Consider the following 519,582-nt stretch of genomic DNA (forward strand, 5'->3'; position numbering starts at 1 on the left):
TTGGCGGGAAAAATTTACAAGGTATTTAAAGGTTTTTTACAAGGTATTTACAAGTGTTTTGTAAGGTTTTACAATGTATTTTAAAAGGTTTACAAGGTACTTTTAATGTTTTATAAGGTATTTATAACTTGTAAAACCTTATAAAAAACTTGTAAAACCTTATAACTTGTAAAAACCTTATAAAAAAGCTTGTAAAATCTTATTATATCTTATAAATACCTTGTAAATACGTTGTAAAACCTTTTAAAATACATTGTAAAACCTTATAAATACCTTGTAAAAAACCTTTAAAACACCTTGTAAATTTTTGGCGGGAAAAATTTTCCCGCCAAAAATTTAACGCCAAAAAAATTGCGGAATTACTTTTCCCGCAAAAAAAATTTTTTGGCGGGAAAATTTTTTGGCGGGAAAAAATTTTACGGGAAAATTTTACAAGGTATTTTAAAGGTTTTACAAATTTTTACAAGTGTTTTGGTGGGAAAAATTGGGGGATCACTTTTCCCGCCAAAAAATATTTTGTATTTTGTGGACCTAATTTTGTTATATTTCCTTATATATTTATAATATCTTTTATTAAAAGAAGGGTAATTTAGTCATTTTGTACATAAAAGGGGTATTTTTAAAAATGGACATCCAAAAGGGGCATTTTTGAAAAGGGGTATTGAAAAAGGGGCATTTTTGTGAGTCTCCCATTTTAATTTATGTATATCGTTTGTATATTTGAATTTTATAATCGATGTTATTCATTGTCAAAATAAATTATTTTCTCTTCGAAATATTAAGTATTTAATGTTAAAACTATAAAAATTTATAAAATCCAAAACATTAATTTTATTTAGATCACATTGCTTTAACTCGTATTTTTTTAAAAGAAGTTTTCACAACTGAAATAAAATTTTCTGTAAATTAATAAATATTATTTTTTAATAAGTATTTAAATTAATATCACTAAAAGTTATTAAAATATCATGGTTCCAACATTATTAATTTGGGAAAAATGTCATTAAAATCCCCAACTTATTCAAAACGTTGATTTAAATCCTCAACTCACGACGAAACGAAATAAATATCAAACTTATGTTGACTTTCCAAATAAATATTAAACTTATGTTGACTTTCCAAATAAACACCAAACTTTCATTGACTTGGCCATATTAGGCATGACGTTAAGTGAGTTAACAAACAATGTTAACACCTGTTAGTGTTGATCAAAATACTAACAAGTATTCCTTCTAAACACAAAACGACGTTGTTTTGTCATAACTGTTCAATAAAATCCCGAGTTTCAAATCATACTCTATTTAGTGTTAGGGATTTTGCTCGATTTGGGGATCTAAGATTGACTTTAGGGATTTAATTCAATCGTTACGACAAAACGACGTCGTTTTGTTGTTATATGAAACAATGTCGTTATCAATTAACACATATGTTAACAGAAAATTACCTCCGTTAACGAGATCTATTAACCCACTTAACGTCGTACCTAATATGGCTAGGTCAACGGAAATTTGATATTTATTTGGAAAGTCAACATAAGTTTGATATTTATTTGGAAAGTCAACATAAGTTTGATATTTATTTCGTTTTGTTATGAGTTGAGGATTTATTAACCCACTTAACGTCGTACCTAATATGGTCAGGTCAACGGAAGTTTGATATTTATTTGGAAAGTCAATGAAAGTTTGGTGTTTATTTGGAAAGTCAACATAAGTTTAATATTTATTTGGAAAGTCAACATAAGTTTGATATTTATTTCGTTTTGTCATGAGTTGAAGATTTAAATCAACGTTTTGAATAAGTTGGGGATTTTAACGACATTTTTCCCTTATTAATTTATAGAGATTTTACTATATAAATGTTTATTTATCATTTATGTACACGGTCAGACAAGACCGGGGTGACCCGGAGATTCGGATCCGTATTGACACCGTGAACCCAACCAAACCACCTCGGCTAAAGCCTAAAACCCTTTAACAAACAAAAGAAACCCTAAACCCTTTTTGACTTGTCTCTGGCTCTCTGCTTCTTTCGTCACCGCCGCGTTCTCAATCTCAAATTCCTCTGTGCTTTCGATTCTTACCGGTAAATTTTTCTTATTTTACTTCTCTTATGCTCGTATTTAGAGGAATTGAGCAAAATATATTTTTAAACCCTAGTTGTTTAATTGTCAAATTTGTAGATTGAGAATCTGAATTTATCGACCTAGTTATTGAATCTTTGTTTCCTCGAGTTGATACCTAGAAACCCTTTTGCAGTCGCAGTCGCAGTAAAATGGGTAAGTTGGGGAAGAAAGCTAGGAAATTTGCCAAGAAAAATCTCCAGTCTGTCGAGAAACGAAACAGAAAGCTGAAGCCTTTTTTCAAGAAGAAATTTGCAAAGAGTAAGTTATTCTTCGTTTTCACTTCTCTTATGTAGTCAGCTTTATAATCATAGATAGATGCTGCTCAATTTCTTTTTTTTTTTAGTGTTGGAATCTGATGTTATTGGATATATAATGGTTTTGCAATAGTTGAAAGCTTTGATTTTAGTTGTACTCTGTATCGCTGATTGTTTAGAACCAATGTTAACTTTCTGTGGTTTAGGAAATGAGCGTCACCATGTGGGAGATGAAGAGAAGAAGAAGGTAGAGCAACAACCTAAGAAGAGGTAAGAGTTTTGTGTTGCTGTACAGTCCTGCCACTCAAACATCTGCGTGGTTATCTGTTTGAGTTTCTTGCATATGCTACTTTTCTGTAATTTCTTTATTTAAGTAAAGTTTGCTCCTTTTCATTTTTTTCATTGAAAACATACCTTTGTGTTTCATTAGTTTTTTAAAAGCTTGATAGCTCGAATATTAGTTATGCACCGTGTGTAATGATTTCTCGCCTATATGTTTTCAGATGTCAAGAAGAAGAATTTCAGGATATACCAATAGATGCAGTATTCGGCAAGGATGATGATGAAGTTCTCCGCGATTGTGATTCAGATAGTGATGGATATCTGGATGAGGTATTAAACTTAGTGTTTGGTGAAATTTATTTGTGATGGTAGCAAGTATTCACAGTTTCTCTTTATGTTCAGGACTCTGCAGTTGGAAATGGAACAGAAAGTAATTGCTTTACCCTGCTTTGTTTGGCTTCATGATATTGCCTTTATAATTCCTTCCTTCATGGTGTAACTGAATAGATATAATTTCCAGGTGAAATCGGTGATACTGAGATGTCGATGCAGAGCAAGGAGAGTCTGGCAGAACTTAAGAAACAGAAGAAAAAGCTGGCTAAATTGAATGAAAAGGTAACAGATATTTGTATTCTTAAAATGTTGATAATGGTGGTATTTATCATACTTTGTCAGATTTTGTTCGCATGCTCTTCTTGTTTATACAGCAAAGTAACATTGAAACTATCGATTATGCCATGCAGTTGGTAGATGAAGCTGACTCAGATATAATGAAGCACAAAGTACTTTCAGGATCTGTTTTAAGCACTTGCTGTGACCTAGTTGATGAGAAACAGTCTGTTCAAGTATTAATTAGTTTGTTAAATTGGTATCGAGCTGCATGTCATTATGGGCACGAACCATCAGGAATTCCGAGGCCTGATATATACTATGACATAGAAGACAGTGAGACATTTGCTAAGGTCATGATTTTTATGCTCCAAAAAGCTGATCACACTTTCAGGAGTATCCTGGGATTATCAGACTCCAGTACTAAGGAGAAGATTTTGAAGTTGAAGAACAACCCAAAATGGGATAGTTTAAAACCACTGGTCAAATCTTTTGTTCGAAGTACTTTGCATCTTGTTAAGCAGGCAGCAGATTTGGAGATAATAGTTTTTGCTCTTACCCAACTTAGAGTTTCTATCGTGTTTCTTGCCGCATTTCCAGATCTTCTGAAAAAATTGATCAAGGTACGCTCTATATATACAGTGTGTTTATCACACAGGAAAATTTGCATATATTGGACTAGACGCATTAGAATCTAAGTTTGTCTAATCTTTTCGGCGGCGTTAGAATATCATTAGTATCTAGATAGATGCATTGACAATTCTTGGTTTACGTCCTAATAGTAGGCTTGTGTAAACAATTTAGGTACTTTTCTCTAATTGGCATTTTTTCGCAATGTTAGATATGATGTACCTTTGTTTTCTCGAAAGTCATGTTTACTTGTGTAAATTGGTGCAGATATCTGTTCATCTGTGGGTAACCGGTGAAGAGACTCTATCGCAGCAGGCTTTTCTAATCTTGAAAGACATCAGTATGGTTTTTAACTCAGAATGCTTTGATACCTGCTTAATCAGCATGTTCAAAGCCTTTCTACATGACTGTGATATTCCAAAGGCAAATTCAGAACAACGTTTGCCGTTCCTCAGAGATTCCCTTGTTGAGCTATGCTCTCAAGATGTGCAGAAGTCTTATACCAAGGCCTCTGTTTCTATTACACAACTTGCCAAGTTATTGAAAATGGCTCTCACTACAAAGAATAAGGTACTTGTTAGTATTTGCATACTTTTTGTTCTACTTAAAGCTTTCTTATTTCTCTTCTTAGCCTCTTTCAACTTTTGTAAGCAGGAAGCCGTCGAGAAGATACATAGCGGGCAGTACACAAATTGTGTTGATCTCTGGGTAAATTTTATTGCTGCCAACGTTCAGGATTGTGATATCCAGCCTCTGCTTTATACTATAGTTCAGGTTATAAATGGAGTTGCTCAACTAATTATTGGACCACGTTACCTGCTCCTAAGGGTTAAATGTATCCAATGGCTCAATCATCTCTCTCGTACAAGCGGTATATTCATTCCCATTGCATCATTGGTGTTGGATATGCTGGAATATAAAACCACAAATGATGGTGAAAAGCAAGAACAGAAGCTTGAAGCTGTCTCAACTGTAAAGGTTCGAAATTTAGCACCATAAACACTCTTGAGTAGGAAGTTCTTACATAGTAGGTTTTCAATATATATCATCCCTGGGTAAGCTGATAGATTCTTTGTTTTGCAGCTACCTAAGAATTGGTTAAAGTCCCAAAATTTCCAAGAACAGTGTATCTTTTCTGTGATTGAACTGCTTGCTGTCCACTTTGCTCAGTGGAGCTTCCACATATCATTTCCAGATCTTGCAACTATTCCCGTCATGAGGCTGAAGAAATTTCACGAGAGAAGCACTATGGAAGGGTTGAAGCGGGTGGTGAAACGCTTTATCGAGCAGGTAACTCTTAGTCCTTAAGATTAAAGCAACCAAACCAACCCATCTCCTTTCTGTGGAATATTAAGAATCTTGGCTTGAATAATTCTTGTTTTGATTTTGAGAATGGATATTGATTTGTAGGTAGAGTCGAACATTGAGTTTGTTCAAAGGAAGAGAGATGACGTGACTTTTTCTCCAAACGATCAACAATCCGCAGACACGTTTATGCAGCTTGAAAAGCAAAATACGAATGCTCCTTATACACAATACTATCATAGCATCATAGACAAAGCTCTTGGAACAAAGAAGAAGAAGAAGAAGAGAGGCAAGTGTGGGAACTAATATATATGTTGTTTTGCAATACTAATTCATTTTCTCAGACATTTGATGAAATTTTGTTTTTGTTTTTGCAGCAGTAACTGCACCATAAGCAGAGATTCCCTTGGAACTTGCCTAATTTTGTTCACCATTTTTGTTGTTTATTTATTTAAGTTTGGCTTTCATGAATTATTTTCGAAAAGATCGAATACATTTATGCAAAAATTTAGTGTAATCGAAAAAAGGAGAGAAAAAAAAAAAGAAAACATTTTGCAGTGTTTTAGTAAAAGTAGTAGACGCGTTATTCTATCTGTCGGATCATTTCATTGCATATATGAGGAAAGAATGATGGAAAAACTAAGCTTTTCTTCTTCCTTTCCAAAAAGTTAGTGGTTTTATAAATTTTATGAATACATGTCGATTTAGGAAGTAGATACCATATCAATTTTTATATGGATTAATTTGCAAATTTTATCTTCTTTTCCACTACAACTGGTTGTCTTATTTTTTTTTATCTCGTGTAATTGAGTTCTTCTATTATATCAACTATTTGATATTTTGTGATATAGCTAACGAGAGTTGCATATTTCTATTTTTAGTTAGACTGATGTGAAAGATTTCTAAATTTCAAATGTACATGATATTGGATTAATCCAAGGCAAGGGTCTTTTGTGGCGAGACGTTGTTGTCACATCGATTCTAATCCTATTATTGAAGAACTAATGAATTAGCATTTTGTTATGCTTTTTGCAGATACTTTTAATTTACACTGTATAGAGAATAATAACGCAGAGTCTGACGAGATTCTTCTGCAAATTTAAAGCACGATAGGTTTCCTATCTCACGACGAGATAAGATTGATTTCTTATATTTTAACTTTGTGTGCAAGACTGCCATTCTTCTTCCAATTGGCTCCTATTTTTTTAGATTTTCTTTTTAAAATTAAAATCACCAAACTGTATATATAAACAAAATACTATAACAAGTCAATAATTTGTGGTTAATATAATAGTAACTCAACTTTACCGTGTCTCTCAATGTAATTTTTTTTTTTTGCATATACAAATCTTGCCAATGAGATTAAGAAATCGGCCATAATGTAACAAAAATGTTGGCTTAACGAAGAGTTTTGATGTAGTGTGACTAATCGATAATCAATATACTATGTGTATTCATGTGAATTTTTAACTAATAACAATGTCTATGGAACAATGGGTTTCACAAAACAATAACGATGGTACAGTTTAATCAACCCATAGGTCCTCAAAACAGTTTAGTTAGAGGATCTTATTGTCAAAACAAAATCCATAACACATTCAAGAAGAAAAGATAATAAAGAACTCTAGCAAAGGTGGAGATGGAACTATGGTTCACGATGATTTGAGCAAGCATCGATGAATGAAAAATAACTATGAAAAAATTCATAAGAAAAACATTCTTCTGCTATTAGAAAAAGATGGTGGTATGGTAATTGCAATATATACAAATAAAAGAAAAAACTATAGTGTGGACGTAATAATATGTCATCTTGTGATGTAATTAATTGATTTTGGCAAGAAATTTAAAGCAGTTGGGGAGGAGGGGAAAAGAGGTATACGAGGAGACAGAGGAAGAGGCTGAGTGTGCCAAAAGGGTTTTCCAAATGAAGAAAGCTAATAAGAATAGACTTACATATATTCAGAGCAATAATTAACTCTATAGTTATAACTCTCACTTTCTCTTTTTTTTTTTTCTTGCAAATTGTCAGCGAAATTTAAGGGCTACACACACCTACAAAGTACACTCTTACATTCATTAATTTCGACAACCAATTTCTTTCGGATAGTTTGAATTAAAGCATTTAATGTGTCATGAGACTCATGATTCACTTCGTATTTGTAGTAGAGACGAGCTTAGATAGTTAGATCAATCTCACTGGCGAAAAAACAAAAAAAAGTTAGATCAATCTCATAAACCCTCTACTACTATACAAACCTATCATCGATACTAAGGGGATCATACATTTGTCGGCCACAATATATTACCAAAATTCTACATATAAATGGGCAAAGCCATTGCCGAAAAGTTGTTTTGTTAGGTTATGTGTGTTATCCTAATTAAGCTTTTTATTTTAGTTATCATCACATAATATAGGCTCTCATCATCACTTTACATTTATAAATATCAAAAACAAACTACTAGGGATATGTGGGATTAACACGTATATTACAACTAAGACGCTTTTTCAGTAAGTAGTGAAAATGGTACATTCGATCATGGTTTTTGATTAAGGAAAAACACCAGAAATCAATTATACATAACGTTTATCATTAATACGAAATTATACGTTTAACAGTACTTAAATAAAAAGCTTTGAAAGATTTCGAGATGTAGTAGTTGTGTAACTATACCCTATGGTATATACAATTATAGAAAACAATAAGTAAATATTGGTGGTGTACTTACAATGACATGAAGAGATGGATGTGACAATAAAATATTAAAAAGAAATAAAAAAGGTCCCGTACGAGGAGGAGGAGTAAGCTCTTTGGCTCCACTTCTCAATTGTATCCGTACCATATGGCATATGCAGCCACGTCAATGTCCCATCTCCTCTATCTTCGTGTTTCTTCTTTCTTTTTTTTACTCTTTCTATTCCTCAACTTGGTACGTTGCAATGTATTATACACAAGCATTGGTATTTTTTAAAATCTCTACAATAATATAAAGTTTTCATTTGTGGGCAACACTAGGGTTTTGTGCCAATACCAATTCCTCGTTTCTCACCCATATTTCTCTGACAGTAAAAGATTTGTAGTATACTAAGCAATAATCTGGATTCTGGAGTTATGCAATTGTTAAAGCTATATTCCCATATTTTTGTGTGTAGCTGAACTATTAGCCCAGGAATCTTTATGTATGTATATTTAATGAAAATTAATTAGCCTATAGGGCTCAACCAACTAAATATCTGACTTGTTATGGTTTACTCTTATTTTGTCATCATTAGAGAAATTCAACCTGCAGGAGAATCCCTTAAATACCAAAACACCAAAGCATAATGCCACTACATGTGGGAAGTTTTTTGAGCTACCGCTCCATTTAGCGATAAGTTGGTAAACAAAGGAAAGTGTCCAAACCATTTTTTAAAAACTAATTGCTTAATGTATTTTCGTATGACCATAATTTGCAAAGATATTCAACATTTTTATACATGAAAATTAAATAAATATTGATCAAATGTTGAATATCTATGTAAATTTTGATCAATATTTTTTGTAAAAATTGCAATGTTTCAAGTCAGGTACTAACTTAATAAAAAAATATATGTCTCGAAATTCTTGAGTGATTAGATAAATTACTAAAATCTATTTCCTACGGGCGATTCCCTTCAAACCGGTTTTCTACGGGCGATTCCCTACAAACCGGTTTCGTAGGAAATTTCCTACGAATTTCCTACCAAAATCTATTTCCTACGGGCGATTCCCTTCAAATATTTTTCGTAGGAAATTGGTAGGAAACCTCTATTTCCTACCAATTTCCTACGATTTTGGCCGTAGGAAAACGTTGCATCTCTTGTAGAGTCTTTTTAAATAAGTACTAACTTTTTTGCAATACAATTTCTCCTATTCAGCAAGTTCCGATAAATTGCGTAGGCAGGATCACAAGTGAGGCGCCGATATAATAGGTCCTTGCAAGCTTTTAGCACAACAGTAAGCCTGATTACAAGAGATTTCATACGATCCAACGAAATCGATTAGTTTTTAAAAGAAGTCAAATAACATAATTTTTTGAGAAAATTTGTAAAGTAGACACTTTTTCCACTAATAATTTGTAAAGTAAGTACTTTTTTTGAAAATTAGAAAAGTAGATACTTTTCTCTTTCCTCTCTAATACACTTTTCTCTCTAATAGAGATATTAGTAAATGACATATTTATCCTTTTTTGTTTTATGTACTTACATAATGACATAATTGACTTAGTCAAAAGCTTTTATTTTTTTCTTTCTTCTCTTTCACTTAAATAATTTCACTTTGTTTTGATAAAAATTATTCATAAAAAAAAAATTACCACAATAACATATTAATCTTTAATTTTTTTTTTTATGAATCTAAAAAGTCCAATTTTGCTATATTTTTCGAATACATAACAATTTTTATATTTAATCTCAACCCGACGGTGTACGTGATAATATAAAGATAGTGTACAAACGGTAGTATGTAAAAATTAATTTATGATACTCACATGATGTAAGAGTTGATATACTGGATATGACATTGTACAAACTACAATCTATAATAGTGTACAACTATATAATACGATGTATGGTGTACATGATATTAATGGTGTACATGAAACGATGAGATAATAGATCTCACCATACACCACTTTCTGCACCGTCTACAACATTGTACACTTTCACATATTTTGTACACCACGTCTAGAATGAGAGAACCATTTTTGTTAAGTGTTAATTTAAAAAATGATAGTGTACGAGATTAGTGTACAAACAGGTGTACAAACATTAGTGTACAAACAGGTGTACAAACATTAGTGTAAATTACGTATGAATGTACAAACATTACTTCAATTGAATAGTGTACAAACGGGTGTACAAACATTAGTGTACATTACGTATGAATGTACAAACATTACTTCAATTTAATAGTGTACAAACGGGTGTACAAACATTAGTGTAAATTACGGTGTACAAACATTAGTGTACAAACAGGTGTACAAACAGTAGTATACAAAATGTTATTTATAATGTTTGTGATAGAAAAATATACAAATTAAAGAAAATAAAAAAATAATTTTATCCATTATTCCTAAAAAATAGTATTTGATCTATTATTCCTAAAAATTTGGACCTACATCAAAAGTTCTTTCTCACAACACAAAGGGTAGAATTATATTTGACACTTGTTTTGTCATTTACTCTATTACACATATCTTCTATCTCACATAAGCAAAAAAAGTGTCTATTCCTCCTATTTCTAAAAAAAACTACATACTTCTCAAATAACTTTTAGAAAAGTGTCTACTTTACTAAAAAATCCTAATTTTTTATGTGTTAGAGTGATTCTAACAAAAATGTTTTTTATTTTGGTGAAGCCAAATAAACTTTTCTGAGAAGAGACATTAGATGAATAAATTAAAATAGTCGAGGAACTCGTTGAAGTAATTGTAAAACATATTAAGAAATTTTTATGATATGACATAAATTAAAGTTGATGACTATTGCATATTTTGTCGTCTAATGGATAGCCAAGAGATTCGTCTTTTTCTTTCTTCATCAAAATCTCGAATAATATATAATTCTCTTTGCACAAAAAAAAAAAAATATATATATATATATATATATATATATATATAATTCTCTTAATTAGTGTTGGTTTTTTGGATATTGGCTTAAGATAATTTGCAGGTAAAAAGCGCCACTCGATGAGACCAAATACTCCGTAGCAAAGATGATCACTTTTTAGAAAAACGAAAAAGGACCAATAAAACATAAAAATGTGAAAACCCCCAAAAAGTTTTCAAAGTCTCAATAATTTAATATGAAGAAAAAGATAAGAGAGAGACAGAGAAGCAGAAACGGTAAGAGGAGGGACCAAAAGAAAGGAAACGTCTGAAGAAAACCCTAAACCCTAAATGGTGACGAGTGTGTGTGTGAGAGAGAAGAAGGAGCTGTCAAATGTGTCAATTCCATCGATCCACAAAACTTAATGCTTGTGGGCTACGCAACGCATCTCTCTGCTCTCTTTGTTTTAAGTTTAACACTCTTGCTTGCTCCATTAATTTACTCTCTTCAATTCGTTTACTTTTTTTTATCCTTCAGATTTGCCTTTTTAATTAATTATGGCCACAGTGAGGGTTAATGAGCTTTGGTATATTTGGTGTCTTCGATTACGATGTGTAACTGTTTCCCTAATATCTCTCTCTCTCTCTATAGCATGTCAAGAAAATCTCAACCGTTGATCTCTTTCTCTTTCTTCTATTTAAACACTTTACCCTTTCCTACTTTCTTCACCACCCTAAATCTCTTCCTCTTCTTCAGATCTCTTTACTCATTAAAATCTTCTAGGGTTAGCTCGATGATGAGATTCAGAATTTGAAGTTAGTGGCAGTCATTGTTTGCTATTGCAACATCTTCAAGATTCAGAAATCAGATTCTTTTATGGGTTTTCTTTTGAGCCTATATTATTTGGTTTGAGAATCTTGATGATGCTGCAGCGGCAATTAAATGGCTTATTTATCTAGGGTTTTTTTCCAAGTGGTTTTAATCAGAAATCCAGATCCTCGTATGTTGATTCCTCGGATATGAACGCTTATGGTTAAATCTTATTGCACAGGTATTCATATGATGATTATCTAAGCATACATATGTTATCAATAGAGTGTGTGTATGAACAAAGTTTTTGGAGAAAATGATGATGAATGATATATTAAACGAATATGTATATATACAGGTAAATATCTAGATGAAGTGAGCCCTTACTTATAGATCTTTTTTTGTTTTAACTTTTTGCTGCACGATGTATAGATCCAGAAAATTTCCAAAAAGGTTTTAGGGTTTTCTTTCTAACGACAAAGTATATAAGACCTGTCTCTAAAGACTCAAAGCCGATTCATAAACTGCATAAATTTGATTATATAATAATGAATTAAAGGGTTTGGGGGAAGTTGACATATGTATGAGGGAGGCATGTATATGTCTGTTGTTTTATGTTCGGTTACATCTGGTTATGTCCCTTGTCTTTGTCCACTGGTTAATCAAAGGACTCATCTTCATGTGAAACCCAACCCTCTTCCTTGTTTTTCGTGTCCATGTTTCTTTATGTATGTGATAGATCTCTACTTATGCTTCTCTAATGTACTAGATGATGATGTGATGTATGTGACAGGTTTGTATAATTCTTATAAGAGTTCTCGACTTTTGATATATTACATATTTTTCGAACTTGCATGACTCCCAGAACGGATTTAGAAAATCTGAATCTCATTTTTTTTTTTCTTTGGTTAAGGGTCTTAAATCTGAATCTCATTTCTGTGCCAATTCTAACTATCATCTAGGTAGTCTGTATATGAAATCGAAATTTTATATATGAAAATCTCTTGAGCAAATAAGATACAACAAAGTGATTAATTTTTGTACGTTGCTTGTTGTGCAGTTGGTCTGATCTGCTACAAAGATTCGCTCATGTTTTCATATATTCATCATTTAATATTTAACATCTAGTAAATTTTAATAACATGGATATTATTGAGCTTAAAAGGCAACCATTTTATTGATGGAAAAGTCCACATTTAGATCTTGTACATGTGAAAACAAACTGTGTGTGGATAATCTTGATTTTCAAAGATTATATTATACAGATCAAAATTCTAATTGAATCGAACTTGCTAGCTTCCTAAATGTGTGATCTCACTGACGTGTGACTTCTGATATGTGACTTGGAGAAAAAATTACAACACCAAAAGGCTTTGTTTTGTTTTGTCGAGCATATTGTTCATGAGTTATAGACTCCAAATATGAAGCAAGTGATGAATATTTGAGTCATGGATTCTTTTTTCAATATTCCAAACAAATGAGTTTAGTAGTGATCTGCAAATATCATCAATGGAATGATTGGGCTAAGATGTACAAAACAAAAACTTGAAATGAAAATTAATTGAGCCGACCCAAATTATAGTTGGTTTTGAAAACGTACGTCTTTATATCCGATGGTTGAATAATATATATGCTCTAACGTCAAATTTGGGGCTTGATTACTAGACTATGCAATTTTTGCAAGATTATTATCAATAAGAGCTTTGGGAAGGTTATGCTGTTATTAAGTTTGGGTGGTCCGTGATTTCGTATATTGTAATTTAATTTGTGCGTTTTGAGTTGTAAACGTCGACCTTAGTGATCTCGTAAGATGTAAATTAAAGACTTCGTTGTGAATGATGGTGTATCATTATTTAAGGATTTAATCTGATGAATTGTTGTTTTGTTTATGTTTATCCCATTTAACATAACACTGGAATATTAAGTCCTTTTGTAAATTTGGGCTTTAGTTTTGGGCCTTAACTATCCCATTTAACGTAACATGTCATAACTGTCTTTCTTTACCCTGGGGCCTCCTAAGACACTTTTGCTAATCAAATATAGTTTTTGAGCTAACTACTTCATTTACAAAAATCTAGTGACCCAGGCCCCAGGGGATAGGTAAATTGATGATTCGTACGAAAATAAGTACTCGTATGAAAATCAGTAATAGTAGTATATAATAAGAGATTCCGATTAGTGGTTTAGTGTTATTGGTGATTGTCATCCTAATCACAATGATTAAAACAAGATTTGGTGTTTGACTAATATGGATTTTGTATAGATATGTCTCTGCTTTTTATATTCAATGCGACTGTAAAGCGATAATGACTTGTGTAAATTACAAGAATAACGCTACACTCGGATTAATTTTGTAATCGTATACAAGTCTTAGTTTGTAATCGTATTAATAACATATTCTAGTTATTTTTAAAAGTTCAATTATGAAATTTTATTGTAGTTTGTTGATTGAAAGACTGGTTATTTTGTAGCTCTGTTTTTTCTGGACCTCTATTTTTTTCTTGTCCTTTTGTTGTAGAGTGAATATAACTGTTGGTGGTGGTGGTGGAATAATGAATTGTACTGAGAAAGCAATAAACAGTTACAGTTGCAGAGAAAAATGTCAGTGAGAGTTTAGATTTGCTTTGATGCATTTAAAATCTCTCTTTTTGTACCCGTTTTCTTTTTTCTTTGGGTTTTTAACTTTTCACATTTGTTTTTTTGCATGGTTATTTACTACGTGAGTTTTTTTGTTAAAATTTTTACTACGTGCGTTAGTGAGATTTTTAGCAATGCCTCTAAAGAATCCCATATGTTAAAAAAATAAGCCTATATTTTTGGGGAAATAAAGTTAGCGATAAATATAATATTTAAATGAATACTCATAACTTTATACATGGTTATTTTATACATACAATTATTAGTGTTAATTTTTTTTGGACCGTTTTTATCTTTTTTGTGTTCAAAAGGATATTTATTTGTAAACCATTATAAATGCGGAAGTACCCCATACACTCTCTTCCTTAACTCTTCTTTAACTTTGCTGAATTTCACAGATTCAAGAAAATATCTCAAATCCATCAGTCTCCAACAAGAATCAAACAAAACCATCACTTTCATTTCCCAAGGGAGATCATAAGTCTAAGAATCCTCAGGCAAATGTCTCGACCGAGAAGCTCGCCGCAGTTTCAGTACCTACCGAAAAAGGAAAGGTTCGGAGACGACGGAGGCGCGTCGAGGAACACGCTCTCGTCGAGACAGAAACAGGGGAAGTACGGTTTCACGAGGAAATGTGGGAGATTGGTGAAGGAACAAAGAGCTCGCTTCTACATCATGAGGAGATGCGTCGTTATGCTTATTTGCTGGACTGATCATAATAATAACAACTCCGAGGACTCCTAAATCAACATCAAAACCCTACCTCGCTCTTCTTCTTCTTGCCTCTGTTTTAAACTATAAGAGTAGATTAGATACAAATGTACATATAGGCAGGATTCTACTTTCTGGTTGGAATTTAGATTTCAATGTTTGTGTTTGCTTTTCGTAATTTATTTCAGTGTATGCACTTGAACAATAGAGGATATAAAGCAATTAGTATAAAACGGTGAATTAGATTCGTTTTTCTTGCTCACTCATAACTATTTTATACCAATTTAATTTCTTGAACTTGATTACGTGATATGAAAACATATCGCAGTTATTATCATATTAGATCCTATTATTGTCTAAAGCCGATATGTTCAAATAACGTGTTACAGAAAAGATTATTCAAAAACTCAAAAGGGTTAAATCAAAAGTGGTCATTAGGATTTTTGAATATCATTGAAGTCAATGGATAATTATGGTAACTTCAAAATGTTCTAATAAAAAAATGTTGTTACTATAGTGGATTGAACATGCGAATTATAAAAGATTATCTAGTTAAAGTAATAAAATTGACAGAGTCTTCTTTTTGCCAAAACAAAGTTTATTAAACAGGATATAAAGCTTACATAAATATGAAAATAGTTATTTATGCAATGGACTCTGCCTCTGGTAACTAAACTCAATATCTTACGTAGTCCACGATTACATGAAATAGCTGCCACTTAAATACTATAAGAAGAAATATAACTAACGATCGAGAACAAATATTTAGATTTATAAAGCCACTACGTATTATTTGGTCCCGCAACTTCCATTGTAATCAATCATCATTAGTCATTACGACCACATTAATTATATAGTTCATGATAGCTAGAATATATAATTCTTGTGTTAGGCCTAGCCGCCTAGGTGATTAAATAAGCAGAGCTGAGTCTAGAAGAATAAATTACCGGATTGGCATTATCTTCAACAATAATTACGAGATCAGGACAGTTCACCGGTACTTGCGTATTTGAGCATTTCTCATATGACGAAAATACAATTTTGCCTTTCTTCTTTTACAGTTTTAATCTGATTTTTGATTAAAACAAAAATGTTGTCGAGCTTTGTTTTAGAATTCCGGTGAACGAGATGGTCATTGCAACGATGAAATCCGGTGATAATGATGAGATCCGGTCAAGATGAAGAGAAGAAGAAGACGACGCTGTAAATGAGATGGTTGTGGTGATGATGAGACCCGGTGACAACGGCGGCTTGCACCGTGGTGAGAAGCAAGTAGAAGAAGGTGATGGTAAGATTAAGAACGACTAAATCTTGAATCTCGACTTATAACGGCGGCGATGGTGAGCTCAGCCTTGATGATGGTGGCTTGAACAATGTTAAAAGCTTTCTCCAAGATTTTTCAATCACAAACATGTAATTTTCAATTTGATTTAAATTAGAAGATGAATTGAAAGTTTTTATTCAATTCAATTGGAAGTTTTGATTCAATTAATGTTTATAATTACAGCCCTTGGGTTTACTAAATTGTTATTAGGGTTTAGATTTCTTTATTTAAAAACAATCAATCAAGATGGTGTTGGTGGCGGAGACGAGATGGTGTTGGTGGCCAGAGACGAGATGGTGTTGTGGCAAAGACGTTTTGTAAGTCGCCGAAGGAGATGGTGTTAATGGAGGTGAAAGTGACGGCGGCAAAATATTTGGCAGAGCCGGAGCGAGCACAACGGTGAGAACCAATGGTCGTAATCGGAGAAGCTAGGTTGTTGTGGTCGGAAGCGAGAACACGACGGTGAGATTGGTTTCAGCAAGGTAAAGAAGACAGGGGTATAACAGTCTTTTTTCCGTCTTCACAAATACCTAAATTTGCAAGCCCATGCAATAAATGTCTTATCTCAAATTTTAGGTCCATAAAAATGCCCATTTCCGTAATAAACCCGAGTCTAGAAAGATGGTTTCTTTAAGAAAGCAAGTCACTACTGCTAGAGTGCTAGACTGCTAGTCATCGAGCTACTGCCGAAGAAGTGATGATATTTTATAGAAAATATATTTCTAGATAGTTCTCATCAACTTATTTACTCACATAGAGGTCTTTTATTGTTTTCCATTTTTACAAGTGCAAGGCTACTATCACCTTCAGTGATATTTTCCAGTAGCACAATAATCTTGGGATTCACATTTGGGAAGTTAGTTGAAAAAATTAATTGGTAATTTAAACTATGTGGATGTTTCTTTAAAAAATAAGTATCTAGTTCGAGACCATGTAGAACTAGATACTTTTCTCTTAAAAAAGTCTGGAACCGGTATTCTCAAAAATAATGTCTAAAGAGATTAGGGTATTGTTTAGGTACTATTTTCTTGGAATTTTTTTGAAAATATAAGTGAATGCTTTTTTTTCTTTTTTGTTTTTGTGATTAAGATTTGGATGATACCTTCTTTATGTTACAATCGAAAAGAAACAAATTATGTAGGTGTATCTGTATGTGTTGGATTCCTTTTTGTTGTTTCCTTTGTACTATATTATTCGTGTTTTTCTAGTCGTCGAGTTTTTCCGATGTAGCTATTGTTTTACTTTTGATACTTTGTGGTGACATTCGATTAGTAGGTTTTAAATTTTATAAGTTTTTAACGTTTGACCTTCAATGATCACAAGCAAATTTTTTTTTACTAAGAATCTTTTAATTATTCTGGCAATGATTGTGCACATAAATTTCGGGGTGTTCACAATATATATATGACCACTATCTCGACATAACTGCTCACATTAGTTTTTGTATAATGTACTATACATCCTAAAATTTTGTTAGTCATGTACATATTATACCGCATACAAGTTTAGAATAGCAAGTTTTCATATAAGAAGGATTTAAATAGGACAATGATATCAATACTAAATTCATGGATTCCTTTGCTTAAACATAAGGATTCAAATGGCTCCAATTTAATTGTCCTATTAAAAACTTCAATATATGGAGGATGTTTTGATCATTGCAAATTTGCAACTGTGAAGAACACTTTTTCCTAAATTGTGTATACAAAAGAGTAATGGCGGCATTGAACAATTATAAAAAAGATTATATAATAAGTATGTTTCAAATCCACTATGTATAAAGAGACAAATCAAAATAGTTTGGCTACTAATTGAAAATTATACTTTATGAGCCCTCCCCACAAATCCAAAAGGGATCTTTAGTTAAATGATTATAAAAATATTGATTGTTCATTAGCATGCTTGATTTTGATTTGTTTATCACCTCTCTTAGACAACACGCGGACGATATTTCCGTTTGACTTTCACTGTTAAAAATTAACACTTTGCGGAATCTTTTGTACTTTAGTTCACTCCTAATTATTGGAGATTGCAAATTTACAATTATAGTTTTCTTCATTTTCTAAAAAAAAGTGACAATTGACGTGAGATTTTAGCCTTAAGACAAAAAAAAAAGAGAACTCCTTAAAGAGACTACCAATTAAGTGTCCATCATCTAATGCTAAGAGCCAATATTAAGAGACTACCAATATTAGGACAACGAGAAGCGATGATAGCTACGCGCTGCACTTAATGACAAAATAATGGGCCTAATGGGCCTACGTCTCTCGTTTCTCTTTGGTTAACAACGGATAAGCCACTTGAAAAACTAATAGGCCTAATGGGCCAACGAATATGAAATTTTGCACCGGTCCCTAGAGAACAACACGTGACGTCGAAAGCATCGGATTAGAGAAGAAGAAAAGCCGATTCTAGGAAAATTCTCGACTCATTTGGGCAGTCTATGGCCACCGATCTCTACGGCGATCTCCTTCCGGTTATCACTTCGTCACTACACATTCGCTTCTCCCGTTTTCGTATCCGATCAGAGACTGTTCATCTTTTCTCGAATCGGGTGAGTTCGAGAATCTAAAGCTAACTCTTCTTTAACATCTCTAGAAATTGTTCTACTTCGCCTGTTTGATTTTGAATTCATCCATTTGTCTGTGTCTATATGATTAATAGATTGTGGAAGCTGTTAATTTTGTTGTTGTTGAGCTGAGAGAATGATAAATTCACCCAGAAATGATTCTACACTTAGTTGATGTAATTGTGTATGGTTTGTGTGTGTGTTTATGAGTACTGGAACTTATCTGTTCATATTTCAGTAATGTTATTATTATGTGAAAGGTGAATTAGGTTGCTTTGAATCTTTGAAGCTATGGGGGATGCGATCGATTTGAGTGGAGATGGTGGCGTCTTGAAAGAGATTGTAAGGAGAGCCAAACCTGATGCTATTTCACCCTCTGATGATCTTCCTGTTGTCGATGGTATGTTCTTTAGGGCCAATATATATGAATTATTCATCTACTGATGTGTTGAACTGTTGATGAAGGACCATAACCATGTTTGATTTTGTCTTAGTTCATTATGAGGGTATATTGGCTGAAGACGCAAAGGTCTTCGACACTACTCGCGAAGACAATCTGCTTTTCTCTTTTGAGTTAGGAACAGGCAGTGTTATCCGGTCTTGGGATATTGCACTTAAAACCATGAAGGTTTCTACAATTCGAGTCTTTCTTCTATTCTTATAATATGAACTTTACAGTTATTATATACAACTGATTGGCATATCTTTTTTTCAGGTTGGAGAAGTTGCAAAAATCACATGTAAGCCAGAATATGCTTACGGAAGAGCAGGGTCTCCCCCCGACATCCCACCGGAGTATGTTATATTACACACTTCCTGCCTCAGGTTCAAGGCGTGCGACTGTGAGAGTGTTTTTTTTATATGGAATTGACATGTTTGGTAATTGCAGTGCAACTTTGATCTTTGAAGTGGAACTGGTTGCTTGTAGACCGAGGAAAGGTGCTAGTGTTGGAAGTGTTTCTGAAGAGAGAGCCAGGCTAGAGTAAGCATTATAATTACCATTTGGACCTAACTTTTGACTTGTTATGCTTTGGTAAATATGAAAACGTTTTTACTTTATGGTTGCAGAGATCTGAAGAAGCAGAGAGAGATAGCTGCCGCTGCTAAAGAGGATGATAAGAAAAAGAGAGAAGAAGCAAAAGCTGCTGCAGCTGCTAGGATTCAAGCTAAGCTAGACGCTAAGAAGGGTCAAGGCAAAGGAAAAGGCAAAGGCAAAGCTAAATAAGTCAAAACCAAAATGATGTAACCCTTTGATACTACTATCTCATGATGAATCTAAATCAAACTTTTGGAAAGGCAGAGTCATCCATCAGTTATATCATATTGACCGTTACATGATTTGTTTGGGATTTTAATTCGCACACACATTAATAACACAACAAGTGTTGGAAACCAAACTTTTCAAACCATGTCGGAAGCATCATCATCGATCTCATCTTGTTCTTGCCATCCTGAATGAGCTCTGAATTTACAGACAGGACATGTTCCTTGCTGTCTCAACCATGGATCGATACATCCTGCATGAAACTGAGCAAACGGATGTGTATGAGTCGTGGGACAATAAAATGCATAAGACTATGATTTTAGTTTAAGATGGAAACCTGATGCAAGCAAGGTAAGGTGCGAACGATTTCGCCTACAGTAACTTGTTCTAGGCAAACACTACAAGTAAGCTCATCTTCTGTTCCTTTTTTACTTTCAGTGACAGAATCTTGCTTCTTCTGCTTCGAACAAGAGGAAAACAACATGAAACTGAGTATTGACCAGTTCAAATGTGATTTTTGTATATCTGCTATTTTGGGGAAAATGGGAATATGTCATACCTCAGCTGAGGATGAGGTTGATGCTTGCTTTGCCAAAGAGCAACCACTGTCAACAAAACCGAACACAAGCCAAAAACCGTTAATACAGATTCATTCACAATAATTAGACAAATCTGTTACGGAAACAAAAAACCCTTGAGCTATGAAAGCTGAGAAAAGTTTATCTCAGTAACAAATTGAAATGTTCATTAAAGATTTCCACTCCAAATTAGGGCCTAACGATTAATTAAAGAAGTCATGGGATCAACGGAACCCATGAATTTAGAAGATTCTATTGAAAAACATATCTTTAGTAACTCATTGGACAGTCAATACCTTATTAAGTTGTAAATTCTACCACTGTCCCTTCCCCTGTTAAGGAACATAAGGTCTATCTCTACAAGTTGCTATGTCACAGCATCCTAACTTAGTTTTCTTTATTCCTCAAAGTTTCCACTTTTGAAAACATTTTAAACTATTAAAGGAGAGACAGGATACGTTAGATACTCACTTTTCAGGATCCAACGTCTTGTACTTGTGTACTGGAAGTGCATTTATCTCTTCCTCGCTCATAGAAGTTGTGGAAACATTATCAGAATCAAGTGCTCTTAGAGTTTCATAATCTGCAGCAGAACAACTTTTGCCTCAGACTTCAACTATAGAGAGCAAACTATTAAAGTAGAATAGTAAAAAAGGGACAATCGGATGATAATGGCATATCCAATCTTAAAAATGTACTACGAAATCGAATTCTATCCAGAATTAACTGACCTAAGTCATCAAACTCCCGATCAAGAAGAGCCAGCTGGAGCCTAAGTCCCTGAAGACGCCCTCTCGTAGCAAGAGCAATGGATGGAGGCACATGCAACCTCAGCTCAGTGTGGCTGAAGAGGCCACTTGCTGCTGCAGCATGAGCCTGAGCCTGAGCTTGAAGTTGTTGGCAAGTCGCATACATCCTAAGTGTCGTTGCCATCAAAAAAACCCCAAGCACAAGCCACAGCTACAAATTTGTGGAATGTCAAACTCATAGCCTAAAAATAAATAACTCAAAAGGAAAAAAAAATATATCACATGTATTTGCCATACCAGGAAATTAGGAGGCATCTGATGCGAATTGAGAATCATAAACAGCAAAAGAACTGAAATGCACAAACCAAACAAGTATTTACATCATAACTGAAGATAACATAGAAGGTTAAAGTTGAAATACCTGTAACCAGAAAAGCAAGGGAATTAGAATTAACTGGTCGAGCTCCATGAACACGCTGTAGTGATACCAAAAGACACTTCCAATAAGTAAAACATTCTAACAAAAATCATTGTATATGTTTCCTATATTGAAAAACTGTCAAGAAGAAGCATACCATAGCTCGCCTTTCGGGTATAAAACCCGAGAATCCGCTTTCTAAATCTCCTCTACTTCCCCGGAAAACAAAACTCATCTTTTCCAAATTCACAAAAGAGCCTGCAAAAGAAAATTTGCTCAAACAATTATTATACTATCAATCATGCAAAAGCAAACATAGAGAGTACCAAATTGTCACTGAATCTAAATTTGGTTCAATCAAATCAATTCAACAACCCAAAACTAAATTAGAGCTCGAGAAACCATGTCGATCACAGAAATTAAAGGAAAGGCATTTAACCCTATCAATAACACGAATCTTTTCACATAAGCGAAAATGAGGTACATCGAGAAAGTTTCATTCATCGAGCAAATAATTTAACGGAACTAGAGATCGGAAGAGAAATTCACCTGGAGGTGGAGAAATCTACGGAGAAGAGTCGGATTTACTCACGTATCATAGGCGTGGTGACGACGGAGTCACGAAAATCGCAGTCGGACCGAGTCGACTCGGACCGAGTTATCGCTACCCTGAGGATATAGTTTTTGTCTTCATTCAGACACCATTAATTTCGACATATGGTTAAGTGATGCGGACGCACTATTTTGGAAACGTCGTCGTTTGGGTGTTACCAGTTCTTTCTCTTTTGGCTCCTACTCTTATGTCATCTCATCATAAATTTTTGTATGTTAAAAACAAATGTATATAAATACCAAAACATAAAGTTTGATTCATACATGATTAAAAAATATGGCATTAGGAGAAATTTGATCTAGTTAAATATAACAAGAGTTGTAACCCAATGATTAATGAATACAAATTTTTTAAGAATTTAAAAACCAATGAAACAACCTATTTGTTGTGTGATCCAAGAAGTTTACTCGCTTGATCACATTTAACGTCATTAGCAAATCCAACTTTTGTATGTGCAAGATCATACTCCATCCACACGTTTTGTTGATGATGATTCCCAATTACAAACATTTCCATACCCGCAGGCCGCAAGTGAGAACCGGTTTGGTTTGTTCGGTAAACTCGGTTTTTAGGACGTTGTAAACCCGAGCTAGCAGGAATGTAAACTGTGTACCGGAATCCAATATCGTCTGACCGGCTCCTCCGGCACGGTCCCGAATAAGATCGGATTTAGGGATGGGTAGCAATTTTGAACCGACCCTAATTCTTTCAAAGTTGACCGTGTACGCGAACCGGTCAGTGTAAGGTAACCGATCCCTGAAAGTAATCAATGGCGTGTATTTGAGAGCTGGAAGCGAAGGTAAACTCACGTCACCAAGAACCAAAACACCGGTAGAGTCAGAACCGGAGATACAATAAGAGAATTTTGATAAACCCATCTGGTTAACAAACGACAACCGACCCAGGCTCATTCCCATTAAACCGGTGATTTTATCGTCTTCCTCTGGTATCGCGCTTTTTATCAAGTCCATGCACCCGAAGGACGTAGCAGGTCTCGTCGACGAGCCGATCGTAAATTAAAAGATTCATTATGTTTCCTTCTGAACAATCTTTTTTAGTTACTGTACAAATTAAAATCTAACAATCTTTTTTTTTTTTTTTTTTGGACAAAATTCTAACAATCTTTATGTAGCTCAAATTTAAGAGTTTGGCTATCTGAAACTCGATTACCATGAAATATAAACTAAAAGTCTTTGTAGCTTTAATTAAAGAGTTTGACATTATCTGAAATTTTAAGATTACAAAGTGTTGAATTCAACAGAAGTCCCCAAATTAGTTTTAGTTATTCCTATTATGAACAGAACCCATTTTTATTTTATGTAGCTTTTAGTTTTAGTATTATACAAAATTCTATGTGGAAAGCTACATACAAAATTCTATGTGGACTGAATCTCTTGCTCCCGTGGACAAGTTTAATTGGAGCTCCATGATTTGGAAGGTGCGTACCTCGCCAAAACTGAAAATGTTTATGTGGAAAGCAGCTCACGCAATGCACTTCCGGTTGGATCTGCGTTGTCAAACAGAGGATTGGAGGCGAATGTGGCTTGTAACCGCTGCGGAGAAATAGAGGACTCTCTGCACCTTTTCTTTAGGTGTCCTTTTGCAAGGAAAGTCTGGGAGTTGGCACCGGTGAGCAGGTTTTTTTTTTTTTTTTTTTTGAATAACTGCGGGTCTCCCAAAGGCTTCCTAAGCCCAAGGACTAATCCCACGAGTCTGGCAATTCCCCTATGTAAACCTGCCAGTGGCTGTGCCTCGAACCCTGGTGGCGGAAGTCACAACAGTGACCCCTTTTAAACATTATCTCTTTTAAAGATCTGCTTGTGGAGTCTAGACCCTCCCTCCTGTGGGAGTTGGCCTGTCCCCTTTGTACCCTTGGATCCTATGGTTCTTGTGGAAGGCGCGCAATCTTCTTATCTTCGAGGATAGGTTTTGCACAGAGGAAGACACAATCCATAAAGCTATTAAGGAAGCTGGAAGTTGGCAGGAGGCAAAGCTGCACGCTCCACCAAAAAAGAAAATCCAGAAGTTGGTGGATAGCGCAGCTGTACATCAGGATGCCTTGCTTTGCTTCTCAGATGCGGCTTGGAAGTCGGAGACCAACATGTGTGGTTTGGGGTGGATTATTAAGGATCCACTTAAGGTTTCTCTGTTTCAGGGATCATCATCACGATCCTATGTGTTCTCTGTTCCAGTAGCGGAGACACTAGCTTTGAAGGCGGCGATCAGCGGACTTTGTTTGATTGTTTACAGGGCTTTTTTTTTACCATCCTTTGATGTAATAGGTGATCATCTATTACATAAGAATCCACACCATAATTTATTGATTTCATCGCCAACTAAATTTTCAAGGATATACGTACGATATTTTTTGTCATGAAATCATGAAAGTTATCTCTTTTAAGAAGGCTGTTTTTTTCTCCAAATTATCATTCTCCTTATATAATTTAATTTAATATTTTAAATATAATGAAATAAAACCATATATAAAGAAGTTCAATGGAACGCATGCATATATAGGTTTCCAAAATCCAAACCGTCTCACAACTGCCGCCTCTCTCTGATCTTCCGGTGATTCCTTTAAATCGATCAGCGATTGATCTCAACAGAGAGATAAGTTTGTTTTAGAGAGATTTTGATATCTAGGGTTTCCTTTGGATTTCTTCGTCTTTCCTAGGGCATAATTACCGGTGCAGATATGGATTCCATGATGAAAGATGTTGATCCGTCCGTATTGTTAGCCAATGACTTTATACAGTCTCACTTCACGAATTTAAATACTTCCGAAGCATTAGCCAATTGCTTTCTCCAATCTTACTTCCTGAATCTAGGAGTCTATCCCGAGGTAGTTTACATGATGTGGTATGCCGACGACAGTGCTATGACTAGACCCGGTCCTGACGGTACAATGATGTCTTTTACATCGCCTGAGGTATTATTATTAATCAGATCAAATTTTTCTCAGTTTCTGTTTTTATAGTTTGATGTTTGTTGTTGAAATCGACAACTCTGGTTTGGAGTAATTATATTAACTGTATGTGAGATTAATACCGAAATAGTCGAATCATTTAATAGCCGAGTTTTTGTAGAACAATCGTATTTTTAATAACAAGTCTTTTAGTTATATTTTTAACAAGTCCAAACATTTTCTTGATGGTGCAGGCAATTCAGGAGCAAATCGTATCATGCGACTATGAAGGTGCTTCGTTTGATGTGATGAGTTTTGCTGCTCAGAGTTGCAATACTAGTTCTGAAGATGGAGCATTTATCATGGTTACTGGTTTCGTGACTTGTAAAGACAAACAATTGAGGAGGAGATTTGTTCAATCTTTGTATTTAGCACGTCGTCAAGATAGGTCTTATGCCATTGTCAATGATATCCTCCGCTATATCGATTCAATACCAGCGTTACCTTCTGTTCCTGAATCCGGTAAATAGTTGTATAAACTGTGTTTGATTCAATTTTAAAATGTTTTTTTTTTTTTTGGCTTAATGATATTACAAAACTTACTAACTTAGTTTTGGTGTGACTATTATATAAGCAGATTTTGCAGCTGGATTTGTCAAGGTTTACTACGAGTTGCCTATGCGTGAGGAAGTTGGTTTGATGTATGTCACTGAAAGTGTTATGAGCAGACCGACTTCGACTTCTGGTAGAACAATGGTCGAGATGCCAGGCCTTGACGTAAGTTGCAAAACCCCCTTCCAATGGACTAATTCTAGAGAATTTCCAATCATCTTTAATGGAATATAAGGTTACTTTTTTGGTGCAGGCAATCAACAAGAGGGTCTCCAATGAGCATAAGAGGGCTTCTAATTTTATATTGAATAGTGTGGATTATCAGATCTGCAGATCTTTTAAAGATAGAATGTTTATCATGGTTTGCGGTTTCGTGACTCTGGACGACAAAACAGAGAGGAAGTTTTTGCAATTTTTCTATGTGGCGCGTTGTCAAAATGGGTCTTATGTTATCTACAATGACATCCTCCGTTATGTTGATGTTACTCCTCAAGACACGCTTGAAAGCTTGAGCCAGTCCGCTGCAAAAACTAGTACTGATGTCGAGCTTCCCTACTTCATGGTTAAGAAGGGGAAGTTACTCTCTTATTTTAACAACATAGACCCGCAAAATTACTCCCACTAATGGTTTATGCAAGTGTTGTTGTTTCGCCAACTTTTTGTTTTCTTTTTTTTAAATGCATCTACTTTTTGTTCTTTTATGTCTTTTTTATATACAAAACCTTCTTCGTTTATGTTCTTTTTATTTGAGCTTTACCAATTTCTTTTTTTTCTCATAGAAGAATCCTTGTTCTCTGTTCCGAGATATTTGTTCTATAACTAAAAATGAATTATCTCTATTTTGGTTGTAATCTTGAACTTGATTTGAATTAGCTGCGATCTCATTAAATCAGACATTGAGAGAGATGCATGTAGAACATTTTGTTTATCACAGATTCAATCCAATGACTTCAGAGTCAAAACACTTTATTTTGTTAAATCACTGTGCTAATGACCTTTTGGTGGGTTTAATGTTGCTTAAGATGATATGGGTTCTTCAAACTCTCCTGGATGCAAAAGAAAGTTATCAGAGTTTCTACGTTCAAAATCAGGTTATGATAAACTATATATAGGATTAGAGAAAAACGAGCAACACAAAACTTTAAGCAACAGCTCAAAGTAGTTAACTGAAAAAAGCAGCATATGATGATAATATAAACTATTTTAACATTCAGATTACTTTGCTTGAAAAATTTACTAAAACGTGGTTAAAAGAACCCATTATCTTGGATCAGTTCTTGTTTTACCGGAGAAAGAGAATACCGACGAAGTAGTAGTTTCATTTGGTCCGCTGTAAAACCTAGCTGAATCCACAAAATCCTCGAACTCGCCTGCATTACCGCTGCGCTCATCAAAACACATACCATTTGCATCTAAAAAATCCGGTGCAGGAACAACTTCAGGCGAGGGAAACTGCTTTTCGAGATACATAACCACTTGTCTCATTGTAGGTCGAACCTCTGGCGAATTGTTTGAGCAGAGAAGCCCTAATTTTATCACCATAACCACTTCCTCTTCATCAAACTCACCGTTCAATCTCCTGTCCACAACATCTCTAATGTCTCCACTTTGCCACCTTGACCAAACCCAATCAACCATTACAAGCTCCTCTGGTAATGCAGTTGTTTCGATTGGTCTTCTTCCGCAAGCTACTTCCAATAAAACCGCTCCAAACGCATAAACATCGGTGCTTGTTGTCAATTTTCCGGATTTTGTGAGTTCTGGTGCTAGGTACCCAAATGTGCCAACCACTCTTGTAGCCCCCGGGTCCGATCCATGTTCATATAACTTAGCAAGACCGAAATCTCCCACCCGCCCGTTCATTTCGCTGTCCAACAGAACATTTGCAGCTTTAATATCGCGGTGAATAACCGTTTGTTCCCATCCTTCGTGTAGGTAGAGTAAACCGGACGCAACCCCTTTTAAGATTTTGAATCTTTGCTTCCAAGTCAATATAACTTTAGGGTTTTCGTCGAACAAGTACATGTCTAAGCTTCCATTAGGCATGAAATCATAGACGAGAAGCAAATCATCTCGCTGTCGACACCAACCAAGCAACTGAACAAGATTCCTATGCCGGAGATGGCCAATGGTGGAGACCTCAGACATGAATTCTCGTACACCTTGTCTTGACTCGTGAGATATTCTCTTGACGGCTACAAATTCGTCTGAACCTGCGAGCTTTCCTTTGTATACTTTACCAAACCCGCCAGACCCGAGAAGCTCCTTGTCCCCAAAACCATTCGTAGCTTTCTTGAGCTCTCTGTAAGAAAATCTATGCGGGCCAAAATCAAGCTCCCATTCTTCAACTCTGTCTTCATCTTTCGCCTTTTTTACTACGAACAACAATGCAGCGACAAGAACCGCGAAGATCAAAAGGGAACACAAGATTGATACTCCGAGAATCAAACCCTGTCTCTTCTTCTTCTTCTTCTTGATTGAACTAGGGTTCCGAGGGAGAGATGGCAAAGACAGAGAAAATGCTTCTCCACTCATGTTAAAGTTCCAACCTAAGATGTAATGTGAACTAGCTAGCAAACCGGTCGAAGCAGAGAATCCAACATACATTTCATCTCCCAAAACAGAGGACAGATCAACATCGTAAGAGAGAAGAGACAACTTTGGTTTCTCTGAGAATGGAGAAAGCTTAACATCTAACCTTTTCTTGTTTGCATCATAATCAATCCAAGCTTGAATCACTCTACCACCGTCAAGGAGAAGCTCTTTTTTGGTTGAATTAGCGAGGAAATAGCCAGCGGGAGTCGAAGTACTCGATTCCATACTGTTTATATCGATTCCTACATGGTTATCATTGATGTCCTCAAACTCCAAATCCCTGACAGTGTCGAATTCCACAGCGAAGAAGTGACTCGAGAAGTTAACTCTGCTTGAATTCAAAAGGCCTAAGTACTGGCTAGGAAGAGAACCTCTGAGATCTGGAGTTGGAGTGATGGCGAAGGCAAGTCCATGGCCTCCAAGAGTAACAAACTCTGGAACCATGGCGATTGCAAAGGACGTGGAGAAAGACAGAGCTCGGTTTACACCGATTGGCTTGAACCGGATTGGTAAGGAGTAGAAAGCATGACCGATCACGCGCTGTGTGTCTGTTGTGAGCCTGATGGCTCCAGTGGCAGCAATCTCTGCAACTCCGGTTATGATAAGATTTGGTGAGGCTTTTTTGAAGCCAACGAAGGAGAAGTCATGAGTTAGAGATGAAACTAAGTGTGTCAAGAAGATGAGTAGTAAGCAGATGAAAACAAAGGTCTGGGCCATCAAGAATTGTTTTCTTGGGAGAGAAGTAAAGAGAGTAATGGTTAATGAGGTGTTAGGGTTATAGTTCTAACATATGATCTATTTGGAGGATAGGTAAAGAAGATGGTGAAGATTATAAAAGCATGTGATGCTGAGAATGATGTTGGTTCTAGAGGAACATGTGATTATTTCTAGACAGGTGAAACTTTATGATATTTAATATTTAAACAGAAAATTCAAATCTAACATTAAAATACGATAATACGAGGTTAGTACCATTTCATTTTGGTTCCGATTTTGTTAATAGATGAGAAAAGTATGTATAAGTAGTAATCAAACGATCTACTAAATTTCTTCTAATTGTTTGAAAAATTATATGTAGGCCTGAAACAATATATGACGAGGATGGTACATGTTCTAATCCGTTTGTTGAAATTTATAAATAGTTAAATACAATTCTCCATAAGTCTTTATAGTAGATTTTTTTTTTGACAAAACTTTTTACAGTAAGTTTCTTCAAGAGAATCCTAAAAAAATTAAAAGGTCACAAATACGTGTTAGTTGACTCAGCAACCGTAAAATTGACTAATACTGGTTAATTACGACTCCGAAAAAAACCACTAAATCTAAAGTTTGGGTATGAAATTCAAATTTTTTTTCGGTTTAGATTGGAATTAACCCTATGTGTTTGTTAAGATATGAAAACACACTTTACAAATTATATGGACGGGTACGAGAATACCCTTTCCCCATCTGGACTCTGGACACAATTTTAGTAACGTGGTTCGGCACCAAGGACGATATCTTGGAGTAAGTATACTACACTAAAACCAAGAACTTTATATACTTTCACCATTCGATAAATATTCATCAATTAGATATGCTAGAGTATCGTCACGACTCAAGTTTTTATATAGATATAGTGTGGATTGTGTAAATGATCCACTTGAAATTGAAAATTATTGGATTGGAACAAATTTTCATTCAGAAACGATAAGTAAGAAGAATATTCTTGGATAGGAAGAAAAAGTCAATTAATCATCCAACAAAGACACTGAAAAGAACAAAAAATGGGAAAAGTCTTATGTTTTTTGGATTGAGTAACGGCCAACCAAGATAAAAGTCCTTCAGGAAAAAGGGTTGTTGAAAAAAATGGTTAAAAAGTTACTAAAAAACTGAAGAAAATGGAACACGATTTACGTTGATTGTGGTGATCACTAAAATGAATGATGAAATAACGAATAATATATAGTAGGAATATGCTAAGTAAAATTTTTGAAAAATCACGAAATTCGAAAAGCTAACTTTTATATTGTAGTATTCATTAAAGTTTTTTTTTCACACACACATAAACAATTAAAGTCTAAACCGGGGCAACAATTATTTCACAAATACCACCTTCAATATGTCACAAAAGTTGCGGTGAAAAGAAAAAGAAAATGATCCAAGGAGTTGAGATTACAAATTTGTACTTAGCTGTTGACATATAAAATTGCTACGGAGTTTAGTTATGATGGGACCATATATTCCGTACTCATGTTTTTTTGATATACCAAAAAAGGAATATTTTTAAGACCAAAGACAATGCCAAAGATCCATACATTTTGGGAAAAACACAGTTTTGATAAATTATGCTTTTGGGGACCAATGAAATCAACTTTGTTGAAATTCCTCAGCTAACAAACAACGCTCACTAGAACAGTAAACAACGAAACACATGTCAATGAGAAAGTTTCTCTACAAGTCTCTTTAAGCACATAAAAACCACATCAACATTAATCCCCCGCAAAGCTAGAATCCGGTAATCCGGTTTTGTATGCTCTAATCTTATGTCAAAAGCAGTTAAGTTTCAAATGCAGCATACATAAACTTTCTAATAGCTACATATAAGTTTCTCCACACAAGTCTCTTTAAGCACATCACTGATAAAACCTCAACAACATTAATCGCCCGCAAGGCTAGAATCCGGTTTTGTTTGACTTAATCTAGTGTCAAAAGCACTAAAGATTCAAAATGCAGCATATATAAACTTCTAATAGCAACATATAAGTATGATATCTACCTGCAAGCAAACCCCTCCCTTGATAACTCAAAAATGCATTACAAGCTCAAGAAGAACAAAGTAATAGAGCCAAATACATAAGCTAATCTAATCTAATCCGCCTCAGCAAGTAAAGAGTATGAAGAGCAAAGATCTAAAAAATGCATCAAGCAATTAAAATGGATTGACTAACAAACAGCAAAATTTGGAAAAGAATCAAGCTTACCAACACTAAGAAAGGAACCATTGCTTCCATTCCAAAAGCTACAAACCATTGCTTTATCAAAGACGATTCTACAATCATTTCACCTTCATACAAAGCTATCCGTGATCAAAATAGTCAAGTCAGAAAAACCAGTAATAGCCGTCACAAAACAAACAAACAAACACTAGCTAATTGTCATCTGAATTACCCGTAAAAAGAAACTTGATAGCTTAATAAACAAAAGCCTAACCATCCTAATGGGAAATATAATCATTCCAGCAAAAAGAACGCACCAACCACCGCCTATCTAACTATCAATATGAAGGAGGAGCACGAGGCGGAGGAGCACCCCAATACACGTCGTGTTGAGCCATTTGATGACCATTTGGGATAAAATTAGGAGGCATATTATACATCGGTGGCTGCATCGATCCTTCGTTTCCATTATTTCCACTCTCGTTATCATCATTCTCCTCTTTCTGCTTCTTCCCATCTTCTAGTTGAAGCGGCTGCTCTTGTTGTTGTTCTTCCTCAATCGGCAACCTCTCATAAGTGGCATTGCAAAACGTAGCAGCTATCACGATAACCGGTCCAGAGGCGATAAGCGGGCCAGCAACCCCACCTCCCACAACTTGACCTTGAGCTCCAGCTAAGTAAATGGTTAACCCAGCAGCTGCAGCCGGAGAACCAGAAGTGGGAAGAAAAGCACCACACATAGACAAGATCTCAAACTGACCACGTAAGCTCACAACTCCACCAGATGCAGCAGGCTGACGCAGAGTAACATTAGTAACCAAACCGCTACCGCTAAGCACAGAAACGCCACGGCCGCGTCTACGAGCAAAGGCGTTTAAGCTTTCCGCCACGTCAGCACCCGTAGCAATCTCAAGAACATGGCTCTGCAGAGAATTAGGGCTTTCTTTGGTAACAACAACTGGACTCTTTGGTTTGTTCTTGGAACCAGGAGGTCTACCTCTGGGACGACGACCCGTAGACCCGGATCCGGATCCGGGTTCAACAGCTGGTTGCTCGTCTCGGCTATTCTGTTCTTCTTGACTCTGAGTCTGAGTATTAGGGCTTCCACAGTTGTTGGTGGTGAAGTCATGGTCCAATCTTGGATCCGAACGAGTCATAGTCGGTGGGTTATTACTGTTTCTGTGGTGCAAAGAAGGAGCTGATGACGTCACTGGACTCTCAACTCCACCGATCGCAACATTCCCTACCCACCAAGGATTCGCCATTGATTTTTCCTTTTTCTTTCTTCTTCTCTAATGGAAATAAAAATCTTTTTTTTTTTAGTTGTTGTTGTTGATGGCTCTCCGACAAGAAACTATTACAAGACAGGAAGAGAATCCGAAAACCTTATCTTAAACTTTAGATTAACCAAATCCAAACCAACATGTTGCATGAAGCAGACACTCAAGACATGGGGGTATCATTTGTTTGCTATCATCATACCTGAGAGAGAAGAAAGAAAAAGGACAAAGAAAAAGAATCAGATCTACAAGAACAACAAGAAAACGCACAAAAGAAATTTCCTTTAAGCAATATTCTCAAAAAGCTAAAAATTAAATAAGGAAAAAATCACCAAAAAAAGACACAAAAATCTTCCCTTCGAATAAAAAAAACTTACCTTTATCATAAAAGGAAGTTCTTTGTCTGTTTTTATTTTGCTTGCTAAAAAAGAAGTAGAAGACAGAGAGAGAAAGATTAGACCCAACAGGTTTTTTTTTTTTTTCCTGGGCAGGATTTTGTACTTTGAAAGTCGTGAAGTCTTGTTATTATTACCGTCTCTTTCTATATTGTACTTTGGAAAATATTGAGAGCATGCGTACGTTAAAAGGACTGAAGGAAGAGAGGCGTACGATAAGGGATTGGTATTGAATTGTGATTTGATCTTTCGTGATTAAGGTCTCTGAAGCGGTCCTCTCTTCTCTCTCTCTCTCGACCACAGCCGTCCTTGTGGACCATTGAACTTTTAGGTGTTCGTGCAAAACTTTTTGAGCGAGCTTCTCTAGACGCCTGTCTCTTCTTCCTTCTCTCTCACTACCCCTGGATTGCTCACTTTTGTGGACCCGTTTGTAAATTACTATAATACCCCCAATACCTCAATTGTCAATTTCTTGGTTCTGATATGGTAGCAAGTTGTCTTTGTTTTTTTTGGTTTAATAGTGGTGAAACAATCAACTTCAAAAACTTTGACTTTTAATACTATTAATTAGGCTATAAACATTTGTCAACTCACACTAAATTAGTTGTTTTCTAGTTTCATCAGTTATAATTTTAGAACTAGATCAATACATTTGATAAAAAAAAATCAGCTGATCAATATAAACAAACAAAAAAAAGAATGGGAAAATTCTTTGAAAATTCATGTAGTACCCCCATATGTTTTGGATAATATGCAAGAAAGGGTGTGACATTATGAATGCTACGGGATAAACCCATTACCAGAAAGAAAAGAAAAAAAAAGAAATGCTAAATAATTTAGAGACATTGAATTCGATGACGACAATTTGATGACAAAAAACTCACATACCCCATCTTGAAATTTTATTTCCCGCTTCAAAAATTGGAATTTTTAATTCGTTGTATATTTTGTTTGATTATGCAACGTTAAAACAAGAAGATAGTTCTTAGTTATTAAAATAATATTAAAGCTTATAATATCTAAGAACAGTTCTTCAATTGATGCTACAACAGTTCTTCAGGGAGAACATTTACCCATGTTCTTGAGTATATGTTCCTCAATTTTATTATTTTTAAAATCTAAGAACAGCCCAACAAGTTGGCCCGATAAATATGCTCTAAGTCTATAATCAAATACTAATAATAATATTTAATTAGGTCTGATGTCAAAAAGAAAATAATACTACTAAAAATAATGAATTTGGTCTCACTTCTTTAATGAAGTGAATAAAAAGGAGGACACCACCGGCCCCAATGGCCACTAGAACGGAACGTTACATTATACCATATATTTATGTCTTTTTGTCGCCTTTTAAATTCATCTTATTATTAATATACCTACCTCTATATCTCTATCATTTATGTATCTTCTTTCTCACCAATCTAATTTAAAATGACATTGCAAGAAATCCAAACATAAATGTTTGATTGTTGAATCGAAACAAAAAATTCATAGCACATTTCAAAGGTAGTATTATAGCAAATGTTATTCCATAAGAATATGGACAACTACTATCTTTGTTATATACTTGGGTACAAGTAAAGAAATGTGTTTTTTCTCATAGAGTATTCTTATGGAATAACATTTTCTATAATATTACCTTTGAAATGTGCTATGAATTTGTATCTTATGGTTTCCCTTCTCTCGCATATAGTATAGTATCTTAAGAACACATCTACTCATAATCTCTATTAAATTGACACATGCACTCATACTCTCATAATCTTTATAAATTGGCTTCTTCTTCCCCTCGTAACATATTATAGACAAACACACAATTATTCACAACAACAACAAAAAAAAAAAAACCAATGGCGAAGACAAACTTGCTTCTAGCTGCAACCTTACTTTTGTGCTTCATCGTTATTACTTCCTTTGCTCGGCCAGACCCGAATATTTGCTCACATGTATTAACTCAATTAGATCGATTTACACATCTATCTTTTTTATATAACAACATTGAACACACACGTAAGTCTTCAAAACAATATCCGATCCCAAAGACTAATGATAAACACTGAAACTTAAACATAACAAAGATATTCATATGCATGTGCATGCCGCAGATTAGTTAGTATAGAATTATACTAATTTATTTTATTTATGAGTTTTGTTGTATAAAGGGATTGGAAGTGAAGCGAAAATGTGACACAGAGGAGTGTATGCTAAAAGGGTCGATGTTTGCTCATGTGGATTACAGTAATCCCGGCGACAAACCACCAAAGAATTGGGGAAGACCACCCCATGCGCCCCAAATCTTAAATAATTGAATTTTTCAATTCGCTTCTGATGATCTTATATATTTTGTTAGTTGTTACTTGTTATAAACCGACTTCATCAATAAAGATCACCATTAAATTTTTTTTTTTGGGACCAAAAACTATATACATAACAAGTTAACAACAATATACGTACATCATGATTTCTTAAGGTACCTTTAGGTACCTATTTCGTAAATAAAGATTTTTAACTTTTCTTTACTCATTGGTGGACTTCTTGTTGCCAACACAAGAAAAAAATCATTGGTGGGTTTGGTTACATACAGTATGTGCTGCTTCTTGGGCCCTGAAGTCTGCCTCAAACCCAAAAAACTTGGTCTACTTATTAATAAAAATTTTGGGGGAAATTTTTTGAACAGATGAGGGAGAAAAAAGCTTGAACTGGTTACACTGAAGACAACTAAACCTATAACCAATCGTCCTAATGAATCTTCCAGAAAATTAGTCTCAAAAAGTTGGATATATATATTATTGTAGACTTGTAGTCCCAAATCCTAAAAGACCTAGTTTAGACTCTCAAGACCAGCCTTGTGGTTCTTTTGCCACGCTCAACTCTCAAGTAGTACTCTGTTTTGGTTTGTTCAAGAGCGATTTTCTAAGTCCAATTAAAATAATGAATTCTAAGTACTTGTTCCAAATATGAGGCGAGTGAGAATGAAGATATACGATCTTGAAATTGTTTTCACAAGGCGAAAAACTACCATTTAACTTCTCTGACCCTTGTTATTAATTGCTTCCAAACATTACTATACGAAACTCTTGATTTACATGTTTCTTTATTACATCATTTTGTAAGCATAACATAGACCAATCTGTTTACTGCAACACCTAAGCTTAGTAGCCGTAAAACCCTTATGCATGAGCTGATTTTGTATCTTTCGTCGGTTTGGAGTTGATGGACTTGTCTTGATAAAGCTTTGGATTACGAGTTGAAATCCAGAGAAAAGCTCCAATAGCAAAGTCTCGCTTGTGAGCCAAGTCACCATAAGTAGACAAACCGTAATCTGCTAAAACCCTGTCGAGCTTCCACTCTGGCATGTCTTGGTAATCTTTTTTAGAGTATCTTGGGTAATGAAGAGGCATTCGAAACACACTCGCTTCACCGTTCTTGCCATTTTGGACATCCATATATACTGTACGATAAAATTATATAAAGATTCCTCTGTTTTTTGTTCTGTTTGGCTTCTGATGTGGAAATATGCATGTGTTTATGTTCTTGAGGGTTCTTTATATATGCTTTTCATATAAAGATGTTGCAAGTGATAGTTTAATTACACGCTTAATTAACGTGTGAGTTTTTGTCACACGGATTGGTTTGTTTACCTTCTTCATTGCCTTTGTTAAACGCATGAACATATAGATGGATACATTGTTGTGACTTGTGGTCATAACTTTGGATAACACCACTAATCAATCACTCGCAGTCTCGTACATACGGATGGAGTTTAAAATTTAAACAAAACTTAAAAAATTTCCTACGTTCTAAATTAAATAGTATCTTTCACTCATCTCCATTAATTATATATTAAGAATACAGAATTTATTATAAACTTCTATAGTTTTAAGTATATCATGAGACATGAGGTATTTATTCTTCTTCTTCGGCATGAATATCATGAGATAAAGCAAAATTAATTTTGAGAAAATTTCATCATACTAAATAGTGTACTTTGATAAAAAAAAAATAGTGTTTCCAATTATGTTTAAGATTTTTTTTGTTAATATTTTATGATAATTTAATATCTTTTATAGTGAGAAAACGCAAATATACGAGATTTTGAAATAAAACCAAAAACCTAATTAGTTTAAAGTAAAATTTTCTGGATTGGCATAAAAGTGTGTACACTACTACGCTATGTAGTGTTAATTTATACTTTTTATCTACAAATAACATTGTTATAATAAAATCACCCATATATGATATAACCAAAACTAATTGCATATGTTGTTCTTCACAAAAAGAAACCACTATAGAAAAAAAATAAAAGACGAAGCAATGGCTGGGATCAGGTTCTTGTAAGGTCCCACATGGTGACTCATTCCATTCGTCGTCTCAAAGCATGCGACGTGTCATCACAGTCATTAAACGAACCCCACTGGCTAATTTAGCCGACATATGAAGGACCAAGACCACACTTCTGCTTCCAGAAAGTTCGTCACAAACTCTTGGCTTAGATTTCGTCAAAAACTTAGTGGTTCACATTTCGCCACCTGTATGTTCAGTCCCCACGTGATTTATCCTACGTGGCTACTCTCGTTTTCTAAATAAATGATACGTTGTTTTGGAACCGACCCCCAACCTTATTGCTACTTTCGTAAATCGCCCCTGTTATTTGATCCACTCGTAATCTCTCCTTTATCCTTCCTTATCAATCATTCGTCAATAGAACTAAAAGGTCGTGTCTTAAAACACTTTCTAAAGGGGAAGCCTATTTCTGGAAATATATATGTAGATAACGTATTAACAAAAATGGATTTCATCAAGTGAAAAGCTTTGGTCCACATACTCCACTGAGATATTTACTTGGCTTACAACATATCTCACAAGATATATTCCAAAGAGATATTTTACTTGGCTCACATATTTTTCCCAAGATATTTCATATGTTTTGTTTTTGTTTTTGATGAATATAAGATATTTCAAATGCAAAAAGAAAGAAAATATCCTATACTATTATTTGGGGAGTACACTTTATAAGATACACTTAACTAACCTTCCATTTTGTAAAAATTTACCTAAAAATGCAATTAGAGATAAAATTTCAAAGAGTAAATTAATTCATCTTATTAAGGATAAACAAGTCAATTTATACAATTTAATTAATTTAATTTAATTATAAAAACGAAAAACACATTATTATTATTATTTTTAAATGACCAATCAAAATGAATATATATGATTTGATATCTAACTTACCTTATTAATTTGTTATTAATCATTATATTTCACCTCTCATCTTTATATGATTCTATTATTGTGAAACAAATAAATCATCATATCATCCATATAATAATAAGAAATAGATTTTTTTTCCGCATATGCCATAATTTGAATTTTTAAAAAAGAATATAAATTATTCAATTTATGTAAAAAAAAGTTTAACGAGTCAAAAATTTAGACTTGGATAATATATTTCATTTAAACAAAAATAAATTCAAAACAAATTCCGCCTAAATAACGGGTCAGAATTTGAGTTATTATATTCAATTTCATATATTTTTTAAAAATATATAATTTTATATACTGCGATACAATTTTAAATATTTTAATTTAGAATATTTAAAAATAGTTTTACTTGATATTTAAAAACAAATATCATCAATACTTAATAAATAAAAAATTAAAAATTATACATACACTAATTTGGTTTTCTTAAAACATATATATTTAAAAAATATTTATAATAGACGGTGGGTTAAATATAATGTATTATATGATGAAATGAGTTATGATCCTTATAACTATTTGAATATTTATATTTAAGTTCATACAATTATTTTAAAAACATTCTTAATTTTATATTCTACAATAAAACATAATAAAAAATATTTTAATTTGGAAAATTTTAAAAATAGTTTAATATAATATTTTACAGAATATCATAAATATTTAATAAATCAAAAGATAAAAGTTATAAATACTCTAATTTCCTTTTTCAAAGCATAAATATTTAAAATATTTATAACAAGTAGAAGGTTAAATGTAATGTATTATATGATAAAAAGAGTTATGATCTTTATAACCGAAACTATATTAAGATTATATGATGAGATGAGTTAAATAAGGTTTGACACCTCTAAATATTTAAAGTTTTGATTCTATAAGTATATATGAAAATAATGAATGATTGATTGTGCACACAATTTTTTTATTGGGATTCTAAAATAAAAATATAGGTATGCACGTGTTGAATTTAATCTTATTATATACCAAAATATGTTTATTATATACACAATTTTTTTTCACTTACTACTAGCATATATCAAATACATACGTTTTATTTTTAACCAAAAAACGTAAAAAACCGTAAAAATCGAACTGTAACTAAACCGAATTACATACGGTTTCTATATGGTTTCACTTTCTACAAAACGAAAAAAACGATACTAAACCGAAAAACCGTACCCCACCCCTAATATTTTCTCATCAAAAAAAATAAAATAAAAAAATCCTTATATGTCATTGTATTATGTAAAGAATTATTAAAATTATACTATAAAACAAACAATAATCCAACTTTATATAAATATTTAAAAATTAAAATTTCATCCGTGCTGTTCCAGCACGGGTTATGATCTAGTTTCAAATGCTTCTCCACCTAAACGGCTAAACCCAACAACTTGTGAGAATTCAAATTATGATCAAGATAGAAAAAATTTAGAGAAATTATTAAAAATGACCATTTTTCAATACCCCTTTTCAAAAATGCCCTCTTTGAGAGTCCATTTTTAAGTTTGCCCTCTTTTAATTTTTATTGACCATTTTACCCTAATTTGAAACAAAATTAGGTCCACAAAATATAAAATATTTTTTTGGCGGGAAAAGTGATCCCGCAAATTTTTGGCGGGAAACGTGATCCCGCAATTTTCCCGCCAAAATTTTTTTTTTTTCGGGAAAAGTGATTCCGCAATTTTTTTGGCGGGAAAAATTTACAAGGTATTTTAAAGGTTTTACAGATTATTTACAAGTGTTTTGTAAGGTTTTACAATGTATTTTAAAAGGTTTTACAAGGTACTTATAAGGTTTTATAATGTATTTATAACTTGTAAAACCATATAAAAAACTTGTAAAACTTTATAACTTTTAAAATTTTATAAAATAGCTTGTAAAATCTTATAATATCTTATAAATACCTTATAAATACGTTGTAAAACCTTTTAAAATACATTGTAAAACCTTATAAATACCCTGTAAAAAACCTTTAATATACCTTGTAAATTTTTCCCGCCAAAAATTTAATGCCAAAAAAATTACGGAATCACTTTTCTCGCAAAAAATTTTTTTGGCGGGAAAATTTTTTACGGGAAAATTTTACAAGGTATTTTAAAGGTTTTACAAGTTTTTACGAAGTCAAATTTGTAATTTTGATGTGTGCACATTTTCATGTTTTTCTTATATATTTGTGATATCTTTTATTAAAAGAAGGGTAATTTAGTTATTTTGTAAATAAAAAGGGGTATATTTAAAAATGGACAGCCAAAGGGGGTATTTTTGAAAAGGGGTATTGAAAAAGGGGCATTTTTGTGAGTTTCCCTAAAATTTATTTTTCGAATTAATTGTTATTCATCACTACAAAAAAAAAAATATTACAATAATTAGAGGTTATAAAAAAATAAATGATACTAATTTAAATTACCTAAATATAGATAATACACATAATAGTCACATAAACATGGTTTTATATCAGTTACAATAGTTGACACTATTATTGAATTGTTTGACACATATATCTATATTAATTTGCATCACTTTCAAAAAATTGATACTATAACATAAGTTTAAACCTATTAAATAATTTGCATCATATGTTTGTTGATTAGAAATGAGGAAAATGAAAGCTATTATGTCCAGAAGGATTCTACAATCGAAACCACCACCATCGAAACCACCACCTACTAAACCCTAAACCACCATTCCTCGAAAGAAATAGAAAGTATTTTTGAATTTTTATAATAAGTAATTGAAAACAAATAATCAATGAGAAAATGCATGGAATTTTATATTTCTCAAATCAACTTAATTACATAAGTAATTAAATTTGTATGTTTTAGTCAATTTGTCCTCCAGAGTTGACCTCATGCAGCAATGAGCGAAATCATAAAATAGACAATTTTAAGAGGTTGAGTTTGGAGAACAATCCAACTAAAAGTCTAAAACACAAAATTTTACTAAACACAATTAATGTTAAACTTGTAAAAATAAGTCTGAAGGATTATGAAATACTCGAATATTCCAAAAGGAATATTGATATAAAGTAATTTAATTTTAGTGATTTGTTTTAGGAACATGTTTAATTATGAAACCAGTTTTCTTTAAAACAAAAAAAAAGTCTCATTTACTAAAGTGATTTGCATCACCAGAAACCAATTATACATTTGAGAAGAAATATTCACAAGTGACTAGTGAAGAAGCTCAACTTCTTTCCGGCAAAGCTATTGCAAAAATTCCAAGAAGTAGCTGCTTTGATTTTATTCAAGAAGTATATGTCCAAGAAGTAGCTGCTTTGATTTAGGAAATTTTCACCAAAAGCAAAAAAGATTTTAGGAAATTATTGATTTTACCATGGAGGGGCCTTTATGATAAAAATCTAAATGTGGGGATAAAATCGAAGATTGTAAAACTACAAAGTTTTTTTTTTTTTTCTTTTCTTTTTTCTCACACAAAAAAAAAGCCCATCAACCTCGCAGTCCTTGCTAATTGCTATACATAAATACACGTCAACTTCTCTGGGAAACTGATATTTTCCTCATTCCTTGTTTCTTTCTGATTTCTTCATTCGTCAGCTTTTTTAAAACTGAATATGAATGGCGAGGCAAACTTGGAGACTGGTGGAACTAGCGCCGCCGCACCACAAGAGGAGGAGGAAGTAGTTGGTCAGAGATTGGTGTACATGTGGGGTTACTTACCCGGAGCTTCGCAGCAACGGTCTCCTCTGATGTCACCGGTCGAAGTGAAGATACCTCCGGCAGTTGAAAGTTCCTGGAAAGATGTCTCCGGTGGTGGATGCGGTTTCGCAATGGCTACTGCAGGTTTAGACTGATTTCAATTGAAAGTTCATATTCTCGAATCAATTTCACAAATGTATCTGATTTCTGAATGGTTTAATTTGAAATCACGAGCAATTTTGAAGTTGAATGAGATGGTTTTTTGTTAAACAGAGTCGGGGAAGCTAATTACATGGGGTTCGACAGATGATCTAGGTCAAAGCTATGTCACATCCGGCAAGCACGGTGTTAGATTTCCTAACTTTGATTTGATTTTCTTCTAAAATTGAGTTATACTTTATGCGTTTTAGTTGCAATTTTCTTGCTTTGTAGGAGACTCCAGAGCCATTTCCTCTTCCTCCAGAGGTTTGTGTACAGAAAGCTGAGGCTGGATGGGCTCATTGTGTTGCAGTAACAGGTACATTTTCATGTTCTGAACTACTCTTACAGAGACATTTGTGTTCAAGTTCATAACTTATTTGTTTCATTGGATACAGAGAATCAAGAAGTTTATACATGGGGATGGAGGGAATGTATACCCACAGGGAGAGTCTTTGGACAAGCAGATGGAGATTCGTGTGAAAGAAACATTTCCTTCTCGACAGAGCAAGGTGAAATCTTCTTTACCTGTTTCTTTTCATTGTGACAGCTCTAAATTTTATGTTTTGTTACATCGAGGATGAATATGAAGGATGGTGCCTATTTTGCAGTGAGTCCCACTTGTCAAGGGAGAAAATCTAGCGGTGGAACGTCTTATCAAGTTGAAGCTAGAGGTGAACCAACAAAGAAAAGGCGGATTTCACCGTCAAAGCAAGCTGCTGAAAATGCATCACAGTCTGACAACATTGACCTCTCGGCATTGCCTTGCCTTGTATCGTTGGCGCCTGGAGTTAGGATTGTCAGTGTTGCTGCTGGTGGACGTCATACTCTAGCATTATCAGGTGAGATTTTCAGCTTTTCACACACCATGTCACTAATGAGGTACATTGGTTATCACTTATGAACAAAATCAGTGGCGGTATCCAATTAAGCTTAAGAGCTTCTGGTGTGCTATAATAATAACCTGATGCATCCTAACTTTTTCTGAAGTCCAGATATTGGACAGGTGTGGGGTTGGGGTTATGGAGGAGAAGGACAGCTTGGATTAGGCTCCCGTGTGCGCCTAGTCTCCTCTCCTCATCCTATTCCATGCATTGAGCCTTCTTCTTATGGAAAAGCCACCAGTTCTGGTGTAAACATGAGTTCAGAAGTCCAATGCGCCCGAGTTCTTGGAAGTTATGTAAAAAAAATTGCATGTGGAGGGCGACACAGTGCTGTGATTACAGGTACTGTTCTCACCATATTGCTTTTGTGGCTAGTCATCTATTTTATGAGTGTTTAAATCCGCATCACTGAAAGCAACGCATTTCAACCTTAGATCAATCTTTATACTCTGTAATCAGGTTTTTGAAATATGCTCATTTTTGCACTATTCCTCTGTTAAGGTTCACTTGTTAGGCTTCTTGGAGTCTTTTATATAACTATGAACAGACCCCAAGAATTTTCGACCCTTTAACCTGGAAAAGATTGACAATTTGACATATGTTATCTGAGGATATATCAGAAGAACAATACTTGCCTTGCATATAATAAGAAAGAGTTTTTTTGTGGACAGATACTGGAGCGCTCCTCACGTTTGGTTGGGGGCTTTATGGACAGGTGAGCACGACTGATCCCTGGATTTCTTTATTACAGCATATGCCTGAAACTTGATTGAGTTAAGATTCTTCCTTTCAGCTGAACTCACATGTTGAGGAAAGCTAATCATCATTGTGTTGAACTAAGCTTGTCAAAAAGATATTTTATATATACCAAAACATACATTCAATATAGGATTCAGGTTTGATAAAACATGTAATTAGGGAAAAATGCCAGTCTGCATTTACGATAAGACTGGAGAAGATAATCGAAACTTTCTCCTGTTATAAGTCTGCAACTAATATTTTCACTTTTTGTTGGGTATGTGGAAGTAATTGATTCTTTTTTTTTTTGTTCCTCTCTAAAGTGTGGCCAAGGAAGTACAGATGATGAACTAAGTCCTACATGTGTGTCGTCTTTGTTGGGAATCCGAATAGAAGAAGTGGCTGCAGGTCTATGGCACACGATCTGTGCTTCAGCTGATGGGGATGTGTATTCGTTTGGTGGAAACCAATTTGGACAGTTAGGTACTGGTTGTGATCAAGCTGAGGTAAAATCATGAACTATATTGTTTGTGAATGCTAATTTGATTGTTTGTGAAGGCCCTGCCATTGAACTTGAAACCCAACTTAATCTTTCAGACTCTTCCAAAACTATTGGAGGCTCCAAACTTGGAAAATGTCAATGTAAAAATCATCTCCTGTGGTGCTCGTCACACCGCTGTAATCGCAGATGAAGGGAAAGTATTCTGCTGGGGATGGAACAAATACGGGCAGGTAAAAAGCAGGCCATATCGAGCTTTTCTGAATCTGTTTTGTTCCATTTATATGTGCAATTTTACTAACGACATAGTTGTGTGTCTGAAACAGTTGGGTTTAGGAGATGTGATAGACAGGAATGCTCCATCAGAAGTCAGAATCAAAGATTGCGTCCCCAAAAACATTGCATGCGGTTGGTGGCATACTCTACTTCTAGGCCAGTCCTCTCTCTGAACAAACATACATGACCACACGGATTTTTGTCAGGGTTATTAGCGCAAAAAAAAAATATAAACGTAGAGATTTTGTAGTGTACATACACCAGCCATATTTTTTTATGCAATGTAAGTCTTGAGTTATCCAGCTTCTGTTTTTGTTCTGATTAGCTTTTTAGCTTAACAAAGGAGCCGAATTGAAACATTAGTTTAGTAGTTTTAAGTGAAGTTCTTTTTATTCTATCAATAAATAAAGTTATCTTCCGTTAATTCATTTGCATTCATCAGAAAAATGAATGTTTAGCTTTTATTCATGCATATATCCAACTATATATATACATGTACAAAAATAGTAGAAAATCAACATCCCTTCAAAGGAAAATGGTATTCCACGGAGAACACTAGTATGGCCAACGCCGGAATGACACGTACAAATCTAAAATGGTATTTCTTCATAAGTTAACCCAACATTTCCGGCTACAAAATAAAACAAACCATTCACGAAATGAAATTCCTTGGAGAAAAACAAGGCCCCATGTATACTCTTCTTCTTCTTCTTCTTCTAAGTCCTCTAGATGCTCATCTTCAACTTCTTCATCAACTTCTTCTTCTTCTTCTTCAACTTCTTCTTCACTTTATTAGCCTCAACTAAAGTCTGTAAAATCAACATCATGCTTTATGTGTCACATTTGGAGTCTAGTCAAACATACTTCATTAAGAAAATTGAGATATTAAAACTTGCCTGTGGAGGAGTAGGTATTATTGTGCTTGATTTTCTGTTTTTCTGGCAAGGAAAAAATTCTTGGTTAAGCTTTTTTTTCTACCAACTCTCTTCATTAATTACTTAATGAAATTCAAATTCATATCTATAAAAAAAAAGAAAAAAACATGCATTTGGTGGCTCCATCACCCTGTCCATGGTAGTAGCAGTATTGGCGTGAGAATCAAGGTAAGCCTGCTGACGAGCTTCAGCCTCAACTACAAAAAGCTCTTGCTTGACAAAAATAAAACACGTTGTTGATGACTCAAATATATATAGTTGGACAATGAGAAATGTATTTGATACTACAAGCAAGCAATTAAGGATGCTCTTACTCTCTCTACATGTTTTTCACCCTTGAGATGAATGTTGAAACTTTCAAGGCTTGGGGAAGGAGAATAGCAAAATTTGCAATAAAACGAGGCATATTCACTAGATTCACCAGATTGACTGCACTTCTCCAGAGTAAACTGTTTTCTTCTTATCTCCCCACGTTCATTATCGGAAGACTGAGAATCCCTTGCACCTGTTAATTAGGAAGAGACGGTAAACCAGTTGAGAAACAAGTATAGCTTAATTAATCTGCAACTAGAGGTCAGACAGACAGACAGACACCTTCAATTAGCTTAAGCCATTTATAATCCACAACAACGTTGGGTCCCCGGCCCCTTCTATTGCTTGGGAACTAAACCTAAGCAGGGGAAACGCGTCTCCGGGAGAAGTTATGAGCATTATTGTAACCGGAGCTGGATGACGCATTTTCCATACCAACAAATCGGAATATATGTGTGTGGTAGCTGTTTCAGTAAAGGAAAGCAACACAAGCCGATTGAATCTAAAACCTTATTATAATATGTAGTATAAAAAAAAAGATAAGAAGAAGAAGATTAACCACAATAGGAGTGGTTAAGAATGATTCCAGTGGATGAGAGTGCTCGCAGTATGTTCTCTTCGGTTTTTCGTAGGTCGCCACAGGCAGAGATGGTGACAGGACCACAGTAACCTAACTTCCCCAACCGCCGTTCTATACACTCACGGATCCGACCAGCATCATACCCACTAGGAACCGGGAAGTGGTCCATGTCCCACCACACCGACGTTTTAGCCTCCGCATCCTCCTTGCTTTGCGTCTTCTTCTGCAGACGCATAATCTTTTTTTTTAACTTTCAACCTAAAAATTCAAATCAGGCTCAAAATCTCAATAACCTTCGATACGTAGCAGTCAAAGCATTTAGGGTTTCTTTCAACTTTTAACTATATACACGAAACTGATGGGCCTATTTATTTATGAGATTTTCATTTTTTTGCCTTAATACAATTTGTGTTTCTATATTTTAAATTTATTGTAACATTTATTACAATAATTAAATAATCTTGTAAAGATGAATATGAGATAATTAATATTTTCACTAATAGTAGAATATATTTTACTTTTAAATTTTGGTATAATGAAATTATAAAGTTTTGTAACATCTGTTTTCTAAAAATTTAAGAGTCACACAGGTAATTAATCAGTAGATCCCTTAATCCTCCCAAAATCGTCTCTTCAGCTCAGGGCTTAGTTTTTCGACGATCCTGTGAGATCTCGAATAGGTAAATATGACTTTTTCTTCTTTTCACGGTAACGAGCACGAATCTACTACGTTTCCTTGACTTGTGGTTCATCTGATTTTATTTCTGGAGTGGTTTTGTGCGATTTGTCTGCATTGATTTGATTTGGCTTAGAGCGTACGTAATTTGGGACTCCGTTTCTAGGGTTGTGGATTAGGGTTATACGTTTAAAGCTTTGTCGGTGATGATTATTATTTTCCTGAATATTTATTTTTCATTTTCTTTAGTTGTGAGCTTTATCTTAATCTGGACTTGACTATGAAGAACAACATGTTTTTTCTTAATTGTAATTCTTAACTTTTAACTTTTGGATATCCCTTAAGAATGTTCTCACAATTGATGCATATATATTGTTGTGATTTTCTCTGCTTTTTATCTTCAATATGTTCTCTACAGGAAAAAGAAGTTTGTGGTGCATCAAGATGAAAGCTCTTATTCTAGTTGGAGGTTTTGGCACTCGCTTGAGACCATTGACTCTCAGTTTCCCAAAGCCGCTTGTTGATTTCGCTAATAAACCTATATATGATCCTACATCAGGTACTATATATATATGTTCTTTGATCTTGTAATATTGTGGTTCTTCTTGCTAGTGTCATGGTCTTATTTTTGTATTTTCTTTATGAGCTATGCTCTTTAAGTGATGGATAATGTTGTTGCAGATAGAGGCACTTAAGGCAATTGGAGTCGATGAAGTTGTTTTGGCCATTAACTATGAGCCAGAGGTAAAAAGACTTCAAGTCTTTGAAACTTCCTTTTGCAAAGCTATATCTGTTTTTTTTTTTTATAGAGGATCTTAATAATTCAAAGTTGAAAAATCATTCAGCAACTGCTAGTGATGTCGAAATTCTCAAAGGACGTTGAGACAAATCTCGGGATAAAGATCACCTGCTCACAAGAGACAGAGCCTTTAGGTACAGCTGGTCCTTTGGCTTTAGCGAGGGACAAACTGGTTGATGGCTCTGTCTAAATTACTTTTCATTGAATTTAAATCATTAATCACTTATTAAATAGGGACACACATAAATATATATATATATATATATAATTTATTGTTTTTTTAGTTTGTGTGAAATGTGTCAAAATGACACTCTTTGTAAAACGGAAGGAGTATTAGGAATCGTTTTGATTAAAATAATGGATGAGCCATCTATATTTGAAGTTGTAATTATGGAAGAAAGTAGAGGGAAAGTGGAAAGACTTGTTGAAAAAGCAGATACTATTCGTAGCCGGGTAACAACAATAAGATTAATGCTGGGATTTATCTACTAAATCTTTTAGCTAGTTTTTGATCGAACTAAGTTAAGACCGACTTCAATAGCGAAAGAGATTCCGAAATTCTGGATGAACATTGGGCAACCACGCGACATCACAAGGCTAAGACTCTACTTAGTATCATTGGGTCAAGTACTCAACGCAATGGGCTCGAGTCAAGAACGTGTTGATACTTGGGAAAGATGTTCACTAGTGAGATGAGATTTATTGTAATGGAAGAGTTGTACTGCCGAACAAAGAGATCACATCAAACATTATATGAAACCAGATTGTGATGACCATTTGTTGCATTTGTCCGTATTCATTTTGCTATGTATATCAAAACGATTTCGAGCTAAGTAATAAAGTATAAATTTCATTGTATTCTAGGAGTCTTTAACCAATGATTCAAATCAGTACTTGCTTGCCTCTAAATGTGATGATTTTCATATTTAGATTAGGAAAAAAGATATTCAGCTACACCAAGTATAACGGAATACATGGCTACACATGCCAAGTTTAGAAATTTACAACCAACTACACGAACTAGATGTATTGCATGCCTACATACACCAACTATATGACGACATGTGGTCAACATCACGAACATCTTATTCTGGTATACTAATCATCGAAATCCGGCGTTGACTATCGTTGACCAACAAAAATATTAAAAAATAGATTTTTATTTTAATATTAAAAACAAAAACAAAAAATTATTCTATTGAATCTTTTATGGTATTGTATAATTAAAGAGAAAAACACATTCTATATTCAACTTAAATAAATTTTGTATATATAGTTAATAAATTGATTATTATAATTAGTATGTATATTTAATAATATATTAAAGTTAGACTAAAGAGTATGTAAATTTTTCTATATATTTTTATCTATGTATTATGATTTTGATTTTAGCAAAAAAAACTTAATATTTTTTTACTATGCAATAAATAAATAAAATTTTTTTGAATATTTTTGTTGGTCAATGCCGGTCAACAATGGTCAACGCCGGATTTTGTTGATTGGTGTGACGGAATAAATGTTTGTGATGTTATTGACCACATGTCATCATATAGTTGGTATACGTAGATATGCAATATATTTAGTTCGTGTAGTTGGTTGTATATTTTTAAATTTGACATGTATTCCATTATACTTCGTGAGTATTTTTCTTCCTTAGATCATTACTATTATACAATGATGGATCTACATGCGGTCTCCGGAATGCGGTTGTTAATTAGGAATTATAAAACCATCGGTTTACTTCATCAAACGAAACCAAAGCCAATAACCGAATATAAATTTTATTTTTTTTTGTACTCGAAATTTCTCGAGAAAAAAACGAATAATTTTCCGGTGAAGATTTTTACGCCGGCTTCTCCTGACAACGGTGGACGACAAAAGGTGTTAGAGATATCGTGAGAAAGTGAAGGAATTTGATTTTGTTTCCTCTCCTCTCCAATCTAAACAAGGTCTGATTCGTTTCACTGAATCTAGTGTCGCTCAATTTCGTGAGATCAGATATTCGATTGGATTCAAAATCGTGAATTAGATCTGTTACTAGTCTCTGTGATTTGATCTGAATGTTTGATTCTCTAGTTTTCAGATTCACGGATGATGGGAATAAGCAAAACAGAGATCAATTTGCGGAGATTGCTTGCTGCTGCACCTAACCAGCAAAATCAGTCGAAGCTTATGCATGTACGTTCTTTAGATCTTCATTATGTGTAAAACTATTAGTTTCGTGCTTATGTTGATATATGTTGATGTATGAAACAAATAATCTGCAGTATGTTGCTACATTGAGGGAACAATTAGAACAACTCTCGGAAGAGAAGACCCCTCAAGGCCTTCCCAGGTTTACTTACTCACTCTCTTATTGATTCACCATTTCCATTAAAAAGATTCCTGCTTTTGGTGTCTCTTTCTAGCATCAAGGGTTAGAGATTTGAATTGGATTGCTTCGTATTATACTTGTTCCAAAAGTGAAATGACTTAAGCTATTAGATGCTCTTTCAAAATACCCTTGCAACCATTATGAGAGAATGTGCTTACTTTCTCCGTTGTCCAGAGTTACAAAGGCTAAGTATAATGAGTACTATGAGAAGATTGAAGCTGTTGCTTCGAAGATCGCTTCTCAAGAGGTAAGTCGACCTGAACTAGAAAGGGACTCTTTTTTTTCAATTGGACATTAGCAGTAACGTGTTAGGAATACATTTAGGCTCTTGCTAATTTTTACTGGATGCATTTGGTGGTCTGAGGAATTGTTTCTCCTTGGGTTAGTTTCAGGAACGCACAGTTTGGTTTCTTCCTGCGGCGTAGAACCGTTGTTTAGCTGCAAGAATGTCAAGTTTTACTTCTGTAACTAATACGAAATTATTGATTTTTCGGCAAAATTTTACAGCCTGACACAGAGATATCTGATGAACCCTTTGCAAAAGATTCGACTAGTGGAAGCTCACCAAAAATAGAAGATGAGCCTCGAAGCCCCACTTCTCCACAGCTGAGAAGAAGAATCGTGTAAGTGGAATACTAGATTCACATCCTTCTCAGTTTGTAAATTCTTTTCTTTATTACTTACTTATCAGCTTCCTTGATTGAGGTAGCCCTGCAAGTTCCAAGGAGCAAAGCTTTGATGCTGCTGATGCTGATTCATCAAAACCAATAAAACTAGACACCGCAGCTCAAGCGCACATTGACAAGCACAGGTAGTTTCCATTAATCACCTAGAAAAACTAGGAGCTCATTTGATCTATCTATGCACTTTCATTGATAAAACAAAAGCTACTGTGATGAGTAATGCTTTATTCATATGAATTTAAGTTGAATTTGCCACTTCATGGCGCATGGTTGATTCATATTGATGACAGAAAGCTTCAAGAGGATCTAACCGATGAAATGGTGGTACTTGCAAGACAACTCAAGGAGAGAAGTCAAGCGATAAGCCAATCCGTGCAAAATACTGAAAAGGTGAGATGCTAAGCATTATGAGATGCTAAGCCAATCCTCACAAAACCCATTATTCTTACTATTATCAACAACTATGGGACAAGAGAAGAATCTATATTTGGCTTCATATATTCTTTTAACTGATGGCTTCATTGGTCCTAACATTATTCTTTCTTCTTTTGTTGTGGATTCATTAACAAAAGATACTTGACTCTACCGAGGAGGCCATTGAGCAAAGCTTAGCGAGCACAGGACATGCGACAACAAGAGCGACGAAGATATATTCACAAAGCTCGAAGACAAGTTGCTTCCAGTGGCTATTGATCTTTGCCATGATCTGTGTGTTCATAATGGTTGTCTTGTTGATCCGGGTCACATAGATTCTGGTTCAGATTGTTAAACCAAATTAGTGAAATCCAAAAAACATATCAGTCTCTTTATCATACAGTTTTTGAAAGTTATGGTGACTTATGTAAATTCTGAGTTTTTGATATGTGAAAGCTACTTTTAAAAGATATGCCAGAAATTAGTACAATTTTGTATGAGAGAATTGAGAAATGAAAAATTATAAATTGACCGGTTTGGTTTGAATACCGATACGGTTTGGTTAGTATAGTTTATCTTCTTCGTTCACTTAAAACCCTAAGGAAAGGCCAAAACCCAGAGACTGAGAGAATCCATTTTCTTGAAACCGCCATGGGTTTCGCTTTGTGCATTCGCAGATCAGCTTCTACTTTAGCTTCCGTGTGTGGTCGTGTGGCTCGATCTCAGGCCGTCTCCGTCACCGTTAATCGCTCGTCTCTTGTTCCCAAGACATCTCTGCTTCGTCCTTTCGTCTCCCGCGGCTTTCCTTATTCGACGGCCACTGAGCCGTTAAAGTCCGATCAGAAGCTTCTACAAGTGATTGACTCTGAGATCAACGATTCTTTTGATGCCGATGATCACGATGCGGTAATACCTTGTCTTCATCACTTGATTCCTGGAAAAAAAAAAACGAATCTGTGGGATTTCTGATAGAGAATTGTAGTAGCAGTATGTAAAATTGGACTGACTCTGTAGAAGCCATAAGCTTCAATGGAACTCATAGTTGAATCTAACTGGAGACTTAGCACTGCATTTGGGCTAATTAATGCATTTCTTTCAGAAATTGTTGAGTAAAGTCCATACATTTTCGAAATTTGATCATTCTCAAGCATTGGTTAAGGCAAATAAAAGCATTGGTTGGTTTCTGGGGTATATTTTGGTCTATGCTCACATAAATTGCATGAACCTGTTTTGACTTCCTGGTTATAAGCATATGAAAAGCCTACATGACTCTGGTTTTATTTTTCAGGATGAAGAGACCATAGACTCTAGTGACTTTCCTTTCAAAATCGAAGATAATCCTGGACACAGGACTGTGAAATTGACTAGAGAATACAATGGGGAACAGATTAAAGTAGAAGTAAGCATGCCTGGTCTTGCCATGGATGAAAATGAAGATGATGTGGATGACGATGAAGATGGTGATGGTCGTCTTGAGAAAGCGAATGAATCAAGCATTCCACTTGTTGTCACTGTGACTAAGAAGAGTGGACTCAGCCTAGAGTTTAGCTGCACTGCTTTCCCTGATGAGATTGTCATTGATGGATTGTCTGTGAACCGTCCAGAGGATTCTTCTCAAGAACAGTTGACTTATGATGGGCCAGATTTTCAGTAAGCAACATATATCCCATCTGTTTTAATATGATAACCCAAGAAAAAAAAAAAACTCAAATGTTGTTTCTTTCTTTTGCTTTGCAGGGAGTTGGATGAGAATATGCGCAAGTCGTTCCACAAGTTTCTAGAGACGAGAGGAATCAAAGCAAGCGCAACGGATTTCTTGTATGAGTATATGATGAAGAAAGATAGCAGAGAGTATTTACTATGGTTGAAGAAGCTCAAAACCTTTGTCCAAGAATGAAGAAGACACACTTAAGTAGAGTAAGAGCTAGATTGTTTTATGGTTGCAGATTTCATTTGTAATGACTTTTGAGTTCACAATGGGGTTTTGAATGTGAAATTCGAATTTGAATCTGTGTTATCTAAAAATTAGAAAAAATATAACTTATTCTGCATGGAGAAATGATACAAATAGTTGTGGTAAATCAAAGGTTGTGGACTTATAAGGAGTTTTTTTGACATGAAGAGAAGCTGCTAAACATTTCACTATTATCAAAGACCACTTGAGTAAAGGGGTCTTCTTATGATGGTACAAACCTCAAGGAACACTAAATCCTACGTAAAAGGGGGAAAAACTTCAATCACAATTGTAAAACATAATATGACATTAGCAGAGAAAGAGAGAACTAAATTCCATTCTCAACAGCCTCTGTCCTTTGTAAGACAGGAAGATCCTTATGGGTGTAAACGATTCCATTGTCTCCATCCACAACTTGTCCTTTTCCTCTCATTATCCTGTCATTCATCACACAACCATTTAAACTACACAGCTTTTGACAAATCAATGAACTATGGAAGAGGAAGAAAAAAAACTCAATTTGTAGTACCATCTCGTTGTCAATAATCCTTCAACTCCGACTGGACCACGGGCATGAATCCTGCTTGTGCTTATTCCCACCTATACATAAGACAAATCACAATGGCCATTCATTCATTGACACTTCTCTGTTTATTTGGTTTATATATGTGGGTTGATATTATTGGTCTCTCTCTCTCTCTCTTTTCCCTACCTCAGCACCAAGTCCGAATCGAAAACCGTCAGAGAATCTTGTGCTTGCATTGTGGAAAACAGCAGCACTGTTGAGAGCACGCAAATGTTAAACATTCAAACATTCTATGGACTGGAAAATCAAAAACAGAAAATGCTTTAGTACATGAGTTATTACCTGTCCACTTGGCGGAGGAATATCTCTGCCACTTCACTATCTTCTGTCACTATGCAATCAGTGTGTGCACTGCTCTCATAAGATAAGACAAAGGAGTGACCACACTTTCAGCACATGCAAAGAATACAGAGCGGTAGGCCCTTTGAAAACTTTGTCATGTTCTTATTAGTTGAAATCAGCAATAATTTTACCTTCCATGTTGGTGAATATGATCTATAGCACCATATACGTCTTCTACAATTTCAACGGTGCAGGCCTTGGAACTGTACTCGTGGTGAAATGATTTTGTTTCTGGAATATTCAGTTTTGCACTTGCTCTTGGCCCACCATACAAAGTGACGCCTGCAATTTGACACGTACACTTCAGACAAGTCTCTTTGAAAATGGTCAACAAACTAAATACTATCTTAATTTCAGTGCTTATGGTTTGAAATACTCTAGTTTAATATTAAGTATTAACTATAAAACAACAGTTGTAATGAAATCCAGATTGAAAGATAGATCTAATAAAAACACATTATTTTCTCACGCTACCTTTGGTTTGCAGAACATAAATAAGATCACTGAGAAAACCATTCTGCTCCAAATCTTTATGTACAAGAAGGGTTTCCTATTAGGACCAAATAAAAAGAGAAGATGAAGTGAGACAAAAACAGTACTAAGTGGGAACCAAAAACGAAATCACTTCGCATAAGTGAACAGTAGTGAAAGAGACAAGAATCCCTAACCATCGCATTACAAGCTGCTGGATAGTCCAACTTTGCGTCGGAAACGATGCGCTTTGCCATGTCCAGTTTACAAGACTTATCAACATATACATGACAGATTCCATCTGAAAACACCCAAAAAATAAGATTGTTCTCTCTGTAGGCCAATCCAGCTTAAGAATTTAATGAAACTGAACTTATAAACATACCAGCATGGCCTAGCACTGGGATTTTCGTCGAGTTTTTTATCTGAGAAACAAGCTTGTTGCTGCCTCTTGGGATTACAAGATCAATAACGTCATCAAGCTGTAGCAAAAATGCAAATGGTGGGTTCCAGTTTAAGTAAGGAAAGCTAATCACTTCTGGTGACTTTCCATTCATATATATCTCTTACCTTGAGCAAATCAGGAATCTCCTCTCTCGAAGTCACAAGTCCTATTAGTTTACCTCCAACAGTCTTCGGAATTGCATCAGTGATCACCTTTAATTTTCCCATGTATTTCAAAGATTAGCCATACAAATTTTTGGGAAGCAAGCAAATGACTATGAATAATGAGGTCGATGTACCTTGTGTAAGATAGCATTTGATCGACGAGCCTCCTTTCCACCCTTCAGGAGAAGACCATTTCCACTCCGGATTGCAAGCGAAGCTATCTGTTTTATTTATTGATAAGGCATGGTGTTCAGCGATCAGAATTCACATCTAAGACTATAAAGGACAATGACTCTTGAGTCATGACATACTTGAACAAGTGCATCAGGCCGGGATTCAAAAACAATCAGAAGAACACCTATTGGTGATGAGGTCTTCTCTAAAATAAGATCATCTGCAACCTGTTACATTAGAAATTGTCAAGGATAATATGAATTAGACAAAAAAATGTCACGTTAAGAGGAGGAAGTTTTACATCATGTGAGGATATCTCCCCTGTATTTAAAATCTAGTTTGGAAATTGATGGTACATGAAATGTATTGTCCTCAGATTTACCTGAGTTTTCTTTAATACACGGCCTATTGGATCTTCCATTTCAGCTAGCTGGCGTACGGAAGCCGCAAGGCTTGAGATCTATCAAGCACAAAACAGTGCAAAAAGAGAAATAAATACACCATATGAAGACAAAAGAATTGGTACAATAGATTTAATCACACCGTGAATACTGTGTTACCTTCCCAGGCTTCATAACTAAGCGAGCTACCAAAGACTCTTCATATCCAGCTTCTTGTGCTGCAGCGACATCCAAATCATTCTCAGCTTTAATTGTTTTCTCATTTGCTTCAAGGGCATTGGCAATGTCGAGTAGAATTTGTTTCCTATCTTCTGAAGATAAGGCCTGAAAGCAAATTGCAAACAGGTTGAGTACACTGGTAAGAAATTATTTCTGAATAAACAATCTGAGTACACTTGCATCGAAGCCCTAACATTACCTGAAGCTTTCTCGAGCTTTCCCTTGCAGCAACTGCCATGTCACGAGAAGTGGTATCTACGACCGGCGCCCACAAATGAGCATCTTGATGGAACAGGGTACCAACACGCAGTCCTCTAAGGACTTTACTTATATTCTCAGCTGCATACCCACTTCATAAAAATAGCAAGAAAAATATCACTCGTCCATCCAACATTATATGTTTTTAGCTTATTGTTCAGTACCTTCTATATTCTGATATTCAAGGGAAGACAAGATACTAATATTCAGGAGAGAGAGAAAATATGTGGTAGAGGAAAGAACTTCAAGAGTGCTACAATCTTGAACTTACAGTATCTCTTATATTCAGTTCCCATATATTGTAGCAGAGGAATTTATTTTTTTCTCTATTTCAAAGTGGAAGACTAACAAACTTTGCAAGCCTAGAGCGATGCAGTATAATTACAGTTTATGAGTACGGAGGGGCCTTTTACCTGGTTATGATAACAGGAACGCCACCATAAGCTGCATTAACAGCAGCTTTAACTTTTGCAGTCATACCCCCTCGTCCTAATTTGGACTTTTCGCCAAAAGTAATCTCGTCCTGGTGTTTTTCTTTAATGAATGTGTGGATTAACTTTGAGGTAGAATCACTTGGAGGGCCAGTGTAAAGACCCTCAACATCACTTAGAAGAATCAAAAGATCAGCTTTCAGCTCTAGCGACAGAAGAGCAGCTAAGCTGTCATTATCCCAAAATATACCAGTAGAATCCTGTATAGGTTGAAGTACGGTGAAGCTGTAGGTTAGACTAAAAGATTCAGAGGAACAAGCAAATTACTCGATTCAAGTTTCATCATATACAGTGAATAAGTATCGCTTATATATTCCGCACATCTCCAAAGGTAGTAAAACTCCATGTCAAAGAGCAAAATAAAGGCAATCAACAAACCTTATAGGGGGCTCTGCGAGTGCTTATAGCATCATTTTCATTGAAAACAGGAATAACCCTCATCCTCAGCATCGCTTTGACTGTTTCACTAAGTTGCTTCCTGAAATCTTTATCTCTAAAACTGCTATCAGTCACAAGCATTTGAGCAACCGTCACATCCAACTACCACACAAAAAGAATGAAGAAAACAACACATCAATACTTGAAATGCTTGCCAATAATCAAGAAACAGCCAAAAAATAAAAAAGTAGCATCACCTGGTCAAACATAGTCTCATAGTAAGCCATGAGGCTACTCTGTCCAACACCAGCACAAGCCTTCCCGTCAAGTTCCATTTGTGGCTTCTGTAAGTCTGCAAAACTGAAATCCCGAGAGAAGAAAGAATCAGCACAGGACAAAAAACCATATACAACAGTTATTCCCACACAATCTAAGCCTCTGGAACACTATAAACAAATATTTAAAACTGTTTCCATCACATAACCTGCTGTTGACTAGTTGTCTATATCGAAGCCTCTGTCGACCGAGACCAACGGCACCAGATGACACCAAAATGACCTCAAATCCATCCGAGTTTAATTCCGCAAGCTGCCATTACATTTATTTAGAATCAAAAGAGACAAAAAACCATTTTTTCCGATTCTGTTTCAAAGCAGAGCTTATCAAAGAACGTATATTGAGTGTTCATTGATATCAAAATACCTGTTCACAGATTGCTCCTAAACGTCCAAGAGCCAATCTTCCACCTTTCCCAGTAACAACTGCAGTCCCAACCTATAAACAATCGAATTCAGATAATCAATTAACAAGAGAAATCGAAGATTTAGAATTGAAAGAAACAAGATTGTCATTGTTTTTTCTCAACATTTCCACAGATTTCTCCGCCGCCAAAAAAAAAAAAAAAAAGTTCAAAACTAATGAAGCAAATCATTAAACAAGTACGGATTAATACAAATACCAATTGACATCAACCAACAACACAGACTTCATCAATCAAACCCAGAAATGGATTAAAAAAAAAAGTCAAACCCAGAAATGTTTTTGAAGACAATCAGAGAGAATTTCAAACCTTGACGACGATACGCTTAACGTCTTTGGCGAACGCGCGTGAACGATCGATCTCCGTCATAGTTTGTGTATCAAAAGACGAGAGAACGAGTCAACTTAGTGGGACTCAGCAGAAGGAAGAAGAGGACGTGAGAAATATGGAAATTGGATAATCCGGTGAGGAGAGATTCCACTGTGAGAAGAAGCGAACGGGTTTTTAAGAGCGTGGTGGACAACTAACTATGTCAAAATACTCAAAATAATCCTTATGCTTTCTCAAAATCAAGTAATAATACCCAAGTTTTTAAAAATAACATTTAAGTCCAAATTATAGTGTTTTATGTTAAAGAACCCAATTATCAATAGTTTTTTTTGTGGATTAAGAATTGTAAGCATTTTGTCTCGTCTGATTACTTTGTTGTCGGTTGTTCTTAGCAAATGATTGCTAACTACCATGAAATCATTGTATTACTTATTACTAAATTACAAAGATTATAATGTATTTGGTATTGCTACGTGCGTATGTAGGAATGTATCACAAATCTGTTGTGGCTATTTATTTGAGAAATTTTTGTCTCTAAATTGTTTGTTATATGCCCTAATTTTTAAATATAAGTTAGCATCAAAACTTATCGCAGTAGCACAAATTTCAACGACTAAAATTTGTGGCAAAATTATTTTCATATTCTTTGTAAAACTCTTTGCAGTTTACTCAGTAGATTTGCTACGATTAGCAGTTTTAACAACTTATATGGCCGAATGTAAAATTGTTTTAATTTAAGATTCGTTTTGTAATTTTTTTTTTCTGAATCTTTTGTAAAATACTTAGGTTTACTTTACATTATTCATGTTTTTTAACTAAAAATTTTCAACCACATGGCGCCACGTGATGACGTGTGGTGGTGCAGGCTAAAAGAATCAGGGTGTGGCGCAGTGGATCAGCAGCTCTCGAGTAGAGGGGTATTTTAGGTAATTTAAAAATTGGCGGCTGAGAGAGCTTCATGAACGTGAACAACACAAAGGTTTTGGACAACAAAGCAAATTTACTTGGCAATATCTCCCTGAAAACTATTAAAATTCATAATTCATACGCGGCGCCACAACATTTCTTTATCATCATCATCTTTTAATTTGTTATCGTTAAGTCCAAATTTCAAATGATTTTGACACAATATGTGACATTTTCTCTGTTTAGTAATAATAACAATCATTATACATTTGCAAGGAAGTAAATACTCACTCTGTTTCATAAAGAGTGTCATTCTAGCATTTTTCACACAAATTAAGAACAGTAAACAAATATCACTTTTACTCTTTATTAATACACTAAATAATACATTTTCTCTAATTAATAAGTTAAAATAGTGAGGATAAAAAAGAGAATTAATCTTTAAAACTGTATTGAAAACACAAAACGAAACTCTTTGTAAAACGAGATTAAAACCTCAAAACGACACTCTTTGTGAAACGGAGGGAATATTTATTTTATAGTATCTAGAATTTCAGTGTATTTTTTCCCGTTGAAAGTAATTAGTATTCACATAATTTTAGAGACGAGCACCAGTGGTTTTTCTTTTGTTTTCATCAATTTATTCTTAATTTTAATTTTCTATAGTCATTGGTAGATCCCACGGTGATGACTAAAGGCCAGTTGCCTCCCAAAGTTTTTATTTATAAATCTTTGTTAAGGTCCATCTAAATGCCTCGAGTGTCGAGTCTAATTAGTCCTTCACACAACTTTCAGTTATTTATTTATTTCTCTTTAAAATATTACGTAATGCTTACTTCTTTTGTTTCCTAGTAGTAATCAATATGTGCGGTTAATTAAGAAGTATTCATTTATAGATACAAGAATCTTTAATCATGTAATCCATATGTTTTTTGATTTTAGCACTAGATATCTGTCTTCGTCCAAGTGTCCGACTAATTCGAAGATGAATAAATTATTTGTTGAATTTCTGCAAGTTCACTAGTATCATGCATGTGTAAATAATACGCATATGGATCACTTGGAACTTTTTCCAATCATTCTACCACAAATAATTCACTTAAATGTTCAAATGGTTCACACATAATATCTATACACAATGCAAACTACACGAATTAGTCTTACATCCAATACTATTTTTTGGCACCACACACAGAGTGAAATCATGTATCCCACATTTATACTTAAATTTTTCTCTATCAAGTAGAATGTCTAAGAAACTTCGGCAGTTCTTGCGAACTTATGACATATTGACAGTCTCTAATACAGTTGTTATATCTGCTAATATTGAGTTTACTTGTAGTAGACTAGTACTGTAACACATGTATATCTTAGAAGAAAAAAAAATCTTAGACACGCGTGTTTTACTTCAATTTTCTTTGCTCCTGTTTTTTATAAGTAACATGTTGTGGATGATAGTAATTCACAAAATATTTATCTAGAAGTTTTTTTCCTATAATAATTTCCAGTTTGAAAGAGAAAAATCCTAAAATATGAAAAGTTATGCAACACGCGTCCTCCTCTATAATTCTGGCTCAAAAGATGTGGCTTGTGAGTTGTGAAGCTAAGAGCCAAACAGTATAAGTTTATATAACAATTGTCCAAACTCATGTCAATTATCAATATACGTACGTTTTTCAAGCTCGTAACTCTTGTCCAATCTCCATCATTTTTAACAGGATCCGTTTAGATTTCATACGCTTCGAATAAACAATTTCACACGACAGTAAATGATTATATCGGTAATCTTAATCGCATTTTTAATGAATTTTACATTATTATCAAAACCACCCTTACCTTTTACACGACTTAAATTTTGGTGATTAGTTACGTACGTCTATATGTGTTTGATAACACATTCAACAAAACAAAAAAAAAAAAGAAAAAAAAAGAAAGAAAAGTATATAGGACGAAAGACTCGAAACTCATCACATGCATTTTTTCCTGTTGGTATATATGTCATTGGATCACATTCCTTAACCACAAATAGAATTCGAAGAACGTAGTGTCGTATCATATAGGGTTCATGATCCAAAGTTTTGGTATATGACAAACTGACGATAATAATCAAATTATTATATACGAATATTCGCTATGAGGATTTAAATTAGGGTTCAAGTAAAAATTATTTCGCTCTGATTTTGATCGTGGTTAGTTGTTGTATATTGTGAACACTTAAAAAATAATAAAAATTAAGGGTTAAGAAGTTGTAGCATGTGAAATAATTAGTTTAAAACAACAAGTGCAAATTAATATTTGCAATGTGTTGTGTTAAGTGTTATCATGTGGTAAGTTTTAGTTATCTATAGTATCCAATTGTGAAAATCTATAATAGTGTAGTGTTTTTTTCTCACTAATTTAATTTTACTTTATGTGTATTTGTTATGGTTTTTATTATTTTACGAGTCTAGCGTAGACACAGATTCAAATAGTTAATCGAAATCATTAACGGATCTAAATTTGTTTTGGATGTCTGATCAATATATGCCAGACATTCTCTTTTCTATTTTAACACAAGGAATTTTTTTATTATTTCAAAGCTAGTAAGATAAGATACTTTGTGAACCCAATGCACACAAAATATGAAATATCTCATCCTTTTTTCTTTTCTTTTTTCAGCAAAAGAAAGAAAGAAAGGAAAAAAAGAATAATATCTTTTGTGTATGTTGACTTAGGAATGTGCACTACGTTATCATAAGAGTTCAGCCAATATGCAACACGAGCCCTCTGGATTTGGTAGGATAGTGTTTCAACTGACTTAGGAATGTGCACTACTAATTTCCGCAATAAGAGAATTAACTAGATAGAGTTTCTGGAATCAATAATGGCCTCCAAAATTTTCTTTAAAAAAGATAATAATAACTAAAGACAAATTTTGATTGGTGCTATTTGATTTAAATCGTCAAAAGAATGTATTTTTAAAGTAAATCCTTTAAAAAAAGAAAAAGAAGTCACCACGTACGTACGCCTCACGATGAGCATCCAAAAATGGAAAAGTCTGGTGCCGTCACGTTCAGAGACTATAATACAAGCAAACAAGAAGTTAGACTCATTTCTTTTTCCTATTCTGCAGTTTTCTTCACCAACTGGAAAACCTCGTAGCCGTTTAGATATTTTCCTTGCATCTTTTCCACGAGAGTTTTGAAAAACTTGACAACAACGGTAACAAAATATTACCTTGAACTCAATAATGTTCTAATGCGTAAATTATTTTGAAGTGTGAATCACTGAATATTTTCAACGCATTTCACTATTTAAACCATTGGTTTCACTTGATATATGAAGAATTACTAGAACTGCATGCTAATTGGTATATATGCACAAATTTATATGTTTTATTATAAAATTGTTTTTAATAGATATCATATGACTGGCTGGAACGATTCTATAAGAAAAACGTTTGATTGTTCTAAAAGGTAGGTTAAAATTAAAACTCTTGGCATAATAAGTCTTCTCTTTTGTTTTATTTTAATTTACGTGGTGACAAGACGACGCATATAGAAGAAGAAAATCCAAAGAATCATTATCACTGTGCTACTAATTAAAAATGAAAATTCATCGATTAAAAGTTAATAGAGACATGTCGACAAGAAATAAAAGTTAATGTAGACATATTGAGCTATAGATCCACAGGAAAAAGAAAAGAAAACCAGTTAATGCATTAAAGTTAATTTAGTCTTCGGGAAAAATGTTTTGAGTGACAATCAAAACGAGATTTAACTTAAGACAAATAAACTACTAAGAAGAAAACAGAACCCTTTATTAATAAAAAAAAAGATTGACTAACCATTCGTGCTACATTAGAAAAAGTATTCGACGATAATTGAATGGAGACATTGCACATATATATTTGATATTTACATGTTCTCGAGAAGTGTTTGTGCAGTTCTAAAAATTCGAATAGAGATGCAGATGTTTTTAAAAAGATGTGGGCTTGTATACTTTTATATTCCAATCTGCATTTCTTAATTATTGAATTGCAATAACGGGCTTAGCTTCCCTCTTTCCTTTGCAATAATGGGCTTAGTCTAATTTGTAGTTTTTCTTTTTAACTTGTAGATTTTTCAAGTAAGAGACATAAAAAATATATAACCACTAATTTTGTTAAATTATGCTTAGCAAAATGCTCCCAAATAAAAGTAGGATTATAAACACTAAATTTTACCAGCCAAAACCTACTTTTTTTTTGTAACAATCCACAATATACACCATTAATATCATAATCTCAAACCCAACTATGATGACTTTTGATTGCCACTAAAAACATCTCTACAATTCCTCATTTACATGCTCCAATTCCTCATTACCAACTATAATCCTACTCCATCATTACATCCTCACCAAAAACTGTATATAATCAAAATAGTCTCTTTTTTTAAGTGGTCTGACTTTCAACATTACTTTTCATCCAAGGCTTTCAAAGAAGATAATTTGTCTTTAATTTAAAATCTAATTTAATGTTCTGAATAATTGGAGCCTCCTTTAAATTAGGGCCCAAACGGTGGCTTCTTTAGATAAACCAGGGCCGGCGCAACCCTTTTCTTCTTCATAAGAACCTTGATTTCCATTTGTCTTCTCTCTTCTTATTCGCCGCTTCTTCTCGCTCTATTTCATCCATCTCAAGTAAGCTTCTCCTATTTCCTTGTTATTCCAAACAAACATCATCTTCAAAGTAAATTGATTTTGTAACCCTAATTGTTCCCGTTCCCGTGTTGTAATATACTCGAAAAATCGAAACTTTCTGTTTTAGAGACACCCTAATTGTTACGGAATCGTTGCTTTTGGGTTGATCTCTGTGACGTATATAAACCCTAATTTATTTTTCATGTTTCGTTATTTACGCAGGTGTACGTTAGCCTCCTCTCTCTAATGGCGACTCGTAAGTTTTCTGCAGAGCATACTTATGAAATTGTTTCTGGGTATTTGGCTTTAATGGGATTTGTGGGTAATACGCAGGTCTTCAGTTTGAGAACAACTGTGAAGTTGGTGTCTTTTCCAAACTCACTAATGCCTATTGCTTAGTCGCTATAGGAGGCTCTGAGAACTTTTACAGGTATCCTTTTTGTTCTCTTGGAAACTTTGTTAAGTTTTTAAGTTTTTTTTGCTTCTTCTATATCACTTTTTGATGTTTTGGTTTGATGCTTTGTGTAGTGCTTTTGAGTCGGAGTTGGCCGATGTTATCCCTATTGTTAAGACCTCTATCGGAGGAACACGAATTATTGGGCGTCTTTGTGCTGGTTCGCTTTCTCAATTAGCTGTTATATTTTCTTGCTTTAAATATTCTTGATTTTTTCCACTTTAGAGTTTAGTGTAATGACCTCTGGTTTTGTGTTTCTCGGTGTAGGAAACAAGAATGGGCTTCTTGTACCTCATACAACTACTGACCAAGGTAATTTTATACTTCTTTCACCAGATCGTTTCTCAAAACAATTAAGAATTGATCGTTGAATGTCTGATAACAGCATGACCAAGTTGTTGTATATAGAGATAGTAGAGTTTTTTGTGAATATCTTTTGTGCAACTTGTCTGAAGTATCTGCACTGCCCATCCCTGTTTCATTTGAGTTTATGGGTGGGCTTCTTAATAACTGAATACGCTTTTTGTGTCCTTCATTGCTGATGAATTTGAATTTTATGAGTCTCCTGTTCTTTTTTTTTTTTCTATCAGAAATCAATATTATAGTTTCAGGTGTGTAATTGGTTGCATCTTCTGAGTCCTGCTTATTTTTTTTTCCTTTGACAGAGCTTCAACACTTGAGGAACAGTCTACCTGATCAAGTTGTGGTCCAGCGAATTGATGAACGTCTGTCTGCTCTTGGAAATTGCATTGCCTGCAATGACCATGTCGCTCTTGCCCACACTGATCTTGATAAGGTAAAGATTAATGTCCCTTATAATTTTTCTAATGAAACCTTTTTAAAAACGTATCCTTTTTTCATGACTGGCAAGAAATAGTTAAAGGATAAGTAGGCGTTTATACAAAAGTTTGCAGGCATAATGTAATTAAGCACTTTGTAATTACCATGAATCTTATGTCAACAGATACTTGTTGCAAAAAGATACATATGCTTCCTTATTGTTACTGCATGTGTTTTGGATGATATTACTTTTTATTATATGTCTTGTGATGATGATGATGATGATGATGATGATAACAGAGTTGTACATATGGCGTTTGGGTTGATGTCTCTGGTTCTTGTGTTGGTTTTTTGCATTGACAGGAAACTGAGGAAATAATAACGGATGTTCTTGGCGTTGAAGTTTTCCGTCAGACAATTGCAGGCAACATTCTTGTGGGCAGTTACTGTGCCTTATCCAACAGAGGTGGAATGGTAAGAGAATACAAAACATAACGTCCTTTAAAAAACTGAAGAAATTTTAGCATTGGTCTCTCACTAGAATTTGAATTTTGAATGTCTTGTCTCAAATAGGTCCATCCTCGCACCTCAGTGGAAGACTTGGATGAACTCTCAACACTTCTTCAGGTCCCTCTTGTTGCAGGAACTGTAAACCGTGGGAGTGAAGTTATAGCTGCGGGTATGACCGTTAATGATTGGACCTCTTTCTGTGGTTCAGACACAACCGCGACCGAGCTCTCTGTTATAGACAGCATCTTCAAGCTAAGGGAAGCCCAACCCAGCTCTATCGTCGATGAGATGAGGAAGTCATTGATCGATACCTATGTTTAAATTTTGTTTGTTTGGATGACACACACAACAACATCCCCAATGTCAGAGATTTTCATACTCTACTGTGTGCAAGAATTAGCTGTTTTCTTATATTTTTGTGTGGTTTTAACAGTTTAAAAGTAATCTGTTGATGTCTCTTTGAATCTTTTTGAGTAAGTGATAAGAAAACTCTCGTTAAAACTAGATATATCTTCTAGTTTGGGGTCCACATTGGGTTCATATATTAGTGGAGAAGAAACCATTGGTGAATGGATAACGGTTTTGTTCGGTACATATCCGAATTCTGCATTTCTATGTGTAAGAAGATAAAGTTAACACCTTTTTCGCTTAGATAGTTTGAAGATTAAACTGAAAGTTAGGACCTTTCATTTCCAATCCCTAAACCCATTTCTCTACGATAAGAGAAACTGACATCAAAATCCAAAGTCGGGAAATTTTGGATTTGTTCTTCTTCTATGGCAACTGGTGAATTCTCTGTTTCTTTAGAATCTGATTTTTCCTTCTTCTCGTAAAGTTTATTTGGATGTACGCTATGTCTCACTTTGTATGTTCATTGAAGAAGACGAAGGTGATTTGTCAGCTCGTTACCAGAACACGTTGGATGCATTGTCATCTTTGATCACAAAACGCGGCCGTTTTGCCAGTAACAACCAATCTCACCGATTCCGTTTGCTGTTTCATTATCTCAAGGTTTCAAATCACTTAAGCTTTTTTTTTTGTGTCATGCCAAAAGTTACGAGGTTTTTGAAAGATTCATGAATCTCTTAAGGTTCTTGAGCTTGAAGATGCAGTCTCACAAATGAAAATTATTCATGTGGCTGGAACTAAAGGAAAGGTATAGACTTTAGAGATTCATCATGTCTCTAGTTCCTTGAGATTATACATTGAAGATTTCAACTTCTTATGATCTTTTTGAAGGGATCAACATGTACATTTTCGGAATCTATTCTTCGTTGTTACGGTCTTCGAACTGGTCTCTTCACATCTCCTCACTTAATCGATGTCCGAGAGAGATTCCGTCTTAACGGGTGAGCTTCTGAAAACATACACTCATATCACAACGATTTTATGGAAGAAAATGTTCAAAAACATAGTTGCTTGCTTCAGCATTGAGATAAGCCAGGAGAAATTTGTGGACTACTTTTGGTGTTGCTTTCATAAGCTCAAGGTGAGGAGTAAAAACAGAACATTCATATAGAGACCTTTTCGGCTTTTCTGTCTCTCTCATTTTGCTATATGGTTCCACATTAAAGCGCAGGAGAAAACCAGCAATGAAGTTCCAATGCCTACTTACTTCTGCTTCCTTGCATTGTTAGCTTTCAAGATTTTCGCAGCAGAACAGGTTTTGAAACCTCTTTTCTACTCAGTAAAATTAAACTCATGTGATTTAGAAATATATGTCATTGATGGTATGTGCAGGTTGATGTTGTTATACTAGAAGTTGGCTTAGGTGGGAGGTTTGATGCGACTAATGTGGTAGGAAAAATCGACTATTTTTATGTCAGATTAAGATTTGGTTTACCAGGTTTTGTCACTAACAAAGCATATGTTAATATAGATTCAGAAACCTGTCGTCTGTGGTATTTCTTCTCTAGGGTATGACCATATGGAGATTCTTGGTTAGTCTCTTTTGCGCCGTTTTTCCAAAAAATGGATCCAGTGTGTTTTTTAATCACTCGGGTTTACATATCTAGGATACACACTTGCTGAAATTGCTGCAGAGAAAGCCGGTATCTTCAAGGTGCAAACTAAAAAGCTTCTAAGTTATTCGAGTTTCAGTTTCCTTCTTAATTGTTCTCTCTGTTGCAGAGTGGAGTTCCGGCTTTTACAGTGCCTCAACCTGATGAAGCGATGCATGTACTTAATGAGAAAGCTTCAAAATTGGAGGTAAGGTTACACAAAACAACCAAAGCATTAGATTGATGGCTTAGATGATATTAAGTACTCGTTGTGAAGGTGAATCTGCAGGTGGTGGAACCATTGGACTCAAGCCAGAGACTCGGGCTTCAAGGCGAACATCAATATCTAAATGCTGGTCTTGCTGTTGCGTTGTGTTCTACATTTCTTAAAGAGATTGGTATTGATGACAAGAATGGTCTGAATCAAACAGTAAGTTGAATCAAAAATATTCTTGAGCTGTGAGTTTCTGATAACAAGTAACTGTGTTTTTAACTTGAAAATAGAACGGTTTACCTGCAAAATTCATCTCTGGATTGTCGAATGCTTATTTGATGGGACGAGCTATGGTAGTGCCTGATTTAGAACTCCCTGAAGAGATTGTGTATTACCTTGATGGAGCTCATAGTCCCGAGAGCATGGAAGCTTGCGCTATATGGTTTTCAAAACAGATCAAACAAAACCAAGAAAGAAACCAGAAAAGATCAGAGCAGGTAAAGATTTTTAAAATTTTGTCTTAAAATATTCTCAAAAACTTCTGAAAAAGTTTTGCTAATGTTGGTATATAATATGATGCAGATACTCTTGTTCAATTGTATGTCAGTTCGTGACCCGAGTTTGCTTCTTCCCCGATTAAGAAGCAAATGCATAGAGCAAGGTTTGTTTAACTGTTTATGTTATGATATAAAACTGAGCTTATAAGGATTTTACAAGAAACCTCATTTGAGATTTGTTTTCAAATTCAGGAGTTGATTTCAAGAGAGCCATTTTTGTACCAAACGTATCAGTGTACAACCAAGTGGGTTCTTCGTCAGAGGTTGCCACACGTGTCGAGTCGATGTCGTGGCAGTTCGGTCTTCAGAGGCTTTGGGAGAGTTTAGCTCGAGGTAAAGCAAAATCTAATTCAAGAAGTGATTCAAAAGGCAACGGAGAAGACAAGAGTTTTGTTTTCTCGTCACTTCCTTTGGCCGTTGACTGGCTCCGGGACAATGCTCGCCAAAGTAAACAAGTTCGTTTTCAGGTAAATACAGTGTAACTTTTTACGTATAACGTTGGTTTCAGGTGACAACAAAGTGGTCTAATTGGGAATTTGTTATATTTTGGGTGTTAGGTATTGGTAACTGGTTCATTACATTTGGTGGGTGATCTCTTGAGATTAATCAAGAAATGAATATGTTTCTGCCGTGTATTCTTGGCCAATCTCTGCCTGTAATGATCTGAACATGATTTAACAAAAGAAAAGAAAAGATATTTCGACATGATTTAACAAAAAACAAAACACGTGCTGAATAAAACTAGTAAGGGTCCAACAAAATCTTACAAAGTTGCAACGTTTTCAAATGTGTACCACCGACGACGCCGATTTTAAAGAGTGGTTGTAACTTGTAAGTTGTAACAATGGAAAAGGAATCTTACTAAAAAAAGAAACAACGAGAAAGAAATAAAAACAAGAGGTGAATCACGTGGCGGTAAAACGTTCGTTGCATCAAAAACGCTGTCGTTTTTAAGTGTTTAGTGTTGTTGCCTGTGGCGTTGGAACCAAGCGTACAAAAAGTCTTGAAGCAGGGAAAGAAAAAAATATACGAGAGAGAGGCACACAAAAAGAGAGACAAAACCAAAACTTTGAAGCAAAGCAAAGCAATTCAATCAAAAACGAATACGAAGATCGTTGAAAGTTTCGTTTTTTTCCCGAAATCTGAGCTTGGGTATTGTTCGGATAAGCTTCTCGGAGGTGAGATTGAGAAATTTTTGATAGGGGAGGAGATCGAAAGATTTGGATTTTTGGGCGGCAAAATGGTGATGCAGACGGAAGCTAGGGTTGGTGTGAGCTCAGGGCATGGCGTAGCTTCGTCTTCTCATCGTTTAACGCAGGACCAGAGATCACATATCGAATCGGCGTCTCAGCTCTTAGCTGGAGGACTCGCCGGTGCTTTTAGCAAGACCTGTACTGCTCCTCTCTCTCGTCTCACCATTCTCTTCCAGGTTTGTCATTTCATCGAGCGAGAATGAGAAAAATTCAAGATTTTTGTTTCATTAAAGTTAGACCAATTCAAAATTTTCAATTTCACTGTGTAATGGTATAATCAAAACATTTGGAGATCTGTAGAAATGAAAAGCTGAATTGAGCTCTGTGTCAAGATAGAGAGTATTATCCCAAATCTTCTTAGCTTCAGTTTTTTTTCTAACTTTGAATGTTTACAAAGGGAAATTTTGTGTTAAAGCTGAGTTTTTTTTGGACAGCTTCTTGATTATATACACTATGTTGTATTTAGGTGCAAGGTATGCACACAAATGCTGAAGCTTTAAGAAAGCCAAGCATATTACACGAGGCGTCACGGATATTGAATGAAGAAGGATTGAAGGCTTTTTGGAAAGGGAATCTAGTTACTATTGCTCACCGGCTTCCATATTCTTCTGTCAATTTCTACGCATATGAACACTACAAGAAGGTCTGAGAATCTATAACTAGCAGACTTTTTTTTTTTTTTTTTTTAATTCATAGTGTGGCATTACTCATCACTGAGCCTATTTCTGATTTTGAACTTTTTTACTCGCTTATTTACAGTTCATGTATATGGTTACTGGGATGGAAAATCACAAGGCGAGTATAAGCTCAAACCTTTTTGTACATTTTGTAGCCGGTGGTTTGGCTGGAATCACAGCTGCTTCTGCCACTTATCCGCTTGATCTTGTTAGAACTCGTCTTGCTGCTCAGGTTGGAGTTTTTGAACATAAGTATTTGATATCAACATTGTTACAAAACCTTGTTTACTTATTTTACTTGTTGAGATTTCATAATTGTTGCATTAGCTGGCTATTGACTTTATTCTTTGCATCAATGGCAGACAAAAGTAATCTACTACACGGGTATCTGGCATACTCTGCGAACTATTACTAGAGATGAAGGTATCTTGGGCCTCTACAAGGGACTAGGAACAACGCTTGTGGTATTTTCCACAGAAAGATGCATATATCATAAATGTTTGTATCCTTCCACCTTCCTTTCTATCCTGACTAAGGTTTTGTTTTTTGATACAGGGTGTTGGGCCTAGTATTGCCATTAGCTTTTCTGTGTATGAATCATTGAGATCTTATTGGAGGTCAACTAGGTAATAAGTCGGCTCGATATTGCAGTTTTGCAGTTCAACCATGTCACCTACCATTTGTAATTGCTCCTAAAATGATTTGTTTGTTTTCATTTTCTCAAGGCCCCATGATTCCCCTGTCATGGTCAGTCTAGCTTGTGGAAGTCTTTCAGGAATAGCATCTTCAACAGGTAAGTTATCTTAGCTATTCTTTGACCTTTTTCTCTCTTGTTTGCCATGAGACTCATTGTTTGACTGTAATTTGTCATTCTGTGCCTTGCTCATAAACACTGATTGACTTAGTATGAGCATCATTCAGTTTTGTATTCCTGATAAGCATCACATCAATAGTCTCAAACTCAAAATTCTCTGTACTATGTTTTCAATTCACAATAGCTGAACATGGTGCATTCTAAGTTCCACTATTGCGCAGAATGAAAACTCTGTTGCTCCTTCTAATGTGCATGCTTCTGTCTCTAGCAAACTGATATGATTACTATGATCTTCTCTAGCTGATTTTTCTCTTCAAGCATTTAAAAAATGGTGGTCATTCATTTAGTGTCTCATTTGCTTAATCAACCACAAAGATTGTTTACCTATATCTTTCTATTTGTGAATAGTATCTCTTTTGGCCTTATATGAGTTTCATGTCATGTCTTATTGTTCATGGCTGGTCTCATGCTACATTCATAGGCAGGAGAACCACTTCATACATTGATGCATTGGTCAAATTTCATCTAATGTGACAAAAACAAAACTGCAGCTACGTTTCCATTGGATCTGGTGAGAAGAAGGAAGCAGCTAGAAGGAATAGGCGGGCGAGCGGTAGTGTACAAGACAGGTTTGTTAGGCACATTAAAGCGTATAGTTCAGACGGAAGGAGCAAGAGGTTTGTACAGAGGAATTCTTCCAGAGTACTACAAAGTGGTACCTGGTGTTGGGATTTGCTTCATGACCTATGAGACACTCAAGCTTTACTTCAAAGATCTTTCCTCAAAGCTATAACGGTTTAAAATGTTGATAGATTTTTAGGTTTATTATTTTTGGTGAGAGGAAAAAAAAACTGTAAACCATACAGCGGAAAATGATAAATGTATACGAAATGTAGAATTATATGTAGTTGTTGGATGTAGCTTATACGAGATTAACATTTGTTACAATCCTTTAAAAATGGCTTATAGGAAATGTAGAATTATATGTATTGTTGGTTAATATATCAATTGATTTATCTACAAAAGTAACATTGTACAGTCCTAGTTAATGGCCCATATAAATGGTGGTGAAATTTTTGTAAATGATATAAAAGAGAATAGTAATGGGCTTGAGTATCCCACAAAGCCTTTTTAAGTTTTAACAAGGAGTTTCAGAATCCCACATCGGAAAGCTTAGATAGTTTGTAGTTGAAACTGTTATATAAATAGACTTCACCTCTGAGATGAAACAAATCACGCAGCCATGTGGTGAGCACAAAGCGAACTATTCTTTCGCCTTTTACTAAAGAATACCGTATGCTTTCCACGCCAAGTAGCATACGCCTATTTTTAGAGGGTTCTTTCTCAACAGTGAGACCCAACATTTACTCTAGTCTGAATATTTCTGTGTGCCAACTAAGAAGCTCAGTAAATTAAGTATATATTGGGTTGTCATAAATCATAATATGCAAAATTATTTTAAGATCTGCTTAAGTGGATTAAATTTATCAATGAAAACTTAGAGACTTATTTATTTAATTAGTACAGCTTTTTTTTTTCAGTAAGCGTATCATGGATCGAATAATCAAAATAAAATAAGTAAAAAAAAAAATAGGAGGGAAAATTAGAAATTGGCTTTTTCTTTTTTCTTTCTTAATTTTCTCATTTATGAATACACACACTTGGTGAATAATCAAAACCTAGCATTCGGCAAAAGAGAGGGAAAGAAGAGAAATGGAGAAAGGAAATGGATCTAAACCTTCCTTAAGCTCTTTGATGTCTTCTCTCTACGATTCGCTTAACGAGTTGACTCTGAGTAGTAAGTCGAATCGATCACTAAGCGTTGTTGTTTCTCCAATTTCATCCCACTCGCTGAATTTTTTGCTCTCTTTGCAGTTGATGGAGATGTCAGTATCACAGGGCTTTTAGCGATCGTTGCGTCATTTCAGTCGCTAGAGCTTCAGTTACAAGCTATGAAAGACTTATTGCGTCAAAGGAAAGAAGCTATATATTCCCAAGGGCAAGATCTCTTCGTTTTTCTATTTCGCTACTCTGTTTGATAATAAGATGACCATATCTGAGATTGAGACTCTACAAAGACCAATTTCGGTACGATTTATGCCTAAATTGTTAATTCGAATTAGGGTTTTATAGTCTGGGATTTTGGGTTTGGTTTTGCTAGAGACAGATTTCATGTTATGTTGCATTTGATTGTAGCTTCTTACTGAGGTTTACACGAACATGGCAATGAGGTTGCATCCAGAGTTGTTTTCAGAAGATACAAATCCAAGGTAAAAGTATACAATGCTCTTTTCAGATCCCATGTGATATGTTTTTGTTAAATACACTATCTATGTAGGCTAAGATTAGTGTGTTTTTGTTTAATTCTTGTTTTCCAGTTTGATCCAAGAAGATGCCAACAACGGAATTAGTCCTGAGGTGTGGCATTGTTATTGTTTTTCATGTATATTGATTTTGGTTTTTGATATGTTGTTTTCAATGTTCTTAGCTAGTTTTTGTGTGATTTCAGGCGGTGGTTGTTGTCCCAAGCCCAGCCGAGGAAATGCAACAGAATAACCAAATTCAAAATGAACCGGTAAAGTCATATATTCCACAGGCTTGAGTATTACCGAACACGCATGATTTGCTTACAAAGATCATTGATATGCAGGAACCGTTGAGGCGTGAAAGCAAGACAGACAGTTTGGTAACAGAAGATGGATAGTAAGGAGCTGGGTTTAGGCTTTTTTTCTTTCTAATTTGTATATCTAATTTCAGAGACTGTAGTTGCAATTATAAGCAGTGTCCAACTTCTTGGCCCTCTTCTCGTGTCAGAGCGTAATAGTCTGAAAGAGGTAACTATAATATAGCAATACTAATTTCTATATCACATGGAAAATGGATCATGCAAATCTAAAGTCAATCAAGAACAAGTGATTCTATATGGTATACTGGTCCAAGTTTCCAACAATCGGAGCAGAGAGAATATATGTTTGGCCATATCTTCTTAATTTTTTTTATCTGTGGCTATGCTTCCCTCTCCGATATTTTGAGAACTACCCTTATGTATTAACGATCTATCAAATGATATCCTTTTCTTGTTGTGTCGCGTTGATTCCACAACTTGCAAATGTATTTTTGTTTCGTTTTGTTTTTTCATATGAATCACAACTTTCAAGTTGCGAAGACAACATATAGAGTCAACCCTTTGTTATTGATGAATATTATTACATCACTATAAAGAATCTATCTTGACCTTATCGATCTGCTGGTCCTCTAGATACTTATATTCCCCAATCACATGTAAAGCTTATAACAACAGTTACATTGTAGTGATGTAATATTCATTAATAACGGTATATCGATCTGCTAATTCTTTTCAGACTTTCATCTAAAACGTTTTTTTTTATATATTAAAACGTCATTTTTATTGTTTGCTTTTCTTTTGTGATTTGTTATTCATAAGCTAAAAAGGAAACGTTTTTATAAGTTTCTTTTACTTTTCATCAAAGACCCTGATTTATTTATTCAAATCTTTCTGCCAATCACTTAAAATGTTTTTCAACTAATACTATAGGTTCTATAAAAGTTTGTCCCAATTCATATAAAATAAAATTATACAGTAAAAAGCTATTAATTTGAATTATAATTCTTAATTAACTCCAAATCTAAACTAATCTAAAAGGTTGCTTACAAGTCCTACAAACTATAATATGAAATTTTTATCAAAAGAAAACTATAATATAATAGAACGTTTTTTTTTGTTAAGATAAATGAATATATACTGATTCCTTTGGAAACAGTACACAATTACAGAACTATAATGTTCTAGAACGACGAAAGTTATTTACAAATACTTTGGAAAACATTTTGCATATTATTTGCCTCATAAATCTTCATTGACTTTGGTGTGGGCACGAAATTAGGTCACTCACGGGAATGGTTTCGAGGATTCTACTTCATTTGATACGGTCACCACTTTTGGTAGCGTACGTACCGCGTAACGATTTCGAAAAGTTTTCTCCTTTTTCATATATAGGAAAATATATATATAAAACTAGTTTGGCTTTACAAAAGACAGAAACCATATAGGCATATATCCTTATTTTTGAATCGATATGGGTATTATTTGAAGCCTGAAACTCCTTGCGAGTCTTTGATGAATTGATCTTATTTTAAAATTTAAGAATTGGTCTTTGGTTGAAAGTTGAAACCAAAACTGAATAAAGTTGATGTCACACATTTGGAGCCTAGTCGACTGAGAGAAAAGGCTATATATATATATTAATTAATTTTTAGTAAATTTGGTGATGAGAAAGAGAATATACACTACATAAAAGACCGATCACATGTAGTCAAAGTTTTCAACTATAAATACGCAGGGATGACAGTTATAAACTACATATAACATATCTTCACGTGTCTTCTCTTTTGTTTCATCACATGTTCTCTCCTTTCTTCACCTCTCTCTGCAAATTTAATCCTTTCTCTTTTCGGCACTCCTAGGCCCTTTTCTTTAATTCATCTTTCAAAACCAAAAAGTTTAATATATACATTTTCACCAACACAATTTTGGGATGGACAAGAACAAGAAGAAGAAGATTGTTTCCGCTTCATCTTTCGATCATATTTTTGGGCCAAGAGTCTCTTCTTCGTCTTCTTCATCGGCCACTGGATTGTTCAAATCCATCTTCCCACCACCCTCTGCGGTACGTCATCTCATCAATATTATTAGGGATAGGTGCATCATTGTAAACATATATGCATGTTACGCAAAAAAAAAATTATATGTTACATATACATGGAGCTCTAACTTAATATATAAGTAACAATTAAGTTGAACTACTCTCTAACTTTCTCTTGTTATGAACTAAAAGGATCAGTTGGGGAGGCAAGTGGACTTTGCAAGTCAAGGTGGACATGTGAAGTATCAATCTCCAAGTAATTAAACTTTCTTGAGTTATTTTTCGTTGAAAGATACGGTAGAAATAGGCTATACTCTTTTTAGCATAAAAAACTTAGTGTGTCTATTGAATGGTAATTTTACTAATACAAACTATCAATTCAAACGTAGTCTTTTCTGTCATATTGAAACTTATATACGTTTATGGGCTTAATTACGTAGATGAGAGAGGAGAAAGAAGCAACAAAAAGGAGAAAAAGAGTTACTATAATGAGGAAACAGAACCACCATGCCACTTGAGCTCATCACTTTACTATGGAGGCCAAGAGAAATATTCCTCCACAACGACTATCACCCATGATACTACTGTAAGTCATAGTCGCATCTATCATATACATAACACCTACATGACAAAACTTATATTCTCTACTTTCAAGATTTTGCTTTTCATCTTTATTTTTAACTTATGCAGTACAAAAAAGATGGAGAGGAAGGCGATTCCAAAAGCGCATCAAGAGGAAACTGGTGGGAAGGTAACGTTTTCATATCCAAAATTATTATGATTTATAATTTTTTTTTCTTTTTTAAATATCCAAAATTATTTATTATTATACCTTTGCACTGTTTATTACTTTTACTCTATGATTCTATTTGGTGCAGGGTCGCTTTATTACTAGTAATCTTGATTTAGGAGCACCTGTTAAGGTACTTATAAAAATAAATGAAAAAATGTTTCATAAAAACTACGTAATATCCAATGCTTTTCGTAATTTCTTTACATAATGGAAAAAACCTAAATTACATTCTTTGTGAACATTTTGCAGGAAAGTAAAGAGACAACATGCATGGTCTTATCTTTATATGAAATTTGAAGGGTCGCTAGCTATATAATAAAAAGAAAATAAACTATATAAAGGTCCTTAATTAATGACAAAATTAAAAAGGTTTAGTATATATTGTCTAAAAGAAGAGGGGCTTGTTCTTCACATGTTGATTCATTTTGTTTACGACAAATGCAACAACACTAAGAGAAGTCTCTTCCTGATGAAATTAATGTTTGGCTCCTTTTTCGTCAATTAATGTTTGTCTAATAGTGTTTGTAAGGAAAAAAATGATGTGTATAATAGAGTCTATGTACTTGGCTTACTTTAATGAATAATGGATATAAGAATATTTGCTATTAGTAAAAGTATATTTCGATCATCATCTTCCCGAAGAAACCGAGTTCATCGGTGAGGTCGTATAGGAGTTTACGAAGATGGTTACGGGCGGCTAGAGGTGTTTCCCGGTAATTTAAGAAAGGAGAAGATGAGTATAGTTAGGGTCTTAGGGAAGAAACAGTGAGGAGAATAAATAAGAAAAGACTGGATTTTTCAAAAATTGAGGTTTCTTTTTCGTTTTATTCTACTTTGTTGCGTTGATTTCATTGATAGACATCTGCCTAAGGTGGCTTTCTTAGAAGAAGAATGAAGCTCTACACAATTTACAAGTTAAGAAATGTCTCGAATTTTGGATTTGGGTGGGCTTTTTCATAATTTTGGCCCAAATCATATTTCGCTGAGAGAGAGAGACATCAGACATTTGATTTGACCATCGTTTCCGACTTTCTTCAGACCCAAAAAAACGTTTTTATGTAAAAGTAAAACCATTACTTCATTTGAAAATTTCCAATTTCAAGATTCTACTTTTTTCATCTATTGTTTAACATTTCCTCAAAAATATTTGGTAAATTCGAAATAGTAAAAAACTATTGCCGAAACCATAAAAAAGGAAACTAAACCATCAAACAGAAAAAGTAAAATGGAAATTCGAAAATCGCTCCTTCTATATATACGTGACTCTGCTCATCATAATTTCCATCAAGCAAACTCTCAATTTCCCTCTGTCTTTCAAAGTTCAATCTCTTAATTTTTCTCTGCGATCTTTCGAAAGTTTCCACAATGGAGATGTTACTTGGTGGACAAGCAACCAATGGAGCTCTTAAGTCAAAGACGAAGATAGTTTGTACTCTTGGACCGGCTTCAAGATCGGTGGTGATGATTGAGAAGCTTCTCAAGGCTGGTATGAACGTAGCCAGGTTCAATTTCTCCCATGGTTCTCACTCTTACCATCAAGAAACTCTCGATAATCTCAGAACCGCCATGGCCAACACTGGAATTCTCTGCGCCGTCATGCTCGACACAAAGGTACAAAACATCGTTTTTATTATATTTAATGTTGAATCAACGAGGGACTTGAATCTAATTCGGTTTAATTTTGTTGTTTACAGGGTCCTGAGATACGAACCGGGTTTCTCAAAGAAGGCAAACCGATACAGCTAAACCAAGGTCAAGAGATCACCATCTCAATTGATTACACAATAGAAGGAGATTCAAACACTATCTCCATGAGCTACAAGAAACTTGCAGAGGACCTCAAACCTGGCGATGTGATTCTTTGTTCAGACGGCACAATCTCACTAACTGTCTTGTCCTGTGACAAGTATCTCGGTCTTGTTCGTTGCCGTTGCGAGAACTCTGCAATTCTTGGAGAAAGAAAGAACGTTAATCTTCCTGGAATTGTAGTTGATCTCCCAACACTTACCGAGAAAGATAAAGAAGATATTATGCAATGGGGAGTTCCGAACAAAATCGACATAATCGCTCTTTCTTTTGTTCGTAAAGGATCTGACCTAATCGAAGTTAGGAAGTTACTTGGAGAGCACTCAAAGAACATCATGCTTATGTCAAAGGTGGAGAATCAAGAAGGGGTGATGAATTTTGATAAGATTCTGGAGAATTCTGATGCTTTCATGGTGGCTAGAGGAGATCTTGGGATGGAGATTCCAATCGAAAAGATGTTTCTTGCTCAGAAAACAATGATCAAGATGGCTAATGCTCTTGGGAAACCAGTTGTAACAGCTACACAGATGCTTGAATCCATGACAGTATCTCCTCGTCCGACTAGAGCTGAAGCTACCGACGTTGCAAACGCGGTTCTTGATGGCACAGATTGCGTTATGCTTAGTGGAGAAACCGCTGCTGGAGCTCACCCTGAGACAGCCGTGCTAACAATGTCAAGGATCTGTAAAGAAGCAGAGAATTTCATCGATTACGACATTCTCCACAAGAAAACCCTAGGAATCGTCTCGGTACCGTTATCCCCAATCGAGAGCTTAGCTGCTTCAGCTGTTTCTACCGCGCGGAGTGTTTTTGCGACAGCGATCGTCGTCCTCACTAAAGGCGGATACACCGCAGAGCTTGTGGCTAAATACCGTCCCAGCGTTCCAATTTTGTCAGTGATTGTGCCGGAGATTGCTCAAGGGAATGATATTGAATTGTCGTGCTCAGACTCGGTGGCTCATGTAGCGAGACGTGGTTTGATTTACCGTGGGATTATTCCGGTGGTGGCGACGGGATCTTCGGCTAGGGATTTAAACAAAGATGCAACGGAGGAGATGATTAGATTCGCTATCGGATTTGCAAAGACGAAGGGAATTTGTAAGACTGGAGATTCCATTGTGGCTTTGCACAAGATTGATGGTTCCTCTGTTGTGAAGATAGTGACCGTCGAGTAATCCAGTTTTAATAAAGTCATGAAATTTTAATTTCGGTTTAAACATTGTTTTTGGTCGCATGATAATAACGTTTAAACAGAATTTGTTTTACTTATTAAAATTATTTGTTCTTTAAAAGGTATATCACAAGTTGTGGGATACTAAAGCTTTGGTAATAGTTTTGTTGCATCTCTTATAAATTACTAAACTTGTTCCTCAAAATTTGTGGTTTTGTCAAGGAAGGTGTGGAGATAACGATTGAAGAACAAATAAGGTTTCGGGATCAAAGCTTTAAGATTTCACTAAGTTTGTGAGAGAAAGTGGTGGCGAGTCTTACTGATCGAGTCGAATCCTTCACTTAACGTTCCTGGCGTTTAGCTTAAAAGAAGCTCCTCCTTTGACTCTTGTTTAATCTAATAACATATGAGATTGTGTATCGATCAATCAACAAATACATTATATAACCAATAAAAAAAAACGAATTGTGCTTGGTTCTTAACCCTTGAGACAGGACAACAACAACATAAAGAACGTGTTGTGTGATACAGACAAAAGAAAATGTAAATCCAAATTCTTTAACATAACATTCAACCCCGGAGATAATTGGCCAATGCTTTCTTTGCACCAAACCCACAACGTTCTCTAATGTTTCTCCCAGAGAGAAACGGTGCTCTTTCTCCTCCTCTTCCTCCGTTGATGGGGCTTATCAACGGCATTGGTGAATAACTTGGAGTCGATGCAGAAAAAGATGGAGTTCTGTACGGAGTTGACGTGCCTGAGAATGACACAGAGAACAACGATGGAGCAGAAAGTTTCTTTCTTAGAGAGCCTGAGCCACCATCAGCTGCTTCTTTAGACAACAATCTCAACTTGTCTGAACAAGAATCATCATCACCATCATCTTTGCTGATGTCATCCATGAACAACACTTCCTCTATGCGTACACCAATGCTATACGCTAAACTCTCTAATACCCTTGAGTAGCTCTCAAGTATAGACTTTCCTACATCCTGCAAAAAGCTTTAAGCTTTAGATTTGATTTTGTTATGTTTAAGTGTGCGATGTGAAAAGTCAATGAATCAAACCTTGTTGTATTGGATCTTGCTTGTATCTAAAGCTGTTTGTCTAAGTCCCGGGAAACGTTGCTTGAGACGGATCAACAAGCTTTCTGCTCTTTCCGCAAATATTTCCCTTTTGTCACCATCGGTTTGATGCATCATCATCTCCTTCACTATCATCCCCCATCTTGTACTTGTGGACCGATACAGAGAAATCAGATGCCTCGAGTGAGCTCTTCGCCTCCAAACGTACATTGATGCTTCTACTCGGTTCGCCATTTCTACAAGGGCAAGCTCAGATGAAAGATCTATTGATTCCAGCAAGTGATCTGCTGAGAAGTTATCTGATGTGATGTTTCTATATAGAAAATCGCCAAGGCATGATCTCCCGTTCTGCGAATAAAAACAGTTCAGCTAGAAGAAACTGTGATCAAACAAGTTGATAATTTGGCTCTGAGATAAAAAAAAATTTACCTTTGGAAGAGCTTCAAGGTATGATTGTGGAACCTCCATTTCAGCTAAAGCAATGCTGTTGATTGACATACAAGCTTTCAAGATTTGGTTAGTAAATTCGCGAGTATGATCCAGTTTCTTCCTAGATTGCTCAGTAAGTCCATCGGATGGCACACGCGGTAGCGGAAGCCACCATTTGTCTCCGTCTTCACGGAAAGAGTTAGACCTTGCAGATTCCGCAGCTACGATTCCTTGATCAACGTACCAGAACTCTGTTTCTCCAAAACTGTCCAATATTTCCTAAATATGTCAAAAACAGAACTCTATTAAGATCTCACACTAGCCATATGAAAACCCCTCATGAGAACAACAAGGAGGAAGATCAGGTTCTTACAATAAGCATATGGTCTAGCTTCCTAAGAGCAGGAAGACAAGTAAAGAGATCTGATCTTGGTCTGCAATTCATCACCTTAAATCCACCAAATCATCAATGAAACAGAACACAATTACTCCAATCAAATCCAACATCCATGACTAAATGCTTAAGCTTGAAAATGAAATTACCTCAATCTTGTTTCCATTGGGGAAATTCTGAAAGGAAGGTACCAATTCAACAATGTGATCACTAACAGAAAGAAGAACTTCGATTTCTCTTCTCCACATTGATTTTTTCTCACTAGGGATTGGCTCTAACCTCCATTGTTGTCCCAATATTGCAGCTTTCATCATATTGAAATCAAAACTTAGACTCATAATATCACATAAACATCACAAAATAAAGTATGAAACATTTTAATAAAACTACCATAGAGATTGGTAATGGCGTTTGAAATAGCCAAAGCAGGACAAACTCCTTCACCAGAACCAGACATATCTTCACCAAGCAACAACTTCGCCATTCTCTCTTTCAACAACTCAATCTCTACAAAAAATCAAACTTTAAGTCGTTTTCGAAAGAGATTGATTATTAGCTAATTTCACGATTTTCACAAACCTGGAGTCTCTGTTCCAACTCTCTTAAACCCGAAATCATCGATCTTTGTCGGAGTTTTCTTCTTCATTTTACCAGAACTCTTCCTCCATGAACCTTGCCCTAACGGCCATCCAAGGATCTGCGATTTCGTCGGAGGAGATGACGGAGATGAAACAGATCTCTCAGCCACTGAAGACCTCCCGGAGCTCGATCCAGCACCGCAACTTGAGCTGCTAAGACTTGAATCAGTCGTTGACTCAGTCACTGAGTCAATCAAACCAATGATACGTTTACTCTCACCAAATCTTCTCGACCCTTCAAACCCAATACAGCTATTATTCTCCATTTTCGCTAACAAAAACAAAAAAAAAGATTGATTTTTTTTAGATACCCAGAAACAAGGAAGCAGAGATCATAGAGAAGAAGAAGAATAGTAGTTATTGTGGTCCATGAATTCGAGAAAAATTCTGATTGTTTTAATTGTTTGTGTTGTTGTTTTTTGTTCTGTCTTAAAAATTTTGAATTTTGCAAAAAAGGGACACATGCAAATCTTAACGTCTCTCTTCGATTTTTATAATTTTATTATAATAAAAAAATAGTGAGTCATCAAAGTAGCCGTTATAATCTGCCACGTCAGATTTCGGACAAAATGTCTTCCGTGATCTTCCCGCAGTGTCAAGTCCAAAAAACTTGAAACCAAAAGTTAGATTTCTCCATTTCGTTCGTTTGGTGAGATATTAATTATTATTTTTAGAAATGTTTCCGTTGAACTTCTTCTCATAGATAAATTTTTACTGAATAAAGTTTGTTATCGTGATAGTGATTTACATATTTCAAGAGGGAAATTCGGTGGTTTTTGAGAATAAATATTATTATTTGACCGTATGTTAACTAATTTACAAACTACATTGTACTTAAGAGATGCGTCTACAGATGCATGTATTCCATTTTATATAAATTATTGTCACGTTCGTTTGGCAAATTTCAGCCACATTGATTATCACAATTAAGATATTGTGTTCAATTTATAGTTGCGAACAGTTTGAGTACAGTGATAAAATCGGGTTTATTTTGTAGTTGTTAGTGATAACGATTCACCAATATAAAATTTATAATGTTAATCTCTTACAAATTAAATTTGTTAGCCGTTTTTGCTTAAAATGTCCGTTGAACAACCAATTATAAAAACAAACAAGGTTTAGTTGATAACAATTACAAAATAAAGAATATATCGCATATTACTAGCTAGTCATTTTATTAATCGTTGTGAATGTCGCCAAAATAAAGAACAACATATATCGCATGTAACAACAAAACAAACCGATTGGTCTTTGTTTTCTGGATCATCCAAATACGAATCTTTCCAAATGGCAAAGGTTAGAGATCCATTAGATTATTAAATTTTGTATAGCGAGGTAGTTTTATTAGCCGTATATTTTGTACACACAAAACAAAAATATATCATAGTTTTACGTAATTTATTAAAATTCATGGCTATTTATAAAGTAGTACTTTTTCAACCATATAAATTGTTATATTATTGCAAGAAATTGGAATATAAATATCTTTTTTAGATAAGTAAGTATATATGTTTAGTCAAACTTCCTTCGTTCAGATATTTATATTGGTCAGCAAACAAAACTTCTAAACCTACAAAATAAGGCTTAAAAAATCTTCTAATAATTTTACAAAGTCAAAGTCACGGTTAAAAGATTGATTTACTTCCAAAACTGTAAATTAATATATAAGATAGACTCCGAATTGTTTTTCTTACCAAATATATGAATTGTATTATTGCAGGATATTTGAATATGAAATTATGACTTGTTATATATATATGTTTAGTCATACTTCTTTAACAATGACAATTTTGGTCAAACTTCCTTCATCTAGTGTATTCATTCATATACTTTGAAGAAAAAAAATATATATATTTTCATAATTTATAATATATACTCCTAGGTATGTTCTCGCCAATATATATAATTCATAATTTATGGAGTCAACGTTACCCAAATTAGTCACCTTCCCTCTCCGATAATAAATAGCAAGCTTATAAGTTCTATCTAGCCACTCCAGCCTAATTTACATAAGCATGGCTTCCATTACCAATTCTCATTTTATATTGTTGTTTCTAATCTCTTCTACCTTTATTGTTTTTACGTTAGCACTAGATTTTTCAGATGTTGCAGCAGAAGCACCAGACGGCTTCTTACCTCTAGCCAAAAAGCATGTTGTAATTCGCAATACCGTAGAGAATGGAGAAGAGTTGAATATACATTGCAAATCTAGTGAGGATGATTTGGGGCATATCCATCTTAAACATGGACATACTTGGGATTTCAGATTTCATGTTAACATGTCAAAATCTACAAAATTTCGTTGTCATTTTTGGTGGTATGCAGGCGGTACCGATTATTTTAATTACTGGTTTGATATATTTAAAGTATCCAGAGACGATAAACCATCGGGAAGGTATCCAGTTTGCAAAGAATGCATTTGGGAGTTAAACCAATACGGCTCTGAAGACATTATTTGTCGTATAAATCGTGATGGATCAGATCCTTGGTGTTTCACAATGGACGATAAACCTTAAGAAGAAGAAAAACACATCATTGTATAACATATCCTATTTAATAAATGTTGTCACTAAAATTGATTGAATAAAACAATATCATTGATACTATTCGAGCTCTCTTTAATTGAAGTGTTTATATCCACAAAAGCAAATTAAGTTGTGTTTATTTTGATGAATCCTTTGCAAACTGTATAATTAAGTCGTGTTTATTTTGATGAATCCTTTACCTATATCAATCACGCCGTGTTTCTTCTTTCTTGCTCTCTCATATATCTTTCTGTAGTTCTGTAGTTGTTAGTGATAACGATTCACCAATAAATTTATAATGTTAATCTCTAGCAAATTAAAATGTGTTAACCGTTTTTGTTTAAAATTGTCGTTGAACCACCAATTATAAAACCAATAAAGATTTAGTTGATAACAATTACAAAATAAACAACAACATATATCGCATATTACTAGATAGTCATTTTATTAACCGTTGTCAATGTCGCCAGAAACTAAAAAGCGAATAAAACTATCAAATTTATATTTTTAGATCATTTAAAATTAGTGCAATCTACACTGTCATATAGAAGTGAGATATAAGTCATGTACCAACAAAACAAACCGATTGGTCTTTGTTTTCTGGATCCTCCGTGCGAATCTTTCCAAATGGCAAAGGTTAGAGATCCATTAGATTATTTAATGTTGTATGGCGAGGTAGTCTCATTAGGCATATATTTTGCTAACACACAAAAAAAATCATAGTTATGTACGTAATTTCTAAAATTCATGGCTGTAAATGGTTGTATTATTGCAAGAAATTGGAATATAAATATCTTTTTAGATAAGTATATATGCTTAGTCAAATTAAACTTCCTTCGTTTATAGCAAACAAATTTTCTAAAACTACAAAATAAGGCTTAAAAAGACTTAATAATTTTTCAAAGTCAAAGTCACGGTCAAAAGATTAATTTACTTCCAAAACTGTAAATTAATATATAAGGTATACTCCGAATCGTATTTCTTACCAAATACATGCATTCAACGTTACATGAATCTTTTTTCAGTCACCTCCCTCCCAAATATATTTACTTACACTTTGTTACAACTATAAATAGGGAACTTATTAGTTCTATCTAACCCACTTAATTTACACAACCATGTCTTTCATTAATAAGCCTCATGTTATATTGTTGTTCATTATCTCTTCTACTTTTATTCTTTTTGTACCTGCGTTAGATTTGTCAAATGTTCCAGCGGAATCACCAACTTCGGACGAGGACGGCTTCTTACCTCTAGCTGGAAAACATGTTGTAATCTGCAACAAAGTTAAAAACAGAGAAACTTTGAATGTACATTGCAGATCTAGTGAAGATGATTTGGGATTAATCCATATTCCTTGGAATCATACTTGGGGTTTTAGATTTCATGTTAACATTTGGAAATCTACAAAATTTCATTGTCATTTTACATGGCTCGGAGGAGGATCTCATTATTTTACTATATTTAAAGTATCGAGAGACGATAGTATAATTGGATATAATGTTTGTAAAGAATGTATTTGGGAGGTGGGAAGAAACGATGAAAACCCTATTTGTCGTGTTTCTCGCGATAAATCAATACTTCCCCACTGTTTCCAATGGGAAGAGGGTCCTTAAGAAAAAAAAACAACTTATTGTTATCACTGCATCTTATCTAATAAATGTTACTATCAAAATTGATTGAATAAAATATTATCATTTATAATGTTTGAATGTTTAGAAGTTTTCTTTACTTGAAGCTTTTATATATCCACATAAGCAAACTAAGGTTTTTTATATAATTTATATTCCTTTTCTCTTTTGTTTATAAAACACAGACATCTTTTTGCAACTAAGCACCTAACTCCAATATTTTCAATTTATTGGAGATGATTCACAGCTACCATAAGACAAACACTATATAAGAACTTGAAGAGCCAATGAAGGAATAAATCCAAATTCTCAAAAATATGATAGGAAACAACCAAATCTGAAGCCTATACAAAAACAAACTAACAGTAACAACTACTTGATCATGACTCTACTTACCTAAAGAGCTTCAAGTGAAGAAAAAATTATATAGAGTTTAGATATCAAATAGGTTATGTTATTCTCTTTCTGTATAGTTCAGAATTGTATGCTATGTAGACTTGCTTCTCCAGATGTTTTGGACTACCACATTTTACAACTTCATATCACATCAGGCGTTCCCATATCAAACGAATTACATCTACATTGGCCACTTCTTCAGATCAACTCACATTGACAACATAAAAATCATGTAAACACAATTTATGACAAAATGCAAGCAAGAACAATAAAGCAGAGCATGAGCTAAATTGGATTCAATCTATGTATGAATAAGTTACTCAAGTCATCAAGATTGCATGCACTTCATTTCTGGTCTGTCATGCCATAGTCATAGATTAAACACAAACAAAATACCAGACTATATATATTCAATGTAGAGGTATTTATTTAAATATATTGTCAATTGGTGACTAAACTTATTTCGAATATTAAAAAAAAAACTTATTTCAAATATACTTACATGTTAGACTCTAGATTAGCTAAACAACCTTGAAATTTTATTACATATTTAGGTCAATAACAACGCAGAAATATTCTAATTGAAGAGTATTCATATGTTTCAACGCTTTGACTAAAGTAGTTTTTACATTTTATATAATCATGATATTTTATTAATTAGCACACTGAGAGATAAATGATTGAACTTACTTGCGTGCCATTTCATTCAATGAATAAAGATAGTAGTATACTCAAATGTTTTAAACTAATAACATGTTATTATTAAAAAAACCTCATGCGTAATTTTCACCCAAACATGTTAATTTTTATTTTTTTTTGGCAAAAGCCAAACATGTTAAATTAATATACGTATTTTATAGTAAATAAAAAAAACTCAGATAAAATTTATTTCATGGCTTTTTAAGTAAAATACTCTTTTAATTTTATAAGTCATTGACTCATTGTATTATTGCAGGATATTTGAATATAAAATTTGTGACTTGTTATATGTATGTTTAGTCAAACTTCTTTAACAATGACAATTTTGGTCAAACTTCCTTCATTTAGATGTATTCATTCATATATTAAAAATACTACTATATCTTGATTGGTTGTAAAAGAATAGATATTATCATAATTTATAATATATACTCCTAGTTATATTCTTACGAATATATATAATTCATAATTAAAATAGTAACATAGACTAAATTCAATGTAGTCAACGTTACCCAAATTAGTCACCTTCTTTCTCCTGTAATAAATAGCGAGCTTTAAGTTCTACCTAGCCACTCGAGCCAATTTACATAACCATGGCTTCCATTACTAATTCTCATTTTATATTGTTGTTTCTTATCTTTTCTACTTTTATTGTTTTTACGTTAGCATTAGATTTATCAGATGTTGCAGCAGAAGCACCGGATGGCTTGTTACCTCTATCCAAAAAACACGTTGTAATTCGCAACACTGTAACAAACGGAGAAGTTTTGAATATACATTGCAAATCCAGTGAGGATGATTTGGGGCATATTCGTCTTAAACATGGGCATACTTGGGGTTTCAGATTTCGTGTTAACTTTTCATTATCTACGTATTTTCGTTGTCATTTTTGGTGGAATTCAGTTCCAGGCGGTCCTAACTATTATAGTTATTGGTTTGATATATTTACTGTATACAGAGACGATAACCCATTAGGAAAGTATCCAGTTTGCGAAGAATGCATTTGGGAGATGTACGAATTACGTCAAAACTATATTTGTCGTATAAATCGTGATAAATCAGGGTGGTGTTTCCGCATGGACATTGAACCTTAAGATGAAGAAAAACACATTATTGTTCAATATATCTTATCTAATAAATACAATCATTTAAATTGATTGAATAAAATAATATCATTGAGACTATTCAAGCTCTCTTTACTTGAAGTGTTTATATCCACAAAAGCAAATTATGCCGTTTTTTTTTGTGCAAATAGCAAATTATGTCGTTTTTTTAATGATTCCATTGCAAACTAAGTTTCTAAATCTATGTACCAACTTTTTGGAATGTCGTTGTCCCAAGTTATCGGATCTGATTTACAGCTACCATATGACAAACAATGTCTAAGAAACGTGATGAGCGAATGAATGCATCCAAATTCTCAAAAAAAAAGGACTAGGAAACAACCACATCTAATGTCCTGCACTAAAAAACGATAGTTATTTATAAAAAAAAAGCTATATCTTATCTAATAAATGTAACCATCATATCTAACTCGCTATATGCAATCTGCTGTCAAAATAAAATAAAATAATAGTATATGCAATCTAAGCTTCTAATTGGTCTCCTTACCCCAAAATTTGACATAAGTCTACAATCTAAGCTTCTAATTGGTGTTAGCCTCAAGTCGCTAGTACCAGAAGTTTCCTTCTGATCAATTCAGTTGAACAACCATCAAACGAGAACTTAGACTTTTGTAATTAAGCACTTAACGATTTTGACAACGCGAATACTGGAAGTTCAAATATAAATTAATTAGTACGTAAGTAGTTCAGAATTGTATGCTTTGTAGACTTAATGCCGGATTTGTATAGAACATACTTCGAGTTCAACATTGGACCATCCTTGAAAAGTCTCAGCTTTGTACCCTGATGAGATCTTTCAGACTTCCACCAACGCATCTCACTATCTCATTCGTGAATTAGGATTTTAAGGCTCCTTTAAGCAAAACATAGTTTAAATGCTTGATTAGCTTGTTGCCAAATGTATATACTAAAAGAAAATATAGTTTTGTAATAAATAAAAGTTTCATTAATTGTTGAGCTGCAGAATAGTGAAATCTTATTTATCTTTCTTTTTTTTTTGAACCGTAGAAAAATTGAATATCTAAAAGCATACAAATTGTGATAAGCTAGCATCCAACCCTAGCAGATGTTATTTCTTAACGTTATTTTTTCTAAATGTATTGTTGCTAGTTTTTCTATAAGACTTAAAACATCATGTTTTTCACACACTTATAATCCTAACTAATCAAAAACTTCAAGAAAGTTTAATTCATTGAACCAATAAGTATTACAATAAAAAAAAAAACAATTCTATAATTAGACGAAGAGGAACCAAATTAGTAAACGAATAATAGCTTAAGTAAATCGAATTCCAGTAGCTAGCCATACAACTTTTCGATAATAACGTGAATAATAGATAATAATTTGACAACATTTGTGTTATAGAAAGTGAAAGGAGACTTTTGTATCGGTCCATTATTTTTCCATTCATCTTCGCATTTGATCATATAGTGTGAACCATCCACTGCAGAAAACAGAGCTATGGATTCGAGCCCTTCTTCTTGTGCTTCTTCATAAGCTTTTTGGAACAAAGCACACGCTAGTTTGTAGTACTTTCCGCAAAAATAGAGTCGTCGAGTCCCAATCGGACCACTAAACTTTTGACGAACTTTGTTGATTTGTTTGGTTGCGTTGGTCAATTGGATTTGGCATTGAGAAATCTGATAATAAATTCCAATAAGAAATCAATAATATTTTTTTTTTTATGGAGCGAAGGAATAAAACAGATTCCCTCATATCTCAATTTCTATATTTATGACTTGTTCCCTTCATAACTGGTATTTTAGTTTTAGTGTTTTTGTTCTATACAGTTAGAACTTTTTATATATATATTTATCAAATCTAAACAGAGAATGGTTATTGTGAATAGTTTTCCAACTCTGTTTTCTACCCATACACTTTGCGTATATGAACAGTACTACACAATAATTAAAGGAATTACAAACTTACTGCAATTACAAGCACATCATGGAGGTCGCGTGCGGCTAAGATACGTATGTCCGTTCCAATGTATTTCAAGCAGAAGTTCACGTCATCCGTATCCTTGCAAAATGCGTACATGTCTTTGATAGGCATCGCATCTACGACTGTAAACGCAAAGAACACGAATACTAACAACGACAAAGAAAAAGTTAAGTGTTTGATGAGCATTGTGGCCATACTTAGAAGATACGATTGTGTTTGGTATTTTTTTTTTGTATGTTTCAACCATTTTATTTATAATGATATTGAAAGCTAAAAACGTTACTTCATCAATTTGGGAAAGTTATGGCTTTAAATGGAATAATATCAAACTAGTAATAAACTAATAATTAAGAAGAGTAAAAATCTTAATGGCAGTAAATATTTGGAATAATGGACTACCACAACTTGGAAATGCATTTGAATTTCATAAAAGACTTGGCCGACAACATGGTGAGGTTGCCCTATAATTCAGCTAGTTGTGTTTTTGTGTATAAAAGACGAGATCATAGAATTTGAATTCTTCTACTCTATTTCATCAGATCTTAGCATAAAGGGCTTTTTTTGTCGAAGCCCAAATCGCATAGGAAACCCAGGGAGAATTCGCTCTCTCCCAAAAAGAAAATTTCGATATTTAAAGTTCTTAATGTTAAAGCATTAAGAAGATATCTTTGATCAAAAATATCAATCGTTAAATCTGATTTGGATGATAAGAAATAGGATTAACTAAACCCTAGATTTAGTGGGAAATCCACTATAGTGTGAGCACTATTACCTACGATTTTCTGTTCTCATTTGCGTTTTTTTTTTTCTGGTCAACCATTGGGTTTCTTTTTCTAATTGTCGGGCAGGAATTACGGATTTTAATAAAACTAAGGACTAAATAAATAATTAAAAAAAAGACAGAAATAATATTATAAAATGTCTTTTGAGCAGTCCTCAATGTAACCTTAATAAAAAGAGAACCCTCTCTGCAACATTTATTAAATACTCAAAACCTATCTCTCTCTCTCTCTGTCTTTACTCATTGTCGTTATGGTCGCGCCGCCTATATCCGCCGCGTCCTTAGAGCTCCCTCCTCCGTTCCCCGCCGTCTTCGAACAACCAATGGATAAACTCAGCTTCCCGAATGAGTTCCCTTACGAGTTTGCCTCAACGTTTTCAACTTCTCCAGAAGACTCAACGGAGACGGAAGATGAAACAAGCGACGACGAAGATGACTTTTTAGCCGGGTTAACTCGCAGACTCGCTCTCTCGACTCAGCGCCTCTCTTCTCCTTCCTTCGTCACCGACAAGTCTCAGGTTTGTTAAAAGCTTCTCTCTTTTTTTGAATGTTATCTCTTAATGTAAACTAAACACACAGTTTCTTGCTCTGTTTCTTCAGATGAAACCTAAAGTCACTGAGTCAACTCAGAGTGGACTCGGAAGTCCTAATGGACCGTTTTCTCAAGCTCCTTCACCGCCGGCATCTCCGTTTCGCGAAGAAGACTCTTTGAAAGTGTTATCTGCTGCAGCTGGAGAAGTCGCCAAGATCAAAAAGGCTAACTTTGATGCTAAACCCATCAGCCGCCCAAACCCTAACCCTAGTTCCTTAATCCCTTTTCCTCAAAACGCAGCGTTTTATAACTACTACTGGCTATGGCAGCCGCATTATCATCAATCTCAGATAGGAAGAGTCCCAAATGCTTGGCTTGTGTCTCCTTCTCCCGTTAGAGGCGTATACACCGCTCCAACCGCCGTCAAATCGCCGTCGACTGGTACCGGCGTTTTCCTTCCCCGGAAATACTCAATCCCTTCTGATTCCCGGAAGAATTCAGGTATTTTTACTCAATTTTCCTTTGATTCAACATCTTGGGTTTCTGAAATTTGTTAACTTTCGCTCAATTTTGTTACTTAAGAATCTAAATTGAAAAAAAAAATGGATTTTTTTCAGGAGGTGGATGTGTTAAGGTTGTTAACCAACAAAAACCTAAAATTGAAGAGTTATCGGGTCGGTGTAAACCAAATTCGAAAGCTGGTCTCTCTACAGGACGCATCAAAACGGATTACGGTACTAATTCAAACATCCTCTGTTTTTCATTTCAGTTCTAGAAAAGAATTAACATTTGATTGAATCTATTCGTTTGTTTTGTAGTAGCTGGTGGTGGTTGTTTGAAGCAAGAAAGACCTCTTCCACAAGAATGGATGTACTGAGAGTTTGAATTAGGTTCTGTAGGATTCAGGACTTGGAAGAAAAAAATTACAGAAATGGTCGTAGTTAGTGGGTTGACTTTATAGTGTTGATTGTGATGGTTACTGGTTATAGCAAAGAATAATTTTGTGGGGTTAAGTTGGACTGGGATTTATTTATATTTACTTAGGAGGATAGCAAAATCAGTTTCTAATAAGCATATTTTTGGCCTTGGGAGAGTTTTTCAGATAACTCTTCTTTGGCATAAGGTTAGTGCAAACAACGTAGAGATGTGTTGAGAGTACTTTAGGGTGTTTTCTGCAATTTTGGAATCTATGGGGTTGCAATAAAAAAAAAAATTTGGTTTGTTTGGTTAAAAGAATCAAAGTTGTAGTGAATTATAGTTGTAATAGAAGAGATTGTATCTGAAGTTGTTTCCTTAATTTTCTTATCAATATTTAAGTTTTGTGGCATTTGTGTTTTTTTTCTTACGTTTAAAAACCTTAACATCTGATACATCTTTTTTTTTTTTAAAGAGTTGTGTTTCAGAAGGTTTTGCTTTGCGAAATGTCATGAAAAGGATTTGTTTAAAAGAAACATTGTAGTCTAATTTCCAAATAAAATTTGTCATTGGTATGTGGAAGTGGCAACAAAAATAGAGAGGAGAAAAGTAAAAACAAAGGAAAAGGAACAAATGTTTACTGCTTAGAGCATGATTATTGGTTGGACTCACACTAGGAGTCCAAATCATATATATATAATTGTAAATAATACAAAATTTAAAATTTAGACACTCTAAGTCCAAATCAACCAATTGAAGACACATATAAGTGTCTAAATGACTTCTAAAAGTCTAACTTTAGACATGAGTCCAATGTTTTTTTTTGTTTTTGATTTAAATTTTAGACAATTTTTGCTTTAGATCTCATACTTAGACTTCCTGATAATCATGCTCTTAGGCGTGAAGCAATGGGCAAAGGAAACACATTTTGAAATAGAAAACAGATCTTAACATGTAAATCACCTTGGCTTATAACTTCTATGAAGTTAAGATCTTGAGTCTATCTGTCTATGGTATACCTTGGATATAAGCACAAACCCATTAGTTTCTTCACTGTTTGAAGTTTGGCATGATTAGGAATGTTATCTATGTATGTAGGTCATGTTTAGGTCATTGAACTTTGGTTTCAAGTTTCTTGCTTTTTTTTGGATTTTCCCGCTGGAAAAAGAAGTCTAAGATAATAAAAAACAAAAGGGAGAAATACTCTTGAAACATTGATGATCTTAGAAATTTTGTACGACAATATATTTTCAACTAGTTTTTCCAGTTTAAATGTCATTTCTATTTGAATAAATGCGAAAGATAGTTCGAAACTTCGATTAGTCATGATTATGATATGGACCTATAATTGAGGGTAACATTTGGAGCTTCTTCGTTCTCAAGGTTATATATGATAAGGATCTTGTCCACAATACTTTTTCTCCACAATACTTTTTCTAAACCATAACGTATCTAAGACGATGACGGTGTGCGTAAAGCAGAAGCCACAATCAATCTCGCTATATGTATATGATGATTGCTAATTTTTATCGTTTTTACGCAATCAAATGATTTTCTTTGCTCATTTTGAGTATTTATTTTGTTTATGGGTCCCCGTTAACAACCAAAAGTGTCATTTCATGAACATTATATATGGTATTTAAAAATTATGTTCTTCTGAAGGATTATCAACTTCCACTAATGCAACAACAACATATATGGTTGAGGATCAAAAGAAAACAATTTGGTTGGGGTGCGTAACAAACAAAACACAAAACTTATGGAGCGTGACTGACCCGTATACATTAAATAAAGTCATGAACGAGATCATATTACAATTTTTTTGTTGCAGATAGATTACTTAAAAAAAATACAGAATTTGACTTATTCAGTTTTTTTGTTTTATCAACCAAACTTATTCATATCTATGATCCAAAGACATAATAGACGTGTTAGATTGTCCCACATCGAAAATGGAGTGTATCTAGCATAGTATATGATAGACATAGACCTTTCCACTGTTACTTAACATTTCTTTTAGGAGAATTGAAGATAACATTTCTATAAAACTACTAAAAGAAATGTGTAGAGACTACATACGTATAGCTATAAAAAAAAAATGTGTAGAGACTAGAGAGTCCTCCATTTCTCTAAATTTCCTATTAATATTCGATCATTTTCTAACAATTTGTGAACTTGACGAAATTGGGGAGGTGAGCGAATTGATCTTGGCCCGCCGAATTGGGCCGACCAGTCTATTAACGTTCTCTTTCTGAACAGGTCCAACTCATCCAAAGAGGCTAGTTCTTGACGAAAAGAATCTATATGAGTTAAGGTAAAAACTTGGATCCATTTTGGAAGACTACAGAGACCCAATCCACCTAAAAATTTTGGTTTACAAACTAAGCCCGAGTTTTCTTCTCTCACAAAACTTATATTTCGGGTAATTTTTAGGAAAAGATACAAAACCACAACACACATTTATGATGCTTAGATGGCATATTAGATTAGTGGGAGATAACTTTTTTTTTTTAATTGTCACTAACATGCCTTATACATTTTTCATCATGATAATAACTCGGCAAATTTACGAAAGTAAGAACACAAAAATATTTAGGAAGAATTATAATAGATTATCATGAAAATAATGTTACAAGATACATCAATATTTATAGAGATAAATATTAAATCTAATTTTTTAAATTAAGATAAAGATAAATGTAAATATACAGTACTTAAACAAGATATGATATTTTTTGGATATTTCTCGATCTTCATGATTTCCATATTCTTAGGCAATCATCTCGACAGTCGATTTCGGTCAATCTCCGGTTCTCCCAATAACTACCCACTCTTTGGCTTTCGATAGCATATTATTACTTTGTGTAGTTGCATTGTTATCTCTTTTTATTCTTTTTTTTACGTTTTTGATTTAGTTACATGTGTAGTATATATACATACTCGGCCCCCTTTGTCCGATGATTTTAGAAAAACGTGACATTTTTCTGTCTTACCTAACTATGGTGAAAATATGTTTTCTATAATAAAGGACAGTCACTTGCAATAATCTAATCGGTAGGACCGGGAATTCCATTATCACTTGCAGGACCGGCTCATGGGTAAAGCCCATGAAGCAAGGGCTTTAGACGTCAAATAATTATAAGTAGTTTTAGGGGCATCAATTTTTAAAATGTTATTGTGGTCTAGTGGTTAGATTGAAGTTTTTTGTTGTACAGGTCATGGTTTCGAATCCCATACATGTTAAAACTTGTATTTTTTTTTTTATAACAGCTTTTGCTAATGGGCCAAATTTTTTTTTTGCTTTAGGTACTCAAATAGTTTGGGCCGGCCCTGATCACTTGCATTAATCTAATCAGAAAGGATCGTTAGAAAAATTTATTTAACATTTGTTTAGTATATTAGTCTCCAAGTGTGAGTTTAAAACTATAAGACGAGACAGAAAATGTGTTGCATGCAGGTGAACACTCTTGGCCTAGAGGCTCTCATAAGTCACTGTATCAGCGAGCAACCGATTTTATTCTCTTCTCACATGTTACTAGGACAGCTGTCAATTTGTAATAGGATCATGAGTGTCATAAATATAAGCTATGCTCATGTAAGTATTTAACCGCAAACCCTTAAATGACAAATTAATTCATCTTTTTATCTAAAAATAAAAAACAAATTAATTCAGCTTCTCCAAAATTCCTTCCCAAAAAAAAAACAAAGTCAAGAAGAAAAATGGAAGAGAGAAGAGGGAGGAGAATAATCATGTTCCCTCTACCATTTGCGGGACACTTCAACCCGATGATCGAGCTCGCTGGAATATTCCACCACCGTGGCTTCTCCGTCACTATCCTCCACACTTCCTACAACTTCCCCGATCCTTCTCGCCACCCTCACTTCACTTTTCGATCCATCCCTCACAACAAAGAAGGAGAAGAAGACCCTCTATCTCAGTCAGAAACTTCGAGTATGGACCTCATAGTTCTCATGCTTCGGCTGAAACAATGCTACGCCGAGACGTTTCGTCAGTCTCTGGCAGAGGAAGTAGGTGGAGAAGAGACGGTGTGTTGTTTGGTCTCCGACGCTATATGGGGAAAGATCACGGAGGTTGTAGCGGAAGAGATTGGAGTTCGTAGGGTGGTGTTGAGGACAGGTGGTGCGTCGTCGTTTTGTGCTTTTGCCGCTTACCCTCTGCTTAGGGATAAGGGATACCTCCCTATACAAGGTAAAACACTACACTTCTCTTTTTTCTTTTTGGTTTTAATGTTAAAGATTTTTCCTATATAAAGAGTTACTGCAAAATTGTACTTAAAATTTACATTTACCTTTTTGATTTTTTCACCTTTATTTTGTATTTATCGATAAATCATAAAGTCATTTTAGGTAGGCAATTTTTTTCCACCACTTGCACTTATTTAATTATAAACTAATTAAGTCACTATCAAAAAAAATTATAAACTAATTAAGTTGGTGTAATTGATGATGGGATAGATATAACTGCAGTGTTCAAGAAAGCGTTAGGCGCTAAGTTATATAAACTAATTAAGTTGGTTTAAGGCGGTTTAGACGTTTATAACATAAAACATTATAAATATGATATTATATATAAAAGTTATATAAAATATATATAAAACTAAAAATTACGAAATTATAAACAAAAACTAAATAAGACATTTATTTATATCTATATTAAACAATATATAAATATTTATAACTATATATATATAAAAAACTCTAATTGAAATTGAAAAAATACATTAAACAAATTCTATATAATTTTAGGCGGTTAAGGCGGTTATTTAGGCGTCGCATGAGAGCCTAGCGCCTAGTCGGGGCCTAGGCGACCGCCTAGACCGCTTTTTAGAACACTAATAATTGGATTAAAGAAATCTAAAGTTTTCTTCCACGAAGGATTAGTTTTGGTATCGGTTTAGGATTCCTGGTAAAAAAATCTTATTAAAGATTTACTAAACATTATTTTTTCTCCAGATTCTAGATTAGATGAGCTAGTGACAGAGCTTCTACCTTTGAAAGTTAAGGATCTTCCGGTAATAGAAACGAAAGAGCCGGAGGAACTTTACCGGGTAGTTAACGATATGGTGGAAGGAGCCAAGTCTTCTTCAGGAGTCATATGGAACACATTTGAAGATCTTGAAAGACTCTCACTCATGGATTGTAGCAACAAGTTACAAGTTCCGTTTTTCCCAATCGGACCGTTTCACAAACATAGCGACGATCATCCACTGAAGACAAAGAACAAGGACGACGATAAAACAACCTGTTGGCTTGACAAGCAAGATCCACAGTCTGTAGTCTATGCGAGTTTTGGAAGCCTTGCAGCTATAGAAGAGAAGGAGTTTCTCGAGATTGCTTGGGGTCTAAGAAACAGTAAATTACCATTCTTGTGGGTGGTTAGGCCAGGGATGGTCCGAGGGACCGAGTGGCTTGAGTCATTGCCTTGTGGGTTTTTGGAAGACATTGGTCATAAGGGAAAAATTGTGAAATGGGTGAATCAACTAGAGGTATTGGCGCATCCTGCCGTTGGAGCGTTTTGGACGCACTGCGGATGGAACTCAACACTAGAGAGCATATGTGAAGGTGTTCCAATGATATGTACGCCGTGTTTCTCGGACCAGCATGTGAACGCGAGGTACATCGTTGATGTATGGCGAGTCGGTATGGTGTTAGAGAGAAGTAAGATGGAAATGAAGGAGATTGAGAATGCACTAAGAAGTGTAATGATGGAGAAGGGAGATGAATTGAGAGAGAGGAGTCTGAAGTTAAAAGAGAGTGCTGATTTTTGCTTAACTAAAGATGGATCTTCGTCCAAGAATTTAGAAAAACTTGTGAGTCATGTCCTGTCTTTTGATTCTTATGCTTTTGCAAGTTAGAAAAATCATGAATGAGTAATGTATTCTAAGCACTCTTCAAAACTTTGGATGTTTTAATTTGTTTCTTAAAATAATAATGTTCATGAGTTATTTTATACTTTGATTTTTTTTAATTAATATTAAAACTCAAATTTTATTGATTTTTATTTTTACGTAATTACCTTTTTCATATTATTTCGAATATTTTTCGATTTTCAAATTCTTATATTTAAATTTAGTTAATTTTTCTGCTTACAGTTTAAGTGTTTCTTGGTGTCTAAATGGGTCAATAGCAACATGATCAATGGATCGTAATTTGATGGTCTAAAGATTTTAACTCGTAATGAATTGATGGATCCAATAAAATTTTACCATAATAGGTTGATAATATTATATATGATGATGAATCTAAAGAAAAACAAATAACAATTTTTCACAAAAAAACTTTGTTTACATCAACTGCATTATTGTTTTTAATCTAGTTTGACATCTAAGAAGAAAAATCAGAGCAATAAAAAAACAGAGCAGCTAAGCAAAAAGTAAAACAGAGTAATAAAAGGCTTGCTAAAGGCGTGATCCAAACTTTGATCCAATCCAAACTTGAGAAAAGTTCGATTTCAGACCATCCGATCAATGTTTTTGATAACAGCCGAGGGAGGGCTAGCGAAACAAGTAACATTTATTTACTTTTCTCTAATCTCTTAAAGTAATTGGTGGAACAAATGAGTACAACCATTGCTGATGCTACGAAGCGGCGACTACATGAGCACAGCTTATATTTATGACGCCCATGATCCTATGACAAATCGACAGCTGTCCTATTTTTAGCTAGGATTTTAGACTCTGCTCGCGGACAGACAATGACTTGAGAGAGCCTTTGTTTGGCCGAAAGTGTTCAACAACAAATCCAATATATCCTCTTGATTGTGAAGACAAAAAAAAAGATAAGAAGAAGAAAATGGAAGAGAGAAAAGGGAGGAGAATAATCATGTTCCCTCTACCATTTACGGGACACTTCAACCCGATGATGGAGCTTGCTGGAATATTCCACCACCGTGGCTTCTCCGTCACGATCCTCCACACTTCTTTCAACTTCCCTGATCCTTCTCGCCATCCACACTTCACTTTTCGAACCATCACTCACGAAAACGAAGGAGAAGAAGACCCTCTGTCTCAATCAGAGACGTCTTCGGGTAAGGACCTTGTCGTCCTCATTAGTCTGCTGAAACAATGCTATACCGAGCCGTTTCGCCAGTCTCTTGCAGCGGAAGTAGCCGGAGGAGGGACGGTGTGTTGTTTGATCTCTGACGCTCTATGGGGGAGGAACACCGAGGTTGTAGCGGAAGAGGTTGGAGTTCGTAGAATGGTGTTGAGGACAGGTGGTGCCGTATCGTTTTGTGCTTATGCAGCTTTCCCTCTCCTTAGAGATAAGGGTTACCTCCCTATACAAGGTAATCTTTTTCTATAATGTGTAAGATTTTTTTCCTTAAATACACTGATCTTTCAAAATATTTCATCTTTTTTTTTTTTTTTTTTTGATATTTATCGTTGGCTTCTTTTCTTTTTCGACTGTATACAATTATCGGATGTAAATCCAAATTAGTACGTGGCGACTATAACAAAAAGTTGGTTAGAAATTGATTGTAAACAATACAAAAATGACTTAGATAATATAAACAAGATTTAAGTATGGACCATTTTTTTTGTTTTTTTATAAGGTATATCTATATGGACCATATTATTTGCTATTTACTGAACGGTAAATTATCAAGTCAATTTAAGTTGGCCTTTGTTTTATTACACCACTTGTCACTCTGTAAGAGATGATTGGGATACATATTGGAATATATAATCCAAAATTTTTGCCTCTCGAATGATTAGTTTCCGTTTTTGTTTAGGATTCCTGGTTTACAAGAAAGTTTCTTAACATTTTTTAGCAATATTAAAGATTTGCCACACTATTTTTTCACTCCAGATTCTAGATTAGATGAGCTAGTGACAGAGCTTCCACCTTTAAAAGTGAAGGATCTTCCGGTAATAGAAACAAAAGAGCCGGAGGAACTTTACCGGGTAGTTAACGACATGGTGGAAGGAGCCAAGTCTTCTTCAGGAGTCATATGGAACAGTTTTGAAGATCTTGAAAGACTCTCACTCATGGATTCTCGCAGCAAGTTACAAGTTCCTTTCTTCCCTATCGGACCGTTTCACAAACATTGCAACGATCTTCCACCGAAGACAAAGAACAAGGACGATGATGAAATATTAACCGATTGGCTTGACAAGGAAGATCCACAGTCTGTGGTCTATGTGAGTTTTGGAAGCCTTGCAGCTATAGAAGAAAAGGAGTTTCTCGAGATTGCTTGGGGTCTAAAAAACAGCGAACGACCATTCTTGTGGGTGGTTAGGCCGGGGATGGTGCGAGGGACCGGGTGGCTTGAGTCATTGCCTTGTGGGTTTTTGGAAAACATTGGTCATAAGGGAAAATTTGTGAAATGGGTGAATCAACTAGAGGTATTGGCTCATCCTGCCGTTGGAGCGTTTTGGACGCACTGCGGATGGAACTCAACAATAGAGAGCATATGTGAAGGCGTTCCAATGATTTGTACGCCGTGTTTCTCGGACCAGCATGTAAACGCTAGGTACATTGTTGATGTATGGCGAGTTGGGATGGTGTTAGAGAGAAGCAAGATAGAAAGGAAGGAGATTGAGAATGCGCTAAGAATTGTAATGATGGAGAAAGGAGATGGATTGAGAGAGAGGAGTTTGAAGTTGAAAGAGAGAGCTGATTTTTGCTTAAGTAAAGATGGTTCTTCTTCCAAGTATCTAGATGAACTTGTCAGTCATGTCCTGTCTTTTGATTCCTAGGCTTTTGCAAGTTAAAAAAATCACAAGGAACAAAATGTATCTAGGCACTCTTCAAACCTTTGGATAACCAAGTGTCGCTAAATCAACTGGTAAAGACCCTAGGCGAAGCTTAGAGGTCGCTGGTTCGAGTGACGCTTGAGACGAAACTAATATTACATGATGTGGTTTCGGGCCTGGGAGATTACGGGCTTTGGCCCAGAACCTTTTAGTATTCAAAAAAAATAATAATAAATTTTTTTGGATATGATGTTTTGATTTTAAAAATAATAATGTTCCTTGTTTAATAAATTCAAAATTTTAATTAAAATTTTTCTTTATCGTTTTATGTTTTCATATTATTTAATGTTGATACTTTTATAATTATCAAATTTTGTTAATTTTATGTCTACATCTATCAGTTGTAGGTATCTAAATGACTAAATGGTCAATATCAAACTCGATCAAGCAATCATAATAGGTTCATAATCTTATTTTTTTATGTTGAATCTAAAAAAAACAATAACATATTTTTGTTTTGAACTTTTTAAAATAATTGGTGGGTCGAATACTCGAATGTATGTGTAATCAGTCAATCTATTACAACTATGCTCATACTACCAGGCGACGACTAGTTGCGTATTGAGAGTTTTAAAAACCACTGAAAACACCAATAATACAACAAATCAAATATATCCTCACAATCTCCAATAACAAAAAGAAAAGGAAAAAAATTAAAAATTAAAAAAGAAACAATGGATGAGAGAAAAGTGAGGAAAATAATCATGTTCCCTTTACCGTTTCCGGGACACTTCAACCCAATGATCCAACTCGCCAGAATATTCCATCACCGTGGCTTCCCCGTCACGATCCTTCACACTTCTTTCAACTCCCCAAATCCTTCTCACTATCCACTCTTCGCTTTTCGAACCATCCCTCACAACAACGAAGGAGGAGAAGATCCTCTGACTCAACCAGAGGCTTCTAGTATGGATCTTGTCGCCTTTATTCGACTGCTGAGACAAACCTATGCGGAGACGTTTCGTCAGTCTCTGGCGGCGGAAGTAGGCGGAGGAGAGACGATGTGTTGTTTGGTCTCCGACGCTGTTTGGGCGAGGAACACGGAGGTTGCAGCCGAAAAGGTCGGAGTACGTAGAGTAGTGTTGATTACAAGTGGTGTGGCGTCGTTTTGTGCTTTTGCTGCTTTCCCTCTCCTTAGAGATAAGCATTACCTCCCTATACAAGGTAGATTAGATACAAAAAATCTTATCTTTTAATTTCAACTTTATTTTTTTATATGATTTATTCTCTTTCGTGGTCAATAAATCATATAAAATCATATTCTCTTTCATCTAATGAGGTGTGTCACGGTTCCTATAGAATACTAATGCCATTTCAAATTTAAAAATAAACATTACGCCGTTAATACTTCTTGTTATAGAAACAAAAAAAAATGTTTTCGTTTACATATCGTTTTAGTTCAACAAAAATTGATATATTTTATTACTTAATTATCTTTGTGCATGTTAACCTATAGAGATTTATGTATTTCTTAGATAAATAGTCAATAGTTGTAAACTTGTAATAAATGATGCAGAAACATTTATTGGATCATAGAATCTAAAATTTTATTTTCTTGACATTTTTTAGCATTATTAAATAGTACATTTTTTTCTCACATATATATCTTTATTTACCAGATTCTAGATTAGATGAGCTAGTGACAGAGTTTCCACCTTTGAAAGTTAAGGATCTTCCGGTAATGGAAACGAATGAGCCGGAGGAACTATACCGGGTAGTTAACGATATGGTTAAAGGAGCCGAGTCTTCTTCAGGACTCATATGGAACACATTCGAAGATCTTGAAAGACTCTCACTCATGGATTTTAGGAGCAAGTTTCAAGTTCCCATATTCCCGATTGGCCCGTTTCACAAACATAGCGAAAATCTTCTACCGATGATAAAGAACAAAGAAGACCATGTAACAACCGATTGGCTCAATAAGCAAGATCCCAAGTCTGTGGTCTATGTAAGTTTTGGGAGCCTTGCAAATATAGAGGAGAAGGAGTTTCTCGAGATTGCTTGGGGTCTAAGAAACAGTGAACGACCGTTTTTGTGGGTAGTTAGGCCCGGGTTAGTCCGAGGGACTGAGTGGCTGGAAGCATTGCCTAGTGGATTTGTGGAAAACATTGGCCAGAAGGGAAAATTTGTAAAATGGGTGAATCAATTAGAGGTATTGGCGCATTCTGCGGTTGGGGCGTTTTGGACGCATTGTGGATGGAACTCGACACTAGAAAGCATATGTGAAGGTGTTCCCATGATATGTACACCGTGTTTCACGGACCAGTTTGTGAATGCGAGGTACATTGTTGACGTATGGCGAATCGGGATTGAGTTAGAGAGAACTACGATGGATAGGAAGGAGATTGAGAAGGTGTTACGAAGTGTAGTGATAAAGGAAGGAGATTTAATTAGAGAGATGTGTTTGAAATTGAAAGAGAGAGCTACTGTTTGCTTAAGTATAGATGGGTCTTCTTCCATATATCTAGACACACTTGTGAATCATGTCCTGTCTTTTGATCCTTATGATGTTGCAAGTTAGAAAAGCTACTAGTTGCGATGTTTCTAAACACTCTTCAAATCTTTGGATGTCCTGTTTTATTATTTTAGTAAAGAGTAATGTTGTTGGTTGTTACTTGTTTAGCTAGGTAATCTATATTTTTTTGATAACCCAGTATCCAGACCACACAGTGATCTGACTAGCCCACTGGGCCTAAGCCCACGTCACAGGGATTTTTAAGCCTCCACTTAAGGGCCCCATGATAAACTGGTGGTCTGGGGCGCCTGAGCAAGTCCGCATGTAAATTCCCAGGTGGCCACAGGAGTGAGAGAGCGAAACTGCGTCTGGGGAGGATCGATCCCTGGCCTAGACCAACAGGGCGATCCTTCCAACCAAACGAGAACCACTCGCCCACCACCATGTGGTTAGGTAATCTATATGACTGTTCATACTTATGAGTTATGAAAGAAGATATGGATAATGGGCCATATACATTATCTAGGTATCTGGTAGGCCTGGGCATTCGGTTAACCATTCGGTTTCGGTTCGGTTATTTTCGGTTTCGGTTAGTTTGGATATGGTAATATAATAACCATTCGGATATTTTAAGAATTTCGGTTCGGTTCGGTTACCTTTCGGTTTGGTTCGGTTTGGATATTTAAATAGATAACCGTAACTAACCAAATTTTTATCACGTTCGGTTTGGTTCGGGTTTTTACCCAAATTTACCGAAATTTACCGAATATAACCGAAACTAACCAAAATTAACCAAAAAATACAAAAGAATTAAAATATTAAAAAAATAAAATAAAATTTGATTCAATTTTGTAGAAGAGTATTTAACTTTGACAAATATAACAAACAATATTTGAATATTTTGATTATTTAAAGTATTTGATTGTTTTGATTCTGAAAATAATTAATATTTTGAGTTTATAATTATAGTTTTGGATATTATTTTTGGGTATCTTATAGGTTTTTGGATATTTCGGTTAACCGTTTGGTTATCGGTTTGGTTCGGTTCGGTTTCGGTTAGTTTGGATAGGGGATTTTACAAATCATTCGGTTATTTTAAAAACTTCGGTTCGGATATGGTTTGGTTTTTTTCGGTTCGGTTCGGTCGGTTATTTAGTTAGCGGTTTTTTTGCCCAGGCCTAGTATCTGGTATGGGAAACATAGTCAAGATAAACCGAAAACCAAAGTCAATGAAACTGAATCCTGGTCTAGATCAAATAAAAATGAAATTAATTAGGGGTTAGGAAAGAGTATTTTGACGATAAAATTTTGAACATACCTGGAGGTAATTTGGAAATAAGGAAATGTTACGAGATTATTAGTAAGTAGAAAGTTGGAGTTTTCTATTCCATATTGGAAGCTTAAGTTAAGATAAAAATAAGTCGATGTAGGTATATAGTTTTCAGTAATAATTTGAATTGTTATTGTTTCCTTGTATAATTTTCTTTAATAGCTAATTGAACAAATTGGATATTTCAGATTTATATGAAGGCGGATTCGGCGCCGGACAAAACACGTGAGAGAAAAAGACAAAAACCACGTGCGAATTGCGAAAGAAAGCAAACTTTGTTATGGGCGATAATGGTCTATGGGAACACGTCAGTTCTTGCGCTCGTGTCAGCTCCATTAACCATCCGCAATCAGCGAAACAATGGTCAGAACTTTTGATTTCGATTTTCGTTTTTATTCTTCTAATCAAGATCTTTAATTTCTCTTATCTGAACTTCAAAATTTCAATGTTCAACTTTAATAGTGATTCACATTGATCTCGATCGAATGTCACTGTGCTTATATACTTTCATGAAAATGGTAGTACCAAATTACCTCACTTTTATTTGGTGGTTAAACATGTTAATGATAAAAACATATGAAAATTTGTAATGTTCATTAAAAATATATTATAATGAAGTCACATATATATGGTTTTAGACATTGAACTATCGTAACAACCTTAGCTGTAGAATCTTTATAATATCAGGTATAGATTTTGTTTCGGATTTTCCATATTTGTTTTAGTTATTCTTATATCATGAACTGATTTTATTCTACTCATGAGTTATACAGACAAATTGCACATCGGCTAAAGAGATTCTCAACAGCGTGCATGTCATGATTATTCAACAATCATAGTCATACAATTTTCAATAATGCGGAACATATTATTATACGATACATTGCCCTTGTGGAAAAATCACAAATATTGTTAAGATCGTATTATATAGTTTGAACTCACTTGATGAATGATGAAGGCAACTAATGGACACACATGCATTTATGTATATAGAAAAAAGATTTGATTTCTTAATGTAACCGTAACGGCAAGCAAATCAAAATTTAAGGGAAATATATTAATAGTCGGTCTGATGATACGCCGTCAGCCACGTTCGGCCGACAATTCATTTCCCAAACAAAATGTCGTCTCTTCATAATCCATTTCTCGTCGTTTTTCTACAAATACTTTTTCTTTTGGTTAGTACTTTTTCCTTCTCTTACGGAATACAATTTGCAAGTTTATAAGATACTTCGTTTCACGTTATCGTTATCTCATTAAGGGTAACTTCAAGCAAGACTTAAACAACATAAAGAAAAAATTTCTAACTTCCTTACTTTTTTTCTCTTCATTTTAAAATGTAGATATTTGTATTTAGTTTTTTTCTAAATGTTAAAATATTATGTTTAAAAATATAACCATATTACTAAAAAAATCATAAATGTAAACATCAAATATAAATGAGTGTTTCGTTCTTGAATGAAATACTAACACCAAACTAAATTTGTAAACAGTAGTATTGCTAGTAGTGAAGTTATCCATCTTGAAAATCGTAGTTTTGTTATTTTATAGTACAATTTTTGCTTATGTCGATTGCAAGACTAATTAATTTAAATTAAACCGATATTCATTGAACCTTATGCAGCATTGAATGAGAAAAAGTGATAAACATTGTACTTAATTAGAAGTAAAAAAAATGATGAAACGGAAAAAGGAGACGCATGATCTTGTCAAATAAACCCTTATTCAGAAAGAAAAGATTATTGAAAGTAAAGTTTACTAGTTAGTTTCCTTTTTAACAAAGAAACTAGATAAATCAGAAATGACAATTAAAGAAGTGCATTGTAGTTTTAGTTATAAAAATTATTGTATTATTATCCGGAATCCAAAATCTGTTAGTATATTATGAAACATGTTAAAAAAAAGTTTTATATTCCAATCATCGATTTTTCGTATCGGAATTCGTTTTACCCGTAAAATAATTAAATACGACAATTTCTTTTCTAACGTAACTTAAATAACAAACATATACATCTTTGTAAAAGAGTTGATGAAGATTTACAAAATTTAGATTGCTCGAAAACTAAGAAGATGTGTGTTTGGTAAATTTGAGAGGATGAAGATGATATCCGGGAATATATTTATAGAGAAATATTTTTGTAGGGTTCCGTTTAATTTTTGAAATTTGGATTGCCTTCAAAATTTGAAAAATTAATTTATTGTTGATTTTATGATAGATTTAGTTTTGAGAATTAATTTTATAAATGTAGTTTGGATTTATGAACCTAGGAAAATTTGTACTTACAAAAGTTATAAAACTATATTCTAATATATTAATTTACATGAATTATACGCTTACATGTTTGAGTTGTTAAATATATATATATATATATATATATGTTAGTCTGGATTTAAAAATATAGACCTTAGATCAATTTAATATATATACATATACACAAATTCTTTATGTATAGATAGAGATATGATGTTTGTATTACTGATGTTTAATGTTAATTAACGAAATAATTAGAATATCATGGCACATTTGTAACTAATCTAGTAATATATAGACCATTAGTTTGCTCGATTTATGAAATAAAAAATGTCTGTTTGATTTTAAGTTTAAGCTTGGACGTAGCATGTCTTAAATTTTAATATTAGATAATACAGATTTGTTATTTGTTATGCATATATAGAAAAAATGTAACATTTGTTATGTATTTGCTAATATAGAAATAATAAAGTTTGTCTCGTATACATTGTGTGTTTTTTTAATTTTTAATTAGAAATTCGTTTTTGATTAGTGGGATATATGGATATATGAGACTAATGGCAAATTCTGTAAATAGTCTAATAAATCTTGGGTAATTATCTAAATAGAAGCCAAATCATTGTAAGAGCGACATATTAACTTGGCAATCTTGTTAATAACACATGATGATAAGTTTTTTTTTTTAAAATGTTTCTTTATTAATATATAGAGGATATATTATGAGCCGGTTTAAGCTAAGCAACTCAAAATGGATAAAGATTTCAAATTTGACTCTTTGTGATTAATAAAATTATAAAAGAGAAAACAACCATTGATATTTTATTTTCTAGATTGGTCTATTTTTTTACCTTTCAATCTGCGTTCAGAGCGGCGCCGCATATTGAACACGAAATAGAACAGATTAATTATTCATTGAACTGCACCAAAAGACAAAGTTCTCTTTTACCAATTAAAAGCCTAATAGTACTTTTTACGTTTATTTTATTGAAGAAGTATATACTTTTTGACAATTATTGAAATATATAGTTTTTTAAACAAGATTGTTAAGCAGAAAGGACAAAGCTCAAAGGTATTTCTTCATTCACGACAAAAGAAAATGTATTTCTCTTACTTTTAGTGGAATTTTTACATTATTTCTACACCCAAAACAAATATTTTTAATACATAGTAGTATATTCAATTGTTATTAGATAGAGCAAAGGGAGACATGAAGCGTGCGAACACGACAATACACAAATAGTATCAAATCGTCTTCGGTCGGTTGGTCATCTCTCTTTATTTCTCTAATACTATAATTTCATATATATAAATCGCCAACCCATGAGCTTATGTTATTCAATATCTCATCATAATATATATTGAAACCCTTTCATCTTCTAAAATTATTGTAACCAAAGAAAGAAAAAGTTTCGATTACACATCTTTTTTTTGGCAATCACTTTTCTCTTCTAAGATTTTGCTAAAAGAGTTAAAAATGAGAACACTTTGTCCTAATTTCGATAGAGAAGACGGTCTAGAGACCGTGTTGGAAGTTCCGATGCCGGAGGAGTTGTTTTGTTCCGACAACAACAAGAGCGGCACTTGGCGTAGCGTCAAATCTAGTTTGCTCCGGTCACCGCCGGATAACAGTAGTAGCCTCGCCACACTTTTTGGTGGACGTGACGCTCAGATTCAGATGCTTCTTGGAATCGTTGGAGCTCCGTCGATCCCTCTTCCTGTTGCTTCCGATCACGACGAGATTGATCATCCCATCTCCAATCTCATCAAAAACCAATCTATTGTAAGTTATCTAGACAGATTTTAAAAATATCAATTCGACTAGATTGTTTGTTTGCGTTTGATTTAGGGTTTCATTGTTTAAAACAATTGCATCACAGATTTACTTGAGCGATAAGTTTCTGATTTTATTTTTGTTCTGTTTTTGGGTATCAATAGGAATCAGCCATGGCGAAGTACATAGTAAAGCAATACACCGCAGCAGCAGGAGGAGAGATGGCTTTGGCTGGGGTGGAGAGCATGTACGCGATCGGAAAGGTGAAGATGGGAGTGACTGAGTTTTGTGCAGCGAAAACCCTAAATGGGAAGAGGAAGAATAAGATGGTGAGGATAAGAAACGTCAATAACAACAACGGAAACGGAGGAGAGATGGGAGGCTTTGTGTTATGGAAGAAAGGATTGAGTCAATGGAGTTTGGAGCTTGTGGTTTCGGGTTGTAAAGTTAGTGCTGGTTGTGATGGTAACGTGGCTTGGAGACAAAGCCCTTGGCTCGCACATTCTCATGCTTCTAATGAACCTTCTGGACCTCTCAGAAGGTTTCTCCAAGGGCTTGATCCTAAAACCACCGCAAATTTGTTCGCTGGATCGGTTTGCGTGGGTGAAAAGGCGGTTAATGACGAAGAATGCTTTGTGCTTAAGCTCGAAACGCAGCCATCGGGACTTAAATCTAGAAGCAAGAGCGGTATGGAAACGGTGAAGCATACCGTGTGGGGATGTTTTAGTCAAAGAACAGGACTTTTGGTTCAATTAGAGGATACTTATCTAGTACGGATCAAGACCTGTCTGGAAGAAGAAGATATGGTCTTGTGGGAAACGACGTCTGAGACATTGATCCAAGATTATAAGAGCGTTGATGGGATACAGATTGCTCACAGAGGAAAAACACGTGTCTCATTGTTGAGGCTTGATGAGAGCTTAGAGAGCCATTCAAAGACTACAATGGAAGAGAGTTGGGAGATTGAAGAAGTGGGTTTTAATGTGAAGGGTTTGTCTTCGGATTTCTTCTTGCCTCCAGGTGACTTGCATACCAAGGAAGAAGAAGAAAGTGGATTTAGTTTCGGAGATTATAGTAGTCCTATGCTGCTTCCATTGAAGGTTAGTACAGCTTCATGGAAACTCAAGTCCTCTAAAGTCACAGCTATTGAAGATTTTGGTGAATTTGAGGGATGAGAAATGAAGACGTTTCAAGATATTTTTATTGTAAATTGATCTTCATTTTTTTTTTTTTTGTATATATATATATGGAAAATTATGGAGAAAAGTGCTTGTAAATAACATTATGACGAATAGAAAAGCAAGCCTTTTTCCTTATTCTCTCTCGTTTATGTAATCTTACATTTTTCCTGGTATCTAGCTTCCTCTTGTACTTGTCACTTATAGTGTGCTCTGTTTAAAAACAGAGTAACAAAAACAAAACTGCAAAAGAATCAGAGTAAACAACAATGTTTTTAACGGCAAATCAAAGCCTTTTAGCCCAAGTCAAGATACTTCATGGGCCTAAGCCCAACTGCTTACATTTTAAACCAAACCGAATTTAACCAGATTGCTATTAGAGTACCTAAACCAAGAACCAGAACTTCACAAGCTAAGAAAATAATAGAAGAACCAAAAAACTGTTACAAAAAAACATTATACAAGAAGCCTCTAATTTCATTTGAAAACCAGTTTGAAACAACAATCAGTGCTGATGTTTATGATTTAGGATTTTTATATAATAAGAGACACGATACAGACTCTGTTTTCTATCTTTCTTCCACCAAATCCGAATCAAAATGTCAGAAACAACATCCATAAGTACCAGTCTGGTACTTGTTGACATGAAGATCATCATCTATATGCGTCAAAGCGCAAAGAATCAAGAAAAAAGGGGGAAGATGAATCTCAAACCTACTTTTGAGTTTCAGCTTCTTGCACAGAAGAAATCTTGTCTAGGCATCATTCCGGTAAACTTGATTCGAGGATCATTATAATTGAAATTATCGATCTTCAAACTCTGTTCTGCTTCTCTGATAACGGCATTGTCAAGGCCACTCTTTATCCATGCAATGTTGTTCAAATCGGTTGCTATAGATATCAGTTCTTGGTTGAAAACTGCAGAAGGCTCTTCATAATCCACAAACTCTGGTCCCAACACCGAGTTACTTGAGAACTTAATTTCAGCTGGATGAGTAGAGCAGCCGTGACCACATTTTGACGGAATCTGAGGTTCATCGCAAAGAGATTGTAGAAATTTACCAGCCAATGAATCGGGCTTAGCCGCTTGAATTAACGGTCCCTCGCATGGAACTATATTGTGGTCTCTGTATCCATTTCTCTGGCTGGTTGGGTTATAGACACTGAATGCGCCAACACGAGCCACTGGGCGAAACACGTTATTGTCTATTGGAACGTTACTCTCTAGTGGTGGAGCTTGTTCTTGAGGTTCATTAGCTGCCTCTTCCATTACAACATCACTCACTTGTGGAGGCTTTGGCGGTGAATTGATATCTCCTTGAGGCAACTGTTGTTTTGAGGATGGATTAGATGCTTCATCGACATTTTCGTTCTTGACGTAAGCGGTAGTAACTGAATTAGCCATCCATTGACCATTATTCCATAGATCTGCGTATTTACGTCTAAGCGTTGAGTTCCAATGGTTCTTGATGGCATTATCTGTTCTTCCAGTTAACATTTTCGCAATCACTGCCCATTTGTTTCCGTGAACCGCGTGAGCAGAAATTATCATACGATCTTCCTCATCTGCAAGCAGATCAAACAGAACGAAATGAAAAAAAAAAAGAATCAATCTTAAAAGCCAAACCCAAAAGAATCCTAAAAAGGATCACAACAAAAGAGTTCATTATAAGTAAATCTCTTCTCCAACTTTTCTATAGGCTTCAATTAAGTAAGAAAACTATCTATATCTGTGACATAACACACTGTGATTACAAAACAACCTTTTCTTTCTCTTACTCTATGGTTAAAGTAAATCAACAGAATTAAAGAAGGGAAATTTCAAGATTTTGAGATAAAAGTAAAGCTAACATTTTCACAGAATTGCATCAGAACAACAATACCTCAATGACAATAAAACAATCAAACTCAAACATAGTTCTCGTTAACTTCACAATCTTCCACCATAGTAGAATCAGAATTACACATTTGGAACACAAAGATAACAACAACAAGGAAAATTCAGTAATTCGATTTCAATACGAAAACAAACCACTCATGGATTTGTAATGAAGATCAAGAAATCACTCCGAACATTTGCAAGAAGAACACTAAAAATCAAATAAAACCAAACCTCAAAAACCCAAAACCCAAGAATCTGAATTTAGATGTAACAAAATCAGAGGGTTTAAAGTATTTACCAGAGAAAGGTTTACGCTTGAGACAAGGGTCAAGCTGATTACACCAACGCAATCGACAAGATTTGCCAGAACGACCAGGGATTCCACGAGCGATCAAACTCCAATTCCTCGCTCCTAATTTCCTCACAAGCTTCGTTAAAACCGCGTCTTCCTCCGTAGACCAAGGTCCTTTAACTTTACTCTTAATCCCTCCGCCACCACCACCGCCGCTTGAATCTCCAGCAGCTAACTCAGCAAGCTCCGCCTCAATCGAAGCACTGATTCCTTCATCGGAATCTGCAGATGTTAAAGGTAACGGCTCCGATCGATGAGTTTCTCCTTCCATTAACACAAAAAAGTTCGATTTTTTTTTTTTGGGCAAAATTAATTAAAAAAATGAAATTTGGTTTGTACCAGCTTTCCTAACTGCAAAAGCTTAGTGGGAGGTTTAATAAGAGAGGAAGGCTTCATGTTCTTTTCGGGTTCGGTTTTTTGTTAAATTACTATTTTACCCCTCTTTCTTGGTTCGTTTTTTCTTCATCTGTTATTAAATTACAATATTACCCTTCTCTTTCATTGAATTTTCCCCCAATTTTTTCTATAACGCCTAGTCTGTTATGAGTCATAATAGCTCGCCTTTTCTCCACTTTCCACTATATTTTTTATAATTTATAATTAGGAGAAAAAAAATCCTCCATTTCCACGAAATTACTTGAATATAACTTGGTTTTTTCGATAAATAATTTGGTAGGTCTGGTTTTTGTAAGTGATAAGTTTGAACAGAAAACTGATAAAGTGAGAGAAGATTGTATGTTATATGCAAAATTTAAGGATATTAGCGTGTGGTTTTAAAGATGATCTGACATCTAAATTAGTAAGCAAAAAAAAAAACACGTTTTTAGTGGTTTAAGTGTTGAATCAAGTTGAAAGTGATTGATATGAATTTCAATATATTTTAAATAAACATATCAATTACCAGATTAGATGATCATGCTTTAGAAAGCCCGCTCAAATGCTGCTGTTAGTATAATGTCTATAATCTGAGAGCTTGAAAAATATTATGAGAGGCTAAAGACTACTTCAAAGACAAGTGTTGTTGGAACTCGAAGACATTCATGAAACTCTTTCTGATATTTTCATTGCTTCTACGTCTTTCTCTAGCTTCTTATGTCGGTTTATTGCGAGAGCAGCAAATGTTGTAGCTGACTCCCTTGCTAGACAATCTCTATCCTTGTATGGTCTTAACATTTGAGTAACAGAGATTTTGGTGCACAAAAGAAAAAAAGACAAGTGTTCTAAGGACAGAGAGAAGTATACGTCCCACAAGGGCATTTGGGCTTTACTAATGTGATATTAATTGAACCAAGGCCCAACGAGGTCTTTTGGGCTTTACTGATGTGATATTAATTTAAATTTGTATGGGTTTGATAGCAATATTAATAATAAGAAGTTTGACTTAGATTCCCAAAATATTTTTCATTATCCATATTTTTGTAATTTTAGTTTATGGGATTGTTCATTATTGGGAACGAAAATAACATATACGGTATGTAACAAATAAATTGATTTGAAATAACTTTCACAGCTGAAATAACTTGTTAATTAAATAGAAAATTATACTTCCTCTCTTTCATAATAAGTGTCTTTTAAAGTTTTTGCACACATATTAAGAAAACAATTAAATTTTATGTTTTACCCATTATTTATATTCCCTCCGTTTCATAAAGAGTGTCGTTTTAAGGTTTTATTGTTGTTTCACAAAGAGTGTCGTTTTAGGTTTTCAATGCAAAATTTAATGATTTTTTATGTTTTATGACTATTAGTATTCTGCATATTGTTTTACTATTGGGCATATTATGTTATGTTTAGGTATATATTTAATGATGATTTGTTTTGAAAAAACAAAAAATTTAATGTTTTCTTAATCTGTGTGCAAAACTCTAAAATGACACTCTTTGTGAAACAGAGGGAGTATAGTTTATTATTTTTTCATTGGTCAATACATTAAATTAGTAAAGACAAAACTGGAAATTTTACCAAACATCTGCATTGAAAACACAAAACGATAGTTATTTTAAAACAAAATTCAAATGCTAAAACGACACTTAATATGAAACGTTGGGAGTATAAAGCTGACACTCATTAAGTAGGAAGAGGATTTATAGTAATCCGATAAATTAACATGCAAAAAATTGAAGAGATTTCTAGTTCTTAATTTCTACGCCGATAAAAAAAAAATATGATAAGAGATTTTAAATATAGTTAGTTGAGATTGAAAGAAACATAGCCATGGAGACCAAATTACCCTCCGATAAACATGTAAAGAAAATATCAAAAGTGAGACATAATCTACTCTTTTCTAGGCTTTAAATGTAGAGCCACTAGCAACCTCGTCTGTGCATTTTTACTGCACAGATCAAAACTCCATAATAAGAAAATAGGAACTCCCATGAACCCCAATAACAATATGCATACCATGAGCGGATTAAAGTATTACATGAGTGAACAAACGCTTCCGAGTGCGAAGGCGAGTGTAAAAAAATATCGGAAAGTTAAGGAAGTTGATGACCTGATGACAGGGGTGCTAGATCCTACTCCAAGTTTCAGTACCACGGACCCGCAGAGCAATGATGAATGATCATGCCTAGAGAACAAGAAGAACCACAACTAGGCCATCAAAACGACTCTCCGTGTCTGTCTTATTGGGTCTATAGAAAAGAGGAAATGTTAAGTTGCTTAATAGAAAAATATAAAGAAAAATAAAAGAAGAGAGATTTACTTCTGATAAACATGTAAAATAAATATCAAACATGTATAGAAAAGTACTTATTTTCCCTCCGATAAACATAAAGAAAATATTAAAAGAGAGACATTTGTTGTAAATGGTTACATAGTTTTTGAGGAATTCTCGAGCAATTCTCAAGAAATTCTTGAGGAATACTTGAGGAATTTGTGAGGACTTGTCGATGTTTCAAAGTTTTATTTTTGTTTTTAAATTGTTTAATAAATTAATCAATTTTATTATTATTAAAACTAAATAATTATTATAACTATAATATCTAATTTAATAGTAGAAGCCTTCCACTACAAGTTGTTAATAAGAAAAAATATAAACTAGCAAAATAAAATAGTTTTTATTTTAAATGTGCAATTACTAGTTTATTTTATTAGCTTATGCTTTTATACGATATTTATATTTGATAAAAAGGATTAAATGTATTACATTCTTAATATTTTACAAATTGGAGATTTTTCCAAATTAAATTATTATCTTATTTTTAATAAAATTATTAAATTATATAAAATTTCAAGTTTAATATTTGTTTATTTATTTGGTCTTGTTGAGAAAATAAATTATGTAATTTATATTTTCATATGTTTTCTTTAATTAATTTATTTATTTTTAAAAGGTCAGCCAGTCTGTTATGACTTATGAGTGGGCTTCCATTCACCAACAAAGACTAAAATTTAATAGCTTGCCTTTTTCTCCTCTTATTTTTTTACAATTTATAATTAGAAGAAAAAATACCCCATTTCCACTAGCTTGCCTTTTTCTCCTCTTATTTTTCTAGTGATAAGTGTGAACATAAAACTGATAAAGTTAGAGAAGATTATAGGGAAATTGTTAAAAATACCCATTTTGGTGTGTCCCTTTTCAAAAATGGAACTTTTAGATGTCCATTTTCAAAAATGCCCCTTTTTAAATCTAAAATTTTAATAAAGTTTTATTAGGTTTATAAGGTACTTATGGATTGTAACTACTACTTGAAGACTCGATCCAAGTATTTATAAGGTTTTATAAGGTGTTTTTAAAGGTTTTACAAGTTATTTTAAAGGATTTTTAAGGTTTTTCAAAGGTTTTACAAGATATTTTAAAGGTTTTTAAAAGTATTTAAAATGCATTTATAAGGTATTTATAAAGTATTTATAAGATTTTAGATACATAGAAATGTAGTTTGTGTATGTTTTAATAATATTACATACATATTTGGGTAAATCTTATATTTTTAAGAGCATTTTTTATAAGGTTTTTAAAAAGGGGTATTTTTGAAAAGTGACATTGAAAAAGTGGCATTTTTGCAAAAGCCCCAAGATTATATATGCTAAATTTAAAGATATTAGCGTGTGGTTTTAAGTGTTGAATCAAGTTGATGAGAGCGATTAATATCAAATTCAATATAGTTTAAATTAATGAATTACCAGATTAGATGATCATGCTTTAGAAAAGCGTGCTCAAATGCTGCTATTAAACTAAAAACTGATCGAGCTTGAAAAATTTTATGAGAGGATAAAAGACTACTTCAAAGACAAGTGTTCTAACTTCTAACTTCTAAGGACGGAGAGAATACTGATTAAGGCCACCATTATGCTTAATCGAAATAAGGCCCAACGAGGCCTTATGGGCTTTACTGATGCAATATTAATTTAAATTTGTCTAGTTTGGTAGCAATATTAAATGATAGGAAGTTTTGACTTTGACCCCCGAAAAATTAGAGAGTGATAGGAAGTTGGGCTAAACCTAGAACTAACTAATCAAATGTGATTATTTGGACTCTTATCGCCTAAGAATTGATTATCAATTTATCATCACCCAATCTTTCTGTTTCCATCAATCTCTCATGCCTCTAGTTTCTATCGGCTTGGTTTTTCTTTTTTGAGTTTCTCAATTTTGGCTAAATTATCTATCTTTCCCACATCGAATTATGCATATTGTGACGAGGTCTTGAATTGCATGTATAGTATACATCTTTTGTCTAACAATTTCATACATACTATCGAAGAAAATAAAAATGTAATATGTTTTTGGTATAAGTCTTCATGTTAGTGTTCTTGGTCCTTTTTTAAGACACTTGATCCATCAAAACCATCATTAGTAGTCAAACTCTTACTTGCGCTCTACCTCATTGTATTCATCAAACTCTCTAGCTATGTAAGCTTCACCATCAAATTTTAAATACTACTTAATCATAATCAGCCTTCCAAACCACACACACTTAATACCTTTGATATAAGTCAGACGTACCTCGTGGTATATCACGAGGAAAATGAACACGACGTGTGATGGAGACGTCTAGTAGAGGCGGTCTCAGTGACGACAAAATTGACAACGACGGTGAAGCCATTTATGCTTTATGTTTCCGGGACCTTTTTCAATAATACTTCTTAAAAATAAAACGATTAAATAAATATAGTTTGGATATAATCTTTTGCTTAACAATATTTATTGTTTTTCATTATCCATACTTTTGTAATTATAGTTTATGGGATTGTTCATTTTTGTGAACGAAAGTTACGTAACATACAAGTCATTTGTTGAAATTAGACCTAAGAGAAAACGACACGAGCATCGAGTCATACATAATCTTGCCCTAAAATTAGGACAATGGAATTGGGAAAGACAACGACATTGTCTTCTATTTATTGGACACTAAGTTAATGTTGCCACGTGCCATTAATACCTTCTTATCAACTCTTGACACTTGCGTTTAGGTTCGAATCATTTTGAAAAAGAAGAGTAAATGCTTATTCTAAATATATATCAAGCGAAATTCCACAACCAAAAGAGACTGATTATCTAAACTAAGCCTCAATGTGAAGTAATATATACTATATATAGAATATTGTAGCAAAATTGTGGACTCGTCCACATGGATTCTCGTGTAAATTATAATCTTATAACTTGATTTATTCATATTGTTGAGGCGGAATTAAACTATTTAAGTTGATATCTTTGTTCGAAAGTAAGTAACGAAATGGTCCCCGTCGAATTCATAGCTAGCTTTTGAACAATACATTTAATATCGTCATTCCGTTTCTGACAAAAGTTTTTCCCCCACTCCTTTTCTAACTAACACACATTTAGGTACATATTTAGCTGCATATAAACGTAAATTTATACATATAATATACAACATATAAACAGTTAAAAAAAAAAAAAAAAAAAAAAAAAAAAAAACATATAAACAGTTCTATACGGTGTGGTCAGTATTTCTCAGCTTCCCCTGTCTAATTACTGTTATTCGATTAGTTGACTTGAATATAACCTCTCTTTTTAATTCGATATCTAAAAAAGTTGTCTTGCCAAATAATAAAGAGATAAACCTGATTGAAGAGGAAATTGTGCAGTGACGCAATGCCTTGTAATTGAACACGACTTGAGAATTGAAAGCGGGAAGGATAGATGCAAAGCAAGTAGGTCCATAAGAGTTTGGTGCCTTCTTATTCAACTTGTCCTTATTTCGTTTCTCCACTCAAAACTCTTCAACATGGATGTGCTCATAGCAAAAGTATATACATACATCCAGTTTTTTTAGTATATACATTCGATGTATGTATATATGATATATTCAAATATAAAAAAAAAAACAAGTTAATTAATATATAGCAAAATCGAACTATTTTAAAAATGACATAATTAACTCAACAAGTAACTTAACTTGAGTCAATATTTCATCAAAAATTATCTGTTTTTTTATTTTATTTTTATTGGGTATGTTTAGCAGAAGTTAACAAAATCCGAAGTTTAACAGAACTTGTTAGCGTACGAACAATTCAAGTGTATTAAAAACAATATACCTATGCATGCATATAAGAATTTTCTTTTTGTTAATGGTGTATGTATATATTAAAGTTGAAATATATATAGAAATATTGAGTTGTGATGGTTTGTGAGTACAAAATAAGGAGATGGAAAGAACGACAAAAAGATGTGCGGAACTGGGGTTGGTGTCCAACAAAGAAGAGACATCTAATATTATGTTATCTACGTTGGGATCTTTTCTAAGTGACCCACTTTTGTTTTGCTGTCTTATATGTATATCTCACTTTCATGATTTCATCTATCTACGACTACAAACCATGCATCCCATTTTACCCTACCATATGCTCTACATCCATACGTGCGTCTCCAAATACATACACTTTATCATATTCATATATACATTATTCATATTACATTTTCAATATGTATGTGTATATGTGTTATAACTTATAACATATGTGAGAAAGATGATAGCAACGCAAAGAACACAACACATATTGACTTGTTTACTGATAATATATTGGCTAATTACACGGACAAATGAATCGATTTTATTACTAGCTAGAGACAAAAGGATGGGCAAAATCATGTGAGCCTAGACCCAAAGAGAAAACCTAAGCCAAAATTATGGTCCATCTCCATAAAAAGAATAACTTTAGCAGACTCTCGAGCTAAGCAATCGAATTCAGTGTGTGTTTAAGTATAAGTGTATATATAAAAAAAAAAAAAAAGTGTATAACAAACAACGTAATGCAAATATGACTAAATTTTGATATATGTAAGTGCTTGTAAGAAATACATTTGTTTAAATGAAAACAAAATAATACTTCCCAATTATACATTTTTCTTTCGAAATTTATGAGAATAATAGGATCAGTTTACCTCATATTAATTTATCGTACTTATGCAATTATATCACCGAAATACGATTAATGATGTAATAATATGCTTATGCAAACAAATTCCAAAATTATAAGAAATTTATGGATATCTCATGATTGCTTTGTTCACGCTATGACCAACTGCTTTACAAGTTTTTTTCCCTAACCCGTATGGATTGGCAATTGGCATAATGATAATTAGGGCTAATTAATGATGATGATGACACAAGGAATTACTACCTTTAATTTATCTGTAAACAAATTTGACTGATTAAAAAAAGAATAAATTTTACCTGCCAAAGTTAAAAGGTACTTAGTAGTCACAAAAGCACAAACACAAATCATGTGACTGAGAAGACTACCACAATCTTAGTTACAATTTACAAATCCTCATTCCATTCCAACTTTCACGTCTCTTCTCAATAATAAACTTTTCATTCATACTATATATAAACATACGTAGATAAATATGATGTTACTCGAGCCATGTTCGAACATATGGAAAAGCCAAAGATTATTCTTGTCTGGTATGAAATTGAATACCTCCCTTTTGTAGAATAGACTCTCCATGTGCACTGATTTATTGTAGATTCTTTGTTTTCTCACCTATATATATTATTTGATTTTATAAAAAAAGATTTGAAAATTTAATCTCATAGAGGGAAACACAGTAGGCCACATGCTCATGCTCTTTTTCTCTCCTTTTTCTTCTCCTGGCCAAGCCAAGCAGTGATGACATGTTTAAAGATTGCTCACGTTTTGTAATTTTTTTAAATATATACATAAATATTATTTGATAGTTACAGTAAACCACTCTGTGGATTGATTCATTTGGAAACACATAACATCATGGATTTATTACATACGTCAATAATACAGAGTACTTCTAGCTAGAGTTTTGGTTACTGATTCGCCTAATTGTTATTTTTAGAAAATAAAGAATACAATGTGTTGCTTTGCATGTGATTTTTTTTTTTTGTAAGGAAAACAATGGAAAACATGTGATGTCTATATATGAGCTAATTTAATTATTGAGATGTATAATGAGCATCTTTGATAGTATTACGAAAACAATGATACAACTAATATATATATATATATATATATATATATATATATATATATATATACAATATGGATATGTAAGACGATAGAGAAGCATTGGATCCATTTATATAATAATTCTTTATTAGGTGTCAATCATATGACCATATCTTTGACTTGAATCTGATCCTATGATTGCATTTGTGGCTATGTAGTATTAGAAGAAAATGATTTATCCTTGAAATTATTACTCGATTTTTCTCAGAAATAAAGAAAAATATAATGAAACATTTGTTGCATAATTAATCTCAAAAACCTAAACAAAACTTTGGAAAAGTTTGGTGCTCAAAAGCGAAGGGGAACATGGGATATATGGACCACAAAAAAAATATTAAACTTTCGAATAAAATAAGTTAAGAACAAATAAAAAAGATAATAAAACGACAAAAAGATAATTAATAGTGCCACCCAACTTGTGGGGGATATCTAAGATGGGATAGTTTGTCTGGGTTGTTTGAGAAAGGTTATTAAAAAATTAATGAAGTAATTCGATTTTCTTTTAAAGTTCTAAAAAAGAGACTAGACTCGGATATTAGGACCATAAATGAAACTTGTATTAAAACACAAACGGGTTAATAATTAGTTAATTGTCATCATACTGTTTTGAAGCAAATAAAAATTGAATTAATTTTTCTATAGCTCTGATCTTGAAAACAATTGATATTAGAGATAAATGATATAAACTGTTATCCAATAACATATAATAGTCACATGGAAAGAAAATAAAACCAATGCATAATGTTTTGATCTCGTGGTTAGTGTGCACCTAGGAAGCACGGAATCTTCGTCGGAGGTCCGCTTCCCGCTTCGGAATCTTAGTCAGAATCGGAAGCTCTTGGAAGCTTTCGGAATCTCGCTTCCATCGCGTTTCCAAAAATTCCACTTTGGAAGCTCGTTGGAAGCTTACGATTCCGGTTTGGAAGCTTGCGCTTCCATTTTATAAATTCAATTTTACAAATAAAACATGAAATTATTATTTTTATACAAACAAACTCAAACTAAAAATTTTGCATACTAATCTTTGTATTTTATTTTTAACAAAATCATGTTTAGAAAATAGCAATGACATGAATCTAATATGTGAGAGATATTATAAATGATTAATTAATTTAGATTAATTTCGAGAGACTTGAGTTTGATAATATTTTTACCTATAATATACATAATTTGAAACGATTTTGTTTGATGTTATTTAAAAAAAGAATGAATATAGTGTTATAATTTTTTTCTTGAATTATTTGATTTTGTTTGTTGTAAAAATTGGTTTAATTTTTAAATTTAGTTTTTAAAATTTATTTATTAGATTTGTGGGGTTAATATAACTTGTAATATGATATAATGTTTAATATTTAGTTATATATATATATATTCTTTATATATACTATACGCTTCCATCGCGTACCGCTTCCGTAAAATTTTCTAAAAAATCGCTTCAGCGCTTCTAAACGATTTCGCTTCCGCGTACCCGCTCCCGTTTCCATGCAACATAGGTGTGCACAATACATAGATTAATTCTTCCATAGTTAAATTTCTCTTATAGAAGTGACAAAACAAATTATCATAACCTAGATATATATATACATGTGTGTTAAGCTATATTTGCATTATTCAAAATTTGTTTGATGTATGTGCACGAGTTGTTAAAGCTTATGTGACCCACATAATTAATTTCACCGCCAATGAAAGCACTGGATATATGTATCAAATGGTATCAACGAAAAACTTTAACGTCTTGTTATTTGAAAAGACAGAAAATCCATCCTACATTTTGGTGATTATTTTAGTTGAAACAATGGGATAATGGCTGATAATATATCTTTAGTTTTAGTTTTACACTGCGTTTGGCACAGTCATGCGCTTAATACTAAACAGATCTGTGTTAAATTGTATAAGCTCAAGTTTGGTGGGTACGTATAGTAGGTAGTAGGTGGACTTATTAGTAAGTTTTGGAATGATAAACTCACATAATTTAAGCCCATATATGATGTTTTAAATTACTATGTATAGGTTCTTCTAAAGGTCGGTCAAAGGAAATGATCATATAATGTTGAAAGATAACAGTAATAACGGTAAAAATCATGTGTTAAGGCCACAAGAATTCGTCTAAAGTGTAGACGTCTTTTTTACTCCAAGTCAAATATAAAGTAAAATTTTCAATGAGGACATAATAACATAAAATAAAATAAAAAGTTCAAAGATGAGAAGGTGGGAAAAAAAGAAGATAAAAGGGTGTTTTATTTTTTTTTATTTAACAAGGAGAGGATCATGGCCATCTTTTATATCAATGTCCTTCGAGAAAAACACCATTGCTCCCACCTTGAAAGAGAGAGAGTTCTTCACAGCAACTAGAGAAAGCATCCAAAGGGATCGCATTGATCCTAATTAAGCTGATTTATTCCCCAATATTTTATTTTCCTCATTCGAAAGTTGGAGAAAAAAAAAAAAAATTCTAAACATTTGCTTTCTTTTCCGGATCATGCGATCTCTTTGGATTCATTCTTTGGTAGCTTCCACTCCGGTCAAAGGGTTTCATGACCGGAGACTTCACCGGCGGGAGATTCTTCGATGGGTCGATCCAGTATTCCAGTCATATATATACAACAAGCAAAGTAAGAAATTTTTTTTTCTACAAGCAAGTTTCAAAGATTAAGGATACATTTCAAGTAGACAAGAACCTTGTTTTTGTACCCCTTTTTTTTGTCCTCACATCTTATTATCTGTACTTTTTGGGCATTGGTTTGCTTCTTTTCTATGGTTTTACATTGATTTGATTATAGAAATTATATTTAAAATTTAAGCATTTTTTTTTACTATCCTATAAGCAATCCATACCATGAAAACAAAATATACAACTTGGACATACTATGTCATCGTAATCATTTTTTTCTCTCTATAAACAAATTACTGAAAAGTATATGTATCAACTCTATAATTCAAAATTACATTTCATCAAACTTAGTCCAAAATCACTAATCATGAAGTGCTTGGATCCCGTAAATGAGATCCGGTTCAATTCGACTTTATCACTTGTCTTGATATTAATTAAGAAGAATATTAGCGTTAACTATAACCATGAAAATTGGGTGAAACTAAATGAGATTGGGTTAAAACAAACTTTTGCTGACCAGAGATTTGTTTCCTAAAAGAAGAAAAAAATCGAATATTTACTATGTTGTTTTTAGATTCTAAGAAATGAGTAAATGACTATACGTTGTGTGAATTGTTAGCGTAATTTATAAGGCTACGCCTACACTTGTTGTATTTTAAATGAAAATATGTGACCATTGATATCAAATCTCTTCTAGAGTTATTCGATGCTTTGTGAAAGTGTAAAGAGACTTCCAATACAATGATTTGTCCTCCTTTTATTGGAAAATTGCTAACTTTTAACTGTAAAGTAATTAAAATAGATAATGATATTCACTGGTCAAGCTTTCTTTTCTCCACTGATCCCTATTAAAAGGTTTTGAGCCACTTAATTTTTTTTCTACCGTGGGTCAACCTTTTATTAGATGTAAGTTCAATGTCAAATGCATGTAAGATTTTTTTTTTTGCCAAATGAAAAAAATGTTTAATGCTTTATTGTTGAATGTCTTTGTTCGAACACACAAAAATTTCTCTTTCACATTTTCCTTTGCTCTCGTTTATTCGTATTTCATTGGACCTATCCTCTGCTTGGGGAAGAAAAGTTGGACTATATGCAATAATATCTTAACAACATGACCAATCAGTGAGACTACATACATTCCTTGCAATAAAAAAAAACTATGCAAGGCGCCACAATACAGTCTCTTTTTAGTGAATGTTTAATTAGGCATGAATATATGCAATAATGTTCCAATTGTTTGAATCTTTAACCTGATGAATGTTTCTTTGGAGAAAACAAAGATAACTTCTCAACATTATTAAACCAACAATAAAAACAAAAACAAAAACAAAGATAACATCTTCACACCATATAAATATGCGCTAGTTCTAGGGATGTTCTGGTGGATAAAAAAACCCATCCCTGGTTTACACAAAAAAAAAAAAAAAAAACCCATCCCAACCCGAACCCGAAATAAACCTGCCCACCAAAAACCCGAATTTCAAAAATCCAATAGGTTTCGGGTTATGATGGGTAAACCCAAAAAAAAACACCGAGCGAGTCTGGGTAACCTGTGGGTACCCATTTTATTTGACATGGGTTTCGCGTACCCAACAGACTAAAACCCAGAATTAACATCTCTAGCTAGTTATGTTCGAATGCATGTTTATTGTTTGGTATTTGACTTATATATCAACATCTCTTATATATTCTCTCTATTTTTATGGCATCTTTCTCGAAATCTTATAATAAACCTCTCTTTCTGCTCAAAGCATACCAATCTCTTGAATTAATTATTTGTTTCCACCGGATGAGCAAGATCAAAAATATTTTGTGCAATATCATATGTTTTCAAAATATGCATTTATCGTAAATATAAGAAAATATGTAAATCAATCCTCCTAAAATAGAAATATAAATCTTAAAACAGTCCTTAAATATATATTTAATTATAATTATAGATATCAAATTCATAACCATGCCAAGTAGATCAGAGTGGCGCAGCGGAAGCGTGATGGGCCCATAACCCACATTCCCAAGATCGATATTAAAATTTACCGTCTTTTTTAGTTAGTTCTACATTTAGAGAAAAACATACAATTCTTTTCATGTCATGAAGATTATTTTTTTAGAGTATATAAAAAGTATAGTTTTAAATGTTGAGGTATAATTTATTTTGTAATTTAAATAACCAAAGTTTGAATTATTTTGAACCAAAAAGATACTTATGTTTAAAATTATTTTTTCCCGACAAAAACATAATTCAAGAGTAATGTTTACATATAATTTTATACTCTAGAAAACTGCTCCAGTAATGTAGCTGAAGCTACGATAAAGAGTCGTTGATCTAACAAGTGGATACCGACACAAAGGGATCGTTGATTCCTCAACAGAATACCGAACCTCTTGTCTTCTTGACTTCGTTGAGACCCTCGACGAGAATACCGAAAGAAACAAGGAACAAACAAGAAGAACTCTCTTTTCTTATTAACTCAAAACCAAGTCTTAACGATACATGAATAATAATACTTATACTACTCTTAACTGAAAACCCTAATTGTTTAAGCTTGGAGACAAAGCAATCTCTTAGCCGACATAAACGTAAAGTAAACAACAAGAATCAAAAGCCCAACAATAATGAAAGTAGAAACATAAACTTAAAAGCCCAATATTAAAAGAAGCATAGATGTTGTTACATCATCCTAGGGCTGAGCTTTTAAACCGAACCGAATGTACCGAACCGAAACCGAAGCAAAAAAAACCAAATCGAACCGAACCGAAAATTTGAAAATAACCGAATGGATACTAAATTCGATAACCGAAATAACCGTAACCGAATCGGTACCGAACCAAAATATTTCGGGTAACCGAAATACCCGAAATACAATTATATTTTCGAAATAATTAGTTATTTATTGACCAAATAATCAAAAATACTTGAAAAATCTATAAAAATTAAAAATACTCAAAAATAACCGAAAAATATCCAAAAATATTCGAAAATACTCAAAAATAACCGAAATATCCGAAAAATATCCTAAGCAAAATAACCGAATGGATACTAAATTTTAAAACCGAAAGAACCGGAACCAAACCGAAACCGAACCGAAATTTCAAAATATCCGAATGGATACTAAATTTTAAAACCGAAAGAACCGAAAACCGAATGGACCCAACCGATAACCGAACGGATAACCGAAAGCCCAGACCTACATCATCCAGTGTTGAAAACAATAAAAAGGTCGACTTTGGAATATTTTTTTGTTCGAAACTCCAAATCCATCTGAATTGAAAGAATATCTTTTTTTTTTTGGGCAAATGTTTTTTTTTTTTTTGGGCAAAAGAATTGAAAGAATATCTATTCTACCCTTGACCATCTTTTATGAGTAAATTTTAATAAGAATTTCTATCCATGAAAACCCGTATATTTTGGGATCTGTCTTTCTCCTATCATGTACCTATAGCAAAAACTATGATACATACATAAGAGTGACAATCGTTGTACAGAAAAAAGAAAAAAAATCCAAAGAAAATAACAGAGATATTTAATTAAGTAAATGACATGAACTTTTTTTTTATCAACGCAATGCTTTCATTCATTAAAAGTTTACAAGATATGAAGCTAACGATGCCTTAGCCAGAGAATCAGCTTCGACATTGGCAGCCCGAAGGATAAAACTACAATTAAATCCCTTAGGAAATACAAAGGAAAATATCCGAAAATACAAATGACATCAACTTATTTAGATAAATGATCAAATAGAATCTTAACGTAGTCATTAATAAAAAGTCAAATACACATGTGAACGCGATGGAGATATCTATTTGATCAAGTGATGAAGTGAACGAGCCTAACAACGGTAACACAGCTTTCATAATGATATTGAGATAACAATAAAGTATCTATTTTATAAAAAGTTGAGTATGAAAAGTCTAGAATGAATTTATAAATCATAATCAGCCGTTACGCAATCTACGTGGCTTGACTTTGTAGAAAAAATATCAACACTCATGCAAAACTTTATTACATTTTCTCCCAACATTATGATGGAATTTTGTTTTCGTCGACGTCGACAGTCGACTTAATTCCTTCGGACCTTCCTCATGTGAAAATTTAGATTGTTTTTTTTTTTGTTAGCCTGATTTAGTTGCACTTTCATTTGCGTTTACGGACTGAATGAATTGTTTGAGATAAGCTTTGGTATAAGCGATGAGGAGAAGTGATTTGAGTCGATTTATATAGATACGAATCTATTTGTTAATTAGTACTAGTAAAAAAGAGAGAAATTTTGATTTTCAAGAAATAATGCCACAAGAAGTCAAAGGAAGATAATGTCATTATGAGTTAGTCAAATAAAAAATCTTGTAAAGCCAGCAGTTATGTTCATACCTGCTTTCCGTTGACTTTAAAGTTTTCATTTATAATAAATTTTATAATAACTACACTAGTCTTTTAAATTAATCCATTAACTAATCGCATTTGTTCAAAAAATATACCACTACTAGTCTTAATAAACTGTAACTAGACTAAGAAATTATTTTTGTTTGACCAAAAAAGATTAAGAAATTTTGGTTTTCTTCATAATAATCAATTGTAGTAAGATTTTAGGGATTGGAATAATTGATTTTCTTTCCAAAAATAAACAATCATGAGATCCTTTCATAACTATTTGAGACTCAAGATTCTTTTCTAGTAGTGGAGGAAAAATAAAAAATAAAAGTGTTTCCTCCATATTTAAATACACTTAAAACTTGCGTTACCCATTATATATATAGGATCTCGTGCAAATAATTCATACACACACACAGAGACGTATCCATCTTTCTGACCCATCAATTAAATTTGACCCAAAAGATCAAACAGAATTCATTTTCATCAATTCCATTTCACACTTTTCCTGTGGAATAAATCTGTCTGTTACGATTCTTGATTCTTTCTAACAAAGCAAAAGTTGTCTTTTTGAAGTGTGAGCAACTAATTCTCGAAACTGAGGAAGAGAAACTAAAGGGTTTTTGGAGTCAGAGACAGAAGAAGAATTTAACAGATTCTTGTCGGAAGCATGGATACGAGTGAAGCTAGGAACCGTAAAGTTGTTGCAGTGGAAAAGTTCGAACTCGAAGTCCCTGAGACTGCTCATCAGATTAGCAGCGGTTCGTTTCTTATCCTCTATCTTTGGAATTTTTGTTTTTATTGTCCTTTTTTTTTGTTTGTTGCTGCTCTTTTTGGGTGAATCTACTTGTCGTTTATTGCGTAATCTCAAGCTTTTTTCTTGAAGAAAACTCTTTTACAATTGGGGAATTATGCTCCTTTTTTCATTAAACTTTTCTTGAGAAAGAATACATAGACAAAGAATAGAAAGGGTCGTTTAGCTTTTTGTCTTCTTTGTTAGATTCAATGATACTTTGTTTCTTGATTTTACCATATACTAAGCTACTGATGCATGTATATGAAACATCAAGGAACTGAAATGATGATTTTGGTGGTGCCCTCTTGTGAAACATATCGTATTTGATGATTTTGGCGCTGTCCTATAGTTAAAAATGTTGTCTTTAATGATTTGATGGATACCCTCTAGTGAAAAATGATGCTATGGTGATTCAAGAACGTGAACATTCAATACGGAATTTAAGTTCCTTGATCAGTTTTCCTCTTCCTCAAAGTTTTTAGCTAGCAAACGGGGAAGTTTGCTATGAAGACTCTGTTCTCTTTTGTTCATATAGTCTATTCAGTGTTGCGTGTGTGTAAGCTTAACTGTTGAACAAATTGTACAGATTCATGGTTTCAGATAGCATTTGTTCTAACAACCGGTATAAACAGTGCCTATGTGTTGGGATATTCCGGGACAGTCATGGTTCCTTTGGGTTGGATAGGTGGTGTGGTTGGTCTCATTCTTGCTACCGCGATCTCCCTTTACGCAAACACTCTTATCGCCAAGCTTCATGAGTTTGGTGGCAAAAGACACATTCGTTATAGAGATCTCGCAGGCTTCATCTATGGTAAATTCTCCCTCAATTCTCGCAGTATCTAAAAACATTTCAAGTTTACACTTTACGAGAATTGTCTTTGCTTGATTGATCAGGTAAAAAGATGTATCGTGTTACATGGGGATTGCAATATGTCAATCTTTTCATGATTAATTGTGGCTTCATCATACTTGCTGGTTCCGCCTTAAAGGTATAATAAAAGAAACCACCAGAGTTGTTGCGAAAATCCGAAAGTTAGCTCATATGGCTCTGCTTTTGCATTGTTTGCAGGCTGTTTATGTACTTTTTAGAGATGACAGTCTCATGAAACTGCCTCACTTTATCGCCATCGCGGGTGTTGTATGTGCAATTTTTGCAATCGGTATTCCTCATTTATCAGCTCTTGGAATCTGGCTAGGAGTTTCAACAATCCTCAGCATAATCTACATTGTTGTTGCAATAGTTCTATCAGCTAAAGATGGTAACTTTCCTGTTACATCAAACCTCAAAATGATTTCATATAGCCACAAAAAATAACTAAGATACATTGATTAATCTGTTGTTTCACCATTTTGTGTTTTTTTTTTGTTAAATAGGAGTAAATAAACCTGAAAGAGATTACAACATACAAGGATCATCAATAAACAAACTCTTTACCATAACAGGAGCAGCTGCAAATCTAGTTTTTGCATTCAACACGGGAATGCTCCCGGAAATACAGGTCAGTGTCATCGATCTATTCATGCTCGATCGAATCTTTCTCTGTTTTGTGACTGACACTACTCTTTGTGCAAATGATTAGGCAACAGTGAAGCAACCTGTGGTTAGAAACATGATGAAGGCTCTGTATTTTCAGTTCACTGTCGGTGTTTTACCGATGTATGCGGTTACATTCATCGGTTATTGGGCTTACGGGTCCTCGACATCGACTTATCTGTTAAACAGTGTCAGTGGACCTCTTTGGGTCAAAGCCCTCGCTAACATTTCAGCTTTTCTTCAATCTGTTATCTCTTTACATGTAAGTTTTCTCTTCCTCAACCGCTATTTAGACCTCGATGATGAGTCTTTGTGTCTTAATCCTAAGCTTAACCGTTTTATTTCTTGTGTTCTTTTTCGAAGATTTTTGCAAGTCCGACTTATGAGTATATGGACACAAAGTATGGAGTCAAAGGAAGTCCATTGGCATTGAAGAATCTGTTGTTTAGAACAGTAGCACGAGGAAGCTACATCGCGGTGAGCACACTTCTCTCTGCGCTTTTGCCGTTTCTCGGAGATTTCATGAGCCTCACAGGAGCGATAAGCACGTTCCCTCTCACATTCATATTGGCGAATCACATGTATCTTGTTGCTATGAACGATAAGCTTAGTCTTGTGCAAAAGCTATGGCATTGGCTTAATGTTTGCGTCTTTGGATTAATGTCTCTTGCTGCTGCTATTGCTGCTGTTAGACTCATCTCTGTTGATTCCAAGAACTTCCATGTTTTTGCTGATGTTTGATTTAAAACGTATTCGACATTGTTAACGTTGTAATCTTTTATACCAAAAAGAAACAAAATTGTAACCCTTTTGTAACTTGTATTAGTAGATCCGTTAATGGTTACGTCGCTTGCCAATAAACTTTTTGTTTTTGTTTTAATGTATTAAAGTTACAAACCATATGTATATATCATCTTCAAAAAAATAAAACAAGATTTTATATATCATCTTCTGTATAATAAGCTTTTACATGATACAATGCAATTTAAGAAATGAAGATAAAACGAAGATTCGTAACACAACGTGGTGACTTTGAAGCAAACCCAAGTGAGTAAATAAATTTCTCTGATAAATTGTTATGCAGTAAAAAAACAATAACGGTAACTTTTCCTTACCGTTATGATCAGTTTCCTTTTTTCTTCAGCAACCTAAATTTCCTTTTTTCGTTTGTTTGAGTGATTTCCTTATTTTTCTTTTCATAACCTTCGCTTATAAATATTGATCTCTTCTTTGAGAAATCATAAACAAAAAAATAATGACACACCGATGAATGCCTTTCCCTTTGTTAGACTCGGTTTCACTCGGTCTCGAATGTGTGTTTCCAATTAGACTCACCTCCTCATCAACTCGGTCTGACTCGGTGAGAAACTCCAAACGACGAGAATGATTAAGCAATTTGAAGACGCACCGCTATCGAGAATCAGCGAGAACATTGATGAAGACGGAGAGAAGCTTTCTCTAACCGGTCACGTGCGGGGGAGGTTCCTGAAAGTCAAGGCCATGTGAGGATATCTCTCTAAGACGGCTTCGAGGAATACAGAGCACCTTGGCCACAGCAATTATATTACAAGGTATGAATTATTTTATTTGGTAAAAAAATTGCTTCTCACTTTGATTTTTTATTTATTTAAACTAAATTTCAAGATTTAAAAAAATATATATTTTAGGTAAACGGTTTTGATTTTTAACAAAATTTTAATTATATAAAATTTGTTTTTAAAACATTTAAGAGTTAATTTTTTTGTTTTAAAATTAAAACTAAGTGTTAAATTTAAATACGTCGAAAACAAGTTGGACTTAGCATCCCGTCCTTTTGGTCCGTAAGTCTTGAGGTGTCATAAGTTCTACATGTTTTCATGTAATGAATATTTGACACTAAGTTATATTTTTAAACCTATATGTTTTCAAAAATAATGTTTTAAGTAAAAAAAATTGATTTTTAACTAAAAGTTTTTAATTTTACAAAATATTTTTGTTTAAAAAACAAAACTAAGTGTTATATTTAAATACGTCGAAAACAAGTTGGACTTAGCATCCCGTCCTTTTGGTCCGTAAGTCTTGAAGGTGTCATAAGTTCAACATCTTTCACGTAATACAAATTTAACACTTAGTTTTGTTTTAAAAGGTTTTGAAGAATAATGTTTTAAGTAAAAAAAAAATTAATTTTTAACTAAAACTTATTAATCTACAAATTTTTTTTGTTTTAAAAACAAAACCAATTGTTAAATTTAAATACGTCGAAAATAAGTTGGACTTAGCATCCCGTCTTTTTGGTCTGTAAGTCTTGAGGTGTCATAAGTTCTACATGTTTTCACGTAATGAAGATTTGACACCAAATTATGTTTTTAAACCTAAGTGTTTTCAAAAATAATGCTTTAAGTAAAAAAAAATTGATTTTTAACTAAAAGTTTTGAATTTTACAAAAGATTTTTGTGTTAATAACAAAACTAAGTGTTAAATATAAATAAGTCGAAAACAAGTTGGACTTAGCATCCCGTCCTTTTGGTACGTAAGTCTTGAGGTGTCATAAGTTCTACATGTTTTCACGTAATGAAGATTTGACACTAAGTTATGTTTTTAAACCTAAATGTTTTAAGTAAAAAATGATTTTTAACTAAAAGTTTTTAATTTTACAAAATGTTTTTGTTTTAAAAACAAAACTAAGTGTTACATTTAAATACGTCGAAAACAAGTGGACTTAGCATTCCATTCTTTAGATTTGTAAGGCTTGAGATGTCATAAGTTCAACGTGTTTTCACTTAATGAAGATTTAACACTTGAGTTTTAAGATTTTTCACAAATAATGTTTTAAGTTAATTGTTTTAATTTTTAACTAAAAGTTTTTTTCTTATATATAATTTATTTCTTAAAAACATAAGTGGTAAATTTAAATACGTCAAAAATAAACCGGACTTAGCATCCCATTCTTTTGGTCCTTAAGGTTTGAGGTGTCATAAGTTCTACATGTTTTCACGTAATGCAGATTTAACACTTAAGTTTTAAGATTTTTTACAAATAATATTTTAAGTTAATTGTTTTGATTTTTAACGAATTTTTTTTATATACATAATGTTTTATTTCTAAAAACCTTATTTTTAAATTTAGATACGTCGAAAGCAAACTAGACTTCGTATCATGTCCTTTTAGTCTGTAAATTTGGTGTTATAACTTCAACATATTTTCACGTATTGTAAATTTAATATTTTTTGCTTTCGAATATTAAATTTATCCTACTACAAAGTTACCGGTTTGACCCTTATTTTTTGCTTTCGAATATTAAATTTATCATACTACAAAGTTACCGGTTTGACCTCTAACCTTGCTATTACTTGTTAAATTGTTTTCTTCTTCTTACTTTTGGTTTTCGGATTTATTACTAAGTTTAATATGTAAACTGGTTTGATTTTAACTAAGGTTTTAGTTAATAAAATATTTTCATTTATTTGTGTTGTCTCTGTTTTTTTTTGTGATTAATTAAACGTTAATCAGTCTTTTTTAAGAAAAGCCATATTTGGGCCAAGCCGTATTAAAATATGGGCCAACTTGTTTGAGATAGCCACTTATAGGCCCAATAGAGTTTTATGCTGCGCTTACTTATATAGTCTTGACCTAATAACGGAAGCTAGGGTCTTTTTCTGTGTGGATTCGCTCGCCGGCATAAAAGAGAGGAAGAGGAAGAAGACAGTTTGCAAGGATTAAAAATGAAGGGTCGTCAAGGAGAGAGAGTTAGGTAATTAGGGTTTCGAATGTGAAACAAATTTCTCTCTTTTTCTCAGCTGAATCTCCGATTCGAATTTGTTCGTTAGTGGTTCACTTTAATCTGATGAAATCTTTATTATGCTGTTTTGCAGATTGTATGTTCGAGGAACAGTCCTCGGCTACAAGAGGTACTTTCAAATTTTCGTCTTTCTCTTTGTTTTCTTAGATTCAAACTTCAATGTTGCGTTTATGGTCGGATATTGTAGTGTTTAGTTGCAGTATTCTTAAAGTTATTTGGATTTGAATATTAATCTATCGTTTTTGGGATATCAACAAAGATCTCGATGAAAGTATGAAATTTTGCCACAACTGATAGATTTGAATGATAATGCTCTCATATTCAAGTCAATTTGTAATGTTATTCCATTTGTTTCTGATTTATGGTTGTGCAAAACGATGCATTTGTGCTATTGTTTCCTTGAGATTAGCTTTGAAGCAGTTGTTTGATGGTTTGATTGCTTATATAAAAGTGAAAGAAATTTTGATTACTAACGATTATGTAATGTTTCAGGTCCAAGTCCAACCAATATCCCAACACTTCTCTCATCCAGATTGAAGGTGTGAACACTCAAGAGGAGGTTAACTGGTACAAGGGTAAGCGTCTGGCTTACATCTACAAAGCAAAGACAAAGAAGAACGGTTCTCACTACCGTTGCATTTGGGGCAAAGTCACTAGGCCTCATGGTAACAGCGGTGTTGTCCGTTCTAAGTTCACTTCAAACCTACCACCTAAGTCAATGGTACTTTATCATTATCTTGGTACATATCATAGTTGATTGGATTTTTTCCTCCAGACTAATCATTTTGATCTGCTGTGTTACTCTCAGGGAGCTAGAGTCAGAGTCTTCATGTACCCAAGCAACATATGAGGTAACAACATACTCATTTCAATTTATTTTTGATCCAATAGACCCATTTTATTGCTTTCATTTCTATTAGGATCCTCACTAGAATTAAAAACTATACCCTCTACACTGATTCATTAACTTGGGATTTAAGATTAGTCGTTTCATTATAGTTAAGAGCAATGAGAATCATCCTGTAAATATTTAATAGATAGTCCAAAGTTTATGAATCTGTATAGTGAACATGGATCCTGATTTCGATTTACTAATGCAGGATGGCTAGTTTCAAGAACTATCGGAAGGAACCACCATTATCATTTCTCAGGAGCTGTAGTTTATCTATTCACTTTTGTTCTAGACTCTCTGTTGGTTTTGATTTTATCCTTAGACGAAGTAAAACAATTTTTTCTTGAGATAATATACTATCGAGGATTAATGGAATTTCAGAAATGCTATGATCCGAATCATTTCCTTGAAAGATTTTTCGTACTATGTTCCATTTACTTTTTCTCCAATTTGAGTGTTAAAGCTAGAGAAATGAAACGTAACGTTCAAAATTAGGTTGATGAATGAAATCAGTTCTTCTTCATGCTAGTAATTAACAAGTAGCAAATGTAGACTTTTTCTAAATTTTAAGTTTTCAACTGTTGAGCTATCATGTGACTCTTCTTAATTATAGGGAAAAAATCATTAGAAATTCTTTAAATAATTGTTGCCAAGAAAAAGAAAAAAATCATTAAATAATGTTTATTTAGATTATATTATTTTGGTTTATTCCATATACAATGAATACCATTTATTTGGTACCACCCGCCAAAAAAAAAAAAGAAACCCAGATATTTGGTGCCGACATAAGAAAAAAAAAAAAAGCCAAAGTACACAGTTACATCCCACACTCACTGTGTCCTTAGACACAATCTTCGAGATTCGATTCCTTTCGTGAATCAATCACCATCATCATCTTCTTCTTCTCTTTCCGTGTATTTTGGAGTTTCGTTCGAGGACAGATCTTGATTTGACTCAGCTCTAAAACTGATTACAAGTTTCTAAAACTGATTCTGGCTTGTAATTGGAATTGCAAGCGAAGAAGAAGAAACAAATGGCTTCGCGTTTAGGTGTTTCTATAGGCGTCGCTTTAGGTTCCTCTCATTGGGACGACGGACGACGAGTACGACGACGTGACTTCTCCGCTTCTGTTAATTTCACGGCACCGGCGAACGGAAGAAACCGGAGAGGTAGTAGAAGCGGTGTGAGGATTCTTAGGGTTTCAAATGAAGGACGCGAATCGTATCTCGATATGTGGAAAAACGCTGTTGATCGCGAGAAGAAAGAGAAAGCCTTTGAGAAAATTGCAGAGAATGTTGTAGCCGTTGATGGTGAGAAGGAGAAAGGAGGAGATATGGAGAAGAAGAGTGATGAGTTTCAAAAGATCCTTGAGGTTTCGGTTGAGGAAAGGGATCGGATTCAGCGAATGCAGGTCGTTGATCGCGCCGCCGCTGCTATCTCTGCTGCTAGAGCGATTCTCGCCTCTAACAATTCCGGCGACGGGAAAGAAGGATTTCCAAATGAAGAGAACACTGTCACAAGTGAAGTCACTGAGACACCGAAAAATGCTAAACTTGGTACAAATCTTGCTGATTAGCTTTTACTTGTTAGCACAATCCAAAGTTATGATAGTATTAGTCACCTTATTTGGCTCTGTTGTTGGAATCTTGTTAGGAATGTGGAGCAGAACAGTGTATGTGCCACGGTCAGAAACTTCTGGGACTGAGACACCAGGACCAGATTTTTGGTCATGGACACCTCCTCAAGGTAGTGAAATAAGTTCAAATATGAATGTGGATTTGCAGGCTGTGGAAAAGCCTGCTGAGTTTCCAACCTTGCCAAATCCTGTATTGGAGAAAGACAAATCAGCAGATTCTCTTTCGATACCCTATGAGAGTATGCTTTCTTCGGAAAGACATAGCTTTACTATCCCGCCTTTCGAGTCTTTGATCGAGGTTCGAAAAGAGGCAGAGACAAAGCCTAGCTCAGAGACTTCATCGACAGAACATGATCTTGATCTCATATCTTCAGCAAACGCGGAAGAAGCAGCTCGTGTTCTTGATAGTTTGGATGAATCTTCAACCCATGGAGTTAGTGAAGATGGATTGAAGTGGTGGAAGCAAACGGGTGTAGAGAAAAGACCTGATGGTGTGGTTTGCAGGTGGACTATGATACGTGGGGTTACTGCTGATGGTGTTGTTGAGTGGCAAGACAAGTACTGGGAGGCTTCTGATGATTTTGGGTTCAAGGAACTTGGTTCCGAGAAATCAGGACGTGATGCGACTGGAAACGTGTGGCGTGAGTTCTGGAGAGAGTCGATGAGCCAGGTCATTGTAAAAGTAGTGACTGTAGATAAATCTAGACACTGAGCCACTTTATCTGCAGCTGGACGCACTAAGACTATTTTGAGACTTAAGTTTTGAATTGTCTATTACAGGAGAATGGTGTTGTGCATATGGAGAAAACTGCAGACAAATGGGGAAAGAGTGGTCAAGGTGATGAATGGCAAGAGAAGTGGTGGGAGCATTACGATGCTACCGGAAAATCAGAAAAATGGGCTCATAAGTGGTGCAGCATTGACCGCAACACACCCCTTGATGCTGGCCACGCTCATGTCTGGCATGAGAGGTATACTCAAAATCCTCTTTTCACATAACAAAACACCATTAACATAGTCGAATCTTTATCCTTTAACTTTCACACCTTAGGATATCAATCAACCTCTTTAACACAAGTTAGAATGTTTGTCCTTTAATTTTTACACCTTATATTTTGTTGAACATCAAATCGATTCAGTACCAAAACATTGGCTTTTCACACTCTTAAAGGTGCTGTATTAACATTTACAAGCCTAGTCTGCGAGCATTGGTTATCAAAACAGAACTGACACTACACAAGCTGTGACTAAATAACAGAAATGTAGAGTGTTTTTAAATCTGGCTTGATTGGTTTTCACTAGGTGGGGAGAGAAGTATGACGGACAAGGCGGAAGCACAAAGTACACAGACAAGTGGGCGGAACGGTGGGTAGGAGACGGTTGGGACAAATGGGGAGACAAATGGGACGAGAATTTTAACCCGAGTGCTCAAGGAGTGAAACAAGGTGAGACTTGGTGGGAAGGGAAGCACGGCGACAGATGGAACCGAACTTGGGGAGAAGGTCACAACGGATCAGGATGGGTTCACAAATACGGAAAAAGCAGCAGCGGAGAACACTGGGACACACATGTACCACAAGAAACTTGGTATGAGAGGTTCCCTCACTTTGGCTTCTTCCACTGTTTTGACAACTCTGTTCAGCTCCGAGCCGTTAAGAAGCCTTCTGATATGTCCTAGTTAAATCAAAGACTAAGCCATAAATAAGTAAATAAGCTGGGACAACAAGAATTGGCCCACAATTTTAGAGTAGTTTGATCAAGTGCAATGTATTATTATTATCACTTCTAATTTGTTTCATGCTTTGGTGTTTGTTAATGAGTATGGCCTAAGTTTATTTGGTATTTTAGTCCATATAACAAATCTGATTATAAAACTGGAACACATTCCATTCCAAGAGAATAAAGTTTTTTGCTGTTACATTTTTTACAAAATTATAATAAAAAACAAATCAGAGAGAGGACAAGCCAAAGTGGAACCCCACTGTCTTCTCTCCAGCAAAAGGAGAAGATAAAAAAAGGACTTTTTACACAAATCTCCGATATTCTTATTCCTCTGCTGCTGTATCATCATCATCTTCTTCTTCTTCTTCTTCTTCCTCATCATCGTCACATTAGGATCCTCCATTTTCGTTAATTGAAGATAGATAAACGTAACAGCTCTTCTCTCTTGAAACAAGTTGACTTTTGCATACTCACATCTCTTACTTTTTCTCTGGTTAAATTTTATTCGTGTATTTTGCAGTTTCGTTTGAGGATCAGATCTTGAGAGGAGTCAGCTCAAGGAGAGGTATTAGATCCGTCCTTTTTGATAAACTTTCTCGAGGTTTAAGATCTCATTCTATGGAGATCGGCTTCGTCTGGATACAATCTTGTTTCAATTAACAATGGATCGATTTTGTTATTAGAATCGTTGGAAAAAGGAAGGATTTTTTTTTCAGTGGGGTTTCTTCTTATACCAATTGTTTTTATGGGTTTTTGAAATTTAGGGTGAGAAAAGTGAAGGCAAGGCTTCGAGGATGTCTTTTACAGGAACTCAACAGAAATGCAAGGCTTGTGAGAAGACTGTTTATGCTGTTGAGCTTCTCTCAGCTGATGGTGTTGGCTATCACAAGTCTTGCTTCAAATGCACTCACTGCAAAAGCAGGCTTCAGGTCTGATTCTCATCTTTGTATTCATGTTAATGCTGCTGCTTTGGTTGGAGGAATGAGTTTACGAATTACCCATCTATGATGAATTGAATGCCCATTGTACCCATAAGCAGTTCTTGATAAAGTAAATGTCTTTTTTCAGCTGAGCAGTTACTCATCAATGGAAGGTGTGTTGTACTGTAAGCCTCATTTTGAGCAGCTCTTCAAGGAGAGTGGTAGTTTCAACAAGAACTTTCAGTCACGTATGTAGTTTGGTTTCTGCTTCGATTCCATTTCTTTCGCTTGCCCTTCTTTTGGTTATCGATTTAGTCAGTCTTGAACTTTGTTGTTTCCTCACAGCTGCAAAACCGGCTGACAAATCAACTCCTGAGCTGGTAAATGTTACTTTCTGGTTTGGACAGAAGCTCTTTGGATACATTTCCCAGATTGAACCTTTCTCTTATATTTTTCATTCTTGGTTGTTCTCAGACAAGGACGCCTAGCCGAGTTGCCAGCAGGTTCTCTGGTACACAAGAGAAATGCGCCACTTGCAGTAAAACTGTGTATCCTATTGAAAAGGTTAGAAGTCGTTTAATCTTTGATAGCTCTTCACTCATGCATTTTCCATTAATTGAAGCTTTGGAATCACCTTTCTACCCTCTAAGGTCTATGTTGGAATATTACTCTAAAACACAGTATCATCATTGGCAAGAATTCTCCTGTATTTTCCTTTTCATGTTGAGGATAAATACATAATCCCCTCAGGTAAACGAGAACTTGCAAGGAACAAAATGTTTTGCACAAATGCATAGACCCTGGAAATTTTGGTTCTTGTTGCTTTAATTTGCCCGTTAATCCTGTAAAGGAGACTTGTGGCTTGTGCTTGGTTCTTGAGTAAACCATAACCTTCTTTTCTTGGTGAAAGACTTGAATATGAATATATTGACATCATGACTTAATATGAAAACTCTTTACGGGATCTTTAAAAGCTATTTGGTCATATATATCCTTCTTTTTCGATTCTGAAATATGCAGGTAACAGTGGAGAGCCAGACATATCACAAGTCTTGCTTCAAGTGCTCACACGGAGGCTGCCCAATTTCGCCTTCCAACTACGCAGCTCTTGAAGGAATCCTGTACTGCAAGCACCATTTCGCTCAGCTCTTCAAGGAAAAGGGAAGTTACAACCACTTAATCAAATCGGCTTCCATCAAACGCTCTGCAGCCGCTGCAGTCGCTGCCGGTGTACCAGCAGCCTCGGGTCCTGAATCTTAAAATTCAATATTCTCCTCTCTAGTCTAAATTTGAAGTTAATGCCAAACTGATTCAGTTTGCTTTCTGTGTGTGAGCGTGTGTGTAATCTATCCTTTCATGTTCTTATTTCCATTGATATCTCCTAAAAGACTTTGTTTGTGTTCGTTATTTGGTATCTATAAAAAATCTGAAACGTTTCCTTATAAATCTTCAATTTCGGTTTTTTTTTTTTTCCTTTATAAAAGAGTCCAACATAGTAGAAAGCCTCTGAGTAAGCTAGAGGGTTTTGACTATACTGTTCAACACCGTAAGACTTTTGGTCAAACATCTGCCACGTGTAGTCACATCAACGTCTAGGTTACGAGTGATGTCTACAGTATCAAATATACACTGTAGCACAGAGGATCACTAACTCCTCTAACAGAATCCTCCCGCCCATTCTCACACTTCGTCTTCAACCTTTAGTCTCTCTTGATCAGAATTCTCAGTTTCCGATTTCACTTTCTCTCTCTAACTTCGAAGAAAGAAAAGAGAATGAAGAAAATGCACTCTCTCTCCTCTTACCTCCTCCTCCTTATCTCGTTAACCGCCATAGCTACACCTACGACAACCTCCGCCACGACGATCGGAGTCACCTACTCGACTCCAGCTTCAATATCCGGCACCGTACAACTATCACCGGACAGAATCGCCGAAAAAGTCGTTTCTATGAAGATTCCGGCAGTGAGACTCCTCGATTCAAATCCGGCGATGATTCGTGCCTTCGCTTACACAAACGTATCTCTCTTCCTCTCCGTACCAAATCCTCTAGTTCCTCTCCTCGCTTCAAATCGTTCGCTCGCGATGCGTTGGGTCTATCGCCATGTGCTTCCGTTCCATCCTCGCACCAAGATCTCAATCATCTCCGTCGGAAACGACGTGATTTCATACTCGCCGGACGTATCTCCGTTTCTCCTCCGCGCGATGCAGAATGTTCATTTATCTCTCGTAGATCTGAGAATCTTCAAGATCTCTGTATCGACGACGTTCTCTTTCTTCAACATCGTACCCACGGCGTTTCCACCTTCGTCGGCGCAGTTTCAACAACCTAACGGAGAAGTGATTATCAGACCGATTTTGCAATTCCTTGAAAGAACGAATTCGTCTTTCTTGATCAATCTCTATCCCTACAATATGTATCGGTCTAGCTTCTCGATTCCGATTGGATTTGCTCTTTTTGAAGAGTTCCCGTTTAATTTCAGAGACGATCTCACCACCGGAGTTAGATACCGTAATCTGTTTGATATGATGGTTGATGCTGTGATTAGCTCTATGGCTGTTATGGGTCACGAGAATCTTCCGGTGATTGTGGCGGAGACTGGTTGGCCTAGCTCTGGAATTGATGCTAGTGAAGTAGATGCGACGTTGTTGTATAGTGAGATGTTCTTGAAAGCTTTGTTAACTCATCTGAGAAGTGGATGTGGAACACCGTTGAGGAAAGAAGGTGTTTCAGAGGTTTATATCTTTGAGCTTGTTGAGAAAGATGCTAAGCAAGGGATTAGGAATTGGGGACTTCTGCATCATAACATGACTAGTAAGTACAGCTTTGAGTTCTCAGATGGAGGCAAAGCCGGAAGATACAAAGAGCTTTTAATTGGATTCTTTGTGCAAGTGGTGATGCTTTATCTGTTGATGTAGAAGTGAGAGAGGTACTTTCTCTGTTTCCTCTGCTTCTTCTTTTTGGTTCTTTGGAATTAGATCATTTGTTGGGTTGATGATTGGCTTAGGTAATGATAGGTTACGGCTATGTTTGAAGAAACTTTGAGACTATCATTTGGTATGTGGATTAGAGTGACACATTCAACTTAAACTTCATGAACAACTATGAGTGTTTTGATACAAGAAAAACTCTTATCTGTGATGATTAGCTCAGGGAATGTAATTTTGGGTCTCACACATAGAAACTATAGAAGCTGAAGCAATAGTGTACTGTGTGTGTACTTGTCTAATCATGAAATTGATTTATGACATGTAATGTTCAATCTTTTTGTAACAGTAATCAGGTGTATACAAGAGTCAATATACATTGAAGATGGAGAAGTAGCAGCACACCAAATTAAAGAATCATTTGACATGGTAACACATGACCCAGTGACCAAGATCATTCTCATCCTCACCATGTCTTGTGATCTTAGCTTGCGTTTCTGCTGTATTGATTTTTGAACAAACTCCAAAAAAACCTGTCTTGTGTCAGTTTTTAGGTAGATCATAAAGATGGACCAATAAATAGTGCATTCATTATATTTTTTCCAGCATAGCTCTTTTGCCTCATGTGGTATCTTTGTGAATATTCCTTTATGACCTCTTCAAATGAATCTCGTTTTCTGATGCTCAAAAATCAGAAATTTACAATGGGTTTGTGCACAAAACTCTCCTATTAGTTATACTTATACCAAATTAGATATATGTCCACGTCAATGGTCAGAGAATCAATATCCTTAGTTGCTCTGTAGGTACTACCAGTTCCATAAGATGATCTGCGACGAACCTTACAAAATCCGGTATGTAATGTGAACTTCCTTAACATAGTTAAAATAGAAACCGAATTCCAAAAATCAACTAATACGTTACCGCTAGCCAACACAACACTAGTACTATTCATTGCGAGAGCTGTTCAAATTTTCAAGACCTAGATTGAATAGTCAAGGCACGAAACGTTAGCGTCTTATACCAAACAACATTAATATTTATTAAAAAATTTGGGTAAACAAAAGATTCAACCTTTGACATACACAAACAAATTTGATTTTTTAAAGAAAAAATCAATTTCGTATGAAACTCAATGAAGTCCTATGTGAATAGGAATCAGTATTTGGAGAATGTGAGAAGAAAATTTCAAAATCCACATCTGATCTGTGAAGATTGACGTATATTTGATTTGTAGTTTCTAATTTCCCATTTATATAAAACGATTAGATTTGCAAGGATAATTTTGACTTCAACATCTTGCTTCGGTCCGGACCATTATCCATTTCTTTTTCACAGAAGTAAACTAGATAATTCTTGAAAGTTATCATAATACAATAATATAATACAAGTAAAAGATTGAGACGTTGGCGGGGTGAAATTCGTATAAATAGAGGTGTCTATAGGTGAATAACACAAACACATCTTGTTCTACTTTTTGAAGATAAACGAAAAAATGGTTATACACAAATCAATTAAACTAATCGCTCAAATGTTACTATTACTACTAGCGATCCATGCACATATCCAAGCCGTTGGTTCAACCACTGAAACCTCTGCTCACTCACCAATCTGAAGCATGAAACGTCTTCTGAGATCTATTTTCCAGTTTGGCGACGGGAGCTTCTCGGTGGCGGAGGAGGAGGCCGTGGTGGCGGAGGAGGAGGCCGTGGTGGCGGTGGAGGTCATGGTGGAGGAGGTGGTGAGGATTTTAGTAACGGAGGTAGAAGCGGTGGTCTACAAAGTTCCTTGTTCATGGTTTTTATAGGTTATTGGCTTTTAGTTTTATATAACTAAATATATTGTATATAGATTTTGATTTTTGATTATGTTTTCAGTGTTAATGTTTGATTTGCTGTAATATTGTTTTCACTTTTTCTTTCATATCCTTTTATATTGTGTAATAGGGTTTATTCCGTATCTTGCACGGACATTTGTGGATTGTGTTGTTATACTTGATAAATGTAAATGTAAACCGCTATATATGAAATTTGTGATTGATTTTGGTAGAGCAAACTTTACAAATATATATAGGTAAAAATGTTATATAATACAAGTTAAGTTAAAATTTTCATTATTTATGAATGTCATTTTTGCAACACTTTCAGATCTCTCTAAAAATGGTCATGTTTACATTGTAAAGTGAGTGTGATGTGGTGACTGGTGTAAAGACGATGCAATGAACTAAAATTATGTATGGTATACAAAATAGTTTTTGGGCTAGTAGAGATTTTAGATCTTTCGAAAAGTTGTGAATCTAAGAACCCAAGTTCAAATCCATTCGGTCAATTCGTCCATGTAAGCCGCATTCCAACGAGAAGATGTTGTCGTTTATGGTTAAGTCGTTGCCGTATGAGAGCTATTAGGCTATTATTAGCCATAAATAAACTAATGAAAATCAAATAACTAAAAACTGAAAAAAAAAAATGATTTTGTAAGTTTACCAAAAACTAAAATGGCAAAAATATGTAAAAGAATCTTATAATATTTCAGTCATTCTTTAGATATTAATGAGAATTTTATGACATTCCTAAAATATATATTTAATAATCTTTATAAATTTAAAATTATTATTTAAATCTACAAATCAGAGTGGCGCAGCGGAAGCGTGGTGGGCCCATAACCCACAGGTCACAGGATCGAAACCTGTCTCTGATATACAAATTTTTTTTCTAGCTATTTCCTTGGTGATGTGAACTGAAATTGGAGATAATATAATCCCATAATGATAAAAGGAGGACCATAACCACACAAAAAATGAATGAACGCAAATCAAAGCCTTCCCTCTCTCAGGACATCTCTATGCCTCAGTCTCTCTCTCTCTCTCTCTCTCGCCCAATTGCCCATCACCAGACCCTTAATCATATCTTCTTCAGCTACTGCCACGTGTCACTCTGACCGTGAACAGCCTTTATCTCCTCCAAGTCCACTTGTGTTCTTGATTTTTTTTGTCTTCACCATTCTCTCTACTCAGAGCTCTTCTTCTTTCTTGGATCAAAAAACCTCGAGCTTTTAACAATGGAGACCAGCATCGCGTGCTACTCACGTGGGATCCTTCCCCCAAGTGTCTCTTCTCAACGATCCTCTACATTGGTCTCTCCTCCTTCCTTCTCCACATCCTCCAGCTTCAAGGTTCGTTATCCTCTGCAATTATATGCATATATAACTTTGACTTCAGAGTAGGGTTTGATACAGTACTAGTGTTACTAATTGTGACATTTTGATATAAGCAGCGTCTGAAATCGAGCTCAATCTTCGGAGATTCACTACGATTAGCACCAAAATCGCAATTTAAAGCCACAAAGACTAAGAGCAATGGTGTTTCAACTGTTACCAAATGTGAAATTGGCCAAAGCTTGGTTGAGTAACAAAAAGACTCAAACTTTATTCAAATTCCGTGTTTGAAGATTCCATCTTTGAGTTAAAGTTTCTTACTTTTGAATGTATAGGAAGAGTTTTTGGCACAAGCAACTCCTGACAAGGGATTGAGAACTTTGCTCATGTGTATGGGAGAAGCATTGAGGACAATAGCTTTCAAAGTTAGAACAGCTTCTTGTGGTGGAACAGCTTGTGTTAATTCCTTTGGCGATGAACAACTCGCTGTCGATATGCTTGCTGATAAGCTCCTCTTTGAGGTTTTTGTCACATTTTGAATTAACTTATTTCACAAGTCTTATATCAGATATAGATCATTAGGTTTTGATTTGTGTATGGTTTTATATAGGCTTTGCAATACTCGCATGTGTGCAAGTATGCTTGCTCTGAAGAAGTACCTGAGCTTCAAGACATGGGAGGTCCAGTGGAAGGTTGGTTTACATCAAATTTAACTGACATTTCCGCTTCCTAAATGGCGCGAAAATAGTTATCGAAAGAATATGAAATTGTTTTGGACAGGTGGGTTTAGTGTTGCGTTTGATCCATTGGATGGATCAAGCATTGTGGATACAAATTTCACTGTGGGAACCATATTCGGGGTTTGGCCTGGAGACAAGTTAACCGGAGTCACGGGAGGAGATCAAGTGGCTGCAGCCATGGGAATCTACGGTCCACGAACCACTTATGTTTTGGCTGTTAAGGGATTTCCAGGAACTCATGAGTTCTTGCTTCTTGATGAAGGTTTTGGTCTAATCCTTTTTTATCAAAATTTCTTCTTTGGTAGCTTTAAACTAAGCTCAGAATGTTTTTTCAGGGAAATGGCAGCATGTTAAGGAGACAACAGAGATCGCCGAAGGGAAAATGTTCTCACCAGGAAACTTAAGAGCCACATTCGACAACTCCGAATACAGCAAGGTTCTTGCTTTCTATCGATATAACTTTAATCTTGCTCGAATCTAATCCTCACTCTGAATGCTTTTCTTCTTCATTACTTTCATTGTGTAACCAGCTGATTGATTACTACGTGAAAGAGAAGTACACATTGCGATACACCGGAGGAATGGTTCCTGACGTTAACCAGGTTCGTTCCTCTTTGACAGTAAATAAAGAATTTTTCTACTTGTGAATGGAAACTTGACTTTAGCAGTTACTTGCTTTTGGCACAGATTATTGTGAAGGAGAAAGGAATCTTCACAAATGTGACCTCTCCTACGGCTAAGGCAAAGTTGAGGCTGTTGTTCGAAGTTGCTCCTCTTGGCCTGCTCATAGAGAATGCTGGTGGATTCAGCAGTGATGGATACAAGTCCGTGCTCGACAAGACCATCGTCAATCTCGACGATAGAACTCAAGTTGCTTATGGCTCAAAGAACGAAATCATCCGCTTCGAAGAAACCCTTTACGGAACATCAAGACTCAAGAATGTTCCCATTGGAGTTACTGCTTAGAACCCATTTATAAAAATATTTGAAAGGCATGTCTATTTTTCCATTAACCGGATAATCTTCTTTTCCCTTGGTTTATATAAGAGAAGCAACAAAACTATTACCAAACTTTTAGTATCCCACAACTATGAAACCAAAACTTGTGATATAACTTTTTTTTTTAAAGATTAGTTTGTTTTGGTTTTATTCAAAATTTTAATGAAATTCTAAAACATCGAAATTTTGTTTAAAACTTTATATCATGCCGTCAAAAACAATGTTTTAAACCAAAAAACTTAACAGAAATTAAAGTTTCCGTTACTCGACGGTCACTATCTTCACAACAGAGGAACCATCAATCTTGTGCAAAGCCACAATGGAATCTCCAGTCTTACAAATTCCCTTCATCTTCGCGAATCCGATAGCGAATCTAATCATCTCCTCCGTTGCTTCTTTGTTTGAATCTCTAGCTGAAGATCCCGTCGCCACCACCGGAATAATCCCACGGTAAATCAAACTACGTCTCGCCACATGAGCCACCGAGTCTGAGCACGACAACTCAATATCATTCCCTTGAGCAATCTCCGGCACAATCACTGACAAAATTGGAACGCTGGGACGGTATTTAGCCACAAGCTCTGCGGTGTATCCGCCCTTAGTGAGGACGACGATCGCTGTCGCAAAAACACTCCGTGCGGTAGAAACAGCTGAAGCAGCTAAGCTCTCGATCGGGGATAACGGTAATGAAACCATTCCTCGGGTATTCTTGTGGAGAACGTCGTAATCGATGAAATTCTCTGCTTCTTTACAGATCCTTGACATTGTTAGCACGGCTGTCTCAGGGTGAGCTCCAGCAGCGGTTTCTCCGCTAAGCATAACACAATCAGTCCCGTCAAGAACTGCGTTTGCAACGTCAGTTGCTTCAGCTCTAGTCGGACGAGGAGATACTGTCATGGATTCAAGCATCTGTGTAGCTGTGACAACTGGTTTCCCAAGAGCATTAGCCATCTTGATCATTGTTTTCTGAGCAAGAAACATCTTTTCGATTGGAATCTCCATCCCAAGATCTCCTCTAGCCACCATGAAAGCATCAGAATTCTCCAGAATCTTATCAAAATTCATCACCCCTTCTTGATTCTCCACCTTTGACATAAGCATGATGTTCTTTGAGTGCTCTCCAAGTAACTTCCTAACTTCGATTAGGTCAGATCCTTTACGAACAAAAGAAAGAGCGATTATGTCGATTTTGTTCGGAACTCCCCATTGCATAATATCTTCTTTATCTTTCTCGGTAAGTGTTGGGAGATCAACTACAATTCCAGGAAGATTAACGTTCTTTCTTTCTCCAAGAATTGCAGAGTTCTCGCAACGGCAACGAACAAGACCGAGATACTTGTCACAGGACAAGACAGTTAGTGAGATTGTGCCGTCTGAACAAAGAATCACATCGCCAGGTTTGAGGTCCTCTGCAAGTTTCTTGTAGCTCATGGAGATAGTGTTTGAATCTCCTTCTATTGTGTAATCAATTGAGATGGTGATCTCTTGACCTTGGTTTAGCTGTATCGGTTTGCCTTCTTTGAGAAACCCGGTTCGTATCTCAGGACCCTGTAAACAACAAAATTAAACCGAATTAGATTCAAGTCCCTCGTTGATTCAACATTAAATATAATAAAAACGATGTTTTGTACCTTTGTGTCGAGCATGACGGCGCAGAGAATTCCAGTGTTGGCCATGGCGGTTCTGAGATTATCGAGAGTTTCTTGATGGTAAGAGTGAGAACCATGGGAGAAATTGAACCTGGCTACGTTCATACCAGCCTTGAGAAGCTTCTCAATCATCACCACCGATCTTGAAGCCGGTCCAAGAGTACAAACAATCTTCGTCTTTGAACGAAGAGCTCCATTGGTTGCTTGTCCACCAAGTAACATCTCCATTGTGGAAACTTTCGAAAGATCGCAGAGAAAAATTAAGAGATTGAGCTTTGAAAGGCAGAGGAAATTAAGAGTGTGCTTGATGGAAATTATGATGAGCAGAGTCGTGTATATATAGAAGGAGCGATTAGCAATTTTCCATTTTTTACAGTGTCGAATTTTCCTTTTACATGTTCGAATTTCCATTTTACTTTTTCGGTTCGATGGTTTGGTTTCCTTTTTCTCTATGGTTTTGGCAATAATATTTTTCTATTTTGAATTTAACATAAATTTTTGAGGAAAATGGTAAATGGTAAATGAAAAAAAAGTATAATGTTGAAAATAGAAACTTTCAAATTAAGTATGTTTTCTTCAAGGCTTTTTAGTGATTGTTTGGGCCAAATCTATCACAAGTCAGCGAAATAATATTTGGGCCCAAATTGTGAAAAAGCCCACCAAAGTCCAAAATTCGAGACCGTTCTTAACTTGTAAATTACGAACTCCTTTTTCCCAGATCGAGCATCATTCTGCTTAAATAAGAGAAAACGAAAACCTTTAATAAGCAGAGCTCTATCGATGAAATCAACGCAACAAAAACTAGAATACAAAAAATGAAGAAACCTCATTTCTTGAAGAATCCAGTTTTTTTCTTATTTCTTCTCATCACTGCTTCTTCCTTAACTATACTCATCTTCTCCTTTCTTAAACTACCGGAAACAACTCCCGCCACCGGTAACCATCTTCGCAAATTTGGAGACGACTTATCCGACGAACTCGGTTTCTTCGGGAAGATGATGATCGAAATGCTACCTGAAGATCTGGTTTTCACAGCCTTCGTACCGTCGGAAAAATCATTCAGCCGAGATCTAGGGCTGAAATTAAACAAGAGCCGTCCGATTAAATCCCCTGAAGACGATGACGGAGATAACACATACGCCGTCGTATCGAGGATCATGAGTTTCGCGGTGGTTCCTTACAAAGTAGAAGAAGTTGACATAGGGAAAGAAGAAACGGCGTCGTATGAGTCGTTGAGTGGTTTCACACTTAAGATTTGGAAAAAAAGAAATGGTGGTGGATTGGTCGTTAATGGCGTTAAGACTGAGAAGATGGGTTTAAAGAGAGGGAAAATCATTGCCCATATAATGAACGGTGTTGTAATGGATTCTGATTTTGCACAATCTCTTGCTTCTTCTACTCCTCAAGACGAAGATGATCCATAGAGAAGAAGAAGAAGAAGATTATTGTTTTGAGTTTTTGACTAAACAGAAAATTATTCACTTAAATCACAATTAAATTAAAATTCTCACCATTTTTTTTGCCTTAATAGTTGTTTTTCTTTTTACTTTTAATCGTTCCACTAATGAAAATACTCAAGCGGGACCCACATTTTAGCCTAAGACAGTTTACCACGTCAACATTGAGATCGTGGTTATGAAGCTAACCCGAACGGTTTAGATGAGTACACGTGGCTTTATGATTTCTTCTTACTGTGCACCGTGCCGCACCAGAAGAGTATCCGTCTGCGATAATTCGCCTATAGAGAAAGAAGGCGATGACTAAAGAAGACTGAGTCGACTCGCTCTTGACACGGTTGACTTCTGAGTCGTCATTCTCTTCTTCATCTTCATCAGCGAATCTATTTTTGGAAACTTGAATTCGTGATTTTAGATGGGAGGAGGAGAAGTTAGTAAAGAGATGGGAGCTTGCTCATTAGCGTATCGTCGTGGAGATCAGAAATTACGAAAGTTCGTGACGGCGAGGAGTACTAAGTTTCTTCTATTTTGCTGCATCGTTTTCGTTTTGATTACAATCGTTTGCCGATCTTCTCGTCCTTGGGTTAACAGTTCAATCGCCGTCGCAGATCGGAACTCCGGATCAAGGTGTCGTTTTTCTGAATCCTTACCTGCAGATTTTACTATATCGGTCTAACTTTTGATTTGGATCTCTAAATGGTAACTGTTGGTGAAGACTAGATTCTTTATTAGGAAAGGAAATTTATGGAAAGTAATTTTTATAAACTGAGATTCGTTTAACCTTTTTTTTCGGATTCGTTTAACTATATTGGGTTTGGAAAGCATCTAATGAAAAATTTGTCTCCATTCATTTCTATAAACTTCATAATTAAACTGGAAATTCTTTGGCTTTAGCGATTTGGTATGGTTTGTGTTGTTTCTCTGCTCTATCTATAACCAGACTAAGTGTTCTTAAGCTCCTTTCACTTAATGAATCTATGAATGCATAAGCTACAGTAATTCTGTAATTTATAGACACTTTTGTATGTCGAAAAGCAAATGAATTCATAATCTTGCTATGTTAAGCTGGTGACATGGTACTTACTATTTTTGCATAAGCGGAGATGCGTATGTAGGTATGTGCAAAGGTTAAGATTTATCGAGTAAATGTAATTTCTAATTAGGTACAGTAGTTGGTCTTCTGCTTTTGGTTTGACCGCGTAATTTTGTTCTTTATTGTCTAATTTGATGGACTTTTTTTAATCACATCTGCAGGAAAGGTTATACACTTCTGATGAACACATGGAAGAGATATGATCTCTTAAAGAAGTCTGTTTCCCACTATGCATCATGTTCTAGGCTTGACTCTATTCACATTGTATGGAGTGAACCTAACCCTCCATCAGATTCTCTTACAAAGTATCTTCAAAACGTTCTGAAGAAAAAATCGCGAGATGGGCATGAGGTTGAGCTGAGATTTGATATAAACCAAGAAGACAGTTTGAACAACAGATTTAAAGAGATTAAGGACTTGAAAACAGACGCTGTCTTCTCAATAGATGATGATATCATATTTCCTTGTCACACGGTAGATTTTGCATTCAACGTTTGGGAGAGTGCTCCGGATACAATGGTGGGGTTTGTACCCCGTGTGCATTGGCCTGAAAAATCGGTAAGTCACTTTTTTATTGTTGAGTATCTTCAAGAAGCTTCTTTATCAAATAACAGTACCAAAATAGTAAAAATGCATTCTCTTTAAGTTGTTTGCTATTAGGGACTCTTTCACTGATCTGAAAATCATTACCATTATTTAAGGAAATTAATCATCCAGATGGTCTAACAGCTAGTATTGATATTGAAAGAACTCTGTACATGGTGTTTACATTGGTTATTCATCTTCTTTTGTTGTCTCAGAAACTTAGCGTAATATGTGATTATGTGGAATCAGAAAGTTGACTTCAATTTTCTGCAGAATGATAAAGCCAATTACTACACCTACAGCGGATGGTGGTCTGTTTGGTGGAGTGGTACATATAGCATGGTACTCTCAAAGGCAGCCTTCTTCCACAAAAAATACCTCAGCCTTTACACAAATAGCATGCCGGCATCAATCAGGGAATTCACAACCAAGAACAGGTTCCTTATCTCTTTGTTTTTGGTATTCTTGAATGTAATTAAAATGTACCATACCTAAGTGTGAGATTCATCTAATAACAGGAACTGTGAAGATATTGCGATGTCATTCCTCGTCGCAAATGCTACAAACGCTCCTGCTATATGGGTTAAAGGTAATTCTAAATCGCAGGCAACTTCGAGAATCATGTATTGCCATATGATTTTGATAACCTTTGATGATGAAGACCCTATCCTCCTCTTTTTGGCCTGCTTTTGTAGGTAAAATATATGAAATCGGTTCAACTGGAATTAGTAGCATAGGAGGGCACACAGAAAAAAGAACACACTGCCTAAATCGGTTTGTGGCAGAATTTGGGAAAATGCCACTTGTATACTCTTCCATGAAAGCCGTGGATAGCCGCAATTTATGGTTCTGGTGATTACTGCTTTCACATGGTGGTACATTTCCGCTTTTCTTTTCCACTGGTTACTACTACTCTTCACGTTCTAGCTATTGACGGGTTTGATGCCAAGTAAGAGTTGAACCAGAGAACTGATCTTACTTTTACGGTAAGCGAGAAGATAGAGAGGGAAAGTTTATAATTGGTGGCTTATGGGGTTTCTCCTAGAAGCTTACAAAGAGATATAGTAGTAGCCTAGTGCATGATGTACCCTCATTGTACCATTTGTAATATTGTTGTAACTTGTAACATCTGTTGCTGTGAAAATATTGTTTTGTGCTAAAAAAGAATGAGTTATATATTCATACACTGATCGTTACATGCTTCCAAAAATTTTAAGTAGTGTTTTTTTTTTTTTTTTTTAATTGATAAGTAGTGTAAGATCTGTTGATAGTGTTTGTTAAGTCGCTGTGTCAATCAATATCGTCCATTGCATCACAATTGGCTCCAGAACTCTCCCAGAAATGTCTTTGCGGCGTCTAGGCTCGGGTAATACGGTGGCTCCATAAACACATGAGTCAGAGAATCATAGGACTCGTGACTCGCCACGGTTCTATTCGCATTCGCCTCCGCATTCCCAATCATCGCTGCAACCAACTTCTGGTACCCAAAGAAGAATCTCTTCGCTGCCGACTCCACTGCCTGCATTCCCTGAAGCAAATGTATCTTCTCGTACTCTGTCTTCCTTGAGTAAAGCTTCATCGCTGCCTCTTGCAATCTCGGACCTCCGGTGGGATCCACCTCCACCTCAAGAACAGCTGGCACTTTCTGTCTCAGCTCTTTGGACATCTTGGCCATCTCCACTAGCCCCTTGGACCTGAAACAAAACGCGTCGTTTGGAGAAGTTGATTTGATTTGTAACTGTTTCTTCACCTTCAAGAAATCTTCAGGATCCATCAGAATGTGTAAATCTTCTATCTCCGTTAAAAGCTTCCAGATTCTCTCCAGCAAGTAAACGTCGGAAGAAGCTTTTTCGAATTTTCCCTCTTCGATTCTTGATTCGATTCGATACAAAAGATTCACAGAAACATAAATCCACGATTCAAGAATCTGATGAATAGTGTAGAGCATTTGATTCTCTTGGTTCTCGATGTGATCAGAGTAAGGATTGTTCTTAAGGCTGTGTAGCTCCTCCGGGCGACAAACGGCGTCGTATGGGAGATATGGTTTTCCGGCGAGGTTTGGTTCTCCTAAACCGAGCGTATACTTACACCAACGCATCTCATTCTCGATCGTAGACAAAATCTTCTGCCCAACACTCTCGGATGTACGACACGTGGCGATCTCCGAAAGCAAGCTCAACGAGCTCCAGCCATTGCTGACCGGAGCCGCCGATACGTTATCGTCGTCGTAGCCTTCATCTTCGCAGATAGCCGCCACGATTTTGATCTGGCTCGTGGAGAGAGAATCCAACCGTCGGATCCATTCGCGGCGGTTGATGTACGGACGTCTGTCAGAAGCAACGGTGAGGATTAATCGGAAAGTGATCTCAAGAGCTTGAAGAGATGGTTTGAGAACCGGCTCGGAGATCCAATGAGGGAAATCGAGAGAGGACCAGAGGTTTCTAAGTTCCGGCAAACGGAGGTAAAGCTCGTAGGCAGAGCAAGCGGCGGAAGAAGAGGAGGAGATCGGAGAGGAGACGGAGGAGAGCTTACACGGCTCCGGAATAGTGACGTGGAGCTTTGGAGATACCATATTCCTCTGTAAATCCAAATCAGCCATTTTTTTTTTGAAACAATGTTTTTTGTTTTTGAATATATTTAAGAATGAGAAGATACCTAAATGTTTGTATATATATAGATAAGAGAGATGCGAAGGAAACGGATAGGAAATAGAAGAAAGACGTCATTATGTGGAAAAATAAACACATTAACAAAAGATCATAGTTTTTGAAAGTCAACGTACAACAACGGCTGTTTCCTGTCTTTTTTTTCTTTTCTTTTTTTGTCGGTTGTATTTTATCTTTCTATTATTTTGGAGTAATGAATTGAAAACTCTTTGTGTATACACGAATACAATCAGTTATACGATACGTTTTCCTTAATGGTTGGGAATATTCAAAATCTTTCTTGATATAGTCATATAGAAATGTTCTTTTCTCCTTGTTCGAAGTCGAACTATAAAGAATTAAAGATAATGAATATTGTATCATATCATATATATAAACAATATTTCTTAAAAATACCTCTTTTGAACTCTGATTAATTGTTGACAAAAAAAAAAAAAAAATTCTGATTAATTGCGGATGACAAAAAAAAAGAAGGATACTACATTTTTTTTACTTACATTAGATAAGAATTTTTGAAAAATAAATTATAGTGAAATAAGATTTTATAGTTTTATCATTTATTTTAGTAAATGATTTTATAATAACCATTGCATATATTTCTAGAAAAACTCGGATCTCCTGTTTTAAATTTAGTTATTCTAGCCTGCTCATATTGCATTGTAATATTTGGTTTATTTCATATATTTATGAACTAGATTTTTGTTTTAGATACGGATTGGAACAGATAATGAATTTAATTGGATACTATGGATATTTCGTCAAGCCTTAAATATAGGAATATAATTAAGAAATAAAATAAGATGGCACATGACATGAGGTTTGGTCGGAATCCGTTTCGATGGCGTTTAGGACTTTGTGGAACGGGTCATACCGTCATAGCCTAGCCTTTGACTTTGGTCTTCCTTTTTTCGTATCTTAATCCCGTTTGTGTAAACTTCAACATTCCGAATGTTACGTTCCAATTATAAAATGTTTAGTTTTGTCGGTGTCATATTATTTATTACTCACAAGGAAAATAGTAGTACTATTGATTTGGTTTTATTTAAAACATTAATTTTAATCCTTATCTCCTTCAATCTTTGAAAGTTATTTGTTCTTATCGTATCTACTTAAAGAGACAGATCTTTGAAAAGTATATGCAGCTATACCAAATTTGTTTACCTAGTTAATAGAGAAATTTTCAAATCCTATCCAACTAAACTTTATCAAATTCTTTTAATTTTTTTTTATGTTTCTAACATATTTGGTTTTAGTAACCTAAAAACTGGTCTATCCCAACTAATAATATCTATGTTTTTGTATTGTATATTTTTCCCAGCTAGATCTTATTGTCACGAGTCACGAACCATATATACTTGCATTGACTCTCGAACCATTTTCTTTAATTTGATCGTAGTTTATAGTAGACATTATAGTGGAGTCGACAGCTTAGAAGTTAGATCTCAACTATGATTACTTCAATAAGAGGAGTAGTTTTTAAAATATGGTGAAATTGGTTGGAGTTTCAGAAAAGTAGAGGCAAAACAAAAATTATTCAGTTCGTTGTCTCTCTAATCATATTTGAAGGCACTAAAAATATTACAGTAAAACAATTACTGACAATATGAATTAATTAAAACAATTATTAAAAATACAGATTAAATTTTTTGTGTGGAGTATTTAATGTTCCTTAATCCTTGACTTTGAATTGAACGTCCAATGAAGAGAGAAAAAAAAAGGAAATCATTGCTTAGCTGTTGTGATTTGTGAACACTGAACATAAGTCATCGACAAAAGTTGTGGTAATAGAAACGAATGGGAACGTATTCATTGAACAATCCAATATCGAAATTGGAGATCATCATATGGAACAATCAGCCACACCTGTCGTCGAGACAATATACTAATTACCAAATATTAGTTGTATAGAGTCGACAGTTCAACAATTCCATTCTAATTCTATGCACGTGCACATTCACACACATAAGTTGATGTCACAAATTCGTCTCATGACGTATACTCTTCACATTATCATGTTTTGTGTGTGGATTTTGGTTACCTAAAAATGTCACAAAACATTATGCATAGTATATGGAACATATGTTCTAATTTCACGGGATCTACAAGAAGATAAATTCACGGGAACCTTTATATTTTGAAGGCTTGGTTTCACAGGAATTAAAAGAAGATAAACCTATATGTTGTAATTTCACGGGAATATATTTTTTTTAATGAATATGAATAAAATAGTCTTGATTAGGTGTATTTTTGTATCATCATGTGCATTGTGTGAGTTCAGCTAAAGAAGAATGAGATGGATGTGTTTGTAGCTACTCATAAGGACATATCTTATCTTCCTTTCACGTTTACGATGACTCTCCTTCCAACTTTAATTTCTGTCTCGTTGCTTGAATACTTGTGTCTCTCTCCAAACATTTATCTCCAAAAGTATAACGGTCCGGTGAATGTGATTACCCAAATTCTCATAGCATTTCACACTATTTATATACATAAGAGACACTCAATATTTTCAAAACATTTGAGTTCATACACTATGTTAGCATATGACTAGACCTAGAAGTCACATTTAACTAAAATTATTATGCTCTTTTACATTTAAAAAAATGACATATATTATTTTTTACTATATTCTAGTGTGGAAAATAGTTGTATACTCTTCATCCGAATTTGGATATTTGAGATCAAACGCGTAGGTCTCAGTTTTCTCGCGTGAAACAAATAATCATCAGAAATTACGTGGACAAAATGATGACTTTTTAACTAGGACCGACCAATCAGGGGATATCGCGCGTTAAAAAGCAACACATGGAGCTGTCCTAAGTATTAAGAGCCACGTGGTGGAACCAAACCAAGTCGACGGCTGGAACCAGATAAAGACGTAGTTAGTACAGCTCACTGGCTTTCTCTCCGCGTCCATGACATTGGCTCGTGCTTGGGCCACTCACCAACATTAGTACATTACCTTTTCGCAAATTAATAAATACCAAACAACAACCTTTTTCTATTTATTTCATTGGCCGACACACCAAACATTTTTTTGAATATGACTTGAAAACGATTTTGTATTTCGATTTATGTAGTTGATAAGCCAGATGTCATACATATGTACATTGATAAGTGATAACGCATAGACAAACAAATAAATAATCAGATAATTCTAGTGTATAAAGTTTGTTTCTTAATTAAATACTCCATTGTCGGGAAAAAAATAGTTAATTAGATAAGACTTAATGACTTATCCATCATATGATTCATGGATACAATTGCTTTCCTCCTACATAGGTTGCCAAAACTGAAGCAGAAACGTCTTTTGAGAACTCATCCCAAGAATTTGTTGACAGTATGACAAAATCTGCGAGTTTTCCTGGAGATAAAGACCCCAAGTGATGATCCAGAAACGCTCCTCGTGCCGCTGATATCGTCTGCCTGCGATTTCCAAACAAAGAAAATGATGAATGCTTGAGAAGATGTTGGAAAAAGACTTAGAGAAGAGGCTTATTACGCAATCAGCGCATCGGTAAAAGAGATGCGTTCAGATGGAATCCAAGCGTGATCCCACTTGGGAGGTATTCTTTTAACCGCGGTTCTGATACTATGCAACGGGTTAATGTCTGCAACCTGGATGCAAAAAGGACGAAGTAAAGCTTGAATTCGTATCTTGTGAATATATGTACAAACATTCTATATGTGTAGTGATTATGGAAAACGTACAGGCCAGTCTGAACCAAGTGCCAAGAGTGCATTGCCGTTTAAGAGAGATTGGAATAGATAAGACTCCTTTTCGGCTCTCTCAGAACCGATCTTCCTAGCAACAGAATCAGCATCATCAAGCAAATGATCTGGCTGTTCACGAGCATTAGATATGTTAGATCAAGAAAGTGAGTTTTAAGCCCAGATGCTCAATGCTGGGAAGTAAGTAACTAACCTGAACTGAAGCTACAATATGAAGTTGACCGAACCGGTTGGCTGATCCTGGTGCCAAATGTTGGGCATGCTCTATCTGTAACCAGGAGTTCATAGATATTAAGTACAGACAGAAGAAGCAGACGAGCTAGCAAATAGCTCAGAGGAGTAGGTTTATAATATAATATAGCAAGCTTCACCCTAAATCTTCTATCCCGGTATCCATTGGCTACAGCAACGGATTCGTACATGTCAAGGATAATGTCATTTGCTTTGTCGCCTATAGCATGGATAGCAACCTTGATCACAGCAGAACAAGATAATAAGCAAAACTAAAGAGGACGATGAGCAAGCAATGGACAGAAGTAAACAGGGAAACACCTGAAGCCCTGATTTGTCTGCTGCCATTGTGAAGTTGGAAAGTTTCTCAGGATCCATCACTTCTAACCCATAATTATTAGGTGTATCAATATATTCCTGCAGAAAGATGTAAACCGTGGGATTTTACAATGCTGCTTAAGGATAAAATAATGTATAATGAATTGCTATATGTATATTTCATCAATATGAAAGTATTTTTAGAATGTATAGCAGATGAATTGGAAATAAAATAGTACTCTTCACCTCGTAAAAAAGTGCACTGCTGGAACCTAGAGAGCCATCAATAAATGCTTTCACGCCACCGAGATACAACCATTCACTCAGTACAGATCCCTTCTGAAGCTTAAGATCCTGAAAGTATGAAGTCGAGGAAGATGAGCACATATAGAATTTCATGTGAAAAAGCAGAACAAGCATAATTGTGCAAGCAACGGTGAAAAGAGAAGGGGTGAATGCTGATAATAGCCATCATAGCACACGATGATATAAAGCATCAAACATCGAAAGAGAATTTGAAAATCAGGAAAGGACAAGATTTCACTGATGATATATGAGAAATGAGAAATATTTGTAAATTGCAAAACATGAAGTTGAAGAATGCTGTAATATACACTTAAGCTTCTCGTGCTAAAGAAACACAAAACTGCTCATACGAATACTCGTTCTCTTTATCAGAAAAAAAGAGTTGCTTCTGAAGAAATCATACCGATAAACGTGACCATGTTGTGATGGGAAAAAACAAGCAAGTCCGTATCATCATCTTCTTCGAGGAATCAGCATATAGATAGACATCTGTACCATAAAAAGGAGAAATCAACTCAAAAAAATTTGGACAAAAACAAATTCTATTCTATTGTCATCAAATTCTCTCTATTTTAGCAGCATGCAAGTGTGAATATGACAACTCATCCCACTCAGGGTCAATAGAAAAGAACATTTCACCTTGAAAGTCTTTCCAGGAGAGCTCATCTGTGGTGCCAGGAAAATATCTTCCAAGATCAATAACAGTTGTCACGCCTCTAGTCAAAGCATATTTGCTAGCTCTAAATAGTGCTTCCCTACGTTCATCCACTGAGATTTCTTTAACCCAGGGAGTGACAAGCTCCATAGCAGCATCGATCAAAAGACCTGTCGGCTCTGCATTGATACAATCATAAAAGCAAGTACCAGCTGATTTTAGTATACACACACAACACAGAAAGTTTCTCTGCAATCCCAAGAATTGGAAGCATAAATAGGCCAAGTGCTAAATTACTTTGAAACAAGCATTACCGCCACTAGGCATCCTCATTATCGTTCCACCAACTGGATCTTCCGTTAAACTTGTAACACCAGCAATCCTAAGCGCAAGGGAATTTGCCAATGCCATATGACCATCCATCCTAATCAACCAAACCTACATGAAGAGAAATAAATAAACCGTTAATGCTGATTGTTGACTATTGACAAACACAAAATGCAGATTTCTTACAGGATTATGAGGAGAGATTTCATCAATCCATGATGCAGAGGGCAATTCTCCTCCCCAGAAATCATTGTTCCAGCCACCTCCCAAAATCCATGACCCTTCTTTTGCAACTGAAAAAATGTATTAATCATACATAAAAGCAGCATAGTAGATTATATACTCTCCCACTACTAAAAACCCCACCAACTTAAACAAAAAATGTTCATTGTACACTGTATATCAGAACTAAAAACAAACACCAATAAAGAAAATGTAACCACAATATAATAATGAAATATTAATTACTCTGCACTGCGTCCTTCACCATTTTACAAAACTCATCTTTTTGACTCACTCCACGAAGTCCAACTTGGGCCATCTATGCTCAAGCGAAAAAAACATTACAAGAAAAAAAAGGAAAGGAGATAAGGTAAACGAGAGTAAAGTATACTGTTTCATGTCTAAATCTGATCAAACAAGGGCATGTAAATCATCTACTCTCAGGTTCACTTGACAATATACATATCATTAGAAAAAGGAAAAACACAGAAATAAGTTTGCATTATCACCTGTAATCCCCCAGATATCAAATGAACATGTGAATCAATAAGTCCAGGCACTACAATCTTCCCCTCCAGATTCACCTCCATAGTTCCATCTCCTATAAAACCCTGTTTTCATCGAAATCATAAATTACATGAGAAGAAAAAAGTATCAAACTTTCAGCTTCATTCATGCCAGTGAAGTAGTGTCAAACACATTGAACATTGAAAGAGTGAATAAAAGAAGTGAAGGACCTTGAGAGTGGCAAAGCTTCCAACTTTAAGAATCCTGCCATTACGAATCGCCATGGAATCGGCAAATGGCAAAGAGCTATCACTGGTGAAGATTGTTCCATTCCTCACTAACAAATCCGCCACGATACCAACCGGTGGTGTGAGAGACTTGAGAGTTGACCAATCTGCGAGCATCAATCGTATCGACGGCTTTCAGTATCAAGTCAAAAGACTCAAAAACAGTCAGAGAAATCTGATTTGAGAAAAAGGGTGACAACAATGGAAGGCGTAGTTACATAAGTCGTTGAGCAAAGGAAGATACGCGACGGAGATAAGGAGAAAGACGGCGGCGGAAACGACGATGAAGAGGTTCATAGTCGCCGGAGAAATTCTTAAAATAGAACACACCAACAACTGTCAACTACTACACTAGGACGAAGTGGATGTTCGTTCCACTTGACACCTAAACCGATCCTAACCGGAAACTAAATACAATACCAAACTTACCAGTCGATTTAAAATTATGATTATGTAAACGAGGAATCGAGGACAAATCCGTAACTTTCTGACTGAATGCTCTCAAATAACCCCAGTCGATTTAAAATTCGATTACAGTTTGTAAAATATGATAAAAATTCAGACTAGGGCAGATGTTGGGTCTCACGGTTAGGTGAGATCCCTCCAAAAATAGGCGTATGCCACTTAGCGTGGAGAGCACACGGTATTCTTTAGTAAAAGGCGAAAGAATAGTTCGCTTTGTGCTCACCACATGGCTTCGTGATTTTTGTCATCACAGAGGTGAAGTCTATTTATATAAAAGTTTCAACTACAAAGTCTCTTAGCTTTCCGATGTGGGACACGTGAAATTCCTTGCTAAAAGGCTTTGTGGGATACTCAAGCCCATTACCATTCTCTTTTATTTCATTTCAAAACATTTGACCAACAGAGTCAGGTTTTGTTGATACGGGCCTATTTTAACTAAAGGACTGTACAATGTTATACCGTAACTAAAATTACTGGATACTAGATCCGGACCCGCACGTACGTGCGGGTTATTATTTTGAATCGATAGGATTTACATAAAGTTGTAATTTAAATGTATTGTTTTGTTTTATGTAATTAATAGTGAAAATATCAATCTTTAGAATAAACAATATTACACACATTTATTTTCAGTTTGATTAATTATACATTCTGCAGAAAAGTGTATTTACTAAAAAATGCAACATTTGTCATAATAAAAATGTGTTATATAATAAAATAAATAGTTTAATTATACACTTAGCATAATATGTTTAATACTAAAGTCAAAACTTAATTCAATGGGCGATTACCTGAAACAGAAATATTTTGTTATGGGTCACAGAAAACCATGTTGGGCCGAAGGAGATTTATATACCTATTAAAGATGGGCCTACTACATATTTGACCCATTACGTGAGATTTGTTTGTATTACAATCTTCAACATCGGAATCGATGTCTGATAAAACAAAAAAAAAATTACAGATGTTATTAAAAAAAATCTTGTCGGTATCGACGATTCTTTTGCAAAATTCTCACAGATTCCATATAATTCGTCTTTGTTTATACTTTGTGGAGATGTAATTGTTCAATCGGAAAAGAGGTTTGTCTTTATTTTGTTTTAAGTGTTGTAAATTTGTCAATTTGTTCTGAGGATTTTTTTTTTGTGTTTCTTCACTGTCCTTGCTTATCTATTTGGCTCTAAATCGTTGTTGAGTAATGTTCTCTATACCTTGCATAGATTCGTGTTTGAGGATAATCGATACGGCGAGATGTCCCTCTGCACGCTTAATTGCATGTTCGTTAAAGACCGACAAGCTTCCGCTCGGTGCTGCCGTCAGTCTCTCCGGTGGCCCCGTTGTCAAGCGGTCTCTACAGAAGAGGCAGGTTCCACTCATTAGAAAACCAATGTGGAGTTTTAGGGTTTGCTTATTTCTCTAACCCGGATGTTCTTGTTTGGAAATTCCAGATTGGTGATAAGCTTTCAAACTATTGAAGAAATAGAAGCAGAGAAGTCTGCTATTGAGACTGATGTTGTACGTTATTTTAAAAGCTTTTGGTAGAGACCGCTTGAATCTTTATTATATCTAGATTACATAGCAACTGATACATCTCATTTCGTTTTCCTTGAAACGTTAGCTAAAGAATCATCCTATCTCTATACAAATCATGATTACAGATATTAATTTTATTCAATTTGGAATCTATATTTTGCGATGTTCACTATATTTTGAAACCTGGAAATAGATCTAATTAGTTTTGTTTATATAATAATTGCAGATTGTTACAGACATTCTTATGTGTTTTCAAGAGAAGAGAAACCAAAGAGATAAGTTTTTGAATGATTATTATTAAACATCACAACTTTCCTATATAGAAGATAACAACATAGTTATTATTATCTCTATACTATTAAAAGAGAAGTACAAATGAAAATGGGTCGGGTTAAAATCAGAAAATTGACCCGAAATTCTGAAATCGGATCTTTGAAATTTTTTTGGAATATAAATTCGAATTAATAATGAAAAATCAAAATAAAATCAAATATTTATGGAAATCAAATAAAATCTGATTGTACTTATGGTAACTAATAATAAAAGCATATTCCAAACAATATTATATATTAATTACGTATAATAAATTTGTTCATATATTTTTGGGACTAATTCCATAACAATCAACGTTTTAGTCATTAATTTCGCTCATGTTAGCCAATTATCATTAATTGAAAGATATTTTACTTGCTTCTAAAGATTTCTAGAAAATTTATCACAAATAACCCATCTGTTTTATAAATTAAATTGATATTTTTATTTTAGTCGTGTAAATTAAATAGATATTTTTATTTTGGTCGTGTAAATTAGATAGAGATGAAATCCATGTAACTAATTTTAATTTAATTAGATTAAATCGAAATTATGATACCTATAGCTTACTTAAGAAGTTTAATTTTCAGTTTATAAAGATTTCTTGAATATGATTTTAGAATTATTCAACAAGATGATAAGTATTTATTAAATTTTGTGAATCATGAAAAATAATAATCAATTTTTAATCATTATACTTCATCTAACAAATAAGATACATATTCTATTATTACTATGTCCAAACTTCATTTTGTTGTATGACTAAATAATATTTCCATTAGAACTGTCAAAGCGAGTTGATTCGTCCCGTTAAGTCCATTTTGCGATAGACAAAAAATATTTTGACTTGTAGGTAGTCGGTCCGCACGACCCGCAGGTAGCATATATGAAATACAAACCCGTCCCGCGAATGTATGCGGATTTGCGGGATTGTCCATGGATTTTGTTTAAATAATTTTAAAGTAACCAAAATTTAAAATACTACTAAAATAAATAAATAAATCAAAATACTATTAAAAGTTTGTTTAAATTACTACATGTTGAATAAATTATAATTTTATCAATAAATACTAATATGCGGGCAGATCCGCCAACCCGCGGATGAAAACCGATTAAACCTATGACCCACTGCGAATTAATCCATGTGGCCCGCTTATTTGCGGGTTTAATATATTTTCCCAAATCTGCCCCATAGTGAGATGATGTGGGCTCGACCCGCGGTTTTTGATCTATTTTGACTGCTCTAATTCCCATGAATCGTCTAATTCTAGAATTTTAAAACACAAAATTCTATTTTGTAAATCATAATTAATACAATGGGTATATTTATAAATAATATACATTTTCTCTACAATTCGTTATTATGAATATTTATAAGTATACTATACGATTCGTTCTACTAAAAACACATACACAATATTAAACGCAACGTATGTAAACCAATATTCTCCCGCGGTGGACCGCGGGTCCGATCCTAGTTGTAATTAGTAAAGAATCTTAAGATATAATGAAGCACATAATCTATACTTACAGCCTGATCTGCAAGGATCATTTCTGTTGTTTCACCAGTGAATTGCATGTATTGTGTCCATGAATTTTCACTTGGATCTTCCAATTCGTCTTGAAAGGTCTCACATCAGCAAGGGTGGTGATACCGTGATTTTGAGCCATGGTTACGAAATAGTAAAAAGTGAAGAATGCTTTTATGAAAGGTTAGCGTGTTTCTGAACTTTTACATTAGGCGTCTATTTATATGAGTTGAGAGAGGTAAGAAGATTTTAGGGTTTAGAGAATTAAATCAACAAACGTATAAGGTAGATGCTCGAATTTTAGGGTATATTCTCGATTTAAACATATATCAATATCTAGTTTTTGATAGAGTTTGGTAATTGAATTTTTTTGTTAAGATAAATAATTTATTTAGATATAAATTGGGAAATCGTGATTATGATAAATTGGGCTAAAAAGATTGTCGAGGATTTGTTTGTTATGGAAATCTGTTGAAATTTATGTAGTTATGGATATTGAATGATTTTGTTTGTTATGGAAATCTTTTTGAATGATAACTAACCATTTTGTTTATGTGTCATTAATATCCAGAGTATCTCAAACAATATTGGAATTAATTATGAGGTTGTGATAGTCGGCGAAGCCCATTTGTCAAATATGAAGCCCATCTAAAATGTCATCCAACCCATTAATATTGAGAGGGACTGTTATTCGGATCATCCAACTCACCAAATATAGATCCGCGTGTTGTTTTGTTTGTAATATTAGAAGATCCGATTGAAGATCCAAGATCCGCATGTTTCTTAAAATGAGAAATTTTTTTTTTACCCTTCCACGTGAATTTTTTTTGTTTCTTTATATTCAAATTTTCAATGGCATTCTTTGTAAATATTCTACCAAAATAGGGTTACTTATGTTTTAATGATTCCCAATTAATAGTATAGATATATAACCAACAATTTAGGGATATCTCTCCATCTGTAGAGAGAAAGAACCATAATGTAAGCCAAAACCTGACAGATCATAATAAGATATCTATTCAAAGTGAGTATGCCATGATCCATTTTCCATGTGATATAGTATCAATATTGCTATATTATAGTTACCAGTTTACCACTTACACACTATTACTCTTTGACACGAGAAGAGGGCCAAGAAGCTGAGACACTGCTTATAATTGTAACTAAAGTATGTGAAATTAGATACTAATTAGAAAAACAACCCTAAACCCAGCTCCTTAGATTCTCTCCTTCCCTTTAATGCACGAACCTATCCATCTTCTGTTACCAAACCAATTGCTGTCTGTCTTGCTTTCACGCCTCAACGGTTCCAGCATATCAATGTTGTTCACTAAATCTGTGTAAGAAAATCATGTGTGTGTGTGTTTGGTAAAACTCAAAGCATGTGGACCATAAGACTTTACACTGAGGAGAAATCAACCATTTTTGATAGGAGGAGTTACTTGTACAAGTATCAAAAAGAGCAAAACCGCAGAGGCAAAGTAATATCACTCAGAAACCATGATTAACAATCTGATCATAACATATATACAATCTCAAACAACACTATGGATACAAAGATTCAGAGAAGGCTCTTTACCGGTTCATTTTGAAGTTGGTTGTTCTGTAGTATCTCCTCGGTTGGGCTTGGGGAGAGAACCACCGCCTGAAATCACACAAAACATGCTAAGGCATTACACAAAAAAAGTTCAGAAACCAAAATCAATATACATCAAAAGTTCAAAACAATAGCAATACCACCTCATGACTAATTCCGTTGTTGGCATCTTCTTGGATCAAACTAGAAAACAAGAAGAAACAAAAAACACACTAATCATAGTGGACTTAACAAAAAAACAGATGATATGATCTGAAAAGAGCTTTTGTATATATATTGAACCATGTATTTGTATCATCTGAAAACAACTCTGGATGCAACGTCCTTGCCATGTTAGTGTAACCCTCGGTAAGAAGCTACAATCAAATGCAACATAATATGAAATCAGTTTCTAGCAAAACCATCCAAATCCCAGACTTATAAACCCTAATTCGAATAACAAATTTAACATAAATCTTACCGAAATTGGTCCTTGAATAGAGTCAACATCATGTTTGTACAACTTAATTTCCAACAGAGTAGGGAGATAGAAAAACCAAGAGATCTTGCCCTTGGGAATATATAGCTTCTTTCCTTTGACGCAATAAGTCTTTCATAGCTTGTAACTGAAGCTCTAGCGACTGAAATGACGCAACGATCGCTAAAAGCCCTGTGATACTGACATCTCCATCAACTGCGAAAAAAGATTCAGCGGGTGAGGTTGAGAAATGGAGAAACAACAACACAAATGTTCAATAATTCGACTTACTTCTCAGAATCGATGTGAGTTGAGGCAACTCGTGGAGCGAATCGTATATAGAAGACATCAAACAGCTCAAGAAAGGTTTAGATCCATTTCCTTTCTTCTTCTTCATTTCTCCTACTACACTCTCTTTTGCAGAATGCTAGGGGTTTTGCTTGTTCTCCAAGTGTGTGTGTATATGAGGAAATTTAAAATAAATTAAACAAAGCAAAGAAAATACCTCCTTTTCTTCTTTTTTCACTTATTTTATTTAGATTTTTTACCTTCTCTTTCAAGGTAAAACGGAAAAATACTAAATCATTAGATAAATTTCCATATGGTCAACATTGATTTTTTCATAGAACTTCTTACTAATGTCAATTTTTTTAGAAAATAGAAAGAATATTTTTTCCAGACATTTAAATAACAAGAATCCAACAAATAAGAAAGAAAAACAAATTATATGAATAGGTATAGCAAAGAATCTAAACAGATGCATTTCTTTTAGCAAAGAATCTAAACAGATGCATTTCTTTTGATTGATTGTGAATCAGAATTATTTAAAATTATATAGATTATGATACTTAACCGATCACATGACACATCACAATTTGAATAACAATAGTTATGAGATACATAGTACAAGTAACATTTAGTGTGATTGTTTTTTTTTTTTTGTCAACAACATTTAGTTTGATTATATTTACAAGTAATGGATTTTTCTTGTATTTCTAAGTTACATAAGATTCTTAAAAGAAAATTACACTAATGGCATTGAAAATATAGTATTCATCAAATTGATGATAAAGAGAAAATTATAGAAATGAACAAAATCAATTTTTTGATTAAGTTATAATTTGTCAAAACACACTAAATTTTGAAAAAGGTTTAAATACAATGCTGGTCAAATGATTTTATAAATTATAACAGCGCAAATTACAAAATAATATTTTATAACACCATTTTCTCCGACCATCTCACTCCTGTCCTCGCTTACCATTTGTCTTGTCAAAGAATATGATCAAGAGTCTCCGAGCCTTCCTTTTCGAATCTGATAGCAACACATAAAAAAATATTCAGACTAGAGTAAATGTTGGGTCTCACTGTTGAGTAAGAACCCTCCAAAAATAGGCGTATACCACTTGGCTTTGAGAGCACACGGTATTCTTTAGTAAAAGGCGAAAGAATAGTTCGCTTTGTGCTCACCACATGGCTGCTTGATTTTTAACCAAGGAAGAGTGAGTCTATTTATACTAAAACTTTCACTACCAAATTCTCTTCGCTTTCCGATATGGGATACGTCAAGATCCCTTGTTATTTTGTTAAAAGGCTTTGTAGGATACTCAAGCCCATAAACATTTTTTTAATATCATTTACAAATAATATCACCAACCAAGTCAGGTTTTATTGATACGGGAGACAAACCTCGTCTCGTATGGTCAACAACATTGATTTAATGATTTTCATAGAACTTCCTCCTAATGTCCTTTATCAAAAAAACTTCTTACTACATTAATGTTAATTTTGTAGAAAATTGAAAGAATCTTTTTTTTCCAGGCATATAAATAGCAAGAATCCAAACAAAGAAGAAAGAAAAAAATATATATATATATATAGCAAGAATCTAAACAGATGCATTTCTTATAATTGATTGTGAAAGAGAATGAATTGTTTAAAAGTATATAGATAATGATCCTTAACTTATCAACCATAGTTATGAGATACATAGTACATATTGAAAGAGTTTTTTTTAAGTAACATTTAGTTTGATTATATTTACAACTAATACCATGGAAAATTCTTTGTATTTCTATTGTTTTCTTAGCTTTTTAAGGGTCTTAAAAGTTGAATACAGTACTAATGCCATTGAAAATATAGTATTCATCCATCAAACTGATGAAAAAGAGAAAATTATAGAAATGGACAAAAATCAATTTTTTGATTTCTTACTTTTCATAAAAAAAATGTCAAAACACTCAATTTTGGAGAAAATACAATGCTGGTCAAAATCATTTATAAGCCCAAATGACAAAATAAGAAAATCGGGGATAGAATTAAGAATTGTAGTTTTGGAAAATACAAAAGTCTCTCCCATATCTTCCCGCTCAACGACGACTGAATCAAAACTCTCCGGCAAAACTAATCGAAAAGTCTCCATTCTCGTCACCATGCAAGCCCTCGGTCTGATACAATCCCCCGGAATCCGTATCCGTCTCTCTCCGTCCAACCACCGCCTCTCGTCACCGTCACCGGTCACCGGGATTTCAAAAAGAAACTCCTCCTCCCGTTCCTTATCCATCAAATGCGGTTCTATCTTGTCATGCCCCTCTCTATGTAAATCAACACAACTCTTTAAACTTACTTTCGATTTTCTTCTCGTTAAGTTTAGAGAGATCATTGAAACAGGATACATTTTTTTACGAACTGGTTTCTTGATTTTCTTGCAGCAAGTGAAGCGATGAAGAAGGAGAATCTTGTTCCTCTTCGTCACACCATTTTCTCCGACCATCTCACTCCTGTTCTCGCTTACCGTTGTCTTGTCAAAGAAGATGATCAAGAGGCTCCAAGCTTTCTTTTCGAATCTGTTGAGCCAGGACATCACTCTTCCACTGTTGTAAGAACTCTCTCAATCTTGTTGTTTGCTTTCTCAATCTCTCTCAAATCAAACTGATGTGTAATCTAATCCCTTAGGGAAGATATAGTGTCGTTGGAGCGCATCCGAAAATGGAAATTGTGGCTAAGGAGAACAAAGTGACAGTCATGGATCATGTTAAAGGCACTAAGACTACAGAGGAAGTTGAGGATCCAATGATGATTCCTAGAAGAATCTCAGAGACTTGGAAACCTCAATTGATCGATGATCTTCCTGATGTTTTTTGTGGTGAGTGGATTTGCTCACTAGTTTGGTTTGGTTTGGTTACTTTGACTTTGAGATCAGAATTACAATTAGGTCAAAATCACATGATCTTTTTAATTATATCAACAGGTGGATGGGTTGGTTACTTTTCTTATGATACTGTCCGCTATGCTGAAAAACGAAAGCTACCTTTCTCCAAGGCTCCGGTTGATGACCGGAATTTGCCAGACATGCATCTTGGTCTTTATGATGATGTGATTGTGTTTGATCATGTCGAAAAGGTGTTAAAATCTCTTGAACTTTTCATAGAAGAATTGGCTACTCTATATATATAACCTAATGCGAATTTTGCTTTATTTCTATAGAAAATCCATATAATTCATTGGGTGAGGTTATCAGGAAACTCATCATTTGATGATGTTTATGGTAATGGTATGAAACACTTGGAAGAGCTTGTTTCGAGGATCAAATGCATTAATCCGTGAGTTAACTGTTCCTTTTTCTACATTGTGTCTGTTTATGTTTCGATCAGTTTTGTGTCTCTAACTTGAGTTATCTTTTTGTTTCAGCCCCAAGCTACCTTATGGATCAGTGGACTTACACACAAATCAATTTGGCACTCCTTTGGAGAAATCTAGCATGACAAGTGATGCGTATAAGAATGCTGTACTTCAGGCCAAAGAACACATACTGGCTGGAGATATCTTTCAGATTGTTTTAAGTCAAAGATTTGAGCGCCACACTTTTGCCCATCCGTTTGAAGTTTATCGAGCTTTGAGAATTGTGAACCCAAGTCCGTCTATGTGTTACTTGCAAGTCAGTGCTTCTCATATATCACTTGTTTTATCTCCTTAACGGTCTACTTTGCTTTCCTCTGTTTTGCTGATAACAATATTCTTTATCCGACCAGGCAAGAGGTTGTATTCTAGTAGCTTCAAGTCCTGAAATTCTCACTAGAGTGAAGAAAGTAAACATCTTACATAATCTCTTTTCCTGAACTTTTTGTAATGTAATAGGGACTAAAACAGGGTTAATAAGAACACTTTCTTGATTTTGTAAAACAGAACAAGATCGTGAATAGACCACTAGCAGGAACTGCAAGGCGAGGCAAGAGTTTCGAAGAAGATCAAATGTTGGAGGAGACACTTTTAAAAGACGAAAAACAGTGTGCTGAACACATTATGCTCGTTGACTTGGGTCGCAATGATGTTGGAAAGGTTAGTCTGTTTCTCAGTATCAAATCTGGTTTATTCTTGGTTTAAGCAATGAATTGTGTAATTCTATGCCAATAGTTTTCTCTTACAAAGAATAAATCAAATTTGAACATAGTATCGTTACAAACGGCTAATATCCTCATTGGCTCTCTCTGGAGCCTTATGAAAGCAGGTGTCCAAGAACGGCTCAGTGAAAGTAGAAAGGCTCATGAATATAGAGCGTTATTCTCATGTCATGCATATTAGCTCAACGGTAATACAAAATTTTCTTGAAACATTACAAATCAAGACTCTTTTCTCATATCAAAGTACTTCCACAATATTGTGTTTTCACTTTTCACTCGAAATGTAAACGCAAACGCTCATAAACTTTGAATCGTGTAAACAGGTGACTGGAGAGTTGCAAGAGAATCTGACTTGCTGGGACACTCTCCGTGCGGCTTTACCAGTTGGAACTGTTAGCGGAGCTCCAAAGGCACATTAAATCACTAGCTAGTTGTTACATAAGTTATCATTACCTCTTTAAGTGCCTGATCGTTAAGAGTCTCTCTTGTGACAGGTGAAGGCTATGGAGTTAATCGATGAGCTAGAGGTGACTAGAAGAGGTCCCTACAGTGGTGGATTCGGTAGTGTCTCATTCACTGGAGACATGGACATAGCTTTGGCTCTTAGGACCATTGTGTTCCCAACACAAGCTCGTTACGACACAATGTACTCATACAAAGACAAAGACACGCCTCGCCGTGAGTGGATAGCTTATCTGCAAGCAGGTGCAGGCATTGTAGCCGATAGTGACCCAGAGGATGAGCACCGTGAGTGTCAGAACAAAGCTGCGGGACTCGCACGTGCCATTGACTTGGCTGAGTCTGCATTCGTTGATAAAATTGATACAACCATCTAGGTTTCTTGCTTCACAAGCGACGTCCTCTGAAATAAATTAGTTGATATATCATTTTTACTTTTTATGTTGAATCATGAATTAGGGGATTTACCAAGTTATTAAACCAGTAGTAATTAATTTAAGAAATATAAATTTAAGTTGATCAAAATCTCATGTAATAGAAACTTATTTCAATGTTCAAAAATTGATTTTCATGTCCATCATGTTTGTAGTTATGGTTATGTTATAAATGGGTTGGAGATATGTGAAAGTGAAAGATTCATAAGCTTTTGGTTCAGGTCAATATAAATTGACGATGATTGTACACGAGTCGTGAAATATATCAATTAACCGTTAAAATATTAAAGATGTTTTCTAGATGAATATTGCCTCAAAGGTTTGAGTCATCATCTCGTGTGTATGAATACATATACATAACAAAAAGGCTAATATCTTTGTGATAAATACTGATACATGTCGCAAACCTATATGATGAAATGAAATACGTGATAAGCCGTAAGAAACACCAAAAATGGTTCCAAATATTGAAAGCTATTTTGTAACATTTTCATATTAAACACCCAAGAAGGTCGAGATGAATAATAAAGTATTAAAAATTGTTAATCACGAAAAAGTTTGTTCTAATAGCTTGCCAAGTGGCCAGATAGACTCTACATGCTAATTGTTACTAAATAGTACTAATCCAAGTGGACCAATAAAATACTAACACAATATAATTTATAGAGAAAATGTGTGACAAAGAAAAACAAAATTATCCAATAAAAGAAAAAGATTTGCTGACGTAAGCTTTTGAAATGGACGAAAGTTCCTTCCTACAACGTAAACGACGCTCATTGAGACACGAAGCTGACGTGGACGGATCATTCTGCCGACGTGGCCTCTGGTGGCTCACACTTGGCCTTACCTTTTTGTTTCACGTGTCTCTCTGACTTTTCTTTGCCCCCTGAGATATTACAGTTTTTTTAGTTGTTATTTTTGTGCATTTCGTTTTCCTTATCAAACACAAATCTATGTCGACAAAATAGTACTCCCTCTGTTTTTTAAAAGTTGTCGTTTTAACTGTATTTGGACAAATTAAGAAAAGGTATACAATGACTATATTAATCTCATAAAAATGACAAGTAATTATTTACAAATAATTTGTGTTCAATAAAATGAGGGTAATTTGGGTCGTTATTGGCATAAATTACATTATTACCTTAAAACGACAACTAATTTAAAACAAAAAAAAAACTCTAAAACGACAACTATTCGAAAACGGAGGGAGTATCAAATATCTAATAAAGATATTTCCCTAATTCACCGGTCGTTGAGCTTTAAGCACCGGAAGGGTGTGTACAAAATTGTGAAACTTAATATCCCTCGAGCCTTGATTTATCACTGTTATGTTTTTCATTTTCAGCTGATTGATATTTGATACTATCATTTTAGTAAGACTAATGATCCACAAAGGCCAAGAACATACATGCTTCTCGTGAGTTCCACAGGTAAGAAGTTTCTTTCAATACTTACTAGTCATCAGTCAACCCCGCAGCCCTAAAGTTATGGTTCATTATTTGTACTCGTTTAAAATGGGATGCTAATTAAATTCTCTAAATGGTCATACAATATTCTTAAATAATCAATCTTACCTGGTATAATTTTGTGTTTTCAGTTATTATTGCACTTATATAATGCTTATATAGTACAAAAAGCATATGTTTCATGAATGACAAGCGCTAGTTATTATTGTCAATGACATGTATTATTTGGATTTAAATCCGGATGATTACATAGTAACAAAACAAGTATAAACATGCACTAGATTATATTTCTGATTAGTTAATCTAATTTTCAAAATTAATAAATTCAAATCCAGAGAGTATGTTTTTTTTTTGGGTTTTTTTTTTTCTCACTTTCGTCGTCAGAGATATAACATCAGCATCTGCTTAACATGTTCTGTGACAAAATCCAAAAAAATTATGTGACTATTGATTACACATATCAAACAAAATTCTATAGAATAACAATTCATCGATATATAATAAATTTGAATAATTATTATAAAAAAAGAAGAAGCTAAAAGTTAGCAGTATGCGATCAGTGCTCACATGGCTAAAATCGGTCGGTTCCTCTATATCCGCATTTGTACTGTTACCAAGCATATCTCATTTTTATAGAAAAGATGTCTGGAAATAACACTATTTTACTACAGTTAGTTTTTTTTTTCCCAAACTAAATACCAATGTTCTTTGAACATAGTTCTCAATTTGATTAATACATATACAGTGTTTGAACGTAATTTAGAGAGAGTAATGTGCTTCACTTTGACAAAAATAAAATAAAATAAGAGACTAATGTGCTTCACACAATTTAGGTAATACCGTTATTCTAGGAAGACTAGAGCTGAACATGGATTGTTGATTAGGTATTAAGCTCTCACATGTGAGATAAAATTTTAATTGCTGTCATCATTTACAAATTTGATTAAGGAGTCTATGTACGAAAGCAATTAGCAAATATTTAGGGTCTAATGGTTGCAACGGCCAAAACTCTTGTAACCTTTTTTTTTTCTTTGTGTAGACAAAAATATAGCTTTCGCTTTTCAATCACCATTCATATTTTTTTTTGTTCACAGTATAGTAGTACAGGATACAAATAAAAAAAAAGTCAAGATATATACGTATAATTAAAATAAAATAAAATAAAAAAATAAAAAAAGTCTATTACGGACCTTGAAAACCGATAAACCAAATGTTGATGAATTTTCCGGTAAACCAAGAGAAGATCAGAAAAAATCATATAACTAACAAAAGGAAAATATACAGCTGGTATACCTTATAAAGAAAATTAAATATGATGCAGAATGTATAAAAACTTTTCAAACTCTCGTCGATTATTATTTTTCAGAAAAAAAGAAAAAAAAATCTCGTCCATTATTTCCTAGAATGCAACAAATCAAACTGATCATATATTATGTTCTAGAATAATTATTCCTTTGAAAAGACGCCCAAAACACCATCATCTCAAATGTTTAAATTCAACAGAAAAAAAAATGTCATTATCAATGATAGATATTTATTTATTAAAAATTTACACATCAGCTTTATCGTCAGCATCGTCAAATTTTTGTTTTCTACGACCCTTTTAAAACCCTCAAAATAAGTCTCCGCAAAAAAACTTCTCTCTCCAGAAACCAAATCACACTTACATCACAAATCCTCTGTACATAACCAAAAAAAAAAAACCCTAGAAAAGAAGAAAAATCAAGATGGGTCTGATCAGCAAAGAAGAGATTAGCAAAACAAGAAGATATTCATCTTCTCTTTGGAGAGGAATCAAAACGATCTTTGTTCTCTTCACTATGTTTCTCTCTTTTATCATCTTCTCTGCTCCGATCTTCCTCGCCGTCGCCGACGCCATCCTCCCCTCCGCAATCCTCTCCTCCTCCTCCTCCTCCCTCAACCGCCTTTCTCCTCATAGTTTTCCGGCCACGATTTATTCTTACCTCAGCAACTACGATTTCAGATACTCCCTCATCGATATACCTCTCATCTCCATCATTAGATCTGCCATTATACTATGTAAGTAAACCAGTTAACTAACGCACTAAATTATTTAAGGAAACTTAACTTTGTTCTGTTATTCTAAATATGGAAACTCTTTAAGTACTCTGTTCTTGTTTTTTTTTTTTACGTCAAGTGCTCTGTTCTTGTTAAAGTTCTTTTTTTTTTTGGTGAAAATTATGATTTTTAACAAGAAAATTCCATGTGCCTTAAATTTCTGCTAGATTTTCGGGGATTGATTTCAATTTCCAAAAGAATTTTAAAAAAAGAAAGCCAGAGAGTACTGTTTTCGGTCTCATATTAAATTTTTATTAGAATTCTGATATCGATTTTTATTTTTCTGACTATAGGCGTTTACGGACTTTGTGACGGACCAAAGTTATCAAGGGGACCATATCTGACAATAACGATGATATGCTCGATATCTTCATTAATATACGTATCGTTTAAGGCAGCGATTGTGTTCGGAGAGCCAGTGATCGGAGGATATTTCCGAACAGAGGAAATGGCTCTCTTTGTATGTTCTTGGATCTTAGCCATCGGTCACATCGTTGTGGCGTACCGTACAAGTTGTAGAGAGAGAAGAAAGCTCCTAGTCTTCAAAATCGACATCGAATCCGTAGGTTCACTTTGAATTTTCTTATTTTATTAACTTTTAGCCGTTACATGAGCATTATTAGCATTAAAAAATAAAAATATAGGCCGTATCAAAATTGCTTATTTTCAAATCTAGGATTAGTTATATATTTTTATATCTAAAGATATGTTTTTCTACCACTAATACAGATCAGACTCGGTCAGAAATAGCATGTGACTTTAGATATTATATATAGTCAACGTCTTTTTACACTTTTTTTTTTTGGTACCAATGGTTCTTATAGTTTGTATGCAAGTAGGTTGGAAAATGACTAGTCAATTGAGAAGGTTTGATTTTTCACTCACAAAAAAAAGAAGAGGAAATTGTATTTCGATTAACACTATCTTATGTATAGAAAACACTTTGATTCAAACCTAATTAGATAGTGACGAATAAATAGTATTAATTACTTATATAATAAGAATAAGAATAACAAATCACATTTTCTTCCCCAAATGAAAAAGTGAAACGGATGTTTCCGAGTGGGAACCGTGTGGGATGAATAATGATGGACGATTGCTTTATATAATCTTCTTATTTTATTTTTCTTTAAATTAAGTTTTTATAAGATACTATTAAAGTAGACATGACAACGTCACTAACACCTAAGACATGGCTCATGATTTTAATCGAAGTGTGCATGACTAATATATATTCCAATTTGCAGGTTTCAGCTTGTAAAAATGTGTTTCCCCGATACCAAAAAATCCTGCAACAAGAGAGACTCAAATAGCTATGTTCGAAGTCTGTACATATATATACTTACAGTACAAACTACATGTATATAAATATACGTATCAATGCAAGGTAACAAAATCCACCTCATCATTTTTTACTTTTATTATTTCCATATGATACGTACCAACCAACTTGCATATTTTAATAACTTGATTATTAAATACTAAAGTTGCTTTATTTACTATCATTTTCGAAGAGTGTGAGTCATATATAGTGGAGGTAACCAACTTGAGAATATTTGTAATGATAATGTTGTTTATTGTGTGTTTTGGTTACAGAAAGGTCCAAAGGATATAATCTGTAAAGGAGGAAGGAACAGATAACGAATGGGGCTTAATATATAACCTATGCTTTTCCATGTGAGACTACACAAGACAACTCCAATGAATTGGCAGTTGTTACTATATTATAGATTTTAAATTTAGGTATAGACACACAAAAAAGAAGAACATTATATTAGTTCTTCTTATAAATGATCCACCGTTACACTTTTGTCCTTTTTGTTTGTTTGTATAAAACCATATTTTCATCAATGAGATAAGAAGCCGAAGGCATCTTTCTTCCACTTCTGTCTTTCTTCTTTTATACTTTAGAAAAAGAAAACAAAAATATGAACCGAGTGGAATTTTTAACGATTAAAATACTTCATTTACTTTTGTGAGGAATTCAAAATCTTGCTTCTAAAAATGTGTGTTTTTTTCTCCATGAGTTGAGAAATGCACAGACAATTATTTATCATAATCTTTTTATCCAAGCACACAACTAATTAAAGAAAACTAAAAGTGTATATAATACTCCCTCTGTTTCACAAAGAGTGTCATTTTAGAGTTTTGCACACAGATTAAGAAAACATTAAATTTTTTATTTTTTCTAAACAAAAACATCATTAACTATATACCTAAACATAATCTGCCCAATAGTAAAACAATCTGCAGAATACTAATAGTCATAAAACATAAAAAATCATTAAATTTTGCATTGAAAACCTAAAACGACACTCTTTGTGAAACAAAAATAAAACCTTTAAACGACACTCTTTATGAAACGGAGGGAGTATTATAATGTGACATACTACGTTGGACGACGAACTCATTTGTCATAAATTTGATCTCTAATCGGAATATACTTACAAGTTACAAATCCACAACTTCTAGGAATACCAAAATAAATGGTAACCCTTTTGCTGAATGGAATTAGTCTAGACTCTAGAATTCACACATTGATGATAAATGAAAATCAACAACTCTTACCGGAACAAATAGTTATGAGGATTTGGTCCAGGCCTCTGTAATCTATATAGTCCATTAGAAATATAGGGTCAAGGGCCATTAAACTGAACCAAACGAATTTACATCGAGACAATCAATTTCTATCAAAACACATGTTTTGTGCTGACAATGACAAAAGACAACTTTAAATAGACTAACCTACCCTATCCCGAGGAGTAACTAGTGAGGACCAAAACTGTAAAAGGTTAGGAGACCAATCAAAACATGCGGCTGACGAGAAGCCCGTAGGGTTTATCCGCAAAAAAAATTGTAGATCCTCTGATTCTAACTTCGGTTTTTTTCCACGTTTCTGAATGTCAGGTTCGTATATGTATCGTCAATTGTGGCAAGGTTGGTTCGTATTAACATGTTTAACTACACGTTTGTAAATTCAGAATCTAGAAAAAATTATGGACATTAAGCTAAAATAAACGTAAAAGTTAAGAGGAGCCTGTGGTTACATATGCATAATGCATGGAGAGAGAGTCAGAGAGTTAAAATTCTTCGTCGTGATTGTTGATATAACAAAGGGGAAAAAACATGTTTCAAAAATCTATCAAATTAGTTTATCGCTTTGTTATCTTACTTTTATATTTCCAAGTTTTTTCTGGCTCACTATGTGAAACTATAGAACATTTGTTCAGAGTAAACCATGAAATTGTAACTCTCTGTTTTTTTGGGGTTAAGGATAAGTGAAAAGGCTATTCAGGAAGGAATGTTTGCACAAAAAAGATCACACACTGTTGGGTGTAAGGGCTTTGTCATTTTAGAGATAAAGAATGTAAATACTCTGTTTCTTCTTCTTCTTGTATTCGAGACGTTTTTAGTCTTGTTTTCGAGCTTGATTTCTACGTATATCGTAACGTTCTATAGCGGATTGCTGGAATTTTTTTGACCAAGACGTAGGGTTTGAATATTTGATCGCATTTATCGATCTGAACTCTAAATTTTTTTGATGATTTTCATGTTCTTGTTTCTTTTTGTTTTTGTTTTTGTTTTTTTTTTTTTTGAGCAAAGTTTCTTTTTGTTTGTGAGTGTGATTGTTTCAACCATTTAGACGATCGAGATAGATATCTTTTTTCTCTTTAAATTTAAATTTCTATTATATAATTTTGTTTTCTCCTCATTTAAAAGTGTTTTTTTTGTAAGATTTATTAAAAGTGTTCTTGATAAAGTCAGTCATAAATAAATATTTATCTTTTCGTATATATTTACTTTTTAGAAATATAACTATTTGTGAAAAAGGAAAGAATATCTTTTGGAAATTTGGTTGGATTCAAACTAGAATTTCCGTTTTTCAATCATATGTATTTATTTATCCACGTTTCTTGCAAATTACTCAACTTCCAAAGATCCAATAAGACCGAATCAAGTTCACAGTTTTTATACGCTACCGAAAAAATCTCAAAAAGTCCAACTATTTTCCCCTCAATTTCCTCCTTCTCTCGTTATAAACCATAGACTCGATTTTGTTTTGATTATTCGATTCACGTAAGGCTAAGGAGATTTTTTTGATTCAAAGATGGGTAGGGTTTTTATGGTTGATCTGGAAGGGAACATCTACATCTGCAAACTCTGTAAGACCCATCTCTCCACAGACCAAGACATCATCTCCAAGGTTTGATCCTCTCAATCTCCATGATCTGGTCTCTTTTGTCACAAATCTGATTATAGACTTTCAGTGATTCCTTTTAGGATTTACCATGTGATTTTTCAATGTCAATTCTAGTTTTTGAAATATACAGAGTATAAATATTGGTCTTGAGACTGAGATCATCATGTGTAAAGCCAGAGTTTGTAAATTTTGATATTCTCTTTCTGATCCAATCATTACATAGTGATTAATATAGTAGTGACTTTTAAACTTGTGCAGTCTTTTCAATGCAAGCATGGAGGGGCTTATCTCTTCAATAACGTGTAAGTCTTTCTGATTTCATGACCACTTATAATTGTATAAATCTGAGCCATTAGAAAATAAATAGTTATTCCTGACTTATTTTTGATGATCCTTTTAGTGTAAACGTATCGGTTGGAGTGAAAGAAGACAGAATGATGATAACTGGACTACACACCGTAGTTGACATTTTCTGTGTTGGTTGTGGATCAAACGTTGGCTGGAAATACGTAAGACAACAAAACTAGTAGTTTGGTTTGGTTGCAAAAATGTTTGATTGAGTTTGTACCATGGAGTTAAACTTTGTTTCTGTGTTTATGGTTTTTAGGAGTTTGCACATGATAAGAGCCAGAAGTACAAGGAAGGAAAATCTGTTCTTGAATTGTGAGAATCTTTTCTTGATTTTCTTTAAGCAATCACATTTCCAAGTTCCAACATAAATACAAATTTTCACAGCTTTTGGTTTAAGAATGTATATATTTGAGGTTTGATCTCAAATGTTGTTTCTTTTTTTTTTTTTTTTTTTTTTTTGCAACAGATACAAGATTTCGGGTCCTCATGATAGCAACGACTTGGTTAGTGATGGAGATGATGCTTGAGGCTTTTTCCTTGTCTAGTTGTCTCTCAGATTTCTTTAAAATTGTACATTCTTGGACCTAGATTTTAATTCGTTTCGTACGCGTAGTGGAAGACCGGTTTAATATGGGTTTTATTTTGATTTTTTTCTTTAATGAATAAATACGTGATCATTAATGAATCTTGTTGCAAAAGCAAGAGCAAATGGCCCTTTGATTATCTTTTCCGACGAGATTAGATAGTCTTGCCTCTATCAGGGGAAAGGAAATGATGGGGGTGTCAGTTTCAGACAGAGTTATGATCCAACTTCTTGTGGAGCTCGATGGTTAGTAACAACAACCTTTCAGATTGATATATCTAGATGGCTAGATGCGTTGACAAATTGTAGGAAAAAAGCAAATTCAGGCTGCATAACCTGACAACAAGAGTATTCTTCCATTGGAAAAAGATTTTTGCTAATTAGAGTTTTCAATAAAGAGCTAAGTTTGATTACTCCTTTCATTGATGCTAATTGCAATTAATTTTCTAAACATCTACGCACTTTGTATGTTTTTTGATTCTTGGTGTGCTGATTACTAGCATTCTTGTGACTTTTGTTTCAACCATTGCTGTTATATATAGACTTTGAAGATTGATTCGTATTGCACAAATGTTGTTTATTGGTTTCCTTAATTACCAGACATAATGTTTACCAAAAAAAAAATTACCAGACATAATAATATAAAAATGGTAGGAGGAACAAAGGGTATACTTCGGCCCAATGTATATAAAGACCAATGACTGATAGGTCCATTAGTTTTTTAATGAAACGGATTATTTGCAAAGAAACAAAGTCAATCACGAACAAAACAAACAGAGATTATCAAACTACTTTGATCCTACATTTGGGCGAAGCAATATTTCGTCAGCTTCTCCATCACTTTGATCAGTTTTTACTTCAATTGAATGTTCGAATATCCTCACCTTCTTCACTGGGGATGCCAATAGACAAGAGGGATGATCAACCTCCATGTCTCTGCACGGGCACAAGTGTCCACATCTATCCGTAGCTTCATGGAAGAGTCGCTCATGCATAAAGGATGGAGTTTCATATGTATATGTTTTGCACTTTCAGAAAAAAATTTAAAGTAAAGAGATGTTTTGTAAAGGCTTTGGGGTTGTACGACAAGAGTATGAAGATCTGGAGAGTTGTTGAGCAGGTTTGGCATCCTCACCCTATATCCGCATGACACTCAATATCAAATATCGAGCTCCCTCAGGTTTTCAAATTCTGGTATTTGCATACAGTGGAATGTAGGCAGGAGTCCCATGTAAACCATTCAATATCTTGCATTACCAACTCCTCAAGCCTTTGGATAACCTGAGAGAAGGTTGACAAATCCGGCATTGGCAACATCTTTTTGTCGTTTTAAAATTTTTAAAAATTTTTATAGGTGTCAATTAACCTATGGTAATACACTATCTCTATTACTGCTTAAAAATTACATAAATTTAGGGGTATCAAAAAGTAATATTTATCAATTTTTTCTCTAAATCTAATTAAAACCATACTAAAATCAATTAGATTTTTAGTTTTAGGTGAGTCAAATGACACCTCTTAGATGTTTTTATCGCTCATGCATACAAATTATATTTATGACGGGAAAAAAAAATCAATGTTTAAAATCTGTACAATTCTCATTTCAAAATTGCTTGGAGGTAGTTATTAAACCTCATATCTCAACTCATGAATCCTGATTTCAAGATCTTTTACAACATGTACCAATGCATACAATATCCACACATTGACATAAGTCAATAGAGACGACGATAGCAAATTTGTAGAATCTTGTAACGAAATGGCTTCAAAGCTTGAATCCATAGAGAAATGGTGGGTTTGTTGTTCGAAAATATTTGGTATATAAACGTTTGATGTTCCATTAATGATGAAAATCATTGGTAACCAAATATCTTCTTAGTGAACATTTCATTAAGGTAAATCAGACAGTTGAGATTTTTGAATACTTTGACGGATTTCGAACATATGGATGGATCGAACGGCTGGGGATGTATAAACACTTTTACTAAATGACATGGACAAAAAAGGAATACAAATAACGTAAATCTAATACGGTATAATACCCCACAAGCATAGAATTTTTGGAAATTGCATTCGATATTAAACAACCCTTCGAAATTAATAATTATAAACAAATTTTTTGTCTATTCAAAAATATTTAAAACGAATCAAACCAAAAAATAATTTGAATCAATACTCACGATCTCCAAATCTCGACAGGTTCTTTACGATTTAATATTTTTTACCAACTACTAAGTAATTCATATCTTATTTTATTTTTTATTAAAATAAAAAAATTAAGGAAAAAAAGATACAACCCTTAGAAACAAGCAAGGTCATCGAACCCATTCTGAGAATATGTGTATTGGTGAGTTCACTCACCAGAGTCTTATTCTTAAAACAAAAAGTGATAAAATAATAAATTATGTTATTTTATTATAAAAGTCTCTCATAATAGTTAAGAGACTCTCATCGCACATGCTCATTAACTAGTTTGATCTCAAGCTATTTAGCGGAAACCACTACCCAAAACCCCATTTAGAATTGAAATTAAAGCAGCCTGATTCTTATGCATGGGGTACAATGTGAATGTTCTAAATATAAACCACGTACCACTTCATTGACATGAGATTCTCGTAATAATTAATCCTCGATTTGCATAATTTATGGGGCATTAGAGCGCCTCTGAAAGAAGTATCTTATAGAGTATCTAACAATAAAAAGTAATTAAATTTTTTATTATTTCTAGAAAAAGGGTGATAGTTCATTCTCAAAGTAGAGATTCTGAGAACCTCTACAAAGTACAAACCCTCAAATGTGTCACTTAATAAGTAGTTCAACTTTTTTAAAATAAATTAAATAAACCACTGTTTAAAATAGTGATTAGATAGTTTGTATGTTATTATATTATATATTTTTTATACATCATTAAAAAACTACTATTTATCTATTCAACTCCATTATATATAAGTTTAAATTCCCATATAATTATTATTATTTAATTAAGTTTTAATTAAATATTATCAAATTAGTAATGTTTTAGACTTTTAGTTAATAAAACAATATTAAATATTAGAAAAAGCTGAGTTCTGGAATTAGAATTATTTCAAATTATTAATGAGAGATTCTCTAATTTAAAATTAGTATTTTCTTAATGAAACTACACTTAAAATATTAATATTATATTATTTAGAAATTTAATGAATATCTGCTCTTATTTATCCCAATTAATAAAGTTAAATAATATAAATATATTGTTTCCTCCCTGCCAATCCCTGATATTTCGTCGACGACGATGGGTCCCGACAACTTTACTGATAAAGATATTGTTTTCAGAAAACTCAGAGCAAAATCTGAGAACAAGGTTCGACTTCTCTATCGATTTTTGTCAGTGTTTCTTGATCGTCATGGACTAGTTTCGTTTCGTCGATTGGAATCATACTTTTTAATGTCGATTTTCGTTATTTACGTATCTTTGAGTTTAATTTAGGTCTGCTTCGATTGTAGTGCGAAGAACCCGACATGGGCATCAGTTACGTACGGGATATTTCTCTGCATGGATTGTTCAGCTACGCATCAGAGTCTCGGTGTTCATATCAGCTTCGTCAGGTATAACATTTTAATTTCTATACATGACCACAAAACTTAACAATACGAATTATGTTCTAAGATCAGCATTTTGTTTCAGAATTTTCTTGAAATTAGATTGGTTCAAATTTGTGTAATTCTCTGTTTTGTTTCTAGATCAACGAATTTAGACTCATGGAGCTCTGAGCAGCTCAGGGCAATGATGTTTGGTGGCAACAACCGCGCTCAGTTGTTTTTCAAGGAACACGGATGGACCGATTGTGGCAAAACCGAGGCTAAGTACACTTCAAGGGCTGCTGATTTGTATAAGCAGATTCTTGCTAAAGAAGTTGCTCAAGACACTAATTCTGCTCCATCGTCCTCATCTCTCGTTGTTACTTCTCAGCTACCTGAAGCATCTAATGCTTCTGATGTCAAGGAAGAGTTACCTTCTAATGAAACTTCTTCTGTCAAACATGAAGCTACCGGTGTGACTTCTTGGTCCAAAACTTCTAATGCTGTTATTCACAGTACGTTTAAGAAACATATTGGTGCGAAAAAAAAGGGCAAAGTTGGTGGTCTTGGTGCTCGGAAATTGACTACCAAGGTAAGTCTCGGGTGCTTTTTTTTGGATCATTATCTTGTTCAGATTGAAAGATCCGATTTTCCTTTTTTTGGGGTGGTAAAATGCAGCCAAATGAAAGTCTCTATGAGCAGACACCGGAAGAATCTGCACCATCTTTAACTAATAACAGCGGAACCAAATCATCATTTGCTTCTCGGTTTGAGGACATTGACGACGACTCACATTCTGGAGGAGAAAGTGGTGGTGGTACACTAGTGCTTAGCCACGTTGCTGAACCACCAAAGTCATCATCAAGCTCCAGCTCCACTTCTTCCAACAAATATGCTGATCGTGAATCTGATGAGGAGGTCTCGGTAAGTTTTATCATGTCAAACACTTGTTGCAATGTCTCTATGATGTCGGGTTTGATATGATATGTTGTTGACAGGAGAAGAAAGGTTTATGGTCGTCGGTAGTGAACATAGCGGTACAAATGAAGAAGGCGCTCACTACAAGACGTCCTCCAATAGATATTTATTTTATCCGTAGCGAAGTGACAGAGGTAATGGAGAAATTGCATGCCTCCGATGCTGAAACCATCCCTCGTGCCACCCGTATAGAAATGGTCAACCAATTGAATTGCTACGTAAGTTTTACCACATGTGAATCTTGAGCCTTTTTTTTTTTTTTTACTTCAACATAATTGTTCCCAAAAACATAAGTTTCGGTTGGTTGTTTCTAACAGGTCATAATGTCATATTGGCGTCTTTGCGATGATTATGAATACGGACCCATAATTGAGAGTTGCCGAAAGGATGTGCTGCTCTTATTGAATGAGATATATCCGCCGATAATAGATACGCCGGAAAATTAGTTCCATCAACAAGTCGGTCTAATTAACAAAGGACTAGAAATTGGTATGCTTTTTATTTGGTCCTATGTGTATGTAAGTTTGTGTGGGTACTAAACACACTGTGTAGTGTGTATTAATAACATGGGCCGAACCTTAGAGCCAACTAGCCCAACATGCGTGTTTATACTTTGACTCCTTATTAAGGACCACAACTTATGAGTTTGGCTGATATAAGAAACGTTATTTCAAAGTATTTGAATGATTTTTTATTTTTTTTGTTATGGATCTCGGTCTCTTGTTCATTCGGATGAAGAAAAAACGATATTACAAAGAAACTTCTCCACTAGCAAAAACAATAACATTTCCTTTGGGCACTCCACTGTCTTGTCCCTGCGCTTCGATCTTGCGCACTACTTCCATGCCAGACAATACCTTCCCAAACACAACGTGATGTCCGTCCAACCTTTCCCCAAACAGAAAGATTTCATAATTACATTGTCGAAAAACAGAATCGAAACTAAGACTGAAGATAAGCAAATAAACCATGACGAATGCTTACCAACTCGTGGTGACTGTTGTGATGAAGAACTGTGAACCATTGGAATCTGGTCCCGAGTTTGCCATTGATAAAAATCCTGAAATTCATTCGAAGAATCAACCCATAAGTCTTTCGTTGAGTATGTATTGAGTTTATTGGCCATAAAAGGTAGCTTTAGCACCTACCTGGCCCAGTGTGTTTGAGTTTAAAGTTCTCATCTGCAAATTTATCACCATATATCGACTCTCCACCTCGCCCGTCACCTCGTGTAAAATCTCCACCCTGAATCATGAAGCCAGGAATGATCCTATGGAAGCTGCTTCCTTTGAAATAAAGAGGTTTCCCCATGTTTCCAACTCCTTTCTCTCCTGCACCGGGAGGATAAACATCAAACCAAAAGAGTCTCTTGGCTCAAAACTCAGAAGAAGGAATGAGTGAAAAACTAAAGGCCAGAAGTTTTAAAGGGGAAACAAAGGTTACTTGGCTACCCGTGCAAAGTGCTCGAAAGTTCTCTGCGAAAGAAACCGAGGATTCAGTAAGGAAGAAACAAACTCAGGGACAAGTAGACACGAGAATGTGAAGGTTAGGTCGATCAAAATTTAAAAATTTACCTGCAGTTTTAGGAACTATCTTCCCAAAAAGGCCGATGAGAATGCGTCCTGTACATGACAAAATGCACATTGTTACTATAAACTCTATTAGCATGAGCTGCAGAAGATTTACGAGACTTCAAGCCAACAGTAGTTACATCACCATGGAAAAAGGAAAGAGCACTACTAATCTTTTCATTGACACAACACATCCACTTATGTGATTAAGTAACCAAAACCAATTCCAGAATTTGAAACATCTCCACTCGACTATTTACACCACTAACAACAAATTTCAAACTCCAAAGTAAAATAGAAAAAAAGGAGGAAACTTTATACCTGCTGGTGAACCATTGATTTGAATGTCAAAGTAAACTTTGTGTGTTACTCCTTCTAAATCCTCTCCCACCTCAAAATTTCCAAAAAAAAACCAAATTAGAAAAAATCTGATCACACCATTATAAACCAGACAATGCAATGAGTTCTCTGCTCACCTGATTGAGCTTAGCATCAAGAATCTTCTCATTGACACTAGGATCCGCAACATCAGTCAATTTAATCTAAGAAGCCAAAAGTGAACATTGAAGCCACAAACGTAAGTCATGTAGCAGACCCAGATCGAGAAACTAGCAAACAAAGTATCAAAATTAACCTGAATGAGAGCAAGTGTGACGAAGAGGACGATAATCCATAAGAGAGTCAGAGAGACCAATCTAGTCGCCGTAATCGCCATTACTCCGTAATCCTTTGAATTTCTCCGAATCAAATTATGCTTCTTATGGATTATGTTCGACCAAAAGAGTTCTTCGTCGAAATGAGTCAATGAATCTGCAGAAACTATCAAAGACAGAGTAGCAGAACTATTTACAAATGTACCCTCATATTATCAAAATCTTTCAATATAAACCTTATATAATATATTTTCCAAGTTAGACCCATAATTAGACTACTTAATAAATTTCCAATGAATCATTATATTTTAGTGTAATCACATCACTGCTTCAAAAGAACTTAATAATCTTTATAAAAAAAAAAAAACAGAGAAGAACATAGAACCAGAGACATTATAGCAAGAGGAAGAGATTTTAGTTATTGAGAGCAAGATCCAAGTAGTGAGCAACACCAGCATCTGTGAAAACTTTCTTGGCAGCAGATTTGGTCAAGCACTCTTGTACATGAAACCTATGAAAACTCGGTTTCTCAACACTTCCTTGCCAAACCAACCAACACTTGTTTCCACCATTCTCTTCTTCTTCTTCATCTTCTTCCTCGTCTTCCTTCTTCTTTGCCTTTTCCCAGTTTATACGCTTCAGCATCAGCTTCTCGTATCTCTTTATTGCTTTGCTCTTACCCTCAACCACAACAACACTCATATTATCCATCATCACACAAAACCCTGTTAATTTGTTCTGTTTTGCATTCCTCTCCACTTTGAATCTTGTTTTGGGATGCGATAGCTTCTTGTCGATCTTGTACACCGACACAATCGTCTCAACTGTCGTTGGATCATCAAAGACCTTCCTTTCTTTCTTCTCACGTTTCTCTTTAGGAGTTCGCTTCCTCGCTACGTTCCTTTCCATATGAGCTTGTTCACGCTCAGCAGCTGCTGTGCGGATCTCTTTTTCAAGCTTGGTTGGGTTTTGGGTTGCTTCAGACGCAAGAACCTTCATTAGGTTGCCCATTTTCACCTTTGATCTTTGTGGTTCAAGAAACCCTTGTCTAATCATCTCCTATTTCTTCTTTTCTTTTGCGGCACGCCTCAGGGTTTGCAGTTTTTTCTGTTCCTTCTTTGTCATTTTAAGAGGTTGGGGAGGTGGAGACGCTGCCTCTGAAGGTGGCTCTATGGAAGATGGATGCTCAATGTGACAATTTACTATTTTCATATTCAGATGGTTCTCAGTAATGGTGTCATTGATGAGGATATTTTCATCCAACAACAACTTGTTATCGGTGAGGATCTCTGCATCCCACCACTCAAAAAAAACTGGGATTGGCTCTTCTATTGTGACACGGTCAGACAACTCTATCAAATCTGGAACTGGATTTGTATCATCATCCTTAGCCTTTTTCAGATGCGCTCGCTTCACCTTGAAATTCTTACGTTTAGGTCTCAGAATCTTGTTTTTATCTATACCGATCCTTGGATCAAAATAAGGGTATTCTTGTGGATCTAGTACTTCAAGTTCATGAGGTTTAAGAATATTCTGAGAAGCATCTCTCTTGTGTTTGTTGTTGTTAACCATCAATGTACTAAGATTGATCGGTTTAGTGATACTAATCATATTCCCATGTTCATCTATTTCTCTTCCAAGTGCATCCACTCGCAGAACAAAACCCTTGGTCTGTTTATGAGCCAACTCCGATGGAATAGAACAACTATATGGCCTATTCTCAAACCTAGCCACATCTTCAAACCTAGATTTCATGTTAGCTGCCCTAGCCGCCCCATTCTCTTCCTCTCTATCTTTCCTCTTACTTCCTTCGTGAGACCTCTCATGATGATGCTTAGTCCTATCTCTCTCATCACGATCGTCCCGGATGCTCCTGGAGTACATCTCCTTCTTCTTATCCATGACGAGACAAATTTAGGGAAAATATGAAACGAACTTGAACAAAAAACAAACACAAAGGTGTTTTATTTATTTCTACACATCAAATTAATGATTGATTGATCCTAAATCCACCAAGAATAGGAAACTTTATGCCGTTTTCCTTTTTCTTAAACGACACACCACGTTTTTTAGTCGAAACTTATCGACAGAAAAAAGATATTCCCCAAATTTGAGACTTTATGTAAACGTATGCCTTCAAACTATTCAATATTTTCAATTTGAGCCTTATAGATATATAGTTGCAAGTTAGACCCAAAAATCGACGAGAATTAGGCCCATCTTTTTATAATCGAATACCAAGGGGCAAGGGCCAACGACGTGAACAAGACTACTTACAGTGATTTTTCACGAATTATTATTTTCTATACAAGATTCAGTATATATTATTATTTTTATTTTTATGACATTTCTTCAAAATATAAGCTATATCATTTTTTTTTAATATCTTTTTCACCTTAAATTATAGGCTTCGAATAAATCCTACTTATATCTACTTAACATAAAGAAAGAAAAGAATCTAATTATTAATTGAAAAGTCTTAAAAAGAAGTAAAAAACAGTTAATGACAGAAAATCTGCCGACAAAGAATTAAAGAAAAAATCCACGTGGACTAATGTATCATAACACGTAATGCCAATTCATTTCTCTACATCCCAAGTTTTATGGAAAGTCACTATTCCAATCAAACCGCCAACGAGAAAATAAAATAAAAATTCAGATTTAGAGATCACATTTCTTCTTCTTCTTCTTCAATCATCAAATCACACATTGTTCGTAATTTTCAAATGTCGAAGCAAACATACAAAGTCTGTTTCTGTTTCCGTCGGAGGTATCGACACACTGTGTCCGTTGCTCCGCCTGAGATCAAGACACTTTTCGACAAATATTCCGACAAAGGTCTCATGACAACCGATCTCCTCCTCAGATTCCTAATCGATGTTCAGAAACAAGACAAAGCCACGAAAGAAGAAGCTCAAGAAATCGTCAATGCTTCATCTTCTCTTCTTCATCGTAATGGTCTCCATCTTGATGCTTTCTTCAAATACCTTTTCGCTGTTACCAACTCTCCTCTTTCTTCTCAGGAGGTGATTCTTCCCAAATCAAAATTCGATTTTTAGATTGAGATTGAAGAGAGATTGATTCTTGAATATATTTTTGGCAGGTGCATCAAGATATGGATGCTCCATTATCACATTATTTCATATTTACAGGACATAATTCGTATTTAACTGGTAATCAACTGAGTAGTGATTGCAGTGAATTGCCTATCATTGAAGCATTGAAAAAAGGTGTTAGAGTTATTGAGTTAGATATTTGGCCAAACTCTGATGAAGATGGTATCGATGTTCTTCATGGAAGGTATTTATTAGTAATGTCTCTGTTTTCTTAAAGTTTCGATTTTTTTTGTGTTCTTATCAGAGTTTATGATTAATACAGGACTCTTACATCACCTGTGGAGCTGATCAAATGTCTAAGAGCTATTAGAGAACATGCTTTTGATGTATCTGATTATCCAGTTGTTGTTACTCTTGAAGATCATCTTACTCCAAAACTCCAAGCTAAAGTTGCTGAGGTGTGTAGAATTTCTGTGAGAACATTTCTTGCTTTAGTAATTGATCATTTTAGTGATGATATAGATGTTGTGTTCTAGATGGTTACAGATATATTTGGAGAAATGTTGTTTACTCCTCCTTCAGGGGAATGTTTGAAGGAGTTTCCATCGCCCGCGTTTTTGAAAAATCGTATTATGATCTCAACTAAACCTCCTAAAGAGTATAAGGCAGCAACAGATGATGATTTGGTGAAAAAATGTAGGAATTTGGGTGATGAAGAAGTTTGGGGAAGAGAAGTTCCAAGCTTTATTCGAAGGGACAGAAGTGTTGACAAGGTTTGTGTAAAAACACATCATCTTCATTTAGTCTCATTGGTTTTCATGTGTTTTGAGTTGTTTTTTTCTTTTCTTCCTTGTAGAATGATTCAAATGGAGATGATGACGATGACGATGATGATGATGATGATGATGATGATGATGGTGATGATAAAATTAAGAAGAATGCACCACCGGAATATAAGCATTTGATTGCAATCGAAGCCGGGAAACCGAAAGGCGGAATAACTGAATGTTTGAAGGTGGATCCTGATAAAGTAAGACGGCTTAGCTTAAGTGAAGAACAACTTGAAAAGGCCTCAGAAAAGTATGCCAAACAGATTGTGAGGTATTCCCTTAAGATCCTCTTTGTATTCATCAAAAATAAGATCAGTGCAATAGAGATTCAAACTATGTTTTCACAAGAATATATATTCAGTTTCCAAGTGTCATAAGAAACTCTTATGATCATGGGGTAAATGATGCAGGTTTACTCAGAGGAACTTGCTTCGGGTTTACCCGAAAGGAACTAGAATTACTTCATCAAACTATAACCCTCTGATTGCTTGGAGCCATGGAGCTCAAATGGTGGCTTTCAATATGCAGGTTTCCTTTCAATTTCCACAGCTACATATAGTTGCAACATAAATTGAATTCAATGGAGGGACTTGGAAGATATGAACTTTTCCTTGTGCAGGGACTTGGAAGATCATTGTGGGTAATGCAAGGAATGTTTAGAGGCAATGGAGGATGTGGCTACATCAAGAAACCTGATCTTTTGCTAAAATCCGATGCTGTATTTGACCCAGAAGCTACATTACCTGTAAAAACAACACTAAGGGTCAGTTATCTATTCTCTGTTTTTGTCATTTGAATCCTGCTAAAACTCATGAACTTTCAATGTTTTGATTACTTTATACATCTTTTAGGTAACTATATACATGGGAGAAGGATGGTACTACGATTTCCCGCACACACACTTTGATCGATATTCTCCACCTGATTTCTATACAAGGGTATTAAAATGTTGCAACCTTGGAGGTTTTAGTAGTTTTGAGGCAGAAATTGATGCAACGTTTCAAACTTTTCTCAGGTCGGGATCGCTGGAGTTCCCGCGGATACAATAATGAAGAAGACGAAAACATTAGAGGATAATTGGATACCAGCTTGGGACGAGGTTTTTGAGTTCCCATTAACAGTTCCAGAGCTTGCTCTTCTACGTATTGAGGTACATGAGTATGACATGTCGGAGAAAGATGATTTTGGAGGCCAAACTTGCTTGCCGGTTTGGGAGCTGAGGCAAGGAATACGTGCCGTCCCTCTGCGTAACCAGGATGGTGTGAAGTGTAGATCCGTGAAGCTTCTTTTGCGGTTGGAGTTTGTGTGACAGTTAAGTATTACAAGAAATGCTCCTTTTTTTTTTGGTTGAAGCACTTTTAAACCGGTTCCAGTACATACAAGTAAACCGAGTTTGTGATTTCGGTTCATGGGTTTGGTTTATTGTGAGAATGTGCTTTATTGGTTAAATGGTTTTGTAATGTTGAGTGTGTGGAGAAAACAACTTATAACAATTTTATATATGCTATTATGTTATGTCAACAAGAATTATTCTCAAATCTCAAGCAACGTATTAAAAAGTACATGTACATATATAGACGTCAATGATCTACAGTATATAATAAACTCAATGAATCAAACATCAAATAAATAGTTAAAAATTTGATGTTCTAGGCTAGGCTAAGAGCTTTGACCATTGTTCTTTCTTTTTATTTTGGTTTTAGGTTTGTATTTATTTTCTAAGACTAATGGATTGTTTATATAGTAAGCTTTTATATTCTAGTTTGATTAATAGATTTAACTAAACTTCTAGATTTAAATTTGCTACTTACTCCTCTTGCTTCTAGCCTTGTTGATTTCTTTGACCTATATTTGTTTCTTTCTATTTCTTCGTTAGAAATTAGAAGAGATACTGTAAAAAAGAAAAAAGACTTGGAACAGATCTTACATATTTCATACATAAGTAGCTAAACTAAATCATTGTTAATTTGGAATTACTATTTTGGTTACGATTAGACTTTTAATAGTTTTTGGTTGAAATACTTTTAATTTACCGGTCACAAAATTATCCTAAATCACGATTTATAATCATGAATCACTATTTGACTTTTGAAATTTTTTGGTTCAAACACTTTTAATTTACCAATCACTAAAACCAATTAGATGTTAGGTTTAGTTGAGTCAAATGACACCTTTTTGATCCACCCATACATACAAATCATGGAAAGAAAAAATTCAATGTGTAAAATATGTACCATTTCAAAAATGCTTGGAGGTAGTTGATAAAATTCATTTCTCAACTCATGAATCCCTATTTCAAGATCTTCTACAACATTTTCTAATGCATACAACATCCACACATTGGCATAAGTCGAAAGAGACAAGACGGTAGCAAATTTGTAGAATCTTATCATGAAATGACTTTAGAGCTTGAATCTAGATATAAATGGTGAGTTTTATTGTTCAAATCTATTTGGTTAATTAATTTCTCCTCTTTCACTTTAAAACTCCAACACTCTTTTCTCTTTTACTTGTTAATATTATGCGCATTCTGATTTCCGTTTGCTTATTATATCAGATACTAGTTGTGCAAAGGTTAATATGATATTCAAAGATGTTTACATGTGAGGAATAAAACATCGTTCTGATCCAACAAATTTGATGGTAGCTTCCAAAGACATCTCATAAGACGTTGACTTCGTCCAGCTCTAGTCAACTTGAGCAGGAAAGAGAATATATATTCTCTTATCCCACCCTTAAACCCCATCAGGAAGGTTACTTTGTACTGCTAGTTGTGCCTGGCTTTGGACCAACCTATCAATTGGAGAAAGTCCTATAGACAACCAAAGCGGAAGCTTAGTTGATACTCCTTCTCCGGCTAAGCAGAAGTTTTGCTCTTTCTTTTTGTATTTGCCCAAACGATATTATAATATTTCATTTTGAATTAATTAATTAGCATACGCATAAGGCTAAGCTAATTATTTACATAAGTCACTGATATTTTCATATGGACATACCTTCTATATATACATGCCATTAAATTCAGTTTGCCTAGAAATAACACCTTTAGTTAATTGTTTTAATTTTTTAATAGGTTTAGTTGAGTCAAATGACACCTTTTTTATCCCCCCATACATACAAATCATATTTATGACAAAAAAATGAGAAAGAAAAAAATCAATATACAAAATAAGTACAATTTTTATTTCAAAAATGCTTGGAGGTAGTTGATAAAATTCATTTCTCAACTCATGAATCCCTATTTCAAGATCTTCTACAACATTTTCTAATGAATACAACATCCACATATTGGCATAATCCAAAAGAAAGAAGACTATAACAAATTTGTAGATTCTTGTCATAAAATGACTTTAGAGCTTGAATCTAGATATAAATGGTGAGTTTGTTGTTTGAATCTATTTGGTAAAGTGAACTGTAAATGTTCCATTAATGATGAATTCATTGGTAATCTTCTTAGTGATGTGATTGTCACTACTATTAGACTCTAATGAATGATTTTTCGATATTTTTAGATATTTTTGTATATTTTGTAAATGATGTTTTGAATGAATATATAAATTGACAAAAAAAAAACGTCATTTATTTGTTGGCCGTCCTCACCGCACCGCCATGGTTGTCCCACCACCGTGTTGCCGCCAAAAATAAAAGTATTCATGTATATCTTCTTCTTTTCACTTCATATTCATATTATCTTCTACATAATTTAATGCTCGATCATGGAAGAAATTTTTAGTAATTTATATGTATTATTTAATCGTTCCATACTCTAATGGCCTATCCTATATCATACATAATTCAGTTTTGAACTTATAAGCACATCCCAAATTAAATGAATGGATGTTGAAATTAGCTGTCACGACAAAAATATCATTACCAATCCAACAAAATAGTCATACTGGTTTTATTTCATTATTGTGACCAATATATTCATTTAAGTGCTATGCTGATATTCCGTTACTACTAGTATTAATCTAATTACATCAGCATAGTCACTAAACTTTCCGTCGTTCATTGCATCTGGATCTTCTACAATCTGTGAATGCGTTTTAATTTGAACTCTATGATGAGCCTAAGATTAAGAATCAAATGTTTCTCTAATATATACCACAAATGATAACATTAAAAACGGCATTTTCTAATCAAACATTATATGAATATTTTATTTTATTGTTTAGGGTGAAAACAACTGTTGTGGTTAGTGATATAAAGGTTCACAAGTTTCAAAATTCTTATGGGATTTCATTTCTTGGTGTTCATATGGGATTTCAGGAAGTACGGAATTGCTGGAAGGCTTTTCGAACCTGGTTGTTACTTTTTTGTGAAAATGTAATTTAGTATATGCTACATTACTTTTTTAAAAAAAAATGTTGGTACTAAGATATATAAATCTGGAAAAATACATCCATATATGCATTTCGCCATATTTTCAGTTTAAATTAATCAAAGTAAAACTATAACATGAATTAAAATATAAAGAGAAGGAAATAACGATTTGGAAAATTCAAAAGTGAAAAGACAGAAAGTATTGACCGGTAATACAGGATTTGGAATCTTCAAAGTCAATAGACTCGTATTTGTTTGTTGGCAATGATGACATGTCAACATATGAGGATGCACAAGTGTAAAAAATGGACCCCACCTTTTATAGACAAGTATAGGAAATTACATCATCTTTTCTTTTTCTCATGACGAAGATACACATGCTCTCAACTTTAAAGCTTTGGCTTGGAAATTTCCATTTTCCAAGATATCATCAAACAAAATTAATCCACATGGACGACGGCAGTTTGACTAGATTGTACGTACATCTATACTTCATTCGAACCACAAAAAAAGTAGAGAATATAATACATAAATCCACGCCGAAGGTATTATTATCCATAAATAAATTAAAGAATACGTTTTGACCAAAAGAACGACACCATAAATTCTCATCTTCCTTCATACAAAACAATAAACCAAAAATTCCAACTTTAATCATTCGCTCTCCGCTGTCCAAATTATACATTTCCCAACCAAAGGTTTAACCTTTAAGGTTAGACCACCCATATTGAATATTTGAATTCTCCTACGCAGCTACGCTAATACTATTTACAAACGAAACAAAAAAAACCATCCAAAAGAAAGCCGAAATTTTTAAGAGAAAAAATGAAATCCTCAAAAAAAAAATTCCTATGTAAAAATAAAAAGAGAAGAGACTCAATTTTTTTGAATATAATCTCTCAATCAGAGACAATAGAACAAATGCCACTAGAGATACTCCCATGACTATCCCCACACAAATCCAATGCTCTCTCCAAATTCCCTACTATATCCGTCATCGTCGGCCTATTTCTCCCTTCCGCATTCACACAATGCATCGCCGTATAAGCCACCAGCTCCACCGCATCTCCTTCCCCTAGCTCCGGCGATCCCACTCTCGGATCCAAAATTGTACCCAACTCATCAGCGGATATCGCCGGCACCGAGTAATCCACCAAATGCACCGGAACACTCCCTTCCTCCTCCTCCACATCACCATTGTTCTTAAATATAGCTCTTTTTCCTGTCAGCAATTCTAACAACACCACTCCGAGCCCATAGACATCGCTCTTATCAGTTAAAACATTGAGACTGTAATACTCTGGATCGATATATCCAACCGTTCCCGCAGCTTTCATTGGACGTTGATAAGGATTATGATCTTTCCCTAACTCTGGACCCATTAACGATAACCCGAAATCTGAAACTCTAGCGACCCAATTCGAGTCTAGTAAGATGTTAGATGACTTAATATCTCTATGAATAATCGGTGGCACCGCATAATTGTGTAGATACTCGATTCCTCTAGCTGCATCTAACGCGATTTTGATCCGCATTTTCCAAGAATTGATCAAACTGCTGTGTTTTTCGACATTGTTCTTGTCGTGTAGATGATCGTAGAGCGCACCATTCTTCATGTAATCGTAAACAAGAAGTTTCTCTTCTCTTTCTTCGCAGTAACCAACTAGTCTCACCAAATGCTTATGATGAAGCCTCGATAGAAACGCGATTTCCGAATCAAACGCGGTTTCTTTCTCTTGAAACTTCTTCATCTTAGCGTTTACTTCCCCACGTTTGATCGCTACTTCTCTCCCGTCGTTGAGTTTGCCTCTGTAAACAACACCAAAGCTCCCCGAGCCGATTTTGTTCTCTAGAGAAAAGTTTCCGGTAGCCGAAGCGAGCTCGGAGAACGAAAACTCTTCCGCTTTATCGGCGTGTTTCATCGACGATGTTCCACTCCTCTGTCTCCTCATTGATAGCATTCTCGATCCTTGACGTCTTATGGTTAACGACCGGCTATTCGAGCTGTTAGACCGGCTATTAGAGCCGCCGCGAGTTATCGTTGGTTGAACAGAGTTATGAACTTTCTTCTTTCCCAAGCAAACTCCAGTCCATAAACAGTAAACCCCACTACAAATCCCTGCAAACGCTCCAACTGATCCAACGATCGCAAACGCTAATAATCCTCTGGTTAAAGCTTTCGACGGAGGAGATGAAGCTGACGGTGATGGCGGTGGTGGAAGTGGTAATTGACTCGGAGGACTCGCCGGAAATTGAATCAGGCATGATTTACAGATCGAACCAGAACCAGAACAGAGCTTATCAGATTGTGGATAAATACCACAAGAGCAAACAGATGATGATTCAACGCAAGGACCTGGTAAAACTTCTGGAAAAGGGAGGAAGATTCTGGAGAAATTTGAAGGATTCCAACACATGATAGAGAGATTACTTGAAATTAACCCGCAAATTAGACCCGGACCCGAAGAAATCGATTCGAATGAGATCGAATCCGTGACATTGTTGAATCTCTCTGCTCCTCCGCCCCAACAAACCACCGAACTGTTCGAGATTCGCATCGCGCAAGTGAAATTTGATCCGAGAGATAGAGATGAGTAATGGTTAGGTTGATCTGAAGGAACATTGAGCTGCCCAGAATCGTTGTTTCCGATGCAAACCAAATTCCCAGTAGTGTTTAATCCACAAGCATGTGATTCACCTGCAGATATGGTAACCATCGTCGTGTTTCCGAATCCGGTTTGGATCTGATTCGATTTAACCGGATCGGTTCCCCAGCAAAGGATTTGGTTATTTCGAATCGAAACGCCGCAGGAGAAACCAACGCCGGATGAAATTGACTGGAATCTCTCGTTCGGAGGGTTTGATTGATCGGAACCTCTCCAGCATTTTAAAGAATTCGTGCCGTTAACGGTGGCGCAGATTTGTTTATCGCCGACGGAGAGATTCTCGAGTAAAACGGTGTCGCTTTGGTAGATTCGTTTACGGTTAGGAGAGTAGCTTCCGATGTTATCCCAGCAGAGAAGGCTGTAACCACCGGAGCGTATACCGCAGAGGAAATTATTTCCGGCGGCGATTGAGGAGAATGAGACGCCGGGGTTTAGAGTAACGTTGGTACTACGGCGGGTGTCGTAACAGAGGATACGCTGTGTGGATTGGCCGGAGATTAATGCGCAGACGGTGTCGGAGCCGTAGACGACGGCGTGAGTTGAGCCTGAACCTAAGGAGGTGACGGGAGACAAAAGGAAGAAGAATATAACGGCGACGGTGACGGTGACGGAAAACGTCACGGTTGAGTTGGTAGACCTCTTCATCTACAGAGGTTGAATTTGACTGGCGTCTTCGTCGTCGATTCTAAGTCGGATTGGTTCATTTTCAGAACTCAACAAGACTCTGTTAGAACGAGAGAGAAGAAGACGAAGAAGAAAGAAGAAGAAAGAAGAAGAAGAAGAAGACGTTTGTGAGATTTATTAGAGACAAAACAGTAATTACAAATTAGTGAGAATTGCTTAAAGAAATGCGTTTTAAGTTATGTTAGAATCACGTTTTTTGTCTTTCTTTTTAATTTTTTATTAATTACAACATTAATGTATATATTAGATATTGCAAAACATAGTAACTACTAGATTTTTAAAAGGAAATTCAGTATCATAACTCTATGTATATATAACAAGAGTGTTTATTGGTAATTAATTAAGATATATTTTTACTAAACAAATTATCTTTACTACTACCTTTTAAAGATTCTCAAAGAAAATTTGAATTGAATTATTTGGGCCGTTTCAATATTTAAATACACAACTACTACGTTGTATATGTGCTGATTTATATTAGTCATGCAACAACCGCTCATATGATAAGAAAGTAGTGTGAATAATATAAAGAAAATTAAATTGTCATATGTAAACAGTAAAGTGTGTATATTTTTCTTATAATTCAAACTATAAGGTCTATGTTTCCAAAATGGTTTTTTTTTTTAATGTTCTGTGAAGTTAAAAAACTGTGAATTTCTGTTTGTTGAACTTTCCAATTTCTGTGTTTGACTAAACTATGCATATCTAGAGTACTAGAATTCAATATTTTTCTAAATCTTTTTTCACCTAGACCTTCCTCATTCAACAACTACCCTTAATTTGGATACAATGCAAAGTAGAATAAGCAATCTCTACCCATCTATGGGTCAATTTGGAATCAATTATATATATTTTTTGTTTTGTCAAAAAGATTAATGAAATCTTATAAAAGTTAGATAGATCATTAATGAAAAATTCTATAACCATAAAACCAAAAGTACCTTTTCACACAAGAAAACAATATGTTGTCCATAAAAACTTGCGCTACAGATATTTTGAAAGATAAAACTTTTATAGTTTGATCCAAGAAAAACTATTATAGATCTTAATTTAATATATAAAAAGTTGATTTTATTAGTAAAATTTGTTGTAGAATTAAACACAAATACAAAATCCAAAAAAAAAAAAGTTAAGGCGCCGGACGAAATAAAAGTTTCCATAATCAAACATCGGAGAAAAACTTAAATTTTCTGCAAACTAAATCCTATAAAAGGGAAGCGATAGACACTAATTTTATAAAGTATAAATTTCAAAACAAAATCAAAGAAGACAACACCTTAAACTAAGAACAAAAACAACCATGCTTAAACCTAAGAAATACATAAGTACCAAGAAGCACAACAACCTAACTTTATAAAATATTTACCACGATGAAAACCAATATCTGGAAAGTAAAAACAGAAGAATCTTTTGGAGAAATTGAGGAAAGAATGATTCGTGGATTCTAACGCGCATGTACTTTCTTAGGGCTTTGTAATAAAGTAAATTGATTGACGAAAAGTACGATACAAAAACTGAGAGAGGAAATGCTAAACTGAAAACGACAGTAAATTGTAAAGCAAAACATATTCAATGGCTGCCTATATTTGACCAAAGAATAACCTCTACGGAATTCTTTCATCAATAGCGTGATTTCGTTGATTTGTAGTATTATACCAACAATTAGCTATGGTTTCGGAAAAAAAAAAAAAAAAGCTATGGTTCGGTTCTATATTGTAATTAACTGGTTCAAAATAATTAGTAACATTCTCTCAGTATTATTCAAAAATCAATTATGGATTTTGCCACATTTTTAGTGGCATTTACAGATTTTGCCTCTTAGAGTAAAATATTTTAAATTTGCCACTTTCTTATATCTTAAAATACAATTTAATATATTATATCTGGGTTTATTTGGTTCTATTTTTTTAGGATATAATATTTGTTATTAAGTATGTATTTTATAATGAAAAAAGAAACAAATTAATTAAAATTTTCTCAAATGTTTATTTTTTTAGTGACAAAAAGTAGTAAATCTAAAATATTTTAGAAAAGTGGCAAATCCAAAAAAATTGAGTACAAAGTGGCAAAATAGACAATAATCCCATTATTCAAATTATATGAAAGAATTTGAGGTCAAAGTTGAGACCAGACTTAGAGACTGAGACCTTCTCCATCTTATGCACATATTAGATAGTTTTGAGTTTTGACTTGTATCCCCTCACCTCTATATATATATATATATATATATACATGAATATCATATGTCTCTTTTCTTTTGATGATTATATATATATATATATATAATTTGTATAATTAAATTCAATTTCCGACATCTATATTGTGTCTACATACATGTACTTAATTATCATATATAAAGATAAATTATCTGTTGAAAACCATGGGTAAATTATCTACGACTACACACATATTTGCATGAACTTCACGTCCTCAAGTATCTTGGTTTGTTGTTGTTGTTGTTGTGTTTGTTTAATGTAAAACTGATGTTTTATGTGATTTAACAGCAACATGATACTATTAAACAAAAGTTTTGTTCAAAAAACAAAACAAAAAAACAAAAGTTAAAAGAAATGGTGTTACAACAATCATTTGGTAAAGTTTTTTATTTATCCATTTGCGAAAATTCAAGTGGATTGTTTGCTCGGTCAACTATTATAAAATCAGTGTTCTAATGATGTAAATCTAACAATCGGGGGACTAATTGGACTAAGTCTAAACATATGTAATGCGTCAATAAGTTTTTTTTTGGGGTCGAAAATAAAGTTTCTTAAAAACAAACAAAAAAAGTATATTTTTTGTTTTATTCTCAGACTGCATATCAATGGAAAGAAGACTTCATGGTCCAACTTTTAGACCACTACTATAACAGTAAAAAAACGTTTAGTATTTTCTAATTATATCAATCGAAAATCTCGAACCAAAAACTAATCAATCTTTAAATTTCTGGTAATCAACCTAAATTGATATGATAGTAGGACAATGGATTTTGTTCCCCAAAAAAAAAAAAAGTGGGACAATGTATATATCATGTTCTCCAACTCTATAGTGAAATTTCCAACTACTAAACCACCATAATTTTGTTATTTATTAGTACCTTTTACTCAATGTTTGATTTATATGATCTATGGTAAATTTGTAATTAAGTCTTTCATATATAATTTTCTAATAGAATACTTTTTTTTGCCAAAAACCGGAAGTTATGAATCAATTAATCAAAATGTTCTATTTGTTTATTTTTTGGGGGTCATCAAACAAAATGTTTTATTTATTTTTACTTTGAAAAACTGGAAAACCAATAATAATTTTATTTTTTTTTTGTATATTTAAGATGCCTTCAACCACCCATAATGATTCATAGAGGCTGCACTTTTCATAAACTTTTCTTGTTTAAATATAATTAGAGTGCTGGTATTTGTTGCAATAGTTCAATTCTTAAAAAAGTAACATATGCGACAAATAATGTCAAACCGTACAACGATATATTAGTTAGAGAACTAAATTGTCAAACCGTTTATATTGTTTTTCATGACAATAATCACGTAACACAAACACGTCCCTCTTACTAGAGCAAATTTATCTAATTAATTTCGTTCTGTTCAACCATCAAAATTCAAACAGTGATCGTTCTGCATTATTATTTTTCTAATAACTAAAATGCATGCAAGACTAGTTCTAAAATATTGAATATGCGTACGAAATCAATTCGACACTAAACTAAAACTCACATCAGTGAGTCAGTGCCGGCCCGGAGGACAGGCCACCCAAGCCACCGCTTGGGGCACCACTTTTTTTTTTTTTTAAGGTTTTTTTTTTTTTTTGGAATAAGGGCCCAATTTTAGAAAAAAAAAAAAAGAATTAAGCCCATAAAATGAAAATATTTGGTAGAAATTAAAGCCTTTTCGAAAAAAATAAATAAAATAGGGCCCAAACAATTAAATTTAAATGTAATAATATTCAAAATATCATTATTTTTGTATAATTTACTAAAAATAGGTCAAAAAAAAATTTTTAGCCCTAAAACTTATAAATATATTGGGCCTCATTTTATTTTTCGTGTAGGGCTTCACAAATGCTCGGACCGGCAATGACAGTGACCTACTAATAAACTCAAATAAATATATATCAATGAAAGTAATGTATGTATCCCTATTCTCTCAATGCAATTTAAGAATTTCCATCACGCGTCGTATTTCTTGATATTGGTTTCCAGCTGAAATTGAAAGAATATAGTATAAAACAAATAAAGTAATTAATGAGACCAACAAAAAAAAAAAGTAAACTTCATGGGAGTAGATAGACTTAATTTAGATGTGCAAAAAGAGAAGCCTTAGAAGTCATGAGCACAGCTCACAACAATCCACTTATTAACAACAAACATGAGAAGGGCCGACCATAAAATTAAAGATTAGTTGCAAAAAAATACATTTAATTATAAGAAATAGGAACATGACAGGTCTTGTAATGTAACTCACGAACTCTTTTGACCTGTAAAACTTTAAAAACTGATAAAAGGGTGGTATCGTTTAGGGAAGGAGATTGTAATAATGTCTGCTAGCTAAGATTACGAACATTGCCAATCTTTCCCAAACACTTTTTGCTGGATCCTGACATAAACTTTTAACACAATTCAGAATTTCAATCTAAGGCAGATACTTTCTTGCTGCTGGATCCTGTTAAGAAACTCAAAAAGCATGAAGTTTTTTCAGCATTTATCTGTCATATTCTATAGTATGTACCACTTGTCTTAGATTCCGGATGTAATATCATTGACATTTCATGTTCTAAAAGTCAGGAATGTAAATTTGTCTCATATCATGACATGCATATATATATAGTAAACTTCCGCTAATTTTTGTACCAGTTACCAGACCCAGTTTCTACTTCGGATTAATCCATGTCGGTATATCCAAATCGAAACAACCAGAAAAGGAAAAGAATGCTTGATCATTAACAAAATTACAGAGAAAGCTACAGAATCACTTGAAATCAAGAATGTGTAAAAGAGTTTTATCTTTTAAAAGGAATCTACCATAGATTATAAACAATACGGATGGTAGTTTATGTGCCTTCCTTCTCCTGTGGCTTCCATTGCTGAAACTACTGATGTACCAATAAAGTCCTTTGGCCTTTTCTTTTGTGTGGACCAGAGACTTCAGATATTTTGGTTTTAGCCATTACTTTCCGCTTAACCGGTTAAGGCTTCCAGCACGAAGGTGGTATGCCTTGCTTCTCAAACCATTCAGGCATGCGGAACCGATCATAAAGTGTTGGTCGTACGTCGTCTTCCTCGGACAGTTGCTTCAGAAGCGGTAGAATAACGTCCAAGAGCTTCAAGTTTGATAATCCGATTAGATTCCAAGAGTTAATAATAATCTAAAGGGTTAAAAAATGTATGAGAAAGAGTAAATAACTAATAGAGACCTGAGTATCATTTGGCTGCCCCGCGGAAAATGCAATACATGGAATTCCATTTGATGGTTGCAATAAAAAGCTGAAAGGATTGTTGTCAACAATTACTGTCCTACACATATTCTTTGATGTGCTTAACAGATCCTTGACGTGATCTCGGTATTGCCTGTTTGGTAATTGCACACAATGTATAAAAATCTCATTAACCTTACCAAAAACTAGTTTCTTACAAGATAAAACAGAGCAGCCCCATTATGGATAACTTACGTGCTGACTGTTGAAGGTCGATAAAGTCGGTTGCTGAGCACTTTCCTGGTATCTATCCTATCCACAAGCGGTCTCGCATATCCTGCAGGCATAAAGCATGAATTTTCAACAGTAAGGATTATGTAATTGACCATTAATTTGAGAAACAGAACATAATAACACTGAGAAGTAAATCAAGAGACCTTCAAGACCAGCTGTAAACAGAACAAGATCTGCAAACTCGCTGAGTTGCTCTAAAAACTCGTGCAATCCAGGACGCTCAAACACCGTGACATAATTGATCTTAGGTTTCCCATCACATTCCTTAATAAACAAGAGTGAATTGTGTCATAATACGGAAGATCAACAAAAAGTGAATTAACTTGAGAAGAAATTGTTATGAAAGAAACCTTGTCTGTTGATAAGCACTCCAGCTCAAACCACTTTAATCCGGCTTCAATAGCTTGATTGCGTAAAGCAGCAGGTAAACTCGACGTCTCATATGCACAAACTAACGTCTCATCCAAATCTAAAACTACCTGCAAACACATCTTCAATTTTCAGACTACTCTTATAACTACCAATAGCTACTAGAATTTTCTAATTGACTCCAGACAAAAAAGACAATAAATCTGCAGGATGCTGCTGACACTTAGTAAGGTCAGTGAGATTCAACTTAGTTTGCTAACCTAACTAAGCAATCAAAGGCTCCTTAATCCAATAAAAGTAGGCTTTCAACGTGAGTGGTGCTATAAGAATACAGCCAAAAAAATGTTTCACAAGTCAAATATACGTAAAGATATCAATGAGCTAGAAGACGAGTAACAGAATCAGGAAGATACACGATACTCAAAATGATATAAATCAAAGAATACTCTGTTACTTTCAGTGACACCTACCATCGCTTATCATGCATGACTATATGAAAGTCACAATGAGAAAAAGCAATAAAGTCATCAACAAAAGTAGCTCCATCAACATATGCTACGTTATGCATCAATTTGTGAGCTTACCTACAGACTTGAGTATCACATGAAAACTCGAATTCAAGTCTACTTTGAACACTTCTTTTGGTTCAAAATTATATGCTTGAGCAGTAGAATTCTACCACAGGATTGTAATCTCTGTGCAGACTCGTTTATGCAGACGCTAAAAGCAAACAAATTTCAATCTATTAATGAACAATGAAGTAAACAAGATTGATATGTATCACTCTCACATAGTGAGCTCATCCAAATTTCGAGTCTTGTTCCTCCCTAATTAGACTTCACAGAGATTCTAAATTCCATAGAGCAAAATATCTTCGACCCACCAACAAAAAAAAGTCAAAATAAAACAAATTCCAAAGGACTTGACTAATTCAAGACATACTTTGAGTCTGTGAAAGCGGCTGCGTTCGCAATCGCTGGAATCCGAAGTCGTCGTGGATGCGATATCGACGGTGGTGGGAGATTCAGAAGCCCTATCAAGCAACTCAATAGCAGGCAAAGGTTTGAAACCATCAGCGGAGGCTTTAGCAGAAGAAGAGAGAAGAGGATGATAACCAACGGCACGAAGGATCTGAAGGAAGATCTGATAGAAAAAAGCGAGCCAGTTCACCAAAGTCTTCCATACTTGAAACGAACGAGGAGAGTAAACAACATCGGCCTGAGTCAACTCGGCCATGAGAGAGTCGGAGAAGCAGAAGGAAACCAGGAGAATCTGAAAAAGAGAGAGACTTGAAGAAGAAAATAAAGCAATCAAAAGGATTTTTGGGTTCCTTCTTCTTCAAAATGAATAATTTTTAATTAGAGAGAGAGAGAGAGAGAGAGAGAGAGAGAGGTGTGTGAAGAAAGAAGCTATGGCGATGGTTCGATCAAGTCTCTCTTTTTGAGAATGACATTTGATCCCCACGCGCTCCACTTGTTGCGTTTTGGCTTTTTATTTTCTTTGTTATTTGATTTTATGTTATTATAATAAGATTTAAGGAAAGATATTATTATTTTTGGGTAAAGAAAAAGGAGATTAATGATGTTCAAAGGCTGCCAACTAGATGATGCCAAAAAGAATTAGGAAAATGTGGGGTAAATACGATTTGTTTGTATGATTTATTTATTTATTATTTTTTTTAACATCTTTGGATCGACAAAGCCCGATCTATAGTCAATTCCTACTACGCGGGATAACGCGACTTAGTGGAGTCAAACTCCGGTGGAGAAAGCAGAGTCAAATAGACTTAACCACTTGACTAAAGACATATCTCCGTTTGTATGATTTATTTATGAGGTTAAAAATTAAGAAAATGAGTTAATTACGGCATATGGATTTTTTTTATGGCATTTGGGCCACAAGTCATATATCTTATTGTTTTTTAGATTTGCCACTTATGGACTACTTAAAATTATATTTTTATCCTAGCAAAACCAAAGAAGACAAAAAAATCTGCATTTTTCCTTCTTTTTTTTTATTACATCCCACCTCCACCACGGTTAAAAAAATCTGCATTTCTCTTTTTCATAAAAAGCCATTGATTACAGTGATAATACATACAAGTTTCTCAATTTTTAATTTCAGATCTTGCAATCCATAAAAAGGTTCCGATTCTCGTTTCTCATTCTTGATCTTCAACAGAAATTATCTAATTTACACTGAATTTTGTCTTCCCGAATCAGAATTCTCTGATTAAATTACTTTCTGTATTATGAGACAGCATATTTACGCTTTAACTCTACTAATTTATCCATGTTCTATCTGTTGGCCCTGCTTTTTCCTTTCCATTTGGGTTTAGTATGTTGTTGGATCTAGGGTTTAGTTTTAATAAATTTGGATTCATACGTAAAAAAAAAATTGGGTTCATACGATCAATCAAACAATTTAGTGTAGGGCAAAAACGTCATTTTACATTGCTGAATAATGGCAAATCTAAAAACCCATCAACTAAATGGCAAAAATAAAAAATGGTTGCCCAAAAGGGAATAATCCCGAAAGAAAAGTCATGTAATTATTTGAGGGACGAAATAGGCCAAATCTGGCGGACAACGTTTAAATCATAGCAGAAGTGACCTAATTATTCAATTCAAAAAAAAAGGAGTGACCTAATTATATCAAAGTCGTTGACATCTTTGTTAGCCAACCATTTTTTTTAAGTTTTTTTTTTTTTTTTTTTTTGGTGTGTACCCTCCTCCTTAAGTTTTTTTGGTGTGTACCCTCCTCCTTAAGTTTCATTGTAAATGTTTCTGATATCGACAACGAAACATATCAAACGGAATCAATAATAATTTAGTTTTTTTAATCAGAAAATCATGACTAATAAAGTAAATATTGAATAATACTCTAAGCTTGGTTCATCATTTTATTATATGACCATTTTATTAGCTGCTCAAAGTTTCAAATGTCACTCAAACCCACTTATATATTTTTATTTGGAAAAAAATATAAAATATATTCGTTATACAGGAATGGGACGTGAAACACACGCGTCAAAAACATGAGTGTGGGAGTTAAAAAATGGAAAATAGAGCCAATAGGAAAATACAGATTCTTTACTCATTCGTTTATTTGCATTTTTCCTTTTCGTTTCTTTCTTTATGGATACATCTTCCTTAACCGGACTTTATCACGGTCTGGTTTGATTTAGACTCGGTTCAACTCCCAATTTGATTATATTAATCAGCCTATCTCTAAATCATTTTGCATTAATCTTCTCGACGATTTCAATTAGTGAAAGCTTAGACCCATTCAAACCATCCACGTAGCACATTCTGTTTATATAAAAAAATCGTGTTTGCATAATTAATTGATATGAACCACTCGTTGATAGGAGAAGTCGAGACACACGTCCACACACACACGAGCACATGCTAGCAACTTTAAATGGCCAGGTCGCTCTCTCTCATCCCAAATCGACAATCATCAAGTCATATAGAAGACGACATGTTTGTCTTATCTCTAAGGTTATTTCATATTATACCAATTAACGATTTCGGATAAATGTAACATAATAATTCATGCCACAACTCACCTTTAGATTTGTCTCACATTAATTTTCAAGTGTTAGATATATTTGCGTAGTCGGCTACAAGCCTACAACATTTCACAATCATGGATAGAGGCAAATATATTTCAACAAACTAATGTATCTACCTCTCAATACAATTAACGATTTCGTCATGTGTCACTTTTTGATATTGGTTTCCCGGGAGAATTTAAGTAATAATGTAATAAACTCTCAAATAAATATCAAAATTTGGTAGGGATGCAAATTAGTCTCATTTCATGATAGAGATTTTTCGTTTATCTTCCTACTAGAGCCCAGTTTCTACGTCGATTTAATCCGTAACCTACCCCAAAAGAATAAAAAAAAATGCTTCACCATTAAAAATTTACAGAATCACTTAAAAAAATTTACAGAATCACCATTAATCTTTAGAAATGGGTTCCATGGCTTCGTTATGATTTGTACAACACTTTCTGGCCTCATAAATATTAATGGGCTTTTCGGCTCTACAAGGCTCATGAATCTTTATTTGCTTGATGGGTCAAAATTTCCATTAAACATAAAGCTCGATATGGTATCAGAGGAAGAAACGATTCCCTTGCTGAAACCGAATGTGTGGCACAAATCAAGGTGATTCAAACAAGAAGACTAATTTACCCATATACAATAGTATGGCTTAGACCATCTTTATTGGGAGGTGCTTAACTTGGTTCTTAACTCAATTAAAGTTGCAATTGATGATTTTGCTAAAGAAAGACTCTTAGATAAGCACCAAAAATTGGGTTAAGAACCAAAAATTGGGCTAAGAACCAAAACTAAGCTTCTCCCAATAATGTTGCTCTTATGGCCCAATACTTCGCCATAATCTTAGCTTTGGTAAAAGTTTTATTCGAATTGTACTTAATTTGTCTTCTTAATTAGCTATTCGTCTATGGCTTTTTGTTTATATGCGTAAAAAATTTGTTCTGTTCAATTGATATAAGTTTATATGGCTAAAACCAACAGAATTTGTTGTAGGTTGAATTTTTTTTTATAAAGGATTTAAGTAGAGTAGGGATTCTATATATTAACTATTGGTACGTAGCATTGATAAAAGGTTAGGGCATCCACAGTGGGACATTTTTGAGTGTATATATTTAAGTCAATTTAATAATATAATAACAGTGGGGTAGAAATGTCTGTGTAGAAAATCAAAGGAGAGAGAGAAGAAAAAAAAATGTGGGAGAAGAAAAAGAGGATTTCGGCGACTCACAGCACGCCACGTCATCTTACACTCGACGAGAGGGAAGTTGTTACTTCACACCCGGATGTTGTCTTTCTCCTTACTATTTAATTACTTTTGTTTTTTTAATCCTCACACCCCAGTAGAAAATATGCCGCTGCGTATGGTCTTATAATGGGTTGGCTGCATATGCATGAGGTCAATTCTTTTGTCTATTCATTGATCGCGACTTACGCGTTTTGCGTGTCTATAACTATAGATATGCGAAGAGATTTTCTTTTTAGGATCTACATGAAAATATGCGAAGAGATCAACACTAAAATATACTAGTAGATATTCATATATTACTAATAGATGTTTATGATTTTTTCTATGGTATCAGATCCTAATAAACTCAAAGTGGTTTTGATCTGAAATGAATGGATCAAATTAGTATCATCTCAGAGAAGTATAAGAACAATCCAAATCAGATGTGGAGATCATTCAACATTCAACACTGAGTAAAGAAAATTTGTTTAAACCACATATTTAATTATAAAAATTCGTAGAGATCCTTTATCAGGAAAAAAAAATCTTAGAGTTAGAAAGATACTTCAATATTATTAATTCACTTAACGGAACCGATTGAAAAGAATGAGTAATCAACTAACTTGGAAACATAACTCATTTCCCAAAAACTCTTGAATACAGAAAGTTTATGGCTACAAGAGATGCACCAGCCAAAAACCGAGAATTCTTCACATTTGAAAAGAAAAGACCGCAACCAACAATATATGGCATAAACATAAAACATCAGTAATATTTTGAAAACAAATATTATTAATCAAACACACACAATAGTTGAACATGTAAACATTAAGAAAAAAACAAATAAAACCCATATACCTTAAAGAAAACATAATGTAAACATCCTCACATAACAAGACAATAAATAGTACAGTACTTAACAGATAAAAAGAAGCATTGTTCATTATTTATAAAACAAGAAAACATAATGCACTTATCAAATAAAATGTACGCACTATCGAGGGGATTTAAGTTCGTCGATATGACATTTGCTACGTGGGCCTTGCGTACGAATGAATTGACGGTAACGATCGTATGTGGTGGAGGAGTAGAGAGCAGGTGAATCTACGGTCACTATCTCCTTCAATGGCTCGATTGGAACATTGCCCTTTGGATTGTAGAAGAATGCCAAAGATAGCCTCTCATTTGCAGGGCTCACGATCACTCTGTGTTCTACGCTTTTGTATATTGAATTGCTCAGCATCTAACCAAAAACAAAATGTTCAACGTTAGTTAAATATTCTCTATCAATCCAAAAAATGTGAGATATTGAAAATAGAACATTCTGAATATATATATATATATATATATATATATATAAAATTTTTAGTTCTTCTTATCAACAATTAATATTCAATTTATCAAGTTTAAAGAACCATTAAGTTACACGGATTATCTATTAATAAAAATTCTGATAGTCCTTATATTAAATTGTTTAATTTAACAAAGCAAAGAAAGTAGTCATAAAATATCAAAACCAAGAATGAAGAAAATTAGTCTTGCTTGACGAAGTCTGCAGTTTTGATTTTAGCACGTTTGAAACATGTAAATAATTGTGAGAGCGTCTTAGTCGTTGAAATTGTTTTTTTCTGTTCCTTTGTTGGACCTTTTCTTGTTTCCTTGTTTTTTTTTTTTTTCCTTTAATAGAGGCACATGTCGAATTAAAGAACGGAAATGAATATCGCGACGTGGCTGCACCAATACATTATTGGTTTCCCATCAACTTTATGTTTTCTTTCCAATTACCCATTAACTTTATTAAAACAAAATTGGACAAGAAACAAAAGAAGAAGAAGATGCATGCACGTGGTTTATCAAAATTAACAACTTCAATAAATAAATAAAAAAGAAGATGATGAAAATTAAGTCCCCTCCACGTGATATTTACTTTCTAATTTTCCTTACCATTGATATATATTTTTAGTCTAGTAATGAAAAACCTAGCCAAGAGTTATCATCACGGGGGTTCGAATCTTCACGATTATTGTAATTATGGTTAGCTAATGAAAGAAGAAGTTAACAAACAACAACAAAAGTGTCCGAGTTTTTAGTCTGAATTTTGGTTTAAAGTTTCGAAGTTATATATAAAAAAGTAATTAATACGGAAAAATAACCAAATAAAAGAGTCACCTGAATTTGGTCACCAATGTTAACGATGAAAGCATGAGGAGCTGGTTCGACTGTGATCCAAGCGTCGTCGGATCCACGTACCTGAAGACCGGCGACTTGTTCGTCCGGCAAGAGAATGGTTAATCCACCGGGATCGGAGTGCGGAGAGATGCCAAGAGTCAGCTCCGGCTGAGGGCATTTTGGATAATAATTAACCCTTAAACAACCTCCTGATTCCTCTTTACCACCAAACGCATTTTGAAGTCTGTCTTCTTGTAATCCCAAGTTTTTCGATAGTATCTTCATTAACTTCTCGCATAGTTTCACCATTTCCTTGCAATAATCCTCCAATATTTCTCTAATAGTTCAATAACGTGAAATTTCATCAAAATTTTCGATTAATTTGAAAACTTTTAAAAATATATATGCTCGATTGACAACTATTATATGTGTTTTGCTTTATGAATTAATAATCCACTAATAAACTCGGACTAGTACGTCGGTTTTGTTTTCTAAGACGATTATCTAATATAACAGTGGATTATCTTTTTATTTTTTTAACCTAGATTTGATGAATAGCTTGTAGTAAGAGTTCCATCACCATAAGTAAGCTTATAATAAAGTTTAATGTAACAAAAGGAGAAGCTTAATAAACGTGAATTAATGCCTTTAAATTTATATATCATAACTAATTAAGGAAGAAGAAATTTTGGAATAAAACATACCGGCAATGAAGAGGCAAGGAAGGCCACTTGGTGTAATCCTTCAAAGACGAAGGTTGGTAATGAAGATAATAGTAGTCGCTCCAATCAAGAATAGCACCCTTCTCTACGCCTAGTCGGCTTCCATATCCCTCGTAAGTTTTCGGCGAATTAGCATGCATATTTTTGAGCTCCATGGGAAGATGAAAGAATTCTCTCCATGTTGCTTTAGCTTGGTCCATGAGTTGAGGACTCATCCCATGGTTCACAACTTGGAAAAATCCCCATTCTCTACAAGCCTTTGAGATCTCATCAAGCGTTTTGGCTTGTAGAGTTAGGTCGTCTGTGTATAGGCGACCTAAGTCAATGATGGGGATGGTGGTGGTGTGAGGGTTGTGTTTGTTGTGAGTGGTTATGTTTGGACGCTGAGATAGAGGCTTGACGTAGCGATTTGGTATGGCTCCGAGGTTGCTTTCAGATAAGGATTGGACACGGACTATAGGCTCAGGCCAGTCTTGGAAGATATTCATGGCTTTGGTTACTTTAAAAGGCTCGAGGAGATAAAGGAGGAGGCTGAGGATGAGTCTAGGAGTACTAAGCAAGTCATATATATAGAGAGAAGAGAAGGCTACAGTGGCATGCATAACTAAAGGTTTTTTATTTATTTATTGACTTACAAAATAATATGCGAAATTAGCTTTAAAAAATAAATAAAAATAATATGCGAAATTAACCTATTGTACTTTGTACATAGTGGTACAAGCAGCACAAGAGTTGAAAAATCATCTTACTTGGCGAAGCCAGAGATCAAAACTCATCCACTGCCAAAAAAAAAAAAAAATTGTTTGTTTTTACATAACTAGACAATTATCTGCTAAATACTATAATTTCCAAGAAAATATATAATCATTTACTAATTAACTAAATTAGTATATATGTGTTAATATATATAAAACCTAAACGTAAAGTTATTTACTAAGAATAATATATTTTCTTATTGTTTTGAATAATAATGTATATGAACGAGAAACGGAGAGATCTAATGGATAATTAAGAACCTATCAATTTATAACCACAGAACGAAGAAAAAAAAGCATCTAGATGAGGCCGACGTTAAATCTCGAGGCCAATTGTCGAGGGACATTTATTGAAGTTCTCACGTTTTGTATTAGACTATTTATATATATACAATGCCAAAAAAAAACAACTTGTAGTATTTAAATACAGATATTGGTGCAGTATATATAAGATTCAAATTTCCCACTACATAAAAGATTGCAGATGTTGTTGTTGTTTGTTTTTTAAGTTAAAAAAAAAAAACTGTTAGATGTGAATCTGGTTTTGTTTTGTTAATGTGGCGTAATTAAACAAAACAAAATAAATAAATAAATACAATCTTGTAGTTGGTGAAGGTAAAAACAGAACAGTTGATAGTTGGCTTCTAAAAATTAGTTGTGACTTGTGAGTGATTTTAGCTGTTGACTAGTTTGAATTAGAAAAAGACGGCAAGATACAAACAATTATAAAATATCAAATATAATTAAAATTGTATGAAAAATTGTAAAACATTATATATTTATAAATATTAATGAGTAACTAATTGTTGTTATTAGAATATGGGTTTCCAACTCAAAACCAATTGGCAATGAGTGGAGTGGCCCATATCCCTTATATATTACTTAGGATCTCTTCCAACTTCCGATGTGAGACATTATGTCCTAATACGCCCTCTCGAGATAATAGCTCTTTGGCCATTAATCTCGGAATGTTCGGGCTTAGATCGACGGCATCAATTTTAGGCCTTGTCGATGATTGGACCATCTTTGGGTCGGATCAGGTTAGACATGTGTGGATCGGGCTCTGATACCATAATAGAATATGGGCTTCCAACTCAAAACCAATTGGCAATGAGTGGAGAGGCCCATATATCTTCTATACTAGTCAAGATCCCTTGTCCTTTCTAATGTGGGATAATATTATCCCTAATACGCCCCTTCGAGATGATAGCTCTAGCCATTGATCTCGGTATGCTCGGACATGGATCGGCGGGCCAACTATTAGGCCGGGCCGATGGTGGATTGGATTTGGACATGTACGGATCGGGCTCTGATACCATATTAGAATATGGACTTCTAACTCAAAACCAATTGGCAATGAGTGGAGTGGCCCATATCCCTTATATATTACTTAGGATCCTTTCCAACTTCCGATGTGGGACATTATATCCTAATAGTTGTGAGCTACGTTTGTAGAGTTTTAGCAGAATTGGTTGAAAGACATAAAAATTGAGTCATCCATTTTATTGTATGATCCACGTAAAGGGAAATTTTCAAATTGGTTACGGGCCTTAACTCCTACAGCCATACGGAGAGCATTTATACACAATAAAACAAAGTAGATATATCATATACCACATTTTAGATGTGATGTTATATAATCGAAAATTGGATATGGTCCAAAAAAGAAACAATTGAACAATGTGGCTAAGGGTAATATGGAAACTGCAAAGCGTATGCATTTCGGCGCCGTAACCAAATTCAGCACGACGTGATCTCCTTTATATGCATTAAATGATTAAACTTGAACATTTACTTGTAAATTGTAATATGTCCCAAAACATTTAATTTGCCAATCTTAACATGTTTACCAAAAAAATAAAAAATAATTGCCCCCACATGCCATACCTTCATTTATATGCACTACAATAGCCATCGCAATGTCGGCATGTGCCAAGGTGAAAATTAAAGTCCTAACCAGAAAACATGACAAAAATATTCGATTCTAACTACTAACTAACTAATTTTAGAAATATAAATATTAAAATTTCATACTATATTCATATCCAACTTTTTTTTTTTCGTCAAAATATATTCATATCCAACTATGTGGTTGTTATCGCCCGTCGAGTGTTTTGTCATCTTAATCGAATGGGAGATAGATTTTATGATTTTGGTCGTTGCAATGTAATACTGATCATATCACAATAGGGGGTTAGTGTTTTGGTATATAGTTACTAGCCTTGTTTGAAAAATCGCTAGGCGCTAGTCGGGCGCTCGGCATGGGCCTAGCGATTAATCGGAAAATCGGATTAAAATCGGGGATTAATCAGGGATTAGTTTTAGGGTTATTTTAATATGCTTAAAATATATTAATCCAATATTGTTTTCAAAATTACAGTAAAAACAATTTTTTATGATTTTTATTAAAATTTGAACACAAGTTATGTAAAACATCACAAACTCCCAATTCAAATGATTGAATAACAAAAATAAAATGTTTTTTTTTTATACTTGCAATCTAAAAAATAATCGGGGTATGTAAGATTAGGCGGAAAATAATCGGATTAGGCGGGAAGTAATCGGATTAGGCGAAGAATAATCGGGTTACTGATTTTTTAGGGGATTAGTCATTAATCGAGGCGGAGAGGGTGGGCCTAGCGATTAAGCGGGGAGTAATCGGGGTTAGGCGGGGATTTTTAGAACATGGGTTACTAGTACTACTGCTCCAATCTCCAGTCTTGTAACTTGTTTTTTTGGATAAACTTGAGACTGGAAAAATGACAATAAAAATTGAAGCCCATGGCTTTTCTGTTAAAGCCCAAAACGAACAGTGGTTCTTGTCGGAAAAGTCGACGACAGACAGCAAAACAAATGAAAGCACCAGAAAGACAAAGAAGATAGAGCAGCAGTCATCAACAGCCAATATAAATAAGCCACGCCACACTGACTGCACAGAAGTTGGTTTTGATTGGCCATTGTGTTACAATAATGCGTTTGCAGTCATGTGATATTATCGATCGACTTAAAACTTATCTGGATTTTGAACTAACGCATTATTATGATTTTACGGTTTAATAGTTTCAGATAATTTATGAATATCTGAAATTTACGAATGTTATTAAACGACGTAAAGAGATAAATAATTATAAACCAAGCATAGGTTTTTTTTTTTTTTAATGCTAAACAACCATACCATAGATTAGTTCAGAGGCGGAGCTAGTCAATGAGGAGGGGTCAACTGACCCCCATAACATTTCTGAAATTTTTTATGTAGGCTTATTTTTATATTACATAATAGCAAATTTGGTTTGTTTATAGTCATTTGACCCCCATGTTTCAAGTTCCACTACCCATTTTGGCCCCCATTTTCTATTTTTCTATAACAAATGTTTTATGTGTGTTTCTTTAACCTTTAAAGTTTTAAATAATAATATTTATCTTTTTACATATTATTTTTTGTTTTTTTTTTCATTCCTATTTGATAGACAAAATACATATATTTAATACCATTTGCATAAATAAAATAAAAATATATCTAAAATGATGAATAATTTGAAACTACACTCATATGAGTCATATCTCATACAAGGAGGATTAAATATTTGTTAAAACTATGCATTTATTTTAATCAGAATATAACTAAAAGAGTAAAAGTTATGGACTTATGGTGTTTGTAACAATATTGATATTATTTTTAATTATATCTAATTTATTAAAAAAAAGCCAAAAAGGATCTAAAAGCCTAAAAATTATTTTACCAATCTTATTTTTAAATTAAATAATTTATGATATAATTATGTTAATAATATGACCCCCGTAATATATTATTCTGGCTCCGCCACTGGATTAGTTTGTGAATTTTGAATATTGTTAATGTCCAAATAAATACCAAGTGGTTGTGGTCTAGTGGATTCTATTTGAGGAAGAGTCGCCATATATAACTATGTCAGAGATCGGTTTCCCTCGATCACGAAAATTATTAAATCACTCCATTTGGTCAATCGAAATGGTGTCATTTTTTTTTTCTTTTCTTCTTGCGTTTTTCAAAATCAAGAAAAATACTGATTAATTTATATTTTGGTTTGAATTATCTTTATTTTAATATTTTTTTAGTTTGAAATCTCTTGTTTAGCAAAATCTCTTATTCATGTTCCGGGTTTGTTTCTCAGTTAATACTTTCACTTTGAGAAGGATTTTTGTTCTTTTAAGTTATAACCATCCTCTTTTGTTAAATTATATTGAAACAATTATATTATTTTCATTTACTATAAGATGTTGAAGAAGTCCATCTTCAGCTTCAATATTATTGGTAATTGATCTATATTACTTTTTTGTATTTTCATTTGTGTTTGAATATATATGTAATGTGTAATTTTTTCAAACTAGTCATCAAATTTAAAGATCCTAACTAGACCTAAAAATTGACGCTTAAATTTGACTATTAAAACAATCGAAGCTTTGCCATCTTACCAGCTCGAGACTCGACCTGCTTTGGATCAGTATTAGTTTAACTGCATTAAGAAAAAAAATCTTCTAGAGTGTATTATTATAATCCGAAATAGATTATCGCACATGTCTAAATTTTTTTCCGGATAAATATGAAACGAATCAAAATATGAAAAAGAAAAAGATTAGCTTTGGAATTGAACCATTTGTATACGCAACTTTAAGACATGAAGTGAAGTGTATTGGGGAACGGGAAAAATGTCATTAAAATCCCCAATTTATTCAAAACGTTGATTTAAATCCTCAACTCATGACGAAACGAAATAAATATCAAACTTATGTTGACTTTCCAAATAAATATTAAACTTATGTTGACTTTCCAAACAAACACCAAACTTTCATTGACTTTCCAAATAAATATCAAACTTCCGTTGACCTGGCCATATTAGGTACGACGTTAAGTGGGTTAATAAATCCTCAACTCATGACAAAACGAAATAAATATCAAACTTATGTTGACTTTCCAAATAAATATCAAACTTATGTTGACTTTCCAAATAAATATCAAACTTCCGTTGACCTGGCCATATTAGGTACGACGTTAAGTGGGTTAATAGATCTCGTTAACGGAGGTAATTTTCTGTTAAAATATATGTTAATTGATAACGATATTGTTTCATATAACAACAAAACGACGTCGTTTTGTCGTAACAATTGAATTAAATCCCTAAAGACAATCTTAGATCCCCAAATCGAGCAAAATCCCTAACCCTAAATAGAGTATGATTTGAAACTCAGGATTTTATTGAACAGTTACGACAAAACAACGTCGTTTTATGTTTAGAAGGAATACTTGTTAGTGTTTTGATCAACAAACGAACTCTGTTTTAACAGAGTATGAAGAACAAAACCAAAATGAAAAATAGAGTATGAAGAAACTTGATCTTTATTGATAAGATAAAATGTATTACACACAATGATGTTATTGAGTTTGACTCGATCTACTTATACAACACGAAACAACGTGTACGTACATGTGTTAATCGAAAAGACACAACTTTACGAACAGACACAATTATACGTACGTACATTCGTGACTCTTACGTAAATAACTAATTTATATGAATACGAATTTAGGTTATATGACTTAGATGAGATTTGATTATAGTTCAACAATACTGTCATTTTTAATTAGCGGGTCTGTTAACAGAGAATTAATCCCGTTAACATTGTCTGTTAACTCACTTAACGTCATGCCTAATATGGCCAAGTCAATGAAAGTTTGGTGTTTATTTGGAAAGTCAACATAAGTTTAATATTTATTTGGAAAGTCAACATAAGTTTGATATTTATTTCGTTTCGTCGTGAGTTGAGGATTTAAATCAACGTTTTGAATAAGTTGGGGATTTTAACGACATTTTTCCCATTGGGGAACTAATTTGACACGTGCCGTTAAATCTCGAGGGGCAATTATTCAACAATTTTGATAACATCGATTATCAAAGCGCAAAGACATTAAGCATATCGTCATCTCAATATATTAATAGTGGGCGTCTTTTTTGGTAATTCATATATTAGTGGTTTCTGAGTCGTTTTCTATAACTAGGTCAAGATTCAATATCCAAACTATACAATATAAGACAATTTTGTTATAATTTCCTAAGTCATTGCGTCATGTCGGCCAACTTCGTTTTATTGCGTTCATTTCCCTTCTTCTTTCTTGACATTTTTTTTTTCGTCTGAATAATTCATTGATAAGATCAGTGCCGTGCTAAGACTAATTGTAGCTTAAAGGCAAATAAAAATATGGCCTTTATTATTAAAAAAATCAAAATAACGAAAATATATATTGTTTCAAAGCATATACAGTAGTGATAAGATGAAAAAAAAAAAATTTCTAAACCACTATTTTCTATCCTTTTTTCCTAAAAAATCATTCAGTAAACTCAACTAATTTTGTTTTTAATCTTTTTATTTTTAAGTGGTTGATTGATAATTATTTGAAGAAGAAATACTCAAAATCAATTTCCTTTTATTTTTCTTTCAAATTATCATTTTCTTTTAAATATGCAGATGATTCCAAAACAGATTTTCTTTATTGTTAGTTATCTTTATTAAAATTATCTTCCATTAGTGCTATATTTATAAACTAAAGTCTAAAGCATGTACAGAAATTTCCTAATACATAACGTATACATATTAATATTATTCTAATGTCATGGGCTTCTCAAACAAATACCCACTATACAACTTAAATACATAAGCCTAAAAAAAAATGCGGCCTACAAAATTCAAATTTTTTTTGTGGCATTGGGCAAATACCCTTTCCTCTTCCCATTAAGCACGGCACTGGATAAGATACTTGGAGTTACTACATAGCAGTAAGGAAATAAATCCTTCCAAAAACAAAGTCGGAGGATATATAGAAACCCAGAAACAAAGGCCAAAAAAGACATCTTTCTTGACATCCGTTTTTCTCTTTTTAAATCAAGAGTTCACATACGACAGAAAAAAAAAAGAAGAAGAGCAAGAGCTCGCATAATACAACAACCAAACTAATTTTATAAAGAAAATATAAATAATCCTAAACGTTACTAATTATATGTATTACCGCCTTGAATCATTAAGTAAACCCTTCACAAAACAAAAAAAAAAACAAAAGAGGGTGAAGTATTCTTTTTGCTTAATCAAGCGAATAATTATCTAGTTTATAGCAGGGTATATAGTCTTCTTGTTTTTTCTTTAAGACTTAACCACTATAAATCTGATTGCATAATTTAAAAAATAGTAGATTATTGTTGCCACAACTTAATTTGTTGTCTAAAGCAAAAAAAAAGAAGAAAGAAGATTTTTGGTCCTTATCAGGCAGAGAGTTCAAAAAAATTTCACAAAAAGTTAGAAGGTTTGAATTCAAACTCGTCATATATACTGTAAAAGAAAGTATATGAATTTAACCACTTTACTAAAGAAGTTTCTTTACTATGATGTTCCAAAATGTTTTCATAGAGTTTTGATGATTAAATTCTTTGCTTTATAGGTTTTAGTCCACGGTCTGACCTGCTTACAGCTATGTGTTTATATATAACTGGTTATACCAATCATATTTTAAGGTTTCCATTAGTGTCATAACGTAATGGTGGCGTATGAGGTTTTTGGACCATAGAAAAGATGAAGTTCATAGGAAAAAAGAAAGAAAAGAGGATGAAGGTAAAATTAGAGAAGACGACGGTACACAACTGATTACAGAACAAACGGTACAATTCTTATCAGCCAACAAAAATCAGAGCCTAGTATGTATGCCGATCACGTAGGATCAGTCCAAATATTTATAGATGTTTTTTGGGATTATTTTTCTGCCAACAAGTACATGTATAAACCTCGTACTCAAGTGGACGCCTATAAAAAACTAAGGCTTCAATCACTAGGCGGTAGTCTAGGCTCGAACATCTGTGGATGAATTATATACTGGGCTTTTCTTTACTAAATAAAAAAGTAATTATAAGACGTTTTGGATTTTCTATTTTAGTAGTATAGGTTTGTTTGTGCTTTTATTACTGGGTTAAGAATTCATACGTGTTATGTGCATTTCGCTTTAAAAAGACTTAGCTCTCCTTAGGTGATCGACAAATTGCGGCCAATATTGGGTCCATGGGCCGAAGTAGCAGCTAGAAACTAGTTTCCATTTTCTCTAAAATTAAGTTCAGGTTACTCAAAAATCTAGGACAAACTTATATCATAATGCTTGCTTTATCATAGTTCCAAATCCAATAGAGAATAGAAGCCCATGTGTTACTATAAAACTAGGGTTTTAAATGGTTACGACTTACGATGTACGGTTCTCACTTCTCAGGCGTGACCGCGTGAGACCAGGCAACGGAGAATGAAATTATTAGTTAAACTACTTTTGCACATGATTCCAAGATACCAAAATCTCAAATTATATCGGATCAAACAAGTTTTTTCTAGTGAAATATTCATACTGCATTTGCTAAGCAAGATGTCATTAGATGAAATTTAAAGTAATGGATTTTTTTTGTTTTTTTCTTTGAATGAATGTTAAATTATATTCATCAAAAAAGCCGTTTGGTACCTCAAGTGCAACAATTCAAAAAGAAAATAATGAATTTCAACATCCTTTTACATTTTATCTTAACCTCCTTTCGAAGTTCGAACTGTTGATTAGTTAGACCAAAACGATCTAATCTATCCATTATACTGACGATGTGCTTCATCCATTTAATTAGTCTTTTGTATTACCCAGGTGGAAATATGAAATAACCTAAAAAGTTCGATTAGTGCATAAGGGATACACGAACTTCTTCGGAAGGTCCAACAATTAAAACTAGCCTTTGTTGATCATATAAATATACTTCCTACCCTATGGTTATCCTTTAAAGATCCTTAGTCCCGTAATCCATTTTTCATAAAAGTTATTCATACATAAGCGTTTATTTTCTGGATAATATAGAACTATTATAATGGAAAATATGACTTCTTGATTTTCCGTCATAATACTAGTATTTTATTTGGTCTTTCTAAGGACATCTCCATCATAATAATTAATTGTATGCATTTTTTTGGCAGTCCAAATTTTGACTTAAACGAAAAAAAACTCTGTGGAAAATTCATATAGAGGAAAACCCCAATAATTGGAAGATTTGCATTAGATGAAATATAATAATGATTTTGACCCCAAAATGCAGTCTCTATTGTTCCAAGTTTTGACTCTTCAACCAACTTATACATATGGACAATATGACCCCAAACTGAAAGTTGCCGAAAGTCCATAGATTCCCACACAAAGTAATAATGATCGCATTAAGCCATTAACAAATGAAAGAATAAAACAATAACATTCATGTTTTGTGTGATCAGTTATTAAAAAGAAATAGAGATTTGGGTTGTGTTTAATTTAATAATGGCAGCCAAAGTGAAGACATCTTTTTTTATTTTTGTCTCCCACCCAAAGCCAAAGGGGACGAAGATTAGAGAACGCGTCACTGACTCTCTCTTCACAAGCCTCTCCCACATCATATCTCTCCTCCTTGTAAAATTTTTTGTTCCATACCAGAAGTTAGCTAGTTGATTTTTTTTTTTTTTTCCTGATTCTGTTTATTATTTGTAATGTAAAAATCGTATTTTGCTTCTTCTTTTTACTCTCTTTAGTCTTTTCCTTCCACTTTCACAGAAGTTGATGTTTTACTGTTTCATGATTTTTAAATTTTCTCACTTCAATAAAACATCAAAAAATGATAATTGTTTTTTTTTTTTTTTTTGAATCTCTTCATGGTATGTGATTGATAATCTCTCTGCCTCCATTAATTTGGGTTTGGCTCGAATTTTAATGGAAATAGACAGCTTAATTAAAATCATGATAACAAAAAAAGAAACATCAGCTGAAGCAAGTGGTAGAGTTGACTGGTAAAAGTCTCTTTCACGTGCTCTTGAAAAGCGCGTGCTAGTTGTGTCTGTGTGGTAGTGGATCACGCACACGCGTTGTTGAAGTGTTACCGGCGTAACCAGTCTGAATTTTGACTTACGAGATTAAAGTGGTGACTCCATCTTTTACACTCCCCCAACTCCGAAATTTACCATTTCCACCCACAACTGTATCAAAATCGAATTATTAGAATCCAAACCAACACAATTCAAAACGAATAATAATAAATTTGATTTCTTAAATGAAAGGAGAAATTAATAGATAATCAATTATTTTCCATGTCAGCAGTATACGAGTAGAAGAAGAGTCAGCAGAAGAGCGACAATATGGCTCACCTTTGAAAGTTTTGGTTTCAACTTTTTTGACTTTTGACCTAAACCATATCTATATCATCTCGAGGAACAAAGAAAGTATTCCAAAAAATATAATAAAAAAGATAAAGAAGATCGAGAAAGAAAAAAGGAAAGAAAGAAGGCAGCTTCCTCTCTCCTTCATTGCAAAGAAGCACCTTTTAAAGAATCCTCTCCTCACAACTCCATTCTTCTTTAAAAAAACCCCAAACACATTTCCCACTTGTTTCTTCCATCAAAATAGCTTCCAACTTTCTTCTCAATTTCATTTCAGGTTTGTGCCTTCTCTTCTTGAATCTTCTTCTATTGAATTTCCTACTTCGTTTCGTTTATGGGTTTAGCTAGGTTCCCAAGTCTTGCTATTTCTAGAAAACCTCTTTAGTTTCTTGATTTATCTTTGACTTGTTTCTTGAAATTAAAAATAAAAAATTTGGTTGGAATTTTTCAACGGAGAAGAGTAGAAACGGTCGTTGGCTTGTCTTAGTAGAAAGTACTTTACTTTACCTTATTTATATCCGCTAAAATTGCGGCATCAAATTCTGCATAAGATTACAAAGAAATAGAGCTTAAAATCGAGATTTATTCTCTATCAGTTTCTCATCATCAATTACTTTTTTTGAATCCACAGGATAATATTATGTGCAGTGGACCAAAGAGCAATCTCTGCTCTTCAAGAACCTTAACAGAAATCGAATCAAGGCAAAAGGAAGAAGAAACAATGCTTCTCCTTGAATTCGCCGCTTGTGATGATCTTGACTCGTTCAAGAGAGATGTTGAAGAGAAGGGGCTTGATTTGGATGAGCCAGGGTTATGGTATTGCAGACGGGTCGGGTCTAAGAAGATGGGTTTTGAAGAAAGAACACCTCTAATGGTTGCAGCTATGTATGGAAGCATAAAGGTTTTGACTTTCATCATTTCCACTGGTAAATCTGATGTGAACAGAGCTTGTGGTGAAGAGAGAGTCACTGCGCTTCACTGTACTGTTGCTGGTTGTTCTGTGAATATGATTGAAGTCATCACTGTCTTGCTTGATGCTTCTGCTTTGGTTAACTCTGTTGATGCTAATGGGAATCAACCTTTGGATGTGTTTGTTCGGGTTTCGAGATTCGTAGCTAGTCCGAGGAGGAAGGCGGTTGAGTTTTTGCTGAGAGGAGGCGGTGTTAGCGGATTGGTCGATGAGGCGGTTGAAGAAGAGATCAAGATCGTGTCTAAGTATCCGGCTGATGCGTCTTTACCGGATATTAATGAAGGGGTTTATGGAAGTGATGAGTTTAGGATGTATAGCTTTAAGGTTAAGCCATGTTCTAGGGCTTATTCTCACGATTGGACCGAATGCGCTTTTGTTCATCCGGGAGAGAACGCGAGGAGGAGAGATCCGAGGAAGTATCCTTACACGTGTGTCCCCTGTCCCGAGTTCCGAAAAGGGTCATGCCCGAAAGGAGATTCTTGCGAGTATGCTCACGGGGTTTTCGAGTCGTGGCTTCACCCGGCGCAGTATAAAACCCGGCTTTGTAAAGATGAAACGGGTTGTGCAAGGAAAGTTTGTTTCTTTGCTCATAAACGTGAAGAGATGAGACCTGTTAATGCATCAACTGGCTCTGCCGTGGCTCAGTCTCCGTTTAACAGCTTGGAGATGATGCCAGGTTTGTCTCCTCTTGCGTATTCTTCAGGAGTTTCGACTCCTCCGGTTTCTCCAATGGCTAATGGTGTTCCTTCCTCTCCAAGAAACGGCGGATCATGGCAGAACAGAGTCAATACCCTTACTCCACCGGCTTTGCAGCTCAATGGTGGAAGCAGATTGAAGTCGACACTGAGCGCTAGAGATATCGATATGGAGATGGAGATGGAACTCAGACTCCGCGGTTTTGGCAACAACGTCGAAGAGACTTTCGGATCTTATGTTTCCTCTCCAGGTAGAAATTCTCAAATGGGTCAAAACATGAACCAACATTATCCATCTTCCCCGGTAAGGCAACCGCCATCTCACCACGGGTTCGAATCTTCAGCAGCTGCAGCGGTTGCAGTGATGAAAGCGAGATCATCCGCCTTTGCGAAACGTAGCTTGAGTTTCAAACCGTCTACTCAAGCAGCACCGCAGTCGAATTTCTCGGATTGGGGATCTCCAAACGGGAAACTCGAATGGGGAATGAAAGGAGAAGAGCTGAATAAGATGAGAAGAAGCGTTTCCTTTGGAATCCATGGAAACAACAACAATAACGCAGCTAGAGATTACAGGGACGAGCCAGATGTGTCATGGGTTAACTCTTTGGTTAAAGACAGTGTGGTGTCTGAGAGAAACTTTGGAATGAACGAGAGGGTTCGGATAATGTCGTGGGCTGAGCAAATGTACAGAGAGAATGAGCAGACTGTGGCATAAACACACAAAAATATGGTTTTATAGATTGCTTTTGTGCCATCTCCGCAAATTTAATTCTTTAATTTTTGTCACTTTCTTTAGTTATTAGCCCTGTTCTAAAAATCCCCGCCTAGCCCCGATTACTCCCCGCTTAATCGCTAGGCCCACCCTATCCGCCTCGATTAATGACTAATCCCCTAAAAAATCAGTAACCCGATTATTCTCCGCCTAATCCGATTATTTTCCGCCTAATCTTATATACCCCGATTATTTTTTAGATTGCAAGTATAAAAAAACTTTTTATTTTTGTTATTCAATCATTTGAATGGAGAGTTTGTGATGTTTTACAATAACTTGTGTTCAAATTTTAATAAAAATCATAAATTTGTAATAAAAATCATAAATTTTTACAATATTGGATTAATATATTTTAAAAATATTAAAATAACCCTAAAACTAATCCCCGATTAATCCCCGATTTTAATCCGATTTTCCGATTAATCGCTAGGCCCATGCCGAGCGCCCGACTAGCGCCTAGCGATTTTTCAAACAAGGGTTATTAGTAACAACTTGTTACTGTTAGTATATGGTTTGTAGTATATATAGAAACGTAACTAGAGTGAGCTCTTTAGTTTTTATATTCGTTTTTTTCTTCATGATCTCTTGTAATTTTCAAGCTATGAAATGGTCAAGCAATAATAATACTTTACTTATCTTACCATCATCCCATTACATACAATGAGTGAGTGAAGATGGATTCTTTCGACAACAAAATTTTCAACCAACTTATGGTGATCTAGTGGTTGAGGAGGATTACCGAGTGTGTCGAGGTCAAATTTTCGATGGCCACAATACCGGATTTTTCACACACTCGGAATTACTTCGAGCTTTGCGGCTTCAAATTCCCCGGCTATAAACAAAATCTATATCATGAAAACCTCCAACGGAAAAATGGTAAAGAACGATATTTGAAGCTGTTGGCGCTCAAACCACTTAAGCAGTACATGTTCTACAAGCTACATGGGTACGCCGTACGCCTAGAAATATTGTCGTTAGAGCGTGGAAAATAGTGTGATTATTGGTAGCATGTGGTATCATTTTTGTTTGAATCTAATATTAAATTATATTCAAAGAAGAATAAACGTTTATACAATTGAATGCAAACTTTTTATAAAAAAATTACAAAGAAGATTCTTTCATTGGTGTTATCTCCATGCAAACTAATCTTGTAATCTCCTTGCATAGCATCTGGTATCATTGATGTAACTTGACCAGAGAAGTTAATCTAGCGGACAATCAAATGTAGACCATAACAAATTAATGGATGCATAAAATGGTGAGTTTAATGAAAGTCAAAATGTTTATAATTTTGATTAGATAAAAATGTAGATTAAAGTATTTTCTCTTCAAACGTTTTTTCTAATAAGAAAATACCAGAAGTTTTTGGACGCACGTGTGCATCAGACACATCATTACGCACGTTGGTGAACTTCAAGCAAAAGTGCAAAACCATTATAAAATAAGATGTGTGTATCTAACTCACACCACACAAACAAAGTACAAAAGGTTTAGGCTGGGTTCCTTTGGCTTTGGTTCAAAGCAAAAGGATTCAAATATTGAACTAACAACTAAAACCAAATGGAGTCATAATAAAGTATACAAAACAGAATCTGCCAAGAAAATAAATATACTATAACTTTACATATATGTAGAAGATGATGTAAATAAAATGGATTGGTAATGGTTGGTGCCTCCGTATATATGTGTGTGTATGAGATTCCTTAGCCTTTACTTCTCTAAAACAGAAAGCTTCATATGTATATCATTTTTGAGTTTTCGTCCTGTCTTTTAAATTTTCATTTATTGATATTGATTTTGGAATATGCATTTATTAGTATCTCTTAACGAACACGGATGCTTCACCCTCAACATGCGATGGAAACATGATTGTTACAGAAAACGAAAGATTAGTTTCTTATCCCAAAACGTAAGATTAATTTGGTGCTAATCTACTTTTAGATTTGGTGATTAGGAGGAGTAAACTTGTGTTTAATATAAAACTGATCTTTGCTTTAATATGCATGTTTGGTGAATTACACGGAAACATAATCAGATCAACTGGCACATGAGACATCAATTATTCAATTTCATGTTGGATCCTTCATCCTTATTGTTCATAGAACATTAATTATGTTTAGGAAAGAAAACACATTTTTATTTTTTAACCTCAAACCATGAACCGAAAATGTAAAACAATCAGAAACTTTGGTGCTATACAAGTAAATAAATTGGAAAAAAACACATGCTTCTAAAAGTGTTTAAGCAAAGGTAATTGTTAATTAGTATGCTACTTCTACAATTGTTGTTTCTATGGTCCCTTTCTTTAGGTGAGGATTGAGACAATCTTTTAGAATCTTTGAATCCACTCTTCGCTCCAAACTCTACTTTGCTATAACAACAACTTCAAAATAGATTAGTTAAGCGAATGAGGTTACATTTTAAATTAAAGAAAAAGAAAACGATACAGAGCAACTTTGTTTTCTTTTGTTTTTAAAGAATTTCTTCATATGAAAAGCCTTTAAAAACCAGTTCAAGATAAACCCATCTCACCAAACTACTAATCACAAAACTAATTAACGTCAAACAATAACAATTTCACAAAATTTTTATTTTTATTTCCTTTATTCGTTGCTCTTATATTTCCATCGATCTTTCTCCTGACTCTCACAAACATACTGACATTTCACGAAGAGAATTATTTTTTCTTTTTTCTTTTCGTTTTTCAGTTTCAATTCTTCTCTTTATATTAAAAAAAAAAACAGATGCAACCTTGGAGAAGAAAATTTCCATTGTTCGAAACAGGAGTGACAATGAAACAGAGGAAGAACAGTAATCTCTCAATCTTCGTCGTCATCTTCTCTGTTTTCCTCTTTGGGATCTTCATGTACAATGAAGACGTCAAATCCATCGCAGAGTTTCCTTTTTCCACCTCAAAACTTAACGACGTCCACGACGAGACGACACCGATTACAGAGACTACAACACTACCGGTTCAAGAACCTATCAAGAACTCAGACCCAATTCAGGAATCTGTTAAAATCCCAGACTTAGATCAAGATTCAGTTAAAGACGCAGCAGAACCAGTTAAGGAGGAGGTATCGAAAACAGAGGAAGTGAAAAAGATTGAGCTTTTCGCTGCGACGGAGGATGAAGAAGACGTTGAATTGCCGCCGGAGGAGTGTGATTTGTTCACCGGAGAATGGGTTTTCGATAACGAGACGCATCCGTTGTATAAAGAGGATCAGTGTGAGTTCTTGACGGCGCAAGTGACTTGCATGAGAAATGGAAGAAGAGATTCTCTGTATCAGAATTGGAGATGGCAACCAAGAGACTGTTCTTTACCAAAGTAAACCGGGAAAAAGCTCTGTTTTTGTTTCATCGATTCTTTGGGTTGGTTTAGTTTTGGTTTCTCTAATTTCGTTTCCGGTTTTGTTTGATTTGGTGAAGGTTCAAAGCGAAATTGCTGTTGGAGAAGCTAAGGAACAAGCGAATGATGTTCGTTGGAGATTCCCTAAACCGGAACCAATGGGAATCAATGGTTTGTTTGGTTCAATCAGTGGTTCCTCCCGGTCGAAAAAGCTTGAACAAAACCGGTTCTCTTTCCGTTTTCCGAGTTGAGGTAATTAAAATTGACTAATTTATTTGTTATGATAATGATAATGCGTTTGGTGGAGTTGCTGATTTTCGAGAGTAGTTAAGATAAGTGTGGATTATTTTTAGTAATTAATGTTGAATCTTTTGGGTTTAAAAAAGGATTATAATGCGACGGTGGAGTTTTATTGGGCACCATTTTTGGTGGAATCAAATTCAGATGATCCAAATATGCATAGTATACTTAACCGTATAATAATGCCTGAGTCCATTGAGAAGCATGGAGTCAACTGGAAAGGCGTTGACTTCCTTGTTTTCAACACTTACATTTGGTGGATGAACACATTTGCTATGAAAGTCCTGTAAGTCTACTACTTCACAATGTTTACCTCTATATATGTTGTGTTATGTATTTACAAAGTTTGTGAATTGAGATTGTGGAAATTTGATAAATGGATTCAGACGCGGATCGTTCGATAAAGGCGATACCGAGTATGAGGAGATCGAGCGGCCAGTAGCGTATAGGAGAGTGATGAGGACTTGGGGAGATTGGGTTGAACGAAATATTGATCCTCTACGTACCACTGTCTTCTTTGCTAGCATGTCTCCTCTTCACATCAAGTAATTATTCTTTTCTTGTTTTCTTAATTGTTGCTTAATACACAGATTTTAGCTAGTGATGCTTTGCTTGCAATATGAAATTACTGACAAATTGATAGGTCACTCTCCATGTTTGACTAGTGTCACCATTTATATGATTACAGAATTTAGTTTTAGTGTTTGAGTGACATATGTGTTTCTTAGAACTTAATTCGTACTAACTCCATTTAATTGACCTGCTAAATATTATACGTGAGAGTTGGTAATAATCTATTTTAAAAGTTTTCCTTACCAAAATGATTTCAAAATGTGATTTGATTAATTAGAACAGAAAAAGGTTGATCATTCTGTTTTTCTCTGGTTTAGGTTATTGATAGTTTGCCAATTATAAAATCACTTTGCTAATTTTTTTATTTTTAGTATAATACGACATTGTTTTATATATTTCTTTGGCTAGTGTAATCATTTATAAACACCAGAACATAATATTTCTTAACTTGAAAACCAAGCAACTACCAGAAAAATAGATAACAAGTCGTTGTCCTTTGAAAACCCCACATAATATACAAAAATGAGCTAAAAACTATAATCTTTCATTTTAACGAGTTGGTGAAACCACCACTTTTAATTGTATGTGTTTATCTTAACTAATCAAAATATAGTTCATAATTGTTGTTATTATATCTTATAGGAGCTTAGACTGGGAGAATCCAGATGGGATAAAGTGTGCATTAGAGACGACACCAATCCTAAACATGTCAATGCCATTCAGCGTAGGAACAGACTACAGACTGTTTTCAGTAGCGGAAAACGTCACGCATTCTCTTAAAGTTCCGGTTTACTTTCTCAACATTACCAAACTCTCCGAATACCGGAAAGATGCTCACACTTCGGTTCACACAATCCGACAAGGCAAAATGCTGACGCCGGAGCAACAAGCCGATCCCAACACTTACGCCGATTGTATCCATTGGTGTCTTCCCGGTTTACCTGACACGTGGAATGAGTTCCTTTACACACGTATCATTTCTCGTTCGTGACCTAAAAAAATTTGAAATATCTCTCTTTGTCAATATTTTCACACTTTGCTCTATCTAATGGGGAGCCTTGAAATTTTATTATTTTGATGTCATAATTTTTCTTGAATTGTAATTGTGAAATGTTTTTCTTTTTCTTTCTTTAATGGTTATTAGAGTGTCTAGTAGGATAAAATGGAAGGGTCTATTTTAACTGTTTTTTTTTTGTTGTTGTACTCTTAAAACTTTGGAATGAGGTGGATAACAAAGGATGCCAAATGTTTTCTTTTCTGTTCAATTAAGTGAGTAAAGCTTGCTCACATTAACTGTTTCTTTTAACGGTCGATTTCTTTGCTATTTTTTCGGACTATAATGAGTTTTGAATGGTGGTAGAACTCGAATTTAGATCGTTACAATGAATCTTCCAATAAATTTGTAACATTATGACAAAACCACATCTTTTAATCTCTGTACAATCGGACCTTTTGAATGAATGAATGTGTAGGAGAAGAAAGAAGTTAGATGTGTTAGTGGTTACTAGGAACCGACATTCCAATGTAGCCAACTCCAACAACGAAGAAGGCAATAGACTGCAAGAAAAGATACACATAAAGGTATGTCCTCCCGAACACAAAGTCATAGTATCCACATATGAAGAGATACATTCCGACCATTATCTCTCGCCATCGAAGTCTGCACAAATTCAAAATCATATCATCGTTTTAATAGCCATTTCGCGCGATAAATCTATGCGGGAAAAAAAGTTCAAACCTTTCAGGGAAGCTATAGTGAGGGGAGATGAGGTTCTGCCTGAGAGTATTACTCTCTCCTAGTTTTTGTGTAACAACCCATTCTTTAACTCTACTAGTCTCTAGCAGTCCAATAAGAGTTCCTTTACTCCTATGCATCGCCATTACGTTCTCAAATAAGATCCAATATAGTATGAGATAAAATGATTTAGGTGTTGCAATAGCGTTTAAGATAGTGATGGTAGCAGGAATGTAGATAGTTGTCCATTTAGGGACTTCGATCTCCGGGAATATAACGGTAGCAGGCAAAAGCAGGCAGTAGAAGACGAATGTGAAGATGTGTACAACAATCTTCCTCAAAAAGAAGAAGTTGTATATCAAATACGCCTTCTTCCATAAAGACACATTCTGTTTCAAACATGGAACACAAGAACGATAAAGGTCATTGAACTATACTTAGGCTCCAAAGGAATCAGATTTGGGTTTTTTAATGTAATCTATAGACCTGGTTTTTAATGATCTCCATTGCAATTTTCTTGAAGAGGTTCGCTGGACCGCAAGACCAACGATGTTGCTGATACCGGTATGCTTGAAATGAGCTTGGAAGCTCGTTTTTCACCTGAAATAAAACACCCAAAGTTTAGTCAGATCTTTCAGTACAAGTTGAGTCATTGCCTTTAATTGGAAAGTTTGTGATAAAAAACCTTAACATCGTCGACATACACAAACTTCGAGCCGCGTAAATAAGCTCTAACTGCTAAATCCATGTCCTCGACAATTGTGCGGTCCTTCCATCCTCCGGCCTTATTCAGAGCTTCAATTCTCCACACACCAGCAGTACCTAAAGTCAACAATGTTCTTTTATTCACTCAAATTAGGATCATATAATACAAGACACACAAGAGCATGTTTATGGATGTTCTACCATTGAATCCAAAGAAACCAAGTATGGAGGATCCAGACTTTTGCTCCACTGCAAAATGGTAGTTAAGAGACATCTCTTGTATTCTTGTCATACAACACTCATCGGCATTCCCTGTCATGCGATCAAAAGCATAATCGATTTAACAAATCGACTACTGCGGGTCTTTAGCTAACTCGAAAGTGAAGAAGTAAGATCTAACCGTATTTCCAACCGGCTTGTACAAGAGCTATCTCAGGGTTGTGGACAAGAAAAGGAATAGTACGTTCAAGAAAATCTGGTTCAGGCTGAAAATCAGCATCAAATATAACAACAAACTCGCACTTGTATTCATCCACATAACTATGCTTCATTCCTGCAGTGAGAGCTCCTGCTTTGAAACCGTCTCTACCGCCTCTAACCTCCGACTTTATGGTTATACCTTCGCTCTCCCATTTCTTACACTCCAATCTAACTAGTTTCTATTTAAAAAAAAAAAGCACTTCTTTATAGATATTGTAGTAACTGAGGCTAAAACAAAGGATCAAATCACATTCAAATCAGCTCAAGAAGTGTTAAAGGAAAGGACCTGACTTTCTTCTTCGGTCGAATCGTCGAGAACTTGAATGATCATCCGATCCAGTGGCCATGATAGCTTGCAAACCGCTCCTATAGAAAGTTGGCATACCTGTAACAAGAACATGTCACTTGTGAGTTCTCTGTTTTTTCTTGTAGTCAATCAGAGTTCTCTGTTTCATAAAACAGAGTGCTCTGTTTTTATGTTTCAAATTCAAGTCACCTCTTTCTCGTTATAGATTGGGATTTGAATGAGAACCATTGGATGATTACTGGAAGGAGCAAGCTCGATATCATCATTCTTAAAGCTTTCCCATTTGAGAACTTTCTCTGGTGTTCGTCCACGTAATTTGACAATGGCTACAACTATAGCCATATAAGCTGCATCTATGAACAACAACACCGAAATAACCTGACATAGATTCACAAGACGTTTCAGAATCGGTACGAGGAAGATGAACCTGGTTTGCTCCAGTACATATCCGATCACTCCCAACACATCCATGTCGTTGAATAATCCATCAGACAATCTCGCCATTGCATATACTTTTGACCCCACGACAAAAACAGAGAAGAGACAAGATGATTTGAGAGAATATTAGCAAAAATCAAGAGAAGACTTAGAAATCTCCCTCGAGAGATTAGAGAAATAAGCTTCAGGAGGATACGACATTCTTTTGTCTTTCCTACCATCTGTCTTTGAATTAGTAAAGTCTTTTGTTTATTTGATTGAATAGTATATGGAGACATGTGTAATCGTGATCATTGAAATTAAAAATAAATGGTTTTTGATTGAGCTGGAATTGGTTGTGTCCACAACGCACCATGTCTTAGGTTTTATGTTGAGATTTTAATCCCTATTTTTATGGCAATAATCAGTATCTCTGACGTTTGCTTAATTTTATACTAATGTCTAAAGAGACTAGTAATCGTTGCATAGTTGGACTGATTAATGAAAGGTACTCTTTTGAATGTTTTAAATGCTTACAACAACCATTAATAAACCTATCATCCATATCAGGGCCGGTTATATGCATGTGCAACGGGTGCATTTGCACTGGGTCCAACAAATTTAAGGTCCAAATTAATAGTTTTTCTATTATTTAATTATTTAATTATGCTGAAATTTTATAAAATATCTATATGTAAAGGTCCCAAAATTCTATTTTAAAAGGTAATATTGAAGTCCAAAATTAATAAACAAAAACAATAGGTCCAAATAGCTATAAAATACAAAATAGTTTATGAAATATATCCAATTTTTTTTATTAAAGATAGAATTTTTTTTTTGTATGGCACCGGGTCTTGCCGATGAGTGAGCCGGGCCTGATCCATCTAAATGCTTACGTAAGATGGAATGGATAGGCAGATAGCTATCTACAATTTGTTATATTTTTATTTTAAAAAAAAAAAAAAAAAAAAAAAAAAAAAAAAAAAATTGTTATATTTTGTACAAAAGCATTTCTACATAAGAAAAAGGAAAAACTATAAAAAAATTACATTTTATGTTATCTTTAGTCAGGTTCAGGTATATATTCATAATTCATCATTTTAGAAGCAATTACTTACATAGTTACATGTGTGAAATGGAATGGTCACTGAAGACAAGCGATTAAGATTGTAAAAAAAAGTGAGTAGAAGAAATGCGATTAAGATGGGTCCTCTCATAAATGCAGACTATTAATCACATACAACTACAAAGTCAATGATTAGTGGATCTTGTAGTATCAAATTTATTACTCAACACTTTTTTTTTTTTTTAATGTAAAATCGTTATAGTTTAGGTTGTGTTTTGCAATTTTTCTCATCTTCTAAGTGGGTTAAATTATTATTTTCATAAAATATACCGCGTGGTTGTGACGCGCTTCAAGAGAACCCAATCTTCGATTCTCTGCTTAGCTAGCTTCACTACCACACACAAACAGAGCTTCCGTCTTTCTTCTTCCTCCATATGCGTCGCTCTTAAAATCCTTACGATTCACAATGTCCGTCGTTCTCAACGCCGGCTATAGTTCTCCGGTAAGTATTTGCTCTCTTCCTCTTTGATAGCCATATAAGATTCTTCAACCCAGAACCACTTTAATTGTGATGAATCATTTTTTGTTTAGTTTCTGAAATTCGAAAACTTTATCGTTTCCCTGGATATTCCTTGAACTGGGTTTGATCCATAGTTCTCTTTCTCCTTGATTAGTGTCTCTAGAGTTTAAAAAACCAATGCTTTATTGTATTTCTTCGATGCAAAAATCTCAATGCTTTCGTATAATTCGGCTGCTTATTAACAAAAATCTTCTCTCTTTGAAGCTTCATAACAGATCCCATCCTGTTATACCGTTAAAGACTTTGCCTTTTGCGTCATACATATCTCTAAACAGTTCAAGATGGTCACTGTTAAGCAAAAGAAGATTGGTTGTATCTTGTTTGGATACAAACGACAATTCTGTCACAACTACATCCGTAGATTCTTCGGATTCTAATAAACCAGCAAGTGAATCTGTTGAATCAGGCAATGGCTCTGCAAAAAAAGCTCCACTGACAGCACGAGAGAGACTTAGAGCGGCTCGTGTTCTTAGCCGATACACAGAAGCAACACCGAAACCGTCAAAACCCAAAATGGGAAGCCAACTTCTTGATGTGCTCAAGGAAAGTGATAAGAAATCAAAGAGGAAACCGGGTCTACCCGAAGCACCAACCAACATGCTTGATGATAGCAGGAGAGGGATGCCAAAGAGCGGCCTTACATTTGATTTACCGGGAGGCTCAGATATTCTCATCATCGCTTTCTCCTTTGTGTTCATAAGCACAGTGATGTTTGCTACTACTTTTCTTGTCTGGAAACTCGGAGCAATACACTTCAACGAATAGTAAAGTTTGATAGAGTTTGGAAACCATCAGGCAGAGAAGGAGAGAAAGAGAGTTTTGTGGCAAGGATAGTTATAGTGCATACTTGGGAATGTTCATCACTTGGCCAACGCCGGTTTGAGATGAGTGTATATACATATACTGTGTAGTACACATAATTGTGCAATTAACTCTCTTCATGCTTCATTTGCAATTTTAACCTTCACAATGCTAGTATCTTTTCACAAAAAACAGCCCATGTACTATTTGGGATATGTTCTTAAAGAATTCTTCAAATTTGTTCATCTGAGATTTGTGTATAATAGTGTTTGCCATTCTAGCTAAAAGAATTAGTAAGAGACAAGAGCAGCCTAAGCCTCTACTAACAGGCATTGAAGCAATCTATTTGTGCAGTGATAAACATGATGATCACATCTTCAAGAATTCAAAGTTTCAGCTTTGCGAGATCACAAAGCAAGAGCCAGAGATGGATTTAGTCTCTATGTCATCATTGCCTCAACAGCTCATTTTCTAACTAATTGCTACGGAAGTTTTAAAATTTCGCGACAATGGTCTATACAAGATTTCCCACTGAATTTCAAACTAAAAGATCAGTTCTTTACGATTTGATCTGTCTATGATCACTAAGAGCTAGTAGCTACGTTTGAAATGAAACAAGCAAGAGACATAGATTAAATCGCAAGTTAAATGGCGAAGCAAGATAAAGGTTAACATTGATTGAAACTAAGACAAAGGTAGTATCAAATATCTGGGAAATAACTGAAGCAAACGAAACACAAATGCAGAGGGGAAAGCGAAAGACTTGCGGAGTAGATTTGGTCTATTTAGATCGCTGTCTCATCTTTCGTCTCTTCCTCTTCAACCTCCTCATACGCTTCTTCTTCCACTGAGATATAAAACAACACCAGATCCACAATTAGTTAACGGAAAAAAAAAACTAAAGTTAGCCCATAAGTATTACAGATATAACAACAAAGAGAAGATGAATCAGACAATGAACTCAGCAGTCAGTAAGATTGGTGGGAGATCATAATTACCTTAGCTCTCATCACTCCTTTTTGCTCAAAACCCTAATCGTGGCGAGAGAGACCGGAGATGATGAAAGATGGAATATATATTCTCCAAACCCTAGACAATGAAACGAGACCAATGAACATGTAGGCTTTTAACATTGGGCCTTTATTTATTTATGGCCCTTTATTTATTTATGGGCCTTTAAAACAAGTTTAGCCCAATAATCTCAAGTGCAGTCTTTAACACTGTCTTCTTCATTTCTGAAGTTCCGGCTAAAACCCTAATCTCCGACGATGGCTCTTCTCCGGCGATTCGTTAAAGAAGCGAACAATTCCAGATTTCTCCTTCAATCAATCTCGGGACGTTCATTCTCCACCGTAAATCCCAATCCAACTGCTTCACCTGGTCGTCGTACTTGCGTCGAATTCGATAACCTCATCTACGAAGCCGGAAACTCCGGCGACTTCGAAGCCGTACGTCGTCTTCTCAACAGCCGCGTTGTGAACGCGTGTTTCAACACGACCGCAACATTCAAATTCCTAACAAACACAGACTCTTACTCTTCCTCCTTAGAAGATCTCCGCCGCATTTTACCTCAGACCGAGGCCGGCTACACTCGGAAACACGCCTACGAAACTCTCATCGCTCGTCTCTGCAAACTCGGCCGGATCGACGACGCTCTGGTCTTGATCAACGATATGGCAATCGGAAAATTCGAGCTCTCAACCTCCATATTTCACCCGATCTTAAACACGCTCACGAAGAAGAACAAGTTCGAAGAAGCTTGGCGCGTGGCGGAATTGATGAGATCTCACGCGATTCCGATGGACGTGACGTCATATAACTACTTTTTAACTTCGCATTGTTACGAAGGTGACGTGGCGGAAGCGAGCAAGGTGTTGAGGAAGCTGGAAGAGGAGGGAGTTATGTCGCCGGACACGCGTACTTACGACGCGCTTGTGTTAGGCGCGTGTAAATCAGGGAATGTTGAAGCGGCGATGGTGATTCTGAGGAGGATGGAGGAAGAAGGGTTATCGGTATTGTACGCCACTCATGCGTACGTTATTGGAGAGTTGCTGGAGAGTGGCTATTATGCGCTGTCTGTGGAGTTTGTGATGGCGTACGCTGGGAAAGATAAGAGATTGGATGAAGAGAATTTGGGAAGTTTGGCTAGTAAGCTTATTAAGAGGAAGAGGTTTAAAGAAGCTAAGTTGGTTTTGAAGGAGATGAGTGTTAGAGGATTGAGAATGGGAGATGCTTTACGTGAATTTCATGATACCAATGTGTTAAAAACATGATTTTGATCCTAAGAAGGAGAATCACCATTGTTACAAAGAGCAAAACACTAAGTTGATGATACAGATAAAAATCAACTTTGAAGGAGGTTAGTGTAAAACAGTTAGCTTCTCTGCGATTTTTTTCACATGCAGTGTTTGTTGGTTTCCAATAAGAATGTATAAGGTTTCGTGATACAAATGAATCTGTTATTGACTCGTGGCTTCAAGTTCCAGTATGAATCTTTGAATTGTACAATTCTCGGGCTTTTTACATGAAAGAGAACACATCAGATAGAGATGGTGAACTGTTTTGTTTAATTTACAGAGGAGCAAACATTTACAGCAAAGTAGACTTTCTATTTTTATTTTCAAAGACAAGGAGAGGTTATTAACTTTTTTCTACTTTGGGAGGCTTAGCTCCCAATTATTTGGGTGGGGTTAGTTTCGTGAAACCTCTACTTGTTGAAGATGAATGTGGGATCCATTGAGTTGGTAGTTCCAATACCAGCTTCCTGTTTCCTTTACCTCTTCTTTCAGTGTTTCCAAGTTGATGCTTAAACCTAGATCGAAGAACACCAAAATAAAATCAATCAATACTAGTGTCAATTTGGTCTGATTTCTTATCTATCATTGCTTTAGATAATAAGATCCAGTGACCTGCATTTCCTGGTGTGATCTTAAGTTTGTGACCGTCGGGTACTTCAAAAACATGGTTTCCCTGCAAAAAGAGTATAGATTACTTGATTTGAAGCAGACACGCTAATCCATCACAAACTTCCATGTTAGTTTACTTTACTTTACCTCTATAGCTACATTGCTGGCTTCGAATTCTGCATTTCCGTGCAGTATGATTTTACAGGTCTCAAGCCGGTTCACATCGTTTCTCCAGTAAACATTTGATTTACTGTTCCAATCGATTCCTCGGTTCACTACCCTGACGTTATGCAGTTTACACTTACCACACCTACAAATCAAGTTTTTATGTGAATTCACAAGTGCAAACCAATAGACATGTATCTTACAGAGATAATCAAGTACAAGATTCCATTCTACCTTAATCCGTATTGTAATATTGGTTCACCATTATCGTTAGGTGTTGTTGAGCCCATGGCATTTTCAGCAGTGATGATCAAGCTACCATCAACCTATGGGACAGGAAAGTGATTTAGAGTTTAAGAAACTCAAAGCGATAAAAGCTATGCGAAATCTTGTTGGCATAGTAAAAATATTTAGAACCTGAACATTGTTCCATGAGAACTCTGCAATCTCTAGTTGCAGTTCTGAGCAACTGGAAATGGACCCTCCCTTGAACTGTAACAACAACTCATACGATATTAGTCATAATTTCCTAGAATTTCTGAATCAGGAAACAAAAGAAGACGGGCATCTTCTACTGTCAAGAACAGACTATTGACTTACTTTCTGTCTCGAAACTTCCCAAAGAGGGCCGAGGGCAGGATGCAGAAGAATGATATACGGAGGTGGGGAATCAACATATTTATCGTTAGCTTCAATCTGGAGGAGTAGAATAAAACTATAAATTCTCAATTCAAAATTCAAACTGACATGTAAAAGAGATGTATCTATAAACTAACCATGGGGAGTTTAATATCACAATCCGTAAGGAGGTCATATGCATTCCGGAGTATATCCAACAATGCACCATCTGGAGTCTGTATAGAAAGAGAAAAGTTTGAAAATTAAGTTAGATTAAGCTGAATAAAGAAATTAGTTGTATTGAATGCCTAATCAATGCAATGAGACAAAAGAATAGGCAAAGAAAACAAGTGGCTAGAGAAAGATAACCTGGTGTAATGCAGCACTTGCATGTGGTTTCTTCTTCTTAGCTGATGAAGTGACCCTTCTTCGTTCGTTGTATACAATATATGTATCCAGTTTGTCTGGTAAGATCATGGGAAGAGAGTAAGTAACACCTAAATACAGATATACATAAAACAATGCAACTTATTCAAATAACTTTACCTTCTAGACTGCCCTGGCATCTAGATGGAAACTTATTAAAAAAATTGTCTGCTATGTTTTGCATCGTGCATTCCAATCTACCACCCATCACGCTGCCCCAAAAGGAAAGTTATAAGAACCTTGCTAACGATAATAAAAGAAGGGGATTGAATGTAAGAGAGTGATTGGTAATTCCATATAGAAAAGAATAAAAGTGTTTGGGGTCAAAAGGAACCAATATGAAATTATGAATTCCAGTTTAGCTACAAGCAGCAGTTAAGATTTGACTTGAGGTTTCCATTTAAGAGAAATATCACTCGAAGATTGGGAGATATAACAAGGTAACAGAAGATCAGTCAACATAAATGTTCAGAGATACCAACCTGTGATAGTCTCCATACTGATCAATGTACTCAATTCGCTTCTTTGTATTGAGAACCATATTTGGCAAACTTTTTGCATTACTGCTCGACCCAATTAACTCGGCAGAATGTAAGTCTACATATAGAATGTTTGTATTGGCCGGGAAATCAGCCTGCAAACTTCAGAAGTAAAATGGAAAATTGACTTGATTTTGCACTCTGAGCAGAAGAAATATATGAGCATTGAAGATTCACACTGATAAAAATACTAGATTTTTTACCAGTGAACAAGGAAGAACAACTAATACTAAAGACCTCTAATAAAAGAGGAGATAAATTTGCACTATTTTTCAGCTAGAACAGAGATACTATGAATCAGTTCTTGGATATATGCACTTTAAGCAAGAACAAATTCAATGATACAAATATCATACCCATTTGAAGAAGGTGATCTGTTGGAGATTCCGAATCTATCAAATTCTGTGTACTCAATGCACGATATACCATATTCCCACTTCCCATCGAAATTCTTCTTCTCCATCAATACATTAATCCCTTCAGTTGCTCCAGCATTCCTTTTACAGGATGCAAACCCAAGTTTCTGTCACATTAAGATTTTAATAAATCAAGGGTTGTGGGAATCAATTGTTCGCAAGTCCAAAGAGGTATTCCTTTTTCTTGAAGAAGTTGAGAGATGAATACGTGGTTAATATGTTTTCTCAACTAGTAAGCAAGTTAGGAAAGCATAGCCATATATATATCAGTGGATAGTTAACTGCCACACCTCATACTTCTAAAGGAATGTATCCATCATATACTCAAGAAACTATACTACGTGATATAGAACATTTTCTTCAAGCCCAGCTAACATGAGACCATTTGCAATCAACACCAGATGCTCTCTTTTTATCTCCATAAGTGATACATTTAATGTTTTGAATCTATTTGCAGTGTGTGAGTCATAACCATACGATGCAAGCATACCTTATTGTACCGTAAGCCAATCCCAGCAAGGGCCAAGAGGGTAACATCTGTGGCAGCCACAACGTTACTGCAATGTCACAATTATATACAGTAAATTCAGATTGTTCTAATTTATTATATAATGAACCACTTCACAAGGGTACAAGTGACTAACCTAACTTGGCGAACAGTTGCTCCCTTTCTTCCATGATCATAAAACCAGTTAAAGACACCTTTGTCATAAGCCAATTTCCAAATCACACCATGACCACCAGGTTTACTAACTGGCACAAAGGGCTTTGATACTATCCATTGACCATCTTCAGCACTGACAGCTGGGACGAGAGGCTAGCGAAACAAAAACCATTCCATTAACTGTGAGTACAATACTCAATATACAGTCGCAGAAAAAGGTAGCAGAAATGAAAAGAAAATATATGTTTCCGATACCTGTTCAAAGAGTCTGAAATTTGATTGACCTCTTCCAAACCATTTGAGCCTTTCACAAAGCGAACTTACATGCTCATGGTTGTTCTTTGCAGCACTTGTCATAATGGCAACAGGTGTGACACATTGCTTTCCATAAAGTTTGAAGTAAAGAAACTCTCTAGCCTAGCCAATTACGAAAAAAAGGATAAACAACATTTCTAATGCCATGAACAAATACAGTTTTTACCTCAAATTTTCCTTTCATACATCCAAGTATATGCAAACCCACCGAGAGTCACTCAAGAAATTAGTGCACATGTATGTACCTGAAGATCTCTAATAAGTCCCTCCAACAAAGTTCGTCCACAATGAGCAAGCATTGCTGCAGGAAGGCATTCTCCTGTGTCTGAATCAACCAAACCTAGTCTGTCTGCTGCACCTCCTAGGGGATATATTTCACCTAGGTCTGGCAATCCCTAATATGTATAACAACTTATAATCCAGAAACCATACACAACAACTTGGCTTAATTTCAAAAGCAAATAACACAATACCAACCTCAATTCCCCATATTGCCGCCTGCGAGGCATAATCTTCCTTCTGAGTGAGGTCAAGAACACTAGGAGTGTGCATTTCTAAGTACTGGCAACCCAAGGATTCTTCAACAAGATTTGACCGGTTAGTATTACGTCTCTTAGATGATTGATGAAGAAGCTCAAGAACCATAACCTGATATCTGACACACAATCATGCATGTCTCAGCAATGAATATATTCAAATAAAAAATCTCTGTACTAAATGGAAGTTAAAGAGGAATTGGTACCCGATGATTCCTCCAATGCAGTCGTAGAACTGTTCAATTTCTTCCAGAAACGTCAAGAATTTTCTAAAGTGAGTAATCTCCTCTGCATCTAAAACTGTACCAATCTCTCTTCTACCTTTATAGCCGCTACTATTCACATCGAATCGCTCAATCATCTCCACCAATGCGTAGAGCGCGTTCTTCACCGAGCTTCTCACTGTATACTCTTCCGCATCTTGTTCAAATGCTTCCTCGTAATTCATACATAGAGCATGTTCTTGCCCCGCAGCGATAACACACTTAACGAGAAACATCTCTTTCGAATTCAAACCAAGTGAACCTAAAACCTGAGGTAAACCGCCTCGATTCTCGCTGAAGAATCGACGAACTCTGGAATCAGCGTCGATAACCGCGTCCTTCCGGCGTAAATCCTTGGAAACGTCTAGTTTCGCTCGGAGAGAGTTAAGCCGATCGATTTCCGATAAGAAATCGTCGGATTCCGGAGGAGTCGGTGTGGCATACTCGACAGGTACGGTGGACACGTGTCTCACCTGGTGATTGTCACATAGCTGCTCGCTCTGCGGAAATTTCGAGGAAAATGAAGAAGAGAACAACGAAGAAGGAGAAGAAGGGAGAAAGAGCAGAGGTTTTCTGAAATGCAGAGAGGTGAAGGAGCGAGGAGATGTAGTAGTACGAAAGTGGAAGAGAGAGAGGTGATTTTGGGGGTGATGGAGAATCGGAGAAGCTTGAGGATTAGCCATGGCGAAGAAGATGGTTAGAGAAGGAGAAGGAAGAAGGGGTTTTGAAGAGAACCCCAAGGAGGGATAAGGAGAGATACTCCAAGCATATACCCAGAGATCACTGTACGATTGCTTCTTTTCTTTCGTTTTTTTTTTTCTCTTTATTTTTTTTTAATATAATCCAACCAGCTTCGAAAGATTTGATTGTGTAGAAGATGTGTGATTGTCGTGGGTTGCAATCTTTAATCTGACGGTTCAGACGACACCATTTTGGATTACACCGATGGATCATCTTCATTCTTCATGTCGACTACTCCAACATTTTCTAGTTTTTTTTTTTTACATATTTTGCGACACAAACCGGTTTATTTAACGGAAATAAAGATGGTAAATGATAACGGATTAATCAAACAAATACGGTAAGAAATAGCAACAGAAATTTACATTAAAAGTTTGATTGGTTCTTCCGCTATAACCCGCAAACCCAATGTTTGCTGATAGTTACGGTTGTTGTCGTTTAAAACTAATTATAAAAATCCTTTTAAGCCGCTCTAAATGGTGAAAACATGTTAGTGATTGACTATTAGCTAGCGCCATAAATGGTGAAAACATGTTAGTGATTGATTATTAGCTACGATATTTGCATGTGGTTTAGGAGGTGGAGTGTTAAATAGTGGAGTAAAATTTATTAAATTATTCATCGACTTTCCTCAATTCGATTGAGAGATATCAAATTGCGAGCACCATCTTCAACTAAATTAAAATTGAACGAGCAAACCCTGTGAACTATACTTTGATCCGTCGTCTCTATGTTACTTCAGAACCTGATGATTAAACATTTAAAAGGAACAAACAGAGTAACTAATTACAAACACAGTAACCACCTTATGCACACCAAAAAAGGGGTATTACCGTGATCTAGGACTTTTTCTGTTTACGACATAAAAGACCAAATGGATCAACCCAAATTTTAAGGCCGTTATATAAACTAAGTTCCATACATTTATATATATATAGATAGATGAAAGTAGCCGAAAGAGAAGCCAAGAGCTTCAAAGGACTCAAAAACCTCACTCGAATCTTCATATTAATACTTACAGATTTCTCGTGAAGTAGAGTAGTAGTCTCTTCACGCAGTCGACAGAACTTCCAGCTCTGCCCACCAGAGCGGTGACAGTTTTGGGATAGCATCGTCTGGTGATAATCCAGTGATCTCTCGTAATCTCCCTGTGACTTCTTTCATTATCGGTCTCTGTTTCGGGTCTGCCCTTATGCAGCTTTTGATCACTTCACCTATATTCTCAGTCTTGTCATCAAAGCATTCCACTGTTGGATCCACCATCTCCCTTAATGTCTTTCCTCTCAAGAAGTCAGCCAATCCGGTATCTATCGAGTCACCTTTTTTAACCGATTCTGGGAGTTTTCCAGTCATCAATTCAAACAACAGCAACCCGAAGCTGTGAACATTGTCTTCCTGTGTTGTTTCTGAGATGTTTGTATCTATGAGTGCATTGGTGCTGCTTTCTGCCTCGGATGGGCCTTTTAGATATCCAAAATTGAAATCCGCAATTTTGACAGCGTAGTCCTCTGTGAGTTGAACTGATGATGAAAGAAGATTGCTGTGGACTAGAGGTGGCTTGAGTCCGTGCATATGGTCAAGGCAATAAGCTATGCCCATTGCTATTCTTAGCCGCATTACCCAGTCCAAGTGTTCTGATTCTTTATCTGCAACAAAATTAAATATTGTTTCCCATTTTAAATCGACAACTTACAGTGTAAATGACTCATAATCTCATTTGACTAAAGAGCTTTATTACTTACAGTGTAAATGTTCAAAGACTGTTCCATTTGATGCATATTCAAACACCAAGATCCTAGTGAAAGGTTCATCTTCTTCACAGTAACCAAGAAGGTTGACAAAATTCTTGTGGTTTATCTTGGATAACATCTCAATCTGAAATTATCAAAAACATAAACGATAAGGTGATAGAAATCAAAACCCTTCAAAAATAAAAGAAAAATGGTTGACTGGAAATACCTTCTTTCTGAACTGCAGTTCTATGTTATTTGTCCATTCTTTGGCAGAGGCAGTAGCAACAGAAGCTACAGCTATCTCCACCCCACTTGATAGCGTCCCTTTGAACAATGTACCAATGGGACAAGACCCAATAACATTACTGAAGTCTTCACAGGCAGCTTCAATCTCAGATCTTTTGAGTTTGGGGACACCTGAGTACCAAATCACACATCATTAATATTGACAAGAAAAAAGAATTGGAGTTGACAGAGACAAGCATATCGATTAAACCTCAATCATCTAGAACCAACAATGATAGTTCACATTTAGTATCAGGGAGTAGAAAGGCAATTACCAGTTATGAACACTTTCTGAAGTTGACCACTAAGACCTGTACGCCAGGGATTCACAGATTTTCCAGCCTTACTTTTGAAAAAGAAGACACCAGTAGCTAAAAGGAGGATAAACACAGCACCGCCTACGCAGCCAGCCAATATAGGAATTGTGCTGTTTGAAGAAGTTTTGGAGCTTCTTCTTAGACTAGGAAAATTCACAGTGTGCATAAGAGGAGGTGGAGCAGAAACATGTCGCGCAGGAGGACTTTTTTGTGGGGAAGGCAATGTTAAGGTTTTTTTGGTATTAGGTCTTGGAGAAACCGAAGAAGACGGAGGTGTAGCTCTTGCCACAGGCCGATCTCTGAACGTAGTCAAATGGGTGTATGGGTTACGATAACGGCCAAGTAATTTCCTGTGAAAACCAACCGCTCTCCTACAAAAAAGACAAATGGTACGATGAATTTGACTATAAAAGGGAGAGGAAACAGAAACATGTTACTAACTCAGATGGAAAAAATGATTATGCTACAACACTGTCAAAGTAAATTTAGCAAGTCTTAGAATACAAAATGCATAAAACACAGTGTCGGTCTTCATGTTGTAAAACTCAGAAAATAGTATTAGTTCTCTCAAAAAAAGTCATAGAGCTAAAATACCAACTACATTGATGTTGATGCTCAACCAAAATTCAGTTACAAATCATGTCACCAAAACTATGTATTCTACATTGAACAATCAAACTTGTTGTATCAAAAATATACTACAACATTAGATCTTAGCAAACTCAAAAGCTTAATATCCAGAAGTAAAAACACAAAAAAAAAAAAAAAAAAAACTCATCTCAAGTACTAGCATCAAGTTATAAATCTGAAAATCAACAAGAGGTCTTAACCAAATACTTAAGAACTTACTAAAATCAAGCAGCTGCGTTCAAATTCAACAAACTAAAGACAGTCATATACAAAAATCGAAAGCTGATACTTACAAATCCTCGGAATCTGTATCTGACGATAGATCCTCCGTCACAAAATCCAGAAAAGGACCACCTGAAAGCCAAAATCGAAGCAACAATTATGAGTAACTATCTTTCTATCAATGTATAGGGAACCAAAAAAATGGAAACAAAAACCGTAAATACCTTGAGATTTCAACGAATAGCAAGAACCGAAGCTCAAAATCACCAGAAGAAACAAGAGAGTACGGTTTTGAAGCCTTAATCGAAAGGATTTCCAGTTGTTACTCATCTTCAGACTAAAAACAAAACCGAGCAGAAGCTAAAACAGCACGGGAAAGCTGAGAAATCCAAGTCTCGATCTATCACAGATTCGAAGCAAAAAGTTAGCTAAAGGAAGAAGAAGAAGAAGAAGAAGAGAGAGCTTTGAGTTTGAGTTCGCATGGCGGAGGAGACGAATTGAGAGAGCAACATGACTTTTCAACTTTTTTTTGTTAAAAGCGCGTGTCCCCGTGGTTTGGCCCGATAATAAATTAAAGGATACAATTGAGTAAAAGCATTTACTTCTTCTTGTTGACAATAAGAGAAAAAAAAAATACAATGAAATATCTCGTGAAAGAGGAGTATCTATTTCTGTTGAAAGTATATTGATTCAACTGTATTATACAAGAGATAAATACGAGACTAACATTTATCAGTTAGATATTTTTATACATAGTAGTAGTAAAATAGAAGAATCTATGGACCTGAAGATGCCCGAGCTAAAATGATTCAAAAGAAGAGGCCAAAGCCACCGTCGAAAAAGACTTTTGATCTTAGCACTATTGTGGAAAATCGTTAGGCTCTTTTTTTTCTTTTTTCAATACAGTATGTTTAAAAACAGAGAAAACACATAATGACGGGGGTCTATATGCCACGTGGATTAGGATGTGTTGGATATAGGAATGATTGAAGATGAATGATTGTGTTGTGGCATTATGGATTAAGAAAATGTGGAGGGAGTTTTCTGATGACCAATTCAACGTGTAGGTTTATTCTTTTGTTTTTGTTTTCTTGCTTCGTTGTTAATTTCTTCGGTTTCAATCCAAGTCTTTGCCATGTGGGTAGAGGAGTCATGGATGTAATCGGAATATGCCCCATTAATTTATTTATATACATTTTCTCAAGTATTTCTCAGATTTCTGTTAGTGTATAGTATAGAGAAGTGTTCCATAATTGTTGTTTTCACACAGCCCACGTTTTGTGATGTTTATCCAACTAATTAAAATAAAAGCTCAAATATCGCCCCCACAAGTATCATGGATCTATTATCTCTACCACGATCGAATGTCCCTCAAAGTTTTGATCTATCCATTTCTTTCTATCGGTTTGAGAACATAAATTGAAGTTTGTAAAATTTATTATCCATATTTGATCACATCAATCTAAGAACATGTTTGGAATATGTTTAGGAATATCCCACTAAATTTTGTTATATCGAAATAAAAATTTCAATCTTATAAGTTGAACTATACCAAGTGGTCTTTGGTGTAACAGTATAGATATTGTCCCTACAAATGAGTGATATATCGTGCTTTCCTAATTTTAGTGCTGTTTAGAATTTATTTTGGTTTTCTATAGAAATATGTAAGTGTCGGTCCAAACTTTTCAATTAACCATAACAAAAAAAAAAACCATACCGATATGTATACATTCATATGCCAGCTTAATATGCTTTGTTTAGTAATCTAGTTCTTAAAAATATTTTTAAACTATTATCAAAACAACATCAAATATAAGTAAAACCGTAGTTTTTGGGCTATGCTTTTTGAAATGGATCCGAAGATAAATAGTTTAAACGGTTGACTATAACGGTTTCACCGTAATTTGAAAGCCATCGCCCATCGGGGTTTGATTGGATGAAGGAAGGAACAATCAATAAAACTATTATTGTTATGATTTACAAATTCACCGCCATGTCTACGCGTTGTGCGTAATCTAACTTCATCCTTACGTAATTTATGCTGTCTTTGTTTTTTTTTTTTACCTAAAGAGTCGTCACATTCATGGGAACTTTGCTTAAATAAATTGACATAGCTAGTTGCGGCACAATACTTAAAAAGCTAAATTTTCGAGGGCGTTGTTTAATGGGATTAAAAAATTGTGAAACCTTAAAGGGCCCTGCATTAATTAAATTTGTCATTGACTTATTAATTGGTACAAACAATGCATATATGATAGCTGTATTTGATATTTGTACATTAGGACCATACTAAAAAAAATTACAAAGATCTGAAAACTATGAAATAAAGTAGAGTTTGCTGTCTTTCATAAAAAATCTGATATGTGACAAAATTCTAATTATAAAATTTTTGATATGTTGTTCTTTCAAAACCTTATGACTGGCTGGGGAAAAGTGGGAAAATTTCCCACATTTAAATACTGTAGGCAAACTTCCCACTGGAGAAAACATATGTGACAAGAAAGAATTTATATTTTAGTGCCGGTGAGAGCCTACTAAATTCTAAAAACCACTATACTCATGCATACCCAACATATGGGGAATCAGTATACAACTATACATTATATATTAACAACAAAATAATCAGCAACCTCAGGTCGTTTTCTGATCATATTATTAACGATATCAATCTCTGTTACAAAGATATCTAATAATTAACAAACATCAATAACCACTCTTGTTTCTGTACAAAATAACTTAAACCTTTTTTATGTTTAAAATAACTTTAGTACAACAGAAAACCCACTTGCGAGATGCATGAAACATGTGATATACGCTATAATGACAGAGTTTCCTTTGTTTGGACGGTGAAGAAGATTGTTGCTCATTGTCTCATCTTTCATAGGAGCAACAATCCCCAAATAACAAGAGTTTTGAGGATACTTAGAAATCTCATGTTTCTTCTTCTTTTCCTTGGAAAGCTATCCTCTCTCGAAGAATCTTCTGCCCCATATACCTACACATTACAGTCCTCCAACAATCATATTTTTTTAAAAAAACATTAATTTAGATAATTTGATTCAATTGGTTTCTGCATGTGTTTACCTTCCGAGCATCATGATCGTGGCTTGGGGATTAGTCCCTGGAGATTTGAGAAACGTGGATCCATCGATGACCCTCAAAGCATCAATCCCTAATACTTTGTAATTGTTGTCGACCACTTTTCCAACTTGACAACCTCCATGGTAATGATAAATAGTCATCACGGTATCAATACAATACTGCTGCAAGTCGAACGTTGAAGTGATGTGTCTTGGCCTCAGATTGGTGGGAAGGGCAAGAATGAGATTTAGTAGTCCACGCGCACTCGGTGCAGGGTACTTGTACTTGGAGTATCCCTTCGAATCTATCACTTTAATAATGGTACTAAGTCCTTCAACACACTTGTTCAAATCCTCTGGATCCTTATAGTAGTTGAATGTCACTGAAGGGTTATCATCTGGATTCGTGTTCCGCAACTCCAAATGACCTCTCGAGAGCGGTCCATTCGCTTTTTGGATCATCACACCCGCTTTTGTTGTCACGTTCAAGGTAAGATCCAAAGTTTTGAAAAACTTTGAGATGGATTGGGTAGGTAATTTTGTCTGTATAAGAAAACATCATACAAAAATAACATTAAATAGTCTTCTGAATAACAATTTTATATGATTTTAGTCTTGTTTTAACAAATTTTGTAACATTTTAGAGGGTTATTATATTAATTGATTATACCTTTTTAAGAAGCTTCAAAACACCATCGAAGAAGCTACGAGTCAAACTAATAGAGACACTTAAGGCACTTCCACCTTCAATGTAACTTCCAAACTTGGTGATTCCAACGGCTTGTACAAGAGACACTTCTACGGGCTCAGGAGAAGGGATGAAAACCGGATTCATCGGGTTATCACTCATCCCTTGCCCCACCATGGGTTGATCTACGATGACCGGATTCACCCCATAGGCTGCAAGATGAGCCGCAGGGCCCACACCACTTAGCATCAATAGTTTCGGGCTCGCGATGGCACCTGCCGATAAGATCACCTCGCTCATTATTGAGTCTTGCGTTGCCAATTCTGCCTTGTAAGACACTCCATTTGCATCCTGAAATATCACTCCATATGCTTTGGGCCTCTGGTTACCTGTCCAATAGAGAAGTTTCATATCCGGAGCATGCAAACAACTAATAATGTGTATGGTAATGTGCAACAACGCCTGACTGCGACGGATGATAGCGATGAAATTAATAATGAATAAAAAAAAAAAAATCATAATGATAAGCAAAATAATAATATTTCAACTAACAAATTAAACACAAGTTGGGATTAAAAAACAAAGTTTGATCACGTGTAAGCTACGTTTCTCTTTGTTTTTCTTTTTTCAGCATTAACGTCCCTCTCTTATTATGGAAAAAAAAAGGTCCATTTAATTGTCGATCAGTCAATACCTGTAATAGTGAAGAGGATCTTATGGACAGAAGCATGCAAGTAGACAACAATCGTGTTCGGATTAGCATACTCCAACAAATTCGCCGCCGTGTGTCTACGACCATCCGGGTCAAATATCGTACCACCAAACTTCGTCCCAACGATATGTTCGTACGTGAAACCATTGTACGGACTCACACCAGCTTCCAAAAGTCCATCTCTAAACGCCGATTGCCATCCCTTAACCGGTGGTTCGAAAACCACTTTCTTCTCGACCCACTCGTAAGCCGCTTCGACCTCATCTCTCTCCAATCCTGCTTCCGCCACGAAATCTTCTTCTGCACGTGAGTAGAACCCTGCGTTTATGACCGTGCCTCCACCTAGTACACGAGCGCGTGAGTTGAAAACGCCGTCTTCGGAGATGAATAGCTGCGACCATGAGTTTGGAGTTATGTTCAAGAGTGTGTTTGCGAAGTTGTTTATGTCTGAGGCCGTTGGGTTGTCATAAGGGGAACCGCCGCGTTCGAGGACTAAAACGGTTGCGTTTTGAGAGAGCGTTGCGGCTAATGCACATCCAGCGGTTCCTCCTCCGATGATTATGTAGTCGAAGTGAGATAGCTTTGGTGCTGATGTTGCATCTTTCATAAATCCATAGTTTCCAGCTTCACGAAAACATATTTTCATATAAAATTTGGAGTTCATATTAGTATACTAAGGTATAACCAAAAAAAATCATAAGTTGAATGGTTTGTAAAAGGAAACTAATTATTCATGTACCTTCATCGGAATAACACGAGTCGTGGAAGATGAAAACTGCGAGGAGGATAATATGAAATAATCGGAAAATATGGAAATTCATTAGAGAGCAAGATTATATTTGTATGAGTTGTGTAAGAAAGATTATATTTGTTTGGTTCTTTATAGGGGCCAAGAAAGAAAATGCTAGGTTCATACGCTATATATATAAACAACAGTTTTTTTTTTCAAAAGGAACCATCGCTCACGGTTACGGCAAAGTCTTATTCGGTAGTGGCCTGGCTTCGACCTCTCTATTTTGTGGCAGATTACAGTCAACGGATTATAGTGCAAAAATGATGATGTGACCAAGTGCAGCATGGCCGTCCACTATATATATCCGACACCAAGTGGTCAAGAAATGTGAATAAAATGTTTTTACAAATGGTACATGTATTTAATAACGAAGCTATACCAAAGAGTTGGCTAAACTTTTAGTTACAAAAGTAGCAATAATTGCCAAGGCAAACTGGTTGTTGGATTTTTAAAGAAGACTGTCCAAATACTGTTGGGTATTGACAATTGATGCTGATACTTAACCATATATAGAAACTACTCAAAGAAATGTGAACATTCATTGGCTAAACAATAGTTATTATCACATGATCAAAAACTCTATATCTTGTTCTGCATATGAAATAAATCTGCCCAATTCGAAAAGTCGGCAATTTTATAATTTTGGATACAGATACGCAAAATAAGCTCTAAGAGAGTTTGGTTTATGCATAATTACAAGTTTACAACAAAACATGAAACAATCCACATAAATTAGAAAGCTACAAAAACCTAAACAACAAGTGTCCATAAAGAAATTTACCATTATTATCAATCATCCATTCCACTCTCACACATAAAGTTTTCTTTAAAAAACTTAGAAGGATAAAACCACATCTTAATGTTCATATGATATTATCAAAACCTAAGTAGCGCTTTGCATCACAGATTAGATTGACCTTAACCATCTCTGATGCTGTCTCTGCTTCAGAGCATATGATAGAACCTGTCAAGATCAAGCCAATGTCTTTAAAACTTATGAACTTGGGTTCTTTAGCTCACCACAATCTTCAATCACAACTGGTTCAGAGGGATTTCCCATGTCAGAGCCAACATTCTCCATTGCCTTGACCACATTGTATCCATCAACAACTTTCCCAAAAACAACGTGTTTCCCATCAAGCCACGATGTCTTCTCTGTGCAGATGAAGAACTGAGAACCATTTGTGTTGGGACCAGAATTAGCCATAGACAAAATCCCTGGACCTGTATGCTTCAACTTGAAGTTCTCGTCATCAAATTTAGACCCGTAAATCGATTCTCCTCCAGTTCCATTCCCACGGGTGAAATCTCCACCTTGACACATGAATCCTGGGATTATACGGTGAAAGGAAGAGCCTTTGTAGTGTAATGCCTTTCCTGCTCTCCCAATTCCCTTCTCTCCAGTGCACAGAGCACGGAAATTATCTGCTGTTCTCGGAATTACATCTGCGAATAACTCCATTACAACACGACCCGCCTTCATCTTTCCAATCAAGATATCAAAGAAGACTTTTGGGTTCGACATTTTCCTCTGGTTTCACAAAATCCTGTCAATAACAAAGTTATGAATCAGCAACTCATGTATGAACAAAACAAGGATCTGAATTCAGTAAATCTTGAACACCAATTTTAATCCTAAATCTCAACTCTTTCTTAGTTCCAAAGTCTCAAACTGTTCAAACAACAACAATAGCAAAACTCTCACTTTATGAACAACTTAAAAGTACACTAGATGTGCTACTATTGTCTGATTCATTCAATACAAAAGAACAGAGACTAAAATTCTTCAGAACTGATCCATATTGAACTCTCATCGAACGATAAATCATAACATCGAGAAAGAAATGTCCCACCCATCAAAATTGTCGATAAGAAAAGATAAATTCTTATAACACAGAGATTTTTCAAAACCTCAAATGGATGGTTTTAGGATTTTGCACAAATATTGAGCTCGCAGGCGTTTTATATTATACGTTATCTGCAAGCCTTCGATATGTGCTTTTAAACGCGATACAACAAAAAAATTGAGGAGAAGTAAAATAATCAAGAACATGAATAGGGTTCACCGAAATGATATACCTTTGCAGACGGAACTCAAATTCGTGTTCTTAACGACTCCGTAGATTTACCTTCGATGATGCGAGTGAGTATTTATATAACGGCTCAATGGCACAAGCGAAGTGGTGGCTAGGGTTTTACTAGGGCTTTTGCTTGTTTGAGACAGAGATATCTATGTGTTTTCTCGGTTTTGTCCTCAACTTTTCATTATTTTACCTTCCGTAACAGCCTCATCAAAAGGCCCATTTTAAGATTTAGGCCCATTATCTAAACTACCGTCCGATAAATTCAATCGTTTCGTCGGACCCAACAAAAACCCAATTTCATATTGTTTTGCTCATACTTTGTTTCTTCTATCTAAAAATCAAAACTGAAACTTAGGGCCTGACTAGTTTAAACGCAGCGGTTGCAGTTGCGGGAATTTGCGGAAGCGGGCGGTTGCGGTTTCAAGCGTTACCAAGCGTTTTGAACGACTAGTTTAGCGTTTGAAAATGGATGCGTTTGCGGGAGTTTTATGACTGGTAAACCAGCGGGTGCAGTAGCAGTTAAATAAAAAAATAACCAAAAAAATAAAAAATATTACAAAAAAAAGAAATAAAAACACCAATATATTATTATGATAATATTAGAAAAATTGAACATGCTTAATAATTAAAACCATAAATAAAGTACTAAATAATTATTCAAAAATAAAGAAATTTTGTAATAAGATAGTACTTTATGCTGGTTTAACACCAAAAATAGCATCAAGTAATGGGAGAAACTATAAATAACGTTGAATTCAATCAAAAAGCAAGTGAGTTTCTATTTGAGAAAACAAATCGAAACATATATTCAATCAAAAAGCAAAGCAATACATAATGAAAAGAAAAAAACGATGCCATGAAAAATATTCAAAGAGTTACACATGAGGTGATGAATGAATAAAAGGATATATGATACTTACGTTTGGTTCTTGATTTTTATCAGTTTGGGTGGAAGACATTGAGAGAATAAGGTTTTAGAATATTGATTAGGGTTTCTGATGATAACGTGATACAATACAAAGATGAAAGATATATATAGGATTAATATATTTTATAATAATTATAAGTAAACGTTTGATTTTTTTTTTTTAAATCCAACCGCTACCGCCAGCAAGCGTTTGAAATTCAGCGATTTCGAGCGGTACGGAGCGGTTTCTATGATTGGTACCAACCGCTAACAACCGCAACCGACCGCTAGCAACCGCTAGGAGGGTGCTAGCGGGAGAATCAATCAAGCCCTTAGTTTAGTGTCTTCTCTGAAACTCTCTTCACTCCTCTGTTCTCTCAAGAAGCATACCGGTGTATCGGTTAAACTTTCAGGCCAACCGGAATGACCGGTAATTTCGGTAGACAGGTAAGCAGAGGAGTGTACCTTTTGATTTGTAAAAAATGGTATGTATTGGTCAAGAGACATCAAAAACAGTGTTCTGTTGAAATGTAACAAAAAAGGATAAAATGTCATTACCATGAACTGTTCTTCTTGGTCTCTTCTTCGATGCAGAGAGGCGGATCCTTGTCTTTACGAGATTCATAACAAGAATCTGAGTCTGGTTTCTGGTAAATAACGAATCCAACTTTAGTGAATCGAGTTCTAGCCACAACTTTCCAACACATTGATGTGGTCAATGACCCATTGCTGCAAGAGAAAACACACAAAAGCAGAACATTCATAAACAGGTAATACTAACTTTTCCAAACATTACGGTGCCCTTCATCGTGTTGATAAACCAGTGTAGCTGACCAAACAAAAAAAACTCCAGGCTTTAGAACCCGGTTAAGTTCCAAAAGTGGTCTACCACCTGCAAGGCTGCAACAACACATTTTCATAACAGTATTAACAAAGCAAGCAAGTTCTCTGATTCAAAAATTAAGGATGTATTTTGAGTATATCAACCGTATCCATGCCAATGGACTCTGCATCTAGCGCAATGGATAACGTCGTAACCATTATCAGGAAAAGGAAGCTTTTGAGTTCCAATAACAGCCAGAGTAGCGGGAATTCCTCGTTCTAGTGCTAACTGAATCTGAGCTTCGTGTTCGTCTTTTGGAGCAAATGACATTGTGATTACGTTTTTATCAAGTAAAGTCCCACCAAAGCTAGCCACACCCCAACCAACATCTAGAACCACTCTTACTTTCTTCCTCTCAGCTGAATCTTTTCAGAGGTTGGTTTGCCTCCTCCTCGGATACATCAGACTTTGCCAATTGCTTCAAGAACATTATTATCTGCAACAATCTTGACTCCTTCATTCAATATAAATCCACCATTTATCGAAGCAAACCAAATTTAAGGAAAAGATCTGTCTTGACTTTGAGGCCAAGAATCCAATGTTGGTTTACTGAGAAGGAACTGCATGTGGGCTTATGGAGAAGATTTCAAGTTATAAATCTGCTTCTTTGACAGGTTGTGAAGATTAACTCTCAAGCAAACCAATATTACTGATCATTTTGAGTTTGTGTCACATATTTGTGGCGTATGGCTTGAGATTTGGTGAAGGACTAAATTGGCAAAAACAAGAAGAGTGGATTCTCTGGTCGGTTGGACTTGTGCCAATGGTTTATTAGCAAAGAGAAAGTGTTGAGGTGATCTATGAAATCCATGTATGGAAGAAGATGGTTTGTCTAATGAAGACAATTCTAGAGAAGGTTGGTGAACAACAACAGTAGTGCAGAGTCTTAAACAAATCAGATCATAGAAGATGAAGACAAAGTCAACACTCAACAGTATGTATTATAATATTTGACGATTCAGACTTTCTTTATACTCATCATTCTACAGTGTTACAAACAAACAATCTTAGTGTAATCAATTGAGAGAGTGGAAAACTAAATGAGAAGCAATGTCAGATAGAGCTACCAATAGGGAAAACAAATTTCAAATCATCCTTCTTCTTTTTCTTCTCTAACTCTCTTTCTTCAAGATCAATCTCACCCAAGGATACGTGAAATGGTGAGACGATAAGATTTCTTCCTCTCCATCTTTTCTCTGATCTCTTCAGCTTCCTTCTGCAGATTCTTCGACTGCTCCATCACTCTCTCCCATTGTTCTGTAAGATCAGACAAGTCCTTCTTTGATTGCATGATGTCAACAACGGCTTTTAACAGCCAGCCCAAATTGAGACCGGGAAAGGAAGACTGAATGTGTTCAATCATCGAGTGAGCAAAACTGATGTTTTCAATCGTGGCTGGGCTGATGAGAGTTTCAATTATTTTCACCACGGGAGATAACCAGATCTCGTTTTCTGATTGGTTTCCCTGAGAAAATCTTCTGCCGATCCCTGGATATCTCTCGAACAGAGCCTTTCGGATGTCATCTTCAATACTAAGGGTCCTGGTCCTGCTCCTCTCTCGGAGACGTACAGAGGTTTGATGATTTCCTCGAAACACCTGCAAGCAAATCAGTTTAACTTATATTCAGTCACGAAGAAGCACATTGAAACCAAACATAACTAGAGAAGCACATTGTAATCAAACATAACCAGAGAGGAACCCACATCAACACTATTACGAGGAGTGTTGTTTTGTCCAGAACCAACAATGCTTTGATTCAATGGATTTTTCTCAAGATAAGGAGCACAGACAGCATCCACCTAATCAAAAAAAAAACAAAAGAGAAGTTTTGAGAACCCAGAGGATCAAACATAACCAGAGAAGCACATTGTAATCAAACATAACCAGAGAGGAACCCACATCAACACTATTACGAGGAGTGTTGTTTTGTCCAGAAAAACCAATGCTTTGCTTCAAGGGATGTTTCTTAAGATAAGAATCATAGTCAGCTTCCAACTAATCAAAAAAAAAACAAAAGAGAAGTTTTGAGAACCCGCAGGATCAACAATAGTAAGAGGACTCTTGTTTTGAGAAGCTACACGAGAATTACGATTGTTCTTTTGAGAACATATCATCTGCACATATAAAACCCAAACAATTCCAGACAAATTAGGTCGAAACCCTAATCCTAATCAAGAATTCAAATCTATGCAACTATATCATCAAATTAACGGCGATCTCGGGAAATATATATAGCAAGTCGCGACCCAAGAATGTGTATCAGCTCCATTAACGACTCCGAAAAAATTCAAAACCTAAATCCCTAATCTCATCCGATTTGATCACGAACAGAGATTACACGGCTAATGAATCGAAGCGAGATTGATCACGAACTAACCTCCGCTGTTGAACTCATGGTTCTCTGCTTTTTTCTTGTCGGCGAACACATTTTTCTCAGGGATTCAGAGAGAGAGAGAGAGATAGAGAAATGGCAGTTGAAGAGAGAATGATCGGAACAAGGACGAAGGAAGAGGAAGTAGGAAGAATGAAGAAGGAAGGTCTTATAGTGGGCGGGAAGAGTATCTGTGCGCTCAGTTTTGCCCACCACGACGAAACACCCTCGAAACTCTCTTAATATTACAGTTTTGCCACTACCATTTTCCCGCATCATTTTTGAAATAATATCCGCATTTTTTTAATAAAAACAAAATTATTCAATCTTCCTCTCTTCTTTTTTATTAGATACACATACACTAACCAAAAGGTGTTAAAAAAAAAAAAAAAAAAAATACACTAACCAAAAATTGGACCAATAAGAATGAAGGAAATAAATCCTCGATTTTCCACACAAATTAACCAAACACATACATAGGGGTGTCAAGTTGGTTAAACCAAATCAAACCAATCCATATCCATATGGGTTTAGTGTCTAATGGATAATGAATCAATCCAATTCATTTAGCAAATGGTTTGGATGAAACCATAACTCACTTAAATTATTGGATTAATGGATAAACTCATTTAATCCATTTAATAAATTTTCCATGATCTAAATAATTACCATAATTAATAATTATCATACTACAATCATCATCATCATCATACTACTATCATCATTCATGATCATAATCATCATCATACTATCATCATCATTATCATCATCCCTACCAAAGGCCTCTCTTCCTCTATTCTTCGAGCCATTTCTTTAACGAGCTTCAACAGAGAATAAACCGCCTCTACCTCGTTCCAAAACCCGACATCCCCAACCATTTCACCAACCTCTCTAGCCATATGATCCTCCATTAGTTACACGCATAATCATGCATCACAAGCTGAATCGCTCTAGCGGAACTAAGCACATCCTCAAGAAGATTATACATTGATGCTGGCTCTCAAGATTCCTCAATGCTTTACTCATAAACCTATCTGAAACAATCCCAACACACCTCTGAGGTGAATTACTATTGGGAGAACCGGAGATCGACCAAGATCGACGGTCGAGATGATTGCACAAGAATATGAAAATCATGAAAATCAAGAAAGATCTAGAAGATTATCATATCTTAGTTTAGGATATTTACCATTATCTCTAAATATATTATTTACATTTATATTTATCTTAAATTAGGAAATCTCATCTCTATATAAGAGAATGTAATTTATAACTTTATTCTGATGAGAGTCTATTATAATTCTTCCTAAACACTTTTGTGTTCTTTACTCTCATCAATTTATCATGGTAGCAGAGCCAAGATCCTTTCTGTGGATTTTGGATCCGTTACGTTAGCTTCCGCAAAGAAAAAAAAAAATCAGCTCATCTATACAAACTCGTCCCATTGGGTAAATTTACAATCAAAATCACCAAATTCTCGCCGGAGTTTTCAAATTTCCATCCATCAGAAGCGATTTGAAAGAACATTGCGTCATGGCTTGATCGGTAAGAGAGAAGAACGAGACCCTTCAGAATCAAAGCTTTGAAAAACCCTTTGGTGAAGAGAGATAGCGAGAGAGTTCGATGGTGAGAGAGATTGATGGTGGTGAGAGATCGATGGTGGTGAGAGTTGTGAGGTTGAGGAAGAGAGATCGATTCTTCATTTAGGTTTTTCTGCGGTTTACTAAACCGGTTTAGACATTTTATTCGGTTAGATTTGGTTTACATATTTGATTTAGAATGTTTAATTTCTATTGGTTTGGTTTTGAGTAATCCACTAATCCATAATAATTCAAACCATTTCAATCCAATTCATTAAACCCATTAATCCATTTAATCCATTATCCATTAAGATCCAAATTTCTCATTCATTAGATCCATGGATTGAATTGGTTTGGATTGATCCATTAATTTCAATCCATTTTGACACCCCTACACATACACAACTTAATTACCGTAAACATATACATATACCATACATAAAACATATACACAACTTAATTACCTCAAACTCCAAAATTAATCATAATAATAATAATAGTAAAAAGATTAGATTTTTTTTTTTAAACTCCGAAATTAATCATATCACCGAAATTAGCAAGAAAAAAAAATAATGATAAGAAACACAAATTAAAGCACAAGTGATAGAGATAAGAGCTCATATTTGGACTCACATAACATAGAGGTAAGAGCACATCCTTGATGTTTCAACCATTTGAAGCTTATGCTTCGTTTCTGTTGAGATCAGAGACCATTTGTTTATTGACTATGTCTTTACTTGGGTCCCCTGGGACAAGATAATTGACATGATTAGACTTCCGGATATAACTTCCAGAGACTGGATTTCCTTGCTGGTTGGGTAAGGGTTCAAAGCAGTTAAGCTCTTCGCACTCTTAGGCTACTCATTATCCACACTTTGGTTTACAATGTTTGGAGGCAAATGAACATTCTCTTCCATAATCAAATCAATGTACCTCCGCTGGCAGTTTCAAGGACATTGACCGACAAATCATAAATACAATTACGTACCGATCAGAGACATCTGAAGAATTTTAGGAATCTTTATGCCGTTTTGGCGCTACTAAGAAAATCTATGGTTTTTTTCACTTTATGAGAATTGCGTTTTTATTGGGCTTTGTTTTTATCCACTTTTTTTTTCTTTTGGCAAAATTCAATTGTTTAGGTCTTAAAATCATGTAACACCTAACTTTCATTTTATATGATAATTACAAGTTTAGCAAAACAAAAACAGTAACATATGTTATCAAGCTTTTTCTTGTTCTCCACTATATATTTCCGGATGCTAAATGATTTTATGCTGCATGTCTAGAACATCATGTAGCATCTTGTAAATTTAATACGAAATTAAACAAAAATTTATGAAAGTTCTTTCCTCAGTATCAACTTTTTTGCAAAAAGTATCAGCTTATATCATATATAAGTAAAAGAACAAGTAGGTAAAGAGGGAAAAGCTTCACAATAGTAGTAAGCAATTCGTGAAAAATCAAAACCAAGTCCGTACGAATGACAGAAGTCGTGAGAAAAGTTTTCACACCAAAATCATTTATTTATAAACAAGAGAGAGCGACAGAGAAGACGCAAGTGCCGCGCTGGTCAGATTCAAGAAGATGCGGCTTTAATAGACATTTGTGTAACATCTCTCGATTGTATTTGCTGCTGCAAGAAGAAGTCTGCTTCTTGTCTTTGCTGATTCCCTTAAGTCCTTTCTTTCCATTCATCTTCAGATTGTCTTTGCTCTTTGATTTCTGCGGTTGCTGTTTCTTGCTTCTTGTGTGAGAGACAATGGAGGGTAGAGGATCATACATATCTCCAGCCCATGACAAGCTCAGCTTTCTCGAGTGACTTGCCATGCTTCTCTCGACCACCTTCAATGGCAGGAATCAGATCTAGAGACCACACTTGTCTGTTGTTGGATTACAAGAAACAAAAGTCAGCGTTTCTTTACTATTAATTTTAGAAACAGAGAAGATTTTTTTGATCATTGATATATATATCACACCGCCAAAATCTGAGGAATTATATACTCTTTCATGGATCATAAAATCGGTTATGGAGAATTTTACCTAAGCTATGTCCTTGCACAGTTGCACTGGCCAGGGATGCTTTGTATTGTAACTCCCTGGCATTCTTGTCCATCTACCACTAAAGACTAAAGGGGTTGGTTCTAGATGTTGTAAGCAGCTACCCACATATGAGGCCTCGATCACAAGCCTAGAGCTACGAGGAACTTCTAAGTTCAAGTATTACACATGCACAGAAACTTGTTTATCAGAAGTATACTGTATAAAGATACTATTTAGTCTCGCACACCACACCGTATGCAAAACAGGAAAATGAACAAAGGCCGTTTTTTCCTCTAAAACACAAGGTGCAATAGAGAGACCACAACAGAAAGAAAAGAAAAAACCAGACCAAAACAACTGGTATAGTCATGAAAAAACATCATCCAATGTTAAGAGATTTTCAAAAGCACTGCAACGAAAAGAAGCAAAACCCTCTAGGCGGTGGAAAGCACATTCTTGATGAAAGTAGAAAACTAAAACACATTACAAAATAAAATGAAATAAACAAAGACAAAGAAATATTGATTTGCATCACTTGTTCTTTTGCCTTCAATTTTCTCCATTTTCCTCTTCATCCTTGTTTTGTGTCACCTCATTCAGTTTCTCCTCCAACCAACCAACCTTAAATCCACATTTTTCCATATATACAATTGTATGATGCGCATGAACCAAACCAGTCCTTGAGGTCGGCCTAAACAGAATCCCAAACAAGGAAATTAGCATATCGATGAAAATTCTCTTCCAGAGAGAGTGAAAATTCTTTCCAATGAAGTCAGATGCAAAGTCTGGGTGTTCCTTGAAAACAGCGCTAAAAAGTTCCACCTCTGAAGGATGTACTGGAAACCCATGGAGTTCAATGGTAGTAGTTTCTTCCTCTTGCTTAATCTTTTTCAGAGTCTCCTCTGATACATCAGACTTGCCAATAGCTTCAAGAACATTAATCTCTGCAAGAATCTTGACTTGTTCATTCAGAATTAATCCACCATATTTGGCATCAAGTTTTCCAAGGGGTAAACTGGATGCACAAGGACAGGCACGAGTCTTGTCATCAAACCACTCTTCTGTTTCTGTAAAATCACGAAACATATCTTGCAGTTGGGAGTCTTGTTCTTCAGAAACTTGATTCATTATAGTAAACGAAAATTTTGCGTGTCTTCCCCATCCAAAAGGCAAATCCTCAGCATCAGCAACCACCAGAGACAGAGACAGATTGTCATTAAATTTATTTCCCTTGCAAGTGGCCATAAAACGCCTGCAAGCAAAAAAAAAAAAAAAACCATTGAAAACGTTAGGGGACAGAAGAAGCCCTAATACCTAAAAGTGCAGGAAAAGCAAAAAAAAATTAACAACTTGTCTTCTTACCAACTACATCCACCGATCACGAATAAATTAGAATATATATCCTCAGATTGCAAAGAGGAGACATTCGTAAGAAACCATATGATCTTGTTCTCAACTTGATCACCCATTCCTTGCAGCCGCAACCAAAAACAATTGAAACCCTAGATCTGCTTATTCAACCCCGTCTCTTTTATATTTGCTTGTTTGAGACAGAGAGATCTTATGTTTTCTCGGTTTTTCCTTTTTCATCATTTTACATTTTTACATTTTTACATTTAGTAATATGGGATTTTACATTTTCCTTATTACATTTTTACCATTATCTAAACTACCGTCCGAGATTGAATTCAATCGATTCGTTGAACCCAATTTCACGGTGGTTTACTCATATCATGTCTTCTAAAAATCAAAACTAAAAACAGAATCAAATGGAAGAAAAAAAATATTATATTTAAACTTCAAACTTATAGTTAAAGGACACAATATCACAAGAATTTAGCGATTAATTTGATTACTATAAGGCTATACTATCCAAAAAAAAAAAAAAAAAACTTCAAAATTAAGAATATCCGCACCAAAAATCATTGAACAGCCCTAATAAAACGAAATGAACAAGATTTGTTAGAGAGGATGATGAATGTTGTGTTTACGGACGCCATGAAGATTTCAAGCCAACAAGGAATTTGCCTGTGTACATATTCGTTTACCATCGGAGTGATAAAAGAATAGGGTTTAACTTCTTCAACATTTCAACAGTGTCTTGCACCACAAGATACCCTCCTGGTCTTACTATTCTGTCTATTTCCACTACCACCTCCATCAAATCACACCTGAGAATATCAAAAACAAAAAACAACATGTAGTTTAGCTACAGATCGAAAAGACAAAACGACTTGCAATCCAGTCCAAGAATCATAAGTTTTACCTTTGAGAAAGACTGGTGAGAAGGAAACTAGAGTGCAAGAGATCATATGATCTTGGATATGTATTGAACGACTCACACCAATCATGATAAATCCCGATCAAACCTCTATCGAAAATCGTCGATAACGTGTCTTCACCTTCCACGGGAATCACATTCATCACCCAGAGAGGTTTGTGTATAAGAGCAGCCGCAAATCTGAAAGCAAAATATGAACAAATGCTAAGCAAGAGAAATGAATCATTTGTGAAGTATCTAGTGAAATATTGTCTCACCCTCCATAACCAGCGTTCATGTCCATAACATTGTGAATCCTGGTCCAGTTTATAGCTAGACTATATAGGTAGATATTTGACATGACTCCAGACCATAGTTTAGTGTCTTCTCTGAAACTCTCTTCACTCCTCTGTTCTCTCAAGAGGCTAACCGGTGTATCAGTTAACCTTTCAGGCCAACCCGAAGGCCATTTTCCGATTGGACTGACCGGTAGTTTTGGTAGACAGGTGAGCAGAGGAGTGTACCTTTTGATCTCGAAAAAATGGTATATGTATTTGTCAAGAGACATCAAAAACTCTGTTTTTGTTGAAATGATATATTCAAGGATAAAATGTCATTACCATGAACTGTTTTTCTTGGTCTCTTCTTCGATGCAGAGAGGCGGATCTTTGTTTTTACGAAATTCATAGCAAGAATCTGAGTTTGGTTTCTGGTAAATCACGAATCCAACTTTAGTGAATCGAGTTCTAGCCACAACTTTCCAACACATTGATGTAGTCAAAGACTCCATTGCTGCAAGAAAAATACACACGAAAGCAGAACATTCATGAATTATTCTGTATGCTAATTATACATAATGAGGAGAGACTAAGAACAAGTAATACTAACTTTTCCAAACATTACGGTGCCCTTCATCGTGTTGATAAACCGGTGTAGCTGACCAAACAAAAAACCCTCCAGGCCTTAGAACCCGGTTAAGTTCCAAAAGTGGTCTACCACCTGCAACAACACATTTCCATAACAGTATTAACAAAGCAAGCAAGTTCTCTGATTCAAAAGTAAGGATATATTTTGAGTATATCATCAACCGTATCCATGCCAATGGACTCTGCATCTAGCGCAATGGATAACGTCATAAGCATTATCAGGAAAAGGAAGCTTTTGAGTTCCAATAACAGCCAGAGTAGCGGGAATTCCTCGTTCTAGTGCGAACTGAATCTGAGCTTCGTGTTCGTCTTTAGGAGCAAATGACATTGTGATTACGTTTTTATCAAGTAAAGTCCCACCAAAGCTAGCCACACCACAACCAACATCAAGAACCACTCTTACTTTCTTCCCCCATTCAAGAACAGGTAACGTCTGTAAAAAGAAAACGTCAAATCAGTAAACTGAATCAATGTTTTGGTTATTTATACAGTTTACCTTTTGTATGAAGTTGATGTAGTGAATAACACCGTCTTTGAACTGAGTTCCACCTCCAGGGAAGACAAAGAAAGGTCCAGATTTACGAACCCAATTCTGATCTTTCTTATATTCAACAAGTTTCGGATGAGGAACATTATCATACCAAATCTGCAGACACAAAAACAAGAATTTAGAAAGCAGAACAATCACAAATCTTCACGAGCAAGAATCAAGAAAACCTGTTTTCTTTTTCTGCAAGAACCAAAGAAACCGTAACCAAAGAAAAGATCTTACCGAAAAAATAGAAACGAGACTCTCACCATGTCCCTACTCTGAGGCCAAGGAAGAGGAACTTTGTAACGTTGTGGCAAAGGAACCAAACATTTAGGTGCAGGCTCGGGACAATGTCTCTCTCTGTGTTCCATGTTTCTCTTCGACTTAAGTTTCTTGATAGCTTTTGTGTTATCCAGACACGGCATGTAATCTGGACTCTCACATCTCCTCCAATCTATCTTCAAACTCACATTCCATTCTTTGTCGTCTTTAAGCCAATCCAATTCCAAATCTTGATCATTCGGATGATCATCGACTCGGGTCTGATTAACCGGTGACTCCCGAGGAGGAGACGAGTCGTTGGTGGGGCTCGAGATTGGCGTGGAGGTAGGGATGTCGGAGAGAGAAGATCGACGGAGATAAGAGAGTGACAAGTAAGGGAAGAGATCGATGGTGTCATTGGTTAAGAGAAGGATTGTGACTGATACGAGCAAGATTGTGAGAACACAGAGGCCTGAGAGTTTCCGACTTTGGAAGATGTTCTTGATCATTCTTTCTTACGTTTCCACACAACACTCTCTGATCGATCTTTGAGAGAGCTAAAAATAGAAAACAAGATGGGCAACAATAATATATATGACATGTGTCATGCTATTACTTGCTCTGACGTGATGTGAGATATGGAAAGTAATCTTATATCTTTATGACGTTAGAGCAAGCCCAATGGAGGGGTTTAGAGAGATTCTTAGCTCAGAATCCTTAAAAAAAAGGCCCAAATTAAATGAAAAAATGTAAATAAAGAGGTCCATACGTGTCAACTTTCTAATTATTTTTCTCCTCTTCATTTGCGATTTCTCTCTCTCTCGCTCTTCTCTTCTAATCTCCAATGGCTGTGAAACGAAGAACACGGTGTAGACTCTCGATCATCATTGTCGAAGTGTTTCAATCGGAGAACACGGTGTAGACTCTCGATCACAATATGCATGATCGGAGCCGGAGGTTTCATCGGTTCACATCTCTGTGAAAAATTGATGATGGAGACGCCTCAAAAGGTACTTGCGCTTGATGTTTACAACGAGAAGATCAAACACTTGCTTGAACCTGATACCGTTGAATGGAGTGGTCGGATCCAGTTTCATCGTATCAATATTAAGCATGATTCAAGGCTTGAAGGTCTTATTAAGATGGCGGATCTGGTAAAATGCTTCTTCTTATCGATTTTGCTTCTTTATCTCTTGTTCTTCGTTGTTTATGGTTAAGAAATTAGCAATGATGGTGTGATTGTGATGATTGTAGTCTCAGATCTGATGATTCGTTATCGGAATTCAGATAATTTGCATTTTGATTATCTGCTTAATTTCGCGATGTGTTGAGATCGGTGATGTAATTCTGATGTTTGTTTTTGGAGTTTGCAGACTATACATCTTGCTGTGATCTGTACTCCAGCTGATTACAATACACTTCCTCTTGAAACAATCTACAACAATTTCATTGATGCGCGTCCAGTTGTATGTGTTTTCTTCTTACTTCGTCCGTTGTTTTGTGCTTCATTATTAGTTGAAATTGATTGGTTTAATGTGTTGGTTTTGTTAGGTTAAATACTGTTCTGAGAACAACAAGCGTCTCATTCACTTTTCTACCTGTGAAGTGTATGGAAAAACCACTGGTAGCTTTCTTCCTAAGGATCATCCTCTGGCGTGAGGTAATGCCTATTTGTACCTTTCGTTTTCAACATGTTGTTGTGTTTCTATCAATCATATCAATGAATGTACTGAGGAACATGTTGAAGCTGACATTTTCTTTCGTTTTCTTAGCTACATTATGAATGCTTCATTCATTTTTTTTTTGTATTTTTTATATGTTTTATGCCTTGTATGTTTAATTTTTTTAGGAAATTGTAATAATTATTAAGTTTTACCAAATAAAAATATTTATAATTTTTCAAAATTTTTTTTTAAGAAACCCACTTAAAGACTCTACCATTGGACAAAGAAAATTTTAAGGATTCATCACAAACTCTTAATTTTAAAATTGCCATAATTTATGATTAAAAAATGTTTAAGGATCCTTTTAAGGATTCTACCATTGTTGTTGCTCTTATGATTCTATAATTTGATGTGCAAGTTAGTGGATGAAAATATACAAGGACTTTTAAAATAACATATATCTTTTGCCTTTGTGTTTCCCAATTGTCTCAGTGAGTTTTCTATTAATTTTTTTTTGCAATTCCTTGCTCATGTTAAATATGATGTAAAGATTGAAAGAGGAGATTAGGAAAATTGTTAAAATGAACAAGAACCTATAATTTACTGGTGAAAGTTCAAGAATTGATGATCTAAGTCAAGAAAACCAAAAGCTATCAAAATCTTAAGTTACTCTCCCTGCAGTCATTATCAGGGAGATTCAGCTTACACTTAGAGCTCGCCTTGACCCGTTATCTCGTTGTCAATGCAATAATCCTCGTTCTGGTACTCTTTTTGCTTCTTGGTTTAACCTGTTTCAGTTTCGGCGTCGTTAGTGGCTGAGGTGGCGGGTTTTTGCTGTGGTAGCAGGTTCTTTCGCTGTGGTAGCAGGTTTTTTATTTTGTTGGACCTTGTGGCCGTATTGGGCCTACGGGCTTTGTAATGTTTTTTTTATTAATAAAAGTTTAAAGAAAAAAAAAAAAAAAAAAAGGTTTATGAAACAAAGCTTAACATAGCCATGGCCACTTCCTGTCAACATAATCGAAACAATTGCAAGAAATTTTCCCATCCATCCACCGCTTTAGGTCCACTTGCGGTGAAAACAAGGGAAAACTAAAAAGAAATGATATTTAAAAAGCATAACTACAATCGCCCACCGTGGGGCTCGAACCCACGACCACAAGGTTAAGAGCCTTGCGCTCTACCAACTGAGCTAGACGGGCTTATTATTTGATTTCACCAAATTATATTGATAACAATACCAACAGTGTAAATGTTCTCTGTTTTTGTTTGTGACTTCAAATGATAGTGACTTAGTGAGTTCAAGAAAATCGATAATAGTTTTCAATTGGCATGCCATGGTATCAAGGTTGATCAAATACAAACTTTGAGAGTATGGACACTCACACAACAGTCCAGATACTCTTGTATGAGTTTTATTGGGTTACCACTTTGTACTTTCCTTTGGATAAACAGATAAAAGGATGTTTTGGTACCACTTTGTTACCAAAATGAAATAAACATACTACTTTCATGCAGGGGTGATAGAATATCAATGCCCATTACATTATACCCAAAACCACGGCTGATTTGAAATGTTCTAAAGGAAACTGATATTACGAAATGGACAAAACCATAATACTTAAAAACCAACAAAAAAAGTTAAGCTCAAGGAACATAATAATAGCTTGTTTTCTCTCACAACGGAAACGATATTAATCAAGTCTACCTCAAAAGTTACATCTCATACTCAAAATAACTCGAAAGTTAACCAAACTGCGAGATTACAGCTAAAACTCGATTAAGCAGCAGCACCAAGAAGCTCCTGATCGAAATGCCATGTTCCTGAATACAAAAAAAAACAAAGTGTGAGGCACGAAGTGGACAAATTGAGGTATGTGTAAAATTAGTTTTAAATTGATTAAAGAAATGGTTACCATGTCCTTTGCCGAGTCTTCTAAGTTGAGAAACATATTCTGAGATTTTCTTAATCGCTTCCACCTGCGAAGTGATGTTATTTTAACTTCATTAGATTCCATTTTGACAGATTTAGATCATCAAGAACCCCATATCTTTGCCACTAACATAGAACGTGTCTGTCTTTTATTTTACCTGTTCATTCAGAAACACACTCTCAATAAAATCTGCCAACTGGACATCATCGTTCTTCGAAGCCACCTGTTGACCACATTATTCAAATGCCAAGTTGTGTTAAATAAATGACTTGAACGCCATAAACAAGAATTGGACCCTAAGGAGAGAGATGGTCTTACACTGTGCAGGTTTAGGAGCTTTTCATTGACTAGTTTCTCCAATGATAGAGCCAACTCCATGGCTACAAACAACAAAAGAACATGAAATTAAGCATTTCAAACTTCAAATCCAACACAATCACTATATTAGAAACCCAACAATCCTCTTCACTTATAACATCACATCTATGTCAACTCTTAAGAAACTACAGATACTTAGTACTGGAATTCTCTATCTAAAATCTCAGAAACCGGATATGAAGGTTACCAAAGAGAGCATCTCCTTTCTCAGGATGATCAAACTCAGACTGAGGCAGCACCATGGGCTGTAACTTGACTCTCCCACCACGTTTGTTCTGTAAAGGTCAAGGAAACCCAAAATGAAACGATGTTACAAACTTAGCTCAGATGATAAAGCTTATGAGTGATAACAAAATGAAATCATTGTTTAAAGACCTGATACTCCATCAACAGCTCAGCGTGCTCGCGTTCTTCCACACTGGATTCCTTGAAAAACCTGATTAGCAAAAACACCAAACAACTCAATAAATAAAACCCAGAATGAATATCAGCAAAGAGATTTGAGTAAAGTCAAGTATTTCCCGAGAAAAACTCACTTGGCGAGACCCTTGAGGGCAACGTTGTCACGATCGAAATACGCATACAAAGCGTGATACACATAGGACACATTGTATTCAACACTGCAACAAACGAAAAATCCAGATTCATGAGATACTCAAAAAAAGCCAATCTCATCCATATAGTTGAAGCAAAAATTGACTCAATCGACAGATTTACAACACCAAATGTTCAAATCCATGGCAAGAATCACCAAAAAATGTTTCGATCTAAGAGGAAAAACGTACTTGATCTGCTCATTGACGGCGGCTTCGCACTCAGGGGAGTACAAATGACGAGCAAGAGAAAGCTGTTGACCAGATGGAACTAGATCCATCTCCTTCTTAACCTCTTCGAAAGGCTCGAACACAACGCCGCTCAACGTGCTTGAACTCTCGGAAGCACGAAGAGCGAACGAGAGATTCCCGGATTTTCCAGAAGAAATCGGAGACGAAATCGAGAAGAGAGGAGAGATGTCTCTCTTCTCTCCATGAATGTTCAAGAGAGAAAAGGTAGAAGCAGCTTTGAGAAGCATTTTTTCTGGGAAAATTTTGAGATTTATCTTCTTTCTTTGTGAGCAACGAAATTGGAGGAGAAAGGGTTTTGTGTGGCGATTGGTGGTGGCGGAGAAGGGAATATAAAAGCGAGGTGATATGGGATGATGAGGCTCTGGATTGGGACACCTGGATGGACGAGATTGCGAGGTGGGTTTAGGAGCGTGTCTGGCGTGTGGTACTTTGCTTTGCTGGAAGATATTTTTTTATTTTTTCATTGGTATTTGTGTAATTTTGGGCCCTCTTGTTTTTGGACGTTTCTTATTTCCTTTTCGGCTTTTTCTGTAAAGAGAAAAAGAAGAGAAAAGACATTTTTCTTGGTGAGAAAAAGGAACAAAATCAATAATATGTAAATTTAGGAAAGCATTTTGTCTAAATTCTACAACTATTAATTTGCATTTATTATGATTGATATTAAAACTAAATTTTATAAATTGTATTGGAAACTTAACAATTTGATTACTCATGACAAATTATAAATTCACAATTTTCTTTCCTAAGATTAAAAAGAATTTACATATTTGAAATCCATATCATCTTCTAAATATAGAATCTTAGCACTTGCTGCTATAACTTTGATTATACTGGTTTCTTACAAGTGCCTATCTTTGTACTGTATGTGTTTATGTTTTGGCAAATGTGTGAGCATTTTCATTCCTGCGTAAGTAAAGGTACATATTGAAATTGGTTAGATGTTCCTTTTTAGTATATGGTGTAAATGGTGATTTGAAACTTACCTAAAAAATTTCTGTATGTGGTGAATCTCATTTTTTGTTTTACCTTCTTCAAACCCATATTTTTTCACTAATGCTTAAAAGACAGAGATTACTTGATGAAAGAGAAACATAACCAGTTTACACTATATACAAACATAAACTGATGATGAAATGGTTCAAAACACTGAAACAAACGAAGAACAAAATAAACTACTTGGAAGAATTAAAGAATTGCACAAAATCTACTACTACTCTGCAACATTTCCACACTACCAAAACTCTCCACTCTTTCTATTGACTTGTGGAAGCAGAAGCTTCAGGAACATCAATCAATGGTTCAGATGTTGTTGCTGTCTCTTCAGGTCTAATCTCTCCAAGTTGTGTCATCACTTGTTGAGCTTCAGGTCTTGTTGATGGTGTAGGATCAACACAATGCAAAGCCAGTTTCAATGTATTCAAAATCTCATCACCCATTGTGTTCACATCATTCAACAGCTCCAAATCGAAAACCTCATTAGTCCACTCTTCTTTAACCGCAGTAGCAACCCATTGAGGCAAATCCACACCGTTTAAGGCCTCACTCGGAGATTTCCCAGTCAACAGCTCCAATATGATCACACCGAGGCTGTATACATCGGTTTTTGTGTTGGCTTTCTTCAGCTTAGAGAGCTCAGGTGCTCTGTAACCTAACGCACCAGCTGTTGCAATCACACTTGATCCTGCTGCTGCTGTCATTAGCCTTGAAAGACCGTAATCTGAGATCTTCGCATTGATGTTCTCATCCAAAAGTACATTGCTTGATGTTAAGTTTCCGTGGATGATATTTGCGTGTGTGTGAAGGTAGAACAAGCCACGAGCCATTCCCTTTATTAAGCTCATCCTTGTAGGCCAATTGATATGAACATCTGGTCCTCTTGCTGCAATTTCAAAATTTGAAAACAGAGTTACAAAATGTTACTTTTTAAAATCAAACTTTGAGGCTTTAGTGTCAAACTTACCATGGAGGAATGTGGCAAGACTTCCTCTAGACATGTAATCGAAGACGACCAGCTTCTCTCCTTTAGGGCCTAAGTAATAAGCTCTAAGTGCAAGGAGATTCGGATGCCGGATTCTTCCCAAGACGTTAATCTCATTCTCAAACTCTTTTTGGCTTTTGGTGATCTTTTCTCTCAATCTCTTCACTGCAACTTGACTTCCATCTTCAAGTGTAGCTTTGTAAACTGTTCCATAAGTGCTTTTTCCCATAATCTCTGCTGTTGCACACAAAAGATCATCTGCGGTAAACGCCATTGGTCCATCAAAATGAACCAGCTTCCCTCCCGTTTCGCCTCCAGCTTCAGCTTCCGCTCCTTTCTCGGTCTTTGCGGCTGCAGCTCCAGGTCCAGCCTCTCCACCCTTGGATTTGGTTTCATTGACTTTCTTTCTCAGCAAGCAACAAAGCACACAAACAAGGATAAGCATAACTATGAGGAGTGCTCCAGAAGCAATGAGGATGATGTCTTTGGTACTCAGATTCCTGTGGGATGATTTCCTTTCTTTTTCGGGAGACGGTGAGGGAAGAGTAGGACACGGCGTCGAAACGCTGTACCCGCAAAGCAGTAAGTTTCCGACAAAAGAGGACGAATTGAACTTTTGGGACAAGAGAGTAGGAACAGGACCAGATAAGTTGTTATAAGAGACATTGAAGAAGCTAAGGCTATCCAGATCAGAAATCGAAATAGGAATCTCTCCGGTGAGCTTGTTTTGAGACAAATCCAAATGTGTAAGAGAAGAAATGTTCCCTAGAGTTTCAGGGATATGGCCACTAACACTGTTACGGCTGATATCCAATGTTCTAAGCTTAGTGAGTTTGCTTAGCTCAGAGGGTAGGGTTCCACGGATCCTATTATGACTAAAGGACAAGTCTTGCAGCTGAGTTAAGTTGCAGAGTGAAAACGGGAATGGACCAGATAGAGAGTTGTGATCAAGAGATAGGACACGGAGATTAAGAGACTTACTACCCCAAGTGTCTAAGATAGGACCAGAGAGGTTGTTATGGTCAAGAGCAAGAAACTGAAGAGAAGAAGAACGGGAAAGACTCACTGGGATTTGACCAGAGAGTGAATTAAAGCTGAGATTAAGCCTAAGAAGCCTAGAAGAGGCAGCAAGATTCGGTGGAATAATCTCAGAGAGCAAGTTATTGCTAAGATCAAGCGTTTGAAGGAAACGTGAAACGCCGAGAGAAGCAGGGATCGAGCCAGTGAGACGGTTGTTGAAAAGCTGGACTCCTCTAAGATTAGGAATGAGTCCCAATGACATTGGAATCGAACCTCCAAGGTTGTTGTCATGAAGACTAAGCTTACGAAGAGCTTGAAGCTGTCCGATTTTCTCCGAGATTCTACCTCCAAGACTCTTCCATGGGAGTTGAATGACAATGACTTGACCTTGAGCACATTTAATTCCAGACCAGCCTCCAGAGCAAGCACTCAATCCAGAACCGTTCCAGCTTCTCAAGAAGCCTTTTGGATCAATCAGTTCTTGCTTAACTGCTTGAAGACCTTGGTAATCAGCTTGTGTGATCACTACACCGTCCCAGGTTTGGCTGGAGCAGGGAGGGACGAAGAAGAGGAGGCTTACGATGATTAGGTGAAGGAGAAATCGGCTTCGAAGTGAAGCCCTAGGTTGATCAATAGTGGGGTTGATCATTCTCAGAGAAGTAATAGCTTGGTTTTGGGTAATAAACTCCATTAGAAGATGAAGAAGAGAGAAGAAAGATTGAGATTCTTTATGGGTGAATAGTAGTTGTTAGGAGGATGGAACAGGGGAAGATTTTGGATTTGAAAGAGTTATGTAAAGAGAGAGATGGGTTTTGTTGGAAAAGAACAACAGAGCACGTGACCATCTTAGAGAGAGAGAGAATCTTGGTGTTTGTTCTTTTATCTTGTAGTGAGAGGGAGAGAGAGAAGGGAGACAAAGATCAGGTGATGGTAATAAGAGGTTGGGTGGTGAGAACAGTGGCTCTCTCTGCTTCTTGCCTAATACTAAATGAGCTCCAACGGCTAGTTTCATTTATTCTTAATTAATAGTGTGTTTTGAAACACTTTGTTTTGTTCGATGGGTTCTCTTGCTCATATCATTTTGTTTAGTAAAATATATCAAGTTCATTGGGGATTTGGAATTACTAATTTTCTAGGATTTGTAGATCTTGTAAACACATAAAGGTATATTTTATTAGTATCAAAAACGATAAAAAAAAAATCATTAATCACTACAAACATGTTGGTTCTGACAAAGATGATAAATTACTATTACAGAAACAAAATTTTTGATTTGTCAAGAGTATTATCATGCTTCAAATTTGAACCAGTAATATGTTACTTACATTCAAATTTACTCGGTTGTTTTGTAACTTTTGTGATTTCTTGGAATCTTTTCTTATAGCTCTTTAGTTGTTTGTATGTGAGATCAACATTATTTAATTTTATTCCAAATCTAGGATGTTATTCTCTTGTACCCTTTGACCAATAAAACATTTTTCATATACTCCTCAATGGTAGAAAGACAAAATTACTCTTAATGAGGATTGATTTTGGATGATAAATGTTAAATACAATTAAATCGGTAAACAAACAAAGCAGACAACATAATTTATTTATTTTTTTGTTTTGCAGACCAGCATCGTTTAATGCGCCGGAGCTGCCTAATGGACACGACACACGAACACCAAACCGCTCCGCTCCTTCACTTCTCCTCCTAACGGCTATATTTGTGGGACCTAAAAGCCATTGGATCACTAGATCTTGTGAAGAAGCCCAAAACAAGACCATTTCATTCATGGTTAATGACTAAACTGCCCTCGTTAGTGGAAAGTAATAAAGTAGTAGTATAATTTTAGTCTTTTAGAAGAAGAAGCCACACGCGTTTTCAAAAAAAAAAAAAAAAAAAAAAAAAAAGAAGAAGAAGCCACACGACTTCGAAACTTGAAAGTGAAACTTTTCCCGGTTTGGCTTACAATTAAAAAAGAGAAGAAGTTGCCGTACGAGGTTATTATGTTGACGTTGATCTATCTTTGCCCTTTTTAACTTGAGGTAGTTGCTGGTTGGTACACGTGTACCGCTGGATCTAACCCGTTTGCATTTTCCCATCATCTAGATTTGGAGGTTTTGAACTTCAATTTTTGAAAATTCTTGCGTATACATTTTCCAATTCAAACACATTTTCTGAACCTATACCAAGCCTGAGCATATGATTTTATAACATATCATCTCTATAATGACATATCATTCCTGTGGTTGCAAGAATTGAAACAAGATGGTCTTTGAAGGGATCTTCTTAGACCCGGGAATTGAAGGCCAAAACTATACCAGGTTGCCAAATTCTCAATCATAAAAAATAAAGTCAACTATGCACAAACCATCAACATCTCCAACCCCAAAGCAAAGCCTAATTTTGTGAACAATAAACCAACTAACAATGCCCTACTCTTTTAGTCGGAATGTCGGATCACCCTCATGTTCCCCAAATCTGTTGATAAGTACTATATTTCCAAAAGTGGGACTATGAGCAAATTGGCAGATTGATTCTAGTTTGGCAGACAAATTGTTGATAGCCTTCGTTTCCCTATTCTTTACCTTCCTTTTGGTAGCAAACAACAAAGCCAACTTCAAATCCCAAAACAGTGAGCAATATAGGAGATAACCGCAATTAAAAGAACTAGCCACTAAGACCATCGATGCAACAGCTATGAACACTAAACTAATAAACGCAAAAGATATTCCATGTGCGTTGACATTGAAAATAACACAGATCTCAAACAAGAAGATGACACAACAAGTGTTTAGACAGTTTCACTAGTTATACTCCAAAGTGACTAGCTACTATCCTTTACAAGCCACAATGAAATGGATCATGTAAACAAGGAACAAACACCAAGAAGTATATATATAGACACTCTACAGATTTCACCTAATTAGTTCAAACACCATTACATCATTTTGAAACTACAAAATTTTCTAGCTAAGTGCTTTCAGATCAAACTATTATGTCACTGAATTAACTGCTAAAGAACCCTGAACGCAAATAGAACTCACCATTATCACCCCAATTGCAGCAATATCCTTATTCGTTTTGGTGAGCAATGCTCTGAAAGTCACAGCTACTCGTAAAGGAAACAAGAGAACAAACCAATTTAAGCGAGATGGAAATTTAACAGTGAATCCCACAATAGGAGACCAATAGAGAAAGATCAACTTTTGAGTTTTCTACATCTGAACATAAAAGTGTCGAGCCACCAAAGAGATAAAACAACACAAGTAGAAGCAGATATTGCAACCAAAAATTCGTACTTCTAAATCTGTAGAGCTTCGTTACGAATCTACATTCAATTCAACAACACCAAATCCCTAAAATCAGTACGGAGTTACCAACCACAATTGAAGAGATCTGAATCAAATCCAGCTCTTAGACTCTCCCTGAGACAGCAGCAGCAGCTGAGGTAGCAGAACCTCCAAGGAATGAGAGTAATCCAGCATTCGCAGGCTCTTGATCGTCCATGAAGAGATCATCCGGAACCACAAACGCACCGTGTACGCAAACGATCGCAACACCAATCATAAGCGCGGAGGTTAAGAGAGATCCAACGCTCGTCATAAACACGACGACGATCGTTGACAAGACCAGAGCAAGTAGCGTCTCTCGATCAGAGAAAGTGCGACCGAAGATGACCAGTGGCTGATCTGAGGGACGGAAAAGGTAGAGAAACATCCAACCACCTAGGAGTCCGATGAGGACAAGGAGGGAGAGAGGATGAGAGAAAAGCGAAAAGGCGAGCACGAGTGACACGATTGCGACGTAGTTAACCTTGAAGTAAGCGAGATTTTTCCTGATCCGGGACAAGGCATCGGTGAGAGATTCAGGTCGAGCCATGGAACTCCGATCGATGAGCTCCGTCCATGGACGACGCTGTGACAAGCCATCACGGATCGAGGTAGAGAGACGTGAGAAGAAAGTACGAAAAGCAGGTGTGTTGATTGGTGGCTGAGATTGAACAGCTTGCTGATTGGTGACAGGTAGCGTGGGTGGAGTTGCCATCGCGGTGGCGCGTGAGGTTTGGTGCGGCTGATTTGGCCGAGAGGTTTGGATCCGTAAGTGTGAACGAAAAAAATCAAGGGCTGCGGTTGCCGAATCAGAGCTCCGTGTAGATTAGATATTTTAGGGCCTGAATCTGACCATAAGATTGAACCGGCCCAAAACCACAAATCGATGGTTCGATTCCTGCTCTTGCTTTTTGAACTGTGTTTTATTATTATTTTTTGGAATTTGTTTTTTTTGTTTTTTAAATCAAACCCTAAAAAACCGAGAGAGCACGACTAACCTTGACGGCTTCACTGACGGTCTGGTGGTTCGTTCTTCTTCTTCCGCCGATTTCTTCACTCAGCTCTTCTCTTCTTCTTCTTGTCTTTCTGATACTTGAACATTGTAAAACGACACCGTTAGCACCATGTTTGATGAAAGCAAGTTCGATGTCAATCTCAAGCTCTGGGCTCTTAGAATTCCCCGGGAACTCTGTAAAAGCGCTACTCGCATTCTCAATGGGTACGTTTCTTCAATAACTCAAAGGATCATCTAGCTTTCAATAATTTGTTTGTGTACTTATTGATGAAAAGGAAGTTTCATGGTTTGATTACTTGTAGATACATGCTCAATATGCCACGAGTTAAGCCCATCACTGAAGATCCTACCTGTGAAAAGACTCGTTTGGTGATATTGTCCGAAAGTGTTAAAAATGCTGGTAAGAGTTAATTCTATCTGGTAATGTGTCTCGGAAGTAGTGTGATTATTCGTATTAACCAAGTTTTTCTTTGTTATAGGACAGATTTGGTGGAGATACCCGATGAAAAACTAAACCAGCTTAAGAAACTAAGTGAACTTGAAGTTGTTCCTCATTCGGTTACTCTTGGGTATTCCTATTGGAGTGCAGGTAAGACACCAAACTCATTAGGAAGATTCTTTCCACTCCGTTTTGTATTATGGAATTACCAGGACGTTTAGAAGAGCTAATTTTTCTGCATGCTATCCTTCTGGTCTGTTTGAAACAATCTTCTCTTGAGCTCTTTCATCTAAAGCTTTTTTAGAGTTTTTATACATATGTACAAGAAAGTTTGGTCACCATTTTCTTGTAACTTTTGTTCGTTCGTTTTCTTCGTCGATTGGTTTGTGGTACCCTGTCATTTGATAGCCCCATTTTACTAATTATCGCCTTATGTGATGGAATCCAACTTATAGGCTATCGTAAATTTTCTAAATTGTTTTTTTTTCTGGTTCTATTTACCTTGATATTTGTTTATTTAGGTCCCTTTTCTGTTTAGGTGATATAAAACCTTCTGATATTGTTCTTTCCTCGCAGATCACATATTGAAGCAGATTCTGCCAGATGGAGTGGATATACCTTCATCTTTTGAAACAATAGTTAAGTATTAAATTTCTGTTTGCTTCTTGAACTTGACAACCTAGATTATAAGAATTCGGTTTGCATGAGCTTGCAGCTTTTTTGCACATTTGTTTATTTTTTCTAGTCTGCAAATTTAGAGATTGATGGGTTCTTCTTCCTAAGTTTTCAAGTATCATGATGATTGCCTCTTTCATGAGAACCAACATCTCTTTGCTTATTATTTGCCGGTCATATTGCCCACTTAAATCTGCATGATGAGCTCCTTCCATTCAAAGATGTTATAGCAAAGGTTATCTACGATGTAAGTTTTTTTGATGTTCCTTTCATGATACATTTTTTTTTTATAATTGCATCTCGTGTCATTACAGCAAAGACATCTAACGTTCTGGTGGTCTGTTACATACTTACATTTGTAGAAAAATTATCCAAGGATCAAGACAATTGTGAATAAAGTCGGGAGTATCACTAATGAGTTTCGAGTGCCAAAGTTTGAAGTGCTAGCTGGCGAAAATGGGATGGAAACAGAAGTAAAACAATATGGGGCAAGATTTAAGCTGGACTATGGCTTGGTTTATTGGAATTCAAGATTGGAACATGAGCACATGCGGCTTTCATCTTTGTTTAAACCTGGAGAAACCGTGTGTGATATGTTTGCTGGTATAGGGCCTTTTGCTATTCCAGCTGCACAGAAAGGATGCTTCGTTTATGCAAATGATTTAAATCCAGACAGTGTTCGGTACTTGAAGATCAATGCAAAGTTCAATAAGGTTGACGATTTGATTTGTGTACACAATATGGATGCTCGTAAATTTTTCTCTCAGTTGATGGCGGTGTCAACTTGTGAGGGTAATTTGCAATCAGTGGCTGATAATGATAAAACAAAGGAAGCAGCCGTGAGTCGAGGAGGTATTTCTTTTGGTTTAAACTATTTTTTTGCATTATAGTTGGCATATTTTGTTTTACAGGAGAAAAGAATAACTTTAACGGTGGGTTTCTGTTTACCTTGCTTAATCATAGGTGAGACTAATTCCAGTGGAGAGGAGATACATGAATCAAATGCGAGCAGAAATGAGCCTCTTAGTGCAAATCAGAAGCCATCTGGTACTACAGAGACAGGTAAGAAATGCCTCATAATGATTTCTCCAAGACATTCTATTAGTTAATATTGCCTGGGGATCCTCACCAGTATGTTAATTGAGTGCAGAAAATGGGGTAGGAAAAGACTGCAAGAGTATAGAAGGACATGCAAATAAGAGGTTGAGACAAACGTTGCTTCCAATCGCAAAGCCGTGGGAACATATCGACCATGTTATTATGAACCTTCCAGCATCTTCCTTGCAGTTTCTTGGTATGCTATCAATGATTCTAGATTTTTGTTCAAAATTTGGGACTAGAGTCTTGCGTATACTTGAAAGTCATTTTACATAAGAAACTGCACCTCATAAAATAGAGATCTTAATTCAGTATACTGGTTGATTGTTACATTTTGATGTTGTTTATGTTATGTGAGAAGAGGTTTTCATCAAGTACATTCCGTACAAGCAAGTTAATTAGGACCAGAATCAATATAAATAGGAGCTGCATCATGTATTAAGGCTTGTTTGAATATCTATTTGATTTTTGTGTGATTTGTTCTTCAATTCTAGTTAGAGGTAATAAAGGAACTCAGGATCTGTTCTTATTATATTACTAATGCATATAAGCTCTGTAATTGTTTTTGCAGATTCTTTCAGTAATGTTATTCAAAAGAAGTATTGGAAAGGATCTCTTCCTTTAATTCATTGCTATTGTTTCATCCGTGCAAGCGAAACCACAGAGTTTATAATTGCAGTAAGTATCAACCACTCCCTCCTGCTTGTCCCTTGTAGTTTTGTTTTCTTCACTATCATATCTTTGTACCATAGATCTGGTAGCAATTTTTCGGCATGCCTTGAAATCTGAAATACAGCTTGTGTGACAATTTTTAAGGAAGCTGAAACTGCTTTGAAGTTCCATATAGAAGATCCAGTCTTCCACAAGGTTAGAGATGTTGCTCCAAACAAGGTAAGATCCTACTCTTCTGTTTTTCTTTTTTGATATATTATGGAAACATATCATCTGGAGTTCCTGAGCTAGATTTCTTATGTACTTTGCAGGCTATGTTTTGCCTAAGCTTTAGACTACCTGAAGCATGCTTGAAGCAAGAAGACTAAAAGACATTTCTAGGAAAGAATCAAAAACGCATTTGAAATCTTTTCTTTTTTGCTTTTGGCATTGTTTGTTGATTCCATGGCACATAGAGTCAGCTACTGCATAAGTTCTTAAAAAATGAGGACACTTAAATTTGCTCAATAGTATTAACCAGTGTTCTAAAAAGCGGTCTAGGCGGTCGCCTAGGCCCCGACTAGGCGCTAGGTTCTTATGCGACGCCTAGATAACCGCATTGACCGCTTAAAATTACATATAAGTTGTTTAATGTATTTTTTCAATTTCAATTAGAGTTTTATTTATATATATAGTTATAAATATTTATATATTGTTTAATATAAATATAAATAAATGTTTTATTTAGTTTTTGTTTATAATTTCATAATTTTTAGTTTTATATAAATATTTTATATAACTTTTATATATAATATCATATTTATAATATTTTATGTTATAAACGTCTAAACCGCCTAAAAAATCGCCTAGTCCCCGATTAGACGTTCTAGGTGCTAGGCACTGGGTCACCGCCCGCTTAGCGCCTAGCGCTTTCTTCAACACTGGTATTAACAGAAGCTGAAGACTTTGACAAAATTGATGATAACATATAAAAGAAAGAGAAGAATATGCCTTTGTTTAATATACACTATTTGAGTATTGACAATGTCACATCTTCACGATTAAAGTACGCCCTTTTTGTTAGTATCCCGGCGCATGTTAGGAAAGGATAGTGACGGACCGTAGTGTTGTAGTAGATGTGGCGGACGGAGTAACCAAAGAAGAAGGCCGCTCAAAATAATTAAATTTGCTCAACTGTCATCTTCTTCAACCGATCTTAGCTCAACTAACCCATTGTTCTTTTTGGCGTTAACTCAATCAACCAAAACCTTTTCTCCTTTCTAGCTCACGCTTTCTTCTTCTTCCAATGGCGTCTTCTGCAGCTCTCGGATCTCTCCATCGTGAGTTTCTCGCTCTCTCACTCTCACTCTCTCTCTGGCGTTTTGCTTTTTTCTGTTGATTTCAAGAGGATAAGGAAAACTAGAAACGGAGGAACATGAGCGAATTATCGGAAATGAAATGCATAAATTGGAGCTATCCGTTAGTGACGTTGTTGCTTCTTAGAGTGTAATTTATCCAGTCTTACGATTACTTGCTAACGTTTTCATGATTTGATAGATCCGATCTCTGTGTGCGAATTTGGCATTTGGCGACTTAATTAAGTATCAATTTCGGATCTTGTGTGTCTAATTTTGTATCAGAGATGTTTCCATTGGTCTTTTCTTTAAGTGCTTTGTTTCAGCTGGAAGGTGGATTTGATACTTAAGTGTCTTGCTTCATTTTACAGAGACTTTAGTGTGCGCCATTAATTCACAGAGTGAGGTTCACTCTCTTTCTGGAAACTGGTCTGCCTCTGGTAATTCTTGTGTACCACGGTGGAGATTATCCAACAGGAACAGCAAGTATACGCTTGTGTTACGTGCTAAGGCCGCTAAATCTTCGACAGCAACCAAAAGTGATGGTGAGTTTTTCTCCCACAATTCTTCTTCGTGTTCATTTTTTCTGGTTAATGCCTTTTTAACTACCAGGCTTGTCTTGTCACTTATCTAACACGATCCATTGGCCAAAAATGGTATTAGTCTCTTTTGCTCTTAAAGGAACTGGAACTGTAATTCTTAGTCTCTTTTGCTCTTAAAGGAACTGGAACTGTTACCAGGATATACAGTGATGTGAATATTGGAACATTTTTTCTTTCCTTTCCTTCACTTTTGCTCATTTTTGGTTTTGCAGATTCATCTGAGGCTAGTGTGTCAAACGGGAAGAAAACTGTTCGACGGATAACTTTCCCGAAAGAAGTGGAGGTTTCTTCCTTGCCTTTTTTGGGTTTAGACATTAGGTTCTTTAATTTATAAGTTTGGTAGGTGATGATTTGACGATGTCCTCATATATGCACTTTCTAGATCGTCTTGGATGCATAACTTCAGGCAATCTACTCTTATAATTTGTTAATCATGACGTATGGACCTTTCTTATATGTTGTTAGATGAATTGGATGTTTACTTTTGAAATGTTGCAGGCACTGGTTCACGAGATGTGTGATGAAACTGAGGTTGCTGTGCTGCAACTTAAGGTCTGGCATTAGTTTTAACTTCACGATTTTTGTTAACCTTTCTTTGAGGCTATACGAAGGCGAGTGCATGTTACTCAACCAACAATATGGAGCTAAATATCGCTGATTTGAGTCGAGGCTGATACTAGAATGTAGGTTCCAACAATTACACTCTTCTGAAACTTTCTTTTGCTACAGGTTGGAGATTTCGAGATGAACCTAAAACGGAAGATTGGAGCGGCCACAAACCCCATTCCCATGGTGGATATATCTCCAACCATAGCTCCTCCTATTCCTTCTGAACCCATGAATAAATCTGTTTCTTCAGCTCCTAGCCCATCTAAAGCAAAACCTTCCTCTGAAAAAGTGTCTCCATTTAAGAATACATCATATGGGAAACCAGCAAAGTTGGCTGCTTTGGAGGCATCTGGATCTAACAACTATGTTTTAGTCACATCTCCCGCAGTATGAGATCTATCTCCTAAGTGATTGCTTTCATAGCCCTTAATTTCTCTGCATTTTTCTTGTTTGATTTGATCTTGTTTCTTCTCTTACCAAACAGGTGGGCAAGTTTCAGAGGAGTAGAACTGTAAAAGGAAAGAAACAATCTCCTAGCTGCAAAGAGGTAAACGACTCTAAATTCTTGTTCATCTCTTAAAATAAAAAACCACAAATAGGATCAAAGAGCTAAGCAAAAAAAATTCTTCAGGGTGATGCAATAAAGGAAGGCCAAGTTATTGGATACTTACATCAGTTGGGAACAGAACTTCCAGTGACGGTAATAGCTTAGCTATGTATCCATCTCTTCTTTGAAACTATCAAATCAGACTCATCGATTTTGCTATTTGTTGAGCAGTCGGATGTAGCTGGGGAAGTCCTTAAGCTTCTTTCAGATGACGGAGGTATACATTTGAGTATTTCAAACCGTTTCAGTTAATACGAACATTCGGAAATTACATAAGAGAATTGATATGAACTCATGCTTCATGTGAAAACAGACTCTGTAGGTTATGGTGATCCTCTGGTCGCGATCTTGCCATCTTTCCACGACATCAACATCCAGTGAGGACGGTTTCTTCAGCCCAATTCCGCATCAAATGAACAATCTTTCATCCGGAGACTGTACTATTCATCTTCTCATGTGTTTGTTTAATGGAGATTTGTAATCTCTTTAGTTGCAAAGAGTCTATTTTGATCTTGCTCTCATCATTTGTCACCTAACCAGCTAACCTTATGGTTTTGTCACGTAATGTGGATTTTCTGCACCAGAGAAAAAACTTTTGTGGAGTTTTTATAGACATGACGTGGCCATCTTATCTTCCCCGATCATCATATAAAATCAAGACTCAAAAATTCAGAAGAAAATTGACGAATGTTTTTTATATATAATGGTGAAAGAAAAAATGTTAAAGTTCGTCGGTTTTATTATTCGTATCGCTCTAGCAATGTATGTGTAGCAAGCTGACGTGTACAAACGGAGCTCTCTTCTCTTCTTCTCTGAGAGAATGAAACTTACCACAAATGATCTCTTCGCTTCTCAACCATTATTCCACTGCCCCTGCTCCTCTTCCTCTCGTCGCCGCCGTTTCCATGGCCTTCATCTTCCGATCAATCTCACTACTGAGAAGAATAACTCACTATCCATCGTTGCTCTTTCTGATTCCGATGTTCCATCCCGAACCGCCGTCTCTCGCCGCGCTTTTCTCCTGGCCCCGCCACTCCTCTCCGTCGCTGCTTCCCTGTTTCTCAAGCCGTCTGTCTCTTTAGCCACCGAGGCGAGCTCGTCCGCTACAGTAACTTCGCCTGCGGAATCAGCAGCTCCTCCTCCTCCTGCGACCGCCACTGCTCCATCGCCGCCGCCTGCACCCGTGAATAAGGAAGAGACTATAACCTCGAGAATCTATGACGCTACGGCCATTGGTGAGCCGATGGCTATGGGAAAAGATAAGAAGAAGGTCTGGGAGAAGCTGATGAATGCCAGAGTTGTGTACCTCGGCGAGGCAGAGCAAGTGCCTACCAAAGACGACAAAGAGCTTGAACTCGAAATCGTTAGAAACCTGAGGAAGAGATGCCTTGAGAGCGAGCGTCAAATCTCTGTAGCACTAGAAGCATTCCCTCTTGATTTGCAGGACCAGCTTAATCAATACATGGATAAGAGGTTTGTCTACACATAAAAACTTACTGCAAATTCGAGATTGCCGCGTACTTTCCGTGATCGTGAATATTGTTTGGTGGCAGGATGGACGGAGAGACATTGAAGTCTTATGTGACACATTGGCCTGCTCAACGTTGGCAAGAATATGAGCCTCTTTTAAGTTACTGTCGCGATAACTCTGTTAGACTAATTGCTTGTGGCACTCCTCTCAAGGTAGAATCTTGAAAGTATTTGGATGTAGTTAACTGTTTGATTTGGTTTGGATGATCTTCGTAGTTCAGTGTTTAATTTCTAATCCTTTTGAATATGCTGCTTCATTTTATGTTTCTCATCTGGTTCTAGAGTAGTTTTTTGGATGGTAGCTACATTGTTTTCTATCTGATTGAAGTTTGTGAGACTAATTACATCTTGATAGTGTAAGTGGTATGAATATGGTTTTGATCATTTGAAATGAGTATTGACATGTTTAAGCTGTTAAGACTTAAGAGAGCGAGCTTATCAGAAATATTGCTTTTGTTTATGACTCTGATAAGAGCTGATAAACACTCTGCTTAATCTGATGTAGGTTTTAAGAACTGTCCAAGCAGAAGGTATCCGTGGTCTTTCAAAATCTGAGCGTAAATTATACACTCCCCCTGCTGGTTCTGGGTTTATTTCAGGATTTTCTTCCTTCTCACGTAGATCTACATTTGATATGAGTCTCCCAACACAGATTGTTCCGTTTGGACCAAGTTCTTATTTGTCGGCACAAGCAAGAGTTGTTGAAGACCATACAATGTCACAAGTTATTTTACAAGCAGTAGCAGATGGAGGGGGTAGTGGTCTACTGTTAGTGGTAACAGGGGCGAGTCATGTTGAGTATGGCTCAAGAGGAACAGGTTTGCCAGCAAGGATCTCAAGGAAGTTTCCAAAGAAAAACCAAGTTGTTGTATTACTTGATCCTGAAAGACAGTACTTGCGAAGAGAGGGCGAAACTCCAGTTGCTGATTTCTTATGGTATTCTGCAGCAAGACCCTGCAGTAGAAACTGCTTTGACCGAGCAGAGATTGCTCGAGTAATGAATGCAGCTGGCAGGAGGCGAGATGCCCTTCCACCGGTAAGATTCATATGGTTGCTTTCATTATATTGACGACATGCACCCTTGTATGTAAAACTCTCTTAACAATTGATTTATTAAGCAGTTCAATTCTTCTCCCCAATTTTTTCTTTGTTGAGCTCAACTTTAAATCAGGCTTGTATATCACAAGTTCAGAATGATGGAATATATTCCATGCTTTCCAGGATATTCAAAATGGATTAGACCTTGGTCTGGTGTCACCTGAGGTTCTGCAGAATCTCTTTGATTTGGAGCAGTATCCTCTTATTTCTGAGCTTACTCAGCGGTTTCAGGTATATCCACTTTGAGTTTTTTGCATAATATATTGTTACTTTGTGTTATTTATCGATATAGCAGAGCTTGCATACCAGTCCATCGTAGAGTACTTGTTGTATATTTATATCCCAGAGAATTGATGATATCTTGAACAGTTAGTAGAATTTCAGTTATATGATTTACTGTGAATTTGTGATATAGGGTTTCCGAGAAAGGTTGTTGGCAGATCCAAAATTCCTGAATAGATTAGCTATCGAAGAGGCTATATCAATAACAACTACATTAATAGCACAATATGAGAAGCGGAAAGAGAATTTCTTTGAAGAAATCGACTATGTTATAACTGATACAGTGAGAGGATCAGTCGTTGATTTTTTCACAGTTTGGCTTCCTGCACCAACTTTGTCTTTTCTTTCATATGCTGATGAGACCACTGGACCAGACAGCATAGACGCCCTGAGAGGCCTCCTAGGATCCATACCTGATAACGCATTTCAAAAAAGTCTTGCTGGAAGAGAGTGGAACCTGAATCTTAGAATTGCTTCAGTTATTGTTGGTGGCTTGAAGCTTGCTGGTGTTGGAGTTGTTTCCAGTTTTGCAGCTGTGGGAGCTTCAAATGCATTGAATGTAGTACGAAAGGTCATTAAACCCGAGTTGGTTGTTTCTGAGAAACCTAAGAGGTCTCCTCTTCTGAAGACGGCAATGGTTTATGGAGGTTTTCTGGGAACATCTGCAAATCTTCGTTACCAGGTATGATGATCCATGCTGCTTGACAGTGATGGTATATGTATGTTAATTCTTCGTCGTGGCTAAGGAAGAGTGTTGATGAAAGACATTATGATTTGATTTATGTATCTAATGTCAAAGTGTCTTTAAATGCAGATAATTGCGGGATTAATAGAGCATCGCCTTTCTGATGAGCTTTCCTCTCAACCTCTACTTGTAAATGCTATTTCATTTGTTGTCAGGACCCTAAACTCATATTTTGGAACGCAGGTCAGAGTTACACGCCTGAATATTTGGTTTCATTTTTCACTTCTTTATTTCTTTTTCTCCTTTAAGCATAGTGTCTTAAACTCTTATTTTTGAAGTACTATTGATTTGATCCCTACTTTTGATAAAAATGTTGCAGCAATGGATCGATCTTGCACGCTCTACAGGTCTGCAAACTCAGAAAAGCATCCCAGCCTCTAAAGAAATTCCAGAGGCTTTGGAAGAATCGACGGTGGAATGCGATACTACTACTGAAGAGGAAAGTATCGACAAGCTCAATAATCAATGATACTGGTGAGGCTACCCCACTAGTTATCAAAATAGTTGTTTGCCATAAGCTTTAGATCGTAGAAATGAGCATAATAATTTCACAATTTTTAAGTTGTATGTTCGTATTTGTGCTTCTTGGCAAATAGTGATGGTTTCAATATAAATTTCTTGTCTTAAACTCACATTAGTGATGCCGATCTACCATGAGTTCCTACAGTCGTCGATACATCGATTTTTTCTCTTTTATTCGTTCCTCGTACTTAAGCAATCATTTTTCTAGGATGATGAGAAGCTGTAACACTCTAGTTGACAAATACTTTTGCACATGAGTAGGAGATAATATCTCAGCTGGCAATAAGTTGTGGTTCAGAATTCTATTTGGTATGTAAGCAAAGAAAAAGGACATGGAAACCATCAACATGTGCAGATTCAACATAGAGTAGAGAGAGTGTGTGACAATAACTAACAAGAGTGAATTAAAAAGTTCACCATGAATCGATCTGTGGTGAATTTAAAGTGCTAGTGATCTGATTTGCGCCTTCTAGATGCTGCCTGGATCAGCGATTGGAGGAGCTAAGCCCTATTGGATTCTAACAGAAATATTTCATACATATGTTTCCTCAAGAATCAAACTCTCTACTACGTAGCAATGTGCTAGATGGAAAACAAGATTATTACCACCCAAGAGTCATATGCTGTGTGTTGAGAAGAAAAGTTGGGGTTATGATGTTTGAAACCAAGTTCTGGGGAAAGAAGCACTGAGGAAAAGAGAAAGGGTACAAAGGATGATGTGAAGAATCTCTCAAGCCAAAATTATAATTTGACCTTCTCTCTGTGAGTTTTAAACAATGGAGTGAAGCTTTTATTTTGTAAATCCAAACCATAGAAACAGCTTATAACTAATCTGCAATTGCATCTCATAAACTTTTCAGATAAATTTGGATTAGTACCAACAAGACTAACATAATTATCCAACTTAAGAAAAAACACAACACTCATATTGGTCCTCCTTTTTTATGCAATCGTGACCACCACCACCACGGTTTATGCTATTTTTAAGTAATAGGTTAGCATCTCCGTCCACGGCAACGGACATAGTGAACCTCTAGCCTTGAGTGAAGCGATGGGGGTTGCAAAATCTGCATCACCCGTGATAACCAGAATGTTCGCGGACTTCTTAACATCGATGGCGTAGAGTAACATCGATAATATCAACAACTTGTATGCTTGATCTGACTAACTGACTTATGTTGATGTGGAACATTTGTGACCAAAAATATAAGAAGCTAAAGTTGAGCAAAAGTTGAGGAAAAGTTTAGCAAAAATATAAATTATAACAATGTTTGTCAATGATAAACAACATAGTTCAACTTGAAGCCTTCTTTACATGCGTCACAAAGATCAATTCTTTGTTCAACATGTAAGAGGTTGAAATATAACATAGGATCTTGTAGAGCATAATATTGATTCCAGGAAAACATATTCAAATTGCCATAACCAATAAGACCGATGACAGAGTATTTCTTGTTCAAATGTTGAAGTCCTGCTCTAATCTTTATTTTCAGATCTGTCAGATCATAGCACTCATCTACATGTTAAGTTTTTTCTTTAACATGTATTTTTTTGTGAAATGACATAGCTAAAATGTTTTGTAAGCTTATAAAGTAAATTTAAACAAAAAAGTCACAAATGTTGGTTTATCTAAAACAAGTTATATATATTATATGTATTTATTTATTAAATAAATTTTATAGTTTTAGCATCTTTAAAACGAAAACAACTTAATATTATTATAATAAACTAAAAGTAAACTTATTTTTATTGATAATAAACTAAAAAGAAATTTTCTTTTTATTAAATATTGTGTTTTTTAAAAAAAATTAAAAATTTGTTTGTTAACAAGAGGAGTCAAGAATTAGTTGTAAATATAATTTAAATCATAAAAATATCATTAAAATAAAGGCATGTTCATTTTAGTTAGGCATGTCAATCGGGCTAGCCTGGCCCGGCCCGGCCCGGCCCGAATCCCGCAAAACCCGTACATATTTGAGTCCGGTCCGGCCCGGTCCGTAAAAATTTCGAGCCTATATTTTAAAGTCCGGCCCGGCCCTAACATGGCTACATGGCTTTTCCGGGCTTTTTTGGGCTTTTCTTCCGACAACAAAAAAACAAACTTATAATTTCTAATATCTCTTAAAAAAAAATCTATATATGAAACGAGTCAATCAAAATTTAAATAATCACTAACGCTAATTTAGTTTTTTAAAAAGTGAGTTAAAATCAAATAAATAATCCAAATGAATTGTTTAAACTTATATACTAGATAAAATATAAAATCAAAATAATTCAAATTAGGTAGTAAAAGCTAATATTTGCTTATTCGATTTATAGTAATACACAACAAAAAAACTAAGTTTAGGGTTTTCAACTCTATCAAAATTTTTTTTACAACAAATCTTACAATTAAACGAAAATATTAACAAAAAAAGGTTAAAATATTTTTTAAAGGGCTTTTCGGGCAAGCCCGAGCTCTGCCGGGCTAAGCCCAAAAAATCCTTTAGCCCGAAAGACCTGATTTTTTCTGGACATTTTGAAGTCCGAGCCCGCTGTTTTTCAGGGCTGGGCCGGGCTAGCCCGCGGGCTTTGGCCCTAATTGATATGACTAATTTTAGTTAATTTGATACTATATGCATTCAACATTCATGTGCAAATGTATATATATATATATATATATATATATATATATATATAAGCTTCATTTAGATGGTCGTCACAACCAAATACAGAATTGAACAACATCGAGATGTATCATCTTTAAACCATGAAAGTGGCCAATTAAATCACAGATGTTCATAATAATAATAAGAGAATCAAACACTTCATCGAGAAGAAATAACTAAGCAAAGAAAGATGAAATAAGACCTCACAAAAAAAACAGACCTGCAAGCATACGAGAAACGAGAAGAAACAATCAAAGCCATTTTCTTTTCCATAAGAATGACGTATAAACAAAAACTTATTAAACTTTTCAATAAAGCATTCTTAAAAGTTTGTTCCAACAACTGCCAATATCACAAAGAAAAGAAGCAATCACAATGCGAGAAAATGTGATGAACATCTCTTAGAAAGAACCATTTGATAACAAAAAGGAATTCAAAACATAACAAAAGGTTGAGCCTAAGGTCAACAATGCCTTCAGATTTCTCTGATCCTCTTTAAGTACGAACACCTCGGTTAAGACTCACCATACGGCTTGAGCCATCCATCTGCATACCTCTGTTGCCTGAACCAACTCTTCCTGCATACCCTCCTCCTCGGTTCTGCCCTAACCACTGACCATTTTGTCCAGATGATCTTCCTCCACCATACCCTGACCTGTTACCCTGTCTTCCTTGTCCGTAATTCGTCTTGTCTTGCCAATATCCACCACCACCTGATGCTGCTCCTGCATAGTCTTGATTGTTGTCCCTTCTCCTTGAGCTCAGATCCAGACCACCTCCACCGGTTCTAGATTCCATTGCCCTTTCATTGCTTTCTGCCAAAATAGAGAGTTTCTCGGTTAACTGGAAAGCCAATGATTGTAGTCTGCTGTGTTGCACTTCATGGAAGACGATGCATTGAGTTGGCTGGTCCCAGCTTGCATGAAGCTCCTCATTAATCATCATCTTGCTCACAATGCTGTGGACCTGCGGCTCAGAGACGTCAAACATTTTGGCCAGCTGATCAAGACTTAAGGACTCATAGGAGCTTGAGTATGTGAATAGGTAAGTCCTTAGTGCCTCTTCTTTGATCCTATCCTTCACCATATCGAGGATGCTGTCACGGTTCTTGAGCAGCCTCCAGACCTCAAGAGAGTTCAAAACTTCAAACGCCTTCTGGAAATCCCCTTTGGTCAGGGCTCTGGTGGCTGCCATGACGTGGTCACGTACATTCTCAGGCGGCGCGGTGAATGCTTGCCTTTCACTGATCTCGAGCAGGCGGCGGAAATTCTTGCTAATCACTCTGCGTTTGGCATCGTGCGAGTTTGCAGCCATGTTTGGGACTTCAAGTAGCATGGCACAGATGAGATGAACTGCCTCCAGGAGCTCGAGGTTTAAGTGCATGTGGTACGGCATTTGTCTTCTCCTCTCCATCCTTTCCTGGTAAACCAAGAAGTAAACCAAGAAAATTTTATACCACATACGAAAAACTTGACCATAAGCATCCATGTTGAAACAGAGAAAATTTATTGTGTGAAATGGAAACAAAATTAAAAACTTCAAAATGCAACAGTGTTTGTAATCATGTTTCAGTCAGAACTATATGGTCAAACAATTTATTTTCACATCCTGTTTGTATTAAAAGATCTAAAAACAGAAAATAAGTAGTTACCTGCTCTGGGGTCTTCTCATGGTATCGGCTTTGCGAAACACCTTGGGCAAGCAACTCCCTCACCCTTTGACCAGAATACAGCTCGGAAAGGCAGCTATGGGACTCAGTGATCATTCCAACCCGGAAGGCGCAAAGACCAAGCTGTGCCATGGTCCTGTTAAAGAGAATCTGTGTTGAGATGTCCATGTGCTGGATGTTGTCTTGCAGATGACTCATCAGCAACAGGTCTCTAGCAGTCCCAAAGTTGTCCATTAAAGCATGGTGATTGATATCACATAGCATCGCACGAGCTTTGGTTCGCTCATCTCCATCTCTGTAGATAAGGGACACAAGAATATCCATCATTGCTCGGCTGCTCTCTGGGAAGGTAGGCTTTCGGGGAACAACCTCCGGAACAACAATGAATGATGTAGGAGGTCCACTCTCCTCTTTGGCCTCCTCAGTTTCTTCTTCTTCTTCTTCTTCTTCCACCAACTCAGCCAATTTCCTCATAGCATCATAAACTTCCTGGGGCTTGTAATATATTGCCTCAACTCGTCTTAAGGCTACCTTTGCAGCAGCTTTAAAATCACCCATCCGCTCGAAGTAGTCCTGGATGTTCTGAGCAAGGGCCAAGAACATGGGCTCATCCCTCAGTCTCTCAACATACTCACGGGTGTGAGGATCAATGCATTGCAAACTCTTGAAAAACTCAGTGTCAATCCTCTCCAAGAATGCAACCAAATTTCCCCAGACCCGAATTTTGCCATCATAATCTGCTGGCTTTGAAGTTTCATTCTCATCAGGTTCAACTGTGTCATCCACAACAATGTTATTGTACTTGACGAGAATGTCCAGTATGGTGAGCATGTTAAGCACGCATTTCTTCCAGACATTGATAGGCATGTGCCCGCTGAGACCTGGATTCACATCAAACTGAGCTGAAATAACGCTAAACAAGATTTCAAGCTTCTGCGCAGGAGTCTTGGCAATCTTTGTCAAGTGCGTAAGCTGATCAACTAGCTCAAATCGAGCAGTGCCCTTTTTCCCACGAGAAGCCACAATTTCCTTGAACTTCTTGTTGACCCAGTCCCAGGTGATCTCTTTAGGATCTTTATTAATCAGCTTCTCCATAAGCTTATCTTTTTTGCTCAGCATCTTCTCCCAAGAGAGATTATCAGTAGGTTCCTCCACATCATCTTCAGACTCAGGCTCTACGTTAAGTCCGTCCACGGATTCTTCATCATCGACATCACTTTCATCGTCGTCATCTTCAGGTTGTTTCTCTTCCTCAACTTCTGGAGACTCACGATATTTGTTGATATCATCTTCGTAGAGCTTATTGTTCTTCTTCAGTTTCTGTTTCATAGAGTTCAAAGCCTTGGAGTTACTAGTGCTCATCTTCTTCTTGGCTTCCTTATTTGCAAGGGCATCATTCAAGAAATCCTCCAACATAACAAGAGTCTTGATATACAAGGTAGGAGGCTTGACAGCCTCAGTAATCCTCATAACCTTCTCAAGCTGTTTGTTAACCTTATCAAAGTTTTCTTGAAGGCTAACCCAATCATTGATCTTCATAGCATTCTTCATCTGCTCAACAGTGTGGGTCATCTCCTCAAAACGTTTATCTTTAGCAGGCTTAACCACACGTTTGGTATCGATATCCAACTCATCCTCACTACCACTTTGAAGGTAACGGTTAGTGACGTCGTCATTTTGAACCTCATTAACCTCTTCTTCATAATCACTCTCATCTTCACTTTCACTTCCACCCTATCAACATAACAAGAATCAATCTCATTCAGAGAACGAAGCAAGTAAAGAGAGTTTTATAAAAGACATGTGAGGTCTAACGAAGGAAACCTGGGCGAAAAAACGAGACGTCATCTTCTTTAGCTGGAAAGGTAAGCAACAAGAACACCTGATACACCAAAAAGTAACCAATCTGAATAGTGAAGCAGAGCAAAGATACATCGAGATTATATATATATAAGTGTAGAGGTACTCAAACAAATCAAATCCATTCCAACAACTTGCAATCTTAAGGTAAGAATCTGTCTAAAATCAGATTTTAACGATTCAATAGTGTCACAGATGCAGACGCGAATCACGATACACCAAACTCGAATCCAAAATGGTGTTGAGAAAGATGAGCAACAAAGAAATTACCTGAATTGAGACGCTTGAAGAAGATGCTTGAAGAAGATAACGAATCTACACAAAATGTTGTGGAGAAGAAAGTGTGTAGCCGTCCAAGGTTGCAGATCGAGATAAAAATATAGAATTAGGGTTTCGTGATTTACTCACTAAACCGGATTCGATTTTATTCTATTTCCATACCGAAACTGAAAACCGAGGTAATTCAATTTAAACGCTCTCGATCGGTTTTTTTTTTTTATTTACAAACCAATTTGGTCGAACCAGGACTAATTGAAATTAATTGAGAAATTAACCGGTCCGTATTCCTTTTCAAGACTTTGTCCGCCTGGTGGTCGTCTTATTTGAGGTAGTCATAAACTATTAGATATAACTACTATACAAGATTCTTTTTACATGGTTCTTTCAGAAATCATACAAATGGAATCAGCAAACACCAATAGAACTCGACCGGAAAACCGAATCTCTCGAGCATTCAGAAAGATCGTCAATGGTTCGAAAGACTTCACATCATTGAATGTGTTTCTTCACCACAACATTGGTTTCATATCTTTCTATATCTCTCAGGCTGTCTTTACACCAGTCGAAGTATCTTTACCCCTCCTGCGCCATAAGTTAACAAGAACTGAATCAATCATGATCTGCACATTCCACAAGTATATGTCAATAATCAAGAAAAAAGATATGCACACAAGTTTATTATAATATATAACTTGTAACCTGGTTTAGGTGTGCAGCTACACATGGAAGAACCAAAAGCCCTGTCTCACCAAATGCACCTCCTAATTGCTCTACTACCGCCACCATTACAGGTAATGTTTTCTATGCCACAAGAAAAGAACTTCCAAATTAAGAGATCAAATCGGTTCTAAAGGCAAACTCTATTATTACCTGGCTCGAAACGAGCAAGACTGCAGTGGTGTTTTCCTTGGAGTTCTTACTACCACCTGAAACACCCGAGAGGATGCGGATTGAAACAGCATTGAATGCTAGTAGAGAAAGATGCAGCAATCTGTAAAATAACGTAAGAATCTTTTGTTAATACTCCGCATTTCTAGCACACGAGCCAAATATTTCCATGTACTTCTTCACTTGGTATCTTTTCTAAATGTTAAAGAAGAATGCATACATTCCAATGCCAACGGCAGCAAGAAACACCTTAGGCTTAACGGATAGTAGCAGTGATCTTGACCTGCTCACTTGGATCCATGGCACCTAGAATATTATCATGAAATCAACATACTACTACGTTCCCAAAAAAACCAGGTAAATGCAATAACAAAGTCAGACCAGTTGAAGTAGCCAGGGAGGCAGAGGTTAAACTATAATGCAATGGTTATGCCAAAAGAAAAAGAAAAAAAGTATAAGTCTATCTATCTCCTAAAGTCATAACCATGACTGCAAATATGGTTTCTGCAATTTAGTAAAAGCTTTGGATTGGCACATCAATGCCACGGAATGTTGTACCCCCTACGCTATCATACAGGAAAGGAGAAAGTTTTTTCAAGTATAGTCAACTAAAATGCCAGGATAAATATTCCTGCAACAAAGCAAAACTCCACGGGGGACTAACATTGCATATCTTACCAAACTGAGGCAGATTGCGTTGATTTTCGAAAAGAGTTTACGGTTATTGTCAACAAAGTTTGCGAAACCTGTATCACACATTCCAACAAGAGTTTCAAGTTCAACATGGTCAGAAAGTAGGCAACAATGAGCATACATATTTACTTCAGAACCATTTTGATCTATTGTCACGATAAAGTGGCTGCTAACTATTTTAAATGGTATATATTCAATTACTTTCACCAGAAAGGTAAAATATAACAAATGGCGCCCACCTTTGAATGATTCTCGAATAACCTATAACAGAAGAAACCCAAGTATGTCAAAGCTCGATTTTAATAACATGCGCAAAATGGTAAAGTGATAGAACTTCATGCTGCAATGACTGTTTGTGGAAGGTTCATATAAACATCAGGGAAAGTAACCAGTTACATTCAAGATGCTCTTAAGAAAAAATGAAGCAAACAAATAATAGAGAGTAAGCTCTCTTCTCTTTTCATATGAGCAACACAACAAACCGTATTATACTTTCCAATAAAGCATTCATATAGCTTCTGGCAACAACCGCCTCTGAAAATTTAGCTTTCACAATTGTACTGTATAGCAGAATTTGATATTGATTCATCATTGCAAGAACAAAAGGTAGGACAAACAGAAAGATTGTCTCACCTTGCCAATGATTAAAGGAATTAACAAAGTAACTATAAGACTTCTGAATAGTTGGTCAGTAGGAAACGAAACCCCTACTCCCCCAGCTATGTATCTTGATACCCAAAATGGAATCTGATAAGAGGTCAAACCATGTAAACTTCAGTGGCAGAAGACGGAATACTCATTCCTAACAGAAGACTTTGAATCCTATTCATAGATACAGAGTTTCCCAAGTAGAGATTTTGAATCCTACTCATAATACAAGATCATATGCTATTTTGAAATCAAATTGCAAAGCAAAAGCAATACTGAAAAATAGACCAAGCAACCATCTCACTAGAAATATCCCTGATCAACTTGTAGTCTCAAAAGAGGAACAAAAATCTTCAACTCGATCGGCTTACAGTTAAAATTCCTAATAAGTTAGACGCCACTGTCACAGCAAGAGCAAGAGCAGCATTGCCACCAGCAAGCTGAATTGGCAATTTGATAAGTCAGTGGAACGCAAATAAAACAGTTCTGCACAAAATATTGATTAGACTTATATCAAATTGAGTACGTGAGTAAGGGCAACACCACTTGATAAGGTGGTTGGCATACAGCAAAATATACCCAGCCCTGTACATAGCAAAAGGACATAAATAAGTTTTAGACTCCTCAATCACTAATTCACTACTGAGCTGGAAACTGAAGAATAAGGTATTCAAAGTTAAAGACTATATAAAGCACTAACTAATCAAGCTACTTCCATATTATGCATTTTATGCAGTCACTCTTAAATCGAAATTGAATAAATGTAAAGAACCCATCAAGATTCAAAGACAACATCAAAGTGGAACTGTTGAATACAAGATCACAAAGGCAATCAGATTTAGCTCTTCGGTCAACTACTTGATCACGCAGAAGTTGATCAATTAGTTGTAAAATAACTATATATCTAAACCTGGTGGATCAAACGAGAGACAATGTAACTAAAACTATAGATGTACTGCAAATCAAAGCAAGCCGATACAATATAAGCAGTAACAAGTTCAGATAGGGACAGGGTAACCTGTAACAAGTTCGCGAGGTTGGAGTTGGACCAGCATAATTAGCCTTGAGAAGGATGGAGTGAGCAACAAAATAGAGATCTGAAAGAAAAAGAGAAATAGTTTGGGTTTAAGTATGCAGTATAATAACTAACAGAAGTTATAAAAAAGAAAAGCATTACCAAGAAGGTCGTTATTACACAAAAGCATGACTGAACGAAAGAACATTGGGGCAGAAGGTTTCTATTCATTACATTTTCTTATTTTCAGAATTTAGCAGAAGAGATCTAAACTAGATAGAAGAGGAACCATTCACAGAACATATGAAAGCTAAAGATGAGTCAAGATCATACTAGCCCGAAGACTCCAAGAGGCCATCCTTTAACAGCAGCACCAATCGCTTCAGTACGTAAAGTCAACCCTGCTCCACAATACATAGAAAGAGTACACAATGGATAAGCTATTCAACAGAAACAAAGTGATTGCTCCCATCACCCTTTTAACAGAAAAAGAAGAAGAAGAAAACAATTGTACACCTATGCCATAGCATGATAGAATCACCTGATATAATAAATATCCCACATGTGCTGATCTTAGTGAAGGAGTATTTGTCAGCAAGACAGCCTAGAGTTGGATTTGCAAAGCCCAAAGCCACTCCACTAACAAGAGCTGCAAACAAATAACCAACAAAGCACAATTGAAATGTCAAAAAGTGAGGATTAGCCCAGTGGTTATGTAAATAGAGTGGGAAAACGAGGATTAGCCCAGTGGTTATGTAAATAGAGTGGAAAAATGGAGAAAATGGCAAGAGGAATGTGTAATGTTACCTAGAGGCAAGAAATTATCTGAAACAAAACTCATAAATTCCTTGCCAAAATGAAATCTTTGAGCTGAAGCTGAAATGGCTCCGTCACCACCAAGCTGTGAACAAAAACAAAAATCTCCAACGAGTCAAATAAAGTTTGATCATTTACATAAATCCAATTCATTCTCCACACGCAAACTTGGAATAGTGACAGATACAGAGACCTTGTCGGAAGATTGGCATGCTCTAATGGATCTGGGAATCCATCGTCTGCCACAGGGCTCAAGATAGCGGCGGAAGACGACGGAGCGGCTCACCGGAGATGGTGGTTGACTTAGACGTAAAAAGGGGTTTTGGGTTGAAGCCAGGATACTAGCTATCGCCATGAGATTGAGAGTAGACAGAATTAGAATCGAAAGTGAGCAGACAAATGAGTTTGGCTGCTATTAGTTCTGCATTACTCAGTTTTAAACAAGTCCGGCTACTACTGGCTAGTGGCTACTGTTATGGTAACCGAGGAATCTGGCTGAATCCGGCTGAATTGTTGAATCTGGCTAAATTTTTAGTGATTTTTAGCTGAATTTGGCTGAATTTTTACATTTTTAAATGGTAACCGCTGATTCTAGCTGAATTTTTTTGTGCTTTTCAGCAGAATCTGTCAAAATAATTAAGACTTTATCGTCAAATAATTATGAATATTAATAGAATAACTAAAGAAAAATATCTAAATAAAATAGATAAAATTATCTAATAGTCTAATTAACTCTTATACCAATAAATAAATACTAGAATTAATATCTTTTTAGCAAAATTGAGTTGTTCTTCCAGATCTAATTTTTGAACTATTAAAAAGATATAATTAATTAATAGAAAGCTTTGTCAAAGTTTTATTGAAAAATTAATTTAAAAATAAACATGATAATATAGTATAGATTATCTTATTGATTTTTCATTGTTCTCTAGCAGTTTAAATCCTTAATATGATTAGGAATTTAGGATGATTAACAATTTTTTTTTTAATTTGATATTTTAAATATTATTTTAGCATAAGTATGAGTTATTTTTGCAAAAATTTGGAAAATTATATTTAAGTATCTAAAATTTATTAAAATTATCTATAGATATCTGAACATAAATATGTCTCTTGTCTATTCTGGTAATGATTTATGTGTATGAATTATTCATATATCGTATTTGTATGATCTAACTTATTTTAAAATATAAATTTGATGTGTAATTTTTAATAGCCATAAATATTTTAATTCGAGTTGTGAATCGCTACAATCCAAATTTTTATCTGAAATGAACATACTATGTATCTGTTGATGTTGGAAAAACTGTTGAATCTGGCTGAATTCAGCTGAATTTAGTTTTATGCAAATGGTAACTGCGGAATTACTGAATTTGGTTGAATCTGGTTGAATATTTTTTTCTTGTTACCATTTACACTCTTTATTTATTCATTAACTCAAAAATATAAATTCATTTTCAATTTGAACCAATCACAATGAGTTTGTCTTTCAGCCTCAAACATTGGTTGAAACCCCCCCTTTCTAAAAATTCCCGCCTAACCCGATTATTCCACGCTTAATCGCTAGACCCACCCTATCTGCCTCGATAAATGACTAATCTCCTAAAAAAATCAATTACCCGATTACTCTCCGCCTAATCCGATTACTTTCCGTCTAATCTGATTACTCCCCGCCTAATTTTACATATCCCAATTTATTTTTGTTATGCAATCATTTAAATTGGAAGTTTGTGATGTTTTACCATAACTTATGTTCAAATTTTAATAAAAATCAGGAAAAATTTATCTTTAAAATACAGTTTTATGTGTTTATTGCAATTTTGGAAACAATATTGAATTAATATGTTTTTAAAAATATTAAAATAACCCTAAAACTAATCTCTGATTTTCCGATTAATCGCTAGGCCCATACCGAGCGCCAGACTAGCGCCTAGCGATTTTCAAACAAGGGTTGAAACCAAACCAATATTGGACTTTGTTCAGACTTGGGATCAAACATTGGGCCAAATCAGAGGGCACAAGATTAAACATAACATTGGGTATAAGGTTAAACATAAAAGCTAAAGGAGAGACAACCCAAATTATTTCAAATGTACTCCATTTAACTGAATCACCATTATTTATATACAGTATTGTATCACAAACATTCATATTCCCTTTCTTAGAAGCATAGACTCTCACATGACATTGATGTGCACAGCAATCATTCACCGTTTTCAATAAATGCAGAACATGTCCAATATAGTAACGCGCTCTTTCGTCCATGTCGGTTTAAAGGACAAGCCACTAAAACCATCGATTCAGATTTTAAAATTTGAAAGCTTTTTTAAATGAAAATTTGTTAAGTTTTTTTTACTATAAATACTTTTTGTAAGGTCTTTATAAAAAAATTGTGGGCTATATACGATCTAGTTATTATCTTTAAGTATAATTATAAATAACATCACAATACATAAACTAATACGACATATCAAAACTCTACTTTAAAATATAAAATATACAAAAAACTCTATATAAGATAAAGTTTAATATGTGTTGTAGCACGGATCATGATCTAGTCAACTATATAATTTGTATTGTCCATAAATGTTTTAAGGAATCATGCCCACAAGGGTCGGTGGTTCTCTTGAATGAATAATCCTGATTTTGTAATAAGAAAAACTTTTTTGGTATTAAAAAACTATATTAATAATAAATTGAAAATTCTCAAGTTACGTAGAGAAACAGAAAATAAATAATGCAATTAGAACTAGGATTTACAAGCCAGGGCTTTGCTGAAGAAAAATATATAATTTGTGCTAATCACACCATCGAAAATATTTTGAGCAGTAGGAATTAAACTCAATGCATCAAGTAAAGATTGCTTAAACCCCAAGGTTGTGACTTATGAGTTTAGCAAAAAGTCGTAAAATCTAAATCGAATCTGATTACGACAAGGCACCTAATACTTTTTAGATCGGAAAAAAAAAAACTATTATTTTAATCACAACAGCTTCTTACCCAATAACAAACTGCCACGTATGATTTCGCTTGTTCGATAAACTATCTCTCTGCTCCATATAACTGAATCAAAGACTTTTTACGAGAAAGGAAGAAAGATCAAAACTCTTTCTTTTTGTTCTGTTTCCAGAAAATCAAATCTAAGAAATGGGTAACGCGCTTAGGTTACTCCGGAAATGCTTGAATCCCACGGCGGACGATAAGCCTCACGGCGTCTCCGCCTCTTCCGCCGGCGTCTCAGCTCTTTCTCGTGATCTCTTAAACTTTGAGACCACTTCTCAGGTCTCTCTTCATTGCTTTCTTCTCACTTTTCTGATTTTTCTTGGATTTGTTCTTTAGTTCTGTTTTGAAACTCACTTTCTAAGTGAATTGTCTAAATTATATTTGTGTCTATAAAGCAGAGTACCAATTGTCAGAGATCATTCACAATTTAGAATGATTATGATCTAAATTCAAATTCATTTTATTTCAGGTTCCTGAAAAGCTTGGGAGTTACGTTGTGTCTTCCCAAAAGGCTCAAGCAAACTGGTAAAGAAACAAAACACAGATCATGCTAATATTGTCTATAAAGATTTGAAAATTTTCATATTTTAATGTCTTTTTCTTCCAAAACATGTTTTGAAGGTATAGAAAAATACTTGAGGCATGGAAGCAAGCTAAGCCTCGGCCTAAAACTCCTGAGGAAGCCTCTAGGCTTGTTGTCGCGACTCTAAAGAACCATCTAAAAGCAGATGTTGAGGTATTAATCATGATGTTTCTTCAAGTTGCAAAAATGTTAAGGAGTTTTGGAGGATGCATTATTGATATGGTTGATTTGTTAATGGCATTGACAGGGACTTTTGTCTTTCTATGGACTGCCTTCACCTCACAATCTCGTTGAGGTCCCTACGGAATCTCCTGTGTCTTTACCTAAAGGAGTTCGGTTTGAGCTTAAAACGCTTCCGGTTAGAAAACTTATGAATCTTTAAAAGGTTTGGGAGCTAGTATGATGACTATGTTGTTGCTGATCAAGAAATTTTCTAATTGAAATAAGGTGGATACAAAATCTGTAGCAGATGGAGATACCGTTACTGTATATGTTAGTAGCAAAGACCCGCTTGTGTCATCTTCTCTTCCTAAGGAAGTGAGTCTTGCAGCGGTTAAAAGAGCCAAAGCGCGTGAGAAGAAGAATTATACTGAAGCAGATGCACTTCACAAGACTATCATAGCTTCTGGTTACAGGTTTGTGTTTTTTGATATACTTACTAACACAAGAAGATGATAGTGTCAAATCAAAATTGAGCTATGAAATTCATGACTATTCCAAACCCTTTTATGTTATACTTAGGATGATAAGTTTTCAGAATGAAGAAGTGCTTGCTAAAAAGTTCAGAATTAGACTAAGGTAAAAACATTCTTCCACTCAAATAAGCTCTTTCAAATTAAAAGATATATGGAGTTTTAAGAACGAATTGGGAATGAAAACGAAACAGCGGAATAGATTCACCGGAGAGCAAAATGCCGTATGGAAAAGAGGCGCACGATGAGCTACTCAAGATGGTTGAAGGGAAATGCTTGAAGGTGTTAGTATATACAGAGGATCGTTATGGAAGATGTGTAGGAGATATATACTGCAATGGAAAATTTGTACAAGAAGTAATGCTAAAGAAAGGTCTTGCTTGGCATTATGTAGCCTACGACAAGCGTGCAGAGCTCGCAAAGGCAAGATTTTATAAACCTTTGTGCATCTCATTTACAAGTTTCTTGGATTAGGCTTTCTGAAGTTTAACGGGTTAAAAAAAAAAAAAAAAAAAAGTTTAACGGGTTTTTTTGGTGTTTGAGTTCAGTGGGAAAATGAGGCTAGGCAAAAGCGTATTGGCTTGTGGGTATCTTCTAATCCAGAGAAGCCATGGGAGTGGAGAAAGAACAAACGTGAAGGCACTTAATTATAACAAAACCAAAAAAAAAAAAAAAATACAATACTATTCGATTATGATTATTGTGAATTGTGAACCTGTGATCTGTTGTTGTAATTGTAAGAGAACTATGTAAATGTTTTATGTATTGATAAGTATTTTTTTGGCAATAGAGAATTTCTCTTTGAACCTTGAGACAGAAGTTAGCTTAATTGTTTTGTGTGCGGGAAATCGTAGTACCATCCTTCTCCCATGTATATAGTTACCTAAAAGATGTATAAAGTAGTAATCAAAACATTATAAGTTCATGAGTTTTAGAAGGATTCAAATGACAAAAACAGAGAATAAATAACTGAAAGTAGCTAAACAATGACAATTCTTCCGGTATAACATTTTTGTAACTAAAGAATTTACCTTCAAGTGACAGCTAAACTTTTTTCTAGCTTGATCCCCTTACCAATATCGAGCACATAAGCAAGGAGATAATATATGAACCTATATATTAAACTCAACCAAATAGAACCCAACTGGGTTCTGTTTCCCTCAGTGCCAGGCAAATTCCTCTGTTTCGCTTCATCATCTCAATATATATCCCTCCATTACACATGCATGCAAATATTATATAATACCAATGAATCAAAGATTAATCGACCATGATTAATTTAATAATGCCTTTCTCTGAGCTTGTAAGCAAAATAAATTTATATTTGTAATGACACAGGCTGTAATGTATGTCTGTCCCCATATTAATATCAATGAGCTGTGTTATATAAGCTTATGCGCATGCTAATCATTTGAAGACATTTGTTCAAAAGAAAATATCCTAATATCAAAAACATTGTCAAGACTAGCTAATCTTCAGGGTTAGGATTTGCTCTGCTCTTCCGCTTCTTGTGAAGAGGTTTGGTCCGACGTTTCTTCTGCTTATTGGAAACACTTAGTGATGACCTTTTCCTAGAAGCAGAACACGTTGGAGAAGTGGTAGCAACTTGTGAGCTTTGATTATCGAGAGGGCTCCCTCCAATTGATAGGCTGGTCCAAAGCCAAACTGAACTTGCAGTACGAAGTAGCACTCCTGATGTGTTTCGAGGGTGCGCTAAGAGAATATTGTTCTCTTTCTTGCTCAAATCGACAAGAGCTGAGACGAAGTCAGCGTCTTGTGAGATGTCTTTTGAGATTACCATCAAATTTGTTGGTTCCTCTCGATGGTTTATTCCCCACATATAAACGTCCTTAAACATCGTATTAACCTTTTCTTGACTAGTACCTGAAATATATCAACAGAGGAGATCAAATGCGCACAACATTAACAAGAAAAAGAGGAAGAGAGTGTGGGAGTTTTAGTTAACTAACCTGGGTTTATAAGCTTAATGTTGACGAAGTCAAAGTCTTCTTTGGTTTGGTTCGCAACAGAATAAGCAACGATCGACACCTTACCATTGTAACCCATATTTTTGAGAGCTACTTTGATATTATCATAGATCAAAGCAGGAGTGAGATCATCAGGGATTGGGCAATCATCCAGGTCCCAGAAGACGCCTGTCTCAGGCGAACAAGTTGGAGAAGGGATAGCAACTTTTGAGCTTCCACTTTGGTTATCGATAGGGCTCCCTCCAGTTGATAGACTAGTCCAAAGCCAAACTAGACTTGCAGTTTCAAGTAGCCTTCCTGATGCGTTTCGAGGTTGCGCTAAGAGAATGTTGTTTTCTGTCTTTCTTAAATAGACAAGACTCGAGACGAAGGAATCGCTATTCGAGATGTCTTTTGTTATTACCATCAAATTTGTTGGTTCATCAGGATGGTATACTCCCCAATTATAAATTGCCATGGTAAACATAATCTTTTTAAAACCGTCTGAAAATATTGTAAGTACAAATATATTAACGGAGATATAGTAGAACAATATAGCAATAAGTAAAAGAGAGAGAGAATTAATTAACCTGCGGTATTAAGCTGGATGTTGGCAGATTCAAACTCTTCTTTGCTCTGATTCGCACTAGAATAAGCAAAAATCGAAACCCTACCAGTGTAACCCATATTCTTGAGAGCTAATTTGATATTATCATAGATGGAAGCAGGACTAAGATCATCAGGGATTGGGCATTCATCTAGGTCCCAGAAGACGCCTGTCTCAGCCTCTGCGAGGACAAAATAATACAAATTGATTTACTATATATGACAGATTAAAAAAAAGGAGGAAGGCATAGAGACACAACTTACCAGAGAATTTGCTGTTCGAGGAAGACATGGTAAAACAAACAAACGAAAACAGTAAATTAGGTTAGATGTGGCTGCTAATAACAAGAGATTCATCTATTTTTATAAGGACTAGAAGTCGGTTTGATTGCTAAACATATCATTGATAAATTCTTACATATTGCTATTTTGTTAAATATGTTTTTTATTGAAGAAAAAAAATGTAGTAATTTCCATTTACTTAAAATTTTGTCATTTTCTAATTAAAGTTAACTGTTTTCACTGAGTTTATGTATTGTAAATAACTGACGTCTATATATACACTTGTGTGCAGGAAGTAATGTTAAAGAAAGGTCTAGCTAGCATGACATTATGTAGCCTACGACAGGGAGTTCGCAAAGGCAAGATTTTATAAACCTTTGTGCATCTCATTTACAAGTTTTTCTTAAATAAGTTTTTATGATGTTTAATGGGTTTTTTGGTGTTTGAGTTCAGTGGGAAAATGAGGCTAGGCAAAAGCGTATTGGCTTGTGGGCATCTTCTAATGCAGAGAAGCCATGGGAGTGGAGAAAGAACAAAGGTGAAGGCAATTAATGATACCTTTTTATGTTTAGTTCGATAACAAAACCAAACAAAAAACAAAATTATTCGATTATGATTATTGTGAATTGAAGAACCTGTGATTTGTTGTTGTAATTGTAAGAGCACTATGTAAATGTTGTATGTATTGATAAGTATTTTTTGGCAATGGAGAATTTCTCTTTGAACCTTGAAACAGAAGTTAGCTTAGTTGTTTTGTTTCTAAATATAAGGTGACAGATTATTTTTGGGGTTTAACAATCTTTGGTTGAGAATAAAAGTCTGAGAAAGTAAAAACCAATCTTGCAATTTCAAATTTGTTTTTAGTTGATATATCGTTTTAAGAAAATGTGAAGAGGTGTTTTTGATAATTCTTCATCATCACGAGGATTATCAAGGGCTCTCAAACAAGAGCCTTTCATAAGCTTTTGCAATCTTCTTCTTCTTCTTGATATTATTCGAAAATGCCGAAGAATAAAAAAACAGAATGGCAAGTAGGAGATCCCGCAATAAGCGTAGTGAGCGATCAATTCTGTAATCCATACCCAATGGATCTTGTGGTGAAGAGAAAAGTTCAGAATTTTTCTAAAGATTATTATGAAGTTTTTGATCCAAGTGGGAACCTGCTCTTACAAATTGATGGACAAGCTTGGGGATTTAACCGTAAAAGAGTTATGCGTGATCCAGCCGGTTTCACAATCCTCTCAATGCGCCAAAAGGTTACAAATATTTCAATCTTTCAACAAACATACCAAAAAAATGACTCTTACTTGAAATTGTGTATGATTGTTTAGGGACTTGCGTTGAAGAACAAGTGGGAAGTGCATGGAGGAGAGAGCAAAGAGAGAGAAGACTTGCTCTTCACGGTACAACAATCTCAAGCGGTTTCATTGAAAACATCCGTGGATGTTTTCTTGCCTGAGAACAACAATGTCAAGAAGAGCAACACTTGTGATTTCCATGCTTCAGGAGGATACTCCAATATCTCATTCAAAGTTTTCAAATCGGATGCTCTCATCGCCGGGGTAGGGGTAAAAGTTAAAAACCCATATTTATTAAATTTAGGCAATTTTTATACATTGGTGAAGGATTGAAATCCTTATATTGCAGGTAACACATAAGTTTACATGGGGAAGTTTCTGCAAAGGGAAATATAATTTTAAGGTGAGAGTGAATCCAGAGGTTGATTATGCTTTTATCATTGCTTTGCTTGTTATGGTCGATGACAACGAGAACTGGTGTTAGTATAATGTCTGTCCTCAATCTCTTTGTTTAGTGGTTCCTTTCACAATTTATTGTTGTATGTATATGTGTTCATTTCTCAAGATATATGTTTGTAAGAATATTTTTTCCATGTAACGTGCAAAATCTTGCTAGTCCAAATGTTTATCTTTCATAAAAACGTGCAATCAGAGATACACAGAGCAATAAAATATGAATCAAAACACTACAAATTGTCTGTCGTTCATAAGAAGAAAAAACACACTTTTATTAGATGTAGACGTAAAAGCAAACAAATAATCGAGACCTAAACCTCTCGATTCATCAAATAATCGTTGAACGAAGAAGAATCCCCACAGATATTTAACCAGTATAAAAACTCCAAAGACTTGAGAAGTTCCCATAAATGAAGTGATGAGAAACAGAGAACAAATGTAGACGTTGATACCAAACAAACCCAATTTGACCAAACCTCTTAAGAAACCTTAAAACCAAAACCAGACACAATAAAATCAAAGAAGAGTCGGATATGAAGTAACGGACATAGTGACAATACAAACCGGGAATGACTAAAAAGCAACGCTCTGGATATATATGTTTAGGTAAGGTCATCCTCCTCCAGCTCCTTGGCCTTGAGCTTCTCCTTCACCCTCAACAACATGGTTGTCTTCCATGAATCCTGCATTTATACCAATTCCATGATCAAGAACCAGACAGTAAAAAAGAGATTACATTCAAATAGTTGTACGTGTTTACTGCCCGTACCAGTGGAGTCATGCTATCAAATTCCTTGACAACGTCTGTGAACTTTGCAATGTCTTCCTCATCAATAGCAGAAGCAAGATCCTATTCATGTGAATAAATGTACAACACTTAACATACTTTATGTAGATACTCCGTACTTTCTTAAACAACAGAAGTTTAAAAGTTACCGCTAAGAACTTGCATTCCCGTGTTCCTGAAAAAGTCGGATCCAGATCCTGAAAGAAAGCAGAAGTTAGAAAACATGTCATAGTTACTCAAAGGACCACACCAGAATGCTGATGTTACGGGTGTTTGCTTTGGAAGAAGAAGAAGAACCTGGTATTTCTCCAGCGCATTAGTGATGGAAACAACATCAGCTTTGCATAAGTGGCACATGCCAGCAGTGAGAAGATGGCCCTTAACCCCATACTTAAGCAAGTTATTGTTGAGTGAATGGCGTGCTATATCTTCATAAATCTTGATTGCCTTCTCATATCTATCAAAGATACAACAAGCACATTATTAGTCAATCCATCCCAAAGTAGAGAAAAGGCTATAATTGCTGCTCATGCGTAGAGAACACCATGATTCCAAACAATGTCGAGTTTGTGGATTGACAATTCAATTTTAACAAGGTTCCATCTGAGTACTATAAGCACTTCAATACTAAGGGATGAGAAAGCAAAAAAAAAAAGGTAAGGTGCCGAAGATCTTACTGCTCCAGCTGTGCAGCATATTGTGCAACCTTTAGATTGCACTGGTTTGCAGAAGTGGTCACTTCTTCATTTTGAAAGAATTCAGCTGCCTTTTCAAAGTAAGCAATCGCCTGCTCGAACTTCTGATCAGATTCATAATACTCAGCAATTTCCTGTCAAAAGTAAAAAACCATTAATGTACCAATTAGTACAAATACAGAAAGTCAATATTAAGATTACTGTAGTGTAGAAAGAAAAAAACAAATCCGACAGGATCCAACATGCATAAAGCAACAGGAACTATGGAGGAAATACTGAAGAAGTGCCCCAATAAAACTATCTTCTCAGTATCCGTACTAAAAGAGTAATATCTAATTCATGCTCAAAAGAGACATGTAGTACCTTGTAATATCTTGCAGCCATGTTGAGCCTTCCTATCTCACAAAATATATTCACTGCTCGCTCTAGGCAAGATGCAGCCTCTGCGTATAAGGTCATGGATGGTAATATAAGGACGCATGAAAACCCGCAAGAATTGATAATCACTTCTGTATTACAGAGATGTCAATTACAAAAGTAGCTTATACATACCATTTGTGTCAACTTTCTTGTAGCATTTAGCAGCCTCAGCATAGGCGTTAGCAGCATCATGTTTGCTGTCTGACTGTAAATGCAGATCAATGTTATCAAACAATCCACACATTCTTCCAGTATCATATATGTGTTGCCAAAGAATTTACCTTTAAGTGACAATCAGCAAGTTTTAGATAAGCTTTTCCAGCTTGATCCCCTGAACAATCACACAAATCAAACACATAAGCAAGAAGATACTTATCAATCACTTACTATAAGGCCAAAATGTTGAATATCCAATTTATAATTCCCACATATCAATTTATAAACCTAAGATCAAACGTCTCAATTTCTCCCTTTTTCTTCACCATCATCATCATCACAAATAAACAAAACCCACGAAATCAATCAGATGAAACAAAAATCAAACACACAAAAGCAAAAATCAAGGTCGGCTGATTATTATTTTTGGAAATTTACATGATTTGGCGAGCTTATAGGAATTAGCTGCTTTTTCGAGCAGATCAGCAGCATCCTCGTACTTAGATCCGAATATTCCCCATCCATTGAGTTTCTTCTCAGCTTTCTTCTCAAATTCCTCAGCTCTCACCAGATGATCCCCCATTTCTTTTTTTTCCCCGAAACTCTGACCTGAAAATTTCACTCCGTTTTCAACCTCCGATCGTGTACTTCTTTACCTCCCCAGACTCCGATTGTCTCTCTTTTCTTCGTCGAGAGAAATTGCTTTCGATTTGGATATTCGCTGCGATGAGAGAGAGGCGAGAATCGATCGAGAGCGAAAAATCAGACACGCTTCGGTAGGGGAAAAGATTTTTCAACCGATTTAAGTGGGCCCAATTTGGTTATTTACTATATGGGCTTTGTTGTTTAAAAGCCCAAGTTAGCCCAATCAAAAAGTTGTACTGTTCCTAGGGCAAACCCAAAATTTTGTGGCAAGAAGTAAAAGAATCGCAAAAGAAGACTTGCTTTATTTAGTTAGAGCATCAATCTAGACTCCATGACTTGCTCTCTTAATATATACGATCTCGTGCTTCAAATTGTATCAAGATCTTTGTAAGAAGCTCACATGACAAGCCAAAACTTTGCAGCAGTAAAGATGAAGGTGGTTATTAGGGTTTCCATGGCATAAGGTTGCCTAGTCGCTTTAACTAAGCTCTGCTTGCTTGGCAAACAAGCTTAGAAAATTTATGTTGGGAGCAAAGAACGCCAGCTGGAACATTTTCCGGATTTTCGGAGAGAGGATATATAATTTCATTTTCTTTGTCGAAGGTGAATAAACATGAGAGAGAGCTAAAAGGACGATGAGGGACATTCTTCTCATGGCTGTGGACATGTCGCGCCTCGATCCTGATGAAGTAGTTAGTTTGTTTGTGGTCTCAAATAAAGTCTCAACGGATGAGTTCATGATCAGTGTTCTTCAAAAATTGGAATCGAGAAATATCAAAGTTGTCTTGGCACTCAAGGAACCCAACCCATCAGGAATGCCACTTCCTTCTATAAGCTTTGAATGGCTTTAATTAGCGGAAACTATTAGCTGATGTCCGGACTCCTTCTCGCTTATGCAGTCGGTGCTCAACGAAAGCTGTTGCCAAACCCACGGAAGACGAAAATAGCTGATGCAGGTTCGGCAATAATGTTTTATCAGTCATTTTCTATAATGTTAAACTGACTTAACTTGAATATTCGTTATAGATTGATTCATATGCAATGATTAAATAAATAAATAAATTTTAGAAGACAGTGTTTAATTATTCTTATTTTGTTTCGTGTATCACGTTTTCAATTTTTCATTCGACATTCGCTGCCCTCTCGTTTTCTTGATGAAAATTAGTCTCGAACCGTCTGCTCTAAAGTTAGTTTATTTATTACACGTGAGCCATCTCTGAAGCCGCCAATGATTATATATAGTGAATTTCATTATATCCACGAATTTTTAAAATGATTTTTGGCCGAGAAGCGGTAATACACATGTGGCCACTTTTTCGTCTAGATGCATTCTTCGTGAAGAAGTCCAAGTGAACATTCATTGGAGTTGGACCCATTTTATTTTTGGATTTTTTTGCATAATTCACTTCTTTCTAGCTATTATATGATTATGATTGTTCATATTAGCTGTAATTTCCTCTCTCGGCCAAAATTATTTATTTTCGTGATGTTTATACGTTTTTAAGTACGTGACGAAAGATCATTTGGTGATCTCACTTACATGATTTGACCAGCCTGTCAGGTTTCTCAATGGTCAAATATCATCTTATTCCCGGTTTTACCCCAAACGGTGAAGGCAAATATCCCCAATCTTCAAAGGGTACTTTTGTACTTTCAAGTATTAACAGTGTGGCTATATGAAGCCGTTTCCTCATAACAACTACAAAAAGAAAAGCTTCTTCCCGCCGGCAAATTCTTAAGTTTCTCCGGCGGTTAGAAAAATGTCACCACAGATCAAAACTCATCTCTTGCCTAAGCAAGAACCTTCGTCGTCTGAGAACCATGGATCATCAACCTCCGGCATCGTTTTCAACGTGTCTACGAGTATAATCGGAGCCGGGATAATGTCGATGCCGGCGGCGTTTAAGGTTCTTGGAATAGTCCCAGCGTTTTTGATTATCACGATCATAGCTTGGCTTTCCACAATTTCCGTTGGATTTCTAATGAAATCAACACTCGCCGGAGAATCAACTACTTACGCCGGAGTCATGAAAGAGTCGTTCGGAAAAACAGGATCCGTCGCTGCACAGATTGCTACGATGGTTGCTACTTTTGGTTGTATGATTGTCTTTTCGATTATTATAGGTAAATAATTTGGATCTAAGTGTAGAGGTCTTCTGCTACTATTTGAGCTTAAGAACAGATTTTCTGAGTGTGTATTTGTTTGTTTACTCTCTCAGGAGATGTGCTTTCGGGTAATGAAAATGGAGGATCTCAACATCTTGGAGTTTTGCAAGAATGGTTTGGTTCTTACTGGTGGAACACGAGAATCTTCGCTTTGTTGTTCATTTACTGCTTTGTCTTGCTTCCATTGGTCTTGTGTAGACGAGTCGGTAAGGATCTCTGTATAATCTTGTGTGCTCAAAACTATGCATGTTTATGAGATTGTTGATGGTTTTTTTTGTTAATATGCTTATGTAGAAAGACTGGCATTTAGTTCTGCGGTATCGTTTCTGCTGGCGGTTCTATTTGTTGTCATAAGCTCGGTGCTGGCGATTTCCGCGCTGGTGAATGGACAAACGAAGAATCCAAGACTGAATCCGGAGTTAAGCAATGGAGGATCGTTTTGGAAACTTTTCACAGCTTCCCCTGTTATAGTAACAGCCTTCACGTTTCATTTCAATGGTACGAACACATCTCTTTCACCAAATCAGTATTGTTTCTCTGTTTTGTTTGTATTCTTGGTTCTGAGTTTGGTGTTTGTGATTCAAAATGTGCAGTTCATCCAATTGGATTCGAGCTCAAAGATCCATTACAAGTGATCCCAGCAACTAAGCTCTCTGTCATCTTGTGCGCTGCGATATACTTTGCAACTGGACTCTTCGGGTACCTTCTCTTTGGAGATGCAACAATGTCAGATATTCTAGTGAACTTTGACCAGAGCTCTGGTTCTTCCATTGGTTCTCTTCTCAACGACATTGTCAGACTCAGCTACGCGCTTCACCTCATGCTGGTCTTTCCTCTCATGAACTTCTCATTGAGAGCAAATCTCGATGAACTCTTGTTCCCCAAGAAGCCGTCCTTGGAAAAAGACACAAAAAGATTCATCGGACTCACTCTGGCTCTGCTGATTTGCTGTTTCTTGTCTGCAATCACTGTACCAGACATTTGGTACTTCTTTCAGTTCTTGGGATCAACCACCACAGTCTCCATAGCATTCATATTTCCAGCCGCTATTGTTCTAAGGTAGATATGCTTTGTTTCCTTTACCATGTACTTCAACAGTTGCTTCAAATTTCCTACAAAAATCTAATCAATTGTTTTCTGATTATGAAATGGCAGGAATATCCATGGTGTATCAACCTCAAGAGAGAAGATCGTAGCTGCAATTATGCTTGTTCTTGCTGTTGCCACTAGCATTATTGCTATCTCGACAAATTTATACAGCCTCGCAGCAAACTAATCGTTGAAAAAAGTTTTGCAAACAGTCCCCTCCATGATCACTTCAAAGAAATCTGTAAAATTATTAGCTTTCCGTAGCATTCATATTTATATCTTTGTGAAATAGGTGTGTCAGAAAATGCAATGTAATAGCTATAGGGAGTGCAATATTTGTTGCTACTTGAAACAGAGAGAGCAAAAAATGAACAACTCTTCAAAACTAGTATTCTTTCAATCACTTTTTGTAGACCATTATTTTGAATGAACAAGAACATCTGCATCAGACAGTTTTCAGTATTGAGAATTGAAGGTCGATCGATCTAAATCAGACTATTCCTTTCTTTTGGAAAAAAATTGAAGAATTATAAGTTGGAAAAAGAGGAACATAAAACGATACAGACCTTCGAAAGCTTAAGATTATGAAGATATATATTCTTGACCAATCCTTGTCCGTGAAAAAGTAGTTCAGTTGGAGGAGACGGCGAGGTTTTTCTCATGTAGCTTCTCGAGTATGTTTGACTTGTATGTTGAAATGTCTGAATCTTCCAAGGAATCTGGAGTCGATTTGACGATAGAGAGTGCTCCATTAGAGCCTAGGAAGTTGGCAGCTTCATCTGCAACCAAGGGGAATTAAAAATTTTGAGATGCATTTGGCTTTAAACATACTCAAAAAGATCAAAAGGGTTAACAATTCCTTATATCCAATGAGATCTATCTATGGAGATGCAGAAGTAGAAGAATCGCAAAAGAGCATGTTAAAACAAGACTGGCCTGATTTAGAGAGAGCAGCAAGAGCCTTTAGAGCTTCTTTCCTTGTCTTGTCATCTTTAGCACTTCCCAGCATAAGTAGAAGCTCTTGAGCCCCACCCATCTCCACAACCTTCATCCTCCTTTCATCTTTATAGACCAAACCAAATGAGTACAATCACATCAGCTAGAAACAAGTTCAGCACTGGTGAGAACAAAAAAGTATTTTCAACAATCCATCAGAGAGTAACTCCGAGGCTTACCATCAATAGCGAAACGGGAAAGCCTAGAAGCTCCCATTCTCTTAAACAAAGGATCCTTGACATGTAAAAGCGATATTGATTGATGAATCAAGTTATCACCTAACACAATAAGTGACAATCAGTGATCCACGATAAAACAAAAAAGATGTAAGAGCTGATTTGATATAGAGATTCATTCACATACCTAAGTACGGGAAAAACTGGTATCCGATATACGTTGCAGTCCCAGCAAAGAAAATTTTGAGACACCAGCCTATTTTCCTCTCAGCTTCTTCCTCCAATGTAAGGTCATCTAGAAGATGGAAGCAAAGCCAATAACATCAACACACCCAAATCTAAAGGCCATTTACTTCTCTGTTGAGTCCAATTCACACTCTTGAGAATTCATCAAACAAAGCAACCACTTTGAATTATAATTACAAGAAAATGTGATTGAAATCAAGACTCTCACTACTAGTGTGAAGTGAGGATGGACTTCAATTACAACTACTGAACCAAAAGCTCATCAGATTTGCAAATCAAAATGACTTGATTCAATCTTAATTTGGTGTAAATTTTAAGCCCACGAGTAAAAGGAGGCACCTTTCTTGTTCAACGAGGAGAAATTTCGAGATCGAGGCTGATACGCGTTTCGTGCCCTGCAAAAATGCTGCAGAATTTACTTCAGATTTCAGACGAATCGGTAACGACCCGTTAAACCATTGATGAAGAGAAAGGGTAAAGAGAGGAAATTTCAGACGAAGAATATTGGGAAATTACGTTAGCTATGCGAGCAGCAAGAATCCGCATATTATGTCGGAGCTCAAACTCTTCTTCGTCTTCCTCTTCGATGTTCTTTGGTCCTTCGGACTTTGGAGGTTTAAAGAAATTACACTAAATTTCAGCTAACTTTCATGAAATTTAATTAATTTTATCTAAAATTTGGCATCATTTTATCTAAATTGAAATATTTGGGCCTCATCTCTAAGTAATATTTGAGAAAATTAATTGTTTCAGTTAATTTAGCTGGGCAATAGAGAAATATTTGGGCCTCAGAGACCCCCGAAAGATAAGTAATGGGCCTTCTTTGGGCCTGTATCTGTTTATCTCCGTTTCCTTCTTTTCTATAGATATTTTGTTCGGAGATTTATGAATTAATAAACTAACAATAACAATAGAATATTTATAGCAATGCTATGTTCAAAATATATATGTATATACAACAAAAGGAGTGATTTTTGGTAGCCCAAAGCCGCCCCCGTGACCTAATTCTCTATGATAATTTTGTCACTTTGAGAAGAAGAGAGTGGGGCAGATCGATGGAATGGGTTTTATTTTTGTACATTCTTGTTAAGATCTCGATGTTATTTTGTCCTTTTGGTCCTTTCTAAATTTTCAATTACAGTCCATGCAAATTACACATCTTCTAGCTAGTTCAACTAATGAGCTGTCTTTAACACTCATGTAACCAGAGACTCTGCGAGAGACACGAACATTGCAGCATGCCAAGTTATTTATGTGGATTAAAGTCGTATATGGAGTGAATTGATTTGAACCAAACAACGCATTTTAAATATATTATAAGGTAAACTAATAAAATTACCGAAGTTTAAGTTATACAAGAATCCTTTCCCTAATACAATGGAAGCCGCCTAATGATCTCTTTCCACGTGTTATTAGTCTAGTAGCCTCTGCAGTGTTGGATTATCCAGTTTTTTGTTCTTTTTGGTCACAAGATTTTTTGAGTTTTTGTTAAAATCATTAAATTATCAAAATGTGCAGTTAGGTGTCATGGAATGATATATTTGATTCGGACAAGGGAATACGATACATATGGGGAGAAGACAAAGGATATATAGCTGTCACGAACACGAGACCTTCTTACATTTTTATTTTTTTGTTTTTTTATACAGGTATACTTAATTTTAAGATCAAGTAAGAATATAGTTTTTTTTTTTTCCATCAGAAAATAGTTTATTAGTTTTGATGGCTTAAGTCATTTTAACCTGAATTTTGTGTGGGTGTCCAACGATGTGACAATTTGACGCCATTAGAATTCAAATAAAATGTAATTAGCAATTTTTATTTATACATTTGTTACAGTCTATAGTTTGACTAAATATGGTAAATTTCTCAAAACAATTCAGGATTTTATTAAATTTATCCCAAAAAGAAGTGGTTTTTGCAATTTTTAACTGACTGTTTTACAAAATAACATTTAAAACCACATTTGACACTGACAGTAGTGGCCGTAAAAAAAAACAAATCATTTGACATTCTTAGGAAAAAAAAATGTGACGTTATAATTGTGAAGATCATTCCCATCTTTTTTTTTAATCTCTATATACAATTAAATTAAGCAATTGACCATAGTCTACACACTACACTTGCATTAACCTCAAATAATGTCAGAGTTGTACTTTTTAACTAAAGATTTAAGGAAATTATTTAGTAACCGATTTTCACTGATAATTGAGCCTTTTTGAGGAAGGTGGTGTCATGATCATGCTTAAAAGTGAAAATTTTACAAAAAGGGTAAAGGGTATCATACCCTTTTAAGGAATATGATGATTTTAACACTTACAGTAATTACTTTTAATACTATATATAATATAACAATTTGTTTCACTTTTAAAACTGTGCAGTTTTATCACTTTTAATATTGGTTGGCCATTTAGTCTTTTGACTATAAAATGTGTACATTGATACGAATATATGATCATATCCTGTAATGTATACGAACAAAAAGATTGTATATATCTAAAAACGTGACACCATCTTTTGAATTTACGTATACAAAACAATAAAAGTATCTATGGACTATGCATATCTTATATCTACACGATGTGTAAACACCAAGTGATGTCTTTTTTCTTTCTACACGATTGATGTGTAGTGATATATATATATATATATATATATATATATATATATATATATATATATCAAAAAAGCTCGACTATTTTTTCACAAAGCATTTAAATTTGTTTTTAATGATATATAGTACAATATTACAATAATATTAATGTGTGGACACAAACCCACTTCTATATAAGCCGAAGTAAAACACGAATAATACTCAACAGTACAAATATATTTTCTTGCAGAACATATGGGAAGAGACCAAATCTCCTTTGTATATGAACTTTTGATGTCCAAACTCTCTCGCTCACGTCCCTTTCTCTCTACTCTATGTGGAGTGTGGACAACAAAACCATTTATTTATCAGCTTTAGAGATTAATAGGTTTTGTTTTTCTTATTATGTCGCCAAATTGTGCATGTGAATGTACTAGCCCATATCTCAATATTCCAAGTGCAAATCACGTGAATGCCATTTTCTTTGGTAAATCCGACTATCCGAGCAATTGAAACCTAAATATCTATCGACTATCGTTTTTAATTAATTAAACAATTAATTAATGAGGAGAAATTAAACAGACTGTAAAAGTGGAAGAATATATATGAGAAATTGTAGGGATATCTATGAGTCTATACGTGACAAGGAAGAGAGCATGCCTATTGTGTAGAGTGGTTTTTGTGGTGATGATTAATCGGCACACGTGAATTGATGGGTACTTTTATTAGTTTATGTGTCCTTGTGGAATATAGACAATTCTATACTCTTATATACTCATCACATTTCATACTTTTATTTGCAAATATTAAAGCCTTTATAAAAACAAAAGTTTTTTTTTATCTAAAGTTGATACATTCTTTTGTAATTTCTTTTTTTGTTTGAGGTCTATTGAATGAATTAAATCAATTTTTTGGATGATTAATGTACACAATTGTTTTCATAACCGGTTTCCTAATTAATAGCTTAGTCGTATTATTGATTTTTGTAATGCTATTAAATCTTAACCCCCAAAAATGTCCAATTCAAAGAAGTTTTTCTAATCTACAATTAGTGTAAATTTTGGCGTTTCTACTGATTGATTTGTACTCATATAAAATCAATGTGATAAAAATAAAAATATTTTGATCTAATGGATATAAAAAAATAAAAATGAAAACCAAGTTGTGCACTTGAAATTCGAGTATATGTGGAGAAGAGAGAGAGAAGGGCATTCATAAAGATCCCCGTGAGGAGTGTTTGGAGGCATTCCAATATCACAACGAACATTCTTCTGTTTGCTTTTATCCTCTTCGTCAACTTCTTTCGATACTCCTATTTTAATAATGTATATAAACATTTCACAGTTTATTTCTTCCTCCATTCACGAGCTCATGATTCCCATTTCAGTTTTTACCATTATATATATAATATATACTCAAGAATCACTCATACGCACACATGTATACGCCTTTGAAGAGGGTCATGACCAATTACGGCACAATAAATGTAGATTTTAAGCATACCAATCAACTCACCAAAATTGGAAAGGGAATAACCTGAAAATACACTTGGTTATTTACGTTCACAATTGGATCGTAATTTGCACCTCAAAACTGATGGATGTACATGCACCATTATTTAACCGGAAGATACTGAACCGAAATCTACACTAATCTTCGAGACTTGTGAATAGTGGGATATTACAACATTTAAGTTATCCACTTTATATACAACTATAGGAACAATATTTGTCTTCTTGATGCATTTGTTGAGTAATACAAAACATAGAAATATTTAATATACATTGCTAATTAACTTAATGAATATTTATATAGCAACAAGCTACTGTATATAGAAGAAAAAATCTATGTACTAATTTATTTACATTTTCACGCGCTTGTAAGTGTTCTTGCGTATAAATATGTATAAAAAAAAACATGGAATATGGAACATCGTGTAATTAGACATAGTGGTAATCAAGTAATTCACGAGATACCAATTGAATTTGTCCGTATATCACATTTTGTAGCGATAAAGAGAGACTACAAGGTAGACATGTGAGAGACGAAACGAGAGTGGATCCTATAAACTTCGCTCAGATCTCTACTTCCTCTTTCTCTCTCACACACACATCTACACTTAGCTTTCTCTATATATATAGAAGAGAACCGAAGAGGGGGGAAAGAAGAAGCTAAAACATATAAGAATGGTTTCGAGGGAACACAAGAGAGGTTCCTCTCTGCGTGAGAAGTTTCATTTGCTTCGTTCAATCACTAATTCTCATGCTGTAATTTCATTCCATTATTCTTTTTCTTACTTTGTTTCTTATTTCGACAAAATTAAATTTGATTTTTCTATGATCATAAATCAAAATAGCTCCTACTACTATTCATATATATATATTTACTATATCTATGTGTATATAAACTTGTAGTTTGAGTATTTAAATTGAACTATATCACTGATATGTATGCACACACGTTTTTCAGGAGAGCGAAACATCTGTCATAGTGGATGCATCAAAATATATCAAAAAGCTTAAGCAGAAAGTAGAAAAAATCAACAATGAGACCACGTCTGAGCAATCTTTCCGCGAATCTTCCGATCCAAATCCTATGGTACAAACATATAAAGTACCTATTGATGTATTTATATTAATAGGCATTGATTAACTTTAATTTGTATTGGTAGGTTACAGTGGAAACCCTAGAGAACGGGTTCATGATAAAGGTAATGTCAGTGAAGAATGAGGCAGGCATGTTGGTTTGTGTTCTTGAAACCTTTGAAGATCTTGGACTTGATGTTGTTGAAGCTAGGGTTTCATGTACAGACACATTTAGCTTACATGCCATTGGTTCATCAAATGTAAGTAAACACAGTTCTTCCTTATCATCATCACTATATATATAATATATAGTCCAAAATTCATCATAATAATCACTAATGATACAGATATTTTATATATATTTTTAAATAATAATTAATTACAGAATGATGGAGACATCATGGATGCTGAAGCAGTGAAACAGGCAGTGACAGAAGCAATCAGGACCTGGAGTGATAGCCATGCATGATCCAAAAGGCTTGACCGGATCAGAAGTATTCGTTTGATTTCTATATATATTTATACATTTGTTTTACCTAAAAAGGGATCTTTTGATAGACATATGATCAAGGAAAAAACCAATTGTATGTCTCTCTGATTAATCAAATTAAATCTCTCAAGTTAATTAATTTATCACTAATATGCCAAAACTTGTATAGCTTGATCATATTGGAGATTCAAAAGGACACCATTCCTCCTATTCTCTGATTAATTTTGACCCGCTCAAAGGCAAAGAAGATCCTCTCTATGACTCTATCCACTTAGCTTCTTCAACTCTGTTCTCTTTCTCTCGATTCGATTTAATAATCGCCTCAGGGAACGAGAATCTTTTGCCACTTAAAAATCTAAGGGGGGTTTATTGGATCATTGATTTGAATGGAATTGGAAATCTAACTAAAATCATGTGTTATTCAATCATTGATTTTAAAATCTTTATAAAAATCATGTGTTATTGGTTCTATGATTTACAAATACTAGTTAAAATCACCCCTTATTCAATATTGAAGATTTGAGTATGGATTTGATTTCATATTGGATTTGAATGGATTTGAAAATCTGTTTTAGTTATAAATAGAGAGATTGAAATCATTGGGTTCCACCTAGTTATTTGAGTGGATTTGAAAAAAAATATATATATTAGTAGTTTTTATTTTCCATAATGTTTTGAATATCAAAAAGAAAAAAAAAACTGCTAATACAAAAATCACGAAACATATTCGTATAATACTTTCAAGCATATCGATCACAAAAAAAAACTGTTAATACAAAAGATCATGAAACACCTTCATATAAAAGTATATTTTATCATATAATAAAAATCAAAAATACTAGAAAACAAAGGAAGGTTTTCGAAACCAAACAAAACTAGAGGAAAAAATCTAGAAAACCAATAATACTAGAAAACAAAAAAATAATTAGCTTAATCCAACCATGACGTTCATTAGTAGACATACTAACAAAGATTTCTTTCATCCCTAATTGGTGAATCACTTTAACCGCATCGTAACGAACTGTTTTTTTCCTAATTATGGACTTTTTGATATCTTCTCATATGTGTGGAGAGAACAATCAGTGGAGAGAAACAAGAACATCAAACATGTGGAGTGATTCAATTCAGAGTTCATAGATGAGAACATGATAGGTTATTTTGTTTATCATAAAAAATTTCATGTTTTAATTTTATAATCTCTTTTCTATGATTTTCAAATCCATTTTATTTGACTCTAAAATCAACTTTATTTGATTTTCAAATCCACATTATTTGATTTTAAAATCAGTGGATTATGTGTGAATTTCCAAATGTGATAGGGATTTCTAATTCTATTCAAATCAATGATCCAATAACCCCTCCTAAAACTCTTGGCTAGGTTACGTTTAATGGGCCCAAATTGTTGGTTTAGTAAGCTTATTATGTATTATTTTTGGGCCTGAATATGGGCCGTTTGTAAACCCTTTCTTTCCTTCCATTAAAAAAAAATGGTCTAGCTTGGAGGATTAAGAATTTAAAGATCAATCAAACTATAAAAGAATCATACAAAGGTTTACGCTAAAAATTCATTGAGATCTCACTAATTTGATAAATCACGTCTCTTGCTTCTCGTTTCCATCAAGAACGCCCTTGTGATCTCCACACATAGATGTTGGTTTTTCTGAGAGAACACTTCGTACTTATCCGAGAAAACGACGTCGTCCATGTTCCGCATCACGAATCTTAGACAAGCCTCCTTCAGCGTCGTGCTTGAACCAAGATCCGAGACATCAAGAACGTCAAGAACACTAGAAATGTCTAAGGAACTCAACATATATTGCTCGCACAACTCTTGCAAGTAATGAATCATGTACTTATCTGCTGCAAGAAACAATGCATAAATATGTTTCTCCAACTTGTCTGAAGCCAATGTGCCGGTGTATAGAAACTCCAAGAGAGCTTGAAGTTGCTCAGAATTCAGCTCTTGGAGCGTTATCGCGTATTCTGGAGCGGTTTTGCATCCGTCGGAGTCTAGAATGTTCTTGAAGATCTCAGATTTTGAAGCCTACATATATAGAAGCACCCAAGTCTTGTTTAAAAAACAAATTTAATTTAAGATTAAAAAAAAATAGAAAACAAATTTAAATTTAATGGTTTTGTTCAAGTTTACATGTTTTTTTTTTGACATGAAAAAAAACAAGTTTACATGAGTTAAAATATTGTTATTTTTTTTTCTATATAATTTGTACTTTTGAAATTGTACTCATAATCATCAAACGCTAATGAATTTTGATTAAATCCCTATAAATTATGGTTAAATCTCTATAAATTATGGTTTCATATGAATGTCAACATCTTACAAAAACAGTACCCTACCATAAAATTAAAATAAAATAGAGAGTAGAGATCCTTATAATTGACATAACCAGCAAAGCTCTATGTGCAGGAATTGGAGGGCCATCGTCGCCAGGTTTTAGAAGAATATCAGCATGAAGCTGTTCTTTGAAACCCGAAACAAAGCTGCTCAAGAAGACTATCCTTTTCTTCTGTTCTTCTTCGGTTTCTTTCATGTTTTTCATCCATTTGATCACCTTCTCTAATGGTTGCGGCTGAATTCTCGCAAAAATATATAGTTAAAACTCATTAAGTCAATAAATTAATGTATTTTGATATCTAAACAAAAATTGAAATCCTTACAAATTAAAGCCTAAGTGCAAATACACATATGAAGCTTACCTCACAAGAAAACAAAGGAGAAGAAGAAAGAGAGGAGCCATTATTGACGGTGGATTTATGGTTCGATTTTTCATGATCTTCTTTCGAGCCCTCAAGTTTCTTGAGCAGGGCGATAGTGGTTCTAGCCCCTTCGTAGCACGATCCACATATTGTGTTCCTAGGTGGTCTTAAAATAGATGGCATTGTGGTGCAGATTGAGCAATCCATTTAATTTTCTTATATAGTCTGTAGTTTCCTCTTCTCTATTTCTCTATCTCGCAATTTTTTGGAGTAAATTTGAGAATATGAAGAAGATCAATAGAGGAAGATGAAGGAGGAGCAGTTGCTTGCTTCGAACGCAAGTTGTTAAAGTATTGTTCAAGAGTTGGTTACGTTCTTGAAAACATTTTTTTAATATATTTTTTCGTGAATAATCAACTCGGTACATGATTGTTTCCGCAAAGAGTTGTTGAGCATAATTTAATAAATAAAACAACGCAAATGAAATGATTAAGTCATGAAGGAATCTTTTGAGGGGTTGTATAGTTGGAACTTGGAACATTCATGGGATATTATATGCAACTATTAATTAATTTAATATGGATAATGAAACTAATTCAACATATTTATTAATTGATTTATTTATTATATGCTGGACTGTATATGCTTCGCATGTACATGATCGATGTTTTGAACGTATGTAATTAGTAAACTTTTAACTCATGAAGAATTAATTAGAGAGGAAATAAGAATATAGAGATTTGAGACACGATCGATAGCTTCAAAAGCTAAAAGACGTAAAAAGTTGGGAAAAAAAGAAAAGGACTTTCCAACCATTCAACAGCAAATATGTGTAGTGTAAGCACGTCGCTCCTATAGCTTTAACATTAATTGACTTTATTTTTGGGGATTATCTGCTTAATTTTGTAAGAAATGTGCAATCCAAATCTTAGCACGAATTTTTTCCCCAATGGGATTAGCTAGATTAGTGTATACCAATCACACCCATATAGTTCATGTAAGATAACTCAAATTTGAATCCACATGAATATTATGTATTTTTAGGGCCACAAATATATCAAAAGAAAGTTATTAGTCTATTTGGTTTTGGGCCTAATACCAAGGGGAGGGGAGTTCAAATCCCTCCTTAATGTCCAACTTCTTTTACAAAAATAAATAAATAGACCACTGTCAAAAAAATAAATAAATAAATATATAAATAGACCAGAAAAACTTTTGCTTGGGACTTCCAAATTCTTCAGGCCGGCTCATCTTACAATTTCTCTTGAAAATGGTTCATTTTGTTTTTGCATATAATCAGATTGATGTCTGAATAACTGAATGGATTAAGTTTTATAATAAGTCAAAGTTAAGATTCTCGCATATTTAATTAGTAAGTAAAACACTTAAACTTATTATAAAAGAAAGTCGGACCAACATGGGTCCAACATCTTCTTATCAAAGGTTGAAAAAGGTATACATGAAAATATTAGGTGTTTAGAGAAAGCATTGCTTACAACAACACACTCAACACAAGTCACAAGCAAAAGATAAAGAAGCATTGTAAAGGTAGATTAGCCTTCCTTCTCATCTTTAGTATACTTAAACTTGTGATGGCTTAGTCTCGGCTTCTGCGGCTTTTGGTTCAACATCAGCTTTTGCATCAACCTTAGCCTCAGTCTTAGTCTCAGCCTCGGTTTTAGTCTCAGTCACGGCCTCGGCCTTAGGCTCTGCCCCGGCTTTTGGCTCAGTCTCAGCATCCACTGGCCAGTAAGAAGTCTTCTTTCCAGTCTTTGAAACTGTTTGGAAAACTGCTTCAGGCTCAACATTACCTTTCACTGTCACCTTTTGCTCCTTGATATCAATGTCAAATGACTCAACCCCTGAGATTATTTAATAAATTCTAGAGTCAACAAAAGACAATCCTTAAACTAAAAGAACGATTAGTGGAAGGTATTTGAAAAGACATGAAAAAAGATTGGAGAAAAATTACCTTCCATTTTGCCTAAGACTCTATTGACGGCACCAACGCAGCCTTGGCATGACATACCAACTTTGAGGACAACGGTCTGCATTTATTAGTAATCCAAAAATGTTAGAACCATCGGACCAGTCCGGTTACAAATACTATATCAACAGCTAATTTAATCACTAATTAACAGTTATCTTTTGTGATCAAGCTTAATTAACACCTTTTTAATGAATATTTCAAAATAATGCTAATCGGACATTCGATATACAGATAGAACCTAGACCAATCAATCTCATTTTTTCCTCTTTTGCAATTTTATGTTAATGAATTCCAAAATATTTCTTATCATAAAAACTGAGTAATCGGATGCTTAGAACCGATTAGTCGACCGATTTAGACATCCGCTTCTATCTTAGAACAATTGTTAGCATCTTTTTGGAAATGGCACAAAAAGACGTTCCTGCTTCCAGATCAATGTCTCTCAAAAACAGTATTCCATCGTACCATGGCCAAGAACCAGACGTAAACCCAAGATATGGAGAAAAAGATCAAAGTCAGAAAATTACCTGAGCCATGGCTAGAATATATAAGAAGAAAGGAAACGACTAAGCTTTGAGACCGATGATCTGAATAAGGGAATGAGATGTCTGTTTGTTGAATGAGAAGAAATGGTGTCTTCTTAAGTATTTATAGTAACGGAAAAGCAAAGATTCGGAGAAGTTAGCGTAAAGGAAACGAGAACATTATGGATTAGTGTATTTACCATATTCCAATAAAAGTATAAAGGTTTTAGGAAGGTTAGTTATACCTGCTGTGGAAATAAAGCTTACCAACTTTAAAATCCACTAACGGAAAGTACAAGTACAAAGAATTAGATGAGGTTCTTCTTCTTGTACTACACATGTTTTGTTGCAGTACCAAGTACCTAATTTTTACATGTCATTCAAAGTTTACTTATACTATTATTTTGACTATGAACTTATAAAAAACTATTTTATACTAATATTTTATTTTTCAAGGTTTCTAAAGAATATCATGTACAAGAAAAACAAATATGGTATGTATCAATCTATAAGAAAAATATCATGTATTTATACATGTAGATTTTGGAATGGTAAGCCGAACTAAATCATTCTGTTACCAGTAATTAATATTTCAGAATCGATCATGACATCAATACATTATTGATATATATATATTTTATTGGGCTAAAAATCGATGTGTTCCGTTTTTCGGAATCCTACTTGAGTGATCATAGGAATGAGACTCGAGTAATATGGTTTCTTATAAGGATTCCCAAATGTTTTTGTCTCTATGGTGGCTGTGAGACACTGTTGTAAGTTAAGATTATCATTTTTTCCATTGTGCCTTCCTATGCGACGTCCATGAAAAAACATATCAGCATATATCTTCCAATAATGCGTTTAGCTTCTTCTTCTTTTTTGGTTTTAATGCGTTTAGCTTGAAATATGGATTTACTCATTTGGTTACGATCGCAATCTTAGTGTATCACATGACTTGAAATGTAAGATTCTCTTATATTGGCACCAACGCAACGCGAAATTGCATTTGTCATAATCAAATCCGTAGGCCTCAATATCGTTATTGAAGTTACGTGCATCATACAATGCTGAATCATACTTTGTCTAGTTGGTGATCAAAGATTTAAGCCTCACATCACACTCACCTAAAGTTGCAATTCCTTTTGGATTGGTCAACAACACGCAAGAGTCTTTTGATCAATTGATCTAAATTGCCCCCAATTGCTCTATAATGCTCTAATACTGAACTTTGTTCCCACTTCTAAAAACCAGTTCCCCTCTATACAATCTAAGAGTTTTTATTTAATATTATCCTTACAAAAAGAAAAGAAACAAATATTTCAAATAATTTTGTTGATCCCTACATCTCATAAAGTTCAAAAAAGGTAGAATATACATCCAAAAGATAAAATATTATAATATATATGGGCCCAGTGCTGTCAAAAAAAATATGGGCCCAGTTGATAAAATAAAAAATGGGCCCAATGATACTTTCCCAATTTGGGCTTCTGTTAAATCCTCCCTCAATTATTATCGCCTCAAGCTCTCTCGAGCCTTCTTCAGAAATCTTCTCCTCCTTTTCGAGCTTTTTCTACATTCCCGCCAACTGCGAGAGTAGAGAATCTTCTCCCCCAAAACCTCAGATGAATCATCCGAAGTTTCCGACGCCGGGTAAGCAAATGGAAGCTCCTCGCTCCGTCGGAGGAAGAATACAGAGGAAACCGCTCGCGGATTGTACCAACACCGTCTCCAGATCTTCTCAACAGTCATCTTCTTCAGTCAAATTCGCGAATCCGAGTCTCACTTCTTCACTTAAGAGGATAGTAGAACAAACTACGCTCAAGGAGAAACCCAAAGATGTTATTACTTCAGAGACTACTTCTGAGAGCGCTTCTCGGTCTCTTGCCACGAACGTTAGACCCGTAACTCGCCGTATGTCTGCCGATCTGGGTTCTCCGGCCTCTGCTCCTTCTCGTCCCCAAACATCGCGATCTGATATGGGTAATTGATTTAGCTGCGATTATTTTGTTCCAATTTGGTTATACTGTATCAATTTTAAGGAATTTCATCTGAATTGAATTTGTGCGCAACTCTAGGGTTTTAGATTTCGGGTTTTGGGTATTTTTAGGAATTAATTGGAGGAAGGGTTAGATTAATGCTTGAATTTATCACGTTTCATGTTATAGTGGAAGAGAACTAATTGGGACACTTCAAATTTTGAAATATAGTTGTCAATCTCTGTTGATTTATAATTGGTAATTTTGCAAAATTGGTTCTGTGTCTATCTTTGGCTGATATTTAAGAACTGTCTTTACTTAGGCGTTAGTGACAAGGATGATTTTGCTGAGCCTTGGTCTGTTTACACGGTAAGAAGGAAGGCCTCTGGACAAAAAAGGAGTAAAGACGCTTCTTCCTCTACTAGTGCAGCAGCTCGCCTTCGTCTCGACTTGACATCAAGCTCTCGGTATGAAACCCATTCGATCATATATTATTGTTGAGTTTTGGGAAAATTAGATTTGGCTTGACTAATAGTACTAATGGACATATGGAATCAGGATAGAAGATAGTACTTGCTAACTAATTTGTTGATGCCTGTTCTTTTGAAAAAATCTTGTCACTAAGAAATACTAGATGATATAACTTGTGGTAGTGTTGAACTTATCAGGTTTTTCAAATTTGTTTAGCATTTTGTGGACTGTTTATGATCAACTATGTTGTTGTTAGTTAATTCTCTTTGAAATTTGTATCACAGGAAGAAAACACATCAAGCAAGTGAAAACAAAAAGAAGACGACCTTGAAAGTGGCTCCAAAAAAGGTGAATTCAGGAAAGCTCTGGCTGTATACTTATCAGAACTGTACTAATCATGTGTTGTTATCATCTTTCTGCGAAAAAGTAGTCAATATATTTGATCTATCGGTTTTTCGGCTCTAGCAAATTGTATAAGTGCATTTGTATGTTTAACATTGGTTGTTCACCACGTTCTTCTGCCACATTTCTGAAAACCAGTGCTACGCATAGTTTGAAGTGAATTGTCTAGTTGTTCAGTTTCGTGTATATTCTTCTCTTTTAAAAAGGTGGATTCAGAATATTGTCATGAGATACAGTGGAATTGCTGTTTTGAGAGATATGCAACTTGTATCTCTCGTTGTTCCACTGTAGAGCCTACACTTATTGGTACCATATAAGTTTGCTCCAAATCTAATACTGTATCTGTGGTTACATTACAGAGACAGCGGACGTTAAAGCCAGAGAAAAAGGATCCGGTTAATGCAGCTTGTCAGGATTATATCGAGAAGCAGAAAGCTTATTTTGCAGAGATTGATGCATTTGAGCTGCCCATAGAAGAGGTATCTAATAGCGACTCAGACTAAGTAAGAAGAGATAACAATCTTAAGGATATCATAGAGACACCATAACCCGTTCGTGTTCACTGTATAGCTAAGGAGTATTCTCACAGGAAATGTTTCACTGGTCACTTAGTACACATGACAAGCCAATCTGTGTGTATACAAAAGATCTATCGGTTTATAATATTTAACATCGTTTCAGTGGGAGAACGTTCTTGGTTCTAGATAGACATGAATTGACGAAAAAGCCTGTCCAGTGTCCACAACACACGGTTAAGGCCACGACTGAGAGAGACAAACTATATATATACGTCATACAGTTACATTCACACATCAAGCACTATAACACTCTGTTCAATGAGGTGAAGCAGCTCATAGAAAGAATCAAGCACTCAATAGATTCACATAATCAAGCTTTATTCATGTCGCTGATGATTAGAGCTTTACCAGTGGTCCCGTTTCTCTTCATATTCTCCATTGATCCAGGGAACAGAGCTCTTGTCAGATTCCCCATTGAAGAACTACACCCAATTCGCCCCCCCTTGGAGTAACGCAGAGTCGAGGTTGGTGACGACCTAAGCTCATCCTCTCCGTAGTTCGCGTACAGAAGTGGTGATTTTTTGTCATGACTCGCTCGTTTTTTCAAAGAATGTGGTGGCGAGGAGGAAAAGGAAGATGAAGATGACGTAGAAGACCAAGAAAACGATGAGCTGGTCGTCTTCTTGCTACCGTGATTGCTCCTCCTGAGATCGCTGAACATGGACATGGACAGAAACTTACTTAGTTTTGATCTCACCTTGCTTTGTCTCTTCGGTGTCGACAAAATCTCGGAAGAGTAGTACGACGGAGGCGGCGTGAGGGGCGGAGGAAGAGAGGAATCGGAGCAGAGGTGGTTTTTGGGTGTTCCTGGCCTTGACTCCCATATGAATGGTATGGAGGCTCCGCCATAGTAGGAGGATATCTCTTCATCGATTGCAAAGTCATCTTCTATTCTTTCTGACATTTATTATTCCCCAATGAACTTTGTATTCTTCAAACTCCGTGTCTATGTTTGAGTCAGCTTTTTATCAGAATTGAAGTACGAAAAATGGAAACAGGAAGTGCTAGTTTCGAAGCTTCTTTAGAGGTGAGAAAGAGTAATATGTTTTGTGAGTAAAACAAGCTATGAAACAAAAGAATCTTCTTTGCACGGTTGTATATATGATCGTGGATATTTATTCTGTTCTTTTTATTCTATCGGAAAATTTCATATGGATGAGCATATTACAAGTATATGGAAGATAATACATAGGGGAAAAAAAATGGTTAGATAATAAATGAAAGGTGGCTATCTTACTGTATGCATTACTTAATGCGTTTTCATTAATTATAAGAGAGTCGTGGGGATCACATTATTGGTAAACTGTTACTGTAGTATACATTGCTTAGAGTATTTAATATAAATATTAAACCTTTTGCGGGATTCCCTTCTATAAACCTTTTTATTTGGTGTTCTTATTATTAAGGAACTAATTATTGACTAAACTAATCCACACGTTTTAATCATACAAGATACTAAGACTACTTTAAAACCTTGTTTGTCGTAATATGGAACTACTCAGAGCAAAAGTTTGGGCATGCATCCAAAAAAGATATGGTAGTTACATTCAATGAAAATTTAGGTATAGGATATAAAATGGAACTATATATACTCAGAACAAAGCAATTTCTAGTGCTAACTGGTAACTCTTAACAATAGTAATTAGAAAAGGTATTTTGTCGGTTCTAATTAGTTGGAAGATACGTATGCGGGAAACTAAATAGAAACGTGTAGAATCGAAAGACGACGGTGATGAATTTGGATTTTGGACGGTTGAGTGAGAGAGGCCGTATAATTATTTATTGATCGTTTCCAATCGTATTCGTACGTGGTCCGTTCTCTCCTCTACTCGGAATTTGCTTTTAATTAATGCGATGGCCACACAAATTGGTTAGAAAACTATAAGGGAAAGCTCCACCTATTTATTTCACGCATACATTTACTATACACTAATATTGCATGGGGAAATTATGACAATTTTCGGATATAAAATAAAACAACTCAAAAAAAAAGTTTGTTCCATGATTTGAGACGAATTTCGTACCAACGGCCCAATATCGCTTCCTTAATCAACGGCCCAAGCTTGGTATTTATTTATTAAGGAACCAGAGAACCAATGAACACAAGCCACCTCGATACACCCATTAGCAGCATCATCATCAAAGGCGCTTCATTGTTGTTGTTGTTGTTCGAGACGTCGTGACTTTCATTACCGAGAAAACATAATTATAGAGAAGCTCTCAATCTTGTTTGCTTCTGGGCAGTATCTATGATTACTGTAATGGATCCCTCTTTAATTATCTTTCCCTTTCAAGTGTACACACCAGTTGGTTCTCCAGAGCGCAGAGATGGCGGAGATGCATCAAAACCCTGCGGCGGAGACGATTCCCGGTACACCCGTAATCCGGGAGGTGAGAACCGGATCCGGGTCCCAGAATTTCAACCCGGAGAGTACAAGGAGAGGAGGACTGAGAGCTGAAATCGACATTTATTCACCGTTATTTGGTGGTCGTGGGTCTCGGGTTCCGTTCAATCTTGGAAACAACTACGTGAGTTCTCTTCTAATTTTTGATTTGCAAAGTCTCTTCATTTCTTCTAGTACGATGCATCTGTGAGTATTAATGTCATTGAAAGTTTGAAATGTATGTTCTTTAACTGTCATGTATGCTAATAATTGATAGCTAATTCGATTTGGTGAGGTTTTATGCTGACACTAAGTTTATTTTGCGTAGTGATCTATCACAATGGACATTTTTGTGTTAAAAATGTCGACAGTTGCAACTTGCAAGGTCGTCTTGAATTTTTTGCGTTGTCAGTTGTCACTGAGATAAGCCTGAAAACGTTATCAACGCCCATGTCTGAAACTTAATGTTTATGTTTTACTTTGTGAGGCAATTAACTGATAATCGGTGTATGCATAATGCGGAACTAGCAAGATGTTATGTAAGATTCGTTTTGGTGTCAGAAACATATAGCATTAGACATGATAATTTTTCTTAGGTTTGTTGGTTTGTCATTCTTCAGGACGGTGTGGGAGATTTTGACATAAAGAGGATGAAAGAACAGACAGTGGAGCTTGAGAAGGATCTGATTATGAAAGAGTTAGAAACACTAGATCTTCTTGAAGCTCTTGGATCAACCAAAAGCATTGTTGAAGATTTGAAGTGGCAGCTCCAGCAACAAGCACTTAGATGCAAGGAGACCCCTCAACATTTGCGTTCACACATCAAAGAGATGATCGATGAACGCTCGCCAGATCTGACCCTCTTGGAATTGAAGCAAGCAAGTATGAATATTGGTAAAACCATGGATGATCTTGCGTTAATCCAATCCTATTCTGAATCTCTGAATATAAAAACGAAGGAAGAGAAAGATGTCTTTGGAGTAGTGTCTCTAGCTGAGGAGCTTAACAGTTTGAGGTTTAACCCAGCAGGTCCTGATGAAGGAGAGAGGTTCAATACCGAGAATTTACTTGTGAACCCACAATGTGAACAGATTAAGATGGTAGTTGAAACCAATGATACAGCTTTTCATAAACAGAGCAAGACTTGCCTGAGAACTGCAGAAATGAGATTGGTTGCTGCAAGAAAAATGGAAGAGGCTGCACGAGCAGCGGAAGCATTTGCGATTGCTGAAATGACCATATTATCCAGCGTAAAAAACGAAGACACATTCTGCTTCCCGGAGCCACCATGTTTTCCATTAACACTTAAAGCACAGATGAACAAAGAATTATCCGCCAATGTCTCAAGAATAGAGATCTTGAGGAAGCTGGAGGAAGCTAATGAAGAAGTTAAACAAAGTAAAAAAGCTTTGGAGATGGCGTTAAACCGGGTAGAAGTCGCCAATACGAAGCAACTTGAAGCACAAGATGCGTTTCGCCAATGGAACATAGAGTCATGGAAAGACCAGAAAGCTGTTGGAGCAAAACACTCGATGAAAAGAGACAGCTTTCCTCAACGCTCCTTCTTGAGCCATGTGAATCAGCACGAGCCACTGATCGATCTCCTTGAGCCAATGCTGAAACGTAACGTCTCAATGGGTAATAATGTTCTTAACCGAAAAGACGAGAAACAGTTGGTCACGCCGAGAAGAAAGTTTAGGTTCATACAAACACATCAAGATTCCATTGGAGAAACAGAGTAAGCTAAAAAACCCAGCTTTTAAAAACATGTTTTGCACATTTCAATTCCTGTTTTTTTTTTTTTTTTTTATTGTTTGATCATTGATAGGTGTTGTTGCTTCTATCTTAAACAAACCCCAGATGATTAGAGTGAACGTGTTTTTTTTTTGACTCAAATGTGACGAAAAGAAAAACATTATAAAAATTAAAGCTTCTAGTAATCATAATTAATTATGGGAGTAGTTAGTGAAGGGCACTGATCATATGATTTAGGTGGTGGGCATTTTCATTGTTTTATGAGTCTTAACTACTGCATTTAAAGTGTAGATTAGCAAATTAGGTGATCCATAATCAGTACCTCAACTATGTATATTTTTTTATAACTTTGGTCTTTACAAAGTTTCTTTCTAGATTCTCAAAATAGAAACTGAAAGTCTGAAACATTCAGATTGCACTACGGAGAATAAAAAAGAAACACACTATTTACGATTTTGGAGTGGTCAGATTCAGAATGATGACGTGGCCAAGACTTTTAAGGCAATCTAAAACTATCCAATAACTAAATGCCACGTGTTTCAGTCTTCACAACAAAGATTTCGTCTGGAACCCTCGTATTGGCTAGGAAGTGGGACCAATTCGAAACCAAAGAAAGAAGAAAAAAACTGAGTAAACAAATAATTCAAAAAATAAAGTTGGAAAATTAAGAGCGGCGTGGGTTAGCAAAATCATTGTCTCAGGCTAAAATGTGCCACTCCCAACACCGTGGGATAGTCTTTTCCAAGTGTCAACTATCCGACGGTACGTTTGGTACTTTTTAAAATTAGGTTGCTTTGCTCTCGTTTCGTGTCAATAATCCAAAAAGACAACGTCTTTATATTTATTGATTTTGTTTCTCCTAAACATTAAATGTTGTAGCTTTTGGATCCATTTTAGTATGTTATAAAATATATAAAAAAAACTTCTGCTTTGCTTATAAAACGGAAAGGATGTATAGTACACAAAGATCCAGATCAACCTCATAGAAAGGAAAAAAAAAGAAGGGAAGATCTCCTTGTTCAAAGTAGTCAATAAATTGGCCAATATCGATCTTTAGAAAGATCCATCGATGGGTCCATGGCATGGCGACCGGACCACCGCGTCCGCCTCGACGGATCGAGTCGCTCCGAGCATGGTACCGGTATGCAACCATCCTTAATATCATTCTTTAATACCTTCTATAGACATAATACTCTTATATATATGATGCTGATAAGTTAGATATATTGATGCTATAATATGCAAGATGTTTATTAATGTGGGCACACGTGCAGACAAGTTTCAGGCTAAACCATATGGAGAAGGGAAGATAACGAGATCTCTCTAGACGTGGATGGGATTTTCGGTTCAAAGATGGAATATACGTATAAATTCAAATCGGAATAAAGTTTGATAAGTAGCATATAGAATCATTATCAATGTGTTAGAATATTATTCTCAACCTATGTTTCGTTCATCCCAATTCCCACATTACCTCTAAAGGTGATCTCAAAAGGCAAGTCATTTTTTCTGGCTATTAAATGAAGCTTCGATTACGAATACTTTTCCAATATTTTCTCCCCTAATTTATTAAGTGCTTTGCAATGGAGAAAGATTTGATGGAATTGGTAGTTACTAGTTTGTATGAATATGATATGTTTATATATTGTAAAGTAGGTTAGCAACTTCATATTTATCAACGACCAAAAAAACAGCTGTAGCCAAAAATGAATGGCCACTAATAAATACCCTGTAGCTATCTAGCTAGCCGTTTAATTTCCATGAGAACAATTTGTGAGTTTGGAGAGCATGTGTTGATCCATACAAGCAGAATGTGGAGGCTTGAAGGAAGATCGAGACCAGCGAGATTTGTGACGAACCTTCAGATTGAGTCACAAAAAGTGCAAGAGAAAAAGACAATCATGCGTTTCGTTCTCTTAATGTAGCGACCCCCTAGGAGGAAAGACGATCACAAGTATAAAAATATGGAAGCAACAACATATTCTGAAATTTCATGTTTTAAAATTTTTTGGTCATGGGACCAATTATATAGGTTAGAAAATATATAAAACTTAAAACATTTTCATTTTCAATAAATTTTTACGTTCTTTGCAAAAAAAAAAAAAAAAATGATCCCAAGTAGCTATAAACGGTATTTTTCATGGAACATACAAACCATTGCTTAATTTGGATGCTGGACTAAAACCAAGTTGATTTGTGTTAAGAGAACAGACTCGAGAGAGCAGGCTGAAGAGTGAAGAGTCAAGGGTGTGTGTGCCATATGGAACTAGTATTGAACGATAATTGTATTACTTTTGAGAGAACATATCTATACATCAGAGACTAGGATTTTTTCTACCTACAAATACACATATGACTTCACACTCTTGGAAAAAATGTTTGAAAAAGGTTCACGAGCCAGTGGATTTGTCAAGGCATCGACGAGTTGGTCTTTAGATGAAAGACAAGCAACTCGAAGTGTTTTTTGAAGTTATTAGAATCCCAGCGAAGTGATATTCGAGGACATGATGTTTCATTCTCAAATGGAACATCGGATTGGCACATAAATATGTTGCATCTACATTAAACGACTAGAGTCTGGAGTAGAAGTAATTAAGATGCCAGGTTAGGTATTTGCCACTGAGTTGTACTACCATGTAGCTGCAAAGCTACCTGCAACGGATGCTATATAGAAAGAGAATAAGAATAACAACAATGTATGTTCTCATGAAGAAATGCCGAATCTAACTCTCTCTCTTTCAAAGTAGCTAATATAACAAAAACATTACGAAGGATGGTTTTGTAGACCATAAAGTCTTTTAATAAATAACAACAATTAATGTAATATTACACCTTTTGTTTCTGGTCTTAATTACTTACATCACAAATACAAACCTTTCTGTTATTTCTTTTTAAATAATTATCAAATTATGTAAAATATAGAAACATTTTTTACGTAATATATATATCGCAACATATATCAAATTACGTAAAACATAGAAACGTTTTTATACGTAAAATATATATAGAAACATGTTTTGTAAGATATGATTTAATATTCATTTGAGAGCATAATTTTTCTTTTCCAAAATCCTAATTATATTCTCTGTATCTATATATAATAATATTTGAGAAGTGTTTTTGCTGACGTGTCGGACTCTCGGCTCTTGTTGAGTCATTGATTTTACGTAATTACTTAATTACCCTTAATGAAATCTAATTAATTTTGGAAAAAGTAAATTGAATTTCGGAATTAACCAGGAAAAAATAATTTTGGAAACAATAAACATGATAATTAACCAAAAAAAAAAAAGGAACAACGAAGTACCAGTTAGGAAGCTTTAATTGAATTCATCGTGTTCTTCGTCGTGTGAATATAATTCTTCTAAACGAAGGCAAAACTTGAAATCCTAACATAAAGCATATATTCATAGCAATAACAGAGATCTAATAACAGAATAGTCAAGCTTCTCATAGTATCTTGCCCATGTTATGTCTTTAAGACGTCAATACTATCCTGCACCCTATAATTCTAACCAATGAAAAGAACAAATATTTATTACCTTGGATACAGAGTTGACGAAGAAACCTTGGATAAAAACTCGACGAAGAAACTTGTAAGTGTTAATGTATGATGAAGCTTCCATGAACGTGAATTCGTGATCATAATGAAGAAACGTGTGAATGGAGACGGTTGATGGTTTTTTTTTTTTTTTTTTTTTTTTTTTTTTTTTTTTCTTTTTTACCTTTTATGTAAACAGATCTGTTTCATAATTTATCGGAAAAGAAATTATACCAAAAAAAAAAAATCGGCAAAGGAAAATATTTATTATAATATTGATATATTTAAGATGATAATGTCAAATATCCGAAAATTATTAATCGGAGCATTAATATAAACATAAAAGAATACTATTCTAACCTTACTCAAATTAATAAGATTTAGATATCCGAAATTAATCGTAAACGGCTATTAATTGTTAAACTAATTAAAATAAAGATCAAACGTACCGGAATAGATGAAATTTTTGGTATGATCGTCGTGTTCGTCGTCGTTTCAATCTAAATATTTGGAAAAAAAAACGAACAAAAAAATAATATGTAGATCAATGAAAGAGAACCCACCAATTTAGAAACGGTTATCACGCCATCGTATTGTTCGTCGGATGATTATAAGTCTCTAATCCGGAGATTGACTTGAACCCTGACAAAAACATATATTCATAGCATAAAATCGTAAATAGAAGGTAGAAGACCACCTATTAATCGGTTGTAACCTTGTGCAAACTCGATTTAATTTTGACGAATGAAATGTTGGTGTGGTGTCAAAACTTTCTTGGGGAGACTCGAAGATGAGAGAGCTGAAGTCAGAGATAGGCAGAGAGGTTTACATGTGAATTAAGGTATGGAGTGCTAACGTGAACATGAACGTGAACGGCGGTGATTTTTGCACATAATAGCAATTAGATCGAGTTTTGGAAAAAAATATGGAGATTGACTTGAACCCTGACAAAAACATGCATGTCTATCTATTGTAAATCAAAAATTATATTATTGTTCCGCCTTATTTTTGAAACAGAAAGGAATTTTCTCTTAAATTTTAATATATTTTATAAGATAGTATCAGATATAGTAGTAAATCTAAAATAGTTGTTATTATTCCATATTTTTACCGAAAAAAGTAAATATTATTTTAAATAAACATGGATAACAATGAATAAATGGTAGTTTTACAAATATTTATTATTATGATAGTGATTTGCTTATTAAAATATGTAAATTTTCTTTTCCTTTTTTGTATTTATCGTCGAAAAATTTAGAAACTCTAAATCATGCACCGCCTCCTATTCAATATAAATACCTTGCTCATGATATTCAATTTTAGATCATAACTAACCCTTGTTTTTTTGTTCTTTTTTTCAAACTTTTTTTTGCTTCTACCTAATTTTAATTTTTCTTTTTATTGTAGGGTGGATGTATGGAGGGGACGATGTGAACTGGTGTATGGAAAATTTGGACCTAATTCAATGAATAAACAGGTGATCTTATAGTTTATATGTACAAATTTGATTTTTTTTTTTTTTGTATTTATGGTTTCACTATTTTCACCACTAATCAATTTTTATAATCAAAAAGTTTGGTTTCAACTTTTGAGAAGGTAATCATCGATGGTTTGGTATGTTTCTTTTTGTTGTAAAAAGATGAGGTACCTCCCGATTTTGTTGAGGTACATGTTCTTATTATTTTCAAATATGTCTTTTCTCAGAAGAAACACTCAACTTTTGATAACACAGTTGCTACAAAGTCAGAAAGATGACTTATTTCAGGGATGAATCTTCAGAGGAGGCTAATTTTTGTCGTTAATACAATTTAAGTATTCCTCTCTTTAGATTAGGGATAACAAACTTGGCTGTTAAATTCAGGAATTACTCTTCGTTGCCAATCTCTCTCCCCAAACTAAAATATTACATATATGGAAGTAGTAACTTAAAGTTTTTGGTATCGAGGTCATTCTAAGGCACTGAGATTCGGACTTTGGTATGTATAGGATTCGTTTTACATGCACTAAGATTTAATTATTGTTTAATTTATTGGTTTTTAGGTTTCTTTCCATGCTCTGATGCGTTTTCGGGTGTGCCAATGGAAGCTTGCATCACTCTTTACTCCAAGCGTAAGTATGCTCTGCATTAGCTTCTTCTGTTCCATTGGTTATTATGGGTTTTGACTTTTGAGAAATATACAACAATTTAAAACCAGGTTTTGTTGTTGATTGGTTCGGTTTGTATACCATATTTTGCTAAATACATATGACCATAAATAAGACCAAAGGAGCTGGGCTAGCTCCTTTGCCAGCTAGGTTGACTTCGTCTCCTCCCCGTCTTGCGGATTTCCGTTATTCAACGGGTATATTTGAGAAGTATACGGTACTAAAACCACAACCATTGATCTTAGCTTGATCGGTTCTTCCCTAGGATTTATACATAAAAGTAAATTGTTTTGTTTAATAATTTTCCATTGCATGAACTTTCGAGACAACAAGTGGACAGGAGTGTAATGTCATCAAAAGTCAAATCAAACACTGTGAGGAACATAATAGACAACGTTGGCTTCTTTCGCAGCTGCTCAACGTTGTCTCTCCCGATGGTCCCAACACTCTCTTCTTCTTTTTTTGTCAACATTCAAACGTTGTTTAAAATAAATAAAAATGTTTAACCTTAATCATCTTTCTAGATCTTTAAATGCCTAAAACTTCAACTTAATCAGTCAGCAATCCGTCACGTTAATGATTTTGAAAGGAAGACTTTTGTTTTGTTTCGGTTTGTTTTGTTTGTTTAGTATTTTAATCACAAGATAACTCTAATTTCCCATTAGAGTTGTGTTAATTGTGTTGATTATGATTTGGCGTTCCAATTCTGATATTATTTTTATGTTGTAAATCTTAAACTGTTACGTTATTGTTCTATCTTCCTATGTGAGAAAAAAGTAAAATGTTTTAAAATTTTGACATGGATAATAATATAATTGTAAATCTATAATAATTATATTATCATTTTATTTATATTTTTCAAAAAGAAATATATTTATCTTAATAGATTTAATATGATAATGTCAAATATAGTTATAAATCTAAAAGAGTTATGTTATTATCCCATCCTTTTATGAGAAAAAAGCAGATATTCTCTTAAACTTTTAAATTAACGTGGATAATAATAAATAAATGATAATTTTACTAATATGATAATGATTCGGTTTTAATCTTACCAAAAAACAAATAATGATTCTGTTTTAAAAATATATAAATTTTCTTTGTTTAGTTGTAGATATTGTCATATAAAAAATTCTTAGATCCTCCACTGCCTTAATTTTATGTAAATACCTTGCTTGATATTTAATTTTGATTTGATATCATAACTAATCCTTGCTTTTTTTTTCGGCACTAACCATTGAATTTTTTATACTGCCATTTAATTCTTGCATAAAAAATAATAATTAATAGTAGTGTTTATTATGAATGCAGGTTTGTTTTCCATAAAAACTAGATTGGATTTATGGAAGCACGTCATTGTTTCCAGTGCGAGGAAACAAATGTCGTATCACTGCTGTTGTGGCTCTTTAGTACTTTCGTTTCTGTTTATGGCTTTGCTTCGGTTGTATGGTTAGTCATCAATCATTGATCTTCTCATTGTTTGAATATTGTTGCATAGGAAAAATCTTCCTTTTTTATGAATCTTTCAAAAGTTGGGTCCATGCTATTCTCAGTGATTGATTACGTTTATTGAATATTTGTGTGCTTCCTCTGCTGATATTCTAATTCATGCTTTATTCGTCGTCTTTGATACACTCTGATTAACCATTGTGCACCTCTAGAGTCTAATTTGCAATTTTAATGCAAGTCTCTTTAACTTACGGATTATGAAAAGCATCCTAAGATCGTTTAATTTGATTCAGGCTTTATGTGGCTAATGTTTGGTCTTGGATGTGAATTAGTCTATCATGTTTCTTGGAAGGTAGGAAGCAATCTTGATGTTTACCAAAATCCAATGTGCTCTTTTGTAGCTCAGTTTTGAAATATGTACTAATTATTGTAGAGGGAACCCGAAACAAAGAGACCATATGTATGATTTTATATGCGAAGAGAAGCTCCGAATTTGAAATCGTCTCCACTCCGGTGATATGTGGCCATGGTGTGAAGGAGTCTGGAGCCATGGTTATTTCAGATTCGGACATAACCGTAATTGTTAAACTAATAAAAATAAGATCAAACGTACCGGATTGATGAGAATTTTTGGTGTTCTTCGTCATGTTCTTCGTCGTATAGATCTAACAAAACAAAAAAAATATATATACCCTAGAATTTTTTTTTGTTTGTTAATAGAGAGAACCCACCAATTTTGTAGCGTTGATTGTGACATCGAATTGTTTGTCGGATGAATATAAGTCTCTAATCCGGAGACTGAAGTTGAACCCTAACAAAAACATATATTCATAGCATAAAATTCATAAATAAAAGGTAGAGCATCACATAGCTTTTTCTTCAAAGCCAACACATCTCTCTTTATAGCCGAATTACTCTCCAGTTTGGTATATACTCAAATTTTCCAATGACTTCCTTCTCGAACCTGGAGCGTTTTTGCTTTGCCGGATATTTTTAGGATATGGCTCTTATGTATCTCTTGTGAGTCACTTGATATGTTGTTTAGGTAAAACTTTTGGTTTGAAAGAGAATGATCTACGACAAGCATAATCGGTTATTTGTTATATATGTGGCCATGTTCATATTGCTTTCTCCACAAGCAATTTCCAGTTTTGTAGCATTCGATATTTAAATTTAAAAGCTTCAATACGTTGTATACATGTGTATGTATGTACATATATGAATTATTCTCAGTTGCACATAGTGGTTTCTAAGGGATAGATACTTGCTCTCTGTAACCCTCTCATTTTTAGTACCTATCTTCAGTGTTTACTTTGCTAAGAGCTTCTTGATAGGCATACATCTTTGCAATCTCAGATCAATATACTACAAATACATATACGATACAGTTAAGAAAATGATATTTCTCTTACAACTTTTTATATGGGTTTTATAAACAAGAGATCAACTGAAGGGTTACGCAGCGACCAATGGCGAAGGTAGAGACAAAGATACTACAATAGGGACGATAAATATGACACGATATATACAAAGGAGATGCATGTTTCTATACCATTGAAATTTTACGTACATAACTACTTCAAAGAGCAAGATGACTTACTTGATAGGTAAGAGATATGGTAAGAGATTATATTTTTCAATTATTTGTTTCCAACTACGAAAAACTCCAGTGACATACAATCTAAAAGCATGAATATGTCATAAAATCAAGAATACAACAAAAACCAGGAAGATGGGCCCAAATTAAAGTCCGAAACTGGACGTGGGGAACCCACGGACAGTGGCGGTCGGAGCGTTACAAATATGAAAGAAACGAGGAAGCGTGAATATGTCATAAAACCAAGAGTACTACAAAACCAAGAAGATGTGCTCAAAGAACGAAACTGGACGTGGAAACCCACAGACAGTAGCGGTTGTGGCATTACAAATATGAAAGAAACGAGTAAGCATGAATATGTCATAAAATCAAGAGTACGACAAAACAAAGAAGATGGGCCTAAAGACCGAAATTGGACGTGGGGAGCCCACGGACAGTGGCGGTCGGGGCGTTGCTAATATGAAAGAAACGAGTAAGCATGAATATGTCATAAAATCAAGAGTACGACAAAACAAAGAAGATGGGCCTAAAGACCGAGACTGGACGTGGGAACCCATGGAAAGTGGCGGTCGGGGCGTTGCTAATATATTGTTGGTTTAAATATATAGATTTTTTATATTTAATTCTATTATATATATCAAGATATAAACATTAATAATTGTTTGTGATTCAAAAACACTATTAATTGTTGATTACTAATAATATATATCAAAAGTTATAGCGTTTTACCATAATTCTATATTAATGTCGTTATAAAAATTAGACTCTTGACAAAATTAATTCAATAAATATCCCTAACTTGATAACCCTAAATATTAATTATTAATTCTGGTCTTAATCAACATACAACCCCGCGCTGGGCGCGGGGACCTCCCCTAGTTTAACTGAAAAAGAAAATTAAATATTTTTATTTATTATATATGTTAAATATGGATTGTTTTTTGAAAAGATATTTTATTCTATTCAAAAATTATCCATCCCATATCGTTTTCCTTTTTTTCATAGTTATCCCTATTCCAATTAAACATACAATTTACTTTTTACTTATATGTAGATTCTGACGCCAGCTTTTCTTGATGAGTCAAACTCAACTTAATTACATACCAATTATTGTCTATTATATACAGACGACGAAAGAAGTAATCTTCACAATCTCTCAACAAAAAGACAAAACAAAACATCAACCCTAAATTTTGTTACTTCCATGTCGTCGAGTTCGTGGATGTTAGACGCGACCACCTTACCAAAACTTGGCTGTCTCGGCCAAGGCCACCATGGCTACATCTCTCTCGTGAAAACCCCCGATGGTCTACTCATGGCTAAGAAAACATCTCACCGCAAATACTCAGAGGATCTCGAGAAAGAACTAAGGATCTTACATCACTTCAACTCCATCAATTTCAACATCGTAAGACCCACAAGCCCTATCATCTATTACGAAACCATGCCGGTAAATGTCAAGATCTGCTCTATTTACATGGAAATCGCACCACATGGTTCACTCGAAGACATGATGACCAAAGCCGGTGGGAGATTACCGGAGAACGTGGTCGGGTACTGCACTCTCTTGATTCTTGAAGGACTCAAGGATCTTCACAAAGATGGTTACGTCCACTGTGATCTCATGCCAGAGAACATACTTATCTTCCCGACCTACACTCATGGAGAGCTTTGTGAACTCAAACTTGCTGATTTCGGTTTAGCCAAGGAGCCTAATGGACCTAATCCATTGGATGGGTCTCTGTTCCAGGGAAATCCGGAGTATTTGGCTCCAGAGGCGGTCGGGCCACGTCGAATTATTTCGTCTGCGGTTGATATGTGGTCTTTAGGTGTTATGGTAATTGAGATGTTGGGGGCTAATGTAGGAGGAAGAAATGATTACTTGTCAGCGACGCTATCACCGATGGCTTGGGACTTTGTGAGGAAATGCAAAGTGCGTGATTGGGAGGATAGAGCCACCGCAGAGGAGCTGCTGAGCCATCCTTTTGTTAACCAAAGTATTGGGGTTCCACCGCTTGAGATGCTTCCTGTTCCTCATTGCTTAACTGACGGAGTGGTTCAAGGAAGGTTTTTTTGAGTGGAGATAAATGGTAAGATTGACGGTGGAGATGATCCCGATATGAATGATTTTATTCTCTCTTTTTTGTTATGGTGCTACCTTATTGTCGAATAAATGGTCTGTTTACTTATATTCTATAAGATATATTTCTTGTTTTTTCTAAAAGATTAAGGGAAAATACCTGGAAAATTAGATTACCGAAAAATAAGGAAGAGAAAGATAACATTATTTGTTCTCACTTAATCGTAAGTCGAAAACCAAACCTCATTGAAATAATTATATATCCGATGGAAAATGGTGATTATGAAGATTTTTGAAAGTATTTTATTTTGCTATATGTATATGTGGTCTAGTTGATCCAATGTAGTTTAGTTGATGTTTTAATGCGATGGAGTATTAGTGAGCATAATAGGCGGTTCTGTTTCCACGAAGCGTGCTGTCCTACTTCACTCAAGTGTTAAGCTTAGTTTGATACGTTTCTAGGATCGGTGCTGTGACATCTTAATGCTTCTGATGAGGCTGAAAAGCTTAAAATTGTATTTTTTCTAGTATCTTTTTGTTTTGCCTTTGCAATTCTCTTCTTGGCCTTTTTACTCTCCTATTTTTTTTGTTTGCCCTAGATAGTTTTTCAGAATCATGCAAGTGTTTAATATTTACCAAAATGAGAGTGCGAACGTTCCTTATGATTGAATACTTAATTCACCATATCTAAACCTAAATCTTGAAAAAGTCTTCATATAGTGCTGAGACAGATCTAACAAACGCCTATTATACGAGCCTAGTTTACGTACCCCTATATCATGTATAAACATAAAATCCTGGATTATATATAGTCGAGATGAGGATCAAAGAGGACTTAGAGGAGGATGAATATGTAAAGTTGTGAGCTTGTGAGTTTTCAACTGATGTTTGAGTCGCGTGTACCAATTAAGAATGATTGTCTACTTGTTGTGATCAAAGACTAATAGTGGAATATGTAGTTTTGAGTGTTGTATTTCTCATGCGTATGTGTAAAAGCCTTTATAACTAGACTCATAGTTTTGTTTGTGTGTTTGATGTTTGCAAGAGAATTATTTTTTCCTGATATCGCTTTTTGATTGCATTTTTTCGAATCACTTTACTTCCCATAAACTAAATAGCTTAGTTTGCTCTGGTCCATCATTAATGACCGAAACTAATCAGATTGACTTCTTTGTGTTACAGACTAATCAGATCAACATATATACAATGTTAGGGGATATATATACAATGATTTTCATCACTAAATAAAGCACAACCTACTAAATTACGTACGTTAATGGTCAAGTATATATCAACCGCTTTGTTTAAAATGCATGTATAGTAAATCTACTGATAAATGAAGTGGGTTTGTGAAAAAGAAAGTAAGAATATATATCGAACAATTTAATAAATTTATCACTGTAGCCATTAAGAGCTTGCTAGCTCCAGAAGCATACACCGATTAACACTTAATTGCCTCACAAATAACATAACGTTGCAGACGACATGGTCGTAGTTTCAGAGGAGCAAACAATTCAAGACGACCGTGAAACTGTTACACACTTCTAAGTTCTAATACAATGATTGTTCTTCATTATTTTTAGTCTTTAATATCTTTAGAAAATGGGGTCATTATAAAAGCTTCAAAACATTTAAACCAAAAATGTATACATCATCTTCTATCTATTTGTTTAACAAGATCCCAATAGACGTGATGTTTCTTTTCGAATGTAAATGAAATTTCGATTTCTACAAAATTACGCACAAAACTGCAAGAATAATTTAGTTACAAGCAAACACATTCATATGATTTGGGAAATTGATCATCATCTAGAGAAGAGCCTGGTGAAGAAATTTCCAGAGGGAGGATTTTGAAGACAAGAGACATGAGCATATCTCCCTAACTTGTCCACTTGTCTTGCCTCACCCTTTGTGTCCTTTTTGCATATCTTACATGTTTTGTCCACCCATCCTTCCTCCACATATTTCCCATCCACTATAACATATTTATGAAACAATAATTTACAATTAATTCAAATAGCTTATCTCAAATAAAATTATCATTTTTTCTCAAGATTTTACCTTCAACGTAGGATTTAAAAAAGTCCTTGTATGTCCCTCCGATTTTTCTCCTCAATGCCTCATACTGCATATCATTACGAATTTCATCAAACATATTTCGATTTTGATTATTCAATTTTTCATAAGTTTGATTTTCTATCCATGTTTAGAACTCGAGTGATTCCCCCTAGCTTTACATGTTAACGTTTTATATATATATATAAAAAAGAAGAAAATATCAGTATTAATTTGGTTATATCATTCAAAACTCAGTGTGTGGTAATAAGAAGAAGACCAACCTGTTCTTGGGTCATCTTGCCACCAGATTTGGTGGCTTCTCGAGCCTCGTAGAGAAGCTCAGCGTCTTTCTCCGACCGAACTTGTGAGAAGTCCAACGCATCAGTTAATTTCGTAAACAACGAAGTCTCCTCTTCCTTCTTCTTCTCATCATCTTTCTCTTGCTTTGCTGAGACAACGACCCATCTAGGGTTCCGGCTAAATCTCGGCGAGGTTCTTGAGATCGGGACTTTGGTCGTAGAGATGAATCCACTGTTGTGTTGAATAGGCAGTGCTCTAAGACCCATCTTGTGATTTTCACATAAATTCCAAGTTAAAAAGATTGCAAATTGTGATACGTTTATATAAGATATCATGTGGTTGTGTGGTGGGGGTTGATGTATGTGTAACGAGGGCCACAAATGAAGAAGAAGAATATGTCTGTGACTGTTAATGTGGTTACGTGGGTGTTTAATGATCTGATGATTTATGAGGCGTCCAATTTTGTTTACTTAATTACTAGTGTATATTTTGTTAAATACGAGATTTTCTTTGTTAGAGATCATCAACTAGAGTAAAATATTCGTAGCCATCTAAAATTGTATTTTTTAGTAGTCAAAAAAATCATAGATAATTTCCTAAATAGAAAATGGAAAATCTTACTAAAATCTAGGATTATTTAGCAATTTCCCTTTTCCTTTTTTTAGAGTGAAAATGTATTTTTTTTTTTTTTTGGGGGGGGGGTTCAGAAAATCATAGATAATTTTCTAAATAAAAAATGAAAATCTTAGTAAAATCTAGGGCTATTTTAGCAATTTCCGTTTTCTCTTTTTTAGAGTCAAATATTCATTCTTTTTGGAATTAGGACGCTTCCGCCTGTAAAATTTGAGCTGGTGAAAGCTTTTTCCGGGAGAAGTGAAAAAATCATCGGAGTTTTTGAGAATTCCAAGCGGCGGAGAGATGGAGGTGGAGAAACCGGAGTTGACATTGTATAACACGATGACTCAGTTGAAAGAAGTTTTTAAGCCGATCAATCCCGGCAAGATCGGGATGTATGTCTGTGGCATCACCGCCTACGATTATAGCCATATTGGGCACGCTCGTGCCGCCGTCTCTTTTGACCTCCTTTACAGGTCAGTTCATTGTTTTCGCAGTAGGATTGTGGTTGAATTTGATTTTCTCTAGGTAACAAATTAGGGGAAATTCTGTAAAAAATCTGAACATTTTGAAACTATTTTGTCTATTGTTAGCTTCTTCTATGATTTGATAAGCAATGTACTAAGCTTAGAGACATTGAAGTCATGAGTTTTCTTGAAGTTGGTATTTATCTCTCTAGTGTTGTACTGTTTGATTATGCAGGTACTTAAGGCACTTGGGTTATGAAGTTCATTATGTCAGAAATTTTACAGATGTTGATGACAAGGTATGCTATCTTTTCTGCATTTCAGACACTTTTTTTGCGGTTTTTTTTGCAGAGAACATTGTTCTGTTCTCTTTCCTTTTGTTGGCATTTTCCCTTGGTTATGATTAGGTTGTTAACATATGCAGGTGATTGAAAAGGCTAAAAAGTGTGGGGAGAAGCCGTTAGATTTGAGTAATCGCTTTTGCGAGGAGTATCTTCTAGATATGACTGCTCTTCAGTGCCTCATTCCCACCCGCCAGCCTCGTGTCAGTGACCATATGGAGCACATTATTAAGATGATTGAAAAGGTTTGCTGTCTTCTTCCTTCTTATTTGGTTTCCTTCAGTGTTCTTTGTTAAAAGATGGTGGTATAATGATATTATAATTCTCAGTAAGGTTTGTGATTGATATGCTTCCTTGCTACAGATCATTGAAAACGGATGTGGCTATGCAGTGGGTGGAGATGTGTTCTTCTCAGTGGATAAGTCACCGAGTTACGGTCAATTATCTGGGCAACGGTTGGATCATACTCAAGCTGGTAAGCGTGTTGCTGTTGACTCAAGGAAGCGCAATCCTGCCGACTTTGCATTATGGAACGTTTGACAAGTAAATTCTTTTTGTTGAATTCTTATCTGAGTCATCAAACTAGAGCAGTTGGAGTTTATGCTGAAATTTTTATGCAGGCTGCAAAATCTGGTGAACCAAGTTGGGAGAGCCCTTGGGGTCCAGGAAGACCAGGATGGCACATCGAGTGCAGCGCCATGAGTGCTCATTACCTGTCTCCGAGATTTGACATTCATGGTGGTGGCGCAGATCTGAAATTCCCGCACCATGAAAATGAGATCGCCCAGACATGTGCTGCTTGTGAAGATAGTGGTGTGAATTACTGGTTGCATAATGGGCATGTTACCAACAACAATGTGAAGATGGGAAAATCACTGGACAACTTCTTTACGATTAGAGAAGTATGTTTCTAATTTGTTCCAAAATCATAAATTGAGTCTTTTTGGGTTAGTGTTTTCTCATGGCTAATGCAAAATTGTTGAATCTGTGTAGATCACGGCAAAATATCATCCACTGGCTCTAAGACACTTCTTGATGAGTGCACAGTACCGTTCTCCTCTGAACTATTCGGTTTCGCAGCTTGAGAGTTCATCGGATGCTTTATATTGTGCTTATCAGGTGCACTACCCCCACAATTTGATTAACATCTTTTAAGGGAAAACGGTTTGAATGTTACATAACTCTAACCCTGTAGTCTTTGTTTATTCAGACATTAGAAGATCTTGTTAAATATCTATCGCCATATCGAGAAGAAATGAGTGGAGATGTGGGAAAGACTCAACAGACTGCAGAAGCCAAAGAGATGATAAAGAAGGTGAAAAGTGAGTTTGAAACAAAAATGTCAAACGACTTGAACACTGCCCATATACTCACGGGTGCTTTGCAAGACGCATTGAAATTCATCAACGTTTCAATCTCCAAGCTCAAGAAAATTCAGAAAAAGCAGCGGATGTCGCTGATCGTATCACTAGTCGAGGTTGAGAAAGCAGTGAGGGAAGTTCTTGATGTGCTTGGTTTGCTCACGACTCTAAGCTACGACGAGTTTTTGAAAGAGATGAAACAAAAGGCATTAACAAGAGCAGGAATAGGAGAAGAAGAGGTCTTGCGGAGGATCGACGAAAGGAAATTAGCCCGAAAGAATAAAGATTTCAAGAGAAGCGATCAAATTAGAGAGTTGTTGGCAGCTAAAGGAATCGCCCTGGAGGATATTCCTGGAAAAGACACGGTGTGGAGACCATGCACCCCTTTGAGCCTAAATCCGGTTTAGGCATGACCGCCTTGGCTCTTGCTACATGTTTTATTTTCTTGGGCTTCTTTTTCTATAGCCGTTGAACTCTTATTTTGTTATTTGTTTAGATAATGATGTTGGAAATATGATGAAATTACTTTAGATAACAGCATTGTTTTTTTTTAATCTTTTGATAAACTTGTATCAGACACAAATCATGTGCTGAATTCGTGTGCGGTAAGCTTACTAACATTAAACATTGACCAGATAAATGATTAAAACCCAAGAGCAATTCGTATGTATGGGACAGATTTAAATACACTTTCTTTTTGTTAAACAATGGTCTAATTGAATTATTATCGAGTTAAAACTGTAATAAATGAAAATGATATATGATGATGACTCATTCTGGAACTATTCCATCGAACTCTCGGAGTTGGAGATCTCGATACGACTCCATCATCTATAAGACGTTTACGTGTTTGACTCATTGATGCTTTGGTTTGTTCAAGGAGGACACGTAGAGGAAGAAATCTCTGGAGAAGTGAGAACACGTTAATGGTGATTATCATCGAGAAGATGAAAGATTCAGTATTGTTCCTCGTTGGGCTCTTCTCTTTATCTGTTTTGGTCTCTCAGTCGATCTCAGGGAGAGTCAAAGCTCCATTGTTGCAGAGCAATACTGGTGGATTAGTTTTCAGCAAATCCTTCAATTCGATCTATGATACTTCTATGTACGGACGCTTGCAGCTCAACAATGGCCTTGCTCGAACTCCTCAAATGGGGTAGGTTCAAGGAATTTGCTTTTTCGATTTTGATTTTCGTGGCTTGTTTCTGATTCTGCTAACATGTAAAGGAACAATTTTTATGTGTTTTTGTCCCTATTCTGTTGTAAAGTTTGGAACTTTGAATCTTTCTTACAAGTTAGAGTTTAGAGATTCTCTGATTGGACTTGTGCTTTGTTAATCGACAGATGGAATAGCTGGAATTTCTTTGCTTGCAATATCAATGAAACAGTCATAAAGGAAACTGGTAAAGCTTTCTTTTGTTTGATAGCTTCTAATAAAAAGCTACTCACATGTTTCATCTGATTTTTTTTCTTTCTATGTTCTCATTAGAGTTGCTGATATTTTACTTTCTATAATTAACAGCTGATGCTTTACTTTCATCTGGATTGGCTGATTTGGGATACATACATGTCAATATTGGTATTTGTCCCTTGGACCTGTCTCTTCATATATTCTCTATCTGAGAGTCTTGAAATCTTACTGCTTTAACGTTTCACAAATTTGGGTTTGTTGCAGATGATTGTTGGTCCAATTTGTTACGCGATTCAAAGGTAAGATCGCTTGTATTACTTCAACATTGCTGTTCTAACTTGAGTAGTAATTTCTGCTTACGCTCGAAAATACTATCTGTAGTGAGCTCATGTCTTTGTAGAAGTGATATTGGCTTTACTCTATTTTTATGTAGAAGTTCTTTTTCTCGATGACTTTGTAAATGACATTAAACTAGACGCTGGATGCTTACTTTCTTTTGTAAATCTTGAAATCCAGGGTCAATTGGTTCCTCATCCTGAAACCTTCCCATCAGGAATTAAGCTTCTTGCTGATTATGTTCATTCAAAGGGTCTCAAACTCGGTATATATTCTGATGCTGGGTAGGTTCATATTCATGTACCTATTTTGGTGTATTATAAGCTCGATGAAGTTATATGCTATGGTCTCATGTTTCTATTTTAATATTTCCTCTCAGCGTTTTCACGTGTCAAGTTCGCCCGGGATCCCTTTTCCATGAAGTGGATGATGCTGACATATTTGCTTCTTGGGTTAGTTTTCAGCGAATGTTGTTCAAAATTTGAGTACTCAATGACCTTATAGAGGATTATCTTGTGTATTTATAATTAAAAACAAACATTACTATGTTTTTGATACTCGGTGGTATCTTTGTCTTGGTTTCTCATTGGTAGACTTGATTTCCAGGGTGTGGATTATCTGAAATATGACAACTGTTTCAACCTGGGAATAAAACCAATCAAAAGGTTTGATCTTTTATGATTTGATATGGTACCAATTTTACTCACGAATTTTTTTTGGTATAATTTTCTGAATGACTTGATACGGATTATGGTTTCCACTTTCTAGATACCCTCCAATGCGTGATGCTCTAAACGCAACTGGTCGCTCAATCTTCTATTCACTTTGTGAATGGTACACATTTGTCTTCGCACAGGCTGAGTAAATTTGATTCCCATAGCATTCTGCTAAGTTATTAACCACTTTTTTTTTGTATTGCTACTTTTTGCAGGGGCGTTGATGATCCAGCCTTGTGGGCAAAAGAAGTTGGAAACAGTTGGCGCACAACCGATGACATCAACGATACATGGGCAAGGTGGATATCTCTTAGCATAAGATAAATCCCGTGTTTCATTTGTTTGTAATGAAGATCTTGTGATTTGTGTACATGAACATTAAGTTGGTAGGAGAGGAATTGGTTTGACTGAATCATGATCTGATTGTTTTACTCTCTTTTTTGTTGTTGTTTATGAAGTATGACTACAATTGCTGATTTGAATAACAAGTGGGCTGCATATGCTGGACCTGGTGGTTGGAATGGTAAACAATCATTTAAATCTCAAAAAAATGTTTTCCATTGGAGTAACAACTAGTACATCTAAATATTGATCACATTTGTTTCCATTGCATTAGATCCGGATATGTTGGAAATTGGGAATGGAGGGATGACATACGAGGAGTATCGAGGTCATTTTAGCATTTGGGCTTTGATGAAGGTATGTAACTCATTTCATGGTTTCTTGATTTTCTTTTATATCATAGATCTCATCTCATTCCCATGGTTCTCTTGCAGGCACCCCTGTTGATTGGTTGTGATGTAAGAAACATGACCGCTGAAACTTTTGAGATTTTGAGTAATAAGGAAGTTATCGCTGTAAACCAAGGTGAACTTCAATATTCTTTTACTTGTTAGCTTCACTGCATACATGATTTTCCACAAATCCATTGTCGAAGACCGAGAATCTGAGAACATTTCTGGTTGCAGACCCACTTGGTGTTCAAGGAAGGAAAATTCAAGCCAATGGAGAAGATGATTGTCAGCAGGTATGAATTGGGAATTTGGGAGTCACAGAATTATCAGTCATAGAAAAAGCAGTAAAACAAACTTGAGGACTTAAATTGGTGATAATTTTCACTGCAGGTGTGGTCAGGACCTTTATCTGGTGACCGTATTGTAGTTGCTCTCTGGAACCGTTGCTCTGAGCAAGCAACCATTACAGCATCATGGGATGTGATTGGTCTTGAATCTACCATTAGCGTCTCAGTAAGAGATTTGTGGCAGCACAAAGATGTTACAGAGAACGCGTCTGGCTCCTTTGAAGCTCAAGTAGACGCACACGACTGTCATATGTACGTTCTCACTCCCCAGACAGTATCACACTCCGATGTATAGTTCTTTGTTAGAAGGCACTTTGTTAGGAGGCTCTCAAATCTCAAAGATTGCCTTGTGTTTCTGTATACCTGTTGTGTATCCTGTAACACGTGAAATCTATTGTTGTTACTCAGGACAACTTTCATAGTGTCTGGTTGTACAAAACCTAGTGTTTATGTTTTGAGCACTGAGTGAAATAATGTTTGTTACTCTCTGCACAAATCGCCACAAGTAACAAGAAGTAAAATTGAGGAGATCTCGTATGAATATGGACAAAAAATCTGAAGGTATGGATTCCAAGCAAAACGCAAATGCCAAATCAACTGCTAATCTATACCACTATTGTATATTCTGTCCTACCAACAATGAAGAAGAGATCTCTAACGAAACATTGGTCACAAAGAAAATAAGTTCCTGATGAATCTTTTAAATCCTAAATAGAGTTTGTCCATGTGATTAAGAGAGCCTAGTAATCCTGAAGGTAATGTCAAGATATCAACCAAAGATTTGGTCACAACCACTAAAAGTCAAGAACCGTTCATGGTTTGGGAGGATCTGCTGTTCTCTTCTTTGCCATTTTCCAATACCAATGTGCTTGAAGATAGAGGTTCTACTAGGTTTTCTGGTGGTGGAAATTGGCAATTGTCATCAATCTCCAAATGCTCAGATCTTTGAGATTTCAGCACAGGCTTCTGATCTGGGTTACTATTAGTCTCTGGTCTCACACATTCTTCTCCTTTGTTACCGGTACATGTAGACACTTCACCAGAAAGATTGCAGCAACTACTGGCTCCATCATTGTCTATTGCCTCAGCGGAAGCTTCTAAGTGATGAGTTGATGAGGTTCCAGTACCTGAGTCTCTGAACCTGTCAGAGTATACCTGTTGACTCTGCAACAACCAGTGAGAAAGCAATTCAGAAGCTTGCAGCAATAATTTAATTTTTAAGCCAAAAAGTCAGTCAGTGGGGTTAATCGCATACCATGTCAGGAATATATGTGCCGGTTCCTCTCCTCATGTTTTGACAGCCATTAGGTAAAGAGGTTGATACATTGAGACTTTTAAGATAAAACTCGTTCTTTCGGTAAGTCACAAGGTGACGAACAATATCCCAACCACTTGGGTCCGTAACTTGAGAACTAACCGGGATATAGCCATGCTGAAATGTTCCAGGTAAGCTATACCCATGAATTTGCCCATACACAAGTCTTCCAAAGTAACCTTCGAAATCTCCACTAAGTTCAGACAATTCTGATCTTCCAGTACCAAACGCAGTAACGGGATCATTCACATCTTGCCTTTGTCCCTTACCATTTCTCTCCAAAGAGTTACGAAAGAACTTCTCCAATCTCCATCCCATGGTGTCACCAGGTAATGAAAGAACATCTCTGAGCTTTCGAGCTCCAAGTGTAAAAGCATGTCTTATTCGTTGGACATTTCCTAACAAAATGTTTTTAAGAAAATGAACATTTTGACAACTGCTATATTGATTATAAAACTGTTATCAATAAAGTACCTTGTGTAACACTTTTTCCGAGGTTGTTGCTGTATTTTAGAGGATCGACTATGTTGAGATGTTTGATAGGAAAATCAAGACCATTTGAGTCAACAGCTTTAGTTGGAGCAGAAAATAACTCTACACAGTTTCTTAAAAACTTCTCGTCAAGCAATAACTCATGCCCATTTTCTGGAGAAGCTGCTGGAAAGATAGAAAGAGAAAACACCAAATTAAAATGTCAAATAACACAGAGAAATGCAACGAATAGAAATATCTGTGATTTTTGGTATCATCCTTACCCGTAAGTTCTGGAAGGGAAGATATTGGCACAGGACCATTGACACTGATACAGTAGTTGTTCCAGTCAAATGAACCATAGTAATCCAAGAACTTATACAGAACCTGTTGAAAGACAATTCTATAATTTCATCTTTTGCATATATCACTTACAGTAGACGATGCAAAAGCTTCAGAAAAAGAGTGATTACCGCTAAAGGGCCAGATAAAGATGAATGAAATAGGTTGATGATGTACAAAACTAGTACTGCCAATGCATATGTTGAGATCAATCCAGTGTTAGCACCAAGAATTCGACTCTCGTAATAGCACCAAGCTTTGACTAGGATGATGCTACGCTTGAAAAGATGATCTCTCCCAAAGAGTTGGTCAACCTGAGAATACATAAAGCCAGAGCTTAACCAATAACTAAGAATCAAAGCTAGGCAATAATCTGTTTAGTAGACTTCTAGAGCCTGATTTTGAATAGAGTATGGTACCTGTTCGAGAAAACATAAAGCACAGAGACCTGCCGTTTGATTAAAAGAGATATCCACAGCAATGTTCCTGATATTGCATTTTATGACCTTGACCTATTATAAATCAGCAAACTTTCTTAAGTAAAATTTGGGCAACCAAGAAAATACAAAAATGAAACCAAAAAGTAAACAAACAAACAGACCTGTGCAGGGATAAATTGAACATCTGTTGCATGGAATTCAGATTCTCTTTCTTCATTTTGAAGCCGGCTGCATAATTGTCCATAAAAATCGTCGTCCATATTTTGCTTAGTTAGGACAGTCAGGTCGATATCTCCGTCTGGGAGATAAGTTTTTAGTGGCACTGAACCAAATGAAAAGACCTGTAGATAAACAAGTTCCCATTGAAAGTTAACAAACAACATAAATATTCAACATGTCAGAAAAGAGAACCAGAGTTTCTAACCTCAATTCCATCATGACTCTTGATCAGAGTTCGTACATAATCAATGATCTCATTCCTACTTTTGTCTGAAACAAGGGCAGGTTGGATAGTGCAAAGTATCTCATGAGCTCTCTCCTCTGCAATCATCCAAGATTCCTCCTCTATCAGCAATGAATCCGCTTTAGGTTGTGCTGTTGATAGTGACAATGAGGATGATGAAGAAGACGAAGATGATGAAACTGACAATCTTTCTTGAATATCACCCATGTGAGCATAACTTCAAACTAACACCAGATTGATAACACAGAAATCCTCAACCCAATAAGCCCCTTGTATAAATGTGACATCTACAAACCACAGCACAAAAAGAAATTACAAAAAATATTTCCAATTGACCTTATTGTGATCACATTAGACATAGAAAAGGACAAAATGTTCAAGCAAAAGAAATGAAGTCAAGGTAAGAGTTGGTTGTTGAGCTCCCAAATTTGATTTAGAACAATCGAGGCTAATCCAGAGAGTGAGTGAGATACATCCTGAGCAAGATACATAAAAAATGAAACAGAGCATGCCAATAGTGAATACAGTGTTAGTTAGGTACCCCTCATGTTTAGCTTCTCAGAGCAAAATCAAATATCTATTAAGAAAACAAATCAAAATAGCTAAGCTATATTGCGTGATGATTATACCTAGGAAAGAATTAGCTCAGAAGTCTCAGCTCTGTCTCTTCCAAATCAGAAATTGTTTTTGACAAAAATGAGGTTTTAAGTATTGAAAGGAGTGAGTACCTGCGGTTTTAGTCCATTTGTCCAGAGATTCTTTGGGCTCTAATCTGTGGATATTCAAGAGGCTTTTAATTCCTGCAAACAAACAAAAATTGAGAAACAAAAAAAAATCAAAACTTGGAACAGGGTTTAAGATTGTAACGAATACGGCATTTTGGGTTTCATCTTAAAGCTTCACAAGGACCACGAAGATGGCTTAAGACAAAAGAGAGAAACCCCCCAAAAAAAAAACAAGATTCACGAGGAACATCATTTTGTTTTCTCAATCAAAAAACCGATAACGAGGATATGGAGGAAAATTATGCTTCTATTCATTGGATTCCTAAATATTAAGCAAAGATTATTTTCACCTCGAGACAAAGTTTCCAGCTTTTGGTTTTTTGGATCTTATGGATAATAAACGTTACACCAAAAACTCTTTCAAACACAAAGGGGAAAAATATAAAACCCAGATAAAAACAGATATGAGTCAGTAAAATAAAACGGAAGAGATTATTGTTTACGAATACCGATTTGTATTCATTGATCAAGAGAAGAGAAACCGAAACTAATTTTTTTTGTTTAAGAGGGGGAGAAGAATTATCACCAAGTAATGAAAGAAAAAAAATTAAGGGATAATATAAGAAAAATAAAAAAATATGGAAGGTTCATAATAGTGGAGACCTAAAACAATCTGCCATTTTTTTTATCAATTAGAAATTTTTTAACTTCACCTGCTCCTCTCAAATCATTTTCAGCCAAGAAAAAAAAAGAGCTTTTTTTTAATCTCCTTCTTCATTCTTGTTGGAGACTCGTAGTCTCTTTGACCTCCATGGTCAATGTTTTTGAATGATTCAACAAAAACCCTAATTCCTCCAAAGTCCAAAACCCAGAAACAGAGACTCAATTCTATGAAAGGGCAAAAAAGTGTATCGTATCTTTATGTGGTCTCGAGTATAGACGATTGCACGCCTTATAAAAAGTGGGACCCAACTAATCATCAGTTTAATGACGTGGCGTACGAATACGAGGTTTTATCTCTTCCGTACACGTGGCGAAATATCGAATGGACTAATTTAGATAAACGATAAAAAAAAATAATAATAAGCAAACAGTCAGATTTTTTTCCCGCTATGTTGTCAACTCTCTCTCCTAAAACCCTATCTTCTTCCTTCACTGTGCAAAAATCGCAAAACCCTAGATGTAAATCCCCAAATTCATGTCGATTCCAGAGTTCTAAATGTAGATTCAATCCAATTTTCGTGAAATCCGAGGTTCAGACTGAGAGGAATCTCGAATTTGAAACGGGAGAGACATTTTTCCGCCATGAAAGCGCTAGAGGACGAGACCTCGGTATTTTGTCAGCGACGCTGTACAAGAGATCTAATGGAAGCTTACGGGTACTCGACGCAATGTGCGGATGTGGAATTAGGTCGCTTCGTTATCTTGTGGAAGCTGATGCTGATTTCGTGATGGCGAATGACGCGAACGATGCTAATCGGAGAGTGATTACGGATAATCTGAGTAAAGTAGAGAGAGGTGTTGGTGATGAGAGGAGATGGGTCGTGACGCATATGTTGGCTAATAAAGCGATGATTGAGCGATATATGGTTGCGGATTTCTTCGATATGATTGACATTGATTCGTTTGGGAGCGATTCGTCGTTTTTGAGAGATGCGTTTAATGCATTGAGATTGGGTGGTTTGCTTTACTTGACCTCAACTGATGGTTACTCTTCCGGTGGCCACAGACCTTATAAGTGAGTGAGAAAGCTTAATATAACAATTACATATTTGTAGAGTTAGTAAGTTTGTGCTTTACTTTTTCGAACTGAATCGGTTTTTGTTTACTGGTTTCAATGGTAAGAAACTGAAATGTCTCATATCAATAGGCTTTATGGAACATTTTAGGAAACATGCTATGAGTTTGAAGGAAGTTGAAACATTTCTTGGGTTGTTTTGGTGTAGTTCTTTAGCAGCTTATGGAGCATTTATTCGGCCTATGCCATTTGGGAATGAGATTGGGCTGCGGATGCTTATAGGTGGAGCAGTAAGAGAGGCCGCTCTGCTGGGTTATCATGTTATGCCTCTTTTCTCCTACTATTCTTATCATGGACCTGTGTTTAGAGTCATGCTGAGGGTTCACCGTGGGAAGCTACATGAGGACAGGTTGTTTCTACATTCTGAATCTGACTAAAAGGACTCGAATATTGGTTATGTTGCTTTTGTAATTGGAGTTTTCTTGTGTCTTAACTGTAGGAACTATGGTTTTGTCACGCACTGTAACCTATGTGGCCATTCGCATACATTGAGATGGGATGAACTTGGTTTGATGGGATGTCCCTGCAGTGATACAAAGGCTTCTTCTTCACTGGTTGTTTCAGGACCAATGTGGCTTGGACCGCTTCATGATGCTTCGTATGTTACGGAAATGCTGGAATTGGCAAAGGAATGGGGATGGGTCAGTGAAGGCACTGGCATGGATCTAGAGAAGCTTCTCAGCATAATGATCGAAGAGAGTGATCCAAGACTACCCCCTGGATACACCAAAATGGATGAGGTCCTCTAAAACCATTATTCAGTTCCACTGATAAGAAAGATGATATCCATCCACATTAGATGATATGGATTTGTTTATGTTGTGATTAGATGGCGAGCCGAGCAAAGATGAACTCACCTCCGTTGAAGAAGATGATGAGTGCACTAGTCAAGGTAAAGTAGTTACTGAATTCTCACAGTTTTCATCTCTGAAGAAACACATGTGAAGGTAAAAAGCTAAGAAGCTCTGCTTTTGGATTTTTGCAGGAGGGATACGCTGCTAGCAGATCTCACATTATCCCCAACGCACTCAAAACAGATTGTCCCATGTCACATTTCGTAAGGATTGCCAAAGATAATTTGCAGAGTTAAATTGTTATACCATATTAATCAAGCTGATAAGATCATTTTTGTAGCCTCTGTTTCTGCTATACAAAGTAATCAAATCCAACCTTCGAATATATTTTTTGACTTTATGACAACTTTTAAGATACCATATTATACCCAGTCTCGCTTAAGAACGAGTGAATCTTTGGTCATTTAAAATTTCTCTTCAAACAAAGGGTTTTATGTTGCAAAGATCAAAAAGTGAGAAAAATCAACTGGTAAAATGGTCTGAAACATTTAACGCTCCATATGGCGAAATCATCTTTAGCAAAATGTAGAAAACATCTTCAAAAATTTCAGACAACAGAGAGACTGAAACTAGAATATAAAAAGTTTTGGATTGCCAGCTTCTTGAAGTCTTTAGGCACGAGGAGCAGCAGGAGCACCACCAGCAGGGCGAGGAGCCTGACCAGGCTGTCCAGGCTTGGGAGTGTCCTCCTGAAAATTTTATCGTTTTCGAAAGCACAGAGTAAAAAGATTGCAGCAAAGCCAAGCTTAAGAAACAATGTAGAACTCACATTGTCATAGAATTCTTAAGATTTATCAAAACAACAGCTATTATAATTCATCTGAATTTACAGTAACAGCTATTAAATCAATTGAAGTTACGAGCCAACAAACAAAAAACAGACACTTTTTTTAACTATTTAAGCAAAATTGACTGCTTAAGTACACAATCACGATAAAAGGAAGAATAAACGAATTGATTTATAGAAGTGATTGTACAGAGAGCTTACCTTGCGTCTGGCGAAACGAGGTGGTGGGGTACGAACCCTACGGTTAGTGCGGGATCGGACTCTAACAACGTGAGAGTGGATAGCACAAGAGACGCAGTATTGCATCTTAGCGTAAAGCTTTGGGAGAGTGTAAGCTACAAATCCAAAACAAATACATAACTAATTACACTAAAATCTCAAACACACAATTAACAACAATGCACAACAAGAATCATTAAAACACACACCTTCGTAGACGCTAGCTTCTTGCACATCTCTAATAGCAGCCTGCTCAACAATGTTCCTGACGATGAATCTCTTAATCGCCTTATCCTATCAACAAGAGAACCAAAATCAGATCGAAACATTTTCAATCTTAGACTTGTCTCGGGAAATGGTTAAACAGGAGATCAAACCTTGGGGCAACACTTTCCACAGTTGGAACACCTGATTGGGTTCACATGACCACGGTTATGCTTGTTCCTGCCACCATTCCTACGCTTGAAAGTCTGCAACAAAAAAAGAGTAAACTCGAATTCAATACACAATTTTGCTTTCTAAATCTCTCTGAGCTTGATTCTGTGTTCAAAACGATGAATCTATCAAAGAACGAGAAGACTTGCCATGTTGATGCAGAGAGATTCAAAAGCTTATTGCTTCAGTTCTCTTTGATGCGGCGACAGGGAAGAAGAAGTGTTCAGTAACCCTAAAATTTGCAAAATAATCTCTAATATATGCAGACCATTGTCGTTTAGGGTTTTATTAGAAGTGGGTTTGACTATGAAATATTTGGGCCTGTGCATGACCCATTGTAAGCCCAGTCCTGCCTCCCGATTCATGAATGTTTTTTAGCAAGCGGGCCCCAAATTAACAAATTTAGTAATTTACAATGTTTTATGAGATTAGTGATTTTAAAAACGATTATATAACCAATTTATTAAGACTAGTTTAGATTTTTACGAGTTTGGAATTTTTTTGCTTCGAAATTTCATTTATATACATCACTTCATATATTAAAATTTTATTTATTTAATTCGACTTATTACATTAAGTCAACCGAGGCCAAAAGATAAATTTTTTTGATTTTATTTCTAAAACAACAAAAAGAAAAACATTACCAAACATTTTTTTCCAAAGTACATAGCATCTTAAACTTATTATTGCATCTTCGCTACTTCCGTATTGATTACTTACTTCAAACCTTCAAGCTTCGTTCTATTATGTGCATATTTTTTACATGTACGAAAACTCAGTTAATATCAAGATCACGAGTGTGCTTCTCGAATACGTCCGAGGCATATTTCCAGTTGATCACAGTCCATATGTTCTTCAAGTACTCCGCTCTAGCATTCTTGTACTGCATTAGCCGTACCAATTGATGATCAAAGTTAATATTCAATTATTAGATGATTTATTATTGAAACCGATATATATGTTCTATTACTCTATCTTAAGGACAAGGAGTATTATAATTGAGAGTAGAGTACCTGTGGATAGTAGGCATGCTCCCACACGTCAATCCCGATTAGAGGAACTAAGTGTGATCCCTTCGTCACCAATGGGTCCTGTATTTTCTCTATATATCAAATCTTTTTCTTTTCTTTTTCCTAAATTCTTGAGAGATAGACCATGACATGATACAAATTAGCTTAATTACTACATTAATCTACCTGATTGGCTGTGGTCTCAACGACAAGTCTCTTTAGCTCTCTGTCTAATCCAAACCACTATAAAACAGGATGCACAAACATGGGTTTTATGCAACCAAAAAAAGTTGCTGTTAGTTAACAAGTCAATAAGTTTCTTATGCTACACTATACACTAACCAATCTTATTGTCACTTTTAGATTTTTGTTAACACCTTTTTTGATATTTTATAATGTTCTTTTTTTTTTTCTTTTTCATTTCCAACAGAGTCCTATACTACATCACATATCCAATTCAAATTGAACTGAATTTTGATATTATGTCAGAAAACTTTATAAATTCCCATAAAAAAAACAATAATTGATTTCCCAACTTATTGTTAATGAGATTCTAAGAAGAACTTACCACCCATCCAGATCCCTGCACGGCAGCGCCTTCCGCGTTCATCTTTTGGATCAATCCCTCTAATGATGCGAAATGAGCATCGATCGCCGAAGACAAAGGATCGTGCGGTGGCTTGCCACCTCCTTCCTACCATTTCAATATGACCCATTATAAAGAAAAAAATCATCTTAAATAGAAGATGGAGTGACGAAGAAGTAATATATTAATTGGTACATGAACAGGGGCTAGGTTTTTCCAGAAGATTGCATGGTTAACGTGACCTACAAGCAAAGCAACAACATAAATCAAAATCCTTAAGATCAACAAGCACCGACAGGAAGATTTTAGTTAGAACTTAGTATCGTTTATAGCAGGGGTTTTGACCTCCGCCGTTGAACTTGATGAGGCTTTGGAGTTTGACGACGGAGGAGTGATCACCGTCGGCCATGGCAGAGCGAAGGCTGTTAAGGGCTTTGTTGTACTGAGTGACATAAGTCTGGTGGTGTTTCTGGTGGTGTAGCCGCATGATCTCCTCACTGATCGCTGGCTCTAACGCATCATAAGCGTACGGAAGATCAGGAAGTGAAGCAGTCTTCATTGATTCGAGACACGGTTCCATGGTTGCTCCTCTGGCGTTTTGAAGACTCGTAGCGAAGATCGCAAGGAAGATACTGATAATGACGGTGGTCGTCATGATCTTTTATATATTTAGACACTAGAAAATAGAAATAAAGCGCAAAAGGTGGATTTATTCGGATAAGTATATATAAAATATTTTCTTATCAAAAAAGTATATAAAGTTATTATTAAGCCACGCCAACTTTGACTGATCTACTTGTCAATCTCTAAGGCTTCGTGGCTTTAGGCGTTTTGCATAGTTGCTCGATTTGTGTCGCAACCTTATGTTGATGCATATTTACGATGTTCTTGCATGTCCATTTGTCGTTGTGTAGTTTATGGCACGAGAAACGTCAAACGCAAACGCGATCTCTCAGTCTAATGATCCGATCCTTATATGCGAAAGATCAACGCATCTAAGAATTCAAATTTTTGTACAATTCTCTGTTAAGAAAGAAAAGATCCACTCAACCTCGGATCTTTGGATTATGAATTATGCTTCCATGTTTTTAGTTTTTTTTTTGTTATGGAATCATTTGTCTTGGGTATATAATCATTGATTGTATTTCTAAACTTTTTTTAATTTTATAAATATTTACATTGTCAGAAAAAAAAAGAGAAAAAAAAAAGATCTGGGCCATATACCAAAAGGCCAAACTTTCCTCAAACATAAAAAACGGAAGGCCCAATCTATTCTTAGACATTTTCCAGCGTGGAGTCTGACGTGGCGTATCTAATGGTCTAGATTATAAATGACATAGACGACACGTGTTCACCACAATTTAAATCCTGTACTAGCGTGTGCCCGCCCAAGCCATGCACACAGCTAAACCGCGTCGCCACGTTCTCCATCCCCGTACCGGCTTCGCGTAATTCCAACCGTTGGATTTCAATCGAACGGTCAATATCAGATCTCAATTTAGTCTCTATTGTCAACACTTTACAGGGAATAATCACCTACTTAAGCCACCTCAGACTTTAGAAGATAACGTTAAGTTAAACGCTATTTCTACAATCTCTAAATCTCAACCGTCCGATCAAACAACTTACACAACTTCCATGCTGGAGAAATTAAAAAAGTAGGTATATATAAATGTTATAAACCACATGTTGGATGGATTCCATAACCGTGGGCCTTATGCATATTCTAGAAGGCCCGTGTCCATGTCCTATAAGGCCCATGCCCATGTTCTAGAAGATTCTCCTTTTAGGATCCATTTTATACTTAGTGGGCTTTTGGGCTTTAGGGTTTACTAACCCAATGAGGATTTGTCTCCTCTCATTATGTATATATATGTAACGAACTTCATTCATTAATACATTGAAAACAATAAGTTTACAACACGTTATCAGCACGACTTGCTCTTAACGAAAACCCTAAAAACCCTAACCCTAAAAATCGCGGTACTGTTCACGCCGACACTGTTCATCTCGGTACTGTTCATCGCCGATACTGTTCACGCCGACACTGTTCACGCCGACACTGTTCATCGCCGACACTGTTCATCTCCGATACTGTTCATCGCCGATACTGTTCATCGCGGCACAGTTCATCGCCGACACTGTTTATCGCCGACACTATTCATCGCGACACTGTTCATCGCGGTACTGTTCATCGCGACACTGTTCATCGCGGTACTGTTCATCGTGGTACTGTTTGCGGTTCATTGCAGCAGCGTGAGTTACCGAGGTCTTTAGCTCCCGGTTCTAGTCCATACAACCCCATAAGGTGAAAGGTAACATCAAAACCCTAAAGCTAAAGAACCAACAATTGAACTTGAAAGTTAAGCAAAGAGAAACCCTAAAAACGAATGATGATTGATTAAGTGATTGTTTTGCTTGTATGATTCGATTGCTTGCTTGATCCGATTGCTTGTTTGCTGGATTGTTTGACTCGTTTAGGTTGCTAGAAAAAGTTGATTATCGTTTAAGCTAAAACTCGCCTAAGTTGCTAGAGAAGTTTTAATTATCTAAACCTATAATCGCAAATCCGAAAATTCCATAAGTTTAAATCGGCTTGATTGAGATTGTTTAGGTTGTTAGATTGTTTGCTCTTTTTTTTATTGATTACATGCTTAAAACCCTAATCAAATTAGGAAATATTTAGAAATAGGAAAATTAATCCTAAAGTAAAGAGGAAAGTAAATCCTAAAAGGAAAAGGAAAAGTTAATCCTAATTAAAAGAGGAAATCTAATCCTAAGCAAAAGAGGAAAGTCAAATCCCTAAGTAAATCGATTCATGGTTCGGTCTCAAATACCGCATGACACTAACGATTACATGATTTTGACTCAAAACTTTTCCTTGTAGATGTTGAATTACAACTTGTACTTTACTGCCCTAAATCTCTTAGGAGATAATTATTTTAAAATGGGCAATGGATACTAAGATTATCCTAAAGTCAAAAGGACTTGGTGAATGTATCTAATAAGGCAAGAATGCCAAGAGAGAAAGATAGATACAAGGCAATATTAGCCACCATCTTATTGAGAGTCTCATAATCCAGAACTATAAGTCTGTGGATGAGTCTATTGCTAGATGAGCAAAATAATGACTTACTCATAAAAACAGTGAGTTACGACCTCATAGATTAACCCCATTACCTAATGCCAATAAGGCCGCAGAGGATAAGAAAGAATCCAAAGAATCTAACCACGTCTAAAGTGATAGACCACACGGCCGTGACCGTGGTGGATTGAAAGGACGTGGTTGTGGCCACTATAACTCATCCGGCCGTGGGAACCACTATAACCGTGGATGTAGACCCAATTCCGGCCGTGGTCGAGGGCGAGGACGATGTGGTATTTCCAAACCACAACACTGGACCAAATGAGTATGCCATAGATATGGAATGGGAAACCATTGGGCTAAGATATGTAGGACTTCCAAACATCGTTGTGACCTCTATCAAGAGAGTGTAAAAGGGAAGAATCCTAAAGCCCATTTGGTATATAAAGATGGTGAACATGATCAAGATGATCTAATAGAGTATGAAACTTCTGATTGCATAAAAGAATCAAGTTGATAAATCTTACTTCGACATCAAAACCTCTATGTTTTTCTTTGCATTTTATGTGTTCATTGATTGTTATTTGCTTGAATTTATTTTATATTATTTTATGTTTAGAACATGATTCTTGTCCATATAAGAAATGGCCGAGGACAAGAACATAATTGTGGTGGATAGTGGAGCCACACAAAAGATAAGAGATATTTTCCTAAATCTCATAATGAAAAATGCCAATATTAGCACTTAGCGGGTATAGCAAATCTTATTGAGGGCTACGGCCAAGCCCATATTCTATTACCAAATGGCACGCATCTTGAACTAAGCGATGCCCTATATTCACCCAGCTCGAAGAGGAGCTTATTAAGTTTCAAAGATATAAGATTGAATGGTTTCCATATTGAAACAAAGGGTGAAGGGAACAAAGAGATCACCCAAGGACATAAGAAAGTCCTAGAGACTATACCCGCATTATCCACTAGTCTCTACTATGCTAAAATCGATATGATCGAAGCTAATATGGCAATGAACAAAGAGTTCATCGAGAAATTCACTTTATGGCATGACCGGCTTGGCCATCCGGGTCATAGTATGATGCGTAAGCTTATGATAAATTCAAGGGGGCACACCCTAAGAGAGAAAAGAGTTATCCCTAAGAATCTCACGTGTGAAGCATGTTCACAAGGGAAACTCATTATAAGGCCATCACCGGCTAAGGTAAATAAAGAGACCTTAAATTTTCTGGAAAGGATACAAGGGGATATATGTGGATCAATACACCCACCATGTGGGACGTTTAGATACTTTATGGTCCTCATTGACGCATCGACAAGATGGTCGCATGTTTGTCTCTATCTACTAGAAACCAAGTGTTTGCTAGGTTATTGGCCCAGATAATAAGACTGCGAGCCCACTTTCCAGATTTTCCGCTTAAGACTATACGTCTAGACAATGCCGGTGAATTCACGTCCCAAGCGTTTAATGACTACTGTATGTCCATGGGGGTAAGTGTGGAACATCCCGTAGCACATGTACATACACAGAATGGATTAGCGGAATCCTTCATTAAACGAATTCAAATGATAGCTCGACCATTACTCATGAGGTCAAAGCTCCCAGTAGCCGCTTGGGGACACGCTGTTTTACATGCATCAGAACTTATATGCATAAGGCCATCTAGTGAACATAGATATTCACCATCCCAATTACTCATGGGTCATGAGCCAGACATATCCCATCTAAAGACTTTCGGGTGTGCCGTATATGTACCGATTGCTCCACCACATAGAACAAAGATGGGACCTCAAAGGAGGATGGGAATATATGTTGGATTTGATTCTCCCACCATTATTAAGTATCTAGAGCCAACTACGGGTGATCTATATAAGGCTAGATACGCGGATTGTCATTTTAATGAATCCGAGTTTCCTACTTTAGGTGGAGAGATGAACAAGCTGGGTAAAGCAATAAAAGAAATATAATGGAATCAAACATCCTTAAATTGGCAAGATCCTCGGACTCTGGCATGAGAATCAGAGGTCCATAAGATTATACATTTGAAAAGCTAGCTAATCAATTGCCAGATTCCTTTGCTGACCCAAAGAAAGTTACAAAAACGTACATACCAGCTTGTAATGCACCAGTACGTATTGATATCCAAAAGGGAATCAATGAAATTGCTACCGAGTCTAACACACGAAAGAAACGTGGTAGACCAATATGTTCCAAAGATAAAAATCCTCGAAAATCAAAGAAAGGTGCAGTAGGAAACGAGGTTAAGGAAACCATAGACATGGCCGCGGCAGACCCTAAGGAACCGAATAGAGAGATTTGGGACGCCAATCCTCATGGTTCTGAAGGGATAGATAATAATGAGATCTCAATAAATTATATCATGTCTGGAATAAAATGGAACCGCAAAGATGTCGACATCGATGAAATATTTGCATATAAGGTAGCACTTGAAATGAATGAGGATCATGAACCCACGTCTATATTAGAGTGCACTCAAAGATCAGATTGGCTAAAATGGAAAGAAGCCATAAACGTGGAGTTAAGTTCAGGGATAAAACCAGTAGGACACAAGTGGGTCTTTGTGAGAAAGAGAAATGAAAATAAAGCGTGAGATATAAGGCACGGCTTATAGCACAAGGATTCTCACAAAGACCGGGGATAGATTATGAAGAAACATACTCCCCTGTGGTGGATGCTAAGACATTTAAATTTTGCTAAGTCTGGCTATATAAAGAAAAAGACTTGATTTGCGGCTAATGGATGTAATGCCTGCATATTTATATAAGTCCACTGGATAATATATATGAGATTACCAGAGGGTATTGAGCTCAAAGATAAAGATAAGAAAGGGTCTCGAGACCAATACTGCATAAGGCTGAACAAATCGCTTTATGGACTGAAATAAAGTGGACGCATGTGGTACAATAGATTAAGCGAGTACCTAGTCAGAGAAGGTTATAAGAATGATCCCATCAGTCAATGTATCTTCATAAAGAAATTTGCAAACAAAGGGTTTGTGATAATAGCAGTATATGTGGATGATTTAAACATCCTCGAAACCTTTGGGGAAATCGCCCAAACAGTCGAATATCTAAAGAAAGAATTCGAGATGAAAGACCTAGGCAAGACAAAATTCTGTTTGGGATTGCAACTTGAGTACGTGAATAATGGAATCCTTGTGCATCAAAAGGCATATACTGAAAAGTACTCAAGAGATTCAATATGGACCAGGCCCACCCATTGAGCAGCCCAATGGTGGTGAGAAGCCTCGGATTGGATAGTGATCCATTCGGTCCAAAGAAGGATGAGGAAGAAGTTCTCGATCCTGAAGTGCCATACCTCAGTGCCATAGGAGCGTTAATGTACTTGGCTAGCCACACTAGACCAGACATATGTTTTGCCGTGAACCTCCTTTGTCTAAATTTAGTTCATGATCAACCCAAAGGCACTAGAAAGGTTTGAAGGAAGGTTTGGTTAAATTTTAAATTCTATTCTTCCTATGTTTGTTTATTTGGGTTTTATTCTATACTGATCTAACCAAAGAAGGTCTAGTTTGCTTTGGTTTAGTTTGTTTTGCTGATGCAGGTAAAATCAGATTATGGCATGATCAATAAATAGGAACTACGTGTGGCTTGATCCCTTCCAAGGGTACGTAGGCAGCCTTTTTCAAGGCGCAGCTACTACAACATCAAAGACCATCATATGAGGAGACAACACAGCCTGTATCGCTCAGCTCAAGGACGGCTATATTAAGGGAGATCGGACGAAGCACATTCTAACAAAGTTCTTCTTCACGCATGACTTGCAAAGGGATGGAGAAGTTCGAGTGGTACAAGTTCGGTCCAGCGACAACTCAGCCGATCTCTTCACCAAGGCATTACCAACATCGACATTGAAGAAGTTCACGCATCAAATTGGAATGCGGAGACTTAAGGACTTTCAGGGATGACCAAAACAGGGGGAGTAATACGTGCTGTACTCTTTTTCCTTAACCATGGTTTTGTCCCAATGGGTTTTCCTGGTAAGGTTTTAATGAGGCAGCATCCCCGAGCGTATTACTGAGATCCTTTGGCATCTATACGGTTATGTCATCCAAGGGGGAGTGTTATAAACCACATGTTGGATGGACTCCATAACCGTGGGCCTTATGCATATTCTAGAAAGCCCGTGTCCATGTCCTATAAGGCCCATGCCCATGTTCTAGAAGATTCTCCTTTTAGGATCCATTTTATACTTAGTGGGCTTTTGGGCTTTAGGGTTTACTAACCCAATGAGGATTTGTCTCCTCTCATTATGTATATATATGTAACGAACTTCATTCATTAATACATTGAAAACAATAAGTTTACAACAATTAAATCATTCATCATTGCCATTGGATTGTGTGTGGCTGCGTCAGTAAAACGTATTCTTAAAAGCAACCATTGGTTTGATTGATTCTATAAGAGAAATCGTCAGCGTGAAGCAATCTCCAATCTCATCGCATATCTTCTCCGATTCCGATTCGTCTCTGCAATTGAATCTTCCGGTAGTCGGAGATGGCGGCGTCTGCGAGGATTTGTTGCGGAGGAGGAAGTGCATGTGCTGTTCGTTGTGATCGTCGTACGCTGAATTTGAATTCTCGATCGTCGTGTGTTGTTCCAGTGACGAATCGACGGAATCGATGTGAGATCGGGAAGGTTTCCATGTCGATGGATGATTTGAACCCACCGTCTGCGGCGGTGAAGATCGAACGGATCGGTGAAAGGAAACGTGGTGGATCTGTTGTGTCGAGGGAGAAGCTTGATGTGTGGTTGAGAGATTCGGTGGTTGAGATTGTTAAGAATCTTAGGGAATCTCCGTTATTGATGCATTTATACGCGGAGGCGAATGGTGGTTTGACGACGACGGCAACGAATCCGGAGGCGGAGGATTGGCCGGAGATGGAAGGAAAGTGGGATAGAGGAGAAGAGAGGACGCCGGAAGGAGTTATATTCGTGGAGAAGCTCGCTGACGGTGACGTAGAGGATGATGATGATCACGATGGTGGCGCGTGTGGAGAAGATACTAGCGCGTGGGGGATTGTGGCGCAAGGAAGAGGAACGGATAGTGGGCCGGTTTGTTATCTATTGAAAACAACCCGGGTCGGGTCGGGTATGGGTACGGTTTGTACCCATTTCTGTCTGGTTAAGGTCAAGAGTTTTAGGGAAACGGCTATGTCACAGTTGAATAACTCATGGTTGGTGCAGACTGGTCAATGATTATCAAAGGGATTGAACTGTAAATTATTTATTCTCTTTGGGTTTTGATTATGAAACCCTTATGGATGATCAAATTTTACCTTTGTTATTATTACAAAATTTAGAAATTTGGATTGGTGACTTAAACTGTAAATGAAAAGGTCAAGTTAATTGGTTATAGTGATTTGTTTAATCAAAGAACAATGTTAGTTTGTTACTATTGTAGTAGAGAAGATTTGAATCAAGACAAGTAGACAACTTAATCCATGTATGATCTCGAGTTTTGGGAAAATATGCGTCTATTAACACCACAATAAGCATAAGTGTAGATGGATTTAAATACCCAAAACTTTTGGTTGTGATGATAGTGCAAAGCCTATAGCTGATATTGGTAGAATTTGAATCGGATTTCACAACCTCAATATGTTTGCCGTCGGAAAATTCCGGAGGCGATCTCCGGGGATGGAAAAGAGAGAGAATGAATGAACATGAGCGTGATTGAAAATTATGGATTGTTTTATTGGAGCTTTGCTTTGGATAATGGATTTAGATTTTAAGGCCCGTAAATATGGACGGTATAGGCCATCGTTCGTCTGGGCTATGAATGATCCAATGTTCCTTTTCGTTTGTATGAATTTTCTGAAAGTAATCGAGGGCCAAGGAGTTTAGACGTTTATGACACTGACAAGCAATAAACATTTAGCAAACGAACTTACGGAAGTGAATGAAAGTGCAACAGGTGACAAGAAAAAAACTGTATTTAGAGATAAAAAAAATATTTTTACTACAACCTAGTTATAAAAGTAAACCCAAGAGAAAAAAGTAAAAAGTAAACCCAAGAATTGATCGATTATATAATAACTAATAAGCTGTATATGGAAGAGGAAAAAATTATAATTGGAAAATGTCTCCCAAGTAAAAAAAAATCTCAGGTTCATTTGAAATGAAAAAAAAAAAAGGTTAGCATATTGGCTTAGAAAGTCAAAACGTTAGATGCCATCTCAATTTAATGCTATCATTTATACTCAAATGAATTTTTAAGTTTTAACTAATGAGTTAAAAAAGTAAAGAAATTTTGCAAATTACCGAGGCTGGGACGGACAACGTGAATTTTGTTCAACGTGTCTTCTATTGTTTCATTGAATGATAAATTTATACGACTTGGAGTAGTATTTTAATTTCTTCTTTACCAACTCCGAGAGAGAAAAACGTGGTCTGTTTCAGACAAGGCATGCTCGATTCCTCTTTTATTGGCCATTGAAACTAGGGTTCTTCTGTTAAAATGTACTTATATAATCACTCAAAAAGCCAAATGAATAATGTATTGTAATTACCAATTCTTGAGACGTTTCCTCGATTCCCATAATTCAAAAAGGATCAGACTAATTGATGAGTTTTCACAGAGTCCCATGCACATGGTTGCAACAAATGAAGCTTCTTAAGTTCTTTTAGTATGGAGTATTATATACTCTATTATTCAGACAGTATCATCACACCAAGTCATTAACCCTAGCCACCTTTTTCTTGATTCTTGGTTTTCCTAACCCTAAGTTTTTGTTTGTCTCACAAGAAAACTCTATTTTCTAAGACTGCTAAAAGAAGGTTCAAAACTTGAAATGAAGACTAGAGGCTTTCTTTCATAATAATAAGTAAAGATTTCATCAAAAGAGTTCCATATTATGGAACCCGGTGAAGACAAATCCGATACAACCCTAAAATTGTTATAAGAACAATAAATAGAAGCTACAAACATTGAAACTGAAACTAACAGACACAAAAGATAACACATAAGAGATTATCAAAAAACAAACACAAACAAGGATCTCTCTTACAACCCCCAAATGAACAAACCGGATTCCTCTTCGCCGGAACTTGGTGAAAAAACATGTTAGTTTTTACTTTCTTTTCAACTCGAACCCAACTCATCTGAGCTCCCTGAAGGGCATCTGATCATCCTCAATATGTTAACAGCTTCTCCCATATGTGGTCTACTTGATGGAACCTGAGAAGTGCAAATAAGCCCTAGCTTTATCACTGCAACTGCTTCTTCAACCGGAAACTTCCCTTGCAGCCTCGGATCAATACATTCATCTGCTTTTCCATCTTCAAGAGCTTCTCTCACCATATCACACAGAACCACAACATCATCTTCCATATACTCCACAGGCTTTTTACCTGTAACCACTTCAAGAACCAAGACTCCAAATCCATAAACATCGCATTTCTCTGTTATTTTCACTGTTCTACAGGCAAATTCTGGAGCCATGTATCCCAAAGCACTCTGTATCTTGCTGCTCAGCACGTACCTATCTAGCATGGGTAACAGCCTCGCTAATCCGTAGTCTCCTACTTTAGGGTCACCAGAGCTGTCTAGCAACACGTTGCTCGATTTGATGTTGTAGTGGATGATGTTTGATTGGTGCAAGTAGGCTAAGCATTTCGCTGTACCAAGGATAATGTTGAACCGATCATTCCAAGAAAGCGAACTACTACCTCCTGGTGCTTCGTGCAAGTGTTTGTATAAACTCCCACCAGAGAGAAACTCATAGATCAGAAGCTGAAGAGAAGTTGTCCAGTAATATCCTTCGAGTTTAACCAGATTCGAATGCCTGAGTTTTCCAAGTTTCTTGACCTCTCTTTCGAATTCGTCCTGAGACTTGACAAGACTTGAGACAGTGAGCTTCTTGATAGCTACAGGATACCCATCTCTGATAACTGTTCTGTAGACTGCTCCAAATCCACCTCGACCGAGCTCACAGTCTTTGTTAAGCAGAGCATGCGTCCCCGTGCTAAAATCAGGTTCACCAGAGAACATCACAAGCTTACCTGAGTTGCTATCAGTAGTGGGAGATCGGCTGAAGTCATCTCCACCTGAGAATGTCAGTGGTACAGCTGATCTTGAAACCGTTGATGCGCGCACTCTCAGATTAAGTACTGTGATGGCTATTACGCCAACCACAATGGCTGCAGCAGCACTAATGGCTATCAAAGAAGATATACTAAGGAGTATCCTTTTGTGACCAGCACCAGGAGGCACTACTTCACCCGAGTAAGGATCGAAAGTTGCATTAGGATTCAACACAATCGGTTTAGGGGAGACAGCAGGACAAGACTTATTGACAACAGCACCGCAAATTCCCGGGTTTCCTGATACTGAACTTGGTGATAAACCGTTGAAGATTCCACCTGCAGGTAGTTCCCCAAAGAGATGGTTATGAGATATGTTGAAGGTCTGGAGATAGCCGAGATTAGCCAACTGTTTAGGAAGCGTTCCGGTCAGTTCATTAAATGATAAGTCGACTTCTTCGAGTTTTGTAAGTTTTGCGAGTTCTGGTGGAATTGAGCCTATCAGCTTGTTATGTGACAGGATCCTGTAGAAAGAAGCATGAAACCGAACAAATTTAAGACAGAATCTTCAATGGGAAAATCTTTAATTGAATGCAACTTAAAGCAAAAGAGACTTACAAAGACCGAAGGGAACTGCAATTCTTGATGGAAGATGGAATATTTCCCTCCAACAAGTTATTTTCAAGTCTCAACCCCTCCAAAGAAACAGCTCCACCTGTTTCTCGAGGAATCGTTCCACTAAGCTCATTGTGACTCAAATCAAGGACGCCCAAGTGCTTTAGTTCCCCAATGGTACTGGGGATGTGACCGGTGAGAGAGTTTCTGGACAGATGCAAAGCCTCCAAGTCTCTAAGATCTCCTAGACCAGCTCCAATCTCGCCAGAGAAGGAATTGTGAGAGAGATCCAACACCAGGATCTTTTTGATACCTCCAGTGGAATTATCACTCTTAAATGCAGAAACATCACGAGAATCATCTTGAAATATCCACATGGGAAGATTTCCAGTTAGTGAGTTCCCACTAAAATCTAAAGCCAAGAGATTGATACAGTTTGCTGTTGAGTCCGGCAAGCTACCAATAAGCCCATTCCCGGAAAAGTTTAGAACTTTCAGTGCTAAAAGGTTGCCTATGGAGTCTGGAACATGACCTGAAAACTTATTCATGGAAAGATCCAAATACTCAAGACTTCTCATTTCTCCAATCCACTTTGGAACTTCACCTTCTAACCCATTCTTTCCCAAGTTCAGAGAATAGCACAAACTAAGCTGCTGAAATGTATCTGGTACGCTTCCTGATAGAGAGTTTTCACTAAGATCAATAGTCTTCAGCAGCATACAGCTCCCAATTTCGCTAGGAATAGTACCGGATAACCGGTTTCTACTCAAATCAAGCGAACGCAAGTTGTTCAATCTGTCTATCTTCTCTGGAAACTCCCCCTCTAACTCATTTCTTGACAAATCAAGTGATCTTAGAGTGTTCAAAGACCAAATCCCCAAAGGCATAGAACCAGAAAAACTATTTGAGGACAAGTTTAAAGCAGCAAGAGACGAACACGAGCTTATACTAACCGGAATCTTCCCCGTTAGCTTGTTCTTGGCCAGAGACAGAACTCTTAATGACCCACATTGCCTGAAAAACCCATCAGGAAGCGAACCAGACAAGCCATTGCTACTCAAGTCGACAACTTTAAGGTTAACAAGGCTCAGCAGCAAATTAGGGTTAATGATTCCCGTGAGATTGTTGTTGGACAAAGAGAGCTTATGAAGAAACTGGAGCTGAAGTAACCCACGACCAATTCGACCAGAGAGAGAGAAGCCATCTAGGTTTAACTCAGTAACTCGATTCGTTCTCGGATGGCATTTGACTCCGTTCCAGCTGCAAGGAGTGTAGTCATCTTCGTTCCAAGAAGCTAGCTTTTGCTCTGGATCTCGTAAATCGGCTTTGAAGACAATGAGCCCCAAAACGTCGTCGTTTAAAGGTGGGTCTAGAGATCTCACCGGAGCCACCACCGACATCAACAAGACTGAAAAAATCAGTACTTTATACATCTTTACACGATCCTCTTCTCCGTTGTACAGATTTTAGTTGCGGAAGAACTCCATTTTTGAGTATCTAGAGCTGAAATTGGAAAGAAGAAAGTTTATGAATACACAAAAAAAAACAGTAGAGCTCAAAATAAAAGCTGTTTTGTTCGCATTCAGGAGTTAGATTGAGTAGAAGAAAAGAACAAAAGTCTAGCACAACGGCTACATTTCGACCAACGGAGGAAACAAACAAATAACAAGAAGAAAAATCCGGTAAACAAAAGCTAGTTATATGAATAGAAGTAGCTATAGTTTACTTGAAATTCATAGAAATTCAAGAAATATTCAACCTTCAAGTGAATGGTTGAAGTAAATGTTGAGCAAAAAATACTTGAGCTCTTTTAAGTAAACGAGCCATTGGAAGTAGGTTACGATCTGGAAATGAGGAATTCTCACCTGGTTAAGAATTATCTCCGGGAAGCTTTCCGACGAAGAATGTTGCAGCTCAGGGGTAAAAACAACCGGAGGAAAAGAAAGTGAGAGAGCACGAGCTTCTTCTTCTTGTTAGGTTTTGAAGCTTTTAAAGAACAGTGAATTTGGGAAGAAGAGAGAAAAAGCCAATAAAAAAAGAAAAAAGAGAAAGAGAAGAGAGAGAAAATTAAAAGCTGTGCCTTTATCAACGGGCTGGAAAGAAGAGAGTGTGGGGCCCGAGGATGGTGGGTGGACTTATTAATCTCGAAGTTGACACGTGTATTAATTTAGTTGGTTTTGATGAATCCGACTTGGCAGACACGTGGCTTTTTTAATCTTATTATGTGTTGTTAGAGGAAGTGGGAAAATGAATAAATGATTGGCCAACTCATAAAGAAAGGAACCATATATTTAAAATTTACGAAATTGTCCTTCCCAAATAATAGAAACTTTCTTTAATGGGTTTATATGCTTTGTGGCCTCTTGGTTTTGATTCAATTAATTAGAAAATAATCATTCACATAAAATGGAAACAAATTTGGAATGTGGTTGGCTCTGTTATTCTCATGCAGAGAATTGGTATTTTTGGGTAAATTATGCAGAAAGAGACAGTGGTTAAAGTGGTCACCATAGATTTGGTTTTTCATTTTTATCTTTTAATTTCCATTTTCATTTTTATTCTCTATTTTGTTTTTGAAGAAAAAACATTAAAGTAGTTGACAACAAAAAAAACATTAAAGTAAGTTGGTGAGGAATGAGGATGGTGACCTGGGAAAAATATTTTTTTTTTTTTTTTTTTTTTTTTTTTTTTTTTTTTTTTGGGAAAAATATTTTGTGGTGCTTAGAAATCACTTGTTCATTAATAATTGCAACCATAATATTACTATTCATTATTTATGTACAATGTCCTTGTCAATGTATGAAACTTAAAAATTGCACCGAACAATCTAAACTATAGATAACAAAAAAAGAATTACGGGCATTTAATTTTCTTAAAAAAAATTATGGGGTTTTGAAATTGGATCACAAACCTAAGGATTTTGGTTGACTTGGAGGAGCTACAGATGTAAATTTGGGATCTTCTGTTTGTGCAAGGAATCATTCATTATGTGAACTTCTTACAGATTGAAATGCGGTTGAATAACTAAGTGTCAAACACTTATTGCCACAAAATAAAACACTTATTGCCACAAAATAAAACACTTAAAAAACATATAATAGAACAATGGTGATGAAAAAAATAATATAATCCGTTAAGCATGCTCTTGGAATTTTTTAATTGTTGTTTTTCTCGTTTGAGATTTGGTCCGAGTCAAGACATTTTATCAGACTCCGGTCTCTCTCCATACCTATGTTTTAAATTTTTATATTCCTTTTGACAGTAAAAGTTTATTTATTTAACATAAAATGAAAAAAAATAGAAGAAAACGAACTCTTTTTCCCATGGAAGGAAAACAACCCTTCATGGAAATTTTGGAATTTACTATTTGTTTCTATTTGCATTTTAACAAAGAGGCCTTTTTAATGTATTCTAAAAATATAGGGTCAAATTTATACTGTTTTCAAGAGCTTTGAAGGAATTTTTTGGGCAGTGTGAGCCGGACCGTAGAGAATTCACATTTACTCTTCTTCACTTTCCATCTATATTAGTACTAATTTACTCTTTTGTTTGTTTTATAGTTAGTATTTATTTCCACATTCAATTTTTTACTCGAAACTTCCTCTGTCATATCAGGATTGGCATTTAGGACCAGCCATTAGAAGATAAATTTTACTTTCCGGTGTTCCGTAAAATTGATTTGTTCTGCAAATTCCAAATTTTCTTATATTTATTGATTACTATAGTTTCCCTTTTATTCCATGGTAAGTATTAACTTCGCATAAGATGGGTCTAACTCTCCCATTAGAGGCCCATTAAGGAGAAACGATAAATGGGCTCAGATGATAATAAGGCTTATCAACTTCTACAGTCCGGGTGATATTTCAGGAAAGAAAACAAATTGAACTTAGAAATGCGACTCGCAGCTTACAACTACAAGGCCCATGCAAAATTGCAAACAATGCAAGTTGAAAATAATAATATACACCGAACAATATACACCGAACAAAAGCCAATAGATTAAAATTCAAAGACTAAAATGATAATTTATCTTAATTTTCAGAGAATCGTGGGGACTTCGTAACTGAGATTCTGATACAGATTTGTGATCCATTTTGAAATTAAAAAATGATTATAAACTTGCATCTTCATTATTCGCACGATTAGAAAAGCCAAACAAATGGAAAATAAAAATTAAAATTTGGATTTTCGTTATCATCGTACAAGATCACAAAGCACTGTCACTGACATAAAGAGAATCAATATCAAGAACAAAACCACAACTTGTTGTATCTTAAATTATAAGGAAGATAAAATCATATCAAATCACTTCTTGATATATTGTTATCCTATATATCCATATATAAATTTTAAACATAAATATATTGTTCATATATACATTCATTCTCAAATCTTTTTAGTTTGTCAGTTCTCTCTTTTTTTTCTTCATCTGTAAGTTTGTCTGTGTTTTCTTTAGGTTTGAGAATTAAAAGCAGTATAATGTCTATATTAGTGTCTCACTCATCTATTCTCTTCCTATTTGTGTAGTTTTTTGTTCTCAGTTGCTTCACTCATAAGGAACAAAAACGATATCTCTCTCTGTAATCGTAGGAGATGAATAACGGATGTGGAAGTGGAAGTGAGTCTTGTTTATCGTCAATGGAGGAGGAGCTTCATGTTTTAGCAGTAGATGATAATCTAATTGACCGTAAATTCCTTGAAAGAATCCTCAAGATCTCTTCTTGCAAAGGTAACATATCGGTCAATCTTTTTCCTTTTAAATTTCAAGAACCAAGATTCTTATATAGGGTAACATTGCCTCTGAAACGAATTAATTGATTTTACTTATTGTACAGTGACAACAGCAGAAAATGGGCTTAGAGCATTGGAGTACTTAGGCTTGGGAGATCCACAACAGACCAATGTAACTAAGCTCAATGTGTTTATATATCTTCAAGTTATTATATCCTCACTGCACATTTGCACATTTTGAATTGTTTAGAGAGGACCCAATAGTGTAAATCCAACGACTTTTGTGACATATTGGAGGGTTTCTTTTTCAGGTAATGAAGGTGAATCTTATCATCACTGATTATTGTATGCCAGGAATGACAGGTTTTGAGCTTCTTAAGAAAGTGAAGGTGTGTAACAAAATTTCTTACTAATCAAAAGTCTTTTTTGATCAGAAGATCCATAGACTAACAAAATTTCTTTCTTTGTCTCTGTTTCTATGGTGTTTTATTATTGACAGCAGGAATCATCGAATCTAAAGGAAGTACCTGTTGTGATATTGTCTTCAGAGAACATTCCTACTCGCATCAACAAGTAAAATTATCATTCCTCAGACACTTTGCTTTAATTGTTCAGTTTTTTTTTTGGTTTCTTCTTTCTTAGTGGTGAACTAAGATTTTGTTATTTTCTTGATGATATTGCAGATGCTTAGCTAGCGGTGCACAGATGTTTATGCAGAAGCCACTGAAATTATCTGATGTTGAGAAACTGAAATGTCATCTTTTAAACTGCAGAAGCTGAAGATCTGCTTAGATGTAAAAGCTCAGTGTTTAAAAATCTTGATGTATGTTCCTCTCGAAGTGCAAATTGATTCTTCGCAATACAATATAATCTTGCTTACCACAAGAAATGTTCTTTTTGGTCAGAAATCTTAAACCACAAGAAATATAGAATTCAACATTGGCAGTTTAGCTTTTTGGGCCCATTAGGATAACCATAGTGAGTGACTCTTATTAAAAAAAAAACGTATGTGTCAATTTATCTTCCTTTAGCCTTTAGGTATTCAATTGTTTCACCATTATTTTTGATCAGGCAATTATTTCAACATTTTAATCCCAAGTCTTTGCGTGGACTTCCAAGATCGCCTTTTAACGTTGAAAATCTATAAATGTTGAAAAGAAGCCCATGACTTAGTCAATGTGACTGCTTCTTCTTCTATCGTACGTGTTTATCAAAATACTTGCCCTCCAAAAAAAAGTTAAATCAATTGTCGGACGATAGAAAACATATATACACCATCTAACGCTCTAAAACATACTCTCACCTTTCTTAACCAAAATAAAAATAAAAACCTAGTCCTTATCTTCTTTTGTCACATCGATTAAGTATCTAGAAATCAATTACTAACGTGTTTGTTATGGAGCAAAGTTTAGTTTAATTAATCTATGTTTTGCCAATATGTCAACACAAATAAAAAAAACTGAGACGAAAGTCATTATATGATTGGAGATTGTACGTCGCATTCTAAAAAAATTCACAATCTTTGATTTTTTCAAAGTCGAATCGACATAGGATCATATCCAATCTTTCTTTACCTGTCCCTCTTGCTCTATAATATATTTGTAAGTGTGTATATAGATGCATACACAAACAGGTAAGATACCACGAGGTGAAGCAAAAAAAAAAAAAAGGTGTTACATATGTTTGTGTGAATACTTTTTTAATTGAACCACAAAAACAAAATACAATCAAACGATGGAGGAGATAATGTCAATGATATTCAACGGAATCAATCTGGTTAAGGAGCTAGAGTTCAGCTTATCATCACAAGAGTCACCAGAATCAGATTTGTCGAGTTATCTAAGCTCGATCTCCACTCTATTCGGAGACGCCAACGAGCGGCTGAAAATCCTACTTGCGTGGAGGAACTCTTTGGCACAGTACCAGCCTGAACCGGAACCGGTTCCAATGTTTGATATACCGATGCAGAATGATCAGAGTCTGATGCAGGACCACTGGTTTAACTTTAGGTATCCAGTGATGCAGACAGTGGAGGGTAATGCTACCTCAAGACCAAGGCATCAAAGAAGGTAAATACAAACATTTATTAATGTAGATCGTATGTGTGCATGTGTAATTTGTTGTATGTATATATATATATGTAATGTGTATCAGTGTATGTATAGAAAGAAGGATATTGGAGAAGAAGAAACGGTGTTGGCGGCGGTGGAGAGGATCGAGATCCCGCCGGACGACAATTACACTTGGCGTAAATACGGTCAGAAGGAAATTCTCGGTTCTAGATTTCCTCGGTAATGTTCTTTAATTTCTAAAACATAATTACATTTTTTGTATATATTGAACTGAAATACTAATTAGTCTTACACTTTTTTAAAAAGTTTCGACTTGTATTCGGTTTAAAAAATATTAGTTGGATTTTAAAATTATTATTGTCCTATATATCTAGTTACTAGTAATTAGTACTTAATAGTAGTTACTCCAGAGTTAACTTTTTATACTATAAGAAAACCGAAAATTTGTAGGGCGTACTATAGATGCACCCACCAGAAACTATACAAGTGTCCGGCGAAGAAGCAAGTGCAACGGCTCGACGAAGATCCTCACACGTTCCGTATCACTTACCGCAGTTCACACACGTGTCACTCCTTCACCACTTCCCCGATTTCATCATTAGCACCTGCCACCGCAACAACCGCCAACGTTCCCGATGTCGCTAACATGGCCGAAGCTATGTTCGGCAACATGGACTCCGTTGTTCCATTAGGCAAACCCTGCTTTAACCACCATTGCCTCGTGCCCGGAGACGACGGTGATGGGGAGGGGACACATGGAACTCACCTTCGCAGAGATACGACATGTCCTAGTTGATAAGCTTTTAAACTTTAAAATTATTAATTTATTTTTACTTTTGTTTAGTTAAGGTTTAACTGTTTGTTTATCATAGATCTTTCAAATGCCTGTTTAATTATGTTTAGAGATGGGATGAAACACGAAATCCATATATAAGATACTTTTAAGTGGTAGGACTTGGAGTATATTTGCATCTTAATTTTTTGACATATAGTCATATAGAGATTCACAAAAAGATTTGTTACTTTGCGAAACATTTGCTACGATACGGTAGATTAATAGTGACATTGTTTGTCAATAAATAAAAAGTAGAAGTATATGTGAGTATGTGACTATTCTCTCTGTATCAAAAATATTGATTTTATAGAATTTTCACACCAATTAAAAAAAACATTTAATATTTAGTTATAAATGCACTATTTATTCATACTAAACAATTTCTCATACATATTAACCAATAGTAATTCATCAAATTTTAAAATTCTTAATTAGTGATTCTTGAAATTCACAATTTATAAACATTAATTGATAAAAATTTGTTAAAAATCAATTTTTTTGATACAAAAATAAAACCTCAAAACATCATTCTTTATGATACAAATGGAGTATTTGCTATGAAAATACAACCCTTTTTAGTTGTTACGTTTTCATTTTCCATTATTTTCCATACATTTTATATACTATGATGTATATCTCTTCGGTAAAAGTATTGATTGGAATTCATTGCATCTTAATTTCAGGTTTCAAATATGTTTGAGGCATTAATATATGTCGATCCAGCATGAAGATATTCAAAATACAATGATCATCATATCAAAGAGTTTCAGAACCCTTTTTCTTTTTCAGTGTAAGAGCATCTCCAATGCCCACCTCTATATTTTCCTCTATTTTAAAAGGATACATTGGAGCAAAATATCCTCTAAAATATAGTTTCTTTAAAATAGAGAAAAATATAAAAGTGGACATTGGAGATGGTCTAATATACCCTGAGATTTTCAACAGTCTCGGCAAAATTGTTGTTACACACTTTTGCTCTACAAAATAGTTAGATTGAAACAGACGTTAAAGGGTTCTGAAACAAAGTGTTGTTTTTTGTTTTTTACCCTACAAGTCCTTCAAATAAATTTACTTAAATTTTTGTTGTAGATAGGTTCAGAATGTGAGGAGCTTGGGGTTTTTCTTTTGTTGCGTTGCAACCAATGAATCAAAACTAAATTAAAGAGACTGTTTCACTTCTTTCTGTGTCACCTGTATCATGTCTCGTGTCTCATCTGCCTTTTGACCCTTTGTCCAAGGTTTTGTGTTTTTATTTACCAGTACACGACACTTATCCCTAATTATATTTGGACACTTTATAGTGTATTGTTCCTTTTATAATATTTTTTCAAACACTATAATACAAAAAAATAAAGATTAGAAAAGGACCAATTCGGCGAGTTGTACTTTGTACACATATATAGTGGCTACTTGAGATGTTTAAGCCCTTGCGTAAAAGGCAGTGAACAGTTTTCATCTGCATTTTCTCCTATTTTCCTCACTCTCTTTTATTAGCAAAATATGTGTATACTTGTTAAGGAAAAAAAAACATCCTAAACCCTACGTGGTATATATGTACATACTTGTAATTATGTATGTATCATAACGATAAAGTATTTGTTATTGATGCATTAATTAGAGGAGAATGTTGACAAAGAAACAATAATAGAGGGGAATGTTGCTACAAATAGTAACGGCTAAAATCACTCTAGTCGGTAATTAACTAGTTCTGAGTAATATTTAAAAGAAAAGGATTGTGAGGTGGAAAAATCAAAGAGTTGAGAATTAATCTTAAGGGGGGATTATGTTTTAATCCAGCAAGAGTGTTTTTTATACTACTATATGTACAGTACAGACACTCATTAGAGAGAGGCCAAAATATATTATACGTTTTCCACTCTACAAGCCTAATGATTAACTCATAGCCTTAGCCCTATAGTAGTGGTAAACTCAAGATAGATTCGAACATGAACTGAAGATAGAGAAGTGCTCATTTTCGATAAACCCGAAATCGCCGCCAGCTCCAAACACCAAGTGGTCCGGAGAACCCAAATCATTGATAGATGTACTAGTTTCCCCATTGACGTAAATGGCCTGCTGATGATAATCTTCTTCGAAAACCATTTCTGGCCACACCAATGACAACTCATTCTCCGTGGACGAACCATGATGATGATGATTCTCTTCTTCCTCCTTCATTGAGGTCGTCAAACTAGGACTCTTGTGCTCTTCGGAATCCATGAAGATCTCATCATGATGGTCACAAGTCTTGCTCTTGGGTGTTTCTGCGTTGGTGTTACACGTGTGGTTTCCTATGTATGTGATACTGAACATCTTGGGATCGAGCTCCACCTTCTGGACTTGCTTTGTTGCCTTGCACCCTTTAGTGTACTTGTGTGTGCATCTAAAGTAACTCCTGCAAAACATAAATTAAAATAAAAGAATTTAGACCAAAATTTATATGCCACAACCAATTAAGCTCAGACCACATTGATGGTAGATATAATTGCGGTCCATGTGTAATAATACCCCGGCAACATGTCACATATCAGATACGAATATGTGTATAGATATACACACACATCTATATAGGGGTAAAAAGGACCTTGGGAATTTGGCATTAAGAATCTCCTTTTGTCCATATTTCCTCCAAGAAAATGCGTCCTCAAGTATAGTCGATTCTTTAGTCCACGTCTCCGATCTTTTCCTGCTCATAATATTAATGAAATCAATTAATCATTTGGTTCTTTGCCTACTTATGATTCTTGCAACCAAAGCTAAATTTTATTGTTTGTTTGTGACTAACCATAACAGTAATCAAATCCTAGATTATCACTAGATTTATGGTACAAGTGATCAACGTAATCGGTCTAAATAGAACTACGATGGACTGATTATATATCAATATGGTAAATAATTAAATAAGAGAGAGAAAAAAGGTGAAACTTAACTTACTTTCTTTTGTAGCATCCTCTTTTACCCTTAACGGGTCCCAATCTTTTCCGACTATCGCCGGAATCTTCAAACTTGCCGTCGTTGTCGCATGAAGCATTTTGAGAGCCCTCAACGGCGGCGAGGGATGAGAAGGAGGAGGAGATGGGTTCGAAGGTATCAAGAATGGAGATGCTGTTATTGAAAGACCCTAAGATTTTAGCCACTAGATCCTCCGCTGGACCTAGACCGGACCCGGGTTGAGAGACGAGTTGCTGAAGCTGAGTGGTTAACTCGTGGCCTTCAACGAGTTGGTTCATCACTTTAAGCTTTTTTGCTTTATTGGTATCCATTTGTTGATTTTTGAGGAAGTTTTTGGTGGGGAGTTTTTTTTTCTTTTTGTCTTTCCTATTGGTGTGGTTTGAATGATTAAACGAAAGAAGAGAAGTGTGTAAATATAAGGTGGAAAAAAAGATTTGTAATGATGGGCGCTTTTTATTTTGTTGGTTTCTTTGATTTTTTTTTTTTTAGAGGAAGAGAGGAAGAGGGGAGGAAATGAGAAGGAATATAGCGAGATGTCTGAGGAAATGAGATGGAACTTGAACTTATCCACCCATTTCTTTTGCTTATGGTATGACGTAATCTCAAATGACGTAGTGATGAATGATGTCATTTCATCCCTAAGTGAGAATGGAATATACTATGATTTTGCTGAAATCCAAACTTAAGAGTCATTCATTTATAACCGGATAAATTTTGGATCGAAATGTAGACTAATAAAAAAGTTGCGAAAATCCGTTTAAAGTTTACACATATCTTGACTAATGTAGTAAGAATTTAAATAGTGATATAGTCAGTTGAATTATCCGTATCAAATTTGATATCCAAATTATATGATCCATGTTTTTTTTACGAAGTATTTTGAATAGTAGTTGTATAATCAAAAATTAAAAACGACATATATAGGTCCCCCTAAATAGACCTGCCTAGTTCAAATAGTTAACGAGACAAAAAATTACGATCAACCAGTCTCAATTGCTCTTAATTACATAAAATACTTGAATGACTGATATCTATCTAAATTAGATTGATTACGTTGAAAGAATCATATCAATAGAAAGTTAATTGGATCTATAGACTAGTTATGTCTATTTCGCTTTCCAGCAATAAGACTAATTAATTTTTGTTATATAGTTAGACTAGTAAACGTATCACCTCACTTCATTAATATATAAAATATGAAGTATCAAAGCTACACTTTTCTACCCATTTTTTTTTTTCTACAAACCCTATCTTAGAGCATCAGCAGTGGTACATCTCTTTAAGAGATGTTGATAATATATTTATTATTATTTTTTTTTAAGAGAGAGAGATTTGGTTATTAGTGGAGAAAAACAGAGGAGAGAGTGAGAGATAGATTTTGTCACGTGGGACTTACAACCGGGGTGTAAGTTCACACCCTTATTTCGATTCTCAAACAACTTTTGCAATAAAACATGTTATTTTATTACTTACACCTGTGTATCGAGTACGCCATTGCGTATGGTCTTACAGTATTATACTTAAATTCTATTATAGTAACAACACAAATCTATTGTTGAAAAGTATTTTCTTTCCCTCGGAATCACTTTATTCCATTTTCGTGGAAAAGGTATAGTTGGGCATCTTAGATTTTTTTATATCTGTAATTATAGGTATAGCTAGTTTAGCATAATTTTTTTTACTGATTTAATTTAGTATATGATAAATATTTAATGGGGTGTGTAGTATATGTGGTCTACTCAATATAATGGCCCCTCACTATTTAAGTGCATCATACATTAGTGGGTTCTCCTCGCTTAAATGTCTAGTTGGTCTAGTTGGTATGGACGTATAATGCCCTCTCAATCTCTTATATGAACCAAGTTTAAATTAATTGATTGGTGATATTTTATATAGGACAAGTTTTGCATACCCAAAATATAATTTCTTCTTACGGAGATACAATAAGAGAATGTTAAAATTAGCAGCATTTTTAATTTCGTGATTTTGAGTTTTTTTTTTTTCACTTTTATACGAAGTCTATTAATAAACCTCTTGAGCTAAAATCATATAAATCAGAGCACATACAGTAGAACAGAAACTATTGTATGTGTTAAGAATGGACAAAGTATTACCTTTCCCTCTGTGTAAGGATAAATTATGACAAAAAGACATAAGTTCCTCCAGAAACCGATAACTTCTGACCAAATTTGTAAGCAAGTTCATAAATGAGATCCATTATTAATGCCATAAAGTTTAGTTGTTGTGCCTCAACATTTTAATTAATTCAAAAAGGCTGCTTCTGTAGCAATATAGCCTAAGTTAATACTTTCCTCTGTTTCATAAAAAATGTCATTTTAGAGTTATATTTTTGTTTTAGAGTTTTATTTTTGTTTCATAAAGAATGTCATTTTATATTTTTAATGTGATTTTTACACTAAATTTCTTGATTTACCCTTAACCAAAAGCTACTTTTTATTGAATTTAAACTATTAATTACTTAATAAATAAGATATATATATATATATATATATAAAATATCATATTTTTCAAATTTATGTGAAATGTGTCAAAATGATACTTTTCGTGAAACGTAGAGAGTATGTGAGATACTATAATAAACCAGTTGGCTCGTCGTAAGTTATATTTTAATATGTCATATAGTTGTATATATTAATCATATTTATTAGACCGGCATTTTTTTCTAATTAGACTTTTTACTCATAATCTTTGTTCTAAAAATCGGTCGCCTAGGCGCTGATCGGAGGAGCACCTAGCCCAATTTTTTTTTTTTTTTACTTTTTTTTTTAATCTAAAATTCAAAACGTCCTACATATGTTCGTAATTTGTATAAAAATCATAAATTTGAAATTAAAATCTTGTTTTCATGTGTTTAATACAATTTTAAAAACAATATTATATAAATTTCTTAATTATAATGGATTAATATGTTTTTAAAACATTAAATAGCCCTAAAACTAATCCCCGATTAATCCCCGTGTAATCCCCGATTTTCTTGGTAGGCGCTAGACGTACCTTTACTGCCCAACTAGTTTCTAGCGATTTTTTAAACACGGCTCATAATACATTGTCTCTGACGTACGTCGACCAAAAGAAAGGATCAAATAAACTATTTGATAACAATACTTTATTAGTCACAGAAATAATTCATTAATTAATTGATTATTTATTTACTGTTTTTGCAAGGGATGATGTGAGAAAAAGTGAACGGGAAAGAGGTGTTGACAAGGTCATGGGAATAAACAATAAAAAGAATGATTAAAAATATACTATAATCAAGTTTTCGTTTTAATCAAATCAGAAGCTTTAGATATATAGTTAATTGAGTTTCCTCCATTAACGAACTGCTAAACTACCTATTCAAAAACTCTGGATGATAAGTTAGTAACCTCTATTATGTTATTGGAAGGTGGACTATCTCTAATTTTCTTTAAAAAGTTTATTCATTATGCATTATTTATTTACTATACTACTATAAAATTTAAAAGTATTTATACTACATACATATTTTGGGACAAATTGTGATTTTCAAATTCCATTTGTAAATTTGATATCGTGATTGCATTGCAAAACTATGATTAAATCTCGATTTAATTATTTAGCCATAAATCGTAGGAAATTTTTAGTGTAAAAAGAAGACAAGTAAATATCTAACAAATAGAGAAACAACTACGCATATATCTCTATCACACAGACCTATAATTAAATATTATCGTGCACAGATTCATGTATCCAAATACGAATGGCTGTAGTTTTTGTTGGATGTTTGTATTTTAGTTTATGATAAAACAATTTAAAATATCCAACAAATTTTCTTTTAAAGAGTTTTAAATTTTCTATAAAATGGCCAACAGTAAGTTAAAAACTTTATTTAAAACACCGTATAAAGAACACCATATTTTTATGTCTCACCTCACATGGTAACTTCTCGTTAAATGTTTTTATTATTGGCTGTGGACTTGAATATGGTGTTCAACTTGCACAAAACAAAGGAGACATTTATTTAAACAAATTTATTGCCTATTAAAGATCCACTAGTGGATTAAGATTTGAACGACCCGATTAGTCATATTATTGCTCAGGGCCGGTCCATGGGTAAAGCCCATGAAGCAAGGGTTTTAGACATCAAATAATTATAAGTAGTTTTAGGGGCATCAATTTTTAAAATGTTACTGTGGTCTAGTGGTTAGATTGAAGTCTTTTGTTGTACAGGTCATGGTTTCGAATCCCATACATGTTAAAACTTGTATTTTTTTTTTATAACAGCTTTTGCTAATGGACCAAATTTTTTTTGCTTTAGGCACTCGAATAGTTTGGGCCGACCCTGTTATTGCTACTGTATTAATCATTATCAGTTTGTCACTAGGAGTAGTAGTAATATTGCGCTATTCCCTAATCTCGCGAATTCCACTACTGCTTAGCCTAAACCCAAATAATCATTATTGGATCACTGATCAATGTAAATTTTGCAAATTGGTTTTAATATAATGCACAAATGGATCGAAGTAAAATGAAGATAATAATAAAAATCATCAAGTTGTGTAGGCAACTATTATGTCTATATATGTTTCCAAAGTACCATTTAATAAGGGGGGCTATAGATAGCTAATTGATAAAGGAAGTTGTCTAAGGAGTCTGTCTTTGCAAATAGAGGGGCGTCTCTCATTGTTTAAAGTGTCACTTATGATCTAAAATTACATTCTTATATAGCTTTAGGTCACCTCTGATCTAAAATTACATTCTTATGTAGCTTTAGGTCACCTCTGATCGTTTGTTTGAGGATGAGAGAGCTTTTGCCTTTTTTTGAGCTGCAACGTCTTTGTCCCTGTTTGGATCATAGGTAGTGTGTCCATTCTTTTGTATAGGCACTTTGATTTTGTCAAAGATGATAGGTTCTTAGTTATGGTAGAGAAGTTTTTGTTTCTGTCTATGGCAGTCATGGCTACGTTTTTTGTAAACTGGCATCGACATTTTTAATCTAATATAATTTCAGATGAAAAAAAAGATAGCTAATTGATCAATCATACAAGACAACATAGGGTTTTGCATGTTGGGGTTGTACTACTTACTAGAAATTTATGTCATTATTAATTCATATCTATATGTATATACAACATAAGAATTATAGGGTTCTGACATCTTTATTCGAATTGATTGATTATACTCTAAAACAACTGTTATAGTTATGAAAGAAAAAAAACTCGAATCGCGGAGGCGGTAAAAAGGGTGCGTTCGAAATCGTAGAAGCTGCATATAAGTGCGGTAGAAACCGCTGCAATGGTAATGAACAAAGGTTGAATAATGGATTAATGCGATTAGAGTGACTAAAATAATCTATATAAAAACTGGTTTATATATACAGTGATTGAATCAAATAATCTATATAAAAACTGGTTTATATATACAGTGATTGAATAAAATAATCTATATAAAAACTCGTTTTTTTTCTGGAAAGGTGCATGAATCAAATATGTACAGTTGATTGTGATGTGTAAAAAGAATTATTGCAAAAGGAGCGAGTGGGTATCGTATGCTGCTGGTACCAACAATAATTGTACAACCCTCTCAAACATTTTTTTCACACAAATGAATTTTGTGCGATCAAAAGGGGAAATAAAATAAACAAGGAAATAATGGGGAAGCTTCATATATCATATCTACAAACTACAATGAGAAAGTTCTCATTGGAAATAGAATATATATTTGTTCAGGGAACAGGAAAAAATAATTGAGAAAAGACTTTAAAAGGAAATTCAATGGAAATTGCAAAACAAAAAAGCATTACTTGTTTTTTTTTTTTGATAATGATTACTTGTTACTCCATTGTTATGCTTCTTCCATATATTTCTCTCTCTCCCCTTCAAGACCAGTCGCAATCTCCAAAAAGTAAAACTGAGTTTTATACTACCTGTCTTCAAAGTTCTAACTGTTATTGCAGTGGAAAAATTATTTTAACTAACGCGTGTCTTTTTGGTGGAAAACATGACCTGAAGAAATTTCTAACTACTTGTGAATTTCGTCAAATTCATATCAAGCAGTAATGAGAATTATTGTAATTAGCAAAAGACGTCGAAGAAACTCTTAAGAAATTCATGTAAATCTTCAAGGTACACTAAGATTTGTACGGAAACGAGAAAAAAAACACACAATGGGGCTTTGATTTGGTTTTGCTTGGTTTGTTTTAAAGTTTAAACCCTTCAAATGAGTAGTTTGTTGACCTCTTTTTGCAGCCCGTGAAGAATCATGGGACCAAACCATGTCGGGGTCGTCTAGTCTAACTAAAGAATTATGTAACTATTTACATTTATTATGTGTTATCATATGATATCGTTTAAGTTGGATTATGTGATATGATTAGTCACGTTTTTTTTTTTGGCCTAATGTTTTTTACATGAGATTTGACATATGTATATGAGTAATATTTGATTGTACTGAAGGACACTTGAAATGTTTTTTTTTTTTCATCACATTGCACAAAACGGCACGTTGTTTAAGTGTTTATGTGAAAATTATTGAAAAACGGCACGGTGTTAAAGTGTGTGTGTATATGTAGAATGGCGTGAAGTGTGAAGGACTATGTCTTCTCTTTTCTCTGAAAATTGATTCGGAGGGATCGAAAGCAGAAATGGCAGGAGAAGCAACGATATAATTGAAACATAACATCAACAAGATCAGATTTTTAAGTTAGGATTGGTCGGAGCATCTCCGAGGTCGTTTTTAGAGGTAAAAAATAGGAACCTTTTTTGAGTTTTCGTTTCACTCTATTATTCAATCTCTTAACTTTACAGCGTTTTCTTTGGACTTTTTGTTTTCTTCTTTCAGTATATGTGATTAGTTCCAGTGTAAATTACTGGTTAAAGATTGAAAGTTTACATTTTTATCTCAGAGTAAGCTCTTGAAAGTTTCTTGTCGATTTTGTTGTTTCTCGTCTCTTTGAAGATAATGGATGCAAAAGGAAAGATATCATTAGCATTGGTTCCAGCTACATTTTAAGAATATCATGTGGATCAAACGTGGTATAATTCAAGTTTTCATAAACAAAATTTACTTGATTCTTCTCTCAAGAGAGTAACATTGGGCTTAGTGATGTCTCACTTGGAGTTGGGTATATCATTTTGAGAAGCTTTTATGTTCTTAAAGCTGGAATTTCTATCTGTCGTTGTTGTGATTGCTCTGAACCGAAAAAACCATTTTCATTGTCTTTGTTACTTCGATGGCCGATCGTTTCAACCACCCAATGGAGCAAAACGTTTGTGTTTGCCTTGTTTTGTGGCTGCTGCATGTATGATTTCCCTGGATGGAATTGGATGTAATGTTTTATGTTTTGCAACTCATGGTTAATCTTTTTGTTGAGCAACCCGGTTCTGTAGATTCAATTCCTCTTTATCTAATGAGTCCTGAATCAGCACAACTTCTCTAAAAAACAGACTTTTCTTCTCAATGAATTGATTTATTATCTGTAGAAAACCTTACATGTAATCCAGCCACTCGAAAACAAAATTGAGACAATGTATACACTGTTTTGTATTGCAGGTAAAGTCTTGAAGTATGGCGGAAAGACTGAGCAAGCTTGGAGGGATACTTATATGTTTTCTTGTCATCAAGTTTTCTTGCTGAAGAGCAATACATCAGAGAGTGATCCAGATGAGTTGATGGGAGAACGCAGTGGTGAAACTATGTGGGAATGCATTGGTGAAGCTATTGGAGAACGTATTTGTGAAGCCATCAGGTAATGCAGCGGAGAACTAATGGGAGTATGAATTGGTGAAGTGAGAGGTGACCGTAGAGGTGAATTTTGTGTTTGATATAACGCATGACGCAAACCCACAATTTCAGAAGGCTCCGTTGTGCTGTAGATATGAGCATGTGGTTCAAAGGTTAGACCTGACTTCTCATTCTGTTTCTGCAAATGTTCTAAGTGGTCTCCCAGTATCTCCTCTTCAGTGTCACTATCTAGTTCTGCCATTTTACTTGGAGATTCATGGCCCTCCGAAGATACCCTTGAACCAAATCCTGGTACATCTTTTTCAGCCTCACCTTGTTTAAAGGTATGCCTTAGATTTTCTTGCTTATCTTGAGACATCTTTAAATGAAACGTCATCCTTTCTTGCTCAAGTGTGTCATCAAGACTGAGCCTGAATATATCATCGCTTGGTTCAAGTGTCTCGTCCAATTCCATTTTTCCATTTTCGCACTTCTCCAAGTGCAGCGATCCATCTTCTGCCATTACACCTACTTTTAGTGCGTTGTTTTCATAATCATCCACCAGCCAAGGCCCAACCTCGTGAAGTACAGCTCTTTCTTTTGGACTTCCACGTTCATTGAAGGAACCCCTTGAACTAGATTCTGATCTTCCATCAGCATCCTCGTCTGGTTCAAGCTTTGTCCCTACCTCATACCCATGGCGACGAAACGTTAAAGTTCTCCCTGAAGTCCATTCAAATGTCTCATCCAGTTTCATTGATTCATCTCCGCATTCCTCCAAGTGCAGTGATACCGTATCTTTTGCCATTTGGCCTACTTGTAGCGCTTCGGTTCTGCCGTCAATCACCAGCTGGGGCTCCTCCTCATTGAACAACTCTCTTTCTTTTGAATTTCCATGGTCATTGAAGGAACCCCTTGAACTGTAATCTGATCTTTCATCAACATCGTTGTCTGATTCAAGCATTTCCCCTAGTTCATACTCATGCAGACGAAATGTTGGAGCTCTTTCTGAAGTCCATTCAAGTGTCTCTTCCAATTTCATTGATTCATTTTCGCATTTCGTCAGGTGAAGCGAAGGTCCATCTTCCACCATTACACCAACTTTTAGTGCTTCCGTTTTGTTCTCATCCAGTAGCCAGGGCTCCTCCTCATGAGACACAACTTTCTCTTTTAAACTTTCATGGTCATTAAAGGAATCCCGTGAACTGGGTATTGATCTTCCATTAGCATCCTCTTCTGGTTCAGGCACTGTCCATTGTTCATACTCATGCAGATGAAATGCTGGAGCTCGTTCGGAAGTCCATTCAAAGGGATAGCTTTTATATTCCTCTAACTTCAACCCCACTCCATCTCCCATTGTTTCTGCCCATGGATTTTCTCTTTCACATCTGCTTCCTTCCAGATAAACAGGTTCTATAGTTCCGTAGGAATTTTCCATATCTTCATTTTGAGACTCCATTTGATGAGATACCGAGTTCTCTTCATCCTTTTCGCTTATGAAAGTTTCACCCGCCTTCTCAACAGGAACAACAGATTCATCTCCAACCATCTTGCTTGGCTCAAGTGGTTCATTGGTCTCATATCTATACTCCTGTAATTCAGACCTTACTATGTCAAAAACGGTGTCACTCAACTCTTGTCTTTTGCTTGAGCTCTCATGCTCATCGTGGGACTGCTCGGGTATAGCATCTTGAGAATCATGAAAAATGACCCTCTCTTCTGAACTTCCATCATCATTGAAGGAACCCCGTGAACTGGATTCTGATCTTCCATCAGCATCCTCGTCTGGTTCAAGTATTGTCCCTAGCTCATAATCATGCATGCCAAATGTTGGAGCTGTTTCTGAAGTCCATTCAAATGGTCTGCTGTAATTCTCATAGTTGCTTTCATATTCCTCCAAATGCAACGCCGCTCTATCATATATTGTCCCTTCCCACGTATTTTCACCTGCAAACCCGCTTTCTTCTAGATAAACTGGTTCTAGTGTTCCATAAGAATTTTCTACTTTCTCGTTTGGAGAATCCATTTGATGAGATACCAGTCTCTCGCCACCTGTCTCGCCTTCTATGATTGTTTCGAATGCCTCACTCGCCTTCGCGAAAGAAACAACAGATCCATCTTCGACCACCTTGCTCGGCTCAAGAGTTTCATTTGTCTCGTATCTAGACTCCTCTAACTCATACCGTACTCTGTCACTAATGGTCATTTCCAATTCTTGTCTTTCGCTTAAATTCTCATACTCATACTTGGACTGCTCCTGGATACTAGATATTGTTACTGTAGCTTCACCTGATTGGTCAGGATGTCCTATAAACCTCTGATTCTCATTCACCAAAGAGTTATCATCTGAAATTGTGTTTGATATGTGCTCCGTATCTTCCTTGACTGATGTATCCTCAAATGGTTCACCATAGCTTAAGCTGCTGTCACAGATAGAATCTCGAATGTACCTATATTTCTCCAAATGCAACTGCGGTTTGTCTCCGTTCTCTTTCAATGTACTTTCACCTCCATATTCTTCATTTTCTTGAGTCTCCTCCCACTCAGACTCGTTAGCGTCTCCGGTATTCTCAGACTGTACACGTGTTTCACTGACGTATTCGTTCTCGTATAGAATTTCCACACTATGAGATACCGATCTCTCTGCAACTCTCTCATCTTCTTCACTTGATTCACTCATCCTTTCGTTCTGGTATACTGGAACTTCGAAGGACTCACCTGATCCTTCTCCTACAATTTCTTCTGGCTTAATAATTTCGTTCTTCTCATATTCAAGCTCTTCTAAATCGCACCAGGCTCTTTCACAATTGTTATTATCCATCTCGGTTGACTTTTCTGAATGAGCTTCCTGAGATTGCTCTAGATGAATCCTGGAAGTCTCTCCAATAGTCTCACTTGATGCAGGTTGTTGCTCCCTTAATCTGGGGTTCACCACAGGTTTTAGATGAGGCTGCAATGCCTCCAATTTCAAATCTAATAGTTTGCCGGATATATTCCTCATGTCTTCTTTAATCCCCTTATCCTCAAATGTTTCTAGACTTTGACTCAAAATAACAGCATCGTTGCTTTTGCAGATTGTATCTCCAAAATCGTCGTCTAAACACGGCAGATGATTTCCATCAGGATAAATCTCTTCATAACCTTCTGATGCTGAATCCTGATGATTAGTAACATTCTCATCTGCAAAATCCATGCCATAATCCACAAAGCTAGGTGAATCCAGGACAGTATCTGCTTTCTCTCGAATAGAGAACTTAAGTACACCGGAACAACTGCCGCATCTCACTTGATATCTTTTACGTTTTCCTTGGGGAGACACCTGAGGAAGATGTAGAAGTTCCAAGCAATAGGAACAAGTTGCAAAAGGTGCACCGCCTGCTGAAGGAAGAATATGGCGCTTCACCACCGGATTCCTTTCCCTGACATACCGTTTTTTGTTCCTTAATGAGATATTTTCACTACTTGTGTCACTCTTAGAAATCCCTATGGAATGCTCCGAGTATGTAGAGTGGTGTGGCGCTGCAGCTGCTACATAATTACGCTCAGAGTACACAGAGTGATGTGGGATTACAGAGCTACTGGGTTCATAAATATTATGATACTGAAGATCATGCAGCTGAGACTGAGAAGACCTGTGATAGTTCTTTCCATCAGATGTCTCACCCGGAAAACGAGTAGGTGAAGCAACAGAAGATTCTTGAAACCAGCCTTCTCTTCCGTACTGCTTGAATTGGTTTGGGTGATGATGATAATAAGACTGCTCTGATGCAGAAACGTGAGACCCGTGAAAAGGACTACTGTAGCCATATTCATAAGCAGAAGAAGGGGAAGGACTTGCTGGATAGAAAGTAACCTGAGGTGGATCTTCATATCTCCCCTCATGTCGTGCCCATTGCGAGGCATTGCTGCGTGTGTTATATGGAGAGCTTCTTGCTGAAGCAAACGCATCAGAATCACCGGTCTCACTGAAGTCATCAGTCCTTCTCATCCATTCTCTGCGGATATCGGATGTCTCATGCTTGTAAACAGTTTCTGGATGATAACCCCTTTCAACAGAAGGCGATGCCCTTGAATTGTATTCCCGGTGAGTACTTCTCATTGGAGTTCTACTACCATATTCTGGAGATTCTACCTCAGCACTTAAACTGCGGTTTTGAGAAGAAAGGAGAGCCTGAGGAATAGTGTTTGTGTGATCATTGCCTTCCAGTTCCAAACGTTTTGCTGCATTCAAAGAAAAAACACAAGAAAAAGAAAACACTTATGCACGAGGTTGACTACTTGTAAACATGGGTAGAGACTTAAGAAGGGTATCGTACCATGAAGAATAGAGTCGCATCCACCACATTTGTAAGAAGTCGCATCTAAAGGTTCCTGGAGAAGTTTGTGGCACTTGGGACATCTCACGATCCTAGACTGAGAAGATAATCCAGGCACGGTTCTACTCCTCATACCTCTGAACATATGCTTCAAGTCTTTACCACTTGCCAACTACAGAAAGAAAAGAAAAAAAGACAAGCACATCAGCTCAAATCCAGAACTCGAGAACCTGTTATAGGAAGAATCAAAGATTGAGGAGAGAAACGAAGAAGAGAAACAGAAGAGAGAGAGAGAAGTCACCTTAGAACGGATAATGGAGAGGAGCCTAGGTGAAGGTGAAGAATCTGAGGATGGTTCAAGAGTTTTCTTGGTAGAAGAAGATAGGGATCTGCTCTGTTTCTTCTTCTTCATCATGATTTTCTTTCTTTCTGGGCAGTATAAAACTTTGTTGATGGTCTTTCAAGCAAGCAAGTAGGAGGAGGAGGAGGAGATATTATTATATGAATCAGATCAAGCACATAATAACAAATATAAAAGTATATGCTTTATTATAAAAACCAAAACGAATAATGGTCAAGGTGGTGATGGTTTTAACAGACTTGTTTATTTTATTATTATTCTGCTTCTTTCATTTTCTTTTTTCAGGAAAATTAAGATCGGAGAGTTGCATTGGTTGATTAGTCACCATTGGATTTGGAAGTTGAGGTCCAGTTCCTTGAAGTCTTAACGATTTGGATTTTGAAAAGTCAACTTTGGAGATCGCCAAGAAACATCCCTTTATTATAATTTCTAGATCAAATTTGCTTTTCTTTTTTAAAAATCTTTGTATATTTTTATTCAAAGAAAGAACGAATCACTCATCATCATGGTTTAATCATAATTTATAAAATAAGAAAGAAATCAACGTGCATCTTACTAATTTGCCAACATAAAGCAAATGTTTATTGACCAAAACCTTTTCGAGTTTGAAAAATACGTTAAACTTTCTTCTATACCGTGTTTGACAGGTTTATTCAGGTTTTCAAATAGAAGAACATAATAATATAGAAAGTAAAATAATTAATTAGACAAATATGCAGAAGAAGCAAGTCGTTTACTGCTGAAAATATCAGAACCATTTTTGATAACAAACAATGCATCTGCACAATATCTAAAGAAGAATGGCTGCTAATAAACCATCGATCACCAAACTCTTCTTCATCATCATGTTTTGTGTTTTTGTCAGCCAAAGACAAGATATTGTCTGAGAACAAAACGTAAAAGAATTTCATCAGTCTTACCAAATCAGATCTGTAAGTATAAAAAACAAATCCCAAACAAGTAACAAAAAAGAACTCAGATACTTACTTCGACCGCAAGTAACTTCTGGTTTTGATAGACAATGGAAAACCTAACTTCTGTTCTGTTGTGTGTTTAGAGTTTATGGTTTTTTGAGAAAGAGATCAGCAGCTGCAGCTGTCTTCTTTTGCAGCTCTGAGGTTTCAGCACCAACAAGTTTATCCATTTGTCTCCCATCTTTAAGGAACACTACAGTTGGTGTAGCTTCCACATTCCATTCATTACTAAACTCCTGTGTTTTTTCCACCAATTCAATCTCAAATCCTAAAACTGCATCTTATCTATCTTCTCAAAAGCACAAGTTTTCAGTTTACTTACAGCGAGCTCTTCGACATCAACAGTTACAAATATCATTGAAGGGTATCTAGAAGCAAGCTCCCTGAATACTGGTTCTATCTTTTTACAAGGTACACACCACGGCGCGCTGAAATTCACCACCAGCTGTTTGATTGAATGGTCAGTTAAGCTAGTTACTTGTATGGAAAAGTGGAAGAATCATAGAAAAACGGAAATTTGTTAAAGAAGAAAGCTTACAATCTTGCCATTGTTGTTAGCTTCTGTGATCTTTTCTTCCCATTTCTCGATTCTGCTTACCGGATGGACCTTTCCTTTGGACCCGTGTTGGCTTCGGGTTTGAGCCTTGTTGTTGTTGCTGCAGCAGCATATACATGGCCATATCTGTAAACACATATATGGAGACAGATTCTTCATCTTCCCTCTGAAGCTATGGCTAATGAAACATTGAATTGCTACAAGACACAAGATGTTGTAGAATTTTATTGATTACCTTTCTACAACAAGAAGTTCTTGCACAACGATTTCCCATCAACTCTTTACACAATCAAATCCAGATTTGCCTCTCATTGGCTCAAGATTCACTCCTGAATCAAAACTTCATCAAACCAAACAGAAATCAAAACCCTTATCTTTTTAATGTTACAACAATCATGAAAAAGAGAGGAAATTCAAATGACCGATCTCATAAAACAGGTAAATTCAATAGAATCTAGGTATGAAAAAGAAGGGATTTGGGAGAGGATTATTAACCTTTAAATCCTTACAACTTCAGATGATTTGTGCTTTTGCATTCAGAACAGTTTCACCTAAAGGCAACAGATTCGAAGATCACAATTTTCTGTGGAAGATGATTCAGAAAGAAACCAAGAAACCAGATAAGGAGGGAATCACAAGAACATTCGATAAAAGCAATGAGGACGTATTCTTGGTTGGAAAACTATATCTTCTTCACGATGCAGGTGGTTTTGATCAACCATAATAACTGATTGCTAATTTTGTAATATAGAAATTGGTCAAAGACAACATAGATATGAAAGTCTCATACAGCCTTGACTCTTTGGATTCTGTATTGGTTTTCACTAGATTGTGCTTAAACCGGTACTAACCGGAAAGACAAAAACTTTATCCTCCCTCAAGCCAAAACCGGTTTTCATTAGATAAAGCCATCCTTCTCTGAAGAATCCGAACCAGTACCAGTAACATACTCCAAAATTTATTCTGCAAAAGTTTGAAAGTAAGGGTTTTTAAACAGATTCACGGTGATGTTCTATATCCACTGAAGATGTTTAGTTTGTGTGCAAGTACGATAGAACCGACTAAGAACTCTCTTTTCCGATCTTCTCAATTTCTTCACGCTGTTTTCTTTCCGCTTCTTGAAGTTCAATTTCTTCACGTTCCTTCCTTTCGGCTTCTTGAAGTTCAATTTCTTCACGTTCCTTCCTTTCGGCTTCTTGAAGTTCTCTTTCGGCGTCTTCTTCCTCTTCAATTCTGTCAAGATTATCAAATTCTTTGGTTGCTGCCATTGCTTTTACCACAGGATCTCTTAACTCAGAGATCAAACCACCACCGACTCTGTACTCTACTTCATCACCAATAAGGAATAAGCGTTGATCAGGACCAGACGCCATTGGAATATCCACTGCCAGTAGTTTCATATCATACTGAGCAAAAACAGACATGAACATCAGAGATAGACCAAAACTCGCATACATCATTGATAGAGAAATGGGCACACTGATAGGTTCAAACGGCGATATCTCTCACAGTAACATAGAACAAAAACAGAGTCAAAGAAGCAAATGAAGAACAAAATAATCAACCAAAGCAAAGAATCAAAGATAGAACCCTACGTTTTGTAATAGAGAACCCCAAACCTCACCAAAATACTCAGCACTTTAAACATCAAAAGCCTTTTCTATTTATACTCAATGACAACAAGCTGAAGTGGCATTGTTAATGAATTCTAATCAGGCAGCTAAAATGTTTACAAGCCTAATTTTAAGGTTACTTTGGAAAAATTTCTAGAACAGATTACTAACAATCATAATGATAATAATGTGATCAATCTAAGAAGAATGTTCTTTATCTAGTGGGAAAGTAGAGAAAGTAAAACCTGGCCTTTCTTCTTCTTGACTTCGACACTAACAAGGCCCTTTCTCTCAGAACCTTGAACCGGGAATAGGAGGAAGCAACGCTTGTTCCTAATTGTTGGCTTGAATTTTTTGAATGTTATGCCACCACCTGACATCACATAAGCACGCAAATCTGATCCTGCCAGAGGAGCACCCATAACTTCAAGAACATCAGCTGCTGTATTAAGCTTCCTCATAGTGATCCTATAAACTTTATCGGGATTTATCGTGAACCTTGCGCGAAGATATAAACCCTAGTAATAGAAAAATACACAGATATTGTTGTGAGCAGTGATAACTCTATAACATAAGAGAAGGAGAAATGCTATGACAACAAACCAAAGTTAACAACAGTATTTGCAATTCGTGATAGAAAGTTGAAGACTATAAAGATTAACAAAACAAGACAGTTTTCCAAGGAAAAGATTCACACTGAAACTATGTCATAGTTCTGAGCTCAGAGACCCACCACTGAATCAATCATAAGTTGTATCTCAAAGTTTGCGTTAACGTCAAAGTTATCAGAAATTAGCATAGGCGAGAGCCTAAAACTTACAGCAAATGCAACAATGGCAGATGAGAGAGCAAGGAAGCCGTACTTGGCCATTCCCTCAGAGAGACCAACGAATGTGCTAGCAATTCCAAACATGATTCTCCACAAGAAAATACATACAAAAACAGCTCCAGCTCCAAACACCAAAAGGTTATTCTTCTTCCAAAATGCATCAATGTGCAACCCTAAAGCCATTCGGTATCTAGCAAAAGTCGAACTAACAGCTTGGATTGGCTTGTCAACAACCTTTCTAGCGAAATTCCCATCGATTTTTCGAAACCCAGAGCTCGAAAACAATCTAAAAGCCGATGCAAAGTTCACATTAACACGGGGCTTAACCAACGCTACACCACAATTCTGCAAACTAGGTACGAGCTTAGGACTACTGGGTAGAATCTGGGATAATCCCAAATTTTTCGAAGTGGGTCTTGACAAAAAGCTGTGGAAACTGGTCTTAGGTTGAAGCTGAGAAACCCCATTAGAGGGAAGAATCTGGGACAAGCCAAAGTTTTTCGCAGTGGGTCTCGACGAAAAGCTGTGGAAACCGGACTTAGCCTGAAGCTGAGAAACCCCATTTGAAGGAAGAGTCGGAGAAGAAAAAGCGGAGAGTTTTGACCGGCCCGTCTTTGAGACCAGGTTGACTCGACTGTAATGCAATTGAATAAGTTTGTGCACTGCTTTGAAATCAGAGGGCTTCACCATCTTTTTAGGGTTTTAGATCGAATTGTTTCACAAAAAACAAAAACTTTACAATCCTCCTTTTGATTGAGGAAATGAAGAGCGAGAAAGAGTTCGCTTTATGGATCAACGAGTCAGAGTTTTTGCTTCGACGCCATGATTACTTTCGGTTTCAGTCACCAGAGCTGATTCTCCAAATTGGAGAAATACGGGCCGGGTCGGGTCGTAACGGAAAGAGGCCCATTAAGATAATAATAAGTTAATAACTATACTTTATTTTGCTTGTATTAGAAAAAAGGTTAAATTATAAAAATGACGACAGTTGACTAACCCAAACAAACGAATAAAAAAAGAAAAAAATCGGAAATTTTCGACGAAATCATTACAAGTTAGTATTACAGAGACGAACCTTCTCATAGCCAAGTCATTGTTGATTTGAGAAGATTATAGCATCAGGATCGAGATTGTTCTTCGTCCATTGAAGCAGCATTTTCCTTCTTCAAAGATCGCGTTTGCTTCTTCTCGCTGTTTTCGTTTTCTGAATCGGTGAGGATTTTGTTCAATTTCGTTGTGTTTTTTGTTCGAATTAAGGATTTTTTTTTTGCAGTTATTGTTGTTTGATCGGAATCTTAAATTGTGGCTCTGTTGTGTGTAAATTCGTACGCGATTGATGGATTGTATGCGAAATTGGAATCGTGGTGTTGTTAGGATTTTGGAGTATGAAGTTGCTTAGGGGTTTGTTGATCGTAATGTAGGATGAACAGATAGGGTTTTTAGGTTGATTAAGTTCGATCGTGGTGGAGTTTGATTTCTTATATGGCTTCCTTTTGGAGGTTGACGCGGTGATGATTGTCTTGACCTGTTATCGCCACTATATCTGAGAGAAGAGAGCTTGTTAATATGTTGACACTCTTGCGTTGGATTAGCTTAAGTTTCGATAAGGCATTGTATCAGTCTATGTTCAATTAGGATAATGAAGCGTTCGGTCTTGAATTGTCTCTGTTCTGAGTTTTGGATTGATTGGCATGAATCAAACTGTCAAAGTTTAGTCTAATAGCTTCATTTTTTGGATCTTATGGACATTGTGTTTCGTGAAGTGAGATCAATCTTAAAGTCTTCTTTCTTGGTTATTAATTGATTTCAGCTTGCAACAATTGCAACGCTTCACATATTAAGGAGAAATGGACCCTCGAAGAAACTTCCAACCAGGTGGTTATGACTCCCGGAATACCTTCACTTCAGGATCTTTTGGGCCTCCAGATTTTGGTGAAAGTGATGAAGCAGAGTTGGTTTCTGTTTCTTGGAATCAGGATTACAGCTGTTTTGCTGCTGGCACCAGCCATGGTTTTCGTATATACAACTGTGAACCGTTCAAGGAAACTTTCAGGCGAGAGCTGAAGGGTGGAGGGTTTAAAATTGTAGAGATGCTTTTCCGGAGTAATATCTTGGCGCTTGTTGGTGGTGGACCTAACTCTCAGTACCCTTCAAATAAAGTATTGATTTGGGATGATCATCAGAGCCGCTGCATCAGTGAGTTTACTTTTCGGTCGGAAATTCGTGCAGTGAAGTTAAGAAGAGATCGAATTGTAGTTGTTCTCGAGCACAAGATATATGTCTACAATTTTATGGATCTAAGACTTCTTCACCAGATTGAAAATCTGGCAAATCCAAGGGGACTATGTTGCCTCTCTCATCATATGAATACATCTGTCCTGGCCTGTCCAGGTATTCGTCGAGGAGAGGTCCGAGTTGAACATTTTGGGCTTAACATGGTTCAAATCATTAATGCTCATGATTCTAATCTCGCGTGTATGACCATGACATTGGATGGCTTGCTCCTTGCAACTGCCAGTACAAAGGGAACTCTGATTCGAATTTTCAACACTATGGACGGAACTCGTCTGCAAGAGGTCTGATATGTGATAACTATGAAGTAGCTTTCATTTACTTAACACCATCATTGTACCCTAAGCTATTTAAGTCACATTTTGATAAGGAATCTGTCAAGGCAATGGTTGAAAAAACACAGCTGTCACAATTTGTTTAGAAAGACTTTGGTAGCTGTTAATAATAGTAACGGAATCTTATGCAGAGCATATGCCAGTTTTGAATGTTCATTACTGATTAATTAGTCTGCTTAATGAAGTCAAATGCTGCTTTATTACAGGTCCGAAGAGGCGTGGACAGAGCAGATATCTACAGCATTGCTCTATCACCAAACATGCAGTGGCTTGCAGTATCAAGTGACAAGGGGACTGTTCACATTTTCTCTCTTAGAGTGAGGGTTATTGGGGAGGACGCATACTCCACTGAACATGAGACTTCTTCAAATTCTATGCAGCCTCTTGTTTCTCCAGCCAGTGGTGCCAACCCCGGTTCGTCATTGTCTTTTCTGAGAGGTAAGGTAGAAATTAGGAGATATCTGAAAAAATGACTGTTACCATGAAGTACGTATGATATGCCTTGTTTCTCTTTAAGAGCTGCTTATGGAGTGAAAGGACAGAAGGCTATATTATATTGAGAGACTGCATAAGTGAAACTTCCAAGAAATACCTTTCTTGGTTCATGAGAAAATCAGTGAACTTTATAGAAGCGTGTCGCTTAGAAGCCTTGTGAAATTTTTTGTGTCACTAGGAAAGTTATTGTTTTTCCCATTTCATAGCTTTCCTCTAAACCAGCTAATTGAGGAGTAGATTTTATATATATAATTGTGCAGTTGGATAATCTAATGCTTCTGTCTGGTACCTAACATGTTGAGACATTGTTGCAGGAGTTCTACCAAAATATTTCAGCTCGGAATGGTCATTTGCTCAGTTCCATGTACCAGAAGTCACCCAATACTTTGCAGCATTTGGCGCTCAGAACACAATTGCGATTATTGGCATGGACGGAAGGTAACTAAGTCTTTCTAAATCTCTCTGAGTATAAATTTACATCGTCATCCACAAGTATGTATGCTTCCACCACACAAGTCAGAATATCAAAAACATAAAATAACCAACAACCACACATCTGATTTATTGGCCTTACAGTTTCTACAGGTGCAATTTCGATCCAGTGAACGGAGGAGAGATGACTCAGCTTGAACATTTCCATTTTCTGAAGCCAGATAGCCCGAGATAGTCAGAACACGTGCTTGGTTTGAGTTTTATGTACATAACAATTGGCTCTGTATATAGATTTGGTGAAACCGCATACGATTTTATTCTTCCAAGCTCTACTTGATTGAAGGAAATGTATTCTTGATTGGAACAATGTATATACAAAAAGGATTTATATCTACACTAATTTTTTAGAGAGAATCAAACTGCAATTCGATTACTATTATTAAATTTCAAATCAGAATGTGGATTATAGGCCGAATATAAATGCAAGATGGTTCAGCTTACATGGCCATAGCAATAACCTTATTTCTAGAATACAGAACCAGTTTTCTCCTATGGCCACAGAGAGTCTATAGTTTTGAAGACAGGGCAGTCTTGTGGTCGAGAGCAATCATCACTTTTCCAATTGCCTTCCTGTCTTTGAGGTCCCCGAATGCAAGATTGGCCTGTAATCCAAACGGTAAGTGTTTAATTACATGTTTTGAGTTTTGATGTCATGAAGATTAAATGATGTTTTTACCTGGGGGAGGCTATAGGTATGAGAGATGTGAATAGTGATCAATCCTCGGGAGAGCCATGACAGTAACTCTTTGATGGAATCTTCAAGGACACTGGGCTGGTGGATCCTGTAGCTGCCCCAGTAAAGACCATGAACCGTCCAGTTCTGCACCAATTGATTACTACAACTTATGAAGATTTGATTCTCTCAAGAGAAAAAAGCTTCTTCTTCTGTATATTACAACACAAACCATTTACCTTAACAAGTGCTATATTAGCAGGAATCACAGGTATTTCCCCGCTGGCGAAACCTATCACCAGAATCTGAGCTCCCCATTTCAGAACTTTCATGGACTCCTTGGTTAGTTTCCCTCCAACAGGATCATATAAAACATCAACTCCTCTAAGCTTTCTTGTCTTGATAAAATCTTTTACACTTGAGTGCTCCTCCCATTGAGGAGTTGACCAAGAGAACGATCAGACATCAACGGCAAAGAGACCAAGAGAACGATCAGATATCACCGTTGGATCAGTCGTCGTCGTCCTAATCTAACGGCCCAGGAGATTCTTCTCCACCGAATCTGTCACAGAGTATGAGTGCTCGTGCCTCCTGCAAAACCTGAGAACTCGACACTTTCTGGTTGCAGCTCTGGTAGAGTCCAGCATGGACTTGAGCAGTCAATAGAACAGGTGACTACAGCCACAGTGTGTAACGAGGAACTGTCTGTGTCTCTCTGTGTTCCATGGATTCAAGAGGACTTTCATATATTATAAAGTTGAGGCCCGGCTCAAGTGGAGAAAACAGAATCCGTATGAGAATATCTGGATCATGTCACCACTTAACCTCCTTGATCTCCCTTTGTTTGATCAACTTATCTAGTACTAGTTAGAGAATTCCTTGTCCATAATTATTTAAACACATGTACAAATCTATTTCTATAAAGATTGTGGGAGATTCTCAGAACAGAAACAGGTAATATGATGAAACAATGGTAACAGAAACCCTTTGGAAGGACTCTGCTTAGTGCCTTACCTTTAAATGTTGTAGCTTTGAGATTTTGAGTTTTACTTTTACAGGTCGAAGAAGAAGAAGACGACGAAAAATAAGAAGCAGAGTAGGAAGAAAAAAGAAAAAGGACCAAACTTTCATAAATCTTCCTTGTGATCTCTTACAACTGGTAATTTCTCGTCTTCCATTGAAAGACAACATCCGTGCTTCTGCTGGCAAAAAGCTTGTGTTACTCTTCAAGTGATGCATACATCTCCTTGGCTTATCTACTTTTCCTAAACAGACGAATATATATGAACCACTAGACAAAGAGATTGAGGATAGACAATATACTAACACCAATTCTCGTTGTCATCGACCATAACAAGAAAAAGCAATGATAAAAGCATAATCAAACTCTGGATTTCAATCCTTCACCAATGTATAAAAAATGCAAAATTATTAATAAGTATGGGTTTTTAACTTTTACCCCTACCCCGGTGATGAGAGCATCCGCTTTGAAAACTTTGAATGAGATATTGGAGTATCCTTCTGAAGCATTAAAATCACAAGTGTTTGTCTTCTTGACATTGTTGTTCTCCGGCAAGAAAACATCAACGGATGTTTTCAATGTAACCGCTTGAGATTGTTGTACCGTGAAGAGCAAGTCTTCTCTCTCTTTGGTCTCTCCTCCATGCACTTCTCACTTGTTCTTCAATGCAAGTCCCTAAACAAAAATCATACACAATTTCAAGAAAGAGTCCTTTTTTTTGTTGGTGAAAGATTGAAATGTTTTGTAACCTTTTGACGCATTGAGAGGATTGTGAAACCGGCTGGATCACGCATAACTCTTTTACGGTTAAATCCCCAAGCTTGTCCATCAATTTGTTGGAGCAAATTTTATTTACTACAAATTTAAGAGAAGAGACAAACCCTTTTGTTGTTTAATTTAGTGGACATATTATTTTTCAATTTGTTATTTTGGATCCATAAGATGTCTCTCTTCGAGTGATACATACATCTCCTTTGGCTTATCTAATTTTGGAATCCTATGAACTTTATGACCCATCAATGCAGAAAACATACACTCTTCACTTCCCTGACCCTGAGTTATCCGGTTTTCGAGTTTGTTACTCTAAAGATGGTTGGTTACTAATGTACAATGCCAATTCTTATCAACTCCTTTTCTTCAATCCCTTTACCCGTGATTGCATACTCGGTGTCTCCGCTTTGGATGGCATATGATCAAAGAATGGCTTTCTCTTGTGCTCCTACATCAACTAGTTGTCTCTTGTTCACTGTCAGTTCTGTCACTTGGAATTGCATTAGCATGAAGACATGTTGTGCCAATGCTAAAGAGTGGAAAACATTTGTGTTCAATGTAGTTGGATCGATCCTATTTCTTGGTTATTGATTTCAGCTTTGCAACAATTGCAGCGGTATTCACATATTACTCTGTAGGTGTAGCCATATCCTTACTGAAAAGTAGAATGGAGACATAGATACACGTCTTTTCGAATTCATTTATATGCCTCACTTTCTTTGACATTTTTTGTTTTGCAGCTCTTGTTAGTGGAGTGGGGTTGGGCTTTGCAAATCCATTTCTAGCCTGTCTTGCAGATTGGTGCATCTTTGTCTACTAGCATTCATTGCTGTTTCAATCCGCATCCTCTCCGGTCTTAGAGGTGGTACCAAGAGCTCCAAGGAAAATAGCACTGCAGTCTTGCTCGTTTGAAGCCAGGTAATAATAGAGCTTGCCTTTAGAACAGATCGATCTGATCTCTTGATTTGGAAGTTGTTTTCTTGTGGCATAGAAAACATTACCGGTAATGGTGGCGGTAGTAGAGCAATTAGGAGGTGCATTTGGTGAGAGACAGGGCTTTTGGTTCTTCCATGTGTAGCTGCTAGGTTGTTGGTGTTAGAATTGAGTCCATGATTAAATCTAGTAATATCATGTGTTAGTTTGTATGTAAAGTCAACGGATGTCATGTGACTTACCACGAACGGTTGTGAGTAAGAGACGTAACTTGTCGGAGAAGTTACAACTGTTACCAACGGTTACGTGGAGTAGTTATGTAAACATGTATATAAGTGTGTATGTCTTGTCTTAATAGAACAACAAGTTTCAGTTTAATCAAAAGATTTCTGTTTCGTTCTGGTCTTCTTTAAAAGAGAAGAGATACTATCTCTTACTCTGTTTCATCATTCCTTCAAAATACCAACATGGTATCAGAGCTTATCTTGGTCTTGGAGCCTGTCCAAGTACAACAAGAATAAGAAGAGGTCCGCTGCAGAAGAAGAGAAAGATGGAGATGACAATTAACGATGAGAAAACCAAAAAAAAAAAAGGTGGTAACAAGAGAGTACCATCGACCTTCACAAACACAAACACATGCCGTACCTTCAAGAAGAAGGCTCCAAAGGGATGAAGGAGATAGGAAATCTTCTCAAAAGGCTATGGAGACAATGGATGTGGAGATGGAGTTGTCTTAGAGGAAAATTCAATTATAAAAAATGAATGGGCCTAAATCTCGTCTATTTGTGGGACTAAATTAAAAACTATATGTATAAAGGCCCATATTGAATAGTTTGACGGCATAAGTTTACTGTTTACATAAGGCTCAAAAAAACGTGGGAGAGGCTATAGGTATGAGAGATGTGAATAGTGATCAATCCTCGGGAAAGCCATGACAGTCTATTTGATGGAATCTTCAAGGACACTGGGCTGGTGGATCCTGTAGCTGCCCCAGTAAAGACCATGAACCGTCCAGTTCTGCACCAATTGGTTACTACAACTTATGAAGATTTGATTCTCTCAAGTAAAAAAAGCTTCTTCTTCTCTATATTACAACACAAACCATTTTTTTACCTTCACAAGTGCTAGATTTGAATCTGAAGGTAATTTGAAACGACGTCGTTTGACATTGTAATTAATAACTTTAAGACCGGTTCGGTTGACTAAAAACCGAACCGGTCTTTTTTGGATGATTGCTTATGACTAATCTGAAAATTCAACGGCAAAGAGACCAAGAGAACGATCAGATATCACCGTAGGATCAGTCGTCGTCGTCCTAATCTAACGGCCCAGGAGACTCTTCTCCGGTGCACCCATCTGCTTCTAATACGAGTGGCCAAGAACGGTCACAGAGTATGAGTGCTCCTGCCTCCTGCAAAACCTGAGAACTCGACACTTTCTGGTTGCAGCTCTGGTAGGGTCCAGCATGGACTTGAGCAGTCAATAGAAATAACCTTATTCAAAGTGAGCATGCCATAGACAGACAACTGTAAGCATGCCATAGACAAACAAAGTGCAAGATGGTTCAGCTTACATGGCCATTTCAATAACCTTATTTCTAGAATACAGAACCAGTTTTCTCCTATGGCCACAGAGAGTCTAAAGTTTTGACGACATGGCAGTCTTGTGGTCGAGAGCAATCATCACTTTTCCAATTGCCTTCCTGTCTTTGAGATCCCCGAATGCAAGATTGGCCTGTAATCCAAACGGTAAGTCTTTAACTACATGTTTTGAGTTTTGATGTCATGAAGATGAAACGATGTTTTCACCTGGGAGAGGCTATAGGTATGAGAGATGTGAATAGTGATCAATCCTCGGGAAAGCCATGACAGTAACTCTTTGATGGAATCTTCAAGGACATTGGGCTGATGGATCCTGTAGCTACCCCAGTAAAGACCATGAACCGTCCAGTTCTGCACCAATTGGTTACTACAACTTATGAAAATTTGATTCTCTTCACTGAAAAAGCTTCTTCTTCTTCTCTATTACAAGACAACCCATTTACCTTAACAAGTGCTATATTAGCAGGAATCACAGGTATTTCGCCGCTGGCGAAACCTATCACCAGAATCTGAGCTCCCCATTTCAGAACTTTCATGGACTCCTTGGTTAGTTTCCCTCCCACAGGATCATACAAAACATCAACTCCTCTAAGCTTTCTTGTCTTGATAAACTCTTTGACACTTGAAATAACATTCTCAGTGCCTAGATCAACAACATGATCCACTCCCATTGACTTCAACAGCTGAATCTTCTCAGTTCCTCTACCAACAAGTAAGAGATTCAAAAACCAAAACCGATAATCGAAGTCCATGGAACCCAAAAGTGAAATGAGTCTAAACCAGTATATACCTAGCAACTGCAATGACAATGGCTCCACAAACCTTGCCGATTTGAACAGCTGCAAGACCAACGCCACCAGCAGCACCTAAAACCAATAAGACCTGCATCAAAGCCAATGAAAAATCTCTCAAGTCTCAACCTTTACAAACTCAGATTCACATAAAGCCAAAAAAAAAACAGAATCAGAAAGATGAGATATTTACTTGACCAGATGTTAAACGAGCTCTATGAACAAGTGCTACATGAGAAGTCCCAAACGCAACAGGAAGTGCAGCTGCAGCAACCATGTCACATCTTTCCGGTACAAGGAACAAACGAGATTGATCAGCGACGATAAACTGAGCGAAGGAACCGAGATCGGCGAAAGAACAGACACGATCTCCAACGCGGAGTTTGGTGACGGCGGGACCAATCGCGTCGACGATTCCGGAGTAATCGGAGCCAGGGATAAAAGGTAACGGAGGTTTCTCCTGGTATTTTCCAAGAATCTGAAGGTAATTAGCGTAATTCAAGCTCGTAGCGATAACTCTGACTCTCACCGCCGTGTCTGAATTTAAAGACGGGATCGGATGAGTCTTGCTTACTTCCACCGGAGATTCTGGATTACCTAGATTCGTCGCCGTCGGATCTCCCAATTTCCGGCAAACCAAAGCCTCCATTTTTGCTATCTCTGATAACTCTCTCCTTTTCTCCTTCTCTCCTTCTCTCCTTCTCCTGAAGAGTGAAGAACGAAACTTGGGAATGGGACGTTATCGTTCGTTCAATAAGCATATGAGGTGAACTTGAGACGACGTCGTTTCACGTAATAATTAAATTAATAATTTTAAGACCGTATAAAACCGAACCGGCCATTTTTGGATGATTTGCCTATGACTAATCTGAAAATCCAACGGCGAAGAGACCAAGAGAACGATCAGATATCACCGTTGGATCAGTCGTCGTCGTCCTAATCTAACGGCCAGGAGACTTTTCTCCGGTATCTTGTGCTTTTTTCCCGTTACGACTTCGTTGACCCCAAAACCTAATCCACCATGTCTTCCAGAAGAAGGTCGAAGCTTGGATCGTGAGTTTTCATCCTTTCAATTTCAGATTCGTTTTTTTTTTTTTTTTTTTTTTTTTTTTGAGATATGATTATATAAAGATTTGTAGAATTTGATAGCTTTTGAGGACTCTGCTTAGTGTCCTTTACCCTTAAATGTTGTAGCTTTGAGATTTTACTTTTACATGTCGAAGAAGAAGAAGACGAAAAATAAGAAGCAGAGTAGGAAGGAAAAAGAAAAGGACCAAACTTTCATAAATCTTCCCTCTGATCTCTTACAACTGGTGATTTCCCGTCTTTCATTGAAAGACAACATCCGTGCTTCTGCTGTCTGCAAAACATGGCACGAAGCTTGTGTTTCTCTTCGAGTGGTACACACATCTCCTTGGCTTATCTACTTTTCCAAAACAGACGAATCCTATGAACTTTATGACCCATCAATGCAGAAAACATACAATCTTCACTTCCCTGAGTTATCCGGTTTTCGAGTTTGTTACTCCAAAGATGGTTGGTTACTCATGTACAATGCCAATTCCTATAAACTCCTTTTCTTCAATCCGTTTACCCGTGATCACATACCCGTACCTCCGCTTTGGATGGCATATGATCAAAGAATGGCTTTCTCTTGTGCCCCTACATCAACTAGTTGTCTCTTGTTCACTATCAGTTCTGTCACTTGGAATTACATCACCATCAAGACATGTTGTGCTGATGCTCAAGAGTGGAAAACATTTGAGTTCAAGAATCGGTTACCGCGAAACTTCAACACTTTCGAGCAGATTGTCTTTTCAAATGGTGTCTTCTACTGCCTCACAAACACCGGATGCTTAGCGCTCTTTGACCCATCTTTGAATTCTTGGAATGTTCTTCCCGGGCGACCTCCTAAACGTCCTGGAAGCAACGGATGCTTCATGACAGAACACCAAGGAGAGATCTTTCTTATTTATATGTACAGACACATGAACCCTACAGTGCTTAAACTTGATCTTACAAGCTTTGACTGGACTGAGAGGAAAACACTAGGAGGCTTGACGATCTACGCTAGCGCTTTGTCTTCTGAATCGAGAGCCGAGCAGCAGAAGCCGAGTGGAATAAGTAACTGTTTGTGTCTCTCTGTGTTCCATGGATTCAAGAGGACTTGCATATATTATGAGGTTGATGAAGAGAGTGAGATCTGCTTCAAGTGGAGAAAACAGAATCCGTATGAGAATATTTGGATCATGCCACCACTCAACCTCCTTGATCTCCCTTTATTTGATCAACTTATCAAGTAACAGTTATAGAATTCCTTTTTTATAATGATTCAAACACATGTACAATCTATGTATATACAGATTACTGATAATAAAGTGGGAAATTCTTAGAAACAGGTAATATGTTGATGGTAACAGATACAAACCAGAAACCGCTTTGGGTTTTGATCTCACACTCATAAGCTGATTAACAATGTTGAGTTCTAAACTGAACAAAAAAATAAAACAATCAAACAAACCAAACCAAACAAATGATCAAGCAAAAAGAAGGAAAGAAAAAAGAAATCTGCTGCCTATAATAAAACTCTATGCAGCAACATTGTATGATCAGTAGAAAACCCAAACTTGCACCTTCCTTTTTTGAACCAGTGCGAAAAACACAAAAAAGTAGCCGCACACAAACACACAGAACAAGAAAATCCGGCGTCAGGGGAAAAAATATCAGGTGGTTCGTTAATGACATTGTCTTCTTCATTTAATCATCTGGACCAAGCAGTGTAACCTGCAGATTTAAGCAAGCCTGTTATGTAAACTATGTAGTCTTAAAACTGTATAAAGTGGAAGTCCATAGTGATTTGCAGAGTCTGAGAAAGGCATTTAATTGAAAGACTGGACATTTCGGTTAATTTTTGCTTACATTGCAATCGAAAGCGTATTTTCGAGCCAGGGCTATGGCTGCGTTACGTTCTTGTTCTGACTCAAAGGTTAGTATGAATGTTAGACTCTTTCTTGGTTGCCAGAACACTGCCTTGGTAGGAGCTTTAATATTGCCTCTAACTCCACAGAGCTGAATAATTACCATACCAAAAAAACCATATAAACTTGTAAGAAATATTTTTCATTGAATGTTTCTGTGAAACAGAATGAAGAAAGAGTCTCTAGATACCTGCATGGATGTCGAATATAATTCTCTCGCCTTTGTGATCCATCCTCGAGACAGCTTTATCCTCGTCTTTCCAACGGTAAAGACGTGAGACCGGGATGCATAGTCCTGTCCATTCATCTGCGATATAACCACCTGAAGAGTATTGAAATGTTCAGCTTATCAGAACATGAGCTCCATCCAAATATTTCCAAGAAAACAAGAATAAAGTCTGAAATTCTTGAAGAACGTTGTAACATACACTGAATTCACTGTTAGATTTTCGCATCAGAGACTCTACGCGTGATTGCAAGCTAGAATCTGCAATTCAATAAGCCAAATATTCATTTATTGTCCACTTAAAAATCTTTGTAGCATCTATAGCTTTCGTAATACCAACCAGGATCAACTGGATCATCTGTTGTAACTGTGAACTTTTGTCCATTTGAAAGAATGTCTGCCTGTAAGATCCTCCCAACATCAAATGGTTCTGGAGCATACATCGATTGGATGGCACCTAAGAGCAAGAATATGAACTGCTAAAGAAAAAATGCATTTACTAAAAACCAAATGATGAAGCAAACAGAGAGGACCATATACCAGATATAGCTTCCCTTCTACTAGTTTCACATGCTGCACGATACCATTGAATCGAACAGTTGGAAAGATCTGGAGCATTGTCTGCAGCATTGACACGGATTCTTAAGCAAGAGCCAAGACTTTGCTTGCCTTCAAGAACAAATGGACAGGACTTGGATTCCTCAACTCTTTTGATTATTGCTATCTTGAAATGTTTGATAAAGGCAAGAACAAAGAAGTGAGTACAGACCAAGTCTAGCAGCAAATATGTTGAAAACTAAATGCTCACAAAGACACACCTCTTTATGAAGTTTAACAGAATTCATATACTTCTCTTGGATTCGATTTCTTAAACCATGAAGTTCGTGTTGCATGCCCATCACCTGAATTACAACAAATAAGTAGTAACTTTTAATGTGACTCATCAAATTATGAAGCAGATAGAGTTAAAGTGCAATGAAACTAATGTAGCACCTTTGTTGGGTGATGCATCCGTTTGATTTGCCTAGCCTCTTGAACCTCCTCAACCAATTTCTCCACATTCTAAGAATTGAAAACATGAGTTGACTAGAAAACTTTACTATAAACTATGAACCTAGAGTAGATAATAATACTAACCGGCCCCTGAGCTCTAGAAGCTTCAGAAATCCGTTCTTGTTCTTCAAAAGCCTCTCCAAGTCTCAGCACAACGGCCCTAGCAGTTTCGATCTCAGCACAAGCGAACGACTTTTCCTGATTTACCAGTTTCTTTGCATCTTCTGAAGTCTGTCATTACAAGAGTAACATTAAACAGCTTCCTTTGTAGTTGTTACTCTTAGAAAAGTAAGCAAGCTAAAACAGTACATTTTTTCATTAATATCAATCTATATTCAAGACCTGCTTGAGGAAGTTTCCTAGTTTCTTCACTTCAAACTTCTCTTGAATCAATTCACCTTCATTCTGAGTTAACTTCACAGCTAGAGCTTCAACCTGAATTCAGACATAACAATTCATACAAGACACATAAAAACGTTAGTTTCCAGACACAATATGTCTTTCTAAAGAGAAAAACTGATTAAAAAAAGTCTAAACCATGGAGATAGCTGTCTCCACATCTTCCTTGTTTTGCCCATCCGTGCGTCCTCTCATGTATTCTAAAGCATCCCTTAGCTTCTTCAACATAACATGTCCCTCCAAAGAAGCCACCTCTCTTAATTTAGCCTAAAAGAGAGTAACAAGAAACAGATTTAAACAAAAAGAGAAATGTTATATGAAACCAAAACAGAGAGTTTTGTAGAAGAAACTAACCTCATCAGCCAAATTAACAGCTGCAGCCAGATTCTTGTCGAATTTACTAGCGAGGTCACGGACCGAAAGCCGCTTGTGCTGATCAGACAACAGCTCGCTCTCTTTATCGACGGTCTCTTTGACTGATGGACCTTTTTCATCTTCCTTAGGTTCCTCTACTATCTGATTATCAGGTCCTAATTTGTATGTTGGAAAATGATTAGAAGCAAAGCTCACATCTACTGATACTGGAACAACTGATAAAGATAATGTCCCTTCTTCTATTTCAGGACACACTTTCGTCATTTTTCCCGAATCTTTATCTGTTTCAACAACAATAAACAAAGAGCAAATCAAGAATCATTAAAAATGATTTAATTAAAGAACACGAGATTACTAAATGCTAGAGAAAATGCACTCAAGATAAACCACATAAGTGAAATACGGATCAATCTTTGAGGTTTGACAAAAAGTTTCAATTCTTTTATTTGAATTTGGAAGAAAATTAGCTCTATCTAAATTGGTAACACTAATTGAGAAAGAATCAGAGCATCAAAGACCAGTAAAAAAACAGAACAAAAATTTTATATATTAAAAAAAAAAAAAGTGGAGAATTTCTAACTCATGTAACCAAACATTGATGTCATGAAACAGGATACGATTAATTGAGAGAAAAAATGTAAAAAAAAAAAAAAAAAAAAAAAATGAAACAGGATACGACAAAAACTCAGGAGAAATGCAAGTAGAATCAATCAACTCAAGAAGAAACACAAACTTACGGATATAATCAAGACCCAGAAACAGAGAAGAATCTCAAGAGTGAAGAAGGAAGAAGTAGAAGAAGAATAAAGACAACTGGTTCTTTAGTGTCTCTCTCTCTCTCACTAGTCTTCGTCGTCGTTTGGCATCTTTTTTCTTTTTTAGCTTTTACAAAAGCGTCAAAGACGACAGGATAAATGGGCAATGCAGAGAAAAAAAAAAGACACACTTTTGGTTCTCTTCAACACTGCTTGTTCTCTCTCTTTCTTTCACGCCATCATCGTTAGAAAACCCAAAGAGTGCAAGAAAAAGAAGAAACGATTATTTTGTTTGACAGTGTCTCGTCTTTTGTTTGTTGGGATGGCAAAAGTGACCACGCGCTGTTACATGGCGTTTGAACCACACGCTCTGGCGCGAGTTGTCGTCGGGGCCCGACCCTTGGGCTCCACTGGATTTTCTCTCACACCTTCTTTTTCTCTTTTTCACATTATTGATTTTGTGTTTTCTAGTTAGCTTCTTTGGTGTGCATCTAATTATGATCCTTTTAACCACACCATTATTATTATTTTTGAATCTTAAGCAAAGAATCTAAGAAACTAAACTTCCAAATCCAATATATAAAGACTTAAAATCCGGTTTTTATCTATATATATAATGTTATATGACTCTGAAGCTACAAATACTATTTTTTTCTTAAGTATTTTTGAAAAATTAGATAGCAAAATCAAGACAAGCAGTGGATATAAGTGTCCAATCCTTTTACAACCTGTAATACCACATGTTTAGATCCATTTTACTAAAATTAGGATATCTCGTTTTCTTAACTAACCAATCAATATTCAAAAAGCTTATCCAAAGTTACAAACATTATTGTAGTAGACATCTTGGAGAATGCTGAGAGATACTGTAACATTTGGCGTGTAGTCATGAGTACTACATTTGGTGGAATCTATGTTTTTAGTTGAAAGGTCAAACTCAATTAGTTTTCCCCTAAAGGTAGCTATCCAACGCGTTAACATCACGACTTATCCTATACTTAACTAGTATAGTATAAGTTACATTTTTCATTTAATTTAAGATATCCACCCATTGTTTCATTTGACACCTTTTGTTTCACTACTTTGGTTGAATAGATGAACCGAATTATAGTTATGAAAAATTATGATTCCATATTTTATTTTATTTTTGTCATAAGACTATATATGTAGGTTTGTAATCATAGATTGTCACCTAAACCGTTTTCATTTATATAAAATATTTATATTTTTAACACAAAAAAAAAAAAAAAACACTTTTAAATCGGAGTCTATACATCTTTTTATCATGACCAGAACCCCTTTCATACAAGATTTGAACCTAATTTTTTAATCTTTGTCAATGACGGCAAGAAGTTTTTTAGTTAAAACTTTATTTCATCCAAACGTATGGCTGTGACATAAAAATCACTTCTACGCTAATGTATTTGCTAAAATTTATCTAGCTATTTTGATATTACGTACTGAATTAAACATTTAGTTAGGTTGATATTTATCAATTTCGTGGTCCATTGTTGTTTAATTCGATAACTCATCACGCATTTTATCATGTTTGGACAAATAGACAGAACAATTGGACAAATTATCATTGAAGACCAGTAGAGTGGGGCTATCTAGAATCAATTATAATACTTTAATGTTAAGGAGTTTCCTTAATTAAATTCCAAGAATTTAGGTCTAGCCGCCGTTGAAGGAAAAAAAAAAAACAAATTTCAGTCTTGCCTCTCCGGTGGTCGGTGCTTCTCGCCGACACCGTGAGAGGGCTTTTGTTTGATTGTTTTAGTTGTTATCTTGCTTTGTTCTCAGTCTACGCCGGTATTCTCTGTGATGATGCTTAGACGATTGGAGTTGCGGAGATGTCGCAATTGGATCTTTGGTGGCTGCGACGTCGGGTTTTGCAAGGATTTGCGGTTTCTCCAGAGTTTAAAGGTTTTCTTTGGCTAGTGTGGCCGGATGTTGGTGGATCTGGCTCGTGGCGAGAGAGAGTAAGCGGTTGTTGGTGGAGGTTCTGTCTTCTTGGTTCTTTTGGGGATGTGGTTTGTTTGGTTTTATCGGGTGAGCTCCTCCTTTCGTTGGCATTTCCATGGTTGTGCTTGGTGTAGATCTGTTAGTTTGTGTTGAAGGTTTAGTTGGTGTTTTTGGCTTGCGCAATGGTGTAGTTAGGCTTGATCTTGGTTCTAACTCTACGGGTTATTGTACGGCTTTGCTGTGCTTTCCGGTTTTAGTGTCATGCTTGCTCTAGCTCTCTGTTTTGGGTTCCTAGTTCTTCTTCGCCGAGTGCTACCTCTCGTTTGGGTGTGGTTTCTGGTGGGCTGGGTTCGTGTTTGAGGTTTGTCAATCGGATGGTACATCGTTGCAGGTGCATCTACTAGCTCTTCTCTAAAGCCTTCTTTGGTTTGTATGGTTGGGTTCAAGGCGCAGCAGTGGTTTCGTTTACTAGTTCTTCTCTTGCGAGGTCGTGACCGGTTCATGTCTGTAGGTGGCATTGATTGGTTTGCTTTGTCCGCGTGTAAGGGTTGGTGCTCCTCTTTGGCTTATCCTCAGCCGTTTTCAAAGGTCCCTCTTTGTGCCTAGTTTCGTTCGAGCTCATTATCCTTCTGAAGTTGGCGTGATGGTGCTTGTTGCTGTGCTCGCTTTTTAGCTTATTCCTTCTCTCTGTTCTGTCGGGTTGTGGCTAGTTGAGCTCTCTTATTAGTTCTTCTTCGGATTCTCCGGTAGTTTGGAGATTGTCTGTTTCTTTTCGAGGCTCATGTTTCTTGGTCCAGCTCCGTCGCCAACTGTTTCTCTGGGATTGTTTGAAGGTTATGTTGGTTTCGAGTTTCAAATTTAGTTCTTAGGTTCCTTTCGGGCTTGTCTTTTAGTGCTTTTGATTCTAATTTGCTTCCCTTCTTTGAGCTTAGTTTTCCGGGGATATTTCTGTGTTCCGCCGGCTTAGTTTCCGAAAGATTTTCGACTCTTGTCGGCCTAGTGTTCCAAAACCGTATTCTAACTTGTATTCCTCTTTTGTTTAATATAATGAATTATTCAGACGGAAAAAAAAAAAAAATTCCAAGAATTTAATAATCTATTCTCACTAAAGTTGTCAAAAAAGGGTAAGCAGAGCATGTGATATTTCAGGTCACGTTAACATGAATAGATGGTTCAAACATCATAATCGCACTTTTACTTTCTGTTTGTGGTATAACAAGAGAGTACTATAATGAAAGATGCATTTGATAGAAAAAGAAGAGCAAAAAAAAAGATGCATTTGACTTTAATTAGATACCAATCCATTTAGTTATTTATAAATTAAGTTTGTAAGCTGTAAAGTGTTTCTTACTTAATTCCTAGATAACTCTTTTTGGTGCCTTAATGATGTGTTTGTGTCATCTATGACTATAATTAACTCTGAGCATTAAGCATATCCATGGGTCCATGTAGAATCCAATGATACCAAACCTACTCGCCATCACTTTTTTTCACTTCTCGTCTATTTTTTTTTTCTTTTGTTGTCTAGTATTACTTATTGTCTACAAAGACCACTTGTTTTCTTTTATTTTTTCTCTAATCTCTATTGATCGTAAGTGTTAATAAGAGCTAACAATTATTTAATTTGATAAAACAAGAACTGCATTTGTGTTTAAAGTTGTTGTGGAGAATTTTTATTTTGTTTTATACTGGATCACTAAGTTTGCGTACGTAGACAATATTGATGATATGGGTAAAGTACGTATTGGTGATGACTTAAATCTGTTGCACGTAATTGACTTCTTATTACCTTCATATGTGCTCTATAAACTTGGTGCAAATTCATAGATTTGTGTTCGTTTTGAACTAGCTAGAAATTTCAAGCTACTAGGCGTAAATAGCCACAATTTTCAGGTCGATTCAATATTAATTCATTTTGTGACTCGCCTTGTGATTTTCTGAACTGCATGTACAGAAATTTTGGTATATTGATGGATCGGTCCAAGGTGCATGAACAATCTTAGATATACTTGATAGAAGTTCAGTTCTCATAAATATACTTGATAGAAGGTTTCCAATAAAAACAATAAGCTAAAACTGGCTTCACTTACCTTTAGGTTTCAGCAAGTATCTTTCCGGAATATATAGGTTTTGGAGTAGCTGGTCTGCAAAGAATGGCATGAGCATTTCTCTGCGAAACCTTCCACTTAGTCTTAGCTTGATACTCAATGAGCTCACCTTGAGGAGACTCTTTAGCCATATAAGATTTGATTCCAGACATATCAGACCCTAGCCTAGCTCACAACATGATCAAACACTGAGTCCTTTGTGTTGGTTGTATTTATCAAGAGCCAACTTCAACGTTTCATCCATGTACTCACGTCCACTAATGTTGGGAAGAAACCTACCATCGAAATTAAATGGAAGGAATCCGTGAAAAGATCGATCTGGAACGATTTCTCCTTCATCAATTTTGATTAATCAATAAACAAGTGGGTTTGGTGGGCTTTGTGAGCAGTGGGCTAAGATAGAAAAGAGGTTTCAGACAACAGAAAAAGAAGTGTATGACGTGGCAGGAGATCATTGGTTGGAAAAAAGAGATTGGCGGGTGAAGTTGTTTGTTGTACCGTCGACGGATTTAGGGTTAATTTTGGTTTAATGAGCCACCGTGTTTCGATTCTATCATCTCATTTCTCACCTGTCTCCGCCGTCATGGCTTCCGAGAAAGAAGCTGCTCTCGCCGCCACTCCTTCCGATTCTCCCACCATGTATGCCTTTTACTTCAATTGTTGATTCTTTCTCTGCTCGATTTGTTTGTGGATCATCAGTCAAAGCTGCGATTTTTATTTGAATTGGATCTAGTTGTAGCTTTATTGTTCCTCAATTGCTGCAGTTCCCGTTTGTTTAGCTGAAAATTTTGTAAGGACAAAACAAAAGCAAAGGCTGTAGTGTAATGTACTAGTTGTGAAGTTGGTTCTTCCGACGAAACCCTTTCTGCTAACTCTGTAATGATGGATGAGTATTGTGTGAATATATATTTAATTGAGACTGATCGTTGTTTGGTTGTAGCGACTTAGAGTTTGTGAGAAGAAGCTCTTTTTATAGCTTATATGTGGATTTTAGGTTTATAGTGATACTGAGGCTTTTCTCGGCTGTTAGATTGAATTTCAAGATTTTTAGTTTTCTTCTATTGACAGATTGTTTAGTTGTGTTGAATTAATTGTTAACGTTTATTTACTTTATGCTGCAGATTTGACAAGATCATCAGCAAAGAAATTCCATCCACCATGGTTTATGAGGATGACAAGGTACTTTTAATTCTGTAACCCTTTTTGATACAAGCGTCTCCTCTGGAACATTTAATTATGCAATTTTATGAAGTTAGCTCAGTCTGCTTGCCATTTGAAGCACTGTGAAAATAAGCATTCTATGAATTTTAAGTATGAAGATGGCCTCTGCTTGACTATGTTTTATTTTCTGGATGAAATGTCTTGAGTTAACAACTGAAATTCGTAACTTAATATCTCTACCACTTTAAAACTTGTCAGTTGTTGTTCATACTTCATTAGTACTACTGTTCCTAGCATGTTTACTCAAATCATGTTGCATGATTTTGCAGGTCTTAGCTTTTAGAGACATAACGCCCCAGGGTCCTGTTCACATCCTCCTTATTCCAAAAGTGAGGGATGGCCTAACTGGACTCTCTAAGGTACCTATTTCACTTTACACCTCTCAAATAAAATTTAAATAAATGTGCGGCTAAAAGCATGGCAATTGTTGAACTCGATCCCATTTTGAAACACAAGCTAAATAATGTATTGTTCTGCTATTGCAGGCTGAGGAAAGGCACATCGACATCTTGGGCCGCCTTCTCTACACTGCTAAGCTCGTAGCGAAACAAGAAGGCCTAGAAGAGGGTTTCAGAATTGTGATCAATGATGGTCCACAAGGCTGTATGTGTTTTATATATAGTTCCACTTCTTCAATTAGCCTATTCACATTCAACACATGACAAAACCAAGGGACATCATGATTGATGTTTCTCATGTTCTTGTGGTTTTTGTAGGTCAATCGGTGTATCACATTCATGTTCATCTCATTGGAGGACGTCAAATGAACTGGCCTCCTGGCTAATAGATATCATCTTGAAGTGGATTGTTGTCCTGATAATAAGAGGGACGCTTAGAGTTTGATCCCGTCTTCTTCTACTGTCTCTATAAATAAAAAAAAACTTGGGACATGAGTTTTATGATTGTTATGCAAAACCTTGTTTTATGTTATGAAAAGGATATTTGACTGTTTTCTCTTCTGGAATCTTGTGGTTGGTTGCTTTTTCTCTATTATTAACTCCGTAAAAATTGTCTGCGTGTAAAACTTCAACCTTTTGAGAAACCAGAGTGCCATCTTTGAAGAATACCAGAGACGCATGAATTGACCTTGTAAACATCCACTACGTGTTCATGAGCATCTGACATAATATTATATAAAAGCTTGGTAGCAGTCACGTCTTTGACATTTTCATGTCTATATAGACCTTCTCATTGCCTGCAAGTAGAGATTTGGTGGGTTTTTAATTCTTAGTTTCCATCTGATCCTGATTTTAATCAGAATCACACTTGAAGGTGCGTAACAATACATACCGTGTGGTTCCACGTTTAGACTTTTCTCCTATAGTCATTTCACAAGAATCGTTTCTCTTATCTTAGATTTCTTTTCCAAGTTTACACTTTGATTCATGGCGGAGGAGAAACCGAGGAAGAGCCTGACCAGCAGTGGCAGCAGAGGTTCTCTCAAGACCAAGAATCCGTTTAGCCGTGTGAAAGACGAAGATGACAACAAAAACAAGACAGGATTGTCGATGAGGAAGTCGTGGTCCACGGACTCACTTGGTCTGCTCAGCAACAGCAACCGGTTGGGGATGATGGTCTGTATCTGTGCTCCTACAAAGCACGAAGGCTCGTTCCGTTGCAGGCTTCACCGTTCATCAGCCACAAGCCATGGTCCAGCTACTACGCAACTTCATCTTCCAAAGCCCTTGCTTTCTTCTCGTCGTCTCGATGACCAATAATGTCACATAGTCTCTTTCGTTATTCACAAAACCAATATTGTACGGTCCTGATTGTATTGAAGATTGTTTTTTCTATTCATGTAATCATGTGTTCATATAAAACATGTACTTATGTGTAATGCGTTTTTAAATTACTTTTTTTTTGTGGTGGTGGAAAGGTCACACATGTTTCTTGACAATAGTGTATAGAGGAAACCTTATAAGGAGAACAAGATTCTTAAGAGAGAACACAAAAGTATACAAAATGCTAAGTGTATGTGAATATTTTCTCTGTTGACATGCAGAAACTAATTGACATTCATATATAATGGAGTTGATCATTGATTTCTCCATCAAGCTATGATCAATTCGCAGTGTCACATGCCCTCTTAACCTTTAAGAACCGCCAAATACCTGAATCAGAGAAAAAGAATATAGACAAAACCATAAATTTGATAACATATTCATGTAAACGAGTCGTGGTAAACCGGAACAGCCAATGCAAACCATAGTGGGGTCAGATATATATGATAGATTTGGGTTGAAAAGCTGAACACAGATACTATACGAGTCTAACCAGCACAGTAGATATTAATAATCATTTAAGCATAAGATATAACCGATTGAGTATGCATACTGATTTGAGCCATTAGGAATACCAATGAGGTTTATAAACGCAAGTTGGACTAGCAATGCATTAGTTCAACAGGTTTCAATGTGGGCTCGATTCAGGTTTAAGACATTGATCTACCCCAGCTAAGCAGCTACTATATATGTTGTTATGTAGACGACCTGTGATGATTCTCACTTAATTCTACTAAAAAATCTTCTTTGTTCTTCACAAATAAGAGAAAAAACTACTGACCGATGCTAGGAAATCAGTGGAGAGCCCAGGCTTGCTCTGAGATGTCTCATTTTCAATTGATTTCTTCTGTCTAAAATGGCGAATCACCCTAGGTGGAAAGACTGGTGCTGCTTCAGCATTGCTACCCGATTCTTCCTGAATCTTTCGTTTCTACTCACCGAAAAAACAGAAAAATACAAACCAAACATCAGGTTAGAGTAGTGAGATTTACAGAGGGAGAAACGACCAATAGAATTCTTCCAATAGAGTCAATTCTAGAAGTTTTGATAGCATTTACTTCATGGATTTAGAATTTATAAAAAGATCACAAGCTATAACGTTCAGACACGCAGACATCGACCATATAAGAAAGAGTATTTCTGAATTCCGTATAAGAAAAGAGTATTTCTGAATTTACAATATTAGAAAGAGTTAGCACCTTTTTCATTCGTGCATCTATCTCGGTCATGGCACGTGACTTCTCTATTTTAGATAGATAAAAGTCCTTCTCCCTCTTTGCAGCAGAAAGAACCATATTTAATTTCTGTTCCCGTATTGCGCTTTTGTATGCTGCACAAAGCAATCCCTTTGTAGATTAGAGATCATATTATGGTAAAGAAGTTAAGCAGAGAAATTGTGCGGTTAACAATACCGATTTCTTCAGTAAGATCATCCCATTTAAATTTGGTCAAGTATTTGATGTTCCAAATATCATAATATACTGATGACTTCTTTTTCCCCCCTGAGAAAAGAAAACAGCAAACATTAATAATCATTTAAGCTTAGATTTAACCTGTCGACTATGCATACTGATATGATTCATTAGGAATACCGATTTGTTCTCCATTTAGCATATCTGCAACCCGTTTAGCTACGCTTTTCTTAGCAAACTCCACCCACCTATAGTTAATGAAAAGAATCCAAATTATCAATGTGGATAAGTGCTTTGAAGTTCTATACGGATATTCAAAAGTAGAACATTACAAACAGACAAGGAAAAAGCCAGTAACTAGCGGGAAACCCATATCCTTAAACATACCCTTCAGAAAACCTTTGCCCACGAAATCCACCAGCACGCTTGCGGTGAACTTGTGCTTCAGAATCTGAATAGAAATTGACTAATGTATCAGCTAACTTTTAAATACAGAAACGCATATTAACATGACCAAGATGTGTTTTTGACGTTAAACAAGGAGTCAATAGGATAAAACATCACCTTCAGGTGCAAGATAAATCCTTCCTAATTCTCCAAATTGAGCGAGAATATGGCGAAGTCTAACGTGATCCATATGTGGTGGGATACGACTTAAGTAGCAAACCCCTCTATTGTCAGCTTTAGAAGCTTCCTTAAGCAATTTCTCTTTCAACTTCTTTTTCTTTCTATCAGCCTTTTGACTCTTCTTTGTTTCCTTCGACTCCTCCTCGGAGATTCCATTCGTAAGGTCGTGAGATTCCTCAGTCTGCATCTTCATCAGCAGCTGCTGAAACCATCACAAAAACTATTTTTCAATTGAAAATTGAATAAAGTCTGAATTTTTTTTTATCAAATCTACTAGTGTTATTCTCGAGAGTTTCTAGCTACATTGAAATTATAGGACTAACACCAACAATTGCATAAATGTGTGGACTTGCAATTCGTAACTTCCAGATGAAAGATACCCTAAAACCCTAGACACCGGAATCAAAAAATTTTAATTCCTCGACCTTCCTCTAATCGGGTTTTTGCAGATGAAAGCGCCCTAAATCACTAGATAATGGAAAACAAGATGAATCTTCATCAAAATATCAACCTTTTCTTCGTTTCTGAAAGAAAACAGGAAACTTAAGTAATTAAGAAGAAGAAGCTAGTGACGTCGGCGAACTGGTACTCTCTGTTCGGAAGAAGAAGAAGAAGAAGATGGTGTGTAACTTCGTTCGCTTGTTTAGGGTTAACAAATCCGGTTCTTGTAATGATAAATGTACTAAACCGGTATTTTCGGTATCCGGTTATTGTTATTTCGGTTAATCAGGTCCGAACCGGTCCATCACATTCGAGTTATCGGCTTATGAGAGTAAACGTTATTGTAATGTTTTGGTTTAGTATTAAAAGTTAGGAGATGTTACCTATTATTGAAAAAAGAAAGATGTGATAATTTATATACCACATCGGAGAAGTGAGAGTGTTTAGCTCTTTTAGTCAAAAGTCTTTACAAATTCCTTCATGATTTTTTTTTTTTCCGGTAACAGTTAAAGATCATCCTTAAAAACAGAATCATTACAATCCAACAAAAATGTGATGAAGAGAATAAGAAGCTAAGGTGAAGAGAAAGAGTTGGATGTCAAACAGGATCCAAAATCTTTGCAGCCTATTCGGATTCAGTAAATATGGGTTTAATCGTCTTGCCAAAAATATGGCATAAAACCCAATCAGTATCTGCTACTGTTTGTGGGAGGCTAATTTCATCCATGAACCAGTTATACTTTGGAGCTTCTTCTTCATCAGACAAACAAATATTATCAGATTCTTCTTCTTGCGCAATGAGAGTAAGCCGACGTTTGATACCGACTAAGGCACCATTATTCTTTGGATCTAACACATTAGTTTCTTCTCCGATTGGTGTCCAGAGATTAGGAGAGTTACTAGTAACTTGGTTGTTACGTTTTCTGCAAAAATAGTACCAGTGCTCTTCTTTTGGATAGCCTGAAAGATAAGAAAGAAACAAAATTCAATTACTCATTCACACGATAAATAAAGATGGGTTTTTTTAAGAAGTTTTGATCTACGAATTCTCACCAGGAAAATCACGAGGATGTCTCGAGAAGACATCATGACACTCTTCAGGTACCGTACGAGCTTTCATGGGTTGTCCTAAAGCTTTTTTCTTCAAGAAATAGTTTGCAATCTCACAGTTTGTAGGACGAAACCTGAATCCTACGGGCAAAGCTTTGTGTGTTGGCTCCATTCTAAGTAAAAGAAAGAAAAAAAAAAGAAGAAGGTGAAACTGTGATTGAAGCAAACTGAAACTATAATAAGGGGGTATTATCGTTTGTGATTTAAATAGAGTTTTAGTGGCTTAAAATGTTATGTAGAATCTGTTGTTATTCAATCAAGATTTTTAAAAATTATGTTAAAGTTTAGTGTTATTAGTTTAAGATTTGTAAAAAGTAATCTGAAATCCTCATAAATCTGGAGTTATTGGATTCATACTTTTATAAAGTCAATAAATTTTCGTGTTATTCAATTAAAATAAAAGAATCTATGATTGTTAATGAATTAAATTATTAAGTTATTGGTTTATAACTTTCTACATTTTTTTCATAAAATAAAGTCATGAAAATATCATCAAAATAGAGAGATTATTTGGAAAACTTTACAAGATTATGAAAAACTAATCAACAAGATTATAGAAAACTCTCTAGCAATAATTTAAAATTTTTTATTTATTTACTTTTTATGATTTTATTAAAATAATTAAAATTTCTTGTAAAATAGGAACCGATAATACTCTCTAAAATTTGCTCTCATGAGCTACGTATTTATAGAATATAAATTTGTGATATCCCAAATATGAGAAAGTTAACGAGACTACATTTCTTTTTTCTATTTCTAGTCCTTGATGATGTAATTGTAGTGTTTCCAAAGTAATAAGGAAAGTAAACTAAAGTATTTCCATTTTATTTCTTTCACCACGTGCTATGCACATGTTGCACTATCCAAGCCGGTATTTTCTAGTCCTTGATGATGTAATTGTAGTGTTGAAAAACTCTTCACTAATACAGACGCATTGTGTTCTCAACATGATCGGGAAGAGTCCAAATTAATACAGAATTGTGACGCCTTCTTTCTTTCGAGTAAATCCCTTCGAAGTCAACATATATTATACTATTTCGCTTTGGATCATAATATAAGACACATAACTTGTCATCAGAGAAGTATACAGTGTTCACAAAAACTATCTCACCACCACGAGTAACACCAGAAACTCGCCATTTCTCAAAACCCTCCATCTCATAAAAAAAAAGCTTGGACCATATTTGTGTCTTCTGATGGCCATCCTCTCGAACCCAAATTTCCACACTCTTCCCGCAACACACGAATCCTAACTTCCCTTGGTAGTTTATCAGAAACGAAAAGTGATCCATCAATGTATTTGGAGCGTCAACATGACAAAATTTCTCGGTTCTAACATCAAAACTCATCAACATATAAATAGAAGTAGAATCATCTTCTGTAGTCTTTGCTCGGTAATAAATAACCCCATTGATGCAAATTGCACCAACCAACGGAAAGTGACATCTAAAGCCTTCGATGGTCCTCCAATGTGAAAACTTGACAACCTTGCTCCAAATAGTATAGTGGTAGGAACAATATTTTGTATTGATTTTCGAGAGGATCGTAACCGAAAAAGCAAGTGCCCGTGCTCGAGGTTTTTATGCTCTTTGGTAAGTGAAAAGACCGTCTTGTGGTAGGGTTATATATAGCTGCCTCACGACGATGGTTAGACCAACAACAAATCAAGCCGCGCACGTATTGATACATAACGTCGGGGATTAGTAATGATTTTTTGTCAGTATCTTGAGGGCAAGTATTAGACGAGAACACTAAGAACCATTCGTTGGGGTGGCCTGAATTATGCTCGAAGATGAGATGGGCATGACGAGGAGGCTGAGTCAAAGACCGAGTCACGATCGAATCTATGAAGTCTCTACGTCTGCTGATAATTGCTGACCATTGCTTCGAGACGCATTGGAACTTCACTAGAGATTTCGCCGGGAGTTTTTTTAGTATCTCCACTGTTAGATCGATAGGAATATTGATGTCTCGTGTGGAGATTCCACCGTGACCAAGTTGTGTCGGGGATGGTGAGGTCTCGTCGCTCTTCTCTTCGCGTCCTCTCTTCATCACGACTATTTTGTGAAACCCTAGAGGCTAGAGCGAAGGAAAGAAAACGAGAAATTTTAAGGACCTGTATAGGCCTATAGGGATGTTAAAAGTGGTCCGGTTATCGTTATTCGGTTATTCAGGTCCGAACCGGTCCATCACTGAGATAATAATTTATTATCTCACACTTTGTTCGTCTCTCCTTGGTTTTACCGAGAAATCACCTGAGTCTCCGTATGTATTAGGATCAATCCGTTTGGGATTTTGTTGCTAAATTATCAAACTTTGAGAATCATCGTGCGTGCATTGCTCAAATTGTAACCTTTCGGATCGTTTGCAGATTCGACTATTTAAAAGCAAGAGATGGACGCTGGTTCCAACAGGTTCCTGTCTACGCTTAGATCCCGATCTGGTGAGCTTACCAATCAAAATTTGGCCTCTTTTTGTTACTTCGTGGCTTAAGTTGCTAAATCAATTGATTAGAGCTTGCAAGTTAGATTAATATGTTCTTGTTAGTTATGCTAGTGAGATAAAAATTCAGATTCATATAGTAGTGTCTGCTCTCTTTTGATTTGATTCCGGCTCTAGTTTGTGTTACAGAGAGGTTGTGTTTATGGAGCTGTGATAGATGTTTTTTGCTAGTGAATTTTTTTGTGAAAAAAGACAGTGAAATCTAATGTTTTTCTCTCAAGACTTGATGCCTTTTCTTTTAAGACTCTTCAGAGAAATATTATCTTCACTTATTGGTTTTAGCTTGTTTCTTTATAGTTCTGTACTTCAGTTTACATTTGAGCTTACTTTGATTCTGAGAAAGTGTGGGAAAATGCACAAAACTACAATCTTTTTTCTCAGGATGTTAAAGTAATGTTGCACTATTTCTTGAAATGCTTTGTTTGAGAATTTGAGTTTTGATCCTAAAGTTCATGAGAAATTAGATGAAATGTTTGACCTTTTCCTGTATTATGCTCATAACTGAAATGATCTTCTCACCTTTTGATGCAGAGATCTTAATGAGCTTTGATGAAATAGATGGAGGCGATGATTTCCTAAAGAAGTTTGCTTTCCCATTTTGTGCAGAGTCATATGATATCATTGGCTTGTGCTGACACATAGATGATGGACATTTTTTAGAGTCAAAGAACCGGGTATTCTAGGTAGCTGCACTCTTGAGCAATTCATCTTGTCAATTTCCTTCACAAAATTTTCCCGTCAAATCTCATGATCTGTTGAATTCCCTAAGGAGTTCTACTTGCAGCTAAAGAGAAAGTCACAGAATAACCGCGGTTCACATTCAATACTTTTTCTTCTTCGGAAAGAGTTAGCACTTCCTTCTCCAATTGGTACAGATGTAACTCATGATCCTGCTATATTGGTTTGTTGGACCTACACGATCACACTTATCTCAAATGATGCGCCAAACCAAGTATATATCAAAGAAGAAACAGCTGGAATGGTAAGGCTTCTTCCATATTCAGGATTTCTAGTAGCCATTTTAGTCTTGACTTGTTCATGAGAAGCATTGAAACTTGTGCAGCAGTAGACAAGTGAGAGCCTCACCTGTCTCAACAAAGGATCAGGAAGGGCAGACGAAAAGGTCTGAGTTTATTCAAAGGCCTTGACGGCAGACATACTCAATGAGGTGTAACCGAGCAAAAACAAAGATCGAGGATGCAGATGAGCTTAATGAATCTTCTGCAACATCAGACTTAAAGAACCTGGTATATACGGATATCTAATTTCTACTTCCATTGCAAAACTTCCACAGATATGTTCTAATCGGAATCTTGATTCAACTATATGGGGTTTCAGAAGAAAACAAATGCATAGGAGAAGATGAAAAAGAACAAGACATCTGTAACGTGTTGGTGTATGTTTGAAGTTTCAGACGAATAGAAAATGTTGAACAAATTGTGTATAAATGTGGTATATCAAGGCATTAAAGTCAAGAAAGACGGAGGGAATTATCTCTCGTTTTGGAGAACATTGAAACAGAGCAATTAGCAACTAAGACAGGAAGAAAATCTTCCTCTGTTTTCTCTTTGATAACAAAATCCAGAAAGGCATAAAAGCTAGATTGAGGGTTTGAAAACGCAAAGCAAAATGAAAAAGTGTGAGCAGGCTGAGATCAGTTAATGTTTTATCATTCCTTGTGTGTCGAAGAAGCCTTCAAATAAACCATAATTGTTGGATTCTTCATCTCCATCTAGTGGATGTGGCTTAATGAAATCAGCCAAGAAATCTTCAAAATCTTCTGGGATCACTGGTTGCTGTTCAAAGCTGATCAACTCAGAAAAATGATCCAAGTCATAAGGAAAAGACTGCGGCTGATACACAATATCATGAGGATGCGATTGGTCCGATTGATGCAAATCCAGCTGCTTAACCTCTTCTTTGAATACGACTTCTTCTTTCTTCAGCTTCTCATTCTCTTCTTCCTCTGCTTTCTTCTTCTTTGCTGCCGTTGGAGTCAGATAAATCTTGCACAAAACATGATCTACCTACACACACCAACCAAAACAAAACTCACAATCTTAATAACTTGGAACCCAAGTAACTAAACACACATACTCTCACCTTCTCGTTGTTGTTATCATCTGAAGACTCAAACCAGTATTCATGCATTAACCAATCCCCTTTTACACCATTGGGTTGTTTCCCAACGTAGTATTCTAGTGAGATTTTGTAGCCGACTATGCCATTTCCAGCGTCAATCCTCTTGGTAGCTACAGTTGCGTTCCAATATCCTCCATTGGCGACACGTTTCTTATTTCTTCCAGCTTCACCGATCTTGGTCCTCTCCGATATAAAGAACCATTCTTTATCATTACCCTTCTCATATTTCTCTGTTTCGAATCAAAAGAACAGAGCCATTCATACACATAAACCAACAAGAAATAACCACGATTCGAGAATAAAGAACAGAGCCATTAATTGACGGAGAAAAACCTGAAAGCTGTTGTGGATTTGACTCGTAGATGTTCACGTGATTGATAGGAACATTGAGAAATGAGCATTTGTTGCCTTGCGAGAAGGGTTTCAAGTAATGCAAGATGAGTTCTTCGTCATTTGGTACAAATCTATAACCTGGCGGGAAAACGAACGGGTTCGTCGACGGAGAAAAGAAGTTATCAGCGGCAGAAGAAGGAATGTCGGAGTTGTGTGGTGGTTCCGGCGAGGATCGTGCTTTGCGCTTGTTTCTTTGTGGAATCGCCATCGAGTGGTTTCGTTAGAGATTTCGCAACTGTGATCGATGGGCTCTAACAAGATACGTAAGTTATTAAATACTGACTCGATCACTATTGGCCATTGGGAATTGAAAAATAATTAAATGAAATAATGAAACAAAACAGATGAAAAGGAGGTTCGTATATAATGAAAATAAAATAAATTTCTATAAAGATTTATTTCAAATAAAAATGAAAAATTGTTATTTTCTAACACTATTTTTCCGAGAATTGAAAATGTGGAAAATGTTACTCCATTGGCTAATTTGAGAATTGAAAGTGTTTTGTGTTTATATGGAAACAATAAAAAAATGTGGCCAACTATGGGCTAATTTGAGTTGTTTGGTTCGTTGAATCTTTATACTGGGCTTATAGATTTAGGCCCAGTAAATAAGAAATTTGATTTGCTCTGTTCTTCTTTTTTTTTTTTTTTTTCACAGTACTTTATTCTTCAAATATTTGAACATTTCGACCATTTATAACTTTCTTATTAGAATCTGTCTTTTTGATCGATTCTTGTTTACGTGACCCTAAGTTAAGAAATTTTTTTTTTAATAATACGGATTCGAATTTATTTTTTTTTGTCATCCGAAATTAATTAGAACTCAAAAGAACCATTCCTGTGGAATGTTGTTTACAAATGTGAACGGATTCGAATTAATCATAGTTTAGTTGCTTTTCTTTGTTACAATTTTTTTATGTTACTATTATTTTACTATACGGATTCAAAACTTTTGATCAAACACAGATAAGCTTGAGACTGGTCATATATCTCCACTGTCTTTTTTTCATGGTCTCTTCTTATAATTTCTCTATCTATCTTATACATGTAATTCTTTTTTTTCTTTTTAAGTCTTAACGATTTTTTTCTAAAAAAAGTCATGTTAAAGGAAAACAATTTCCAAAAAAAAAAACTCTTGTAATCCTTCTAGGTGACCTCTCAAAAAGTACCGTTCGCCCTAGCCGTCAAAAAGTTTTTCTCCGATGGCCGGTGATGGATGGCTTCCACAACATCGTTGCCGGTCCCTCTCTCCATAGTTGCTTTTCAATGGTCTCGTATTTTCCTAGCTGCGTCGTCTTTCTTCTTTCCCCTTTTAGATCCGCGGTGGTGGCTCCATTTTGAGTGGTGGCAATCTCGGTGGCTTGGCGTCGGATCTGAGGAGTTAATTTGTAGATCTATGGTGTTCTTCGTTGGATCTGCTCTCCTGTGGCTCAGTCAAGGTTTGTTGCTGCTCGGATGCTTTCTTCCGTTTTGGGGGAAGAGTTTTAGATTCTCCGTTTGGGTGGAAATTCTCTGATCTGTTTTCATTGGCTCTGTTCTCGTTGGATTTGGGAGTTGGTGATGGTATGTTGCGTGCTCCGGCTGCTTCTGTGGCAACGGCCTCCGTCATTTATCTTCAGGTTGTGTTTTTGCATCCGGTTAATTGCTCTGTTGGTTGGACGAGTGTATCTTCTAGGTTTGGTTGTGTTTTAATTTGGTTGACGAGTGAAGCCTTAGATTCAAGATTAGGGTTGACATTATTAGCTATTATCTCTGCCTCGCTGTTATCCTCCCTTCTAGATTCTAGTGGTGTGAGATGGTGAAGGTTTCGTTTTGTGGGTTCTTCCTTCGGATGGTAGTCTTCTGCAAAGGCACCTACTAGCTCTTTTCCTTTATGGTATGAGTTTTAGACGATGCAGGTGGCTCGGTCTTCATTCCTTCTCTTGCGTGGCGTAACCAGTTCTTAGCCTGTAGGTGGCTCTGGCTGGGTCTACGAATGTCCGCGTGTAAGAAATGGTGATCCTCTTTGAAGTTTTCCCCTTCGGATTTCAAGGTTTCTCTTTGTCCCTTCGCCTTCTTGTGCTCTCTGGTTTTTGGAGTGGTAGTGATGGTTAGGTTCTGTGCTCTAAGTCTCTTGTTCATCTGTGTTCGGTTTTGCTAGAGTTGTGGTTATGTGAGTTCAAGTTTGTACCCTTCTCGGGCTTTCTCTGTTGAAGGCAATCTAATGATGGGTCCTCTTCAAAGCTCCTGTTTGTAACTTCTCTCCAGCGCCAAAGCTGTTCTATGGAATTGTTCGTCGGGTGCTTTTGGTGAAGAGTTTCAGTTGTGTTGCTTTTGAGCTTTTGTTTTTGCCATTGTCCCTATTCTTTAAGGTTTTTATCTCCTTTATGTCCGTCCTTTGAGGCCTTTAGTCTCTGGGGGTTTATTTGTACCCACCGGCTTTGTTTTCGGAAGGATCTATGCCCTTGCCGTGATGTATAACTCAAATGTATCCCATCAATGAATCATTTAGACGAAAAAAAAAAAAAAAAGGAAAGCAATTTCCCTTTAGGAATGGACATCTTTAGTGCAGCGAGTGGGATTGGATCTACACGTGATTTGGGTAAGTATCTAGGAATGTCGGTTTTACAGAAGCACATCAATAAGAATATTTATGGGGAAGTGTTGGAACGAGTCTCGTCTAGATTGGCGGTTTGAAGAGTAGAACCTTAAGTCTGGCAGGGAGAATCACGTTGACTAAGGCAGTGTTATCGTCGATTCCGGTGCATTCCATGAGTTCAATTTTGCTGCCAGCCTCGATTCTCGAGAAGTTGGATAAAGCGTCGAGATCGTTTTTGTGGGGCAGCACATGGGAGAAGAGGAAACTGCATTTATTGCCTTGGAAAACAATTTGCAAGCCGAAAACACAAGGAGGGCTGGGGGTAAGATCGGCGAGAAATATGAATAAAGCTCTCTTGGCTTAAGTTGGGTGGAGACTGTTCCACGATAAGTGTAGTCTATGGGCGCGAGTTTTGCGAAGTAAGTATAGGGTGGGGGACGTCCATGATAGTTCTTGGGTGGTTCCAAAGAGTAATTGGTCGTCATTCGTCAACGTGGCGAAGTATAAGTGTGGGCCTACGAGATGTAGTCTCCAAGGGTGTGGGATGGGTACCTGGGGACGAAAAAGATATCAGATTCTGGTCGGATCGGTGGTTGTTGGGAGAGCCGCTTGCGGGCCGGGCCTGTACCCCGCTCACGGAGGGAGACTTGAATAGTAGAATCGAGGAGTTCTAGACGGAAGGAGTCGGTTGGGATATGGCAAGGCTGGTCCAGGTGCTTCCACAGAATATTGTTTATCAGTTGAATTCGGTGGTCACTAAAGGAGTATCGGGAAAGAGAGACACACTGTCTTGGCCAGGTAATTCGGATGGTGAGTTCTCGGCTAAGTCTGCGTATTCTCTACTGCAGGTTGATGATGCTCCTAGGCCGTGTATGGACCTTTTTTTTAGCGGATATGGGGGCTGGTAGTACCGGAGAGGGTTCGGGTTTTTCTCTGGTTGGTGAGCAACCAAGTGATAATGATGAAAGTGGAAAGAGTGAGACGTCACATTGGAGATAGTGAGGTTTGTCAGGTTTGTAAGGGTGCAGTTGAGTCGATTATACATGTGTTGAGAGATTGTCCGGCGATGGCTGGGATTTGGCAGTGAGTGGTCCCGCGAAGAGAGAGGCATGCGTTTTTTGCAAAATCTTTGCTGGAATGGATTTTCGTCAACTTAACCACCGGGATGGATTCGGAAAACAGTGGCTGGTCGACTTTATGTTTGGCATTGCGGTGTGGTGGGGTTGGAAGTGGAGGTGTGGAAATATTTTTGGGGAAAACGGGAAGTGTCGGGATCGGGTGCGGTTTATCCGCGACCTCGCGGCAGAGACTTTGAGAGCTCATGCGTTGGTCGGGAATGGGCAGCAAGCGAGAGGGAGAGTGGAGAGGATGATCTCGTGGCAGAAACCAACCGTGGGATGGGTCAAACTGTCCACCGATGGGGCTTCACGGGGTAATCCGGGCTTGGCCACGGCTGGTGGAGTGATAAGAGACGGGGCTGGTGTTTGGTTGGGTGGTTTTGCGCTAAATATCGGTATATGCTCAGCTCCTATGGCAGAATTGTGGGGAGTGTACTACGGGTTGCTGATAGCTTGGGAGCGGGGTTGTAGGCGGGTGGAGTTAGAGGTGGATTCGGAGTTGGTGGTTGGTTTTCTAAAAACAGGGATAAGTGATGTTCATCCGCTGTCTTTCTTGATACGGTTGTGCCAAGGCTCTTTTTCAAGGGACTTGTTAGTCCGGGTTATCCACGTGTATATGGAGGCTAATCGTCTAGCTGACGGGTTCGCTAACTATGCGTTTTCTTTGCAGTTAGGCTTTCATTCTTTGATTTCTTGCCCTAATGTAGTTCATTCGATTATGTTAGAGGATGCTAATGGGGTAGAGTTCCCACGTCATGTTCGATTGTAATTCTTTTTAGTATAATAAATTGAGGGAGACATTGTCTCCCCTTGCCTACAAAAAAAAATGTATATTTTTATATTATAATAATGGATAGGTGAAATAATTTATTAAATCCGAATATCCCTTATATGTTTTTTTTTGTTTTTTTGGGTGAATTATCCCTTATAAGTTTATAACACGTTAATTAATGTTCTAGGTAGAATCAACTTCTTTGCCATAGGTTAAATTATAATTTTTTGTGGGTTAACTATACTTTTCATTTTTTCCTCATATTTATGAAATTTTTTAAAATATTGTTGTTGTTTTTTTCCTTGTAAATCAAGAATTCGTTAAAAAAAATAAAAAACATAAACTAATTTTGGTCTTTTTTTTCTAAATTTTAGAAAAGCTAATTCTCTGAAATCGTTTATTTTGGTTTACAAATATTGAAAAAACTTAAGCTGGTGCTGAGTATTTACAGAAGTAAATTAATTGTTAAGTTGTAAATTAATGGGTGAACAAATTAACTGTCAAAAACAACCATAAATCGTAATAATTTTGTTTTAAAGAAACTTCATTATGCTTTCTTTCATAACGATCCAAACATAATAGAATGGGAAAACTACAAGACCGGTCTATAACCACTTGTCTCTTCCTTTTCTTTTTGCAGGCATCACAAATCCATTGCACCAGCCAATCACATGTTCGAAACCGCCTATACCGATCAAAGCGAGGGATTGATTCGTCAATAGACACAAGCCACTTAAATGCGATTCGTCACTTAAGCGTGTCTCTTTCGCTCCAAAACATAAGCGGTGTTAACCAACAAGAGCAAAGGGAAAGAGATAGAATCGAGAATCTTCCCGGACAGCCTTCAGTTAGTTTTACCCAATATGGCGGTTATGTGACCGTGAACGAGTCAGCAGGTCGATCCTTGTACTATTATTTCGTGGAAGCCACCAAAACCAAAGAGTCGTCACCGCTTGTTCTATGGCTAAACGGAGGTATGTATCTACCATGCATCTAGTTCTAAAAAATGTTTTGTTTTTTCGTCTTTCTATCCATTGAGAAATCGACGATCAATGTCCACAAAACATAAACATTATATATGTTTTAAAAATGCAGGACCGGGCTGCTCCTCTCTGTATGGGGCATTTCAAGAGCTTGGTCCATTCCGCATACATAGCGACGGCAAAACACTCTATACCAATCCTTATTCATGGAACAACGGTACAAACCTTCTTCTAATAGAATGTTTAGTTTATCTTCTTTTTTCGGATAATACTTCTTCTGTTTCTATATATAAGATTTTTTAGCTAAAAGCGCGTTTCTTTATTATTCACGTGTGGAATATACGCAGTGGCGAACATATTATTCTTAGAATCTCCGGCAGGAACGGGATTTTCGTACACGAACACAACAACGGATATGGAAAATCCCGGGGACATGAAAGCAGCAGCTGATAACTACGTTTTCTTGGTGAAATGGCTGGAGAGGTTTCCGGAATATAAAGGAAGAGAATTTTACATCGCTGGTGAGAGTTACGCCGGGCACTATGTTCCACAACTCGCACAAACCATCCTTGTCCATAACAAGAACCAAACCTTCATCAACCTACGTGGCATTTTGATTGGTAACCCGAGTCTGGGCGAGGACGAAATGGGCGGTGAGTATGAGTTTTTGGCGAGCCGTGGTTTTGTCCCTAAAGAAACTTTCCTTAGCTTCAAGAAAAACTGCTTAGATGTTAACCCTTCAGATGATACGACGTATTGCATCGATACGAGTCTGAAATTCGAAGATATATTAGAAAGCATGAACAAATACAACATATTGGCTCCTATGTGCCTAAACACCACGTTGACTAACCAATCCAAAGAATGCACAACGGTGATGCAGTTTGATACGTGCGGAGAGCACTACCTGGAAGCTTACTTCAACCTGCACGAGGTTCAGCGTTCAATGCACGTCACGAAACAGCCGTACATGTGGACACTATGTAGAGAAGCCCTCGGACATACTTATTGGAACAAGACGGATTATTATGCATCGATGCTACCTATTCTCAAAGAGCTGATGAAACATGAGCAACTTCGAGTTTGGGTGTTCAGTGGAGACACGGATGCGGTGATTTCTGTGACAGTTACAATGTACGCACTGAAGATGATGAATCTAACGGTTGTGACGGAATGGCTTCCCTGGTTTAGTGAAGGACAGGTGGGAGGTTTCACAGAGGAATACAGAGGGAATTTTAGGTTTGCCACAGTGAGAGGAGCTGGTCATGAAGTTCCTCTTTTCAAACCTAAGGCTGCTCTTACTCTTTTTAAACATTTTATCCTGAACTCTCCTCTCCCTCTTACCCCTTGATGATCTATACACTTTGTAACAGCACCAAACACATTCTATTGTTCACAATCTAGCTTAAAGTTTATTTTAAATGTTCAATTTAACACTATTCACTACCCAACTAGGACCCTCTGGCTAATAATTTAACACTCTTTTGTTCACTCGTGGCTACCTCAACAAAGTCCTGGTTTGATAAGCTCTCTATCACTCACTAGGTACTCAGCTTCGGTTCTTCTCTTCAAGTGTTGCAATCCCAAAGAATGCTCTCAAGTCTCTGCAATTTCTGGGGTTTGGATTCTTCTTTTTCTTTGGTTGATTTTCGCGTCTCTGTTATATTCTTGTTCCAGACCATAATCACGACCTCTGCCAATCACAAAACAGTGTTCAAACTTTATAAAATCACAGCTAACTAGAGTGCTAAACCTCACATCATTATGACAATCTCTAAATCAAGGTACAATACTAATCACAACCACTGATGGATTGAGATACTATGGGGAAAACCGACAACATTGACAAGATAAAAAATTAGACATGGTTCACAAGCATTAATCAGACCCAACAGCTTCCAACATCATAAGCAGCCAAAATTTGGGATTTCCACACTACAAGATAGCTACACAAGCGAAATCTATTAGCAATGTGATACCTGTGTCAATGATTGTCTCATCTCCTGTCTCTCTCACTTTTCCTTTTAAGGAGTCTTGTGGTGATAATTCTGAAAGAGAAGATGGAGATCATATTAACAAAGAATCAGAAAATAGAACAAATAGAAAATATTGTGGAAACCTCGTATTATCAGCTAACTTACTTAACAAAACACCAAGAGAGTATAACACGCGAATAACTATCAATTCGCCTAAGGCACACGAAGTCGAATCTTACACCAATACAGTAAAACAAGCAAATGTCAAACCTTTTTAAGCTGATAAAGAACAGTTTTTTTATCACCAGTAGTCGTTGCAAGAACAAAGACCACCTGCAAACTGATGAAATCGAACTCTATCCCTTACAATAATTTCCCGATTGAATGCTTTTGATACATATTTTGTAAATGAATGACAATCTCTGCAAACTCTCAGATTCTTTGTGATCCGGAGAGTTGTTCCTGCAGTAGTTCTCATTAATCCATATGCAATAGCCAATTTTTCACTGTGAGATGTATCTGCAGATTCTAAACACCGATCAGAAAGAGTATGAGCAGTTCTGTTCGAGTCCTCTGGCTTGTATCCAGCTAGAATGGCACGGTTGATTACTTCCCCGAGTTCTGAGTAAATAAGTGCAGACTCCGGATGCATTTTGTCATCAATGACAAATTTGTGAACTTGATCACCGATCTCAATCCAACTCCAGCCTGGAATAGTCCGTAAATCATGGCTTCTTATTAGTTTTCTCATACTAGCAAAACCTTGTGCATCATTTGCAGCAGAATATATCGAAGTCATAAGCACATAATCCCCTGCATTGAAAGCCTCAAGCTGCACCAATTTCTTCATGGCTACTTCTCCTAATTCCAAATTCCTGTGGATTTTGCAAGAGCCAAGCAGGGTTCTCCACAAGACAGGATCTTCATGGCAGGAAGACGTGTGTATCATCTCAAGGGCCTTTTCTAGCTGACCTGCTCGTCCAAAGAGATCCACCATGCATCCATAGTGTTTGACGTTCGGAGTCAAATGGAACTGTGAACTCATGATTTCAAAATGCTCAACTCCTTCTTTAACTAGACCTTGATGACTACAACCTAACAACAATCCGAGGAATGTGACGGCATTGGGTCTAACCCCGGAAGCCACCATCTTTCTGAAGAATGAGATGGCCTCTACGCCGTGCCCATGAACTCCATACCCAATAATCATTGAGTTCCAGGTCAACACATCTCTCTTGCGCATCCCTTTAAACACACCAACAGCATTTTCAAGGCTACCACATTTTGCATACATATCAATAAGAGCATTACACACAAAGACACTACTCTCACATCGAATATCACAGGCGATCCTGTGTAGCATAACTCCCATATTCAAAGCACTAACGTGAGCACAAGAAGATAACAAAGCAACTATCGTGTAAGCGTCAACACACACACCTTCATTTGCCATTCGACTGTACATACTGAACGCCTGATGATGTAAACCAGCATGAGAAAAACAGGAGATCATAGCGTTCCAAGAAACTAAGTCTCTAACAGGCATTTCGTCGAACACTTTGGATGCAATCTCAACACTTCCATTCGCAGAGTAGCAACGAACGAGATTAGTGGAAACAATAGCATCAGCAAGAAACCCAGATCGAATAACCGAACCGTGAAGCTCCAAACATTTCGGAATCAATCGGATCCTCTCACATGCTTTGAGAGCAAAACTGAAAGTGAAGATATCAGGACGTGAAACAGAGGAGAGAAGCATTCGATTATAGTAGAGAATCGTATAAAGAGGAGAAGAAGATATGGAGAAGCCACGAATAAGGTAGTTCCAAGCCGACGTAGATGGATCAGAATCGAAACGGTCGAAGAGAAGCTGAGCGTAAGACAAAGAGCCGTTGACGGAGACGGCGCAGAAGCGGAGGAGATGGTTGAAGATGGAAGGATGATGATGGAGACCATTGATGATGACATGAGAATGAATCTTACGGAGCTTGTTCATGCTGTTGCAGCCTTGTAGCATTCTCACTATCACTCTCGCTTTCTCGCACATCGTCTCCCTCTCTTTCCCCCGCACACCAAAAAAAAAAAACAATTTGAATTTACTTATTAATGATATAATTAAATCATATGAGTAATTAGGTTAATTTTTGCTAGAATATGTAATTACTAATTAGGAAACTATTTGAATCTTAATAAATTATTATTCCGATTTTCTTTTTTGATAAAGGCATTCATCCAAATATTACAAGGAAGAGCATAGCACATCAAAATATATACTAGCTAGAGATAAATAATTTAAAATTCTTTTCGATTTGAAATCTCTAACGAAGTTAATATGACTCCTAAAATCAAAATAAATAAAGTAATAGACCCCATGACACGAGATTACATGTTAATTAGAAATTTAGAATCCCACCACATCGCTAATTATTTTTTGATCCATTGATATTTTGTACAAATTACAATGGTAGCCATTTTATTTATTTTGATGGAAAAGTAAAAACACAAAAACAAATCAAACTCCATAGAGAGGTTGAAATCAACTGCTTTTTATTTTCTTTCTTTCATTCCTTCCTTCACGATATCTTCTAGTAAACCGGTATTGTTCGACACTCTTGAAAAGGTAACAGATTTGAGAGAGTAATCGTCAATGGAGTCACCAACACTCTGCGTTTTTGGTTGTGGAGGATAGAAAATTGCCGACAATTCATCAAACGGAGATGGACGAGGAAGATTTTGTTGTCGCTTCTTCTCCCGCACCCGACCATGTTGTTGTTTTGGCTGAGTATTCATTTATCTTTGTTATAATTAAGGATTACAAAGTTTAATTATTCTCGGATTGTTTATCACATACTTTAGTTTATTCTATATATAAATGTAAGAAATGGTAATGTATTTAAGATCAAAGTCTTACTTCATATTTTTGTTTTAGGAAATATATCCATACACATTATGCTTGTTCCTCTAATTTCAAAGTTGGATGTAAAACTCTTTAATACTTTACTTTATCAAGTTGGATGTAAGAAAATTCTAACCTAACTAAAGGTTTGAGGTAAGTGCTTACATTTATAATCTGATCTGATCCGATTAAATCCGAAATTATATATTAATATGGTGTATATATATTCATTTTTTTCTTCATCCAAAAAATTGAATACTAAACTATATATCCCAATAATAAATTATTGTTTTAGTTTAGATACTAAATTATACATATCAAAACTAAACCAAAATTCGAATTGAACACTCCTAAATCTGTATGCATATTATCGTTAAACTCATAACAAAAGTAAAATGGAGTATTTCTATGTGATGCATAGATTACTGATAAGATAATGTTTACAAGGGACGATACAAATAGTATCAATCATTCCCCATAAATTGTAGCAATTAGAAGCTAGTATAATCCAAATTATACTTAGATTTATTTAATTTTAAGATGGAAGGGTATTTTCGTCAATAAACTTTCTATGTTACAGTCTTACAGAACATAAACCCTTATTCATCTATCGCCGTCGTTGTCTCTCTTACCGGACGTTGTTTTGTTTCCCTCCGACCTCCGGCGAATCCATCAGAGAGCATCATTCATGGCCACAAGGTTCCCTCTCCCTCTATCTCTCAGTCAATGAATACAACCTTCAAGTTACCTTGTTTAATTTATCGTCTCTTGCATTGTTAGCAGGAGGTTAAGAGCATTCAAGAGATGGATGAAAGCTAACGGAGTTGATTGCAGCGACGCTCTCAACCTCGTCGACGACCAAAACGATGGTGTCTCTGTGAGAGCATTCTGCGATTTGAAGGAAGGAGATGTTGTTGCCAATATCTCAAAAACTGCTTGTCTCACTATCAAAACCAGTGGAGCTCGTGAGATGATCGAATCTGCTGATTTAGATGGAAGTTTAGGTCTCTCTGTGGCTCTCATGTACGAGAGAAGCTTAGGTGAAGAATCTCCTTGGGCTGGTTACCTTCAGATTCTTCCTGTTCAAGAAGATTTGCCTCTTGTTTGGTCTCTTCAAGACTTGGATTCTCTCTTATCTGGAACTGAGCTTCATAAGGTTCCTATTACCTTACCATTGCATTTGATTTGATTGTTTGATGGAATTTAGTTGAAGTCACTACTCATCAGTTTGAATTTTTTGTAGGCAGGTGGTGAAGGAAGATCATGTTCTTATATATGAAGATTGGAAAGAAAACATATTGCCACTTACCTCTTCACTGCCTCAGAATGTTGATTCTGATTCGTTTGGAATTAAAGAGTATCTTGCTGCGAAGAGTTTAATTGCTTCACGGTCTTTCCAGATCGATGACTATCATGGATCAGGGATGGTTCCTCTTGCAGATCTGTAAGTTTACCTCACATTTATTAAGCTAAAGCCTAAAGATGTATCAACCAAAGAAATTTGTTGGAATTGAGCCAGGCATTATACCATAGAAATGCATTCCTGTATCAGCTGTTTTTGCTCTCTAAGCTTTGCATCAACCATAGACTTATAGTTAGTTACTTAGTTTATGGTTACCATATAGTCATGTAGATGCTTTCTTAGTTTCTCTATTCACTCAGATTTTTATTGCATCTTGTATTATCAGCCAATTTGCCTAGTTAATCGGACCAAAATTAATCTTGGATATATATTGGTGCAACATTTACTTATGTATGTTGTCCTCGAGAGATTTTCTCTGTGTAGACATTAAAGGTCTCATTAGGTTCAATCACTTCGATTAGACCAAGTCTGTTCTAAGTCCTGTCAATGATTGCAGATTTGCAGGTAATCTATATAGTTAGCAATCAATGTGCTAATTTATTCACAGCCTGCTTCTGGATTGCAGCATCTTGGTTATTTACTAGGAACTGTTTTTTCATGTGGGAAAAATGACCTTAGAAGTCGGTTTTTGATGAACTAAATATGATTCTAGCATACTTGGTGACTTTTCTGACAAAAGCTTGATGATTTACTCATTGGCCACTCTTCTGAATCTTGCCTGTTTACTCCATTTTGCAGCTTCAATCATAAAACTGGGGCAGAAGACGTTCATTTCACTCATGAATCCGATACTGAAGCTGATGAATCTGAAAACGATGATGCTGCAAATGAGGCCACCGATGAAGACGACCCTTCCAGTAAAATTTCTTCCTCGCCTGAGCAGTCTTTTGAGGACGTTCCTGGTGAAAACACTGATGACGAAGCCAAAGAAGAAGAAGAAGAAGACGACGAAAACTCTTCAATGCTGCAAAATGATCAATCCGGTCTAAAAATGATTATGGTGAAGGATGTCTCAGCTGGAACTGAGGTATGTATGTTTTTTTCTTGGGGTTTTTAACTATTAGTCAGTTAGAATCACATTTCATTTGCATTTATGCTATGATCTCTGTGTAGGTATTCAATACATACGGTTTGATGGGTAATGCTGCGTTACTCCACAGGTACGGATTTACAGAGTTCGATAATCTATACGACATAGTAAACATAGATCTAGAATTAGTAACCGAATGGAGCACATCCTCATTCACAAGCCGGTACACTCGAGCTAGACTGGCCTTGTGGAGAAAACTAGGCTACACAGGATGCGAGAGTCAAAACTCAGAATACTTCGAGGTATCTTCAACCGGAGAACCCCAAACCGAGCTCCTGATCCTACTCTATATACTGCTCTTACCAGATGACACATACAATAAACTGGATCTAGCTGAATCAACAACAGGAGCGTCTCTCTCCAAAGAAGGAAGAGAAACTTCTTCTTCTTCTTACGAGATAACAATTGGGAAACACAAGTTTGTGTTTGGACAAAGCGGAAACGATATTCTTCTGACAGATGGTGTTTGTGAAGCTCTTCTAACTATTGTGGATAAGCGAGAGAGCTTATATGGATCATTAAACTCATTGGAAGATGACATTGTTAGGCTCAAGACTTGTTGTCTTCCGAGAGACAGGAGAGTATATCATTCGCTTGTGTTGCGTGTGAGTGAGAGGAAGATTCTAAAGAAGCTTAGGAGCTACATTCATACAAAGGCCAATGAGTTTTCCGGCGGAAAGCGCCGGAAGAAGATGCTTCCAAAATCCTAGCAACACCCTTAAATTGCTTGTTGACTTTTAACTTTTCATCCCCAAGTTACCAGTTATAAACGATTTGGTCTAGTAACATTGAGTTTCATCTATAAGGTAAGGTTCATCGAATGTTAGCATATTTGATTGATTCTCTTACTTCTATTTATAGAAATTTTCGAGGTTTAAAATAAAATAGAGAACGGAGTTTATATCGTGAGTATTGTTGAGTAATCTTCAGACGGAAGCAAAGAAAGCGTGACAAAAAGCCGGCGACTGTCAGACAGGTAAAACTGTAAATACGGAGAAAGATGGGGTCACTTTAACAGAGCCGGACACGTGGCACGTGGGAATTAAAGGATATTTACAGTCTTACACAGAATTACACAGAGACAAGACAACAATTTTTTTTTTTTTTTTTTTCACCAAGGCTAAGCTTTTTTTTTAATACAGTCAAAAGACTCGATAGAGTGTAACGGAGAGATTCTTCTTCTAGAGCAGCTCTCTTTTTGTTCGTCTTCTTCCTCCAAAATCCAATCTCACTACAGCTTCTTTAGGGTTTCTTCTTCTTCCTTTGGATCTATGTGAACAGGTATGTAACTGATTGAGCTGCTCTTTTTAATTAACCAAGTAATTTGTTCTCTTGAATCTTATAATTCTTTTTTTTGTTCCCGGGATTTCATTTTTTGGTTGGATTTAGATCTTTGGATCAGATTTGCTCAAATGTCGTGGTAAGGTCTGTGCCTTGGATTGTCTTTCGGATACTTGTTGTATTTTTGCTCTGTTTTTGGATTGGATTTGTGGATTTCGTATCTTTTGTTTTCCTTGAAGCTTTTACTGTGATCTGGTTTTTGACCCATCTTATTTTGCTTGATTATCCGTACGAAAGATGTTTTGATTTCTGTAGATCGTTTGCATTGTACTTTCTTGATTCGATTTTCTCTCCATTGCGGGATCGCCTGATGTCTCATTTAGAGATTTTTTCTAGCTCAAATGTGGTTGAACTATATAGTTTCTGAGTTCATTATTTGGTCATTTTTTAGTTGGGTTGGCTTAATTATTAGAGACGTAGCAATTAACGATCATGTTAGACGAATTAGTCTGTTAATCAGCAGCTAGACATGAGATTTTCCTAATTAGGTGAAACATGTGTTGTAAAGTTTGGTCTCTTAAATGCTTAATTATGTGACTTGTGGTTCCATTTGGATCTTGTAGTATGAACTAAGCTCTGAGGTAAGCTTGGGAAGTAGGGATATGGCCAAAATCTCCTTGGTTTACCAACTTAGCAAAAAAGTTAGCAGGAGTTGGTGATCAGTTCTCCTACCGGCTTTTGCAGGCTAATAACTAGTACCTGACTGTAAAATCTTCCAAGGTTTCAACGCACACTGGGACCTTGTTTCTTTTGGTATTGTAAAGGATGTCAAGTGTTCGGAATACTCATTGGTGTCACAGATGTCAACGTGCTGTTTGGCTTCGAGCTCGAGATGCTGTCTGTTCATATTGTGGGGGAGGATTTGTTGAGGAAATCGATTTAGGACCGAGTAGCCCGTTTGATCTGCTTAGAGCTCACAGGGATGTTGACCGTGATCCAACCTTTGATCTCATGGAAGCTTTCTCAGCCTTTATGAGAAGCCGTTTAGCTGAAAGAAGCTATGACCGAGAAATCAGCGGAAGAATTGGATCTGCGGGTTCTGAAAGCTTCTCAAACTTAGCTCCTTTATTGATCTTCGGTGGCCAAGCTCCCTTTAGATTGGCTGGTGGTGATAATAATTCAGTTGAAGCCTTTGTCAATGGCGCAGCACCTGGGATTGGTATCACACGTGGCACTAATGCCGGAGACTATTTTTTCGGACCCGGACTTGAAGAACTGATTGAACAACTTTCGTCAGGCACTCATCACAGAGGCCCACCACCAGCACCAAAATCATCAATTGATGCATTGCCAACCATCAAGATCACACAGAAGCATCTCAAGTCATCAGACTCTCACTGCCCGGTTTGCAAAGACGAGTTCGAACTCAAGTCAGAAGCAAAACAGATGCCGTGTAATCATATCTATCATTCTGACTGTATCGTCCCGTGGCTGGTTCAGCATAACTCATGCCCAGTCTGTCGCAAAGAGTTACCATCAAGAGGATCTTCTTCAAGCACACAGAGTAGTCAGAACAGAAGCACCAATGGAAGAGAAAACAGCAGAAGAAGGAATATTTTCTCTAACCTCTGGCCATTCCGCTCGTCTAGCTCAAGCTCGACCCAAAACCGCAGAGACACAAACAACACAACCACTGCAGAAGAAGGCCACTACCATCATACTCATCACCAGCAGCAACAGCAACAACATCAACATCACCAACAACAATCCCATATGGGTTACAGTGGATGGCCTTTTGACTATTAAAGGTTAACCTAACTCTTGACTCTTTGAAGCCTTCTGTTTCACTTTGGTTCTTTGTATTTTGTTTGTGCTTTGTCATGTTTCTCTCTCTCTTTCACTTACTTTGTTCATTGTTTATTGTAGATCTTCTGTTTCTACCAACTTAATGTTTTATTCCGAATTGTGTATCTCACACATGTTAGCTTGTTATTGAATTTGCATTAAATAATTTATTGTTTAGACTAGTGTATGTTTTCGTCTGGCGCCAACCAAACTTCGATGTCTTTTTTTTTTTTTTTTAATGAATTATTGTATATGGTTATATGTCATTCTTCGTTTACGTTTGTTTTACTTGCACATTTCGTAAACAAAAAAGCTGCTATACCAGAACCTGAGAACTATGATGTGCTAACAAATCTTCACCATTCTAGAATCTCGACCTCACTTATAAATATTATTAGATTTTGTACTAATGTTAGATGAAAGTGATAGTTAGATAACCAAATTGCGTTAGCTCAATGCTGTACCATCAATTTTGTTTATATGCGAATGATATAATAATATTACTGAACTTATTTTTAGCCACTACGAATATGCTAACCCACAAATAGTAGATTCCCATTTATTTGATGGAATAAGCAGCCAATAACATTAATTTTGCCACATCACACAAGTCACAAGAAGGTGTAGAAGAAAGTAGGGATGATAAATATCGTAAAACAAGAAGCTCTGAGTTAATAAAATTCATATCACCGACGAAGATGAAGCTTTAAAAAGACCCACAAGAAATCTGCCGTAGACGAAAAGTGACAAAAGTGTTTGACCTATAAATCTTCTTTGTCTCTTCCGTGATCCAAGTTTCACAACTACTTGTCTTCTCAACAAGTTATTACCAATTCTACACAAATACCCCATCATCATAAATTTTCTTTATTTAATATCTTGATATCTGTCTTCTCAATTACAGTAGAACTTCTAAAAATTAATATTCGATAAATTAATAAACACGATAAACTAATAAATTTTGTCGGTTCCGAATCGGGCCAATGTAAAAATTAACTAAATTCGATAAGATAATAAGATAATAATATTTTTGAAATCCCTATATAAAAATATGGTCCCAATAATATCATAAATTAATAATCATGTAAATTTTTACATTATAAATATATATATATATATATATATATATATATATATTAGGGGTTTTCATAAAAATAGCCAAAATTTACTTTAAGTTTTCAAATTTTAGAATATACATCATTTTTGTTTTAATAATCGTAGGTTTTTCAAATACAACTATAGATGTCATTATTAATAAATTTTAATTTATGTATATCGTTTATATATGTAAACTCTATAATCTTTGTTATTCATTGTAAAAAAAAAATGTTTTCTCTTCGAAATATTAAATGTTTAAGTCTAAAACTCTAAAATTTATAACATCCAAAACATTAATTTTATTTCGATCACATTGTTTTCCTCATATTTTTTTTAAAAAAATTCAACAATGAAAACAAAACTTTCTATAAATTATTATCACTATAAATTAATAAAATATTATGGTCCCAACTTTATTAATTTATAGATGTTTAACTGTATTAACGTTTTCTTAAACACTCAAGTAGTGGATTTATTACGTGTACATATAGTTTGCACCCATAAATGTGATGATTTTTTTAATAAATTTTCATAATCAGCAACCAATTAAATCGTTTCATCTAGGCCTGGGCATTCGGGTACCCGTTCGGGTTCAGTTCTTTTTTTTCGGGTATCGGGTCTATTCGGGTAGGGGGTCAAGACCCATTCGGGTATTCTAAAAATTCGGTTCGGGTTCGGTTCGGGTTCGGGTCGGTTCGTGTATTTTAATAAAAAAAAAGCAAAATACCCGAAAATAACCAAAAATACCCGAAATATTTTCGGGTTCGGGTCGGGTTCGGGTTTTTAACTCATATATACCCAAATCTAACCGAAATACCCGATTTCTCGAAAATACATTGGTTACTCTGTACCCAAATATAACCAAAAATATCTAAAATACCTAATATATTCGGATTTATGATTGTAATTTTAGGTATTTCGGGTATTATAAATATAAATATAACTAATATTTTTAGGTGTATATTTGTATTCGGGTACATTCGGTATTGGATTCGGTTTGGGTTCGGTTCGGGTTTTTTTCGGGTAGGAGGTTAGGACCCATTTGGGTATTTTTAAAAATCGGGTTCGGGTTCGGTTTGGGTATTGTTCGGGTTTTTCGGTTCGGGTATTCGGTTCCGGGTATTTTGCCCAGGCCTAGTGTCACCCTTTCGTAAAATCTTTGCTCCCTCTGTTTTGAAATATTTGTCGTTCTAGATTGTTTTAAGTTATATTTGGAATGCTTTGACAAAACATACATTGAAAAATGAGAATGACAAGTATTTTAAAACAAAAAAAAATAAACTTAGAACAACTATATCAAAACAGAGGGAGTATTACTTTATCCGTTTCACATAAAATGTTATTTTATATTTTTCACACTTATTAAAAAAACTATAAAAAGTTTTAGTATACCTTTATTAATACACTAAACAAAATTATCTCTCACTTTTTATTAATACACTAAATAAAATTATTTCTCTTATTAATATATTAAAAAGGGTTAAATAGACTTTTATTCATAATTTTACATTGGAAAATACGAAATAACATTTTTTGTGAAAAAAAAAACTTAAAATAACATTTTTTGTGAAAAGGAAGAACTATCAATTACAAGCAAAGTTGGAAAAAAATTTCAACTATTTATAAAAAGTTGAGCATCTTTTTGACATTTTCCCCAATAATCTTCATTGTTTTGCCTATTTTAAAACATAGTATAAAAAATAATAAAAATTTCGAAATTCAAACTGACACGAGCTCACACCCACTAGTGCAACTGCTCTGTAAACAATTACTAAACAAATGTTAAATGTAGCAAAAAAAAAACAAAAAAGAAAAGAAAGATAAAGCAACAAGACCAATATAAACTCTTCCAACACAAAAAAAGAAAAAGAAAAAAAAAAAGAGGATCCTTATTGTCATTTGCAGAGAAAGCTACTTCACTCCTTTCTCTTCCTTCGTCTCTCCGTCTCCCTCAGCCCTACATTTTCTGTTTCCGTCTACAAGAACCACTTGGTTGCTTGCTTTTCGAGCATCGTCGTCGTCTTCAAATTTTGTTTGTTGCTTGCTTTTGAAGCCGGCCTTTGATGGGTGCGGCAGAATCTGGAATCGATCGGAAGAGCTTTGCTTATGGATTTTGAGTTTTTTCTGTGAATGAATCTGTGTTTGTTATGGGGAAAAATACCGACGCGGAGCAGAATCTTCCTGTGAGCGACGGAGCTGCTTCGGCTAGGAATAACGGAGGAGGAAGAAGCAGATGTTATTGCTGCGATTGGATCTCTAGCTACTTTAGTCTCAGATGCGTTTTGATTCTTGCTTTCTCTGCTGCTGTGTTTCTCTCCGCCTTGTTTTGGTTACCTCCATTCCTCGGATTTGCAGATCGAGAGGATCTAGATCTCGATCCAAGGTTTAAAGGTATAAATCGCGTTTCTTTCGATTTATGATTCCGTCGAGGCTCACGCAAATCTAGCTTCATGTGATTCGTGGTTCAGATCTAGGGTTTGTGATTCGTTGTGGTTTTTTTTTTTTTCTGAATTTCACATGGGAAAATGTACATAGAAACTAATTGAATGAGCTGTCACAAAGCTTGGAATTATTTTTCTATAACAGGACAAGCTCGATTCTTGAATAAACCTTTGATTAATTTTTAATGGATTTTCTTCAATTCTTTTGGAGGAGATGGTGTAGGACATGTATATTTTCATTGACTTGGACTTAGAAAAGGCTATTTTAAGCGTTTTCTTTATAAGGTTATGTGTGAATTATGTTTAAATTTGATCTAAAACCTGTGGAGTTCAGGATTCAAATAAGGATGTGTTTCTTTGTTGAGTCCATGAACTCCATATCTAGTATTTCTTAACACCTTTATTGAATCAAGACTGCCTAAAAGGTAAAATTTCTAAAAATGTTTCAGAATGTTGTATTAAGCTTGGCTTGCTTTAGCATGAAATTGTATTTCTGTGCACTGATTAATTTCCATTTATGCACCAAAATCTTTTCCCTCGATTTCTAACTTATTACTATACAATCTATTATTCTCAAAGCTGGTTGGTAGAGTCAATTATGAACCTAGACCTAGTTGGTGCATAGTTTAGTGTGTGATATAGCTGTGCAAACACGTTTCCACTAGTGATTCTGATTTGGTTAAGACAGCTATTGTAGTTGCTGCCACTTGCTTTGGCAGGCAAGGATGTTTTGGTTTGAATTATGGAACTTGTTTTCTGCAATTCTGTTGTTTAGTTTTTCTTTCATGTTACAACTTGCATATGCGTATAAGCACCCGTATCTTGTGTCATGATCTATCTCTATGTTTGATGATGGAGCAACAATGTCGCTTTTTGGTTTTTATGACTTTTGCAGATCACAGAATTGTGGCGAGTTTTGATGTTGGAAAACCAGTTTCGTTCATGGAGGACAATTTGCTGCAGCTTGAAAATGATATCACCGATGAAATAAGCTTTCCCATGACCAAAGTAACTAAGCACCCTTATCTCACTTGCATGAATTTTATTGTTTCCATTGTTGATCATTCTGTAACTTCTGTTTCTTTTCTTGAGCCAGGTTGTGGTATTAGCGCTTGAACGATTGGGTGATCTTAACAGAACAATGGTTATTTTTGCCATTGATCCCGAGAAGGAGAATTCTAAGATACCTGCCGAAATAGAGAGTCTGATCAAGGCAGCTTTTGAAACACTGGTCCAGAAGCAGTTGTCTCTCCGTTTGACTGAATCCTTATTTGGGGAACCATTCTTTTTCGAGGTGCTAAAATTCCCTGGAGGAATCACTGTGATCCCTCCCCAGCCTATATTTCCCCTGCAGAAGGCGCAACTTCTCTTCAACTTCACACTAAACTTTTCGATTTACCAAATTCAATCAAACTTTGAGGAACTCGCTAGCCAGCTGAAGAAGGGCATAAATCTGGCTCCCTATGAGGTATGACAGTTGTATTCGCAAGATCAGTCTATTGCTATTGATTCAGAATCTTAAAATTCTTTCCTGTTGGATTGCAGAACTTGTACATAACCTTGTCGAATTCCAGAGGTTCAACAGTGTCGCCCCCTACTATAGTTCATTCTTCTGTTCTGCTTACAGTCGGTTCGTCTTCGAGGTTGAAGCAACTTGCTCAAACTATCACTAGCTCCCATTCCAAAAATCTCGGCCTAAATCATACAGTATTTGGTAAGGTTAAGCAAGTCCGTCTTTCCTCAATCTTACCACATTCACCTGCCACATCATCATCCCCTTCCCCTTCTCCTCAACCTGAAACCCACCAACACCATCCTCATCCCCATCCCCATCCCCATCATCATCATCATCATCATCATCAGCATCATTATGAACTTGCTCCAGAACCTTCACCTTCGCCTCCAACTAAAGGCTTTACACCTGTATCAGCGCCAACCAAACACTCAGCTTTACCCCCGAGAAACCCGCCTTGTCCTTACGAGCAGAGGAGACCAAAAGGAAACAATGCTCTGAACCATCATACTGCACCACCAACGCCTGCACCACACCGGTCTCAGCCACACCCACACCCACCAGCACCAAACCCAGCTCCGCCACGTCATCATGCCATACCAGTATCTAGTCCACTTCCCCACGTTGTATTTGCTCATATCCCACCTCCACCAAAAAGCAGCCCAGAACCAAAACCTACCGGCGAAAAAACTCCCTCACCTTCTCCAACCCCATGTAAGTCTTCCTCTCAATATCTGCATCCATGAATTTGTTGTTGATTCACTGAACTAAAAAAATATCTCAAAATATGAAACAGCTTCTGCGAGCACTGGTCCAACCTTGAAAAAGGCATCATCGAAGCTCCTTGTAGTAGTAGCCGGTGTAATCATCTTTCTGTAAAACAAAAACAAACAAAAAGCGCCGGAAGAAGCTGCTTTTAACGTTCAAGCTGTAAAAATCAGCAGCAGTTCACAAAAGCACAACTCCTCCGGGTCACAACATCATCAATCAAGGTAATTGTATAAAGGAACACAAGAGAGAGAAATATGTATGTATGAAAAAATGAAGAGAGTTTTTTGTAAAAGAGTTGTTGAGGTTTGCAACACAAAAGTGTGTCTTGCACCTAAACATCCGAGAAAAAAAAAAAAAAAAACATATATATAAAAAACATTTCTGTTTTTATTCTTGTATATAAAGTAATCTTGTTTTAATCAATTTGTGTGATTTCACAGCTCTATATTCTCTAAGATCTCTTGCTAGGGTTTCATTATAAAACTTTCATATATAGACCAAAAAAGATTATTCTTTAGCTAAAAATGATTAATTCAGTATGTAAATTAGAAAAAATGATTATTTTCTAGCTCTCTTATTAGAGCATCCATTAAGAGTTGAGATTCTGCTAAAACTAAAACTGTTTCTTTAATTTGTGATGATGATGACAACAACAGTTGCAAATTATGTCTATTAATGGCAAATTTCATTATGGTTTTCTCTCCTACAAAAGCGGGAAAATCACAAAACGTAGATAAGAACAAAACATTTATAGCACCTAATAAATTTGGAGGAAAGAGGAACAAAAAAAAAGAGAAAAAAAACCTAAATTTGTAAAGAAAAAAAAAAAAAAAAAAAAAAAAGAGAAAGAAGAAGTCTGGGACAGGGGAGTCCCAGAAGAAAAAAGAGTTCTTTTTTTTTTTTCCGGTGACAGTGTCGGTTCTCTGACGCTCCCCTTTATGTTCAATCTTTCTTTCGTCTTTCCCTGAATGACTTCACTTATAGTCAGGGTACGTTCATATTCCTCTTCTTTTTATCCGTTTCAGGTAAATTCATATCAACCAGCTCAAAAATATCCAAGATTTTTCCAGATTTAATGACTTGTTCTTCAAGGAATTGTTCTTGATTCTTAGGGTTCTCTTGATAAATGTTATGTAAATGTAATATTGCTTTGAACTTGCAGAAACTTGCGGCGATTCACAATTGGAGGAGTGAGGGATTATAAGGTCTCCCATTCGCGTTCCATAGACTTACATACATGTTTTGAACAACAACAGTTTCCTATGTTCATGAACTACAAAATTGTAGGTACTAATACTAATGGATTCAAAGAACACCATCAGATCCCCGTGTATCATCAAATCCGATTTGCTTGCTGTCCTGGCGGTGATTTGTCTTTTAAATGATTGACGAATTCATCGAAGAAGAGTTGCCGCCATTAATCTGATCAGCCAAAAAAAAAAAAAAGTTTGGCATGAACTGTATGTCCGTGGCTTTCGATCCACTAACCGACCAGCTTGCGCAGTTTAGCCGATCTTCACAAAGATGCAGACTCCAATCGTTAACCAACCTCGACTTTAACTTTCTTGGTTTCAACACTAAACAAACCAATATCCCTGCTTCTTCACATTCCTTGAACCACCGAAGTGTATCTACTCCATGCTTCTCCATATCCGGTAGTAATCTAGATGGCTCTACTGCTCCGCGCATTGAGATTCTCGGTGGTCAAAGAGTCCCCACTGTACGCGCCCTTGTAGCTGAAGTAACCATAGCTATGGTTTCTGGAGCTCAGCCTTTGCTTTTACCAAGTGGTTTAGGAGGTGCTTATCTCTTGCAAACCGGAAATGGTCACAACATTGCGGTTGCAAAGCCAGTAGATGAAGAGCCTTTAGCTTTTAACAATCCTAAAGGATCTGGTGGATTGACGCTAGGACAACCAGGGATGAAACGGTCAATCCGCGTTGGTGAAAGCGGAATCCGTGAATTGGCTGCTTACCTTTTAGACCACCAAGGCTTTTCCGGGGTTCCACCAACTGCATTGGTCAGAATCTCGCATGTTCCGTTCCATATCAGTGATAGTGATCACGCCGCCTGTAAAGTTGCTTCTTTGCAACGATTTGTGGGTCATGACTTTGATGCAGGAGAGCTTGGATCAGGAAGCTTCACGGTTGGATCTGTCCATAGGATTGGCATACTTGATGTGAGAGTCTTGAACCTTGACAGACACGCTGGAAACATGTTGGTGAAGAAGATACATGACCAAGATGAGAGTACTTGTTATAATGGAGTTGGAGCCGCTGAGCTCGTGCCTATAGATCATGGTCTTTGCCTACCCGAATGCCTTGACGATCCTTATTTCGAATGGCTTAACTGGCCTCAAGCTTCGGTGCCATTCACCGACACTGAGCTTCAGTATATATCAAACTTGGACCCTTTCAAAGACGCAGAGCTTTTGAGAACCGAACTAGGCTCAATACAGGAATCTTCCCTACGGGTTCTCATCGTCTGCACGATATTCTTGAAACAAGCTGCTGGTGCAGGGCTTAGTCTTGCAGAGATAGGAGAGAAGATGACTCGGGACATCTGCAGAGGGGAAGAGAGTACTAGTGTGTTGGAGATTATTTGCAACAAAGCAAAAGCAAGCGCGGTTAGTGGAACTGACGATGATGATTATAGTAGTGAATGGAATGAAGTAGAAGCAGAACTAGAGTGTGGAATTTTTCAGTTTGACGATGAAGTTGAATGCAAAGAGCTTCCAGATATGTTACAAGTGCCTTTATTTACAAGAGTTCCATCCATTGCTGCGAATCTATCCGCTCTCATGCGGTGTCCACCAAACCAGTGGATTACTACATGTGACACTAACAGAGAAGAGGACAGGAGAGATCGGAGTATCGTGAGGAGCAAGAGTCACCCGATATGTGTGAATTATGATGAGAAAGAAGGTGTTCATTTTGGGGACATGAGTGGAGATGAATGGGAGATGTTCTTGCATAGTTTCCAGATGCTTTTGCCAGAAGCACTTGAAGGCTCAACAAGCAAGGGGCCAAAGCCAAGATTTGGATCTTCCTGCAAATTCTAATGAAACAATACTAAAAGAAGAGAGAGAGAGATGAAATCTCGCAAGGTTAAGATACATAGAAAGCAAATGGAATATGAGACGAGCAAGCTAAGGCCGTCCAATCCAAATTACTTGTTAGCTTCTTCTTTCTGCAGATTTCTTTATTATATGATGTATCACTTCATTGCTATTTGCTAAAACACTAAGTATCATAAATATCTACAAGAGAATGATTGGTGTAACTGATCTCATGTGATTATCTTGTTCTATGTAAGTTCTCTCGGTTTCTATGATCACATTGCACCTTCTTGGAATGCATCCCAATCACAAAAGAACCAAAAAAACCTTCAAATAAATTAATTTTCTTGATACTAAGAGAGCAATACCAAACTAAAATTTGATGAAGAGCACTTGATCAGTACGTACTCGGAGATCATTCCTCGACCTGTAATTTCTCATGACATAGTAACTCTAGCGATTTGGGAGAGAACAGAGGAATCGATTTGGTTGCTATAAAAACCTCTAATTAATTAGGCCATTTTAAAATAAAAACCTCTAATTAAGACATTTGGCTCCTTGATTTCCATTATAGTGTTCACATCAGTGTTCTTGATTCTTGCGACTTGAATCTTTAAATAATCAAACCATCATCATAAATTTTGTCCAGACTCATATCAATGAGCAGACGACACAAGATCACATTGTGTTTGGCCCAACTTTATTTCAATTTTAAGTATAAGCGACTAAAAATATTTGATACAATGAAAGAAAAATATAGTATAAGATAAATTTACCAATATACGTACCTAGAAAGCCTTAATTTGGATTTATTTTGAATCTCCGTGCATGAAAAAAATAACTGATATCCAAGACAAAGTTAAACCGGAACACAAAGATACCATATTTGTGTGCTTTTCTCTAGAGAGTCTTGTTTTCGAAGCTTGGGCAAAAACGTCTGGATTACATGTTTGGTCACGATGTTAAGACAAACACGTCCCATGTGATAAACTTCTAGACAACATCCGTGTTGTTTCAACGGACCATGGCTATACAGTACTTCGGCAGTGACATACATCGCACACCTTGAAGATAACTTAGCCATACATTTGTTAACCAAGTGGTCTGATTCTGGAGACTGAACCAAACTGGTCGCTGCAGATGCCAATGCAGCCATGGCGATAATTGTGAATAAGGCTACAAACATGGATTTGGTGACGGTAGTTGCTTTGAGGGACATGATGTATTTTTTCTTTTTGTAATGTGAATTTGTTGAATTGCTTTTTATTATTATCCCGAGAGTATATTTATATGAAGATACTTGTAACAATTTGAGAATTTAGTGATCAAAAGTATGTTTCATATATATTGAGATTAATGAGGCGTTTACTTGCAGTTACGCGTTTGATTTGCAAAACGCCTACTTATTTCGTTTGTGTAAGAAAGAAGTAACACATTCGAATTTTAATGGGCTATGTTCAGGCCCATATCAGACTTGATTCTGATTTTTTTCAAAGTATACAGAAAGGGCTTAATTTGTCAGACTAAATCTATCTACAAACCTAAGTCAAGTTGATTAATTAGGGGATTAAATGGTCAATTACAACATACTTGAGCTTGATTACTATTCTAATAAATGGTCAAAGGGATTTGGAACATTTATTCAATAATAATAATTACCCTTCTAATGAAGATTATACAACAAAACCTAAAAAAAGAAAAAGTTGGAGCAATGATATACAACAAAGAAAAAGTTGCTCCTCTATCTAAAATTAAAAAAAAAAAAAAAGAAGACTTCAAAGGATCTAATTAAGCTCGTGAACATCTTTTTCTACACACGAGGTTACGAGAAACCCACCGCCACTTTAGCTGTCCCTGCAGATTGCATTTCAACGTCTACTTCCTCATCAATTCGTGGCATCATCGAGACAACCTTGATATCGCAGCGGTTGCAACACTTAACAACTTCTAGATATTTCTCCTCAATGTTCTCTTCTTCATCTCCTTCCTTTCCCCATAGAACCGCGCAAACTCCCACCAGTAATATCGCCATTCCAAGAACCCTAAATTTCAGAGTTGGATAAACAAAAATAGTAGTTTAGAAACATGATGATGAATCGAGCCATGTGATCTAACCACGTAAAAATCTAGTGGTTGCTTACCCGCCAAGGTATAAATTTTGGCCGAGGATGAGGAAGCCAATGATGGATCCGATTATGACAACAAGAGGGTTAAAAGCAGTAACAAAGACAACACTCTTTTGCTTCGTCATCATTCCCTGAACGTAGTACGCTATGCTCGAGGACATTATGCCCTATAAAAGTATATATACAACATCAGATTAATTATAAAATTCCATGGTTCCATATATAACATAAGTTATATAATCAGGAAGAAGGACAAACCGCGTAAGCAGAGGCGAGAAGGTTCATGTCAAAGCCAATGTTCCATGCAGAAAGGTTTGGCTCCATCACAAACGTTAAGGCTGTGGACTGTAACGTGCCCATGAAACACACCATGGTCGATAATGAAAGGTGAGATGAGTATCTCTTCAACGTAGCCGCCTAAAGAAACAATGAAATATATTGTCTTAATTCGTTAGAAGACTACTTTTTAATTTAGATATGATATAGTATACTATATGATCACTAGTCCAGATGTATATTAATCCGTAGATAAAGATACTTTTAAAAAGGTTTTCAAGAGTTAAGAGATCAGTTGGTGTAAGAATTTAAAGATGTATTATAAAACTTGTATTTAATCAACAATATTTTTCGATTTCGGTGTGTCATCCCAAGAAATCTAATTCAAGTACCTGAAGAACGAAAAAGGAAGCCCAAGAAAATGAGGCGATGAGGAGGAAGACGGTGGCTTTGAGGTAATCCTCACCGGCCGGCGAAGAATCGCCGGTGAGGTGAGATCGGAGAAAGTTGATGAAAGGAATTTTGAATAAAATCATCAACATGGCTCCAACCACTATCACTAAAGTCCCCACCACTTTTGCTTGGAATCTTACTTTTCTTATCTCCACCTTCTCCATCCTTTATTTTTTTCACCAAAACATTTAAATCACAAATAATCATCAACGTAACATTTTGTAAGAATTAACCTATATTGTATTTAGCTACCATTATAGATAACTAATAATAAAGTTATGCTTTAAATTTAGGTACCTGCAAATTATGGAAATGATATAGGTCAAAGCAGGAACGATATTGGTGACGGCGCCGGCAAAAGTTGGTGAAGTAAGTTTGAGACCCGCGTAATATAAGTTTTGATCGATCAAAGGCCTGTGGTAAATAATTTGCCAGTAATAAATTCATATACACATCAAGTGAACGTTTTTGAAAGATGATTCAAGTTTTAAGAAGACTAACCCTAGAAGAGCTAGAGCAAAAATTTGCATGAATATTGGAAATGTCATCTTCGGCCTCACTTTCCTACAACACCCAAGTAATCAATATTGACTTCTTATTCAAATGTTTGTATACATATATCCGACGAGAATCAATCGAACTTTCTACATTTCTACATAATAATATGCTACCTCTCGGAGAGTAGAGCAAAAGGTGCGATTGCGGCCGTGGCAAAGGCGTTACGATAAGCAACAAGGACGTAATGGCTCATGCCGCGGTCTAGCACAACCTTAGTCACGAGGTTCATGCCGGCGTATCCGAATTGAAGACAAATCATTGCAAAGTAGGGTTTGGCTGAATCTGACATCTTTAACCCCATGTCAAAAGTTTCTCTCCTTGTTGTATATGTATGGAGGATACAAAATTTTATATAAGAGGAAGGAATTAGGAACAGAGAAGGAACACGCACTTCTGGAGGCTTGTGCTCTTCCTACGAACAAATTGGTGAGAGAGGTTCTTTCTATTTATATAGAGCATTATATTCCGGATGAGTTCGAATGAGCTTTTGTTTTTTTTTTCCTGAAAATAATTAATTATTTATCTATTTCCTTTTTTAGTGACGTTGGCATTTATCATTCCGTTGGAATTCTCTTCATTTTTTTTCCGGCTTGTACCAAATTATTCTCAACAGCGGAATAATTATATCAAATCTGGATAATAATTTAATAACAATTGCTATACAGAATAATAGTAAACCAAAAACCCTATAAATTGAGTGCAAACACAATTTTAACATTTGTTTTAATATATACATATTATGAAAATTCAAAACAAAACCGATAAAAATGGATACGAAAATGATCGATCAGTGAACCTGAACACACACACACGATCATTGTAAGTGTGACGATTGATTTTGATTTTTAGGGAAAGCAAAAAAAAAAAAAAAAAAACAAGTGGACGGAGTGAATTACAAGTGGCAGCAGAAATAAAGTGGGACCCAGGCTTACGTTGCTGTGGGACCCGTAGATGAAATAATGTCTGTAATTTGTTGCAAAAATGCTTAATTACGAGAGTGGATTTGATATTGTTGGTGGGGGCAGAGGCGGTAACCATATCCCATATATAGGAATTTGATCCTAATTAAAATCTTTCCTGTGAAATGCTGATGCAACAATATACAGCAACAGAGAACACCAAAGAACTTAAAAAGATCAGCAACTCTCAGTGATTAATTATTGCAATATGGTTTTCTTATGAAAATCAGGGTGCTTCGTTATGTTGCAAGTAAGTGCTTCATTACTTAAAAAAAAAAAATGTCAAGTTGGGCATGATCCATTTACCTTCTCTAAAATATGCATTACTTTCACTTTTTGTGAGACTATTGGATACTTGACAAAGTTAGGGAAGATTTTTTTTGCAAAACTCATCTCTTCTAATCTATTTAATTTACCAGTGAATATTATTAGTACTTAAATTTGATTTACCAGTAAATATATAAAAATCAATTTAGACGCCATCTACGATGTACCACTAGTAAATATTTGTAAACTTAAATAATAACAATGAATATAATATTTTATTATTTGTATCAGTCGTGGTGTATGTGTCAACGTAACTGTTCCAAATGCTTCGACATATCTGATCGATTCGAATATATTCTGGCTTAAAGATTTTGGGATTTTATGCTTCCAAACTCATGGATCACATGCATAGATTTATAAATCACCCCATGGGAATAAAACATGGATATATATGGAGTTGCTAAATTCTCGATTATATAATTGGATTTGATTAGTAAAAAATTAGAGAGACAAGAAGGATAAAGTGGGATGAAGAATGTGGGTGCGTTTTTGGTTACCAACGAGAAATGGAAACAAAGAGGCAAACAAATCCAAATGGGCATCTAATCATATTCCAGCATTTGCAAATTTATCTCTCTACCCACTCACATTTTGGACCCAAGTTTCTTATTTAATGGCTTCGTGGTTGAAATTTAACACATACACAACTGATTTTTAATCCATAATTCATAAAATGTTAAACATGTTCAAATTAAAGTACACAGTATGACCTCTTACATTGAGATCATGCATGATCTCAATGTAAGAGGTCATGTACAAGAAAAAGGGTATATGTACTCCAATTACTTACCACTTAATTAGCTTAATGATATTCAAACAAATAACTTCACAATTTGATGGAGAATTATTTCCTTAATTAAGCTGGTGTAAGCCCACTCTATCTCATTCATCAGATATAAATTTCATTTTTAAGTATATTTTATCATTGACATTTTAACATTTTACTTTTATTTTTGTGCATATTAATTTTTTTTGTTAATAAACCATGATTTTAATAAAATTAAACTACTAACCTTCTTTCTTTCTCCTGTTTTTTTTCTTCTCAATATGCATTATGTGGATTTGAACACTAGTGTGTGATATACATCGACAACACTAACTGCAAATTAACTAGTATGCTACATTTCATTGTCCCCCTCTTCATTTTGTTTCTTTCATTTTAATGTATTAATTTTAGACCTTAGTCTATAAAAAACAAACCTATATGATTCTATTCTACATAATGAGCAAAATTTATACATCGAAGAGGAAATTCATATAGAATTGAGAGTAGTTGAGTAAGCTTCCTTGTTTTAAGATATTATGCAGTTCTTGACAATCTCCCTCCATGATAATATGTTAAAAACCTCGAGACCAAGCTAATTCGGAGGGTATGAAGATGGTTCAATCCCTCTGCCGTCAATGCGTCTGATGTTCTTGTAGTCTTGAGGATCCTGCCAATAGCAACTAATTTGATTTCTATATATTTGAAAAGAAAAAACATAATTACAAAACAAAACAAAAAATTCCTAACCAAAACTTAACTAGCTGACTCTTATTGGTTTGCGTTTTTTTTTTTTTTTTAACTTTTTTCCTGTGTCATTCTCCTATTTTGTAGTAGTATTTTATAGAAATATTATATATGTAAACACGATTTTCTCGTGTCAAAGTTTTAAAAATTGACGAGATAAAGGCTTGCAAAAGATATGGAGAAAAAATAAAATAAATTAGATTCCATCTTTCAAAAAAAAGTTTAGATCCCACCGGCCAAAACTTTGGAGTACGTAAATATCATTTACTAAATGAACAGAAGACGATATAAAATTATGGGAGGTGGAAAAGCGAAATGGGCCTCTATTGCTTCTGCAACTCTCTTTTGTTTGTCTTTTCCTCCGCTTAAAGATAGTAACAATCGAAGAAAATATTCAAGAAACGGTTCACAATGTTGTACGTTCACGTTACATATATTTCTTGATAAGAAATTATATATGTAATGGCTAAATAGTAGGAACATTCGTATTGGCTAAAATACAATTGAAGAGCCAATAGAGACATCTTTGTACCAAATATATGCATGCTCGTTAGTTTAAGTAGCTGGAAATTTGAATTGTTTTGATATGATTCAGCTTAATATATTGTAAACTAATACATATACTTGTTTTTTTTTTTTGTTAGATCGTTTGTTGAAACATTCAAACCGAAGTGAAATTAACTGAAACAATCCAATTTTGTTTGGTTTCGTGTTTGTTGGATATCCAATATAGTAGATGCAATAAGAAAGCTATCGATTTTGTAATGAATGATCATACCAAATAATTAGTTTAGGAAACTGCTCAAAGTATCGTAACACTAACTGTTGATGATTTGATGGTCAAAGATTAAGCTCAAACATGAGATTCTAACTTTAAATTAATATGCATATAAATTGGTTTCACCAAAAAAAAGGAAGTAAAAAAGAAACAAGTATTTTAGTTTTACAAAAGTGTTCAAAAAGAGAATTGCTTTTATAAATAATGAAGTTTGACTGATACATACTAATACAATGCACGTAGATCAATCATAGATGACAATTCATCAGCATTTATATCATCAAAAGTTTTGATTTCTACTTTTTTGCAAGCAAAGCAACAACGGTGCACCCTTCTTTCTCGTCGTCTTTGCTCTTTTCTCTTTTCTCTGAGAAAATATTATTCTTCTTTTTCTTATCTCTTTTCCTTTTTAATTGGTAATAAGACATATAACAACTTCTAGCTTTAAATTTTTTAATTGTGTAACGTTTCGATCGGTAGCAAACACAGTCCCATATTATAGAAAAAGGTGTATGTTCACGCACTTTTTCTTCATCTTTTTCATAATATAATATTAATCTTTTGAAGAAAAGGAATTGAAGATATGTTAGATCTTTGATATTTGTTTGTATCTATGACAAGCTCTAGTGCATCATCTCAACTCCAATACATTCATATCTCTATTTATATAATGGGATCTTCAGAAAACATTTACGTCTAGTGGTCAAAACATTTTATGCACCACTGGGTTTAAACAAAATAAGAAAACCGGTCTCACACTCTATAGATCAAAGTTATATGAATCTCTTTACAGATGAGTTATGAGAATGGATCGTCAAATTTAGTTCTGATGTTGGAATTATCTATGACTCTAATGAAATATCTAATGGATACTACTCTTTCTCAAAAGATAAATATCCAATGGAGGTGTATTAAGATATTGACATGTAACGTAAAGGTTATGAGATGATTGAATACAAAGATTCATGCGTGTGTTAAGAAAACACTTGATGATAAAAAGCAAAATCTCCATTCTTCATAAAAAAATGTATTATGGAAACCAATTTGTCCATTTCGTGGTTGTAACATCAATTTCTTTACTACTGCAGATGATCAATGAAAAAGTGTTTTGGTCAAAGAAACCTTTTAAAAACACAATTATCTGAGAATAGCATAAACGTCGGACTCTTTTGTAAGTGCTCAATAATGTTTTTTTGAGAGAAAAATGTCCAATAATTTGGGCAATCTTCGAGTTTATCTTTCAAATAATTGAAGTATATCTTTTGTTATAGTAGAGTTAAAAAAACAAGGAATGATAGACAAGTTAATTAGTATTCAAATCAAAAGATTTTACATTGTCCGATCAAAGTATAATCTCGCGTATAACGCTACCGTAATTAAGGGTTCAAAACTTGTTGAGCCGCTCACGCTAGAGATGTCGGAATTTTTGTAGACTCACTTATACATCTTTAGATTTTTAACCTGATTTATATGCCTTATATGAACGTCCAATTCTGAACGGCATCGTTTATGTATAGTAGAAACACAAAATTTGTGTGGGCTTAAGTCTTGCTTGGATTTTAAGTTATCTAGACTTGTAACCCTAATAAACCGGCTATTTTGGGCCTTGTAGGAACCCACAAGTTGATGTGAACTGCGTTTTGGGTTACCTTTTTTTTTTTTTTCGTTCAATTTAATTCGATATTCAATGTCACTGGTTCGGTTCACGGTATGGTTTAGACCGTACCGGAATACCTACCACTAAAAGAACTCTTCAGTGCGACGAAGAAGAAGATAAAAAAATGGAGCTTTTCATCTTTATCTTCCTCCTCTGTTTCCCTATCTTCATCTTCTTCATCTTCTTCCCCAAGAATTCTTCTTCAGAATTTGGTTTCAAGTCGTATCCGATCGTCGGAAGCTTACCTGGTCTAGTGAATAACCGTCACCGATTCCTCGACTGGACGGTGGAGACTCTGTCTCGATGTCCAACCCAAACGGCGATTTTCCGGCGACCGGGGAAGCAACAGTTTGTCATGACGGCGAATCCAGCTAACGTCGAGTACATGCTCAAGACGAAATTCGAAAGTTTCCCTAAAGGTGAACGGTTTATCTCGATTCTTGAGGATTTTCTCGGCCGCGGGATTTTTAACTCCGACGGTGAGATGTGGTGGAAACAGAGGAAGACGGCGAGTTATGAATTCAGTACTAAATCTCTCCGTGACTTTGTTATGAGCAACGTCACCGTCGAAATCAACACCAGGTATAATTCAATTTCACTCTCAATTTCAATTTCATTACAGATTTTGTTACTGAGATTTTCTTCTTCCAGGCTTGTTCCGGTGTTAGCAGAAGCTGCAACCACCGGAAAATTGATAGATCTTCAAGACATATTGGAGCGATTCGCGTTTGATAACATCTGCAAATTAGCCTTCAACGTCGATTCAGCTTGTCTCGGTGACGACGGAGCCGCCGGTGTAAACTTCATGCAGGCCTTTGAAACGGCGGCGACGATCATATCGCAACGGTTTCAGTCTGTGGTTTCGTATTCATGGAAGATTAAAAAGAAACTTAACATTGGATCAGAGAAAGTTCTGAGAGAATCAATCTTGACCGTTCATAAATTCGCAGACGAGATCGTGCGTAACAGGATTGATCAAGGAAGATTAAGTGACCAGAAGGAAGATTTGCTTTCTCGGTTTATTAGCAAGGAGGAGATGAATTCGCCGGAGATACTTCGTGACATTGTCATAAGTTTCATTCTCGCGGGACGAGACACGACTTCCTCTGCTTTGAGCTGGTTCTTTTGGTTACTCTCTATGCATCCAGAGGTGGAAAACAAGATTCTACAAGAGCTAAACTCGATTCGAGCACAAACAGGGAAGCGAATCGGGGAATTTTACGGGTTTGAAGATCTTAAACTGATGAATTATCTGCACGCGGCGATAACTGAATCTTTAAGATTGTATCCGCCAGTGCCAGTGGACACAATGAGTTGTGCTGAGGACAATGTTTTGCCTGATGGGACATTTATAGGGAAATCTTGGGGGATAAGCTATAACGCGTATGCAATGGGAAGGATGGAGAGTATTTGGGGGAAAGATTGTGATCGGTTTGATCCTGAGAGGTGGATTGATGAAACAAATGGTGGTTTTAGAGGTGAGAATCCTTATAAGTTTCCTGCGTTTCACGCAGGACCAAGGATGTGTTTAGGGAAGGAGATGGCTTATATTCAGATGAAATCAATAGTCGCCGCGGTTTTAGAGCGGTTTGTGGTTGAGGTTCCGGGGAAGAAGGAGCGTCCTGAGATTCTATTGTCGGTGACACTTAGAATCAGAGGAGGTTTGTTTGCGAGGGTACAAGAGAGATCTTGAGTTACTTGTTATAGAAGCAACCTTGTTTGCTCGTCTCATATCTTTGAGCGTCCATATTTTACTGTAACAGACACGTTTTTAGTGGATTATCGAAATACATACAATCTTGGTTTGACGTAGGAGAAGTGTGACCAACAATGGTTGGTCAAATTTACATTTCAACTTTTAGTAGTTGCATTTTTGTGTGCATTCGTGAGAGTTGTGAGCTTTCTTTTTGACAAAATCTAGGGCAAATCTTGGTTTAATCCTTGCACAAACCTTGCGATCTTGGATCTTCAAAAAGCTTACCTCGCATCTGTATATATTGGCTAACATAATTGGTATCCCTTCGGCTCTATCTCCTCAGATATTGGCATAATCAATATCCTAGCAGAGCTATCAAAATTTGCTTAACCGAAAACAGAGGACCGTTAAACTCAAAGAAAAATATTTCACAACATATTATACACAAACTAAGAAAACTGTTTTTTTTTTTTTCTTTTTTGTCAAATTAAGAAAACAAATTAAATTTCTATTTTATCCTTTATAAATATATTAAATGAGTTTTTCTTTCTTATTAGTAACCTGAAATAACGAGGATAAAACAGAGTTTTAGTTAAAAAAAGTTTGCATAAAAAATATAAAACGACATTTTTTTGTGAAACAAAAATTAAATTTTAAAATGACAATCTTTGTGAAACGGAAAGAATACTAAATACTACAAAAATCTTTGACAAGTGCCTTTTTTTTTTTTTTTTTTTTAGTTAACTACTACATTGAAATAGTAAAAAAAAAAACTTTTAAATGGTTGGAAGACGGAAAGAACTAATAAACCGTTCAAAATTTAAGGACCGGTAACAAATCGTTGTAGACCAATTTTGTTGTCTTTCAGAAGAACAGTTTTTAGCTTACTAAATAATTTTATGATTCTAAATTTTATGAATAATGAACCCAAAAAAAACAGGTTTGTCAAGACGAAATCATTGATTAGTGTGAGTGATTACACTTGTTTTTCTTAAATCAGCGATGGTACCGAACCGGTCATACCGATTTGAACCCTAAATTAACAATCTCTTGGCTTTTGCATAGTGAACACTGAGAAAACCAAAAGCAACTCAGCAATCTATCTATCTCCTTCATCGGGCGGGCGACTTGGTCTTCTTCTTCATCGTTCGCTGTCTTTGTCCGATCCATCTCGCCTCTTCCTTCCATCTATCGGTTAGATCTTCAGCTCGATTATCTTGTTTTTTTTTCTTCTTCTTCTTAGATTGTGACCATTTCTATGCGTTAACGATCACGCTTGATGATCATATCACTTTCTTCTCTTACCCATTTCTATGCGTTAATTTTAAGGGTTTCCTTCTTCATTTCGTGTATTAAACTTTGATCTGGCGAAATGCAGAAATTCTCATTGCGAGATAGGGTTTTTTAGGTTCGTTGATTGTGGATCCTATTTCCTGCCATTGTTGATTTTGTTATATAGATTTAGGGTTACCAATCTGGGAAAAGTCTTTGCTTTAAAACTCTTTCTTATATTTTCCGTTGCTCAGGTTTCTGATTCCTATATTTTCCTGTAAAATTTTCCTTTAATGGCAATCGAAATCTCCAATTTTTTACGATTTCTATTGATTCTATACTGCAGATGATTTTTTTCCAGTTTTGGCTCATTGCTTGTCAATAAATCTCGTCTGGGTTTTCGAAATTGTTTCAGTTACTGCTATTTGTTTGATCGACATCTAATTCATTCTTCTTGAGTAGTTACTATACATCAAATAGCTTTGAAGACAATATTATACCATCATGCCCTCATTTTTTCCTTGATAATGCTTTTCTCTCAGAATGATGGAGGCCAAACCAAAAAGGAGGATTGTTACAGAGAATGGAGATACAGGGGAGGATTTAGTTCTTGCTACATTGATTGGAAACGGAGATGATGTGGGTCCTCTTGTTAGGCATGCTTTTGAAATGGGGCGGCCTGAGCCTCTCGTTCATCAGCTCAAAAACGTGGCGAGGAAGAAGGAAGCTGAAATCGAGGATCTATGCAAGACCCACTATGAAGAATTCATTGTTGCGGTTGATGAGCTCCGTGGTGTGCTAGTTGACGCTGAAGAGCTTAAGAGTGACCTTGCAAGTGACAATTTCCGCTTGCAAGAAGTTGGTAGTGCCTTATTGGTAAAGCTGGAAGAGCTTCTCGAGTCTTATGCAATCAAGAAGAATGTAACCGAAGCTATTAAAATGTCAAAGATCTGCGTTCAAGCGCTGGAGTTGTGTGTTAAATGTAATAGTTACATATCTGAAGGCCAGTTTTACCATGCCCTGAAAACCATGGATTTGATTGAGAGGAGTTACCTGAAGCTTATCCCACTTAAGGTTCTAAAGTTGGTTATAGAGAGAAGAATTCCAGTGATCAAGACACACATTGAGAAAAAAGTGTGCAGCCAATTTAATGAATGGCTTGTTCACATTAGGAGTTCCTCAAAAAATATTGGACAGACTGCTATTGGCCTCACCGCTTCAGCTCGCCAGAGGGAAGAAGAAATGCTGGAACGTCAGAGGAGAGCAGAGGAACAAAACACTGGGGGTTTGGGAGAATTGGCATACACTTTAGATGTTGAAGATTCGGAACAAGATTCTGTTTTAAAGTTTGATCTCACACCTCTGTATCGAGCTTATCACATCCACACTATTCTTGGAGTCCCAGAACGATTTCGTGACTATTACTATGAGAATAGGCTACTGCAGCTCCAATCAGATCTGCAGATCTCTTATACACAGCCATTTGTGGAATCATACCAAACATTTCTAGCCCAGGTTGCAGGATATTTCATTGTGGAGGATCGGGTGATTAGGACAGCTGGAGATTTCTTATTGGCGGATCAAGTTGAGACAATGTGGGAAACAGCCATTTCCAAAATTGTAGCGATATTGGAGAACCAATTTGCCAGAATGGATTCGCCTACTCATCTGCTTTTGGTGAAAGATTATGTAACTCTCCTTGGCACAACCCTTAGACAGTACGGTTATGAAGTGGGTCCAGTTCTTGATGCCCTTGACAAGAGCCGAGATAAATACCACGAGCTTCTTCTTGAAGAGTGTCGAAAGCAAATCGTGACTGCTATTACAGAGGACACTTATCAGCAGATGGTAATCAAGAAGGAAGCTGACTATGAAAACAATGTCTTGTCGTTTAATCTTCAGACCTCAGACATTATGCCGGCTTTCACTTACATTGCGCCGTTCTCTTCTATGGTGCCAGATGTTTGCCGCATCATCAGGTCATACATAAAAGGATCTGTTGATTACTTGTCATATGGAGTGAACACTAACTTTTTCAGTGTTCTGAGGAAGTACCTTGACAAAATCTTGATTGATGTATTGAACGAAGTTATCCTCGAGACGATTAGCAACAATTCAATTGGTGTATCTCAAGCTATGCAGATTGCAGCGAACATATCTTTCCTCGAAAAGGCCAGTGACTATTTTCTCCGGCATGCAGCTCAACTTTGTGGCATCCCAAGCCGATCAGTTGAGAGGCCTCAAGCTAGTTTAGCTGCAAAGGTTGTCCTCAAAACATCAAGAGACGCAGCCTATCTTGCTTTGTTGAATGTGGTTAACACCAAGTTGGACGAGTTCATGAAACTCACAGAAAACGTAAACTGGACTACAGAGGAAATGCCACAAGGGCCGCACGAGTACATAAACGAGGTTGTTATATACCTCGAGACTGTAATGTCAACGGCACAACAGATCCTCCCAATGGATGCCTTATACAAAGTTGGAGTTGGGGCTATCGAGCATATCTCAAACTCCCTCGTCTCTACATTCCTCAGCGATAGCATCAAGAGATTCAATGCTAATGCAGTCTCGGCCATTAACCACGATCTGAGAGTGATAGAAAACTTTGCTGATGAGAGATATCACTCAAGTGGGTTAAACGAGATCTACAAAGAAGGAAGCTTTAGAAGCTATCTAGTTGAAGCTAGGCAGCTGATAAACCTGTTGTCGAGTAGCCAACCCGAGAACTTCATGAACCCGGTGATTAGAGAGAGGAACTACAACACTTTGGATTACAAAAAAGTGGCTACGATCTGCGAGAAGTTTAAGGATTCTGCAGACGGGATATTCGGAAGCCTGGCAAATAGAAACACAAAGCTGACAGCTAAAAAGAAATCGATGGACATGCTCAAGAAGAGACTCAAGGAATTTAACTGATTCTCTATAAACACTAGTAGGTCCTGACCTCCCACTCACATCGTCATCATCGTCATCATCCTTTAGCTTTACTATTCCCTTAATTTGCTTCTTCTGGTTAACCTCTAATCTTGTTTATGTCCTTCTTCTTTTTCTCTGTTTCTGTTCTATGACCCAATTCATTAATCAATTTCAGTTTTGTCCTAATCGACAAAATTCATCTTAATGGCTCAGGATTAATCTTTAGTGTAGCATGAATTGATAATCCAAGCTAAAAAAAGCTTCTAGATAGCTTTTAGATTCTAATTTGAAAAAAGTTGCACTCTTGTAAATCTATTTGTGTGGACCGGAGACTCCAAGTCACCTTATCCAAAGTGTCACCAAAACCTGAAAACTTTCAACCTCAAAAAATCCAAATTTGTGCTTTGTATTCCGACAAAAAAAATGGCGACTGCATCTCTAGTTCTGACATCTAAAGTCTTCTCTGTCTCTTCGAAATGCTCAGCTTTGATTAAAGCAAGGACTGGCGTAGTTGTTGCATCGGCGCAACAGCAACAACAGCCAAGAAGGAGAGAGCTGCTGCTGAAATCGGCAGTGGCGATTCCGGCGATTCTGCAATTGAAGGAAGCTCCGATATCGGAGGCGCGTGAAGTGGAAGTTGGATCATACTTACCTCCGTCGCCGTCTGATCCTTCCTTCGTCCTCTTCAAAGCCAAACCTTCAGATACTCCTGCTCTCCGCGCAGGTGATGCCTAATCCCACTCTTCCTGTTCTGCATTGTCCGTCAACTATTTGATTACATTGGTTTTGACTTTTGACTATCAATCTAAACAAAGTTAAGTTGCGTAATTTAGTTAGTGTTGGTGAATTACTAAGTTCAGTTTAGTTACCGTTTGATATGATTGGTGTTATTAACTTTTAAATTAATGATCTTTGAAATCTAGTCTGGTTGCAGGAAATGTTCAGCCCTATCAGTTTGTTCTACCTCCGAACTGGAAACAGTTGCGAATAGCCAACATTTTATCAGGTAACTACTGCCAACCGAAATGCGCAGAGCCATGGATCGAAGTGAAGTTTGAGAACGAGAAGCAAGGCAAAGTTCAAGTAGTTGCATCTCCTTTGATCCGCTTAACCAACAAACCAAATGCAACCATTGAGGATATCGGTGAGCCTGAGAAAGTGATTGCTTCTCTTGGTCCTTTTGTCACCGGAAACTCTTATGACTCTGATGAACTTTTGAAGACTTCAATCGAAAAGATTGGAGATCAAACGGTAAATGACACAACAAGTGGCTGCTTCTCTGACTGATCAATCATTGAGGAAAGTTTCTGATCATTTTTTTGGTTTACGTCTTCTTGTGTTTTTTATGACAGTACTATAAGTATGTGTTGGAGACACCATTTGCGCTCACGGGAAGTCACAATCTTGCAAAAGCGACAGCAAAGGGAAACACGGTGGTTCTGTTTGTCGTGAGTGCTACTGAAAAGCAATGGCAGAGCTCACAGAAGACTCTTGAAGCCATTCTTGATTCTTTTCAACTGTAATTCCTGAGTTATTGTTGAGACTCTGAACTCAAGAAACCATAGAGAAAACGGTATGTGTGAAGTGAGTATCTGTGTAGTACAATTAACTCGGATTCTTTTTTACTATAAATTTGAGCTACAACTCGGATTTACATAGTTTTTTACCATTTGTTTTGCTCAGTTGTACTACCAGATCGAGACAGTTCTCAGTGATATTTTTGCTCAGCATGTCTCTATGCTCTAATCGTTAAACATTGGATAGTGAATAGGCGTGATTGTATAACTTTCTCGGGTTATTAAAGATCAAAAGATTACAGGGCTAGGATTTCTGTATATTGTTTCAAAACCGAAAAACTGTACAAGATAGATTCTGACACATCGTGTGGGAAATTCCCTCTACTTGCGGTTTCTACATACAGAGCAAGTCAAGTGCTCACGAGATGAGGGACTTCTGGCCGTGGAAGAATGCAGGAGTATGTTACATACTTCACATCGTCCACAAGCAAGACTATGAAAACTGGAGACAGTGATTTTGTTCCTCCCATCATCTCATCGATGTCTCCATCCCCGCCTTCTCTGGGATCAACAAGCACAGATACAACCATTGACGGGGCAGGCTTGGTGTCCTGGAAGTTCTCTTTGCTAGAGCACTTATGATCTTTGGTAAGATTAAAATCAGATGCTGAAAGACCACCATGGAGGATTCTTCTGTTCTTTTTCCCCTTGTGAGTATCAGTGTTCTTAGATTGTTCAGTAGGTGGAGAAGCAGGCATGATGGATCCTGAGGTTGAGGAGACATCAAACTGAAACACTTCGGTGCACATCCCCGAACTGAACATTGGCCCTATCAGTGGATACATTTAACAAAAATAGGTGTTATATATGCAAATGGAAACGATTCAGCTCACTATTCTAGCTAAAAGATTGCTCTTTATGTCTCAAGGGGAGAATCAGGGACATTGGAAACTAATGAATACCTGCAACACCTTCACGAAACCATTGCTGCATTTGACCATTGGCTGTTGTTAATTTGAGTTGTTCTTTCAAAGCATCATCAGAACCAGAAGATGACAGGGCTTTCGGCGTTTCGCTATAGAGGTGCTTAGACATATCCATGGTCCTTGTGGAGTCAGGTAAAGGCATTGCAGGAGAAATAATCCCTTTAGTAGTAGTTGCTACACCGCTTTTGCCTTCTTTGTTCTTTGTTTCAGAATCCCTGGCTTTCTCGCTCGCCAAAACAGAATGAATAATCAAATTTCCATCGATCTTGACAAGCTTTTCATTCCTCGGGACAAATAGCGATGCAACTAGAGGTTCACTACTATTTCGAGGAGGCCCCAAGTTCCCTGTCTCAGATACGTTTCTTCTCACTCCTTGATCAGAATCTCCCCCACAATGTGCTCTATTACTATCAACAACCAAAACTCTTCCTCTAGACTGATCATAAACCCCGTAGTTAGACTTATACTCGCCATAGCTAATGTTCACAATGGGAGCCAATGCACAAAACAGAAATAGACAAAACAGAAGACCAAGAACACTAACACTAGCAACCTTCTTGAACTTCTTCACCTTAGCCACAGAGTGTTGTGGTTTCAACCGAGGAATAGGAAGTAAAGGCACTTGAGAACCTTGCGGTTTAACCATATAAGCCGGATACGGTATCCACGGATAAGCCATTGGAGCCAACGGTGGATACATCGATGGTTGACACATGCCATTTCTGGGGCCCATCTGCTGCCTCAAAGTAACATTCTCAGCCATGAAATAAGACATCTTACTGCTCAATTCCGATATAGTGGAGTGCATGTTCTTAACTTTATCTTCAAGCTCCTCCACGTAATGTTTCTTCCTCTGTCTTGAAAGGTGAGCACTTTCACGGTTTCTAATCAGTCTCACTTTCTTCTTCTCATCATCTTCTTCATCACCACCTGTGACAACACTTGCAAAGCCATCTTGATCCAATGTCCTGTACTTATTGTTCCTAGATTCTTCACGTGAATCTTCTTGAATCTCTTTTTTCCTCTTCGCAGACTCTTGTGCCGATAAACTCAAGCTCTGAGTAGTACCGGAACGATCAGAATCCCCAGGCGATTCCCTATCGCAGTAGATTGGAGTAGATATTAACACGCCATTGGTATTCTTCTCCGTTTCTTCTTTAACACAATCGCCTGAAAGTTCCGACGCCGGCGTAAAATCACCGGACATTTCTCGAGCGTCAACAGGAATGGCGAAAGATTCGTTCTTAGGGGGGAAGTAGAGATCGTCTTCTGAAGTAAACTGGAAGTCTCCGTCCCCGTCGTCGTCATCGATCAAAAACCTCAGATCAGAGATCGAGTTCCCAACTTGATCGGAGCTAGAATTGCAGAAATTGTCAAACGAAGAAGGAGGGATCGTGATGGAATCGAAATCGGAAGAGAAGGTAAGATAAGTGTCCTCCAAAACAGGTTCCGCCATTGTTGGAAAGCTTTAAGGTTTAGAGTTACTAAATTGGGGAAGAAGAAGAAGAAGGCTTTATAAGAGAGAAGGACGTTGGTCTCCTTCGGCGCGTGTATTTCACTCAGGATCTGATCAATGCATTGAATGGAAGAGTGTAATAGACGCGCAAGAAAAGGAGCGTGGAAGATATTGGAGTCCATATTCTTGCACGTTGACTGCATTAAGTTGGAGTGATGCAGGGTTTATATGCTCTTTAACGGTTTTTTTTTTTTTTTTTTTTAATATGCATCTCTGACTCTTTCTCTCAAAAACATTTCTATCTTTAGGATTGGATCTTAAAACAAATCTAATCTATTATATATTTAAACTTTGCAATGGAGTCTCTTTGACGTCACGCATGTCTCCTGTCTTCTACCATCATTATTATATATGATTATATGTTGTGGAGCTTAATTTTTTGGATCAGCTATAAAAATCTGACGACCAAGTAAAACCATCAGCCATGTATTGCCCCGTGCATGGAAATACATTTCTGTCGGTAAATAATATTACCCATGAGATGGAATGATGGATGGTAGATGGTGTATCTTTGTGCAATATTTGGTGCAAGTGAATAATGGTTATAAGTTTACAATATAATTTAACCTTACCTGAAAAAACAAACCATAACCTGAAAACCCACAACCAGACCTACTTTGTAATAGGCTAAATAATTGTAGCCTCTAAGTATTAGTGTCTAATACAAACACATTGTGTTCTCGACATGATCCGGAACAGTTCATATTGAAGTAAAGTCGTAACGCCTTCTATCCTTGGGTAAAGTACCTTCGAGGTCAACATACCTCATACTGTTTAGCTTCGGATCATAATATAAGACACGTAACAACTTTTCGTTATAGAGCCTGTACCTCAACTCGCCAAAAACGATCTCACCACCACGAGTAGCACCCAAGAGGCGCCAATTTGAAAAGCCATGCATCTCGTAAAAGAAAATCCTGGACCATCCTTGTGTCTCCTTCTCAGCATCCTTCATAACCCAAAATTTCCATGTCCTTCTTGCAATACACGAATCCTAACTTCCCTTGGTAGTAGTTTACCAGAGTTGAAATGTCATCTGTATATGTTTTGGGGGCTTCGACATGATAAATTTTTTTTTTTTTTTTTTTTTGGGTAAACGACATGATAAATTTTCTCAGATCTAACATCAAAACTCATCAATTTATATCTAGAACTAGAGAGTCTAGAGTTATAACTTGTAGTAGTTTCCCCTCGATAATAAATAGCCCCATTGATGCAAACTGCACCTTCAAATGTAACGTGATGAGATCCAACACCTTGGAGTTTCCTCCACTGCTTCGTCTTGGGATCTCCCAACGTGAAAACTTGACAAGCCTGCTTCCTATAGTCTGATGATAGGAACAATACTTTGTATTGATTCTCGAGAGGGTCGTAACCAAAGAAGCAAGTGCCATAGTGCATCATCTCTGGTAAGTGAAAGGACTGCCTTGTGGTAGGGTTATATATTGAAATTGCTAAGTGTGCTAGTTCTATACGTTTGTATGATGAGAGAGTGTAGCGAGTTCGTTTGTGCATAAAGTAAATGAGACACAAGAGATTTGTTAACGGGGTTCGGTTAACCTACATCCCCGGGACCAAGTCCAGAAACCATTCACTAGAAAAGGCCGCAACCTACAATTGCTATATGGTATCCACCACTCTTTTCTAGAATTACAATGAAAGAAAACTACTACTCCTATTGTCTTTTCCGACGAGTATAGCTTCTCAACAAAACCATCAAAAGATCTCTCTATCTTGTTGATGGGGCGACGTCACACACACATGTGTGCCTCTCTCGATAAACCCTAGACGCGCAAGTCTTCATGTTGCCGTCTCTTGGTATTTATATCAAGTGCCAAAAACCCTAGACAACTTAAGCCACGCTTCAAGTCTCTACAAGAGATTGGGCTTAACTTGAACAATGGCCCACGACCAACGTGGCCGTAACATAACATTATGAAAGACTAAATCTCGTTATGATCTTTCGTTCCAACAGCTTCACACCTGTTCCAACAGCTTCACACCTGTTCCAACAATATCTGCACTTTCAATCTCTCCCTTTTTGACTGAGTTTTACAGCTCAAGCTCTCCATGTTAAGCACGCATACCCATCAGTAATCATGATATAAAAACTCTCCCTTAATCCTATATCATCGTGCTAATATCTGTTCACGGAACTTTCTCAATCTCCCCCTGCTTGAGTGATAAAACTCTGTTAAAACATTAAGTGCAGGATGAGCTTAGTTATACCTGTTTGGGCATAGTCCACTATCAGAAACGCCTTCCCCCTTTGAGGTCTACAGTGATTTTCATCCTCCCAAAGCTTATAGCACAAGAACCTCCAAAACAAAAAGATCCACGTCTGATGTAGATTACCAATCTTTGCTTTCTAACTTGTTAGTTCCATCCATAATGCTGTCTTTATCAGCAACATAATCAATGGCTTTAAAGCACTACTCATCATAATCAAGCATCAAAGGAATCAATACAAACCAAAGCTGCTCCTTGGATTAATATCTTCACGTTTCTCTTCAATTGCAAATCTCACCTGCTTAATTGACAACCAAACTCAACACCAATACATAGTCTTTACCTCAAATCGTCCATATGAGTTAACTACACGGCGGATAACACTCCCCCTACACCACTGCATCACTTTCTCTCCCTGCTTGGATGCTCCTTCATAGAAAAATCACAGTATCTCTGTTACAGACCTCTGTTTCAACTATTCTGTCTTCTCACTTGTGTTTTACATCTCACTTATACATAACCAGTATCTCTCCCTGATTGAGTTGGTAAAACTCTGTGCACAAAGCTTCTTCTTGGAATACATAGAGTTTGTAAAAAGAAAATCCACATCTTGAAAACAAACAACTCAGATTCTTCCAGCGAACACATAAGCTCATGTCATAAGTCAAACTTAGCTGCTTCATTTTATTTTCATTGAAACTTCTCTGTGTGTATCTGAACTAAGATAAATTTCTTTTGACCTTGATCACAACCCTTGAATTACAAGCAAATTTACCATGATCCAACAGTTCATTAGCAGCAAACCGTGCTCCCCCAACAAGCTTCATTCTCATTTAGACCAATAGTTCTGCAAACTGAAACTCAAACTCATACATTGCAACAACATGTAGCACATAGATTCAACTTTCTAAGGCTCCCCCTTGAAACAAGAACCTGTGAATTTCATTGTCGTTCTTTCAACCATTTTTTTTAAACAGATGTGATTTGCAACGGATGTATACCACATGTCTCCCGGATAGCCACTTTTCTAGAACCAAGTCTGAACTCAGAACATTTCTGTAAAACTTCCATACAATTCTTTCTCAGCGCAGCGGAAAAATACGAGAAGCCTTCAAAAAATTGCATACATACTCGTGTAGAAGATAAAGACGAATGATGCTGAATTCATGACCATTAATCAAAGCAGAACTTACTACCTCTTTTTGGTAGTTTTCCTTTCAGCTATCTCCCACCAGCTGATCCAGTGACGTTCTTGAGACTATTGTTTTAACAACTTTCTGTCATATCATCGTTAAATCCCAATTTGCAACCAATCATTGCCCGCTGGCAGTCTTAACGTGAGTAACATTCTTTTTCTCCTTGAGAGAAGATCTCATCCATTCTCATGCAGTGAATCCAAAAACTTGTCCTTGTTGACAAGCATATAACCTCTACCAATCCTTGATTGACAAATGATCTGATGTTGTATCTAACTCAATGTTTCAACAAAACACACATGCTTTCTAGCCTTGTTTCGTTTTGAATCACAGCAAACCATCCTTTGAAACATGCATATCAATTATCGCCACCTGAAACAGAAATCTGCTTGTTTCTTCATCTTTCTGCAAACAACTTTTCTTTTCATCAAACAAGCCTCTTTTCAAACACAAAAGAGCACAGAGTATGTAGAAAGATCAAACTCAGACAATGAAGCCATGTTATCGCTTTGATGATGAAAGCCTAACTCCGTCAGCCATGTGATTCTTTTATATCAAATGAGGGCTTCATAAATTTTGTGCTCTGTCACTTATAATGGAAAGATTCTTTTTCTTGACACTTCATAAGCTTCATTCCAAAAATCTTCAACTTGAAAACAAGAAAACTGCAGATTCCTGAAACTCCTTTGTTATATTTCCACATTCACCAACAATTCTTCTCTAGAATCCTAGAGCCTTAACAAAGAGTAGACTCCTAGCAAGTTGTCCATAATTCTAAAATACACAGAAGCTGAAGACTTCCCAAGAGTAAACTGCCGAACAAGGACTTACAGTAACATGTTAATTCACTTCTTTGGCACAGTAAGCTGAAACAATCTCTTCTAGAATCATTTGCAAGTCACCTTTGCAAGACACAGCTTTAGAGTCTCCGAAATAACTACTCTGAACCGCCATCATTCTACTCTGTCCTCGGACTCCGAATCCAATGCCCTCCTACCAGAATCTAGCTCCGTAAGTCTAGAATATCTTTGCAAATTTTCATTTCATTCCAAGTTTAATTGGTCGACCATTTGATGTCTCCACTATAACTGGTCAGATCTGAAACTTCAGTTGACATGTGCCCGGAACAGATTGAATACGGTCGAATAAAACGCAATCCAACCGTCAAAAAATTAATCCCACCGTTGACACTCAAGACAGTAATAGCAAGAAGCTCACTACCAAGTTTCAGCTCGATCAGATTACTTTTAGGACTCCAATCGTTGTCTCGAAGATCCTATCTCGTAACTGATTTCTGCAATTTTTCAATCCCGAAAAAAAAATACGCTTCCCTCCTTTGATGTTGCAATGTTGATCTTCTTCGCTTCACTCTTCCATGCTTATGTTAAACAAGCTACAACCTCTGAAACAATCTTAATATCCACAAGTATCAGGTTCATTCCACTGAGACAGAATCTTCACACAATCTACACCTTAGTATTGTAATTTGCAGTGGAAACTGAGAGTTAAAGTCTCAAAAACGTTAAGATCCTGATGTTCATCACCCTGAGAAAATGACGTCAACTCATGCCTTCCATGCCTTCCTCAACTTGAAACAATCTGATACCTTAGAGATCTACACCATCAAACTGTTCCTAGAACATATAAGCCAGAGTATACCACAGCGTATGGAAAATGCCCATCTTGACGAAATCTTCATGAACATACGCTTCTTGATCTGTCTTCATGCAGAACACAAACGGAGTAGCAAATCAATCCAGAAAATTATGAAATTTGGTGAAAATATCCACAACAGTCATACCAAGCCACGAGAAAAAACGGATCACGATTTGGGTTTACGGTTTGAAAGTTATGATCAATTATACAAGACAGATCCGGAACGATACAAACCTGCGAGCAGCCAACTTTAAGAGCGATTTTCCATCAAACCACACGGAACCAGAAAATGATCTTTATATCTTTGAAAAGATCTCATTCTCAAGTTTTCAGAACATCTTTCAGAGATAAAATCCGAGGTCTGTATACCCAAAGAAAACGAAGAACCAAGAATCAACCATGAGAATATTCTTTCGACCTTGCTCACCAACCTTTGTAGACTTTTCATGTTATCTTGTTTCATTACTGTCTTCTACAGTATTCTGATGAGACCTTTCATTACCAGTAGATTTCCCATGAACCTTCTTCTCGATTCCATAAACGCAAATAGGCTAGTTGTTTCAATTTCTGAAAATTCTTGAGTTTTCGCTTTAACCTTCGAAAATTTTCTCTTGAAATTGCTGTTGCCGTTGAGCTTCTCCATTATAAAATTCTTCTTTCTTATCCGATAGCGACAAGCACAGATGCAATCCCGATCAACAGTAACACAGCCTCCAACATGTACGTCATAACCAGAATCGCCTCCATCACTGATTAATTGCAGAGTTCTGAAAAATTCATCTTTGTTTATATTCTCTCCATGAATCTCCTACAATATCAAGCAACTCTTCTACAATGAAGCACTTAATCCAGACCCATCTGTCTTGGTTCATCTCTGTCACGTCCATAATTAAAACAAACTCATGTGTCTCTGTCAACGGACCAATTTCTTTCCTGGTGATCCCATTCTTCATTGAACCTCCGACGACGCATCATAAAAATGCAAGTTTTCTTTTTCTTCATACCAGACGACAAGCATTCTTGTTTAACTCCGATCCGCTTCACTTTTTTGTTCAGAAGCTTAAGCTTTTGGTTTCAACATTCATCTCCCCCTTGTTGATTGTGTGTCTCAATAAGGCAAAAAGCCGGGACGAGACACATACAACAACACAAAACCAAGAAAGCTTATCAACTGAAGCAAACTTCTGACCTTCCAAAATCTGACACACTCAATTTCTGCTCCAAAGAACCATTAAATCCAAAGCCAGCCAACATGTCGACAATAGAGACGACAAGCATATACACCCGAAGCCAATTTTCTTCTCTGCAACCGAGAATCACCAGTACCGCTTAATACATTTATCTTCTAGTTAGTATAAAAACTGCAACAGACAAGGCTTGCAGCGAGGGAGACTTTAAACAAAAATCCTCAAATTTCAACCTCTTTTTCTGATAGTCATCATAGAAGAAAAGATCCGAAATGGCCAATTAAAGAAGACCAAAAATATGATCTAATGGCAGCTTGTTTAAATTTGAGAAATCAGCTCAAGAGATTGAGCTTCCAACGATAAACTTCATGACTGTAAGACACTTCATTTCTTGAATCTTTCTTTAGAGGTCCATGTCTTATATGTGTTGACATCTCAATCAGGAGCTCCAACTCAAGAGATTTTAATTTTGCTTTTCAAATGCCCAAATTAATGCCAGCAATGACCACCAAGACTTGAGACAATTTTCATAACTAGAAATCCCATCATAGGAGAGCTCCATCACCGCTAATCTTAACTATGGATCTTGTTTTCTCCTCCATGGTTTTAGAAACTTTGCTTTTCTAGATCACAAGATTCTAACTGTGACTTGAGAGACGATCTTCCTTTTCACCGATTTTTTAATTTCCTCAATAGCATAACCAATTTTTTGCAGTGCCAGAAGCTTGAACTTTCCACCGATTGCTGCACGTGAGTCTAAACAGAATTTTCTCCAAGATCAAAATTTATTAATCCTCTTCTTTTCAATGTAAGTTTGTAGACAGCCTTCTGATCTCATAATCATATCAGATCACTTCATGAATTCTTCTTCTTTCAAGACCTTGAAGCTTTGATTAAATTCTGAGATGACCTCGTTTTCCTCACAGAGAAGATTCTTACACATCATCTTTATAATGAGACCATCATTCACTGAAACACATGATGTTGACAATGTCCGGATGTTGACCGTTGACATCGTACACCACTACTTCACTATGTAGCTCTAATAGACTTCAATTGTTCAAAGCAGAACATGATAGAAGCATGAAGAACTGCTAACATCATCTTTATCTCGCGGATCTGCTCCATCATGTCTACCATGCCTGTATCTTTCTCTTGGCCAAGATCAAGACCTCACACCATAAATCTTCGTCTCTCTTTACCCTCAGAGACGCAGAACCAAGACGCACTCCAGATTCCGATCAGCAACTATGAGCAACCGACAACGATTTCTTTGCCAACAATCCTCTCTGGAACCAACGGAGCTGACAACCTTATATCTTCTTTCACTTAGATCTTTCACAAGACTAGAAGAGAAATCGAACTCTCTTTTTATTCCAATCTGTTACAAATCCAACTCAATTAGAAAGACTAGATTCATTGTGTTTCACGTTCTTCCCCACGAACATGCGTGGCATCAAACTAGAGCGAGCTGATTCAATCCCATGTTAATCCGAAACACAAAACACGAATCATAACCCACAACAATTGATCAATTTGACACCGGAGATACAGCTTCTATACCTTATACACTGTCCTCTCTCTTCAACGGGCAGTTAACTCCTTAGCTCTTATGTCTTACTCGAAAGCTTGAAAACCTCTCTTAAACAGAAGACTCGATATACTCGCTAAGAGAGTGGGCTTTTTATGGGCCTTATTTGATTAAATTTGGAACTGGGCCGAGATTCTCTAACAAACTCAACTCAAAAAAAATTTCCTCTCCTCGTCAATGCTTCCGCAACACTATTCCGATCAACAACCACTCCTCTAAATCTCTGCAATTTTCGGCGGTTACTTTGTCACCAAACTTAGACTCTCGAATCCATCATACCTAAGAACCTGAGATAATCCCAAATCATAAACGCTTGAAGCTTGTCGTAACGTTCCCAAATTAATTCTCTTCTTAAACGTTCATGAACATGTTTCTTCTTTCTCTCTGCTAGCCACACATCCAGGACCATACCCGAAACGAGAACGGATCTCTGTCGAGAACCCGCTCTGATACCAATTGAAATTGCTAAGTGTGCTAGTTCTATACGTTTGTATGATGAGAGAGTGTAGCGAGTTCGTTTGTGCATAAAGTAAATGAGACACAAGAGATTTGTTAACGGGGTTCGGTTAACCTACATCCCCGGGACCAAGTCCAGAAACCATTCACTAGAAAAGGCCGTAACCTACAATTGCTATATGGTATCCACCACTCTTTTCTAGAATTACAATGAAAGAAAACTACTACTCCTATTGTCTTTTCCGACGAGTATAGCTTCTCAACAAAACCATCAAAAGATCTCTCTATCTTGTTGATGGGGCGACGTCACACACACATGTGTGCCTCTCTCGATAAACCCTAGACGCGCAAGTCTTCATGTTGCCGTCTCTTGGTATTTATATCAAGTGCCAAAAACCCTAGACAACTTAAGCCACGCTTCAAGTCTCTACAAGAGATTGGGCTTAACTTGAACAATGGCCCACGACCAACGTGGCCGTAACATAACATTATGAAAGACTAAATCTCGTTATGATCTTTCGTTCCAACAGCTTCACACCTGTTCCAACAGCTTCACACCTGTTCCAACAATATCTGCACTTTCATATATAACTACCTTCAACTTCAAACCAGAGAAACAACAAATCAAGCCGCGAACGTATTGCCCCAATCTCCCAGGCATTGATATTTCTGCTTCTATGTCAGTATTTGGAGGGCAAGTAGACGACAAGGCTAAGAAACATTCCACGTAGGGGCCTGGAGCGACGTCGAAGATGAAATGGGCATCACGAGGAGGCTGAGTCAGAGATCGAGTGACTATCGACTCTATGAAGTCTCTACGACTGCTGATAATGGATGACCACAGCTTCGACACACATTGGAACCTCACTAGAGATTTCGCCGGGAGTTTTTTTAGTATCTCTACGGTCAGATCCAGAGGAATATCAATAACTCCGCCGTGAAGAAGTCGTTTCGGCGAGGGTGAGGTCTCATGGCAATTCTCTTCGCGTCCTCTCTTCATCATTATCTGTTTTGTGAACCCTAGACTGATTAGGAACTTAAACAATAAAATTCTTCTCTTCGTGTCTTGTCTTCATCACTTCTGTTTGGTTTTGTGTGAAACCCTAGAAAAGAACAACGAGGGCTCTCTATAATCTATTTGCACAAATCTAAAATAATTTATGATTGTGGTACTATATTGTTAAAAAATACTATAATGTAGTAGGAGATATTTATTTTCAATTAAAAGGAAAAAATAATAAAAAGAAGGAAAAAATATAAAGTTTCCTTTCCCTCTCGTTTGCTTTGGCTTCCCGAGAGAGAGAGATAAGATTTGGTTAGCATTCCTCTTGTCTCTCGCCGCTCTCAATATGCTCCGATTTCGATTCTCATCTTCCTCTTGATTTGTCTTCTTCTTCTCTTTGCTGCGGAGAGAAACGGAATCCAAGGGTTTAAGCAAGAGACGCGGCGAGGAAGCTATCCATAACTCTCTAGAAACATCCATTCCCTTTTCTCATGGACGCAGCGTTGCCGGAAACCGCCGTCGGAACCGGTGGTATGGTTATCGGAGATAGTGGATTGAATGTAGATCCTTTTCTGGTTGAGGCTTTGCAGAACTCTCGCCATCGTCTCACGAGTAAGCTCCGTTTTTTTTTTTGTTTGGGTTCTCTGATTCTTGTCGTAAAACCTTATGTCTTGAAATTAGAGCTGATTTTTGTCATGTGGATAAACAAATTTGAAATTTTGCTTGGTGGGTTTATCTGAATTTAGCTGGGCATAGTTAGGTTAATTTAACAGCAATTTGGGGATTTTGCGTTTAAGGAACTGGCTCTCTTCTTAGATGTTTGCGGTTATGTTGGTGCCCATTTCATCTGTACTGTATAATCCATGGTTAATGTTATCAAAGCTGTAAACTTTTATACTCTCCATGGTGTTCAACATTTATAACAAGGAAAGTGATTTATAGAGTTGGCTTTGTTTGCTTCAGTAGTGTTACTTTAATTTACTTAAACTCGGGTACATATATCTCCCTTATCTAGTTTTTTTCTGGTAGTAGCTTAGCTTTTGTGTTATTATCTAGAACTGCCAGTGGTGTGTCCTGGCTTTTGTGTTTTTTGCTACTGTATCTAATCCTTTTTGTTTCTCTTGTTGTGTTAGTTTTGCGGATGGAACTTGATGTTCAAAGGTTGTTGCAGAACCCTGAACAGCAGCAGTTTGAGTTCCAGCATTTTCCTACTTCGTATCTTCGTCTTGCAGCCCATCGTGTTGCTAACCATTATGGACTAGCTACAGCGGTTCAGGAAAGTGGTGCTGACGGAAATGAGAACAGAATCCTTGTGACAAAAACAACAGAGAGCAAATTTCCTTCTGTTCGGTTGTCTGAAATCCCGGTGGCTAAACAATCAGAAAATGATAAGTTTGAGAGCATGAAAGTTTCCATCAAGACTCGACCTTCTAAAGGATCTGGATATGGCGCTGGTGATCTGGAAAAGAAATGTGGTCCTCTTAGGAGTGTTGAAGAGAGGAAAGAAGAGTATGACAGGGCTCGAGAACGCATATTTAGTGGTCTTACTGGTCTTAATAATGATGACTCTTCATCTGAAACTCAGGTGTATAGGAGGAATCCAAGTCTTCTTAACAGAGATGACAAGCAAGTTTCTAAGAATGCTTACGTTGAGGTCAAGAAGAATTTAAGCCTCAGGGAAAGCGGTCCAGCATCTCGTGTTGCAATATTTAGAGATAGAGAGAAAGATCGGTTTGACCCTGATTATGACCGCAGAAACGAAAGGTGAGTAAAGTAGCTGTTAGTTTACTTGCAAAACTATACTAGCGAAAGGCAACAGTCAGTTTCATACATGATGGTTGATGATAATTGTGTGTATGAATGCAGGTACATTAGGAGCCTTCCGGTGAATCAGAACTTCAATCTACCACCCTTCAACATTCAGCAAATACCGACACCATACTATGAAATGGGATTCACTGGATATAACCAAATTCCAAGTACCCCTGTTCCTCTTGGCTTCGGGCCACCTCCAAGCTCTATCATGAGTCCCTATGGCAGTACAATGGATGCAATGTATATGCATTGGCCTAATGCAGCTATGATGTATGCTCATCCGTATGAGCAGTTGAGGAATGGCTCTCTTCAGGTAAATAACATTTTCCCTTTACTCTCTTTGAGATAGCGATCATGGAATGAAACATATTTTCACCACATGTTTAATATTTACTTATGCATAGCTGAGAACTCTTTAAGTAAAGCTCCTCCAAAACAAATGAGAGAGCAAGTGAGTTGGTTTGATACATTGTTTCCAATGGTTGTCTGAAAGCAGTTGTAACTTGTTTCTCCAGGCACAGTTCGTTCAACAACCCTTGAGCTTCGACTACATGCAGAACCGCTAGGTGCTTGTCTCTTTGTCAATCTTTATCTCTGTTTACCAGTTTTCTTGTAGAACTAGGAGCTGTTGTAATGGAAATTTTGGAGTTGTAATGTCAAAATTCAGAATGAAGACACCTTTTGTTCCTTTTACACTTATCAGATTCTGTCTGTTATGGAAACCAATGAACTACTTTTGTGGGTCAAATCATCATCGAAATTCTCTGTTTTGAACTGAATGTTTACTGTCATTGGCTGCAAAAGAGCAGTCCTTTAGGTTTGCATTGCACGAGGTAAAGAATCAGTCTTCCATATCTTTACATTATGCTATTTGTTCTGTTGATTCGTACAAGTCTGTGAGACGCAACAAAAAGCAAAATCTGATTTTTTAACGGAATACGTATGTTAATGATGGAGAATTGCCCAAGTTTGCTGGTATCAACATTTGTTTACGAACCAATGTGGCGGCGAAGAAACATCGCAACTGATTTCAATGGTGTCCTGGAAAAATAATAGCATCAAAGTGAGTAACTTACAACTTCAAATAACCAGAACAGAATGGATATAGAGATATAAGTTACCATAGAGTTCGACTTTTGTTTCCTGGTTGTGTAACCTCCTCTTCTCTTTGTGGATCTGTATGGACAAGTCTTTGGAATTTTTCAGACAGTGCTTTGTAAGACTGAATCTCTGTTGGTTCGATTTGGCTAATTGCAGCTTTCAAATGTCGCATGCTTATTTCCTCCATTTCAAGACTCTCCTGATTGATAAAAGAATGTGAGACCTTTGCGAGAAATTTCAGGCTTGCCACTGAAAACAAGGACTACTATAATAATGAAAAAATCTAACCTCAAGTGCAGCAATAGCTGCTTCTCTGCATATCAATGATATGTCAGCTCCTGTGTAGCCTTTGGTAATGGAAGCGAATTCCTTTAAACAAATATCAGAGCTGCATGGGATTTTACGCAAATGGATTTTGAGTATTGCTTCACGATCAGCTTCATCAGGAGGTCCAACATATAGCAAGCGGTCAAAGCGTCCTGAAACATTATAATATATTCAATTTCACCAAACGAACATTCAAATTTGTTTGTGAAAATCAAAAGAATCAGTGAAAGAAAGTAAATTTACCAGGTCTTAGTAGGGCAGAATCGATCTTGTCTGGCCGGTTTGTAGCAGCAATGACTGTAACACCAACTCTTTGATGCAAACCTGAGTTCCACATTTAAGTAATCAGCTCCCTGCAATTTGACAACTGCATCTAGATATCAATCCAAAGGGTTGTTGTTACTAACCATCGAGCTCCACAAGAAGCTGGCTCATAACTCTGTCTGAAACTGACACCCCATCATTTTCTTTCCCTCTAATGGAGGCAAGACTATCTATCTCATCGAAAAAGATAATGGAGGGGGCATTTGCTCTTGCCTTTGCGAATAGGGACCTAACAGCCTTTTCGGATTCACCAACCCATTTGCTGAATAGTTCTGGACCTTTGACTGCAAGGAAATTCAGCTTGGCTTCAGAAGCTACTGCACGTGCCATAAGGGTCTTGCTACATCCAGGAGGACCAAACATCAGTATCCCACTAGGTGGCCTTGTACCTATTCTCTTGAATGCGTCCTGATGTTTTTGAGGCCATTCTACTGCTTCCATTAACTGATTTTTCACCTCATTTTGGCCACCAACATCTTCCCAGTTAACTTTAGGAACCTCTAATATCACCTGAGAGTTGCATACCAATCAGAAATTAGACTATCTATAGCTCAGCAATTAGACTATCTATAGAGTAAAGTCTGATTTAGCACTGGAACATCTCTAAATAAAAAGCTCTAGGTAACAGAAAAATGAATTTTAAAAGAAAACTACCAACACACTGGACCAACGACTGTTTGATTATAAGAAAAATCCAAAACTGAAAAATGTTAAAGTTCCTATTCAAACCAGAAGATATCCGAGGAAGTGACATAAATTAAAGCCAATAGGTTGTACCATAACAGTATAATGATATAAGTGTTTTCATTCATGCAATTTGATATATGACATGAATAAACTTAAGTAATCATCATCTCAAGCAGATCAGAAAAACTAGAGAAAATGAGTCAGAATGAGGGGAACAATAATCCGAAGAGTTGGAATAGCTCATCATAAAGTCAGCTAAATTTCCTAGGAGGAAAAAAAAAATGCCCATACCTCTCGCATGGCACTAGGTCTGATTTTGGTCTTAGCATTTTCAAAATCTTCAAATCCTACACTTAAGGTACGTTCGTCTTCTTTTCTAAGTATCTGTTCCGAACAAGAGTTGCTACTGCTTTGAATATCATCCGCTACTCGGGAGACTGTCCCATTTAAACTAAATGTACGCTGAGCCCCTGAAGTTGTGGGTGAAACTGTTATACATGACGATGCAGAATCCGAACTATCAGATGATATGTCTGACATATTTGTCGAGGACTCAGCAATAGGTGCTTCTTCAAGAGGCAAATTGCTAGAAGAGGAACTCTGATCAAGATGCCGCCTTAAGCAGACAAAGGCTGCCTCACAACACAGTGCAGACAGATCTGCACCAACAAAACCATGTGTTGCCATAGCAAGCTGTTCAATCTGGATGTCTGAAAGTGAATGCCGCATCCCATGGAGAATGACGCGAAGTATATCGGACCGTTGTGCAGAAGATGGTACACCTATTTTATTAAGGAAATAGTTGAACACATATTAGGGAGTAAGAATCTGAACTACATCGAGGATGGTCTATTTTCCACAAGGTCTAGTCTTACCAATTTCAATTTCCCTGTCAAGCCTTCCTGGCCGTCTAAGGGCAGGCTCAATGCTATCAGGCCTATTGGTTGCAGCAATTACAACAACGCCATCACTCCTACTTATTCCATCCATTAAATTCAGTAATGTAGCTACCATCCTCTGAGACAATTCTTCGCCTCCTTCTTTCCGAGCAGGAGCAATGGCATCCAAGTCATCAATGAACACCTTTACAAGAAACAACATTATTCACATCGCAAGCAGCTAACTTGGTAAGATATCTACTGTTGGGGTAATAAGTAAATATTGAAACATCTCGATAAATTTACGTATATAATAAAGAGGAAGGTGCAAAACTCTAACCACAGCTGGTGTAGCATTGCTAGCAGATCTGAAAACCTCATCTAGAGCTTTCTCACTTTCACCCAAATACTGGCTTATAATCTCAGGTCCATTCACAGAGAAAAAGTTGACACCAGAATCGCGGGCAAAGGACCGAGCTAAAGATGTTTTTCCTGTGCCTGGAGGTCCATAAATAAGCACTCCCTTGGTAGGTCGCAAACCAAGACTAAAATGATCATGCCAATTATAAACATACAAATAATTAAAAGTAAAACAAAAATCTAAGAATGTAGTAATATTCACAAAAACTAACAATCAGATGAACAGCAACAGCTTTCATCTAAACCTTCCCAGTGAATCCAAAAAACAGAGAATTGAGCGCAATAGATTTGGCTAATACAGAGTCTCCTAATATATGTGCAGTGGTGAAATAAAAGTCAAAATGCTCAAATAACTGCAATAGTTACCTTGATAAGGAATTCTTTGTGGACGAGGAAACAACTATGTCCCTTAAAATTGCATATTCTTTAGAGAGGCCACCTAACTTTGAGATTTCACATCCCACATTTTCTCCTTCATCGTCTTCATCAAACTGGAGACCTTGCACAGATTTTCTCTCTCGAATTTCAGATGCTAAGTCCAATGTATGATGGAGGTAGACTTTAGTTTCCTGATTGATTATAAAAGCTTGATTTCTCTTGGATGTATCAGATTGCCTTTTATCAGCCCTTTTGACACAGAATATACAGATTTCTGAGAGAATTGGCACAGCCACAAAATTCCCATATAGTAGGCTACATGGGTAAAGCCACGAACTTGCACAAATCTGCAGAAGTTTCTTCGAACTTTCATTGCTCAACACCTCTCGTAGATCAATCGAGCTTTCAGATGAAAACCGCTGCTTGCTACTGAAAACAGAGTCCTGTAAGATTGGTGAAGCCGGAGATTCGGGGCGAGGAGAGCTAAACTTTTGCAAGTTTGATGGTGTCTTAGGGGTTGAATTACCATTTCCGTTCTGCTCGTGAGAACTTTCAAAACCATTTTTAGCTTGTAACATATTCCTGAAGGGAGTCAACTCCAAACACAACTCTTTACAGGCAAGCAGCGATAGATGGTTAACATCATCACTGAGCGATCCACCATTCCCGTGGAATTGATCACTTAAAGAAGGTCCACTAACAGGATAAACAAAAACAGTCCTGCCTGAAACAGGACAACCAAGCCCATAGCAAAGATTCAATGAAATACGAACAGCATCCTTCAAAACCTGCAGGAATTTGAAAAATGCAAGAAGTTTGAAATCTTTCTTCCAACCAAGGAAAAAAAAATCAGAACGCAAAGTTCACTTCCAATCAAAACCATATCTGACCCTAGAAGAAGAGAAAACGGTGGCAAGCACAAAATAGTTCCCTGGTTCATCAGCAATCCTACTCTCCTTGTCATCTCCATATTCAGATTTAATCAAGCTGAGTGGGAAACTTCTCGAAAATCTACTCTCCGGAGAAGCCAGTGATACCTATCATTAGCATTTCAAAGCTTGAAAAAGGATCAAAATTTGCAATCATCGAGTGTTAATTCGGTATGAAGAGCTCAAAGAAGAAAGCTTACCGATACAGTAGAACCAGGACTGAGAGAAGCAGCGACCATTGAAGTTTCCGATAACCAAATCTTAGAACCTCTGATGGACTCTGATGCAACATCGGCTACTCTTCCAATGATTGCAGATTTTCCGAGAAGAGAAGGAAACGCAGCTGACGCTTCTTCAATACTGCGCCTAAGTTCTTCTTCGTTGATAAAGTCTGTATCTCGACTCGTTGTTGAAGACGCCGGAGTTCTTGGAGACGCAGGCGGTTCCGAATTGGATAGCCGAGATGGCGTCCTCGACTGCTTCTTCTTCGAAGGCATCTACAGCTTTTGCTTATCTACACTCCGGAGTAAAAAGCAAAATTGTTTCCAGTTACAATTAATAATGTTACAGAACGCCGGCGATCCTCGCCGGAGATAAGGAGCCGAGAGGAAAAACCTTCAATTTCTCCAACTTAGGGTTTAATTTGGGCTGAGAAATGAAACCAACCAAAGCCCTTTTCTTTTGACTGAATGAGCCCAAGCCCAAATATAGTTTTAGTTGCAGCCTAAGTGTTTGATAAAATGTCTGAAAGATAAAATTTCAAAAGCAATAAAGCATCATTACTGTTAGAGATCGATTTCGTTGTTATCCTTGCCATTTTGGTGCATATATTAAAGCTTCTTGGCTTTGTTTCTTCAATAGATACACCAAAAACTTGTAGTACAAGGAAATATTATTCAGGTCATCAACTTGATATTTTTTGGTTGGAATGGATATCAAGTGATTCAGATCATGAAGTAAAATCCTGAAAATTCTTTGATTAAAAACAAATTTTTTTTGTAAAGATAGCTGATGATACACTGAGTGTGCACAACACAAGGTCACAAGCACTTAAATCACAGTCTCTTTAACTGGATCGTCCCTGAAACAATTGCCTTTTGAGACCTGGAATATGAACGTTGACAATGTAATGCTCCCAGTCAATGCCTCTGGCATCAAACTCAAACATCTTTCTCTCTTCCATTGACATCTCCTGTATCAGAGTTGTTGTGTTGGTGTCGTCAAACCTATAGTATTGACTTTTGGGGTCAGTATTCATCTGATTGCTTAATAATATAACAAGGCCAAGAATGTTATTTACCGCGCTTGAAAGAACATGTAAGGCTTATATATTCTTGCCAGGGACACAAAATAGTCCAGCCTCCTGTTTCCCTTCTTGCTCAATGTGGATATATGTGAATCTCTTTCCTGTTTTCTTATATCGTTATATACAGAAGAGCTGAAACATTCTAAGGAACTGTGGAATTTCATAGGTGCTAAGTCAATCACTGTTTCTCCCAAGGGAGAGTTACGCAGATGTTGATAAGATAGGTCCATCAGCTCGCCAAATCGCAGGGGATTCGAATGAGATGAAGAAGTGACATTGTAAACTTTGAGCTCTTGGACACCACCAGAACCATGCTTTGCCATGACTGCTATTGCCGCGTTAGCAACCATATCAACAGGTGTAATGTCCATCAAAGATGTAGAATCTGCACAGAAGCCAGAAATCAGGCCTTTGCCATAGGCGATGATGATTGGATCAACCATTCTGTTATTTTTATATACCATACGGAAAATTTCAGTTAAAACCACAAGCGAAGCTAGTAATCCGTTCTTTTAAAAAAACAATGATCTTTTGACCTTATTCCTTGGATCCAGCCAGGGGAAGGCTCATTGTAAGAGCTTTCGATAATACTAGGCCGTATGATCACTACGGGTAAGTCTCCTCGCTTGCTGTGAATTATAGACTCACCCATGGCTTTTGTGAATGTGTAAGTGTTTTCCCATCCATAATGTTGAGCTCTGGTTTCTCATAACATAAAAACATAATGTTTTACGTTTTGGGTACATCAAGAAAGTTAACTTTTATCGTTTATTCTCACCTTTCAAAACCGAGTTCTTTCAGTTTCTTGGTTTCTTCACTGCCACGGAACTTTCTTACAGCTTCTGAAGCTAGTTTCAGCTCGGAGTCGATGTTCAAGTCAGAAGTTATGTTTTCTCCAATGCAGAGAGGAGTCTCTAGTACTATCCCCTCTTTCTTACCAGTCACGTAAGCTATATATCAACAACAACAACAACAACAACAAAACAAATTAGTTTTGTAAACTTGTCAAAAAGAAACTTATTCTTAGTCATGAAAATAAAAGCCCATACCAGTTGAAAACTGTAGGAAAAGTTTCAGTTTCTTGCATTCCTTTCCGAAGCTTAAGAGCCTACCAGGTCCAAGAGCATTGACATTTATGGCAGAGTCGTATCTGATTCCGTTTAATTTGAATTGAAAAGCAAAGTCAATTATTACAGTCATCAGTTTGCAAGCTATGGAAAAACAGATCAAGAAGAAACAGAGGAAACACCTGTCGTCAAATGTTGTACGACCACAGCAATTGATAATGACATCAGTCTCTTCACTAATCATTTCAGCTATTTCAGATTCGATCCCGAGGTTGTCTTCTCCAATATCTCCAATTCCTGGAATCAGCTTGCTCTTCATGAAGGCTTCGTAGGAGCTGCCATGCGTTTGCTTCAGAAGCTTGAAAAGATCCGAGCTAATGATCTGTGTGGAATACAAAAGGGATACAAAAAAGAATGAAGAAGAAAGAAAGGAAAAAGGAAGTTCAAATGAAAATGTTTAAAACAGAACCTCATCATAAGGTCTCTTGTTGGCTGATTCTTGGTCCTTGGATCTCATCAGAAGAAAGATCTTCCCAATCTCAGGACTTGCCCTCAACAGTTTCTCAATCAACGCTGCAACAAACAATTGTCCAATCCTAAAATTAGTTTACTTGTACCAGAAGAAAACTCTGATTTAGGGTTTTGTTGTTACCTTTAGCAAGAAACCCTGTTGCACCAGTAACGAGATAGCTTTTCGCTTTTAAGAAACGGAGAATTCCAACTCCGTCACAGTTACGACGTGTGTCAGCCTCATGCATCTCTAGCGACGTCACAGCTTTCAAAGACGTCTCATGATTACAACAAGAAGTTTGGACTCTACGAGTCGTCTGCGTCAAACGACAAGTCAAGTAGTGGTTTTGTTTGCCCGAGAGAGAGGAGAAGTAGCTGAAGGCATCCAATTTGACGGGGTTGCTTGAGGCAAGGAGATTTGTGATAGCCATTTTTAGTTATCAACAACAAGAAGAAGAAATAGATGTAATTTGTGTGTTTTATATGGCTTTTGTCTACTGAATCTTTTCCATTCTAAATGAGTAATAGACTGCTTACCAAAAAAAAAAATGGTGAAGAGAGCTTCTTTTGTATTTTGCACAGTCTAACTATCTAATTGGTCTAAAGTTCAGATTTGTACACATTGATCGATTGTAACAAGAAGTTTTCTTGTAAATTGTAATAAACGAAAACATAGTATATACAGTCAGCTAGAACAAAACTTAAAAGGTGAACCACTAAGTGTTCGGATAAATTTGTAACGTTTGTTGTGTACTAACTGATGAATAGAATTTTGCGAAAGGGAGTGAAACAATATGATAAACATAATTAAATGGTAGCTCTCCTCGTAAAGCGATATAGTAACGAGCAGATTGAGGATCCATATGGGCCATAATTATGATATAATATTTACTCATATATAAGACACAAGTACAGTACTATAAGACACAAGTACAGTACTTTCAGATTCGATCCCTAGATTGTCTTCTACAATGTCTCCAATTACTGGATCCAACTGGCTCTTCGTGAAGGCTTCGTAAGAACTCCCGTGCATTTGCTTCAGAAGCTTGAACAGATTCGAGCTTAAGCAAAAGGGATACAAAAGTGGAAAAAGGAAAAAGAACGAAAAAATAGAGTTGAAAATAGAAATGTTTAAACAAAACCTCATCATAGAGTCTCTTGTTGGCTGATTCTTGATCCCTGGATCTCATCAGAAGGAAGATCTTCCCAATCTCAGAACTTGCTCTCAACAATTTTTCAATCAACACTGCACAAACAATTTTCCAATCTGAATAATCAGATTATTTGGATAAAAAGAAAACTCTGATTTAGTATTTTTTTTTTAACCTTTAGCAAGAAACCCTGTTGCACCGTTAGAACATGATTAACAATGGTTGCTTAAAAATGGTTATTAAGAGTATTAAAATAATAAATTTGTAAAAGTGACATATGGATGGATCTTAATGTTAATTTTGGTTCTTAGCTAAGCCACTTTAGCTTTGGATCTTAGTCTTTAACAAGATTTTTCTTTAATTTTTAGCTAAGATTTAGCTAAGAAATGGTTAAGACACCATGGTGGTCTTAGTAGCTTGTTTATTAGTTCTAAAGGAGTAAGAGACTGCTGACCAAAATGTTGAAGAGATTTTTCTGAATATTATATTACACAATCTAAAGTTCAGATTTTTACACTCTAATTGATTTTAACAAGTTTCTAGTAGTTCAAAAAAAACAAGAACCATTCTTCTTGTTGTCAAAAACAAAAACAAGAAGAAGCTTTCTTGTAATGAACGGAACATACTAAATACAATCGACTAATCAAATCTTAAAGGTGAACAACGAACCACTGTGTTTGATGAATATTGTTTGGTATACTTTATAAAACTGATGAATAGAGTTTTGTGAAAGTAACATTTTAAGGAGATGAAACAATATATATATATATATATATATATATATATATATATATATATATATATATATATTGGTTGATACTCAATATAGAGCAATAGGATAAACATAAATCCAAATACAGACATTGTAATCGTTGTTGTTTTATAATCATTTTGTGATACGTATATACAAAAGTTAATTATACTCGATGATCTTCCAAAATCCAAATACAGACATTGTTCAATTTGGTGGCTTTAGAGGGCCAAAGTAACGAAGTTTCTCTACACTAAAAAGAATCTCTAATATGAGATGAATGCTGTTGTTGGTTGTTGGAGTTTATGGAAACAAACTTTTGTGGCTACAAATGTTATTCGTACGGACTTGCCCACAACAATTTTTCACTCAACATTGCAACAAACAATTTTGCAATCCGAATATCAGTTTACTTTTATTAGAAGAAAACTCTGTTTTAGGTCTTTTTTTCTTTCTTACCTTAAGCAAGAAACCCTTTTGCACCGGTAACGAGATAGCTTTTATCTAAGAAAATGTTATTTGTGAGAGAGCAATCTTGACAACGTAAAACAATTTTGACAACGATTGTGTGTAAGAATTGTACTCGGCCAATTTTGTGAAATTTTAACATAGTTTTCCGCGAGTAAGATTTTTATTCTGAGGATCTGGACTCGTTAAGTATCTGGCAGTCTTGCGTTTTGTATTCATTTGCAAACTTTTAAATTTTAATTATGGTCGTGAGTGAGATGAAAAGGTAAGTCTTTAAGGTTAAATCTCAACAAAAACAGCTATAACTTTATTATACCAAAGTGGAATAGCGATGAGCACATAAGAACTCGATAACCTGAATTTATTTTTTGTTTCATATCTAATCAAGTTTATTTTTTGTTAAAGCATGTTTTCAAGTTCTATATGTTGTCAACATTCTTAATTCAATTTGTTTTTAGATAGTACTATGAGGATTTTTTTTTTGTCTAAACAGCAGTAACGGGTACATTCGGTACATGAAAATGCTCAATATGAACTTGAAGCTAGGCTTACTAATCCGCTAACTTAAGATTATCACATGTTTCTTGATTAAATAAAAAATATGTTTCATACATTACAGAAGCTTTGATGTGAGACAAAACAAACAATAAAATTTAAGAGAAAAAACTGTTTACAAAATAACTTACTCATATACTAATTCGCATCACAAACCCTATAGTAATTAACATATCCATGTATCAATTTGGGGGTTAAATACATGTATCGATCTCATAATTATATGTACCTAGTTAATGAAACCCCTAATAAAAACTTTGTAAGATTATCATATAGAATCGATGCTTCCAAAGTCATTCACATTGTAAAACGCATTAGAGAAAAACCCAGAAAAACCTGCCGACATCTGATCAGGTAAAAACATCTCTTCCCCATTCAACGGCGGCACGTAACAGTCACCGACTCTCTCATCGAACGGCTCCTGATGAAGAACACGTGGCTCAAGATTCTCCGCCGTGAACGGCGGTGGAGAAAGGTTGTGGTCGTCGGAGGAAGGGGAATAGATAGGCTCCGGTTGAAGATCGACGGCGTCTTGGCCTGTGAGTTCTTGAACGAGCTCTCTGAACTTAGAAGCACAAGTTTGAACTCTCATGGGGTTTGATATGTAACGCACTTTGATGGGTTTGTTAGTTGAAGTCGTCTTCTTCTTTTGCTTTGGTGATTTTCTTGAAACCGGAGATGGTTTTCTCTTGTCTAAGCTTGTGGTGGTGAGAAACGTCGATGATGATGTCTCCATGTTCGGTTCCTGTAAGAGAATTCAGATGTTTTTGATTTATTTTCTTAATCAAATCTCTAGCTTCAACGATTATATATATAACGTTTTTACTTTTTCATATGTTTGGAAGGTGAGAGGAAATTAATGGGAAGGAGAGGTTGCGGATAAAAGGAAACAAACGTATTGAATGACGGCGCGTGTATCTCACGTGTCTTCCGATAGGTGGGATGATTCGAAATATCTACTTTTGAAGTTTAGAGCGTAAATCTCACTCGCGTGGTGGGGAAAAGGAACTAGAAGATAGGTTAAGTGGTGATCAAGGCGAGCCGGCGGCTGCTCTCACTACTCATGGAGCTATCGTTGAAGCTCCTCCACGTGAATGCTACTCTCATCCAAATTACGACGTCTTACAAGTTACATGACATCACCATAACTCCTACGAGATGACGTCACTCGACTGGTCATTGACAAAATAGAAAAAATTATTCATGGAAAAACACCGCATATTTTTGTTTAAGATAAAATTGAGTTTGGTTTGTGGTCAGTTGTTTTTTTCTATAAAATTTGTAATCAGTTGTTGGTTATGTTGTTCCACAGAATCTCTTAACTAAGAACATCTACAACAGTTGGGAGTGTAAGAGTTTCTCAAAAAATTAAAAATAATAATATTTTAATTATTTAATACAGATAAACCATAAACAAAGTTATATGTGTCCTCTTTGTTTTAGTACTGACCCTTGTTTGAAAAATCGCTAGGCGCTAGTCGGGCGTTCGGCATGGGCCTAGCGATTAATCGGAAAATCGGATTAAAATCGGGGATTAATCGGGGATTAGTTTTAGGGTTATTTTAATATTTTTAAAATATATTAATTCAATATTGTTTTCAAAATTACAGTAAAAACAAATTTTTATGATTTTTATTAAAATTTGAACACAAGTTATGTAAAACATCACAAACTCCCAATTCAAATGATTGAATAACAAAAATAAAATGTTTTTTTTATACTTGTAATCTAAAAAATAATCGGGGTACGTAAGATTAGGCGGGAAATAATCGGATTAGGCGGGAAATAATCGGATTAGACGGAGAATAATCGGGTTACTGATTTTTTAGGGGATTAGTCATTAATCGAGGCGGAGAGGGTGGGCCTAGCGATTAAGCGGGGAGTAATCGGGGCTAGGCGGGGATTTTTAGAACAGGGGTACTGACTCTTAAATAAGACTTTGAAAAGCTTCTCTCTCATCTCTTTTATAACTTTTTATTATTTTTATTTTTTTTTAATTTGTAAGAGCTTCTATTAAGAAATGCAGTTGGACTTGCCCTAATAATCTTGCCAATAATTTCTCCAAGCCGGAAGAATAATTAGTTTTTATTTTATTTTTTAACATCAAAATTTGAACTCGTAAGTAGGCTTTGGCGTTTTGTTCCGAGTAGATCCACTTGATTTCAGGTATGTCAGATAGAAGAGGATCCATTCGATTAATTTAGAATTTTGGTTCGAGTTTGGTTTGGTTCTAGTTATTTTCGGTTCTGTTCTGGGTATCCGAAATATTGGAATGTTTTTAAAAATGGTTAAATTTTTGATAAATTTAACTAAAAATGTCTAGATATTTTGAGTATTTTGTTTGTTTTGGTTTGAAATAATTGATATCTTTGGATTTATAATTAGAATTTCTGGTAATTGGGTTATATAAAGTGGAAATATAATTAATATTTTAGATATAAATTATATTTTGTGTATCCATTCAGTTTTCGGTTCGTTTCGGATTTGGTTTAGGTTTTTCGGTTATAGGAGTCAAGAATTCGTTTGGATATTTTATCGGTTTCGGATTCGGTTCAATTTTTTTTTTGGTTCGGTTTTTCGGTTTTGGTGTTTTTGGCCAAGCCTACTCGTAAGTGATTTTAAAATGCATTCACTTCAAATGATATTTTAGTACATCAACAAAATTACAGACGTTTGTGTGTTACCTTTCTATGGAGTACATGTTAGTTTGGTCTTTAATATTCAAACAGATTCGAGAATAGGAGACACAATACTTTTTTTCTTTCAATAAATTTCATTTTACAAATTATAAATTCCGTAGTACGGTGTTTTTATGTGTTTATAGGTGCTTGTTTGTGAATTGATTTACTTTCGCGTGACAATAATTAAACTACATTAGTACATTACGTTGAGTAGAAACCATCAAATATATTTGAATCATGGTTTTCTATATACAAAAACTGACTGATAATATACTATAAAACACTAAAGATGTTGATTATTAGAAAAAAATTAGTTTAATTTTATTTTTGACGTTTATTTTATAGCGAAAACAAAACAGTAGAGGCCATAATTAATTAATTATCAATGTACATTAGTGTCGGGTACAATAATTTAAAAGAAAATAAAGAGAATATTAATTACGGTAAGGGTTAAGAGACGAATGGGGGATGAGGGGTCCACGTGAGCAAGTGGGAAGAAAGCAGCATTGTGGTCTCACTATCACAACCTCTCCACCCCTACTGCGTATTATATAGGGTCCTTTGATCTCCAAATATGAGTGATTGATGCTTATTTAACGTATGATTTACGGCGGATTTATAAATGATAGTAATTAAGAGAAAACAAAGCATCGATATATGATTTAATGTTTTAATAAAGTCAATAGGGTTGATTCATGATTTAGAAAGAAAAAGAAGAGTTATCAAAAAAGCTAATTAGTCGGCTACAAGAAGATATGATAAAACGATTAAAAGCATCTTTTGATCGAAGAAGATCTTCAAAAGTCAAGTCACGTGTATCCGTAGACCCTCTTTCCACTTCTCCTGACAAATTCATTAATTTCCACTTTATCTCATTGTCGAATAAAGTTTTTTTTTTTTTTTTTCGAATAAAGTTTTTTTTTTTAGAGTATCACCAAAAAAAAAAAAATTCTTCTATAATTTCTCTTGCCATTACTTAATTACATAATTCAACTTACAATGTTAAATTATTATCCTTATTTTATAAATTATACATTTTAATAGAATAGATATTTTCAGATGCTTCTAAATACATTGGACCAACTTTTTCATATTTTATTTTCGTAAAGACCAACTTTTTGATATAACACTTAAGAAATTCTGATGTATATTGGATCTTAATCTTTGTGAAGTTTGAGATGCATCATTTTAGTTGCAGGAGACTCAAACTGAAATCTAGGTTAATATTATTCATTTTGTATAGCTGGTTGAATTATCCCAATCCTTACTGGTATTTTCTTATTTTTCTGTAAGAAAAAGAGAGAAAAAAAACAGAGATAAGACAAATTTAAGGATAAATGAAAGTTGCAATAAAATAAACAAATGTTATACGTGTTAGAATTTGGGTGATCAGTAAGCACGTGCGTTGACTTCCAAGTAAACGGATTCAAACGACTTTTGCTTCCTTGTGGAAAAAGAGAGGTTTAACTTCTTAAGGTGTAATTCGATTATATCAAGACATTTAAGTTGATAAATAATTAGAAACTTGCAGAAACATGTATAACAAATTAAAGCTGAATTTTTAAAAAAGTAACATCGTTCTAGTTAGTATATTATCAAATCATATATACGCGATGACTGTGACGAATTGAAAATGTAGAGCTGTTGATATGGGCTGGATTTTATTACATATCTTTATCATAGGAACAATAGCCACACAAAAAAAAAAAACACAATTTCAGGTTTATTTTTTCTTGGTCTTATCAGAAAAAATATATATATTTATTTTACTGTGAATCATGTTTATACTGAAAACATGGAAGCACAATTAAAAAAATCAAAATATAATTTCAAAGTACGTAAAATCACAAAAAGTTTTTATCTTCGTCTTTGAAGCCAGAAAAAAAAGCTAAAAAAGATTAAAAAAAACTTACGGAAGAGTCAAAATGATATACTATATTGTTAGAGAAGAAAGTTTGTTACAACGATGAAGAACAAATAGTTATTCTCATTAATGATTCTGCATCGATTACATGTTTTACTTATAGTGTAAAACAGAACGACCGGTTTACTCTGGTTTACAATAACAGAAATCAATTTTACTAAACCATATCAAACCATACTCTAATAGCCTCCCTCAAGATGGCAAGTAAATGGATTTTAGTGTCATCTTGCCTATAAGAGAACGGAAATGAGTTGGAAATAGAGGTTTAGTGAACACATCAGCAAGCTGTTCATCAGTCTTCACATGGAGAGTTTTTATCAAACCACTGACCACTTTGTCTCTCACAATATGGCAGTCTAACTCAACATATTTGTACGTTCGTGAAAAACTGCATTGTTAGCTATGTGAATAGCTGCAGTTGAATCACAGATGAAGGCAACAGATTTCTCCTGAGGTGCACCAAATTCACGAAGAAGATTCACTAGCCAAGCAACCTCTCTGACTGCAAATTCCATGGCTCTGTATTCAGATTCTGCAGAGGAATGTGATGCAGTCTGTTGCTTCTTGGATTTCCAAGATATAAGGAACTTGCCTAAAAACATACAGAAGCCTGATGTTGATCTCCGAGAATCTAGACAAGAAGCCCAATCTGCATCCGTGAAAGCTTGTAACACCAAATCACAATCAGCAGAGTAGAATAAACCATCACCAATTGTACCTTTGACATAATGCAGGACTTTGTGAGCAGCTTTCATATGTGACTCTTTAGGAGCTGAAGTAAACTGACACAACTTATTGACTGCATAAGTGATGTCTGGCCTGGTGATAGTTAGATACATCATTTTTCCCACTAATCTTCTGTAGGATGCAGGGTCAGCCATAGGTGGTTCATCTCCATCTGAGACCAACTTAAGACTAGGCTCCATCGGTATACTCGATGGTTTGCAGGCAAGGAGACTTGTTTCTTCAAGTAATCCTAAAGCATATTTACGTTGGCAAATAGAAATACCTGAAGAATTACGAGCAATCTCCAAGCCGAGGAAGTACTGCAATGAGCCTAAATCCCTGAGCTTAAAAGCTCTCTGTAAATCTTCTTTTAACTAAACAACTTCAGCATCATCATTACTTGCGATAATGATATCGTCTACATACACAAGAACTGCAACATACTTCCCATTCACATTTCTCACAAAGAGAGTATGATCAGCCTGTGATTTTTGAAAACCAAGAGACATTAATGTGGCACTAAATTTGAGAAACCACTGCCTAGAGGCCTGCTTTAAACTATATAAAGACTTTTGCAATTTGCAAACTGCATTGGGTGGTAGAACTTCTCCTTCTTTAGGCGTATATCCTGGTGGTAATGTCATGTATATCTCTTCTTCTAAATCACCATTCAAGAATGCATTTGAAATATCCAGTTGATGTTAACTCCACTTTTTAGCAGCTGCAACAGTCAAAAGAGTCTTTACAGTCGTCATCTTAGCTACAGGGGAGAAAGTATCAACAAAGTCAACTCCCTCTTGTTGTGTATACCCTTTAGCCACTAATCGAGCCTTATAACGCTCTAAACTACCATCAGCATTCAGTTTCACCTTATAGACCCATCGACAACCAATAGCATGCTTATTCTGGGGTAAGGAACAAATCTTCCATGTCGCTGTACCCTCTAAAGCTTGTAATTCGGCATTCATAGCTTTAAGCCAATCATCAGACTTTTTAGCTTGAGTAAAAGAAGTAGGTTCTGCATGCTTGGTAACAGAACAAATGTAGGCTCTGTAAGGTGTTGAAAGACCATCATAGCTCATAAAATCCGATAATGGATATTGAATACCAGAAGAAGACATATTGCAATAATAGTCATTTAGATACTCTGGTGCTTTACTTACTCTCCGAGTAACTTCTTTGGGAGGAGCAGTAACTGTAGGAGAAACACTGTTGGGAATATCATTCACCACTGTAGGAGATTCACTCACAACTACATGAACAATATTATTGGGACCAACAGTGGTATCCTCTACAGCCACATCAATGCTTTTGAAGAAATCAGGTAGAGTAGAAGTAGTACCTTTGTTAAAAGGGAATATATCCTCATGGAATACCACATTCCTAGAAACATGAATAGCATTTGTCTCCAAATCCAAAAGCTTGTATCCTTTAACTCCTGGAGGATAACCAAGAAAGATACATGGTTTGGCTCTTGGTTGAAACTTGGTTCTGTTTTTGGAAGATGTTGAGCTATAACACAAGCATCCAAAAACACGAAAACCACCATAATCAGGGACCTTTGAAGTTAAAACTTCAATAGGTGACTTATCTTTGAGTAGAGGTGTTGATAGTCGATTAATAAGGAAGACCGCCGTTAAAACACACTCTCCCCAGTATTCAAGAGGAACATGAGCTTGAAACATGAGAGATCTAGCAACATTTAAAATGTGTTGGTGTTTCCTTTCCACAACAGAGTTTTGCTCTGGTGTTTCTGGACAAGAGAAGTAGTGAATGATACCTTTAGCCTTGTATAATTCCACAAACTTCAATTCTGGTGCATTATCTGATCTCACACCTTTCACTGCAGTCTTATATTGTGTCTCAACCATCTTCAGAAAATCTGGAAAGATTGTTAGCACTTCACTTTTATTGCGTAATAGATACAACCAAGTGATCCTAGTATGATCATCCACAATGGTTAAAAATTATCTATATCCATCATGTGTTGGCACTGCAAAAGGACCCCAGACATCAATATGTACCAAGTCAAAAGCAGAATCACAAACATTGTTTTTAGATTTAAACGGAAGATGCTTTTGTTTTGCAAGAGGATAAATAGTGCAATGAAAAGATCTTTTATTCCTTTGTTTAAAACCAAGTACATCTGTAATAATATCAGATTTCTCCATAGAAGGATGACCTAATCGGCTATGCCATAGACTAGAGTCAACAACAATGTTTGTAGAAAAAGTGATTTGATCTGCAGGATTGACAACACTCTGAACATCCAAGACATATAGATTGGAAATTTGCTCTCCTCTACCAATCATCAGCCCCTTGATAGGATCCTGTATAATGCAGGAAGCTTCATCAAATGTTACTCTATATCCAAGATCTTTAGTCAACTGACTGATGCTCAGAAGATTCAGCCTAAAGTCAGGAATATAAAGCACATTATTCAGTATTAGAAACTCATTCAGTTTAACTGTTCCAATACCAGTGATCTTAACTCCAAAACCAGTTGGTAATGTCACTGAATTATTCAAAGTTTCAGATAAACTCAGAAATAAAGCTTTATCATGACATACATGATGTGTTGCTCCACTATCAATAATCCATGATTCAGAAGACAAGACATTACCTATCGCTCTCAAAACTCCAACAAAACCAATAGTAGAAGAAGAGAAAGATATACCAGGTAATGCGGTGATCATTGCACCAGAAGAAGATGCAGTAGCAGGGGATGCAGTCTGAAGCTGAGAATTAAAGTAGGCAACAACACCATTGATCTGATCTTTAGTAAGAACTCTTGTAAGTCCAGTAAGTAAATCATTAGTAGCAGTCTCTGTCATTGCCAATTGAGCCACTACAGGTTTAACAGGAGCTGTGTGGTTGACATTGACAGTTTTATCTGCTTGATTCTTGTTCTTGTGCTTGAACCCCATCGGATACCCATGTATCTTGTAGCATTTATCAACTGTGTGTCCTGTATAACCACAGTGAGAACATATAACCTTTTGTGGTTTAACATATGTAGCATTAACTGAAGCTTGAACTGATTCAGGTGCAGAAACATGAAAAGTCACTGCATTAGAAGGAATTGGTGTAAAACTTCTCTGACTCTGATCCTGATCCAACAAATTGTAAATCTCTGCTAGGGAAGGAACATGCTTCTTCATTATGTTTTGGCTTCTAATGATTGCATAAGATTCATTCAAGCCAGCCAAAAACTTAATAACACGAGCATTATCTCCTCTTTTATCCACAACTTCACAACATTCACAATTTTTGCACAACTTGACACAATCAGAAGCATCCAATTCATTCCATAAAGTTCTCAGAGTAGTATAATATGTTGCAAGATCCATAGTACCCTGTTGAAGTGACCAAATCTGTTGAGACAACTGATATGATCGCGGAAGATTAGTAATGTGATAACAAGTCAATAGATCATTCCATATCTCTGAGGCATCATTAAAACGAAGAATGCTTTTGTAAATTTGCTTTGACATTGAGTTTAATAACCAAGATTTCACCATGCTGTTACAACGAGACCAAATCCTGAACATAGAATCTGATTCAAGAGGTCGCGGAACAGATCCATCAATGAAAACTAGCTTGTTCTTCGCATCTAAAGCTATCTTAATCGCAATTTGTTAATCGCATAGTATATAAATATGTGACTCGTTGCGTTTTTACGCATGTTTGTTAGTTAATATCATACATTTATGAAAACTAAGCTTGACAATATTAGTTTAGAACAACTTCTCTGCCGAGCCTGCTTATTCTACACGTCTGAAGAGTTATTTTAAGTTATTTTATAATAAGGAAATTCGTATAAGTCGTTAAGTTTTAATTTTATTACAGAAGAACATGGTCCAGAAAAAATTCAAATCACAATTTATAATTTCTTAGATTTCTTTGGCAAGAGTCTGGAGAGACGCCAATGATAGATGGACAAATGCGTTATGAATTGAAGATGTGACAATTTATCGCTGAAAGCATTATCATGTTTTAACAAAAAAAAGAGTATCATGTTGGGCCAATGCAAGCATGTCGAGTATCAAAAACCTACGGAAGAGTCAAAATTATGGGTCCAACTTTGATGTTAAGAATCATGTTTGTATATCTATAATTATCAGTTCACAATATTAATTGCACTTTAATATTGTTTTCCTAAAATTGATTTAGTGATTATAAAATTGAAGACCGTAGTTTGAATATTTTTTTCACTACGATTTTTAATCATTAACAAAAGTACTGCAATTCTATGATTGGATATATACCTATACCATAATCTCATAATCATGTCATATACTTTAGTCTTGAGAAGTCAGGCCATTATACTGCTAAATGGGCCTGCTTGGTCCATTAAGTCTCACCGCCTCCCCAGATTTGTAAAGAATTATTGCACCGAGAAAAATATCTTCCTTCGAACCCTAACTTTTTTTTTTCCAATTAAGGGATCTTTGTACTAGAGAATAGAGATAGAGATAAACCACACTGGTAATAAATTGAAGATTGTCAAATTTGTCGGAATCCTTGATCAACACACACATGTTCTCGATTATCGATTCGATCTCCTCCTAGTCTTGTAATTTTTGCTGGAAAATTTTCGTTGTGTCTGAAAACTCCACCAGTGATCGGTGAGCGAACATCCTTTCAATTCTGGTTTCATTCATGTTATTGAAGTCGTTAATAGTTGTATCTATCTTGACACGATTAGTAAACATTTGTGTTGATTTTTGGAATCGAATCATTTGTTGCAGGTGTCAAGCTCCATGGATACCGAACTGAATTCACCACCGCATGATGATGGAGGTGATACCACAACCGCTTTTCGAAAGCCTTCCAATGACGGGCCTAGCAGAAAATATCGTCGTCGAGCTTTAGCTGACGATGGCTCATCTTCATCTGATGGTTAGTTCGTATGATTAGCGTATTTGATTGGTTATAGCATTTTAGGTAACGGGTTTTAAGGTGTTGTTGTTTTTGATTTATCATTTATTGTGCATCTTTGTGGCGATTTCGAGCTAGGGATACGATTTCTTGAGTCACTAAGAATGTGGACTATCCGTTTCATGTCCTCTTTAAGTTCTAGTCATATAGCTTAGTATAGATCTGTTGGTTCTTGTTTTGTAGGAAGTCCTGAACGTAAGCAGAGCCCTAATCCAAAGCATTCTAGGGGAGATATTAGGAAAGATTCTGAACCACTTCATGCGAGGAAAGAGGATAGGCGAGAATCTGACCGCAGTCGCTATGGTAGAGGTGGTATTGATTCTCATAAACGTGATAGGTACTCTAGGGATGATAATTACGGATCTAAGCGTGATGAGTACAACAGACATGAGAGGGATGCACATCGTTCTAGCCATGATCCAAGAGGTGGCCGACATTCCGACCGCAGAAGAGTGGAGACTGAACATAGCAGGTCAAGAAATGATTCAGACAGACATTCCCGTGATAAGTATAGCAACTCTGGACATAGAGTCAATAGTGAGGAGAAAGGTGAAGGTTTGTCATCTGGTAGGAGACACGCAGACTCAAGAGTAGAGGATAAAGAGAAGGATTACGTGCGGGGGAGAGATTTTCAAGATGAGAAAAGAGGTTCTCGCTGGAGTTTTGGTGACCTCCATTCCCGTGATGAAAGAAAGGAACATGAGGACCCTGAGATTAGAAAGGAGAAGGATGTTCATGTCAAATCTCCAAGAGACCGTTCTGATGATAAATGTTTGGCCACTGAGAATCGAGATACTCATTCTAAGAAATTGAAGGGGTTCATATCAGAGAAGTTTACTACTGGCAGTACTAATGGTAAGACTTTCCTTCTCTTGTTTTCAAATGTTTTCTTTTTGTGTTATGTAGCTCCTTGCTCTAAGTTATAGTGCTACAGCAGAAGAGAAACAGACATCAATCTTAAAGCCTGAACCCGGTGATGTTGATGCTGCAAAAGTTGCAGCTATGCAGGCTGCTGAATTAGGTAATACTGTTTTGATGCTATTCATAGACTTCTTGGCTGTTATTCTTCATTTATTTGGCCTCCTTACTGAATTGACTTGTCCATGTTTTTGTATACTTATGATCTTGCCATCCGAAGATACTTAATTGAAAGTCATGCTTTATCTAGATAATATTGTTTCTATTGAAAATGCTTACAGAAAAACCTACTCATGTCTGCTTTTACCTAGTTCTTACCTTAGCTGTTTTGCTTCGATGAATCCAGTGAATAAAAACCTTGTTGGAACGGGTTACCTGACAACAGATCAAAAGAAGAAGTTATTGTGGGGAAAAAAGAAAAGCACGGCTTCAGAAGAGGTATCTTAACTATTTGTGGATATGTAATACTTACATACTTTGTGATATAAACCTTAAACTCAGAATTTTTTCGTGATTCTACTTTTGCTTATATTCCTCCGAACCAGTCTGCTCATCGTTGGGATAATGCTAGTGCGCTAATTGGTGACCCTGAACGACAAGAAAAATTCAACAAACTTATGGTAAATCTCATCCTTCCTCCCCTACGTACATCTTTTGCTTCCATTGATTGTTTTCCTACCTCAGTGATCATAATAATATAGGGCAATGAATCCAGAACTTTGCAAAGTCTCATATTAAAAAATTGCATAGAATTTGTTGTATATAAAGTAATACTAACACATTTTCAGAGTCTGAGGTTGCGTTGGTGCATCATTGTAGGGTGTGAAAGCGAATATAGTAAACCAAGAGCAGAACCTGAGCGAAGTCGAGGTGGAGAAGCAGAAAGAGTTGCAGATGGACCTAGAGAAGCAGTACACAGCAGGGTTAAGGAGGAGAGATGGGCGAACAGTAGGGTTAGGTCTTTGAACCTTTTTGGTAAATTATTATCATACTCTCGTCTCCTTCTAAGCAATCTTGTAGCATCTTCTTTTTGTACTCTACTACTCTTGCCAAATCCCTTGATCACAGTTACCTCAATGTGTGTAAGAATTAAGTGCAGTAACCATGTTTTGAGACCACCCGAGTTTGGTTTTGATTCCGACCTAAAGAGTGAGATATCGAATTGTTGTCGGGTTTTTTTACATCTTTGGTCGCCAATGAAAATAGAATTCGTGGACTCAGAAGTGTTAAACTTATTAAGCGATACCATTAGAGCTATTCATGTTAAACTGTGAAAGCATCTTGACATTAATTCTTCATTTGCCCTCGTTTCAAAAAGTATAATGTGTCCATTGAAAAATCTTTACAGTATATGTAAAAACTCTAGAGTGTTTCAATATACGAAGAAATTGGATTTAACCCGAAAAAGCATAGAAACTCGTAGAGTGTTTCACTCCTCACACCTTTATTACAATCAACTCCACATAACGTTTCTCTCAATGATTTCTCAGGGTTTTTATGAGCTTTCCGGTTTTCAAATTGCCGGATATTAGCACTAAACCCAAACCGAAAATGTGTCAAGTTCACGTGTTAACTAGTTGAATCTGGCGTGAAAACACTGATCTAAATACATCAAGTTTAGTTTAAACTTGGAAAAGTATATAGAAAACATTGAAACTATCCAATACTATTTTAGATATCTATTAAGATAAAACAATAGCTTTTGGATTTAACGTCTCTATTAAAATTTAGACAAATATTATCTTTTACTGTCTACTAATACTATCCATATATTTTCAACAAAAAAAATATTATCCATATATTGCAATTTTTTGCTCATTTTTAATTTGACTCTTTAAAAATCAATCACAACACTACACAACAAAATAAAAAAAAAATCCACAAAGAGGAAGAAGTATGACTAATATCAAATTAGATACATATGGAGCTAACTGGATACTAATTTTAATCCTCAACTGGTGAAATCAATTAATTGGTGGGCTAATTTGTTGGGGGTTTTTTTGTCTACTATTTGAATCAATCGAAATATTTGTATAAAAGTAAATTAAGAACATATAAATCAATATAACTAAAAAGTGGCATTTGAGTTTGAGTCATAATATTTAAACGTTAATCAAAACAAAGTTGGAGAGTGAGATGTAAGAACTAAGAAGATAGTTCGAGAGAAGAAAAGACATCTCATTATTTATTACATTTAAACATAAACTAATCTTAAATAAAATCCACCATCTTGAATGAGTAACCTTGACCTACAACCCTTAGAAGATCAGGATGTGCATTTTCCGGACGAGGTAGAAGTACCCAAAAGCCTTTCAGTTTTATTGCTTTAATAGCAAACCGGATGTCATGGTCTCCGCTAATTACTAGCATCGTTGTAGGTTTCTTGTGTTGATGTGAATGCCTTTGCATCCATGCCATCATTTCAATGATGATTTGCTTCTGTCCAGTGTCTTTTGTTTGTTTACGTAGTTATGAAAGAAAACGAGAATTAATTAGTTATGTAATAATCATCAAACCTAAACCAAATATTAAAAGAAATATCACGGTTACCTCTTGGCGATTCCAGAATAAAGACCAGCAGCCTCAAGACAGTCACTGCTTCCAGGGATCTATGTTCATCATTCTCATGGAAATCTCTTTTATCACCAACCGCATGCATATGGAGTTCACATGTGACAATGCACGAAGTCCCAAAAAGATACATATCGGTGCCGCCATGTATAGAAAATTCGCCACTTTTTCAACGTGTTCCCTCAAATAAGAGTCTGATAATATAAGACATGAAAATATGTAAGTCACCAAAAGAATTCATGACCACACCCACATATATACCATGATAATCCTATGTAGTATCTAATTCACAATTAGTAAATGGCTATTGAAATACTACGTGGTTATCGTTATTAATTTATTAAATAATATGATTACAAATTCAGTTCATGTGCAGCTTTGAAATCATATTGAGATGAAATCGTCTTAGATAATAATGGACAAATTTAATAATTATGAACAAAATTACCCATCCGTTTCAAATTAGTTGTTGTACTAAATGTTAAATTTTTGTTTCAAATTATTTATCATTTATGTTTTTGACAAAAGTTTTAATTTTATTCATGTTTTTAGCTTATTAATTGATGATATCAAATAAACTAATACATTAATTAAGATAAAACATAAAAATAAATGTTTTTTAATATGTGCGAAACAACTAATTTGAAACAAAAGAAAGATAATTTACATCAAATTTCTTTTAAACTCGTGAAAACAAATTGAAAACACTTGAAATATTCAACATTTTGTGAATTCATGGGCCTAGATTTTTCACAAAAAAAAAAGCCACCATTAAATGAGTATCAACACAGAGGTAGAGCCGTGAATTCGGATATTTCTTTATATAATTTATGGGCTTGTTTGAAGAATCTAGGCCCAGAAACTAATTGCGTTTGTGAATATCAACATAGATTTATGTCTTTAGGAAAAAATAGGCCCATCTCCAACGTAAATAAACAACACAGATTAATTATTTTTCGCATTACTACGAAACGCAATTAATTTATTGGTCAATTTGAGTTGTTTATTTTGCCAACTAAAAAGTGAAATTGCAATAATAATGATATTTCTGTTGCACAAAAAAAAAAAAAAAAAAAAGAGTGAATGATTATGGTATCTTCTAATTGATGTTTGATTTCGAAGTAAATTGAATTCGTGGAAACATCCTTGTCACAAAGAAGAAGATCAAAAGGTTGGTTATTGTTGCATCGATCTCCAAATCCAGATTGATTCGTCACGAAACTTGCTCACCGGTTGTTGCTTCGTCGCCGTCCTCTGTTCACCCGACGAAGATGAACGGCGGTCCCTCCGGTTTCCGTACGTATCATCGTCCTTCTAACGCTTGATCAGCTTCTTCTCTGAAATTTCCCAGTCCTTATTTTAAATGTCGATTTGTGAGTGATGAATTGTTGACGTTTCAGATAATGCTCCGGTAACCAAAGCCTTCGTTATCACGAGCGCCCTTTTCACTGTCTTCTTCGGGATCCAAGGTCGTTCTTCTAAGCTTGGTTTGTCTTACCAGGTATTCGCATTTGGTGTCTTGTGTTGTGAGTTCTTCTTACTCGTTTTAAGAATTTTGGGGATTTACTTTAGGATTTGCTGTGTGAACCTAGGATCTGATTCTCTGTCCGATTTGTTCGATTTTGATATATTAGAACAATAGGCTCTTCGGCACTAGACATTGGTACTAAGAATGGTTCTTATTTTGGTCATTAGTGTGGTGTTTAGTCAGTGTAGCTTGTAAGCATTCATCTGCACAATCTTGGTTTGCTGCTTTGTTGAAACAAACGACGTTTCATTCTTGGAAACATGCCATAATCATCATTTATCAGCTTCTACTTCGATTTTAATCGCCGTGTGGTGCTGAATAATAGATGATTTGCTAAGAGGGTTTTGACTCACTGTCAAGTGTTAATTAGTTCGATAGCTTGCATCTAATTATCTGTTTCTGTTTGCCAGTGACCTGACACCTGAATGATGTTTGATTCCAGCATCCCGGTTTATGATTCTAAGTTATTTGTAGTTGTTGTTATGTAAATCTAATATCTCAAAATACAATTTGTCTTTATAATCTTCTTCCAAACGCGCTGCAGGATATTTTTGAGAAGTTTCGGATATGGAAGTTAATCATGTCGACTTTTGTCTTCTCCTCCACACCAGAATTGATGTTCGGATTGTATTTGTTATACTACTTCCGAGTTTTTGAGAGACAGATTGGCTCAAATAAGTACTCGGTAAGTGATGCTTGTAGCTCGACTCTCTTTGCTTGGTATATATATATTCTCATGTGCTTTATGTTTCTTGTTCACTTGGAAAACTGGTTACGAAAAAGGTTTTCTGGTGATAATTCTTTTTTTTCCGTTTTCTATAGTTAAATTTCACTATTTTCTTTCTCTTACAAAAATTAAATCAGAGAGTGTTCCTGCTGCAGGTTTTTATCTTGTTCTCAGGGACTGTATCTCTATTACTCGAGGTCATTTTGTTATCACTGCTTAAAGGTACCCATCATTCTATTTCAAGACAACCTCTTTAAAGCCTTTGCTTGGGCTTATTAGTAAGATTTGCAATAGTAGCACCAATAAGGTTACTATAAGGACTGTGGTTGTTGGTTCACTTAAATTGGCTTCATTACCATTCCTACAAAAACTATGGAGAAAATGCAAAAGGAAGGATTGTGGTGCTCTGAATTATGATGTGGGAGCTAATGAGTTATGATTACATTACTGCGATGATCTTAATTGGTTTCAATATCAATCCTATTTTTCTTTTTGCTCTAATATTCATGAAAATCTCTTACAAGATATTGTCCTGGTCCATGAATTTGATTATGTGTTTCAGTTCATTGGTTTTTATTGTATATATTTATTGCAACTATCTGTTGTTTCTTTCTCAGATACCACAGCAAACTTACTAACCTCTGGACCATACGGCCTGATATTTGCTTCGTTTATACCCTTCTACTTGGACATTCCTGTTTCAACGAGGTTTCGCGTATTTGGTGTCAACTTCTCTGATAAGTCATTAATATATCTCGCAGGAGTTCAGGTAATCAAAACCATAGGTTTAATTGTATGATCATTGTTGTTCGAGTAGTGTCCTTAGTATTGATAATCTTCTTGGTTTTCTTTTTCTGCAGCTTCTACTATCTTCTTGGAAAAGATCCATCTTTCCTGGAATTTGCGGCATAATTGCCGGTCCCTTGTATCGTTTGAACATCCTTGGCATCCGCAAGGCAAAGGTTATACCTTTCTAAATTCTAACCTTTTTGTAGAAACAAACACATCACTATAGATCTCTCTGTCAAGTTGTTGGCTTCTTAGTTTTCTATGTCGCTAGAGTAACACTAAATTTATGTCTGAACACATCACAGTTCCCCGAGTTTGTGGCTTCATTCTTTTCGCGGCTTTCTTTTCCCTCTTTCGGTAACTCTCCTCCTCCAGCACCAAGCAGAAACATCGTTGGGACTATATCACCTAACACAGGGCGTCGAGCAGAGGTGAGTCATCCTTTTATTTTCTCAGTAACATCCGTTTTGCCTTTTAGCCAAACTTTTAGTGTCATCTAAAACGCTTCTTCATTTACAGAGATCTCAGCCAGCTCCAGTGCCGTCAAGTGTGGAGCCATCTGAGGAAGCCATAACTACATTGGTATCAATGGGATTCGACAGAAACGCAGCGAGACAGGCACTTGTCCACGCCAGAAATGATGTCAACGCCGCCACAAACATCCTTCTCGAAGCACAATCCCACTAATTGAAAAAGGGTTTTACTCTGAATGGGAAGAGGCAGAACATTGTTAATTCCAGCTGATGCTTTCTTCTGCTGCCATTGGACAAACTTTTGGAGCCAACATGATCTCACCATGTATGATCCGGCCAAAGATCTGACCAATCTTTTCTCTTTATGTTCGTAGTTAGGAAAAATTGTGTAGGTTATGTAGTACAGATTTGGAGTTAAGAGAAACACTCATAAGCTTACATATTTGAAACTTCAAAAAACACAGATCTTACTACATCTGTTCTTACAAAACCCATTTACACAAGAACCGTTTGGAAGCCAATGAAAAACCTCTATAACTCTGCTCTAGTTTTTACATACACTGATTTAGCATTTGACTAGAAGAACGTGGGAAGTTACAAGACTAAGTTTGGAACCAGTTTGAGTAGATTTGCAATGAGACCTTGTAAAGGCACAAACTTTAGCTTGCTTCTTCTTTTCTTTCATCCATGGTGTACACTGGTATTTCCCAGTTCTTGTTCTTTTTAGGATCATCAGTTAAGGTGAGATCTGTTTCGTACTCTTTAAATGTTTTGAAGTATGTTTTGGCTCCCATCATTACCAGTCTCTCCATCATGAATAACTGGTAATTATTCTCGATTATAGGATCCAGAATCTCGCTAAAATTCGATGAGTAAGCCAGTTTGTACCTGCAGTATAAGCAAATCCAAAAACATTTCACAACTAGTCTATGTAAATGTATAAGGTAGCACACCTAAATATGTAACCGAAACATCTAAAAACTGAGTCCACTAGACTTTTCGAGGATCTGATCAAGACTAATTTACCTGATGGCGAGAGGAGAGAAAAAACCAGGCTTCCTTTCATTAGAACCAATAAAAAGAGTCCTTCCTCGTGGGATCCGCTTCTCTATCCTGCGAAGGATAAACTCAGGGCGCGTATCTCTGTCTAGATGAGGAAATTGAATCCTTTCAACTCCAAATCTGTCTTTTCTGGTTTTCAGTTTGTCCCCTCGACGAACGTGGATGGCATCATAATCACCAAGTTGTGCTTTTATCTATAAATATACCAAAACGTATTCAAGCTTAAAGGCTTCACTCAAGATGCAGAGTAAACATTAATTGGTCACTAAGCTTATTTTGCAAGAGATTTTTCACAAAAAGCCACCATTATATGAATATCAATATCTTGCAGGATACATATATATATATATATATATATATATATATATATATATATGTTGGTTGAAGGAAGGATTTTCCATGACACCTTTTCGGCGGCGTTTCTCAATTTCGCAGCTGCCATATTAGGGAGAAATGAATAAGGAAGCATGACAGCACTACGATTGCTTCTATCTTTGCACTCAACGAACCTACACCCAAATTGCCAATAATCTCAAAGGAGTTAAAGGGGATTATAAACAAGAGAATAAGAAAATTGATGATTATGAAGCAGACTTCCCAAGTTAAGTTACACCCAATTTCACCAGCTAGATCATGATCTGATCTCCAAGGTTCAATTCCCTACAAAAATCCCGACGAAAATAATAAAGGAAGTGATTACCAAGCAAGTGGACTTGCGGTTCGGTTAATGATCAAGAGATTTGAGTAGTGACTCTCTTTTAGCCTGTGTCGACTAACTCCACTAACATGTGCAATCCCTCTTTCTCCCAACTTCATACTTGTAGATAGAACAATATGCCATGTTTTGGAGTCATCTAATATCACTGGTATCTTCTCAGATATGAGGTCAATGTCATACAAGGAGTCCATTGCACAAGAGCTCCCGACCCAACTAAGAAATCCAAAAGCGACACTTGTGTTAAGAGATTGACACTAAACATTGCCCCAAGGTTGCAATAGTAAATGCATATCTTTAGAAAACAAACAAGTCAAGCAGATTACAGAACTCACCCTTCCTCTGTAGTTTTGTTATCAGATCGATTGAGTATACCTTTCTTATTATGTATTGGATTGATGCACATTCCAGAAGGCATTACAAAGGTCCTGCAACAAGAACATTGTTATGGAATTGATCATGTCCTGCACTAATATCAACCCCATAAAGCTTCAGCCTTTTTCCTTGAAAGCCTAAAGAACTCAACTTTAATCTCATTGAATTCTTAAGCACAGTAGAACCCAGAATTTGACAATTTCAAAGCTAAATTTTGCATTTTGTCTTGTACAAAGCTCAGAGATGAATCTCGGTTACCTGTTAAGAAACATGGCTTCTTCAAGGGCACACCTGAGGCTAGATTCTTGGTGACCCAAGCCAGCACAGGTCTCGCAGTTTTTGCCAGGACAATCGATTCTGTTTCCCCAATACAAGTACTTCTCCGACAACGAATGATGTCTCTTACCACGAGGAGACCACACGAAATAATCGATTAGGGTTTGTTGATACGGCAATCCTAGTTTTCCGGTGGAGATCACCGAAGAGAGCAGGAGGAGGAATGCGAACACAACTATACATAACAGAACAAGACGCTGAGATCCAGGAGTGGGTTTGGTCCTTTGAGCTTTGCTCATTGTCGCCATTAAGGTGTTTCAAGACTGAACAATGCGAACGAGGAAGAAGAAGAAGAAGAAGAGTACTCGTCGACGGTTAAACACAGAAGACCCGATCTGAAGAACGGTCACGTGAGGTTCGTCTCCGGCAGCTGTCAGAAGTGTTGTGGCGGATCCCAACATTCGTTGAGCTGATCCAGAGATGATAGCTCCGATAATGCTTCTCGGCTTTGGCTGCCATCAAAAGGCTCTCTCGAGCTCGACACGTAAAGTTGGCCGCACAACGCCTGAGCAAAACCGGTTTAATTAAACCGAACCGAACTGAAATCGGAACAATTCGGTTCATCTGGTAAACTTTATTTTGTTCAATAAAAAAAGATTTCTAGTTTGTGAGAGATTAATTAAGGGTTCAAATCTTTTTCAAAACAATTATGTTTACAAATTTCCTCTCTTTTGTTTCTTTTTCAAATCTTTAATCTAATTCTCTACGCTTTCTGCAATGTTCTAGAGGACACGCCGTGTAAGAGTCTGACAAACCCCAAGAAACTTAGCTTCCCATCAGAATGTCTTATCCAATCTTGAAGAACAACCTGAACAGGCACCGATGGACCGAGTCCGAGTTCCTGTCAACAACAAAACAACACATTTGCTCAAACGCATCAAGCACCAACCAAAGACATCGATGATAGCACATCTCGAAGGGAAGTTTTATACCGTGGCAAGTTCTTCGATCATGATGACTCTGTTCCCATCCTTCTCAAACAACTCATATGCACGGCGTGCATGTTGCTCCCAAGTTTCCATTGCTTCTAGCTGATATACACTTAAAGCTGAAGCGCAAAACTCTTCAAAGTCTAGTTTCTTGTACTGAAGACAACTAATCTGCAATCCAAAATATCATTTTATTACCATTTATACCCACCAAACATAGTGAATATATAACTTAGTCCTCATTGCCTTACCATGTGTACAAAATCCAAGACTCGTGAATCCTTTGTAGCTTCTGTGGAGCTCTTCAAGATAGCCTGCAATTTTTAATCACACCATAAGAAACCACAAAAATATACTAGTATGAAGAAGAGACGTGCGAATGAAATTGAAACTCACTGTTTTGTAATTCTGCATAGAGATATATCCGTTTTTGCTCGGTCCTAACAGATTAAACTGCTCTTGCAAATAAGTCAGCTGCGGTACTGTTAAAGTTTTGGCAAGAGCCTGTAACCATGAAA

At 35.8% G+C, this 519,582-nt stretch overlaps 134 protein-coding genes, 2 long non-coding RNA genes, 2 other non-coding genes and 1 pseudogene across 188 annotated transcripts in view; 75 read left to right on the plus strand and 64 right to left on the minus strand.

The window, feature by feature from the left end:
- Window positions 1–1,974: 1,974 nt before the first annotated feature.
- On the plus strand, window positions 1,975–5,793 carry LOC9314105 (nucleolar complex protein 2 homolog). 3 transcript variants are annotated; one of them, XM_021026514.1, is made up of 12 exons: window positions 1,975–2,082; window positions 2,256–2,380; window positions 2,583–2,646; window positions 2,880–2,988; window positions 3,061–3,088; window positions 3,179–3,273; window positions 3,402–3,890; window positions 4,165–4,467; window positions 4,552–4,875; window positions 4,981–5,187; window positions 5,308–5,491; window positions 5,580–5,793. In XM_021026514.1, exons 2-12 carry the CDS (start codon window positions 2,272–2,274, stop codon window positions 5,594–5,596), a joined length of 1,929 nt encoding a protein of 642 aa, XP_020882173.1. In that variant the 5' UTR covers window positions 1,975–2,082; window positions 2,256–2,271; the 3' UTR covers window positions 5,597–5,793. The 3 variants fall into 3 exon arrangements, with proteins under 3 accessions (XP_020882173.1, XP_020882175.1, XP_020882174.1); XM_021026516.1 differs by having other exon boundaries at window positions 5,583–5,793; XM_021026515.1 differs by having other exon boundaries at window positions 1,981–2,082; window positions 2,262–2,380.
- An 8,512-nt stretch (window positions 5,794–14,305) lies between these two features.
- Window positions 14,306–15,177, plus strand: LOC9312375. The gene has a single exon (XM_021026058.1). The coding sequence runs from the start codon at window positions 14,717–14,719 to the stop codon at window positions 14,957–14,959; it is 243 nt and encodes an 80-aa protein (XP_020881717.1). The 5' UTR covers window positions 14,306–14,716; the 3' UTR covers window positions 14,960–15,177.
- Window positions 15,178–18,615: 3,438 nt separating this feature from the next.
- On the plus strand, window positions 18,616–20,171 carry LOC9312376 (peptidyl-prolyl cis-trans isomerase FKBP20-1). 3 transcript variants are annotated; one of them, XM_002876262.2, is made up of 6 exons: window positions 18,616–18,804; window positions 19,089–19,219; window positions 19,314–19,447; window positions 19,535–19,614; window positions 19,709–19,801; window positions 19,888–20,171. In XM_002876262.2, exons 2-6 carry the CDS (start codon window positions 19,111–19,113, stop codon window positions 20,042–20,044), a joined length of 573 nt encoding a protein of 190 aa, XP_002876308.1. In that variant the 5' UTR covers window positions 18,616–18,804; window positions 19,089–19,110; the 3' UTR covers window positions 20,045–20,171. The 3 variants fall into 3 exon arrangements, with proteins under 3 accessions (XP_002876308.1, XP_020881444.1, XP_020881443.1); XM_021025785.1 differs by having other exon boundaries at window positions 18,645–18,804; window positions 19,109–19,219; window positions 19,888–20,140; XM_021025784.1 differs by having other exon boundaries at window positions 18,646–18,804; window positions 19,080–19,219; window positions 19,888–20,140.
- Window positions 20,058–22,546, minus strand: LOC9312377 (E3 ubiquitin-protein ligase SDIR1). 5 transcript variants are annotated; one of them, XM_002877991.2, is made up of 9 exons: window positions 22,378–22,539; window positions 21,986–22,086; window positions 21,832–21,886; window positions 21,708–21,760; window positions 21,393–21,621; window positions 21,133–21,244; window positions 20,643–20,688; window positions 20,421–20,540; window positions 20,058–20,346 (listed from the first exon to the last, which is right to left on the minus strand). In XM_002877991.2, the coding sequence occupies exons 2-9, from the start codon at window positions 22,061–22,063 to the stop codon at window positions 20,221–20,223; spliced, it is 819 nt and encodes a 272-aa protein (XP_002878037.1). In that variant the 5' UTR covers window positions 22,064–22,086; window positions 22,378–22,539; the 3' UTR covers window positions 20,058–20,220. The 5 variants fall into 5 exon arrangements, with proteins under 5 accessions (XP_002878037.1, XP_020881438.1, XP_020881440.1 ...); XM_021025779.1 differs by having other exon boundaries at window positions 20,090–20,346; window positions 20,421–20,543; window positions 20,643–20,700; window positions 22,378–22,546; XM_021025781.1 differs by having other exon boundaries at window positions 20,090–20,346; window positions 20,421–20,543; window positions 22,378–22,544.
- Window positions 22,547–22,941: 395 nt separating this feature from the next.
- Window positions 22,942–23,412, minus strand: LOC110228559 (aspartic proteinase PCS1-like). The gene has a single exon (XM_021026240.1). It carries the CDS (start codon window positions 23,410–23,412, stop codon window positions 22,942–22,944), a length of 471 nt encoding a protein of 156 aa, XP_020881899.1.
- Window positions 23,413–24,946: 1,534 nt separating this feature from the next.
- LOC9314106 lies at window positions 24,947–26,673 on the plus strand. Its single transcript, XM_021026355.1, has 4 exons — window positions 24,947–25,370; window positions 25,601–25,868; window positions 25,984–26,123; window positions 26,212–26,673. The coding sequence occupies exons 1-4, from the start codon at window positions 25,137–25,139 to the stop codon at window positions 26,581–26,583; spliced, it is 1,014 nt and encodes a 337-aa protein (XP_020882014.1). The 5' UTR covers window positions 24,947–25,136; the 3' UTR covers window positions 26,584–26,673.
- Window positions 26,674–26,875: 202 nt separating this feature from the next.
- On the minus strand, window positions 26,876–29,435 carry LOC9312378 (L-type lectin-domain containing receptor kinase S.4). The gene has a single exon (XM_002877992.2). The coding sequence runs from the start codon at window positions 29,268–29,270 to the stop codon at window positions 27,219–27,221; it is 2,052 nt and encodes a 683-aa protein (XP_002878038.1). The 5' UTR covers window positions 29,271–29,435; the 3' UTR covers window positions 26,876–27,218.
- Window positions 29,436–31,523: 2,088 nt separating this feature from the next.
- Window positions 31,524–33,605, minus strand: LOC9314107 (AT-hook motif nuclear-localized protein 15). 3 transcript variants are annotated; one of them, XM_021026296.1, is made up of 3 exons: window positions 33,361–33,605; window positions 33,129–33,172; window positions 31,524–32,953 (listed from the first exon to the last, which is right to left on the minus strand). In XM_021026296.1, the coding sequence occupies exon 3, from the start codon at window positions 32,734–32,736 to the stop codon at window positions 31,810–31,812; it is 927 nt and encodes a 308-aa protein (XP_020881955.1). In that variant the 5' UTR covers window positions 32,737–32,953; window positions 33,129–33,172; window positions 33,361–33,605; the 3' UTR covers window positions 31,524–31,809. The 3 variants fall into 3 exon arrangements, with proteins under 3 accessions (XP_020881955.1, XP_002878039.1, XP_020881956.1); XM_002877993.2 differs by lacking the exon at window positions 33,361–33,605 and having other exon boundaries at window positions 31,524–32,763; window positions 32,857–32,953; window positions 33,129–33,253; XM_021026297.1 differs by lacking the exon at window positions 33,129–33,172.
- Window positions 33,606–34,658: 1,053 nt separating this feature from the next.
- LOC9312379 lies at window positions 34,659–35,455 on the plus strand. The gene has a single exon (XM_021026242.1). It carries the CDS (start codon window positions 35,348–35,350, stop codon window positions 35,453–35,455), a length of 108 nt encoding a protein of 35 aa, XP_020881901.1. The 5' UTR covers window positions 34,659–35,347.
- A 658-nt stretch (window positions 35,456–36,113) lies between these two features.
- On the minus strand, window positions 36,114–36,674 carry LOC9312380. Its single transcript, XM_021026331.1, has one exon. The coding sequence runs from the start codon at window positions 36,590–36,592 to the stop codon at window positions 36,317–36,319; it is 276 nt and encodes a 91-aa protein (XP_020881990.1). The 5' UTR covers window positions 36,593–36,674; the 3' UTR covers window positions 36,114–36,316.
- A 5,199-nt stretch (window positions 36,675–41,873) lies between these two features.
- LOC9314109 (ultraviolet-B receptor UVR8) lies at window positions 41,874–45,089 on the plus strand. Its single transcript, XM_002876266.2, has 10 exons — window positions 41,874–42,214; window positions 42,344–42,417; window positions 42,503–42,587; window positions 42,667–42,780; window positions 42,880–43,110; window positions 43,264–43,494; window positions 43,824–43,867; window positions 44,214–44,396; window positions 44,488–44,622; window positions 44,716–45,089. Exons 1-10 carry the CDS (start codon window positions 41,986–41,988, stop codon window positions 44,836–44,838), a joined length of 1,449 nt encoding a protein of 482 aa, XP_002876312.1. The 5' UTR covers window positions 41,874–41,985; the 3' UTR covers window positions 44,839–45,089.
- Window positions 45,090–46,120: 1,031 nt separating this feature from the next.
- Window positions 46,121–46,836, minus strand: LOC9312381. The gene is made up of 2 exons (XM_002877995.2): window positions 46,472–46,836; window positions 46,121–46,376 (listed from the first exon to the last, which is right to left on the minus strand). The coding sequence occupies exons 1-2, from the start codon at window positions 46,725–46,727 to the stop codon at window positions 46,201–46,203; spliced, it is 432 nt and encodes a 143-aa protein (XP_002878041.1). The 5' UTR covers window positions 46,728–46,836; the 3' UTR covers window positions 46,121–46,200.
- Window positions 46,837–47,056: 220 nt separating this feature from the next.
- On the plus strand, window positions 47,057–48,197 carry LOC9314110 (probable mannose-1-phosphate guanylyltransferase 2). Its single transcript, XM_021026724.1, is given in 5 exon segments — window positions 47,057–47,172; window positions 47,587–47,708; window positions 47,710–47,727; window positions 47,850–47,912; window positions 48,014–48,197. Coding segments are annotated over 4 exon segments (321 nt in total). The 5' UTR covers window positions 47,057–47,172; window positions 47,587–47,612; the 3' UTR covers window positions 48,158–48,197.
- A 1,526-nt stretch (window positions 48,198–49,723) lies between these two features.
- LOC9312383 lies at window positions 49,724–51,928 on the plus strand. 2 transcript variants are annotated; one of them, XM_021024624.1, is made up of 8 exons: window positions 49,724–49,916; window positions 50,044–50,145; window positions 50,235–50,302; window positions 50,516–50,588; window positions 50,849–50,964; window positions 51,051–51,152; window positions 51,315–51,414; window positions 51,597–51,928. In XM_021024624.1, exons 2-8 carry the CDS (start codon window positions 50,059–50,061, stop codon window positions 51,771–51,773), a joined length of 723 nt encoding a protein of 240 aa, XP_020880283.1. In that variant the 5' UTR covers window positions 49,724–49,916; window positions 50,044–50,058; the 3' UTR covers window positions 51,774–51,928. The 2 variants fall into 2 exon arrangements, with proteins under 2 accessions (XP_020880283.1, XP_020880284.1); XM_021024625.1 differs by having other exon boundaries at window positions 50,051–50,145; window positions 51,597–51,908.
- Window positions 51,929–51,993: 65 nt separating this feature from the next.
- Window positions 51,994–53,482, plus strand: LOC110228166 (uncharacterized protein At2g39795, mitochondrial). The gene is made up of 3 exons (XM_021024622.1): window positions 51,994–52,344; window positions 52,727–53,088; window positions 53,176–53,482. Exons 1-3 carry the CDS (start codon window positions 52,090–52,092, stop codon window positions 53,333–53,335), a joined length of 777 nt encoding a protein of 258 aa, XP_020880281.1. The 5' UTR covers window positions 51,994–52,089; the 3' UTR covers window positions 53,336–53,482.
- On the minus strand, window positions 53,464–58,744 carry LOC9312384 (delta-1-pyrroline-5-carboxylate synthase B). The gene is made up of 20 exons (XM_021024621.1): window positions 58,391–58,744; window positions 58,024–58,095; window positions 57,806–57,909; window positions 57,579–57,681; window positions 57,322–57,483; window positions 56,866–57,143; window positions 56,394–56,544; window positions 56,135–56,299; window positions 55,957–56,034; window positions 55,712–55,801; window positions 55,535–55,621; window positions 55,362–55,448; window positions 55,177–55,273; window positions 54,989–55,092; window positions 54,795–54,870; window positions 54,452–54,602; window positions 54,261–54,329; window positions 54,105–54,171; window positions 53,922–53,992; window positions 53,464–53,829 (listed from the first exon to the last, which is right to left on the minus strand). The coding sequence occupies exons 1-20, from the start codon at window positions 58,448–58,450 to the stop codon at window positions 53,721–53,723; spliced, it is 2,181 nt and encodes a 726-aa protein (XP_020880280.1). The 5' UTR covers window positions 58,451–58,744; the 3' UTR covers window positions 53,464–53,720.
- Window positions 58,745–63,748: 5,004 nt separating this feature from the next.
- LOC9314111 (eukaryotic translation initiation factor 6-2) lies at window positions 63,749–66,227 on the plus strand. Its single transcript, XM_002876270.2, has 8 exons — window positions 63,749–63,979; window positions 64,202–64,235; window positions 64,313–64,409; window positions 64,508–64,593; window positions 64,701–64,745; window positions 65,099–65,229; window positions 65,577–65,687; window positions 65,787–66,227. The coding sequence occupies exons 2-8, from the start codon at window positions 64,226–64,228 to the stop codon at window positions 66,042–66,044; spliced, it is 738 nt and encodes a 245-aa protein (XP_002876316.1). The 5' UTR covers window positions 63,749–63,979; window positions 64,202–64,225; the 3' UTR covers window positions 66,045–66,227.
- An 80-nt stretch (window positions 66,228–66,307) lies between these two features.
- On the plus strand, window positions 66,308–69,207 carry LOC9312385 (folylpolyglutamate synthase). 4 transcript variants are annotated; one of them, XM_002876271.2, is made up of 15 exons: window positions 66,308–66,509; window positions 66,604–66,734; window positions 66,814–66,879; window positions 66,963–67,072; window positions 67,152–67,212; window positions 67,303–67,386; window positions 67,464–67,520; window positions 67,603–67,663; window positions 67,739–67,785; window positions 67,854–67,931; window positions 68,001–68,153; window positions 68,228–68,434; window positions 68,520–68,598; window positions 68,687–68,961; window positions 69,052–69,202. In XM_002876271.2, the coding sequence occupies exons 1-15, from the start codon at window positions 66,500–66,502 to the stop codon at window positions 69,109–69,111; spliced, it is 1,479 nt and encodes a 492-aa protein (XP_002876317.1). In that variant the 5' UTR covers window positions 66,308–66,499; the 3' UTR covers window positions 69,112–69,202. The 4 variants fall into 4 exon arrangements, with proteins under 4 accessions (XP_002876317.1, XP_020880311.1, XP_020880312.1 ...); XM_021024652.1 differs by having other exon boundaries at window positions 68,013–68,153; XM_021024653.1 differs by lacking the exon at window positions 66,308–66,509 and having other exon boundaries at window positions 66,603–66,687; window positions 66,778–66,879; window positions 69,052–69,207.
- A 171-nt stretch (window positions 69,208–69,378) lies between these two features.
- On the plus strand, window positions 69,379–72,227 carry LOC9312386 (mitochondrial substrate carrier family protein B). Of its 2 annotated transcripts, none has more exons than XM_021024655.1 (7): window positions 69,379–69,923; window positions 70,214–70,390; window positions 70,507–70,656; window positions 70,787–70,888; window positions 70,980–71,050; window positions 71,150–71,217; window positions 71,720–71,803. In XM_021024655.1, exons 1-7 carry the CDS (start codon window positions 69,735–69,737, stop codon window positions 71,770–71,772), a joined length of 810 nt encoding a protein of 269 aa, XP_020880314.1. In that variant the 5' UTR covers window positions 69,379–69,734; the 3' UTR covers window positions 71,773–71,803. The 2 variants fall into 2 exon arrangements, with proteins under 2 accessions (XP_020880314.1, XP_002876318.1); XM_002876272.2 differs by having other exon boundaries at window positions 69,381–69,923; window positions 71,790–72,227.
- A 689-nt stretch (window positions 72,228–72,916) lies between these two features.
- LOC9312387 lies at window positions 72,917–74,107 on the plus strand. The gene is given in 7 exon segments (XM_021023988.1): window positions 72,917–73,036; window positions 73,114–73,223; window positions 73,225–73,326; window positions 73,435–73,508; window positions 73,617–73,656; window positions 73,748–73,813; window positions 73,889–74,107. Coding segments are annotated over 7 exon segments (531 nt in total). The 5' UTR covers window positions 72,917–72,951; the 3' UTR covers window positions 73,943–74,107.
- Window positions 74,108–75,531: 1,424 nt separating this feature from the next.
- Window positions 75,532–77,300, plus strand: LOC9312388. The gene is made up of 6 exons (XM_021023989.1): window positions 75,532–75,926; window positions 76,095–76,158; window positions 76,343–76,488; window positions 76,593–76,653; window positions 76,781–76,825; window positions 76,945–77,300. The coding sequence occupies exons 1-5, from the start codon at window positions 75,795–75,797 to the stop codon at window positions 76,795–76,797; spliced, it is 420 nt and encodes a 139-aa protein (XP_020879648.1). The 5' UTR covers window positions 75,532–75,794; the 3' UTR covers window positions 76,798–76,825; window positions 76,945–77,300.
- A 636-nt stretch (window positions 77,301–77,936) lies between these two features.
- Window positions 77,937–79,743, plus strand: LOC9312389 (pyruvate kinase, cytosolic isozyme). Its single transcript, XM_002876275.2, has 2 exons — window positions 77,937–78,306; window positions 78,390–79,743. The coding sequence occupies exons 1-2, from the start codon at window positions 78,061–78,063 to the stop codon at window positions 79,674–79,676; spliced, it is 1,533 nt and encodes a 510-aa protein (XP_002876321.1). The 5' UTR covers window positions 77,937–78,060; the 3' UTR covers window positions 79,677–79,743.
- Window positions 79,744–80,028: 285 nt separating this feature from the next.
- LOC9312390 (rop guanine nucleotide exchange factor 6) lies at window positions 80,029–82,669 on the minus strand. Its single transcript, XM_002877997.2, has 7 exons — window positions 82,161–82,669; window positions 81,972–82,088; window positions 81,731–81,885; window positions 81,561–81,635; window positions 81,188–81,466; window positions 80,741–81,106; window positions 80,029–80,665 (listed from the first exon to the last, which is right to left on the minus strand). Exons 1-7 carry the CDS (start codon window positions 82,483–82,485, stop codon window positions 80,243–80,245), a joined length of 1,740 nt encoding a protein of 579 aa, XP_002878043.1. The 5' UTR covers window positions 82,486–82,669; the 3' UTR covers window positions 80,029–80,242.
- A 1,514-nt stretch (window positions 82,670–84,183) lies between these two features.
- Window positions 84,184–84,738, plus strand: LOC9314112 (S-protein homolog 5). Its single transcript, XM_002876276.2, has one exon. It carries the CDS (start codon window positions 84,235–84,237, stop codon window positions 84,733–84,735), a length of 501 nt encoding a protein of 166 aa, XP_002876322.1. The 5' UTR covers window positions 84,184–84,234; the 3' UTR covers window positions 84,736–84,738.
- A 1,114-nt stretch (window positions 84,739–85,852) lies between these two features.
- LOC9312391 (S-protein homolog 3) lies at window positions 85,853–86,405 on the plus strand. Its single transcript, XM_002876277.2, has one exon. The coding sequence runs from the start codon at window positions 85,863–85,865 to the stop codon at window positions 86,358–86,360; it is 498 nt and encodes a 165-aa protein (XP_002876323.1). The 5' UTR covers window positions 85,853–85,862; the 3' UTR covers window positions 86,361–86,405.
- A 1,643-nt stretch (window positions 86,406–88,048) lies between these two features.
- Window positions 88,049–88,959, plus strand: LOC9312392 (S-protein homolog 5). Its single transcript, XM_021026937.1, has one exon. The coding sequence runs from the start codon at window positions 88,064–88,066 to the stop codon at window positions 88,562–88,564; it is 501 nt and encodes a 166-aa protein (XP_020882596.1). The 5' UTR covers window positions 88,049–88,063; the 3' UTR covers window positions 88,565–88,959.
- Window positions 88,960–89,892: 933 nt separating this feature from the next.
- Window positions 89,893–90,733, minus strand: LOC9312393 (pectinesterase inhibitor 5). Its single transcript, XM_002877998.1, has 2 exons — window positions 90,524–90,733; window positions 89,893–90,234 (listed from the first exon to the last, which is right to left on the minus strand). Exons 1-2 carry the CDS (start codon window positions 90,731–90,733, stop codon window positions 89,893–89,895), a joined length of 552 nt encoding a protein of 183 aa, XP_002878044.1.
- Window positions 90,734–91,421: 688 nt separating this feature from the next.
- Window positions 91,422–93,178, plus strand: LOC9314113. Of its 2 annotated transcripts, none has more exons than XM_002876279.2 (4): window positions 91,422–91,837; window positions 91,920–92,352; window positions 92,469–92,585; window positions 92,670–93,178. In XM_002876279.2, exons 1-4 carry the CDS (start codon window positions 91,571–91,573, stop codon window positions 92,726–92,728), a joined length of 876 nt encoding a protein of 291 aa, XP_002876325.1. In that variant the 5' UTR covers window positions 91,422–91,570; the 3' UTR covers window positions 92,729–93,178. The 2 variants fall into 2 exon arrangements, with proteins under 2 accessions (XP_002876325.1, XP_020879702.1); XM_021024043.1 differs by having other exon boundaries at window positions 91,509–91,837; window positions 92,673–93,178.
- A 3,062-nt stretch (window positions 93,179–96,240) lies between these two features.
- Window positions 96,241–98,741, plus strand: LOC9312394 (UDP-glycosyltransferase 76F1). Its single transcript, XM_021026837.1, has 2 exons — window positions 96,241–96,976; window positions 97,741–98,741. Exons 1-2 carry the CDS (start codon window positions 96,487–96,489, stop codon window positions 98,640–98,642), a joined length of 1,392 nt encoding a protein of 463 aa, XP_020882496.1. The 5' UTR covers window positions 96,241–96,486; the 3' UTR covers window positions 98,643–98,741.
- A 352-nt stretch (window positions 98,742–99,093) lies between these two features.
- Window positions 99,094–101,553, plus strand: LOC9312395 (UDP-glycosyltransferase 76F1). Its single transcript, XM_021025877.1, has 2 exons — window positions 99,094–100,072; window positions 100,597–101,553. The coding sequence occupies exons 1-2, from the start codon at window positions 99,580–99,582 to the stop codon at window positions 101,484–101,486; spliced, it is 1,383 nt and encodes a 460-aa protein (XP_020881536.1). The 5' UTR covers window positions 99,094–99,579; the 3' UTR covers window positions 101,487–101,553.
- A 450-nt stretch (window positions 101,554–102,003) lies between these two features.
- LOC9312396 (UDP-glycosyltransferase 76F1) lies at window positions 102,004–104,157 on the plus strand. The gene is made up of 2 exons (XM_002876282.2): window positions 102,004–102,707; window positions 103,163–104,157. Exons 1-2 carry the CDS (start codon window positions 102,218–102,220, stop codon window positions 104,062–104,064), a joined length of 1,392 nt encoding a protein of 463 aa, XP_002876328.1. The 5' UTR covers window positions 102,004–102,217; the 3' UTR covers window positions 104,065–104,157.
- A 4,602-nt stretch (window positions 104,158–108,759) lies between these two features.
- On the plus strand, window positions 108,760–110,704 carry LOC9312397. The gene is made up of 2 exons (XM_021026315.1): window positions 108,760–109,359; window positions 109,515–110,704. The coding sequence occupies exons 1-2, from the start codon at window positions 109,054–109,056 to the stop codon at window positions 110,523–110,525; spliced, it is 1,317 nt and encodes a 438-aa protein (XP_020881974.1). The 5' UTR covers window positions 108,760–109,053; the 3' UTR covers window positions 110,526–110,704.
- A 280-nt stretch (window positions 110,705–110,984) lies between these two features.
- Window positions 110,985–113,129, minus strand: LOC9312398 (transcription factor MYB25). Its single transcript, XM_021026316.1, has 2 exons — window positions 112,709–113,129; window positions 110,985–112,094 (listed from the first exon to the last, which is right to left on the minus strand). Exons 1-2 carry the CDS (start codon window positions 113,031–113,033, stop codon window positions 111,256–111,258), a joined length of 1,164 nt encoding a protein of 387 aa, XP_020881975.1. The 5' UTR covers window positions 113,034–113,129; the 3' UTR covers window positions 110,985–111,255.
- Window positions 113,130–128,518: 15,389 nt separating this feature from the next.
- LOC9314114 (proline transporter 2) lies at window positions 128,519–131,400 on the plus strand. The gene is made up of 7 exons (XM_021025338.1): window positions 128,519–128,951; window positions 129,573–129,797; window positions 129,881–129,975; window positions 130,056–130,245; window positions 130,361–130,485; window positions 130,567–130,782; window positions 130,884–131,400. The coding sequence occupies exons 1-7, from the start codon at window positions 128,861–128,863 to the stop codon at window positions 131,259–131,261; spliced, it is 1,320 nt and encodes a 439-aa protein (XP_020880997.1). The 5' UTR covers window positions 128,519–128,860; the 3' UTR covers window positions 131,262–131,400.
- A 2,720-nt stretch (window positions 131,401–134,120) lies between these two features.
- On the plus strand, window positions 134,121–135,602 carry LOC9312399 (60S ribosomal protein L35a-2). Its single transcript, XM_021024149.1, has 5 exons — window positions 134,121–134,250; window positions 134,372–134,407; window positions 134,791–135,019; window positions 135,107–135,149; window positions 135,399–135,602. The coding sequence occupies exons 1-4, from the start codon at window positions 134,222–134,224 to the stop codon at window positions 135,146–135,148; spliced, it is 336 nt and encodes a 111-aa protein (XP_020879808.1). The 5' UTR covers window positions 134,121–134,221; the 3' UTR covers window position 135,149; window positions 135,399–135,602.
- A 362-nt stretch (window positions 135,603–135,964) lies between these two features.
- On the plus strand, window positions 135,965–138,678 carry LOC9312400. The gene is made up of 4 exons (XM_021024145.1): window positions 135,965–136,746; window positions 136,844–137,496; window positions 137,607–137,797; window positions 138,129–138,678. Exons 1-4 carry the CDS (start codon window positions 136,224–136,226, stop codon window positions 138,502–138,504), a joined length of 1,743 nt encoding a protein of 580 aa, XP_020879804.1. The 5' UTR covers window positions 135,965–136,223; the 3' UTR covers window positions 138,505–138,678.
- Window positions 138,679–138,785: 107 nt separating this feature from the next.
- Window positions 138,786–140,914, plus strand: LOC9312401 (LIM domain-containing protein WLIM2b). The gene is made up of 7 exons (XM_002876287.2): window positions 138,786–138,976; window positions 139,069–139,113; window positions 139,313–139,477; window positions 139,617–139,716; window positions 139,814–139,848; window positions 139,943–140,032; window positions 140,489–140,914. The coding sequence occupies exons 3-7, from the start codon at window positions 139,343–139,345 to the stop codon at window positions 140,726–140,728; spliced, it is 600 nt and encodes a 199-aa protein (XP_002876333.1). The 5' UTR covers window positions 138,786–138,976; window positions 139,069–139,113; window positions 139,313–139,342; the 3' UTR covers window positions 140,729–140,914.
- A 44-nt stretch (window positions 140,915–140,958) lies between these two features.
- On the plus strand, window positions 140,959–143,001 carry LOC9312402 (glucan endo-1,3-beta-glucosidase 2). The gene is made up of 2 exons (XM_021024146.1): window positions 140,959–142,395; window positions 142,743–143,001. The coding sequence occupies exon 1, from the start codon at window positions 141,242–141,244 to the stop codon at window positions 142,382–142,384; it is 1,143 nt and encodes a 380-aa protein (XP_020879805.1). The 5' UTR covers window positions 140,959–141,241; the 3' UTR covers window positions 142,385–142,395; window positions 142,743–143,001.
- Window positions 143,002–143,798: 797 nt separating this feature from the next.
- LOC9312403 (glycine-rich protein 3 short isoform) lies at window positions 143,799–144,441 on the plus strand. The gene is given in 2 exon segments (XM_021024148.1): window positions 143,799–143,988; window positions 143,991–144,441. Coding segments are annotated over 2 exon segments (339 nt in total). The 5' UTR covers window positions 143,799–143,888; the 3' UTR covers window positions 144,230–144,441.
- Window positions 144,442–145,018: 577 nt separating this feature from the next.
- Window positions 145,019–145,090, plus strand: TRNAM-CAU. The gene has a single exon. It is a non-coding gene; the product is annotated as a tRNA-Met (tRNA).
- Window positions 145,091–145,272: 182 nt separating this feature from the next.
- Window positions 145,273–147,397, plus strand: LOC9312404 (sedoheptulose-1,7-bisphosphatase, chloroplastic). The gene is made up of 8 exons (XM_002876290.2): window positions 145,273–145,564; window positions 145,666–145,791; window positions 145,882–146,067; window positions 146,157–146,238; window positions 146,327–146,548; window positions 146,622–146,722; window positions 146,817–146,888; window positions 146,974–147,397. Exons 1-8 carry the CDS (start codon window positions 145,451–145,453, stop codon window positions 147,250–147,252), a joined length of 1,182 nt encoding a protein of 393 aa, XP_002876336.1. The 5' UTR covers window positions 145,273–145,450; the 3' UTR covers window positions 147,253–147,397.
- A 137-nt stretch (window positions 147,398–147,534) lies between these two features.
- On the minus strand, window positions 147,535–149,344 carry LOC9312405 (probable pyruvate kinase, cytosolic isozyme). Its single transcript, XM_021024542.1, is given in 2 exon segments — window positions 147,535–148,868; window positions 148,871–149,344. Coding segments are annotated over 2 exon segments (1,614 nt in total). The 5' UTR covers window positions 149,163–149,344; the 3' UTR covers window positions 147,535–147,546.
- A 192-nt stretch (window positions 149,345–149,536) lies between these two features.
- LOC9314115 lies at window positions 149,537–150,499 on the plus strand. The gene has a single exon (XM_002876291.2). It carries the CDS (start codon window positions 149,750–149,752, stop codon window positions 150,356–150,358), a length of 609 nt encoding a protein of 202 aa, XP_002876337.1. The 5' UTR covers window positions 149,537–149,749; the 3' UTR covers window positions 150,359–150,499.
- Window positions 150,500–150,667: 168 nt separating this feature from the next.
- Window positions 150,668–153,251, plus strand: LOC110228151 (glycosyltransferase family 64 protein C4). Its single transcript, XM_021024544.1, has 5 exons — window positions 150,668–151,018; window positions 151,646–152,042; window positions 152,343–152,506; window positions 152,588–152,658; window positions 152,765–153,251. The coding sequence occupies exons 1-5, from the start codon at window positions 150,807–150,809 to the stop codon at window positions 152,923–152,925; spliced, it is 1,005 nt and encodes a 334-aa protein (XP_020880203.1). The 5' UTR covers window positions 150,668–150,806; the 3' UTR covers window positions 152,926–153,251.
- A 58-nt stretch (window positions 153,252–153,309) lies between these two features.
- On the minus strand, window positions 153,310–154,713 carry LOC9312406 (nematode resistance protein-like HSPRO1). Its single transcript, XM_021024543.1, has one exon. It carries the CDS (start codon window positions 154,666–154,668, stop codon window positions 153,382–153,384), a length of 1,287 nt encoding a protein of 428 aa, XP_020880202.1. The 5' UTR covers window positions 154,669–154,713; the 3' UTR covers window positions 153,310–153,381.
- A 3,159-nt stretch (window positions 154,714–157,872) lies between these two features.
- Window positions 157,873–161,713, minus strand: LOC9314116 (putative amidohydrolase YtcJ). Its single transcript, XM_021026587.1, has 15 exons — window positions 161,539–161,713; window positions 161,264–161,427; window positions 161,036–161,137; window positions 160,773–160,845; window positions 160,491–160,597; window positions 160,292–160,415; window positions 159,962–160,156; window positions 159,726–159,811; window positions 159,263–159,370; window positions 159,020–159,115; window positions 158,839–158,937; window positions 158,661–158,735; window positions 158,447–158,578; window positions 158,238–158,353; window positions 157,873–158,161 (listed from the first exon to the last, which is right to left on the minus strand). Exons 1-15 carry the CDS (start codon window positions 161,615–161,617, stop codon window positions 157,987–157,989), a joined length of 1,731 nt encoding a protein of 576 aa, XP_020882246.1. The 5' UTR covers window positions 161,618–161,713; the 3' UTR covers window positions 157,873–157,986.
- Window positions 161,714–166,160: 4,447 nt separating this feature from the next.
- LOC9312407 lies at window positions 166,161–167,697 on the minus strand. 2 transcript variants are annotated; one of them, XR_002332126.1, is made up of 5 exons: window positions 167,217–167,697; window positions 167,039–167,112; window positions 166,900–166,939; window positions 166,739–166,804; window positions 166,161–166,495 (listed from the first exon to the last, which is right to left on the minus strand). It is a non-coding gene; the product is annotated as an uncharacterized LOC9312407 (long non-coding RNA). The 2 variants fall into 2 exon arrangements; XR_002332125.1 differs by having other exon boundaries at window positions 166,161–166,804.
- Window positions 167,698–169,487: 1,790 nt separating this feature from the next.
- Window positions 169,488–172,636, plus strand: LOC9314118 (anthranilate synthase alpha subunit 1, chloroplastic). Of its 2 annotated transcripts, none has more exons than XM_021025930.1 (10): window positions 169,488–169,811; window positions 169,925–170,091; window positions 170,169–170,358; window positions 170,464–170,615; window positions 170,700–170,815; window positions 170,904–171,150; window positions 171,245–171,301; window positions 171,399–171,551; window positions 171,721–171,801; window positions 171,937–172,636. In XM_021025930.1, the coding sequence occupies exons 1-10, from the start codon at window positions 169,646–169,648 to the stop codon at window positions 172,030–172,032; spliced, it is 1,425 nt and encodes a 474-aa protein (XP_020881589.1). In that variant the 5' UTR covers window positions 169,488–169,645; the 3' UTR covers window positions 172,033–172,636. The 2 variants fall into 2 exon arrangements, with proteins under 2 accessions (XP_020881589.1, XP_020881588.1); XM_021025929.1 differs by lacking the exon at window positions 169,488–169,811 and having other exon boundaries at window positions 170,027–170,091; window positions 170,180–170,358; window positions 171,937–172,023; window positions 172,108–172,636.
- A 2,892-nt stretch (window positions 172,637–175,528) lies between these two features.
- LOC9312408 lies at window positions 175,529–177,934 on the plus strand. The gene is made up of 4 exons (XM_021026833.1): window positions 175,529–176,012; window positions 176,345–176,613; window positions 177,299–177,438; window positions 177,648–177,934. Exons 1-3 carry the CDS (start codon window positions 175,700–175,702, stop codon window positions 177,362–177,364), a joined length of 648 nt encoding a protein of 215 aa, XP_020882492.1. The 5' UTR covers window positions 175,529–175,699; the 3' UTR covers window positions 177,365–177,438; window positions 177,648–177,934.
- Window positions 177,935–179,864: 1,930 nt separating this feature from the next.
- LOC9312409 (protein yippee-like At3g55890) lies at window positions 179,865–181,256 on the plus strand. The gene is made up of 5 exons (XM_002876295.2): window positions 179,865–180,255; window positions 180,511–180,554; window positions 180,653–180,761; window positions 180,860–180,915; window positions 181,070–181,256. The coding sequence occupies exons 1-5, from the start codon at window positions 180,160–180,162 to the stop codon at window positions 181,128–181,130; spliced, it is 366 nt and encodes a 121-aa protein (XP_002876341.1). The 5' UTR covers window positions 179,865–180,159; the 3' UTR covers window positions 181,131–181,256.
- Window positions 181,257–184,460: 3,204 nt separating this feature from the next.
- Window positions 184,461–186,319, plus strand: LOC9314119 (probable ADP-ribosylation factor GTPase-activating protein AGD8). 2 transcript variants are annotated; one of them, XM_002876296.2, is made up of 6 exons: window positions 184,461–184,529; window positions 184,656–184,774; window positions 184,910–185,339; window positions 185,426–185,671; window positions 185,746–185,943; window positions 186,043–186,319. In XM_002876296.2, the coding sequence occupies exons 1-6, from the start codon at window positions 184,461–184,463 to the stop codon at window positions 186,169–186,171; spliced, it is 1,191 nt and encodes a 396-aa protein (XP_002876342.2). In that variant the 3' UTR covers window positions 186,172–186,319. The 2 variants fall into 2 exon arrangements, with proteins under 2 accessions (XP_002876342.2, XP_020881456.1); XM_021025797.1 differs by having other exon boundaries at window positions 186,020–186,131.
- A 71-nt stretch (window positions 186,320–186,390) lies between these two features.
- Window positions 186,391–188,097, minus strand: LOC9312411 (peptidyl-prolyl cis-trans isomerase CYP21-2). The gene is made up of 8 exons (XM_002878005.2): window positions 187,931–188,097; window positions 187,773–187,838; window positions 187,618–187,687; window positions 187,300–187,347; window positions 187,177–187,200; window positions 186,874–187,056; window positions 186,710–186,785; window positions 186,391–186,613 (listed from the first exon to the last, which is right to left on the minus strand). The coding sequence occupies exons 1-8, from the start codon at window positions 188,009–188,011 to the stop codon at window positions 186,475–186,477; spliced, it is 687 nt and encodes a 228-aa protein (XP_002878051.1). The 5' UTR covers window positions 188,012–188,097; the 3' UTR covers window positions 186,391–186,474.
- A 130-nt stretch (window positions 188,098–188,227) lies between these two features.
- LOC9314120 lies at window positions 188,228–190,295 on the minus strand (annotated as a pseudogene).
- Window positions 190,296–190,523: 228 nt separating this feature from the next.
- Window positions 190,524–193,356, plus strand: LOC9314121 (phosphoinositide phospholipase C 7). The gene is made up of 9 exons (XM_002876297.2): window positions 190,524–190,975; window positions 191,053–191,249; window positions 191,328–191,463; window positions 191,542–191,778; window positions 191,862–192,106; window positions 192,246–192,363; window positions 192,455–192,598; window positions 192,687–192,773; window positions 192,851–193,356. The coding sequence occupies exons 1-9, from the start codon at window positions 190,676–190,678 to the stop codon at window positions 193,142–193,144; spliced, it is 1,758 nt and encodes a 585-aa protein (XP_002876343.1). The 5' UTR covers window positions 190,524–190,675; the 3' UTR covers window positions 193,145–193,356.
- A 3,396-nt stretch (window positions 193,357–196,752) lies between these two features.
- On the minus strand, window positions 196,753–199,824 carry LOC9312412 (putative serine/threonine-protein kinase-like protein CCR3). The gene has a single exon (XM_002878007.2). The coding sequence runs from the start codon at window positions 199,467–199,469 to the stop codon at window positions 197,058–197,060; it is 2,412 nt and encodes an 803-aa protein (XP_002878053.1). The 5' UTR covers window positions 199,470–199,824; the 3' UTR covers window positions 196,753–197,057.
- Window positions 199,825–204,431: 4,607 nt separating this feature from the next.
- Window positions 204,432–207,032, minus strand: LOC9314122 (carboxy-terminal domain RNA polymerase II polypeptide A small phosphatase 1). Its single transcript, XM_002878008.2, has 7 exons — window positions 206,965–207,032; window positions 206,535–206,928; window positions 205,574–205,702; window positions 205,367–205,487; window positions 205,185–205,266; window positions 204,930–205,083; window positions 204,432–204,836 (listed from the first exon to the last, which is right to left on the minus strand). The coding sequence occupies exons 2-7, from the start codon at window positions 206,826–206,828 to the stop codon at window positions 204,702–204,704; spliced, it is 915 nt and encodes a 304-aa protein (XP_002878054.1). The 5' UTR covers window positions 206,829–206,928; window positions 206,965–207,032; the 3' UTR covers window positions 204,432–204,701.
- Window positions 207,033–211,162: 4,130 nt separating this feature from the next.
- LOC9314123 (probable 2-oxoglutarate-dependent dioxygenase JRG21) lies at window positions 211,163–213,825 on the minus strand. The gene is made up of 3 exons (XM_002878009.2): window positions 213,262–213,825; window positions 212,558–212,894; window positions 211,163–211,631 (listed from the first exon to the last, which is right to left on the minus strand). The coding sequence occupies exons 1-3, from the start codon at window positions 213,765–213,767 to the stop codon at window positions 211,383–211,385; spliced, it is 1,092 nt and encodes a 363-aa protein (XP_002878055.1). The 5' UTR covers window positions 213,768–213,825; the 3' UTR covers window positions 211,163–211,382.
- Window positions 213,826–224,336: 10,511 nt separating this feature from the next.
- On the plus strand, window positions 224,337–226,700 carry LOC9314124 (zinc finger CCCH domain-containing protein 47). Its single transcript, XM_021024778.1, has 2 exons — window positions 224,337–224,526; window positions 224,881–226,700. The coding sequence occupies exon 2, from the start codon at window positions 224,890–224,892 to the stop codon at window positions 226,627–226,629; it is 1,740 nt and encodes a 579-aa protein (XP_020880437.1). The 5' UTR covers window positions 224,337–224,526; window positions 224,881–224,889; the 3' UTR covers window positions 226,630–226,700.
- A 2,513-nt stretch (window positions 226,701–229,213) lies between these two features.
- LOC9312413 (protein ESKIMO 1) lies at window positions 229,214–232,214 on the plus strand. The gene is made up of 5 exons (XM_002876299.2): window positions 229,214–230,014; window positions 230,116–230,287; window positions 230,422–230,621; window positions 230,722–230,880; window positions 231,551–232,214. Exons 1-5 carry the CDS (start codon window positions 229,431–229,433, stop codon window positions 231,897–231,899), a joined length of 1,464 nt encoding a protein of 487 aa, XP_002876345.1. The 5' UTR covers window positions 229,214–229,430; the 3' UTR covers window positions 231,900–232,214.
- A 34-nt stretch (window positions 232,215–232,248) lies between these two features.
- LOC9312414 (probable mannan synthase 14) lies at window positions 232,249–234,948 on the minus strand. Its single transcript, XM_002878010.2, has 8 exons — window positions 234,325–234,948; window positions 234,115–234,213; window positions 233,749–234,007; window positions 233,550–233,660; window positions 233,329–233,465; window positions 233,130–233,243; window positions 232,647–233,032; window positions 232,249–232,568 (listed from the first exon to the last, which is right to left on the minus strand). The coding sequence occupies exons 1-8, from the start codon at window positions 234,637–234,639 to the stop codon at window positions 232,403–232,405; spliced, it is 1,587 nt and encodes a 528-aa protein (XP_002878056.1). The 5' UTR covers window positions 234,640–234,948; the 3' UTR covers window positions 232,249–232,402.
- Window positions 234,949–235,975: 1,027 nt separating this feature from the next.
- On the plus strand, window positions 235,976–237,244 carry LOC9314125. Its single transcript, XM_002876300.2, has 2 exons — window positions 235,976–236,120; window positions 236,403–237,244. The coding sequence occupies exons 1-2, from the start codon at window positions 236,085–236,087 to the stop codon at window positions 236,961–236,963; spliced, it is 597 nt and encodes a 198-aa protein (XP_002876346.1). The 5' UTR covers window positions 235,976–236,084; the 3' UTR covers window positions 236,964–237,244.
- An 800-nt stretch (window positions 237,245–238,044) lies between these two features.
- Window positions 238,045–239,482, plus strand: LOC9312415 (pentatricopeptide repeat-containing protein At3g56030). The gene has a single exon (XM_021024183.1). It carries the CDS (start codon window positions 238,268–238,270, stop codon window positions 239,270–239,272), a length of 1,005 nt encoding a protein of 334 aa, XP_020879842.1. The 5' UTR covers window positions 238,045–238,267; the 3' UTR covers window positions 239,273–239,482.
- On the minus strand, window positions 239,480–244,699 carry LOC9312416 (UTP--glucose-1-phosphate uridylyltransferase 3, chloroplastic). Its single transcript, XM_021024182.1, has 17 exons — window positions 243,791–244,699; window positions 243,526–243,703; window positions 243,294–243,443; window positions 242,989–243,150; window positions 242,714–242,886; window positions 242,560–242,626; window positions 242,010–242,176; window positions 241,597–241,755; window positions 241,235–241,326; window positions 241,058–241,152; window positions 240,847–240,924; window positions 240,671–240,766; window positions 240,488–240,562; window positions 240,305–240,396; window positions 240,053–240,215; window positions 239,909–239,969; window positions 239,480–239,811 (listed from the first exon to the last, which is right to left on the minus strand). The coding sequence occupies exons 1-17, from the start codon at window positions 244,528–244,530 to the stop codon at window positions 239,690–239,692; spliced, it is 2,670 nt and encodes an 889-aa protein (XP_020879841.1). The 5' UTR covers window positions 244,531–244,699; the 3' UTR covers window positions 239,480–239,689.
- Window positions 244,700–245,319: 620 nt separating this feature from the next.
- On the minus strand, window positions 245,320–248,415 carry LOC9314126 (probable inactive receptor-like protein kinase At3g56050). Its single transcript, XM_021025238.1, has 6 exons — window positions 248,000–248,415; window positions 247,847–247,907; window positions 246,882–247,294; window positions 246,548–246,738; window positions 246,331–246,463; window positions 245,320–246,234 (listed from the first exon to the last, which is right to left on the minus strand). Exons 1-6 carry the CDS (start codon window positions 248,103–248,105, stop codon window positions 245,639–245,641), a joined length of 1,500 nt encoding a protein of 499 aa, XP_020880897.1. The 5' UTR covers window positions 248,106–248,415; the 3' UTR covers window positions 245,320–245,638.
- A 1,967-nt stretch (window positions 248,416–250,382) lies between these two features.
- LOC9314127 (protein HOTHEAD) lies at window positions 250,383–253,305 on the minus strand. The gene is made up of 5 exons (XM_002878013.2): window positions 252,995–253,305; window positions 252,238–252,879; window positions 251,526–251,932; window positions 250,860–251,398; window positions 250,383–250,770 (listed from the first exon to the last, which is right to left on the minus strand). Exons 1-5 carry the CDS (start codon window positions 253,074–253,076, stop codon window positions 250,707–250,709), a joined length of 1,734 nt encoding a protein of 577 aa, XP_002878059.1. The 5' UTR covers window positions 253,077–253,305; the 3' UTR covers window positions 250,383–250,706.
- A 425-nt stretch (window positions 253,306–253,730) lies between these two features.
- LOC9314128 (peptidyl-prolyl cis-trans isomerase CYP19-3) lies at window positions 253,731–255,236 on the minus strand. The gene is made up of 2 exons (XM_002878014.2): window positions 255,128–255,236; window positions 253,731–254,595 (listed from the first exon to the last, which is right to left on the minus strand). The coding sequence occupies exon 2, from the start codon at window positions 254,571–254,573 to the stop codon at window positions 254,043–254,045; it is 531 nt and encodes a 176-aa protein (XP_002878060.1). The 5' UTR covers window positions 254,574–254,595; window positions 255,128–255,236; the 3' UTR covers window positions 253,731–254,042.
- A 1,994-nt stretch (window positions 255,237–257,230) lies between these two features.
- Window positions 257,231–259,758, minus strand: LOC9314130. Its single transcript, XM_021025477.1, has 4 exons — window positions 259,301–259,758; window positions 258,823–258,918; window positions 258,627–258,722; window positions 257,231–258,519 (listed from the first exon to the last, which is right to left on the minus strand). The coding sequence occupies exons 1-4, from the start codon at window positions 259,571–259,573 to the stop codon at window positions 258,061–258,063; spliced, it is 924 nt and encodes a 307-aa protein (XP_020881136.1). The 5' UTR covers window positions 259,574–259,758; the 3' UTR covers window positions 257,231–258,060.
- Window positions 259,759–262,240: 2,482 nt separating this feature from the next.
- Window positions 262,241–264,619, minus strand: LOC9314132 (MATH domain and coiled-coil domain-containing protein At3g58210). The gene is made up of 2 exons (XM_002878018.2): window positions 264,280–264,619; window positions 262,241–264,169 (listed from the first exon to the last, which is right to left on the minus strand). The coding sequence occupies exons 1-2, from the start codon at window positions 264,384–264,386 to the stop codon at window positions 263,467–263,469; spliced, it is 810 nt and encodes a 269-aa protein (XP_002878064.1). The 5' UTR covers window positions 264,387–264,619; the 3' UTR covers window positions 262,241–263,466.
- A 70-nt stretch (window positions 264,620–264,689) lies between these two features.
- Window positions 264,690–267,450, minus strand: LOC9314133 (probable methyltransferase PMT22). The gene is made up of 8 exons (XM_002878019.2): window positions 266,902–267,450; window positions 266,600–266,749; window positions 266,266–266,536; window positions 266,066–266,176; window positions 265,798–265,969; window positions 265,456–265,701; window positions 265,184–265,378; window positions 264,690–265,088 (listed from the first exon to the last, which is right to left on the minus strand). The coding sequence occupies exons 1-8, from the start codon at window positions 267,403–267,405 to the stop codon at window positions 264,962–264,964; spliced, it is 1,776 nt and encodes a 591-aa protein (XP_002878065.1). The 5' UTR covers window positions 267,406–267,450; the 3' UTR covers window positions 264,690–264,961.
- Window positions 267,451–267,687: 237 nt separating this feature from the next.
- On the plus strand, window positions 267,688–269,527 carry LOC9314134 (UDP-D-apiose/UDP-D-xylose synthase 2). Of its 2 annotated transcripts, none has more exons than XM_002876302.2 (4): window positions 267,688–268,050; window positions 268,270–268,362; window positions 268,448–268,556; window positions 269,358–269,523. In XM_002876302.2, the coding sequence occupies exons 1-3, from the start codon at window positions 267,838–267,840 to the stop codon at window positions 268,553–268,555; spliced, it is 414 nt and encodes a 137-aa protein (XP_002876348.1). In that variant the 5' UTR covers window positions 267,688–267,837; the 3' UTR covers window position 268,556; window positions 269,358–269,523. The 2 variants fall into 2 exon arrangements, with proteins under 2 accessions (XP_002876348.1, XP_020881138.1); XM_021025479.1 differs by having other exon boundaries at window positions 267,869–267,952; window positions 268,000–268,050; window positions 268,448–269,527.
- A 159-nt stretch (window positions 269,528–269,686) lies between these two features.
- Window positions 269,687–269,759, minus strand: TRNAK-CUU. The gene has a single exon. It is a non-coding gene; the product is annotated as a tRNA-Lys (tRNA).
- A 319-nt stretch (window positions 269,760–270,078) lies between these two features.
- Window positions 270,079–272,029, minus strand: LOC9312417 (ferritin-3, chloroplastic). The gene is made up of 8 exons (XM_021025480.1): window positions 271,655–272,029; window positions 271,406–271,489; window positions 271,245–271,305; window positions 271,057–271,144; window positions 270,810–270,871; window positions 270,649–270,714; window positions 270,474–270,537; window positions 270,079–270,381 (listed from the first exon to the last, which is right to left on the minus strand). Exons 1-8 carry the CDS (start codon window positions 271,939–271,941, stop codon window positions 270,338–270,340), a joined length of 756 nt encoding a protein of 251 aa, XP_020881139.1. The 5' UTR covers window positions 271,942–272,029; the 3' UTR covers window positions 270,079–270,337.
- A 739-nt stretch (window positions 272,030–272,768) lies between these two features.
- Window positions 272,769–275,764, minus strand: LOC9314135 (probable leucine-rich repeat receptor-like protein kinase IMK3). Its single transcript, XM_021026926.1, has 2 exons — window positions 273,675–275,764; window positions 272,769–273,593 (listed from the first exon to the last, which is right to left on the minus strand). Exons 1-2 carry the CDS (start codon window positions 275,401–275,403, stop codon window positions 272,968–272,970), a joined length of 2,355 nt encoding a protein of 784 aa, XP_020882585.1. The 5' UTR covers window positions 275,404–275,764; the 3' UTR covers window positions 272,769–272,967.
- A 2,078-nt stretch (window positions 275,765–277,842) lies between these two features.
- On the minus strand, window positions 277,843–278,897 carry LOC9314136 (PRA1 family protein B1). The gene has a single exon (XM_002878022.2). The coding sequence runs from the start codon at window positions 278,743–278,745 to the stop codon at window positions 278,116–278,118; it is 630 nt and encodes a 209-aa protein (XP_002878068.1). The 5' UTR covers window positions 278,746–278,897; the 3' UTR covers window positions 277,843–278,115.
- A 97-nt stretch (window positions 278,898–278,994) lies between these two features.
- On the plus strand, window positions 278,995–282,436 carry LOC9314137 (tRNA (guanine(37)-N1)-methyltransferase 1). Of its 2 annotated transcripts, none has more exons than XM_021026850.1 (11): window positions 278,995–279,249; window positions 279,321–279,445; window positions 279,530–279,634; window positions 280,061–280,123; window positions 280,333–280,406; window positions 280,522–281,011; window positions 281,123–281,221; window positions 281,310–281,453; window positions 281,829–281,935; window positions 282,074–282,148; window positions 282,241–282,436. In XM_021026850.1, the coding sequence occupies exons 1-11, from the start codon at window positions 279,155–279,157 to the stop codon at window positions 282,295–282,297; spliced, it is 1,434 nt and encodes a 477-aa protein (XP_020882509.1). In that variant the 5' UTR covers window positions 278,995–279,154; the 3' UTR covers window positions 282,298–282,436. The 2 variants fall into 2 exon arrangements, with proteins under 2 accessions (XP_020882509.1, XP_020882510.1); XM_021026851.1 differs by having other exon boundaries at window positions 279,348–279,445; window positions 280,061–280,122; window positions 280,332–280,406.
- Window positions 282,437–283,029: 593 nt separating this feature from the next.
- On the plus strand, window positions 283,030–285,722 carry LOC9312418 (biotin carboxyl carrier protein of acetyl-CoA carboxylase). Of its 2 annotated transcripts, XR_002332232.1 has the most exons (10): window positions 283,030–283,248; window positions 283,635–283,808; window positions 284,078–284,148; window positions 284,364–284,417; window positions 284,595–284,861; window positions 284,959–285,021; window positions 285,106–285,174; window positions 285,253–285,298; window positions 285,395–285,529; window positions 285,622–285,722. XR_002332232.1 is itself a non-coding variant. In XM_021026852.1 (9 exons), exons 1-9 carry the CDS (start codon window positions 283,215–283,217, stop codon window positions 285,460–285,462), a joined length of 846 nt encoding a protein of 281 aa, XP_020882511.1. In that variant the 5' UTR covers window positions 283,030–283,214; the 3' UTR covers window positions 285,463–285,602. The 2 variants fall into 2 exon arrangements, 1 of the variants encoding a protein (XP_020882511.1); XM_021026852.1 differs by lacking the exon at window positions 285,622–285,722 and having other exon boundaries at window positions 285,395–285,602.
- Window positions 285,723–285,763: 41 nt separating this feature from the next.
- Window positions 285,764–289,383, plus strand: LOC9312419 (protein RETICULATA-RELATED 6, chloroplastic). The gene is made up of 7 exons (XM_002876305.2): window positions 285,764–286,554; window positions 286,635–286,764; window positions 287,117–287,647; window positions 287,833–287,940; window positions 288,125–288,673; window positions 288,806–288,919; window positions 289,056–289,383. The coding sequence occupies exons 1-7, from the start codon at window positions 285,902–285,904 to the stop codon at window positions 289,203–289,205; spliced, it is 2,235 nt and encodes a 744-aa protein (XP_002876351.1). The 5' UTR covers window positions 285,764–285,901; the 3' UTR covers window positions 289,206–289,383.
- A 2,806-nt stretch (window positions 289,384–292,189) lies between these two features.
- On the minus strand, window positions 292,190–295,807 carry LOC9314138 (eukaryotic translation initiation factor 3 subunit C). Its single transcript, XM_021026964.1, has 4 exons — window positions 295,706–295,807; window positions 295,400–295,457; window positions 293,558–295,309; window positions 292,190–293,325 (listed from the first exon to the last, which is right to left on the minus strand). Exons 2-4 carry the CDS (start codon window positions 295,421–295,423, stop codon window positions 292,402–292,404), a joined length of 2,700 nt encoding a protein of 899 aa, XP_020882623.1. The 5' UTR covers window positions 295,424–295,457; window positions 295,706–295,807; the 3' UTR covers window positions 292,190–292,401.
- Window positions 295,808–295,996: 189 nt separating this feature from the next.
- LOC9314139 (probable sodium/metabolite cotransporter BASS4, chloroplastic) lies at window positions 295,997–300,213 on the minus strand. 2 transcript variants are annotated; one of them, XM_021026966.1, is made up of 14 exons: window positions 299,968–300,213; window positions 299,766–299,859; window positions 299,500–299,607; window positions 299,292–299,359; window positions 298,962–299,040; window positions 298,470–298,528; window positions 298,315–298,383; window positions 297,929–298,042; window positions 297,535–297,556; window positions 297,281–297,348; window positions 296,823–296,908; window positions 296,585–296,705; window positions 296,414–296,515; window positions 295,997–296,296 (listed from the first exon to the last, which is right to left on the minus strand). In XM_021026966.1, the coding sequence occupies exons 1-14, from the start codon at window positions 300,127–300,129 to the stop codon at window positions 296,288–296,290; spliced, it is 1,161 nt and encodes a 386-aa protein (XP_020882625.1). In that variant the 5' UTR covers window positions 300,130–300,213; the 3' UTR covers window positions 295,997–296,287. The 2 variants fall into 2 exon arrangements, with proteins under 2 accessions (XP_020882625.1, XP_020882624.1); XM_021026965.1 differs by having other exon boundaries at window positions 295,997–296,334; window positions 299,968–300,212.
- A 2,638-nt stretch (window positions 300,214–302,851) lies between these two features.
- On the plus strand, window positions 302,852–307,474 carry LOC9314140 (staphylococcal-like nuclease CAN1). 2 transcript variants are annotated; one of them, XM_021025233.1, is made up of 8 exons: window positions 302,852–303,056; window positions 303,247–303,302; window positions 303,399–303,513; window positions 303,608–303,718; window positions 303,808–303,995; window positions 304,102–304,158; window positions 304,247–304,475; window positions 307,361–307,474. In XM_021025233.1, the coding sequence occupies exons 1-8, from the start codon at window positions 302,922–302,924 to the stop codon at window positions 307,457–307,459; spliced, it is 990 nt and encodes a 329-aa protein (XP_020880892.1). In that variant the 5' UTR covers window positions 302,852–302,921; the 3' UTR covers window positions 307,460–307,474. The 2 variants fall into 2 exon arrangements, with proteins under 2 accessions (XP_020880892.1, XP_020880891.1); XM_021025232.1 differs by lacking the exon at window positions 307,361–307,474 and adding an exon at window positions 304,601–304,862 and having other exon boundaries at window positions 302,853–303,056.
- On the minus strand, window positions 305,408–307,124 carry LOC110228319. Its single transcript, XM_021025231.1, has 4 exons — window positions 306,890–307,124; window positions 306,610–306,807; window positions 306,023–306,523; window positions 305,408–305,936 (listed from the first exon to the last, which is right to left on the minus strand). The coding sequence occupies exons 1-4, from the start codon at window positions 306,915–306,917 to the stop codon at window positions 305,521–305,523; spliced, it is 1,143 nt and encodes a 380-aa protein (XP_020880890.1). The 5' UTR covers window positions 306,918–307,124; the 3' UTR covers window positions 305,408–305,520.
- A 292-nt stretch (window positions 307,475–307,766) lies between the features above and the next one.
- LOC9312421 (protein LURP-one-related 14) lies at window positions 307,767–308,837 on the plus strand. 4 transcript variants are annotated; one of them, XM_021025236.1, is made up of 3 exons: window positions 307,767–308,163; window positions 308,239–308,469; window positions 308,555–308,823. In XM_021025236.1, exons 1-3 carry the CDS (start codon window positions 307,909–307,911, stop codon window positions 308,687–308,689), a joined length of 621 nt encoding a protein of 206 aa, XP_020880895.1. In that variant the 5' UTR covers window positions 307,767–307,908; the 3' UTR covers window positions 308,690–308,823. The 4 variants fall into 4 exon arrangements, with proteins under 4 accessions (XP_020880895.1, XP_002876353.1, XP_020880894.1 ...); XM_002876307.2 differs by having other exon boundaries at window positions 307,772–308,163; window positions 308,239–308,475; window positions 308,567–308,837; XM_021025235.1 differs by having other exon boundaries at window positions 307,772–308,163; window positions 308,239–308,475.
- A 77-nt stretch (window positions 308,838–308,914) lies between these two features.
- LOC9312422 (alpha-soluble NSF attachment protein 2) lies at window positions 308,915–311,599 on the minus strand. The gene is made up of 9 exons (XM_021025234.1): window positions 311,158–311,599; window positions 310,845–310,894; window positions 310,696–310,768; window positions 310,507–310,586; window positions 310,126–310,277; window positions 309,746–309,905; window positions 309,598–309,645; window positions 309,431–309,511; window positions 308,915–309,344 (listed from the first exon to the last, which is right to left on the minus strand). Exons 1-9 carry the CDS (start codon window positions 311,300–311,302, stop codon window positions 309,264–309,266), a joined length of 870 nt encoding a protein of 289 aa, XP_020880893.1. The 5' UTR covers window positions 311,303–311,599; the 3' UTR covers window positions 308,915–309,263.
- Window positions 311,600–312,679: 1,080 nt separating this feature from the next.
- LOC9314141 (probable sodium-coupled neutral amino acid transporter 6) lies at window positions 312,680–315,022 on the plus strand. Its single transcript, XM_002876308.2, has 5 exons — window positions 312,680–313,488; window positions 313,584–313,736; window positions 313,825–314,028; window positions 314,124–314,589; window positions 314,686–315,022. The coding sequence occupies exons 1-5, from the start codon at window positions 313,125–313,127 to the stop codon at window positions 314,804–314,806; spliced, it is 1,308 nt and encodes a 435-aa protein (XP_002876354.1). The 5' UTR covers window positions 312,680–313,124; the 3' UTR covers window positions 314,807–315,022.
- LOC9312423 lies at window positions 314,998–316,684 on the minus strand. The gene is made up of 6 exons (XM_021025462.1): window positions 316,554–316,684; window positions 316,377–316,443; window positions 315,979–316,086; window positions 315,795–315,893; window positions 315,556–315,681; window positions 314,998–315,398 (listed from the first exon to the last, which is right to left on the minus strand). The coding sequence occupies exons 1-6, from the start codon at window positions 316,581–316,583 to the stop codon at window positions 315,250–315,252; spliced, it is 579 nt and encodes a 192-aa protein (XP_020881121.1). The 5' UTR covers window positions 316,584–316,684; the 3' UTR covers window positions 314,998–315,249.
- A 3,934-nt stretch (window positions 316,685–320,618) lies between these two features.
- On the plus strand, window positions 320,619–321,848 carry LOC9314142 (transcription factor SCREAM2). The gene is made up of 4 exons (XM_021025931.1): window positions 320,619–320,897; window positions 321,100–321,228; window positions 321,302–321,475; window positions 321,601–321,848. The coding sequence occupies exons 1-4, from the start codon at window positions 320,817–320,819 to the stop codon at window positions 321,682–321,684; spliced, it is 468 nt and encodes a 155-aa protein (XP_020881590.1). The 5' UTR covers window positions 320,619–320,816; the 3' UTR covers window positions 321,685–321,848.
- Window positions 321,849–323,150: 1,302 nt separating this feature from the next.
- Window positions 323,151–324,888, minus strand: LOC9312424 (BTB/POZ domain-containing protein At3g56230). The gene is made up of 3 exons (XM_002878028.2): window positions 324,421–324,888; window positions 324,111–324,293; window positions 323,151–323,749 (listed from the first exon to the last, which is right to left on the minus strand). The coding sequence occupies exons 1-3, from the start codon at window positions 324,625–324,627 to the stop codon at window positions 323,285–323,287; spliced, it is 855 nt and encodes a 284-aa protein (XP_002878074.2). The 5' UTR covers window positions 324,628–324,888; the 3' UTR covers window positions 323,151–323,284.
- Window positions 324,889–325,766: 878 nt separating this feature from the next.
- Window positions 325,767–327,155, minus strand: LOC9314143 (copper transport protein CCH). The gene is made up of 3 exons (XM_021026349.1): window positions 326,938–327,155; window positions 326,393–326,468; window positions 325,767–326,282 (listed from the first exon to the last, which is right to left on the minus strand). Exons 1-3 carry the CDS (start codon window positions 326,944–326,946, stop codon window positions 326,002–326,004), a joined length of 366 nt encoding a protein of 121 aa, XP_020882008.1. The 5' UTR covers window positions 326,947–327,155; the 3' UTR covers window positions 325,767–326,001.
- Window positions 327,156–328,375: 1,220 nt separating this feature from the next.
- Window positions 328,376–330,469, plus strand: LOC9314144. The gene is made up of 4 exons (XM_002876310.2): window positions 328,376–328,914; window positions 329,233–329,377; window positions 329,666–329,729; window positions 330,143–330,469. Exons 1-4 carry the CDS (start codon window positions 328,389–328,391, stop codon window positions 330,284–330,286), a joined length of 879 nt encoding a protein of 292 aa, XP_002876356.2. The 5' UTR covers window positions 328,376–328,388; the 3' UTR covers window positions 330,287–330,469.
- Window positions 330,423–331,246, minus strand: LOC9312425. Its single transcript, XM_021026325.1, has 2 exons — window positions 331,059–331,246; window positions 330,423–331,014 (listed from the first exon to the last, which is right to left on the minus strand). The coding sequence occupies exons 1-2, from the start codon at window positions 331,244–331,246 to the stop codon at window positions 330,672–330,674; spliced, it is 531 nt and encodes a 176-aa protein (XP_020881984.1). The 3' UTR covers window positions 330,423–330,671.
- A 1,077-nt stretch (window positions 331,247–332,323) lies between these two features.
- LOC9314145 (WEB family protein At3g56270) lies at window positions 332,324–336,152 on the plus strand. Its single transcript, XM_002876311.2, has 3 exons — window positions 332,324–332,890; window positions 333,366–335,641; window positions 335,775–336,152. Exons 1-2 carry the CDS (start codon window positions 332,690–332,692, stop codon window positions 334,485–334,487), a joined length of 1,323 nt encoding a protein of 440 aa, XP_002876357.1. The 5' UTR covers window positions 332,324–332,689; the 3' UTR covers window positions 334,488–335,641; window positions 335,775–336,152.
- Window positions 336,153–344,436: 8,284 nt separating this feature from the next.
- LOC9312427 (mitogen-activated protein kinase kinase kinase 3) lies at window positions 344,437–345,309 on the plus strand. The gene has a single exon (XM_021026243.1). The coding sequence runs from the start codon at window positions 344,437–344,439 to the stop codon at window positions 345,307–345,309; it is 873 nt and encodes a 290-aa protein (XP_020881902.1).
- A 1,614-nt stretch (window positions 345,310–346,923) lies between these two features.
- LOC9312428 lies at window positions 346,924–348,185 on the minus strand. Its single transcript, XM_002878031.2, has 3 exons — window positions 347,652–348,185; window positions 347,374–347,437; window positions 346,924–347,287 (listed from the first exon to the last, which is right to left on the minus strand). Exons 1-3 carry the CDS (start codon window positions 348,003–348,005, stop codon window positions 347,118–347,120), a joined length of 588 nt encoding a protein of 195 aa, XP_002878077.2. The 5' UTR covers window positions 348,006–348,185; the 3' UTR covers window positions 346,924–347,117.
- Window positions 348,186–348,395: 210 nt separating this feature from the next.
- Window positions 348,396–350,994, plus strand: LOC9314146 (cysteine--tRNA ligase 1, cytoplasmic). Its single transcript, XM_021025987.1, has 7 exons — window positions 348,396–348,761; window positions 348,988–349,051; window positions 349,177–349,338; window positions 349,457–349,627; window positions 349,714–349,995; window positions 350,087–350,212; window positions 350,304–350,994. Exons 1-7 carry the CDS (start codon window positions 348,589–348,591, stop codon window positions 350,859–350,861), a joined length of 1,536 nt encoding a protein of 511 aa, XP_020881646.1. The 5' UTR covers window positions 348,396–348,588; the 3' UTR covers window positions 350,862–350,994.
- Window positions 350,995–351,236: 242 nt separating this feature from the next.
- On the plus strand, window positions 351,237–354,480 carry LOC9312429 (alpha-galactosidase 3). Its single transcript, XM_002876315.2, has 14 exons — window positions 351,237–351,607; window positions 351,796–351,854; window positions 351,974–352,030; window positions 352,127–352,161; window positions 352,379–352,482; window positions 352,578–352,650; window positions 352,805–352,863; window positions 352,967–353,032; window positions 353,130–353,213; window positions 353,373–353,437; window positions 353,531–353,613; window positions 353,691–353,781; window positions 353,883–353,941; window positions 354,039–354,480. The coding sequence occupies exons 1-14, from the start codon at window positions 351,381–351,383 to the stop codon at window positions 354,288–354,290; spliced, it is 1,314 nt and encodes a 437-aa protein (XP_002876361.2). The 5' UTR covers window positions 351,237–351,380; the 3' UTR covers window positions 354,291–354,480.
- Window positions 354,481–354,516: 36 nt separating this feature from the next.
- LOC9312430 lies at window positions 354,517–358,695 on the minus strand. 11 transcript variants are annotated; one of them, XM_021025982.1, is made up of 10 exons: window positions 358,102–358,402; window positions 357,755–357,826; window positions 356,988–357,313; window positions 356,725–356,904; window positions 356,543–356,635; window positions 356,255–356,437; window positions 356,066–356,168; window positions 355,785–355,967; window positions 355,251–355,708; window positions 354,517–355,159 (listed from the first exon to the last, which is right to left on the minus strand). In XM_021025982.1, exons 3-10 carry the CDS (start codon window positions 357,231–357,233, stop codon window positions 354,797–354,799), a joined length of 1,809 nt encoding a protein of 602 aa, XP_020881641.1. In that variant the 5' UTR covers window positions 357,234–357,313; window positions 357,755–357,826; window positions 358,102–358,402; the 3' UTR covers window positions 354,517–354,796. The 11 variants fall into 11 exon arrangements, with proteins under 11 accessions (XP_020881641.1, XP_020881643.1, XP_020881638.1 ...); XM_021025984.1 differs by lacking the exon at window positions 358,102–358,402 and adding an exon at window positions 358,465–358,695 and having other exon boundaries at window positions 354,573–355,159; XM_021025979.1 differs by lacking the exon at window positions 358,102–358,402 and adding an exon at window positions 358,465–358,483 and having other exon boundaries at window positions 354,573–355,159; window positions 356,988–357,502.
- An 82-nt stretch (window positions 358,696–358,777) lies between these two features.
- LOC9314147 (tRNA (guanine(26)-N(2))-dimethyltransferase) lies at window positions 358,778–360,749 on the plus strand. Its single transcript, XM_002876316.2, has 5 exons — window positions 358,778–359,489; window positions 359,698–359,898; window positions 359,989–360,289; window positions 360,379–360,441; window positions 360,535–360,749. Exons 1-5 carry the CDS (start codon window positions 358,864–358,866, stop codon window positions 360,637–360,639), a joined length of 1,296 nt encoding a protein of 431 aa, XP_002876362.1. The 5' UTR covers window positions 358,778–358,863; the 3' UTR covers window positions 360,640–360,749.
- Window positions 360,750–360,813: 64 nt separating this feature from the next.
- LOC9312431 (40S ribosomal protein S26-3) lies at window positions 360,814–362,131 on the minus strand. Its single transcript, XM_002878033.2, has 5 exons — window positions 361,994–362,131; window positions 361,787–361,879; window positions 361,619–361,703; window positions 361,392–361,525; window positions 360,814–361,092 (listed from the first exon to the last, which is right to left on the minus strand). Exons 1-5 carry the CDS (start codon window positions 361,994–361,996, stop codon window positions 361,015–361,017), a joined length of 393 nt encoding a protein of 130 aa, XP_002878079.1. The 5' UTR covers window positions 361,997–362,131; the 3' UTR covers window positions 360,814–361,014.
- Window positions 362,132–362,431: 300 nt separating this feature from the next.
- On the minus strand, window positions 362,432–364,227 carry LOC9314148 (superoxide dismutase [Mn] 2, mitochondrial). Its single transcript, XM_002878034.2, has 6 exons — window positions 363,786–364,227; window positions 363,636–363,682; window positions 363,423–363,548; window positions 363,041–363,097; window positions 362,858–362,935; window positions 362,432–362,727 (listed from the first exon to the last, which is right to left on the minus strand). The coding sequence occupies exons 1-6, from the start codon at window positions 364,093–364,095 to the stop codon at window positions 362,620–362,622; spliced, it is 726 nt and encodes a 241-aa protein (XP_002878080.1). The 5' UTR covers window positions 364,096–364,227; the 3' UTR covers window positions 362,432–362,619.
- Window positions 364,228–370,893: 6,666 nt separating this feature from the next.
- On the plus strand, window positions 370,894–371,974 carry LOC9314149. Its single transcript, XM_002876317.2, has one exon. It carries the CDS (start codon window positions 371,077–371,079, stop codon window positions 371,776–371,778), a length of 702 nt encoding a protein of 233 aa, XP_002876363.1. The 5' UTR covers window positions 370,894–371,076; the 3' UTR covers window positions 371,779–371,974.
- Window positions 371,975–373,388: 1,414 nt separating this feature from the next.
- Window positions 373,389–377,323, minus strand: LOC9312432 (probable LRR receptor-like serine/threonine-protein kinase IRK). The gene is made up of 3 exons (XM_002878035.2): window positions 377,085–377,323; window positions 375,223–376,722; window positions 373,389–375,128 (listed from the first exon to the last, which is right to left on the minus strand). The coding sequence occupies exons 2-3, from the start codon at window positions 376,650–376,652 to the stop codon at window positions 373,664–373,666; spliced, it is 2,895 nt and encodes a 964-aa protein (XP_002878081.1). The 5' UTR covers window positions 376,653–376,722; window positions 377,085–377,323; the 3' UTR covers window positions 373,389–373,663.
- Window positions 377,324–379,613: 2,290 nt separating this feature from the next.
- On the plus strand, window positions 379,614–380,843 carry LOC9314150 (two-component response regulator ARR17). Its single transcript, XM_021024232.1, has 5 exons — window positions 379,614–379,948; window positions 380,055–380,137; window positions 380,262–380,339; window positions 380,450–380,523; window positions 380,634–380,843. The coding sequence occupies exons 1-5, from the start codon at window positions 379,813–379,815 to the stop codon at window positions 380,728–380,730; spliced, it is 468 nt and encodes a 155-aa protein (XP_020879891.1). The 5' UTR covers window positions 379,614–379,812; the 3' UTR covers window positions 380,731–380,843.
- A 188-nt stretch (window positions 380,844–381,031) lies between these two features.
- Window positions 381,032–383,197, plus strand: LOC9312433 (WRKY transcription factor 55). The gene is made up of 3 exons (XM_002876319.2): window positions 381,032–382,019; window positions 382,116–382,241; window positions 382,473–383,197. The coding sequence occupies exons 1-3, from the start codon at window positions 381,685–381,687 to the stop codon at window positions 382,816–382,818; spliced, it is 807 nt and encodes a 268-aa protein (XP_002876365.1). The 5' UTR covers window positions 381,032–381,684; the 3' UTR covers window positions 382,819–383,197.
- Window positions 383,198–384,598: 1,401 nt separating this feature from the next.
- LOC9312434 (probable WRKY transcription factor 70) lies at window positions 384,599–386,344 on the minus strand. The gene is made up of 3 exons (XM_021026023.1): window positions 385,792–386,344; window positions 385,442–385,543; window positions 384,599–385,252 (listed from the first exon to the last, which is right to left on the minus strand). Exons 1-3 carry the CDS (start codon window positions 386,118–386,120, stop codon window positions 384,787–384,789), a joined length of 897 nt encoding a protein of 298 aa, XP_020881682.1. The 5' UTR covers window positions 386,121–386,344; the 3' UTR covers window positions 384,599–384,786.
- Window positions 386,345–393,221: 6,877 nt separating this feature from the next.
- LOC9314151 lies at window positions 393,222–398,292 on the minus strand. The gene is made up of 3 exons (XM_021026916.1): window positions 398,131–398,292; window positions 397,830–398,001; window positions 393,222–397,734 (listed from the first exon to the last, which is right to left on the minus strand). The coding sequence occupies exons 1-3, from the start codon at window positions 398,242–398,244 to the stop codon at window positions 393,410–393,412; spliced, it is 4,611 nt and encodes a 1,536-aa protein (XP_020882575.1). The 5' UTR covers window positions 398,245–398,292; the 3' UTR covers window positions 393,222–393,409.
- A 510-nt stretch (window positions 398,293–398,802) lies between these two features.
- LOC9314152 (putative thioredoxin H10) lies at window positions 398,803–400,354 on the minus strand. Of its 2 annotated transcripts, none has more exons than XM_021026918.1 (6): window positions 400,216–400,354; window positions 399,956–400,049; window positions 399,703–399,846; window positions 399,487–399,609; window positions 399,178–399,400; window positions 398,803–399,073 (listed from the first exon to the last, which is right to left on the minus strand). In XM_021026918.1, exons 2-5 carry the CDS (start codon window positions 399,992–399,994, stop codon window positions 399,251–399,253), a joined length of 456 nt encoding a protein of 151 aa, XP_020882577.1. In that variant the 5' UTR covers window positions 399,995–400,049; window positions 400,216–400,354; the 3' UTR covers window positions 398,803–399,073; window positions 399,178–399,250. The 2 variants fall into 2 exon arrangements, with proteins under 2 accessions (XP_020882577.1, XP_020882576.1); XM_021026917.1 differs by having other exon boundaries at window positions 399,956–400,060.
- A 138-nt stretch (window positions 400,355–400,492) lies between these two features.
- Window positions 400,493–403,013, minus strand: LOC9314153. Its single transcript, XM_002878039.2, has 3 exons — window positions 402,154–403,013; window positions 401,579–401,851; window positions 400,493–401,126 (listed from the first exon to the last, which is right to left on the minus strand). The coding sequence occupies exons 1-3, from the start codon at window positions 402,850–402,852 to the stop codon at window positions 400,782–400,784; spliced, it is 1,317 nt and encodes a 438-aa protein (XP_002878085.1). The 5' UTR covers window positions 402,853–403,013; the 3' UTR covers window positions 400,493–400,781.
- Window positions 403,014–403,129: 116 nt separating this feature from the next.
- On the plus strand, window positions 403,130–406,135 carry LOC9312435 (autophagy-related protein 18d). Its single transcript, XM_002876321.2, has 5 exons — window positions 403,130–403,374; window positions 403,973–404,738; window positions 404,996–405,227; window positions 405,599–405,722; window positions 405,861–406,135. Exons 2-5 carry the CDS (start codon window positions 404,010–404,012, stop codon window positions 405,949–405,951), a joined length of 1,176 nt encoding a protein of 391 aa, XP_002876367.1. The 5' UTR covers window positions 403,130–403,374; window positions 403,973–404,009; the 3' UTR covers window positions 405,952–406,135.
- LOC110228104 (quinone oxidoreductase-like protein 2 homolog) lies at window positions 406,129–406,889 on the minus strand. The gene is made up of 3 exons (XM_021024280.1): window positions 406,689–406,889; window positions 406,453–406,596; window positions 406,129–406,378 (listed from the first exon to the last, which is right to left on the minus strand). The coding sequence occupies exons 1-3, from the start codon at window positions 406,779–406,781 to the stop codon at window positions 406,283–406,285; spliced, it is 333 nt and encodes a 110-aa protein (XP_020879939.1). The 5' UTR covers window positions 406,782–406,889; the 3' UTR covers window positions 406,129–406,282.
- A 3,756-nt stretch (window positions 406,890–410,645) lies between these two features.
- On the minus strand, window positions 410,646–412,336 carry LOC9312436 (quinone oxidoreductase-like protein 2 homolog). Its single transcript, XM_021024279.1, has 5 exons — window positions 411,760–412,336; window positions 411,566–411,657; window positions 411,219–411,477; window positions 410,983–411,126; window positions 410,646–410,908 (listed from the first exon to the last, which is right to left on the minus strand). Exons 1-5 carry the CDS (start codon window positions 412,213–412,215, stop codon window positions 410,813–410,815), a joined length of 1,047 nt encoding a protein of 348 aa, XP_020879938.1. The 5' UTR covers window positions 412,216–412,336; the 3' UTR covers window positions 410,646–410,812.
- A 320-nt stretch (window positions 412,337–412,656) lies between these two features.
- LOC9314155 (F-box protein At3g56470) lies at window positions 412,657–413,962 on the plus strand. 2 transcript variants are annotated; one of them, XM_021024278.1, is made up of 2 exons: window positions 412,657–412,966; window positions 413,042–413,962. In XM_021024278.1, exons 1-2 carry the CDS (start codon window positions 412,781–412,783, stop codon window positions 413,867–413,869), a joined length of 1,014 nt encoding a protein of 337 aa, XP_020879937.1. In that variant the 5' UTR covers window positions 412,657–412,780; the 3' UTR covers window positions 413,870–413,962. The 2 variants fall into 2 exon arrangements, with proteins under 2 accessions (XP_020879937.1, XP_002876368.2); XM_002876322.2 differs by having other exon boundaries at window positions 412,657–413,962.
- An 18-nt stretch (window positions 413,963–413,980) lies between these two features.
- LOC9312437 (stomatal closure-related actin-binding protein 3) lies at window positions 413,981–417,611 on the minus strand. Its single transcript, XM_002878041.2, has 13 exons — window positions 417,335–417,611; window positions 416,577–416,878; window positions 416,361–416,489; window positions 416,166–416,258; window positions 415,908–416,054; window positions 415,764–415,832; window positions 415,589–415,672; window positions 415,311–415,494; window positions 415,111–415,227; window positions 414,973–415,031; window positions 414,735–414,866; window positions 414,486–414,635; window positions 413,981–414,350 (listed from the first exon to the last, which is right to left on the minus strand). The coding sequence occupies exons 2-13, from the start codon at window positions 416,859–416,861 to the stop codon at window positions 414,324–414,326; spliced, it is 1,476 nt and encodes a 491-aa protein (XP_002878087.1). The 5' UTR covers window positions 416,862–416,878; window positions 417,335–417,611; the 3' UTR covers window positions 413,981–414,323.
- A 4,159-nt stretch (window positions 417,612–421,770) lies between these two features.
- On the plus strand, window positions 421,771–423,654 carry LOC9314158 (adenylylsulfatase HINT1). Its single transcript, XM_021025693.1, has 5 exons — window positions 421,771–422,064; window positions 422,547–422,604; window positions 422,916–423,005; window positions 423,132–423,249; window positions 423,363–423,654. The coding sequence occupies exons 1-5, from the start codon at window positions 421,955–421,957 to the stop codon at window positions 423,428–423,430; spliced, it is 444 nt and encodes a 147-aa protein (XP_020881352.1). The 5' UTR covers window positions 421,771–421,954; the 3' UTR covers window positions 423,431–423,654.
- Window positions 423,655–423,750: 96 nt separating this feature from the next.
- LOC110228376 lies at window positions 423,751–424,505 on the plus strand. The gene is made up of 2 exons (XM_021025694.1): window positions 423,751–423,918; window positions 424,003–424,505. Exon 2 carries the CDS (start codon window positions 424,032–424,034, stop codon window positions 424,362–424,364), a length of 333 nt encoding a protein of 110 aa, XP_020881353.1. The 5' UTR covers window positions 423,751–423,918; window positions 424,003–424,031; the 3' UTR covers window positions 424,365–424,505.
- Window positions 424,477–427,098, minus strand: LOC9312438 (pre-rRNA-processing protein ESF2). Of its 2 annotated transcripts, none has more exons than XM_021025690.1 (8): window positions 426,978–427,097; window positions 426,404–426,668; window positions 426,227–426,290; window positions 426,020–426,087; window positions 425,840–425,929; window positions 425,627–425,757; window positions 425,209–425,358; window positions 424,477–424,757 (listed from the first exon to the last, which is right to left on the minus strand). In XM_021025690.1, exons 2-8 carry the CDS (start codon window positions 426,657–426,659, stop codon window positions 424,740–424,742), a joined length of 777 nt encoding a protein of 258 aa, XP_020881349.1. In that variant the 5' UTR covers window positions 426,660–426,668; window positions 426,978–427,097; the 3' UTR covers window positions 424,477–424,739. The 2 variants fall into 2 exon arrangements, with proteins under 2 accessions (XP_020881349.1, XP_020881350.1); XM_021025691.1 differs by having other exon boundaries at window positions 424,533–424,757; window positions 426,404–426,665; window positions 426,978–427,098.
- A 259-nt stretch (window positions 427,099–427,357) lies between these two features.
- On the minus strand, window positions 427,358–428,279 carry LOC9314159 (NAC domain-containing protein 104). Its single transcript, XM_002878045.2, has 2 exons — window positions 427,961–428,279; window positions 427,358–427,867 (listed from the first exon to the last, which is right to left on the minus strand). The coding sequence occupies exons 1-2, from the start codon at window positions 428,127–428,129 to the stop codon at window positions 427,533–427,535; spliced, it is 504 nt and encodes a 167-aa protein (XP_002878091.1). The 5' UTR covers window positions 428,130–428,279; the 3' UTR covers window positions 427,358–427,532.
- A 542-nt stretch (window positions 428,280–428,821) lies between these two features.
- On the minus strand, window positions 428,822–430,459 carry LOC9314160 (putative F-box protein At1g32420). Its single transcript, XM_021025809.1, is given in 2 exon segments — window positions 428,822–429,487; window positions 429,489–430,459. Coding segments are annotated over 2 exon segments (1,131 nt in total). The 5' UTR covers window positions 430,070–430,459; the 3' UTR covers window positions 428,822–428,937.
- A 749-nt stretch (window positions 430,460–431,208) lies between these two features.
- LOC110228399 lies at window positions 431,209–432,031 on the plus strand. The gene is made up of 3 exons (XR_002331961.1): window positions 431,209–431,501; window positions 431,583–431,766; window positions 431,858–432,031. It is a non-coding gene; the product is annotated as an uncharacterized LOC110228399 (long non-coding RNA).
- LOC9312439 (NAC transcription factor 29) lies at window positions 431,897–433,406 on the minus strand. Its single transcript, XM_002878047.2, has 3 exons — window positions 432,995–433,406; window positions 432,623–432,891; window positions 431,897–432,546 (listed from the first exon to the last, which is right to left on the minus strand). The coding sequence occupies exons 1-3, from the start codon at window positions 433,260–433,262 to the stop codon at window positions 432,178–432,180; spliced, it is 906 nt and encodes a 301-aa protein (XP_002878093.1). The 5' UTR covers window positions 433,263–433,406; the 3' UTR covers window positions 431,897–432,177.
- A 4,553-nt stretch (window positions 433,407–437,959) lies between these two features.
- On the plus strand, window positions 437,960–439,876 carry LOC9314163 (putative serine carboxypeptidase-like 53). 2 transcript variants are annotated; one of them, XM_021025810.1, is made up of 4 exons: window positions 437,960–438,496; window positions 438,618–438,722; window positions 438,853–439,048; window positions 439,594–439,696. In XM_021025810.1, the coding sequence occupies exons 1-4, from the start codon at window positions 438,106–438,108 to the stop codon at window positions 439,694–439,696; spliced, it is 795 nt and encodes a 264-aa protein (XP_020881469.1). In that variant the 5' UTR covers window positions 437,960–438,105. The 2 variants fall into 2 exon arrangements, with proteins under 2 accessions (XP_020881469.1, XP_002876371.1); XM_002876325.2 differs by having other exon boundaries at window positions 438,853–439,876.
- Window positions 439,857–442,559, minus strand: LOC9312440 (pentatricopeptide repeat-containing protein At3g56550). Of its 3 annotated transcripts, none has more exons than XM_021025807.1 (3): window positions 440,752–442,559; window positions 440,485–440,553; window positions 439,857–440,198 (listed from the first exon to the last, which is right to left on the minus strand). In XM_021025807.1, exon 1 carries the CDS (start codon window positions 442,526–442,528, stop codon window positions 440,783–440,785), a length of 1,746 nt encoding a protein of 581 aa, XP_020881466.1. In that variant the 5' UTR covers window positions 442,529–442,559; the 3' UTR covers window positions 439,857–440,198; window positions 440,485–440,553; window positions 440,752–440,782. The 3 variants fall into 3 exon arrangements, with proteins under 3 accessions (XP_020881466.1, XP_020881467.1, XP_020881465.1); XM_021025808.1 differs by having other exon boundaries at window positions 440,647–442,559; XM_021025806.1 differs by having other exon boundaries at window positions 440,485–442,559.
- A 1,383-nt stretch (window positions 442,560–443,942) lies between these two features.
- Window positions 443,943–447,911, plus strand: LOC9314164 (ribosomal lysine N-methyltransferase 3). Of its 2 annotated transcripts, none has more exons than XM_021025533.1 (7): window positions 443,943–444,076; window positions 444,161–444,533; window positions 444,625–444,821; window positions 445,479–445,767; window positions 445,854–447,111; window positions 447,220–447,255; window positions 447,735–447,911. In XM_021025533.1, the coding sequence occupies exons 1-5, from the start codon at window positions 444,066–444,068 to the stop codon at window positions 446,538–446,540; spliced, it is 1,557 nt and encodes a 518-aa protein (XP_020881192.1). In that variant the 5' UTR covers window positions 443,943–444,065; the 3' UTR covers window positions 446,541–447,111; window positions 447,220–447,255; window positions 447,735–447,911. The 2 variants fall into 2 exon arrangements, with proteins under 2 accessions (XP_020881192.1, XP_002876372.1); XM_002876326.2 differs by having other exon boundaries at window positions 447,220–447,250.
- On the plus strand, window positions 446,974–449,133 carry LOC110228352 (probable E3 ubiquitin-protein ligase RHC1A). Of its 2 annotated transcripts, none has more exons than XM_021025534.1 (2): window positions 446,974–447,111; window positions 447,735–449,133. In XM_021025534.1, exon 2 carries the CDS (start codon window positions 447,937–447,939, stop codon window positions 448,915–448,917), a length of 981 nt encoding a protein of 326 aa, XP_020881193.1. In that variant the 5' UTR covers window positions 446,974–447,111; window positions 447,735–447,936; the 3' UTR covers window positions 448,918–449,133. The 2 variants fall into 2 exon arrangements, with proteins under 2 accessions (XP_020881193.1, XP_020881194.1); XM_021025535.1 differs by having other exon boundaries at window positions 447,014–447,111; window positions 447,856–449,133.
- A 2,771-nt stretch (window positions 449,134–451,904) lies between these two features.
- LOC9312441 lies at window positions 451,905–455,218 on the plus strand. The gene is made up of 5 exons (XM_021024581.1): window positions 451,905–452,445; window positions 453,391–453,503; window positions 453,592–453,963; window positions 454,041–454,722; window positions 454,805–455,218. Exons 1-5 carry the CDS (start codon window positions 452,202–452,204, stop codon window positions 454,885–454,887), a joined length of 1,494 nt encoding a protein of 497 aa, XP_020880240.1. The 5' UTR covers window positions 451,905–452,201; the 3' UTR covers window positions 454,888–455,218.
- Window positions 455,219–455,302: 84 nt separating this feature from the next.
- LOC9312442 (phosphatidylinositol 4-kinase gamma 8) lies at window positions 455,303–458,061 on the plus strand. Of its 2 annotated transcripts, none has more exons than XM_002876328.2 (3): window positions 455,303–455,804; window positions 455,942–455,984; window positions 456,067–458,061. In XM_002876328.2, the coding sequence occupies exon 3, from the start codon at window positions 456,233–456,235 to the stop codon at window positions 457,838–457,840; it is 1,608 nt and encodes a 535-aa protein (XP_002876374.1). In that variant the 5' UTR covers window positions 455,303–455,804; window positions 455,942–455,984; window positions 456,067–456,232; the 3' UTR covers window positions 457,841–458,061. The 2 variants fall into 2 exon arrangements, with proteins under 2 accessions (XP_002876374.1, XP_020880239.1); XM_021024580.1 differs by having other exon boundaries at window positions 455,303–455,768.
- Window positions 458,062–458,658: 597 nt separating this feature from the next.
- Window positions 458,659–459,378, minus strand: LOC9312443. The gene has a single exon (XM_021024583.1). It carries the CDS (start codon window positions 459,054–459,056, stop codon window positions 458,697–458,699), a length of 360 nt encoding a protein of 119 aa, XP_020880242.1. The 5' UTR covers window positions 459,057–459,378; the 3' UTR covers window positions 458,659–458,696.
- An 83-nt stretch (window positions 459,379–459,461) lies between these two features.
- LOC9314165 (WAT1-related protein At3g56620) lies at window positions 459,462–461,679 on the minus strand. The gene is made up of 7 exons (XM_021024582.1): window positions 461,364–461,679; window positions 461,194–461,256; window positions 460,990–461,106; window positions 460,632–460,857; window positions 460,222–460,380; window positions 459,979–460,130; window positions 459,462–459,879 (listed from the first exon to the last, which is right to left on the minus strand). Exons 1-7 carry the CDS (start codon window positions 461,549–461,551, stop codon window positions 459,660–459,662), a joined length of 1,125 nt encoding a protein of 374 aa, XP_020880241.1. The 5' UTR covers window positions 461,552–461,679; the 3' UTR covers window positions 459,462–459,659.
- A 4,893-nt stretch (window positions 461,680–466,572) lies between these two features.
- On the plus strand, window positions 466,573–468,293 carry LOC9314166 (cytochrome P450 94B3). The gene is made up of 2 exons (XM_002876329.2): window positions 466,573–467,063; window positions 467,133–468,293. Exons 1-2 carry the CDS (start codon window positions 466,606–466,608, stop codon window positions 468,172–468,174), a joined length of 1,500 nt encoding a protein of 499 aa, XP_002876375.1. The 5' UTR covers window positions 466,573–466,605; the 3' UTR covers window positions 468,175–468,293.
- Window positions 468,294–469,182: 889 nt separating this feature from the next.
- Window positions 469,183–472,570, plus strand: LOC9314167 (exocyst complex component SEC15A). Of its 2 annotated transcripts, none has more exons than XM_002876330.2 (2): window positions 469,183–469,371; window positions 469,992–472,570. In XM_002876330.2, exon 2 carries the CDS (start codon window positions 469,993–469,995, stop codon window positions 472,363–472,365), a length of 2,373 nt encoding a protein of 790 aa, XP_002876376.2. In that variant the 5' UTR covers window positions 469,183–469,371; window position 469,992; the 3' UTR covers window positions 472,366–472,570. The 2 variants fall into 2 exon arrangements, with proteins under 2 accessions (XP_002876376.2, XP_020880042.1); XM_021024383.1 differs by lacking the exon at window positions 469,183–469,371 and adding an exon at window positions 469,400–469,585.
- Window positions 472,571–472,715: 145 nt separating this feature from the next.
- Window positions 472,716–474,032, plus strand: LOC9312445 (psbP domain-containing protein 6, chloroplastic). Its single transcript, XM_002876331.2, has 3 exons — window positions 472,716–473,089; window positions 473,300–473,616; window positions 473,718–474,032. Exons 1-3 carry the CDS (start codon window positions 472,789–472,791, stop codon window positions 473,886–473,888), a joined length of 789 nt encoding a protein of 262 aa, XP_002876377.1. The 5' UTR covers window positions 472,716–472,788; the 3' UTR covers window positions 473,889–474,032.
- Window positions 474,033–474,126: 94 nt separating this feature from the next.
- On the minus strand, window positions 474,127–477,822 carry LOC9312446 (bZIP transcription factor 49). Its single transcript, XM_002878053.2, has 2 exons — window positions 474,845–477,822; window positions 474,127–474,711 (listed from the first exon to the last, which is right to left on the minus strand). The coding sequence occupies exons 1-2, from the start codon at window positions 476,322–476,324 to the stop codon at window positions 474,293–474,295; spliced, it is 1,899 nt and encodes a 632-aa protein (XP_002878099.1). The 5' UTR covers window positions 476,325–477,822; the 3' UTR covers window positions 474,127–474,292.
- Window positions 477,823–485,945: 8,123 nt separating this feature from the next.
- LOC9314169 (cAMP-regulated phosphoprotein 21) lies at window positions 485,946–488,296 on the plus strand. The gene is made up of 4 exons (XM_021025027.1): window positions 485,946–486,314; window positions 486,836–487,466; window positions 487,569–487,830; window positions 488,033–488,296. The coding sequence occupies exons 1-4, from the start codon at window positions 486,194–486,196 to the stop codon at window positions 488,081–488,083; spliced, it is 1,065 nt and encodes a 354-aa protein (XP_020880686.1). The 5' UTR covers window positions 485,946–486,193; the 3' UTR covers window positions 488,084–488,296.
- Window positions 488,297–488,298: 2 nt separating this feature from the next.
- Window positions 488,299–493,213, minus strand: LOC9312447 (calmodulin-interacting protein 111). Its single transcript, XM_021025026.1, has 11 exons — window positions 492,762–493,213; window positions 492,523–492,669; window positions 491,621–492,420; window positions 491,175–491,379; window positions 490,832–491,039; window positions 490,248–490,738; window positions 489,353–489,779; window positions 489,189–489,269; window positions 488,907–489,097; window positions 488,639–488,817; window positions 488,299–488,558 (listed from the first exon to the last, which is right to left on the minus strand). Exons 1-11 carry the CDS (start codon window positions 493,056–493,058, stop codon window positions 488,507–488,509), a joined length of 3,078 nt encoding a protein of 1,025 aa, XP_020880685.1. The 5' UTR covers window positions 493,059–493,213; the 3' UTR covers window positions 488,299–488,506.
- A 300-nt stretch (window positions 493,214–493,513) lies between these two features.
- On the minus strand, window positions 493,514–496,788 carry LOC9314170 (fatty acyl-CoA reductase 6, chloroplastic). The gene is made up of 8 exons (XM_021024349.1): window positions 495,587–496,788; window positions 495,404–495,507; window positions 495,117–495,316; window positions 494,917–495,017; window positions 494,646–494,817; window positions 494,404–494,565; window positions 493,862–494,311; window positions 493,514–493,787 (listed from the first exon to the last, which is right to left on the minus strand). Exons 1-8 carry the CDS (start codon window positions 495,873–495,875, stop codon window positions 493,628–493,630), a joined length of 1,638 nt encoding a protein of 545 aa, XP_020880008.1. The 5' UTR covers window positions 495,876–496,788; the 3' UTR covers window positions 493,514–493,627.
- Window positions 496,789–498,378: 1,590 nt separating this feature from the next.
- LOC9314172 (sigma factor binding protein 1, chloroplastic) lies at window positions 498,379–499,547 on the minus strand. Its single transcript, XM_002878058.2, has one exon. It carries the CDS (start codon window positions 499,103–499,105, stop codon window positions 498,638–498,640), a length of 468 nt encoding a protein of 155 aa, XP_002878104.1. The 5' UTR covers window positions 499,106–499,547; the 3' UTR covers window positions 498,379–498,637.
- An 8,547-nt stretch (window positions 499,548–508,094) lies between these two features.
- LOC9314173 (pre-mRNA-splicing factor cwc25) lies at window positions 508,095–510,848 on the plus strand. 4 transcript variants are annotated; one of them, XM_021025858.1, is made up of 7 exons: window positions 508,095–508,328; window positions 508,452–508,602; window positions 508,825–509,496; window positions 509,576–509,662; window positions 509,906–509,997; window positions 510,105–510,179; window positions 510,348–510,848. In XM_021025858.1, exons 2-7 carry the CDS (start codon window positions 508,464–508,466, stop codon window positions 510,831–510,833), a joined length of 1,551 nt encoding a protein of 516 aa, XP_020881517.1. In that variant the 5' UTR covers window positions 508,095–508,328; window positions 508,452–508,463; the 3' UTR covers window positions 510,834–510,848. The 4 variants fall into 4 exon arrangements, with proteins under 4 accessions (XP_020881517.1, XP_020881518.1, XP_020881519.1 ...); XM_021025859.1 differs by having other exon boundaries at window positions 509,579–509,662; XM_021025860.1 differs by having other exon boundaries at window positions 508,098–508,328; window positions 510,379–510,677.
- Window positions 510,849–513,162: 2,314 nt separating this feature from the next.
- LOC9312448 (rhomboid-like protein 20) lies at window positions 513,163–516,120 on the plus strand. The gene is made up of 8 exons (XM_002876334.2): window positions 513,163–513,426; window positions 513,531–513,631; window positions 514,203–514,343; window positions 514,541–514,607; window positions 515,003–515,154; window positions 515,246–515,347; window positions 515,480–515,605; window positions 515,694–516,120. Exons 1-8 carry the CDS (start codon window positions 513,402–513,404, stop codon window positions 515,859–515,861), a joined length of 882 nt encoding a protein of 293 aa, XP_002876380.1. The 5' UTR covers window positions 513,163–513,401; the 3' UTR covers window positions 515,862–516,120.
- On the minus strand, window positions 516,062–518,622 carry LOC9312449. The gene is made up of 6 exons (XM_021024579.1): window positions 518,058–518,622; window positions 517,760–517,852; window positions 517,410–517,640; window positions 517,116–517,218; window positions 516,674–516,903; window positions 516,062–516,535 (listed from the first exon to the last, which is right to left on the minus strand). Exons 1-6 carry the CDS (start codon window positions 518,381–518,383, stop codon window positions 516,307–516,309), a joined length of 1,212 nt encoding a protein of 403 aa, XP_020880238.1. The 5' UTR covers window positions 518,384–518,622; the 3' UTR covers window positions 516,062–516,306.
- Window positions 518,623–518,694: 72 nt separating this feature from the next.
- Window positions 518,695–519,582, minus strand: part of LOC9314174 (CDPK-related kinase 7) — a 3,651-nt gene continuing 2,763 nt past the window's right edge. The window contains exons 8-11 of the mRNA XM_002878060.2: window positions 519,461–519,568; window positions 519,316–519,378; window positions 519,068–519,235; window positions 518,695–518,976 (exon numbers count right to left, since the gene is read on the minus strand). Coding sequence (XP_002878106.1) covers window positions 518,839–518,976; window positions 519,068–519,235; window positions 519,316–519,378; window positions 519,461–519,568 — 477 coding nt within the window. The 3' untranslated portion in view covers window positions 518,695–518,838. The remainder of the gene's footprint in view (window positions 518,977–519,067; window positions 519,236–519,315; window positions 519,379–519,460; window positions 519,569–519,582) is intronic.

Source organism: Arabidopsis lyrata (assembly GCF_000004255.2).
Source record: "Arabidopsis lyrata subsp. lyrata unplaced genomic scaffold ARALYscaffold_5, whole genome shotgun sequence".
In the NCBI taxonomy this organism is placed as follows: Eukaryota; Viridiplantae; Streptophyta; class Magnoliopsida; order Brassicales; family Brassicaceae; genus Arabidopsis; species Arabidopsis lyrata.

Excerpts from the sequence above, each read along its gene's own strand:
- LOC9314143 (XM_021026349.1), bottom strand. Across the intron at positions 326,283-326,392 it reads AGTCTTAGGCAAAATGGAAG|GGGTTGAGTCATTTGACATT; the intron begins GTAATTTTTCTC and ends AAATAATCTCAG.
- LOC9312388 (XM_021023989.1), top strand. The coding sequence starts at position 75,795 with ATGGACAAGAACAAGAAGAAGAAGATTGTTTCCGCTTCATCTTTCGAT. Across the intron at positions 75,927-76,094 it reads TCTTCCCACCACCCTCTGCG|GATCAGTTGGGGAGGCAAGT; the intron begins GTACGTCATCTC and ends ATGAACTAAAAG. Across the intron at positions 76,159-76,342 it reads TGTGAAGTATCAATCTCCAA|ATGAGAGAGGAGAAAGAAGC; the intron begins GTAATTAAACTT and ends TTAATTACGTAG.
- LOC9312448 (XM_002876334.2), top strand. The coding sequence starts at position 513,402 with ATGAACGGCGGTCCCTCCGGTTTCC. Across the intron at positions 514,608-515,002 it reads TTTGTTATCACTGCTTAAAG|ATACCACAGCAAACTTACTA; the intron begins GTACCCATCATT and ends TTTCTTTCTCAG. Across the intron at positions 515,348-515,479 it reads TTGGCATCCGCAAGGCAAAG|TTCCCCGAGTTTGTGGCTTC; the intron begins GTTATACCTTTC and ends AACACATCACAG.
- LOC9314142 (XM_021025931.1), top strand. The coding sequence starts at position 320,817 with ATGGTTTCGAGGGAACACAAGAGAGGTTCCTCTCTGCGTGAGAAGTTT. Across the intron at positions 320,898-321,099 it reads CAATCACTAATTCTCATGCT|GAGAGCGAAACATCTGTCAT; the intron begins GTAATTTCATTC and ends CACGTTTTTCAG. Across the intron at positions 321,476-321,600 it reads ATGCCATTGGTTCATCAAAT|AATGATGGAGACATCATGGA; the intron begins GTAAGTAAACAC and ends AATTAATTACAG.
- LOC9312425 (XM_021026325.1), bottom strand. The coding sequence starts at position 331,246 with ATGACTTTGCAATCGATGAAGAGATATCCTCCTACTATGGCGGAGCCT. Across the intron at positions 331,015-331,058 it reads CACCGAAGAGACAAAGCAAG|CGATCTCAGGAGGAGCAATC; the intron begins GTGAGATCAAAA and ends GTCCATGTTCAG.
- LOC9314118 (XM_021025929.1), top strand. The coding sequence starts at position 170,027 with ATGATCAAGAGGCTCCAAGCTTTCTTTTCGAATCTGTTGAGCCAGGAC. Across the intron at positions 170,816-170,903 it reads AGGATCAAATGCATTAATCC|CCCCAAGCTACCTTATGGAT; the intron begins GTGAGTTAACTG and ends TTTTTGTTTCAG. Across the intron at positions 171,302-171,398 it reads TTCTCACTAGAGTGAAGAAA|AACAAGATCGTGAATAGACC; the intron begins GTAAACATCTTA and ends TTTGTAAAACAG.
- LOC9312375 (XM_021026058.1), top strand. The coding sequence starts at position 14,717 with ATGTCTCGACCGAGAAGCTCGCCGCAGTTTCAGTACCTACCGAAAAAG.
- LOC9312413 (XM_002876299.2), top strand. The coding sequence starts at position 229,431 with ATGCAACCTTGGAGAAGAAAATTTCCATTGTTCGAAACAGGAGTGACA. Across the intron at positions 230,288-230,421 it reads TTTCCGTTTTCCGAGTTGAG|GATTATAATGCGACGGTGGA; the intron begins GTAATTAAAATT and ends GGTTTAAAAAAG. Across the intron at positions 230,622-230,721 it reads ACATTTGCTATGAAAGTCCT|ACGCGGATCGTTCGATAAAG; the intron begins GTAAGTCTACTA and ends AAATGGATTCAG.
- LOC9314152 (XM_021026918.1), bottom strand. The coding sequence starts at position 399,994 with ATGGGAAATCGTTGTGCAAGAACTTCTTGTTGTAGAAAG. Across the intron at positions 399,847-399,955 it reads GAACTTCTTGTTGTAGAAAG|ATATGGCCATGTATATGCTG; the intron begins GTAATCAATAAA and ends ATGTGTTTACAG. Across the intron at positions 399,610-399,702 it reads CTAACAACAATGGCAAGATT|CTGGTGGTGAATTTCAGCGC; the intron begins GTAAGCTTTCTT and ends TCAATCAAACAG.
- LOC9312439 (XM_002878047.2), bottom strand. The coding sequence starts at position 433,262 with ATGGCGATTCCACAAAGAAACAAGCGCAAAGCACGATCCTCGCCGGAA. Across the intron at positions 432,892-432,994 it reads AAATCCACAACAGCTTTCAG|AGAAATATGAGAAGGGTAAT; the intron begins GTTTTTCTCCGT and ends GATTCGAAACAG. Across the intron at positions 432,547-432,622 it reads ATGATAACAACAACGAGAAG|GTAGATCATGTTTTGTGCAA; the intron begins GTGAGAGTATGT and ends TGGTGTGTGTAG.
- LOC9312428 (XM_002878031.2), bottom strand. The coding sequence starts at position 348,005 with ATGATATCTTATATAAACGTATCACAATTTGCAATCTTTTTAACTTGG. Across the intron at positions 347,438-347,651 it reads GCAAGATGACCCAAGAACAG|TATGAGGCATTGAGGAGAAA; the intron begins GTTGGTCTTCTT and ends AATGATATGCAG. Across the intron at positions 347,288-347,373 it reads TTTTAAATCCTACGTTGAAG|TGGATGGGAAATATGTGGAG; the intron begins GTAAAATCTTGA and ends AATATGTTATAG.
- LOC9312385 (XM_002876271.2), top strand. Across the intron at positions 67,664-67,738 it reads TGACCATATGGAGATTCTTG|GATACACACTTGCTGAAATT; the intron begins GTTAGTCTCTTT and ends TTACATATCTAG. Across the intron at positions 67,932-68,000 it reads AGAAAGCTTCAAAATTGGAG|GTGAATCTGCAGGTGGTGGA; the intron begins GTAAGGTTACAC and ends CTCGTTGTGAAG.
- LOC9312390 (XM_002877997.2), bottom strand. The coding sequence starts at position 82,485 with ATGGAGAATAATAGCTGTATTGGGTTTGAAGGGTCGAGAAGATTTGGT. Across the intron at positions 82,089-82,160 it reads AGTTGGAACAGAGACTCCAG|AGATTGAGTTGTTGAAAGAG; the intron begins GTTTGTGAAAAT and ends GATTTTTTGTAG. Across the intron at positions 80,666-80,740 it reads GCAAGATCCAATACAACAAG|GATGTAGGAAAGTCTATACT; the intron begins GTTTGATTCATT and ends AGCTTTTTGCAG.
- LOC9314112 (XM_002876276.2), top strand. The coding sequence starts at position 84,235 with ATGGCTTCCATTACCAATTCTCATTTTATATTGTTGTTTCTAATCTCT.
- LOC9314136 (XM_002878022.2), bottom strand. The coding sequence starts at position 278,745 with ATGGCAACTCCACCCACGCTACCTGTCACCAATCAGCAAGCTGTTCAA.
- LOC9312378 (XM_002877992.2), bottom strand. The coding sequence starts at position 29,270 with ATGGCCCAGACCTTTGTTTTCATCTGCTTACTACTCATCTTCTTGACA.
- LOC9314170 (XM_021024349.1), bottom strand. The coding sequence starts at position 495,875 with ATGGCTATCACAAATCTCCTTGCCTCAAGCAACCCCGTCAAATTGGAT. Across the intron at positions 495,317-495,403 it reads ACAAGAGACCTTATGATGAG|ATCATTAGCTCGGATCTTTT; the intron begins GTTCTGTTTTAA and ends TATTCCACACAG. Across the intron at positions 495,018-495,116 it reads CGTACAACATTTGACGACAG|ATACGACTCTGCCATAAATG; the intron begins GTGTTTCCTCTG and ends AAACGGAATCAG.
- LOC9314133 (XM_002878019.2), bottom strand. The coding sequence starts at position 267,405 with ATGATCAAGAACATCTTCCAAAGTCGGAAACTCTCAGGCCTCTGTGTT. Across the intron at positions 266,177-266,265 it reads AGTCCATTGGCATGGATACG|GTGGTAGACCACTTTTGGAA; the intron begins GTTGATGATATA and ends GTGTTGTTGCAG. Across the intron at positions 265,702-265,797 it reads ACCAAGAAAAACAGTTCATG|GTACACTCCTCTGCTCACCT; the intron begins GTAATGACATTT and ends CGAGATCAAAAG.
- LOC9314147 (XM_002876316.2), top strand. The coding sequence starts at position 358,864 with ATGTTGTCAACTCTCTCTCCTAAAACCCTATCTTCTTCCTTCACTGTG. Across the intron at positions 359,899-359,988 it reads GGGAAGCTACATGAGGACAG|GAACTATGGTTTTGTCACGC; the intron begins GTTGTTTCTACA and ends TCTTAACTGTAG. Across the intron at positions 360,290-360,378 it reads GATACACCAAAATGGATGAG|ATGGCGAGCCGAGCAAAGAT; the intron begins GTCCTCTAAAAC and ends TGTTGTGATTAG.
- LOC9314164 (XM_021025533.1), top strand. Across the intron at positions 444,534-444,624 it reads CTGGAACTGAGCTTCATAAG|GTGGTGAAGGAAGATCATGT; the intron begins GTTCCTATTACC and ends TTTTGTAGGCAG. Across the intron at positions 444,822-445,478 it reads ATGGTTCCTCTTGCAGATCT|CTTCAATCATAAAACTGGGG; the intron begins GTAAGTTTACCT and ends TCCATTTTGCAG.
- LOC110228166 (XM_021024622.1), top strand. The coding sequence starts at position 52,090 with ATGGGTTTCGCTTTGTGCATTCGCAGATCAGCTTCTACTTTAGCTTCC. Across the intron at positions 52,345-52,726 it reads ATGCCGATGATCACGATGCG|GATGAAGAGACCATAGACTC; the intron begins GTAATACCTTGT and ends TTTATTTTTCAG. Across the intron at positions 53,089-53,175 it reads TATGATGGGCCAGATTTTCA|GGAGTTGGATGAGAATATGC; the intron begins GTAAGCAACATA and ends TTTGCTTTGCAG.
- LOC9314155 (XM_002876322.2), top strand. The coding sequence starts at position 412,781 with ATGTCGAAGAAGAAGAAGACGAAAAATAAGAAGCAGAGTAGGAAGGAA.
- LOC9312446 (XM_002878053.2), bottom strand. The coding sequence starts at position 476,324 with ATGGCGGAACCTGTTTTGGAGGACACTTATCTTACCTTCTCTTCCGAT. Across the intron at positions 474,712-474,844 it reads GTTTCGTGAAGGTGTTGCAG|GGCCAATGTTCAGTTCGGGG; the intron begins GTATTCATTAGT and ends ATCCACTGATAG.
- LOC9312393 (XM_002877998.1), bottom strand. The coding sequence starts at position 90,733 with ATGGCCACAATGCTCATCAAACACTTAACTTTTTCTTTGTCGTTGTTA. Across the intron at positions 90,235-90,523 it reads ATGATGTGCTTGTAATTGCA|ATTTCTCAATGCCAAATCCA; the intron begins GTAAGTTTGTAA and ends ATTTATTATCAG.
- LOC9314153 (XM_002878039.2), bottom strand. The coding sequence starts at position 402,852 with ATGGTGAAGCCCTCTGATTTCAAAGCAGTGCACAAACTTATTCAATTG. Across the intron at positions 401,852-402,153 it reads CTGCCATTGTTGCATTTGCT|GGTTTATATCTTCGCGCAAG; the intron begins GTAAGTTTTAGG and ends TTCTATTACTAG. Across the intron at positions 401,127-401,578 it reads TCAAGAAGAAGAAAGGCCAG|TATGATATGAAACTACTGGC; the intron begins GTTTTACTTTCT and ends GTTTTTGCTCAG.
- LOC9312422 (XM_021025234.1), bottom strand. The coding sequence starts at position 311,302 with ATGGGGGATCATCTGGTGAGAGCTGAGGAATTTGAGAAGAAAGCTGAG. Across the intron at positions 310,587-310,695 it reads CAAGAAAGTTGACACAAATG|AGGCTGCATCTTGCCTAGAG; the intron begins GTATGTATAAGC and ends CCTTATACGCAG. Across the intron at positions 310,278-310,506 it reads TGGCTGCAAGATATTACAAG|GAAATTGCTGAGTATTATGA; the intron begins GTACTACATGTC and ends TACTTTTGACAG.
- LOC9314109 (XM_002876266.2), top strand. The coding sequence starts at position 41,986 with ATGAATGGCGAGGCAAACTTGGAGACTGGTGGAACTAGCGCCGCCGCA. Across the intron at positions 42,418-42,502 it reads TCACATCCGGCAAGCACGGT|GAGACTCCAGAGCCATTTCC; the intron begins GTTAGATTTCCT and ends CTTGCTTTGTAG. Across the intron at positions 43,111-43,263 it reads TCATACTCTAGCATTATCAG|ATATTGGACAGGTGTGGGGT; the intron begins GTGAGATTTTCA and ends TCTGAAGTCCAG.
- LOC9314150 (XM_021024232.1), top strand. The coding sequence starts at position 379,813 with ATGAATAACGGATGTGGAAGTGGAAGTGAGTCTTGTTTATCGTCAATG. Across the intron at positions 379,949-380,054 it reads CAAGATCTCTTCTTGCAAAG|TGACAACAGCAGAAAATGGG; the intron begins GTAACATATCGG and ends CTTATTGTACAG. Across the intron at positions 380,138-380,261 it reads CCAATGTAACTAAGCTCAAT|GTAATGAAGGTGAATCTTAT; the intron begins GTGTTTATATAT and ends TTTCTTTTTCAG.
- LOC9314105 (XM_021026514.1), top strand. The coding sequence starts at position 2,272 with ATGGGTAAGTTGGGGAAGAAAGCTAGGAAATTTGCCAAGAAAAATCTC. Across the intron at positions 3,089-3,178 it reads AGTTGGAAATGGAACAGAAA|GTGAAATCGGTGATACTGAG; the intron begins GTAATTGCTTTA and ends TATAATTTCCAG. Across the intron at positions 5,188-5,307 it reads TGAAACGCTTTATCGAGCAG|GTAGAGTCGAACATTGAGTT; the intron begins GTAACTCTTAGT and ends ATTGATTTGTAG.
- LOC9312397 (XM_021026315.1), top strand. The coding sequence starts at position 109,054 with ATGAGAACACTTTGTCCTAATTTCGATAGAGAAGACGGTCTAGAGACC. Across the intron at positions 109,360-109,514 it reads TCATCAAAAACCAATCTATT|GAATCAGCCATGGCGAAGTA; the intron begins GTAAGTTATCTA and ends GGGTATCAATAG.
- LOC9314149 (XM_002876317.2), top strand. The coding sequence starts at position 371,077 with ATGGCGGCGTCTGCGAGGATTTGTTGCGGAGGAGGAAGTGCATGTGCT.
- LOC9312412 (XM_002878007.2), bottom strand. The coding sequence starts at position 199,469 with ATGAAGAGGTCTACCAACTCAACCGTGACGTTTTCCGTCACCGTCACC.
- LOC9312418 (XM_021026852.1), top strand. The coding sequence starts at position 283,215 with ATGGCGTCTTCTGCAGCTCTCGGATCTCTCCATC. Across the intron at positions 284,149-284,363 it reads CTTTCCCGAAAGAAGTGGAG|GCACTGGTTCACGAGATGTG; the intron begins GTTTCTTCCTTG and ends GAAATGTTGCAG. Across the intron at positions 284,862-284,958 it reads TTTTAGTCACATCTCCCGCA|GTGGGCAAGTTTCAGAGGAG; the intron begins GTATGAGATCTA and ends CTTACCAAACAG.
- LOC9312392 (XM_021026937.1), top strand. The coding sequence starts at position 88,064 with ATGGCTTCCATTACTAATTCTCATTTTATATTGTTGTTTCTTATCTTT.
- LOC9312404 (XM_002876290.2), top strand. The coding sequence starts at position 145,451 with ATGGAGACCAGCATCGCGTGCTACTCACGTGGGATCCTTCCCCCAAGT. Across the intron at positions 146,068-146,156 it reads CTGATAAGCTCCTCTTTGAG|GCTTTGCAATACTCGCATGT; the intron begins GTTTTTGTCACA and ends GGTTTTATATAG. Across the intron at positions 146,723-146,816 it reads ACAACTCCGAATACAGCAAG|CTGATTGATTACTACGTGAA; the intron begins GTTCTTGCTTTC and ends TTGTGTAACCAG.
- LOC9312421 (XM_021025235.1), top strand. The coding sequence starts at position 307,909 with ATGCCGAAGAATAAAAAAACAGAATGGCAAGTAGGAGATCCCGCAATA. Across the intron at positions 308,164-308,238 it reads TCCTCTCAATGCGCCAAAAG|GGACTTGCGTTGAAGAACAA; the intron begins GTTACAAATATT and ends ATGATTGTTTAG. Across the intron at positions 308,476-308,554 it reads CTCTCATCGCCGGGGTAGGG|GTAACACATAAGTTTACATG; the intron begins GTAAAAGTTAAA and ends CTTATATTGCAG.
- LOC9312379 (XM_021026242.1), top strand. The coding sequence starts at position 35,348 with ATGCTAAAAGGGTCGATGTTTGCTCATGTGGATTACAGTAATCCCGGC.
- LOC9312402 (XM_021024146.1), top strand. The coding sequence starts at position 141,242 with ATGAAGAAAATGCACTCTCTCTCCTCTTACCTCCTCCTCCTTATCTCG.
- LOC9314115 (XM_002876291.2), top strand. The coding sequence starts at position 149,750 with ATGAAGAAACCTCATTTCTTGAAGAATCCAGTTTTTTTCTTATTTCTT.
- LOC9312443 (XM_021024583.1), bottom strand. The coding sequence starts at position 459,056 with ATGTCCCTCAAAGCAACTACCGTCACCAAATCCATGTTTGTAGCCTTA.
- LOC9312384 (XM_021024621.1), bottom strand. The coding sequence starts at position 58,450 with ATGACGGAGATCGATCGTTCACGCGCGTTCGCCAAAGACGTTAAGCGT. Across the intron at positions 55,622-55,711 it reads GGCCTGATGCACTTGTTCAA|ATAGCTTCGCTTGCAATCCG; the intron begins GTATGTCATGAC and ends TAAATAAAACAG. Across the intron at positions 55,093-55,176 it reads CCCAGTGCTAGGCCATGCTG|ATGGAATCTGTCATGTATAT; the intron begins GTATGTTTATAA and ends GGGTGTTTTCAG.
- LOC9314140 (XM_021025233.1), top strand. The coding sequence starts at position 302,922 with ATGGGTAACGCGCTTAGGTTACTCCGGAAATGCTTGAATCCCACGGCG. Across the intron at positions 303,303-303,398 it reads CAAAAGGCTCAAGCAAACTG|GTATAGAAAAATACTTGAGG; the intron begins GTAAAGAAACAA and ends CATGTTTTGAAG. Across the intron at positions 304,476-307,360 it reads AGCGTGCAGAGCTCGCAAAG|TGGGAAAATGAGGCTAGGCA; the intron begins GCAAGATTTTAT and ends GTTTGAGTTCAG.
- LOC9312377 (XM_021025779.1), bottom strand. The coding sequence starts at position 22,063 with ATGAGTTTTGTTTTCCGGGGAAGTAGAGGAGATTTAGAAAGCGGATTC. Across the intron at positions 21,761-21,831 it reads CCTTGCTTTTCTGGTTACAG|TTCTTTTGCTGTTTATGATT; the intron begins GTATTTCAACTT and ends TGTGCATTTCAG. Across the intron at positions 20,701-21,132 it reads AAGACGTTGGATCCTGAAAA|TTTTGTTGACAGTGGTTGCT; the intron begins GTGAGTATCTAA and ends GCTTGTGTTCGG.
- LOC9312400 (XM_021024145.1), top strand. The coding sequence starts at position 136,224 with ATGGCTTCGCGTTTAGGTGTTTCTATAGGCGTCGCTTTAGGTTCCTCT. Across the intron at positions 136,747-136,843 it reads ACCGAAAAATGCTAAACTTG|GAATGTGGAGCAGAACAGTG; the intron begins GTACAAATCTTG and ends GAATCTTGTTAG. Across the intron at positions 137,798-138,128 it reads GCTCATGTCTGGCATGAGAG|GTGGGGAGAGAAGTATGACG; the intron begins GTATACTCAAAA and ends GGTTTTCACTAG.
- LOC9312441 (XM_021024581.1), top strand. The coding sequence starts at position 452,202 with ATGGGGAAAAATACCGACGCGGAGCAGAATCTTCCTGTGAGCGACGGA. Across the intron at positions 453,504-453,591 it reads TAAGCTTTCCCATGACCAAA|GTTGTGGTATTAGCGCTTGA; the intron begins GTAACTAAGCAC and ends TTCTTGAGCCAG. Across the intron at positions 454,723-454,804 it reads CTCACCTTCTCCAACCCCAT|CTTCTGCGAGCACTGGTCCA; the intron begins GTAAGTCTTCCT and ends AATATGAAACAG.
- LOC9312434 (XM_021026023.1), bottom strand. The coding sequence starts at position 386,120 with ATGGATACCAATAAAGCAAAAAAGCTTAAAGTGATGAACCAACTCGTT. Across the intron at positions 385,544-385,791 it reads AGAGGATGCTACAAAAGAAA|GAAAAGATCGGAGACGTGGA; the intron begins GTAAGTTAAGTT and ends TATTATGAGCAG. Across the intron at positions 385,253-385,441 it reads CTTAATGCCAAATTCCCAAG|GAGTTACTTTAGATGCACAC; the intron begins GTCCTTTTTACC and ends TATGTTTTGCAG.
- LOC9312437 (XM_002878041.2), bottom strand. The coding sequence starts at position 416,861 with ATGACGAAAGTGTGTCCTGAAATAGAAGAAGGGACATTATCTTTATCA. Across the intron at positions 416,490-416,576 it reads CTGTTAATTTGGCTGATGAG|GCTAAATTAAGAGAGGTGGC; the intron begins GTTAGTTTCTTC and ends ACTCTCTTTTAG. Across the intron at positions 416,259-416,360 it reads TGGAGACAGCTATCTCCATG|GTTGAAGCTCTAGCTGTGAA; the intron begins GTTTAGACTTTT and ends GTCTGAATTCAG.
- LOC9314148 (XM_002878034.2), bottom strand. The coding sequence starts at position 364,095 with ATGACGACCACCGTCATTATCAGTATCTTCCTTGCGATCTTCGCTACG. Across the intron at positions 363,683-363,785 it reads CATCAAGTTCAACGGCGGAG|GTCACGTTAACCATGCAATC; the intron begins GTCAAAACCCCT and ends CTTTGCTTGTAG. Across the intron at positions 362,728-362,857 it reads AGCATGCCTACTATCCACAG|TACAAGAATGCTAGAGCGGA; the intron begins GTACTCTACTCT and ends CGGCTAATGCAG.
- LOC9312409 (XM_002876295.2), top strand. The coding sequence starts at position 180,160 with ATGGGTAGGGTTTTTATGGTTGATCTGGAAGGGAACATCTACATCTGC. Across the intron at positions 180,555-180,652 it reads GCTTATCTCTTCAATAACGT|TGTAAACGTATCGGTTGGAG; the intron begins GTAAGTCTTTCT and ends TGATCCTTTTAG. Across the intron at positions 180,762-180,859 it reads CAAACGTTGGCTGGAAATAC|GAGTTTGCACATGATAAGAG; the intron begins GTAAGACAACAA and ends TATGGTTTTTAG.
- LOC9312380 (XM_021026331.1), bottom strand. The coding sequence starts at position 36,592 with ATGGATGTCCAAAATGGCAAGAACGGTGAAGCGAGTGTGTTTCGAATG.
- LOC9314124 (XM_021024778.1), top strand. The coding sequence starts at position 224,890 with ATGTGCAGTGGACCAAAGAGCAATCTCTGCTCTTCAAGAACCTTAACA.
- LOC9314127 (XM_002878013.2), bottom strand. The coding sequence starts at position 253,076 with ATGAATTTCCATATTTTCCGATTATTTCATATTATCCTCCTCGCAGTT. Across the intron at positions 251,933-252,237 it reads GATCCTCTTCACTATTACAG|GTAACCAGAGGCCCAAAGCA; the intron begins GTATTGACTGAT and ends TCTATTGGACAG. Across the intron at positions 251,399-251,525 it reads TTTTGAAGCTTCTTAAAAAG|ACAAAATTACCTACCCAATC; the intron begins GTATAATCAATT and ends TTTCTTATACAG.
- LOC9312430 (XM_021025982.1), bottom strand. The coding sequence starts at position 357,233 with ATGGGTGATATTCAAGAAAGATTGTCAGTTTCATCATCTTCGTCTTCT. Across the intron at positions 356,905-356,987 it reads AGAGTCATGATGGAATTGAG|GTCTTTTCATTTGGTTCAGT; the intron begins GTTAGAAACTCT and ends GTTTATCTACAG. Across the intron at positions 355,968-356,065 it reads TTCCCTTCCAGAACTTACGG|CAGCTTCTCCAGAAAATGGG; the intron begins GTAAGGATGATA and ends CTATCTTTCCAG.
- LOC110228104 (XM_021024280.1), bottom strand. The coding sequence starts at position 406,781 with ATGAAAGTTCTGAAATGGGGAGCTCAGATTCTGGTGATAGGTTTCGCC. Across the intron at positions 406,597-406,688 it reads CTAATATAGCACTTGTTAAG|AACTGGACGGTTCATGGTCT; the intron begins GTAAATGGTTTG and ends CAATTGGTGCAG. Across the intron at positions 406,379-406,452 it reads ATACCTATAGCCTCCCCCAG|GCCAATCTTGCATTCGGGGA; the intron begins GTAAAAACATCA and ends TTTGGATTACAG.
- LOC9314135 (XM_021026926.1), bottom strand. The coding sequence starts at position 275,403 with ATGGAGTTTATTACCCAAAACCAAGCTATTACTTCTCTGAGAATGATC. Across the intron at positions 273,594-273,674 it reads TCTTGCCACATTCCTCCATG|CAAGAGGACCAGATGTTCAT; the intron begins GTAAGTTTGACA and ends TTGAAATTGCAG.
- LOC9312431 (XM_002878033.2), bottom strand. Across the intron at positions 361,704-361,786 it reads GTGGAAAGTGTTGCCCCAAG|GATAAGGCGATTAAGAGATT; the intron begins GTTTGATCTCCT and ends TCTTGTTGATAG. Across the intron at positions 361,526-361,618 it reads AGAAGCTAGCGTCTACGAAG|CTTACACTCTCCCAAAGCTT; the intron begins GTGTGTGTTTTA and ends TTGGATTTGTAG.
- LOC9314141 (XM_002876308.2), top strand. The coding sequence starts at position 313,125 with ATGTCACCACAGATCAAAACTCATCTCTTGCCTAAGCAAGAACCTTCG. Across the intron at positions 313,737-313,824 it reads GGTCTTGTGTAGACGAGTCG|AAAGACTGGCATTTAGTTCT; the intron begins GTAAGGATCTCT and ends ATGCTTATGTAG. Across the intron at positions 314,029-314,123 it reads CTTCACGTTTCATTTCAATG|TTCATCCAATTGGATTCGAG; the intron begins GTACGAACACAT and ends CAAAATGTGCAG.
- LOC9312389 (XM_002876275.2), top strand. The coding sequence starts at position 78,061 with ATGGAGATGTTACTTGGTGGACAAGCAACCAATGGAGCTCTTAAGTCA. Across the intron at positions 78,307-78,389 it reads CCGTCATGCTCGACACAAAG|GGTCCTGAGATACGAACCGG; the intron begins GTACAAAACATC and ends TGTTGTTTACAG.
- LOC9314116 (XM_021026587.1), bottom strand. The coding sequence starts at position 161,617 with ATGAACCTCTTCATCGTCGTTTCCGCCGCCGTCTTTCTCCTTATCTCC. Across the intron at positions 160,598-160,772 it reads GGTGAAGGACGCAGTGCAGA|TTGCAAAAGAAGGGTCATGG; the intron begins GTAATTAATATT and ends ACATTTTTTCAG. Across the intron at positions 160,157-160,291 it reads AATGAGGATGCCTAGTGGCG|AGCCGACAGGTCTTTTGATC; the intron begins GTAATGCTTGTT and ends GTATCAATGCAG.
- LOC9312381 (XM_002877995.2), bottom strand. The coding sequence starts at position 46,727 with ATGCGTCTGCAGAAGAAGACGCAAAGCAAGGAGGATGCGGAGGCTAAA. Across the intron at positions 46,377-46,471 it reads TCTTAACCACTCCTATTGTG|CTACCACACACATATATTCC; the intron begins GTTAATCTTCTT and ends TTACTGAAACAG.
- LOC9312433 (XM_002876319.2), top strand. The coding sequence starts at position 381,685 with ATGGAGGAGATAATGTCAATGATATTCAACGGAATCAATCTGGTTAAG. Across the intron at positions 382,020-382,115 it reads AGACCAAGGCATCAAAGAAG|AAAGAAGGATATTGGAGAAG; the intron begins GTAAATACAAAC and ends GTGTATGTATAG. Across the intron at positions 382,242-382,472 it reads CTCGGTTCTAGATTTCCTCG|GGCGTACTATAGATGCACCC; the intron begins GTAATGTTCTTT and ends GAAAATTTGTAG.
- LOC9312445 (XM_002876331.2), top strand. The coding sequence starts at position 472,789 with ATGGCGACTGCATCTCTAGTTCTGACATCTAAAGTCTTCTCTGTCTCT. Across the intron at positions 473,090-473,299 it reads TACTCCTGCTCTCCGCGCAG|GAAATGTTCAGCCCTATCAG; the intron begins GTGATGCCTAAT and ends GTCTGGTTGCAG. Across the intron at positions 473,617-473,717 it reads AAAAGATTGGAGATCAAACG|TACTATAAGTATGTGTTGGA; the intron begins GTAAATGACACA and ends TTTTTATGACAG.
- LOC9312399 (XM_021024149.1), top strand. The coding sequence starts at position 134,222 with ATGAAGGGTCGTCAAGGAGAGAGAGTTAG. Across the intron at positions 134,251-134,371 it reads CGTCAAGGAGAGAGAGTTAG|ATTGTATGTTCGAGGAACAG; the intron begins GTAATTAGGGTT and ends GCTGTTTTGCAG. Across the intron at positions 134,408-134,790 it reads ACAGTCCTCGGCTACAAGAG|GTCCAAGTCCAACCAATATC; the intron begins GTACTTTCAAAT and ends GTAATGTTTCAG.
- LOC9314106 (XM_021026355.1), top strand. The coding sequence starts at position 25,137 with ATGGATTCCATGATGAAAGATGTTGATCCGTCCGTATTGTTAGCCAAT. Across the intron at positions 25,371-25,600 it reads TGTCTTTTACATCGCCTGAG|GCAATTCAGGAGCAAATCGT; the intron begins GTATTATTATTA and ends TTGATGGTGCAG. Across the intron at positions 26,124-26,211 it reads TCGAGATGCCAGGCCTTGAC|GCAATCAACAAGAGGGTCTC; the intron begins GTAAGTTGCAAA and ends TTTTTGGTGCAG.
- LOC9312449 (XM_021024579.1), bottom strand. The coding sequence starts at position 518,383 with ATGGCGACAATGAGCAAAGCTCAAAGGACCAAACCCACTCCTGGATCT. Across the intron at positions 517,853-518,057 it reads GAAGCCATGTTTCTTAACAG|GACCTTTGTAATGCCTTCTG; the intron begins GTAACCGAGATT and ends TTCTTGTTGCAG. Across the intron at positions 516,536-516,673 it reads TTCTCTCCTCTCGCCATCAG|GTACAAACTGGCTTACTCAT; the intron begins GTAAATTAGTCT and ends CTTATACTGCAG.
- LOC110228376 (XM_021025694.1), top strand. The coding sequence starts at position 424,032 with ATGGCGGAGGAGAAACCGAGGAAGAGCCTGACCAGCAGTGGCAGCAGA.
- LOC9314114 (XM_021025338.1), top strand. The coding sequence starts at position 128,861 with ATGGATACGAGTGAAGCTAGGAACCGTAAAGTTGTTGCAGTGGAAAAG. Across the intron at positions 130,486-130,566 it reads GAATGCTCCCGGAAATACAG|GCAACAGTGAAGCAACCTGT; the intron begins GTCAGTGTCATC and ends GCAAATGATTAG. Across the intron at positions 130,783-130,883 it reads AATCTGTTATCTCTTTACAT|ATTTTTGCAAGTCCGACTTA; the intron begins GTAAGTTTTCTC and ends TCTTTTTCGAAG.
- LOC9314126 (XM_021025238.1), bottom strand. The coding sequence starts at position 248,105 with ATGAGTAACAACTGGAAATCCTTTCGATTAAGGCTTCAAAACCGTACT. Across the intron at positions 247,295-247,846 it reads GATACAGATTCCGAGGATTT|GAGAGCGGTTGGTTTTCACA; the intron begins GTAAGTATCAGC and ends TCTTTTTTGTAG. Across the intron at positions 246,235-246,330 it reads AGTCTTTGAACATTTACACT|ATAAAGAATCAGAACACTTG; the intron begins GTAAGTAATAAA and ends ATTTTGTTGCAG.
- LOC110228151 (XM_021024544.1), top strand. The coding sequence starts at position 150,807 with ATGGGAGGAGGAGAAGTTAGTAAAGAGATGGGAGCTTGCTCATTAGCG. Across the intron at positions 151,019-151,645 it reads GATCGGAACTCCGGATCAAG|GAAAGGTTATACACTTCTGA; the intron begins GTGTCGTTTTTC and ends TCACATCTGCAG. Across the intron at positions 152,507-152,587 it reads GAATTCACAACCAAGAACAG|GAACTGTGAAGATATTGCGA; the intron begins GTTCCTTATCTC and ends ATCTAATAACAG.
- LOC9312383 (XM_021024624.1), top strand. The coding sequence starts at position 50,059 with ATGATGGGAATAAGCAAAACAGAGATCAATTTGCGGAGATTGCTTGCT. Across the intron at positions 50,146-50,234 it reads ATCAGTCGAAGCTTATGCAT|TATGTTGCTACATTGAGGGA; the intron begins GTACGTTCTTTA and ends AATAATCTGCAG. Across the intron at positions 51,153-51,314 it reads GCGCACATTGACAAGCACAG|AAAGCTTCAAGAGGATCTAA; the intron begins GTAGTTTCCATT and ends TATTGATGACAG.
- LOC9312391 (XM_002876277.2), top strand. The coding sequence starts at position 85,863 with ATGTCTTTCATTAATAAGCCTCATGTTATATTGTTGTTCATTATCTCT.
- LOC9314169 (XM_021025027.1), top strand. The coding sequence starts at position 486,194 with ATGGACGCAGCGTTGCCGGAAACCGCCGTCGGAACCGGTGGTATGGTT. Across the intron at positions 486,315-486,835 it reads CTCTCGCCATCGTCTCACGA|TTTTGCGGATGGAACTTGAT; the intron begins GTAAGCTCCGTT and ends TTGTTGTGTTAG. Across the intron at positions 487,467-487,568 it reads TATGACCGCAGAAACGAAAG|GTACATTAGGAGCCTTCCGG; the intron begins GTGAGTAAAGTA and ends GTATGAATGCAG.
- LOC9314165 (XM_021024582.1), bottom strand. The coding sequence starts at position 461,551 with ATGGGGTTAAAGATGTCAGATTCAGCCAAACCCTACTTTGCAATGATT. Across the intron at positions 461,257-461,363 it reads TTTGCTCTACTCTCCGAGAG|GAAAGTGAGGCCGAAGATGA; the intron begins GTAGCATATTAT and ends TGGGTGTTGTAG. Across the intron at positions 461,107-461,193 it reads TTTGCTCTAGCTCTTCTAGG|GCCTTTGATCGATCAAAACT; the intron begins GTTAGTCTTCTT and ends TATTTACCACAG.
- LOC9312432 (XM_002878035.2), bottom strand. The coding sequence starts at position 376,652 with ATGTATAAAGTACTGATTTTTTCAGTCTTGTTGATGTCGGTGGTGGCT. Across the intron at positions 375,129-375,222 it reads TGCAGTTCCCTTCGGTCTTT|GATCCTGTCACATAACAAGC; the intron begins GTAAGTCTCTTT and ends TTCTTTCTACAG.
- LOC9312435 (XM_002876321.2), top strand. The coding sequence starts at position 404,010 with ATGGACCCTCGAAGAAACTTCCAACCAGGTGGTTATGACTCCCGGAAT. Across the intron at positions 405,228-405,598 it reads GTCATTGTCTTTTCTGAGAG|GAGTTCTACCAAAATATTTC; the intron begins GTAAGGTAGAAA and ends ACATTGTTGCAG. Across the intron at positions 405,723-405,860 it reads ATTATTGGCATGGACGGAAG|TTTCTACAGGTGCAATTTCG; the intron begins GTAACTAAGTCT and ends TTGGCCTTACAG.
- LOC9314173 (XM_021025858.1), top strand. The coding sequence starts at position 508,464 with ATGGATACCGAACTGAATTCACCACCGCATGATGATGGAGGTGATACC. Across the intron at positions 508,603-508,824 it reads TGGCTCATCTTCATCTGATG|GAAGTCCTGAACGTAAGCAG; the intron begins GTTAGTTCGTAT and ends CTTGTTTTGTAG. Across the intron at positions 509,497-509,575 it reads TACTACTGGCAGTACTAATG|CAGAAGAGAAACAGACATCA; the intron begins GTAAGACTTTCC and ends ATAGTGCTACAG.
- LOC9314146 (XM_021025987.1), top strand. The coding sequence starts at position 348,589 with ATGGAGGTGGAGAAACCGGAGTTGACATTGTATAACACGATGACTCAG. Across the intron at positions 349,339-349,456 it reads TTATTAAGATGATTGAAAAG|ATCATTGAAAACGGATGTGG; the intron begins GTTTGCTGTCTT and ends TCCTTGCTACAG. Across the intron at positions 350,213-350,303 it reads CTTTATATTGTGCTTATCAG|ACATTAGAAGATCTTGTTAA; the intron begins GTGCACTACCCC and ends TTGTTTATTCAG.
- LOC9312406 (XM_021024543.1), bottom strand. The coding sequence starts at position 154,668 with ATGGCTGATTTGGATTTACAGAGGAATATGGTATCTCCAAAGCTCCAC.
- LOC9314163 (XM_002876325.2), top strand. The coding sequence starts at position 438,106 with ATGGGAAAACTACAAGACCGGTCTATAACCACTTGTCTCTTCCTTTTC. Across the intron at positions 438,497-438,617 it reads TGTTCTATGGCTAAACGGAG|GACCGGGCTGCTCCTCTCTG; the intron begins GTATGTATCTAC and ends TTAAAAATGCAG. Across the intron at positions 438,723-438,852 it reads TCCTTATTCATGGAACAACG|TGGCGAACATATTATTCTTA; the intron begins GTACAAACCTTC and ends GAATATACGCAG.
- LOC9312394 (XM_021026837.1), top strand. The coding sequence starts at position 96,487 with ATGGAAGAGAGAAGAGGGAGGAGAATAATCATGTTCCCTCTACCATTT. Across the intron at positions 96,977-97,740 it reads GGGATACCTCCCTATACAAG|ATTCTAGATTAGATGAGCTA; the intron begins GTAAAACACTAC and ends TTTTTTCTCCAG.
- LOC9314113 (XM_002876279.2), top strand. The coding sequence starts at position 91,571 with ATGGTCGCGCCGCCTATATCCGCCGCGTCCTTAGAGCTCCCTCCTCCG. Across the intron at positions 91,838-91,919 it reads TCGTCACCGACAAGTCTCAG|ATGAAACCTAAAGTCACTGA; the intron begins GTTTGTTAAAAG and ends CTGTTTCTTCAG. Across the intron at positions 92,586-92,669 it reads ACGCATCAAAACGGATTACG|TAGCTGGTGGTGGTTGTTTG; the intron begins GTACTAATTCAA and ends TTTGTTTTGTAG.
- LOC9314137 (XM_021026850.1), top strand. The coding sequence starts at position 279,155 with ATGTTTGATGAAAGCAAGTTCGATGTCAATCTCAAGCTCTGGGCTCTT. Across the intron at positions 279,635-280,060 it reads GTATTCCTATTGGAGTGCAG|ATCACATATTGAAGCAGATT; the intron begins GTAAGACACCAA and ends CTTTCCTCGCAG. Across the intron at positions 280,124-280,332 it reads TTCATCTTTTGAAACAATAG|GTCATATTGCCCACTTAAAT; the intron begins TTAAGTATTAAA and ends TATTATTTGCCG.
- LOC9312429 (XM_002876315.2), top strand. The coding sequence starts at position 351,381 with ATGGTGATTATCATCGAGAAGATGAAAGATTCAGTATTGTTCCTCGTT. Across the intron at positions 352,162-352,378 it reads ATTTGTTACGCGATTCAAAG|GGTCAATTGGTTCCTCATCC; the intron begins GTAAGATCGCTT and ends CTTGAAATCCAG. Across the intron at positions 352,483-352,577 it reads GGTATATATTCTGATGCTGG|CGTTTTCACGTGTCAAGTTC; the intron begins GTAGGTTCATAT and ends ATTTCCTCTCAG.
- LOC9314167 (XM_002876330.2), top strand. The coding sequence starts at position 469,993 with ATGATGGAGGCCAAACCAAAAAGGAGGATTGTTACAGAGAATGGAGAT.
- LOC9314139 (XM_021026965.1), bottom strand. The coding sequence starts at position 300,129 with ATGGCGATAGCTAGTATCCTGGCTTCAACCCAAAACCCCTTTTTACGT. Across the intron at positions 297,349-297,534 it reads TATTCGAGAATCATTCAAAG|GTTTCGCAAACTTTGTTGAC; the intron begins GTGGGCGCCATT and ends TGTGTGATACAG. Across the intron at positions 296,706-296,822 it reads GCTGCCGTTGGCATTGGAAT|ATTGCTGCATCTTTCTCTAC; the intron begins GTATGCATTCTT and ends GTTATTTTACAG.
- LOC9314138 (XM_021026964.1), bottom strand. The coding sequence starts at position 295,423 with ATGACGTCTCGTTTTTTCGCCCAG. Across the intron at positions 295,310-295,399 it reads CGTCTCGTTTTTTCGCCCAG|GGTGGAAGTGAAAGTGAAGA; the intron begins GTTTCCTTCGTT and ends TTATGTTGATAG. Across the intron at positions 293,326-293,557 it reads ATGAGAAGACCCCAGAGCAG|GAAAGGATGGAGAGGAGAAG; the intron begins GTAACTACTTAT and ends TTGGTTTACCAG.
- LOC9312396 (XM_002876282.2), top strand. The coding sequence starts at position 102,218 with ATGGATGAGAGAAAAGTGAGGAAAATAATCATGTTCCCTTTACCGTTT. Across the intron at positions 102,708-103,162 it reads GCATTACCTCCCTATACAAG|ATTCTAGATTAGATGAGCTA; the intron begins GTAGATTAGATA and ends TTTATTTACCAG.
- LOC110228352 (XM_021025534.1), top strand. The coding sequence starts at position 447,937 with ATGTCAAGTGTTCGGAATACTCATTGGTGTCACAGATGTCAACGTGCT.
- LOC9312417 (XM_021025480.1), bottom strand. The coding sequence starts at position 271,941 with ATGCTTCTCAAAGCTGCTTCTACCTTTTCTCTCTTGAACATTCATGGA. Across the intron at positions 271,306-271,405 it reads GCCCTCAAGGGTCTCGCCAA|GTTTTTCAAGGAATCCAGTG; the intron begins GTGAGTTTTTCT and ends TTTGCTAATCAG. Across the intron at positions 271,145-271,244 it reads AGCTGTTGATGGAGTATCAG|AACAAACGTGGTGGGAGAGT; the intron begins GTCTTTAAACAA and ends TGACCTTTACAG.
- LOC9312386 (XM_002876272.2), top strand. The coding sequence starts at position 69,735 with ATGGTGATGCAGACGGAAGCTAGGGTTGGTGTGAGCTCAGGGCATGGC. Across the intron at positions 69,924-70,213 it reads GTCTCACCATTCTCTTCCAG|GTGCAAGGTATGCACACAAA; the intron begins GTTTGTCATTTC and ends TGTTGTATTTAG. Across the intron at positions 71,218-71,789 it reads AGGAATAGCATCTTCAACAG|CTACGTTTCCATTGGATCTG; the intron begins GTAAGTTATCTT and ends ACAAAACTGCAG.
- LOC110228319 (XM_021025231.1), bottom strand. The coding sequence starts at position 306,917 with ATGTCTTCCTCGAACAGCAAATTCTCTG. Across the intron at positions 306,808-306,889 it reads CTCGAACAGCAAATTCTCTG|AGGCTGAGACAGGCGTCTTC; the intron begins GTAAGTTGTGTC and ends TTGTCCTCGCAG. Across the intron at positions 306,524-306,609 it reads CATCCAGCTTAATACCGCAG|ACGGTTTTAAAAAGATTATG; the intron begins GTTAATTAATTC and ends CAATATTTTCAG.
- LOC9312416 (XM_021024182.1), bottom strand. The coding sequence starts at position 244,530 with ATGGCTAATCCTCAAGCTTCTCCGATTCTCCATCACCCCCAAAATCAC. Across the intron at positions 241,153-241,234 it reads ATGCCAGGGCAGTCTAGAAG|ACAAACTGGATACATATATT; the intron begins GTAAAGTTATTT and ends TGATCTTACCAG. Across the intron at positions 239,970-240,052 it reads CCAGCAATGTAGCTATAGAG|GGAAACCATGTTTTTGAAGT; the intron begins GTAAAGTAAAGT and ends CTCTTTTTGCAG.
- LOC110228559 (XM_021026240.1), bottom strand. The coding sequence starts at position 23,412 with ATGGACTTGATAAAAAGCGCGATACCAGAGGAAGACGATAAAATCACC.
- LOC9312442 (XM_002876328.2), top strand. The coding sequence starts at position 456,233 with ATGAACTGTATGTCCGTGGCTTTCGATCCACTAACCGACCAGCTTGCG.
- LOC9312395 (XM_021025877.1), top strand. The coding sequence starts at position 99,580 with ATGGAAGAGAGAAAAGGGAGGAGAATAATCATGTTCCCTCTACCATTT. Across the intron at positions 100,073-100,596 it reads GGGTTACCTCCCTATACAAG|ATTCTAGATTAGATGAGCTA; the intron begins GTAATCTTTTTC and ends TTTTCACTCCAG.
- LOC9314132 (XM_002878018.2), bottom strand. The coding sequence starts at position 264,386 with ATGGGTGATCAAGTTGAGAACAAGATCATATGGTTTCTTACGAATGTC. Across the intron at positions 264,170-264,279 it reads GTGATCGGTGGATGTAGTTG|GCGTTTTATGGCCACTTGCA; the intron begins GTAAGAAGACAA and ends TTTTGCTTGCAG.
- LOC9314134 (XM_002876302.2), top strand. The coding sequence starts at position 267,838 with ATGATCGGAGCCGGAGGTTTCATCGGTTCACATCTCTGTGAAAAATTG. Across the intron at positions 268,051-268,269 it reads TTATTAAGATGGCGGATCTG|ACTATACATCTTGCTGTGAT; the intron begins GTAAAATGCTTC and ends TGGAGTTTGCAG. Across the intron at positions 268,363-268,447 it reads TCATTGATGCGCGTCCAGTT|GTTAAATACTGTTCTGAGAA; the intron begins GTATGTGTTTTC and ends TGGTTTTGTTAG.
- LOC9314151 (XM_021026916.1), bottom strand. The coding sequence starts at position 398,244 with ATGATGAAGAAGAAGAAACAGAGCAGATCCCTATCTTCTTCTACCAAG. Across the intron at positions 398,002-398,130 it reads TCTCCATTATCCGTTCTAAG|TTGGCAAGTGGTAAAGACTT; the intron begins GTGACTTCTCTC and ends TTCTTTCTGTAG. Across the intron at positions 397,735-397,829 it reads ATGCGACTCTATTCTTCATG|CAAAACGTTTGGAACTGGAA; the intron begins GTACGATACCCT and ends CTTTGAATGCAG.
- LOC9312414 (XM_002878010.2), bottom strand. The coding sequence starts at position 234,639 with ATGGCGAGATTGTCTGATGGATTATTCAACGACATGGATGTGTTGGGA. Across the intron at positions 233,661-233,748 it reads ACAAGCCGGTTGGAAATACG|GGAATGCCGATGAGTGTTGT; the intron begins GTTAGATCTTAC and ends ATCGCATGACAG. Across the intron at positions 232,569-232,646 it reads CACTATAGCTTCCCTGAAAG|ACTTCGATGGCGAGAGATAA; the intron begins GTTTGAACTTTT and ends GAATTTGTGCAG.
- LOC9314123 (XM_002878009.2), bottom strand. The coding sequence starts at position 213,767 with ATGAATATCTTCCAAGACTGGCCTGAGCCTATAGTCCGTGTCCAATCC. Across the intron at positions 212,895-213,261 it reads TCCTTGCCTCTTCATTGCCG|AGAAATATTGGAGGATTATT; the intron begins GTATGTTTTATT and ends TTGAACTATTAG. Across the intron at positions 211,632-212,557 it reads ACATTGGTGACCAAATTCAG|ATGCTGAGCAATTCAATATA; the intron begins GTGACTCTTTTA and ends GTTTTTGGTTAG.
- LOC9314121 (XM_002876297.2), top strand. The coding sequence starts at position 190,676 with ATGTCGAAGCAAACATACAAAGTCTGTTTCTGTTTCCGTCGGAGGTAT. Across the intron at positions 191,250-191,327 it reads ATCGATGTTCTTCATGGAAG|GACTCTTACATCACCTGTGG; the intron begins GTATTTATTAGT and ends TGATTAATACAG. Across the intron at positions 192,107-192,245 it reads TATGCCAAACAGATTGTGAG|GTTTACTCAGAGGAACTTGC; the intron begins GTATTCCCTTAA and ends TAAATGATGCAG.
- LOC9312436 (XM_021024279.1), bottom strand. The coding sequence starts at position 412,215 with ATGGAGGCTTTGGTTTGCCGGAAATTGGGAGATCCGACGGCGACGAAT. Across the intron at positions 411,658-411,759 it reads CTCGTTTAACATCTGGTCAA|GTCTTATTGGTTTTAGGTGC; the intron begins GTAAATATCTCA and ends GCTTTGATGCAG. Across the intron at positions 411,478-411,565 it reads ATTGTCATTGCAGTTGCTAG|AGGAACTGAGAAGATTCAGC; the intron begins GTATATACTGGT and ends ACTTGTTGGTAG.
- LOC9312447 (XM_021025026.1), bottom strand. The coding sequence starts at position 493,058 with ATGCCTTCGAAGAAGAAGCAGTCGAGGACGCCATCTCGGCTATCCAAT. Across the intron at positions 489,270-489,352 it reads GCTTCTTGTGGAGCTCGATG|GTTTGCATCAAAGAGTTGGT; the intron begins GTTAGTAACAAC and ends TGTGGAACTCAG. Across the intron at positions 489,098-489,188 it reads TTCTGCCCTACTAAGACCTG|GACGCTTTGACCGCTTGCTA; the intron begins GTAAATTTACTT and ends ATAATGTTTCAG.
- LOC9312408 (XM_021026833.1), top strand. The coding sequence starts at position 175,700 with ATGGGTCTGATCAGCAAAGAAGAGATTAGCAAAACAAGAAGATATTCA. Across the intron at positions 176,013-176,344 it reads TAGATCTGCCATTATACTAT|GCGTTTACGGACTTTGTGAC; the intron begins GTAAGTAAACCA and ends TTCTGACTATAG. Across the intron at positions 176,614-177,298 it reads TCAAAATCGACATCGAATCC|GTTTCAGCTTGTAAAAATGT; the intron begins GTAGGTTCACTT and ends TCCAATTTGCAG.
- LOC9312419 (XM_002876305.2), top strand. The coding sequence starts at position 285,902 with ATGAAACTTACCACAAATGATCTCTTCGCTTCTCAACCATTATTCCAC. Across the intron at positions 286,765-287,116 it reads CTTGTGGCACTCCTCTCAAG|GTTTTAAGAACTGTCCAAGC; the intron begins GTAGAATCTTGA and ends AATCTGATGTAG. Across the intron at positions 287,941-288,124 it reads AGCTTACTCAGCGGTTTCAG|GGTTTCCGAGAAAGGTTGTT; the intron begins GTATATCCACTT and ends TTTGTGATATAG.
- LOC9314145 (XM_002876311.2), top strand. The coding sequence starts at position 332,690 with ATGGCGGAGATGCATCAAAACCCTGCGGCGGAGACGATTCCCGGTACA. Across the intron at positions 332,891-333,365 it reads TCAATCTTGGAAACAACTAC|GACGGTGTGGGAGATTTTGA; the intron begins GTGAGTTCTCTT and ends GTCATTCTTCAG.
- LOC9314166 (XM_002876329.2), top strand. The coding sequence starts at position 466,606 with ATGGAGCTTTTCATCTTTATCTTCCTCCTCTGTTTCCCTATCTTCATC. Across the intron at positions 467,064-467,132 it reads ACCGTCGAAATCAACACCAG|GCTTGTTCCGGTGTTAGCAG; the intron begins GTATAATTCAAT and ends TTCTTCTTCCAG.
- LOC9312401 (XM_002876287.2), top strand. The coding sequence starts at position 139,343 with ATGTCTTTTACAGGAACTCAACAGAAATGCAAGGCTTGTGAGAAGACT. Across the intron at positions 139,717-139,813 it reads CAACAAGAACTTTCAGTCAC|CTGCAAAACCGGCTGACAAA; the intron begins GTATGTAGTTTG and ends GTTTCCTCACAG. Across the intron at positions 140,033-140,488 it reads CTGTGTATCCTATTGAAAAG|GTAACAGTGGAGAGCCAGAC; the intron begins GTTAGAAGTCGT and ends TGAAATATGCAG.
- LOC9314172 (XM_002878058.2), bottom strand. The coding sequence starts at position 499,105 with ATGGAGACATCATCATCGACGTTTCTCACCACCACAAGCTTAGACAAG.
- LOC9314128 (XM_002878014.2), bottom strand. The coding sequence starts at position 254,573 with ATGTCGAACCCAAAAGTCTTCTTTGATATCTTGATTGGAAAGATGAAG.
- LOC9314122 (XM_002878008.2), bottom strand. The coding sequence starts at position 206,828 with ATGGCCGAGTTGACTCAGGCCGATGTTGTTTACTCTCCTCGTTCGTTT. Across the intron at positions 205,488-205,573 it reads AGTGCTTATCAACAGACAAG|GAATGTGATGGGAAACCTAA; the intron begins GTTTCTTTCATA and ends TTGTTTATTAAG. Across the intron at positions 205,267-205,366 it reads GTTTACAGCTGGTCTTGAAG|GATATGCGAGACCGCTTGTG; the intron begins GTCTCTTGATTT and ends TTATGCCTGCAG.
- LOC9312438 (XM_021025690.1), bottom strand. The coding sequence starts at position 426,659 with ATGAAGATGCAGACTGAGGAATCTCACGACCTTACGAATGGAATCTCC. Across the intron at positions 426,088-426,226 it reads GGGCAAAGGTTTTCTGAAGG|GTGGGTGGAGTTTGCTAAGA; the intron begins GTATGTTTAAGG and ends CATTAACTATAG. Across the intron at positions 425,359-425,626 it reads TAGATGCACGAATGAAAAAG|AAACGAAAGATTCAGGAAGA; the intron begins GTGCTAACTCTT and ends TTCGGTGAGTAG.
- LOC9312376 (XM_002876262.2), top strand. The coding sequence starts at position 19,111 with ATGGGGGATGCGATCGATTTGAGTGGAGATGGTGGCGTCTTGAAAGAG. Across the intron at positions 19,220-19,313 it reads TGATCTTCCTGTTGTCGATG|TTCATTATGAGGGTATATTG; the intron begins GTATGTTCTTTA and ends ATTTTGTCTTAG. Across the intron at positions 19,448-19,534 it reads TTGCACTTAAAACCATGAAG|GTTGGAGAAGTTGCAAAAAT; the intron begins GTTTCTACAATT and ends TCTTTTTTTCAG.
- LOC9314111 (XM_002876270.2), top strand. Across the intron at positions 64,746-65,098 it reads TCATACAACTACTGACCAAG|AGCTTCAACACTTGAGGAAC; the intron begins GTAATTTTATAC and ends TTCCTTTGACAG. Across the intron at positions 65,688-65,786 it reads TATCCAACAGAGGTGGAATG|GTCCATCCTCGCACCTCAGT; the intron begins GTAAGAGAATAC and ends TGTCTCAAATAG.
- LOC9314125 (XM_002876300.2), top strand. The coding sequence starts at position 236,085 with ATGTCCGTCGTTCTCAACGCCGGCTATAGTTCTCCG. Across the intron at positions 236,121-236,402 it reads ACGCCGGCTATAGTTCTCCG|CTTCATAACAGATCCCATCC; the intron begins GTAAGTATTTGC and ends CTCTCTTTGAAG.
- LOC9314119 (XM_002876296.2), top strand. The coding sequence starts at position 184,461 with ATGGGTCCCGACAACTTTACTGATAAAGATATTGTTTTCAGAAAACTC. Across the intron at positions 184,530-184,655 it reads GAGCAAAATCTGAGAACAAG|GTCTGCTTCGATTGTAGTGC; the intron begins GTTCGACTTCTC and ends AGTTTAATTTAG. Across the intron at positions 184,775-184,909 it reads GTTCATATCAGCTTCGTCAG|ATCAACGAATTTAGACTCAT; the intron begins GTATAACATTTT and ends TTTTGTTTCTAG.
- LOC9312440 (XM_021025807.1), bottom strand. The coding sequence starts at position 442,528 with ATGTGCGAGAAAGCGAGAGTGATAGTGAGAATGCTACAAGGCTGCAAC.
- LOC9312415 (XM_021024183.1), top strand. The coding sequence starts at position 238,268 with ATGGCTCTTCTCCGGCGATTCGTTAAAGAAGCGAACAATTCCAGATTT.
- LOC9314159 (XM_002878045.2), bottom strand. The coding sequence starts at position 428,129 with ATGGAGCCAACACACAAAGCTTTGCCCGTAGGATTCAGGTTTCGTCCT. Across the intron at positions 427,868-427,960 it reads ACATCCTCGTGATTTTCCTG|GCTATCCAAAAGAAGAGCAC; the intron begins GTGAGAATTCGT and ends CTTATCTTTCAG.
- LOC9312424 (XM_002878028.2), bottom strand. The coding sequence starts at position 324,627 with ATGGATTGCTCAATCTGCACCACAATGCCATCTATTTTAAGACCACCT. Across the intron at positions 324,294-324,420 it reads CTCCTTTGTTTTCTTGTGAG|CCGCAACCATTAGAGAAGGT; the intron begins GTAAGCTTCATA and ends GCGAGAATTCAG. Across the intron at positions 323,750-324,110 it reads CTGCACATAGAGCTTTGCTG|GCTTCAAAATCTGAGATCTT; the intron begins GTTATGTCAATT and ends CTATATATGTAG.
- LOC9312427 (XM_021026243.1), top strand. The coding sequence starts at position 344,437 with ATGTCGTCGAGTTCGTGGATGTTAGACGCGACCACCTTACCAAAACTT.
- LOC9312423 (XM_021025462.1), bottom strand. The coding sequence starts at position 316,583 with ATGCGGATTCTTGCTGCTCGCATAGCTAAC. Across the intron at positions 316,087-316,376 it reads CTCCTCGTTGAACAAGAAAG|ATGACCTTACATTGGAGGAA; the intron begins GTGCCTCCTTTT and ends TCCATCTTCTAG. Across the intron at positions 315,894-315,978 it reads CCAGTTTTTCCCGTACTTAG|GTGATAACTTGATTCATCAA; the intron begins GTATGTGAATGA and ends TTATTGTGTTAG.
- LOC9312411 (XM_002878005.2), bottom strand. The coding sequence starts at position 188,011 with ATGGCGATTACGGCGACTAGATTGGTCTCTCTGACTCTCTTATGGATT. Across the intron at positions 187,201-187,299 it reads GATAGTTCCTAAAACTGCAG|AGAACTTTCGAGCACTTTGC; the intron begins GTAAATTTTTAA and ends TTTCTTTCGCAG. Across the intron at positions 186,614-186,709 it reads ACAACAGTCACCACGAGTTG|GTTGGACGGACATCACGTTG; the intron begins GTAAGCATTCGT and ends GTTTGGGGAAAG.
- LOC9314158 (XM_021025693.1), top strand. The coding sequence starts at position 421,955 with ATGAGCCACCGTGTTTCGATTCTATCATCTCATTTCTCACCTGTCTCC. Across the intron at positions 422,605-422,915 it reads TGGTTTATGAGGATGACAAG|GTCTTAGCTTTTAGAGACAT; the intron begins GTACTTTTAATT and ends ATGATTTTGCAG. Across the intron at positions 423,006-423,131 it reads GCCTAACTGGACTCTCTAAG|GCTGAGGAAAGGCACATCGA; the intron begins GTACCTATTTCA and ends CTGCTATTGCAG.
- LOC9312398 (XM_021026316.1), bottom strand. The coding sequence starts at position 113,033 with ATGGAAGGAGAAACTCATCGATCGGAGCCGTTACCTTTAACATCTGCA. Across the intron at positions 112,095-112,708 it reads CAAGCGTAAACCTTTCTCTG|ATGAGGAAGATCGTATGATA; the intron begins GTAAATACTTTA and ends ATCTGCTTGCAG.
- LOC9314107 (XM_021026297.1), bottom strand. The coding sequence starts at position 32,736 with ATGGCGAATCCTTGGTGGGTAGGGAATGTTGCGATCGGTGGAGTTGAG.
- LOC9314130 (XM_021025477.1), bottom strand. The coding sequence starts at position 259,573 with ATGATGCGGGAAAATGGTAGTGGCAAAACTGTAATATTAAGAGAGTTT. Across the intron at positions 258,723-258,822 it reads CTCCTCGTAATAGTGTTGAT|GTGGATGCTGTCTGTGCTCC; the intron begins GTGGGTTCCTCT and ends TTTTTTGATTAG. Across the intron at positions 258,520-258,626 it reads CTCCTCGTAATAGTGTTGAT|GTGTTTCGAGGAAATCATCA; the intron begins GTGGGTTCCTCT and ends ATTTGCTTGCAG.
- LOC9314144 (XM_002876310.2), top strand. The coding sequence starts at position 328,389 with ATGGGCCCAATGATACTTTCCCAATTTGGGCTTCTGTTAAATCCTCCC. Across the intron at positions 329,378-329,665 it reads GACTTGACATCAAGCTCTCG|GAAGAAAACACATCAAGCAA; the intron begins GTATGAAACCCA and ends TTTGTATCACAG. Across the intron at positions 329,730-330,142 it reads TGAAAGTGGCTCCAAAAAAG|AGACAGCGGACGTTAAAGCC; the intron begins GTGAATTCAGGA and ends GTTACATTACAG.